The 576,716-nt window shown below is 42.8% G+C and overlaps 3 protein-coding genes across 10 annotated transcripts; all 3 read left to right on the plus strand.

The window, feature by feature from the left end:
• Positions 1–71,118: 71,118 nt before the first annotated feature.
• Positions 71,119–433,663, plus strand: ror2 (receptor tyrosine kinase-like orphan receptor 2). Of its 4 annotated transcripts, none has more exons than XM_048528079.2 (9): positions 71,119–71,565; positions 333,061–333,138; positions 367,066–367,353; positions 369,269–369,305; positions 403,537–403,664; positions 406,269–406,583; positions 413,939–414,193; positions 427,997–428,199; positions 430,401–433,662. In XM_048528079.2, the coding sequence occupies exons 1-9, from the start codon at positions 71,472–71,474 to the stop codon at positions 431,847–431,849; spliced, it is 2,847 nt and encodes a 948-aa protein (XP_048384036.1). In that variant the 5' UTR covers positions 71,119–71,471; the 3' UTR covers positions 431,850–433,662. The 4 variants fall into 4 exon arrangements, with proteins under 4 accessions (XP_048384036.1, XP_048384037.1, XP_059500578.1 ...); XM_048528080.2 differs by having other exon boundaries at positions 413,951–414,193; XM_059644595.1 differs by lacking the exon at positions 413,939–414,193 and having other exon boundaries at positions 430,401–433,663.
• A 23,331-nt stretch (positions 433,664–456,994) lies between these two features.
• LOC125451119 (NFIL3 like protein-like) lies at positions 456,995–459,901 on the plus strand. The gene is made up of 2 exons (XM_048527885.2): positions 456,995–457,414; positions 458,854–459,901. The coding sequence occupies exons 1-2, from the start codon at positions 457,132–457,134 to the stop codon at positions 458,922–458,924; spliced, it is 354 nt and encodes a 117-aa protein (XP_048383842.1). The 5' UTR covers positions 456,995–457,131; the 3' UTR covers positions 458,925–459,901.
• A 95,572-nt stretch (positions 459,902–555,473) lies between these two features.
• Positions 555,474–567,753, plus strand: nfil3 (nuclear factor, interleukin 3 regulated). 5 transcript variants are annotated; one of them, XM_059645035.1, is made up of 3 exons: positions 555,474–555,746; positions 560,404–560,519; positions 565,468–567,753. In XM_059645035.1, the coding sequence occupies exon 3, from the start codon at positions 565,645–565,647 to the stop codon at positions 567,244–567,246; it is 1,602 nt and encodes a 533-aa protein (XP_059501018.1). In that variant the 5' UTR covers positions 555,474–555,746; positions 560,404–560,519; positions 565,468–565,644; the 3' UTR covers positions 567,247–567,753. The 5 variants fall into 5 exon arrangements, with proteins under 5 accessions (XP_059501018.1, XP_048383430.1, XP_048383428.1 ...); XM_048527473.2 differs by having other exon boundaries at positions 560,404–560,501; XM_048527472.2 differs by lacking the exon at positions 555,474–555,746 and adding an exon at positions 556,683–557,381 and having other exon boundaries at positions 560,404–560,501.
• The last annotated feature ends 8,963 nt before the right edge of the window (positions 567,754–576,716 follow it).

Here is a 576,716-nt window from a genome sequence, read left to right on the forward strand (position 1 = left end):
AGTCGTAGCAGTTCATTCAATCATTTGCTCAATACCTGTGCAAGTTCCCAAAAAATGGGTTGTAAGAGGACATTAAAGGTGAAAGTAGTCTTGGGCATCTGTACATGTGCCTGAGAATGAATATTCTTAACACATATCACCAGACTGGTCACAAGCCCTGTGTAAGTGCAACAACTACCACTGCAGTTGTGGTGAGGAGTCCTATCAGACTCAATGTTAATTGTTTCTCTCTCTTGACAGTTACTGCCAAACACCTCTGAGTTTCACCGGGCACTTTGTTTTAGTTTCTAAGTGCTTCTGCAACTTGCTGTCGAGTGAGGCTGTGTTTTAATGTCCTATTGACATGAACTTAGGACCATCATTGAGCACTATTTGCATTTCATTGATGTAGTCACATTTGTTGGGTATGCTCACTTCAACCTGTTTGTCTTAGTTAAATACATGTCAGTCTTTGTCTTAAACTTACTTTATGATTGCTAGACATTTTGTGTTGCGTGTGAAAATCTACCAAGTAATTGAGTTTTGTCCATTATGTATACACATCCTGAGCTGGATGCTGGTTTGTGGGGAGAGAAACTTTGATTAATATACCAGCTTAAATATGTTGCTGTAAAAATACACTTGATACATTCTTGATGTTCTGTGTATTATGAATAATGGAATATTGGATGAGTTCAGTTCATGATCCAAACTAGTTTGTGTGACTGTTTTCATGAGAAATCTTACTCGAGATCTTTGCTTTTTTTTGCAGAAAGCAGGAGGAGGAGTCTGACATTTTAAAATAAGTTACTTTATCAGACTATAAAATGTAATAATGAGGATCTCAGAAGAATGAAGAGTGTGTGGGGGGAAAAATTATTACCCTACACCCAAGCTGAAGAATTGTCTAAAATATAACTGTCGAGTATAGGACACAATTGTGTTATAACCCTGTTACAAAAAATAATATGGGACAATCTGACAGACTGTAATCTTGTAAAGAGAATACAATGTGGGGGACAAAACTAAAGGTAAGAAAATAAACAGCAGAATACCAGGATTGAATTGGAATGTAAGAACAAAATATCTTGCAGGCTTGAATAAAACAACTGTAAGCAAAATGACTCAGTAGTTACTGAGCAGGAAAGGTAATCAATCTTAAACCATATTTGCCTATAATGCCTTATTAACATGGAGTAATTATGTGGAAACAGACAAACTGCAGTCAAATAACCCCCAAGCTAGGATTTAAATGTCTGAGGTAGCCAAGACAGATCTTAAGAGAATCCCTACGGTGTGGGAACAGGCCCTTGCAGCCAACAAGTCCACACTGATTGTCAGAATGTCCCACTCAACTCCATCCCCCTATAACCAACCTAGCCTGCCCACACAGATGGGGAGAATGTGCAAACTCCACACAGACAGTTGCCCAAGGGTGGAATCAAACCCGGGTCTCTGGCGCTATGAGGCAGTAGTGCTAATAACTATTAACGCCATTAGCGATCACAAAGTCCTATTAAAGGTTTATCATTTTCAAAGACCTTGTTTTAGACACCTGCAAAATTTCTATGACTCTGGCATCTTCATAGAACATGGGCCTGTACTGAGCTGTACTGGTCTTTCGGCCCGCGCTGTTGTGCCAAATTTTTACCCTAATCTTAAGCCCTATCTAACCTCCACTCCTATCTTATACTAGCATCCATATGCTGATCTAAGAGCTGCTTTAATGCCCCTAATGAGGCCAACTGTATCACTCTGGCAATGCATTCCACGTCCCTACCGCTCTGAGTAAAGAACCAACTCTGACATCTCCCTATAATCTACCTCCACTCACTTTAAAACTATGCCCCCTCGTAATAGCTACCTCCACCCCAGGAAGAAGTCTCTGGCCATCCACACTATCTATACCTCTGATCATTTTTTTTAACTCCTCTATCAAGTCACGTCTTGTCCTTTGTCGTTCTAAAGAGAAAAGCCCCAGCTGTCTCAACCTTTCCTCATAAGACCTTCCCTCCATTCCAGGCAAACATCCTGGTAAATCTCCTCTGTACCTTTTCCAACACTTCCCCATCTTTCCTGTAATGAGGTGACCAGAACTGTGACCTATCCCATGCCTCCTTACCTTCTGCATGAGCCTATCGTGGGGAACCTTATCAAACGCCTTGCTTAAATCCATGTACACCACATCCACTGCTCTACCTTCATCCACTTCTTTGGTCACCTCTTCAAAGAACTCAATAAGGTTTGAGAGGCATGATCTACCCCTCAAATCCATGCTATCACAAATCAAACTGCCTTTCCAAGTGATCATAAATCCTGGCTCTCAGAGCCCTTCCCAATTTCCCCACGACTGATATAAGACTAACTGCCTTGTAATTTCAGGGTTACCCTTATTCTTTTCTTGAACAAGGGAATGACTTCTGCCCCTCTCCAATCTTCCAGCACCGTACCCTTTGACAGCACAAAAAGATCGTTGTTAAAGGCCCTGTGGTCTCTTCCCATTGAACCCTTGGATAAATCCCATCAGGTTGGGGGAACTTATCTTCAAGTTCCTCAAAATTCCTAGGGCAGCTTCCTTAGTAACATCGACTTCCTCCCGCCGACTAGCCTGTTTCGGTCTCTTATGACAGAGTTCCCTAGGAATGCTGAAAATATTCCCAAGTGCCTAATTGTAGAATCTTGAAATCATAGAATTGTACAGTACAGAAGGAGGCTATTTGACCCATTGTCACTGTACCTAATTCCAAAAAAGCTAACCAGCTAGGCCCAGTTAGCCTTCTAACTTCTTCACTTTTAAATATGTATCCAGCTCTTTTAAAACCTCAGGGAATCCACTTCCAGCATTGTCCCAAGTCAGAAGTCACACGACACCAGGTTATAGTCCAACAGGTTTATTCAAAATAACAAGATTTCTGGTGATGTTGCCTGATGAACGAACAGTGCTCTGAAAGCTTGTAATTTTGAGTAAAGCCCTCCTCCGCACCCCCCCCCCCCCACAACACCAACAACGATAGAGTCCCCTAGTTCTCTTACACCACCCCCCCAATTTCCACATCCAAGGCATAATCTTTTTGCCGCCTGCAATCTGACACCGCCACCAAAAAGATACTTCCTTCCCTATCCCTGTCTGCTTTCCATAGGGACCACTCAATTTGCGACTCTTTTGTCAGCTGCACACTCCACACCAACCTTCCCACCACACCTGGCACATTTCCCTGCAACTGCAGGAAGTGCTATACCTCCCCCTCACCTTTGTCCAAGGCCCCAAACAATCATTCCATATCTAGCAGAGATTTGCCTGTGTGTATTCTAACTTGTTCTGTTGCATTTGTTGCTCCCAATATGGCGCCCTCAGGAACTGACTTGCAGAGCATCTGCCCTCTGTACACTCCAATCAATGCCACCTTCTGATTTACTGGCCATTTTAACTCCCACTCCCTTGGTGACTTGTCCATCCTGGGCCTCTAGTGTCACAATAATGCCACCAGGAAGTTGGAGGTGCAGCACCTCCTATTCCACCAATGGCCTAAAATGTGAAGTTTACCAGTTTCAAAATCTCCCCACCCCCGACCTCATGTCATGACCAGCCCTCACTTTCAACCCCACCTCCTAGACCTGACATGACCTGTCAGTCTTCTATCCTTCCTCCCACCTCACTGACTAATCCCCACCACTCTGTGTGGATGGGGCAACCGAGAAGGCACAACAATGCCTCCTCTTTCTCAGGTGGCTTAGGAATTTTGACGTGTCCAAAATAACTATGACCAGCTCATGTAAAGCATTCTATCCAGGTGCACAATCGCTTGGTATGGCAACTGCTCGGCCCAGAACTGAGAAACTACACAAAGCTGTGTGCATTGCCCAGACCATCACGGCAGCCAGCTTCCTGTCCATGGCCACCACCTACACTTCTCATTACCATGGAAAGGTTGCCAACATTATTAAAGACCTCTTCCCATGCCAGTAATGCTCTCTTCCATCAGGCTGAAGGTACGGAAGCCTGAACACATATATCAAACGATTCAAGAACCGCTTCTATCCTGATGTTATTAGACTGCTGAATGAAACTCTCTAACTTCAAATAATGTTGCCCTTGCTAGTGTTGATCTTGCTTTGTGCATCTCCTGTGCAACCATGACCTTGTATGCCTCACTCTGTCTAAACAGTCTATGAACTAACTGAACTGCTCACAAAACAAAGCTTTTCACTGTACTTGTGTACATGTGACTGTAATAAATCAAACCAAATTGAATCAGCTCAAATTTATGGTGGGGGGAGCCAATACAAGATCTGGGTAAAATAGCTAGCCAGTATATGAGAGATCTTGTTTTACATTGAACGTTTGCCCAGGGAGAGGAATAGATCCAATGCTTAGTGAATGGAATCTGTGACAGACGGCTGAGTTAATGGCTTCATTTTTCCCTAATATTAAGTGGGATGAATTTCTGTCTTAGCTTTTGCTGCAAGTGGGAAGAAAATTCGACAAGTCAACATTCTGACAATTCAAAGTCATTAGGGCAGCTCAAAGAGTGTGTGCTGCAGTAGAGCTGACTGCTATGATGCACCTATAAGATTAAGCATTTTCAGAAAAATAAAGTAGTTCATGAGAAATGAGTGGACCTAGAGTATTCTTCGGGGCCAGAGATGATGGTGTGTAAACAGAGGTGTCACACATGTTTTAGTTTCTGTAGGAATGGAACCAAGCAAAGGTGCTCAACAGAAGTTGGTGAAAGACTGTGTAGTTAACACTGGAAAAACTGAAGTGGAAAAGGATAAGAAATATTTCACCGAAGTCAGCAACACATTGTTGCCATTTTTGACCTTGTTATCTGTTTTTCAGATGTTTTATGCCAGAATTTTGCTATTGTTTTTCCAAGTTGGGCAAAGAGGATTTAAATCCCATGTGATACCCTGATGAGCCATATATTTGGAAACTCTTTGTATTTGAGTTTGAGTGTTTGAGTGGAAGTAGACTATTTGTAGGACAGCAAACCTTAGGGTTTCATTACTGCAGGAAATGTTGCAAAGACTTTTCTGAGAAGATGCTCCCAAAATCGGATGAACTGCAATTTAGAGCTTTGCTGACTTTTAGGGGACTAACTCCAGAGAATAAACCAGGGGTTTTGTATCATAGAATCCCGACTGTGGAAGTGGGCCATTCAGCCCATTGAGATCATTGAGCCTCTGAAAAGCATACCACACCGTCCCTCTAACTCTATTTCCCCTGGCTTATCGACCTACCCTGCACAACTTTGGACAGTGGAAGAAAGCCCACACAGACACGGGAGTCCACACCGACAGTCACCTGAGGCTAGGATCAAACTTGGGTCCCCGGCACTGAGGTGCCAGTGCTAACCATTGGATCATTGTGTTGCCCATGTAGATGTTCCCTTTTGTTAGTCATGCAGTTCAATGGTGCCTATCTTAAGGGAGGGGGTGAATTGCTCAGTCTTTTTGAATGAAGAAATTATTTTTGTCTTGATGTGCCTGTCTAGGCGTAGCTAATGAATTTTGTTTGTTTTTTGGGAGGTGGAAGAAGTCAAGTGCTTGTTTATGCACTGCCACTTGTAGAAATTTCAGCACATAAGAGGGAAGACTGACAACAGAATTTATCCTGAGTACAAGAAAGAAATAGTCTAACCTGACACTTGTATTTTTCAGCTCACAAGGGAGTATAGTCCTGCCTCTGTTCATGATTTGGTTGAATGTAATAAATTCCCATCAAATTCCAGAATTTCTGGTGCAGTCATCAAACTTGAAGCTAACATGTTAAACGTTTGCAGTAAGATAGGCACAGGAAATAAAGTCTCCAGTGTTGGTACCCAATCATAAGAACAAATTTATTGGGAAGGAAGACAAAAATGTGACCCAATATTCAATTTATGTCACCACCAGCAATTCTGAACAAAGTTGAAGGAAAAGGAATAATACAAAAAGAATGGAATATAAGTTTAATGTGTACTTGTGTTTAATTTTAATGAACAATTCTTTCCAAATTAAGGAAACATTTTAACAAAATGATGCTGGAAGTATTCAGCAAACCATGTGCATGAACAATGTTCCACATAACTTCACAATTTATTTTTTCATTTGCATCCTTTAAAAGACCGAATTAGCCTTTAGAAAATAACTCATTGGCGTTAAGTGTGCCAGAGGAGACCAGTTATACAATAGCATTTGTGCACAAGTAAGTTTTCAATTATATAATGAAATCAGAGTGAAAAACATGCCTTTTCTAGGCCCTTGATAGATTTCCCATTTTCCTTAAAATTTTGCTCAAGATCTCTCCCATATTCTAAAAGGAAAACAAACTATTGTTAGTCATTTGACAGACAATGCCTCCCAATAATTGGCCTGAATAGGTTATGTACATATTCATGCTCACATTCACATTAATCTGACACCTATTTATTTATACTTCATTGTGCCTCTTGTCATCCAGGATAAATTGGCAAAAATGTTATTATACATTCTTTTTAGTCTTCTTGCAGAATGAAAGTTTGATTTAAGTGGTAAATTTGAGTAATAGATTTAAGAATCTCTTGTATGGAAGTGATGTTGATTACAGGGAAATGCATTCTGCAAATGACGCTGTATTTCTAAGGGGCACAAGAAAAAGAGCAAAAGGTTTCAAGAAGTAGGAGGAATGATTTAAACTTTGTTTCTTTTACCTCTTCCTCCTGGCCGTGGTCTAACTTGGCAAAGGTGATTAATGATCTTATAACCAGGTGTCATGAGAGTGCATGAATAAAATCTGGTTCTGCAAAGTGAGTTATATAAAGTTTTTAGTCATACAGAGCTGTTTGAAAATATGAATTTAGTTTATTATCAAATTGTTTTGTAATGTTTAGACCAGTAAGCTGCCCATGAATAGGCAGGAGAGATCACCTCCTGAGTGAGGCACAGCCTGAGAGAAAATTATAGTTCAGGGGATTTGGTGGCAAAGTGGTGCTTTTCACTTGCTTTTTTTTTAGCTGATATGATTTTACAACCTAACAAACTAAATTGAAGCCACAGCACACAGTGATATTGCAGGAAAACTGTAAATTCATTGGTTGGTAACTGGCTACTGATTTTTGAATATCAATCTGTTGTAGGTTACTTGCAGCTTGAAGGTAACTAGTGGAAATATTTACAGATTACAAGCTAAAAGATCAATAGGAAATCTTTACTTGTTTAAAAATTCAATTTAAAAAATAAGACAGAGATATTGAGCCAGATAATGTGTTGTACCTGCATGATGTGGGACTTGGTGGACTCTTGTGTTTCATTGTGGCAACATCTGTGGCAAATGTTAGCTGCTTGAGGAACTCTGGCTCAGAATTGATTAGCTGGAGTAGGAGCTCTGAACACTGAAGGAGGAAGTGAATTACCTGAACCCTTTGTTTTGGGAGGTAGTCACATGCCCTCAGTGGTCAGAGACCAGGAGTGAGTTAGGTAGAGAGATCCAGGAGATAGACAAACAAGGGCTGAGGCTCCTTCAGTACTAACAGGTGAGATTCTTGCTCGCTATGTGGATGAGAGCAGGAGCTTGGGGGAGGATGAGCAAACTGGTCATAGCACCATTGTACAGAGAATCATTTTAAAGAGGGGAAAAGAAAAATAAAATGCAGCTGTAATTGAGGAAAGTATAGTCAGGAAAATAGACACTGCTGTCTGACCAGGATCGAGAGTCCTGAAGACTGGTGCCTGGTTCAGGATATCTTACTGAGGCGTCAGAGGAACTTGGAGTAAGATAGAAATGATCTAGCTCTAATGATCTATATGGATACCAATGATATAAGTAGAAAATGTTCTGCTAAAGAAATATAAGCAGCTCCAGGGGCTAAATTTTAAAAAGTAGAACCAAAATGTAATCTCTGGATGACTACATGAGCCATGATCTAATTGGCACAGGGTCAACAGATTAAAGAGGGAACCAAAAGATTAATATGGGTGAAATGGGTTAAAATTTGCATTCGCACCAGTACTGGTGAAGGAAGGAGCAATTTGGATTGGTTGGGCTCCACCTGAATTATGCTGGCACCACAGAGTATTGGTGAACTGCATAAAAAGTGCTAGGGAGAGGGCTTTGAACTAAATTGTGAATGGGTCAGGTGTGTTCAATTGCATGGAATATTACAAAAACTTAGTGGGTAGGGCTCAGGAGAGGCTATTAAAATTTCCCGAGCAAGTTATAAGGCGGCGAGAATGCGAATGTGCAGTTTAGGGGTCAGCAACACTGCAGGATTGAGTGTTAAACGTAAATGCGCACAGTAAATGAAACAAAGTAAATGAGCTTGTACTGTGAGGATGAGGTCGGGGGGGTGGGGGGGGGGACGGAGGCCGGGAGGCCGGCCGATGAAAAACGACACTTACAAAGAGGGTGCAATGAGGCAACCATTCGTGACAAGACGAGTCAGGGAAAGCATAAAAGAAAAACGAAAAGCGGACAGTGTGGTAAAGGTTTGTGGGAAGTCAGAAAACTGAGGTATCTAAAAACCAGCAGAGCATAATTTGAAAAGAAATGAGGGCGAAGATGAAATAAGAGAATAAGCTGGCTCGTAGTATAAAAGAAGATCATACGACATTTTAAAAAAATATCTAAACGGTATTATGGACCCGACCAAATCTCCTCCTGATATGCCAAGGAGATAGGCTAGAACCTAACTTTCGTCTTATTTAAAAGCAAGTATAAGGTGCTGTGTCCAGATGTAATTCGATTGGTTACACTACTCAGCATTAAACAAAACCTACAGTTAAATACAAACAAAAGAAAGAAGAATTGGTGTAATTTCAACTCTGTTGGAAAACCTAACAGAATAATAAATTACTTGACTACTAAACAGCAACTTTTCCAATATAGTAACATTCCATAAATAACACCTTGTCAAATGCAAATTCAGTAAAATAAGATTGTCCCACATGCGATGTTTCTCCAGTGCTGGAGAAAAGAACACCAAGAAAAGACTCTGGTATAAGAGAGGTATGGCAATATATACATTCAACATCAAAACCCCAACAAATACTGAAAGCTACACTAAAACCCTGGTTTTGTGGGAGACTGACTCCACTCATGTTGGTTCTATTGTTCTAACTTAATAAAAGAAACATAGCCTCACAACCCAATTTACTCTGAGATAACAAAGTGCGGGGCTGGAGGAACACAGCAGGCCAAGCAGCATCTTAGGCGCACAAAAGCTGACGTTTCGGGCCTAGACCCTTCCTCAGAAAACAGGGATGGGGAGATGATTCTGAAATAAATAGGGAGAGAGGGGGAGGTAGACTGAAGATGGATAGAGGAGAAGATAGGTGGAGAGGAGAGTATGGGTGGGGGGGGTGGGGAGGGGCTAGGTCAGTCTAGGGACGATGGACAGGTCAAGGGGGCGGGATGAGGTTAGTAGGTAGGAAATGGAGGTGCGGCTTGAGGTGGGAGGAGGTGATAGGTGAGAGGAAGAACAGGTTAGGCAGGCGGGGACAAGCTGGGCTGGTGTGAGGGGAGGAGAGATTTTGAAGCTTGTGAAATCCACATTGATGCCATTCGGCTGCAGGGTTCCCAAGCAGAATATGAGTCGCTGTCCCTGCAACCTTCACGTGGCATCATTGTGGCACTGCAGCAGGCCCATGATGGACATGTCATCTGAGGAATGGGAGGGGGAGTTGAAATGGTTTGCGAGTGGGAGGTGCAGTTGTTTATTGCGAACTGAGCGTAGGTGTACCGCAAAGCGGTCCCTAAGCCTCCACTTGGTTTCCCTAATGTAGAGGAAGCCACAACGGATGCAGTATACCACATTCGCGGGTGTGCAGGTGGACATCTTGATGTGGAAAGCCATCTTGGGGCATGGGATGGGGGAGAGGGAGGAGGTGTGGGGGCAAGTATAGCACTTCCTGTGGTTGCAGGGGAAGGTGCTGGGTGTGGTGGGGTCGGGGGTGTATGTGGAGCGGACAAGGGAGTCGTGGAGAGAGTGGTCTCTCCGGAAGGCAGACAAGGGTGGGGTAGGAAAAATGCCTTTAGCAGTGCGGTCAGATTGTAGATGGTGGAAGTGTCAGAGGATGATGAGTTGTATCCGGAGGTTGGGGGGTGGTATGTGAGGACTAGGGGGATTGTCTTTTGGCGGTTATTGCAGGGGCGGGGTGTGAGGGATGAGGTGCAGGAGACATGGTTGAGGGCATTCTCGACCACTGGGGGGGGATGTTGTGGTCCTTGAAGAACAAGGACATCTGGGGTGTGTGGGAGTGGAATGCTTCATCCTGGGAACAGGCGGCAGAGGCAAAGGAATTGGAAATAGGGGATGGAAGTTTTGCAGGAAGGTGGGTGGGAGGAGGTGTATTCGGGGTAGGTGTGGGAGTCAGTGGGCTTGAAATGGACATCAGTTTCTAGGCGGTTGTGTGAGATGAAGACAGAAAGGCCCAGGAAGGTGATGGATGTGTTGGAGTTGGCCCAGTTGAACTGAAGGTTGGGGTGGAAGGTGTTGGTGAAAAGAATGAACTGCTCGAGCTCCACGTGGGAGCATGAGGCGCGAGGGAGCAGTTCCCATCATTTCTCACCCAATTTACTCTGTTGGCTTTGAAGAGACCTATGAATCAAAACCTCGCTTCAAAAAAAAGAACAAAATACACTCCTAGTCATACTGTATGGAAACAGACCTTTCAGTCTAACCAGTTTAGGCTGACAATGCTCCCAAATCAAACATCTCCCACCTGTCTGTTCTTGTCCCATATCCCTCTAAGCATTTCCTCCTCATGAACTTATCCAAATGTCTTTGAAGGTTGCAACTTTACCTGCATCCATCACTTTCTCTGGCAATTCATTCCATACACAAATCACTATAAAAAAGTTGCCCCTCATTTTTACATCTTTCTCCTATCTACTTAAAAATATGCCCCCCAGTTTGAAACTTGCCCCACCCTAAGACCCTTGTCATTCACCTTATCTATTACCTTTGTGTTTTTATAAATCTCAATAAGGTCACCCCTCAACCTCCAGTGAAAAATGTCCCAGCTTTTGCAATCTATTTTTATATCTCAAATCCTTCACTCCCAACAACGTATCTGCATGGGCCGTGTCCATTTTCCTTTTGAATATATCTAATGAACTGGCTACAATAGCCTCCCTTGTCCGCTCCACGTTCCCCACCAACTCCACCACACCCAGCACTTTCCCCTGCAACCGCAGGAAGTGCTACACTTGCCCCCACACCTCCTCCCTTACCCATATCCTAGGCCCCAAGATGACTTTCCACATCAAGCAGATGCTCACCTGCACATCTGCCAATGTGGTATACTGCATCTGCTGTACCCCTTGTGGCGTGATCTACATTGGGGAAACCAAGTGGAGGCTTGGGGACCGCTTTGCAGAACACCTACGCTTGGTTTGCAATAAACAACTGCACCTCCCAGTCGTGAACCATGAATGGTTAATTAGTGAATGAATAAACAGTCTTTCCATCTTTCCCCCTCACATTCCTTAGATGACTTGTCCACTCTGGGCCTCCTGCAGTGTCATAATGATGCCACCCGAAGGTTGCAGGAACAGCAACTCATATTCCGCTTGGGAACCCTGCAGGCCAATGGTATCAATGTGGATTTCACAAGCTTCAAAATCTCCCCTCCCCCCACTGCATCCCAAAACCAGCCCAGCTCATCCCTGCCTCCCTAACCTGTTTTTCCCCTCCTCCCCTCTCAAGCCGCACCTCCATTTCCTGCCTACTAACTTCATCCCGCCCCCTTGACCTGCCCGTCCTCCCTGGGCTGACCTATCCCCTCCCCACCTCCCCACTTGCCCACCTATACTCTCCTTTCCACTTATCTTCTCCTCTATCCATCTTCATTCCACGTCCCCCTCTCTCCCTATTTATTTCAGAACCCTCTGCCCATCCCCCTTTTCTGATGAATGTTCTAGGCCTGAAACGTCAGCTTTCGTGCTCCTAAGATGCTGCTTGGCCTGTTGTGCTCATGCAGCCCCACACTTTGTTATCTCGGATTCTCCAGCATCTGCAGTTTCCATTATCTCTAACATAAGAGCCCATGTTGTGAGGGACAAGCTACTGGCCATGGGTAGAGAACTGGCTAACTGACATTAGGCAGAGAGGGAGCATGAAAGTTTTTTTTCAGGACATCAGCTGGTGATTGTGGATGGCAATGGAGTTCACAGGTGTCAGTGTTGGGACCACAGTATTCACATTATATATTAATGAGCTGGAACTGAGGATAATGCACATACACATCCCTGAATAATTTAGCATGGCCAATCCAACTAGCCTGCACGTCTTTGGACTGTGGGAGGAAACTAGAGCACCCAGAGGAAACAAACACAGTCACTGGGAGAATGTGCAAATTCCGCACAGGCAGTCACCCAAAGATGGAGGCAGCAATGCCCGCCACTGAGCCACCGTTCCACCCATTATGTTGTTAAATTTGTGGAAGTCTTGAAGATAAGCCTTGAGGAAGCAGGGAGACTGCAGAAAGGCTTAGACACTCATCACATTCACACTATCCAGTATTTCAATGAGATCGCCTCTCATCTTTAAATTTGAATTCAATAAAATTTCTGGAATTAAGAGTCTAATGATGACCATGAAGCCATTGCTGATTATTGGAAAAACCCACCTGGTTCACTAATGTCCTTTAGGGAAGGAAACTGCCATCCTTACCTGGTCTGGCCTACAAGTGTTTCCAGACCCACAGCCATGTGGTTGACTCTTAACTGCCCTCTGGGCAATTAGGGATAGGCAATACCTGCTGCCTAGCCAGTGACGCCCTCATCCCGTGAATGAATAAAGGATCTTTCCATCAAGTACAGACCCTGAGTCCTCAAGAGCTCCTGTACGATAAGCCTGCTATACGGGGAAAGGCTTCAGAAATTTGAAGCACAAAGGGTCTTCGCAGTAGCAGTTCATGTTTCTCCACCAGTAGGTTTGTTTAAGAGTTAAGAAAGCAAATGCAATGTTTACATTCATTCCAAGAGGATAAGCATGCAAAAGGACTGATGTATGCTGAGGCTGTATGAAGCTCTGGTCAGATCACATTGGGATATTGTGAGCAGTTCTGGGTCACATGTCTAAAGAAAGAGAGCCCAAACTAATCACAGGGACACCGGCCATCTGGCTTACACAATGTAATGAGCTACAAAATGAAACAGAACAGAACAGAACATCTTTAACCTTTTCTTGCTACAATGTGAAGACCCCATCTGATTCAAGAAGACAACCATCATCACAGTACCAAAGAAAACAAAAGCAACATGCTTCAATGACTTCCGTTCGGTGGTCCTGACCTCCATAATTGGGAAGTGCTTCAAGAGGTTAGTCATGGCTCATATGCACTCTAGCCTCCAAGCCTGCCTTGATCCTTGCAATTTGTTTACCGGCACAACAAATCCAAAGCTGACATGATCTCCCTCGCCCTACACTCATCCTTGAAACATCTAGATAATATGAATATGAATGTTAGGTTTCTATTTATTGGCTACAACTCTGCTTTCAGCGCTATAATCCCAACCAAGCTAGTCTCCAAACCTTGAGACCTAGATCTCTGCTCCCTCCTCCTGCCATTAACCCTGTACTCTAGATTCAAATTCAAGTTTCCAAATGAATCACTTCATACTTTTCTGGGTTGAATTCCATCTGCCACTTCTTTGCCCAATTCTGCATCCTGCCAATGCCCTGTTGCAACCTACAACAGCCCTCCACACTGTCAACAACTCCACCAACCTTCGTGTCATCAGCAAACTTACTAACCTACACTTTTGGATGTGCAGAGGGATCTTGGTGTCCATGTACATAGGTCCCTGAAAGTTGCCACCCAGGTTGATAGTCCTGTTAAGAAGGCTTCCAGTGTGTTAAGTTTTATTGGTAGAGGGATTGAGTTCCGGAGCCGTGATGTCATGCTGCAACTGTACAAAATGCTAGTGCGGCCTCATTTGGAATATTGCGTGCAGTTCTTGCCGCCCCATTACAAGAAGGATGTGGAAGCATTGGAAAAGGCGCAGAGGAGATTTACCAGGATGTTGCCTGGTCTGGAGCGCAGGCCCTATGAAGAAAGGCTGAGGGAATTGGGACTGTTCTCATTGGAGTGAAGGAGGCTAAGACGGGATTTAATAGAGACATACAAGATGATCAGAGGATTAGATAGGGTGGACAGTGAGACTCTTTGTCCAAGGATGATGACTTCAGCTTGTACAAGGGGGCATAGCTACAAATTGAGGGGTGAAAATTTAAGACAGATGTCAGAGGCAGGTTCTTTACTCAGACAGCGGTAAGGGCATGGAATGCCCTGCCTGCCAATGTAGTTAACTCAGCCACATTAGGGGCATTTAAACAGTCCTTGGAAAAGCATATGGATAATGATGGAATAGTGTCGGGGGAGGGGTTTAGATTAGTTCACAGGTTGGCGCAACGTCGAGGGCCAAAGGGCCTGTTCTGCGCTGTATTGTGCTATGTTCTATGTTCCACTTCCTCATCCAAGTCATTTATAAAGATCACAAAGAGCAGAGGTCCCAGAACAGATCCCTGCAGAACACCACTGGTAGAGAGCTCCAGGCTGAATACTTTCCATCTACTACCACCCTCTGTCTTCTATGGGACAGTCAGTTTTGTATCCAGATAGCCAAATTTCCCTGAATCCCATGCTTCCTTACTTTCAAAATGAGCCTACCATGTGGAACCTTTAGGCTTGCTAAAATCCATATACATCACATCCTTCATCGATGTATTTTGTCACACCCTCAAAGAATTCAATTAGGCTTGTGAGGCATGACCTGCCCCTTATAAAGCCATGCTGACTATTTCTAATCAAACTGTGCTTTTCCAAATAATCATAAATGCTTACTTTCAGAATCCGCTCAAATAATTTTCCCACCACAGATTTGGTTGAATTACTTAGTAATTCTTCTGTAATCAAAGGAAAAACCCCCATGCTTCATTTGTCCACATAATGTGGCAGAGAATGTAATAAATCTCCAGTGAAAGACTGATACTTATGGCAAACTGAACTTTATTTTCTCTTTTGGAATTATTGGCAAGAAAAACTTGATACCAATCTTTTTTGAAGCATATTATTCTTTGGAAATAAATCTAATGACCATGACATTTAGTGGTGACTGTATGACTTGAAGAAACACCAGTTTTATGCCAATAAATCGATTGCAATGAATAAAAAGAAATTATACATATTTCCTAGAGGCTGCTTAGATATCAACCAACATAGCCATGGATCTGGAGTCACTTAGGCAATCTTCGAGGATGGCAGAGTTTCTTCCTTAAAGAACATTAGCCAACCAGATACGTTCTGACCCAGATCAGACTAAAAGTTAGCTTCCCTTCTTTCTCTGGGTCCATCGCCAGTGCAGGATCCATCCCATCAGAGAAAACGCAACCATTTATACATTGGAGTGATTCCTTACAAAAGCTACTTTCCCTTTTTGTGGCAAAAGCTGCAGTATTTCAGCAAGTAAACACGATCCAAAGTTACTTGATACACTATTAAAAGAAGCTATGTAGGAAATGGGGCACAGGTGGCAGATAAGTGGTTAAGAACATAGGACCAGTGTTGGTTGCGGGATGTCTGGGTACAAGGGGTAGTAGTCAGGTATCTGCAGGGAGGAAGATGAGCCAGGTGCTTGGTGAATTATGAGAAAAGTAACAACAACATTTACAAGAGTAAATTTTAATCCCTCTTTTTTTTCTTGGTAGACAATAGACAATAGACAAAAGGTGCTGGAGTAGGCCATTCAGCCCTTCGAGCCAGCACCACCATTCATCATAATCACGGCTGATCATCCACAATCAGTACCTTGTTCCTGAATTATCCCCATAACCCTTGATTCCTCTATCTTTAAGAGCTCTAACTATCTCTTTCTTAAAAGTATCCAGAGAGTTGGCCTCCACTGCCTTCTGGGGCAGAGCATTCCATATACCCACCACTCTCTGGGTGAAGACGTTTTTCCTCAACTCTGTTCTAAATAGCCTACCCCTTATTTTTAAACTGTGTCCTCTGGTTCTGGACTCACCCATCAGCGGAAACATGCTTCCTGCCTCCAGACTGCCCAATCCCTTAATAATCTTATATGCCTCAATCAGATCCCCTCTCATCCTTCTAAACTAAGTGTATACAAGCCCAGTCGCTCCAATCTTTCAACATATGATAGTCCCGCCATTCCGGGAATTGACCTCGTGAACCTACGCTGCACTCCCTCAATAGCAAGAATGTCCTTCCTCAAATTTGGAGACCAAATCTTCCCTCCATACTTCAGGTGCGGTCTCACCAGGGCCCTGTACAGCTGCAGAAGGGCCTCTCTGCTCCTATACTCAACTCCTCTTGTTATGAAGGCCAGCATGCTATTAGCTTTCTTCACTGCCTACTGTACCTACATGCTTGCTTTCATTGAGTGATGTACAAGAACACCTAGATCTCGTTGTGCTTCCCCTTTACCTAACTTGACTCCATTGAGATAGTAATCTGCCTTCCTGTTCTTGCCACTAAAGTGTACAACCGCACATTTATCCACATTAAACTGCATCTGCCATGCATCCGTCCACTCACCTAGCCTGTCCAAGTCACCCTGTATTCTCATAACATTCTCCTCACATTTCACGCTGCCACCTAACTTTGTGTCATCGGCAAATTTGCTAATATTACTTTTAGTGCCTTCATCTTTCTCATTAATCTATATCATAAACAGCTGCGATCCCAGCACCGAACCTTGTGGTACCCCACTGGTCACTGCCTGCCATTCTGAAAGGGACCCATTTATCACTACTCTTTGCTTCCTGTCAGCCAGCCAATTTTCAATCCAACTCAGTATTTTGCTCCCAGTACCATGTGCCCTAATTTTATTCACCAATCTCCTATGCGGGACTTTATCAAAGGCTTTCTGAAAGTCCAGGTACACTATATCCATTGGTTCTCCCTTATCCATCTTCATAGATACATCCTCAAAAAATTCCAGAAGATTAGTCAAGCACGATTTCCCCTTCGTAAATCCATGCTGACTCTGATCTATTCTGTTACTGCTATCCAAATGAGTCGTAATTTCATATTTTATAATTAACTCCAGCATCTTTCCTACCACTGACGTCAGGCTAACCTGTCTATAATTTCCTGTTTTCTCTCTCCCTCCTTTCTTGAAAAGTGGGACCACATTTGCCACCCTCCAATCCATAGGAACTGATCCTGAATCTATAGAACCTTGGAAAATAATTACCAACGCGTCCACAATTTCTAGAGCTACCTCCTTCAGTACCCTGGGATGCAGACCATCAGGTCCCGGGGACTTATCGGCCTTCAGTCCTAACAGTCTATCCAACACCATTTCCTGCCTAATATAAATACCCTTCAGTTCGCCCATTATCCTAGGTCCTTCAGCCACTATTACATCTGGGGGATTGCTTGTGTCTTCACTAGGGAAGACAAATCCAAAATACCTATTCAACTCTTCTGCCATTTCCTTGTTCCCCATAATTAATTCACCCGTTTCTGACTTCAAGGGCCCAATTTTAGTCTTCACCATTTTTTTTCTTTTCACATACCTAAAAAAGCTTTTACTATCATCCTTTATATTTTTGGCCAGTTTGCCTTCAAAGCTCATTTTTTCTCTGTGTATTGCCTTTTTAGTTATCCGCTGTTGCTCTTTAAAAACTTCCCAGTCCTCTGGCTTCCCACTCATCTTTGCTGTGTTACACTTTTTCTCTTTTATCTTTATACAGTCCTTAACTTCCCTCTTCAGCCACGGCCGCCCCTGCCTCCCCTTAGGATCTTTCTTCCTCTTTGGTATGAACTGATCCTGCATCTTCTGTGCCACTATCCAGGTCAATAAATCAGAGTCCTCCAAAGTCTTTGACTCTAATTGAGAATTGGGGAATTTTTCAGTTGGTTCAGGATGCTTAATAATTGTCCTTCAGAAGTTTATCCTTCCCAGTCAATTACACAGTAGTCATTGCATTAGCACTTCCAAGCGATCCCAAAATACATCTTTCAGGGTATGCCCAGTTCTGGACAATCTGGAGATTGGAATCTCTGGGTCAAGTTTAGTTTCTGTTCCCCATCTTCCAAACTCCATGCAGTCTTGGAATTTATCATTTCTAATTCTGTTTGTGAGTTTCAATTTTGTATTTTTATCTTCTGTTTCTTGCTTACAGTTAATGTTGGTAACCTTTTAAAAAGCAAGAGGGTAGCTGGGAATTGGTAGACCCACTCAAGGACAAAGGAGGAAATTTATTTGTGGAACTAGATGATGTAGATGAGGTCCATAATGAATACTTTGCATTAGCATTCACAAAAGAAAAGAACGTTTTGGACGCTGCGTGGGGCATGTTGATATTGCAAGCCATGTCAATATTAAAAAGGAGGATGTGCTGGGTGTTTTGAAAAGCATTAAGATAGACAAGTTCCCAGGATCTGAAAGGTTTTATCCCAAAATACTGAGGAAAGTGAGGGAGGAGATTGATGGGGCCTTGAACAAAATGTTTCTGTCCTCTTTAGTCACAGGCAAAGCTTTGGAGAATAACTATTGTTATTCCTTGGTTAAAGAAAGGGCCAAAGGGATAATCTAGGATAAAACACGCCAGACAGCCATACTTCAGTAATAAGGACATGAATGAAGAAGATTTATGAAAAACTTGAACTTAATAGCGATGGGCCGCATAGTTTGTATAGGGGAGGTAGTGTCTCGCAAACGTGGTTGAGTTTTTGAGGTAGATTTTGTGCATGTATATATATGCATATATATTATTTGGAGGAGAATCCAGATGGTCTGATTAGTAATTGAGGATGACACAAAGATCGGGGAGTTGTCGATAGTGAGGGGGATTGCCAGAGGTTACAGTAAGATATTAGGTGGAGAAATGGTAGATGGAAATTATATTGGACAAATTTGAGGCGATACATTTTGTAAGGTCTAGGTGGGACAGAAGTAAGTAGAAATGGTAGGCCACTTAGAAGCAGTAACATGCAGAGGGATCTAGGTGCCCATGTATACAGGTCTGTGACTGTGGCAATGCAAGTGGTTAACGTAGCCAAGACAGCATATGGCATGCTTGTCTTCATTGATTGGGCATAGACTATAAACTTTGGCAAGTCATGTTGCAGCTGAATAGTTCAGTTAGGCCGCATTTGAAAAATTGCTGACAGTTCTGGTTATCAAATGGATGTGGAGGCTTCAGAGAGGGTACAAAATAAGTTTATCAGGACATGGCCTAGTTTGGAACTATTAGCTTTGAGGAGAAATTGGACAAACTTTGTTTGTTTTCACTTGAGCATTGGAGACTGGATGGTGACTGGATAGAAGTTTACAAAATTACGAGAGGCCTGGATGGAATGGACAGCCAAAATCTTTTATCCCAGTATAAAGATGTCAATTGAGATGTTTAAAGTAAAAGGGGAAAGTTTGAAGGAGGTGTAAGAAGTAGGTTTTTACACAATGAGTGGTAAGTGCCTGGAATGTGCTGCCAAATGAGGCAGTAGAAGCAGATACAATAGCAATGTTTAAGAGGCATCTTGAAGATACATAGATAGACAGGGAATAGAGGGATACAGACTGCGTCGAGGCAAAAGGTTTTTAGTGAAGAAGGATGTTAACGCAGGCTTGGTGGACTGAAGGATCTTTCCTGTGCTCCACTGTTCTTTGCTCTTTGGTATCAAAACTGCACACAGTATTCTCAACATGGCTTCACCAACATTCCATATAACTGTACCAAATATTTCTACTTTTATGTTCCATTCCTCAATAAAATGACATTCTATTTCACTTCATTGAATCCATTTTATCTATGTTGCTTGTTAAGTGCTCAAACAATTCCTAAATTAGGGAAATATGATTACCCTTCCACAAACCATGTTGATTTTGCTTAATTGCATTTGTAAATAATGTTGTGAATAGATTCCAGCATTTTCCCGATGACATACGTTAGGCTAAAACCCTGTGGTTGTTTGCTTTCTATCTTACTCCTGTCTTGAAAGAAGAGAATCACATTTGTTATTACCTAATCTGATGGAATATTTCCAGATTCTTGGGAATTTTTGAAAATTAAAACCAATGCATCTACTGCTTTTATCAACCTAGATTAGATTCCCTACCATGTGGAAACAGGCCCTTTGGCCCAACAAGTCCACACCACCCCTTGAAGCATCCCACCCATCCCCATCCCCATCCCCATCCCCCCCAGACCCATCCCCCCCAGAGCCATCCCTACCCCATCCCCATCCCCCTATAACCCACGCACCCCTGAACACTATGGGGAATTTAGCATTTCCAATCCACCTAGCCTGCACACCTTTGGACTGTAGGAGGTAACTGGAGCACCTGGAGGAAACCCCACACAAGCATGGGGAGAACATGCAAACTCCACACAGATAATCACCTGAGGCTGGAATCAAAACCGGGTCCCTGGAACTGTGAGATTGCAGTGCAGACCACTGAGCCACTGTGCCGCTCAATTGTTTTAACTTCCCCAGTTGCTTTCAAAATTACAGCAAACTTTGTTTTAATCAGTATCTTATCACCCAGCACTCTTGATAAACCAGCAAAAATGATCAACCTCAAATACCATGATATACCATGACATCTGGGTATTTATGCTGTAAATAAAGTTTAACAGTAATGTGTATATCCCCTGCATTACATTTCAATTGCATTTTGTGTATTTTTATGTTGATTTTAGGCCTGTTAGTGTTGTTGCATAGGTTTTTCGGGCATGTTGAAGTCTTGAAGCTTTGCTTGGTCAGGTTTACTGTATTTCTGGAACTGTACCCTCTACAGTGAAGGCAAATATAAAATATCTGTTCAATTCACATGCCATTCCCTGATCTTAAATTGCTAATTGCCCAGACTCACTAACAGAGAAATGCTCACTTTACTTTTTAAATACCTCTGAAAACTTGACTGTTTTTATGTTTCTGGCAAACTTTCTTCCACTCTAATTTTCTTTTCCTTGTTAATCATTAGTCATTCTTTGCTGTTCTTTGTATTCTATTGAATCTTTTGATTTAACAACTTTATGTAATGATGCATGTTTTCTTTTCATTTGTTACAATTTTGAATTTCCCTAATTAGCCATAGAATATGCATTCTTCATTGAGAATATTTCTTCCTTGCTGTAATTTATCTTTTCTGAGTATTTTGAAATATCTTGGCAGCATGGTGGCTCAATGGTTAGCACTGCTGCTTCACAGCGCCAGGACCTGGATTCAATTCCGTCCTTGGGCAACTGTCTGCGTGGAGCTTGCACATTTTCCTTGAGTCTGTGTGGGTTGCCTCCCGGTGCTCTGGTTTCGTCCCACAGTCCAAAGATGTGCAGACTAGGTGGATTGATGATGCTAAATTGCCTGTAGTGTTTAGGAATGTATAGATTGCTTGGGTCCACTGCTGTTTGTCATTTTTATAAATGACCTGGATGAGGGCGTAGAAGGATGGGTTAGTAAATTTGCAAATGACACTAAGGTCGGTGGAGTTGTGGGTAGTGACGAAGGATGCTGTAGGTTGCAGAGAGACATAGATAAGCTGCAGAGCTGGGCTGAGAGGTGGCAAATGGAGTTTAATGCAGACAAGTGTGAGGTGATGCACTTCGGTAGGAGTAACCGGAAGGCAAAGTACTGGCCTAATGGTAAGATTCTTGGTAGTTTCCATGAGCAGAGAGATCTCGGTGTCCATGTACACAGATCCTTGAAAGTTGCCGCCCAGGTTGACAGGGCTGCTCAGGCGGCATACAGTGTTTTAGCTTTTATTAATAGAGGGATCGAGTTCCGGAACCAAGAGGTTATGCTGCAACTGTACAAAACTCTGGTGCGGCCGCACTTGGAGTATTGTGTACAGTTCTGGTCACTGCATTATAAGAAGGATGTGGAAGCTTTGGAAAGGGTGCAGAGGAGATTTACTAGGATGTTGCCTGGTATGGAGGGAAGGTCTTATGAGGAAAGGCTGAGGGACTTGAGGCTGTTTTCATTAGAGAGAAGAAGGTTGAGAGGTGACTTAATTGAAACATATGAAATAATCAGAGGGTTAGATAGGGTGGATAGGGAGAGACTTTTTCCTAGGATGGTGACGGCGAGCACGAGGGGGCATAGCTTTAAATTGAGGGGAGAAAGATATAGGACAGATGTCAGAAGTAGTTTCTTTACTCAGAGAATAGTAAAGGAATGGAACGCTTTGCCTGCAACGGTTGTAGATTCACCAACTTTATGTACATTTAAGTCGTCATTGGTTAAGCATATGGACGTACATGGAATAGTGTAGATTAGATGGGCTTGAGATCGGTATGATAGGTCGGCACAACATCGAGGGCCGAAGGGCCTGTACTGTGCTGTAATGTTCTATCCATCTATGTAATTTAAGGGGGGTGGGTCTGGCTGGGATGCTCTGAGGATCAGTGTGGACTTGTTGCGTTGAAGGGCCCCCTTTCCTCACTTTAGGGATTCTATCTTCTTAAGCATCTGCCACTGTATCACTTTGACCTTTCCCTTAACCTAGTTTCCTAATTCACCAGCTCTATTGTCAAGCCCTCATAATGTCAATCATTTCAGTCTAAACTTTGACCAACTCCTCTTTCCACAACCTGAATGCAAAATTTACTCAGAAAGGAACCTCAAGGTAGCAGTTACCATAAGGATTAATTCTACCTCATTTCACATTACCAGATGTAACACAGCCTGCTTTCTCATCCTGAATTTAAAAAAAACTTCTTGAAAACTCTCTGATGCAGGCTACTCTTGCCTGTCTGATTTATGCAATGTATTTATAGATTGAAATCCCTCCAGTTTATTTCCTTGTCTTCCTCAGAAGCCCACATTTTTACCACCACTGTACAGTGTTAGCAACCTACAAAGTGCTGAAGAACACCAATTTATTTTCTCTCACTATCTACTGAAAGCTGTGGCCTTTACCATTAATGTATTAATCGCCTGTGCAACCAATGAAGAGGTGAGAAGGACAAGGCAAGGAGAAATTGAATAACAGTAAGTTTGAAAACCAAATCATCTCATCTCATTAAACCTCATGGGTTGGGGCCATTGAACAGCTTACCCAGTTTTTACACTCCATCCATACTTTATTCTTGGTCAGTGTTTATATGTGCATGTAGGTGAGTTTTCGAAGGGGGCAAGAATTTTAAGTGGTAGATTTATATGTTGACTGTTCATAATTATTTATCTGTGGTGAGAATCGATTTATTTTTAACAAAGAACAAAGAAAATTACAGCACAGGAACAGGCCCTTTGGCCCTCCAAACCTGTGCTGAACGAGATCCTCCATCTAAACCTGTTGCCTATTTTCCAAGGATCTGTATCCCTCTGCTCCCTGCCCATTCATGTATCTGTCTAGATACATATTAAATGATGCTATCGTGCCCGCCTCTACCACCTCCGCTGGCAACACATTCCAGGCACCCATCAGCCTCTGCATAAAGAACTTTCAACACTTATCTCCCTTAAACTTTTCCCCTCTCACCTTGAAATCATGACCCCCTAGTAACTGAGTCCACCACTCTGGGGAAAAAGCTTCTTACTATCGTCTTTACCTCTCATACCTCAATCAGGTTCCCCCTCAACCTCCGTCTTTCTAATGTAAATAATCCTAATCTATTAAACCTCTCATCATAGCTAGCGCCCTCCATACAAGGCAACATCCTAGTGAATCTCCTCTGCTCCCTCACCAAAGCATCCACATCCTTTTGGTAATGGGGGGACCAGAACTGTACGCTTTATTCCAAACGTGGTCGAACCAAAGTCCTATACAACTGCAACAAGACCTGCCAACTCTTGTACTCAATACCCTGCCCGATGAATAAAAACATGCCGTATGCCTTCTTGACCACTCTATCAGCCTGCATTGCCACCTTCAGGTTACAATGGACCTGAATACCCAGATGTCTCTGTGTGTCAATTTTCCCCAGGGCTTTTCCATTTAGTTCGCTCTTGAACTGGATCTTCCAAAATGCATCACCTTGCATTTGCCTGGATTGAACGCCATCTGCCATTTCTCCACCTAACTCTCCAATCTATCTATATTCTGCTGCATTCTCCGACAGTACCATTCACCATCTGCTACTCCACCGATCTTAATATCATCTGCAAACTTGCTAATCAGACCATCTATACCTTCCTCCAGATCATTTATGTATATCACAAACAACAGTGGTCCCAACAGAGATCCCTGTGGAACACCACTGGTCACAGTTCTCCATTTTGAGGAATGCCCTTCCACTACAACTCTCTGTCTCCTGTTGCCAGCCAGTTCTCTATCCATCTAGCAAGCATACCCAGCTATTTCCTCTCTCACTTCCCTCAGTAACCTGGGATAGATCCCATCCAGACCTGGGGACTTGTCCACCCTAAGGCCTTTTAGAATACCCAACACTAGCCCCCTCCTTATGCCAACTTGAACTTGAGTAATCAAACATCTATCCCTAACCTCAACATCTGTCATGTCCTTCTCCTCAGTGAATACCAACGCAAAGTATTCATTAAGAATCTCACTCATTTTCTCTGACTCCTCCCATATCTTCCCTCCTTTGCCTTTGAGTGGGCCAACCCTTTCTCTCATTACCCTCTTGCTCCTTATGTATGAATAAAAAGTTTTGAGATTTTCCTTAACCCTGTTTGCTAAAGATATTTCATGGCCCCTTTTAGTCCTCTTAATTCCTCATTTCAGATTGGTCCTACTTTCTTGATACTCTTCCAAAGAAGTGTTCATTCTTTGTCATTTGGATTGAATGCATCTTTGTTAGTTGCTAAATGTTGTCTGTGTGCCTTTTTGTTCACTGAAGCTCGAGATCTGGGGAAACTTTGAAGTTTTAGTTTGCATTTTGGAAATGTCTGGTGATTTAGAAATGTGTGCCTGTATCAATGTGGGACATGTATGGTAAATGTAATGGGGAGGGGATAGGGAGATAGAAATAAATAGAGAGAAGAAGGGTGGGGCTGGGGAAGGTAAATGAGATGGTCATAGGTGAGTGGAGGAAGGGAGTGCTGGGGTTTGGTAAGTGAGATAGGTGGAGCAGATAGGCGGGAGAGAAGATGTGTCAAGTCAAGGATGGGGAGTAGATGGATGGTTGGACATGGAATGAGGCTAAGGGTGAGGAGGTTTTAAAACTGGTGAATTCCATGTTTAGGCCATCAGGCTCACAAGGTGGAATAATGTGGTGTTGCTCCTCCAGTTTTTGGGTGGTGCCATTGTGACACTGCAGGGAGCCCATGATGGACTTGCCAGGGAGTGGGAGGAGGGGTTAAAATGATTGGCAAACAGGAGGTGTTGTCATTTATCATGTACAGAGCGTAGATGCTGTAAAAAATGGTCTCTGAGTCTACACTTGGTGTCACCGACGTAGAGGAGGAGGCCACATCTGGAGCTGCGGATACAGCAGACCAAATTGACATATTTAGTACAGGCAACTATGGCAGTCGGTGGGCTTGAAAAAGAGGTCCATTTTGAGGCAGTTACCAGAGAAGGAGATGGAGAGGCCCAGGGAGGAGAGGGAAGTATTGGAGATGGTCCAGGTGAAGTTGAGGTTGGATTGAAAAGTTTTAGTAAAGTTGACGAATTGTTCTAGCTCCTTGTGAGAATACGTGGCAGCACCAATACACTCTTCAATGTAGCAGAGGAAGAGGTGGGGGAAAATGCCTGTGTAACAGTGGAAAAGGGCTGCTCCATGTATCCTACAACAAGGCGGCCATTGCTTGGATCCATCCAGATGCCCATGACCACCCTCTTAGCCTGTAGGTCGTAGGAGGAGATAAAGGAGAATTTGTCCAGGGTAAGGACAAGCTCTGTTAAGCAGATGAGGGTGTCAGTAGAGGGGGACTGGTTGGGCCTGTCGGAGAGGAAGAAGCAGAGGGGTTTTAGAATGAGGGTGAGACCAAGTGTTGGCTTGCAGACCGTTTTGTACAGCATCTACATTCTGTATGGGGAAAAAAGACAGCACCTTCTGGTCACCAACTATTTTAACACCCCCTCCCACTCCCTGGGTGACATGCCCATCCTGGGCCTTCTCCAGTGTTACAATGACACTACCTGCAAACTGGAGGAGCAACCCCTCATAATCCACCGCATGAGACTACAGCCTGATGGCCCAAGCATGGCATTGACCAGTTTTAAAATTTCCCCACCCCGGGACTCATTCCATGTCCAACCCTCCCTTGTCATATCTACCTCCTTGACCTGACACAACCTGTCTGTTTTCTCTCCTGCCTATCTGCCCCATCCATCTCACTGACCAATCTCCACCACACCCTACCTGCACTCATCCATCACCATCCCCACCTACCTTCCCCAGCCCCACCTCTCTATTTATTTCTCAGCTCTCTTCCCTCCCCATTTTTGAAGAAGGGCCCTGTCCTGAAACATTAACTTTCCTGCTCATCTGATGTGGTCTGGCCTGCTGGGTTCCTGTAGCTGTATACTGTGTTGTCTCTGACTTCAGCATCTTGCTGTAGTCCTTGCTGTGTCTGGTTGATGTAATGTCCTTTTAAGAAACCATCAGTGGTTGTGCAAAGCAAAGGTCTTTGAAATGTTGATTCAAAAATTTGGTTTGTAAAATTTCGTGAAAATTTTCCTTTTGGAATTAGCTCCATGCATGTTTAGGCTTAGGTAAATTCCAGAAATTGCCATGTTTGGAATTTCATTTCCTGATCAGATTGAAATTCCAAATACTTTTTTCACACGAGTGAAGTTTTAATTCCTAAGATAAGATTGATTCATTATTAATATCCGAGTAGAAGTATTGTGAGAATTGTGAGAAGTATTGGGTAGAAGTGGAATATTGAAAATGCGACTCCCTATATGTTAGGAGTTTCGGAAAGACAAATTTTACAAAAGGATGGGCTTTTCCTTTATTCAAGGACAAAGAGAGATGAATGATATAATTACATGCAGGAGTTAACACCCCACGCCCTTCTTTTTGAATCTGTAGTGCATTAAAACTAATTAACCAGTTCTACTTGATGTGGATTGGGTGGAGCTTACTTGCTTTTGCTTTACTAATTGGAGATACTGAAGGCTGAAACCATTTGCAGAATTTCAACATCACAATACAGTGCTGGATGAGACACCCTCAACCCATTAAGCCATTCATCAATAAAACATTTCAGTTTTGGAGAAATACTATGGAAATATTAATTGTAGTGAGTGACAGGAATCTCAACGCCACTGAGCCTGGGTACACTGAAGCACATCATGACAAAAGCTATATTCATACACTCTGGTATTCTAAAACATTTCAATTGGATAGTTATCTGAAAATTTAAGGAGATTATGGGAAATAATAAAGTGCACGCACACAGTCTCAATGGTTTCAATGAATACAAAAATGGTCGGTAACTTTAACAGAGTAAACAGAATATTGAATTTGGACAAATTTACAGAGAGATGAATCAAATATCTAGAAAGAATCATCAAATGACTTCCAAAAAATGTGGATCATCTTAACAATAGAACAAAGTATATTGTGACTGAATCAAACAGAAATAATTGATTTCTATTTTAAAATATAATATTATGTTCCATGGAATACAAATTTCTACAGATCTCTGGAATTAGATATACTGGTAATAGTTATGTTGCAAAATTGAATGAGATGAAGTAATCAAGGGTGGAGACTGATGGCAGAAGACAAAAAAATTAGAATAATGGATTGAAGCAGCAATTGAGGTTAAAATGCATTTTAATGAAAAGGATGTTTAGATGAGAGTACCAAACTAATAGCTTTCTCTTGGTGATGTTTGTGTCCTTGTCTTTCTTTTTAAGAAAAACTGAATTGATGATCAAGCCACTTCCCAAAACATTGGGACCAAATGTACAGCGACAAGTAAAACCTCATAGACCTTTTGAGAAGATCATGTGGGGGTCAAGAATGTGTGACCAGGTCTTGTGATACTAATGTAAGTGTGCAAAAGGGAATGTTAACTCTGAGGTAACAAACATGAGACAGCAAAAAAAACGCACTGAAGAATGGGTCTCAGACAGGTACACCTGTTTGACAAAAAGATTAGTGTAGCTTGGGACAGCAAAAAAGCATAGATTAAACAATAAAACTCTGACACAAAGTCTATAGAGAAACTAACTTTAAAACAATGAAACTAGTATTAGTGATATGAATGCAAAAAGAATTACAATCAAAATAAAAAGTGTGATTGGTTATTATGTCAAAATGTTATGGAAGAATACAGCCCGAGGGAGACGAACCAGTAGCCCAAGTGAAAGAACCCCATTGAATGACATACAGATACCTCCCCCCCATCTTGAGCGTTCATATGCGCATGTGCTCCAGTATTTAAACCAGTAGGCGAAATTGTAATGTGTTAGGACAGTTAATGTATGTGAAAGAGGGCTGATCTAAGACTCAGGTTGTGTATGAATCTGTGGTAAGTAAAACCCTGGAAAAATAAAAGGCCATAGGCATAAGTTGAAACTAAAGCTTTGCTGAACATTCAAGCTGTATTGTTTAATACCATGTATATTGTAGCTGAAAATGGGTAGTTGCATGTGGAGGAAATTACCACTCAATGATACAATCATTCATAAAATTGGCAAGCGAGGAAACATATTGGAGAAGTGACCTCAAGACAGATACAGATGAAGAGAGATGGAGAAATTCTGAGATAATGCAGATGTTGGAGAATCCGAGGTAACAAAGTGCAGAGCTGGATGAACACAGCAGGCCAAACAGCATATTAGGAGTAGAAAAGCTGATGTTTCGGGCATAGACACTTCATCAGAATTTTTTTTTTCTCTTTTCTGCTTTTTGTCAGCTTTTCTGCTCCTAAGGTGCTGCTTGGAGAAATTCTGAGTCCATGATGATGTTATTTTACTGTTATTTGGTGAGGTGATTAAAGAAATAGAAATTAAGGAATCTGAATCTGGAATATGGTGAATTTTGAAGCAAATTATATAAATAGATTAACTGAAAAAAATTCATATTGAAGCAAATTGCTGTTGTCAAGCCCTCTCTTAACTGCATTTCACTAAACCTAAAAAGACCCGCTTTGATGCATTCTGTGATCCAAGACATCTATGTCACATATTATCATTTTCCTTGAGGTTAGTAAATAATAAAATTCTTCTTTCACCGAATAAAACCTTGGAATGGACTCCTTAATTTTTACAAATACAACGTTCCATCAAAGTGTGATAACATTCCATGCTAAAAGTACTTAAAAACTCTTCATTGCAATCAATCAAGGAGGTTAACCAAAGGGGAACTGATTCACAGTTTGCCTTCACCCTGTACTAACAGCATGGGTTTGCTACAATAGCCAGTGCCGCTCCAGCTTATATATGAAGGGGTTTGTGAAAGTCATTTGCTTGTCTTATTCAAATCCATTATGTCCATGCGTGAACACCAACTTGTCTCAACTGCCACTTATGAGGGAAATGAAATGATAAGTTATACAGTTATAGAATTAAAATTTATCTGGACCTTCTTTCATAAAATTTGGAGGGAATCCTGATCAATAAACCCTCTATCAGGTTTCTCCTACTTTAAAACATGGCAAGAATTCTAGCACCACAAGAATAGGAGAGTTGTGGGTGACTGGGAAGTAGCAAGTAGTTATACATTCAAACTTGACCCAGCACACCTCCAACAGGGGGTGCAGTCAAATATATCACCACGTCAGTTAGTAAGAATTTTTAAGAATATGGTGGGCCTTGATTGTCTCAGAATTGTTATTTTTAAACCAAAAAGGCCAGATTTCTTGATGTTCATTAATCTTGGCATATGAAATGAACAAGAAGGACCAGATTGATGAGGTCAGAAGATTTACTGTGCTGCATATATGCCAAATGGAGCATGGCTGTTTCTTGCAGGTCCAACATGTTAACATCTTTATGCAAATACCCCATCTACCCTCCTCCCAGCATCCACTGCCGAAACAAACCACACCCATCTCAGGATCTGCCTTCAGCTCACCTGGCCACATTCCCAACCCACCCAACCAGCCAGTGGACTGTTTGAAGAAAGCAGTTGTACTCTGTGACTTGCTTAAGTCATGCATGTTACCTGTGATGGGAGATAACAAAGTGTGGAGCTGGATGAACACAGCAGGCCAAGCAGCATTTCAGGAGCACAAAAGCTGATGTTTTGGGCCTCGACCCTTCATCAGAGAGCCTCTGATGAAGGGTCTAGGCCCGAAACATCAGCTTTTGTGCTCCTGAGATGCTGCTTGGCCTGCTGTGTTCATCCAGCTCCACACTTTGTTATCTTGGATTCTCCAGCATCTGCAGTTCCCATTATCACTGATACAATTTTACCTGCGGTGTGGCTGTTTTCTGTCTTTTGGTTTGAAGCAGAGGCTGTGAAATCCAACACATGGAACATAGTGTCAAAAGCTTGCAGCTGAGATTGTGTGGATTTTAATTGTAAGAGGGCCAGATAATGTAAGAAAATGCAACAGTGAATTATATCTTATGTCTTCAACTTTGTACTGCCGTGTGAAGCCGTACAATTGTGAGTTTTTCAGTCCTTGCTCCTGTGGAGATGATTTCAGGCAGAAATTCAACTGTCAGTTTCAGTAGAAAAACTGTGAAAAAGAATATCTGATCCAATAACAGTCATACTCTATTGTCAATGCAGGAAACAAGGCAGCATGCTGTATTGCACGCTAGAGCTCACTCAGGAGGAGAAAAGACTGAAAAAATGTTGAGAGCCTTGATGATCCATTTCAAACTTCTCCTAATATTATTCATGAACTGTTTGCACTCAAAATTGGAGCTTAGGAAGAGAGGAATGATATTAATCACGACATGACTACACTGAGACTTTTAGCTGAATCTTGTGAATTTGGGCAACTGAAACATGATCTCATTAGAGATATCACTGTGAGAATACATCTACTGAGAGCAGAGAAATTTAGACCCCCAGAAAAGCTATCTACTTGTGTTGAAGATCCATGATTAGCAATCATCAGCTGTAGACTATTCATGGGAGAAAAGATGCTGCATTTTACCCCTTTTATTTAAAATTTAATTAGCTTTTTATGTAAGTTAATCAATTGGAAAATGAGTAATTTATTCATCACTAACATATGAAATATACAATATGTGATTTGTGGTCTTAAACCATCTCTGAGCTAAGAGGCCTGGGCTCAAGTCCCTCCTGCTCCAGATGTTTGTCATAATATCTCTGACTAGGTTAAGAACAAAGAAATAAGATGTTACATTATGCTGAGAGATAGTCAAGGCCTAACAGGAACAATACCATGGAGAAAAGTTAGAAATATCTCCAGTAGGATCAAAGTGCAGGATGTAATTATTGGGGAGGTAACTATTGTGAAAAAAAAGGAAATATGTCAGGAGAAAGGGGAAAGCAGTGTTTTAATTGCTGGACATTGAATCACTTTGCATATAAGTGTTTGCTAGAAAGTAGAAAAGAAAGCCTATAAAAGATAGCCGCTAGAGAGATTTCTTATGATGAATTAGTATACACAATTGAAATCAGGGCAGGACTTATATGTGTCATGGTAAGGTCCTGGGGAGTGTTGCTGAACAAGGAGACCTTGGAGTGTATTTTCATAGTTTTGTAGCAACTAGAGTCACAGGTAGCTTGGTTAGTGAAGAAGGTGTTTCCTGTGCTTGTTTTACTGGTCAGTGCATTGAGTTTAGGAGTCAGGAGGTCATGTTGTGGCAGTACAGGACATTGGTTAGGCCACTTTTGGAATACTACATGCAATTCTAGTCTGTCTGATATAGGAAGGGTGTTACGAAACTTGAAAGGGTTCAGAAAAGATATAGAAGGATGTCGCTAGGGTTGGAGGGTTTGAACTATAGGGAGAGGCTGAATAGGCTGGAGCATCAGAGGCTAATGGGTGATCTTATAGAAATTTATAAAATCATGAGGAGCACAGATAGGGTAAATAGACAAGGTCTTTTCCAGAGTGAGGGAGTCCAAAACTAGAGGGCATAGGTTTAGGTGAGAGGAGAAAGATTTGAAAGGGGCCTAAGGTGCAACTTTTTCTCACAGAGGATGGCATGTGTATGGAATGAGCTGCAGAGGCTGTTAAAGTTACCACATTTAAATGGCATCTGGATGGGTATATGAATAGGAAAGGTTTAAAAGGATATGGGCCAAATGCATACAAGTGGGGCTAAATTTATATAGGATATCTGATCGGCATAACAAGTTGGACTGAAGGGTCTTTTTCCATGCTGTACATATCTATGGCACTATCTGATGTTAAGGTGGCAAATGGTTAAATGCTTTAACTGGTGCAGAAGGAGACTCCCAAAATGAAATATCAGATGGACACTGGTGATTTGTGCAAAGTCATAAGCTTTGCAATCATGTGTGAGTTGTTGCAAGACAATAACCCAGAAGTAAAGGTAATGTTTATCAGTCATAACCCCTTAGCAATGGCATTCCCTGGAAAGGAACACCAACCTAGGAACAAGCAGATCCCACATGATCAGCCGACAATAACTTGTATGCATTGAATGAGAAGACCTAAACAATTAAAATATTATGCATGCAATGCATGTGCAAGGTCAGATGAGATTGGGATAGACAAGAAGTAAAAAATAACTTTCATTATAAATAATTATTTTCTTTATTGATCATTTATATTAGACAATTCGCAATTGTAAATGATGGTGCATGCAATTTTTTGGTGAACAGGCAGATGGTTGGGCAAATGCAGTTATATATTGTGACTTGCCACTAACATATGACTTCTGACATAGTTTCTTTCTATTTAAAGTCAGCGCATGGAATACAAACAGCTGTCCAGTGGAGCATCCAAGAAACTGTGCTCAGTCTTTATGATCCAGGAATCCTTATTTAACTCTCTACTGGATCAGAAGAAAGGAGGATCAGAGGAAGATTTTATGCTCAAAGTTCAAAGTCCGTCAAATTTATGAGCAAGGTTCAACAGAACTTTGAGCCAAACTGGACTATTTTTCCACCAAGCTGTCACCAGGACTTATTTTTGGAGATATATCATCAGAACAATACAGTTTACCTTTTAAAAACATAGCTGTTGTTGTGTGTCCTTTTTATTCTTATTAATCTAATAATTTTCTGTGGTTTTGGACATGTCTTTCCAATCTTGAAATCTACACTGGCATGTCTTCTTTAAATGGTGGTGGGGCGAAGTTCAGTTTACAATAAGTTTTGTTTATATAAGATTGTGGAATGCTTCCACTGTATATTAGGAGTGATGGATTAAGGAAGTTAACAGACTTATGTTGAGGCTTATGTACTTGTGACTAACACTGCATCATCCACTTAAATAATGTTGTTTTCATCACTCAATAGTATAAACTTACTTTGCCAATATCAAGGTAAAAGTTCAACATTTTACACCAATGTTTTGTTTCACTTCATGTCCTATAAGAGCCTGTCAATTATGTTTCTAAATGAATAAGGGAAAGAGGTATGTTTCTGATTTGTTTAATTTTCTTCTTGTCCTATAAGAGCCTGTCAATTATGTTTCTAAATGAATAAGGGAAAGAAGTATGTTTCTGATTTGTTTAATTTTTCCAACTTCAAATAAATGTTATGTTTAGCATAGTTGGTAATACTGTAATGTGTATAGAAGTGACGGAATACATCACCTTTTAAATTTAGAAACTCTTTTGGAGGTATGTCATCGATGGCCATTGCACTTATAAATAATTTTTATGAGGGGATGAGCAAGTAACATTTTTATTTAAACAGTCTGATAAAATCCTTGAGAGTATAGCCCGTACTTGATCATGAATAATATAAGAAAAACATCCCAACACCAGTGTAATGACCAAGTCAGGAGGAGTGATCTAACTCCTGCCTTAACACTATTTACAAGCTGCTGACAAGTGTGTTTGAATTTAAAAGGAGTTGATAGTGTGAATTTAATAAATAAATACTTTAAAATGTATTACTTAGAGTAAGAAATGATCCAACCAATTAACAAGTAAAGCCTTAGCTTTATTTCTAAAACTGATTTGAGCAAAAAAGCATAAATTATCAAAGAAAATTTAAAATGCATTATTTATCTAATAATCCATTCATGTGACAAAAACACAGGAATAATTCCTTAAGCATGCAAAAATTGGCCATGAAACTCTACTCTGTATATTTTACTGAATAAAATTTAAACTTGGGAAAAATGGATTGACTGGAAACTTATTTAGAGCTGAAGTGTAATTTTCCACTGTCCCAGCAGAATGATTGCTTTTGGGACGTTTCCCCTTGTGAGGACTAGACAAGGAGCTGCAGTTTAAAAATAAGGGATCTCCTATTCAATGGATGAGGAGGATTTTTCCTCCCTCTTAGATGGTCATGAATCAGTGGAATTCTCTTTTCCAGAAAGTTATGGAAAGGGACAAGAACAATTTGAAGCTAAAATCAGACTAGCTGTGATCTAATTGAATGGTGAAGCAGGCATGAAGGATTGATTGGTCTATACTTGTTCCATATTCACTGTTTATTCATTGTCTTGAGTTGCTTATTCATTGACCTTTCCTCCAACATTAAGTCAAAACTGAGGAAGTTCACTGTTGATTGCACAATGTTCAGTATCGTTCGTGACTCCTCCGATACTGAATATATTAGTATTCATGCAGCATTACCTTGGCCCTAACAGTCTCCAACAAGACAGAATCTAACTATTTCTTCATTTAATGGCATCACCATGACTGAATCCACCACATTGAATATCCTAGGGTCATCATTGCATCGAAATTGAACATCCATACAAATATGTTGACAAAATCTGATCAGAGGCTATTAAGTCTAAGACCAGTGACTCTTCATCACCAGTACACTATCTGCAAATCAAAATTCAACAGTGCGATGGAATATTCTTCGGTTGTCTTCATGAATGTTGTTCCAACTATAATAAAAAGCTTCAGGATAATGCAATACCTTAATTAGCACGCAATGCAATACCTTAAAACTTTAGTCTCTCCGTCATGATGCACAGTGACAGTACCATCCAGAAGATACTCAACAGCAACTCAGTAACCACCTATGAAAGCACAAGTCTATACCAACTTGAAGGGCAAGGTCGATAAATACATGGAGCACTGTCACCTGCACATTACCGTCCAAGCCACACAACAGGAATTAATCAACTCATGGCTTGATTATTTAAAACTATTAAATGCATTTTATAAAGATAATGAAGTAAACATTTTTGTAAGCCAACCAATTTCTGTATAATCAGTTTGTAAATTCAAATCTCCTTCATCAAGCTGGTTCAAATTTTCTTGCCATTTGCTGTTTTGTTCCTTTAGCACTTCCAGTTCATTTTGAAGCTTCTGATTTTTTTCACCCTGGATTCTTGTAAATGTTATGAATGATTTTATGAATTTTTATGTACAATTTTATTGTCACATGTATTTCACACTGAGAAAAATGGTAAAATACAGTGAAAAGTTTTTCCACAGTTGCCGCGATCCGACACCATTTTGAATTGTTTTAAGAATAAGAAAAAAAGATCATTCTCTCAAAGTTTTAATTTTCTGTTGGCCCAGTACATTTTATCCTTCTAAACCTGCTCTAATAACAGAAGTCCCTCTTCAATATTTCTTTCCTGTTTTTATTTTCTTTGAAGCCTGGACCTGTTACACATCTGCTTCACTAACAGCCACATCACCTTCCTCAGCACCTGCCTACAGCACCAGATCATCCCCAATGGACTACAGTCCACATTCAAGCCTTCCCAATTTTTCCCCAACCGTGACCATATCTACATCCAGAACATTGAGACCCTTCAGAAGCGTTTCTCCCTGATACTCCTGAAACACACACTCACAGCAATGTGCCAGCATCTTCAGGCACTGCAATCCAGCCTATCCCAGCTCAGACCCTCCCTCTCCCAGACCTGCAAAAGACCGTTCCTGTTTTTTATTCTTCGTAGGGTCCATAATCTGAACTCACAATTCTACTCAGCTTTATTGGACACCTCCTAAATCCCCAGCCTGACCCTGAACCTCCCCGACAATGTACCCACTGCCATTTGCCATGAGGCCACTGTAAGAGAACCCACAGATGACGTCACATCCGCCACCGCCTGACACACCATCTCCAGGACAGCGAACACTACCACTGCTATAGCCACCGCATCCACTTCCACCACCAACACCACAGACATTACCGTGACTGCTACTGCCGCCGCTTACCCTGCTCCACCCACCGCCGACACCTCTTTGCCATCCTGGACGCGGACGCAACTCCGTCCATCACCAAACAGCTCTGCCCACTGCTGACGCCGATGCAACTCCACCCACCGCTGATGCCGACGAAACCCCGCCTACAGCCAACGCCGAAGTAACTCCACCCACAGCCGACGCCGATATCACTCCGCCCACAGCGTCCATAGCCAGCAGCTGCAGAGGAGACAACAACACTGAGCACTGCCAAGTCTTCACCATCCCCCCAGACTTCCCCCTTACTGAGGCTGAATGGTCAGACCCAATAAGGGGCTCACCTTTATCCCCCTCCATCCACACATCAACGAATACCAGTCACACTTGGACATGAGCAGTTTTTCGCCGCCTTCGCCTCCATGCCTACTTCTCTAACCGTGAGCCCAACCCTCCCTCCACTGACCCCTTCACTACCTCCAACACAAGTCCTCCTCCTGGACACCACCTCAAGGCCTCTCACCTTCCCTCGACCTCTTCGTCTCCAACTGCCGTCGAGACATCAATCGCCTCAACCTCTTCACCCCACTCACCCAATCCAACCTCTCCTCTGCAGAATGCGCAGCCCTCCGCTCCAAGCCCAACCTCACCATAAAACCCGTCAACAAGGAAGGCGCAGTTGTAGTTTGGCACACTGACCTCTACATTGCTTAGGCCAGACGCCAACTCTCTGACACCTCTTCCTATCACTCCCTGAATCATGACCCCACGCCCGAGCACCAAACCATCATCTCCCAAACCATCCACAAACTCATCACCTCAGGTGACCTCCCACTCACAGCCTCCAACCTCATTGTTCCCCAACCCCACACCGCCCGCTTCTATTTCCTTCCCAAAATACACAAACCCGCCTGCCCTGGTCGACCCATTGTCTCCGCCTGCTCCTGCCTCGCCGAAATCATTTTCACCTATCTGGACTCCATTTCCTCCCCCTTGGTCCAGGAACTCCCAACTATGTCCATGACACCACCCATGCCCTCCACTTCCTCCAGAACTTCCAATTCACCAGTCCCCAACAACTAATTTTTACCATGGACGTCCAGTCCCTATACACCTCCATTCTCCATGCAGCTGGCCTAAAGGCCTGTCCCTGCTTCTTCCTGTCCCACAGGCCCAACCAGGCCCTCTCCACTGACATCCTCATCCGCCGAGCTGAACACGTCCTCACCCTCAACAACTTCTCTTTTGATTCCTCCCACTTCCTACAGACAAAGGGGGTGGCCATGGGTACCCACATGGGCCCGAGTTATGCAGGCCTCTTTGTAGGTTACGTGGAATAATCCCTCTTCCGTATGTACACGGGCCCTAAACCTCACCTATTCCTCCGTTACATCAATGACTGTATCAGTGCTGCCTTGTGCTCCCACAAGGTGCTCGAACGGTTCATTCACTTCACCAACACCTTCCACCCCAACCTCAAATTCACCTGGACCATCTCCAACGCACCCCTCACATTCCTGGGCCTTTCTGTCTCCATCTCAGGCAACCACCTAGAAACTCATATACATTTCAAGCCCACCGACTCCCACAGCTACCTAGAATACACCTCCTCCCACCCACCTTCCTGCAAAAATTCCATCCCCTATTCCCAATTCCTTCACCTCTGCTGCATCTGCTCCCAGGATGAGGCATTCCACTCCTGTACATCTCAAATGTCTTCATTTTTCAAGGACCGCAGCATCCTCCCCCGCAGTGGTCAAGAACCACATTTCCCGCAACTCATCCATCACACCCCATCCCCGCAATAACCGCCAAAAAAGAATCCCCCCCCTCCCCGGTCCTAACATACCATCCCACCAACCTCCAGATCCAACACATCATCCCCTGACACTTCTGCCATCTGCAATCCGACACCACCAGCAAAGGCATTTTTCCAATCCCACCCTTGTCTGCTTTCCGGAGGGAGCACTCTCTCTGTGACTCCCTTGTTCACTCCACACTCCCCTCCAGCCCTACCACAACTGGCACTTTCTCCTGAAACTGCAGGAAATGCTACACTTGCCCCCATACCTTCTCCTTCAACTCCATCCCAGGCCCCAAGAAGAGTTTCTACATCAAGCAGATATTCACCTGCACATCTGCCAATGTGGCATAGTGCATCCGCTGTACCCATTGTGGAATTTGTACAAAATGTGGAGGAATGGAATTGTGGGAGATATAGCAGTTTGGATCGGAAATTGGCTTGCTGAAAGAAGACAGAGGTAGTTGATGGGAAATGTTCATCCTGGAGACCAGTTACTAGTGGTGTACCACAAGGGTCGATGTTGGGTCCACTGCTGTTTGTCATTTTTATAAATGACCTGGATGAGGGCATAGAAGGTAATAAAATGTGAGGCTGGATGAACACAGCAGGCCAAGCAGCATCTCAGGAGCACAAAAGCTGACGTTTCGGGCCTAGACCCTTCATCAGAGCTCCAAGATAATAAAATGTGAGGCTGGATGAATACAGCAGGCCAAGCAGCATCTCAGGAGCACAAACGCTGACGTTTCGGGCCTAGACCCTTCATCAGAGGGCGTAGAAGGATGGATTAGTAAATTTGCAAATGACACTAAGGTCGGTGGAGTTGTGGATAGTGACGAAGGATGCTGTAGGTTGCAGAGAGGCAGAGATAAGCTGCAGAGCTGGGCTAAGAGGTGGCAAATGGAGTTTAATGTAGACAAGTGTGAGGTGATGCACTTTGGTAGGAGTAACCGGAAGGCAAAGTACTGGGCTAATGGTAAGATTCTTGGTAGTGTAGATGAGCAGAGAGATCTTGGTGTCCGTGTACACAGATCCTTGAAAGTTGCCACCCAGGTTAACAGGACTGTTAAGAAGGCATACAGTGTTTTAGCTTTTTTTAATAGAGGGATTGAGTTCCAGAACCAAGAGGTTATGCTGCAACTGTACAAAACTCTGGTGCGGCCGCACTTGGAGTATTGTGTACAGTTCTGGTCACCGCATTATAAGAAGGATGTGGAAGCTTTGGAAAGGGTGCAGAGGAGATTTACTAGGATGTTGCCTGGTATGGAGGGAAGGTCTTACGAGGAAAGGCTGAGGGACTTGAGGCTGTTTTCGTTAGAGAGAAGAAGGTTGAGAGGTGATTTAATTGAAACATATAAAATAATCAGAGGGTTAGATAGGGTGGATAGGGAGAGACTTTTTCCAAGGATGGTGACGGCGAGCACGAGGGGGCATAGCTTTAAATTGAGGGGAGAAAGATATAGGACAGATGTCAGAGGTAGTTTCTTTACTCAGAGAGTAGTAAGGGAATGGAACGCTTTGCCTGCAACGGTTGTAGATTCGCCAACTTTAGGTACGTTTAAGTCGTCATTGGATGAGCATATGGACGTACATGGAATAGTGTAGGTTAGATGGGCTTGAGATCGGTATGACAGGTCGGCACAACATCGAGGGCTGAAGGGCCTGTACTGTGCTGTAATGTTCTATGTACCTCTAAAATATCTAGCATCTTCTTAAATTGAGGATTCTCTTGCATCGTAGTTGACAGGGTCTCAGCCGGATCTGACCCATCTCCTGTACCTCGGCCTCACCCCCTCACTTCCCTCCCACAACAGTGATAGTGTCCCCCTCTTCCTCACCTACTATTCCACCAGCATCCACATCCATGGAATGATTAACTGCCATTTCTGCCACCTCCAGAGGGATGCCACCACCACCTCTCCCCTCCCTTGTCAGCCAAATGCAGGGACCATTACCGCTGGGACACTCTGGTACACTCCTCCTTCCCTCCCTGTGCATTCACTCAGCCTCAACCACCAAAGACCATGCCCATTGCTCAACACCTGCCCATTTACTTTCCCCTACCTCACCATCCAAGGCCCTACATATATCTTCCAGCCACAGCAGCACTTTACCTACACTTTGCTCAATCTAGTCTACTGTATTCACTGTTCACAATGTGGTTTCCCTTATATTGGAAACAAAATGCAGACTTTGTGACTGTTTTGTGGAATACTTATGTTCGGTCACAAAAAAACCCCTTGAGTTTCCAATTGCCTCACCACCATGTTCCTTAGCCAATGTCTCCATCTCAGGCTTACTGCAGTGCTCTAGTGAATCTCAGCACAAGCAGGAAGAACAGTATCTCATTTTCCATTTGGGAGCTCCGCAGCCTTCTGGATTTAATATCGTCTTCAACCATCTTAGGGCTTGAGGCCATGTCCTTATCCCAACACCCACATACCAGGTCTTGTCTTCATAGGGACTGCTACCACATAGATCACATCATCAGCAACTAATAGTCTTCATTATTAGCAGCTATTCATTCCTCCAGACTGACTTTTAACCATTCCTTTGTCTGTCCAACTGTTTTTCTCTCTTTAGCTCTATCTCCACTGATTGTTTACTCTCCCGCCTTCTCCTTACCCTTATCTTCCTCATAGATACTAGTCTTTTCCTAACTACCATCATTCTGAAGAAGGGTCACTGGACCCAAAATGTTCACTCTGATTAGTCTAATAAACCTTCTCTGAGTTGCTTCCAATGCCTTAACATCCATCTGCAAAAGTGCAGGGGCAGCACCATGGCTCAGTGGTGTGCATTGCTGCCTCACTATGCCAGGGACCCAGGTTCACTTCCACCCTCAGGTGACATTCCGTGTGGAGTTTGCACATTCTCCACATTTCTGAGTGGGTTTCCTCCAGGTGCTCCGGTTTCCTCCCACAGTCCAAACAGGTTAGGTGGATTGACCATGCTAAATTTTCCATAGTGTCCAAGGATATGCAGTTTAGGTGTATTAGTCATGGGAAATGCAGGGTTACAGGTGGGCTGTGTATCTGTGTGGGATGCCCTTTAGAGGGTTGGTGTGGGCTTGATGGGCCAGATAGCCTGCTTCCATATAGACATTCAATGATCAATGAGAACTCATTTGGAAGAATAGAGAGTTAAAAATGAAAGATTAGCAGTGAAAGTGGCAGATGACTATGATTTGGCTCATAAATCAATGTTTGGCTGCTGACATCAATTTTAATCTGTGAGGGATTGAAATTGGGGAAAAGAGAAATCCTCAGGTCAGAAGGGGAAAGGTGATCTCATTGAAGATCGTGAAGATAGTTTACCACAATGCAAAAAGGAAACCCATGAAGGGTAAAGCAAACTAATAAAGCTCAGGTGTTTTCACCATAATCAAGTAAGCTGCTTGAAGTCACCGGGTTTGCAGTTTAGAAAAAGCACTGGGAAGACAGATGTGGGAAAACGAAATCAGCCAGTGAATTTTGTTGAACTGATAAGAAGAATGTATAGTCTGATCAGGGATTGCTTGAGAAGTAAGTGCCATATCTCTTTTGGTAAATTAAACAAGTTCAGGATTTATAGAATTAAAAGTAGTGTTGTAGAAAAGAGAGATTGAGGGGTTCTGGTACGTAGTTCTTTGAAGTTTGTGTCACATATAGATAGGATGATTAAAAAGGTGTTTAGCATGCTTGCTTTCATTGCTCAGACCTTTGAGTATGGGAGTAGGGACATTATGTGAAGTCATACAGGATGTTGGTGAGGCCTATTCTGGAATATTTGTCCATCTCTGGCTTCCCTGTTATAGGAAGGATATTATTAAGCTGGAGAGGGGTCAGAAGTGACTATCTTCTTAATATATTTTGAGAGGGGTTTGTTCTGATCCATAGCACTTCTGATTATGACCATTGATCAAAATTGGGTTAGCATCAGATGAGGGAGTAGCCTTAAAGACAAAGAAGGTTATTGAAGGGGTGACTTTGGGGTGAAATGCCAGGAAATCTTGCTCAGCCTCATCAACTTGCTAACCAGCATGGTGGCTCAGTGGTTAGCACTGCTACCTCACAGTGCCAGGGACCTGATTTGGTTCCACCCTCAGGTGACTGTGTGGTGTTTGCACATTCTCCCCATGTCCTCTGAGTGTTCTGGTTTCCTCCCACAAGATGTGCAGACTAGGTAGATTTGCCAAGCTAACTTAGCCCGTAGTTTTCAGGGATGTGTAGATTAAGTGGGTTATGGGGGATAGATCTAGGTGGGATGGTCTAAGGGACGGTGTGGATGTGCTGGGCTGAAGGGCCTGACTCTATACTGCAGGGCTTCTAAGAATGAAAATGCATTCTATGAATTTCTATCTTCTGGGAAACTTGACGAAATAGAAAAATGGGAAAATATTGTAAGAAACAAAAACAGAAATTTCTGGTAAAACTCAACGGGTCTGGCAGCATCTGGGAAGAGAAATCAAAATTAATGTTCTGGATCCAATGACACTTCTTCATAACTGGGAATAGATAAAATATCATAAGATTCAGTTCAACATGTACGCCATAAATTTAATAGAAATGTAAGAACGAGCTAACGATGTTCTGTTAAATCTGATTTCTACATTTTCTTTTCAATTAGATAAACACAGTTCTCACCAAATTCTTAGATATATATTTTAAAATAATATTTATTTTCCATTGCCTTGTCTGAATGTGTGCATTATTTATATGTGAATTGACGGGTGTGTTAATGGGTCATTTGTCCCCCGGAAGCAGAGTAGCCATGTCCATTTACTTCAATATTTTAAGTTTGCATACTGAACATCTGCTTATTGGAATGGATTCAAGTCTTTCAGCTGACAATGTTAGAAGAAAAAGGGTTTATAACCAAGCAGTTTGCTTTGATTTGTGGAACTAAGTATGGGCATTTTAAAAATATTCTTCAATCAGATCTATTAGGAAAATTATCTAGAAGCAGCTGATTTAGATATTTACCATCTCCATACATATATCCAGGCATCTCATCAACTGAAAATTGAGTATAGAAAATTGATTTTTGCTTCATAGGAATCCTGAACAAGCAGTTTGCTTCACTTCCTACCTGTGCACCAAAAAAAAGGAAGAACTTACTCTCACGGTTTGGTTCTTTATCTCAGCTACTCATTGAATTTTTTTAGTTGGGGCACTTTGTATCTTTAATGGAATGCCTTGGAATAGGTGGCCTGGAGTGAAATGTTTAAGTTTGTAGCTTTAATTTTGACACTTTGTGCATATATGTGTACACTAACGAAGAGAATAGTGTCTCTTTAGTGATACTGTAACTGGAGTTTATTGTTAAAGAGGATTCCAGAGTGAATTATAACTCACTCAGAGATAACAAGAACTGCGGATGCTGGAGTCAGAGATAACACAGTGTGGACATGGAGGAATACAGTAGACCAGGCAACATCAGAGGAGCAGGAAAGTTGACATGTCGGCTCGGACCTTTTTCCAGAAAATCCCAATGTGAATTATGTTTTATTCTCACAATATGAGCTTAAGCTGTCACTGCATTTATGTCTAAAACATCTGTAGTGGAACTGACTTACGTAAAAGGAAGATTGGAGAGACAATAAGTAGTTTTAAAACAGTTACTTATCATAACTACATCTCTGAGCAGGAAATCCAGATGTCGTAACCTACAGATTTTTTTTAAATGAATTAGAATGCTTCCAAAGACCATTATGTCTTGCATATTCATGACAATTTAAAAATCACTCTCAATATCAAGCCTCTATTAGATATTTAGGAAACACATTTTTAACAAAATATGTAAAACAAAATAACTCAGGTAAATGATTCTGCGGCCAAACACCACCAATTGGACGAAGGATCATATGATATCTGCTGTACTGCTGATTAGACTGGAGATTACATTATGATTGGGATTACGTATACTCTTAAACTGATTTGATTGACAATCATTTTAAAAGTCTTCTTAATAAATTACTTCTCTTGTTTTGCCAACATGTTAATATAAAATTGGGAGGGGCATTCAAAATGCTGCAGATCTTGGTACTGATAATTCTCCACTTATGTGGTAATTGTGCTGTGGAAAATCATTGCATTAAGCAAGACCATGTTATTTGAAATACAACTTTCGAAACAAGCTCATGTAAATGCTTGGGTCATATTCCAAGAAAGTCAAAAATGTACAGAAAAGAAGGGCTAAGGTTAATGTAAAACACAAAAATGGACATGAAAATACGCAAAAAGAGTGTCTTCTTGTCACACATACAAGATTACCTAATCTGGAGGTAGAGGCAGTGATTTTAATCCAACTCATCTGCAGCTCTGGAAATTGAATCTTAAGCATTATGAGACTGCTGTGCTGCTTTGGTGCTAGAGGATTGTGTATCCCTGGAGGTAGTTTTAAAAACTTAACTTCACTGATGTGGGCAACAGCCAAAAGGTGTTGAATGAGCAGGGATGTGCCCAGGAAAATAGAATCATAGAATTCCCACAGTGTGGAAACAGGCCATTCAGCCCAACAAGTTCACTGACCCTCTGAAGAGCATCCTACACAGACCCAACAATGTGGGTTTTTGGCATACATCAATTCCTCCACACTGCTGGAATTTTGGTATGAACCATGTTATTGTGAATGAGGCATGCATTGTTGGAGTAATGTGTAGAAAAGTAAAAACTGTGTTGTGGCGAAACTGCATTTGTCAAAACTGTGTTAATTGAAGACTAGTCATTTTGAATCTTCAGGATAGACTATATTACACCTGCTGATACCAAGTCTAGGAGGTTGAGAATCTATCAATACTTCAGAATTTATAGTCAAGATGCTGGTAACCATGCAGATCCTAAGGCTCTTGTAATATTTCTTTGAAGCCAAGTAGGTAGACTAGTACCATCGCACTCTGGATCTGATGGCAGAAGACTTGTAACTTCTGAAGCAACATCATAAACTGTGATAAATTTCTGATCTTTACTCATTTGTCCATTCTGTATGCCACCTGCAACTTTAAAACAAACTTCCAGAAGCCTCTGCGTCATGAAGAAAAGTCACAAGCAGGCCAGGTTAGACCAGTTAAGGAAGGTATATCATCTTCTCATTAGTGATTTGTTGGTGTGCTTTTTTTTTGGCAATGGTCATTTGTAGACTAGCTTTTAATGTGAGCAAATGCGAGGTCTTGCACAAAGTGAGCAAATGCGAGGTCTTGCACTAACGTGAACAAATGTGAGGTCTTGTACTTTGGAAAAAAGAATACAGGCATCAACTATTTTCAAAACGGTGAGAAAATTCATAATGCTGAAGTACAAAGGGATCTGGGAGTGCTAGTCCAGGATTCTCTAAAGGTTAACTTGCAGGTTGAGTCCATGATTAAGAAATGTAATGTTGTCATTTATCTCAAGAGGGTTGGAATATAGAAGCAGTGATGTGCTTCTGAGACTTTGTAAAGCTCTAGTTAGGCCCCACTCAGAATACTGTGTCCAATTTTGGGCGCCACACCTCAGGAAGGACATACTGGCACTGGAGCATGTCCAGCGGAGATTCACATGGATGATCCGTGGAATGGTAGACCTAACATACGATGAATGGCTGAGGATGCTGGGATTGTATTCATTAGAGTTTAGAAGGTTGAGGGGAGATCTAATAGAAACTTACAAGATAATGCATGGCTTAGAAAGGGTGGATGCTGGGAAGTTGTTTCCATTAGGCAGGGAGACTAGGACCCGTGGGCACAGCCTTAGAATTAGAGGGGGTCAATTTAGAACGGAAATAAGGAGACATTTTTTCAGTCAGAGAGTGGTGGGCCTGTGGAATTCACTGCCACAGAGCAAGGTGGAGGCTGAGATGTTAAATGTCTTCAAGGCAGAGATTGACAAATTCTTGATCTCGCAAGGAATTAAGAACTACAGGGAGAGTGAGGGTAAGTGGAGTTGAAATGCACATCAGCCATGATTAAATGGCGGAGTGGACTCGATGGGCCAAATGGCGTTACTTCCACTCTTATGTCTTATGGTCTTCTGGTCTAATTTCAAATTTGTTAATTGAATTTAAAAACCAAAGCACTAGCTTGGGCCTTTGGATTACTAGTCCAATGACATTACCACTACACCCCTGCCACAAATATTATCGGCTCCTGCTTCAAATATGTAGGTTTGGGCAAGGCCATGGCAAGAACAGGGAGAAGTCCCATTTTGCCATTTTATGTGGGCTGAAAGTCAGTATCCATTTTGGCAAAATTGATGGAAAGTTATATAGGAGTCTGAGTTATGAAACTGGATCATAGTTATATTATTAGGAAGTACAAACTAACAATCACATCTGGAACCAATACAAATCTGACCACAAAATTGGAAGAGGTGCAGAACATTTTGGATCTCCACCCTTTTACGTTGGTTGCAACCATTATGCATCTGTTTCTCATGTATAATAATTGGAAAATCTACTATAATATCTTTCTATAAACTCTGCCGTAGTCAGTAAAAGTTTAATGTCATTTAAATACGAGGATGCAGTTTGCATATTGTCACTACTGGCATGAATTTCAACTAAACAGCAGTCATAAAATAGAATAACAGTGGAAACATTATAATTTATAAAAGTAAGTGGAAGCATTTTTGTTCTCAAGCAAGACCGCAATTCTGACCATTTTCCTTCTTTCTCTGAAATGGTTCATCTCTTTGAACAACTGAAGTCCTTGCATTGCCAATGCCACATTGAAATCTTTAGGAAGGAACTTGCAGCATTTTTCTTCAGGAAATGCAGTAATTGTGATATTTTCAAGAGTTGTGGTATGGACCAGAACAAACCCTATTAAAAAAATTTCAAGGTATAGCCCTGGCCCTAACTTTCATCTTATTTAAATTCAAGTATAAAGTGTTGTGTTCCAGAAATGATTCAATTGGTCAAACTACTAGGCTTTAAGCAAAATATACTTTATGAAGGTGAAGGGTCTAGGCCCGAAACGTCAGCTTTTGTGCTCCTGAGATGCTGCTTGGCCTGCTGTGTTCATCCAGCCTCACATTTTATTATCTTGGAATTCTCCAGCATCTGCAGTTCCCATTATCTCTGATACAAGTTTGTTCATCCTCTCTTTATTGCTCTAATACACTCCAATCCAGGAAAAAATTCTGATAACCAGCTTTTGAACCCTCTCCAACACCTTTATATTCTTTCTACAATGCAGCCACTAGACCTACACACAATAGTCCAAATGTGGTCTAATTGAAGTATTACACAGCTGCAACATGACTTGCCATCTTTTATACTCAATGCCTCAACCAATGAATACAAGCATGCTGTATGCCTTTTTTACCACCTTATCCACTGGTGTCACCACTTTCTGGGACTTGAACCCGAGATCCCTCATTTCAACTACCTCTTTCAGTACACTCTTGTTTATTCAGTATTTTATTGTATGACCTCCTTAAATGCACTATGTACCAGAGTTGAACTCCATCTACCATTTTCATGCCCACTCCATCAATTTGGAGCTCGAGGCTATTCTCTACACTATCTAGTACATGGCCAATTTTTGTGTCCCCTGCAATTTTCCCAGTTGTGCTCCCACCAAGTTCAGGTCAGTTCAAGTTCAAGTTAATGTATAAAACAAACGGCAGATGTCCCAACGCTGGGCTCTGCAGAACACCACTTGAAACAGCTTTCTATTTGCAAGACCAGTCAGTCATTGTTTCCTGTTACCAAGCCAATTTTGGATCCAATTTGACACATTACCTTGTATCCCATGGGCTCTTATTTTTTGACCAGCCTGCCATGTGGGACCTTATCAAATGCCTGACTAAAATCCATGTAGACAACATCCATTGCACTACCGTCATCAATCCCCCTTTTCATTTCTTGAAATAATTCAACTAAATTTGTAAGGCATGTCTTTCCCTCAACAAAGCCTGCTGACAATCCCTGACTAGTCCATGCCTTTCAAAGTGATGGTTTACCTGATCTCTCAGGATTGATTCTAACAATTTTGCAATCACCCGAAGTAATGCTAACTGGCCTATAAATGTTTGGCATTTCCTTTATAACCCTTTTAAACAACAGGACCACTTTTGCATGCCCCTTGCCCTCCAGCACCTCACCTGTGTCTAATAAGGATCAGAAAAGAATCCTCAGAACATCTGAGGAAATGATCCATCTAACTTTGATAACTTATCTGCTTTCAAGAATTCCAAATAACACTTCCACTCTCAGAGAATTCTCACAGCATAGAAGCAGGCCCTTCAGCCCAACAGGTCCACACTGACTCGCAGAGCATCCCACACAGACCCATCCCCCTATAACCTATCTAATCCACACATCCTTGAACACTACAAGCAATTTAGCATGACCAATCCACCTGGCCTGCACATTTTTGGACTGTGAGAGGAAACCAGAGCACCTGGAGGAAACCCACACAGAGACAAACAGAATGTGCAAAAGCCACACAGGCAGTTGCCCAAGGGTGGAATCGAACCTGGGTCCCTGGCACAGTGAGGCAGCAGTGTTATCCACTGAGCCACCATGACACCCCAAGAAAGCTCCATCCATGTCAAACCAGAAGCCTATCACTGTAACAAATATGCACCACTGTTTCTGCCCGGCTCTCGTTATGATTATTTTGTCCAATGTTTTACATCACTCCTCTTGGATTGCTCTATCCACATCAGTCTGTTCCTTTGTGAATAGAGAGACAAAATATTTTTAAAAATTCTTCCCATATCCTTTGCATCTTCACACAAGTTCCATTCGTTATCTCTGATAGGTCCCATATTTTCCTGAACTGTCCTTTTGCTCTTTATATACTCATAGAATCACTACAGTATGGCAAATTGGCCATTCACTCCATAAAGTCCATAGTGACCCTCCAAAGAACATCTCATCCAGACCCAACCCCCACTCTATAACCCTGTACCTAGCCCACACATCCTGAAACACTATGTGCAACTTACCATGTGCAATCCCACTAGCCTGCAAATCTTTGGGCTTTGGGAAGAAACCAGAACATCCAGAGGAAACCAACATAGACACAAGGAAAATGCAAACTCTGCATGAACATTCATCCAAGTCCAGGTTCCTGGCACTGTGTGGCACCCGTGCTAACTATGAGACACCATGCTGCCCCAACTGGTAAAATACTTTTTTGTTTTCTTTTATCTTGCTTGCTAATATTTTTCAATGCCCTCTTTTTGATTTCATTATCTTTTACTTGATCCCTGTACTTCTTATACTCCTCCCAGCTATATGCAATGTTGAGGTTTTTTGTGACTATCATTAGCTTTCTTTATGTGTTTAATCTTCACATGTACTTTTCTAGACAACTGTAGGGATCTAGATTTGGCAAGATCATTCTTATTTTTGAAGTGGACATGTCTGTTTTATGCTGTAAGGATTTCATTTTTTAGTGCGTCCCACTGGTTACCACTGATTTATCCTTTAGCAGTCCTGCCCAATCCAACTCACTTCCCAGTTTTGTAAAATTTGTGTCCCCAAATTTAAAACTTTGACTCCTGATTTGTTCCTGTCTTTATCCATAATAATACTAAATCTAATCGACTTGCCCATCTTCATTTCCCAAAACTAAATCAAGAATTCTTTCTCCATTCATCTGGATTGTCAGATTTTGCTTAAAATACTTTCCTGGTTCCAATACATGATTTTTTCACCCAAAATGATCATTATTTTGTTTGAAACCCAGATGATATTGGGATAGTTAAAGTTTCCTACTATTATTGCCCTCCTACTCCTACAGGCAGACATTTGTTCACATATGTGCTCTTCCATCTCCTTCTCAGTATTTGGCAGTCTGTAGTATACTCCTAGAAGTGTGACTGCCCCTTTTCTGATTCTAAACTCAAGCCATAAAGCCTCATTTGTTAATCTGTTCAATACATCATCCTTTCTCACAACTGTAACTGATTGACTAGCTAATACTGTTACCCCTTCCTTTTTTGTCACCCACTCTATCTGCCTGAAAACTCAATATCAAGGGATACTGAACAGCCAATTCTGCACCTCCTTTAACAAATAACATTGTGTTGCCATGTATCTATCTGTGCACTTATTTCATCTGCCTTGTTTGTAATACTCCTTGCTTTGAAGTATAAACAGCTCAACTCCATCAATTTCCTTTGCTGGACATCTTTTAATCCTTATTTCTTTTGTCTTTTCAAGCCTCTGACTACATCGCTAATTAAAATTCTACCTCCCATTTCTTGATCTGAATCTGACCCATCTTAGCTTACACTTTGGTTACCAAGTTTGTATTTGACTTACCAACTCACTGTGGATCCCATGTGACTCAATCTTCTGGACTAGCCTACCTTGAGGAACCTTGTTAAATGTTTTAATAAAGGCCATGTAAAAACATCCACTGCCCTATCCTCATCAATCATCTTCATCACTTTATCAAAATATTCAGATTTGTGAGACAATGTCTCCCTCACACAAAGCCGTGCTGACTATTGCATTCTTTTCCAAAAGCAAGTTAATTCTGTCTCCAAGAACATTTTCCAACAATTTCCTTACCACTCTTGCAATATTCCCAGGCCTATGATTTCCTGGATAATCCTGGTTGCCCATCTTAAACCAAAGGTACAACTTTGGCTTTCCTCCAGTCTTCTGGGACTTTGCCTGTGGCTAAAGAGGATGCAAAAATTTCAATCAAGGCCTCAACAATCTCTTTCTTGCCTTCCATAGTATCCTGGGATAGCTTGTATTGGGCCCTAGGGACTTATTGACCTTAATGTTTTTCAAATTAACCGACGCCTCTTCTTTCTTAACATCGACTTGCCCCAGAATATCAACATACCTCTGGCTGCTCACCTTCCCTTTTCAAAATGCCCTATGCTTGTTCAGAGACATTCCTGAACCTGCCACACCATTCTGGGGTCTTGCTCATGGCTGCAGAAGTACCTGCCTTTGCCCTGACAATACAGCCCCTCATCAACACTGCTTGCCTACGTTTCAACACTCCCTGCCGAATGACAATTGTAATTTGCCCAATGGCTGATCTGGTTGCTGCTCAGAGGTAGTAAGAACTGCCGATGCTGTTGCTGTTGCTTTCCGCTGAGAGGCCAACCTTCTCATCAAACAGTTTCCAACACAGTATACTTGTTTGAGAGGGGAATAGCCAGTAGCAGCCATGAACTGCCTGCCTGCCCCTCCCTCTATCGAGCTGAAACACTGGTGTGACAACATCTCTGAAACTTCTATCTATAAAACTTTCTGCATCTTTTATGCTCCTCAGTGAGTCCAACTGCTGCTCTAACTGGTTCATGCAGTCTGAGAACAGACACAGTTGATCACACTTGCAGCAGACATAGCTTTCAAGGGCACTTGACTTCTCTCTGATCTTCCACATCCCACAGGAGCATACCATTCCACTAAATGCCATACCATCCAGCATATTCTGTAGCAATACCACATAGTAAAAGGCTTTGAATTCATCTGTCTAATGTTATGATCCCAGCTGATGATAATACTGGACAAATCGTATCCTACAGTGAGATCTAGTTTTATAGATATAAGTTTTATTTTTCATAGAATTGAACCCATGTCTCTGGAGCTATGAGGCAGCAGTGTTAACCACTGTGCCACCATAATGCCCCTTTCTTTATGTTTATGACAATAGCCCATGACTGAACATATTCTCAAGAGGATGCCAATGCACATTAAACGAAAGAACATTAACATTTATTACACTGGAGGCCCAGGCTTTAGACAATTTTGGTAGTAACAGAAGGCCCAGGCCCCAGTCAATCCCTGCAGAAGCAGTAACAGCAGAGGGCGCAAGGCCAAGGTCTAATGCAGCAGCAGCAGTTGCAAAAGAGTGCCTAGGTCCTGGTCAATTCCAGTAGTAGGATCAGTCAATTTTGGCAGCTGCAGCAGCAGGGGGCTCTGGTCCTCGTCAATCCCAGCAGCAGCAGCAGAGGCCCAGGCAATGTTCAATCCCTGCAGTAGCAGCAGCAGAAAAAGGCCCAGTGTCCAGTCAATCTTCGCAGCAGCAGGAGAGGGCCCAGGCCCCAGTTGATCCCAGCAGCAATAGCAGATGGAACAGGCCCCAGTCAATCCTGGCAGCAGCAGCAGAGGGCCCAGCCCGAGTCAATCCCAGCAGCTGCAGCAGCATAGGGCCGAGGCCACAGTTATCCCAGCAGTAGCGGCAGCAGCAGAAGGCCCAGTGTCCAGTCAATCTTCGCAGCAGCAGGGGACTCAGGCACCAATCAATCCCACCAGCAGCCTCAGCAGAGGGCCCAGACACCAGTCAAACTTACCAGTAATTGATGGTCCAGGGTCTAGACAACGCCAGATTTCAAGCTTCAATCCTCAGTCACCAACCAAAGAGAGCACAGGCTCAGTGACTAACAGGCTCCACATGACAGTCTGTGCCCCCATCCCCACCTCCTTTATGACAGGGAGCAGCAAGAAGACACGGCCCAGGTTCTAGACCACAAAGAGCAGCATTACACCACCCCTCCAACTTCTCTCATGCCCTTCCCTTCCTCCTTCTTACCTAAACCCTTCCACTCACTCTCTCCCTCTCTTACCCTCATCCCTTTTACCCACTCCCCTCCTCCCATTAAAAAGAATTCCTATTATTTGGGCAGCACAGTGGCACAGTGGTTAGAACATAGAACATAGAACATAGAACAGTACAGCACAGAACAGGCCCTTCAGCCCACAATGTTGTGCCGACCATTGATCCTCATGTATGCACCCTCAAATTTCTGTGACCATATGCATGTCCAGCAGTCTCTTAAATGACCCCAATGACCTTGCTTCCACAACTGCTGCTGGCAACGCATTCCATGCTCTCACAACTCTCTGTGTGAAGAACCTGCCTCTGACATCCCCTCTATACTTTCCACCAACCAGCTTAAAACTTTGACCCCTCGTGCTAGCCATTTCTGCCCTGGGAAATAGTCTCTGGCTATCAACTCTATCTATGCCTCTCATTATCTTGTATACCTCAATTAGGTCCCCTCTCCTCCTCCTCCTTTTCTCCAATGAAAAGAGACCGAGCTCAGTCAACCTCTCTTCATAAGATAAGCCCTCCAGTCCAGGCAGCATCCTGGTAAACCTCCTCTGAACCCTCTCCAAAGCATCCACATCTTTCCTATAATACGGCGACCAGAACTGGATGCAGTATTCCAAGTGCGGTCTAACCAAAGTTTTATAGAGCTGCAACAAGATCTCACGACTCTTAAACTCAATCCCCCTGTTAATGAAAGCCAAAACACCATATGCTTTCTTAACAACCCTGTCCACTTGGGTGGCCATTTTAAGGGATCTATATATCTGCACACCAAGATCCCTCTGTTCCTCCACACTGCCAAGAATCCTATCCTTAATTCTGTACTCAGCTTTCAAATTCGACCTTCCAAAATGCATCACCTCGCATTTATCCAGGTTGAACTCCATCTGCCACCTCTCAGCCCATCTCTGCATCCTGTCAATGTCCCGCTGCAGCCTACAACAGCCCTCTACACTGTCAACGACACCTCCGACCTTTGTGTCGTCTGCAAACTTGCTGACCCATCCTTCAATCCCCTCATCCAAGTCATTAATAAAAATTACAAACAGTAGAGGCCCAAGGACAGAGCCCTGTGGAACCCCACTCACCACTGACTTCCAGGCAGAATATTTTCCTTCTACTACCACTCGCTGTCTTCTGTTGGCCAGCCAATTCTGTATCCAAGCAGCTAAGTTCCCCTGTATCCCATTCCTCCTGACCTTCTGAATGAGCCTACCATGGGGAACCTTATCAAATGCCTTACTGAAGTCCATATACACCACAACCACAGCTCGACCCTCATCAACTTTTCTAGTCACATCCTCAAAAAACTCGATAAGGTTTGTGAGGCATGACCTACCCCTCACAAAACCATGTTGACTGTATTTGATCAAGCCATGCTCTTCCAGATGGTCATAAATCCTATCCCTCAGAATCCTTTCTAACACCTTGCAGACGACAGAAGTGAGACGTTAGCATGGCTGCCTCACAGTGCCAGGGACCTGGGTTCAATTCCAGCCTCGGGTGAATGTGTGTGGAGTTTGCACATTCTCCCTGTGTCTGTTTGTGTTTCCTCTGGGTGCTCTGGTTTCCTCTCACGGTTCAAAGATGTGCAGCTTAGGTGGATTGGCCATGTTAAATTACTTGTAGAGTTCAGGGTAGTGTAGATTAGGTGGGTTATAGGGAGATGGGTCTGGATGGGATGCTTTGAGGTTCAGTGTGGGCTTGTTGGGCGAAACGGCCTGTTTCCACTCTGTAGGGGTTCAATGATGAAAGGAAATAGCCTATCTTCAGAATAGAGTGAATGCAGACTGCAGTCCTTCTGTGGTGGAGTACCTCTGATGTAAGCCTCCCAGATTCAGTCAAGGCAGAGTTCTCGTTGTGTCCATTAAAGGCCAGGGTGTAGGCCAGAGTGTGACCACATTTAAAGTTCCCACCATGAGAAGAACCCAAGATTCAGTCAGGGAAGAATGTCAACGTGAAGAAATTCAATGAAGTGTGCATAAACAATGAGAGTAACTATGACTCTATTTGAGGTAGGGCCTCACCTGGGATTTTTGTTTCCATAGTGGCCACTGCAATAATTTTATGCTTAACTTTGTTGATCGTAATAATACATCATCCAGCTGGGCAATGTCCTGGACAAACAACTGCCCCAGAGGTTCATTAGTGTTGGTGACCTGCGAAAAATGTTGTGACCGCACAATCCAGCTAGTAAAGTCTCTATCCCAACATAAATTGATGAGATAGATTTGAGACCAATGAGACAAGTACATAGTTCCCATCCTAACCTGGTCCATCGATGCAGGCTAGAATGTTCAGTAGTTTGATAGATGATAACAAACCATCCATAGAAGACTCCGGTACGGTAGCATATCCTTTGGAAATTAACAATATACTTAAAACTCAGGTCTTTTACAACAATGGGCATAAACAAATGGACAAGACATCTTTAATAAACAGGGTGAGAAAACCTCTGGTAATGTAGCCATTACAGAACCAATAATTATCCCTCCAACATATGGCAGAACTTCCACAAACAAAATACCATATCCTACAGCTAGGTTGTCTTGCAGCCTATGTAATTCCACTGTGGGTACTTTGCATATTCATCCAGTCAAAACATATAGCTTTTAAAACATCCTTATTAGATACTCTAGATATGGCAATAGCAATGAATATCATGCAGTTGCTTGTTACTATGCTACATGCAAAGAAAATCAAATTACCACACAAGTAGGAGCTTTTGTATGCTTCAGATGTGAAGTTACTCTTACTTCGAAGATAGGCTTTGGTCAACATGAGCGGCATGGACATGTGAATCTGAAATGTCTAGAAATGCCAGGTACAAAAATAAAATCAGGTAGAAGGGCTTACAAATGGTCAGACAAGGAAATTAAACTCCATTGAGAGTTAGAACTGCAATTTCTGTGGAGCTATTTTACTGTAGAATCAAAGTGTCAAACAACATGGGAATAGGTCCAACCAGTCCATGCCGACCATAATTCCAAACTAAACTAGTTCCACATGCCTGCTCCTGGTGCATATTCCTCCAAACATTTCTATTTATATACTTAGCAAAATGTCTTTTAACTGTTGAAACTATACCCACCTCTACCAGTTCCTCTGGAAGTTCATTCCACACATTCTCTGTGTAGAGAAATTGCCCCCATGTCTTTTTTAAAATTTTTCGCCTCTCACCTTAAAAATATGTCCCCGAGTCATGAATCCCCCACCCAACGAAAAAGACATATGCCATTCATTTCGTCTCTACGCCTCATTTTTTGTAAACCTCTATAAGGTCACCCCTCAATCTCCTAAGATACAGGGAAAAATGTCCCAGGCAATCCAGCCTCTCCTTATAACTCACAACATTCATTCTGGTATCAGAGATAATGGGAACTGCAGATGCTGGAGAATTCCAAGATAATAAAATGTGAGGCTGGATGAACACAGCAGGCCAAGCAGCATCTCAGGAGCACAAAAGCTGACGTTTCGAGTCTCGACCCTTCATCAGAGCGCCGGGTCTAGGCCCGAAACGTCAGCTTTTGTGCTCCTGAGATGCTGCTTGGCCTGCTGTGTTCATCCAGCCTCACATTTTATTATCTCTATTCATTCTGGTAAATTTCTTCTGAACCCTCTCTGGCTTAATAATATCCTTCCTATAACAGAACTGGACATAATACTCCAGGAAAGGCCTCACCAACATTCTGTACAATTTCAACATAATGTCCTAACTCCCATATTCAAAAGTCTGAGCAAAGAAGGCAAGCATGCTAAATGCTTTGTTTGTTTCACCAAAATGCAATACCTCAGTTTGATCCAAATTTTACTCCACCTGGCACTCTTCAGCGCATTGACCCAATTGATCAAGATCTCTTTGGAATCTTATATAATCTTCTTCACTGACCAGCATACCACCAATGTTGGTGTCATCCACAAACTTGTAACAATGCTTTCTACATTCTTATCGAAATCACTTATATAAATGACAAGCAAAAGTGGGTCCAGCATGGGCCACTGTGGAACATCACTGGTCACAGGCCTCCAATCCAAAAAACAAACCTCCATCATAAAGGTCTCGACCCGAAACATCAACTTTCCTGCTCCTCTGATGGTGTTTGGCCTGCTGTGTTCATCCAGCTTCACACCGTGTTATCTCCTCCATAACTCACTGTCTCCTGCTGGTGAGCCAATTTTGTATCCATTTAGCTAGCCTACACTGAATCCCATGTAATCTAACTTTACTAATTAGTTTACCCTGTGGAATCTTGTCGAAAGCTTTACTAATGTCTAAGTAAACAATGGCTACCTCTCTGCCCTCATTAATCTTTTTGGTTACTTGCTCAAAAAACACAATGAAGTTTGGAGAGACACAATTTCCCTTGCACAAAACTATGCTGACTAAACCTAGTCATTCCAGAACCAGAGGACACAGTTTAAAAATAAGGGTTAGGCCATTTAGAACAGAGTTGAGGAAATACTTCTTCATCCAGAGAGCGGTGGATATATGGACTGCTCTGCCCCAGAAGGCAGTGGAGGCCAACTCTCTGGATACTTTCAAGAAAGAGATGGATAGAGCTCTTAAAGATAGTGGAATCAAGGGTTATGGGGATAAGGCAGGAACAGGATACTGATTGTGGATGATCAGCCATGATCATAATGAATGGTGGTGCTGGCTCGAAGGGCCGAATAGCCTACTCCAGCACCTATTGTCTATTGTCTATTGTCATTCTTTGCCTTTCCAAATGCACATAGGGTCATAGAATCTATACTCAGTGCTGTGACTGCTGAAGGCCACTATGCTAAAAGCTGCCTTCATTGTCTTGTCTACCTGTGACTCCACTTTCAGAGAACTATGTACCTGGACTCCAAGGTCTGTCTGTTGCACTACACTCCTTAAGGCCCTACCATTCACCATAAAATTCCCACCTTGATTTGATTTTTAAAAATGCAACATCTCACAGTTATCAATATTTGCCATTTCTCACCCCACTACTGCAGCTGATCAAGATCCTGCTGCAATTTCTGATACCTTTCCTCACTGTCCACGATACTGCCTATTTTAGTGCCATCTGCAAACTTATTAATCATGCCTTGCACATTCTCATTCAAGTCATTGATTTAGATAACAAACAGCAATGTGCCCTGCACCAACTCTGAGGCACACCACTAGTCATTAGCCTCAATAGTCAGCATGGAATTTGTGAGGGGCAGGTCATGCCTCACAAGCCTTATTGAATTCTTTAAGGATGTGACAAAACACACTGATGAAGGCAGAGCAGTGGATGTGGTGTATATGGATTTTATCAAGGTATTTGATAAGGTTCCCCATGGTAAACCCATTCAGAAAGAAATGAGACATGGGATTCAGGGAAATTTGGCTGTCTGCATACAAAACTGGCTGTCTAAAAGAAGGCAGAGAGTGGTAGGAGATGGAAAGTATTCAACCTGGAGCTCAGTGACCAGTGGTGTTCTACAAGGATCTGTTCTGGGACCTCTGATCTTTGTGATCTTTACAAATGACTTGGATAAGGAAGTGGAAGGGTGGGTTAGTAAGTTTGCCGATGACACAAAGGTTGATGGAGTTGTGGACAGAGTGGAGGGCTGTTGTAGGTTACAACAGGACATTGACAGGATGCAGAGCTCGGCAAGGAAGTGGCAGATGGAATCCAACCCAGAAAAATGTGAAGTGATTCATTTTGAAAGATCGAATTTGAATGCAGAATACTGGGTTAATGGCAGGATTCTCGGCAGTATGTAGGAACTAAGGGATTTTCGGGTCCATGTCCATAGATCCCTCAAAGTTGCTATCCAAGTTGATAGAGTTGTAAGAAGGTGTATGGTGTGTTGGATTTTATTGGCAGGGGAATTGAGTTTAAGAGCCACGAGGTTATGCTGCAGCTCTATAAAACTCTCGTTAGACCCTACTTGGAATATTGTGTTCAGTTCTGGTCACCTCATTATAGGAAAGCTGTGGAAGCTTTAGGGAAGGTGCAGAGGAGATTTACTAGGAGTTTGCTGGGACAGGTCTTATGAGGAAGGGTTGAGGGAGCTAGGGCTGTTTTCATTGGACCATAGAAGGACGAGAGGTGACTTGAAAAACGTGCACAACATGATGAGATGCATAGATAGAGTGGATAGCCAGAGACTTTTTAGAGGGTGGAAATGACTATTACAAGGCGGCATAATTTTACAGTGATTGGAGGGAGGTATAGGGGAGATATCAGAAGTATGTTCTTCACACAGAGAGTGGTGGGCGTGTAGAATGCGCTGCCGGCAGTAGGAGTGGAGTCTATTTATCAAACTACATCTCAGAATCCTCTCAATAATTTGCCCACCACAGAAGTAAGTCTGACTGGTCCATAATTTCCAGGATTATCCCCATTCCCTTTCTTGAACAAGGGAACAACATTTGCCACCCTCCAATCATCTGGTACGACTCCAGTGGACAGTGAGGACACAAAGAGCATTGTCAAATGGGCAGCAATCTCTTCCCTTGCTTCCTGTAGTAACCATGGGTATATCCTGTCTGGCCCTGTGACTTATCTATCCTCATGTTTTTCAAAATTTCTAGCACATCCTCATTCCTAACATCAACCTGTTTGAGCATATCTGCCTGTTTCATGCTGTCCTCACAAACGTCAAGGTCCCTCTTACGGGTGAATACTGAAGCAAAGTATTCATTGAGGATCTCCCCTACCTTGTCTGTCTCCATGCACAAGTTCCCTCCATTATCTCTGTGTGGTCCTACCCCATGTTTCTCATTCTCCCATTGCCACCAAGTCAAGGATCAACTCTAGTTCAACAAAGAACGCAGACAGGTGTGCCAGGAGCATATCACAAATAAGGTGCCCATCTCTTAAATATACAAACCTGTACCCAAAATAGTAGAAGCATCACATGATAAGCAGAACTAATTGATTCCAGATCTAACAAATCAGATCTTCACTCAGTGGTCTGAGTACATCACACAGTGAACAGTGGTGGACAATTGAAAAACTAATGTTGGCTCACCTTATATCTTTTGAAAGAAAAGTTGAGGTCTTGGGCAAATCAGCCACTATGTTATGGAGTGGTGAGGCAAGTTTGTTGGTTAAATGACCTATACCTGATCCAATTTCTCATGTTTTTATGTTCTTACAGGATGAGGAGACTCCAGAAATATCCTGATCCTCAAAGGTGGGAAATAAAAAGCATTTGCATCCACTTTCAGCCCAACAGTGCTAAGCGGATAATTCATCTTGGCTTTCTCCTAAAGTCTGTCCAGACTGCCTCTGGTTATCAGGGTGCTGTACTGAATAGTAGAATATTTCTTCAGTGAAATATTGCAAATCTGAACCTTCTCACCACAAGCATCATATTCTGAGTCACTGATTCCATTTCCTTCCTTGGCCATCGTCTCTAACTGTTTACAAGTACAATATTCTATTTGACTCTGAGTTGACAAGTCTGGCCCATAGCCTCTTTAAATCATGAAGACAGCATGCCTCCAGCACTGTCATCTCAACACATCTGCTCCTGTAACTCATTCATGTTTTTGTTACCTCAGACAAGACTATTCCTATGCTTTCCTCAATAGCTTCCCGTCCTCACCCTCCAGAAAAATAAGTTATCCAAAACTATGCTTCATAAATTCTAATTGGAATAAAGATCTGTTTTGAAATCACCTCTGTACTTTGGCTTTTAGTCCCTCAATGACTTGACGTTAAAATTCTTGTTATCAACTGCTAATACCTCTAAAACCCAGCCTGTCCATATCTCTATATTAGGACCAAAAAAGTAACTAGGAAAAGTATAGGTACACTCAAGGGCAAAGGAGGGAATTTATATGTGAAGCCAGAGGACATGGATGAGGTCTTTAATGAAAACCCCACAATGATATTCACCAAGAAGAAAGACATGGATGATAGTATGTTTAGAGAGGGAGAAGCAGATGATGAAGACTCATCTAGGCTTGAAATGTTAGCTTGCTCCCTCTCCATAGTTGCTGGTTGACCCACAATAATTTCCAGCATTTTTTGTTTTCGGGTACAAATTTAGAGAGGGATTTGTTGATGCTGTAAGACATGTTGATATTAAGAGGGAGAAGGTGTTGGGTGTCTTGAAAACATCAAGATAGGTAGGTCCCCTTTACCTGACGGATCTATCCCAGGATACTCAAGGAGGCAAACGAGAAGATTACTGGGGCCTTGGCAAGGATTTTTGTATCCTTTTTAGCCACAGGTGAGGTTCCAAAAGACCAACAAATAGTCAATATTTTTCCTTTGGTTTAAGAATGGCAACAGAGATAATCCAGGACTTTAAAGGCCAGTGAGCCTTAGATCACCTGTGTGGAAATTATTGGAGAAGATTCTTTAGGACAGGACTTACTTGTACTTGAAGAAGTGGATTTATCAGGGATAGTTAGCATGGCTCTATATAGGGGAGGTCTTGTCTCACAAACTTCATTGAGTTTTTTGAGGAAGTGATTAAGATGATTGATAAGGATATACATTAGTTGGAACATTGAGTGGAAAAATGGCAAATGGAGTTTAATCCAGAGAGGTGTGAGGTGATGCATTTTGGGAGATCAAATGCAAGAGAAAAGTATACAGTTAATAGCCGGACCTTAAGATGCATTGGCATGCAGAAGGATCTTTTGGTCCAAGTCCCTAGCTCCCCAAATGGTGGTAAAGAAGGAATATAGCATGCTTGCCATTATTAATTGAGACATTGAGTATAAAAGTTGGCAAGCCATGTTGCAAATGTTTAAGGCTTTGGCCAGGCCACATTTGAAGTACTATACGCAGTTCTGGTTGCTGCTCCATATGAAGGACGTAGAAGCTTTGGAGAGGATGCAAAAAAGGTTTTTCAGGAGTGTATTAGCTATAAGGACAGTTCGGACAAACTTCTACTATTTACATTGAGCATTAGGGGCTGTGGGGTGACCTGATAGGAGTATATAACATTATGAGACACGAGTCTCTTTCCTAGGGTGAAACGTCAAACGCTAGGAGACATAGGTTTATTTAAGATGAGAGTTGTAGAACTGTTCAAAACAGAAACGGACTCTTTGGTCAAACTTGTCCACGCTGACCAGATATTCTAAATTAATCTAGATCTATTTGCTAAACCCTTCCTTTTTATGTATCCATCCAGATGCCTTTTAAATGTTGTAATTTTACCAGCAAGCACCACTTACTCTGGTGGTTCATCACCTTCTGAGTGAAAAGGTTGCCCTTAGGTCCCTTTTAAGTCTTTACCTTCTCACTTTAAAGCTCTAGTTTTGGGCTCATTTAGAATCTTGCCCATCTCCTGTGGTTCCACACACAGACAGTCTGGTTGATCTTTAAGGGGCCCTATTCTCTCACTTGTTACCCTTTTGCCCATATGGAATTTGTAGAATCTCTTTGGATTTTCCTTAACCCTATTTTTCAAAGATATCTCATGTCCCATTGCTGCCTTCCTGATTTCCCTGTTGAGTATACTCCCACTGCTCTTACATGCCTGGAGGGATTCACTTGATCCCGGCTATCATAAATGAGAATGTTTAAAGGAGATGTGCAAGGAAATATTTTACACAAAGGGTAGTAGGTACTTGCAACGTGCTGCCAGGGGAAGTGGTAGAAATAGACAAAATAGCAAATTTTAAGAGTGATTTAGATAGACATGTGAACAGAGAGATAATAGAGGGATCTGGACTATGTACAGCCAGATAGGATTAGTTTACAATAGCATCATGATCGACGTAGACATAGTTGGTCAAAAGGCCTGTTCTTGTGCTGTACTATTCTCTGTTCTTAAGACAGTTTGGAATAAAGAGGAGACAAGACTAACTTTGCATTCCAGAATTACACAGAACATAGAACTGTACAGCACAGGAACAGGCCCTTTGGCCCAAGATGTTGTGCCAAACATAACACCAAATTAAACTAATCTGTTCTGTCTGCCTTTGATCCATATCACTCCATTCTTTGCATATTCAGGTGCTTATCTAAAAGTTCCTTTAACGCCCCTAATGTATCTGTCTCCACCACCACGCCTGGCTGTGCATTCCACATTCCCACCACTCTCTGTGTAAAAAACTTGCCCCTCGCATCTACTTTAAGCTTTCCCATCTCAACTTAAATGCATGCCTCCAGTATTGGACATTTCAACTCTGGGAAAAAGATTCTGACTGTCAACCCTTTCTAGCAAGTCTCCCCTCAGTCTCTGCTGCTCCAGAGAAAACAACCTGAGTTTTTCTAGCCTCTCCTTATAGTTCATACCCTCTGATCCAGCATTCTGAAAAATCTTCTACTGCATCCTCTCCAAAGCCTCCACATCCTTCCTGTAAAGTGGCAACCAGAACTGAATACAATACTCTAAACTGTGGCCCAACCAAAGTCTTATAAACTACAACATGACATCCTGACTCATGTGACCATATGCCTCTTTGCCATCCATCTACTCGAATGGCCACTTTCAGATCCCTGTAAACGCTGTTCGGAGTCTTGTTATTGATTGTGTACTTTTCCTTAACATTTGATCTCTCAAAGCCCAGCACCTCAGACATACACGTGGATTAAACTGCCATTTCTCCACCCTTATCTGCAACTGATCTGCATCCAGCTGTATCCTTTGATAACCTTCGACACTATCCACAACTCCACCGATCTTTGTATCATCTGCAAACTTACTAACCCACCCACCTACGTTTTCATCCAAGATCACAAACAGCAAAGATCTCAGTACGGACCTGCAGCCATGGAAACACCCTTCCACTACTACCCTCTGCCTTCTATGGACAAGACAATTCTGAAACCATGTGGCCAAATCACTGTGGATTCCATGCATCTTAATTGTCTGGATGAGCCAACCATAAGGGACCTTGTCAAAAGACTTACTAAAATGCATGTAGACAATATTCCCATCGGTTACCTTTATCACCTCCACAAAAAATTCAAAGACATCTGTAGGAGTTGACCTGACCCACACGATGCCATGCTGACTGTCCCTAATTAGGCCAAGCTTTTTCTAATGCACATATAACCTATCCTTAAAAGTTCTCCCCAACAGCTTCCTAATCACTAATGTGACAGTCACCAGTCTACAGTTGGAGGCTGTGGAAGAACACCTCCGCTCAGTTCGCAACAATTGCACCTCCCAGTCACAAACCATTTCCACTCCCCCTCCCATTCTCTAGATGACATGTCCATCATGGGCCTCCTGCACTGCCACAATGATGCCACCCGAAGGTTGCAGGAACAGCAACTCATATTCCGCCTGGGAACCCTGCAGCCATATGGTATCAATGTGGACTTCAGCAGTTTCAAAATCTCCCCTTCCCCTACTGCATCCCTAAACCAGCCTAGTTCGTCCCCTCCCCCCACTGCACCACACAACCAGCCCAGCTCTTCCCCCCCACCCACTGCATCCCAAAACCAGTCCAACCTGTCTCTGCCTCCCTAACTGGTTCTTCCTCTCACCCATCCCTTCCTCCCACCCCAAGCCACACCCCCAGCTACCTACTAACCTCATCCCACCCCCTTGACCTGTCCGTCTTCCCTGGACTGACCTATCCCCTCCCTACCTCCCCACCTATACTCTCTCCACCTATCTTCTTTACTCTCCATCTTCGGTTCGCCTCCCCCTCTCTCCCTATTTATTCCAGCTCCCTCTCCCCATCCCCCTCTCTGATGAAGGGTCTAGGCCCGAAACATCAGCTTTTGTGCTCCTGAGATGCTGCTTGGCCTGCTGTGTTCATCCAGCCTCACATTTTATTACCAGTCTACAGTTTCCTGGATTAACCCTAATTCCCTTCTTGAACAGAGGAACAGCATTAGCTACCTGAAGTCCTCCGGGACCTCTCCGGAGGCTAACAAGGATACAAAGGTCTTGGTCGAGGCCCTAGCAATCTCCTCTCTTGCCTCTCTCAATAAATTGGGGCAGATGCCATCGGGCCCTGGCGAGTTATCCACCTTAATGCCCTTCAAGAGACCCAACATCTCTTCTTTTCTTGATTTCAAAATGCCGTAGCATATTAGCAAGCTCCGCAAAAATCTCATCAACCTCCATATCCTTCTTCTGGATGAATACTGATGCAAAGTACTCATTTAGGATCTCACCTACATCCTCTGCCTCCATGCACAAGTTCCCTCCTTTATCCTCGAGCGGTCCTACCTTCTACCTGGTTATCCTCTTATTTTTAGTGTATGTATAGAAGTCACTTTAATCCTACTTGCCAAGATCATTTTGTGGCTCCTTCTTGCTCTTCTAATTCTCTGCTTGAATTCTTTCCTTCTTTCTTTATATTCCTCACAGGCCCTATCTGATTTTTGCTTCATCAACCATACATATGCTTCTTTTTTCCTTTTAATTAAATTCACAACTTCCCTCATTGTCCAAGGGTGCCTGACCTTGTCACCCTTATCCTTCCTTCGAAATGGAACATCCCAGTCCTGAACTCTGATCAGCAGGTCTTTAAACAACTGCCACATGTTGAATGCAGACTTGCCCCATCACAATTCCTCGCAATTAACACAACCAAGCTCCTGCCTAATACTGATGTACTGTGCCCTCTCTAATTTATTACCTTCTCACAACGTCCTGACTATCCTTACTCATAGCGAAGTTAAAACTTAAGGAGCTGTCATCATTGTTTCTAAAATGCTCTCCCACTTAAAGGTCAGTCACCAGGCCAGGCTCCTTAGCCAACACAAGGTCCAATATAGCCCCTCTATCCACATATTGTTTGAAGAAACACTTTTGGATGCACTTAACAAATTCTGCCCTGTCTAAACCTCTTGCTCTAAGGCAGTTCCATTCTATACTGGGGAAGTTAAAGTCACCATTATGAGAACCCTGTTGTTATTACATCTTTCCATAGTCTGCTACATATTTGTCCTTTAATGTCTTGGTAGTTGTTGGGGAGCCTATAGTATAATCAGCGTGATTGCACCCATCTTATTTTGAGCTCTACCCATATTGCCTCAGTGGATGAGCCCTTCTGTATGTCTTCTCTGAGTCAGATCTGACATTCTTATTGATTAGTAATGTAACTCCTCTATCTCTTTTACCTTCCTCTCTCTCTCGGCTAACAAAATGAACCCTTGGAACATTGAGTCCTATCCCTCTCTCAACCAAGTGTCTGTAATGGAATTGATAGCTCCTACCTTGATCTACCTTCAACCCTTCATCACTTACCTGGCCCATTCCCACTTTTGCCCAGGTACCATACCAAGTTGGCATTGTACCTGTTGACCAATGTGATGCCTACCTACCTGACACCTTTTATGATTCATGTCATGATTTGCAGGTATGTATACTGCCCTTGCCAGTTAAGGTGGTAGACGTTTCAAGTTCGGAACTTATCCAAGAACCCATTCATGAGTTGCTGCAGTCTAAATTATAATTGGTATGCACAGAAATCATTGCGTGTGTAGCTGATTGAGGGAGTGATTGCTATGATGGCAGAGGCTGTGCCAGTCAAGTGGATAACATTGCCTTAAATCTTGTCAAGCTTCATCAGTCTTGTAGGAGCTTCATTCATTTTGGCAAGTGGAGAGTTTTCCACCGCACTCCTAACTGGTGCCTTGTAGATGGTCTTGGGTTGATGAATGAAGATGTCTTTGATGAATCAAGAGGTGATTTACTCATTGATCTGCTCTTACAACCCTAGCATTTACATATCCAATTAAGGTACTGTTCAAATTTGCTTGTTGTTGCTAGTGGATTCAGCAATGATATTCTCATTCAATGACAGGGAAGGTAACTGGATTCTCTCTTTTTGGAGATGGTCACTGCCTAGCAACTTGCCACTTATCCCTAGAAGCCATGAGTGTTGAGTTAATGTTTTTCTGCAGGTGGTCATGGGTGACTTCATCATCTGAAGAACTATGAATTGAACTGAGTGCTGTGAATTCATCAGTGATTATTCCCACTTCTGAACTTGTGACAAAGTGAAGGTCAGTGAAGAACTAGCTGAAGATGACTGGGCTTAGGACAATGGCCTGAGAAAGTCTTACAGTAATATTCTGGGGCCGGGAAGTTTGGCCTCCAAAAAACACAAAACTCTTCTGTTTCACTAGTCACTCCAGTTATTTGAGAATATTCTTATTTCAATTTACTTCAACTTTATAGGGTTCCTCGACGCCATATTTCATTTAAACATTACCTTAACGCTAAGGACAGTCAATTCCACCTACCTTTGGAATTCAGTCTTTAATTCATGTTATAAACCTAACTCTGACTAAGGCTGTAATGAGCTCAGAATCTGACTGGTTCTAACAGCTCACAAAGTGAGCATCAGTCAACCGGTTATTGTTAAGGTATACTTAACAACACTGTTGATGACAGTTCCCTTTGTTATCGATCAAAGCAAATTGAAGGGAATACAACTGATAGTTTTATTTTGTGAATCATACATGCTAAAGCAATTTTTCACTGTGTTGTTTAGATATATTGTACATGTGGAATAGTTTAGCTAGAAAAAATGTCCAGTTCTGGAGCATAGGTCTAGAATACTATAGCTGGGGTGCTGTTGGTGTGCACAACCTTTGCTAATGGCACTGAGCCATTTCTTGATGCCAGGTGGAGTGAATCAATTTATCTAAAAACTAAGTCTTTGGAACACCTACAATTGATCATCTTTGGGCCAAATTTAAAATTGCTTCAGCCTTGTATTTTTCACACTGCACTGGAGTCTGCCATTACTGAAGATAAGGGTGATCATTGAGCCTCCTCTTTCTCTGTGCTATTTAATTATGCATCACTCTTCACAATTGGATATGTAGATCCACTGCGCTTTGAGATACTTCATTGATTGTGGGTTGCTTAGCACTGTCGATAACATTTTGCTTTTGCTGTTTAATATGAATGTAATCCTGTTTTATTACTTTATTGACACTACGTGTTTAGGAATACCTCTAAGTACACCTGACATTCTTGGGGTGCTTTCTGTAATCATGATTTAAAGAGGGTTGATCCCTGGCTTAGTATCATGGTAGAGTCAGGGATTTTAAAGGCCAGTAGGTTAAAAGGTCAGATGCAAATTTTTCACATTCAGCACTGCAGTAATACAAAATGTCCTCAGTGTCCAGGTTGGGTATTAGCTTAACAAGAATTGTGTAGTGGTTATTCCTAACAGTATATCATGAATAGACACATCCAATTCTGGCAAATTGGGAGGAAAAGCTTAAGTGAGTTTCAAAAACAAAAGTTGCTGGAAAAGCTCAGCAGATCTGACAGCACCTGTGAAGGATAAAACAAGAGTTAACATTTCAGGTCCAGTCACCCCTACTCAGAAATGATGCTGGCTGGGAAAACATGTTTATATGCAGTAAAAAGGGGAGGGGGATGGGGTAAAAAGTGAATGATAGGATAGAGCCTAAAGAGAGAACAGCAGTTGGACAAACAGTGATAACGATCAGGCTGGGAGGGTGAAAAGTTGTTAATGGTGACTATTAGTGACTAATACCAGGTAGTGTGTAATGGCAACAAAATGTGAGGCTGGATGAACACAGCAGGCCAAGCAGCATCTCAGGAGCACAAAAGCTGATGTTTCGGGCCTAGACCCTTCATCAGAGAGGGCAAGTAATGGCAAGTGAGTTTCCTTCCTCTCATGTTAATTCTCTTACCACTTCTCACAGACAACTCTGTCCTTTTGAACTAAATCAGTTTGTTCAATAGTGGCTCAACTGAGCCACTTTTCTTGAACATTGAAGTATCCCATCCACTCCTGAATACCTGGTGTAGACAGTTCTTTTTCAGAATGTAAGTGGTGGCCCTGCTCCTGGCCCAATAGAAAGCTTTTTTTTTCGAGTTCTGGATTCCTTCAAAAATTTTGCTAATTTTCAAGATTGGCATTTATATGTATGTGGAATGATAAAGATCCCCTTATCACAGAATACACTCTGCAGAAACTAGTTATTCAGTCCAACCAGTTCGTGCCTATAGAGATGGTCATCCTTCTTGATCAGTTAATCAGTGCAATCATTTTCCACTTCCAAAGCAATCACATTCCATTCCACTGACATGGTAATCTTACTTCCGCGATTTACTTCAACCATGCTCAGTGGCAGCATTCCACTCTCTGGGTAAAATTAGTTTATTCAGAACAGGCTATTTGATGTGTTGGTGACTTATTTGACAGTCTCTGGTTATGCTCTTTCTCGCAATTGAAAATGTTTCCTACGCATCTACTCATTGGTTTTTCATAATTTTGCAGACTTCTAATAAATCACCTCTTTCAATTTCAAGTGAAAAGAAGCAGAACCTGGTTAATCATTTCCCAACCTCACAGTTCTGTTGTCATCCTTGCAAATTTTTATTGCGCCTTCGCGGTGCTTCTATACCGTTCTTCGAAATACGATGACCTGTGTTGTATGGCACATATGATCTAATCAAGGTTAGATACGTTTCGCACGTTCGAATATGTCCTTCTAGAAATGTCAGTGCAAATTTGCAGTTTTTATGCCTGCACGAGCCTGCCTATGTTCGTACTCCCAGATCCTTGGGATTAGACATGAGTTAGGAAGCATGGACTGGGAGCAGTTGTTCCATGGTAAGGGAACTATAGACATGTGGAGATGGTTTAAGGAACAGTTGTTGGGAGTGATGAGTAAATATGTCCCTCTGAGACAGGCAAGAAGGGGTAAGATTAAGGAACCTTGGATGACGAGAGCGGTGGAGCTTCTAGTGAAAAGGAAGAAGGTAGCTTACATAAGGTGGAGGAAGCTAGGGTCAAGTTCAGCTAGAGAGGATTACATGCAGGCAAGGAAGGAGCTCAAAAATGGTCTGAGGAGAGCCAGGAGGGGGCACGAGAAAGGCTTGGCAGAAGGAATCCGGGAAAACACAAAGGCATTTTACACTTACGTGAGGAATAAGAGAATGGTCAAAGAAAGAGTAGGGCCGATCAGGGATAGCATAGGGAACTTGTGTGTGGAGCCTGAGGAGGTAGGGGAAGCCCTAAATGAGTTTTTTGCTTCTGTCTTTACGAAAGAAACCAACTTTGTAGTGAATGAAACCTTTGAAGAGCAGGTGTGCATGCTGGAATGGATAGAGACAGACGAAGCTGATGTGCTGAAAATTTTGTCAAACATTAAGATTGACAAGTCGCCAGGCCCGGATCAGATTTGTCCTCGGCTGCTTTGGGAAGCGAGAAATGCAATTGCTTTGCCACTTGCGAAGATCTTTGCATCCTCGCTCTCCACTGGAGTTGTACCTGAGGACTGGAGAGAGGCAAATGTAATTCCTCTCTTCAAGAAAGGAAATAGGGAAATCTCCGGCAATTATAGACCGGTAAGTCTCACGTCTGTCGTCTGCAAGGTGTTAGAAAGGATTCTGAGGGATAAGATTTATGACCATCTGGAAGAGCATGGCTTGATCAAATACAGTCAACACGGCTTTGTGAGGGGTAGGTCATGCCTTACAAACCTTATCGAGTTTTTTGAGGATGTGACTAGAAAGGTTGATGAGGGTCGAGCTGTGGATGTGGTGTATATGGACTTCAGTAAGGCATTTGATAAGGTTCCCCATGGAAGGCTCATTCAGAAGGTCAGGAGGAATGGGATACAGGGGAACTTAGCTGCTTGGATACAGAATTGGCTGGCCAACAGAAGACAGCGAGTGGTAGTAGAAGGAAAATATTCTGCCTGGAAGTCAGTGGTGAGTGGGGTTCCACAGGGCTCTGTCCTTGGGCCTCTACTGTTTGTAATTTTTATTAATGACTTGGACGAGGGAATTGAAGGATGGGTCAGCAAGTTTGCAGACGACACAAAGGTCGGAGGTGTCGTTGACAGTGTAGAGGGCTGTTGTAGGCTGCAGCGGGACATTGACAGGATGCAGAGATGGGCTGAGAGGTGGCAGATGGAGTTCAACCTGGATAAATGCGAGGTGATGCATTTTGGAAGGTCGAATTTGAAAGCTGAGTACAGGATTAAGGATAGGATTCTTGGCAGCGTGGAGGAACAGAGGGATCTTGGTGTGCAGATACATAGATCCCTTAAAATGGCCACCCAAGTGGACAGGGTTGTTAAGAAAGCATATGGTGTTTTGGCTTTCATTAACAGGGGGATTGAGTTTAAGAGTCGTGAGATCTTGTTGCAGCTCTATAAAACTTTGGTTAGACCGCACTTGGAATACTGCGTCCAGTTCTGGGCGCCCTATTATAGGAAAGATGTGGATGCTTTGGAGAGGGTTCAGAGGAGGTTTACCAGGATGCTGCCTGGACTGGAGGGCTTATCTTATGAAGAGAGGTTGACTGAGCTCGGTCTCTTTTCATTGGAGAAAAGGAGGAGGAGAGGTGACCTAATTGAGGTATACAAGATAATGAGAGGCATGGATAGAGTTGATAGCCAGAGACTATTTCCCAGGGCAGAAATGGCTAGCACGAGGGGTCATAGTTTTAAGCTGGTTGGTGGAAAGTATAGAGGGGATGTCAGAGGCAGGTTCTTTACGCAGAGAGTTGTGAGAGCATGGAATGCGTTGCCAGCAGCAGTTGTGGAAGCAAGGTCATTGGGGTCATTTAAGAGACTGCTGGACATGCATATGGTCACAGAAATTTGAGGGTGCATACATGAGGATCAATGGTCGGCACAACATTGTGGGCTGAAGGGCCTGTTCTGTGCTGTACTGTTCTATGTTCTATGTTCTATTCTCGCCTGTTTAGATTTCCTCCCCCAGAAGGCATAGTCCTTTGGTGAAGGATCCATCTGAAACTCGGTTTGCATTTCTTGATTTTTGTTGTCGCAAAAGCTATTTCGAGCATCCCTTCCGAATTTTCTGGGGCGACGTTTTTCCCCGGTAGGTTGCGCTGTTAACATTTCTTGAAACCTGCATCGCGAGGCGTGCGCTGGAGTGGTTCGCGCGCATCGGGCCTGGAGTTGGGATCGCGCAATACAGGCAAAGTTTGAGTGGGAGAAGATAGTTTTCAGAACCGCAAACCTTCGGGTTTCATTACTACAGGCGATTTTGCAAACATTTTCCTAAGAGCACCACCAGATTTGTATTAACTCAGCCGTAACTTAGAGTTTTACCCCCATCGCTGCGTTTTTAGAGATTTGATTTTGAGTAATAATTCAGGGGCATTGTATAAAGGGTTTTTTCTCCCCTTCTCGTGGTTCTGTGGTGCCTCCATTGGGAGTGGAGGACCGTTTGGTCTCCTTGGATGAACGCGACGAAATCGTTCTTTAAAAGACAACTTGGTGCAGTCTGCATTTAACTAAGGAGTGATGTACAAAACTCTGATGAAGTCGAGACTTTTTGGAAAACATTTCGTGCTGATTTTGTTTCTGTGGTGCCCGCTTATCGGAAAGATTTCAACAGGTAAGGATTTTAAAACAGGAAAGGCAGACAACAAATTTTAATATGAGCAGAGAAAATAATAGATGTTCAAACGTGAAACGTCTCGTATCTTCCGATTTACCAAGTAACAATAAATCACAGAAAGCCATTTGGTCCGTTGTGCTGCTCGTAGTGTTTGGAGTTCTCTGCAATAATCCTCTCTACCCCAGCCCCAAAAAAAGCTCCTGTACCCAAAATGCAGAGTTTGTGATACACCAATAAAAATTAAGCTATTTATTTGTAAAATGTTTGCGGCAAGAAATATACGAAGTTTTATTTTTGGTTGTTTTAGTTTCTTCCTGGTTTATGTTTTTGCAACAAACAATGCTGGAAAATGTGAACTCATATAAATACTTCTCATTTCCTGTTCCCCCTTGCCGAATGCATGTTTGGAATCAGGAAGCATCATGATTCACGTTAACAAATGATGCAGTTGTTTTCAGAAATTGCTAAACTCCGCGATTAACGTTTGATCCGTTTGTGATTTACATTTTCACCAGGTTTCTGTTTTGTATCACAAGGAAAGGCTTCGTTATTTTTTCTTATTTGAGTATGGCTGCAAGAGCTTTTAGCACCGAACGGATGAACTGATTGCATTCATTTGAGGCTAATTTGTTGGAAGGATTTCCTGTACTTAATTTAACTAGGCAGACGTTGATTGAGGAACATTCTTACCGTAAGTTTGGCGGGGGTTGGGGTGTCCTCAATATTCGATATGTATGCTTTGGGGATTCAATTTTGGGGTTGTTAGGCAGCAACACATTTCCTAATTTGACATTTTTTTGAAACAATTAGGTATGCGTTGGAAACTAGAAGATGTAAGTGAAGTAACTGTATTGGATGCCTGTACATTGCCTGTTTTGTTGACTGATAGGGATAACTGTTTAATTATACCGTACTACTGCATACGACTATGGCCGGTCAGTCCCTATGCTGCAGATTAAACTGCATAGGTTAATCAATTACATATTGAGAGGGATGCCGTCCTTGCGAATTCTTTGTCGGCCCTTCGAATCCATCTTTCTTCTCAGCAGGAGGCAACAGATGCTTACGTTTCCAGTTATTCAAACGGCAAGTTTGCGGAGTTCTACCATTTGGTACTTCACGGCGGGAAGCGGGACCAGAAGCGCTTGAATTTGTACCGTTTAGGTGCATTTTACTTTCAGTTGTTCCCTTTTGAATGTATGAATTTCAGACGATACATTTGTTGGGGAGCAAGACGTACGAAAAGAGACCAAACGCTTAGCTCCCTATGCGATCACCAACGTCGATTCGGAACCGCAGACAGCCATAAACGGGGAGAATAGCGTCTGAAATGTTGTGAAGGCTTTCACTGAAGCGTGTACTTGGCACTTCTGATTAGGGATAACTTTACAGCTGTGCTTAGGCAGGATATTCCTAGAAATACGTCCAGGGAGGTTATTTGGGTGGAACTGAGAAATAAGAAAGGGATCGTCACCTTATTGGACTGCACTATAGATTGCTGCAATAGTTAGCAGGAAATTTAAAAAAAAATGTAAGGAGATTGCAGTTATCTGTAAGAATAAAAGGTTGTTATGGTAGGGGGTTTTAAGTTTCCAAACATAGACTGGGACTGCGGTGGTGTTAAGGGCTTGGATGGTGAAGAATTTGTTCAAGTGTGTACAAGAAAATTGTGGATGTACTTGCTAGACAAGGTGCAAGAGTTGTCATGCTCTTGGGAAATAAGATAGGGCGGCTGACTGAGATGTCAGTGGGCGTGTACTTTGGGGCCAGTAACCATAATTCTATTAATCTTTTAATACTGATGGAAAAGGTTAAACTGGATCTAAATGTTAATGTTCCAAGTTGGAGGAAGGCCAATTACGAATGTATTAGGCAAGAACTTTCAAAAGTTGATGGCGGGGGGGGCGGGGGGGGGGGAGCAGACAGAGTTGGTGGATATGAGCAGATAAATGGATGGCTGGAAAATGGCAATGCTTCAAAAATGAGATAACGGGAGTCCAGAGACGGTATGATCCTGTCAGGGTGAAGGGCAAGACTGGTAGGTGTAGGGAACACTGGACTAGAGAAATTGAGGTTTTGGTTGAGAATAAGAAGGAAGCAATATGTCAGGTACAGATAGCAGAGATCAAGTGAATCACTAGAAGAGTATGAAGGCAGGATTTAAGAGGTAAATAAGGAGGGTAAATAGGGGAAATGAGACAGCTTTGACAAATAGGGTTAAGGAAAATCTGAAGGGATTCTACAAATACATTAAGGATAAAAGCCGTAACAGGGCTCCTTAAAGTGCAAAGATAATGGGAACTGCAGATGCTGGAGAATCCGAGATAACAAAGTGTCGGGCTGGATGAACACAGCAGGCCAAGCAGCATCTTAGGACCACAAAAGCTGATGTTTCGGGCCTAGACCCTTCATCAGAAATGGGGGAGGGCGAGAGGGTTTTGAAATAAATAGGGAGAGAGGGGGAGGTGGATCGAAGATGGATAGAGGAGAAGAAAGGTGGAGAGGAGACAGACAAGTTAAAGAGGCGGGGATGGAGCTAGTACAGGTGAGTGTAGGTGGGGAGGAAGGGAGGGGATAGGTCAGTACGGGGAGGACAAACAGTCAACGGGGCAGGATGAGGTTAGTAGGTAGGAAATGGAGGTGCGGCTTGAGGTGGGAAGAGGGGATAGGTGAGAGGAAGAACAGGTTAGGGAGGCGGGGACGGGCTGGGCTGGTTTTGGGATCAGTGGGGGGGAGGGGAAATTTTGAAGCTTGTGAAATCCACATTGGTACCATTGGGCTGCAAGGTTCCCAAGAGGAATATGAGCTGCAGTTGCTGCAACCTTCGGGCGGCATCATTGTGGCACTGCAGGAGGCCCAGGATGGGCATGTCGCCTAAGGAATGGGAGGGGGAGTTGAAATAGTTTGCGAGTGGGAGGTGCAGTTGTTTATTGCGAACCGAGCGTCGGTGTTCTGCAAAGCGGTCCCCAAATTGGTTTGCCCAATGTAGAGCAGGCTACAACAGGTACAATGGATGCAGTGTACCACGTTGGCAGATGTGCAGGTGAACATCTGCTTGATGTGGGAAGTCTTCTTGGGGCCTGGGATGTGGGTGAGGGCGGAGGTATGGGGGCTAGTGTAGCACTTCCTTAAAGTTCAGCGAGGCTGCCTATGTGTGGAACTGTAGGCAATGCGGGAGATAGTAAGTGAGTATTTTGCATCACTGTTTACTGTGGAGAAGGACAGAGAAGACAGACAACGTGGGGAAATAAATAGCGACATCTTGAAAAATGCTCATTTACGGAGGAGGTGGTACTGGACGTCTTAAAATACAGGATTAAGGATAGGATTCTTGGCAGCGTGGAGGAACAGAGGGATCTTGGTGTGCAGATACATAGATCCCTTAAAATGGCCACCCAAGTGGACAGGGTTGTTAAGAAAGCATATGGTGTTTTGGCTTTCATTAACAGGGGGATTGAGTTTAAGAGTCGTGAGATCTTGTTGCAGCTCTATAAAACTTTGGTTAGACCGCACTTGGAATACTGCGTCCAGTTCTGGGCGCCCTATTATAGGAAAGATGTGGATGCTTTGGAGAGGGTTCAGAGGAGGTTTACCAGGATGCTGCCTGGACTGGAGGGCTTATCTTATGAAGAGAGGTTGACTGAGCTCGGTCTCTTTTCATTGGAGAAAAGGAGGAGGAGAGGGGACCTAATTGAGGTATACAAGATAATGAGAGGCATAGATAGAGTCGATAGCCAGAGACTATTTCCCAGGGCAGAAATGGCTAGCACGAGGGGTCATAGTTTTAAGCTGGTTGGTGGAAAGTATAGAGGGGATGTCAGAGGCAGGTTCTTTACGCAGAGAGTTGTGAGAGCATGGAATGCGTTGCCAGCAGCAGTTGTGGAAGCAAGGTCATTGGGGTCATTTAAGAGACTGCTGGACATGCATATGGTCACAGAAATTTGAGGGTGCATCCATGAGGATCAATGGTCGGCACAACATTGTGGGCTGAAGGGCCTGTTCTGTGCTGTACTGTTCTATGTTCTATGTTCTATGTTCTAAAATGCATAAAGCTGCATAAATCCTTGGGACCTGATCTGGTTTATCCTAGAACTCTGTGGGAAGCCAGGGAAGTGATCGCTGGGCCCCTTGCTAGGATATTTGTATCATTGATAGCCACAGGTACGGTGCTGGAAGACCAGAGGTTGGCTAATGTTGTGCCATTATTTTAAAAGGGTGGTAAGGAAAAGCCAGGGAACAATAGATTGGTGGGTCTGATATCAGTATTAGACAGGTTATTGGAGGGAATTCTGAGGGACAGGACGTACATGTGGTTAGAAAGCAGTCTATGATTTTCTGATGTTTTATAATTATCTTCCCTGTAATTTTCTACATTTTTGATTGATGTACCATCCATAGTTCATACTTATGCCCTGAAGCCCAATTCCACATCACTAAAATGCAGAAAAGAGCAGTAGTCCTCATATGCTCCCCCACCCCACCCCAGGAACATCAGTGCACATTCTCCCTCAGGTTTGAAAAACAACTATATATGGCTACTCTTTTTTTTATTTCCCTGCCTTACACCTTCATATCTACATTGGCACTGCCCCGTAAATCGGATAGCTTAATTCTGCTAACATGTTTATGATGTGATACTCTGCCAAATACCTGTTGAATGCCCATTCATGCCTCATTAACCCTCCTAGTACCTTTATGATTGTCAAATTTTGATTTAATCTGTGTTAAAAATCCCATTTTATCAAATTAATTTAATGGGGGGCTGCATTTAATAAAAGATTTTTAAATGAAAAGTTTGCTTTTTTGCAAGATGGTCACAAAACATTTGAAAATAAAACAAATTGTTAACAGTTATTTCAAAAAGCAACTAATTATTCATTGGAGATCAGAGATAATGGGAACTGCAGATGCTGGAGAATCCAAGATAACAAATTGTGAAGCTGGATGAACACAACAGGCCAAGCAGCATCTCAGGAGCACAAAAGCTGATGTTTCGGCCCTAGACCCTTCATCAGAGATGCATTTGGACCAACTGATCGGTCTAAGTAACGTAACTTTATTTTAGACATTGCAAAAAAAACAGGGACAAATTATTTAACAGCTAGAGGACTTGATTGACCTAATATTAAGAAAACTAATTGTAAATTATATAGAAACAATAAATGTGGTTAAATCACAGAAACAGAAGCAAAGAAAATAAGCAGGAGTAGGCCATTTGGCACTTCAAGCCTGCTGTGCCATCCATTATGACCGTGGAATCGTCACTTCAATAGTCTGTTCCCATTATTCTCCAATATCCTTTGATCCCTTCAGCCCCAAATGTTACATCCAACTCCTTCTTGAAACCATGCAGTGTTTTGGCCTTCGCTGCTTTTGTGGTGACAAATTCCATAGACATCAAACCTGCAGACCGTATTCCAGGTCTGGTCTCAACAAGACCCTGTATAATTACAGCAAGATGTCACTGCTGCTATGCTCAAATTGTCTCACTGTGAAGGCCAAGATGTCATTTGCCAACTTGACTGCTTGCTAAACCTGCATGATAATCATCAGTGACTCTTGTATGAGGACACCCAAATCTTGTTGCACGTTCCCCTTGTATTAAAGCCATTCGTGTTGAAATCTGCCTTCCAGTTTTTGCTGCCAGGGTGGATAATCTGACTTTATCCACATTATACTGCAGGTGCAGTTCATTTTCCCACTCACTCCGTGTGTCCAAATCACACTGAAGCATCTCTGTATCCTCCTCTCAGGCCACCTTCCCAATCAGCTTTGTGTCATCTGCATATTTGAAGATATCTATGTTATTAATACATAGTTTGAATAGTCTTAGCACTGATCCCTGTGGTATCCCACTAATCACTTCCACCCGTTTGAAAGAGACCCTTTTATTCCTGCTCTTGTTTCCAGTCTGCTAACCAATTTTCTATTCATTTCAATGTACTGACCCATGTCCTTTAATTTTATACCTAATCTCTTACGTGAGACCTTGTTGAAAGTTTTTTGAAAGTCAAATGAATCATTTGTACTGGATCTCGTTCATCATATCTATTAGCTCCATCCGCAAGGAATTCAAGTTGATTTGTCAAGCCTGATTTCTCTTTCAGAAATCCATGCTAATTCTGGCTGACCTTGCTACTGTTTTCCAAGTGCTCAACTATTAAATCTTTTATAATGGACTGCAGTATTTTTCCCACTACCAACATCAGGCTGACCGGTCTATAATTTCCGGTTTTCTTTCTGCCTCCTTTTAGTGGAGAGATTACACTAGTTATCTTCTAATCTAAACAAATTGTTCCAGAGCCTATGGAGTCTTGAAAGATGATCAACAATGCACCCAGTATTTTCAGGGCAATTATTGTGATGTGGATTATTAGGCCCGAGGGTTTTAATGGCCTTCAGTTCCATCAATTTCCCTGCCACCATTTCCCTAATAATACCAATTTCTTTCAGTTCCTCCCTTTCATGAGAACCCTGTGTTCCTCAACATTGCTGGCATGTCATTTGTGTCCTCCTTTGTGACGCACGTCAAAGTATATGTCTAATTGGTCAGTCATTTCTTTGTTCCCCTTTGTAAATCCTATGTTGTTGACTGTAGGAAAACTGCATTTGTTTTCACCAATCTTTTTCTCTTGCCATAACTGTAGAAACTTTTGCAGTCAACAATGAAATAATCAACATAAGACAAGAATTACAGTGACTTTTTAAAATAAAATGACTGATGGATCATTTCTAATTTATCAGAACTGCAACTTTCATTGAGAATAAGTGCTATTGAGAACAGCCAGAGAGGATGGGTGTCACAAATGTTACAGTGAAACTTTTACTTGAAAACTGAACTTCCCATGAGTCAACTTCAGCCAGGCGTGTAGAGCTACACGTACATAATGTTAAATTGAGGCTGGGAGAAAACATGAATGGGAAGGGAAAATACTATTTTTGTTTCTTGAAAGCAGTTTGGAAGGTTTGTGTTTCAGATTTGAATTTAGTTGTGGCCTGACTTCTTTTTAAACATATTAAATATGTGCAGAGAAAAAAAGTAGATTTACAGATGTGTGCTGTTATTGCAGGAGATTTGTGGACTATGCAATGAACAATATGGACTTTTTTTTGCCTTTTGGAATGTTATTTCTGCAGTTTGTAATCTGATATTGAGTGGAATTGAGTATGTTCGTGGAAGAAAAGTCCCTTAAAAGGTTTGAAGTATGTCATAGGAGCTTCCATTGGATTTGCAGTAGTAATTCTGTTTTCCAACTTGCAGAAAAATTTGTAAACTTGAAAAAAATTAATTATTCTAAAGCTGAATATGTTTTCATTTTGAATTCATGAATTTCGTAGAAAAAAAACATAGGGTAAAAAAAAATAGAAGAGCTAAGTAAAAAAAAGAACATTACAGCACAGTACAGGCCCTTCGGCCCTCAATGTTGTGCCGACCTGTCATTCTTCTTTTAGTAGCTTTTTCTTTTGATGCGCATCAAGACCAAAACTATAATATATATCAATATAATTCAAGGAAAATATTTTTAAAAATTCCATCTGCGAGTTGTGAGCAGTTATTTCAGACTCCTTAATTGACTTGGCTTATTGATTGTGCTTGTGGACCATAACAAAATAGGGAGAGAAAATTGTATATGACTGCTAAAGTAACTCAATTTCTTGTGCTAGCCAGTCTCCTCTAGGCGTCTAGCTTAGGACTTCTTACATTGAATTAGGTGAGAGGTAGACTTTAGGAAGTTGGTCAGACTCTGTGTCACACAACATATCAAGGTACAAATATACAAAGTTTTACACTATTTTGCTTTGGAGTTTTATTTAAATCATTATTGAAATTTTTGTGAAGGATAATTTGGTGTGTATACATGTATATTGTACAGGCACTGATGTACTCAGCCGATCAGAGAGAATGTCATTGATCACTGATTTATATGCTTCATGAGCATAAAAAAATCAGTTGGAATCCTGCTTGAGTAACTATAGAGTCATTGAGACTTCGATCCAAATCGTACTTGCTGACCAGATATCCTAAATTAGTCTAGTACAATTTGCCAGCACTTGGCCCATATCCCTGTCAACTCATCCTCTTCATATACACATGTAAATACCTTTTAAGTGTTGTAATTGTACCTGCCTCCATCACTTACTCTGGCAATTCATTCCATACTCACACCACCCTCAACAAAAAATGTTGCCCATTAGATCCCTTTTAAATCTGTCCCCTGTCATCTGAAATCTATGCTTTCTAGCTTTGAACTCCCCACCTCCACCTCCCCCACACCCCCAGTCCGCAGAAAAGACCTTGCCTATTCACCCTATCTGTGCCTGCTAAGATTTTATAAATCTCGATAAAGTCACCCCTCTACCTCCGACGCTCCAGGGAAAATTGACCCAGTTTATTCAGTCTCTCCCTGTGACTCAAAGCCTCCACCCCGGCAACATTCTTAGATCTTTTCTGAACCCTTTCAAGTTTCACAACATCCTTCCAATAGCAGGGAGACCAGAATTGGATGCAGTATTCCAAAAGTGGCGGAACCACCGTCCTGCACAGCTGTAGTATGACCTCCCAACTCCCACACTCAATGCACTGACCTATAAAGGCAAGCATACCAAATGCCTTCTTGACTATCGTGTCTATATGGGACTCCAGTTTCAAGGAACTGTGCACCTGCAGCCCAAGGTCTCTTTGTTCAGCAACACTCCCCAGGACCTTACCATTAAGTGTGTAAGTCCTGCTCTGATTTGCCTTTCCAAAATGAAGCACCTCTGATTTATCTAAAAATTAAATTCCATCTGTGAAAAACACTACATAGGCCAAACCAGAAGAACACTGATAATACAGATACACTAACACCAACTAGCCACCAAGATACACGACCAATCCTCACTTGTTTCACTACACACAGACAATGAGGGACACTAATTCAACTGGAACAGCACATCCATAAAGGCACACCAGGGAATCCCTGGAAGCCTGGCATTCTAACAGGAGCTCCATAAATAAACACGTTGAATCAGAACCTGTGTACAAATTATTGAGAAACCGAACTGGAAGTGGTATCAAAGACCCCAACAAACTGAGGCATATAAATAACAAGTGGGACAGAACACTGCCACTTTACTGGAGGTGCACTGACAATGTTACCTAGCAGGGTAACGAAACGTTTGTACCCAAACTCACCAGCTTGCCAAGCATGTCTACAACCTCATCCAAAACCTGAGTTACAAATCTTCTTAAAAACTTTAAATGTGATTTTTTTAAGATGTCACTATTTATTTCCTCAGATTCTCTATCTTCCCTATTCACACTTGCTAGAAAGTAGTCTTGTTTTTTTCTTATTTTATAATTAAGATCAAGGTGATGCAGAAATATTATGATAAAGGTAGGTAACTACTTAATCGCTGATTGCTGAGAGCACTGAAAGACCTATTTAAACTATTTAAAAAAACATCTTCAGCAAATACTTTGCTTCAGAGATCTTTGCTCAACTGCAGGTATTATCAATTTTCTGGATTGTTTTAAGTCATGGGTTTTGCCTTGCTTTGTGAATTCGTCATGACCACATAATATGCTCAGTTTTAAGATTTTGCAAATAATTTGTCGCTGGGTCTATGCAATTTACCTACAGTTTGAATACGTAAGTTACATGCAATATTTTCAACTTGTGAGTACTCTTTCTGAAAGGTTTGGCATTTTCCTACAAAACAAAAGTTAACTTTAATTTAGTTTAACTTTCTTCCTTCTGCTGGAGCATCCTTTTGAGAAAGGTCTGTGATCTTTAACTGCTAAAAGTATCTGGGTCCAAAATGTCTCCTGTATTTTGTGCATTCCCCTTTTAATTTCTTCAGCAAAAATCTTCTCTTGAAAAATAGGACCTGATCTAAAGATCATATAAACTTTTCACTGCTTCTGTTAAAAATGTCCAACACTAAGTTCATTTTAAAATTGAATTTTAAAACTGAGGAAGTTCTGAGAAAGGGTCACTGGACCTGAAACGTTAACTCTGATTTTTTTTTCACAGATGCTGCCTGACCTGCTGAGCTTTTCCAGCAACTTGTTTTTGATCCTGATTTACAGCATTCACAATTCTTTCAGATTTTAACTGGTCATTAATTTCACTTGCTGCTTGTGGGAAGTTGAGCGTGTTGAATAGACATACAGAATTGCAGATGCTCAAAATCTGAAATAAAAAACAGGGTGCTGGAGAAACACAGCAGGTCCAGCAGCATCTGTTGAGAGAAAACAGAGTTAATGTTTCAAATCCAGTACATTACAATTGAGCCCAAAACGGGAGAGAGAAAGAGAGCGAAAGAGAGGGAGAGAGAGAACTGTTCTGAAGATACGACCAGACCTGCTGAGTATTTCCAGCAATTGCTGTTTTTGTTTCAGACATTTGCAGTTCTTTGATCGTTTTGTCATTTTTCCATTTTATTTGATTGCATTTTTTTAAGGAGGTGACTAAGTGTTTGGGTGAAGATAGTTGAATTGAGGTAATCTGTGTAGATGTCAGTTAAGCTTTTGACAAGTTCTTGCATGATACACTGGTTGAGAAGGTAAGAGCCCATGGGATCAAGGGCAATTTTAGGCTTGTGGCAAGGATAAAAGGATGATGGTTGAAAGTGGCCTTTGTGACTGGAAGCCTATATCCATTGGCATTCTGTTTGGTGCAATTGTGTATTTTAATGATCTAGACACAAATGTTTGGGGTTTGATCAGTAAGTTCATAGATGAGATGAAAATTGGTGACGTGACACTTTTTTTATTCATTCATGGAATGAGGTCATTGCTGATTCTGCAGCGTTTATTGCCCATCCCTAATTACCCAGAAGGCATTGATGAATCAACCACATTGCTCCGGGTCTGGAGCGACATGTAGGCCAGACAAGGTAAGGATCTTTACCTAAAGGATATCTAGATGGGTTTTTCTGACAGTGAAGAGTGGATGTGAGTTTGCTCGCTGAGCTGGAAGTTTTCAGACGTTTCATCACCATTCTAGGTAACATCATCAGTGAGCCTCTGACGAAGCGCTGGTGTTATGTCCCGCTTTCTATTTATCTGGTTAGGTTTCCTTGGGTTGGTGATGTCATTTCCTGTGTTGCTGATGTCATTTCCTGTTCTTTTTCTCAGGGGACGGTAGATTGGCTCCAAATCAATGTGTTTGTTGATGGAGTTCCGGTTGGAATGCCATGCTTCTAGGAATTCTCGTGCGTGTCTCTGTTTGGCTTGTCCTAGGATGGATGTGTTGTCCCAATCAAAGTGGTGTCCTTCCTCATCTGTATGTAAGGATACGAGCGATAGTGGGTCATGTCGTTTTGTGGCTAGTTGATGTTCATGTATCCTGGTGGCTAGCTTTCTGCCAGTTTGTCCGATGTAGTGTTTGTCTCAGTTCTTGCAAGGTATTTTGTAGATGACGATTGTTTTGTTTGTTGTCTGTATAGGGTCTTTTAAGTTCATTAGCTGACAGCGGTCCCCAGAACATTATCTGGGTCTCTGGATTAACAGGCCAGCAATAATACTACCAGGCCGTTGCCTCCCATAGCATGGAGGAAAGCCTTCGAGTACAGGATGATATAGACAAGCTGGTCAGATGGGCTGAACAGTGGCTAATGAAATTTAATCTGGAAGAGTTTGAGGTGGTACACTTTCGGAAAACTAACAAGATAAGAAATTAAGTGAAGAATGATCGGATCCTATAAAGTACGGTAGATCAAAGGGGCCTTGTAGAGGTCCACAGATCATTGAAGGCGACGGAACAAATGGATGAGGTGATTGAAATGTATAAGACATTGGTTATAGGTTGGAATACTTTGTTCACTTCTGCTGAGCACATAGTAGGAAGGATGTCATTGCTCCGGAGGGGTTAAAATGATATTCAGCAGGATGTTGCCTGAGGTGAAGAGAGAATAGATAAACTTGGGTTGATTTTCCAAGAGTAGGGAAGGCTGATGGGCAACCTGTTTGGGTTATACAGAATTTAGGAGGGCCATTGATGTGGTAAATAGCATTTTTTTCCCCTTAGTAGAAGTGTCAACAACCTGGGGGCAGAGATTTAAGGTAAGAATTTAAGAGGGAATTTGAGAGGAACAGAAACCATCTCATGGCTGGATGTCTGGAACTTGCTGCTTGAAAGAGTGGTGAAGATAGGAATCCTGATGACATTTAAGAAGGATTTAGATGAACACTCAAAACCGTAGCATACGAGGCTGTGGGCCAAATGCTGGACAATGGGATTAGAATTGATATGTGTTTGATGGCCAGTGTGGGCCAGATGGATTGAAGCACCTCCTTTTTACACTGTAAGGCTCTGTGACTCTGCCTTGTACATGTGAATTCCTCTTTAATTTGACAGATACAAGGTATCCTGAATTGTGCATGTTGCACATATCACTAATCTAAGTTTTTGATTGTGCTGTTTCTATTATGATCTTAAATTTGTTGATTACATTTTATTTGTCATTTTTATGCACTCCATTTATATTATGCCCAAGACACACTTGTGAAGAAAGCATAGTGATTTTGTTGTGGAACTAGTAGAATCCAGAGACCTGAAAGTATGATCCAGTTCACATGACAACAAAATGTGAGACTGGATGAACACAGCAGGCCAAGCAGCATCTCAGGAGCACAAAAGCTGACGTTTCGGGCCTAGACCCTCTGGGGGTCTTTAGAAGGGTCTAGGCCCGAAACATCAGCTTTTGTGCTCCTGAGATGCTGCTTGGCCTGCTGTGTTCATCCAGCCTCACATTTTGTTGTCTTGGATTCTCCAGCATCTGCAGTTCCCATTATCTCTGATCCAGTTCACATGGTTGCGTTCACATCCCACTGTCGCAGGTGAGGCATTTAAATCTAAGAAATTAAAATGTATCTTGAATAAAAGACTAAGTGTCAATGGTAATAATGCAAATGCTGGATTGCTGCAAAAACACATATGGCTCACCTCTGATTTCCTTCAGGAAATGATATGTCATCCTTGATCAATCTATCCTTGATACTAAATTTTCCACAATATAGTTGACTCTTAACTGCTTACAGATGTGCACTACATTCTGGGTCTGATATCTCGTGAATGAATCCATGAATAAAATTTGCCAACGTCTAATTTCCTTTGCAGCTTAACCTAACCATGTCTCTACATTGAGTTCCTATTAAGGTCAGACTCTTCCTTTTATTTTCTGTCATTTAAAAAAAAACTCTTGACAGTATTTTAGTCGATTAGACTCTTTTTGTTTAATTCTGAATGTGTGCAGTATTACAGTTTTGTTGTCTAAACCACTGACTATAGATTCAGTTTTAGTATTTGACATTTTTTGTTTCTTTTATATCAACATATTCATAGGGAGTTGAATCTTACTCATTTCAGCCATTTGATTAAACATAATCAACTTATGTAGTTAAATCTTGGAATGCTGCTGAGGGAAATGAAAGATATCCATATTCTTGGCAAAGATATCAAATGTCAAGTATGCACCTCTCCTGTGCTCCATTTAGATAACTTGATACAAAATAGAGAGCTGCAGGCTGTCCAGTTAGATTTTTTTTCCCCACTGAATTTTGCATGATAAGAATGTTGTGTCTGTTAATGAAGAATAATTTGAAAATTTAAAAATTACTATTGATTTGATGTAGCAGTGCTTGGCAGAGCTCTTCGGTGAATTAATACTGCTTGGTACATGTCGAAAGCATTGATGTAAGCAAATGTCAGATTAAACAAGCTTTTCTTGGATATAGTTCAGATTCAAACCAATGGTTGTTAATCAAAGTAAGGCATTCCCTTTTTGTGAGGTATCTTACCATGAAGAATGTAGAAATAGTTTCTCAATGAAATGCAGTAACATACAGCAACATTCAAGGGAGAGTAATTGGATACCTGTCATAAATGATAACATTCTTTAACCTTTGAACTTCAGTTTTGCTTCATGACAGTAGTACTGATGAAAGAAAAGCATATTGTTAAAGGAATAACCTCTTCCATGACTATTTTCCTACAAGGCTAGTCTTTAGGGATGTGTTGATGCTAAGTCAGCAATACATGCTTGGTCTCTCCTGAATTTTGCTGAAAAGCTCCTGGTAGTTTGATGAGTGTAATTAAGAGCAGAACAAGTAGAAGCTACCAGCTTGCTAGGCATTTCTGTAGTACAAGAGAACAGGTTAAAGGTAAGGGAGAAACGATCATGAATTGGTGTAGCTCTGTTTCCATGCTAGCAATTAGCATAGCACCATATGTTTAGAAAAATTCTCTGACCTAGATATGCTGTATTTTAGTCTTTGCTTTAAGTCTTGATTGTGGAGCATACTGTCTGATCTAACAAGGAGGTAAACTAAATACAAATCTGCAGGAAAGGCAAGGTCAGCTGCAGGGACAGAAAACATCAAACAGATTGGAACTAGGACAGAGCCCTGATCCACTCCATTCTTATTCCTGAACCTGTTGGAAGTGGTGCCACCAAATGATATAGTACAGTTGATAATGTCATGAAAGGACCGGATGAGAGTGAGATTGTTGATCTGTGGCTGAAAATTAATAATTAATAGACACATATTTTATGTGATAAACATATGGTTGATAATGGAATAGTGTAGGTTAGATGGGCTTCAGATTGATTCACAGGTCGGTGCAACATCGAGGGCCAAAGGGCCTGTACTGCGCTGTAATGTTCTGTGTTCTATTTTCAATGTGATAGAACATAGAACATAGAACAGTACAGCACAGAACAGGCCCTTCAGCCCACAATGTTGTGCCGACCATTGATCCTCATGTATGCACCCTCAAATTTCTGTGACCATATACATGTCCAGCAGTCTCTTAAATGACCCCAATGACCTTGCTTCCACAACTGCTGCTGGCAACGCATTCCATGCTCTCACAACTCTCTGCGTAAAGAACCTGCCTCTGACATCCCCTCTATACTTTCCACCAACCAGCTTAAAACTATGACCCCTCGTGCTAGCCATTTCTGCCCTGGGAAATAGTCTCTGGCTATCAACTCTATCTATGCCTCTCATTATCTTGTATACTCAATTAGGTCCCCTCTCCTCCTCCTTTTCTCCAATGAAAAGAGACCGAGCTCAGTCAACCTCTCTTCATAAGATAAGCCCTCCAGTCCAGGCAGCATCCTGGTAAACCTCCTCTGAACCCTCTCCGAAGCATCCACATCTTTCCTATAATAGGGCGCCCAGAACTGGACGCAGTATTCCAAGTGCGGTCTAACCAAAGTTTTATAGAGCTGCAACAAGATCTCACGACTCTTAAACTCAATCCCCCTGTTAATGAAAGCCAAAACACCATATGCTTTCTTAACAACCCTGTCCACTTGGGTGGCCATTTTAAGGGATCTATGTATCTGCACACCAAGATCCCTCTGTTCCTCCATGCTGCCAAGAATCCTATCCTTAATCCTGTACTCAGCTTTCAAATTCGACCTTCCAAAATGCATCACCTCGCATTTATCCAGGTTGAACTCCATCTGCCACCTCTCAGCCCATCTCTGCATCCTGTCAATGTCCCGCTGCAGCCTACAACAGCCCTCTACACTGTCAACGACACCTCCGACCTTTGTGTCGTCTGCAAACTTGCTGACCCATCCTTCACTTCCCTCGTCCAAGTCATTAATAAAAATTACAAACAGTAGAGGCCCAAGGACAGAGCCCTGTGGAACTCCACTCACCACTGACTTCCAGGCAGAATATTTTCCTTCTACTACCACTCGCTGTCTTCTGTTGGCCAGCCAATTCTGTATCCAAGCAGCTAAGTTCCCCTGTATCCCATTCCTCCTGACCTTCTGAATGAGCCTACCATGGGGAACCTTATCAAATGCCTTACTGAAGTCCATATACACCACATCCACAGCTCGACCCTCATCAACCTTTCTAGTCACATCCTCAAAAAACTCGATAAGGTTTGTAAGGCATGACCTACCCCTCACAAAGCCGTGTTGACTGTTGACTGATAGAATAACAAGTTCTAACACAGTGTTGTAATCTGCAATGTATTACCTGAAAGTTGCTGGAAGCAAATAGTTAATAAATTTCTAAAGAAAATTGAATTAATACTTAATGGAAAACCCCTCCAGACAATGCGAAAAGAACTAGGGTATGTGACTAATTGGAAAGCTTCAAAATATCAGTGCAGGATGTGATTGTCTACATACTGTCCTCAGTGTTCCTCATTCTGTGGTGATGCTCGTTTAGAATATAGCTGCATCCAAATGCACACAAGCTCCTGTAATTCTAAAGCATTAATGGCATTGATGTTATGATTTCCTCACTGCACACATCCTAAAATAGTAATATATATATAGGAGAGAATCTGTGTCTGTGGCATGTAATGTGTAAACACTGTACTTTGAATTACATGGGAGCAGAAATACCGTGATGTTGTAACTTGACTGGGGAAATGTTGAGGTTTTTATACCTGAAATCAGCAATGAGAGTTGGACCTTCCATCCTGGCTTGGAAAGTGCAAGATTCTAATTTTTGGGAAAGTGCTTTCTGCACAACAGTGTTGAAATCCGAACAGAAGTTTACCGGAATCATAGAATCCCTAGCAATTCTAGCAATTTAACAATATGAATGAAAGTTTTCCCAGTTGAAATTCCACAGCAGCTAATGGTCCAAAATAACAATGTGTAGAGCTGAATGAACACAGCAGGCCGAGCAGGAAAGCTGACACTTCGGGCCTAGAAAGTTGGCTGGAGCAATGTAATTGCATTGAAGTTAGTAAGACAGCTTTTGCAGATTAAATATAATTAGGGTATCCCTGAAAAAATGGAGAGCAGCATTTGTAGAGTGAACAGATAAGTTGATGATTTAGGTGTGAAATTTCCTCCGTTATGCCTTGTTTTGTGTTTAAGTTCTGAGCTGTTTAAAAAACTTTACTTTTTGTTATTGATGCATCTGTTGTGTTTTGAGCACAAGTTACGTGCTACACACGTTAAAGAGGAATGCCTTTCAATAGGAAAGCTACCACTTGACGTGGATGACTTCTCAAGGTTCTGTATTTCTGCTGTTGGTCTTTATGACTGAATTGGCAGATTCGTGACCTGCAGACCTTTGGGCATATAGTGAAAGACATCCCATGAGGCAGTGAGATCCAAACTGCAGGACTTGTTTCTCTCGTTGTCTCATTATTAAAGCATTTGCATTTGAAGCGTAATACAACTTGGTAAACTGCAGAGCGGATGCTTGTCACATGTCCAAGTGTAATGTTCAGCGCATTAAAATTGATACTGCAGGAGTTTTATATGGATTATTGGTCAGCCGGCTCTCAGGAAGGACACTGCTTTGTACAGCAGTCCTCCTATTGAATCCAGAGAATGTGACAGAAGCTTTGTTGTTGAAATTGCTCCAGTGCAGTACTCTAGTTACTGATACATAGTCCAAGTCTCACTGCAGTACAGGAATGTGGTGATGACAACTACCATGTACATCAGGAATTTTGTTGACTTGCTATGGTCTTTATCAAAACATGTGCTGCTGTAGTTTGTAGATGGTTGAGCAGGCACACTTTTATCCTCTGTTTGATCTCCTAGTAATTAGTAGACTTTTGAAAGAAATGGCTGCCAAGTTGGAGGAATTCATTAACATAGTTCAGAGGGTCTCTTTCAATATATAAGGGAGGTGAATTATTTGACTGAACAGTTCAGGGTTGGTGAGAGTTTTGGCAACATTCAAGAACAGGCTTAGTCTTTTGTTTGCAGAGTTAACGTAATCAAGTGTCTTTGGCGCAAAATGAAAAGTCATACTGCATTCATCCACACCCTCTAAATAATATTTAGTGGTCAGTTGATTTTTCACATGGACTTGATTGAGTTAAAGTTTTCCCATCTCGGTATACTGTAAAGGGAGTTTGATATTTGGAGAATGTAAATAGAATGGGGAAGATCACACAGCTTGACAGTAGTCTAGTCTGGATTTTGAAAGTGCCTGGTTCGTATTTCCCACTCAACACAGTTTAGATCATGATGAGATAATTGTAGGATTAGATTAGAGATTAGATTCCCTATAGTGTGGAAACAGGCCCTTTGGCCCAACAAGTTCACACCGCCCCTTGAAGCATCCCACCCAGACCCATCCCCCATAACCCACACACCCCTGAACACAATGGGCAATTTAACATGGCCGATCCACCAAGCCTGCACATCTTTGGACTGTGGGAGGAAACTGGAGCACCCGGAGGAAACCCACACAGACACGGGGAGAATGTGCAAACTCCACACAGACAGTCGCCTGAGGCTGGAATCGAACCCAGGTCCCTGGCACTGTGAGGCTGCAGTGCTAACCATTAAGCTACCATGCCGCCCCATGTAGTGATATTTCTTGGATGTCTAAATCCCTGAATCTCTCAATACAGACATCCTATTTACTGAATGATATTCTTTTTCCACATCCCTAATTACCCTAGAACTGGGTGGCTTGCTGAGTCATTTCAGAGAGTAGTTCAGAGTCAGCCACCTTCTGACCATGAGACCATTATGTCCTTGTGCTAGATAGCTGTTTGTTATCAATTGAGCAAGTTGATGATTCACATGGTATATACTTGCTCTTCTGGTGGAAGGTGGTGATTGTTATAGTGAGGCCATGCTGAGTGCATCGCCAGTAGGAATACACAATCTTCATTGGCTTTTCCTACACCATTGTTCTCAGTTTCTGGGCAAAGCAACCAAGGCATTAAACTCCCGCAGAGAAGGATAATCTTTTCTGCTTAAGGGATGGCAGTGAAAGCTTCGTCACCGTCAGAATTAGAACCTTTTCTTAATATCCTCATCAGATCCAAGGGTTGATGCATAAGCACTAATGGCAGTAACATAATGATTGTGGCTAATCTGTAGAACTGGTGTCATGAGCCTTTCATTTATACAACTTGGGAATTGTGGCATTGCATTCAATATCCTATCCCAGACAGCAAAACCAGCTCCATTTATAGAAAGCTTTCTGTTGGTCTTGCCTTTTTAATAGATGGTGTAATTCCCAAGTATTCTTGCAGTTGCACCTTCCCAGAAGGTGGATTTCTGATGGGAGCAATGCAATTTTGGACTCTTAATAGATCATGTATCACGATTGCAGTTCTTTATAATTGGTCACTCTTGAGATTATCTATCTCTGCCATTCTAAGATGGGAACTGTGGAATTTTCTTTCTTTGACCACAGAGGTGGTGATACAATGGGGTATGTTTCTCCAACTGAAGAAAATAGGACAATCTATTTTTAAAGCACCTTTTCTCATCTTTTTCCCTATTTGGAGTGAGCAAAGGCTATTCTTCCTGGTTCGCAATACTGTTCCTGGTGGCAATTCTCTGTTGGCACAGGATTTACAATGACCCTGGTCAAAGCTGGTACATGTGTCTTTGATTACCATGGCAATCTTGGGGTGCTGTCATTGTCCACCTTGTTGAATTAGTGGTCAGATTTAGGTGACATATTGTAGTATAATGACCAGGACCACTTTGCTACCTTATTTCACCTTTGCATCTGTTCCAGTGCAATGTCTCGCATCATCTGTTTCACTGTTGAGGACTTCTGATCCACAGTGCTTTGTCTAGCACCCGCATGGATGAGCTACTAGTAACATGAAGCTCCTGAAGGCATCATTCAAGGATTTGTTAGAGCAGACAGCAAGGTAGAGATCCATGAAACAGAATACAGATGTTGCAGATTCTACATTATCTTACTGCAGGAATTGATCTTGAAGTGTGCAGAAGTCTGCAACTGAAACCATCAGCAGTTAAGAGGTCACAGTACGAATGTTATGCCTATTTTCTCTGAAGTTAGTACTATTGAACTAAAGATGACTTTACCATTGGATCACGGATAAAATTACTCTCGGCTACTCAGGGTCCCACCATTCATTCAAATGCTCCCACATCTTGTTTTTTTCCTTCAAAGTGCATCACCTCACACATCAGGGTTAAATACCATCTATCACTAGTCTACCTATCTGACCAACTCATCTTGCTGTAACCAACAACCACCTTCTCCACTTTTAACCACTCTACTAGACTTGGTGTCGTCTGCAAATTTGCTGAACATTCCTCCCACATTTTCATCCATGTCATTTACGTATATAACAAACAATAAGTTTCCCACTACTGATCCTTATAGTACACCGCTGAACACCAGCCTCCAGTCAATCTGACAGCCTTCTGTACTACCCTTTGTGTCCTACTACTAAACCAATTTCTGAGTCTTTTGCCAAGTTTCCCTCAGTTCCATGTTCTTTCACCTTCTCAATCAGTCTCACATGTGGAACCTCCTCAAAAGCTTTCCTTAAATTCATATAAACTGTATCAACTGAACATCCATTATCCACACACTTGATCACGTTTTCAAAATATTCTAACATTTATTACACATGACCTCCCTATGACAAAGTCATGCTGACTATCCCTATTAACCCATAACTTTGCAAGTGGCCTGAATTCACTGTCCTTCTTGAAAAGCAGAACCACATTAGCCCTACTTCAGTCCTTTGGCACTTCTGCCAAAGTCAGAGAGAAATTTTAAAAAAATGTGTGTTGTCTTTGCACAATGAAATTGATCATGGCAATTTCAATGAAGCTTGATTTTAAAAAAAACTTAACTTTTACAGGCAGTCCTTTCTGCTCAGTGGGCCTGCAAAAACCTGAACACTTGAGGTTGCCTCTGTTCTTTCCGAAGTAATAGTGCTGTCCTTTTCAATGATCCCATGTGTACTAGTCACAGGCCAAAGTGGTGTGGGCTATGGTGAAATTTGTGGCAGAATTGAACAAGATGCCTGGTGAGGCCAGAAAGGAACATCTTATGCTACCTTAAAGGTGAACTTTGCAGTGTGTTTTCTCATTTATAGCTTGCTATAGCTTTCAAAATCTCCCCACCTCCGACCCTATTCCAAGACCAGCCCAGCTTGTCCCCGTCTCCTTGACCTGTCTGTCTTTTCTCCCATCTATCTGCCCCTCCCTCCCAACTGACCAACCCCCATCCCAACTCCCTACCTATGCTCACCTTCACTGGCCCCATCCCCGCCTCCATGACCTAACCATCTTCTCTCCACATATCTGCACCTTTATCCACCTTCCATCATCACTCCCCCCACCATTTATCTCAGAGCTCCCTTCCCATCCCCCATTTCTGAAGAAGGGTCCAGACCCAAAACATCAGCTTTCCTGCTCCTCTGATGCTGCCTGGCCTGCTGTGTTCATCCAGCTCAACTCCTGTTTTATGTTGTTAATCTGTTCATTTTGACATTTACGTGCCTTTTATTCTATGAGGGAAGCTTATAGTTGCATTTTTTCCCCAAAGAGGCAAGAATTCTAGTTTGCCCTTGCCTGTAAACTGCTCTTAATTTAAATCTCTTGACTGCCTATTGAATGATTGCAACATTATTGGAAATTGTTGAAGAAAACATCCCAAGGCATTTCATAGAAGTGCAATCACCATAGGCAGGAATGGCAAACCAAAGGCAGAGATATTAGGAAGAGTATTTTAAAAATTTGATCAATAGCATGGATTTTAAGAAGTATCTCAAAGAAGGGGAGGGGACAATCGAGATTTGGGTCTTAATTCCTGAAATTTGGTATTTACCATTCTGTCTGGAAAAAAATTCTGGGTGTTATTCACTTTGAAGAAGTGATTTCTGACATAATTCCTTAATTAGTGTGTAAAATCTTCTCATTCAATATATTTTGAAGACTGGAGAGGGTTTTTTCCAACTTTGCCATATGATTCAATTCTCTGATGCAGTGATTTGATCTCATGGCCTTCATGTGCCATACTTCTAGAACTTAGCTGCTTCTTTGTACCTTCATAGCTATAACAGATTGTACTATTTGAGCTCTGGCTTTTACCAGAATTTAATATGACTTCACCATCATAATAGCTGTAACATTTGTACTGTTCTTGTTTAGCAATATAGCTTAGTGTAGATGCTGTAAGTAGGAAATGATTTCTCTCCACAGATGCTGCCAGACTGGCTAAGCTTTTTCAGCAATTCCTGGTTTTGTTAGCTTAGTGCTCTCTTTTATGAGCACCTTTCATGGTGATGTAATAAGTGTGCTTTGATTACAATATTTCATTCCATAGTTTCCCCCATAGCTGATTTAGCACCATTCATCAAACTGTATATCCCAGTTTATTCTTCCGGTGTGTAACATCTGCCCATCAGCTGTGTTTCATCATTCTTTGTCGAATTTCTTTACTGGCTTTCTGATTTAAGATTTCTTTTGTAATTTCTTAGTTTTTAAGGCTTTTTTTTACATCTGCCCTTTTATGTTTGTGTTAGAACATAGAACATAGAACATAGAACAGTACAGCACAGAACAGGCCCCTCAGCCCACAATGTTGTGCCGACCATTGATCCTCATTGCCGACCATTGATCCTCATGTGTTATCTGCAAACATGACAGGAAGAGCCCCAAAGCTTAGAGCTGGGGATCTTAACTCAGTGCATCTTTCCAGTGTGACAACATATTTCAAACTGATACATTGTCCGGCAAAAGTGTACAGTTTGTTCATGATTTCTTCTGTCATTATTTCAATTTGTATGTAGTTGTCAGCTGTGTACTTTAATAAGCCTGGAAAATCAATAAAAATCTATCCATTTGTGCTAGTTTATAATCAGAGCACCCATCTGAGACAAACAGAGTATTGAATAACATTTCTTCAAAATCAAAAGCAACAGTAAGATAGGCAAGTGTTACAAATTGGGCAAGAGCAGTACATGAAAATCAAAACCTACTACTCCACGAGTTGCGCGATTATTGTTAGTCCATTGATTCAGTTGCTGAAATGGACAACTGCTTCACTATCAACAATAAAAGAAATATAAACAGACTTCTTTAATTAACTAAAAATTAACAATTTGTTATAAATGAAGCATATACGTGAACCATGTGCCAAACGTGGATGAACACCTTGTATTCAAAGGTTTCACCCCTCACCCCATCCCCCAACCCCATAAAAGTAACAATGCCAACACTTCATCTGCAGTTTGAAATGTTTTTGTTTCAGTATGCTTATTTGCCCATTCTTTGATCATTGCCTGTGAAGTTTTTAAAGGCTCCATTGCTACTATGCTTACTCCTGAGAGTGTCTCCAGAAACATAGGCACACAGTTTAGCATAGATATTTCATCTTCCTGTCCAAAAACAAGATTTGATCCATTAATGTGGATAACATGGCCATAGCTTAATTCAACTGGGCTAAATGTGGTACATTTATTTCATGAAGTGTTGGTGGCAAGTACCAAGTCACAATCAGAGGGATATTCATTGTAGGACAATTTAATTTTTGTCATGAGCATCTGATGGTATCTCTCTTAAACTATCTGTGTTTGATGCTTAATCTGTTTAAAGTTGACACAGATCTACATTGTAATGTGGATATTAATATTTTGTTAACTTTGTCAGTTTGAGCATATTCTTCTGAATGAATTTGGAAAAATGATCTGCTTATTATTAGTCCAACTCTTACCTTATTTCAGTCCGAGGACTTGGTTGAGATCTTCAGTAAAAAATTGCCTGAAGTCTTCAGAGCTCATCTTTAATATGACCTCTTATATTTGGTTGCAGAGAGGTTAGCAGTGCTGCCTTACAGCACCAGGGACACGGGCTTGATTCCAGCTTCGGATGGCTGTGGAATTTGCATGTTCTTCCCGTATCTATGTGGATTTTATGCAGATGCTCCAGTTTCCTCCTGCAGTCCAGAGATGTGCAGGGTAGGTGAATTGGCCATGATAATTTGCCCAAAGTGTTTAGGGAAGTGTAGGCTAGGTGAATTAGCCATGGGAATTGCACAATTAAGGGATAGGTTGGGGGCGTGGGACTGATGTGATAACATTCCTACCAAATCTCACTTTCTGGTGCCTGACCTGCACCTTTTGTTTTCAAAAAAGTATGATGATATTTGAAGTCAAATACATTTTTGATTTTTATTCTGCATGTTTGTGTAACTGCAACAATTGTTTGGTTAAATGGTTAGTCACTCTTCTGCAGTAGTTGCAATATCTAGTGAATAATATTCATTAAATAGTATTTTCTTGAGTGCTGTTTAAGTTATCATATTTGTTTAGTGGAAGAGTTCACTGCTCTTTGCCTTGGGTGTATTCACGAAACGTATGATTTAAGTAGCATATTAAAATGTTTAGGTGAGTTCCAGATTTTGCAACAAAATGTTTGATTTTCACTAAGTATGCATAATAAAATTTCTGCAGGAAAATAATGAACTTGGCACGATCATGTGATCTTGAAGTGCTGTAAAAAAAATCCCAAATGACAAATGTGTTTTATCTGTCCATGAAATGCACAGATATGCAACCCTGAAGAATTAATTGGTAGTTATTTTCAATTTTGTCATTGAGAAAGCAGTCAAGAAGATGTGCAAGGAAATGCACCTTGCATCTCATTAAGATGCACAGATGATTGAAAGGTATGAGTCTAAAGCAGTAATAAATGCTTACAATGGTTTTAGTAATAAAACTGCTTATGTCCTGATGTCTAACTGCAATAAAATGTGCCAATAAAATCTGTTGATAATAAATACCAGTGGCAGAACTATCATTTAAGAAAGCTAAGTTGGCCAATAGTTGGCAGGCTGCTATTTTTTCCAAAATAAGCATGAGATCTATTTCAGGTATCACATTCCATCTATTTCTGTAGAGGTAATTAATTTTACATTGTTAACTTCTGTGGTCTGTAATTCTTAGAAATTATTGTATTCAACTAATGGCATTATTAACATGCATATATTATACTTTATGAAACTGCTATACAAATGAGGTGGCTGCCAGGTATGAATATAGTTCTGTGTTCTTGATCATAGATATATATATATATATGGTGAAGCATTAAAATCATTGACTTGAATTAGCTTTATTGTCATGTTTACCTGACTGAGTGCAGTGAAAAGTTTGTATTGTTTCCGCTTTGGCACCGTCTTAGATACAGGATAGTTGGTACAAATACTTATGTATATGTTACAGACTTGAAAGAATAATAAGTAAAAGTTCAGCATAAGAATAAAGAAATTTTTTAAAAAGTACTCTTTTATTGACAATGCTTTGCAGTCCTGTAATAATTATTGATCAGTGCTGCATCCTGTGCTGTTGGTTTGGAATGAACCTGCTAGGGATGAGATATTAATGGGATAACATCCCATTAATTTTTATGCTCCTTATCTTCTTGCACAGGGGTATGTGGAAACTGTCTTAAACTTCCTGCCTGAACAGGATTGGGTGGGAAACATTTGTAAAGGTATGAGACTTCTGTAATTCTGAAAAGGGATGAAACTTCTGTTTCTACTGAAGTGGCCAGGTCAGTGACCTTTGTTCAAGCCAGACACTTCTGTGGCTTGAAACCGCATTCTGTCACTCCGGCGACTTGAAATCGCATCCTGTCGTTATCAGTCACTTTGTGAATGATCAATGCTGTATCCTGTTATCTTTATGTTCCAAACGTAGTAATTGTTTTATGTATCAGCCAAAATAGAGTATAAAAAGCGGGGATTGTCTGCTGTTCGGGAGAATTGCTTACAGAACTCAGCACTCTGTGCCGGGTTGAGTGCAGCAATCCTCCACAGCTTGTACTTGCTTAGTAATAAAGGATTGTGTTTTTGTAGCCAGTTCAGTATCTTGTTATTGCATTAAGTCCGTGAGGATCTCCAAAAAAGGAATCAAATAGGGAGGCAGGGTGGCTCAGTGGTTAGCACTGCGGCCTCACAGCGCCAGGGACCTGGGTTCAATTCCACCTTTGGGTGACTGTCTGTGTGGAGTTTGCACGTTCTCCCTGTGTCTGCATGGGTGTCCTCTGGGTACTCCAGTTTCCTCCCACAGTCCAAAGATGTGCGTGGTAGGTGGATTGGCCAGGCTAAATTGGCCAATCAGGGATGTGTGGGTTATAGGGGGATGGGTATGAGAGGGATGCTCCAAGGATCGGTGTGGACTTGGGCCAAAACACTGTATGGATTCTATGTGTGTCAGTTCTCGAATTTTAGCCTTTTTCACCAAGTCTATTCCAGCGCTGAGCCTCCAGACCACCCGGGCCGAGTGTCTAGACCACACTGGGCTTCATACCTCGACACCTTGCTTCCAATTGGCAGGAGCCTTGCTTCTGCTCCGGAACTCACTTTCCCTGAGGTGGCCTCCACTCTGGGACTTGCTACCCCTGAGCTGGCCTCCTCTGTGGGACTCACCTCTCCACACTAGTCTCCACACCAGTGCTTGCCTCTTCTGCTCCGGGACTTGCTCCTCCCACATGAACTTAGTCTAGGACGTGACAGTGATGGCCTTCACTCCTTCATTCTCGTCTGAGTAAATCTCAGCTAAGGTTTAAAAAAATACTGCAGAAAGAGGGAAATAAGAGGAAAAACAAAGTCTTCTACCTCCAGACTTAAATAATAGAATAAACAGTTTTCACTCCTGTTTCAAAACACTCATCTTCTATGGAATGAACATTTGCATGGACACTGGGTGAAAACACAATCGGGTAAGTAATTTGGCAACCGTAGAATTTCAAATTGTCAGTGGAAGAGCAAAGAAATAAGTTATCGTAATGCCGGAAAGGCATTAACCAAGAATTTATTTTATATTCATTCATGAGAAAGCGGGAAATAAAAGAGGAAAAATAAAGTCTTCTAGCTCCAGACTTAAATAATAGAACAATTAAATGAGTTTGGCAGGGGGTGGGGAACTGGATTTGTAATTCGGAGGATGAGGTATTCAACCTTCCAACAGACACAACAAGGGTGAGGTTGTTAATAAAGAGAAGCGGTCGATGGAGCGTAATTGTGGACACAGGGATGGTTTGAAGTGTGTATGCTTCAATGCTAGAACAATCAGAAATAAGGTGGATGAACTTAGAGCATGGCTCTGTACTTGGAACTATGATGTTGTGGCCATTACGAAACTTGGGTAACTCGGGGATGGGAATGGTTGTTGGAAGTTCGAGGATTCAGATGCTTTAAAAGAAATAGGGAGGATGGTAAAAGAGCCGGGGGAGTGGCATTGCTAGTCAGGGCTAGTAAAGCAGAGACTGAAAGGCAGTTCGAGAATGATATGTCTACAGAATTAGTTTGGGTTGAGGTCAGGAACAAGAAGGGAGCAATCACTTTGGGGGTTTTTTACAGACCCCTTAATAGCTACAGAGAAGTGGAGGAGTGGATTGGGAGGCAGATACTGGCAAGGTGCCAATGTCACAGGGTTGTAGCCATGGGTGACTTCAACTTTCCAAATATTGATTGGAAATTTTTTAGTTGTAATTGTTTAGATGGAGCGGATTTTGTCCAGTGTGTTCAGGAAGGATTCCTGACACCATATGTAGGTAGACCAACATGAGGAGAGGCCACTTTGGTGCTTGGCAATGAACCAGGCCAGGTGTCAGACCAGTTGGTAGGAGAGCATTTTGGCGGTAGCGATCATAACTGTGTTCCTTTTACAATAGTCATAGAAAAGGATAGGTACATCAGGGTAAGGTTTATAATTGGTAATTATAATTCTTTTCGGCAAGAACTGGGTAACATAAAATGGGAATAGGTGCTGTCAGAGAAGAGCATTATTAAAATGTGGAGATTGTTTAAGGACTGCATACTGCGTGTGCCCGACATGTTTGTCCCCAGCAGGCAGGGAAGATACAGTCGAGTGTGGGAGCCTTGGTTCTCAAGAGAGGTCGAACGACAAATTAAGAGGAAGAAGGATGACTATATAAAGTTTTAGAAACAAGGGTCGGAGAAGGCTCTAGAGGGATACAAGTTAGCCAGGAAGGAACTGAAGAAAGGGCCTAGGAGAGCAATAAGGAGGCATGAAAAAACCTTGGCAGACAGGATGAAGGAAAACCCCAAGGCTTTTTACACGTATGTGAGGAATAAGAGAATGACCAGAGAAAGGGTGGAGCCGATCAAGGATTGTAAAGGGAATTTGTGCACAGAGCCCAAAGAGATAGGAGAGGTCCTTAATGAATACTTTTCTTCGGTTTTCACAACTGAGAGGGACCTAGTTGTAGGGAAGGACAGTGTGAAACAGGCTGGTAGGCTAGAGTATGTGGATGTTAGTGAGGAAGATGTATGAGGAATTTTGAGGAACTTGAAGATAGACAAGTCCCCCAGGCCTGATGGGATTTATCCAAGGATTCTATGGGAAGTGAGGGAAGACATTGTGGGGCCTTTAGCGATGATCTTTTCATCCTCACTGTCCATAGGTACAGTGCCGGAAGGTTGGAGATCGCAAATGTCATTCCCTTGTTCAAAAGAAGGAGCAGGGATAACCCTGGAAATTACAGGCCAGTTTGTCTTATGTCAGTGGTGGGCAAATTATTGGAAAGGGCTCTGAGAGACAGGATTTATGATCACTTGGATAGGCACAGTTTGATTCGTGATAGTCAGCATGGATTTGTGAGGGGTAGAGCATGCTTTCTTTGAAGAGGTGACCAAACGTGTGGATGAAGGTAGAGCAGTGGATGTCGTATGCATAGTTTTAAGTAAGGTGTTTGATAAGGTTCCCCATGGTTGGCTCATGCCGAAAGTAAGGAGGCCTGGGATAGGGAGAAATATGGCAGATTGGATTCAGAATTGGCTGACCCTTAGAAGACAAAGGGTGGTAGTGGACAGAAAATATTCAACATGGTGCTCAGCTACGAGTGGTGTACCACAAGGATCTGTACTGGGTCCCCTTCTATTTGTGATTTTTGTAAATGATTTGGATGTAGAAGTGAAAGGGTGGATTAGTAAGTTCGTGGATGATACAAAGGTGGATCACATTGTGGACAGTGTGGAGGGCTGTTTTAGGTTATAAAGGGACATTGATAGGATGCAGAGCTGGGCTGAGAAGTGGCAGATGGAGTTTAACCCTGAAAAGTGTGAGGTGATTCATTTTGGGAGGACAAATTTGAAAACAGTATGGAGGGTTAACGGAACGATTCTTGGCAGTGTGGAGTAGCAGAGGGACCTTGTGGTTCATGTTCACAGTTCCCTGAAAGCTGCCACCCATGTGGATAGAGTTGTTAAGAAGGCGCATGGTGTGTTAGCTCTCATTAATGGAGGGACCGAGTTCAACAGCCATGAAGTTATGCTCCAGCTATACAAAACCCAGGTTCAGCGTCATCTGGAGCATTGTGTGCTGTTCTGGTCACCTCATTACAGGAAACATGTGGAAGCATTGGAAAAGGTACAGAGGAGATTTACCAGGATGTTGCCCGGAATGGGGGGAAGGTCTTACGAAGAAAGGTTGAGAGAGCTAGGGCTCTTCTCTTTCGAACGATGAAGGATGAGAGGTGACTTGATAGAGGTGTACAAAATGATCAGAGGTATAGATAGAGTAGACAGTAGACAGCCAGAGACTTTTTCCTAGGGTGGAGGTAGTTATTACGACGGGGCATAGTTTTAAAGTGAGTGGAGTTGGATATAGGGGAGACTTCAGAGGTAGGTTCTTTACTCAGAGTGTGATGGGGTGAGGAATGCATATACCTGGGCAATTTTCCACATTGTCGGGTAGACAATGTTGTAATTATATTGGAGTAGCTTGGCTAGGGGAATAGCAAATTCTGAAGCGCAAGTCTGCGGTCCTTTGCTGGAATGTTGTCAGGGCTCAAAGCGTTTGCAGCATCCCATGTTTCCGACACTTCCTTGATATCACATAGAATGAGTCAAATTGGTGAAGACTGGTATCTCTAATGTTGGTGACCACTAGAGGAGGCTGAGTTGGATTATCTACTCGATGTCTCTGGCTGAAGATTGCTGTGAGTGTTCAGCCTTATCTTTTGCACTCATGTGCTGGGCTCTTTCATCATTGTGGTTGGGGATATTTGCGGAGCCGGCTCCTCTGGTGAGTTGTTTAATTGTCCTGCACCATTCATGACTGGATGTGGCAGGATTCCAGGGCTTAGATCTGATCTGCTGGTTGTGGGATTGCTTAACTGGCTATCACTTATTGCTTTCACTGTTTGGTATTCAAGGTGTCCTGTTTGGTGGCTTTACCAGGATGTTACCTCATCTTCACATATGCCTGGTGCTAAATCTGGCATGCTCTCCTGAACTCTCCGTTAAACCAGGTTTGATCCCCTGGCTTGGTGGTAATGGTTGAGTGGGGAACATGCCAAGCCTTGAAGTTATAGATTGTGCTGGAGTACAGTTTTGCTGCTTCTGATGGCCCGCAGCGCCTCATGGGTGTCCAGTCTTTAGTTGCTATATCTGTGCAAAGTCTCTCTCATTTAGTGCTGTGATAGTTACGCACAACACGATGGAGATTATTCTCAGTGTGAAGGTGGGCCTTGGTCTCCCTAAGGACTGTGCAGTGGTGGCTCTTACTATCATATGCAGATGCATCTGCACCTAACAGATTGGTAAGAATGAGGTCAAGCATTTTTCCTGTCTGCTGATTCCCACACCACCTGCTGCAGATCCAGTCTAGCGGCAATGTTCTTTAGGACACACTGAGCTTGATCTGGAGTACTGCTGCCTAGCCACTTTTGGTGGTGGACATTGAAATCCCCTACTCAATATACGTCTTGTGCCTTTGCCATGCTCAGTGCTTCCTGTATGTGTTGCTCAGTGTGGAGGCGTACTGATTCATCAGCTGAGGGAGGATGGTACATGGTAATCAGCAGGAGGCTTCCTTGCCGATGTTTAACCTGAAGCCACGAAACTTCATGGGGTCCGGAGTCACTGCTGAGGACTCCCAGACCAACTCTCTCCTGTATATACCACTCTGCTACGACCTCTGCTGGGTCTGTCCTGCCGGTGGGGCAGGGCATATCCAAAGAAGATAATGGTGGCATCTGAGATATTGTCTGTAAGGTATGATTCCGTGAATATGACTGTGTCAAGCTGTTGCTTAATTACTCTGTGAGACAGCTCTCTCAATTTGGCACTATGCCCAAGATGTTAGTAAGGAGTACGTTGTGGTTTTGACACAGTTCTTCCTTCTGTTGTCTTTTCTGGTGCCTAGGTCTATGCCAGGTGATCTGCCTGGTTTCATTTCTTTGAGACTTTGGAGTGATTGGTACAACTGAATAGCTTACTAGGCCATTTCACAGGGCAGTTGAATCAACCATATTGCTGTGGGTTCACATGTAGGCCAGACCAGATGAGGATTGCAGATTTCCTTCCTTTCAGGGTATTAGTGAACCAGCTGGGTTTTTCCTGACAATCAACAATGATTTAATGGTCATCCATAGATTCTTGCTAATTTTATTTTATTGAACTCAAATTCCACTATCTGCCTTTGTGGGATTTGAACCTGGGCTCCCAGAACATGAGATAATGGGAACTGCAGATGCTGGAGAATTCCAAGATAATAAAATGTGAGGCTGGATGAACACAGCAGGCCAAGCAGCATCTCAGGAGCACAAAAGCTGACGTTTCGGGCCTAGACCCTTCATCTCTGATGAAGGGTCTAGGCCCGAAACGTCAGCTTTTGTGCTTTCTCCCAGAACATGAGCTGAGTTTCTGGATTAATTGTCTAGTGATAATACCACTAGGCCATTGCTTTCCTTGAATTGCCCCAAATTGTACTGGAAACAAACCTAAAAGACAGAATATGAATAGCTGGTCATTTGGTCCAATAACTGTCATTGAGGAACTGTTGGAAACTACACAATTTTCCATAGTTGTACTCTCTCAGGGGATATTCCTCTGTTGGTAGATGAGAGAGGATTCCATGAACAAACGTGGGTTTGTTTGTGATTTGCTACATTGCTTAAATGTGTGGAGAAACAATATTTATTACCTTTGCCAGCTCATTTCTGTTTTCTTAGCTTGCAAGATGAGATTTCTGTTAAATGCCAAAATAACAATTTGTAATGTACAAAGGGCAAATTATTGATCCACATAATGTACAAGGTGTGTATTGTTTGTCGTTGATTGCTGCCGTACTTATCTTCTTTGTGGGATTGACAATTACTGGAGATAGTTGATATTTGCATTTTTGATTGTTTCTATTTGTTTATTTTAATAGAAATCTCTTGCCCAAAAGAATAGAAATCCAGTGCCCTAGAAGAAGTTCAGTAAATGTTCACTACACTGGTTGCTGGAATGAGGAGATTGTCCAGTGAAGAGTATATATCATCTGGAACGTAGAAAAATTGCTATTAACGTACATAAAATTATTGACGGATTTAGAGGATAAATGTTGAGAAAATCTTTTTTTAGCTGGGGACTTTAGAATATGGTGCCAAAATCTCAGAATGTAGACCTAATAAATCAGTACTGAGGTAAAGGGCTATTTCTTAAAGATGTTGCCAGCATTTTGAATTTTACCCCAAGAGACATGTTAATGTTCCCCAGTTGACTATTTTCTGGACAAAAATCTTTTTGTGATGGTACCAGGGGATGTTGGGATCATGCAAAAAAGTGAAGTTGAAATAGGCTAACCATGAATTTATTGGCAAAGCAATGGACTTGGTGTATGAGTTGTACTGCACCTTAGACTTGATTATTCTTTTGTGGCAAGGTGAACACTTATTGCTCATCTCTGACTGCTCTTAAGAGGATGGTTGTTAGTTGCCGATTTGAACCAGTGAAGTCCATCTATTGCAGATACACCCACTGCTGTTAGGACAGGAGTCCCATGCTTTGACCATGTCGTTCCAAGTCAGGATGGTATGTATCTTTTGGAGGGAACGTGTTCTCACATTTCTGATAGCTTTCTCTTTTTATTGGTAGACATCATAATTTTGGAAGGAGCTGACGCAGGAGGTTTGGTGAGTTGAAACATTGCATCATGAGCTTTGAACAACTGGGTGTAATTGGATATTGGTGGTGGAGGTCATCAAGGTTTAAGATTGTGGTTGGTGTGCACGTTGTGGTCTGCTTTTTGTAGGATGTTGTCGAGCTTCTTGCATGTTGGTGGAGCTACATTCATCCAGTCAACTAGAGGGGTGGCATGGTGGCGCAGTCGTTAGCACTGTTGCCTTACAGTGCCAGGGATCTGGGTTCGATTCCACCTTCGGGTGACTGTCTGTGTGGAGTTTGCACATTCTCCCTGTGTCTCTGTGAGTTTCCTACAGGTGCTATGGTTTCCTCCTGCAGTCCAAAGATGTGCAATATAGGTGGATCGGCCATGCTAAATTGGCCTTAGTGTTCAGGGATGTGTAGATTAGGTGCGTTGGAGGGGGATGGGTCTGGGCGGTATGCTGTGAGGGTCATTGTGGACTTGTTGGGCCGAAGGGCCTGTTTCCACACTGTAGGGATTCTATGATCTGAACTATGAATATTCCATCACACTCTTGACTTGTTCCTTGTAGGTGGTGGATCAACTTTGGGCATTAAGGAGGTGAGTTGCTCACTGCAGGATTCTCGGCTGTGACATGACAAAGCATTTATGTGGATGGTCCAGTTCATTTTCTGGTCAATGGTAACCCCTCGGATGTTGACAGTGGAAAATTTAATGATGTTAATGCCATTGTACGTTGAGGACAGGTGTTTAGATTCTGTCTTGGAGATGGCCATTGCCTGATACTGTGTAATGCCACTATTACTTGTCATTTATAAGCCTAAATGTGAAGGTCTTGTTGCAGATAAATGGATTGCTCAGTATCTGAGGATTCATTGTAGTAAGGAGCATTGATGGTACAATCATTGATTAAAAATCCCTAATTATGTTTTTATGATGCAAAGAATGTGGTTGATGAAATGACCCAAGTTAGGTATACCTAGGACACTGTACTGAAGAACCCATGTAGCAATGTCCTCTGATAGTGCTGTCACGTTTCCAATAACCTGAATGGTCTTTCCTTTTTGCTAGGTCTGACTCCCAACTAGGGCAAAGCTTTCCCCCATTCTCATTAACATCGATTTTAAGAGAACTCCTGATGCCGTCTTCAATTAAATACTGCCTAAATGTGAAAGGCAGTCACTGTCACCTCCTCTGTGGAGATCAGCTCTTTCGTTCACATTTTGTTCAAGGCTGTTATGAGTTCAGGTGACCCTGGAGGAATCCAAATTCAGCATAAATGAGCTATTTTTGACTCATATGTGATGTTTGACAGCACTAGCCACCCAACTTTCATTACTTTGCAGCAGATCAGAAGTAATTGGGCAAGTTAATCCAGTATGTCTTTTTTTTTGTGTGGTCTGAGCATACCTACGTGAATAAATGTTTAGCTATACTGGAACAGCTTGGCTCAAGGATGTGGGTGGTTCGGAAGCACCAATCTTTTCTACGCAATGTTGCCAGTGCCTATAGGATGTTACTCGTAAAATAGAAGAGAGGAAACCAGAGGATGTGTATTTGGATTTTCAGAAGGCTTTTGATAAAATTCCAGATAAGATTATTGTACAAAATTAAAGCCTGTAGGATTGGGATAATAAACTGGCATGGAGTAAGAATTAGTTAAAAATAAGAAACAGAATAAATGGGCCACTTTAAGCACGGAAAGTGTTGACTCATGGAGTACTGCAGGAATCATTGCCTGGGATCCAGTTATTCACAATGTATATCAAATCACATATAATATTTCCAAGTTTGCTGACGACACAAAATTAGTAGGATTCTGAGTGGTGAGGAAGACATGGTATCTTCAAGGTGATTAAGACAAATCGATTGAGTGGGCAAAACGCATGGTGCATGGCCCACACTGTATATCACATTTAGGAAGGAGAGCAAGCTGGGAAGGTTGAGGGGTGTAGTGATTGTAACAAGGTCAGCCAGGTTGACCTCGTACAATATGAATTCCCTGATTGGGGGCTGTTAATCTGGTCCAGTTGGGGAGCCCGGGCTGACAGATATAAACTGATGAGTGGAGGGTGGCTAATGTTGTACTTTTGTTTAAGAAATGTCGTAAGGAGAAGCCAGGGAGCTTTGGACCTGTGAGTCTGACTTCAGTTGTAGGTGAATTGTTGGGAGTGATTATAAAAGATAGGATTTGTGGACATTTACAAAGGCAAAAAATTGATTAGGGATAGTCAGCATTGTTTTGTACAAGGAGAAGCACGAACTTGATTCAGTTTTTTTTGAGCAAGTTACCAAAAAGATTGACAATGGCAGAGCAGTAGACGTTGTTTGTTTGGATTTTAGTAAAGCCTTTGATAATGTTTTGTATGGCAGTCTAATTAATAAAGTTATTTCACGTGGGATTCAGGGTGTGCTTGCCAATTAGATACATAATTGGCTTAACAACAGGAGACAGAGTAATGGTGGAGAGTTGTCTTTTGGATTGAAGGCACAAGGCTAGTGGTGTTCCACAGGGATCGGTTCTCGGTCTTTTTTTTTGTCATTTGTATAAATGATTTGGATGAGAACATAGAAGGCATGGTTAATAAGTTTGCGGAAGACACAAAAATTGCTGGCATAGTAGACAGTGAAGATGTTTTTCTAAGAGTACAGAGGGATCTTGATCAAATGGGTCAATAGGCTGAAAAATGGCAGATGGAGTTCAGTTTGAATAAATGCATTTTGGTACAACAAATAAGGGTAGGGCTTATATAATTAATGGTGGGGCCTTAGGTAGTGTTGTAGAACATTGTGACCGAGGGGTGCGGGTACATAATTCGAAGAAGTTTGCAACATGTGTAGATAGGATTGTTAAAAAAGCTTTTGGCAGCTTGCCTTCATTGCTTAGTCCTTTGACCTCCTATGCTCATGTTGAGGCTGTACAGGACAATGATGAGGCTTCTTCTGGAGTACTGTGTTCATTTCTGTTCTCCCAGTTATAGGAAGGATATTATCAAGTTGGAGAAGGTTCAGAAGAGATTTACCAGGATGTTGCCAGGTATGGAAGGTTTGAGTTATGGAGAAAGGCTGGATAGACTGGGACTTCTGTCACTAGGGCGTAGGAGGTTGTGAGGTAACTTGATAGAAGCTTATAATATAATATGAAGTACAGATAGAGTTAATGGTGGCCTTTTCCCTAGGATGGAGGATTTAAAGACTAGGGTCACATTTTTAAGGTGAGAGGAGAGAGATTTATAATAGATACGGGGCAATTTTTTTACACAGAGAGTGGTTTGCATGTTGAATGAACTTCCTGAGGAAGTGATAGATACAGGTAGAAGTACCGTGTTTAAAAGACGTTTGGATAAGTACATGAATAGGAAAGGTTTGGAGGGACATGGGCCAAGAGCAGACGGATGGCACTAGCTTAGTTTGGGTTAATGTTCGGCATGGACTGGTTGGACTGAAGGGACTGTTTTTGTGCTGTATGACTCTGTGGCTCTCTGCAGTATAATTTAGTTAAGTGTTAAGTTGACTTCTTCATTGGGAAGAACAGAATGGCAGCGTATCATTTAAATGGTGATGGATTGAGATGTGTTGGTCTACAAAGGGATCAGGTAACCGTTGCACACTCAGTAATGGAAGGAGCATTTTGGGTGCAACAATAATTTAGAGGACACGTGATCTGAGCTCTGTCATGGCATGTTTACCGGGAGGGTAGAGAGCAAAAAAAACTTCAAGAACATCCTCAAAGTCTCACTGAAAAAAAAATGCATTATTACCCTGACTTTGGGAGCCTGTTGCCCAAAGTCACCCAAACTGGACAAGAAGCATTTGGGGAAGTGTCAGTAATCAGAAGGCTCTCCAGCAGGTCCAGTCAGAGGCCAAGTGCATACAACGGAAGGAGCATACAAAAACCCGAGAATCTCAGCACTGGTCTCTTCAGATGCCACCTTTGGCAGGTTGTGTGGATCCAACATTGGCCTGTCCAGTTGCCTCAGGACTCCAAAGCTAAGGAATGGGAAGACAGTCATCTTGGTCTTGAGGGACTGCCTGAGGAGGAGAAGATTATTCTTGCCAGATGCAAATTTTTCCCATCAACTACCAACCTCATTGGTTGGGCAGAATAACGTCTCAATAAAAATAATTGTTTAAAATTTAATTTTCATTTAAAGTTTTTGAGAAGGTTTGTTGCTTGGGTTTTCGATGAGGTTGTAGACTTGTTCGCCAAGCCAGTGTGTTTGATTGCAAGTGTTTCGTCACCCTGCTAGGTAACATCGTCAGTGCGCCTCCATTGAAGTGTTGGTGTTGTGTTCTGCTTGTTATTTATATGCCTCGGTCTGCTGGGGTAGTGGGCGTCACTTCCTTTTCTGTTTTTTCAGTGGCTTGTATATTGGGCCTAGTTCTGTCTGTTTGCTGATGGAGTTCCAGTTGGATGCCAGGCCTCCAGGAAGTCCCTGGCATGAATCTTGTTAGCTTGTACTATTATGGATGTGTTGTCCCGGTCGAATTCGTGTCCTCCTTTGTCCGTATATATTGGTCTTGCCTCTTGGTGGCTGTTTGTTGTTCATGTATCCTTATTGTCTGTTTTCTTCCAGTTTGGCCTATGTAATGTTTTTCACAGTCATTGCATGTTATTTTGTATATTATGTTATTTTTCTTGGTTATGGGTATGGGATCCTTTACGTTCGTTAGTAGTTGTCGCAGGGTGGTTGTTGGTTTATGGGCTACCCTGATGCCTAGGAGTCTGAGTGGTCTTGTGGTCATCTCAGATATATCACTGATGTACGATAGGATGACTAGGGTATCTTGACGCAACACACTGTAACGACCTGGAATTGCGCAAAGCAGAACAGCAGCACTTATATATAGTTTTTAAAAGGAATAGATACCCAAAAAGCACAATCCACCATTACCTTGGTGACAGACCGCAACAAGAAAATAACATGGCCAGACACGCTGGACGACATTTTGGAGGTACCCCTGTGATAGAGATAGAGAAAGTAGGGAATTAAGTGGAGTCCTTACAGGAAGAAGGGTGTGTGGAAGTGTAGTCAAGGCAAAAGTTGGTAAGTTTTAGTTGATTTTGCTGTCGAGTCTATCCCCAGAAATGGAAACCAAGAAGTCAAGGAAGAGTCAGAGATAATCCAGATGCTGGGGCACCCTCATTATCTATTCCGCTCACTCCTTGCGCCCCACAATCAATAGCTTACATACTGTCACTTTCCAGCCCTGTTCAATTTTGGAGAAGAATTGTTGAACTAGGAACATTAAATCTGTTTCTCTCTGACAGATGCTACCAGAGTTTCTCCAGCATTTCCTGTTTTTATTCCCAGGACATTAGCCTGGGTTTCTGGATTTCTAGTCTAGTGACTTTACCACTAAATCATGGGTTCCTCCATTCCTAACTCTGATCTGCTCTTGTAGCCACAGTATTTATGTGACTGAGTTCAGATTCTGGTCAATGGTGACCTCGAAGATATTGATAATGTGTGATATATAGATGGTAACGCTATTGAATGTAAAGAGGTGGTGGTTAAATGATCTCTTGCCAGACATGTTCATTGCTTGGAATTTGTGAGGTACATATGTTATTCACATTTGTCGCTCAAGCTTGGATGTTTTCCAGATCTTGCAGCATTTGAACACAGACAGGTTCAATGTGTGAGGAGTCACGAATGATGATGAAAGTTGTGTAATCCTCAATGAGCATCTAGCTTAACATATTCCAATGGAAGGAAGGTTATTGATGAAGTGGTAGAAGGTGGTTGGTCCTAAGGAAGGAAGTCCTGTGTCAATATCCTGATACTAAAATGATTTGACCTTCAACAACCATGGGTCATTTTCCTTTGCATTAGATATGACTCCAACGAACAGAAGACACCCCCACCCCCAGTTCGTACTGACTGTAATTTTGCTAGGTCTCATTGATGCCATGCATTATTAATTTGTAACTCTGACACTATGGGGTAAAGCCCTTTTGGCAGCCAATATCCTTTGTGGAGATGAAGTCCCACTTTCACATAGAGAATACACTTTGTGTTGCTTGGTTCTATCATAGTGCTAAATGGGATGGATTTCAAAAAGATCTAGCAGTTCAAGACTGGGCATCCGTGAGGCACTATGTGTCAACAACTGCAGCGGAATCTATACCAAAACAATCTTCAGACTCGTGGTCCTCATGGCTCCCACTCAATCATTACTATAGAGCCAATCCTGGCTCAATAGTAATGATCGAGTGGGAGCCATGAGGACCATGAGCCAATCCTGGCTCAGTGGTAAGTGCACTAAGGCATCCTAGAAATAGCACCAGGCAAACCTAAAAATGAGGCATCAACGTGGTGAAACTATAAATCAGGACTACTTGCTTGCCAAATGGCATAAGTAGCAGATGGTAGACAGAGCTAAGCAACCCTAGAGATCAGATCAAAGTTCTGCAGTCCTGCCACATCCAGGTTTGAATGGTGGTGGATAATTAAATAGTTCATTGGAGGAGGCAGCCCCACAGTTAACTCTGTTGTCAATGATAGAAGAGCCCAGCACATCCATACAAAAGATAAGACTGAAGCATTCACAACAATCTTCACCCGAGTTGGTGAGCCATCTCTGACTCCTCAAAGGTCCTCAGCATCACAGATGCCAGTCTTCAACCAATTTGATTCACTCCACATGATATCAAGAAAAGTTGGAAGCAGTATGGGCCCTAACAATATTCTTTCAAAAATTTGATCTGCCAACAATTTTTAGCGGGCTGGTCTGCAATTTTAAAAGTTCGATGGAGTCTTTTTGTGTTGCATTTATTGTGTCCCTATCTCTGTGCCAGGAGGCATGGGCTTAATGTTTCTGGAGGTATAGTTCTGGGGGCAAAGGATATGGGCAGAAAGTGGAAACAAGGTACAAAGTTGAAAGAGCAGCCATGATCATACTGAAAGGTGAAATAGCTATGAAGGACTGAATGACATACTCTTAACCCCTATTTTCTGGGTTTCTGTTGTCTTCCTCGACAGTGAAAATCAAACTCGTGGTCCCTCAAGTGAACTAATGAGTTTTCAAGTACATTGAATCATAAAATAGTTTAACCCAAAAAGGGACTGTTGTTATGGAGTTTGCATCAATTCTTTTGAGCAGCAGTGCAGTTATTCCCATTTCTCAACCCTGTAAACCTGAAATTTGTTGTTCTCCATTTATTTATTCATACATGAGGTGGTAGCATGGTGGTCATCCCATTGGATTGATGACCCAGGCTAATAGAACATAGAACATAGAACAGTACAGCACAGAACAAGCCCTTCAGCCCACAATGTTGTGCCGACCATTGATCCTCATGTATGCACCCTCAAATTTCTGTGACCATATACATGTCCAGCAGTCTCTTAAATGACCCCAATGACCTTGCTTCCACAACTGCTGCTGGCAACGCATTCCATGCTCTCACAACTCTCTGCGTAAAGAACCTGCCTCTGACATCCCCTCTATACTTTCCACCAACCAGCTTAAAACTATGACCCCTCGTGCTAGCCATTTCTGCCCTGGGAAATAGTCTCTGGCTATCAACTCTATCTATGCCTCTCATTATCTTGTATACCTCAATTAGGTCCCCTCTCCTCCTCCTTTTCTCCAATGAAAAGAGACCGAGCTCAGTCAACCTCTCCTCATAAGATAAGCCCTCCAGTCCAGGCAGCATCCTGGTAAACCTCCTCTGAACCCTCTCCAAAGCATCCACATCTTTCCTATAATAGGGTGCCCAGAACTGGACGCAGTATTCCAAGTGCGGTCTAACCAAAGTTTTATAGAGCTGCAACAAGATCTCACGACTCTTAAACTCAATCCCCCTGTTAATGAAAGCCAAAACACCATATGCTTTCTTAACAACCCTGTCCACTTGGGTGGCCATTTTAAGGGATCTATGTATCTGCACACCAAGATCCCTCTGTTCCTCCACACTGCCAAGAATCCTATCCTTAAATGTTCTAGGGATATGCATTTGGATACTATCATGGCAGCTGGTGACATTTTGAATTACATAAAAATGTAGAATTAAAAAAAGAGTAACTTGACAGTAACAGATTGTGATGCTGGGGTTGTTTTCCATTGCAGCAGAGAAAGCTGAGGGGCGAATTGATAGAGGTATATGGATTTCAGCAAGGCATTCGATAAGGTTCCCCACAGTAGGCTATTGTACGAAATGTGGAGGAATGGAATTGTGGGAGATATAGCAGTTTGGATCAGAAATTGGCTTGCTGAAAGAAGACAGAGGGTGGTAGTTGATGGGAAATGTTCATCCTGGAGACCAGTTACTAGTGGTGTACCGCAAGGGTGGGTGTTGGGTCCAGTGCTGTTTGTCATCTTTATAAATGACCTGGATGAGGGCGTAGAAGGATGGGTTAGTAAATTTGCAGACGACACTAAGGTCGGTGGAGTTGTGTATAGTGATGAAGGATGCTGTAGGTTGCAGAGAGACATAGATAAGCTGCAGAGCTGGGCTGAGAGGTAGCAAATGGAGTTTAATGCAGACAAGTGTGAGGTGATGCACTTCGGTAGGAGTAACCGGAAGGCAAAGTACTGGCCTAATGGTAAGATTCTTGGTGGTGTAGATGAGCAGAGAGATCTCGGTGTCCATGTACACAGATCCTTGAAAGTTGCCACCCAGGTTGACAGGGCTGTTAAGGCGGCATACAGTGTTTTAGCTTTTATTAATAGAGGGATCGAGTTCCAGAACCAAGAGGTTATGGTGAAGCTGTACAAAACTCTGGTGCGGCCGCACTTGGAGTATTGTGTATAGTTCTGGGCACCGCATTATAAGAAGGATGTGGCAGCTTTGGAAAGGGTGCAGAGGAGATTTACTAGGATGTTGCCTGGTATGGAGGGAAGGTCTTACGAGGAAAGGCTGAGGGACTTGAGGCTGTTTTCATTAGCGACAAGAAGGTTGAGAGGTGACTTAATTGAGACATATAAAATAATCAGAGGGTTAGATAGGGTGGATAGGGATAGCCTTTTTCCTAGGATGGTGACGGCAAGCACGAGGGGGCATAGCTTTAAATTGTGGGGTGAAAGATATAGGACAGATGTCAGAGGTAGTTTCTTTACTCAGAGAGAGGTAAGGGAATGGAACACTTTGCCTGCAACGGTTGTAGATTTGCCAACTTTAGGTACATTTAAGTCGTCATTGGATGAACATATGGACATACATGGAATACTGTAGGTTAGATGGGCTTGAGATCGGTATGACAGGTCGGCACAACATCGAGGGCCAAAGGACCTGTACTGTGCTGTAATGTTCTATGTCTGTGTAATGAGGTGCAATGAATAATCAAGGCTTTAATACAGCAAAGAAATAGCAGCTGTTTTTGATGTCTCGAAGTCCAGGTTCAAACTAATTTAAGGATGTACAAGAGGTGACATGAGGAAAAATCTTTTTGATAACAAGTGTGTAAGTTTTGTTTTGCACTGCTTGATCGAGTGGTGGGTAATAGCTTTCAAGGATCTAAACCTGAGATTTGATAGCATATTGATGTTATGCAGACCTTCAAATGACCTGTGTAGGTGGATTGGCTTGCAGGGGCTAGAAACAAACTATTGAGATTCCATTCTTCCATGTTAAGGATGCTTCTTATTTGGATGTAATGGTGACTAGTGGAGAATCTATAATCCAAATCATTGTATATTCTCAGCTAATGGCATGAAGTAAGTGGGATGTATAAGAAGTATAGTTGTTTAAATACTTTTCACTGCCCCGCTAATCTGTCTTCCTGAGTTCCCATTTTACAAAGATTGTTTATTATCCTATAACCAGGTATAATAAGGTGTACATAACTCAAGAGCAGAGCCATGTGGTTTTATTTATGCATAACTCTATTTTAGAAAGAGCAAGAATGTTATTGCCAATTGTAAATACAAATCTTTTTTAACAAAATGTTTTAGTGCATGCAGTGCCTTTTCTAGTTTTAAATTAACAGATGCAGTTGTGTACTTTGTATGTTGTTCTTAACTTTATACTTAACTGTAAAACATTGAAGCTGAGAAATCTGGCAGGAAAATACATTTAAATCATTTATCCAGTTGTATTTTGCTTGATTAATTACTGACTTCCATGATGATTGGAAAAAATATTTAATTTGACTGCACAGTTTGGCTGACAATGTAATCAGCCCTCCAATGAAAAACTGATTTCCCAGATGATGGTAATATGTGAAAAATGGTTCGACTGAACTGTCATTCTCCTTCAAGGGATTAATCAGCAAAGGAAAAAAATGTGAATAATCTAGTTGCAAGATATTCTTTTGACACAGTTGTATAAAGTACCTTATGGAAGTGTACTAGTATTAAGGGGGAGAAAATCAAATAACTACAGCATTTTGTGCCCATTCAATGCTTTCATAGAAACAACAATTTAATTCCACTTATTCAGTCAAGACTGTTGGAAAGCATTTGTGGATAATGTGAGCCAAATGTACTGAATAATACAGGCTGTTCATGTCTTAAGTACCAGGAATTTACCCAAGAATTTGCTGCATTAATTTTCAAGTGCTATAATTGGGTGCATGGTTAATTTATTTTAAACTTATTCTGGGCAAACATTCCTGTACCCTGTTGTGAATCAGGTAAGAAGGCCTATGAGTGGGGAACGTTAGTTAACAATGATGCTATCATGTGTTGCTTGTAAAATAATATAGTTCATGAAATGGACAAAGACAATTAATTACTTCTGTCACAGGACAGGTGTTATTTAGTATGTTACAATTTTTATTTTCTTTGTTTAATTGTTGGGGCAATCTTACGAAAAATTTCTGCCTGACTCTCAACTATGTTAAATAAAACTACAGAATATTTTGTCCTTGTATCCTGAAAAGTGACTCATTGTTTACTTCAATTGAGACATCTACAGTCCAACTATATGGCAATCATTGTGTTCACTGGAGTATTTGATCTTCTAAAGCTAGTTATATTTCTGTAACCCTCATCTCCTCTGCAAAGGAGCAAGGTGAGGGTTCGAGGTGAGCTACTGGCTTGGATTGAGGATTGGCTGTCTGACAGAAGGCAGAGACCAGGGATAAAAAGCTCTTTTTTGGAATGGCAACCAGTGACGGTGGTGTCCTGCAGGGCTCAGTGTTGGGGCCGCAGCTGTTCACCTTGTACATTAATGATCTGGATGAAGGGACTGGGGATATTCTGGCGAAGTTTGCCGATGATACAAAGATAGGTGGTCAGGCAGGTAGTACTGAGGAGGTGGGGAAGCTGCAGAAAGATTTAGACAGTTTAGGAGAGTGGTCCAGGAAATGGCTGATGAAATTCAATGTGAGCAAATGTGAGGTTTTGCACTTTGGGAAAAAGAATACAGGCATGGACTATATTCTAAATGGTGAGAAAATTCATAAAGCAGAAGTACAAAGGGATCTGGGAGTGTTGGTCCAGGATTATCTAAAAGTTAACTTGCAGGTAGAGTCCGTGATTAAGAAAGCGAATGTAATGTTGTCGTTTATCTCAAGAGGGTTGGAATATAAAAGCAGCGATGTGCTTCTGAGACTTTATAAAGCTCTAGTTAGGCCCCATTTAGAATACTGTGTCCAATTTTGGGCCCCAAACCTCAGGAAGGACATACTAGCCCTGGAGCATTTCCAGCGGAGATTCACACGGATGATGCCTGGAATGGTAGGTTTAACATATGATGAATGGCTAAGGATCCTGGGATTGTACTCATTAGAGTTTAGAAGGTTGAGGGGAGATCTAATAGAAACTTACAAGATAATGTATGGCTTAGAAGGGGTGGATGCTAGGAAGTTGTTTCCGTTAGGTGGGGAGACTACGACCCGTGGGCACAGCCTTAAAATTAAAACTGAAATGAGACTACATTTCTTCAGCCAGAGAGTGGTGGGCTTGTGGAATTCATTGCCACGGAGTGCCAGGACGTTAGATGCCTTCAAGGCAGAGATTGACAGAGTCTTGATCTCACAAGGAATCAAGGGCTACGGGGAGAGTGCAGGCAAGTGGAGTTGAAATGCCCATCAGCCATGAGTTAAATGGCAGAGTGGACTTGATGGGCCGAATGGCCTTGCTTCCACTCCTATGTCTTATGGTGTAAATGAGAGTTTTCTTTTGAAGTAATTAATGGGCTGTTTGCAGGGTTTTGGTTACTGTGTCCCCAACAGAAATAATGTCTAATCTCTAATTTTATTTCTGTTTGTATCATCTATTTCTTGTTGACATTTCAAGTTGGCAACTTGATGCTTTATGTAAATGTTTTAAAGACCAAATTTGTATCAATTTTCAGTAGTGCAAGCCAGTTACATTCTGTGAGTCTTTCTTTTTATCTTAAAGTCTTCCTTGCATCATGGACTCTTCCTTCTTGCCATTTTCTGGACATTGTCTTTTTTGAGGGAACTTGACCCTGAAGTTTTCTATTGTGCTTCACAACCATTGAACTACTTTTGCAGTGTAGTCATTATTCTGATGTATGAAATGTGAAAGACAAAAGTACAAATGGGAAGGCTTCACAAACTCCACAGAGCAATATGATAGTAGTCAGCAATTGTTTTGGTGATATTCTTTGGAAGATAAATATTGGACAGGACAGGGGAGACATTCCCTGTATCCTTCGAAAGAGTTCCGGAGGATTTTTTGAGTCCACTTCAGAGAACAGATGAGTTCAATTTAATGTCTCAGCTGAAAGATTACTGTGGTTATCCCCACCTAAACTGCGCATATCTGGAGGCACGGTTGGACTATGGATGAATTCGAAACAACCAGAGGAAACTCATGCAGACACTGGAAGAATGTGTGGAATTTGTACAGAGGCTTGTTCAAGGCTGAAGTCAAACTCAGGTGCTGTGGGGCAACAATGCTAAACACTTTACCACCTTGTCACCCACTTAGAGTCATTGAGTCACTTTAATCACTTAGTCAGCATGATTTATGAAAAATAAATCTTGTTTGAGGTTTTTCGAGCTCAATGAGGATATGGCAGTTAGGATGCATAAAAGCTGGTGCAATTCACTAAGAGACCATATTAAAAAGTTACTGCATAAGATCAGAGCTTATTGTTTTGACGGTAATATTTATATGAACAGAGAATTGAAGAACTAACAATTGGGATAAATGGGTAATTTCAAATTAGAAAACTGTCACTTAGCTTGGGGATGGCATAGGGATCAGCACTTGGGTCTTAATTACTTACAGCAATAATAATGACTTGGATGAAGCCAAAGTTCCTAATAATACAATATTAGTAGGAAAACAAATTGTGAAGAGAACATAAGATACAGATTGGTTGTGAGGTAGCAAAAGTTTGGCAGATGGATTATAAAATGGGAAAATGTGAGGTTGTCTATTTTATCAGGAAGAATAGAAAAGCAGAATATTTAAATTGAGAGAGACAGCAGTATATTGCTGTGATTTAAATGACTTTGTATATGAAATACAAAAAAATTGGCAAGTAGTTAAGAAGATGAATGAAATTTAGGCTTTACAGCAAGAAGAGTGGGATACAAAATAGTGAAGACTTGCTACAAAGTTCAGTGCATTATTGAGAATACACCTACAATACTACATGTAGTTTTGGGCTCCTTATAAAAAGGGATTACAGCTGCTTTGGAAGAAATTGAGAGAAAGTTCACCATGTTGATTCGTAGGATTTTTTTTAAGGAAATCTTGAGCCATTATACTCAGTTTAAAAGAAGTTTAACTTGAGTTTAAAAGAAATAGAGGTGATTTTATTGAAACATGGACATTCAGAAGTTTAACAGGAAGAGGATATATGAGGGAATCACTTGTGGGAGATTCAAAACTACGAAGCACAATCTCCAATTAAGGGGTTTCCCATTTAAGGCATGGAGGAGTTTCTTATCTAAGAAGGGGGAGCTTCTTCTCTAAGCCGTTGCTGAAATAAATTCTAGAGAGCAGTGGAGGCTGGGTCATTGTAAATATCAAAGGCTGAGTTAGACAGATTTTTGATCCAAAAAGGTGTTGAGGATCATTGGAAGCAGGAAAGTAGAGTGAAGGTCAGTATCAGATCAGTCGTGTTCTTACTGAATAGCAAAGCAAGCTCAAGGTGCTGAATAGCAAAGTATGGAGCTGGATGGACACAGCAGGCCAAGCAGCATCGTAGGAGCATAAAAGCTGACGTTTCGGACCTCGACCCTTGAAATAGCCCACTTCTGTTTCCTGCAGTCTCGCTGTTGCATGTTTAAGTCAAGTCTTTCCGAATGCAGATGGGGAACATTTGTAAAGGTATGTTTGGTGCTTAGCCAAATGCTCATTTCAAATTGGGTTAACAAAGATTAATCAATGCCCTAATTATTAAGTGAAATCTGGCAAAGATGGGCAAAAGGAGATTGGTTACCGATAAGTCATGAGTTCATGGAATGACGGAACAGACTAAATGGCCTGTTATTGTGGAGACAGTGTTTGTGTCAGTAATAAAGATATTTCAGAAGCTGAAAACCTGATATAAATTTCTGAGGAAAACCATTTGTAGCATTTTGCTGAACGGTATGCACATGCATTGAGTACCTTTTATCTTCTAAATCTTTATTAATTCCTTCTCTGTCGATAATGATTTAGGTTATATATATATTTGCTCAACATTTTACGAATTCTTTGTCTTTTCAATTTTGTTAATGCACCAAATTTAAAATGGAACCCAAACTGCCAAAGCTGGCAATCTGAAAGAAAATCAGAAAAAGGCAGATATTCTCAACTAGTTAGTCAGCATCCACGAACAGAGCAGACAGTTTAGATATTGTCCTTAAGGATGAGTGAAATATTAACCTTCCTAATCTCCATGGAGGGCTAACTGATTTTGTTTAAAAGTAGATTTGCTTTCTTCACTTATGACATTGCAATACTGCCTGACCCCATAAAAATCTTAAGGTTATCTGCTGTAGTTGATTGTGTAAATGTTTGTGCCTGATACTTCTGTTCTTGAATTAATTCCAGACAATTATACACAGTTTTCAAGGACTGCCAATCATTAAAACGTTGCCTGAAGCGAGTTTTCAGAATAGAGCATACTACTTTGGTGGAATCTGCAGCAACAAAGACATCAGCACAGATTTCCAAGTTGGTTTCAAAGCTTGAAAAGCTTTTTTCATTAGACAGCAGTATATACCTATATACGTGGGAGATGTTATAGAAATATACAGGATTATGAAGGGAATAGATATGGTGGAGGCAGGGAGGTTGTTTCCGCTAGCAGGTGAAACTAGGACTAGAGGGCATCGTCTCAAAATTAAGGGAAGCAGGTGTAAGACTGAGATCAGGAGGAACTTCTTCACCCAAAGGGTTGTGAATCTGTGGAATTCCCTGCCCAGTGAAGCGGTTGAAGCAACCTCGCTGAATGTGTTAAAGCAAGGCTAGTTAAATTTTTGAACAGTATAGGAATTAAGGGTTATGGTGAGTGGACGGGTAGGTGGAGCTGAGTCCCAAAAAGATCAGCCATGATCTTATTAAATGGCAGAGCAGGCTTCAGGGGCCAGATGGCCTACTCCTGCTCCTAGTTCTCATGTTCTTATACTTGGAATGTGGAAGTAAAGTGTTGAAGGTTAAATGTTGGAGAAGGTAGTGACTGAGGATAGTTAAAACAATTGGCAAGATCTCTTGAGATGGTAAGATAGAATTTGTGTTGAAGAATGAAAGGCATATTTCAAGTATAATGATAGGCAAAGTTTTAAAAAGGAGCTTGTTGGAATTACTTGGAAGCATAGCTTATACTTAATATGAAGTTTAACGTTGCTCCAAAGAAAGTGCCTTTCAACTAATACGAAACTTGCTGATCCAACATTGGTATGGTTTTGATTAGCTGGTATTGTATACTTCTTATTCTGTTTCCGTTCATCTCACAGAGGCATTCTTCAGCTCACATCTGATTCCGATTTACATTTTCTGTTTATTGACATAAGTATACAACTATCTGAAATTGATATTTTGGAGGTCCTGTTTCTTGACGTGTATATAAACCACCTCTTATATTAGCCTGTGCTTTTGGGGTTGTCTTACTCAAATGTTCTGGATAAGTTCTTGAAATGCTGGAGATTGAAATGAAGTTCAGTGTCTTGGAGATAATGGTCGTCTGGTTGTCTATATGACACAGGGATAAACATAATAAATCATTGCACAAAGTAATTTTAGATCTGTATTCATTTTGTTCTTTCATAAAAATAGTAGACTAAATAGCGTAATGAAAATAGTGAGCAAAAGCAGATTTACATCCTGCTTACTCTGAGAAAAATTGTACAGGTTTGCTGTTTAGTAATAATCTAATTATAAACCAGAAGGTTAGGACTGTTACACTTTTGTATCTTTAACATAAATGTTGCCTTGTAATTAAGGAACTTCTGAAAATTAAAGAGATGCAACTGTATTGGTAAAGATCCAAATATTTTATTAACCTTCCATTAGTGTATAAAACAATTGCTCATTGAATTTATAAATCATAATTAATTACTACCAAAGTATTGTGAATTCATTTTTGGATTTACCTTTCTCCCAAACTTTTTGTTTGAAACAGCATTATTAAATATAAATAAAAACATTTCGGGTAGAATTTAATTTTGCCCTCTGTGGCAAACTTGGTTGCGGACGGCATTTAATCAGGCAGAAGGGTGATGGATGGGGGATTCTGTTGCCTTTTCACGTCTGCTGTGATTGAGTCTGTGGCAGGAAGGCCTGTAGATTGCTTTCTGGCCTGCTGCCAATTTGATCACCTTAAGTGGCCAATGAATGTTAATTTTAAGGGCTTATCCTGTCACCACTCTTATTCACCAGCAACAGATGAGTGGCTAGCTATTCAGGATCTTGATAAGCCAACTCCTGAGAAGTCCTTTGTTTAAAGGCATTTTATGCCTAATTGAGGGTCTGCTGATCACCCTTTGTTCTTTGAATTCCCCCCATCTGCCCCGAGGTTCCTTGATCCCAGGGAAGGTCTACCATAGAAGTGTCTGAGTGGCACCTATGGTGGATCTTCCAGAAAATAGGAGCATTGTCAATGGTACTCCAACTTGTGCGTGAAACCTGCATTGCCCTTCATCAAATGCAGCTGAATGGCGCCCTTCATTAATATGCAGCTGAATGACTTGTTGATTTATTTTCCCAAGACATTTCAGTGTTCTACAAAAGGAAGGCTGCATGGTTGAAAGGCGCTGACTTTTGTACACTGTTTCAGTGGACAGTAAAGATTCCATTATGCTATTTTAAAGCAAAGAATTCTTCCGATGACCTGGCCAACATTTATCCCTCAATTAACATACATTTTGTTGCAATGTCAGTACCAGGCCATAAAGATGATCTTGATGCTAATTTCAGATTTAGATGCTATTCCTCTTCTCACACCTGCATGCAGTAGCATGTACTCTGTTACCTTTTCTCATGAAGGGTCTAGGCCCGAAACGTCAGCTTTTGTGCTCCTAAGATGCTGCTTGACCTGTGTTCATCCTGCCCCACACTTTGTTATCTTGGATTCTCCAGCATCTGCAGTTCCCATTATCTCTGTACTCTGTTACTGTTGTTTTCAAGTTTACACTTGGCAAATTTTAATCTTTATGACTAACACTCAGAGTTTAATTGTGTTGTTATCTTTTGACATTGCTTGCGTGTGCACTGAAATTGAATTCAGTTCCTTTAACCCTTACACACTCTCAAACGCATTCCATTTCCACTTAGTTTTAAGTTGACATTTTGACAAGGATTGTTTTCAGTCCAGCAAATCATCTCCATAGTGTGGTGAACAGTCTGGTTCATGTTGTATTTTCTCATTTGTTCAGTCATCTTTATAATCTATTGAGAGATAATGGGAACTGCTGATGCTGGAGAATCTGAGGTAACAAAGTGTGGAGCTGGATGAACACAGCAGGCCAAGCAGCATCTTAGGACACAAAACCTGATGTTTCAGGCCTAGACCCTTCAGCAAGGTCTGATGAAGGGTCTGGGCCCGAAATGTCAGCTTTTGTGCTCCTAAGATGCTGCTTGGCCTGCTGTGTTCATCCAGCTCCACACTTTGTTATCTCCTATATATAATCTAATCACTGGACCAAAGATCCGCCTAAAGGTATGTGGACATTGTCTCTCTTTTCATTTATCATAATGTTGTATGATCTTGAGTAAAACTTAGTGATAATCTAAACATTTTTTGTCTTATTCAAAATGCTGTGTATTTAAATTTGCCAAGAGTGATTACAAGTGATTTCAGGTGTATCTTGATTGATTTTATATTGTTTTTGTGTCAATCTGAATGTACTGTTTTATCAGTTTTGGGCATCATAGCAGAGTTATTCATAGCTGACTCGATACAAAGTTAGATTAGTCTTGGCTGATTTTAGCGAGCTGATTGTCATCAAGTAAATTATTTGAAACCATTTTTCACAAGTTGTATGAATCATCAGCAGTGGAGAAAGAGAAAAATCAACCCAGATAGTAATTTCCCATTGCTTTCTAGTGGGCTGTGCTGGAAACCATGCCCTTAATGAAGGGAAAAATGTGTTGGACTCAATGATGGCCCCATGGAGTATGCACCAGTGCATTCTATGGATATCGATTAGGGTATTCAACCGTGGCTTTGTAGTGCTCTTGGAATTTGTTGAATCTTTGCCATTTAAAGACTTTGTGTAAAAATTAGGAGCAAGAAAGGAATTTTACTTCTGCTAGACAACATAGTAGGAATAAAAACAGAAAATATTGGAGAAACTAAGATAATAAAATGTGAGGCTGGATGAACACAGCAGGCCCAGCAGCATCTCAGGAGCACAAAAGCTGATGTTTCGGGCCTAGACCCTTCATCAGAGAAGGGGATGGGGTGAGGGTTCTGGAATAAATAAGGAGAGAGGGGGAGGCGGACCAAAGATGGAGAGAAAAGAAGATAGGTGGAGAGGAGAGTATAGGTGGGGAGGTAGGGAGGGGTTAGGCCAGTCCAGGGAAGACAGACAGGTCAAGGAGGTGGGATGAGGTTAGTAGGTAGGAGATGGAGGTGCGGCTTGGGGTGGGAGGAAGGGATGGGTGAGAGGAAGAACAGGTTAAGGAGGCAGAGACAGGTTGGACTGGTTTTGGGATGCAGTGGGTGGAGGGGAAGAGCTGGGCTGGTTGTGTGGTGCAGTGGGGGGAGGGGACGAACTGGGCTGGTTTTGGGATGCGGTGGGGGAAGGGGAGATTTTGAAGCTGGTGAAGTCCACATTGATACCATTGCGCTGCAGGGTTCCCAAGCGGAATATGAGTTGCTGTTCCTGCAGCCTTCGTGTGGCATCATTGTGGCACTGCAGGAGGCCCATGATGGAGATGTCATCTAAAGAATGGGAGGGGGAGTGGAAATGGTTTGCGACTGGGAGGTGCAGTTGTTTATTGCGAACCGAGCGGAGGTGTTGTACAAAGCGGTCCCCAAGCCTCCGCTTGGTTTCCCCAATGTAGAGGAAGCCACACCGGTACAGTGGATGCAGTATACCACATTGGCAGATGTGCAGGTGAACCTCTGCTTAATGTGGAAAGTCATCTTGGGGCCTTGGATAGGGGTGAGGGAGGAGGTGTGGGGGCAAGTGTAGCATTTCCTGCGGTTGCAGGGCAAGGTGCCGGGTGTGGTGGGGTTGGAGGGCAGTGTCGAGCAAACAAGGGAGTCAAGGAGAGAGTGGTCTCTCCGGAAAGCAGACAGGGGTGGGGATGGAAAAATGTCTTGGGTGGTGGGGTCGGATTGTAGATGGCGGAAGTGTCGGAGGATGATGCGTTGTATCCGGAGGTTGGTGGGGTGGTGTGTGAGAACGAGGGGGATCCTCTTTGGGCGGTTGTGGCGGGGGCAGGGTATGAGGGATGTGTTGCGGGAAATGCGGGAGACGCGGTCAAGGGTGTTCTCGACCACTGTGGGGGCAAAGTTGCGGTCCTTGAAGAACTTGGACATCTGGGATGTGCGGGAGTGGAATGCCTCATCCTGGGAGCAGATGCGGTGGGGGCAGAGGAATTGGGAATAGGGGATGGAATTTTTGCAGGAGGATGGGTGGGAGGAGGTGTATTCTAGGTAGCTGTGGGAGTCGGTGGGCTTGAAATGGACATCAGTTACAAGCTGGTTGCCTGAGATGGAGACTGAGAGATCCAGGAAGGTGAGGGATGTGCTGGAGATGGCCCAGGTGAACTGAAGGTTGGGGTGGAGGGTGTTGGTGAAGTGGATGAACTGTTCGAACTCCTCTGGGGAGCAAGAGGCGGCACCGATACAGTCATCAATGTAACGGAGGAAGAGGTGGGGTTGGAGAAACTTACCAGTTCTGACGGCATCTGTGGAGAGAGAAAAACAGTTAATGTTTCAAATTCAATATGACTCTTCTTCATAACTTGAATTACTTTAGCACGGTTGATTTCGGGAGTGATTTCTTTTTCCTTGTTCTGTATGAAATCAGCTAATTTTTTTATAATTAAATGACGTTGAATTATAATTTTAAAATTCATAATCCTAATTGACGTTGTTACCTGACAAGTCAGATTCCAGAATGAAGCCTAGTTTGAGATAAATCATATTTATTGAACTGGGTCAGTTCAAATATTGGAGTTGAACTTAGTATATAGACAGTTTATGACTTGCACTATAATTGTTTCATCATAGATAACAAAGTGTGGAGCTGGATGAACACAGCAGGCCAAGCAGCATCTTAGGACCACAAAAGCTGACGTTTCGGGCCTAGACCCTTCATAGAGAAGGGGGATAGGGAGAGGATTCTGAAATAAATAGGGAGAGAGGGGGAGGCGGACCGAAGATGGATAGAGGAGAAGATAGTTGGAGAGGAGAGTATGGGTGGGGAAGTAGGGAGGGGATAGGTCAGTCCGGGGAGGACGGACAGGTCAAAGGGGCGGGATGAGGTTGGTAGGTAGGAAATGGAGGTGCGGCTTGAGGTAGGAAGAAGGGGTAGGTGAGAGGAATGCTTAGGCAGGTGGAGATGAGCTGGGCTGGTTTTGGGATGCAGTGGGGGGTAGGGGAGATTTTGCAGCTGGTGAAATCCACATTGATACCATTGGGCTGCAGGGTTCCCAAGCGGAATATGAGTTGCTGGTCCTGCAACCTACGGGTGGCATCATTATGGCACTGCAGGAGGCCCAGGATGGACATGTCGTCTAAGGAATGGGAGGGGGAGTTGAAATGGTTCGCGAGTGGGAGGTGCAGTTGTTTATTGCAAACCGAGCGTAGGTGTTCTGCAAAGCGGTCCCCAAGCCTACGCTTGGTTTCGCCAAAGTAGAAGAACCCACACCGGGTACAGCGGATGCAGTATACCACATTGATGGATGTGCAGGTGAACATCTGCTTGATGTGGAAAGTCATCTTGGGCCTGTTAGAGGATCAAAGTGTTTCAAAAGCAAGACAACTGTTTTCAAAGCAGTATCTTAATGCAGATTCTGCCATTTACCTGTTGCCAGTATTTGCAAAAATTTCTTCATACTAGCTTTATACGCTTGGATAGAAGCAAATTTCCTGAGACTGAGCCATGCTCAGAAACTCTCAAAAGGCATCATACTTGCGACTTCATGTTTAGCTGCATAATCAGTTACTGCTGCACTTATTCAAATAGAGTTCAGTGAAAGAAAGAACATTTCCATTTATAAAAAATTTCCTGCTGCATGGTGGTCCCGAAGTGTTCCAAAGTGAGTAAGCACTTTGTATACAAAGGTGCTACAAATTACGCTACAGACAGAATTTGTTTTCTATCGCCCATAATCAAATAATTTTTATATGTGAGATGTGTGATTTCTCCTTATCCTTAGAATGATGATCCTAATTTAAATAATTTAAGCAGGAAACGTTTTTGCGTTTTAAAATAAAAGGATATTTATCATCCTGTTGAATGACAGAATTGCATTGGCAAAGAAAGAGGCCATTTGGCCATTCTGTCTACATTAGCACTCCAATGAGCATTACAACTTAGAACAATTCTCCTGTTCTTTCATCAAACCCTTGCACATTGTTTCTATTCAATAACAATGTCCTCCTAAATTCCTCAATTGAACCTGCCCCCACTGCACTTTCAGACAGTCCATTCCAGATCTGATAATGAGAGGCATAGATAGAGTTGATAGCCAGAGACTATTTCCCAGGGCAGAAATGGCTAGCACGAGGGGTCATAGTTTTAAGCTGTTTGGAGGAAAGTATAGAGGGGATGTCAGAGGCAGGTTCTTTACGCAGAGAGTTGTGGGAGCATGGAATGCGTTGCCAGCAGCAGTTGTGGAAGCAAGGTCATTGGGGTCATTTAAGAGACTGCTGGACATGTATATGGTCACAGAAATTTGAGGGCGCATACATGAGGATCAATGGTCGGCACAACATTGTGGGCTGAAGGGCCTGTTCTGTGCTGTACTGTTCTATGTTCTATGTTCTATGTATATATGTTCTTGTGTAAAAATATATTTTCCTCATGTCATTTTTCACAGCACTTTAGTTCTGGGCCCCCACATTATTAATTCATTTACAAACAGGAACAGTTTCTCCCTATCTACTCTGTCCTGCCCTCTTAGCGATTTTGAAAGCACATTATCAGATCTCCTCTTAGATTTCTCTCCAAGGTGAACAGCCACATTCTTGCTAGTCCATTCACACCCTTCCTATAGTGTGGCTTCCAGACTGTCTGACAAGCTATATAAATTCACCATTACCTTCTTCCTCTTGTACTCCATGCCACTATTAATAAAACTTGTATCACCTTAACTACTGTTTGGATTGTCCTGCTGCCTTCAGAGATCCATGCAGATATAACACCCAGGTTCCCTTGATTCTGTACCCGCTTAAGTATTGTATCCTCTATTGTATATTGTCTGTCCATGATCTTAATACCAAATTACATCACTCATTTTGTTTATTTAACTTTATCTGCCACCTATCTGCACCTATACCATACTTACCCTAGAGGATTAAAAGTACCAGACAATTGGTTTTCAGGTGAACTTGAAGTTGTAACATGTTGGAGAACCATTCTCCTACTTATGAAGTTTTCCTGTTTATTATCTTGGCTGCTGAGTTGAGTGTAGCTGGTTTGATGTTTTTTCAAAGATATCTCTCTGCCTGCGGAGCAGCATTCCTTTTTAAAAGCAGGTACCAAACATGGCAATGTTGTCCAGGTGATCTTGCTTCAAGTTGAGATTCCTGTTCTTAAATAAAGTTATGTTAGTTTGATAAACATCCCATATTGTGGCTGTGCACATGTAGAGTATTTGAAATGGCTGAGGTCTTTGTACTTTGGTAACCTGATCCAGATACAAATAAAGGTTAAGGCTGGATGAACACACCAGGCCAAGCAGCATCAGAGGAGCAGGGAAGCTGATGTTTTGGGCCTGGACCCTTCTTCAGAAATACCCACGTCGGTTTTCCTGTTCCTCTGATGCTGCCTGGCTTGCTGTGTTCATTCAGCTCCACACCTTGTTATCTCAGACTCCGGCACTGGCAGTTCCTGCCGTCTCTACAAATAAGGGTTAATGAGATCTACTTCACATTTGTCCAACACCGTTGAGTTTCAGTATCTTTTACCTGGGGTTAAACCGAAAGATGAGCCTGCCAGTACGTAAATTCAAATGTGAATTTCATAAATGGCTGAATGGTTCACTCACTTGGGTCCATGCTTAATCAGGCATTGACTATAGATGCTACTGAATTAAGATCAAATGCCATAAGTTGCATAATTGGCTGTGATAATTTCAACAGCTTCAGATAGTGCAGAAAAGACTTTAATGTTCCTCTGAGCTAGTGCTCAAAGGCCAGGACTTTTGACAGTGCCGGTCCCCTCCAATAATGTACTGAAATGTCAGTGTAAATTTTGTGTGACGGTACCTGGAAAGGTCAGTTGAACCCACCACATTTTGGGATTCAGAGTTGTAGGTTATTTTGCATTATTCTTTGTTCGCAGTTTCAGTCATGAGACCAGTAGCATTTTTATGCGTATGGTAGAAGCACAGCAATGTGATTGACTCTTAACTATGCTTTGAAATAGCCGATCAAGCCAGTAAGTGTGGGAATGAAGGTAGATAGAAACTTGATATTAACCCTTGGCAATGGAAATGACCCTGGTAAACTCAGCCTTGTTGACACTGAAGTTCTCCTTAGCAATATTTGGGTGTTTGTGCCAAAATTGGGAGTGCTGTCCCAAAGATTAGTTACATAACAACCTGCTCCTTTGACAGTACTTTCCCAACCCACGACCTCTATCATCCAGAAGGGGAAGACCAAGTGATGCGTGGAAACACCAATGCCTACAAGTCCCTTTCCGAGTCTTGCACTATCCTGATTTGAAACTGTATCAGAATCTTTCGTTATCACTTCGTGAAAATCTTGGATTTTTTCACTAACAGAGCCACAGACTTGGACTTAAAAAAAGCAGCTCATCACCACCTTCCCAAGGGTTTTTGGGGATGGGCAATAAATGACCTAACCAAGATTCCTGTGTTACGTGACCTGAATAAAAACTGAAACTTGTGTATTTGAAATGGCTGAGGTCTTTGTATTTTGGTAACCTCTGATCCAGATACAAATAAAGATTAAGGCTGGATGAACACACCAGGCCAAGCATCAGAGGAGCAGGGAAGCTGACGTTTCGGTCCTGGACCCTTCTTCAGAAATACCCACGTCGGCTTTCCTGCTCCTCTGATGCTGCCTGGCTTGCTGTGTTCATTCAACTCCACACCTTGTTATCTCAGACTCCGGCATTGGCAGTTCCTGCTGTCTCATGGCGATTTCATGGAGCACGTAGCAATGCACATATCAGTTCTTTTATGCTTATTCTTTCTCATCTTGCAGTCTTTTAGAATAACTAGGTGACACTTTTCTCTTCATATGAGAAATAATTTTTCAATTGTTTTCAATTCTTGATAGATCTGATAATTATACACAGATCAGTCTACTGTGGTCCATTTTCTCATCTCTTTCTGTTGCCATGTTCCAGTTACTTGGAGGTTTGAACTTCTGACCCTGTATTTCTCAACATTCTTCCTCATTCTTAATAGGCTTGAAATGAGGATAATGGCCTAGTTCCTATTTTTAAAGAAGTAGAAGCAATGCAGTAACGCACTGGCATATTTGTAATATCTCAGGACTAATAATTCAGAAACTGAATTATGGTTCTGTTTCAATATTTAAGAGGCATCTGGGTGGTTACATGAAGAGGGAGGAAATAAAGGGATATGGGCCGAATAAGGGCAAAAGGTTTGTTTTTTAGTTTCGTCAGGGCATGATGATCGGCACAGGCTTGGAGGGCTGAAGGGCCTGTTCCTCTGCCGTACTTCTCTTGTGTTCTTAACTCCCAAACTTGAAAGAATTGTCCGCAGATTAGTCAAGTAATACCTGATCTGGTCATACTCATGGAATCACAGTGTCCTAGATAACACCGTCACCATTCCTGATTTTTTTCTGTAGTGATTGTAATGATATCAGCCTAGTGAACCTTACAGAATATGAGTTCTCTGACTGGAGCTGTTAGTCTGGTACTTTCAGGGAGACTTGGCTAACAGATAAGAACAGAAATGTCAGGCATCACGTTCACTCTGAGTTGGCTTGAGGAAGCTGGATCAGTGTCATGGGCTCTCCATGTGTAAGTTTAAGGGTGTCTTGGTGACGGGGTACTAGCCTCTGTGGAGTTATTTAAATTTCCTGTCCCGCTGGAAGAGTCTGACCCACCAGAAGTCAGACAGCACAGTGAAATACAGTGAGGAGGGAGTTGCTCTGTGATTTGTTAATATTTATGCTGTAAGAGGGTTAGGGTTAGTCTCATGGCATCAGGTCAAACCAAGTATCCCCACTGCTAGTGCATCGGAATTCCTCCAAATTAGTCACAACTTGAAGATAGCGCTGTGGGATGGTAAGGGTATATATTGTACTCTGAGTAGGGATACCAGGGCCCACCACCCAGAGTGGCTGTACAGCATCACCACTGAATAGGCAAGTTGAATCCAAATGGACACAGTTGCTAGATCAAGCCTGCAGCATGTGGTGAGGGAACCAACAAGAGAGAAAAATATACTTTAACTTATCCTTGCTAGTCTAACTTTCTCACATTCATCGTCCATGACCATATCAGTAGGAGTGCCTGCTGAACAGTCATTGTGGAGAATAATTCTCATCTTCCCATTCACCATAACTTCCATTCTTCTGTGTGGTACAATAGGGTGTTAAGCAGAAAAGATTTCAAACAGATTTAGACAGTCAAAACTGGGTATTTGTGAGCAGCAATCAAAACAATCTGCCACGCCTTGGACTGGAATATCTCCCACTGTAGTTTTACCATCAAGCAGGGGATCAACCCTGGTTCAATGAAGAGTGCAGGAAGGCCTACCAGTTGCAACACCCAGAACGTGTAAAAACGAGGTGTCTGCCTGGTGAAGCTACAGTAGAGGACTATTTGTGATCCAAATATTCAAGGTAGATAAGACCATAAAATCATAAGAATTAGGAACTGGAGTAACCCATTGAGTCCCTGGATTCAGTGAGTTCATGGCTGATCCGACACTTGTCATGTCCACTGGCTTGCCTTTTCTGTGTAATTCTTTGTCCCCTACTGATGAAGAATTTATTTGTCTCTGTCTTAAAATACACAAAGACTCCATCCCCACAGTTCTCCGTGGCAAAGAGTTTCAAAGACTGTCAATCTTCTGAGAGAAAAAAATTCTCCTTGTCTCATTCTTAAATTTAGCACCCCTTACTTCTGAAACTATCCCTTCTGATCCTAGATTCTCCCATGAGGGTAAACATCATCTCGGCAATTACCCTGTCAAGCCGCTTAAGAATTCCATATGCTCTGATGGGAATCACCTTTCATTCTTCTAAATTCCATTTATTAGAGTCCTAGCATGTTTAGCCTTTGCTGACAAGATAATACCAAGAACCATCCTAGTGAAAGTTCTCTTCTACAATGAAATAATATCTTCTGTGAAATAAGGATACCAAAACTGCGCGCAGTACTCCAGATGTGGTCTCAGCAACACCTGAGAGTTGTAGCAAAACATCCCTACACTTATATTCCAACCCCCTTCAAATGAGGGGCAATATTCCATTAGCTGTCCTGTTGCTTACTATACCTGTGTGCTAGTTTTCTGTGCTTCATGCACAAGCGCTCCCAAGTCCCTTGGAGTTGCAGCTTTCCATGGGTTTACTCCATTTAAATAATGTTATGTTCTTTCATTCTCTCTTCCAAAATGAATTTCACGTTTTCCCACACTATCCTCTATTTGTTTTACTCATTTACTTAATATCTCTGTGTAAACTGTTTGTATCCCACTTGCAACCTGACTTTCTGCCCATAGACTGGTCTAAGTGATACCACAACTAATGGATCAGATTATTGCTTGTAGTTCCACCACATCCACTCGTGAATGGTAGTGGACATTTAAACAACTAACTGGAGGAGGTGGTTCCAAAAATATCTGCAATTTGAACTATAGGTAGGCTCAGTGCATTGGTGCAAAAGACAAGACACAGCGTGGTAATGGAGGGTTGCTTTTCACACTGGAGGCCAGTGATCAGCAGTGTGCTGCAAGGATTGGTGCTGGGTCCGCGGCTTTTTGTCATTTATATATATGACTTGGGTGTGAATATAGGAGGTAAGATTAGTAAGTTTGCAGATGACACCAAAATTGGTGGTGTAAGTGGATGGTGAAGAAGGTCACCTCAGACTACAATGGGATCTTGATCAGATGGACCAATGGACTGAGGAGTGACAGATGTAGTTTAGTTTAGATAAATGAGAGGTACTGCATTTTGGAAAGGCAAATCAAGGCAGGACTTGTACATTTAATGGTAAGGCCTTGGAAGTATCACCAAACAAAGAGACCTAGTGGCGCAGGTTCAGAGTTGTTGGAAAGCAGAGTCACAGGTATACAAGGTAGTGAAGAAGGCATTTGGTATGCCTGCCTTTATTGGTCAGTGCATTGAGTATAGAAATTGGAAGGCCATATTGCTCTTAGCCATGTCATCGGTTTAGGCCACGTTTGGAATACCACATTTGATTCTGGTCTCCCTGACAGAGTAAAGATGTTGTGAAATTTGAAAGACTTCGGAAAATATTTAGAAGGATGTTGCTGGGTTTAGAGAGTTGAGCTATAGGGAAAGGCTAAATAGGTTGGGGCTATTTTCCACGGGGTTTCAGAGGCTGAGGGGTGACCTCATAAAGGTTTATAAAATCATCAGGGCCATGGATAAGGTGAATAGTCAAGATCTTTTCTCCAGGGTAGTGGAGCCCAAAACTAGGGGCCCATATGTCTCAAGTGAGAGGGGAAAGATTTACAAGGGACGTAAGGGGCAACTTTTTCATGCAGAGGGTTGTGCATTTATGGAAGGAGCTTCCAGAGAAGATGATGGAAGCTGGTACAATTACTGATGCTGCTCCTGCACAGTCTTAGCATGAAAAAGTTACTTAGACTTCTCAGATACGTTACATTTCCAGGGTCGTCTGAAATAGATTAGACACTTTTCAGATCCAGCAATGATGTCCTTAGGCCTATTCGTGAATTTGTGTCATAAACTGTAAGAAATGGTCTGATCAGGGTAGCCATTCTTCCATTGGACAGCTTTGATGCTTGCCACTTCTATTTCAAGATTGCACCGCAAATAGTTTTGATCCTATTTAAATATTGCTAATAAGGCCAATCTTGAAGCTTGTGGATTTGTGGGAGCCCCACCATGAATGGTTCTTGTGAAGGTAGATTTGAGATAAACAGTGTTAAAGAACCTCTGAGCCAAATTCTTAACTAGGACTTCAAGAAAAGCAAGCTCAGTTGACTGGTCCATTTCAAAGATAAATTTTAAGTGTAGCTTGGAGCCTATTAAGATTTATAAAAAAAATTCTTGCGAAAAGCTGTGGATTCAAATATAGCAAAGGTATCATCAAATGTCAGAAATAGGCAAGAGCTAGGATGGTGGGTGTCATCCACAAAAGACAAAAAAATGTTTGAGCTGGACCTAAAGGGAATCCCATGGAAACACTATCCATTTGTTGGACATGTATGGTGTCATTAAAAGTAGCGCTTGTTGCTGAGATCACAAATATTGATTCACATAATGGTGGCAAGTGTAGATCGCCATAGTGTTAGGCTTCAGAGCAGTTGTTAATGACTTCTTTGAACGGTACATGGTAAATAGACTAGCCATGTCAAATGAACACATGGACACTGTATTGCTATTGACATGGAAGTCCTGCTTTGTCTTTGCAAATGTGAAGGAATTATTCACTGAGTAGAGAACTTGCTCAAACACGATTGTAACAGTTCAGGCAAACATTTGGCCAGTTCAGTTTTGCAGAACTGATTATAGATAAGATAAAGCATAAAGAGGCGTCACCACTTGTGTGTTTTGGGAAACCCATACTCGATGGATATAAGAGAACCATGAAGACAAACCCAATCATATTTCACCTGTCAGCTCTGTTCATAGGTGCAACAGTTTCTTTCCAGCTTGGTTTTGAGTAAGACTGTTCATGTTTGATGAGCAGCTGGCCCAATGGATTGAATTTGGAATCTTCATTGAGAATTGTTAGGTGAGTTATGGTGTTGAGGACAGCAGTTTGGATGATCACACCTACAGTAGTTGTCACTTTCTGACCAGCTTGATTGCTGTGTTTTAGAACTTAAGGTTAGCTGCATGCACAGATGCATGGAGAGTAAGTTTTGAGATGAGGTCACACCACACTTTTAAGGTCATGCAGTCAATAATGGAATGAATGATCACCAGTCAGAAGAAGGGAGGCAGGCAGGCAGGCAGTCAGGAAAACCTGACTGTGCATCTTGGTCAATAGATTTTCTGTTCTGTAGATTGCGAACCAATGAATCAGCTCAGCAAGCGAACCAGCCACGGATTTTGTGTTGAAAAATGGGTAAAGTGATGGTTCCTCTGGTGAGTGAATCCAGAACCAACTGCACAAGGGGAAGCTGAAGATGAACTGTAGTTGTAGGAGGCTCACTGAGAGGTACAGACAGGTTTTTCAGCAGTTGTGTGACTCCAAGATGAGTTAATTAGAACTGCCGATGCTGAAGTCAGAGATAACAGTTTGGAGCTGGAGGAACACAGCAGGCCAGGCAGCATCAGAGGAGCAGGAAAGTTGATGTATCGGGTTGGGACCCTTCTTCAGAAATTCTGACCCAAAAGGTCAACTTTCCTCCTCCTCTGATGCTGCCTGGCCTGCTGTGTTCCTCCACCTCCACACTTTGTTATCTCTGGCGGTGGTGTGTGTTACCCTCCTGTGGCCAGTCCAAAGTTGTCCCTGAGCAGCTGTAGGGCAATATGAAGCAGGAGGCAAACAGTCAGAGATAATTGTTCACAACAGGGCCAACAATAAATGGAGTACACCTTGAATGGATGGACTCTAGAAGGTACAGAGGAATAAAGGGACCTCAGTGTGCATGTCATTAATCCTTGAAGGCCAGGTAGATAAGGTTGTTAAGACAACATATGGATACTTGCCTTATTAGGCAAGGAGGTCACAGTGAAGCTGTACATGTTAACTACTCCACAGCTGGAATATGGTGTGTGGCTTTCTTTCCTACGCTATAGGAAAGATGCATTTTGGAAAGGCAAATCCAGGCAGGATTTATGCACTAAATAGTTAGATCTTGGGGAGTGTTGGTGAACAACGAGATTTTGGAGTGCATGTTCATGGTTCTTGAAAGTAGAGTCGCAGGATAGTGAAGAAGGCATTTGGTGTGCTTGCCTTTATTGGTCAGTTCTTTGAGTATAGGAGTTGGAAGGTCATGTTGTGGCTGTAGAGGACATTGATTAGGCCACTGCATGTGATTCTGGCCTCCCTGCCAATAAAAAGAGTGTTGTGAAACTTGTAAAGGGTTTGGAAAAGATTTATAAGGATGTTGCCAGGGTTGGAGGGTTTGTGCTTTTTGGGAGAGGCTGAATAGGCTGGGGCTATTTTCTCTGGAGCGTCACAGGCTGAGGGGTGACCTTACAGAGGTTCAGAAAACCATGAGGAGTACAGATTGGGTAAATAGTCAAGGTCTTTTCCCCAGGAGTGGGAGATTCCAAAAAATGGAGGGCATAGATTTAAGGTAAGAGGAGAAAGATTTAAAAGTGACCGAACGGGCATCTTTTTCACACAGAGGGTTGTGTGTGTATGGCAGCAGTTGCCAGAGGAAGTGGTGGAGGTTGGTACAGTGCAATATATAGAACAGAGAACATTACAGCACAGTACAGGCCCTTCGTCCTTCAATGTTATGCCGACCTGTCATACCAATTTGAAGCCTATCTAACCTACACTACTCCATGTACGTCCATATGTTTGTCCGATGACAACTTAAATGTACTTAAAGTTGGCGAATCTACTACCATTGCAGGCAAAGCGTTCCATACCCTTACTATTCTCTGAGTAAAGAAACTACCTCTGACATCTGTCCTATATCTTTCACTCCTCAATTTAAAACTGTGCCCCCTCATGCTCGCCGTCACCATTCTAGGAAAAAGGCTCTTCCTATCCACCCTATCGAACCCTCTGATTATCTAATATGTCTCAATTAAGTCACCTCTCAAACTTCTCGCTAATGAAAACAGCCTCAAGTCCCTCAGCCTTTCCTCGTAAGGCCTTCCCTCCATACCAGGCAACATCCTAGTAAATCTCCTCTGCACCCTTTCCAAAGCTTCCACATCCTTCTTATAATGTGGTGACTAGAACTGCACGCAATACTCCAAGTGCGGCCGCACCAGAGTTTTGTACAGCTGCAGCATAACCTCCATGGTTCTAGAACTTGATCCCTCTATTAATAAAAGCTAAAACACTGTATGCCTTCTTAACAGCACTGTCAACCTGGGTGGCAACTTTCAAGGATCTGTGTACATGGACACCGAGATCTCTGCTCATCTACACTACTAAGAATCTTACCATTAGCCTAGTACTTTGCCTTCTGGTTACTCCTACCAAAGTGCATCACTCACACTTGTCTGCATTAAACTCCATTTGCTACCTCTCAGCCCAGCTCTGCAGCTTATCTATGTCTCTCTGTAACCTACAACATCCTTCGTCACTATCCTCAACTCCACCGACCTTAGTGTCGTCTGCAAATTTACTAACCCATCCTTCTGCGCCCTCATCCAGGTCGTTTGTAAAAATGACAAACAGCAGTGGACCCAACACCGACCCTTGTGGTACACCACGAGTAACGAGACTCCAGGATGAACATTTCCCATCAACCACCACCCTCTGTCTGCTTTCAGCAAGCCAATTTCTGATCCAAACTGCTATATCTCCCATAATCCCATTCCTCCACATTTTGTACAATAGCCTACTGTGGGGAACCTTATCGAACGCCTTGCTGAAATCCATATACACCACATCAACCGGTTTACTCTCATCTACCTGTTTGGTCACCTTCTCAAAGAACTCAATAAGGTACCGAGTTTTGAGAAGATTTGTAGCTCAGGCTGAGGTTCTAGATGTAAGTTTGCTCGCTCAGCTGGAAGGTTCGTTTTCAGACGTTTCGTCACCATTCTAGGTAACATCATCAGTGAGCCTCCGGTGAAGCGCTGGTGTTATGTCCCGCTTTCTGTTTATCTGTTTAGGGTTCCTTGGGTTAGTGATGTCATTTCCTGCGTTGGTGATGTTATTTCCTGTTCTTTTCCTCAGAGGGTGGTAGATGGGCTCCAAATCAATGTGTTTGTTGATGGAATTCCGGCTGGAATGCTATGCTTCTAGGAATTCTCGTGCGTGTCTCAGTTTGGCTTGTCCTAGGATGGATGTGTTGTCCCAGTCAAAGTGGTGTCCTTCCTCATCTGTATGTAAGGATACTAGTGATAGTGGGTCATGTCTTTTTGTGGCTAGTTGATGTTCATGTATCCTGGTGGCTAGCTTTCTGCTGTAGGTCCAATGTAGTGTTTGTCACAGTTCTTGCAAACACTACATTGGACAAACAGGCAGAAAGCTAGCCACCAGGATTCATGAACATCAACCTGCCACAAAAAGACATGACCCACTATCGCTCGTATCCTTACATACAGATGAGGAAGGACACCACTTTGATTGGGACAACACATCCATCCTAGGACAAGCCAAACTGAGACACACACAAGAATTCCGAGAAGCATGGCATTCCAACCGGAACTGCATCAACAAACACATTGATTTGGAGCCCATCTACCACCCTCTGAGAAAAAGAACAGGAAATGACATCACCAACCTAAGGAAGCCTAAACAGATAAATAGAAAGCAGGACATAACACCAGCGCCTGACCGGAGGCTCGCTGATGATGTTACCTAGAATGGTGACAAAATGTCTGAAAACGAACCTTCCAGCTCAGCGAGCAAACGCACATCCAGAATCAATAAGGTTTGTGAGGCATGACCTACCCTTCACAAAACCATGCTGCCTATCCCGAATCAAATTATTCTTTTCTAGATGATCATAAATCCTATCTCTTATTACCTTTTCCAACACTTTACCAACAACTGAAGTAAGGCTCACTGGTCTACAATTACCAGGGTTGTCTGTACTCCCCTTCTTGAACGAGGAATCACACTTGCGATCCTCCAGTCATCTGGCACTATTCCTGTAGACAATGACGAGTTAAAGATCAATGCCAAAGGCTCGGCAATCTCCTCCCTGGCTTCCCAGAGGATCCGAGGATAAATCCCATCTGGCCCAGGGGACTTATCTATTTTCACCCTCTGTAGGATTTCTAATACCTCTTCCTTTTGAACCTCAATTCGACCTAGTCTAGTAGCCTGTATTGCAGTATTCTCCTCGACAACATTGTCATTTTCTAGACTGAATACTGTCATAAAATATTCATTTTGTGCTTCCCCTATCTCCTCTGACTCCACACGCAACTTCCCACTACTATCCTTGATTGGCCCTAATCTTACTCTTGCCATTCTTTTATTCCATAAATACCTATAGAAAGCCTGAGGGTTTACCCTTATCCTATCCACCAACAACTTCTCATGTCTCCTCCTAGCTCTTCTGAGCTCTCTCTTTAGGTCTTTCCTGGCTACCTTGTAGCCCTCAAGCGCCCTAACTGAGCCTTCACATCTCATCCTAACACAAGCCGCCTTCTTCCTCTTGACCAGAGATTCCACTTCCTTCGTAAACCACGGCTCCCGCGCTCTACAGCTTCCTCCCTGCCTGACAGGTACATACTTATCTAGGACACACTGGAGCTTTTCCTTGAATAGGCTCCATATTTCTAATGTGCCCATTCCCTGCAGTTTCCTTCCCCATCCTGTGCTCCCTAAATCTTGCCTCATCTCATCGTAATTGCCTTTCCCCCAGCTATAACTCTTGCCCAGTGGTATACACGTGTCCCTTTCCATCAACGTAACAGCGTAAACGTAACAGAATTGTGATTGCTATCACCAAAGTGCTCACCTACTTCCAAATCTAACACCTGGCCGTGCTCATTACCCAGTACCAAATCTAATGTGGCTTTGCTGGTTGTTGGCCTATCTACATACTGTGTCAGGAAGCCCTCCTGCACACTCTGGACAAAAACTGACCCATCTGTAGTACTCGAACTATCGTGTTCCCAGTCAATATTTGGAAAGTTGAAGTCCCCCATGACAACTACCCTGTCTGTCTCACTCCTATCGAGAATCATCTTTGCTATCCTTTCCTCTACATATCTGGGATTATCTGGAGGCCTATAGAAAACTCCCAACAGGGTGACCTCTCCTCCTGTTTCTAACCTCAGTGCATACTACCTCCGTTGATGAGTCCCCAAACATCCTTTCTGCAACTGTAATACTGTCCTTGACCAACAATGCCACACCTTCCCCTCTTTTACCATCTTCTCTGTTCTTACTGAAACGTCTAAACCCCGGAATCTGCAACAACCATTCCTGTCTCTGCTCTATCCATATCTCCGAAATAGCCACAACATCGAAGTCCCAGGTACCAACCCATGCTGCAAGTTCACCCACCTTATCCCGGATGCTCCTGGCACTTCAAACCAACTTCTTGCTTGCCGGTGCCATCTTGCTTCCCTGAAACTTTGTTTCGGACCACCCTACTCTCAACCTTTTCTACACTCGAACTACAATTTTGGTTCCCATCCCCCTGCTGAATTAGTTTAAACCCACCTGAATAACCTTAGCGAATTCCACCCCCCCCCCGAGGATATTGGTACCCCTCTGGTTCCGGTGTAGACCATCCTGCTTGTAGAGGTCCCACCTGCCCCAGAAAGAGCCCCTATTATCCAAGATTCCAAAACCCTCCCTCCTGCACCATCCCTGTAGCCACGTGTTCAACTCTTCTCTCTCCCTATTCCTCGCCTCACTAGCACGTGACATGGGCAACAAACCAGAGACAACAACTCTGTTCGTCCTAGCTCTAAACTTCCATCCTAGCTCCCTGAATTTCTGCCTTAAATCCCCATCTCTCTTCCCACCTATGTCGTTGGTGCCAATGTGGACCACGACTTGGGGCTGCTCCCCCTCCCCCTTAAGGGTCCCAAGAACACGATCAGAGACATCAGGAACCCTTGCACCTGGGAGGCAACACACCAACCGTTAGTCTCTCTCATCCCCACCGAACCTCCTATCTGTCCCCCTAACTATGGAGTCCCCAATGACTACTGCTCTGCTGCTCTTCCCCCTTCCCTTCTGAGCAGCAGGGACAGACTCTGTGCCAGAGACCCGTGCCCCACTGCTTTCCCCGGTAAGTCGTTCCTCCCCCCGCCGCCAACAGTATCCAAAACGGTATACTTATTGTTGAGGGGAATGGCCACAGGGGATCCCTGCACTGCCTGCCGGTTCCCTTTCTGGCCCCTGACCGTAACCCATCTGCCTTTTTCTTGTACCTGAGGAGTGACTACTTCCCTGTTACTCCTCTCAATAACCCCCTCTGCCTCCCGAATGATCCGAAGTTCAACCAGCTCCAGCTCCAGTTCCCTCACGCGGTTTTTGAGGAGGTGGATTTGAGTGCACTTCCCGCAGATGTAGTCAGCAGGGACACTAGTGGTGACCCTTACCTCCCACAGTCTGCAGGAGGAACATTCAGCTGCCCTGACCTCCATTCCCATTATTCCAAATTCCCAAAGAGACTGTTGAAAAATAAAGAATAAAAATAAACTATTTACCTTACCAATCTGGCGCACACAACCTTGTTTTCGGTTAGAGGAGGAGGATGAGTGGGAGACACTACCTGAGTAGTGTTTCGGGTGACGCAACCACACAAATATATTACCTCACTTACTCAGTAGTCCCGTGTCCGCTCCTTCTCAGCATACGCTCCGCCTATTCATGAGGTAAGTTTTTAAAAACAGTGACTCACCTTCCTGGCAGCTACCTGGTCGATGCTCCCGCTCTTCCTGCTGCTGAAACAAAAATGGAGGGCGCCAACGCTCATGGTAAGTTTTTAAAACAGTGACTGACCTTCCCGGCAGCTTCTGGATGGGTATATGAAGGGTTTAAGTGGATATGGGGCCAAATTCTGGCAAATGGGACTAGATTAATTTAGGATATCTGGTTGCCATGAACGAGTTGGACCGAAGGGTCTATTTCCATGCTGTACAGCTCTGTCAGTCTACTTACAGCATTGAATGGCATCTGGATGGGTACATGAATAGGAAGGAATTGGAAGTGTATGGGTCGAATGCTGGCAAGTAGGGCAAGATTAATTTAGGATTTCTCAGCATGGATGTGTTAAATCGAGGAGATGCTGTACATCTCTATGACTCCACAACTCCATGACAAGGCTGAAGCATCTACATTTTTCTTCAGCCAGACCTGCAATTTAATGGTCCATTTTGTCTGTCACCTCAAAGTTTCTTCTATCGGAGTGGACAATTTTCAGCCACAAAACTAGAAATTGCTGGATACACTTAGCGGGTCTGGCAGCATAGAATCCCTACGAAACAGGCCATTTGGCCTGACAGGTCTATATCACCCCTCTGAAGAGCATCCCACCCAGACCCGTTCCCCTCACCCTGCATTTCCCATGTCTAACAACCTAACCTAAACATCCCTGGGCAGTATGGGCAATTTAGCATGGCCAATCCACCTACCCTGCACATCTTTGGATTGTGGGAGGAAACCCATGCAGACATGGGGAGAATGTGCAAACTGTACAGAGAGAGTTGCCCAAGGCTGGAATCAAACTCAGGTCCCTGATGCTGTGAGGCAGCAGTGCTAAGCACTGAGTCACCATGCCGCTCCACATGCATTTGTGAAGAGAAATTGGAGTTTACGTTTTGGGTCCGATGACCCTTCCTCAGAACAGGTCACTGGACCTGAAATGTCATCTCTGATTTCTCTTCGTAGCTGCTGCCAGACCTGCTGAACGTTTCCAGCAATTTCTGTTTTTCTTCCTGGTTGACAGAGTCCACAGTTTCTTTTGGCTTTTATTTAGCAATTTTCAGCCAATTTGATTTGCTCCATGTAATATCAGAAATTGGCTGAAACCACTAGGTACTACGAAAACGTAATAGGGTTTCAGAAATAGAACTGAAGACTCGTGCCCTGGAATTTTCTGCACCTCCTAGTTAAGCTGTTACAGTAATATTGACAACTGTGGCCTCTAATCAAAGTGTAGAAAACTGCCCAGGTATATTCTATCCATATAAAGCAGGACAAATGCCACCTGATCAATTAGCACCCCATCAGTCTACTTTGATCATCAGTAAAGCGATAGAAGGGGTCATCGGCTGTGTTATCAAGGAGCATTTGCTTATCAATAAGCTACTCACTGATGCCATGGCTGCACAGCTGCTGGTATTATTACATCCTCAGCGTAGTGACCTAGGTTCAGTCATCTGTTCTTACTATCATCATAAAGTCAGAAGTGGGGATGTTCACTGATAATTGCACAATATTCAGTAGAATTCGCAACTCAGAAAATACTGCAGCAATTTCGAAATACAGCAAGATGTGGACTTCAGCTGAGAGGTGGCAAGTAATATTCGTGCCATACAAGTGCCAGGTAGTGATGATGCCCAACGAGAGAGAATCTAACCTTTGTGAGGGGTAGGTCATGCCTTACAAACCTTATCGAGTTTTTTGAGGATGTGACTAGAAAGGTTGATGAGGGTCGAGCTGTGGATGTGGTGTATATGGACTTCAGTAAGGCATTTGATAAGGTTCCCCATGGTAGGCTCATTCAGAAGGTCAGGAGGAATGGGATACAGGGGAACTCAGCTGCTTGGATACAGAATTGGCTGGCCAACAGAAGACAGCGAGTGGTAGTAGAAGGAAAATATTCTGCCTGGAAGTCAGTGGTGAGTGGAGTTCCACAGGGCTCTGTCCTTGGGCCTCTACTGTTTGTAATTTTTATTAATGACTTGGACGAGGGAATTGAAGGATGGGTCAGCAAGTTTGCAGACGACACAAAGGTCGGAGGTGTCGTTGACAGTGTAGAGGGCTGTTGTAGGCTGCAGCGGGACATTGACAGGATGCAGAGATGGGCTGAGAGGTGGCAGATGGAGTTCAACCTGGATAAATGCGAGGTGATGCATTTTGGAAGGTCGAATTTGAAAGCTGAGTACAGGATTAAGGATAGGATTCTTGGCAGCGTGGAGGAACAGAGGGATCTTGGTGTGCAGATACATAGATCCCTTAAAATGGCCACCCAAGTGGGCAGGGTTGTTAAGAAAGCATATGGTGTTTTGGCTTTCATTAACAGGGGGATTGAGTTTAAGAGTCGTGAGATCTTGTTGCAGCTCTATAAAACTTTGGTTAGACCGCACTTGGAATACTGCGTCCAGTTCTGGTCGCCGTATTATAGGAAAGATGTGGATGCTTTGGAGAGGGTTCAGAGGAGGTTTACCAGGATGCTGCCTGGACTGGAGGGCTTATCTTATGAAGAGAGGTTGACTGAGCTCAGTCTCTTTTCATTGGAGAAAAGGAGGAGGAGAGGGGACCTAATTGAGGTATACAAGATAATGAGAGGCATAGATAGAGTTGATAGCCAGAGACTATTTCCCAGGGCAGAAATGGCTAGCACGAGGGGTCATAGTTTTAAGCTGGTTGGTGGAAAGTATCGAGGGGATGTCAGAGGCAGGTTCTTTACGCAGAGAGTTGTGAGAGCATGGAATGCGTTGCCAGCAGCAGTTGTGGAAGCAAGGTCATTGGGGTCATTTAAGAGACTGCTGGACATGTATATGGTCACAGAAATTTGAGGGTGCATACATGAGGATCAATGGTCGGCACAACATTGTGGGCTGAAGGGCCTGTTCTGTGCTGTACTGTTCTATGTTCTATGTTCTAACCATCACTGCTTGACATTCAAAGGCATTACCATCACTGAATCCACCACTTTCAGCAGCATGGGGGTTACTATTGAGCCAATGTGGGATTAAACTCTCCTTATAAATACTGTGGTGACAAGAACAGACTGGTAGTGTGTAACCCCCGGCCTTCTATCTCCCCACTGCCTGTCCATCCATCTCTGAAGCAGAACTCAGGAGCGTGATGGAATACTCCTCACTTGCCTGGATGAGTGCAACTCCAGCAACACTTCAGAAGCTTCAACAACATCCAGGACAAAGCAACCTGCTTGATTGGCGTCTCATCCGTAAAGAACAAAGAAGATTACAGCACAGGAACAGGCCCTTTGGATCTACAAGCCTGCGCCGATCGAGATCATCTGTCTAAACCTGTCATCTATTTTCTAAGGGTCTGTATCCCTTTGCTCCCTGCCCATCTATGTACCTGTCCAGATACATCTTAAAAGACACTACTGTGTCTGTGTCTACCACCTCTGCTGGCAACGCATTCCACGCACCCACCACCCTCTGCATAAAGAACTTTCCACGCATATCTCCCATAAACTTTCTTCCTCTCACTTTGAACTCCTGACCCCTAGTAATTGAGTCCCCCATTCTGGGAAAAAGTTTCTTGCGATCCACCTTGTCTATCCCCCTCATGATTTTGTAGACTTCAATCGGGTCTCCCCTCAATCTCCGTCTTTCCACTGAAAATAATCCTAATCTACTCAACCTTTCTTCATAGCTAGCACCCTCCATACCAGGCAACATCCTGGTAAACCTCCTGTGCACCCTGTCCAAAGCATCCACATCCTTTTAGTAATGTGGCGACCAAAACTGTATGCAGTACTCTAAATTTGGCCGAACCAAAGTCTTATACAACAGTAACATGACCTGCCAACTCTTGTACTCAATAGCCCATCCGATGAAGGAAATCATGCCGTATGCCTTCTTGACCACTCTAATGACCTGCGTTTCCACCTTCAGGGAACAGTGGACCTGAACACCCAGATCTCTCTGTAAATCAATTATCTCCAGGACTTTTCCATTTACTGTATAGTTTGCTCTTGAATTAGATCTTCCAAAGTGCATCACCTCACATTGCCCTGATTGAACTTCATTTGCTATTTGTCTGCCCAACTCTCCAATCTATCTATATTCTGCTGTAATCCTTGAAAGTCCCCTTCACTGCCTGCTACTCCACCAATCTTCGTGTCATCTGCAAACTTGCTAATCAGACCACCTGTACCTTCCTCCAAATCATTTACGTATATCACAAACAACAGTGGTCCCAGCACAGATCCCTGTGGAACACCACTGGCCACAGGTCTCCAATTTGAGAAACCTCCTTCCACTACCACTTTCTGTCTCCTGTTGCCCAGCCAATTTTTTTATCAATCTAGCTAGCACACCCTAGACCCCATGCGACTTCACTTTCTCCATCAGCCTATCATGGGGAACCTTATCAAATGCCTTACTGAAGCCCATGTATATGACATCTACAGCCTTTCCCTCATCAATCAACTTTGTCACGTCCTCAAAGAATTCTATTAAGTTGGTAAGACATGACCTTCCCTGCACAAAGCCGTGTTGTCTGTCACCGATAAGCCCATTTTCTTCCAAATGGGAATAGACCCTATCCCTCAGTACCTTCTCGAGCAGCTTCCCTACCACTGACGTCAGGCTCACCAGTTGATAATTACCTGGATTATCCTTGCTACCCTTCTTAAACAAGGGGACAACATTAGCAATTCTCCAGTCCTCTGGGACGTCACCCCTCTTTAGGGCTGCTGCAAAGATATCTGTTAAGGCCCCAGCTATTTCTTCTTTCACTTCCCTCAATAACCTGGGATAGATCCCATCCGGACCTGTGGACTTGTCCACCCTGATGCCTTTCAGGATACCCAACACTTCCTACTTATGCTGACTTGACCTAGAGTCATCAAACATCTATTCCAAACCTCAACATCCGTCATGTCCCTCTCCTTGGTGAATACCGATGCAAAGTACTCATTAAGAATGTCACCCATTTTCTCTGACTCAATGCATAACTTTCCTTCTCTGTCCTTAAGCAGGCCAATCCTTTCTCTAGTTACCCTGTTGCTGTTTGTATATGAATAAAAGGCTTTGGGATTTTCCTTAACCAAGTTTGCTAAAGATATTTCATGTTCCCTTTTCGCCCTCTTTATTCTTTGTTTCAGATTCGCCCTAAATTCCCGATATTCTTGCAAAGCTTTGTCTGTCTTCAGTCGCCTAGACCTTATGTATGCTTCCTTTTTCCTCTTAGCTAGTCTCACAATTTCATCAGTCATCCATGGTTCCCTAATCTTGCCATTTCCATCCCTCATTTTCACAGGAATCTGTCTCTCCTGAACGCTAATCAACCTCTCTTTAAAAGCCTCCCACATATCAAATGTGGATTTAACTTCAAACAATTTCTCCCAATCTACATTCCCCAGATCCTGCCGAATTTTGGTGTAGTTGGCCGTCCCCCAGTTTAGAACTCTTCCTTTAGGACTACTCTCATCTTTGTCCGTGAGTATTGTAAACTTTCCGGAATTGTGGTCACTATTTGCAAAGTAGTCCCCGACTGTAATTTCAACCACCTGGCCGGTTCATTCCCCAACATCAGGTCCAGTATGGCCCCTTCCCAAGTTGAACTACATACATACTGCTCTCAAAAACCCTCCTGGATGCTCCTTATGAATTCTTCTCCATCTTGACCCCTAACACTAAGTGAATCCCTGTCAATGTTGGGAAAATTAAAATCTCCCATCACCACCACCCTGTTGCTCCAACACCTTTCCATAATCTGTTTACATATTTGTACCTCTATCTCACACTCGCTGTTGGGAGGCCTATAGTACAGCCCCAACATTGTTACTGCACCTTTCCTATTTCTGAGTTCTGCCCATATTGGCTCACTGCTCAAGTCCTCCATAGTGCCCTCCTTCAGTACAGCTGTGATATCGTCTTTGACCAGTAATGCAACTCCTCCACCCCTTTTATCTCCCTCTCTATCCCACCTGAAGCATCGATATCCTGGGACATCTAGTTGTCAATCATGCCCTTCCCTCAACCAAGTCTCAATAATAGCAATAACATCATAAACCCAGGTATCGATTCAAGCCCTGAGTTCATCTGCGTTATCTACTACGCTTCTCGCATTAAAACAAATGCACCTCAGACCACCTGTCACTTTGTGTTCATCATCTGCTCCCTGCCTACTCTTCCCTTTAGTCATGCTGGCTTCATGCTGAAAATGAAGGCTGCTCCCGCTCGAGGTAAGCTTTTTAAAGTGGGAAAACTTACGTTACCAGTAGCATCCTGGTCCTCTCTCTCTCTGTCTCTCGCTCCTCCTGAAAACGAACATCTTCAATGTTCACTCTCCCCACCCAGAGACACTGACAGTTGTTGTAAACCATTTATGGTATGACAGCAACACTGGCTGGCCAGCATTTATTGCCCATCCCAAGTCACCCCGAGAAGGTGATAGTTAACTACCTTCTTGAACAACTGCAGACCATGATGCCATTAGGGAGGGAATTCTAGATATTGACCCTGCAACAATGAAGGAATGGTGATATATATCTCAGTCAGAATGGTAAGTGACTTGGAGGGCACTTTGTATATGGTGGTGTTCCCGTGCATTTGCTGCCCTTGTACTTCTGGGTGGGAGTAGTCATGTGTTTGGAAGATGCTGACTAAGGATCTTTGGTGAATTTTGCAAGTGTATCTTGTTGATAGTAAGCACAGCTGCTACTGAGTGTTGGTGGTACAAGGAGTGGATGCTTGTGGATGTAGTGCCAATCAAATGGGCTGCTTTGTCCTGAAAGGTGTACCTATCCATGCAACTGGGCAACTCTGATGAATGGTCTAGGCCCGAAACGTCAGCTTTTGTGCTCCTGAGATGCTGCTTGGCCTGCTGTGTTCATCCAGCTTCATACTTTGTTGTCTAGTATTCTGTCATATGCCTGACTTGTGCCTTGGGGGCTTTGGGGAGTCAGGAGGTGAGTTACTTGCTGCAGCATTCCTCGGCTCTGGCCTGCTTTTATAGTCTCTGTGTTTATGTGGTGAGTCCGGTTGAGTTTCTGGTCAGTGGTAACCCCAAGGATGTTGATAGTGGGGAATTCAGTGATGGTAACACCACTAGAATGGTGGTTAGATTGTCTGCAATAAGGGATGGACATTGCCTGACATTTGTATGGCTCAAATGTTGCCACCTCCAACATACACCACACTGACTCATTCAGCTTTCTCAGGCAGCACCTTCCAAACTCTAAATTTCGACCACCTGGAAGGATCAGCAGAAAATGTATGGGAGCACCACCACCTGCAAGTTCCTGTCACAGACCTTTCTGACTTGGAGATGTATTGCCATTCCTCTTGGTCACTGGGTCAGTATCCTGGAACTCACATTCTGACAAGAATATCTACACCCTAGGACTGAAGTGGATCAAGAAGGTAACTCACAATTATCACTTCAATACCAATTAGTGCTGGACAATTATTGCTAGCCCAGTCAGCAATACCCATGCTGACTCCCCTGCTCTTCACATGATCTTGTAAGTAATAAGTAAATAAATTCATTTCATTATTTTAGCAGAAATACACTGCTGTGAAAGTGAGACACATTTAAATTAGTCCAACAAGTGAAAGGGAAGGAAATTAGACACGTAATCAAAGGCTTTACCAAAGAGAGCTTTTGAGAAGGAGTGAATTGAAGAGGAAATCTCAGCTCAGCTTCCATGGATAAAGACACATTATTAAGACATGACGGGGGAACACACACAAAGCTAAAATTGGAGGAACATTGATCTCTTGATTGTCAGTTTGGATGAAAGCACCATGGGGGGCATTGAGAACTTTAAATATAAGGGGAGAAATTAAAAATCGACGTATTGTTGCGCAGGGAGCTCATACAGGTTAGCAAGCTAAGTACGAAAATGTAGATAAGATTTGGTATTAGTTCAGTTGTGAAGTGGAAGAGTTTTGCATGAATTTAAGTTTACGGAATGTGAAAGATGTGATGCTAGTTGGCACTGTTGGAACAGTCAAGTCTTGACATTGGACGGAAGATTTAGCACCAGAGATTCCCATTTCATGCAAAACATCATCTGAGTATTTATCAAATATTGTAGAGCAATTAAGAAAGATGATGGAAGATAGTACACAGTGATCACAATCTTTAGGATGCGATTGTGACTTGGACTCAGGCCATTTCAGTACACTAGTGGTAGTTGAAACTTGATTGGAAATGTTTAAACAGAGTTACTTGAAAGATGAACATGATTTTGGGAGCAGAGAAAGATATTCAGATTCTTGGAATGGAATGAGATTGGTAATGTCACAATTTGCCAGTCCTCAGAAAGGATGGGTGGTCTTTGAGGAGAAAGATGTTAACACATTTCAAAACAGAGAGACATTAACTACGCAGAAGGAACTGTTTTCAAATTTCAGTTATCAAGAAAGCTGAGTAGGGAAATGAATCTAAAATGAGTTAGAGAATGTGAAGAAGGGAATTTCAGAATTTAGGGCCTCGATAGCTCAGGATTGAGCACCAGTTAAAATCAAGGATGTTCTCGGGGCCAGAATTAGACGAGAGCAAAAGTCTTGGAGGATTGTGGGTCTCAGAGATTTGCAGAAGTAAGGATAGGTGGGACCATGTAGGGGTTTGTAACCTAGGATGAGAATTTTAAGATTAACGTGGATCAGTCAGAATAGGAGTGATCGTTCAATAGGACATGTGAATTGAGGCAAGGCGTTCTAGTTTTGGATGACGTCCCATTTTATACGAGTGTAGTGTGAAAGAATCAGTCAGGCCTGTTAAAGAAGTAAAATTTCGAGGCAACAAAGACATGAGTGCATTTTTCAGCAACAAATGGACTTGGACAGCGATGAAATCAGGTTATATCGACAAGTTAGAAATGTGCAGCCTTCATAATAACACGAAAATGTAGTCAGCAGCTCATTTATTGGGGAGTTGATGGCCTAGGGGTATTATCATTGGACTGTTAATTCAGAGACCCAATACCATGGGGACCGGGGTTCGAGTCACGACATGATGGTGGAATTTGAATTCAATAAAATATTTGGAATTAAGAGTCTAATGATGATTGTGAATCCATTGCCAATTGTTGGAAAAACCTATCTGGTTCACAATGTCCTTCAGGGAAGGAAACTACCATTCTTACTTGGTCTGGCCTACATGTGACTCCAGATTCACGGCTATGTGGTCAACTCTTAACTGCCCTCTGGGCAATTAGGGGTGGGCAATGAATGCTGCCTGGTCAGTGATTCCCTCATCCTGTGAATGAGTAAGAAATATAACATGGAGTAAACTGGTGCAGTTTCAAAACAGTCACTAGGGACAGCAATGGACTAGGTACCAAGGGAACGGAGTTTGCAAGTAGGACCAAAAGCAATGGTTTTTAGTCTTCTCCATATTTAACAAGAGAGGTTTTCTGCTGATCTCGTATTGAATGTCCCTTAAGGAGCCTGATAATTTAGCAACTGTAGAGAACTTGACTACTGCAGAGGGGTCTGTGCCTTCAGATGAGGTCACCAAGTTGATAAAGAAGAAGGGGGTAAAGAATTTGATCCTGTTGAGACACTGGACATAATCATTTGAGAGCACAAAGTGACTCCCTTGTAGATGGTACTCTGGCTGTTTGACAGGGAATAATACAACAAGGCCAGTGCAGTGTCTTTCACTTGTCCAGTGGAGTGTTGATGGTGGATGGAGTGTAAAATATAGAAAAAACTGTAAACATAATGACTGTTGGATTACCTTTGTCATAGATGAGGAGAATGTAATTTGTGACTTTCGCAAGATCCACTTTTGTACTTATAGCAAGTAGAAACCTGTTTGAAGGCATTTGAGCAAGGGATCTGGGAAAGATTGACACCAATTTGGGAGATAACAGTGTCATCAAGGAGTTTTGAGATAAGAGAGACTTGGGAGATTGCCTGGTGCTATGCATCAAAAGTGCTAGAAAAATATTGTGAATTGGCCTCATTCATCTGTAAATGCAGAGCAGAATCATCCTGTCAGTGTAGCTAATTACATTGTCTGTCTTCAGATATCTGAATGGAATTATTTGATTGTATGATTTCTCATAACTAGTTCTATCTGATCTCTCACATACAATTTTTCCCAGCAAAATCATAAGGAAGCGAGCTGATTCATTTTCTACCACCATTTCTTTATTCAAAGGATCTTATTCTAATTCAATTTGTCCAGGTTAATAATATCACATACCTAAGACTTTGCAGGTGGCTTTGCACTGTTGATGTCCTGGAAATCAAGCCCCACTATTCGCAGAGTCATGACAAAAATTAAACATTTAAAATACTGTGCAAAGTCCCTAATTTACTCAGACTCCGGTTCCCAGAAAACATGGACCAAATTTCGTACTTAACAAGAACAAGTCAATAAATTTGCGCCAACGGTAAACAACTGTAGTTGTGGAACTCTGTGCATTAAAACTCTAAATCCCTAAGCATATATCCTGTACGCAAATGCACACATGACAAAAAATATTGGTGTTACTGATGGATGGGAAATAGTTTAATGGTACCAGTTGACAGGATACAAAAGATCGTTTTGTTTCCCAGATTCTTTCATTCTCTGAGATTTTCCTTTTCCTTCAGGTTCTTTCACTTCTTAATAGGAAACATAGTTCATTACACCAAAGTATTATTGGCTTAAAACAATAGCCTACAGCAACAGGAGAGAGAGAAAACAACTGGCTTCCTTTAGCTTCAGGTATTTTATTGGGAGGGGGAAAGAGAGATACCACACAAACATACTATTTCCCCATCCTGAGGTCTTAGTATTGCTGTTTGTGTCATTCACACCCACAAACCGCTCAGTTATCCAGGAGCAAATCTGAAAGTTGCCAGGATGATGACCATTGACATCCATGGCTGTTTTTTTCCATTTGTGACCAATTAGCTATTTGTTGAAGGCCAAAACTCTTTTTGTAAGCATGCCCCAGTGCTGTGCTTTCTATTTACGCCATCCTGTACTACTTGAAAAGCAACAGTGTAAACATGACTTCATATTAAGATTCAGTAAATTGCTTTTTAAAAGGAAAGCAGTTTGTTGTAAAATAATCCTTTTCTTAATTCAGTCCAAAGTCATGAATAAAGAAAATTAAATGCATACCATCATTGGTCATTTATCCGCCATGCCACTGGGAGAGTACATCAATAATTTTACAATGTTGTAGGTTTCTCATAAATTCAAAAATGAAGCTCTGAGAAAAGCCCTTGCCAACATATTGCAGAAATGTGTCCTGAGCAGTTGTTGATTCTTAATTTGAGAGCATCATGTCAAGATGTATTCTAAAGCCATGTTCTGGAGTATTGACTCCATTATCTGTTGTATGTACATCATGCCTGTCTTTTGAGTTACTGTTCAGTTTAAAGATAATTTGCAGTGCGGACTTGTCTTCAATGACCAGAGGAACCTGAGGGACAAGATACCTCTGGTTGGTGCAAAGTAGAGTTTTGAAAAGTAGTTTATCTTCTGGTGAGGGAGTGGGGAGGCTAGCGTTTTACACTGCGTATTCAGGCTTTGGCCTGGCTTAATCTGAACTTGAATTTCCTGAAGGCTTGGGGCTTCTGTGGAGGTGAAGCTGCAGAAAGGTGGGACTAACATCACCGGTATCGAAACATTGGCAGACAAAGTACGCTGAATGTCGTAAGTGTAACATTGGAAATAGTCAAGGTGGATGAGGGAGCAGTGTGGGAACAAACTACATCAAAGATTTTCAGAAGCGATGGCGGCAGGAAAGGAACATGTTGCCAGAATCCTGGGGTGATGCCAGACTGCTGCAACTGTAGGAGCAGAGAGGATGAAGACTGTAGAGAGGGAAAGGTGGAAGTCTGAAGCTGTTACAGTTTTGGTAATATCAATTTAATATTAATTTATTTGGTATTTTACCATATTTACAATTTATTCAGTAATTTATTCTGTAATCTAAGATGGTGCTGAAAAGTGGTGGCATTATGCAATTTTAGAACATAGAACAATACAGCGCAGAACAGGCCCTTCGGCCCTCGATATGGTGCCGACCTGTGAACTAATCTAAGCCCCTCCCCCCTACACTATCCCATCATTATCCATATGCTTATCCAAGTACTGTTTAAATGCCCCTAATGTGGCTGAGTTAACTACACTGGCAGGCAGGGTGTTCCACGCCCCTACCATTCTCTGAGTAAAGAACCTGCCTCTGACATCTGTCTTAAATTGATCACCCCTCAATTTGTAGCTATGCCCCCCTGTACAAGCTGAAGCCATCATCCTCGGAAAAAAGACTCTCACTGTCCATCCTATCTAATCCTCTGATCATCTTGTATGTCTCTATTAAATCTCCTCTTAGCCTCCTTCTCTCCAATGAGAAGAGACCCAAGTCCCTCAGCCTTTCTTCATAAGGCCTGCGCTCCAGACCCCGGCAACATCCTGGTAAATCTCCTCTGCACCTTTTCCAATGCTTCCACATCCTTCCTGTAATCGGGCGACCAGAACTGCATGCAATATTCCAAATGAGGCCGCACTAGCGTTTTGTGCAGTTGCAGCATGACATCACGGCTCCGGAACTCAATCCCTCTACCAATAAAACTGAACAACACCGTAAGCCGCCTTAACAGCACGATCTACCTGGGTGGCAACTTTTAGGGATCTATGTACATAGACACCAAGATCCCTCTGCACATCTACACTACCAAGAATCTTTCCATTGACCCGGTATTCTCACTTCCTATTATTCTTCCCAAAGTGAATCACCTCACATTTATCCATATTAAACTCCATTTGCCACCTTTCAGCCCAATTCTGCAGTTTATCCAAGTCTCCCTGCAACCTGCAACATTCTTCCACACTCCACCACTCCACTGACTTTAGTGTCATCTGCAAACTTACTAACCCATCCCCCAATGCCTGTGTCCAAGTCATTTGTAAAAATGACAAACAGCAGTGGTCCCAAAACAGATCCTTGAGGCACACCACTGGTAACCGGACTCCAGGCTGAATATTTTCCATCAAGCACCACTCGTTGCCTTCTTACAGAAAGCCAGTTTCTAATCCAAACTGCTAAATCTCCCTCAACCCCATGCCTCTGTATTGTCTCCAATAGCCTACCATGTGGAACATTATCAAAGGCTTTACTGAAGTCCATGTACACCACGTCAACTGCCCTACCCTCATCCACATGCTTGGTCACCTTCTCAAAAAACTCAATCAGATTTGTGAGACACAACCTGCCCTTGACAAATCCATGCTGACTATCTCCAATCAAATTGTTGCTTGCTAGATGATTATAAATCCTATCTCTTATAATCCCTTACAAAATTTTTCCTACAACAGATGTAATGTACCTAGGTACAAGTGGCGATATTAGATAAATATAAATATCTTTCCTTCAACATTGAAATTTGCCTTATTTTAGTCGAATAAAATCAGTGTCCCTATAGTGGAAACAAGCTATTTGGCCCAACAAGTCCATGCCAACCCGTCAAAGGGCATCACACACAAACCCATTCTCCATCCAATATCTCCTGTACCTAACATGGCTTGGTGGCTGAGTGGTTAGCATTGCTGCCTCCAGCACCAGGAACCCAGGTTTGATTCCAACCTTGGGTGACTGTATGTGTGGAGTTTGCACATTCCCACAGTGTTTGTGTGGGTTTCCTCCGGGTGCTCCGGTTTCCTTCCACAGTCCAAAGATGTGCAGGCTAGTTTGATTGACCATGCTAAAGTGCCCATTGTGTTCAGGGATGTGCAGATTAGGTGGGTTACAGGTGGATGGGTCTGGATGTGATGCTCTGAGTGTCTGCTTTTGGCCCAACAAGCTTACACTGTAGGGATTCTATGTTATCTAACCTACACATCCCTGGCCACTGTGAAGTATTTTAGTATAGCCAGTCCACTTAGCTTGCACTTGAAGGAAACCCGTGTAGACACAGGAATAATGTGCAAACTTCACACAGACAGTTGCCTGCAGCTGGAATTGAACCTAGGTCCTTGGTACTGTGAGGCAGCAGTGCTAACCACTGAACCACTGTGCTGCCCCCATTATGGGAAAATGCAGAATTTTTCGTGTAAAGTTGGGCATTGACTTCATATATGTTACTTGACAGAACACATTACAGTGCTTTATTTTGAGCTTATTTTAAATCTTTCTATTCTAACCACCATGTGCTTAAAATGCTGTTGGATGTTCAATCAGCATTAATCAACATGTCATACTGGGAGATAAATAGGGACCAGAAGTTGAATTCACCCATGGAGGCAGAGCGCATATCTGAGGTACTAAAGAATCATTTCTTTGAAGCACTGTTAACGTTTCAGGTTCTTGAGGGTTACTGGAGACTGCTTTCTTGATTCAGTTATGTGCACTGATCTTCTTAGCGAAAAGAAGACAGATAATTTGATAGAGGTCTTTAAAATCATAAATGCTGGACAGTGCAAGTAAGGACAAACTGTACCACATAGTGGAATGGTTGACACCTCATTTTAAGATAAGTGTCAGGCTAACAAAGGCAACATGACGAAAAGAGAAGTCAAGAAGGGTCCTGAGCCAAAACATCAACTTTCCTACTCCTCTGATGTTGCTTGGCCTGCTGTGCTTCTCCAGGTCCGTACTGTATTATCTCTGACTCCAACATCTGCAGTTCTTGCTATCCCCAACATGAAGAAAAGCTGTTTTATACAGCATGTGTTTAGGATCTGGAATGCACTGCCTGAGTGCAGTGGAGGCGGATTTGGTCATGACTTACTTGCAAGGAGACTGTGCCTGTGAGAATCAAGTTAAATATCCACCTATTAATAAGTTATCATGCATTGATTCTTTAGGAAGAGTTTTGTTTTGCTTTAAATTGCAAATTTCTTTGTTTAACAAGGTATTTGAAACAAATGTCAGCAGAAAGGAAATCAAGGTTGGCTTTGCTTTTTGCTGTAAATTCTAGTCAGTCACCTGTGGGAGAACTCAATTCTGTCTATGTCTGCAACAAGTATCAGTAATGTGAAAAAAAATTCACGTTTTAAAACTTCAGACTCAAACTGTGAAGACTAAAGAGTAACTTTGACCCAGTTAATATATTTTTAGTTTTTGCTTGTTGCAATGAGCTGACCGGCTGTTTTTGTTTGTTTCTGCCTGGAGCTTGGGTGTGGAGAATCCTTTACATTCTTTGCCAATTCTGAGGAAGGCCAAAAGGGAAAGGACTTGATCCTTCAGTAATGGGTCACACTCAATTGCTTGCATTCTGAGAGTTCCTTCTTCCTGGAGACAAGGTCCGACGAGAAGTCTGGGCCTGGTATATTTATTTTCCTGAGCATGATTTTTTTTTCATTTACTTACAGTTATATGCATTCAAAATGTAAAAACCTGAACGGGGCATATCTTTGATTAAGATGGAGGAAAATTATATTGTATTTAACCCAATCATTGGGCTAAATTTTGCCATCCCCTGATAAGTAAGAAGGAAAGTGCCAATGATGTAGGCAACCAATTATTTGTTACATTTGGAAAGGTCATTTTACCCAGCTGTTGGCATTTTGCTGAGAGTAGGCCGACTTCTTGCTGTGTAGCACTGCTGAGTTATCGACTGTTTTAAACCACTTAATTTCTTCTCTATGCTGGAAATTCCATGTAGATGGTAAGTTTTACATCAAAGGAAGGTGCCTTCACCCCCTAATATTTTGAAAGAGCTGTGCAAATTAACCCCAGCTTTCTTCCTAAAACTCTGCAACTTATTTCTCCAAGCGGATATTCATTCCTTTTTGAAAGTTTTGCATGGAATCTATATACATCACTCTTTGCCGCCTTGTGTTCCAGATCTGAGCAACCTTTTTATGAGGAAAATGTCTCCCTAGTTTTCTAGTTGTTCAGCCAATAATTTTAAATCTGATTTCTGGAATTTCTGGATACTGACCCACTTCCCAGAGGGAATAAATTCTCCCCTGTTTATTTTATCAAAGCTGCTCAGAATTTTGAATTACTTCAATTATGTCTCTGCTTAACTGACACTGTAAAAGAGGACAGTCTATGCTTCTTCAGTCTCTTCAGAACGCTAAAATTCACCGCTAGTATCATTCACATAAACCTCTACTGTACCCTGCCCTAGATGTTTTAAAGTGTAGTCTCCAAACTTAGAAAGATTTTGTATTCTGTGCCCTTGTAAACAAAGGCAAGTATTTAATATGATTACTTAACTGCTTGTCTGGAATACCATGGCGAATTTTAAAAGCTGAGTTACACAATGAACTAAAAGTTTGTGGAATGAAATAAAAGTTAACATATGGAAAGAAAGGACTTTTATTTAAAAACATAATAATATTGTGTCCATTTGGTTTTCAGAAATTGTTGTTGGGCTTCCCCTGTAGTGGGCATTCTCCGACTTAGCAAGCCATCAACAAATAGGACCATTTCTGTCCTAAATAGGCACTGTCTAACTTTAATATGGTGCCCCCTCGTCGTGGAATCATCCACAATAGGAAACATCCTTTTCAGATTCACATTGTAAAGACCATTGCACATGTTGTCCCATTTCCCCTGATTAGATTTATTTGACATCAAGGAGTCCCTAGCAAAATTGAAATCAGTGGGTATTGGGTTAAACTGTCCACTGGTTGAAGTCTTACCTGACACATACAAAGTTGGTTGTGGTTTTTGGAGGTTAGTCATCTCAGCTGCAGGATATCTCAGTAGGAGTTCCTCAAGCTTGTATCCTAGGCCCAACCATCTTCAGCTGCTTCATCATACGATTAAAGTGGGGATGTTCACTGATGATCGCACAATGTTCAGCACCATTCATGACTCCTCAGACACTGAAGCAGTCCATGTTCGAATGCAACAAAATCTGGACAATATCCAGGCTTGGGCTGATAAGTGGCAAATAAAATTCACATCACATAAATGCCAGGCTATGACCATCACCAATAAGAAATAATCTAAATCACTGCAAGAGTGTTACCATCACTGCATCACCACGATCACCACCCTTGGGTTACAGTTGACCATAAACTCAACTGGACTTGCCACATAACCACAGTGACTACAAGAGCAGGTCAGAAGCTAAGAATACTGTGGCGAGTAACTCCCCTAATGACTCTCCAAAGTCTGTCCATCACCTACAACCACAAGATGGGAGTGTGATGGAATACTCCCCACTTGCCTGGATGACTGCAGCTCCGATAACTTTCAGAAAACATGGCATCACCCAGGACAAAGCAGCCCACTTGATTGGCACTACATCTACAAACATCCATTGTCTCCACCACTGACACTAAATCGGAGCATAGTATCTAAAGATGCACTGCAGAAAATCACCAAACATCCTCAGAGAATACGTTACAAATCCATGACCACTTCCAGCTAGGAGGACAATGCAGATCATGCGTGGAAGCACTACCACCTGCAAGTTCCCCTCCAAGCCGCTCACCATCTTGACTTAGGAATGGTGCCTCTGAAATTGGAGGTAAGAAGAGACGGAGAAATGGATGCTTTGGAAGGAGAAAGATGAGGGAAGAAAAGAAAAAATGTTCTCAAGAATTGGGTGGTGGTAATGGATATCATCATGTTTACAGAGCCAGGAGCAGAAGAAACAAAATAGAGTGCAGACAGCATTGTGAGGTGGTGCAGCCTCATGGATTGGAAGACCTTAAGAAGGATGGTTCTTAAACTGAATGCTAATAACTGTGTCCTCCATCATGTGGTTATTGCGATAGAGATTAACAGCATTTACTCTGTTAGCCCCTTAAAAATTTTATGTGTTTGAATGAGGTCTCACTCATTTATTTCATCGCAGGGGAACATAGACATTGTCAGGAAAATCGCGTTGTCCAAGAAAGCACCCCTTTCCCTCTAATGAGAATATCCTTCTCTGTGTAGCCATGAACTGTCCAAGGCAGTGTGTTTTTCTTTTCATTATTAGGGCTTCGAAAACCCATTCAACATCCACACATTGTGCACAGAAGGGAACACAATTTTCCTGTGATCCTCTTAATGTGAACCCTGATTTCAGAAGAGATAAAAATACACTCTCTGATTTCTGGATAGGCTGCCTTTGATGTAACCTTTTCAGCCAGATCATATGCAGTGATTTCATAATTTTAAAAACTTCAACAATGACATTTTGGAATATGAAGTACTCCAAAAGAAGAATTTTCTGAAGAAGGCTCCCGGCCGGAAACGTCAACTTTCCTGCTCAGAAGAATTTTCTGAAGAAGGCTCCCGGCCGGAAACGTCAACTTTCCTGCTCCTCTGATGCTACCTGGCCCACTGTGCTCCTCCAGCTCCACTCGGTGTTATTGATGAAAATTTCAAAGCTTTTATTATTTCGTATATTCCTTTAAGTGTACCACCATATCTAAGGATTAAAACTGGGCCCGTTAATGTTGCCTGCCTCTGGGAGATAACAATTGTACATAGATGAAGATGCAGTGCACCCTTAGAACTCAATGAAACCACAATTTGTTTCATAACACACGCTTCTAACTACCAGAGGTGTCTCAATCACGGTCTTTCGCTACCCCAATGTCTGTAACTAAACCCAAACGTTATTACTTGGGAGAATTTGCAACTTGCCAGGCTGAAACTCTGCTTAGCATCTTCACCACGCCTTTCACGTAGAGTACTTCTGGCATAATGTTAGTCTTTGAAGTTTGCAGAAAAAAAGGATTTCTTCAGGCTGTTTGTACACCAGTTTCTGCACCAAGCATGTGTCTTGTTTGGAATTATCCATGCACGTGACCAGTACTGCACATTTTGGCCAAATGCATGCCTTATTTGGACTTATCCATGCAAATTAACAATCCCAAATTGTTTGTTGAAAAATATGACTTACTTGGTTGAGCCAGCAATTCCTGATTTCCTGTTGTTTTAACTCATAGCAGACCTGACTTCCTCAGCACAATTCCATTCACATAACAGCCCATTGTTAAACCTTATATCAGCTCCTGTTTACTTCAGCCTTATCCAACACTAATCAAGGTGAAGATCTACCAAAGTCTTACATTATCTGGCCAGGGTGCTGTTTTACCTGGTAATAAATTATCTTGTTTTCTAATGTGTCATCAGAATTATGCAGACAAGTCAACAGTTTGCTCTTTGATGTCAATGTTATCAAGCTGCATGAGTTTTCCATTAGTGTTGCCAAACCAAGGAGAGACAAAGAGCTACAAAAACAAACTTGCTTGTAAAGCTCAGCAGGCCTGGCAGCATCTGTGAAGGACAAAAAGCAGTTAACGTTTCAGGTCCGGTGACTGGTAACTGGTGACCTGAAACGTTAACTGTTTTTTTCCTTCACAGTTGCTGCCAGACCTGCTGAGCTTTTTCAACAACTTTGTTTTTTGTTCCTGATTTACAGCATCTGCTGTTCTTTTGGTTTTTATTGAGTAGAGACAAAGTGCAACAAGATTTCATGTAGTCATATTTTGATAAAACATAAATGAATTCTTTTTTAAAGAAGTGTGTAAATAATGGAAAATAAATTTAAAAGTAACAGGCACTGTTGCCAGTAAAATTTCCATTTCTTGCTCTTTTCCCCCTTGTCAGTTTTCAGTCGGAGAGTACTATCTAGATTCATAAAAGTATGGTACCCACTTCCAGAGTTGTAGCTGACACACAATCTTACTACGTGGTATTGATTGGGGAAACAGGGGCCTCCCACCTCAAGCCACATCCCCATCTCCTACCTACCAACCTCATCCCTCCCCCTTGACCTGTCCGTCCTCCCTGGACTGACCTGTCTCCTCCCTAACTCCCCACGTACACTCACCTTTACTGGCTCCGTCCCTGCCTCTTTGACCTGTCTGTCTCCTCTCCACCTATCTTCTCCTCTATCCATCTTCTGTTCGCCTCCCCCTCTCTCCCTATTTATTTCAGAACCTCCTTCCCCGCCCCCATTTCTGAAGAAGGGCCTAGGCCCGAAATGTCAGCCTTCCTGCTCCTCTGGTGCTGCTTGGGCTACTAAGTGACAGATCTGTTGACATTATCTTGGGCCTTTACATTGCCTCCAACACACTTGATATCAGCCCACTCAAATGGAAAATTAACCATCAGGCTCAAAGCAAAGCTATTGTGTTGAGTTTAACTGAAAGAAGTAATTATCTTTAGTTCAAGAGCGCATTTAGTGCTGTTTGCAAATGTTCACATGTGAATTTTGAAGGTGTGGGTGCCATCTTAATATGGCCTGAACTTTGAAGCAGGCAAATAGACACAGCAATTTATTATGCGTATAGTTTCCCACAGACTTCTATAAACTTTTTTCACTGAAATTTACAAAGTTAGAAATCCAAAACAATGTAAAGTACTCCAGAGTGTTCTACGACCATTTTGAACAGAACAAGCAACTTCATGTCCTGTTACCCAATAAGCTGAAGACACCAAAGAAACATCTAGGAGCCAGAAAATGGAAGTACTAAGTCATGTACAGAAAGAAAAATGAAGAGATTTGATAAATACAGAATAAGAGAGCAAGATAAAGTAAGATAGAAAGAAATAGTAAAGCAAAGTTTATATGAATGTTTGTGCTTTTTAAAAGTCAATAATAATTAATATCTGAAGGAGCCTACTTTTATTAAATTTAATTCACAGCTTAGTAGAGTTGGTTTGACAATAATTATGATGTATCATACAATACGATCTGAACAATCAATTTACATGTTGCTGAAAAAAATGACGTGGTATCAAAGTTGTTCATCTTATACTAGTCAGGACGAATGCAAGAAGTCCAAATTTCAAATTCCAGATAACAACTTATACTACATGACAAAGAGGCTGTTGAGTGGTTAATGATTGGATTCTGGTTGACGTGTTGACAAGGAGAAGGCACCATTATTGTCCTCAGCTTTGTTTAAATTGAGAAAAAGATAAATTAGTCAAGGCATAAATGTCCCCCAAGTTTTATTATTTGAAAAAGGTGCAATGCCTACATATGTTTGTTTTTTCTGTTTGCAGAAAACCGGGTCTTGTGAATGAATATATGAAGTTTTGAGTTTGCTTATCATAGAATCCCTGCAGTGTGGAAGCAGGGCATTTGACCCATTGAGTCCATTCTGACCTTGCAAAGAGCATCCTATCCATACCCACTCCCTACCTTATCCCTGTAATCCCACATTCCTCATGGCTGGCCTAGCCTGCACATCCCTGGACACTATGGGCAATTTTTATCATGGCCAATCCAATTACATGCTCATCTTTGGACTGTGGGAGGAAACCAGAGCATCTGGACGAAACCCACATAGACATTGGGAGAATGTGTAAACTCCACACAGACAGTCGCCTGAGGTGGAATTGAGCCTGAATCCCTGGCACTGTGAGTGCAGCAGTTCTAACCACTGCGCCACCATGCTGCTCTAAGTTTAGGTGAATCACTTTGTGAATTTTGCTGATAATTTTAGATTGGTTGTGAGAGATTGCATAGCTCTGAGATGCGGAAGGATCTGAGTGTTTTCATGTACCAATTACAAGGATTATTTTGTTTAAGTCAGTAAATTAGTCAAAGGCATAAATGTCTCCCAAGTTTTCTTTATTTGAAAACGTTGCAGTGCCTACATATCATTTTTTTTTGTTTGCAGAAAACAGAGTCTTGTGAATGAATATATAAAGTGTTTAGTTGGCTTATCACAGAATCCCTACAGTGTAGCACTTCTAAGTCAGAAGGAATCAGGGGAAATCTTGCCACAGGTTGGAGACATACCTAGCATAAAGGAAGGTGGTTGTGGTCATTGGAGATCAGTTATCTCAACTCCAGGACACCTCTGCAGGAGTACCTCAGTGTAGTGTCCTAGATCCAACCATCAGCTGCTTCGTCATGACCTTACTTCCATCAGGAGCGAGGAGATTTGCCAAACATTGCGCAATGTTTAGCATTATTTGTGACTCCTTAAATACTAAAGCAATTCATGTGCAAATGCAGTAAGGCCTGGACAATATTCAGGTTTACACTGAAAAGTGACAATAAGCATTCACGCCACACAAATCCCAGGCAAAGAATATCTCAACAAGAGACAATATAACCATCACCTCATGTCATTAAATGTTGTTGCCATTGCTGATTCTCCTACTGTGAACATCTTGAGGGTGGGGGGGAGGGGGGGGGGGCGCCATTGACCAGAAATGAACTGGACTAGTCACATAAATACAGTGGCTACAAGACCACGTCAGACACTAGTATTCCTGCAGTGTATAATTCACCTACTGACTCCACAAAAGCCTGTCCACCATCTACAAAGCACAAATCAAGAGTGTGATGAAATACTGTCCACTGGCCTGGATTAATAAAGCTCCAACAACACTTAAGAAGCTTGACACTATCCAGGACAAGGCAAGCTGCCTGATTGGCACCTCAATCATAACCATCCATTCCCACTACCACTGATACTCAGTGTCTGCAATGTGTAACATCTAGAAGATGCATTGTAAAAATTCACCAAAGCTCTTTAGATAGCACCTTCCAAACTAATATTCCTGCCCTTGAAATGAAGCCTGTGGTTTATATTAGCTTCAGGCCTGCTTTGTCTATTGCTGCTTCCCATGAGGCTTCTTTTCACTGAAAGTTGCCTGTTATTCCAGACTGGGTTTGGTTCAGTTGCCAAACTCTTGCCACCTGTTGCCGGAGGTTCCATTACCGATGGATGGAGGCAGCTTAAAAATATAGAGTCAATAGAGTCATAGAGATGAACAGCACAGAAACAGACCCTTCAGACCAACTCGTCCATGCTGACCATGTTTCCCAAACTAAGCTAGTGCCATTTGCCTGCCCCTGACCTGTATCCTTCTAAACCCTTCCTATTCATGTAACCATCCGGGTGCCTTTTAAATGTTGTAGTTATATCAGTCACCTCCATTTCATCTGGCAGCTCGTTCCATACATTTGTGTGAAAAAGTTGCCCCTCGGGTACTTTTTAAATCTTTTTCCTCTCGCCTTAAACCTATACCTATGTCTAGTTTTGAACTCACCCGCACTTGGGAAAATACCTTAGCCATTCACCTTATCTATGCCCCTCATTATTTTATAAACCTCTGTTAGGTCACCCCTCAGCTTCCGACACTACAGGGAGAAATGTCCCAGCCTCTCCCTCTAATTGAACCTCTGCAGTCCCAGCAACATCCTTGTAAATCTCTTCTGTATCCTTTCAAGTGGCCTAACCAAATCCTGTATAGCTTCAACATCACTTCCCTGCTCTTAGAATCTGCCCCACTGCCCTTTCAATATGTTAAGCAAACTTTGAAGAATTATGTACCAAAAGTCATAGAGTTGTACAGCATGGAAACAGACCCTTCATAATCCCAAACTAAACTAGTCCCAACTGCCTGCCCTTGGCCTATATCACTCCAAATCTTTCCTAATCAAGTGCCTTATCCAAATTTCTCTTAAATGGTATAATTGCACCCGCATCAACCTCTTCATCAGAAAGATAATTCCACATGCAAACCACTCTCTGTGTAAAAAAAAATTTGTGTCATGTCCTTTTAAATTTCTCTCCTGTCACCTTAAAAATGTGTCCCCTAGCCTTGAAATCCCTCCCTCCCTCATTTTTCTAGGGAAAAGACACCTACCACTAACCCAGTCTATACCCCTCATGATTTTTTAAACCTCTATAAGGTCACCTCGAACCCCCGCGTTCCATGAAAAAAGTCCCAGCCTCTCCTTATAACTCAAACCCTCCATTTCCAGTAACATCCTGGTAAATCTCTTCAGCTTAATATCCTTCCAATAACAGGGTGGTCAGAACTAGACACAGTACTTCAGAAGAGGCCTCAGCATGTAATCGAGAAAAGCTTGGAGCTTCTGAATAAGATGATACACGGAAATTAAATTTCTCTTTTAGGATATGATTGGATCACGTCTTGTCAATTATATTGTTAATATCAATGCCTTGCAGTCAAATTTTGCAATAATTCCCAGTGGTCCAATCAGACTTGTTCAACCATTTGATATCTTCATAAACAAGTCTTTCAAGGATAGTATGAAAAGAAAATGTGGAATGACTGAATGATTAGAGTAGAGAAAGTACTTACAAAAGGAAGCATCGTATAGCTATGGCTATAGCAATCGTGTTTGCATAGCTTTTGGCATGTGGGATGAAATCAACTGATACTGTCATCAGATCATACAAGAAATGTGGGATCTTCACTGCATTGATAGTACAGCAGACATTTCCTTGTGGAATGATGTGATTAATGGGCTTGTTGGTGAAGATCCTGATGGTGATCCCCATGATGATGCCATTCAAGAAGAGTATCTGTTGCAAATTGAGAAGGAGGATTTTTAAAATTAATTTTAATATATGATCAGTGCATGCTCTGCTGCTAAGAGAGATTCTGGTCTGTGCAGTGGAAAACTTGAATGAAATTTGTTTTTGAGTTTGAAATTACTGTACAGAAACTAATGCCCATCTGCATGGAGATTACTGATCAAAAATAATTTTGGCTTCTTTTGACACCCCCATTTGGGGGCACAATTGACGGGAACTATCTCTGACCTGATATCTACGATAGCAAGGTGATGAAGAGAATGCATTTGAAACTCCAGAAGAGTTGCTGTATTGACTCTTGCTTTTTGACTTTTCCATGAGTATGTACAGAAATTGCAGTGTGCAAAATGTGATCTGCCCAAGCTTTTCACATAAATTTTATACAGCTGTCTCACATTAAATGTGTATATAAGAAACAGGACATTAAACAAAAAAGTGGTAAAAATCATTTTCTTATAAGAAAACAGATAATAAGAGTGGGTTATGTTCCTGACATGTAATTTTACATTAATAACCTATTCTTTGGTTTTAACCTAACTCACCCAAAATCCTCTTACTAATTTTTAATCACTTAATATCTGAGCCATTCTTTCAACTTTGGTCCTGCATGCTACTTCCTGCCTCCCACTTGTTACTTTCTGCCTAGTCACTGTCTCTCTCATTTGATACTTCCCTCCTGACTTCCTAACATCCCACTACTGCTTCCCTGTCCCATCCTCCCATTTACCAATCCCTCCTCCATGAGACCTCATTCATAACAGCAGGAAGGAGGATACAAGGGAGGGAGCAAGTGAGAGACGTGGATGGGGAAAATGCTGATGGGAGAGGCATTCAACAGTAGTTTTAAGTAGAGAGGCGGAAAATAGAGGACTGGCAAATGTGGGTGGGGGGGGTGTTTTGCTGAAGATTGTATATTTTTTGTATTCTCTACCGTACAGGGTTATGAATGTTCCATTGTTAAATGTATTAAGGCAAAAATCGACAGATTTTCAGGTTCTCAAGGAATTGAAGGAGATGGGTTGTATGAAAGTAGCTGGAGTTGAGGCTGATCATACTGAATAGCTGAGCAGATCTATTCCTTGTGTCTGTATATGAATGATAACTACTTGTCTAATGAAAGGAAGATGAGGTATATTGACAATTCCACAGTTTTGTGCGTTCACATTAGTGTAGCTTCCTCCACCCCCTCAGCGTTCCATAGCATCCACGGTATAAGAATTTAACATTGGTGTGATCCATTTAATTCGTAGTATAGTAAACAGTAAAGAAGGTTTTTCGAGGATTACAAAAGGAACTTGATCAAATGGGTAAACAGTCTGAAAAATGACAGATGGAACTCAGTCTGGATAAATGTGAGGTATTGCATTTTGCTACAACAAACAAGGGTAGGGCTTATGCAGTTAATGGTAAGGCCTTGATACACTTGAGTTTAGAAGGATGAGAGGGCATCTGATTGAGGCATATAAGATTATTAAGGGATTGGACACTCTGGAGGCAGGAAGCATGTTTCCGCTGATGGGTGAGTCCAGAACCAGAGGACACAGTTTAAAAATAAGGGGTAGGCCATTTAGAATAGAGTTGAGGAAGAACTTCTTCACCCAGAGAGTGGTGGATATATGGAATGCTCTGCCCCAGAAGGCAGTGGAGGCCAACTCTCTGGATACTTTTAAGAAAGAGATAGTTAGAGCTCTTAAAGATAGTGGAATCAAGGGTTATGGGGATAAGGCAGGACCAGGATACTGATTGTGGATGATCAGCCATGATCATAATGAATGGTGGTGCTGGCTCGAAGGGCCGAATGGCCTACTCCAGTACCTATTGTCTATTGTCTATTGCCTTGGTCAGTGTCGTAGAACAGAGGGACCTAGGGGTGCGGGTACATAATTCTTTGAAATTTGCATCACATATAGACGGGGTGATTAAAAAGGTGGCTGGTACGCTTGCCTTCATTGCTCAATCCTTTGAGTATAGCAGTTAGGAAGTCATGCTGAGGTTGTACAGGACATTGGGGAGGCCTCTTCTGGAATACCATATCCAGTTTTGGTTGCCCACTTATTGGAAGGACATTAGGAAGTGGGAGAGGCTTCAAAAGAGATTTACCAGCATGTTGCTGGGTATGAAAGGTTTGAGTTATAAAGAAAGGTTGGATAGGCTGGAACATTTTTCACTGGAGCATTGGAAGTTGAGACGCGGCCTGATAGAAGTTTATAAAATAATGAGGGGTATAATGGTAGTTGTCTTTTCCTTAGGTAGGTGGATTTCAAGACTAGGGGACCCATGTTTAAAGTGAAAGGAGATAGATTTAAAAAAGAAATAAGGGGCAAATCTTTTACACAGAGGATGATTCTTGTGTGGAATGAACTTCCTGAGATAGTGGTGGATGTTGATACAATTACAATGTTTAAAAGACATTTGGGCAAGTACATAAATAGGAAAGGTTTGCAGAGATATGGGCCAAGAGCAGACAGGCAGAACGATTTTAGTTTGGGATTATGTTCGGCATGAACTGAAGGGTCTGTTTCTGTGCTGTATGACTATGACTATGTTGGAACTCTCAAATTGAATCTTAAATTTCACTGTTATTAAAGCTTCTTGTAAAACACAGTGCAAGAACTTGTACTGTGAATTTATCAAAGAACTTAATAACTCTAATATTGAATATTTGAGGAAGCAGGTTGTTTTTAAATTAACTGTGAGGACGTTATTCTATGACTCCAATCCTCTGATGGAAAGCTAGTTTTTGTAGCAGTGTGGACAGAAGTTGCATGTTGGGGACATGCAGACACCATGTCTCACCTGGCTGCCTAGGAATTCCCTGGAAGTGGGATGATCTGATGGATAATTACCTATTACTAAAGCCCCTGAAAAAAATTCCCTAACTCTTGTCAACAGGATTTTACTGCCTTAGCTTAATAGTTGCCCATAGGACATCAAAGGAATGAAAGCCTGCTTCAACCCCTGAGCAGAGTAACTATTACGTTGACTCCTGATCTTTCCCTTACCAGACTGGCTGCCCTTAATTCACCCAACCTGACCGGAATTGGGATTTTCTCTCTTGATTGGAGGATCTCAGCCTATATTTATTAACTTTGTTTTTAGAATAACTACAAGCTATTAATAAAATGTGTTTATTTCAACTGATCAGGTTTAGGTATTTTGCATCCAAACTTAACTCTGCTTCTTAGCAATAAACATTTAACCTCAATGTTTAGGGAAGCTACAGACCTTGATTTACCAGTGATACTTTTAAGTATTTTGATGTCACATGGTCATTTTACGTTTAGTGTTGATTGTCCTGACAGCTTAAGTCATAGGACTTTAGACATTTGCAATTACTGGCTAAAGTTTATTCCTTGATGCTTAATTTGTGTTATCATACTTTAAATACATGGTCTCTGATTGTCCTTCAACGTCATTTTCCCTGTTTCATGATCCATGAATTGTCTGCATATACTACAACATGTTTACTTGCTGTGCAGAGGTCTGCTAACGAGCTGTTCAGTTCCAGATGGGAAGTTTTTGAAGTTTGACTTATTGTTTCACTGTTTAGAAATGAAATGTGCCAGCTATTTTGCCAGGTGTATTGACAGAACAAAATGATTTGTTTCAACATTTATTTATAACATACTGCCTTTAATTAATCTTGCCCTAAGATGTATTTCAGAGGGCACGATAATACCCATCCAGTGGTAGAGCATGGAATTTTGTTATCACAGGTTGCATTTAAATGGATATTAGTTACAATTTTGACCTTTGGAGGTCGTATTAACACTGTGACAATATAATAAACTCACCTCCATGGATGATGTTGTGGCCATAACAGAGACATGGGTTTCTCATGGGCAGGAATGGTTGCTGGATGTTCCAGGGTTTAGAACATTTAAAAAGAATAGGGAGGGGGGAAAAAGAGGAGGGGGTGTAGCACTACTAATCAGAGAGGGTATCACAGCTACAGAAGCTTCCTTTGTCGAGGAAGATCTGCCTACTGAGTCAGTATGGGTGGAAATTAGGAACAGCAAGGGAGTAGTCACCTCGTTAGGGGTTTACTACAGGCCCCCCAATAGCAGCAGGGAGATTGAAGAAAGCATAGGTCGACAGATTTTGGAGAAGTGTGCACGCAGTAGGGTTGTTGTAATGGGTGACTTTAACTTTCCTAATATTGATTGGAACCTCCTTCGAGCAGAAGATTTGAATGGAGCTGTTTTTGTAAGGTGTGTTCAGGAGGGTTTCCTAACGCAGTACGTTGACAGGCCGACGAGGGGAGAGGCCATTCTAGACTTGGTGCTCGGAAACGAGCCGGGGCAGGTATCAGATCTTGTGGTGGGAGAGCATTTTGGTGATAGTGACCATAACTGCCTCACATTCTACATAGCTATGGAGAAGGAGAGGATTAGGCAGAATGGGAGGATATTTAATTGGGGAAGAGGAAACTATGATGCGAATAGACATGAGTTAGGAAGCATGGACTGGGAGCAGTTGTTCCATGGTAAGGGAACTATAGACATGTGGAGACGGTTTAAGGAACAGTTGTTGGGAGTGATGAGTAAATATGTCCCTCTGAGACAGGCAAGAAGGGGTAAGATTAAGGAACCTTGGATGACGAGAGTGGTGGAGCTTCTAGTGAAAAGGAAGAAGGTAGCTTACATAAGGTGGAGGAAGCTAGGGTCAAGTTCAGCTAGAGAGGATTACATGCAGGCAAGGAAGGAGCTCAAAAATGGTCTGAGGAGAGCCAGGAGGGGGCACGAGAAAGGCTTGGCAGAAGGAATCCGGGAAAACACAAAGGCATTTTACACTTACGTGAGGAATAAGAGAATGGTCAAAGAAAGAGTAGGGCCGATCAGGGATAGCATAGGGAACTTGTGTGTGGAGCCTGAGGAGGTAGGGGAAGCCCTAAATGAGTTTTTTGCTTCTGTCTTTACGAAAGAAACCAACTTTGTAGTGAATGAAACCTTTGAAGAGCAGGTGTGCATGCTGGAATGGATAGAGATAGAGGAAGCTGATGTGCTGAAAATTTTGTCAAACATTAAGATTGACAAGTCGCCAGGCCCGGATCAGATTTGTCCTCGGCTGCTTTGGGAAGCGAGAAATGCAATTGCTTCGCCACTTGCGAAGATCTTTGCATCCTCGCTGTCCACTGGAGTCGTACCTGAGGACTGGAGAGAGGCAAATGTAATTCCTCTCTTCAAGAAAGGAAATAGGGAAATCCCCAGCAATTATAGACCGGTAAGTCTCACGTCTGTCGTCTGCAAGGTGTTAGAAAGGATTCTGAGGGATAAGATTTATGACCATCTGGAAGAGCATGGCTTGATCAAATACAGTCAACACGGCTTTGTGAGGGGTAGGTCATGCCTTACAAACCTTATCGAGTTTTTTGAGGATGTGACTAGAAAGGCTGATGAGGGTCGAGCTGTGGATGTGGTGTATATGGACTTCAGTAAGGCATTTGATAAGGTTCCCCATGGTAGGCTCATTCAGAAGGTCAGGAGGAATGGGATACAGGGGAACTTAGCTGCTTGGATACAGAATTGGCTGGCCAACAGAAGACAGCGAGTGGTAGTAGAAGGAAAATATTCTGCCTGGAAGTCAGTGGTGAGTGGAGTTCCACAGGGCTCTGTCCTTGGGCCTCTACTGTTTGTAATTTTTATTAATGACTTGGACGAGGGAATTGAAGGATGGGTCAGCAAGTTTGCAGACGACACAAAGGTCGGAGGTGTCGTTGACAGTGTAGAGGGCTGTTGTAGGCTGCAGCGGGACATTGACAGGATGCAGAGATGGGCTGAGAGGTGGCAGATGGAGTTCAACCTGGATAAATGCGAGGTGATGCATTTTGGAAGGTCGAATTTGAAAGCTGAGTACAGGATTAAGGATAGGATTCTTGGCAGCGTGGAGGAACAGAGGGATCTTGGTGTGCAGATACATAGATCCCTTAAAATGGCCACCCAAGTGGACAGGGTTGTTAAGAAAGCATATGGTGTTTTGGCTTTCATTAACAGGGGGATTGAGTTTAAGAGTCGTGAGATCTTGTTGCAGCTCTATAAAACTTTGGTTAGACCGCACTTGGAATACTGCGTCCAGTTCTGGTCGCCGTATTATAGGAAAGATGTGGATGCTTTGGAGAGGGTTCAGAGGAGGTTTACCAGGATGCTGCCTGGACTGGAGGGCTTATCTTATGAAGAGAGGTTGACTGAGCTCGGTCTCTTTTCATTGGAGAAAAGGAGGAGGAGGAGAGGGGACCTAATTGAGGTATACAAGATAATGAGAGGCATAGATAGAGTTGATAGCCAGAGACTATTTCCCAGGGCAGAAATGGCTAGCACGAGGGGTCATAGTTTTAAGCTGGTTGGTGGAAAGTATAGAGGGGATGTCAGAGGCAGGTTCTTTACGCAGAGAGTTGTGAGAGCATGGAATGCGTTGCCAGCAGCAGTTGTGGAAGCAAGGTCATTGGGATCATTTAAGAGACTGCTGGACATGTATATGGTCACAGAAATTTGAGGGTGCATACATGAGGATCAATGGTCGGCACAACATTGTGGGCTGAAGGGCCTGTTCTGTGCTGTACTGTTCTATGTTCTATGGAGGAAGGGGAAGTCATTGCTAAAAGCAGTATATTTTGTTCAAATGTTTCACAAGCTATGTGGCAGTAAAATGATAGTAGACATTTGTAAGTGTTAATCAGTTGTGATGTTACTGGAGTTTAATTCTATTATGTGCAAAATACTAAATTAACTTAGCAAGGAGAGGACATGGGAGAGAGAGAAGTAAAACTGGAAGTGAGCGACAGGAAATTATCAAGCTTGAAGGCAGAGAAATCAAAGGCCAGATAAACAACAGTGGAGGAATTGTTCAGTGATTTGTGGAAACTCAAAGAAGAGGACACAAGAATAAGGCAAATTAGATGAGGACACAGTAGACACTCTGAAATATGATATAGCTATTCTTGAAACGTGGCTTAAAGAGGAGTAGGAATGGCATTTTCAAGTATTTCAGAAGGTGTAGATAGGAGGATTAAGAAAGGGTTGTAATTTGGCTATTGAAACAATGATACCTCTAATGAAGAATAATATAGTTAGACCATTGGGTGAGGTTGAACTGAGGAACAAACTCAGTCATTCAACTCATCATTTTCTGAAGAGGCATCTAGGCCCTAAACATCAGCCTTCCTGCTCCTCTGATGCTGTTTGGCCTGCTGTGTTCATCCAGCTTGTTATCTCAAACTCTGCTGAGTTCTATATTGACCCTGAAACAGATTTAAGGAATTAGAAAAGCAAAATATAGGCAACTTTCTGATATGTAGAGAAACAAAAGTGTCGTAATATTTGTGGATTTTAAACACGAAAATTGTCTGTAATAAAATCCATGTATGAGGTACAGTGGTGATCAAAATACTCATCTATTCGAGGAATATTTTCTTTTCAATGTGTGGAAAAAGATTGGATTGTTGGACAAGAAGCTGGTAGTTCGAAGCATTATCAGCAGGAAAGTCATAGAGTCATAAAATAATACAGCATGGAAACATGCCTTTCAGCCCAAACTGGTCCATGCTGATCATGGTGCCCATCAGCTAGTGCCAATTGCCCACATTTGGTCAATACCCCTCTAAATCTTTCTCATCCATGTACCTATCCAAATGTTTTTTAAATGTTGCTATTGTACCTGTCTCAACTACTTTCTCTGGCAGCCCATTCCTTACATACACCACTCTCTGCTTAAAGAAGTTGCCTCTCCAGTCTTTCTTAAATCTATTCCTTCTCACCTTAAACATATGCCCTCTAGTTTTCAATTCCCCATCCCTGGCAAAAAGACTATATGCATTCATCCTATCTATGCCCCTCATGATTTTATACACTTCAATAAGGTCACCCTTCATTCTCCTACTTTTCAAGGAATAAAGTCCTATCCTGGCCAACATCTCCCTATAACTGAGACCTACTAGCCCTGGCAACATCCTCATAAATCTTCTTTGTATGCTTTCTGGTTTAACTGTGTCTTTCCTATAACAGGGTGATCAAAACTGTAAACAATATTCTTAAGTGTGGCCTCACCAACAACTGATACAACTGTAACATAACATTGCAACTCCTTTACTCTGTGCCTGGACCAATGAAGGCCAGCATGCGAAATGCCTTTTTCACCATCCTGTCCACCTGTGGTGCCATTTTCAATGAACTATGTACTTGTAGTCTGAGGTCCCTCTGTTCCACAATACTCCTCAGGACCTCACCATTTACTGTATTAGCCCTACCTTGGTTTGACTTTCCAAAATGCAACATCTCACAATGCTGTATCGAATTGCATCTACTAATCCTCAGCCCACTTCCCCATCTGATTAAGATCCTTCTCTAATTTTTGACAATACTCTTCGCTAATTTTGTATCATCTGCAAATTTACTGACCATGCCTTGTACAGTCACATCCGGATCATTTATGTAAGTAACGAATAGCAAAGGTCCCAGCACTGACCCCTGTGGCACAGCACTAGTCACAGGCCTCTAGTCCAAGAAACAAACTTCAACCATCATCGTCTGCTTCCTACCATCGAGCCAGGTGTTTCAATGTTAGTGACAATAGTTGTATTAGTTTTAACATATTATATGAAAGGACAATGATGAACCAAGTGTAAAAGCTTTAAATTAATTTAATAATAGTGGATTGAAAACAGTTATTTCAAGTATCTGAGCAGTGGGATTGAACCTGAGTTCCCTCAGAAAAGAACCATCACTATGGACTAACTCTCTTGACTGTAAAAATCACTTGAATTTACATGCTTTTTTTATTAATTATAAACTCTTTCCATTTTTTTCCTTCCTTGTTGTGTGTGAATGTGTTATGGCTATCACAATGCACAAATGCTTCATTGAGTGCTCAAATAAGCCATTCTTCTGCTTGAGTTATGAAGAGACTTTGTTGTGAGTCGCTTTGGAAAATGAACTTCACAAACACAGGATTTGGGGAAAACCTGTCACTGCCTGTTTCAAAAGAAAAAAAACACTTTCGCTTGTGGTTAGAAAGGGGAATGAAAGGGGTTTAATTTACCTCTCTTCCTGTTCATAACAGGGTAGACGGCTTCAAGAATTGAGGTTTTATTGGTGGTGTGTTTGTGGGGGTTGAGGGATCATATGTATGAGAATGATTTTGGCACCTGTCTCGTGCTCCTGAAATCTGAAGTAGCCCTTCTAAACAACCCATCTCAGTTCCTACACTTGTCTAAAATTTTATTTAGAATAGAAGCAGGGACAGCCCACACCATTACAGACTTGTCAACCTAACCTCGATCATGGCACGATCATTACAGAACAAGTTCTGAATGATGGTGTAAATCATAATTTCACAATACATTGATTAATCAAGGGCAGTCACTAAAGCTTTGTTAAGGGAAGTTTATGTACAACTTGGTCAAGTTTTTTCAGGAGACAATGAGAAGATTTGAAGGAAGTGGAATTTCATGTATTCTGGAGTTTAACAAGGTTCTTGACAAGATCCTGAATGATCCACGGGTGAGGTGCGGGATGACTAGAGGATAGCTAATGTGGCTCAGGTAGTGAATGGAATGAGGTCGCCCAGGTGGATGTCGTGGAATATGAGTTCCCTGATTCGGGCTGTTATCCTGATCCAATCAGAGTCCTGGTTGACTGATATGAACAGGTGCGTTTGGCATGCGGTGTCGTCCAGTGCTCTTGATGCCTTTTAGAGGGGGGTACCGTAGGGGTGAAGTGCCTTATTTCCCCCTCCAATTGTTTTTTGATTTAATCTTTACCCTCCCCCTTCACCTCCTTCACTTATGCATTACCCTTATCTGGCCTTGCTTGTTAATGGTTCACTGGCAACATGGATGTTTTTACTGATGATGTAAAATATAAAGTTCTTATAAGGTGGTGTCTATTTTACAGAGTCACTACACACTCAACCACAGGTCGTGGGGAAGTTATAAGGACTACTGTGGTGCTGTCGTATTGTGGGGATAGCATTAAAAAAAAACAGGAGATTCTGAAGGCCTCCTCAGTCTCGGGACTGGCTTTGAGCTAGTTGGTCACAACCCATGTGCAGTGCACATGTAAATAAAGGGTGATTTGTTGACGGGATACCAGTCTCTGTATATAAAACTATAAACGAGTGTCAGGGGTTCTGCTCACCTGATCTGGTTCTGACCTAGCTGGACCAGCGTCATGTGCCGTGCACGTGTAAATAAAGGGTGACTTGGTGACTGGATACTGGCCTTCATGGAGTTACTTCATGGCCATGAGAGAAAAACATGCCCTGCAGAGATTTGTTCACAACAGTCATCTTTGAATTGAGGTAAGCATTTCTGACATCATATCGCTATTTGGGAAGCTTGACTTATTCAATCCTGCCATCAAAAATTGGTCCTAGCATGTGGAAGTAATGCATGTTTTTTCTGGACAAATGACATTGGAGTAGGTGAAAAGCAACAAGTAATCCTTCTGACTGTTTGCATACCCGCTGCATTTTGGTTAGTAGGAGCCTGACATGCCCTGAGGCTCTAAATGCTAAAACCTTTTAAGAGTTGACAGATTTACTGCTGGGGCGGCACAGTGGCTCAGTGCTTAGCACTGCAGCCTCGCAGCGCCAGGGACCCGGGTTCGATTCCAGCCTCAGGCGACTGTCTGTGTGGAGTTTGCACATTCTCCCTCTGTCTGCGTGGGTTTCCTCCGGGTGCTCCGGTTTCCTCCCACAGTCCAAAAGATGTGCAGGTGAGGTGGATTGGCCATGCTAAATTGCCCGTAGTGTTCAGGGGTGTGTGGGTTATAGGGGGATGGGTCTGGGTGGGATACTTCAAGGGGCAGTGTGGTCTTGTTGGGCCGAAGGGCCTGTTTCCACACTGTAGGGAATCTAATCTAATTTAGCTAAGAATATTATGACCCCAAACCTCCTTTAATCATGAGATGCTTTTGGTTTTACTTGGCAGTTAAAGAACCAGGGGAGTCTGTATTGGGATTTTGATGAAGTTAAGATGTCTGGCAGAGACATGTGATTTTGGTTTAAACTTAAGTAAAGTGCTGAGAGACTATTTGGTATGTGAACAGAAGAATAAAGAAAATTACAGCGCAGGAACAGGCCTTTCGGCCCTCCAAGCCTGCGCCGATCGAGATCCTCTGTCTAAACCTGTCATCTATTTTCTAAGGGTCTTTATCCCTTTGCTCCCTGTCCATCCATGTACCTGTCCAGATACATCTTAAAAGACACTCTTGTGACTGCGTCTACCGCCTCCACTGCAACACGTTCCAGGCACCCACCACCCTCTGTGTAAAGAACTTTCCACTCATATCTCCCATAAACATTCCTCCTCTCACTTTGAACTCATGATCCCCAGTAATTGAGTCCCAGGTGAATACCATTCACTACATGAGCCACATTAGCTATCCTCTAGTCATCTGACGACTCACCTGTGGATGTGGGCAAAGCTACATTGGTGAAGTGCCCAGAGTGCCAACTAGGGGTAAACTCTGAACTCTGCTACATGTCAACTAATCTGGTCCATTCATGGGCTTGTATATTCTTATTCATTGTGGATGCCCATTGAAAATGGTTGGATGTGCAGAGTGTTTATTCATCAAACGTGGGAATGATGATTGTAAATGTGGGACTAATGATGTGAACATGCAAAAGTGCACACTAGCTGAAGGCCAGCAAGTAATATAATCGGCTTTGTCATTAGAAAATGCAGCAAGTGGAGCTTATGAATGACAGAGTATTCCAATGGAAGTGGACACCCTCACCAAGCCAGCTAAGTTTGGGGAGCATCACTTTAATGAAGGCAAATGCATCACCTCATAAAGGATGTATCCTGAACAGAGGGACTCTAGGTCTGTCTACAGCAAACCCTAGAAGAAATCTAAACTTCGGGAAAACGTTAAAATTTGCTTGAGGTTCCAAGCTGGCAGGCCATTGTAGTTGCTGCTGGAATATGGGCTCAGGACAGCAAATGAGCCCCACTAGGCCTGAAACAAAAGGACCATCACAACCAGAATTGAAACCTTTCTGGACCCAGTGAAACTAGATCACTATAGAGGGCAGCATATTATTATGGGGAGTGAGAATGATTGTCCTAAATGGAGATTGTTGCCAGATACTGGCTGAACTCCACCGGATCATCCAGGGATTTCCAAAGTTAAAATGTTGGCGAGAAGTGGTAGCCAGGTTCGATGTGGGCATAGCAACATTGGTGAAGTGCCCAGAGTGCCAAGTATGGGGATGGCTGGGTAAACCCTGGACTCTGCTACATGTCAACTAATCTGGTCCATTCATGGTCTGTATGTTCTTACTCATTGTGGATGCCTATTCAAAATGGTTGGAAGTGCATAGTGCTTATTCATCAAACGTGGGAACGGCAGTTGTAAATTATGAGCATCTTTTGAAATACGCGGACTCCCAGAGGTATTAGTCACAAACAGTGGGCCAGCATTTACCAGCAGGGAATTTGAGTATTTCCTAAAGTTGTATTACTGGCATTTGGCATGTAGGGACAGTTCTGTGTCATCCATCATACAATGGTCTGGTGGAAAGACCCGTCCAAAATCTGAAGGCACGCTTGAAGAAACAGTCTACAGCTTCACTTGATACCAGGGGCTGGGGCTATCCTAGTTCCTGTTTGATTATTGGATCATCCCTCACCCAACTACATGGACATCTCTAGCAGAGTTGTTAATGGGGAGACTCAGCACTATGTTATACCTGATCTTCCTGGACCTCAGAGGTAGGGAGAAAGGGCATCAGGAATACCAATGCCAGACACAAGACTCCTCTAAGTGAGAAAGGCAGTTTATTTCAGGTATGAAGTTTAATGTCAAAACTACGGCAATGGTCCTGCATGAGTAAGAGGCATGATCAACATGAGTTCAGATCGCTTGACAGACAAAATTCGAATAGGAGAGGTGGTCCTGAACAAGTACGGAGACCAGATGAAAGCTCACAAACAGGGCAGAAGCAAAACATACCCAGCCCCTCAGAACATCTTGCAAGGCAGTCAGAATGTGTGTGTCCTCTCCCTCTGCTTAGCATTGAAGAAGCTCTGAGGACGAAATGGATATATTAAATATCTCAGTCTTATTATCACAGGATGACGAAGATAAATTTCTCCCAGGATGCTCCACACACAAGAGGCAGGCTATGGTCCAGCGCATGTCACCAGTGTCCAAAACAGCATCGGAGGAACTAGATCTAGTGCAAATATACCCCAGGAGAAGCTACAGAAAAAAGTATAGACCTATGCCCCAGGACTTAGAGGGGGAGAAATATCATGATTGGAATGAGGTCAGCCAGGTGGACCATACTGAATATGAGTTCCCTGATTGGGGCTGCTTGCCTGGTATTAACAGGAGTGGTAGGGGTTCTACTAACTCGAGACCTCCTTGAGCTAACTGGGTCAGTGGTATGTACTATGTGCGTGTAAATACAAGGTGACTTGGTAACGGGAAACTGGCCTTCATGGAGTTACTTCAGTTCCTTTATTCAAGAGAGCTGAATAGGCTGGCGCAATTTTCTCTGGAGCTTCAGAGGCTGAGGGATGGCCTCATAGAGATTTATGAAGTCATGATGGGCATAGATATGGTAAATAGGCAAGGTCTTTTCCCTGGGATGGGAGTAGTCCAAATCTAGAGGACAAAGGTTTCAGGTGAGGGGGGAAAGATTTTAAAAAGGATCTGAGGGGCAAGTTTTTCACGCAGAGAGTGGTGCTTATATGGAATGAGTTGCTAGAGAAGGTGGTGGAGGCTGGTACAATTAAAAGATTGAAAAGTCATCTGGACGGGTAAATGAAAACGAAGGTTTAAAGGGATATAGGCCAAATACTGGCAAATGAGACTAGATCTACATAGGATATCTGGTCAGCATGGACAAGTTGGATCGAAGGGCCTGTTGCATGCTGTATTTCTCTATAAATCTATGACTCTAACAGCAGCAGGGATAAGTCAGGTAATTACAGATAGGTTAGTCTGTTCAGTTTCTGTGGAGGGGAGGTTATTGGAAAACATTTTGAGAGTGAGAATTAATCTACACTTGGAAAGACAGGGACCAATCAGGGTTAGGCAGCACAGATTTGTTGGAAGGAGATCCTGAATAATCTAACTCAGGTTTTTGAAAAGGTGACTGATAATATGGATGAAGGCATTGAGGTTGATATGGTTTGCGTGGAAATCATGGCTTTTCAGTGGGTCCCACATAGAAGGCTGGCCTAAAAGGTAAGAGCCCATGGGATGCAAGGAAAATTAATGAACTGGATCCAAAATTGCCTTGCACCTAGGAGGCAAAGGGTGATGGTAAGGGTTGTCTTGTGATTGGAAGCCTGTATCTAAGAGTACCACAGGGATCAGTACTCATATCCTTGCTGTTTGTTATTTACGTTAACAACTCGGGTGTGAATGCAGAAAATGTAATTAGTCAGTTTGCAGGTGACAAAAATTGGTGTTGCTGATAGTAAAGAGGATGGGATGAATTGGGCAGAGCATTAGCAGATGGAATTTAATCCTAATAATTATGAGGTAATCAATTTGGGAGGTGTAGTAAGGAAAGAATGTACACAATGAATGGTAGGTCCATTGGGAATATTGAGGAACAAAGTGACCTTAATGTAAAAGCCCATGGGCCCCTGAAGATAGGTAGGGTAGTGAAAAATGCACATGGGATGCTTGCCTTCATTAGCTGCGTTGTCAAATATGGAAGCAGGGAGGCTTTGTTGCTCCATAAAGTTGCATTGGTTAAGACATAATGGAACACTGTTTGTAGTTCTGGTCACCACACTATTGGGTCAACGGGGTTATACGGAGGAGATTTACTAGGATGTTGCCTGTGATGGATGTCATAGTTATGAGGGGAGACTGGATAGGCTGAGTTTGTTTCCCTAGAGCGGAGGAGACTGACGGGGATCTGATTGAAGTGTGCAAAATTTTGAAGAGGTATAGATATGGTAGATCATGAGAATATTTTCCCCATTGGCAAACGTGCTTTAGAGTGGAAGACAAAAGTTTCAGGAAAGGAGTAAATGTAGGAGACCTGAGGATTTTGTTTTACCCAGATGGTGGTAGAAATATAGAATGCACTGCTTGAGAGGGTGTTCGAGGCATGTGCTCTTGCAACATTCAGGAAGCATCTGAATGAGTAGGCAGGTAAATGGAATTAGTATAGTTTGATAGTTGCTATTGGGCATCGACGTGATTAGCCAAAGAGCCCATTTCTTTGCTGTATGACTGTACGAATCTATGGCAAACCTCTAAATGTGGAAGAAGATAGGTTGATGATTTGACTAAGAAGGGGATACTTTTTTTATTAGCCAAGCTAATTCCCATATGAAGGGAATTAAGGTTACGTTCAACTTTATAAACAATTGTTAGGTCAGAGTTGTGCACATACTTCTGATTCCTGTATCACAGGAAAGCTGTGATTACACTTGAGAGAATACAGAGGAGAAAAACCAGACTGAAGTGAGGAATATAACGTTTTGAAAAACTGTGTGAAGTAATCGGAAGACTTTTAATCGCAAAGAGACCAATAATAAGGGGCATAGATTTAAAGTAATTGGCAGAACGATTCAGACAGTGGGTAATGAAGTGTGGAACTTGCTGGTATTAGAGGCAGAATCCCTTATTCATTTTAAAAGAAATATTTGGATAAGTATTGTAGCACTGTAACCTAGTCTTTACAGATGTAATTAGCTGTGAGGTCTGTAGGCCGTTAAAGTTCTATCTTTGTGGCAGTTTGCTGGAAGTAATATCCTGAAGTAACTTGAATTAGGCCTTTTTCCAACTTGAAAATCTAAAATAATTTCCATTAGACTACATAGTCAATTTTGAAATAGAATTTTACAGTACAGAAGGAGGCCATTTGGCTCATCGTGTCTGTACCAGCTTCCAAAAGAACTACCCAGCTCATCCCATTCTCCAGCCTTAAACCATAACCATCGATATCCAGATCTCTTTGAAAACCTGCAATGGAGTACACCTCCACTTCTCTCCCAGACAGCATATTACAAATCCTAACAATTCTGAGTTAAAATGTCTCTCTCCTAACTCTCTTGCTGACAATCTCAAAATTGTGACCTCTAGCTATTGACATCTCAGCCAGTTTAAATAGAAAATCGTTACATACCCTGTCAAAATTTTTCAGAAGTTTGATCACCTGAACAAAGTCATTCCTTAACCTTTTGCTGCAAGGAAAATAAGCCCAATTTCTCTTCCTTAACAACTATTTCAACTACCTAAGTATGAAACCTGAAGGAACTAACACCTCCCAATTCTACAGCCAATACAAACCAGAAATCCCCCTCAAGATCCATAGTCTCCCTGCCAGGCATGCCATCACAGATTAGCAAAGGAGTCACAAAGGAGAATATAGCACCTCATCAGCAAGTCACCCCACTCAATCCACTCCGCCCAAGAGTTCCTCAATTCCATCAAGGACATAAGAATAGACGACAACGAGACCATTGAATCATTTAATAAAATGTGAGGCTGGATGAACACAGCAGGCCCAGCAGCATTTCAGGAATGCTCGTGAGATGCTGCTGGGCCTGCTGTGTTCATCCAGCCTCATTTTATTATCTTGGATTCTCCAGCATCTGCAGTTCCTATTACCATTGAATCATTTGATGTTATTGCCATATTCACATTGATAGACATACCACTAGCAGGAGAAACACTGGCAACACTACCAAAACAGGAACAAGACCCAAGCAACACCATCTCCACAGACAACATGCTGAAGCTACTGGACATATGCCTCACCACCTACATCACCTTTAATGGCCAAATATATGAACAGGTCAATGGGACAACCATGGGAACACCTGTCTCCGGACTAATAACTGAAGCGGTGATGCAGAGACTTGAAAATATGGCCCTTCCGCTAATTCATCCGACACAATAGATACCATACATGGATGACACCTTCATCATTATTAAATGGATCAAACTAGAGGAGACACATGAACTAATAAACAACACCCTCACTGGGATTACATTGATCAGGGAAGTGGTAAAGAACAAAAGGGTCCCATTTCTGGATGTCATAGTGGAACACAGGACTAATGGACAGTTCCTAACAAAGGCACACAGGAAAGCCACACACCATGATCAAATGCTGAATTTCGATAGCAACCACCCTAACACACGCAAACGAAGTTGCGTGAGAGCAATTTTTAAACAGGCAGCAACACAGAACTATGCCAAAATCAAGAAGAGTACCTCCTCCAAATATTCGAAGACACCAGATACCCGAAAAACTGGGTCAGAAGATGCCTATTACACAAACAACGCCAGGAAGATACTGCACACACTGAAGACACACTCATCACGCTACTTACATCAAGACAACCTCTGAACTAACCGCAAGACTCCTACAACCACTGGACATCAGAGTAGCACACAAATCCACATCAACCCTACGCCAACTGCTAACCGGAACCAAAATCCCACTACACACAATGGACAGGACCAATGTCATATACAAGATTCCCTGCAAAGACTGCGACAAACATTACGTTGGACAGATGGGAAGGAAATTAGCCACAAGGGTACACAAAGATCGACTGGCAACAAAAAGACTCGACCAATACTCTCTCATCTCCATCCACATGGATAAGGAAAACCACCAGTTCAATTGGGACAACACCAGGATCCTGGGACAGATGAAGCTGAAACAAGCACAGGAGTTCCTAAAAGCCTGGTTCTCCATTAAGAAAGTCAATCAATAAACAGAGCTAGACCTCATGCACACTGCATTGCAAAGAAAAACTGGAAGTGAGGTAATCCAGCTCAACGGACACCAGAATTTAAATAACATGTGGGAAAACACAACAGCGCTTCATCACTGATGATGTTACCCAGCAGGGTAATGAAATGTCTGCGGAACAACAAACCAGCTCGGCAAGCCAACCAACCCACAACTGTTTCAATTTGCCTGGCCACCTTCAGAGAATCATGACATGAACCCTGAAGCCCCTTTGCTTCTGTATTCACCTCAAATTGTGAAGTTTGTCAGTTTGTTTCATATTGATAGGATTATATTTGTAGCTAAGTACTTATAAATCAATTACTCAGAAATTCTTTCAATTTGTTTTATTCATTTCAGTGTTTTGAGTAAATCAAATTGTGAAAATTTCTCCCAGAAAAATTCCAGAGTCTGTGGATAAATTAAAGTGCCAGTGTTCTGTTCATTTATATTTTTGAATTGAAAATATTTGAACTGTTGCAGCAATATGTGCAAGGGAAAACACAGACAGAGTTAATATTTCACATTTAGTGTAACTCCGAACTCTTCTGAGAACCTGCTGACTTTCCAGCATTCTTTGCCTTTGTTTACATTTATCAATTTGTTTAGTTTGGCAAACTCAGGACCACTTCTGACTTACGAATAACCACCTGAGGACAATCACCTGCCATTGCTGCTAGAGTGTAGCTCTGACCATCTTTATTTTCTGGCTTAGATTTCAATTCTTAGCAATTTATTTGGTCAAACATGTATGCTAGCAATGTGGCTGATGCAGTTGTTTTATGGGCTATGTGGCCAACCAGCCATAAAACAAATTTTTCATTCTTTTAATTGCACACGGGATGTGGGCCTTGTTGGTGAAGTCACCATTCTTTGACCATTCATAATGACTATTAAATGTCTCGATGAACCATCTTTTCAATCAAAATAACTGGCTTGTAGGGCTATTTAGGAGGGCAGTTGACAGTCAGCCGTATTGCTGTGAGCTTCAGGTTACATACAAACCAGACTGGTGAGGGCAGCAGATTTTTTTTCCATCAAGGACCTCAGTGAACCAGATGGGCTTTTATGGTAATTGAATAGATTCATCAGCATCATTAATGGTACTCGTCTTTAATTCAAGGTTTATTTAATGAATTCAAAATACATTTCTCAGCTGCCATGATGGGTTTTGACATTGTCGCTTCAAATGATTAGTCCAAGCCTCTGGACTACTAGTTCAGTAATGCAATCAGCGTTCCCTTGGCACCACAAATTTTCAAATTCTGGATTTCAGAAACTGACTCCTAAAGGAAAGCCTATGTTATCATTCCTGTACTTGAGAATTTTATACCATTTTGTAAAATTCTAAAGTTTTGGGACCGGTCTTCAATCTGTTTCAGAACCTCCCTCTACGTGTGGATTTCTGTGTACTATTCCAAATGTGATAACGAATTGGAAAAGTACACAGGATATTTCCATTGTACTTGAATTTGAAAATAACTTGGCATTTCTAAAGCTATGTTTGTTGACAGATGTCTGTTTAAACCCCTCTGGAAAATATATTTGGCTTTTTAGTCAAATAAGAACATGTCAATAAGACTTCTTTGCAATGTAGGACATGGGTGACGTTTTCTTCCTTTGGTAAATGGCAAGGAATCACTGAAACAGCTACATGGTGGGATGAAACTTGTTGATATTACATTCAGACTTACCATGGACTACTCTTTAGAATCAGTCTCCTTCTTGGACACTTGCATCTCCATCAAGGATGGACACTTCAGTACTTCACTCTACTGTAAGTCCATGGATAACCTCACAATGCAGCATTTCTCTAGCTTCCATCCTAAAGATATTTAAAAAAAGCCATCCCATATGAACAAGCCCTGTGCATGCAAAGGATCTGCTCAGATGAGGGGGAACGGGACGGGCACCTGAAAGCGTTAAAGGATGCCCTCAAAAGACCTGGAAATGATGCTCAACTCATCAATTGCCAATTCCGTTGTACCACACTGAAAAACTGTAATGATCTCTTCAGAAGAAAGACATAAGATATGACCGATAGGGTATCCTTCGTCATCCAGTACTTCCCCAAAGCAGAAAAATTACACCTTGTTCTTGGCAGCCTTCAACACATTATCGACAACGATGAGTGCTTCACCACAATCTTCCCTATGTCTCCACTTCTCGTCTCCAAACAACTGCCAAACCTTAAACAGACCATTGTTCACAGCAGATTACCCAGCCTTCAGGGCAACATCGACCACACGACCAAATGACACTGCCGTGGCACTCTTTGCAGGGTGTGTCAGATCATTGACATGGATACTAAAGTCACACATGGGAACACCACCAACCATGTACACGGCAGATACTCTTGGCTTAGCCAATGTTGTCTCATACGATGTAGTCCAAGATGCCCTGTGTCATGGTGTGTTGGCGAGTCCATGCAGATGCTATGGCAACGGATGAATGGACACCGTGCAATGATCACTGGACAGGGGTGTTCTCTCCCAGTGGAGGAACACTTCAGTGGTCAAGGACATTCAGCAGCTAATCTCTGAGTAAGTTTCCTCCAAAGTGTACTTTGAGATACACAATGCAAAATCGCTTGGCAGAGGCTCGTAGCCAAGTTCCATATCTCTGAGGATGGGCTCAAACATGATCTTGGGTTCATGTCACACTGCAGGTGACCCCACCACACTATATACTCCCACACACGTCCTCAGACACATGCACACACGCTCACACAAGCGCACTTACACACAATTATGCACTTACACAGACCCTGTCTCTCTCAAACACTCACATGTGCACACACACACACATGCACACACATTATTTCATCCAAGATGTTTGTGTAGTTGCAAATATGTTCTGTTTTGCTCAAAAAAACCTGACTCCAATTTAAGATGTAGACAGATTCTAAGCAAGACCTCGCACGTAAAATGCATTGTCTGACCTGAGATGTCACCCTTTGTATACATTGATAAAACCTTTAATTATCCCAGGACAATGACTGGAAAGGAATCTAGATTTTGCATTTCAATAAGTGGTCTCCTTCCCTTCTGACTAACAATTCATAAAGTGGCCGAACCCCAGGCCAGGGTGTCCAGAATGTATTCAAGGTTACTGTGAAAAACTTGGAGAAAGTTCGCCAGTTAATTGGACTTCCTCCCTGAAGAAGATCCTCCTTGGTTGATGTGGGTTCCAGACAGCAGTTATTTATGCCTTGGGTTTGCTTGCTCTCCATATGCAAAGACTGTACAGAACTGAACTGCTCTGCTGACAATACATATAATGTATATATATAAATACACACAGTCTTTTTATGAATAAAATATATTTTTGAAAGTGGAGATTTTTTTATGTGACCTTCCAGAGCGTGAGGCATTGTAAACACCTCCTGAAGGTATTTGAGAAAAAAGGAAAGTGAAAGTCCCCTCCCTGTTCTGTCTGCAGTGCTGCTGTTCTTCCTACCTGCACAGAGGATTTGGCTGATAACCATCCATAGGTATAAACTCCCATGTTCTGCCTGCACTTGTTCTGATCTTCCTGGGAAGAACTGATCTTCAGTGGATTTGGAAGGCAGCAGTACTATGTGATGGACCTGTTCAAGATCTGGATGAGCATGTGGCAAGTCAAGGTGACCCTGAAGGTGGATGCCAATGGGAGCATCCTCCATTTTCTATTCAGCTTTGCAACTGGAGGGAGCTGAGGTTACCTAATGTGCGTTGGGCAGCCTATGGTGCTGAACCTGTGGGAGGTCAGGGCACATAGCAGTGGATTGCAAGGTGGCCCTCTGCAAGAACTGTAAACGGGAGAAGCTCCTAACTAAGGACTGTAAAAAGTCCAAGAGCTGCAACCTGTTTGGAGAAGCAGGCCACCTCTACATCGCCTGCCCAAGACGTGTGTCTGTTTACGCTCGGATGGCTGAAAGTGACAACATGAGCCATGGGCCCATAGGACGGTGAGGTGCCACCCTCCAGGTGCACCAAAACATGTCACCCAGATGAAGGGAAAGGCCAGCAAGGAAAGAAAGGAGGCCAGTGCAGTGGCACAACAACTGACTCAACCCCCACCTGAGAAACCAGAGGCAATGGAGGAGGAGAAAACAAAGGAGTCAGGGGGTTGAAAAGGTGACGAACAACCGCAAAAGGAAATCACATCGAGCCCCAATAGGCCTTCAGTAAAATGGAAAACAGCAGTTGCATGAAGGACACACCAGTAATTCCTCTGATGCCAAAGGTGTACAGAGGGGTGGCTATCAACAGAAAAAGAGAGACATAGCACCACAGCCTCCCAGCCCAGAAATGCCAGACATCACAAGGTGCTTGGTGAAACCCAACCTGAAGATGTAGGGAAACATGAGGTACCCATCACTTGGTAGTGGGAACAGCAGTTCTTCAAACAAGGCGTGGAGCACAACAGCAGCTCTGCCTGGTTTGGAACTGGACCTCCTTGGCTTCGTCCTTGCCCAGATGACATTAAATCAGAGATAATGCCTGAGGGAGGCACAGGAAAACTACCTAACATGCATAGTGTTAAAGCCACTATGCAATGTGTTTCTAAGTTGGCTTGCCTGGCTAAATTCAAAGTGGATGTCCTTTTTTTGTAGGAGTGCACCTCAGCAGCTACAAGAAATATTGGCACTTGTGACCTCATGGGCCTATGGTTTGATTGAGGTTGGGGTGGGAAGAACAATTTCCGTTCCTCCAGCCTGGGTATTCTGCTGCAAGGAAGCAACTTAACCATCTTCAAAGTTAAGGAGGTGGTAGGCAGGTACCTTGTAGTAGATGTCATGCACAGAAATGCACCCCGACAGTAGAGTAATGTGTATGCCCCAACAACAAAAATAAGTGGCTGGCCGTCCTACAGCACCTCCCACTGCTGCTGGCAACGTCTAGCCAGTCACTCTGGCCAGAAACTTCAACTGAATCACTGATGCGGATTGATGATCCGGGGAGACTGGTGGCAAACGAGGCGCCATATCCAGATTCCTGATGGAAATGGTTAAAGACACCAAGCTGTGCAATGTCTTGACGGCACCTCTTCAAATGGAGCAGAGCATAGATACACCTGGTCACAGCCAGGTGGGCCTGACTGCTCAAGGACAGAGTTCCTGTTTGTCTCTCAAATGTTCTTGGTCAGATGCACCAACATCAAGCCAGTGAGCTTTATGGAGAGGATAGAAAAATTCAGCTTAGCCTCTGCTAATCCAGAGAAAATAAGGGGAGACTTGATAGAAGTCTATAAAATTATGAGATGCATAGAGAGGGTTGATGGTTAGAATCTTTGGGCATGCATTTAAGGTAAAAGGAGATAAGTTCCAAGGAGGTTCAAAGGACAGGTTTTTTACACTGAGAGTGGTAGGAGTCTGGAGTGTGTTGTCAATGGTGGTGGTGGAGGCAGATACAGTAGGAACATTTAAGGGACTTGTAGAAGAGCACATGAATATGCAAGGAATGGATAGGTAGGCAGAAGGGATTAGTTTAATTTGGCGTTGTGTTTGGTACAACATCTTGGGCCAAAGGGCACCTTCCTGTGCTGCACAGTACTATGTTCTTTTCTGACCATTGCCATGTGCTGGCCAACAAGCATCTATAAGATGACCACTGGACAGGCAGGCGACATGGAGGCTGAATGTGGTACTGTTGACCCTGGAATACATGGAGAAACAAAAAAGGGATTAGACAGATTTAAAAACCATAAAACCTTTCTTTGAGTCTCCAGCAGACAGATACCATACAAACAAGGGTAACATCAAGCATTTTCTATCTCCTTCCCAAAATCCACAAACCTGCCTGCCCTGGTCGACCCATCGTCTCAGCCTGCTCCTGCCCCACCGAACTCATCTCCACCTATCTGGACTCCATTTTCTCCCCTTTGGTCCAGGAACTCCCCACCTATGTCCGTGACACCACCCACGCCCTCCACCTCCTCCAGGACTTCCAATTCCCTGGCCCCCAACACCTCATATTCACCATGGACATCCAGTCCCTGTACACCTGCATTCCGCATGGAGATGGCCTCAAGGCCCTCCGCTTCTTCCTGTCCCGCAGGCACGACCAGGCCCCCTCCACCGACACTCTCATCCGCCTAGCGGAACTCGTCCTCACACTCAACAACTTCTCTTTTGACTCCTCCCACTTCCTACAGACTAAGGGGGTGGCCATGGGCACCCGCATGGGCCCCAGCTATGCCTGCCTCTTTGTAGGTTACGTGGAACAGTCCATCTTCCGCACCTACACAGGCCCCAAACCCCACCTCTTCCTCCGGTACATTGATGACTGTATCGGCGCCGCCTCTTGCTCCCCAGAGGAGCTCGAACAGTTCATCCACTTCACCAACACCTTCCACCCCAACCTTCAGTTCACCTGGGCCATCTCCAGCACATCCCTCACCTTCCTGGACCTCTCAGTCTCCATCTCAGGCAACCAGCTTGTAACTGATGTCCATTTCAAGCCCACCGACTCCCACAGCTACCTAGAATACACCTCCTCCCACCCACCCTCCTGCAAAAATTCCATCCCCTATTCCCAATTCCTCCGCCTCCGCCGCATCTGCTCCCACGATAAGACATTCCACTCCCGCACATCCCAGATGTCCAAGTTCTTTAAGGACCGCAACTTTCCCCCCACGGTGATTGAGAACGCCCTTGACCGCGTCTCCCGCATTTCCCGCGACACATCCCTCACACCCCGCCCCCGCCACAACCGCCCCAAGAGGATCCCCCTCGTTCTCACACACCACCCTACCAACCTCCGGATACAACGCATTATCCTCCAACACTTCCGCCATTTACAATCCGACCCCACCACCCAAGACATTTTTCCATCCCCTCCCCTGTCTGCTTTCCGGAGAGACCACTCTCTCCGTGACTCCCTTGTTCGCTCCACACTGCCCTCCAACCCCACCACACCCGGCACCTTCCCCTGCAACCGCAGGAAATGCTACACTTGTCCCCACACCACCTCCCTCACCCCCATCCCAGGCCCCAAGATGACATTCCACATTAAGCAGAGGTTCACCTGCACATCTGCCAATGTGGTATACTGCATCCACTGTACCCGGTGCGGCTTCCTCTACATTGGGGAAACCAAGCGGAGGCTTGGGGACCGCTTTGCAGAACACCTCCGCTCAGTTCGCAACAAACAACTGCACCTCCCAGTCGCAAACCATTTCCACTCCCCCGCCCATTCTCTTGATGACATGTCCATCATGGGCCTCCTGCACTGCCACAATGATGCCACCCGAAGGTTGCAGGAACAGCAACTCATATTCCGCCTGGGAACCCTGCAGCCATATGGTATCAATGTGGACTTCACCAGTTTCAAAATCTCCCCTTCCCCCACTGCATCCCTAAACCAGCCCAGTTCATCCCCTCCCCCCACTGCACCACACAACCAGCCCAGCTCTTCCCCCCCACCCACTGCATCCCAAAACCAGTCCAACCTGTCTCTGCCTCCCTAACCGGTTCTTCCTCTCACCCATCCCTTCCTCCCACCCCAAGCCGCACCCCCAGCTACCTACTAACCTCATCCCACCTCCTTGACCTGTCCGTCTTCCCTGGACTGACCTATCCCCTCCCTACCTCCCCACCTACACCCTCTCCACCTATCTTCTTTACTCTCCATCTTCGGTCCGCCTCCCCCTCTCTCCCTATTTATTCCAGTTCCCTCCCCCCATCCCCCTCTCTGATGAAGGGTCTAGGCCCGAAACGTCAGCTTTTGTGCTCCTGAGATGCTGCTTGGCCTGCTGTGTTCATCCAGCCTCACATTTTATTATCTTGGAATCTCCAGCATCTGCAGTTCCCATTATCTCTAACATCAAGCATTGTTCATCTTCAAAGGAGTTCAGGGAACAAGAGAGAAAGAGAAACAGATAAAATTGTTCAACTTCAGAAAAGCATGCAGAACCCGTTCCTGTTGCAAATGATGGGCGTTGATGTCAAAGAGGACTTTCAGGATGTGAACAGCCAGCAAGCTTCACTCTTTGCCTCAGAAGTCTCCAAGATAATCTTCCAGTCCATGGTCCACGCCATGGAGCAGGATGAGACGTACTTGTGTTCCTTCTTCCAGAAGGTGCACAAGGAGAGCTCTGATTAGCAGTCTGAAGGAAGAAGATGGCTTGGTAATGCCATCTCACTCTGACATCCTGAGAATAACTGATTTCTTTAATGCCAGACTGCATGTCACAATGTGCACAGAAAGCACGGCCTCACCACTGTTCCTGTCCTTTATCACGGATGTCTTAGCATGTGAGAAAGGCTGGACCAGGCTTTTCTCTGGATGACCAGAGAAATGTTGACCAAGGTCCTTGAGTCTTTTGAAAAGAATAATTGATGGCTGACTGGCTGAGTTATATTCAGCTGTATGGGATTTGATTGATCAGGATCTGCTTGAGGTGTATGACAGTATACAGAGGCACGGGATTGAGGGAGATTTAGCAGTTTGGATTAGAAAATGGCTTTCTGTAAGAAGGCAACAAGTGGTGGTTGATGGAAAATATTCAGCCTGGATTCGGGTCACTAGTGGTGTGCGTCAAGGATCTGTTTTGGGACCACTGCTGTTTGTCATTTTTATAAATGACTTGGACACAGGCATAGGTGGATGGGTTAGTAAGTTTGCAGATGACAGTAAAGTCGGTGGAGTGGTGGACAGTGTGGAAGAATGTTGCAGGTTGCAGGGAGACTTGGATAAACTGCAGAATTAGGCTGAAAGGTGGCAAATTGAGTTCAATGCGGATAAATGTGAGGTGCTTCACTTTGGGAAGAATAATAGTAAGTCAGAATACTGGGTCAATGGAAAGATTCTTGGTAGTGTGGATGTGCAGAGGGATCTTGGTGTCCATGTATGTAGATTCCTGAAAATTGCCACCCAGGTTGATAGTGCTGTTAAGAAGGCTTACGGTGTTGTTCAGTTTTATTGGTAGAGGGATTGAGTTCTGGAGCTGTGATGTCATGTTGCAATTGTACAAAATGCTAGTGCGGCCTCATTTGGAACATTGCATGCAGTTCTGGTCGCCCGATTACAGGAAGGATGGGGAAGCATCGGAAAAGGTGCAGAGGAGATTTACATTGCCTGATCTGGAGCGCAGGCCCTGTGAAGAAAGGCTGAGGGATTTGGGTCTCTTCTCGTTGGAGAGAAGGAGGCTAGGAGGGGATTTAATAGAGACATACAAGATGATCAGAGGATTAGATAGGGTGAACAGTGAGAGCCTTTTTCCGAGAATGATGACTTCAGCTTGTACAAGGGGGCATAGCGACAAATTGAGGGGTGAAAGATTTAAGACAGATGTCAGAGGCAGGTTCTTTACTCAGAGAGTGGTAAGGGCATGGAACGCCCTGCCTGCCAGTGTGTTAACTCAGCCACATTAGGGGCATTTAAACAGTCCTTGGATAAGCATATGGATAATGATGGGATAGTGTAGGGGGAGGGGCTTAGATTAGTTCACAGGTCGGCTCAACATCAAGGGCTGAAGAGTCTGTTCTGCGCTGTATTGTTCTTTGTTCTATGTATGCTTCTAGCAGGTTTTGTGTGAATCCATGAGGAAAGGTATCATCACTTTCATCAACAAGCAGAAGGGGTAAGGGAGGAAATTAGAAATTAGTGACCAATTTCACTGTTGAAGGTGGGTTACTAAGGTCATTGCCAACTGGGTCAGGTCTGCTGTGAGATAGGTGATCAACATGCACCAAACCTGCTCTGTACTAGGCAGGATGATCACACACATGCAGGACGGAGAGGTGGACACCTGTTTCATTAGCCTGGACCAGGAGTAGGCCTTTTAAAGGATCTCACACACCTACATGGTGGATGTGCTGTCCAAAACAGGCTTTAGGGAGGGAATCTGACTACTCTATATGAACTTAAGTAGTGAATTCTCAATCAATGGATGGGAATCAAAACTTCCTGATCAGTCGAGACCGTCAAGAAGGATACAAACCTGAGTGGGGGTGACTATGCCAGGCAGTGAAGACTGAAATTCAAAGCCTCAGTCTACACAGCTGACATTGGCGATTTCTGCTTGGATCTGCTGTCAGTGCACAGACTGCCGAGCATCTGTGACCAATTCAAAATGGCCTCTGGAGCCAAGTTAAATTAAGGCAAGAGTGAGGCCATGGTCTTTGGCAAGACTGGGGCAGTCTGAGGCAGACTGATCGTGTATCCACTTTCCTGTCAGATCAGACTATCTGAAGATGCTGTGTGTATGATTTAGAGGGGATGGAGCATGACCAAAATTTAGGAGGTGTATCACAAAGGTGAGACAGAGACTAGGAAAATGGGAGCACTGGTCCCTCTCCATTGTAGGTAAAAACGTGGTCATCAGGTGTGAAGTACTCCAGGTGTTGCTATATGTTGCGCAGGTCTGGACTATTCCCTAAACCTGCACCACTGCAGAGACGTGCGTCATCTTCCCCTTCATCCGGAGATCAAAAATGGACTAGGTCTGAAGGGATACTGTGTAAAGCTCTGAATAAGGAGAGAAATATACCTAATGAGACCCTTATCCTGATGTCCACCTTTGTGTGTGACTGCATCAAGCTATGCGAATACCCTTGTTGTACAAACACCATGTGTCACTTTGTATTGTCTCTAATGTTACGAAGGGTGGGTCTGGCCTTGTTGCCGCACAATGCCCCAAGTAATTGAACCATTCCGTACTACCTGTCCCGTGTGGAGAAATTTGTAAAGGAAAACGTTTTTGACCACAAGTCCATCAGGCAGCGGTCGGCATGTAGCGCCCTTGAGACCCTTTAGTCAGCACGTAGCGTCTTTGAGAGCCTGCAGGAAAAGGAAAGGGCTGATTCTGTCGGGTAGTTCCCTGAGTAGGCTGTAAAGTATTTTGCAGAAAGTTTCATTGCTGGAACTTCTCAACAAGCACCAGGACATTGCTTAGCTGGTGGAAAGACAGGCGTTACTCATAAGATCTTTCAAGTATGCCATCCTCTCTCTCTGCCGCTGTATGCTGCCTTTGAAATATACGTGGAGAGAAGAGACTGTCACACATCTCCTTCTGGAATATGTCCATGCAAAAGAAGTGTGGAGAAAGGCGCAATGGTTTTGCCAAGGTTCATCCCAAGCAGCTCCATAATGTGGGACTTTGTGCGCCCTTTTGCAGACTTACGGTGCAAAGAGTTGACCTTGATAGACTGCTGCAGACAAGCACATTTCCAGATCGAGACTATGTGCTGAGTGATGTGCTAAAGTTTGGGACAGCTGTCATCAAGGAGAACTGGGTAAAAGTCACAGTCTAATGTCTTTCCACCAAAGTATAATGAGGGTCTGTTTAGTTATCAGAGCCTTCGGTGCCTCCAATTTATGTAAAAATAGCCCTGTACAACTAAAAACTACCTTTTTTTTGCAACTGCAGGCTTTGCCAAATTGCAGTTGCAACGTTATTCTTCAGGTGCTGCACAGATTCATTAACTGTGCATATACATAGAGTTTTATGAATGAAGTATATGCGTAGCAACTTGTTGCTACAAGTACTGGATAGGTTTGTCCCACTGAGGCAAGGAGGGGGTGGTAAGGTGAAGGAGCCTTGGATGACAAGACATGTGGAAGATCTAGTCAAGAGGAAGAAGGAAGCTTACTTAAGGTTCAGGAAGCAAGAAGCAGACAGGGCTCTAGAGGTCTACAATGTAGCCAGGAAGGAATTGAAGTATGGACTTGGGAGAGCTAGGAGGGGTTATGAAAAGGCCTTGGTGGGTAGGATCAAGGAAAAGCCCAAGGCATTTTATGCTTAAGTGAGGAAGAAGAGGATGACCAGAATGAGGGTAGATCCAATCAGGGATAGTGGAGGGAACTTGTGCTCAGAGTCAGAGGTAGTAGGGAGGTCCTTAATGAATACTTTGCTTCAGTATTCACCAGTTAGAGGGACCCTGACGTTTCTGAGGGCAGCATGAAACGGGCAGATATGCTCGAACAGGTTAATGTTAGGATTGAGGATGCATTAGAAATTTTGGAAAACATGAGGATAGATAAGTCCCCTGGGCCTGACAGGATATACCCAAGGTTGATATGGGAAGCGAGGGAAGAGATTGCTGCACGTTTAGCAATGATCTTTGGGTCCTCGCTGCCTACTGGGATAGTACCAGATGATTGGAGGGTGGCAAATGTCATTCCTTTGTTCAGAAAGGAAATAGGGATAATCCTGGGAATTACAGACTGGTTGGTCTAAATTGAGACATATAAAATAGTCACAGGGTTAGATAGGGTGGATAGGGAGAGCCTTTTTCCTAGGATGGTGACAGCGAGTACGAGGGGGCATAGCTTTAAATTGGGAGGTGAAAGATTTAGGACAGATGTCAGAGGTAGTTTCTTTACTCAGAGAGTAGTAAGGGAATGGAACGCTTTACCTGCAACGGTAGTAGATTCGCCAACTGTAAGTACATTTAAGTCATCGTTGGACAAGCATATGGACGTACATGGAACAGTGTAGGTTAGATGGGCTTTAGATTGGTATAACAGGTTGGCACATCAAGGGCTGAAGGGCCTGTACTGTGCTGTAATGTTCTATGTTCTATGTTCTATGTTCTGTGGTGGGCAAATTATTGGAGAGGATTCTGAGAGATTGTATTTATGATTATTTGGAAAAGCACAGTTTGATCAGAAATAGTCAGCATGGCTTTGTTAGGGGCAGGTCATGCCTCACAAGCCTTATTGAATTCTTTGAGGATGTGACAAAACACATTGATGAGAGCAGAGCAGTGGATGTGGTGTATATGGAATTTAGCAAGGCATTTGATCAGGTTCCCCATGGTAGGCTCATTCAGAAAGTAAAGAGGCATGGGATTCAGGAAAATTAGCTGTCTAAAAGAAGACAGAGTGTGGTAGTAGATGGAAAGTAGATTCAGCCTGGAGCTTGATGATCAGTGGTGTTCTGCAGGGTTCTGTTCTGTGACCTCTGCTCTTTGTGATCTTTAGGTTAGTTGGTTAGCTGATGACATGAACGCTGGTAGAGTTGTGGACAGCGTGGCGGGCTGTTGTAGGTTACAGTGGGACATTGACAGGATGCAGGGCTGGGCAAAGAAGTGTCAGATGGAATTCAACCCAGAAGAGTGTGAAGTGATTCATTTTGGAAGTTCGAATTTGAATGCAGAATACAGGGTTAATGGCAGGATTCTTGGCAGTATGGAGGAACAGAGGGATCGTGGGGTCCGCATCCATAGACACCTTAAAGTTGCTACCCAAGTTCATAGGGATAAAGAAGGTATATAGTGTGTTGGCTTTCATTGGCAGGGTATTTGAGTTTCAGAGCAGTGAGGTTATGCTGCAGCTCTATAAAACTCTGGTTAAACCACACTTGGAATATTGTGTTCAGTTCTGGTCACCTCATTAAAGGAAGGATGTGGAAGCTTTAGAGAGGGTGCAGAGGAGATTTACCAGGATGCTGCCTGGGCTGGAGGGCAGGTCTTATGAAGAAAGATTGGGGGAGCTAGGGCATTTTTCATTTGAGCAAAGAAGGATGAGAGATGACTTGATAGAGGTGTACAGGATGATAGGCACAGATAGAGTGGATAGCCAGATACTTTTTCCCAGGGTGTAAATGACTATTATAAAGGGGCATAATTTTAAGGTGATTGGAGGAATGTATAGGCGAGGTCTGTTCTTTACACAGATAGTGGTGGGTGTGTGGAATGCGCTGCTGGCAGAGGTAATGGAGTCAGATAGTGACTCTTGGATAGGCGCATGAAGGATAGTAAAATTCAGGGTACGCAGGGCAGTTTGATCTTAGTTGGATAATAGGTTGGCACAACATTGTGGGCTGAAGGACCTGCACTGTGTTGTACTGTTCTATGTTCTTATGTTCTATATTCCTGAATTTAATGGAAGGTTTGGTTGACTGCATATTTCTACCAAAACCAGTTGTACTTCTTGATCTAATTGCAGTTTTTGTAATGACTAGAATTGCTTTCTTTATAAATTTTCTAGTGATACCTGCAATTTGCAGTTTAAAGTTGATAAAAAATATTCTTGTATTAATGTGGGAATTTATTTAAAAAGAAGTAGCATTAGCAAGCCTACAGTTATAAATTAAAAGGTTCCCGTTAATTTTTTTCCCTTTTATGTGTTTATTTGTACCCACAGTATAGGCAGTTATACTACACAGTTTCAAAATGAATTCAGGGAAGCCAATTTCATGCAACCTAATTTGAGTGAACTTCATCAGATGCAGTTCTGTGAGATGAGTGCTTTGACGAGGTAATGTTCTATTCTCATTTGATTTATTATTGTCACATGTACCTAGTTACAGTGAGAAGTTTTTTTTGCATGCAGTACAGGTTGATCATACCATGTAAAGTACGTAAGGGTAACAGAACAGTGAGAAGAATACAATGATGTTGCTGCAGAGAAGACACACAAATAGCGAGGTTAACATTAAATTTGAAATTTGAGAAGTCTATTCAGAAGTTTCACAACAGCAGGGAAGAAGCTGTTCTTGAATCTGTCAGTATGTATTTAAGCTTTTATGTCTTCTGCCTGTCAGAAGATGTTTGAAATGATTATAACTGGGATGATAGGGGTCTTTGGTTATATTGGCGCCCTTTCTGAGGCAGTGGGATGTAAGGATGGAGTCAGTCGATGGAAAGTTGGCTTGAATGGTAGACTGGGCTGTGTTCACAACTCTCTTGTAGTTTCCTATGGTCCTGGTCAGAGAAGTTGCCATTCTGAGCCATGATGCATCCAGATACAGTGTTTTCTATGATGCAGTTATAAAAATTGGTTGAAGTCTTTATGGACATGCCATATTTGCATCGCCTCCTGAGGAACAACAGCCATTGTTGTGCTTTTTTGACAATAGCATTAATAAGGCTGGACCAAGCCTGATTGTTGATGATCGTCACCTCTAGGAACTTGATGCTGTTGACCATCTCCACCTTTAGCTCATTGATGTAGATGGGAGTATGCCCTCCACCTTGCTTTCTGAAGTCAATGATTAGCTCTTTCGTTTTGCTGATATTGATGGAGGGATTGTTATTTTTACACCATGCCACCAAGCACTGTATCTCTTTCCTGTATTCTGTCTCGTCACCATTTGAAATCTGGCCTACAATGGTGGTGTCTTCAGCAAACATGTAGATGGAGGTCAGACAAAATGTCTGGAACAGTTTGGCCAGTGGTGTGGAAAGTTCTGGAGTACAAATCTTAAGTATTATTATTGGAATATTGTCACAGCTGTATCCTGTTCCTCTAACTGTCTGTTGATATAATTTGCAGTGAATTGAATTATGTCTACTCTATTGGCTATGAAATCAGTTAGCCTTGTTGATCACTCACTGCTTATGAGTTAGGCACACAAATAGTCCTGTATTATAGTTTCAGCACATCACCTCATTTTTAGATATGTCTGATACTGCTCCTGATATGCCCTCCTACAGTCTTTGAACCAGGGTTTGTCCGTTTACTTGATGGTATTGGTAGAATGGGGGATATGCTGAACCATAAGTTTGTAGTTTGGCTTGAATACAGTTCTTTTTTTTAACTGTTAAGGATCACAAACCCATGGAAAACACAGTTGTCCTCAAATGCCACTACCTTAATGAATCTGAGTTCAGCATTAAGCAACAAGCTCTCCTTCCATTGCCTTCACTTCCAGAGTCATGTCTTTGGCTGGAGTCTTTCCCTTTACTGAATGGTCTCTTTCACTCGTCTTTATTCTCCATCCATTGGACTACACATTTTGGTTTCTTACAACTGTTGATCTTTTCATTGAGAACGTAGGGCATGGCGTATAGTTATCTCAATTTTGCTGCTCCCCTCCACCTGTCGAACCAAACTCCCCCTGAACTGTGGCCCTCTGTGGCAATAAGTTCACAGAATAACCACCTGAAAAAGCTGAAGAAATTACATAGAACATAGAACATAGAACAGTACAGCACAGAACAGGCCCTTCAGCCCACAATGTTGTGCCGACCATTGATCCTCATGTATGCACCCTCAAATTTCTGTGACCATATGCATGTCCAGCAGTCTCTTAAATGACCCCAATGACCTTGCTTCTACAACTGCTGCTGGCAACGCATTCCATGCTCTAAATTCCTCCTCATCTCAGCCCTTTACTTTGAGGCTGTGTCCTGGGCCCTAGTTTCTCTTATTGGTGGATACATCATCCCCATGTCCACTATATTTAGGTCTGTCAGTATGCTGTAAATTTTAATCAAATCCCCACCCCCCTCCCCATTCTTCTAAACTCAATCGAGTACAGGCCCCTCATATGACAAGCCTCTCATCCCCAGGATCATTCTTGTAAATGTACTCTGGAAACCCTTTAACACCAGCTCATTCTTCCATCGATATGACACCCGAAACAGCTCCAAAATAATCCAAATGCAGCCTGACCAGAGCCTTATACAGCCTAAACAGTTCATCTCTGCAATTTTACTCTAGACCTCTTGAAATGATCGCGAAAATTGCATTTGCCTTCCTAACTTCTAACGGAACCTGCATGTTAACCTCAAGAGAATCCTGACTGAGGACTCCCAGATGCTTTTGTGCTTCAAATTTCTGAAGCTTTTCTCCATTTAGAAAATAGTTGACTATCTATTCTTCCAACCAAAATGTTTAACCACTCACTTTCCCACATTGCATTCCATCGGCCACTTAGTTGCTCTCTTTCCTAGCCTGTCCCAGTCCTGGTGCAGTCTCCCCGCTTCCTCAACACAACCTGTCCCTCCACAATCTTTTTGTCGCTTGCAAACTTAACAACAACGGCCTCAGTTCCTTTCTCCAGATTGTTAATATTAATGTGAATAGTTATACTCCCAACTACCTCCTGCCATCCTGAAAAAGACCACTATATCCCCTACTGCCTGCCTTCTGCCAGACAACCAATCCTCTATCCATGCAAGTATCTTGCCCTACCACTATTGGATCTTTTCTTATTTAGTGGCCACCTATGAGGCATATTGTCAGAAGCCTTCTAGAAATCCAAATAGATTATATCCACTGGCTCTCCTTTGTCTAACGTGCTTGTTAGCTCCTCAAAAAATTCTATCAGATTTGTCAGGCATGACCTTCCCTTGACGAAGCTGTACTGACTCAATCCTGTTTACCTTGCACTTCCAAGTACTCCACAATTTCATCCTTAATAATGGACTCTGAAATCTTACCAAGTTCAGATAACAGGCCTATAGTTATCACTCTTCTGCCTCTCTCCCTCCTTAAAAAGGGATATTACATTAGTCATTTTCTATTCCTCTAAGACCCTCCCTGACTCCAGTGATTCCTGAAAGATCAACACCAATGCCTCCACTATCTCTTCAGCTATCTCCTTCAGAACTCTGTTGTTGTCCATTTTGTCTGGGCAGTTTGTCCACCTTCAGTACTTTCAGCTTTCCTAGTACCTTCTCCGTAATGGTGCCAACTCAACTTATCTCTGCCCCTGATTCTTTTGAAGTTCTCGTATGATGCTGGTGATTTTCACTGTGAAAACTATTGCAAGGTACCTATTCAGTTCCTTAACCATTTCTTTATTTCCCCATTACTGCTTCTCCAGGTGCATTTTCCAATGATTCCAAAGCCCACTCTTGCCTCTCTCCCTCCCTTTTAAATATCCAGAAAAATCTTTTGCAATCTTCTTTAATATTACTAGTTAGCTTACGCTCATATTTCATCTTTTCACCCCTTGTTGCTTTTTCCTGATTTTCTCTGCTGATTTTCCAATGCTCTGACTTCAACAAGCCCTCATTGTTTTTTTTTGTTTTGCTTTCATGCTGTTAATGATTTCCCTTGACCGCCATGATTGCTTCATTCTTTCATTGGTGCACTGCTTCTTCCTTGGGATGAATTTCTGCTGTGCCTCTCAGATTATCCCCAGAAACCCCTGCCATTGCTGCTCCACAGTCTTCTTTGCTAGACTCCCCTTCCAGTCCACTCTGGCCAGCTCCTCTCTTATGTCTTTGCAGTGACATTCACCCATTTGTAATATTGTTACATCTGATTCAGTCTTCTCCAACTCAAACTGCAGGATAAATTCAATCATATTATAGTCACTGCCCCCTAGAGGTTCCTTGACCTTCAGCTCCCTTCTGCCTCATTACACATCACCAAATCCAATATTGTCTGTTCCATAGTGGGCTGTACCACAAGCTGCTCAAAACAAATCTCAAAAACATACCACAAATTCCTTTTCTTGAGACCCACTACCAGCATGATGTTCCCACTGATGATAGACTATTGTAGTAGCTTCTCTCTTTCTTGTTTTAGACTTTTTTAGATTTAGATTTATTTATTTGTCATATGTACTAAGTATAGGAATACATAAGTACAGCAAAAAGTGCACAATGTCCCCATTCACTTGCACTCACTTGGTTACAAAACCCAAAAATAAACAGTTTAATAGAGCCAAAAGGTAAGTAAGGGAAAAAAAAGTCCAGATCTCGGAGTCTAATTGTTAGGACCCCCTGGAGGTCCCAACTCTTGCTGCCAGTTGCTGCTACCTCACTGGCACTCTTGCCACTGACTGCTGCTGCCCCACTAGCCTGCTCTTGCTGCTGACTGCTGCCACCTGACCAGTCTGCTCTCGCTGCTGACAGCCTCTGCCCCACCAGCCTGCCCTCACTGCTGAACCGGCCCATTCTTGATCTGTCGACATCACTCCAACCCATGCTCCTTCTGCTGTTGCTGCAGGACACGTCCCGCGTGTTCAGCTCCCACCATGCAGTTCCTGGTCGCAACCCGACTCCTGAGATAGGTAGTTAGGCTGTGTGTGGGGGTGTGATATAATTACTACGGAGTTTCTTCCCCCATGTCCGAACTACTGCCAAGAGGCTATACATAATTCCCATCAGGATCCGTTTTCCTTTCTGGTCCTCAACTTTACCCATGCAGATTCTGTGTGTTCCAACTCTGTACACTATTGATTTAATTTTGTTTCTTGCTAACAAAGCAACCCCACCCTCTCTGCCCATCTGCCTGTCTTTTTGATGCAGTGTGTACCCTTGGATATTTAGTTTCCCAGAGCTGATCCCTCGCAGCCATATCTCTGATACGTGCAACATGATAGCTGCCAATTTCAATTTATGCTACATGCTCAGTTACCTTGTTTTGTATATTGCATGCATTTAGTTGCAACATCCTCAGTCCTGCATTGATTTCGTCCCTTCTCAGAGTTGTCCCTTTATCCACTGTCCCTGAAATTAGATTCCTGACCCTTAGCATACTTTCTGTCCTATTATTCGTTCTGGAAACTTCTGCTGAACGACCGCCCCCGCCCTCTGTACCTTAACTCTTCCCATAATTTTCCATGCAAGTGACCACTCCCCCTCCCACTAGTTAGTTTAGAGCCATATCCACAGCCCTGGTTATGAGATTTGCCAGGAATCTGGTCCTAGCATGATTCAGATGGAGCGTGTACTATTGGAACAGCTCCCTCATTCCCTAGTACTGGTTCCAGTGTGCCATGAATTCTCACCTATTTTGCCCGCAACAATTGAGCCATGTTTATCTCTTCATCTTGTTGACCCTGTACCAATTTGTTCATGGCTCGGGTAGTAATCTGGAGATTATTACCTTCTTGGTTCTGCTTTTAAATTTACCCCTAGCTACTCATATTCCCTCGGTAGAAGCATTTGTCCTTTTTTATCTATATTGTTCGTACCTATGTGGGTTACAACAATTGGATCTTTCTTTTCCCACACCAAGTCCGTCTGCAGTCTGGATGAGATATCCTGAACCTGGGTACCATGCAGGGAATACAGCCTCATGACTTATGATCCTGGTCATGGTGTTTATTCCCCTGACTATACTATCCCCGAGTGTAACTGAATTTCTCCTTGTACTCCCCTCTGTACCTCAGTGCTGTGATCTGTTTGCTTATGCTCCCTACAGCCCCCAGTTTCATCCACACACAGATCAAGTTTCTCAAATCTGTTAGACAAGCTCCTCCTGGATTTCCTCTACCTTTCTCGCTAGTAGTCACATCCTCCTGTCTACTGACCACTGACCGAATTCAAGATAGTTCATCTAAGGGGTCTGCTTGCTTCCTGAAACACAATGTCCCCCTCCCTGATATGCTTCAGTGCTTTAGCTGGAGTTCCTTAGACAACCAACACTTGCCACATGTGTGATCACTATGAATCATAACAGGCTCAACGAGTGCACACATCATGCAGTTACAGCATATCACTTCACCCACCAACTCCATTCTAATAAATCGGTTTTAATTTGTGTTTTTTAAAAAATCAACTTTTTTAGTTTGTAGCTGAGCTAGCAACCTCATTAACCTTATTAGATTATTGAATTTTAAACTTAAAATGAAGAAAGAAAATGATTATGAAGTTTTTTTTCCCATGTTGTCTCCAAATTCCCCAAACTGTATACTCACTAGGGCTGTGTTTCACCGTGGATGTGACCTTTCCTCCCTGACTGTGCGAAACTTACGTTGGATACTCTACTTTGATAGACCTGTTATTTCAGCCTATGCTGTGCAAGTGATTAAAATTTTTTTTTCATACCTTGACGCTATTTTAATATTCCTTTTGTCGGATCTTTTTCTACATACATGTGCAATATTTCTGATGCTCACTGACATCTTACAAACTTCCAGTTTCTTGGGTCCAACTGCCTCGTCTTTATCACTGATAATCATTTATTATACCTACTTCTCCCACCAGGATGATCTGTGAGCTCTTCACTTTTTCCACAGATGGAGACCAAAACAGTCCCTATACTTCACCGCATTTTACCTGGCAGAGTTTGTTAATATTCTGACCAGTTTCTCCTTCAAGTCCAACTCTACTCTTTTGTTCAATTAAAAAGCGCCATTATGGTACCTGAGTAAGTTTTAGCAATCGGTACTTTTTCATCAGATATATCAGACATTTCATGTTCCAGCTTTATTTAGGGTCCCCTCAAACTCTGATGCATATTTCGGCTGATGCCCTGAATTAGAGATATTAGAACATAGAATATTACAGCACAGTACAGGCCTTTTGGCCCACGATGTTGTGTCAACCTATTTTACTAAGATATAAGATGAAACGACTCTACATATCCTATGTTTTACTACGAGCCATCTGCCTATCCAAGAGTCATTTAAAAGTCTCTAAAGTATCTGACTCCACTACCACTCTGTCAGCACATTCCACAAGCCCACCTCTCTCTGTGTAAAGAAAAAGAAAAAAGTCATTAACTTGGTCTCCAATTTCCACCCTTACTTTCTATGATTTCTTAGCTTATTACCAGAAATGAAGCCATCAACTAATGTTTATTATTATCCTGCTGATTCCCACAGCTAACCTAACAACTTCCTCACATCCATTCCTTGTGCGGATTCTGTGGAATTTTCACAGTTTCTGTGTGTCTTTTGATTATCAGTCCTCATGATGCACGTTTCTACAGTTGTGCTTCTGATGTGGATTTCTTTATCCTCAACTGAGGATTCCTTCCTTCACCATTCATTCCTATGTGGTTGTGGGTTGGCAGGGCCCTTGACTGTGCCCACTGCATTTCCTTCCCTTCCCTTATCTTTCCCTCCCTTCTTGAACCACTGTAGAGTTCCCTGGTCCTCATCTTGCACTCCTCCATCCTCTGTAAACCAAGGGTCATTTTCTGCCTTCAGAATGGTGCCACTAGCATACACATCTCTTTGTTCCCTCCTCTTTCTGAACGACGAAGAGTCTGTATGATGCCCTGATCCATACCTCAATCACCCTCAATATCTCATTCCAATTCCCACACCACCTTTTGTACAAATAAAGGATTTTACCTCATCTCATTCTTTACTGTCCAAGGCTACAAACACTCTTTCACATGAAGCACCAACTTGTTTGTAGTTCTTTCTGTCCGGCCTAACTTGTACAGTGGTGAGATTGGTTGACCGATTTGTGGAATGCCTTCATCAGTCTGCAAGTGTGACTTCGAATTTTAGGTAATTTGCCATTTTAATTCTACACTTCCTGTTAGACTGACATATCTGTCCCTGCTCGGTGCACTATTCCAGTAGGTTCAGCGTAAGCTTCCGGGCCAGCACCGCATCTTTCAATTAGGCACTTCTTGTTTAGCCTGTACAATGCAGTGTTGTGTTCGACATAAGGTCTTTACTGAAGAGAACTCAAAATATCTGTCAGTAGTTTATGTATTTCATGGTGCATTCCAACTCAGGTGAACATTTAGGGTGACACGGTGGCTCAGTGGTTAGCACTGCAGCCTCACAGCACCAGGCACCCGGGTTCAATTCCAGCCTCGGGTAACTGTCTGTGTGGAGTTTGCACATTCTCCCTGTATCTGCGTGGGTTTCCTCCAGGTGCTCCGGTTTCTTCCCATGGTCCAAAGATGTGCAGACTAGGTGGATTAGTAATGCTAAATTGCCTGTAGTGTTCAGCGTTGTGTGCGTTATAGGGGGATGGGTCTGGGTGGGGTGCTGCTAGGGGCGGTGTAGACTTGTTGGGCCAAAGGGCCTGTTTCCACACTCTAGAGAATCCAATCTAAAAAACATTTATATGTGATTACATTTCAATCCCTTTTACAGCTTTCGGGTTCAACATTGAGTTCAACAATTTCACATCAAAAGCTCTGTGTGATGTGTTTTGTCCATTTCTTATCTTACTTCTCTTAACTTGGCCCCACACATGCTGGAGGCACACTTTTTTGCTTCTTTTTTGTTCTATCACCAGTTCCTTTGGCACCGGAGGAATTAGCTTTCCTGTCATCCATCTTGCCTGTCTTTCATCCAGTAGACTTTGGCTCATCATGTCAGTGCTGATCATGATGCTATTCTAAACTAATCCTATCTGTCTGCAAGTGGTCCTAATCCCTCTATTTATAGAATCGTAGAATCCCTACAGGGTGGAAGCAGGCCATTCAGCCCTTTGAGTACACAGCGACCCTCTGAATCCCGACTAGACCCACCCACACATATCCTGTGGCTAGTTTCTGATGGCTAACCCACCACGTCCCTGGACACAATGAGCAATTTAGTATGGCCAATCCACCTAACTCTCACATCTTTGGACTGTGGGAGGAAAACAGAACAAACCCATGCAGACCAGGAGAATGATTGATTGATTTATTGTCACGTGTATCTTATTATAAATACAGTGAAAAGTATTGTATAGTGTCGTCATTCTCTGGTGCCATCTTAAAACACAGATAATAATCCCGAACACAGAATATAAAAGTAGCTAAAACAATATAGTTCAAATTAACATTTCTTTCTTGTTAAGTTGGGTTTGGAACTGCTCCCGCATCCTAATTCAGCCATGGGCCTGGATTCAGACTCCTCTATCCCAATACTGAGGCCATTGCACCCTCTAGAAACAAACACGGGCCTATATTCTGAGGTCACCAGCACGCAGCAGTCAACCAGCTTCAAGTCCTGACAACACTGCTATAGCAAACACTTTGCTGTGCTGTCACTGTCTTGCTTCCACTGCTGCTGCCACTACCAGCATTTGCACTGGACCAACCTCTCCTATGCGGCCACCACTGATGCCATTGGGTCCCGCACTGTGCCCAAACTCACCTCCACTGCCACCACCAATGAGCATACTCCACACAGTCACCCAAGGATGGAATTGATTCCAGGTTCCTGGCCCTGAGGCAGCAGTTGCTAACCACGGAGCCACCTTGTCGTTCTCTGCCTGTTCTGTGCATGTGTCTGTCTAAATGCCTCTTAAACTTTGCTGTACCATCTGGAAAGTCCATCTACATGCAGGTTGGAACAGTTACATTGCCTAGCAACATTCAAATCAGAACCAACCAAAATTAATGTTTCTTTCAATGATCACCTGTTTCTCCTGGAAGTCTGTACCAACGCAGGGCAATGTTGTAGTTGCAGAACCTATCTTTAACAAGATTTGCATTGGACTCCAACGCGTAAGTTTGCACAAGACATCTGCATAGACTGAGAACGTACACTGGGGAACTTTTACAGATTAAGGATACAACTTCAATTCCGTCTCCTATAAAGAGCAATTGGTGCAGTTACCACTGATTGTAGAAAGAAGCTTGGGCCTGTGCTGATTGAGGCAGAATTGGTTGATAAAGATTCACCTAGATTGGCTTAACATTTTTTGATTAGAAAATGGCTGCCTCAGTAAAGTCCTAATGAAATACACAGGGGTTTTTCAGGAAGGGCCAGGGACTACCAAAGAGCCAAAGCCACTACGTGTTGGCCAGGAAGCAATTCCGTGGTTTTCCGAGGCCCGCCCAGTGGCATTTGCCATGTAGGCAGAAATCAGGAGGTTGGAAAGCAAAGGAATCATCAAGCTAGTGCAGTTTGCTGAATAGGCAGCACCAGTTATATCGATTGTGAAGCCTGATGGCTTAGTTCGCCTTTGTGTGGATTTTAAGCAAATGGTAAACCGCTTCTTGCAGGTGGATAAATACTGAAGTCCTCGGACAGAGGAAGGGGACACAAAATTGTTGATGGTGGGGGGGCACTTTCCTTCACTTAGATATACATGAGCTGTGCCTTCCTACAATTGCGACTAGTTGGGGAGTCGAAGAAGTACAGTACAGTTAATACCCATAAAGATTTGTACCAGTACAGGAAACTGCCATTTAGGATATCATCAACCTGCACTGTTCACAGTAAACGATGGAGAACATTTGCCCCAAATTGCCATAGATCTGGATGACAAGTTAATAGCCAGGAAGATCAATAAAGAGCACTTGGAGAACTTGGACACAATGGTTAAATGTGCATAAATGTTTCTCCCAGGCGGGCATACGTCTTAGAAGGGGAAAATGTCTATTCCATATGCCGCAAATGACCTATTGGGTTTCAGAACCAACAAAACTGGGTTACATCTATTGAAAGATAAAGTGAGGGCAATCGATGGTACATTTGATGGCATAATCCAAATTTGATAAGGTTCCCCATGGTAGGCTCATTCAGAAGGTCAGGAGGAATGGGATACAGGGGAACTTAGCTGCTTGGATACAGAATTGGCTGGCCAACAGAAGACAGCGAGTGGTAGTAGAAGGAAAATATTCTGCCTGGAAGTCAGTGGTGAGTGGAGTTCCACAGGGCTCTGTCCTTGGGCCTCTACTGTTTGTAATTTTTATTAATGACTTGGACGAGGGAATTGAAGGATGGGTCAGCAAGTTTGCAGACGACACAAAGGTCGGAGGTGTCGTTGACAGTGTAGAGGGCTGTTGTAGGCTGCAGCGGGACATTGACAGGATGCAGAGATGGGCTGAGAGGTGGCAGATGGAGTTCAACCTGGATAAATGTGAGGTGATGCATTTTGGAAGGTCGAATTTGAAAGCTGAGTACAGGATTAAGGATAGGATTCTTGGCAGCGTGGAGGAACAGAGGGATCTTGGTGTGCAGATACATAGATCCCTTAAAATGGCCACCCAAGTGGACAGGGTTGTTAAGAAAGCATATGGTGTTTTGGCTTTCATTAACAGGGGGATTGAGTTTAAGAGTCGTGAGATCTTGTTGCAGCTCTATAAAACTTTGGTTAGACCGCACTTGGAATACTGCGTCCAGTTCTGGGCGCCCTATTATAGGAAAGATGTGGATGCTTTGGAGAGGGTTCAGAGGAGGTTTACTAGGATGCTGCCTGGACTGGAGGGCTTATCTTATGAAGAGAGGTTGACTGAGCTCGGTCTCTTTTCATTGGAGAAAAGGAGGAGGAGAGGGGACCTAATTGAGGTATACAAGATAATGAGAGGCATGGATAGAGTTGATAGCCAGAGACTATTTCCCAGGGCAGAAATGGCTAGCACGAGGGGTCATAGTTTTAAGCTGGTTGGTGGAAAGTATAGAGGGGATGTCAGAGGCAGGTTCTTTACGCAGAGAGTTGTGAGAGCATGGAATGCGTTGCCAGCAGCAGTTGTGGAAGCAAGGTCATTGGGGTCATTTAAGAGACTGCTGGACATGTATATGGTCACAGAAATTTGAGGGTGCATACATGAGGATCAATGGTCGGCACAACATTGTGGGCTGAAGGGCCTGTTCTGTGCTGTACTGTTCTATGTTCTATGTTCTATGTTCTATCAGCTCCCACATCTGTACTGGAACCTAGATCTTTCCTTGGATTATGAATTATTACGAAAAATTCATACGTAACCTGACCATTATTTTGGCACTCTTACACCTGATACTGAAAAAGGGTTCGCCTTGGTCATATAGCCAAAATGTAGCCTTTGGGGAAGAGAAAAGGCAGCTTATTGACATCTAAGATGTTGGCCCACTACGATCCGAAGTGAGAGGTGTCATGCAATGCCTCCCCATAGGGTATTGGGGTAGTGTTGGCTCACCAGTGCCCCGATGGAGAGGAATGCCAAAAGCGGTATGCTTCCCAGACTTTGGCTGATGCCGAATGCAAATATGCCCAGATAAAGAATAAAGATTTGGTGGTCATCACTGGTGTGAGAAAGATCCACCAATACCTTTACTGACAGGGATTTGTGATAATAACAGACCACAAACCCTTCCTTGGCAACAAGGTGGTGAGGCCCATAGCTTCTGCTTGAAGTCAGCAGTGAGCCCTTATTCTCAGCACTCATAGGTACATATTGGAATTCTGTCTCGGAAGCCAAGTGGTTAATGTGGCTGCCTTGAGTTGCCTCCCATTGCAGATACTCCACCAGCGGTGCCTCCCCCGAAAGAGCCCATTCTGGTTTTAAACTCTCTGGACATCCTCCCGGTCACCACAGACAATATCTGACTGTGGACACAAGAAGATCCTGTCCTAGTAAAACTAAAACAGTAATGGGAGAAACACAAGTGGCACCAAAACTAGGATTGAAATCTTTCTGGACCTGGCAAGACTAGATGTACTAGGGGATTGCATATTACTGTGGGGAGCAAGAGTGATTGTCCCGGGTAAAGGTCGCCACCAGATATTGGGTGAACTCCACCAGGCTCATCCGGGGGTTTCCAAAACAAAGATGTTGGCAGCAAGTTATGTCTGGTTCCCAGGTTTGGATGCCAACACAGCTGCCTTTGTGGGGTAGCACACAAAGTGTCAGCAAGGAGAAAAATTGCTGATGGCAGCTCCGCACATCTGTGGGAATAGCCAGGTAAACCATGGACTCGGTTTCCTGTCAACTGTGCCAGTTCTTTCATGGGCTCATGTTCCTGGTCATTGTGGATCCCCATTCAAAGTCATTGGACATGCACGGACTTCATTCATCAAACTTAGGGGTGACAGTTGAAAAGCCGCGAGCGTTATTTGCAACACTGGACTCCCGCAAGTATTGATCGCAACAATGGGATGTCACTTACCAGCTGGGATTTTGAGCATTTCATAAAATTGAATGGCATTTGACATGTTCAGACAGCTCCATACCCATCAGCTACTGGTTTGGCAGTAAGCGTGGTCCAAATGTTGAAGATGGGCTGACAGAAACAGCCTACAGCTTCATTTGATACCAAACTGTTCTGGTTCCTGTTCGATTATAGACCACACCTCATGCAACTATAGGAATAACTCCAGCAGAGTTGCTGATGGGGAGAAGACTCTGCACGAGGTTAAACCTGATATCCCTGGACCTTGTGGGGAGTGCGTAACAGCATCAGGTACACCAGTGCAGGCCACATGACTCCTCTAATGAGCGAGACAGTTTACTTCGGGGATGAAGTTTGGTGCTGGAACCACAGGAATAGCCCTGCATGGGTATGAAGCGAGGTTGATGTAGAGTCAGATCCCGTGGCATAGTGTTCGGGTAGGTGAGGTCATCCTGAACAAAATGTGGATCATCTGAAAGCTACTACCTCACAAATGGGGCAGGAGCATAGCATACCTAGCCCATCACAACAGCCAGAAGGCCTGTCAGAAAGTGTGGATTCTCCCCTCCATCTAGTGTCGAGGAAACCCGAGATGGATGCAGCCTGGATATCATTGCTCCCGCCAGAAGAGGAGGAAACTCTTCCAAGATGCTCCAGATGCAAGAGATGAGCTACAGATTCAGTACACGCTGTCAGAGTCTGAGTCAGAGGAACCAGACCTGGGGTGAAAATGTCGCAAGAAAAGCTACCTGCGAAAGACCAGGCCTACATCCCTGGACTTATGCAGGGAGGGATGTAGTGATTGGAACAAGAGCTGGATGGATATCATTGAATATGAGATCCTCGACATGGGCTTTAAATCTGGGCCAATCATTGAGCCCTGGTTGGCAGATGCAAACAGGAGATTCAGAGTCTCCTCACTCCATAGGAAGGATGTTGTGAAACTTGAAAAGGTTCAGAAAAGATTTAGAAGAACGTTGCTTGGGTTGGAGGGTTTGAGCTACAGGGTGAGGCTGAATAGACAGGGGCTATTTTCCCTGGATCATCGGAGGCTGACAGGCGACCTTCACAGAGGTTTATAAAATCATGAGTGGCATGGATCGGGTAAATAGACAAGATCTTTTCCCTGGGTTAGAGGAGTTCAAAACTAGATGGAAAGGGTTTAACGTGAGAGGGGAAAGATTTAAAAAGGATTTGAGGGGCAGTTTTTTCACTCAGAGTGGTGCATGTATGAAATGAACGGCCAGAGGAAATGGTAGAGGCTGGTACAATTTCAAAACTTAAAAGAATGAAAGGTATTATGCAAAAAGGTAGAGGTAGAGGAATTGATCGGGGCCGTGGTATGAGAGGACAACCGAAACAGAAGCGCAAGGTTTGGGGTCCTGGAAGAGGAGCTGATGGTGGTATGATGGATGCTTCTGATGAGGTAAAGAGAAAGGTAGTAACTAACTTACTGTTGTGACATCCTTTGCCGTAATGTGTTAATTTAAGACATTGTGTTCTGTCACTGGAACCTGAACTGAATGGAAGAACACTCTGCTGCAAAATACAGTGGAACAGTCTCCGAAATCAGGCAGTTAAAAATCCTGTGGTTTGAGAGCTCTGTGCCATTTGTTGTGCAATGTGCTGTCTGGTGAAAATAATCTTCTTTATTGCCTTTTTAAAATTTATACTTAGTCATTTACCCCTCGTGCAAAGAATATTTCTCAAAGGAAAGGGTATGGCAGTTTTTTAGTGTGAAATGATAGTAAAGACAGTGCAAAGTTTAATGTATTAACCCGTCAGACTATTCGACTTACATGATGAACTTAGCCACTGGTTCTAGTATTTATTACTTGTAATGTATGTTCTCTAAACAATAATTCTTGGTAGTTGAAGCACCTTTGTTTTTTAATTGCATTGTTTAAATTTTTGTGGTGTGGTTCTGCTTCATAAATGTTTCAGTCTGCCCTTCCTCTTAAATATTTGGCATTATAAAAGATTGACTTAATTCAAAACTGTTCAAAATTCTTGGATTGTAAACATAAAACGATTTTAAATTACCTGCCAAAAATTGAATTGCAAGTATAACCACTGTTAACTTGAAAAGGCTCGATTTGTTGGTTGTCCTTTTAGAAACATGGTATGACACAGCAATGCTAGAGGCTATATTGGCTCTTCAGAGTTCAATAAAATTCTGATTTCGCTGCAAGTGCAATCAGCTTCACTTTATTTACTTTGTCGAAATTGTTGATTTTTGAAAATCACAATCAATCTTCCTGTCTCTGTACTTAAAGAGAATGACCCAAGCTTTTTTAGTTTCTCCACACAAGTCTTCTATCCAGGTACATTATGCACTGTTTCTAAAGTCCTGGTGTTTTTGAATGGTGATGATCTAAATTTAGCACTACTGTAGCTGAGACTTAACCAGTGTTATAGAAAGATCTGATATAACTTTACTAGAGGAATAGAATACAGAGTAAGTTAAGGATTGAATATCATTTTCCAGTAGCCTTCTCTATTTGTCCTGCCGCTTTCAAAGATTATCTGCTTATACTTTCAGGTCCTACAATCCTTTTAAATTTGTGCCGTTCATTTTGTCCTGTTTTTCCTCTCCTTACTAAAATGTACAACTTCATATAGGCAGCATGGTGGCTCAGTGGTTAGCACTACTGCCTCCCTGCTAGGGGTTCCACTCTTGAGTGACTCTGGAGTTTTCACATTCTCCCCATGTCTCGGTGATTTTTCTCCAGGTGCACTGCTTTCCTCCTACAGTTCAAAGATGTGTGGGTTAGGTGGATTTGCAGTGCTAAATTGCCTGTAGTATCTAGGTGGATTAGCTGTGGGAAATGCAGGATTACAGGGATAGGAGATAACAAGGTGTGGAGCTGGATGGGCACAGCAGGCCAAGGGGCATCTTGGGGGCTCAGGGGCTGACATTTCGGGCCTGGACCCTTCATCAGAAACAGTTGTGGGGGGTGGTGTAAAGAGTGTTCTAAAATAAATAGGGAGAGAGGGGGAGGCGGATCAAAGATGGATAGAGGAGAAGGTCATTTAAGAGACTGCTGGACATGTATATGGTCACAGAAATTTGAGGGTGCATACATGAGGATCAATGGTCGGCACAACATTGTGGGCTGAAGGGCCTGTTCTGTGCTGTACTGTTCTATGTTCTATGTTCTATATCTGGATGTGTTTACGAGTAGGATGCGTTTGGAGGGATATAGGCCAAATGATGGCAAATAGGATGAGACTTAAATTATCTGGTTGGCATGGGCGAGTTGGACTGAAGGATTTGTTTCTGTGTTATATGACTATTATCTGAATCATGTTATCAGTTTGACATTCGCAGGAGATTTTTGTGCAAAAATTGACTGCTGTGTTTCATACGTAAAAACAGTAACTGTACTTCTGAGGTATTTTATTCACTGCAAAGCACAAGGAGACATCCAGTGGCCAAGAAAGGCAAGATAGAAATGGCATTTTTTTTATTTCTGCATCAACTTGTCATGAACTTGTAAAACAAGTTTCATTAAATTGGTGGTCTCAGTAAGTACATTTTGTATTTCCTGTTACAAATTCCTTTATGTAAAATAGTAGGCTTTTTGAATTTAATGAAAAGGCAAATATTTATTTTTAATTAAAATCAGTTATGAAGATAACTACTATAGTTTACTTCAAAAGCAAAATGTGAGAGTTATAGAATTCAATTTTTCTAAAATTTAGTTTAAATTTTACTTTTTGAATAACGTTTCCTCTGAAACATAGCCTAACTTTAAATGACCTAATAAGGGCATGGTGTTCCATTAAGGAAGTAAAACACTAATTGGTACCAGATGGTGTAGAAACCAGCCTGAGGGGGCCTTAACTTTTAGTGACCTGGAATGACAACTACCATTCCATACAGCTGCTCCTGATATAAGAATTTGCTAATGTTGAAAAATGATTTTCAAAGCACTCTGAAATTCATTAAGTCTTTCCTAATTTGACAAACTGAAATACTCCAAAATACATTGTGTTTCTTCTGGCGCACACATTTTGTAAGGCCTGTTTGTTGTTATTGTCTGTTCAGCTCATTTATTTTAACTGTGCTGAACAAATTTAACTATTAAAGCAGCAGACACACTGGCAGTTTGTCTCCCATCAGCTACAAGGGGTATTAGAAGTACACACACATATTTTCCTACATCCAAATTTTTTTGTAAAACAGGTTTTTTTTCAACTTACGAAGTGTAATTTTGCCTTTAAGGCTTTCTGATAGTCCAAGAATGACACCTAACAGTTTTGTCACTCAAGAATGGATGATCAATAAAACAACACCTTTTTTAATAACAAAAACAAAGTTGTTGGAAAAGCTCAGCAGGTCTTGTAGCATCAGTGGAGGAGAAAATAGAGTTAACGTTTTGGGTCTGGTGACCCTTCCTCAGAACTGATGGTGGCTGGGAAAATGTCAGTTTATATTGCAGAAAATAGGGAAGTGGGTAGGGTAGGGAGTAAACAATTGGATAGTGCCCAAAGAGAGAGCAAAAAGAGAGAAAAAGACAGTTGAACAGACAAAGGAGTTGCTAACAATCAGGCTGGGAGCGTCAATAGTTGTTAATGGGGACTGTTAGTGACTAACAACAGTGGATATGTAGTGGCAGGCTATGTGGTAACGAGGTTTGGTGTGTGGGGTGGGAGGCTAGGACATGGGAGAGTTTAGGCCCTAGAATTATTGAACTCTGGATTGAGTCCAGAGGGCTGTAGGGCCCCCAAGCGGAAAATGAGGTGTTGTTCCTCCAGCTTGCGTTGGGATTCACTGAAACGCTGCAGCAAGCCGGAGACAGAAATGTTGGCCATAGAGCAAGGTGGTGCATTGAAGTGGCAGGCAACAGGTAGTTCAGGGTCTTTTTTGCAAGCAGAACAGATGTTCTGCGAAGCAGTCACCATGTGTACACTTCATTTCCCCACTGTAGAGGAGACCACATTGTGAGCAGCGAATGCAGTAGACTAGATTCTTGGAAGTGCTGATAAAGTGTTGCTTCACCTTGAAGGTACACCTGGATGGACCCTTGGCTAGTGGGGAGAGAGGAAGTAAATGGGCAGGTGTTGCGCCTTCACCGGTTACAGGGAAAGGTGCCGTAGGGCTGTGGGGAAGTGTTGGGGTGAAGGAAGTGTGGACCATGTTGTCCCGAAGGGAATGGTCCCTGTGGAAGGTGATCGAGGGATGGGAGGGGAATATGTGTCTGGTGGTGGCATCTTGCTGGAGGTGGCGGAAATGGCATCTGATGATCTTCTGGATGTGGATGCTGGTGGGATAGTAGGTGAGAATAAGGGGAACCCTATCGCTGTTGTGGGAGTCCATCCCATTCCTTGAGTTCCTCTGTCTCCGTCGCATATTTTCAGATGAGGCCAACTTCAAGGGAGCCTCTGAAATGTCCACAATCTTCCTCAACTGAGGATTCCCCAGCTCCATTGTCAACAGGTCCCTCAATCGGATCCGAACCATCTCCTGCACTTTTGCCCTCTCCCCTACTCTTCCCTCCCACTTGTAGCGCCCAATAGAGTGGGGCCTGGTTTGCCATTTTGGCCTGCGCTCATATTCAATTCATTCTTTTGCTTCCCTTTTTTAAAATGAATTTTGGCAATCATTTACTGATCATTCTTGATTCTTCTGCATAAGGAAGTAGTGAGTCACATTCTTGACTGTAGCCAAGAGGCTCGCCAGGCCTTTCGGAGAACAGTCAACCACATAGAACATAGAACATAGAAAAGTACAGCACAGTACAGGCCCTTCGGCCCACGATGTTGTGCCGTGGAATAATCCTAATCCAAAAATAAAATAACCTAACCTACATTCCCCTCAATTCACTGCTGTCCATGTGCATGTACAGCAGTCGTTTAAATGTCACTAATGACTCCGCTACCACGACTACCACTGGTAAACTATTCCATGCGCTCAAAACTCTAAACATTCTCACAACATTCCTAAGAGTCTGGAATCACATTAGGTCGATGTCATTTCCCAAAGAACAGGATTTTTAAAAATGCTCTATGGTGAATACAGAAGCAAAATATTTTGTTGATTTCATCCACCATTTCCTTATTACCTTCTGTTACTGTCCTGTGCTCATTCCCTAGGGTACCAGCAGTCATATTTTTCCCCTTTTTAAAGAAGCTGTACAAAATCATATTATCTGGACTCATAATCCTAGCTAGTTTCCCCTCATACCCCTTTCTCTTCTTCCTCATTAGCTTTATAGTCATTCTTTGCCATTCTTTATATTCTTACCAATCATTTAATCTGCCTCCCATCCTTACAATAATGTGTATTTTGTTGAAGTTTGATGCTTTCCATAACTACTTTAGTTAATCATGGTATATCTGCCGTTGCTCAAGGGATGGGGCTTAAAAACAAGGAGGCTACGCTGCAGCTGTATAGGATCCTGGTGAGGCCACACCTGGAATAACATGTGCAGTTTTGGTCTCCTTACCTGAGAAGAGATATACTAGCACTGGAGAGGGTGCAGAGGAGATTCAATCGGTTGATTCCAGAGTTGACAGGATTGGATTATGAGAAGAGACCGAGTAGACTGGGATTATACTCATTGGAATTCAGAAGAATGAGGGGAGATCTTATAGAAACATATAAGATTATGAAGGGAATAGATAAGGTGGAGGCAGGGAGGTTGTTTCTGCTAGCAGGTGAAACTAGGACTAGAGGGCATCGCCTCAAAATAAAGGTCAGCAGATGTAGGACTGAGGCCAGGAGGAACTTCCTCACTCAAAGGGTTGTGGTTCTGTGGAACTCCCTGCCCAGTGAAGTGGTTGAAGCTACCTCATTGAATGTTTTTAAGGCAAGGCTAGATAAATTTTTGAACAGTGAAGGAATTAAGGGTTGTGGTGAGTGGGCGGGTAAGTGGAGCTGAGTCTCAAAGATCAGCCATGATCTTCTGAAATGGCAGGGCAGGCTGAAGGGGCCAGATGGCCTACTCCTGTTCCTGGTTCTTATGTTCTTATCTTCCGTTTATTAGGATTTTTCTGTGTCGTACGAATATTCTGTTGCTACTGTGTTTCATGTGATCTATCCTACTATACTCATTCAATTCAGTTAACTCAGATTTCTAATTCCCATATTGTCTGTGTAGGCTTAAATTACCATTCCACGAACCAATTTTCTCTTTTGGGGAAACCAAGCGGAGGCTTGGGGACCGCTTTGCAGAACACCTCCGCTCAGTTCGCAACAAACAACTGCACCTCCCAGTCGCAAACCATTTCCACTCCCCCTCCCATTCTCTTGATGACATGTCCATCATGGGCCTCCTGCACTGCCACAATGATGCCACCCGAAGGTTGCAGGAACAGCAACTCATATTCCGCCTGGGAACCCTGCAGCCATATGGTATCAATGTGGACTTCACCAGTTTCAAAATCTCCCCTTCCCCCACTGCATCCCTAAACCAGCCCAGTTCATCCCCTCCCCCCACTGCACCACACAACCAGCCCAGCTCTTCCCCCCCACCCACTGCATCCCAAAACCAGTCCAACCTGTCTCTGCCTCCCTAACCGGTTCTTCCTCTCACCCATCCCTTCCTCCCACCCCCAGCCGCACCCCCAGCTACCTACTAACCTCATCCCACCTCCTTGACCTGTCCGTCTTCCCTGGACTGACCTATCCCCTCCCTACCTCCCCACCTACACCCTCTCCACCTATCTTCTTTGCTCTCCATCTTCGGTCCGCCTCCCCCTCTCTCCCTATTTATTCCAGTTCCCTCCCCCCATCCCCCTCTCTGATGAAGGGTCTAGGCCCGAAACGTCAGCTTTTGTGCTCCTGAGATGCTGCTTGGCCTGCTGTGTTCATCCAGCCTCACATTTTATTATCTTGGAATCTCCAGCATCTGCAGTTCCCATTATCTCTTTCTCTTTCATACTGGTTGTGAAACTCATTCATATTCAACTGCACCAAGTATAATATAACTTGCTGGCTGGTCAGTTCTAAGCATTTCAAAAGCATTCTATGAACTTTTTGGCCAGGCTACTATTGCTAATCTGATTTTCCACTTTATGACTAAAGTCAACCATGATAATTAAAGTCCCTTCTTCACGAGCACTCTATTTATTCTTATATTCTTTGTCCCACATTGTGGTTACAGTTAGGGCCCCTGTTGGCCACTCCCACTGGTGACCTCTTTCCCTTTGTGTTCCTCATCTCCACCCAAATTGATTCTATATCCTGTTCTGAAACAAGGTAAATTCTAACTAGTGTGCAGTTAATAGTAGTATCCTTCCACCATAACCGAGCATTTTATTCTTTGTTGAATGTTATATTCTCCTCAATGTTCAGGACTGAATCATTTCGCATTGTAAAGTCATGTCTCCGTAATAGTTTTCAGATTGCATTTATTCACTTCAGTGGGTGTACTTGTTTACTTTGTTATGAATCCTTTGTGCAATCAGATATAAAGCTTAGAGAGGCGTTTGATAAGGTTCCCCATGGCAGGCTGATGGAGAAAGTGAAGTTACATGGGGTCCAGGGTATGCTGGCTAGATGGATAAAAAAACTGGCTAGGCCACAGGAGACAGAGGGTAGTAGTAGAAGGGAATTTCTCAAATTGGAGACCTGTGACCAGTGGTGTTCCACAGGGATCTGTGCTGGGACCAGTGTTGTTTGTGATATATGTAAATGATTTGGAGGAAGGTGCAGGTGGTCTGATCAGCAAGTTTGCTGATGACAGTAAAATTGGTGGAGTAGCTGATAGTGAAGGGGACTGTCAGAGATTACAGCAGAATATAGATAGACTGGAGAGTTGGGCAGATAAATGGCAAATGGAGTTCAATCCAGGCAAATACGAGGTGATGCATTTTGGAAGATCAAATTCAAGGTCGAACTATACAGTAAATGGAAAAGCCCTAGGGAAAATTGATGAACAGAGATCTGGGTGTTCAGGTACATTATTCCCTGAAGGTGACAACGCAGGTCAATAGGGTTGTCAAGAAGGCATACGGCATGCTTTCCTTCATTGGACGGGGTATTGAGTACAAGAGTTGGCAGGTCAGTTGCAGTTGTATAGGACTTTGGTTCGGCCACATTTGGAGTACTGTGTGCAGTTCTGGTTGCCACATTACCAAAAGGATGTGGATGCTTTGGAGAGGGTGCAGAGGAGGTTCACCAGGATGTTGCTTGGTATGGAGGGTGCTAGCTATGAAGAGAGGTTGAATAGATTAGGATTATTTTCATTAGAAAGACGGAGATTGAGGGGGGACCTGATTGAGGTCTACAAAATCATGAGGGGTACAGACAGGGTGGATAGCAAAAAGCTTTTTCCCAGAGTGGGGGACTCAATTACTAGGGGTCATGAGTTCTAAGTGAGAGGAGGAAAGTTTAAGGGAGATATGCGTGGAAACTTCTTTACACAGAGGATGGTGGGTGCCTGGAACACGTTGCCAACGGAGGTGTTAGACGCAGACACGTTAGCGTCTTTTAAGATATATTTGGACAGGTACATGGATGTGCAGGGAGCAAATGGACACAGACCATTAGAAAATAGATGACAGGTTAGACAGAGGATCTTGATCGGCGTAGGCTTGGAGGGCCGAAGGGCCTGTTCATGTGCTGTAGGTTTCTTTGTTCTTCGTTCAGAGATAGTAGGAACTGCCGATGCTGGAGAATCTGAGATGACATCGTGTGAAGCTGGATTAACACAGCAGGCCAAGCAGCATCAGAGGAGCAGGAAAGTTTGACATTTCAGGTCGAGACCCTTCTTCAGAAAAATATAAAGATGTAAAGCTTTTAGTCTTTTTGTTTTCTTTTTCATATCAAACCTTCATTATTGATGTATTCCTAGGTTTCCTGTCTTTGCCCGTTCCTGTATTCCCTGGCGACCATTTCCCGTGTTACTCCTCCTTTTCTCTCACATTGTTTCTACTCTCTGAATTATTGTATCTTTCCACATTTGATCCCTTGCCCTTACTGTTTGGTGCAAACCTTCTTTACCCCGCTAGCTATATAGTTTGCAACAACACTAGCCCCAGCAAGGATAAGGCTTATAAGGTAAGATAAGCAAAGGTATGAACCCACTTTCCCTACCACTGGTACTGGATGCCAATGAAGAAGATCCCACTTCTTCCACATCCAGCTGAGCCACTCTGTAATATTATATTCCTTATGCCAATTTGCATGTAGCACAAGTAATAATCCAGACATTATAACCTTTTGAGGTTCTGTTTTTGATATCCAGTGCGCTTAGCCTAGGTACAGAATTGGATTTATAGCTCATTGTACAGTTCTTTTGTGCCTTGTTGCATAGTGTTTTAACAAGGGGCAAAGTTTTTTTGTGATCACTGCTGATTATCTAAAGCTTCACAAACAGATCTCAGTGAGGTGCAGGTCAGCCCTGCAGTACAAAAAGTAGTGAGTGCAACCTTGTGTTGCACAAATTGCTTTTCCTTTTCATCTCTAATAATGCTGAATACTGAGATGAAGAAAGATCTGAGCAGTCCTGCGTCTCTAGAAGAATTCTTACTCCAGCTAACCTCCACTCTGACAGTGGAATCTTGTTTACTGAAGCAACAGCTTTGATGTGCTCATTCAAACAAGTGATATTACTGACTCAGAGCAGAGATTAATGCTGGAGGAACTGCTTGTTAACTTTTAAGGAGATATCAGTTTTTCTGCAGCGACATGATTCCTGAGTGGAAAATTCCAAAACTGAGACCTGATAACTCTTGGCTGCCCATTATCAATGAAGCCTGTCTTTCCTTTTTTGATGCCGTAAAGGACAGTTGGAAATACCTAGAGTCTGTATCAAAGAAAAGACCTGCAGTGAGGAAGATCCTGGTGACTGTGGCAATTCAGGAAATAAGACTAGCCCCGAAATAGATATTAGGAAGAGAATTTAAGAGCTGACTTTATTTGTGTACTGGCACAAGTTGCAAATTCCACAAATGGTAATTGACAGAGGGTTACGATTTCAAGGTGAAAGGGCAAAAGTTTAAGGGAGATATGCGTGGAAAATTCTTTACGCAGAGGGTGGTGGGTGCTTAGATCACATTGCCAGCGGAGGTGGTAGAGGCGGGCACGATAGCATCATTTAAGATGTATCTAGACAGATACATGAATGGGCAGGGAGCAGAGGGATACAGATCCTTGAAAATTGGTGACAGGTTTAGATAGAGGATCTGGATCGGCGCAGAGTTGGAGGCTGAAGGACCTATTCCTGTACTGTAATTTTCTTTGTTCTTTAACAGCGATTTCTACACAGTTAATGAGTGTTATAAAAACAGACCCTTTGACTCACCATAATAACAAAGTGTGAAGCTGGATGAACACAGCAAGCGAAGCAGCATCCCAAGAGCACAAAAGCTGACATTTCAGGCCTAGACCCTTCATCAGAGAGGATCCTGTCTGAAGAAGGGTCTAGGCCAGAAACATCAGCTTTTGTGTTCCTGAGATGCTGCTTGGCCTGCTGTGTTCATCCAGCTTCACACTTTGTTATCTTGGATACTCCAGCATCTGCAGTTCCCATTACCTTTGACTCACCATGTCTAGGCTAACCAACAAATACCAAATTATGCTAATCACATTTACCTGCATTTTCCGTACCCTACTATGCCCTGGTATTTTAATTGCTCGTCCAGATCATAGAATCGCGTGGAAGCAAGCCATTTGGCCCATTGAGTCCACAGAGAATCTCACCTAGACCCTAGCCTCCCCACCCTATCCCTGTCACCCTGCGTTTCCAATGGCTAATTCACCTATTCTGCACATCCCTGAACACTAGGGGAATTTAACATGACCAATCCATGTAACCTGCTCACTTTTGGACTGTAGGAGGAAACACAAGTAAACAGAGGAAACCCACACAGGCAGGGAGAATGTGCAAACTCCACACAAATGGTTGCTCCTGGGTGCACTTGAACCTGGGTCAGTGTGAGGTAGTAGTGCTAACCTAGGCGTTTCTTAAGTTTGTGAGAGCACCTGCCTCAACCACCCTCTCAGACAGCACATTCCAAACTTCTACCAAGCTGTCAGTATAGTGTTTTTTCATCAAATCAACTCTGAGCCACTTATTCCTCACCTTAAATATATGCCCTCCAGTCTTAGCTATGTCTGGATGGGCAAAAGATTTTCATAATCTACCCTGTCTATGCCTCATAATTTACATCAATCAGGTATCCTCTATGATCTAATGCTAAATCTAATGTTGATCTTGCTTTTGTGCACCTCCTGTGCAGCTGTAACCATGTATGCCACACCCTGTCTAAACACCCTATCATTTGTATGCCCTTCTTTTTTGCAAGTAGCACAGGTGGATTATAACAAAAAAGTTTTCACTGTACTAAGGTTTATGTGACAACAATAAAACAAAAAAAAATCATCCTCCCCTACTCCAGGGAAAAGAAACCTAGCCTGACAGTGTCAACTCATGACTGAGATGTTCCATTCCTAGCAACATCATAGTGAATCTCTTCTGCACCTTCTCCAGTGCATTCACATCCTTCCAATAGTTTGGAAACCAGAACTGCATACAGTATTTCATCTGTGACCCAACCAATGCTCATTACACAAGACCTCCCTACTCGTATATTCTATACCCCAGCTAGTGAAGATAAGCATTCTGTGTGCCTCTTTCACCATCATGCCCACCCATGTTGACACCTTCAGCGATCTATGGACTTGTATACCAAGGTCCCTTTGTTCCTCAGTACTCCATAAGCATTCATTGTGTAAATCCTTCCTTTTTGGACCTCCTGAAATTTATCAACTCACAGATGATCTCTCCATCAATTTCATGCTGACTTTCCAAGCGTTGATTATCCTGCCCCTCAGAATTTCCCACCACTCTCATCAGACTTACTGGTCTATGATTACCTGGCCTATCCCTTCTTGAACAAAAGAAGCACATTAGCTATCTTCCTTATCTGACTCTTCACTTTTAGCCAGGGAAGTATTAATTATCTCCACCAGTACCCCAGCCATTTCCTCCATTGCCTCCCGTTGCAACCTGAGATACACTTCATCAGTCCCTGGAGATTTATGCAGCTTTATGCCTACTGTAACATCCCATGCCTTCTCCTTACTAATCTTAATATGTGTGAGAACCTCACATCTCAAATGAAATGTCCAGCTGCAATGTCTTTCTCCTTTGTAAATACAGATGAGAAATATTCATTTCTGACCTCATCCACATCCTCTGGCTTTATGCACAGATTGCCCCTTTTGTTTCTGATAAGCCCCACTCATTCTCTTACTCTTAATATACGCATATGTTGATACCATATTTTTCTGAACTTGTAATTTTAGTGCTGTCTGTTCAGAATAAAGCACAGAAACAGGTCATTCCGACCAGTGTGTTCTCCATCACAGCGAGTAAAGTAATGCCAGTTGTGCACCTTGTCCCTGTAGCGCTGCTTCTGCTCTTCCTTTTACAATAAAACCCATTTCCTTTTTGAATGCCTTGATTGAACCTTCCTCCACCATGCGCTCAAATAGAGCATTTCAGATCCTAATTATTTGCTGCATGAGAAAATTCTTGGTCATTATGATTAGCTTTTTGCCAATTACCTTCAATCTACCATGCCTTGGTTTTGGTCCTTCCATCAGTGAGGAATTTATTTTCTGTCTAGACCTCTCATTATCTTGAATATTTTTTATCAATCTCATCTCAGCTTTCTCTTCAAGATGAACATTTCCACCTTCTCCAATTAATCTGAACTGTAACTGAAGCTTCATTCTCATGAATTTTACCTGAGCTTTGTCTAGTGCCTTCGAAAGTTTAGCACCCTGAATCAGATGTAACATTCTAGATGAGGCTGAACCAGTGTTCTATATAGTACTATTCAATGGTTTAAAATAATTTTCTTACTCCTGGGTACACTGACATTTTAAATAAATCCTTGGATGCTGTAAAACCACTCTTCTAATCTCTTCTACCACCTTCAATGATTTGTGCACGTACTCAACCGGGACCTCTGCTCCTGCAGTCCTTTTGGAATTTTGTACTTTATTTTGTTTGTTGCCTTTGAATTCTTTTGATCAAAATGAATCACTTCACAGTTCTTGCATTAAATTTCATACGCCATTTGATTGCCCATTCCAGCAACTGAAGCTCTGTAAAAGATCATTTCCTTCCTTAGCGTTTCAAGTATTATGTATCTGCAAATGTATACCTGGGGGAGCAAGGGTCCCCACATATGAAAAAAAAATCCATTCACCATCGCTGTCAGTTCCCTGTCACTCAGCCAATTTTGTATCTGTTTTGCTGTCGCATAGATTTCATGAGCCACCACTTCACACAGAGGTCTGTTATCTAACACCTTATTAAATACCCCCTGGAAGTCCAAGAACACTACATCAGCATTACCGACATTCATCTTCCCTTTACCTCCTCAAAAGACTCCAAGCTAGGTAAGTACAATTTAGAGTTGAAAAATGTGTGCTTTCCTTAGTCTGTATTTGTCTAACTGACTCCTAATTTTGTCCTGAATTATCATTTATAGAAGCTTTCCGACTGTCTAGTTTAAACTCATAAGTCTGTGTGAGCATATCATTAAACTTGTATGAACGTGAGTGCAACATTTACGATTCTGCAGTCATCTCATACCATCCCAAGTTTAAGAAAGGTTGCAAAATTATCATTTAGTCTGTTCTCACTTACATTTGTTATTCTTCTGATTCTTTACATGGGCTCTGAAGTGTTCTGTTTTCTGGTCTTTTTTGCCTCCTGTTCACCATGTATATGCAATCCCTCTACGTGACCGGCCCTTATCAGGTTGACTGAAGGTTCTCTGCTTCTTCCTTGAAAAGAGGCCTGCTGAGCTCACTTTGAACAACATCTCCTTTGACTCAGCTCATTTTGTCCAAGTTAAAAGTCTCATCATGGGTACCTGCATGGATCTCAGTTAAGCCTTCCATACTGATAACATCCTGGTAAATCTTTTCTGAACCCTCTCCAGCTTGATAATATCCGTCCTATAACTGGACAACCAGAATTCGACAGAATTATTCCAGAAGAGGCCTCACCAAGTCCAGTACAACCTCAACGTAATGTCCCAGCACCTATACTCAAAGGACTAAGCAATGAAGGCAAGCAAGAGGAGCTGGAAAATTATAGTTTAAAAATTGTGGATAGAGAGGTAGCAGCAAGTTGTACAGATTTTGAGAGTGTCCAAACAAAAACTAAAAAGGCAGCAGTATTGGTCATAAAAGGGTATGGATGTGTGGGGCATGTGGAACATTCCTTGGTGTCATTGAGCAAGGACCCTAACCACAACTCCTTCTCTGATATTTGAATAATATAATCGACGCTGCTTTTTGCTTTTACCTGGAAGTGGAAGAAATAATGAATTTTCCTTCCATTTTCCAACCCTCTCGTACTTTCACCTGGCCCACGGGGCAGCGCACTTACACATTTCAACAATGACACTTGCCCACACCTCACTTCTTGTAAGGATTCCACTCCTTGTTTCCAGTTTCTCCATCATCGCATATGATCTGATGGTGTTACTTTCCAAACATGATCTGATGTAATCTCTATTTTCTTCAAGCAAGGATTCCACCCTAGTCCCCATTCTTCACCTGCTACAGTGTTTCAACAAAACTCAATGGAAGTTGGAGAAACAAAAAATAGAATTATTGTCTTGTTCACTTCAGTGGGGTGGCATGGTGGCTCTGTATTAAGCACTGATGTCTCATAGAACCAAGGAGCTGGGTTTAGTTCCACTGTCGGGCAACTGTCTGTGTGAAGTTTGCACATTTTCTCCATGTCTGTGTGGGTTTCCTCCAGGTGCTCTGGTTTCCTCCCACAGTCTAGAGATGTGCAGGTTAGTTGGATTGGCCATGCACAGCGTCCAGGGATGTGTCGGCAAGGTGGATTAGCCAAGGGACATGCAAGGTTACAGGAATAGCGTAGGGGGTAGATGTGAGTGGGATTCTCTCTGGAGGTCAGTGTTGACTTGATGGGCCAAATGGCTTGCTTCCCTACTGTGGGGATTCTGTGAACACTCCATTTGCCATATAGGTACTTCTCAGACTCCAATCCCATAATGGGTTCCAGAACTTCAGAGTATGAGCTCTGTCCTACGTTTTTCTAACATCTCCACCCTCCCCCAACTGTGACTTGTTGGCTTTGTTTTTAGCAGAGTGGATCCATTTTCTCTTTTTCACAGCTAACATTTATGCCTGTTTTAAGTATGCATCGCTCCTTTACTACCAATATCGCTGCTTTTTCAGTTTTTGTCTGGACACCCTCAAAATCTGTAAAAACTTGCAGCTGCCTCTTTATCCACAATTTTTAAACTACAATTTTCTAGCTGCTTCATGCTTGCCTTCATTGCTCATTCCTTTGAGTATAGAATAGAATAGAATAACATAGAATAGAACATTACAGCACAGTATAGGCCCTTCGGCCCTCGATGTTGTGCCGACCTGTCATACCGATCTCAAGCCCATCTAACCTACAGTATTCCACGTACGTCCATGTGTTTATCCAACGACGACTTAAATGTACCTAAAGTTGGCAAATCTACAACCGTTGTAGGCAAAGCGTTCCATTCCCTTACTACTCTCTGAGTAAAGAAACTACCTCTGACATCTGTCCTATATCTTTCACCCCACAATTTAAAGCTATGCCCCCTCATGCTCGCTGTCACCATCCGAGGAAAATGGCTCTTCCTATCCACCCTAACTAACCCTCTGATTATTTTATATGTTTCGATTAAATCACCTCTCAACCTTCTCTCTAATGAAAACAGCCTCAAGTCCCTCACCCTTTCCTCGTAAGACCTTCCTTCCATACCAGGCAATGTCCTGGTAAATCTCCTCTACACCCTTTCCAAAGCTTCCACATCCTTCTTATAATGCGGTGACCAGAACTATACACAATACTCCAAGTGCGGGCGCACCAGAGTTTTGTACAGCTGCAGCTGGAAAGTTCTTCACACATAGGGTGCTGGGTGCCTGGAACGCGTTGCCAGCGGAGGTGGCACACACAGACATGTTAGCGTCTTTTAAGATATATTTGGACAGGTACATGGATGGGCAGAGAGCAAATGGACACAGACCGTTAGAAAATAGATGACAGGTTAAACAGAGAATCTTGATCGGCGCAGGCTTGGAGGGCCGAAGGGCCTGTTCCTGTGCTGTAATTTTCTTTGTTCTTTGTTCTTTGAGTGAAAGGAGCAGGGTTGTCATTATGGGAGACTTTACCTTCCCGAACATTGATTGGAATTGCTATAACTCTAGTACGTCAGATGGATTGGTTTTTGCCCAATGTGTGCAGGAAAGTTTCCTGACCCAGTATGTTGAAGGGCCGACAAGAGGGGAGGCCACATTGGATCTGGTACTTCATAATGAATGAGGCCAGGTGTTTGATTTAGTGGTAGGTGAGCACTTTTGGAGAGAGTGACGATAATTCGGTAACGTTTAGTTTAGCAATGGAAAGGGATAGGAACATGCCACAGGGCAAGACCTATAGATGGGGGAAGGCAATTATAATGCGATTAGGCAAGACTTAGGAGGCATAGGATGGGGTAGCAAAATGCAGGGGATGGGGACAATCGAAATGTGGAGCTGGTTTAAGGAACTGATAGATCTGTTCTGAGATAGATCTTCTGGCGAAGATCTTTGCTTCCTCACTCTCCACGGGAGTCATACCGGAAGATTGGAGGGAGGCAAATGTTGTTCCCCTTTTCAAGAAAGGGAATCGGGAAATCCCTCGAAATTACAGACCAGTCACTTACGTCTGTGGTCTGCAAGGTTTTGGAAAGATTTCTGAGGGGTAGGATTTATGACTATTTGGAAAAGCATAGCATGATTAACGGGAGTCAGCATGGCTTTGTGAGGGGCAAGTCATGCCTTACAAATCTTATTGAGTTCTTTGAGGAAGTCACGAGACAGGTTGACGAGGGTCGAGCGGTGGATGTGGTGTACGTGGACTTCAGCAAGGCATTTGATAAGGTTCCCCACGGCAGGCTCATTCATAAAGTCAGGAGGTATGGGATACAGGGTGATTTGCTGTCTGGATTCAGAATTGGTTGGCTGACAGGAGGCAGAGCGTGGTTGTAGATTGTAAGTATTCTGCCTGGAGGTCAGTGCTGAGTAGTGACCCACAGGGCTCTGTTCTTGGGCCTCTGCTCTTTGTAGTTTTTATAAATGACTTGGATGAGGAGGTTGAGGGGTGGGTTAGTATGTTTGCTGATGACACAAAGGTTGGAGGTGCCGTTGATAGTATCGAGGGCTATTGCAGGCTTCAGTGAGACATTGACAGAATGCAGAGCTGGGCTGAGAAATGGCAGATGGAGTTCAACCTGGATAAATGTGAAGTGATGCATTTTGGAAGGTCGAACTTAAATGCTGAATACAGGATTAAAGGCAAGATTCTCGGCTATGTGGAGGAACAGCGGGATCTTGGTGTTCAAGTGCATAGGTCCCTCAAAGTTGCCACCCAGGTGGATAAGGTTGTTAAGAAAGCATATGGTATTTTGCTTTCATTAACAGGGGGATCGAGTTTAAGAGCCGTGAGGTTATGCTGCAGCTGTACAAAACCCTGGTGAGACCACACTTTGAATATTGTGTCCAGTTCTGGTTGCCCTATTAAAGGAAAGATGTGGAGGCTTTGGAGAGGGTGCAAAGGAGGTTTACCAGGATGCTGCCTGGACTGGAGGGCTTGTCTTAGGAGGAGAGGTTGACTGAGCTTGGACTTTTCTCTCTGGAGAGAAGGATGAAGAGAGGTGACCCGATCGAGGTGTACAAGGTAATGAGAGGCATGAATAGAGTCGATAGCCAGAGACTTTTCCCCAGGGCAGGATTGACTGCCATGAGGAGTCTTGTTTTAGGTGTTAGGAGGAAGGTATAGAGGAGACATCAGAGGGAGGTACTTCACCCAGAGAGTTGTGAGCGCATGGAATAGTTTACCAGTGGTAGTCGTGGAAGCGGAGTCATTCGTGACATTTAAGCGACTGCTGGACATGCACATGGACAGCAGTGAATTGAAGGGAATGTAGGTTAGGTTATTTTATTTTTGGATTAGGATTATTCCACGGCACAACATCGTGGGCCGAAGGGCCTGTACTGTGCTGTACTTTTCTATGTTCTATGTTCTATTGCATGCCCTTGATAGGTATGTCCCCGTCAGGCAGGGAGGAAGTGATAAGGTAAGGGAACCGTGGATTACTAAAGAGGTTGTATCTCTTGTTCAGCGGAAGAGGGAGGCTTATGTGACGATGTGACGATGCGATGAGATGGTTCAGATGAGGCGATGGAGAGTTACAGATTAGCTAGGAAGGAATTAAAGAGTGAGTTAAGAAGAGCAAGGAGGGGACATGAGCAGACATTAGCAGGTAGAATAACGGAGAACCCTAAAGCTTTCTATCGGTATGTGAGGAATAAGAGGATGACTAGGGTAGGAATAGGGCCAGTCAAAGACAGAAGTGGGAAGTTGTGTGTGGACCCTGTGGAGATCGGAGAGGTCCTAAACGAATATTTCTAATCTGTTTTCACTCAGGAAAAGGAGAATTGTAGAGGAGAAGACTGAGTTACGGGCTTCTAGAATTGAAAGGATTGAGATTAGTAAGGAGGAGGAGTTATCAATTCTAGAAGGTGTGAAGGTAGCTAAATCCCCTAGGCCAGATGGGATTTTTCCGAGGATTGTCTGGGAAGCTCGGGAGGATGTGGCGGAGCCTTTGGCCTTGATCTTTGAGTCCTCATTGTGTACAGGTTTAGTACCAGAGGACTGGAGGATTGCAAATGTTGTGCCCTTGTTCAAGAAGGGCAGTAGAGATGACTCAGGTAATGATAGACCTGTGAGCCTTACGTCTGTTGTAGGAAAAGTTTTGGAAAGGATTATAAGAGATAGGATTTATAATCATCTATCATGCAACAATTTGATTGGAGATAGTCAACATGGATTCATCAAGGGCAGGTCGCGTCTCACAAACCTCATTGAGTTTTTTGAGAAGGTGATCAAGCATGTGGATGAGGGTAGGGCAGTTGACGTGGTGTACATGGACTTCAGTAAAGCCTTTGATAAGGCTCCACATGGTAGGCTATTGGAGAAAATATGGAGGCATGGTATTGAGGGAGATTTAACAGTTTGGATTAGAAACTGGCTTTCTGTCAGAACGCAACGACTGGTGGTTGATGGAAAATATTCAGCCAGGAGTCCGGTCACTAGTAGTGTGCCTCAAGGATCTGTTTTGGGACCATTGCTGTTTGTCATTTTTATAAATGACTTGTACGCAGGCACAGGTGGATGGGTTAGTAAGTTTGCAGATGATACTAAAGTCAGTAGAGTGGTGGACAATGTAGAAGAATGTTGCAGGTTGCAGGGAGACTTGGATAAACTGCAGAATTCGGCTGAAAGGTGGCAAATGGAGTTTAATACGGATAAATGTGAGGTGATTCACTTTGGGAAGAATAATAGGAAGGCAGAATACTGGGTCAATGGAAAGATTCTTGGTAGTGTGGATGTGCAGAGGGATCTTGGTGTCCATGTGCATAGATCCCTGAAAGTTGCCACCCAGGTTGATATTACTGTTAAGAAGGCTTACGGTGTGTTCGGTGTCCGGAGCCATGATGTCATGCTGCAACTGTACAAAATGCTAGTGCGGCCTCACTTGGAATATTGCAATTCTGGTCGCCCCATTATGGGAAGGATGTGGAAGCATTGGAAAAGGTGCAGAGGAGATTTCCCAAGATGTTGCCTGGTCTAGAGCGAAGGCCTTATGAAGAAAGGCTGAGGAGCTTTGGGCCTGTTCTCATTGGAGAGAAGAAGGCTAAGAGGGGACTTTATAATGACATACAAGATAATCAGAGGATTAGATAGGGTGGACAGTGAAAGTCTCTTTCCAAGGTTGATGACGTCAGCTTGTACGAGGGGGCATAGCTACAAATTGAGGGGTGAAAGATTTAAGACAGATGTCAGAGGCAGGTTCTTTACTCAGAGTGGAAGGGCGTGGAACGCGCTGCCTGTCAATGTAGTTAACTCAGCCACGTTAGGGGCATTTAAACAGTCCTTGGATAAGCATATGGATGATGATGGGATAGTGCAGGGGGAATGGGCTTAGATTAGTTCACAGGTCGGCACAACCTCGAGGGCCTGTTCTGCGCTCTATTGTTCTATGTTCTGGCCACCCGGTTACAGGAAGGATATTAACAAGCTGGATAGGGTTTAGAACAGATTTACCAAGATGTTGCCAGGTATGGAAGGTTTAAGTTGTAAGGAAAGGCTGGAGAGGTGGGGTCTGGAGCCCAGAAGGATGAAATGTGACCTGATTGAAGTTTATAAAATGATGACAAGGACAGTTAGAGTTGATGGTAGTTGTCTGTTCCTAAGATGAGGAATTTCCGGTCTAGAGGCACTTTTCAAAGTGAGAGGAGAGAGATGAGGCACATGAAACATGAGGCAAGTTTTATTTTACACAGAGTGCTTTGCATGTAGAATGAACTTACTGATGAAAGTGCAATTACAATATTTAAAAGACAGTTGGATGGATACATGAATAGTGAAGGTTTAGAGGGATATGGGCCAGGAGCAGGCAGATGGGACTAAGATAATAAAATGTGAGGCTGGACGAACACAGCAGGCCAAGCAGCATCTCAGGAGCACAAAAGCTGACGTTTCGGGCCTAGACCCTTCATCAGAGAGGGGGATGGGGGGAGGGAACTGGAATAAATTTCTCCCTTCACCCGTCCTAACAATCCCTATTTTACTTGGCCATACTGTACGATCCCTTCTTGAGTTTTCTGCTCTGTTGTCCTTCTTAACCTCTCTTATTCTCACTTTCCCTTTAACTTCATTCTTAAATTTCCAGTTTGGCCCCTCTCCCCCATTACTTAGTTTAAACACACCTGTGGTTGCAGTGGCAAACCTGCCTGCCAGAAAGCTGGTTCCCCGATTATTAAGATGCAAACCGTCCCTCCTGTACAATTTATTCTTACCCCAAAACATACCCCAGTGATCCAAGAATTTTTTGCCTTGCTTCCGACACCAGTCCCTCAACCACATGTTCAGGTCCATTATCTCTCTGTTCCTGCCTTCTCCAGCCCGAGGAACTGGAAGCAAACCAAACATAACCACCCTGGAAGTCCTGCTTTTCAGCCTTCTTCCGCGTTCCCTGAAGTCCTGCTGTAGAATGCTCCTCCTTTTCTTCCCGACGTCATTAGTGCCGACATGCACCACCACCTCTGGGTCTTCACCTTCACCCTCGAGGATTCTCTGCACTCTATCAGTGACGTCCTGGATCCTGGCACCAGGAAGCAACACACCATCCTCAAATCTTGCCTGTTGTCGCAGAAACCCCTGTCAGTCCCTCTCACAATGGAGTTCCCTATTACCACAGCTCTCCGTGATGTCTGACTTCTCGGCTCTGCCTCTACAGCAATTTTTGACTCGCAGACCTGTCCACCTCTCAGACTGGCAGTGTCATCTGTCTCGGCAGTTTCCAAGACAGTCAGCCTGTTTACAGTAGGTGCTTCCCCTGGGGTCTCTTATACTTCATTCATGTCTTCCTTTGTCATCGACATCCCCCTTCTCTCTTCAGGTATCCTCGGTGTAGTGACCTCGCTGAAGGTCCTGTCCAGAAAATTCTCATTCTCTCGGATAAGCCTGAGGTCTTCTAGTTCTTTCTTCAGTGCTGCAACAACCTCCTCCAGAAGCTGAATGTGTACACACTTACCACAGCTGTAGGAGCCAAAAACATCATCAGTGTCCCTGACCTCCCACATCATGCATGCAGCACACTGAATCAGCTTGGCAGTCATGTCTTCACCCTCTTCAACAGTGTGGTAATCTCCTCACTGAGCCTCTTCACTGAAAACTCGCACTTTACTCACCAGGTACTTCCCTCAGCCCTTGTGTGTTTGCTGTGAGTCTGTGGGCTCTTAATTAGGTTAGAGGAGGAGAGTGGGAGGGAGGCCCTACCGTGTAGGACCTGGGGCTGAGAACACACCTACTTAAATAGCACTCCGCTGCAAAAAGGACCCGCTGGCTTCGAGGTAAGCACTTAAATAGCACTCACTTACCTTCCCAACTGCCTCTCTGCCCTGACCTCACGTCTGCCCGGCTCGCGCCGCTCTCCGCTGCAAAAAGGACCTGCTGGCTTCGAGGTAAGTACTTAAATAGCAGTCATGAGGGGTGTGGATAAGGTAAATAGACAAACTCTTTTCCCAGGAATGGGAGAATCCAAAACTAGATGGAATAGGTTTAAGGTGAGAGGGGAAAGATATAAAAGGGACCTACAGAGCAACATTTTCATGCAGAGGGTGTTTTGAGGAATTGGTAGAGGCTGGTACAAACACAACATTTAAAAGACATCTGGATGGATATATAAATAGATTGAAATAGAACAGCGTTTATTGTCATGTCCAGTCAAATAAGTGCAGTGAAGAGTTTGTAATGATGCCTTTCTGCACCATCATAGGAACAGAGGACCTTGATGTAGATACTTCTAAGAGTAGTTAGAGAATAAAAAGAATAGTGTTGTTACAGGGTAAAAAATATAGATTAACAGGGGAACAGTTGTAAAAGTCCAGAATGATGATAAGTGATCAAAGGTACCTAAGTTCCAGCCCATCCTGCAGGCCCCAGAGCACAAGGCCACGCTGACTCCATGTGCCAGCCTGCAGATAGGACCTACTCTACTGCTGCTCTGGGATTCGTCTGGTGCTCACAATTACTCATAAGTGCAGAAGAGTCTGCTATGGAGCAAACGTGGCAGGTGGAAAATGAGGTATCTGAAGAAGGGTCACTGGACTCCTAAACACTAAGGGCTCAGAGGGATATGGGCCAAATGCTGGCAAGTAGGACTAGATTTATTTCAGATATCTGGTTGGCATGGATAATTGAACTGAAGGGTGAGTTTTCGTGCTGTACAGCTCTCTGACTGTATGAAGCATTTCCATTCTTCCTAACATGTGGAACTAAGAACTGGACACAGTGCTCTGGTTTATATCTCAGAGATAGTAGGAACTGCCAATGCTGGAGTCAGAGATAACACAATGTGAAGCTAGAGGAACACAGCGGGCCACACAGCAGGAGAGGAGCAGGAAAGTTGATGTTTTGGGTCGGGACCCCTTTTCAGAAAGGGGGTTGGGTAAGGGAGCTCTAAAATAAAAAGAGAGAGGCAGGGTGGGGCTGGGGAAAGTAGGTTGGATGGTGATAGGTCAGTGCAAGTAGGGAGTGGTAGGGATTGGTCAATGAGGTGGGGGGGTGGATAGGTGGGAGAGAAAATGGACAGGTTTTGTCAGGTGAGGGAGGTTGGTTGTGGGATGAGGCAGCGGATGGGGAGATTTTGAAACTGATGAAGTCCACATTGAGACCATTGGGTCGTAGTCTCCCAAGGCTGAGGTGCTGCTTCGCCAGTTGCCGGGTGGCGTCATTGTGACACTGGAGGAGGCCCATACCACCTGCACTCAGTTTGCAACAAACAACAACACCTTCCAGTCGCGAACCATTTCAACTCCCTTTCCCACTCCCTGGGCAACATGTCCATCCTGGGCTTCCTCCAGCGTCATAGTGATGCCACTGGGAAATTCTCGGAGCAGCACCTCAAATTCCACCTGGGAGCCTACAACGAAAAGATCTCAATGTGGACTTTACCAGTTTCAAATTCTCCCAATCCCTGGCCTCATCCATGACCAACCCTCCCTCTCATCCCTGCCTCCTTGACCTGACACAACCTGTCCACCTTCTCTTCCACCTACCTGCCCCTCCCACCTCACTGACCAATCCCCACCACTGCCTACCTGCACTCACCAATCACCATCCCACCTACCTTCCCCAGCCCTACCCCTTCTTCCTCTAATTCAGAGTTCCCTTACCCTCACCCCATTTCTGAAGAAGGGTTCCGACCCAAAACGTCAACTTTCCTGGTCCTCTGATGCTGTCTGGTTTGCTCTGCTCCTCCAGCTTCACACTGTGTTATCTCTGATTTACATCTAATTGGTTTGTATGGGTTTGCTATTACTACATTAGTTCTATGGTCTGGACTTTGATTTACAAAACCGAGAACTCCATATGTTTTTAAGATCACCTTCTAGACTTATCCTGTCGCCTGCAAAGATTTGTCTGTGTAAGCCCTTCAGCCTTTCTATTCTTGCCCCGCCTTTAGAGCCACACCATCTAGAGAGTTGTGTTGAGGATGAGAGGTAAAATGAGTATTCGTGGACGTTGGGTAATATAAATAAATTGTCTCTGTACTTTGGGTCACACTGATTACCAGGAAGCAAAGTTTTGGCCACAGAATTAGGTGACTTTCAGAACTGAATGTAACTTTTTTCCAAATTCTGCATGTGGCATAATATTGAATGAAGCATCTTTTGATTAACTGATTACATTGCTGTCTGTTAATCTTATCATAAGATTAAACATTAATGATCTGCTGTGAGAACAGTACAGTTCAAATTAGTGACTTATTTGAGAAAAGAACTGCTTCAAGGTAGTGATGCAAGCTAAGCATAAATTCATGAACAAAAGGAGACTGATTATTCCCAAGTAACCCAGCATATTTCATCTCTCATTTGATGCTTTAATATATTTACGAAGTAGTCCTTGTATATTGAACCCTTGTATTCAGTAATTCAATTTTAACTGCTTTTATGTTGTGTTAAGTTTTATAAGCTGGGAACAAACACTGACACTAATACGAATCCCACACAAAATAAAGCAATTTCAGTGAGTTGATGTCGCTTTAGTGGCGATCCAAAAGCTGTGTTATATTATCTTTGTGGTATGCCGGCGCATTTGACTTCTACTGCATGGCTTTCATCAAACCCAGAGCAAACAATACTAGGGCTGGCAGTTTGAAATGACATTATCTCAACGGCTGATCTTAATAAATCAGCGAGGTTTCTTTGTGATGCTGTTACGTCTGTGAAATACACACAGCAGAAAAAGCAGCACACGCATAGCAGAAATGGAAGGTAGGTTGGGAAAATTTAGGTTCAGACCAGAGGGTTTAGCAATACAAAGCAAAATAGTAAATGTGGTTTCTCTAGTAGTCAGTGACATTGAACTTGAATAATAATCTTTAATAATACCAGTGCCTTCAGTTCACTCCCTTACTTTCAGCAGTCATTGAGAGTGGCATCTTTGACGTATTTCTTCCAGCCAAAGAGTTAGTAAGACACTTGTGCTGCCTCTTTAGGGGAATGTCCACTGAATCACAGAACCAATCAGGGAGTGGTTGAAGCAACTAGGGCAGAAATCTTGCTGACTAAGTGTTGTGACTGGTCAGACACTGGCATCTCTTGTGTTCATCAGTGCTATAGGGGAGAGCGTGGCTGCTGCAGGAACACAAACGCATCCCCCAGTGCCCAGTTGCTATGGTCCACCTCTTACCCATGGCCCACTTCTTACCCCACATGTGACAATGTGACAGGATGGGGGCATGGCTTATAGAATCATGGAAGCTCTACATTATGGAAGCAGACTATTCAGCCCTGTGAGTGCACACCGATTCTTGAAGGAGCATCTCACACAGATCCAACCTACTACCCCATCCATGTAAAGCTGTATTTGTGATGGCTACCCTGCATATCTTTGTACTGTGGGAAGAATCTGGAGGACCCAGAGAGAACCCACACAGACACGGGGAGAATGTACTAACTCCACACAGACAGTCACCCAAGGCTGCAGTTGAACCTGGGCATCTAGCAGTATGAGATAGCAGTGCTAACCACTGTAAGAATGTGTCGCCCTTAGCCACCATGCATGACACGCATGTGACTGGCCTAACTACAGCTATGTTAATCTCAGCGGTAACAATGAAACCCTTAAGTGCTGAATAATTGGCCACATAAGGATGGAAACATTGATCATGAGTTTTGCTGCTCCAGGCAGAGGGATGGCAGCAGTGTTCAGAGACACCACTAATCTGCTTCATTTAATCCCTAGTTAAATGCCTCCAAACATGCTACCAGCAAAAGCCGAAGATTCCACCTCATCTATCTTTATGTATCTATACTGTGAACATTGACTGTGACTATAGCAGTGTTAGGATGTTACTTGAACTTTGCAATTATTAAATGGCACTATTCTAGTGAGACCTACATTGCCAGAATTGAGGTGGATGAATAGTATTGCTGTAGTGTTTTGCAGAGGAGGCTGTAGATTAGACTGGAAGGAAAGAGAGTAGATTGGCTGAGCCTTAAATTACCCAACACTGGACATTCAACAGCTGTTATATTTGCAAGCTCCTACTAATTGTGTGTGGGGCAAGGGAGGAATATTCAAATCTTTGAAAAATGAGAAGTAGGTTTTGAAATCATTAAGCTACCCTCTTTGCACCATAAGACCATCCATTTATAATCGTGCTATAAGTTATGCTAATGCTAGCTGATGTGAAGGTTTAGGAATTGTCACAAATGAGTCACAAACAAAGCATCGGTTTCAGTAGCAGTGTCAATAACTTGGATTTCTTGAGCACCATTGATGTCGGAAAACAACTGAAGGTGCTTTGTAGGTCTGTTATATGATAAAATTTGCTAATATGCACATTATAATTTGATAACTGACATAATCCTTTGTGTATAGAATGTATACTTTGGAGGTCTGGCAGCTATTTTAAAAATAAATTTTTGTTGTAACTCAGTTTTTGGGCTTTACTTTAACAACACTTTTTTAATGATATTGTTAGCACTGAAACAGCAGAGTATAGAAATAGATATCAGGGTTAGAAATGATGTAGAACAGAAATGGGCCATTTGCTCCATCTTCTCCATGCCAATCCAAAGACACCCAGACGCTCTTTCTACTCCCAGCTTCCTGCATGGCCCATAGCCCTGAAGCTTATAGCTCTTAAGGTGTAGATCCAGATACTTCTCAAAGAGGTTAGGCCCTCCATCACCAGCTCAAGCAGCAAATTACACACACTCGCCATCCCTGCTTATAAATAGTTTTTCCTTAATCCCCGCTAATCCTTCTGCTACTTAGTTTGAATCTATGGCTGCTGCTTCTCGAACTGTCTGCCAAGGGAAACACATTTTTCCTGTCTATTGTATCTCTACCCCTCATAATTTTGTATACCTCAATCATGTCACCCTTGAACCTTCTCTGTTTTGAGGAACTCAACCCCAACTTCTCCAATCTCTTTTCGTAGCTACGAGTCTCCACCCCTACCAGCATTCTGCTTCTGTATATGTAAGCATATCTAATTATAATAATACTCATAATGTATTTCACAAAACTAAACATTTGGCATTGGGCTGGTGGTTGGACATAGTGGCCACTTTTAACACAATTAGTCATTTTTTACTCTCAAAATGTGATCATGAGAATTATTTATGAACTTGTGTCCTCCTTATGCATTATTTAAATGAAGGATAAAGCATTTAATATTTTCTCTAGGAATAGAGGAACTTGAGCAAGCCATTCAGTCCTGTAAGCATGTTCAACTATCCTTTGAGATCATAACTGATTTCTGGCCTAGCTGCAATTATTTCCCACTTTGTTCCCACAGATGCTGCCAGACCCCTGTTGAGTTTTAGCAGCAATTTCTGTTTTTATTTCATGCATCTGCCCCAGCCAAATTCCTTAATCGTTTTGCTTCACAAGAAAAATCTATCTCAGATTTCAAACTAATCTTTATTATGTTCATTTTTTTGCATTTTAATTTTCATTTAATCATTTATGTCTCTTCTGTTTACCGGTTGTAGCTCCAAAATAAATGCAAGTTATTTTTTGAATCTGAATTCTTGCTTTTTTATGGGATGTTTACCATATTTCTGTTCGCACTTGTATTCCTTCCATTGAACCCTTCAATGTTCTCTGGCAAAAGGTCTTTTACTCCTTATTTTGTCTCTGAGCTGGCATGAGAGATTTATACTCGCTAATATACATCATTCTTGGTATGTATTGAATGTTTTATGATGTGCTATTTGCTCTCTCACAAAATGGTATTAAATAAACAAACACTCCCTTTGATTTCTGTTTCCTAGTTAGCCTTGTTAAGTTTAGGTGCCTGTTTTCCAGTAGTTTATTTTCTTTATTCATTCATGGGATGAGGGCATTGTTGGCGAGGCAGCATTTGTTGCTCATCCCTAATTGTCCAGAGGGCAGTTAAGAGTCAATCACATTGCTGTAGGTCTAGAGTCACAGGTAGGCCAGACCAGGTAAGGATGGCAGTTTCCTTCCCTGAAGGACATTAGTGAACCAGATGGGTTGTCCCTGACAATGGATTCATGGTCATCATTAGATGCTTAATTCCAGGTATTTATTGAATTCAAATTCCACCATCTACCACGGCAGGATTTGAACCTATGTCCCCAGAACATTATCTGGGTCTCTAGATGAACAGCCCAGTGATGATACCACTAGGCCATTGACTTTCCAGTAATTTATACGATAAATGTTAGCATACAGCATACGGCATACAGATGTGTGAGATAAAATTGGTTCATTTGTTAAAATGAACTTTCGGCTATTGTACATATTCTTGCTCCAACTATTCAGATACTTTTCATTGAGCTATTCTCATAACCTTCTGCATACATTTTCATGTGAGTGTGCAGACAATCATGTCAATCATGATTTGAGTGACAAAGATGTAGTAGGTGGTATTGGGTTGTAATAAAACTTTTGATGACATCATAAACACATAAGCAGGGGCTTAAGTGCTCCGAATATTGACATATCCAAGGGATTAAATTACAGTCTTGTCCTTCATTCAAGGCATCTGGTAGTTGATTTTAATAATCTTTTGTAAAGTATTGCTGAAGTTACATAATAAAATCCAACTATGTACTTGAAATGTTAGTGTGTGGCAAATGTAATGATTTACGAAGTAGTTGTTTGTAGGTATCACATCTGATAATTTTTGATGATCCAAAGAATCTAGTCTTTATTGTGCAAGTCTTAAAAACATTGTAATGATATTTACTGAAAATCAAATGTTCCTGTAGTACAGAAGGACATCATTTCATCTATCAAGCCTCTGCTGGCTCTTTAATGGTCTGCAACCCAGGGTACTTGAGGAGGTGGCTCTAGAAATTGTGGACACATTGGTAATCATTTTCCAATGTTCTATAGATTCAGGATCCGTTCCTGCAGATTGGACGGTGGCTAATGTTGTCCCACTTTTCAAGAAAGGAGGGAGAGAGAAAACAGGGAATTATAGAACACTTAGCCTGATGTCAGTGGTGGGAAAATGCTGGAGTCAGTTATAAAAGATGAAATTACGATCCATTTGGATAGCAGTAACAGGAGAGGTCAGGGTCAGCATGGATTTACGAAGGGGAAATTGTGCTTGTCCATTCTTTTAGAATTTTTTTGAGGATGTAACTATGAAGATGGACAAGGGAGAGCCAGTGGATGTAGTGTACCTGGACTTTCAGAAGGCCTTTGATAAAGTCCCACATAGGAGATGAGTGAGAAAAATTAGTGCACATCGTATTTGGGGGAAAATACTGACTTGGATTGAAAATTGGCTGGTTGACAGGAAGCAAAGAGTAGTGATAAACGGGTCCCTTTCAGAATGGCAGGTGGTGACCAGTGCCAGGACTGCAGCTGTTTACAATATACATTAATGATATAGACAAAGGCATTAAAAGTAATATTAGCAAATTTGCTAATGACACAAAGCTGGGTGGCAATGTGAAACGTGAGGAGGATGTTATGAGAATACAGGGTGACTTGGACAAGCTAGGTGAGTGGACGGATGCATGGCAGATGCAGTTTAATGTGGATAAATGTGAGGTTATCCACTTTGGTTGCCAGAACAGGAAGGCAGATTACTATCTAAATAGAGTCAAGTTAGGTAAGGGGGATGTACAACGAGATCTAGGTGTTCTTGTACATCAGTCAATGAAAGCAAGCATGCAGGTACAGCAGGCAGTGAAGAAAGCTAATGGCATGCTGGCCTTCATAACAAGAGGAATTGAGTAGAGGAGCAAAGAGATCCTTCTGCAGCTATACAGGACCCTGGTGAGACCGCACCTGGAGTATTGTGTGCAGTTTTGGTCTCCAAATTTGAGGAAGGACATTCTTGCTATTGAGGGAGTGCAGCGTAGGTTCACGAGGTCAATTCCCAGAATGGCGGGACTATCATATGTTGAAAGTTTGTAGCGACTGGGCTTGTATACACTTGAGTTTAGAAGGATGGGAGGCGATCTGATTGAGAAGTGTAAGATTATTAAGGGATTGGACACTGTGGAGGCAGGAAGCATGTTTCTGCTGATGGGTGAGTCCAGAACCAGAGGACACAGTTTAAAAAAAGGGGTAGGCCATTTAGAACAGAATTGAGGAAAAACTTCTTCACCCAGAGAACGGTGGATGTATGGAATGCTCTGTCCCAGAAGGCAGTGGAGGCCAAGTCTCTGGAAACTTTCAAAAAAGAGATGGATGGAGCTCCTAAAGATAGTGAAATCAAGGGTTATGGGGTTAAGGCAGGAACAGGATACTGATTGTGGATGATCAACCATGATCATAATGAATGGTGGTGCTGGCTCGAAGTGCTGAATTGCCTACTCCTGCACCTATTATCTATTGTCTATTGTCTATAAGGAACAATGCAGTAAACCTCACTTCTGGTCTATCAGGCACACCATTCCGAATTTGAACCACTTCTCTCAAAAATGTGTTCCCTCCGGTTCTTTTACCAATCACATAAATATGTGTTATTTGGTTATGTTGCTCCTTTAGCCATTGGAAATATACTGGTAAATGCCTGTATTCAGTCATCTCTTAGCCAGCAGTTCAGCTTCTCTGACATGTTCATGCGGTTGTAAATCCTCATTCATCGAATAGTAAGAGCCTTGGGATGCACTGAGGACCATAGTGACCTTAGTGTGCATGTCTATCAGTTCCTTAAGGTAGATGGACAAATAAATAAATTGGTTAAGAAGGCAGATTGGATTTTTACCAACAGTAGTCAAGGCATTGAGTTTATGGAATTGTGTAAATCATTAGTTCCTTTATTCATTCATGGCATGAGAGCAACACCGGCTAGGGTGGCTAAGAGTGAACCACTTGCTGTGGGTCTGAAGTCACATGTAGGAGTTTCCTTCCCAAAAGGGCATTAGAGAAATAGATGGATTTTTTTCCTGACAACTGGCAATGGATTCCTAGTCATCATTAGACTCTTAATTCCAGATATTTATTGAATTCAAATTCCACCATCTACCATGGCAGGTTTTGAAACTGGGTCGCCAGAACATTAACTGGATCTCTAGATTAACAGTCCAGCAATAATACCACTAGGCCATTACCTCCCCAAAAAGTTAAACCATGGCTGGAATATTGTATGCAATTCTGGCATCCAGTGCAGAGTACATTTGCCAAGATATTGCGTGGGCTGGAGAGTTTGTTACAAAGAGAGATTTGAGCAAGGGAGACCAAGGGGGACATGATTGAGATGTATAAAATTTTGAAGGGCAAAGACAAGAAGTAACATTTTCTCCTTGATGGACAATTCAGTGATCAGGAGACATAGATTCAATGTAAGGGAAAGGTGATTTTAGAAGGGATGTGAGGAAAATCTTTACCGCACTCAAAGACCGTGATTCCAGACTCCCACCAGACAGAAACCCTGATAATATTTGCCAAGCATTTAGGTATGCACGTGCAATGCCTAGTCATATGAGGGTATGAGCCAAATGCTGGAAAATGGGATGAGAATAGATGAAAGGCTGTTTCAGACTGGCCCAGACTCAGTCGGTGAAAGGGCCTTTTTTCTGTGCTGTAAAGTTCTATGACTTGATAAGTAGCCATTTTTCAAGAATTTAAATAAAATACGAATAATAAACTTTTTTTTGAAATAAAGATTGTAGTTGTCCTTTGATATTGAACTTGTCTTTAATCTGTAATTTTTAGAACTGATTTAAGATGGTGGCTCAAAGCATCTTAGAGAAAGTAGTGTTCAGGGGTGTGTCAGCTATGGGGGATGGGTCTGGGTGGGATGCTTCAAGGGGCAGTGTGAACTTGTTGGGCGAAGGGCCTGTTTCCACACTGTAGGGAATCTAATCTAATCTAAAAGAAATGAGGACGGGATTCAGCTTGTTGGTCATATTTGTGACTTCTGCTCATTGCTCATGCTTCTCGTCATTTTCAAGGGATAGATTCTCACCATTTAATTTCCCACCTCATTTTTGCTGAAAGACTGTATTAAGTATTTGTTTTCTTTGATGTGGCGCTGACCTATCAATATTAAATGTAAGACACTGAGGAAATGCAGTGTACAAGTAAACATGTATGTATCATAGCCCTAAAATTAAATGGTCAAATCCTGTATGTACCATCTTTGTGAGATTCATTTGGGAATTGATTGTATGGGTTGAATCATGCATTTTCATGGCTAAGACTGAGTTGTGTTCAGTTTTTTGGAGTGATTTCTACTGTGAGGTATAATGAGTCTTCTTGTCACATCTTACCAAGCTCATCACTTTAAACTACATAGCCTACCCCTATGGCATCTTTTGCATTTGTTTCCAGCCCATGTCAACAAGCATCGTTCCTCGAACAGCTTGTCACTCAATAGATATCCCAGAATTCACCATCATCCTTGCACAAATGCCAACTGTAAAAGGTTATTGTGCACCCTGACAAGCATTGTCAGTCTGGAGCTGCCCTGCAGGGTTTCTGACATTTGCCTCGGACATGGCAGACAACGGGGAAGTTGGCACCTGGGCAGGGTTCTGGAGGTCTTGCTGTGCAGAGTGATGCAGAGGCAGGATTGTCTGTTCCTACGGAACCTGCATTGGATGCTAGGCACTACACCTTGCCAGTCTGAACTGAGGTTGCCACCCATATTAAAGCTCTCACAGCCTTCTAGAGAAATACTCAGCACTATTAGAAGAAAGGTAATGATGTTATCCACTGTGCCAGGTCAAGAGCCATAATCCTCTCTCTGATACCTCACATGATCTCTGCTACTGTGCCCTTCTCCCACCAAGGCTTATGCATCACCACTGTCACTATTGCTGTAACATCTTTCTGTACTCACTCACCCATCCCAGCCTGTGGCACCACTAACTTTGCATACCTGTGCAGCTTACGCATACACCTCACCACCTGCATCAAAAGCAACAGCTGTGCCACCCATTCTCATCACCAGTAATATCAGCCTCTCTCTCATTCCAGGAGGAATGCAGCCCCTAGTAGGGGAGAAAGGTCCAAACAGGCGGTGGGCTGCCTGACTCTGGTTCCTGACACATTAAGTGGAGAGCATCCTGTCTGTATCATCTAGAGTGGCTGACTAACTGGTATCAGAGGCTGCCTTCAACTTACTGTGCCAGCACACTTTCAGCGAAGGCTAGCTGCCTCGATTTGACTTAGGCCTGCGTATAACCATGACACACTTCTGCCTTTGATAGCTGTTTCAACAATGTGTTGTACAGCACCTTGAAATGTTGGTTTTAAATTCTTCCCTCCACGCAGATGTTTGTAAATCTATCATGCAGAGCAACAGTTCAGTTATTGCCCTTCTGCATTGTTCAGAAAAATAATTTCTCATTATGCATACCTGACCCAATATTCCAATTGTAGAATTTCCTATCAACCAATCATATCTTAGTTTTTCAATTTAATTGTTGATTCTTTCCTATCTTCTTCGATTTGTGATACATATAAATGACTTGGATGAAAACATAGATGGATGCGTTAATAAATTTGCAGAAGATGTAAAGATTGATGGAGCTGTGGATAGTGTGGAAGGTTGCCAAAGGTTACAGCAGGGTGTAGATCAGTTGCAGTTATGAGCGAAGAAATGGCAGATGAAGGTTAATCTGGATAAGCGTGAGGTGTTGCACTTTGGGAGATCAAATGTTCAGGAAAAGTACACAGTTAATGGCAAGACTCTGAATAGCACTGATGTACGGAGGGATTTTGGAGTTCAAGTCCATAGCTCTCTGAAAGTGGCTGTGCAAGTAGATGGGGTGGTAAAGAAGGGGTATGGCATTCTTGCCATTACTGTTCAAGAAATTGAGTGTAAGAGTCAGAATATTATATTGCAGCTTTATAAGCCTTTGCTTGACCACACTTAGAGTATTGCTTTCAATTCTGGTCACCACATTACAGGAAGGATGTGGAAGCTTTTGAGAGAGTGCAGAAGAGGTTTACCAGGATTCTGTCTGGATTAGAGGGTATGCACTGTAAGGAGAGGCTAGAAAAACTCAGGTTGTTTTCTTCGGAGCATCGGAGGCTCGGGGAGACTTGATAGAAATCTATAAAATAGTGAGATGTTTAGGTAGGATTGATGGTCAGTCTGTTTCCCAGAGTTGACATGTCTAAAACTAGGGGGCATGCATTTAAGGTAAGAAGGGAGATGTTCAAAAGAGATGTGCGGGGCAAGTTTTTTTTACACAGAGAGTGATAGCAATGTGGAATGCACCATCAGGGGTAATGGTGGTGGAGGCAGATACAGTAGGGGCATTTAAAAGATTTATTTTTGTTGAGCACATGAATATGCAAGGAGTGGAGGGATGTGCACCAATGGCAAGTAGAAGGGATTAGTTTAATTTGATGTCATGTTCGACACAACATGGTGTGCTGAATGGCCTATTCCTGTGCTGTATTGTTCTAAGTTCTATGAATTTGCTCAAAAAAAAGTGATGCATCCAGTGAAAACCAGTGGTGTCACAAATGTGAGACGAGTATGGGCAGCACGGTGGCTCAGTGGTTATGGGTGGCACGGTAACTCATTGGTTATTGGCAGCATGGTGGCTCAGTGGTTACCGCTGCTGCCACACAGCACCAGGACCCAGTTCAATTCCACCCTCAGGTGACTGTGTGGAGTTTGCACATTCTCCCTGTGTCTGTGTGGGTTTCCTCCGCATTGCTCTGGTTTCCTTCCACAGTCCAAAAATGTGCAAGGTAGGTAGATTGACCATGCTGAAATTTCCCATAGTGCCTAAAGATGTTTAGTTTAGGTGGGTTAGATATGGGAAAGATGTAGGGATAGGGGAATGGGTCTGGGTGGGAAGCTCTTCAGAGGGGAAGTATGGACTTGTTATTTTTTGTATGAAATTTTATCACATGCCTTACTAAAGTCCATATAAACTATAGATATTGGTGTGTTCACCTAGTAGGGAGGTTTAATAGCAGGCGTTTCGTCCCTTTACTAGGTGACATCTTCAGTATTGGGGAACCCCCTGTGAAGCACTGTTGTCTAGTGCCGATTCAAATTATATGGTCTGGTTTTTACTGCTTCTGGTATAAACTTACATGTAAGCGACATCCACAGCCCTTCCCTCACCAATTATTTTTGTGACCTCTTCAAAAAATTTGATCAGGTTGGTGAAACGTGACCTTCACCGTACAAATCTGTGCTGCCTGTCACTAATTAGTGTATTTTCTTCCAAATGTACACATACCTTGTCCCTCGGTATCTTCCCACCACTGACCTTATGCTCGCTGGCCTATAATTTCCTGGATTATCCCTGCTTCCTTTCTTAAATAAGGGAACAGCATTGGTTATTCTCCAGCCCTCTGGCACTTCACCTGTGGCCAAAGAGGATGTGAAAATATCTGCTAATGCCTAGCTATTTCATCCCTCACCTCTCACAGCAACCTGGGATAGATCCCAACTAGTCCTGGGGACTTGTCTACCTTAATGCAATTTAGAATACCCAAAACTTCCTCTTTCAATATATTGACATATATATACTCATCCCTGGCCTCAGCATTGGTCATGTCCTTCTCCTTGGTGAATACCAATACAAAGTACTCATTAAGGATCTCTCCCACTTCCTGTAGCTCCACACATAACCTCCCTCCTTTGTCCTTGAGTGAGCTTACTCTTTCCCTTGCTGTCCTCTTTCTTTTAATAATACATAAAAAGCCTTGGGATTCTCCCTGACCCTGTTTGTTAAAGAGATTTCATGGCCCCTTTATTTAGCTTTCCTAATTCCACATTTATGTTCCTTCCTACTTTGTGTATACTATTTGATGGCTTCGTCACTTTGTAGCTACCTAGACCTGTCATATGTTTCCTCTTACCTTTTGACTAAGCTTACAATTTTGCTTGTTCCTGAATCCTGCCATTCCTAACCTTCAGTTTTTCAAGCACGTGCATGTTCTGCACTTTTATCAACTGGTTTTGAAAAGTCTATCACATGGCAGATGTAGTTTTGCACTCAAATAACTGGTCCTAATACATATGCACCAATTCCTGTCAAATTTGGATGCAATGACCCTTGCTCAAATAAGCATCCTCACCTGAGGATCACTGTTGCCCTTGTCCATGACTACTCAAGATCTTATGGAGTTATGGTCACTAAGCCCAAAATGCTCTCCTACTGAAACATGGGCCACCTGTCCTTGGTCATTCCTTAGTCCTGAGTCTTAATATGGCCTCCTCTATGGTTGGGTTGTGAACATACTGGCTCAAAAAGCCCTCCTGGTCACAACTAACAAATTGCTTTCAACCTGAGCCCCTGGCTGTAAGGGCTGTAAGGGAGACCCATGCAGTTTTAGGACGTCCAACATCCCTTCTTCTGTCACATGGACTCTTTTTAAGATATCACTGTTTATTTCCCCAAGTTCTGTAGCTTCCGTATCCTTCTCCACAGTAAATACTGACATGAAATAGCCATTTAGTATCTCACCCATATCCTGTGGTTTCACACTTAAATGGTCTTGATTATTAAGGAGCTATATTCTCTTCCTAGATACTCTTTTTTTCTCTTAATATATTTGTGGATTCTCCTTTAACCCTATATGCCAAGATATCTCATCTCCCTTTTTTTGCTCTCTTGAGTTTATCCTAGTGCTGTTATACTCCTCTAAGGATTCACTTGATCCCAGCTGTTCTATACTTTTCTGTTATAGCGAAATTATCAGACAGCCAATGCAACACCGAATACCAGATAAACAGAAATTTCTTCCAATTAAATATTGGAAAACTATGGTCACAGTCTCTGCACCAAACCCTATTCCCAATTGCATCCCTCTCTCAACCATTTAAGATTAAGCCAGTTTGGTTATTCACTTGGTTTTGTATCCAACTACATTTTCAGTCTGTCACTAATGTCTTTCCATCTCTCACCTAACATTGCCACACCACCTGCACCCCCCTTCCCATCCCACCTCATCTGTTGCAAAAATATTCAATTTGGCATGCTGGCTCAGTGGTTAGCACTGCTGCCTCACAGCGCCAGAGACCCGGGTTGGATTTCACCCTTGGGTGACTGAATGGAGTTTGCACATTCTCCCCGTGACTGCATGGGTTTCCTCAGGATGCTCTGGTTTCCTTCCACAGTCCAAAGGTGTGCAGGCTAGGTGGATTGGCTATGCTAAATTGCCCCTAGTGTTCAGGGATGTGTAGATTAGGTAGGTTATGGGGGATGGGTTTGGGTGAGATGTTTGGAGGATTGGTGTGGACTTGTTGGGTGGAAGGGCCAGTTTCCACAATGTAGGTATTGTATGATTCTATGATAATCTCTGGTTAGCATTGCTACCTTACAGCGCCAGGGATCCAGGTTTGATTCCAGATGCCTCGGGTGACAGACTGTGTAGCGTCTGCAGGTGCCCCAGTTTCCTCCCACAGGCCAAAGATGTGCAGGTTATGTGGATTAGTTCTGCTGAAATTGTCTCTCATGTTCAGGTAGGCTAGGTGGGTTAGTATTTGTAAATGTGGGGTTCTGGGAAACAGTAGGGGCATGTGTCTGGGTCTGGGTGGGATTATGATTCTGTGTCTTTGCCACTTCTAGATGTGAGTATTGCAAAGTACTCCTTGCTGTTTGGTCTCTGACAACCCACACTTTCCATAAACATGAAGTCATTGATATCTCTGCTGCTTATATTGTTGCATGTACTAAGTCTGATTCAAATTGGCTACTGGTCAAAGACCCTCATGATTTTAAATTTGTCATCACCAGCCCCCATCTCTGTAATCTTTTCCAAATATAACCTAGTGAAGAAATTGCACTCAGCTAGTTCTGAATCCTTGTGCATTCATTAATAAATTTCATTTATCTTTAATTACTTCAAATCTTGCTCATTTGTTAAAAAGATTGATTTGGAGCAGGTGTTTGAATTACAAGTGAGATTGAAAACGCAGCAAAGTTCTGGAAGTCGCACCTTGCATATCTCTGTCTCTCTGGTTCCTGCTCCATCTTCAAGACATTCTGTATAATCTGAGAGATGCTAGGAACTACTGATGCTGGAGAATCTGAGATAACAAGGTGTAAAACTGGATGAACACAGCAGGCCAGGCAGCATCAGAGGAGTAGGAAAGCTGACATTACAGGGCTGGACCCTTTATCCACCTTGCACCCTGTCTCCTTCTTTATTCACCTTCCATCCTATCTGGCCCTTTATCCATCTTCTACCACCCACAGGAAGAGCTACATCTGCCCCTACACCTCCCCATCACCCCCATTCCAGGCCCCAAGAAAACCTTCCATACTAAACAGATGTTCACCTGCACATCTGCTAATGTGATATACTGTATTCGCTGTTTCCAATGTGGCCTCCTCTACATTGGGGAAACCAAGTGGAGGCTTGGAGAATGCTTTGTGGAACACCAATGCTCGGTTTGTGACAAATGACTGCACCTCCCAGTCGTGAACCACTTCAGCTCCCCCTCTCACTCTTTGGATGACATGTCCATCCTAGTTCTCGTCCAGTGCCACAATGATGCCAACTGAAGTCTGCAGGAGCACCTCATATTTTGCTTGGGAACCCTGCAGCCCAATGGTATCAATGTGGACTTCACAAGCTTCAAAATCTCCCCACTCTTGACTCCACCCCAAAACCAGCCCAGATCGTTCCTGCCTCCTTGATCTGTCCGTGTTTTCCCCCACCTATCTGCTCCTCCCACCTCACTGACCAACCCCTACCCCCACTTCCCATTTACACTCACCTTTACTGGCTCCATCCCCACCTCCTTGACCTGACCATCCTCTCTCCACCCATCTGCTCCTTTATCCACCTTCCACTCCCCCATTTCTGAAGAATGGTCCAGACCCGAAACGTCAGCTTTCCTGCTCCTCTGATGCTGCCTCACCTGCTGTATTCATCCAGCTTTACATTTTGTATAATTCTGCTTCTTTAACCAAGATTTTGGACATCAGATGTGATATTTATATTTGAGGGTCAGTGTCAAAGCAGTTGTTGGTCAGTGTACATTCCAGCTTTCCGTCAGCAGTAAGGGAAAGTGGAAAAGGTTTGATCTTAACTGCAGTGGATGGATCTTGCAGCGTTAATTTATATCTTTTTAAACAAGATACCTGCAAACATTAATGTCTTTTTCTCACTGGTTAGATTGGGTTTACACATGTCTGCTTTCCACTCCCTTTCCACACTCTCCTCACTGGGTATAAATGTCAGAAATTATTTGAAATAATTGGTTTAAGGCCTACAATTATGCTTTATGTGAAGTCCAAAACAAGATCTAACATGAGTGAAGATAATAAAATGTGAGGCTGGATGAACACAGCAGGCCAAGCAGCATCTCAGGAGCACAAAAGCTGACGTTTCGGGCCTAGACCCTTCATCAGAGAGGGGGATGGGGGGAGGGAACTGGAATAAATAGGGAGAGAGGGGGAGGCGGACCGAAGATGGAGAGTAAAGAAGATAGGTGGAGAGAGTGTAGGTGGGGAGGTAGGGAGGGGATAGGTCAGTCCAGGGAAGATGAACAGGTCAAGGAGGTGGGATGAGGTTAGTAGGTAGCTGGGGGTGCGGCTTGGGGTGGGAGGAAGGGATGGGTGAGAGGAAGAACCGGTTAGGGAGGCAGAGACAGGTTGGACTGGTTTTGGGATGCAGTGGGTGGGGGGAAGAGCTGGGCTGGTTGTGTGGTGCAGTGGGGGGAGAGGATGAACTGGGCTGGTTTAGGGATGCAGTAGGGGAAGGGGAGATTTTGAAACTGGTGAAGTCCACATTGATACCATATGGCTGCAGGGTTCCCAGGCGGAATATGAGTTGCTGTTCCTGCAACCTTCGGGTGGCATCATTGTGGCAGTGCAGGAGGCCCATGATGGACATGTCATCAAGAGAATGGGAGGGGGAGTGGAAATGGTTTGCGACTGGGAGGTGCAGTTGTTTGTTGCGAACTGAGCGGAGGTGTTCTGCAAAGCGGTCCCCAAGCCTCCGCTTGGTTTCCCCAATGTAGAGGAAGCCGCACCGGGTACAGTGGATGCAGTATACCACATTGGCAGATGCGCAGGTGAACCTCTGCTTGATGTGGAATGTCATCTTGGGGCCTGGGATGGGGGTGAGGGAGGACGTGTGGGGACAAGTGTAGCATTTCCTGCGGTTGCAGGGGAAGGTGCCGGGTGTGGTGGGGTTGGAGGGCAGTGTGGAGCGAACAAGGGAGTCACGGAGAGAGTGGGATCTCCGGAAAGCAGACAGGGGAGGGGATGGAAAAATGTCTTGGGTAGTGGGGTCGGATTGTAAATGGCGGAAGTGTCGGATGATAATGTGTTGTATCCGGAGGTTGGTAGGGTGGTGTGTGAGAACGAGGGGGATCCTCTTGGGGCGGTTGTGGCGGGGCGGGGTGTGAAACCAAGCTCTCCCCCCACTGCACCACACAACCAGCCCAGCTCTTCCACCCCCCCCCCCCACCCCACCCACTGCATCCCAAAACCAGTCCAACCTGTCTCTGCCTCCCTAACCGGTTCTTCCTCTCACCCATCCCTTCCTCCCACCCCAAGCCGCACCCCCAGCTACCTACTAACCTCATCCCACCTCCTTGACCTGTCCGTCTTCCCTGGACTGACCTATCCCCTCCCTACCTCCCCACCTACACCCTCTCCACCTATCTTCTTTACTTTCCATCTTCGGTCCGCCTCCCCCTCTCTCCCTATTTATTCCAGTTCCCTCCCCCCATCCCCCTCTCTGATGAAGGGTCTAGGCCCGAAACGTCAGCTTTTGTGCTCCTGAGATGCTGCTTGGCCTGCTGTGTTCATCCAGCCTCACATTTTATTATCTTAGAATCTCCAGCATCTGCAGTTCCCATTATCTCTAACATGAGTGAAGCATTGTTTTTCTTTTTCATAAAATGTCACATTAAGCTTAATTAGAAACTGAAACATTATTAAGCTTTTACTGAATATGCAAAAACTGTTAATAAGAAACTGTGATTGATTTTGAACTTAGCCTCAGCCTAATAATGATGTGCTTCCTTGGATTTAAGCCACTTTCTGCTGAGACTTAGATTATTGATAAATTTGTAATTAATCTATTTTGGGAAAACAAGAATTTCATTTCAGACTGTCATTTATATTGATGCATGTCTTTTTGGTTGAATTTATTTTACACTTACTGTGATATTAAGTTGTAAAACGGTGCACAAATCAGAAAGGAGAGACAAAAAACATGAACAACAATAGGCAAGAATGCTCCCAATTGCACTGTATATTTTGACAGTGAACTCGAAAAAATGTTCATTTCGAAGATGTGAAAAGGCATGCCAAACTCGAATGTTTTTTACTGAAGGAAATCAAAATTTGTAACTTGTTTCTTGGCAGATTTATTATGTTCTATGATGGATGGGAAAAAGAAGAGCTTGATTGTTATGGCACAAAAAGGAATATGTTTCTTCTGTTAATTTGCCTTATGTCATCTTCAGATGACAATTTTATTCCATAAAATGTTGTTTTTTCTCTAATCCCCTCCCTACTGTTCATCTGCTTCTATGTAGTGGATAGGCTCTTATTCCAAGTTTTTGTACATGTTGTGTAGGTCAGTTGTAGTTCAAACACATTGCACCAAATCAATTTTTTAACAAATGAGCACCTACTCAATTTGTACCCTCCGGTAATGTTGAACATATGGAATACTGCTAAATTCTGTGGCAGTATTGTTATTATTGATTGTTATTAATGTTTTAGTCACATGGTTTAATGGTGTTGAGAGACAAGAAGGTTGCGACACTGTGCAGAGCTGACAACTATGCTGTAGCAGTTCACAAAGCAAAATCAAATAGGAGATGTTGAGATTGCAATTTGCAGAGGAAAATGTCAGTGCAATAGCTTGACCAAATGTTGTGTTATGTCGCATGGTCAGAACACCTTTTAAGATGCATGGTCATGATAATATCATATTATCACATATGACCTGAGGTATAAAGATTGCTTACTTCATGTAGATGACACAAAGATTGGTGGAGAAGCGGATAGTGAAGGGGACTTTCAGAGATTACAGCAGAATATAGATAGATTGGAGAGTTGGGCAGAAAAATGGCAAATGGAGTTCAATCCAGGCAAATGCGAGGTGATGCATTTTAGAAGATCTAATTCAAGAGCGAACTATACAGTAAATGGAAAAGTCCTGGGGATAATTCATGTACAGAGAGATCTGGGTGTTCAGGTCCATTGTTCCCTGAAGATGGCAACGCAGGTCAATAGAGTGGTCAAGAAGTCATATGGCATACTTGCCTTCATCGGCGGGGTATTGAGTACAAGAGTTGACAGGTCAGGTTATAGTTGTATAAGACTTTGGTTTGGCCACATATAGAGTACTGCGTACAGTTCTGGTCGCCACATTAACAAAAGGATGTTGAAGCTTTGGAGAGGGTACAGAGGAGGTGCCCCAGATGTTGCCTGGTATGGAGGGCGCTAGCTATGAAGAAAAGGGGGGTAGATTAGGATTATTTTCATTAGAAAGATGGAGACTGAAGAGAGACCTGATTGAGGTCTACAAAACCATGAGGGATATGGACAAGATGGATAGCCAGAAGTTTTTTCCCAAAGTGGGGAACATAATTACTTGGGGTCATGAGTTCAAAGTAAGAGAAGGAAAGTTTATGGGAGAGATGCATGGAAAGTTCTTTACGCAGAGGGTGGTGGGTGCCTGGAATGAGTTGCCAGCGGAGATGGTAGACGCAGACACAATAGTGTATTTTAAGATGTATCTGGACAGGTACATGGATGGGCAGGGCGCAAAGGGATACAGACCTTAGAAAATAGATGACAGGTTTAGACAGAGGATCTCGATTGGTGCAGGCTTGGAGGGCCAAAGGGCCTGTTGCTGTGCTGTAATTTTCTTTATTCTTTGTTCTCTTTGTTCTTTGTTCATTTTATTTAGGATCATTTGAAGCATGATAGGGTCCTGGAAGCATGCTGTTCAATGTCACTCTGGATCGCACAGTAGAACACAGAACATAGAACATTACAGCACAGTACAGGCCCTTCGGCCCTCGATGTTGTGCCACCTGTCATACCGATCTCAAGCCCATCTAACCGACACTATTCCATGTACGTCCATATGCTTGTCCAATGACGACTTAAATGTACTTAAAGTTGGCGAATCTACTACCGTTGCAGGCAAAGCGTTCCATTCCCTTACTACTCTCTGAGTAAAGAAACTACCTCTGACATCTGTCCTATATCTTTCACCCCTCAACTTAAAGCTATGCCCCCTCGTGCTCGCTGTCGCCATCCTAGGAAAAAGGCTCTCCCTATCCATCCATTCTAACCCTCTGATTATTTTATATGTCTCAATTAAGTCACCTCTCAACCTTCTTCTCTTGAATGAAAACAGCCTCAAGTCCCTCAGCCTTTCCTTGTAAGACCTTCCCTCCATACCAGGCAACATCCTAGTAAATCTCCTCTGCACCCTTTCCAAAGCTTCCGCATCCTTCTTAAAATGCGGTGACCAGAACTGCACGCAATACTCCAAGTGCGGCCACACCAGAGTTTTGTACAGCTGCAGCATAACCTCATGGTTCCGGAACTCGATCCCTCCATTAATAAAAGCTAAAACACTATGCCTTCTTAACAGCCCTGTCAACCTGGGTGGCAACTTTCAAGGATCTGTGTACATGGACACCGAGATCTCTCTGCTCATCTACACTACCAAGAATCTTACCATTAGCCCAGTACTTTGCCTTCCGGTTACTTCTACCAAAGTGCATCACCTCACACTTGTCTGCATTAAATTCCGTTTGCCACCTTTCAGCCCAGCTCTGCAGCTTACCTATGCCTCTCTGCAACCTACAACATCCTTCGTCACTATCCACAACTCCACCGACCTTAGTGTTGTCTCCAAATTTACTAACCCATCCTTCTGCGCCCTCATCCAGGTCATTTATAAAAATGACAAACAACAGTGGACCCAACACCGACCCTTGCGGTACACAACTAGTAACTGTTCTCCAGGATGAACATTTCCCATCAACCACCACCCTCTGTCTTCTTTCAGCAAGCCAATTTCTGATCCAAACTGCCATATCTCCCACAATCCCATCCCTCCGCATTTTTACAATAGCCTTCTGTGGGGATCCTTATCGAACGCCTTGCTGAAATCCATATACACCACATCAACCGGTTTACTCTCATCTACCTGTTTGGTCACCTTCTCAAAGAACTCAATAAGGTTTGTGAGGCATGACCTTCCCTTCACAAAACCGTGCTGACTATCTCTAATCAATTTATTCTTCTCTAGATTATTATAAATCCTATCCCTTATAACCTTTTCCAACACTTCACCAACAACTGAGGTAAGGCTCACTGGTCTGTAATTACCAGGGTTGTCTCTACTCCCCTTCTTGAACAGGTGAACCACATTTGCTATCCTCCAGTCATCCGGCACTATTCCTGTAGACAATGACGAGTTAAAGATCAATGCCAAAGGCTCGGCAATCTCCTCCCTGGCTTCCCAGAGGATCGTAGGATAAATCCTATCCAGCCCAGGGGACTTATCTATTTTCACACTCTGTAGGATTTCTAATACCTCTCCTTTGTGAACCTCAATTCCACCTAGTCTAGTAGCCTGCATCTCAGTATTCTCCTTGACAACATTGTCATTTTCTGGAGTGAATACTGTCGAAAAATATTCATTTTTTGCTTCCTCTATCTCCTCTGACTCCACACACAACTTCCCACTACTATCCTTGACTGGCCCTCATCTTACTTTCATCATTCTTTTATTCCTTAAATACCTGTAGAAAACCTTAGGGTTTACCCTTATCCTATCCGCCAACAATTTCTCATGTCTCCTCATGGCTCTTCTGAGCTCTCTCTTTAGGTCTTTCCTGGCTACCTTGTAGCCCTCAAGCGCCCTAACTGAGCCTTCACATCTCATCCTAACATAAGCCTTCTTCTTCCTCTTGACCAGAGATTCCACTTCCTTCATAAACCACGGCTCCCGCGCTCTACAGCTTCCTCCCTGCCTGACAGGTACATACTTATCTAGGACACATAGGAGCTTTTCCTTGAATAGGCTCCACATTTCTAATGTGCCCATCCCCTGCAGTTTCCTTCCCCATCCTATGCTCCCTAAATCTTGCCTCACCTCATCGTAATTGCCTTTCCCCCAGCTATAACTCTTGCCCAGTGATATACACCCATCCCTTTCCATCACTAAAGTAAACATAACAGAATTGTGATCGCTATCATCAAAGTGCTCACCTACTTCCAAATCTAACATCTGGCTGGCTCATTACCAAGTACTAAATCTAATGTGGCTTTGCCTCTTGTTGGCCTATCTACATACAGTGTCAGGAAGCCCTCCTGCACACACTGGACCAAAACTGACCCATCTATAGTACTCGAACTATCGTGTTCCCAGTCAATATTTGGAAAGTTCAAGTCCCCCAGTGACAACTACCCTGTCTCTCTCGTATCGAAAATTATCTTTGCTATCCTTGCCTCTACATCTCTGAAACTATTCGGAGGCCTATAGAAGACCCCCAAAAGGGTGACCTCTCCTTTCCTGTTTCTAACCTCAGCCCATACTACCTCAGTTGACGAGTCCCCAAACATCCTTTCTGCAACTGTAATACTGTCCTTGACCAACAATGCCACACCTCCCCCTCTTTTACCATCTTCTCTGTTCTACTGAAACATCTAAATTTGGAAACCTGCAACAACCATTCCTGCCCCTGCTCTATCCATGCCTCCGAAATAGCCACAACATCGAAGTCCCAGGTACCAACCCATGCTGCTAGTTCACCCACCTTATTTCGGATGCTCCTGGCATAGCAGTTGACACACTTCAAACCAACTTCTTGCTTGCTGGTGCCATCTGGCGTCCCTGAAACTTTATTTCGGACCTCCCTACTCTCAACCTTTTCTATACTCGAACTTCAATTTTGTTTCCCATCCCCCTGCTGAATTAGTTTAAACCCACCTGAATAGCCTTAGCAAATTTCCCCCCCACGATATTGGTGGTACTCTGGTTCAGGTGAAGACCATCCTGCTTGTAGAGCTCCCACCTACCCCAGAAAGAGCCCCAGTTATGCAAGAATCCAAACCCCTCCCTCCTGCACCATCCCTATAGCCACGTGTTCAACTCCTCTCTCTCCCTATTCCTCGCCTCACTAGCACATGGCACGGGCAACAAACCAGAGACAACAACCCTGTTCGTCCTAGCTCTAAGCTTCCATCTAGCTCCCTGAATTTCTGCCTTAAATCCCCATCTCTCTTCCTACCTATGTCGTTGGTGCCAATATGGACCATGACTTGGAGCTGCTCCCCCACCCCCTTAAGGATCCCAAAAACACGATCAGAGACATCATGCACCCTGGCACCTGCAAGGCAACATACCAACCGTAAGTCTCTCTCATCCCCACAGAACCTCCTATCTGTCCCTCTAACTATGGAGTCCCCAATGACTACTGCTCTGCTCCTCTTCCTCCTTCCCTTCTGAGCAGCAGGGACAGACTCTGTGCCAGAGACCTGTGCCCCATGCTTTCCCCTGGTAAGTCGTCCCCCCCAACAGTATCCAAAATGGTATACTTATTGTTGAGGGGAATGGCCACAGGGGATCCCTGCACTGCCTGCCGGTTCCCTTTCCGTCTCCTGACCATAACCCGTCTGCCTTTTGATATTAGCTTGATATTAGCCCAGACATTAATGTACTCAATTAATGTAATGTTTCTTCAGAATAGTAGCTGTCACAAATGTTTGTTGGTTATTTTGAAAACTCAATATTCAGTCCTAGTTTCTAATGTTGTGGGAGATAATGTAAACATTGCTGTACCAGGAAAAATATCTAGTTGGAGACAAACTTCTATCACCAAAACTTGTGAAAATAGAAAGCTTTATGTTTGATTGGAAGTGTGTATCATCTTCAAAATGTGTCATTACAATTATAAATGTTATTACTTCCATGTGGCTATGACAAAAAATGATGTGTTACTGTACTGATAACTCTACTGTTCCTGCAGTCCACTTAAAATATTATCATTTCGCACATTCTCCTGTTTCCAGTCTTCCCGATAATTAGCTTTACGTCTTTCTGTTCTATTGTATATCTGGCACTTGACATTCTATGAGCTTAAATATGTTCTTTTCCGAGCTTTAAAGTGGAACTCTGTCAGAAAGTTACTAGAAATAAGGACTTAAGAATGTTAGTTTTCACTTTAAAAGTTTACATTGGCAGGATGTACCCTGCCAACTTCAGGGAAGAAAAGATTGAACACTACTATGATGTATTTATGAATCAGACGCGAAGCCTTCTTGGATATTTGCGTTTTCAATCTGTGAATAAAATTCCTTATGCACAATGTACAACTGCAAATTATGATACATACCAGAGATCAGTGAAACATAAACCCGGTTAAAATTCACCATTCCAACCTGTACCTCAATGTGGCTTGATTAACACCGCATCAGGACACTCCCCTAAGGGAGGAACAGGATGGCTACCTCAATGTTGAGAGTGTCAGACAGTTCACCTACACCAATAGAATACATGGAAACCCCAGGAACAAGATCATGGGTGAACAGATATTGGAACTACTGGTAATTTTATAAACTCTCAAAATGTTTTTTAAATTTGCCAGTATTAACATGCATAACAATAAATCTATTAGGCAATCTGTTTTCATGTAGGCTCACCTGGCTAATGTCAAATCACACCTGTTTCTGCAGGAGTGTGGGATATCACATCTCAGCAGCTACAAGAAATGGTCAAGCTTATGGGCCCATGGACCTTTGATTTGGTCGGGGGAAAACAATTGCCATTTCTCTTGCCTGGGTATTCTGCTGCCAGGAGGCAACTTCACCATCTCCAAAGTTAAGGAGGTGGAGAGTGAATGCCTTCTCATAGCAGATGTTACATACGGAAACACTTCCCTGAGACTAATTAACATGTGCGCCCCGGTGGTAAAGAGTGAGCGGCTGGTCATCTTGCAGTAGCTCCCGTTGCTGCTGGCAATGTCCAGTTTGGCCATTCCAGCTAGACACTTCAACTGAATAACCAATGCAGATAACAATGTGGAGGGACTGATAGTAAACTAGATGCCATGACTAGATTCCTGTTAGAAATGTTTAAAGTTGCCAAGCTGCACAACAGCTTCTTCACCCCTGCAGAAAAAACAGTGTAGATGCACTTAGTTGAAATCTGCTCATGGATGGATTTCCTGTTTGTGTCCTGTTCTTTCAGATCCACTGATTGTTAAGCCAATGCTCTTCTCAGAGCACTGCATCCTGCTGGCCAGTTGTCACCTACAGGATGACCAACAGGCCAGCAAGGGAACATGAAAGTTGAAAGTGAAACTGTTGACCTCAGAAAACATTGTGGAGCTTGAAAGGGATTTCACAGGTTGGAGAACCATGAAGCCTTTCTTTTTGAGTTTCCAGCAGACTGGTAGGAAACAATCAAGGGCACATCAAGAGGTTCTATCATCAAAGGGGTTCTGAAGGTGTGAGAGGCAGGGAAACTGTCCAAACTCCAGAAATAAAGGCATTGCTGCTCCAGACGATGGGGTCAGTGCCTCAGATGATCTCCAGGAGGTGAAGAGCTAGAAAGCCTTGCTGTTTGCCTCGGAGGCCTCCAAGATAATCCTCCAGTCCAGGGTCTGCACTGTGGAGCAGGTTGAGACATGCTTAAGTTTCTTCTTTTCTAAGTTGCACAAGGAAAGTGTGTGCTCAGCAGTCTGAAGACTATGATGGCTCACTAACGTCCTGAGAATCAGCAAATCCTTTTATGCAGGATTGTTTGACATAAAGCCCACAGACAGCACTGCCTCCCAGTCCTTCCTGTCCTCTATCACAGAGGACTTACATGACAATACACAGGAGAGGCTGAACCAGCTGTTATGTCTGGATGAGCTGACCAAGGCCCTTGAGGCCTTGGAAGAATAAAACTCTTGGAAATAAAGGTTATGCAGCTGAGTTGTATTTAGGTATGTGGGACTTGATTGGCTAAGACCTCTTGGAGGTGTATAATGATGTGTTTCTGACAGATGGCACGTGCAAATCCGTGAGCAAAGTTACCATCACCCTGCCATGCCCCTCAAAACAGGTGGATGGGGGAAAGGGAGGAAATTTGAAATTGGTTGCCAATTTCATTGCCTTGTGCAGATTACAAAATCCTCTCTAGGATCATTGCAACTCAGTCAGACCTGCTCTGGGATCAGTGATACATCCTTACCAAACCTGATCTGTACCAGACACGATGATCTGTGAGAGCCTCGTGTTCCTCAGGGTTACAATCACCTATGTGCAGACAGGAGTGTGGATGACTGCCTCATCAGCCTGGACCAGGAGAAGCTTTTGAGAGGACATCACACACCTACATGTGGGATGAACTGTCCAAAATGGGCTAGTGGATGGGTAATCGGATCCGACTGCTCTATACCAACATCAGTAGTGCAGTCTCAACCAATGGGTAGGAATCAGAAAGTTTCCCATCCAGATCCAGAGTCAGCTCACTCTCTTCTGCCTTGTTGCGGTGTTGTATAGAGACTTTTGCTTGTCCGTCAGGAAGGATGCTAGCCTGAGACGGATGATGTTTCCAGGCAGTGGTGCCCTACAGATCAAAGCATCCCTGTACATAGATGGCGTCACCATTTTCTGCATGGATCTGCTGTCAGTGCATAGACTCAAGAGCATCTGCAACCCATTCAAATTGGCCTAGGGAGCCAAGGTAAATCAAGGCAAAAATGAACCTATGTTCTTTGGGAACCTGGCTAACTGATTCTTTAATTGCTTCAATGTCAGGGCAGATAGCCCAAAGAGCTGGGAATATGGTTTGGGAAAACCAGGGCTGTGTGCTAGAACTTGGGAGCAGCATATCAGCGTGGTGATGCAAAACCTGAACTTTTCGGAGCACTGCTGCATCTCCCTTACAAGTAAAAACCTGTCTATCAGGTGTGAGGTACTCTGTTGTTGAATGTGGCACAGGTCAGGCCCATTCCCAGAAATGGCGCCATTGCAATCACCTGAGACATCTTTCACTTCATCTGGACATGTCAGATGGATTGCGTCTGCAGGGACTCCATGTATAAAACTCTGGATAAGTGGGGGAAGAACATACTGAATGCCACCCTTATCCTGATGGTCACCTTTGTGTTCAGCTGCATCACTAAGTTCAAACACTAAGTGTCACCATGTACTGAAGTTCTGCTTCTTCCTGGTGTTGCAAAGGATGGGCCTGGCCACATTGTTCTGGAATGCTCCAAGTAGTAGGACTGTTCTGTATCACCTGCCTTTCATGGAGAAATTTGCAAAGAAAAACAGTTCTGACCACAAGGCTATCTGGAAGTGGTCCGTACATAGCATCCTCGAGAACTTGTGGGAAAATTTAAAAGGTGGATCCTGTCAAGTTGTTCCCTGAGCAGATTGTCAAAGTCATTTGGCAGAATACCTCATCAGAACTTTCCAACAAGCACCAAGACATCGCTTGGCTGGTGGTAAGAAAGGCGCTACTTGTGAGATCCTTTGTGTAAACCTCACCTCTGTGTGCCATCACATGTTGCCCTCAAAGCAACTGCAGGGGAGGCTGGGAGGTGGGGTAGAGACTCTCACACATCTCCTGCTGGAGTTTGCCTTTGCAAAGGAAGTCTGGAGAAAGATGGAGTGGTTTTTGTTGAGGTTCATTTCAAGCAGGATTTGTCATCTAAAATAAGATAATAAAGTGTGAAGCTGGATGAACACAGCAGGCCAAGCAGCATCTCAGGAGCACAAAAGCTGACGTTTCGAGCCTAGACAACAGTTTTAATCTAATAAATGTTGATTTGATCAATAAATCATATCAGTTCGATGGCCTTACATGGCTGGATTTTAATTACTACTTTAAAACTTCCATGAATTTGCCTCAGTTTGCTACAGACAAATTAAATTTGTTCAAGAAATCAGGTTAATATTTACTTTTTGGAACCAATTAGCAGGGATATGCGATTGTTAACTACAAAAAGCAACCACATTTTCAAAGCCCTGGCATTAGAACAGAAAATTTTAAGGTTCAAATATGGGTGTCTTGATGCTGTTTGTTGGTTAAAGGCCGCACAATATCAGATGATCCTGGGTTGAACAACATCAGGTTACTCTGGCCAGCAGAAAATGTGGCAGCAGGGATGAGGGTATCTCGATCATAGTGGAAGTTTGGAGAGTGGGCAAGAGCAGATACATGTGGCAATAGTGAATTATTTTGAGGATACATAGGAGTCACTCTTGCTCCTTCAAATCCAACAAAATTAATTTCTAATACTAGTAGTGTGCTTCTTTAGCTCTTATCATCTATGGAGGAGAGTTTTATGTAATTATTATAACAAACTGAACAGCCGTCGTTAATATTCACTAAATCCGTCTTGCATTTTTATAGCATAGAGCAGACATTCATAGTTTCACTATTACAGTAACTATCATTATTTTCCCAAATGCAGTTCTTAGAGAGTACTGAGTTCTGTCTTTTAGTTGTGTCCTATAGCCCCATCTGATGTTTTATGATTCAGTGATGCCAACATATAGGTTCAATTTTGCATAGCTGGGATTGTCATGAAGGACTCCTTCTCAACCTCTCCCCTTGTCTGAAGTGTGGTGATCGTCATGTTAAACCACCATCAGTTGACACTCTCTAATGAGAAAGTAGCTCTATGGTCTAGTAATACTGTAGCAACATTACCTAATATCTCTGTCTCCATAACCTTTTGAATCTTCACTAGGTAGATTAACCATAGCCGCCATTTTAGTAAAGTGTATAGATTGTGAGGTAATGGTGTCAATCTACGTTGAAGTTATTTAAATAGACAGTGAGCAGTTTTACATGGAATCTTATAAGACAACACTGAATATTTCCAACATGCAACCAATTTTTAATCCAGTTTATTGTATTGTTTCTAATTTCATAAATCCACTCACAGTTCTTCATGCATCGTGTATGTACTTCAAAATAAAATTCTCTCTCCTCTCACTCTTCTCTCTCGCTCTACTTCTAAAGATCTTTTCTTTTTCCACATACATGGTAATTTGACCTATATTAACAAAGTTGCTGGAAAAGTTAAGCAGGTCTGGCAGCATCTGTGAAGGAAAAAAACCAGAGTTAATGTTTCAGGTCCGGTGACGCTTCCTCAGAACTGATGGTGGCTGAGAAAATGTTAGTTTATATTGCAGAAAAAAAGAGGGAGGGAGTGGGGTAGGGAGTAAATGATAGGTTAGCACCTAAAGAGAGAGAAGAGCAGTTGGACAGACAAAGAGTTGATGATGATCAGGCTGGGAGGGTGAATAGTTGTTAATGAGGACTATTGATGACTAATAACAGGTAGTGTGTAATGGCTATGTCGTATCAAGGCCTGGTGTGTGGGGTGTGGTAATAGGGGATAGACTGGCCACTAATATCCATAACAAACCCACTGACTTCCACAGCTACCTGGACTATACATCCTGACACCCCACTTCCAGGAAAGACTCCATCCCATTCTCTCAGTTCCTCCGTCTCTGTCATATATGTTCAGATGAGGGCAGTTTTGACAAGGGAACCTCTGAAATGTCCACCTTCGTCCTCAACTGAGGATTCCCCAGCTCCGTGGTTGACAGAGCCCTCAACCAGATCCAACCCATCTCCCACACTTTCACCCTCATCCATCTCTTCCCTTCCGTAATAGCGTTAGGATTCCCCTTGTCTTTACCTATTATGCCACCAGCATCCACATCCAGAAGATCATCAGGTGCCATTTCTGCCACTTCCAGCAACATATTCCGCCACCAGACACGTATTCCCCTCCCCCTCTTGCCCGCCTTCCACAGGGACTGCTCCCTCCGGGACACCCTGGTCCACACTTCCTTCACCCCAAAACCCCTCACAGCCCTGCACCACCTTCCCATGTAACTGGCAAAGATGCAATACCTGCCCATTTACCTCCTCCCTCCCCAGTATCCAAGGGCCCAAACATACCTTCCAAGTGAAGCAACACTTCATCTGCACTTCCCAGAATCTAGCCTACTGCATTCGCTGCTCACAATGTGGCCTCCTCTACGTTGGGGAAACGAAACGGAGACTACGTTCTGGTCACTTTATCACACCGCCCTGCCTCTGGCTTGCTGCACTGTTCTAGCAAAGCTCAACACAAGCTGGAAGAACAGCACCTCTTTTTCCGCTTGGGGACCCTGCAGCCCTCTGGACTCAATATTGAGTTCAATAATTTTAGTACCTAAACTCTCCCATGTTCGAGCCCCCTACCCCACACACCAGGTCTTGTTACCACATAGCTTGCCATTCCACACTACCTGTTATTAGTCATGTTATGAGACATGGGAACATCACCACCTGCAGCTTTACCTCCATGACAAGCGCCATTTTATTGCTGTTCCTTTATTAGTGCTGGCTATTACTTCTGAAACTTGCTTTCAGAAAATGTACACCTGTACCACATTAACTGTAGCAATTTGAGACAGTGGCTCATCACTATCTTAGAGGCAATTAGATTGGACAGTAATGCTGATACCCACATTATATGAATGAATAAAAATGCAAAGTTGACAATCCTGTCCTGTAAGGGGTCTCAATTTGCTTTACAAAATTATCAGAATTATAAAATACTTCGCTCCTTTGAATTTACATTTTTCACTCATACTCCACCTTACCTTCCCTTATCCTATGTTTAATGCTTTTAAAGTTATTTTTCTTAGTTTTTAAAAATATTAATGCTCTTATATGCTCACTTTAACTAATTACTTACTTGGTTTAGTCATTGGAAAGAGGGCCAGGTGGATCCATTGAGTATGAGATCATTGATTGGGGCTGTTAACCCAGACCAATTAGCGTACCCCGGCTTACAGACATAAACAGGAGATTGAGGGAGTCTCTTTAAACAGGGGTCTGGCTCTAAGCTACCTGGCCAGAGTCCATGTAAATAAAGAATAACTTGGTGACAGGATACTGGCCTCTGTGCAGTTATTTCAATGGTGATGAGAGTAGGACAGTATGCTGCTGAAGAAAATTTTGTTCAACAATCATCTTTGAGTGGGGCGTAAGCATTTCTGACATCATGCTATCATTTGGGAAACTAGTTCAATCCTGTTGACAAAGACTGGGCCAGTACGTGGAACGATTGTTTTTCGTCTGATCCAACATCATTTACCCAGAAAAAAAAACAATGAGTAATCCTTCTGACTGCTTGCAGAGCCACTGCATTTTGGTTATTAGGAGCCAAACTTACCTGGAGGTTCCAGATACCAAAACCTTTCAAGAATTGATGGATTTAGTTAAGGAATATAATGACCTCAATTCTGAAACACTATTGTTTTATTTGGCAGTTTGAATACCAGGGAAATCTATTTTGAGATTTTTGATAAGGTCAGGATGCCTGGCAGAGGCATGTGAGTTTGGGTTAACCCTGAATGAGATGCTGAAAGACTGTTTGGTATGTCAGTAACAATTCAAAACCACCTACTAACCCAACTGGACTTCAAAACTGGCTTTGTCATTAGAAAATGCAGCAAGTGGACTATGTGAGCAATGGGGCATCCCATTGGAGGCTAACACCCTCACTTGTCAGATTGAGCTTGGTGGGCTCTGTGCAGAGCCTCAAAATGTATATCCTGAGCAAAAGGACCCTAAGTAAGCCCACAACAAAACCCCGAAAACAAAGCCAAGCCTTAACAAATGGCTAAAACATTCTGGGTGTTGATCTTGATCAGCGCAGGCTTGGAGGGCCGAAGGGCCTGTTCCTGTGCTGTAGGTTTCTTTGTTTCTTTTTTCTCCTTTGTATAGGTAAGAGGCTGGAAAAGCACAGCAGGTCAGACAGCATTCAAGGAGCAGGTAAGTCAACCTTTCAGGCTGAAACTCTTCAGTTCTGACAAAGGGTTTCAGCCTAAACATTGACTTGCCTGCTCCTTGGATGCTGTCTGACCTGCTGTGCTTTTCCAGCCTCCCATCTATACACTCCAACTTCCAACGTCTGCAGTACTTGCTATCTCCAAGTGGCTAAAATGATTTTCAGGATCTGGGTTGGTATATGGATTGGAGATACCAACGGCATCCGACAAGGCCTAAGCAAAGAACTTTATAAGCCAGTATCCAAGAGAGTACATACCCTGGAAAGTCCACCTACATGTAGTTGGGAACAGCTAAATTGCTTAGCAACATCCAAATCATAACCAACCAAAATAAATGTCTAGTTAACTAGTCACCTGATTCTCATGGAGGTCAGTATTGGTGCAGTTGTACCAGCGATTGCAGAAATCAGTCTTTAACAAGTTTCACTCTGGACTCCAAACCTTAAGTTTGCACAGGACCTCAGCCAGTCTGAGAATCAGGGAACTGTTGCAGATTAATGGTCTGACTTCTATTCCAGTCTCCTATGAGAAGCAGTTGATGCAGTTACCACTGATTGGCTCAGGCCCAAGCTTGATGGGACAGAATTAGTTGAGAAAGATTCACCTTGATTGGCTTAACATTTTTTAAAATTAGAACATGGCTGACTGCGTGAAGTCCGAATTAAGTAAGAAAACCTTTTTAAGGAAAGCCTAGAGACTATCAAAGGACCCAAGGCCAACTTACATGTTGACAAGGAAGCAATTCTGTGATTCTACATGGCTCACCCTTTGCTTTGTGGGCAAAAGTAGAGGCAGAAATTAGGAAGCTGAAAACTGAAGGAATCATCAAACCAGTACAGTCTGCGAATAGGCAGTGCTGATTGTGAGCTTGGTGAGTCTGTCACAGGTGGTGAGGCGACGGAGGTCCCTCAAGACCATGTGTTGGCATGGACTGGGTCCGAAAGACTGATATCCTGAACTTTTAACTTTTTTATTTTTCTTATTTATTTGTATGACCTATAAATGCTTCCCTATTTATTTCTTCACTTTTCTATTTTGTTTGTTTCCCAGGAATTTGATCTTAAGTATTTGTTCTAGGTACCTTTGTACCTAATGGAGTTGTATTGTGACGACTATACTTTTCACTGCACTCAGTGAAGCTAATTCAAAGATGGACACAAGCCAAGCTTACCTGCAATTGCAACTAAATGAGGGGCCCCAGAAGAATGCCATAATTAATACCCATAAGGGTACAAGACAACCATTTGGGTGATCATCAGCCTGTGCCCTTTTCCAGCAGATGATGGAAAACATTTTACAAGGACAACCTCAGGGTACCATTTATCTGGATGACATGCTAGTAACTAGAAAGAGCAATAAAGAGCACTCGGATAACTTGGACATTGTGCTAAACAGTTCTCTCAGGCATCCATATGTCTTAGAAGGGAAAAATATGAGTTCCAGACACCCCCAAATGATCTACTTGGGCTATAGAGTGGGCAATGTTTTAGAATAGACTCGTCAAGCCTAGGTTCACCCATTGGTAGATAAAGCAAGGACAAGCAAAGGTGCCCCAGCTCCTGTGTCCGGGAGCTTAGGTCTTTTCTTGAGTTGGTTAATTATTGCAGGAAATTAATATGTAACCTGTCCAGGATTTTGGTACCCCTACACCTGCTGATGAAAAAGAGTCAGCTTTGGAAATGGTTGCGTAGCCAAAATGCAGCCTTTAGGAAAGTGAAAAAGCTGGTAAGTGTTTGGTCTTAAGTGCTTTAAAATGTTGGCCCACTACAAACCCAAGCGAGAGATAGTGCTGACATGCAATGCCTTCCTGTACAGTATCGGGTTAATATTGACTCACCAGTAGCCAAATGGGGAGAAATGCCTGATAGCGTATGCATCCTAGACTTTGGCTGATGCCGAACATAAATACACCCAGATAAGAAGGAAGGTTTGGCAGTCATCCTTGGCATAAGAAAGTACCACCAATACCTTTACAGAAGTGAATCTGTAATAGTAATGGATCACAGATTCCTGCTAGGCTTACTTAAAGAAGGCCAGGCTGTGCTACCCATAGCTTCTGATCAAATTTGGCAGTGGGCCTTTAATCTCAGTAAGTACAATTACAAAGTTGGAACTCATTTTAGAAGGTCAAGTGGCAAATGCAGATGGCAGATACACCACTGGTGGTGCTTCCCCTTGCAGAGTGTATTTTGCTTTTAAATTTTTTGGACACCCTTCCAGTCACCGTTGACAATATCTGACAATGGATACAAAAAGACCCTGTGCAAGCAAAACTAAATTAGCTAGTGGCGATCAGAATTGAAGCCTTTCTGGACCCACCGAGACCAAATCACCGAAGGGTTTGGCATATTCCTAAGGGGAGCAAGAATGATTGTCCCAAGTAAAGATCACCACCACATACTGGCTGAACTCCACCAGCGTCATCCTGAGGCGTCCAAAATGAAGATATTAGTGCCCTATTAGGTCTGCTGACCAGGATTGGATGCTGCCATAGCCACATTGGTGGGGTGGTGCCCACAGTCCAACTAAGGACAAAAATTACAGCTAGCAGCTCCCTCAAATTTGTGGGAATGGCTGTGTAAACCTTAGACCCTGTTACACATCACCTATGTCAGTTCGTTCATGATCACAATGTTATTGGTGATTGCGGATGCCCATTCAAAGTGGTTGGATGTGCATAGACTTTATTTGCCATTACAGGGATGATAATTGATAAGCTGCAAGCATCAGTCACGATACATGGACCCCCACATGTATTGATAACGGACCATAGGACATCTTTTACCAGTAGGTTTTTAAGTACTTCCTAAAGTTGAATGGCATTTGGCATGTTTGACAGCATCATACCATCCATCGTCCAATGGTCTGGCAGAAACAGCAATCCAAACTTTGAAAGCAAGCTTAAAGAAACAGCTTGGATTCTCTTGGATTATCTATTATCTTGGATTCTCCAGCATCTGCAGTTCCCATTATCTCTTAAAGAAACAGCAAGCAGCCTCACTCAATACCAAAGTGTCCTTCTTATTTTGTTGGGTGAAGGGTGGTCCTTTAATTACCGGGATAGCTCCAGCAGAGTTGCTGATGGGAAGAAGACTCCGCATCAGGTTAAACTTGATATTCCCAGACCTTGTGGGGATTGTGAAACAGCAGCAGGAATGCCAATGCCAGCCACTTGCCTCCTCTCAGCGAGAGAGACACTTTACTTCAAGGGATGAAGTTTGGTGTCAAAACCATGAAAATGGCCCTGCATGGGTACAAGATGGGGTTGACTCAAGGTCAGGACCTTTGACATACAAATATCTGGGTAGGTGAGGCGCTTCTGAACAAATTTCGATCACCTGAAAGCTGATAGCTCGCAATCTGGGCAGGAGCAAAACATACCTTGCTCCTCAGAACAGCCAGAAAGGCTTCCAGAAATTGTGGACTATCCCCCGTTATCTAGCGTCAAAGAAATCTCAGTCTGCGATGAATGCAGCCTCAATGCTGCTCCCACTTGAAGAAGAGGAAGAATTTCTTGAGACATTGCAAGCACAAGGGACAGGTTTAGGTCTAGTACACTCTACCTTACACTCTACAACAACCAAGAGTTTTCTTGAACATTGCTCGAAGCATTCAGTAATATGTCTACCTTTTATCCGAGTAAATATTAGGATACCAAATTTCAAACAATCACAACAGGATCCTGCAGGAATGAAGGATGCTTATTGGTTGGAGCTCAAACTTCGGCTGAGGCAATGTCATGGCAAAAGCATTGGGAATCTATCAGCTCCCTGAGCTCCCAGGTAATTCAAAAAGTGCATAAAAATTGAACATTTCTTTCTCTTCCTGAGAATGAATCCTTGTACATGGATTTTCTACATTAAAGTAAAATGTAGTGGAGAACCCATTAGTGCATTTTTTAACTACCGTGTGGAGGACAGGGAACGTGTTAAACTGCATCTCAAAAGATAGACTTATTGTAAGGCTTATTTACGATTGCCACATTGATGACAGGATGGCGGTGATGGGTTGATGGCTTGCCAAAGTAGGCCTGAGTTGGGAACACATGGAGTGAATTGCAATGTGGGCTGGTTAAAAGGCCTGTTCTGTTTGTTGGAACATCTGCCCAGTTATGTACATAGGCTTCTGGCACTCTCACCGTCACTCTGTATATCCTCAATTATCTCCTTACCCCCATATATCCCATCAGCCCCCTATCACTCTGTGTCTACTGACACATTATTTATTGTAGTCAAAATACAAGTCAGAGTTGTACAGCATGGACACAGACCCTTCGATTCAACTCCTCCATGCCACCCAGATATTCTAAATTAATCTACTCCCATTTGCCAACATTTGGTCCATATCTCTCTAAACCCTTCCTACTCATGTACCTATCCAGACACCTTTTTAATGTTGCATCTGTACCATCCTCCACCACTTACTCTGGTAGTTCATTCCATATTTGTGAAAAGGTTGCCCCTTAGGTCATTTTAAAATCTTTATCCTATCACTTTAAACCTATGTTGTCAATGTTTGGACTTCCCTGCCTGGAAAAAGACCTTGTCTACTCACCCTTTCCATGGCCCTCGTGATTTTATAAGCCTTTATAAAGCCACCCCTCAGCATCAGATGCTCCAGGGAAAATATTCCAAGCCTCTTCCGCCACTCCCTGTACCCAAACCCACCAGCTCCAGCAATATCCTTAACAATCTTTCCTGAGCCTTTCAAATTTAACAATATCTTTCCAATGGTTGGATCACCAATGTCCCATAGAGCCACAACATGTCATCCTAACTCCTGTACTCAATGCACTGACCAAAAAAGACAAGCATATCAAATGCCTTCTTTACCACTCTATCTGCTTGCATCTCCACTTTCAAGGAACTATGAACCTGCACCCCAAGGTCTCTTTGTTCCGCAACAGTTAATGGTAGGCAGACCTTATCATTAAGTGTATACGTCCTGCCCTGATTCACCAAAATGCAACACCTCACATTTATCTAAATTAAACTCTATCTCCTACTTCTCGGTCCATCAGCCCATCTGACCAAGGTCCTGTTGTACTCTGAGATAAACCTCTTCACTGTCCACTACACCATGAAATTTGATGTCATCTGCAAACTTACTAACAATACCTCCTATTTTCACATCCAAATCATTTATGAAAATAACAAAAAGAAGTGGACTCAGCACTGCTCCTTGTGGCAGCCTGCTGGTCACAGACCTCGAGTGTGAAAAGCAGCCCTCCACCACTTTAAGCCAATTTTGCATCAAAATGGCCAGCTCTCCCTGTAGTCCTTTTATAATAACAAAAAGCATTTAAGGTACTCATGAAATTGTAAAAATAAACAGACATGCAAATTCCAGTTAAGTTCTCTTAAAAGCTCATAAAACTGTCAAGTGAAAGCTTTTAGACTATTTAATAATTGTATCATTGTCTTCCCCAAAATGAATGAGGTTTGAAGCACAACCATAACAAAATAATATTGCACAGCTGTATGAACAAACTCTCCAGAGCTTAATTGCCTTTGATGTATCAAATCGTTTAAGTTGTGTTCAAAGTCTCAACTGTGGCTGGGCTGTCAATTGAAATTAGCTATTTGTTCATAATTTCAGATGTTCAGCATATGGCTGACTGCCAATTAACATAAACATTAGAGCACAGGATTTATTTGGCACATTGAAATCTGAATCTCAACACTGATTCATACAGAAGATCACCACCCACTGGATAAAGTACACTAATGCTTCTGAAGATGTCCACAACACTGGTTGATTTAATAGCTTGTTAGCTTTTAAGAAAGAAGATGCTGAAAAGATTAAGGTGAATTCAAAGATATTCTTTAAGTATATTAAAGGAAAAAGAATAACTGGAGAGAAAATAGGACCCCTGAAGGACCAAAGTGGACATGTATGTGTGGAACTGCAGGAGATGGGCCAGGTCCTCGAAAGGCATTAAGATGTGGGAACGTGGGCAAGTTAGAGGCGTTATCTTGGGAACAGTCCGTATCACAGACCACTTTTGGAAAACTGCGTGTAACTCTGGCCTCCTGCTATGGGAAGGATGTTGTGAAACTTAAAAGGGTTCAGAAAAGATTTACAAGGATGTTGCCAGGGTTGGCGTGTTTCAGCAATAGGGAGAGGTTGAATAGACTCGTGCTGTTTTCTCCAGAGCACTAGAGGCTAAGGGGTGACCTCACAGATGTTGATAAAATCATGAGGGCCTTGGATAGGGTAAATAGACATGATCTTTTTCCTTGGGTCGGTAATTTCAAAACTAGAGGCTTCAAGGTGAGAGGGAAAAAATTTAAAAGGGACCGAAGAGGCAACTTTTTCACACAGGGTAATGCATGAATGGAATGAGCTGCCAGAGGAAGTGGTGGAGGCTGGTACAGTTACAACATTTAAAAGGCATCTGGACTGCTGTATGAATAAGAAGGGTTTACCGCCAGGTAGTCTAATTAGGAACAGGAAGATATCATTATCAAAATCAACAGCCCTGGACAACATTCATTCACTCCTGTCATAGAAGGAGCAAAAGTCTTTAGGTAAAGATCAGTTTTGGAACCAGGGATATGTGAAGATCAGTTTTGGAACAAGCCTTGATAAAATGTATTGTTTCCAGCTGCAGAGTAATGTCAATACTTAGGTCTGTCCAGAGCAGACTGACAGAATCAGAGGATGTCGTGAGGAGTCGTGCTTATGATATTGTAACAGGAACCAACAACATATCTGGAAAGTTGAATTGCTTTTTGTACATGGCACACTGTGTGTCTGAGAATTACTGTACCAATCACCTTCTTTACCCACTCCACTACTGCAAATAATAGCTGTTCGGTTTTAAAAAAATGTGACTTCAGTGAGATTCTGAACTCTATTTAAACTTTAAGGGGGAAATTAGGAACATTTTCATGATTTGTTAAATCAAGAACTGCATAGACCTGCACAGCACAGGAATGGGCCTTTTGACCCACAATATTATAAAGAATTAAGAACAAAGAAAATTGCAGCACAGGAACAGGCCCTTCGGCCCTCCAAGCCTGCTTCAATCCAGACCCTCTGTCTAAATCTATCACCTATTTTCCAGGCATCTGTCTCCCTCTGCTCCCTGCCCATTCATGTATATGTGCCCACCTGTACCACCTCTGCTGGCAACATGTTCCAGGCGTGCACCACCCTCTGCGTAAAGAACTTTCCATACATATCTCCCTTAAACTTGTCCCGTCTCACCTTGAAACTGTGACCCCTAGTAATTGAGACCCCCACTCTGGGGAAAAAGCTTCTTGCTATCCACCCTGTCTATACCTCTCGTGATTTTTGTAGACCTCAATCAGATCCCGCGTCAATCTCTGTCTGTCTAATGTAAATAATCCCAATCTACTCAACCTCTCTTCATAGCTAAGGCCCTCCAGCATTCTGGTGAACCTCCTCTGCACCCTCTCCAAAGCATCCACATCCTTTGGTAATGTGGCGACCAGAACATAACGCAGTATTCCACATGTGGTCAAACCAAAATCCCATACAACTATAACATGACCTGCCAACTCATGTATTCAGTACCCCGTCCAATGAATGAAAGCATCTTCACTACTTCTTCGCCACTCTATCAACCTGCTTTGCCAACTTCGGGGTACAATGGACGTGAACACCCAGATCTCTCTGTGCATTAATTTCACCAGGGCTTTTCCATTTACTGTATAGTTCGCTCTTGAATTGGATCTTCCAAAATGCTTCACCTTGCATTTGCCTGGATTGAACTCCATCTGCCATTTCTCCGCCCAACTGTCCAATCTATCTCTATTCTGCTGCATTTTCTGATAGTCCCCTTCACTCTCTGCTACTCCACCAATCTTAGTGTCATCTGCAAACTTGCTAATCAGACCACGTGTACCTTCCTCCAGATCATTTATGTATATCACAAACAACTTTGGTCCCAACGTCGATCCCTGTGGAACACCACTGGTCACCGTTATCCATTTTGAGAAACTCCCTTCCACTACAACTCTCTGCCTCCTGTTGCCCAGCCAGTTCTCTATCTATCTAGCTAGTATACACTGGACCCCATGCGACTTCACTTTCTCCCTGCCTGCCATGGGGAACCTGATCAAAGGCTTTACTGAAGTCCATGTATATGACATCTGCAGCCCTTCCCTCATCTATCAACTTTGTCATGTCCTCAAAGAATTCTATCAAGTTGGCAAGACATGACCTTCTCTGCACAAAACCTTGGTGCTTATCACTAATAAGCCCATTTCCTTCCAAATGTAAATAAATTCTATCCCTCAGTAGCTTCTGTAGCAGCTTCTCCACCACTGACGTCAGGCTCACCGGTCTGTAATTACCTGTATTATCCTTGCTATCCTTCTTAAACAAGGGGACAATATTATCAATTCTCGAGTCCTCCAGGACCTCAACCTTGCTCAAGGATGCTGCAAAGATATCTGTTAAGGCCCCAGCTATTTCCTGTCTTGCTTTCCTCGATAACCTGGGATAGATCTCATCCGGACCTGGGGACTTGTCCATCCTAATGCCTTTTGGAAAACCCAACACTTGCCCACTCCTTAGGCTAAGCATGTCGCCAAATTAATCTAATCCCTTCTCTCTGCCCTTGGCCCATATTCATCTATTCTTTGTATACTGATGTGTTTATCTAAAAGTCTCTTAAAATGCCCCCGTTGTATCTGCCTCCAACGCCACAGCTGGCAGCACATTCCACACCCCTACTACAAAACACTTGCCCTTCCCATCTTCTTTGAACATTTCCTCCTCTCACCTTGAATGCATACCTAGTTTTAGACATTTCAACTCAGGGAAAAAGATTATGACCATCAACCCTATCAATGCATCCAATAATTTTCTGAACACCTATCAACTCTCCCTTCGGCCTCCGCTGATCCATAGAAAACAAGCCAAGCTTTTCTAGCCTCTGATTGTAATTCATACCCTATAATTCAGGCACCATCCTGATAAGCCTCTTCTGCAATCTCACCAAAGCATCCACACCTTTCCTGTAATGGGGCAACCAGAATTGAACACAATATTCTAAGTATGGCCTAACCAAAGTCTTATAAAGCTGCAATATGATATCCTGACTCTTGTGTTCAATTCCGACAAATAAAGGCAATCATGCCATACCCATTCTTCACCACCCTAACTACTTGCATGGCCTCTTTCAGGACCAATGGACTTGAACCCCAAGATCACTCTGTACATCAACGCTGTTCAATGTCCTGCCATTAACTGTATACAATTCCTTAACATTTTATCTCCCTTACATTTACACATGGCTTAAACCCTCTCTGCAATTTCTCTGCCCTTATCTGCAACTGATCCTATCTCCCACTGTATCCCTGACAACCTTCTACACTATTCACAATTCCACCGATCTTTTTATCGTCTGCAAATTTACTAACCCGTCCATCTATACTTACATCTAAGTCATTCGTATAGATCACAAACAGTGGAGGTACCGGTATGGATCCCTGTGGAATATCATTGATCATGGATCTCCAGCCTGAAAAATAACCTTCCACCATTTTCCAGTTTCTGAATCCATGAGGTCTGGTCACCGTGGACCCCATGCCTCCTAATCTCCTGGATGAGCTTATGAGGGACCTTGTTGAAAGCCTTACTAAAATCCACGTGGACAAGGTCTGCTGTTCTACCCTCATCCATCATCTTCATCACCTCCTTGAAAAAATCCAATAAAACACAAACACATGGGCGTTGCACAGATGAAAATGACAGATTTAAACTAGAGTGGCAGGGGGCTGGGAATCAGACCAGTGGGTCAGCAAGTGGAGGGATTGAGGTGAAGGTACATGGTAAATCAGAAAGAGAAAGCAGTCAGAGACAAGTAAATGAACATGATGGTAGTATGTGTTTATTTCAATGCAAGCAATATAATATGTAAGGCAGATGAGCTCAGAGTTAAGATCGGTACATGGGATTTTGATGTTGTGGCCATTACAGAGACTTGGTTGAGGGAGCAGACAGGACTGGCTGTTCAACATTCCAGGGGTTCAATGTTATGGACCAAATAAAAAGGAAGGTTAAAGAAGTGGAAGAGTTGCATTACTAATTAGGCAGAATAATACATCTGCTGTTAGAGAGGACATATTGGAGGGCTCATCCACTGAGGCAATATGGGTATAACTCAAAAATAAGAAAGGTGCAATCAGTGTGACAGGATGAAACTGAAGGCCCCCCAACAGCTACTGAGACATTGAGGAACAAATATGTCGGGAGATTATGAAAAGATGCAATAAAAACAGAGTTGTTCGAGTGATTGACTTTAACTTCTCCAATATTGACTGGGACTGCCTCAGAGCAAGAGGCTTATACAGGACAGAATTTGTAAACTGCATTCAGAAGGTTTCTTGAAACAGCAAAATGATCGACTAGACAAATGGAATTGAAGAAAATAGACAACTGTAGCTTTAAAATATCCCTGAAAAAAGTCAGATTTTTCAAGGTGCAAAAGCCCTGATTTTCTGAGTTTTGCTTTTCTCTAGTATTCAATGTGAGTAGGTGTAGTGATTGGAACCAAGTGCACCTTTGTTGACTACGAGGTTTTTGATTGGGATTGTTAACCTGGGCCAATAAGGAAAGCCTTGGCTGACCGATATAATCAGGTGATTAGATTCTCCTCAGGTGAGGACTGACTTTGAGCTGGCTGACCATGGCCAATGTACTGTACACTAGTAAATAAATGGTGACTTGATGGTGGGAACTGGCCTCTGTGTAGTTATTTCATCAGCAAATGTAACTTTTTTTTCTTTACTTATAACAGTTGTACTTATGGTTTACCTAATAAATTTATCACATTTTACTAGAGTAACTGACAGCAAGGAATAAACTAAACTTTTATCTTGTGTAACTGGTTACTTTAATTTGAACCGTACAAATATTAAAGGGTCAATAGCCAGTTAAACAACTTCTTAGTTCATGGATCTCTCTGAAGACGCTACCTAGTGTGTGGTGATGTTAGTATTGACTTGAAAGGAACGGTGTACAATTCTGCCAAGGTTAGTAGTGGTCAGAAGATTGAACAGAATTTAGGGACCAACAATTAATTACTCAAAAAAAGCCCCTCCAGAACCCTGGAAAGCTTAAACTAAACAATTTCACACAAAAAAGGATCTAAGTACCTGTTCAGCAACCAAATCAAGGGATGATTATCACTGTACAAACATCAGATCTCCCCACTGCAAAAATCAAAAGATGTGAATGTGGTATACTTGGAATTTCAAAAGTCACTTGATAAGTCCATAAGACATAATAACAATGTTATTACACATCTTTGCAGCAGGTGGAACTTGAACACAGGCTTCCCAGTACAGGAGTTGGGACACTAGCACTGCACCAAAAGAGGGCCCATATATAAAAAAAAGAAAAAAGAACAGGAGATTAGAAACTCCTCAGTTGAGGACTGATTCCGAACTGGCAGACCAAGGCCAGTGTACTGTACACTAGTAAATGAAGGGTGTCTAGTGTTGGGCACCTAGTGTTATTTCAGTGGAAACAAGAGAAAACAGGTTACGTCTGAAGAGCAAAAACAAAGTTGCTGGAAAAGCTCAGCAGGTCTGGCAGCATCTTTGAAGGTACAGAGTTAATATTTTGGGTCCGGTGACCTTTCCTCAGAACATTACTCTGTTTTTTCCTTCACAGATGCTGCCAGACCTGCTGAGCTTTTCCAGCAACTTTGTTTTTGTTACTGATTTACAGTATATGCAGTTTTTTTCGGTTTTTACTTATGCCTGAAGAACATTAGCTTGCAACTGTCATTTTGGAGTTGGGATAAGTATTTTTGGCTTGGTGCCTGTATTTGGGAAGCTTGACTCATTTGGCTCAGTTGTCAAAAATGGGCCGAGAATGTGGAAAGAATGCAATATTTTGGAGCTGATGAAAAGCAACAAATGATCCTCTGACTGTATGTGGACCCACAGCATTTTCTATTACTTAACTTTCACAGAGGGACCAGCCACTAAAACCTTCCACTAGTTGATGGAACTGTTTAAGGAGTTTTATGACCCCAAACTTCCTCTAATCCTGAGATGCTATTGGTTTTATTTGGCTGTTAGAGAACCCGAGGTAGGGAGGGTGTTGGTTTCTATGTCGTGATTTTTGATGAGGTTATGATGACTGCCAGATGCATGGGTTAACCCTGCATGAGATGCTGAGAGACCATTTGGTGTGTGGGATTAATAACATAACCATGCAGGAGTGCCTACTAGCTGAAACCCAGCTGGACTTCAAATAGGCACTGCAGCTGGCCTTGTCATTAGAAAATGCAGCAAGTAGAGCATGTTATCTACAGGGCATCCCAATGGAAGTGGACACTCTCACCTGTCCAAATGAGCTTGGGGAGCACCATTTAAGTGTAGGCAATCGCGGAGCCTCATATCCTGAGCATAGGGACCCTAGGCTAACCAACAACAGAACCCCATGACAAAGTTAAGCCTCGGCCAAGTAGCTGAACAGTTAATCAGGATCTGATTTGGCAAGCCATTGTAGTTGTTGCCGGTATGTGGACTCAAGACAGCAAAGGTGTTCAAAATGTGTGACTTGAGTAAGAAAACCTATAGACCAGTACCCAGGAGAATACGCACCCTGGAAAGTCCCCCTACATGTGGGTTGGTACAAATAAATTGCTTAGTGACACCTATATTGGAACTGATTAAAATTTCTGAAGATCCCAACCCGAAACGTCAACTTTCCTGCTCCTCTGATGTTGTCTGGCCTGCTGTGTTCCTCCAGCTCCACACTTTGTTATCCATGATTAAAATTAATGTTTCGTTACTTGGTCACCCAGTTCCCCCAGAGGTCAATATCTGTGCAGCTGTATCTGTGGTTGCAAAATCTGTTTTTAATAAGATTCATTGGGCACTCCAACCTTTAAGCTTGCACAAGACCTCAGATAGACTGAGAACATACACTAGGGAACCGTTGCAAATTAAGGGTTCGACTTCAGTTCTGGTCCCCTACGAGAAGCAGTTGGTGCACTTACCACTGCTAGTAGTAAAACGGTCAGGCCTGTGCCTATTGGGGTGCAGTTGGTTGAGAAAGATTTACCTAGAGTGGCTCAGTGTTTTTTGATTGGAAAATGGCTGCCTCAGTGAAGTCCTAGTTAAATACGCAGGCATTTTTCAAGAAGGAGCAGAACCTCTTTGCATGATGACCAGGATAAAGTTCTGAGATTTTTCAAGGCCCACCTGGTACCATTTGCCTTTTGGGCAAAAGTAAAAGTGAAAACTGGGAGGCTGGAGAGTAAAGGAATCATTCAACCTGTACACTTTGCAGAATGGGCAGCACCAGTCATACCGATTGTAAAGTGTGATGGCTCAGTTCACCTTTGTGGGAATTTTAAGCAAACGATAAACTGCTTCTCGCAACTGGATAAATACCCGATCCCTCGCATAGAGGAATTGTATGCAAAAATTGGCAGCGGGCATGTCCTTTATGAAGCTGGACATCAACCACACCTACCTGCAATTGTAACTGGCGTCCCTGTAGTACGCTACATTTAATACCCTTGATAGTTTATATCAGTGTACAAGGCTGCCACATGGGGTACCATCAGCCTGCGCCTTTTTACAGTGGACCATGGAGAACATTGTACGAGGGCTACTGCAAGTTGCCTTTTATCTAGGTGACATTCTAATAGCCGGAAAGACCAATAAAGAGCACTTGGAGAACTTTGAATTTAAACTTTAAATAGTTATGGATACAGAATTGGCTGGCCAACAGAAGACGGCGAGTGGTAGTAGAAGGAAAATATTCTGCCTGCAAGTCAGTGGTGAGTGGTGTTCCACAGGACTCTGTCCTTGGGCCTCTACTGTTTGTAGTTTTTATTAATGACTTGGATGAGGGGATTGAAGGATTGGTCAGCAAGTTTGCAGACGACACAAAGGTCGGAGGTGTCGGTGACAGTATAGAGGGCTGTTGTAGGCTGCAGCGGGACATTGACAGGATGCAGAGATGGGCTGAGAGGTGGCAGATGGAGTTCAACCTGGATAAATGCGAGGTGATGCATTTTGGAAGGTCGAATTTGAAAGCTGAGTACAGAATTAAGGATAGGATTCTTGGCAGTGTGGAGGAACAGAGGGATCTTGGTGTGCAGATACATAGATCCCTTAAAATGGCCACCCAAGTGGACAGGGTTGTTAAGAAAGCATATGGTGTTTTGGCTTTCATTAACAGGGGCATTGAGTTTAAGAGTCGTGAGATCTTGTTGCAGCTCTATAAAACTTTGGTTAGACCGCACTTGGAATACTGCGTCCAGTTCTGGTCCCCCTATTACAGGAAAGATGTGGATGCCTTGGAGAGGGTTCAGAGGAGGTTTACCAGGATGCTGCCTGGACTGGAGGGCTTATCTTATGAAGAGAGGTTGACTGAACTTGGACTCTTTTCATTGGAGAAAAGGAGGAGGAGAGGGGACCTAATTGAGGTATACAAGATAATGAGAGGCATAGATAGAGTTGATAGCCAGAGACTATTTCCCAGGGCAGAAATGGCTAACACGAGGGGTCATAGTTTTAAGCTGGTTGGAGGAAAGTATAGAGGGGATGTCAGAGGCGGGTTCTTTACACAGAGAGCTGTGAGAGCATGGAATGCATTGCCAGCAGCAGTTGTGGAAGCAAGGTCATTGGGGTCATTTAAGAGACTGCTGGACATGCATATGGTCACAGAAATTTGAGGGTGCATACATGAGGATCAATGGTCGGCACAACATTGTGGGCTGAAGGGCCTGTTCTGTGCTCTACTGTTCTATGTTCTATGTTCTATAATTTGCCTCCAGGATTGGGGAGTAAAGGAAACGGAAACTTTGCATTTAATAGTAATTCTGAGATTTTGCTTGGAAATGCATGTATATGACTATTAGAGGTTCTGTGGAAGAGTCACCAGACCTAAAACATTAACTCTGCTCCTCCACAGATGCTGGCAGACCTGCTGAGCTTTTCCAGCAACTTTGTTTTTGTTGTTGTTGTATATGACAATTAGGATTGGTCATAGCTGTGATTCTCAGCTCTCCACTCGTGTCATCCCACTAAAATATTGGAATACTTCCGTGATGTGCGTGGTCAGACCTGTGATTTAAACTTCAATTAAGCTTAGAGTCATTGATCTTTTTCTCTCCTTTCTTCCCATGTTTTCATTCGATAAATCAGTAAAGTATCTTGGAAAATTTAATGGTATATGAAAGATGGAAGTACAGTATTTTATTGTAAGATAAATAATAATCACTCGGATTTGTGATTGTAGGGCTGCTGATGCCTATGGAATAATAACTAGTTTGAGTCACTGTCTTCAGGAGAGGTGGCAAGAGATAAATTGTCTGATGTAATTTGAGGCTGAGAGAAAAATGTGAAGTTTGAAAAAATCTAAAGCAGATGTCCTTTGCTTGGACTAATTTACCAAAAACTATGTGTCTTTACTGAGAAATAGCATTCTTTGCATGTAAAATCAAAAGTTCCTACTTTTAATTCACATGGAAAAGGTTGCAAATGACTTTAGACAGGAGAAGAAGTTCTGAAGAAGGGTCACTGGATTCAAAGCATCAAGTTTCCTTTCCACAGATGCTGCGAGATGCACTGAGTTTCTCCAGCAATTCCTGTTTTTATTTCAGATCTTCAGCATCTGCTATTCTTTATTTAATTACAGGAGTAGGTGTGCTTTGTGATGGAGTGGATACAATGTAAGTTCAGATCAGGGTAGAATTATAGGTTCAAAAACAAAGTTGCTGGAAGAGCTCAGCAGGCCTAACAGCATCTGTGAAGGAGAAAACATAGTTAACATTTCAGGTCCGGTGACTCTTCCTCAGAGGGGTTTTTATTAGAGTTATAGGTTGTTTGGAAACAAAAATTGATTTACTGTTTCAAGTTGATATAATACATTTGCAGTTAGGAATTTAAGGTAAAGCTTTTTCCCAGAGTGGGGGACTCAATTACTAGGGGTCATGAGTTCAAAGTGAGAGGAGGAAAGTTTAAGGGAGATATGCGTGGAAAGTTCTTTACACAGAGAGTGGTGGGTGCCTGGAACGCGTTGCCAGCGGAGGTGGTAGACGCAGACACGTTAGTATCTTTAAGATATATTTGGACAGGTACAGGGATGGGCAGGAAGCAAATGGACACAGACCGTTAGAAAATAGATGACACGTTAGACAGAGGATCTTGATCGGCGCAGTCTTGGAGGGCCAAAGGGCCTATTCCTGTGGTGTAGGTTTCTTTGTTTCTTTGTAAAGTTGATGTTTTGGATATCAAATCTGAAATTGATATTATGTTGAATCTCATTTAAGTTGTATCAAAGTAAGCTGGGAAAAATACTTGGCTCTGTTGTTTTATGTCTTCATAATTATTTGCCAGCACAGGTACATTGATTGCACTAAATTTAGCATAACCTTCTGCGTCCCATTTATCTTACTTTAACTCTACCCTGATCCGAACCTCCAACACGGTGTCCACTCCATCACAAAGCACATCTCCTATGATAGAACATGGAACTGCTGAAGCTGTAAAGATCCTAAGATGTTTCTGCGTTATCCCCACTGGAGTCTATATGGCATCATCCAATTTGATGGATATTAATTTGATTTCCAGCATTACCCCTTAAAACATGCCAGCCAAGATTGTTATTCTCTGTAGTTAACATCTGTACATTCAATTATATCTGTCACGATCCCACAGGGAGAAGATCTGTGATACAATTAATGAAGTTAGCACAGACAGAAGGATGTTCTGAGTGGTCTGGCTGGCTTAAAAGTAGATCAGTCTCCAGGGCCACATAGAATGTATCCCAGGTTGTTGAATGACGCAAGAGAGGAGGGGTGCTCGCAAAAATTTTCAATTCCTCTCTGGCCATGAGAGGTGGTGGAGGACCCCAATGTTGGGAGGTGTTGTTCCACTGAGAGCCTGTGTCCAGTTCCAAAAGGGGGCCCTTGTTGTTTGTGGTTTATATAAATGATTTAGGCTTGAATGTAGGAGCGTTGATCAATAAGTTTGCAAATGGCACAAAAATTGGTGGGGTGATGAGTAGTGAGAAATATAGTCTGAGACTGCAAGTGGATTTTAAACTGGTCAGATGGGCTGATCAGTGGCAAATGGAATTCAATCTGAATAAATGTGAGGTAGGACACTTGGGCAGGACAAAAAAGCAGGATGAACAATCAGACCCTGGGAACCACTGAGGATCAGAGGGCCCTTGATGTGCTTCTGCACTGGCCCTTAAGCTATCAGCTCAGATGGATAAAATGGTTATGAAGGCATTTGTATATTTGCCCCTATTAGTTGAGGCATGAAGTTTACAAGCAAGGAGGTCACTGGAACCATACAAAATATTGGTGAGATCACAGTGAAGGATGTGTGCAGTTCTGAAATCCATATTGAAGGAGGGATGTGATAGCATGGAGAAGGCCAGAGGACATTTACCAGGATGTTACCTCCGTTTGAGAGTTTCAGTTATGAAGAGACTGTAAGAGAATTGGTTCAGTTTAGAAAGTTTACACAGTTTCAGTCAGAGAGATTGTAGTTATTTTCTTTGAAGCAGAGAAAATTGAGGTGGGACATGATTGAGGTGTATAAAATTATATGGGGTGTAGGTAGCAGAGATAGAAAGAAACTATTCTCCTTGATGGAGTGATCAGTTACCAGAGGCACAGATTTAAAGTAGACGCAGAAGGTTGAGAGAAGATGTGAGAGAAAACTTTTTCAACAAGAGGATAATGGGAATCTGGAATTCACTATCTGTAAGGACAAAACCCTCATAACTTTTGTGAAGTATTCAGATGTGATGGCATAAAATGCTATTGGCCAAGTGCTGGAAAATGAGAGTGGGCCCTTCGCTTCTTCCGGTTCCACAGGCCCGAACAGTCCCCCTCCACCGATACCCTCATCTGCCTAGCAGAACTCATCCTCACCCTCAACAACGTCTTTTTGGATTCCTCCCACTTCCTACAGACAAAGGGGGTGGCCATGGGTACCCGCATAGGCCCAAGCTACGCCTGCTTCTTTATAGGTTACGTGGAACAGTCCCTCTTCCGTACTGACACTGGCCCTAAACCCTACCTCTTCTTCTGTTACATTGATGACTACATCGGCACGGCCTCATGCTCCCAAGAGGAGCTCGGACAGTTCATCCACTTCACCAACACCTTCCACCCCAACCTCAAGTTCACTTGGACCATATCCAACACATCCCTCCCATTCCTAGACCTCCCTGCCTCCATCTCAGGCAACCACCTAGAAACCGGTATCCATTTCAAGCCCACAGACTCCCACAGCTACCTAGAATACACCTCCTCCCACCCACCTTCGGCAAAAATTCCATCCCGTATTCTCAATTCCTTGGCCACCACCGCATCTGCTCCCAGGATGAGGCATTCCACTCCCGCACATCCCAGATGTCCTCATTCTTCAAGGACTGCAACTTGCCCCCCCCCCACAGTGGTCGAGAACACCCTCGACCGTGTCTCCCGCATTTCCTGCAACTCATCCCTCACACCCCATCCCCGTCCTCACATACCACCCCACCAACCTCTGGATACAACGCGTCATCCTCTGACACTTCTGCCATCTACAATCCAACCACACCCCTAAAGACATTTTTCCATCCCCACCTTTGCTTGCCTTCCGGAAAGACCACTCTCTCCGGAATTCCCTTGTCCGCGCTACACTCCCCCTCCAACCCCACCACACCTGGCACTTTCCCCTGCAACTGCAGGAAAGGATTAAGATTAGTAAGGAGGAGGTGTTATCAATTCTAGAAGGTGTGAGGGTAGATAAATCCCCTGGGCCGGATGGAATTTTTCCGAGGATTATCTGGGAAGCTAGGGAGGAGGTGGCGGAGCCTTTGACCTTGATCTTTGAGTCCTCATTGTCTACAGGTTTAGTACCAGAGGACTGGAGGATTGCAAATGTTATGCCCTTGTTCAAGAAGGGTAGTAGGGATGACCCAGGTAATTACAGGCCTGTGCGCCTTACGTCTGTTTTCGGAAAAATTTTGGAAAGGATAATAAGAGATAGGATTTATAATCATCTGGCAAGCAACAATTTGATTGGAGATAGTCAGCATGGATTCGTCAAGGGCAGGTCATGTCTCACAAACCTCATTGAGTTTTTTGAGACAGTGACCAAGCATGTGGACGAGGGAAGGGCAGTTGGTGTAGTGTACATGGACTTCAGTAAAGCCTTTGATAAGGTTCCACATGGTAGGCGATTGGAGACAATACAGAGGCACGGGATTGAGGGAGATTTAGCAGCTTGGATTAGAAACTGGCTTTCTGTATGAAGGCAATGAGTGGTGGTTGATGGAAAATGTTCAGCCTGCAGTCAGGCTGGTGTGCCTCAAGGATCTGTTTTGGGATCACTGCTGTTTGTCATTTTTATAAATGACTTGGACGCAGGCATAGGTGGATGGGTTAGTAAGTTTGTAGATGACACTAAAGTTGGTAGAGTGGTGGACAGTGTGGAACAATGTTGCAGGTTGCAGGGAGACTTGGATAAATTGCAGAATTCGGCTGAAAGGTGGCAAATGGAGTTTAATATGGATAAATGTGAGGTGATTCACTTTGGGAGGAATAATAGGAAGGCAGAATACTGGGTCAATGGAAAGATTCTGGGTAGTGTGGATGTGCAGAGGGATCTTGGTGGCCATGTACATAGATCCCTGAAAGTTGCCACCCAGGGTTGATAGTGCTGTTAAGAAGGCTAATGGTGCGTTACGTTTTATTGGGAGAGGGATTGAAACCCGGAGCCGTGATGTCATGCTGCAACTGTGCAAAACGCTAGTGCGACCTCATTTGCAATATTGCATGCATTTCTGGTCACCCGATTACAGGAAGGATGTGGAAGCATTGGAAAAGGTGCAGAGGAGATTTACCAGGACGTTGCCTGGTCAGGAGTGCAGGCCCTATGAAAAAAGGCTGAGGGACTTGGGTCTGTTCTTATTAGAGAGAAGGAGGCTAAGAGGGGATTTAATAGAAACATACAAGATGATCAGAGGATTAGATAGGGTGGACAGTGAGAGTCTTTTTCCAAGGATGATGACTTCAGCTTGTACCAGGGAGCATAGCTACAAATCAAGGGGTGATAGATTTAAGACAGATGTCAGAGGCAGGTTCTTTACTCAGAGAGTGGTAAGGGTGTGGAACGCCCTGCCTGCCAATGTAGTTAACTCAGCCACATTAAGGGCATTTAAACAGTCCTTGGATAAGCATATGGATGATGACGGGATAGTGTAGAGGGATGGGCTTCGATTAGTTCACAGGTCGGCGCAACATTGAGGGCCGAAGGGCCTGTTCTGCGCTGTATTTCTATGTAAGTGCTACACTTGCCCCCACGCCTCCTCCCTCACCCACATCCCAGGCCCCAAGATGACTTTCCACATCAAGCAAATGTTCACCTGCACATCTGCCAATGTGAACGCTGCATCCGCTGTACCCGTTGCGGCATCCTGTACATTGGGGAAACCAAGCGGAGGCTTGGGGACCGCTTTGCAGAACACTTACACTCGGTTCGCAACAAAGAACTGCACCTCCCAGTCGCGAACCATTTCAACTCCCCCTCCCATTCCTTAGATGACATGTCCACCCTGGCCTACTGCAGTGCCGCAATGATGCCACCCGAAGGTTGCCGGAACAGCAACTCATCTTCCGCTTAGGAACCCTGCAGCCCAATGGTATCAATGTGGATTTCACAAGCTTCAAAATCTCCCCTCCCTCCCCTGCATCCCAAAAACAGCCCAGTTCGACCCTGCCTCCCTAACCTGTTCTTCCTCTCGCCTATTCCCTCCCCCCACCGCAAGCTGTACCTACATTTCCTACCTCCTAACCTCATCCTGCCCCCTTGACCTGTCTGTCCTCCCTGGACCGACCTATCCCCTCCCTACCTCCCCACCTATACTCACCTCTACAGGCTCCATCCCCGCCCCTTTAACTTGTCTGTCTCCTCTCCACCTATCTTCTCCTCTATCCATCTTCAATCCGCCTCCCCCTCTTTCCCTATTTATTTCAGAACCCTCTCCCCATCCCCCTTTTCTGATGAAGGGTCTAGGCCTGAAATGTCAGCTTTTGTGCTCCTAAGATGCTGCTTGGCCTGCTGTGTTCATCCAGCTCCACAATTTGTTACCTAGAATAGTTAGGTGGTTGGTTTTGAGTGGCGCAGATGCACTGGGTCGAAGGGCCTTTTTTCTGTGCTGTAGATCTTTATGCCTAATTCTCCCTGAGTTTCTGACTTTATAAATTCAGATAGTTTTAGTGCAGCTTGAATGGTGTACTTGGAGTTCAATCAGTTGACAGTTAAGTGAGGAATGGTACCCCTTTGCTTTGTTTAAATTTTCATCCTTTCGAGATTGGTTCTTACTCATATACTTAAGTATCTAAGTTATATGCACAAGGTAAATCTGTGTAAAGATGTTTAGTTCCACTTTCTACTTTGGGCAGCATGGTGGCTCAGTGGTTGGCACTGCTGCCCCACCACCAGAGACCAAGGTTTGATTCCAGCCTGAGGTGACTATCTGTGTGAAGTTTGCATATTTTCCCTGTGTCTATGTAGGAGGGCTTCTGCTGGGTACTCTGGTTTCCTCCCACAGGCCAAATGTGCAGATAAGGTGGTTTGCATAGCTAAAAACAAATTGCCCATAGTGTTCAGGTATGTGCAGGCCACTTTGGTTACCCATGGTAAATGTGGGGTTGTGGGTTAACAGTCGGAGACTGGGTCTGGTTGGAATGCTGTTTGAAGGGTCTGTGCAGACTCAAAAGGCCTGCATGGCATTCTTCCACACTAGGGATTCCACACTGATTGATTGCCACTTTTTAAATAAGTAGTCCAAAACTAAGCTTAAGCTAGGCTTGGGTAGCTTAGACATGCCCATCCTGTGGAATACAGAGAGTTGTCAACACTTCATGTGATCTGGACAAGTACTTCTGCAGGAAGTGGCACCAGTTGAAGAAAGTTGAACTGTGGGCTTTGGAGCTTGAACAACAGCTAGAATCACTCTAGTGCATCTAAGAGGCAAAGGACTTGCTTGACAGCATACTTATGAAGCTAGTCAGGAAAATTAGGAATACGTCACTGCCATACGTCATGCAGGAATTCCCTGAGATGGTTATGCTCATTAGCTGGTTTACTGTTTTGGATATGGCGAGGACTGTGTTTCCTCATAGGCCTATATTGACAGCCACATCCATGACACCGCAGGTGGCTCATTTGTACGGGAGAAAAGAAAGAAGCGTGGAAGAACTAGAGATAACAAGGTGTAGAGCTGGATGAACACGGTGGGCCAACTAGCATCAGAGGAGCAGGAAGGCTGATGTTTCGGGCCTAGATCCTTCTTCAGAAATAGGGGAGGGGAAGGGGGGTCTGAAATAAATAGCGAGAGGGGAGAGGCGGATAGAAGATGGATAGAGGAGAGTAATAGGTTGAGAGGAGACCCACCGGTGAGGGATGGAGCCAGTAAAGTTGACTGTAGGTGGGGAGGTAGGGAGGAGATAGGTCAATCCAGGGTGGATGGACAGGTCAAGGGGGGCGGGATAAGGTTAGTAAGTAGGAGATGGGGGAGGGGTTTGAGGTGGGAGGAGGGGTAGGTGGGAGGAAGAACAGGTTAGGGAGGCGGGGCCAAGCTGGGCTGGTTTTGGGATGCGTTAGGGGTGGGGAGATTTTGAAGCTGGTGAAGTCCACATTGATTCCATTGGCCTGCAGGGTTTCCAAGCAGAATATGAGTTGCTGTTCCTGCAACCTTTGGGTAGCATCGTTGTAGCACTACAGGGGGCCCATGATGGACATATTGTCTGCAGAATGGGAGGGGTAGTCGAAATGGTTCGCGACTGGGAGGTGCAGTTGTTTGTTGCAAACCGAGCATAGGTGTTCTGCAAAGCGGTCCCCAAGCCTCTGCTTGATTTCCCTGATGTAGAGGAGGCCACAAAGGTAACAGTGGATGCAGTGTACCACATTGGCAGATGCACAGGTGAACATCTGCTTGATGTGGAAAGTCATCTTGGGGCCTGGGATGTGGGTGAGGCAGGAGGTGTAGGCAAGTGTAACACTTACTGCAGTTGCAGGGAAAAATGCCGGGTGAGGTGGGGATGGAGGGGAGTGTGGAGCAGACAAGGGAGTCAAGGAGAGAGTGATCCCTCCAGAAAGCAGATAAGAGTGGAGAGGGAAAAATGTCTTTGGTAGTGGGGTCAGATTACAGATGGCGGAAGTGTTGGAGGCTGATGTGTTGGATCCGGAGGTTGGTTGGGTGATACGTGAGGATGAGGCGGATTCTGTTTTGGTTGTTATTGTGGGGAGGGGTTGTGAGGGATGAGTTGCGGGAAATGCGGGAGACATGGTCGAGGGCATTCTCAACCACTGATGGGGGGATGTCGCGATCCTTGAAAAATGAGGAATCTGAGATGTATATGTTTATTGGGGATTCATTAGTTCAGCGAACAGACAGGTTTTCTCATGGCCAAGAATATGACTTCATGTTGGCCTCCCTGGTGCCAGGATCAAGGAGGCCACAGGGCAGTTGCAGTATGTTCTTATGAGATTGATGATTCGAGGGGGTTTGCGGTTTATGTTGGGAACAATGACACAGAATGTGAGAGGGATTTGTTTCTGCAGTCAGAATTTAAGGAATTAGGTTGAAAATTAGCAGATGGGTCCTTAAATGGAGTAATCTCCACATTGGTTCCAATACACATGCAAGTTAGCTCACAAAGAAGACAGATGAATGCATGGATTGAAAGATTCCTGGGCCATTGAGACTGATTTTGGGTATAACGGCACCCATACAGTCCAGACAGATTCTGAACAGTGTTAGGATTGGCTTCCTTTGGATGCATTTTGCCAGAGCTGTGGGCAGAGTTTAAGGTAAATCTCTAAGAACATGGGAAGCAAGAGAGGATGCCAGAGAAGAAGAGTAGTGTAAACAAAATACTGGGAGAGACACATAACATGAGAATTATGAATAGTAAACTATAAGTTGGGTTGGGGTTAGGAAGAAATTAAAATGTTCTAAACCAAAGTTATACTGCATGTATATGAATGTCCATAGTATAGTCACTGAGATTGGTAAGATTGCAGTTGAACACAGAATTACGTTATAGTTATAACAAGATATATTGCTCAAGGAAGACAAAGATTGTGTTCTAAATGTTCTAAGATAGAGGTTGTTCAGGAAATGTAGGAAAGGGAGGAAAAAAAGAGGGGTGGCAACTTCAGTTACAGTTAAAGAAATAGAATGTCTCAGAGCATTCAAGTACAGAATCAATTTGATTTTCATTTTGATTTGATTTACTGTTGTCATATCTTCCTAAGTACAGTGAAAAGGTTTATTATGCAAACTGTACAGGTAGATCGTAACATACAAGGACGTGCAGATCAAAGGGTGTTTAGTCAGAGCATGGCATACAAAGTTACGGCAGCATAGATGTACAAAAGCAGGATTAACAATAGATTTGAAATTAGAGAGATCCATTCAGCGATCTAATAATAATAGGGAAGAAGCTGTTCTTGAATCTGTTGGTACATATATTTGACACAGCTAAGGAACCAAAATGATGTAATTCCATTGCTCCACTTGGTTTATAGGCTACCAAATGTTGAGAGGGACATAGAGAAACAAATCTGTAAAAAATATTTGCAAATGCAAATATTTACAGTTATATTGAGGATATTATTTATCTAAATGTAAACTGGGATAATAGTACTGTGAAGGGCACAGATGTTCAGGAAAATTTTCTGTAGTAGTACATGTCCAGTCCAACTAGAAAGAAGGCATTGCCAAACCTGTTCGTTGGGAGGGAAATGGATCAAGGATGTCTGTAGAGAAACCTTTTGGGGACAGTGGTCATAAGGTTTAGGATAATGATGGAAAAGAACAATGAACAATCCATAGGAGGAATAGTTAACTGAAGAACAGCTGGCTTTAATGAGGCAAGCAAAGAGCTCGACTTAGATAGACTGGCTGTTGGGAAAAAGTGTAGCTTCAAAGAAAAGAAGGTTCGGGCATAGTTAAAGTATTTTTCCTTAAGGGAAAGGTGGGACAAACAAATCCAGAACTCCCAAGATGACAAAGGGGATAGAATTTAAGGTAAAGAATAGAATTGTGTTTATATTAGCTGTCAGGTAGGCAATACAATTAAGAACCAGGCTGACCACAGAAGGCTCGGAAAGGAGGTGAAAAAGTGAATAAGTGAAACAAAATGAGATTACGAAAATTAGCGAGCAGTTAACATAAGCAGGAATCCCACAGTTTTGTTTAAACCCCTAAAATAGTTAAAGGAAGAGTGGGGCTGATTATGGAGCAGAAAGGGGAGTTCGCGATTACGTTATCACACAAATACATTGCACCTGTCTTTTCTTAGGAAGAAGATGACAGCACAGTTAGCACTGCTGCCTCACAGTGCCAAGGACCCACGTTCAATTCCAGCCTCAGGTGATTGTATGTAGTTTGTATGCCCTGCCTGTGGGCTTCCTCTGGGAGATCAGGTTACCTCCCACAGTCCAAAGATGTGCAAGTTGGGTGGATTGGCCACGCTGAATTACTCAGTGTCTAGGGATGCATACATAGGTGCATTAACCATGGGAAAGCAGGGCTACAGGGATAGGGTAAGTGGGTGAGATGGGATGCTGTTCATAGAGTCAATGTGGACTCGGGCCAAATGGCCTGTTTCCACACTGTAGGTATTCTATAATTCTGTTCTATAATAGTACCCAAGTAAATGTGACAGAGGGCATTCAATTCTAAACTAATAAGGAGGGAGCATTGGATAGTTTGGCTGCACTTAAAGTTGACATGGTTTGGGACTGGAGAGATGCATCCAATGATATTGAAGGAAGTGAGAGTGGAAATTGTGGAAGATTTGGTCATAATTTGTTTGTCATCCTTAAACTCGGGTGTTGCCAGATAGTTGGAGATTTGTAAACATCATGACTTTTTTTTATCAAAGGTGTGAAAAGCAGTTCAGCAATGACAAGCCAGTAACAGCATTGGGGAAATCTTTAGAAACAATACTTCAGAATAGAATTAATAGTCACACAGGCAATTAAATTAATTAGTTAATTAAGGAAAGCCAACATGGATCTCTTAAGGCAAAATTATATTTCAGTAACTTATAGAAGTTTTTTTGAAGAGGTAAGAGTAATGGTTGATGGATACTTTTCAGACTGGGGCAGGATTGTACACAGCAAGTAGTTAGATTCTGGGATGTACTGCCTGGATGTACGGTCATGATAAATTGAGGCATCTGAGAGGGTGTGAGATGATTATTTGAATAGAAACAATGCGATTTTACAGGGAAAAGGCCGAAGGATATTACTAAATCATAATTCTCATTCAGAGAGCCAGTGAGGGCATGAAACACTGAATTGCCTCTTCCTATAGCAGAACAATTTTGTGATCCTGTGATTTCAGAATTCTCTGCAGAATCAATTCTTTTTGGACTTGGAAGATTGGTCTGTCTTTCACTTCAGGGTAGTTGACTTTGAGACTCATCTTCACCTTGGGTTGACTGTAAACTGCCTTGCTGCTAGAACATCTTTTATTTCTCGGATGTCCATCCCAAAAGATGTCATTCCCAGCAAACCACATGGTTGGTCCAAGGACATGTAATCTCCAGAATGCCTTTTGCAGTGGAACTCTTCATTGTTGAATTAGGTAGTTACCCCATAACATAATCTGGGCAAATTTTAATCTGAGGTTGTAGACATGCGCACTGAGCCAGTGGTTTTGGTTGCACATGTTTCAGCACCCTGCTAGGTAACATTGTTGCTGCACCCCCAGTGAAGCTTCTCGAAAACTTTAAAGCTTTAATCTTTTGAATTGCTATCATGAAGACAGCTGCTCAGTGAAAACAAGTATTTTCTTTTGTTTAGAAGCCTGAGCCAGGTAATTTCTTCTATTCGACGGTTTGATTTGATTTGATTTATCATTGTCATATACAGTGAGATACAGTGAAAAGTATTGTTTTGTGTGCTAGCCAGACAAATCATACCTCACATAAGGTACATCAGGATAACAGAACAGAATGCAGACTGCAGTGTTACAGTTACAGAGAAGGTGCACAGAAAGATCAACTCTAAGATATGCGAGATCTCTTCATAAGTCTGATAACAGCAGGGAAGAAGCTGTTCTTAAATTTGTTGATACATATTTTCAAACTTTTGTATCTTCTGCCTGATGCAAGAGAGCATACTCGAGGTGGGAGCAGTCTTGATAAGACCATAAGACATAGGAACAGAAATTAGGCCATTTGGCCCGTCAAGTCTGCTCCGCCATTCAGTCATGGCTAATAATTTCCTCAAACCCATTCTCCTGCTTTCTCCCCGTATACCTTGATCCCCTTGATATTCAAGAGCCTATCTATTTCAGTCTTAACTGTCTTCAATGACCTGGCCTCCACAGCCTTCTGTGGCAGTGAATTCCATGGATTCACTACTCTCTGGCTGAAGAAGTTTCTCTATATCTCCGTTTTAAAAGGTCTTCCCTTTACTCTAAGGCTGTGCCCTTGGGTCCTAGACTCTCCTACCAATGGAATAATCTTCCCAACATCCACTCTGTCCAGGCCCTTCAGTATTCTGAAAGTTTCTTTGAGATCCCCCCCCTCATCCTTCTAAACTCCAATGAGTATAGTCCCAGAGTCCTCAAACATTCCTCATATGTTAAGCTTTCCATTCCTGGGACCATTCTCGTGAACCTCTTCTGAACCCGCTCTAGGGTCAGTACATCCTTCCTGAGATATGGGGCCCAAAACTGCACACAATACTCCAAATGTGGCCTTGTAAAGCCTTAGTAACACATCCCTGCTTTTATATTCAAGTCTTTTCAAAATAAATGCCAACATTGCATTTGCCTTCCTGACTATTGACTCAATCCACAAGTTTACCTTGAGAGAATCCTGGACTAGGACTCCCAAGTCTCTTTGCACTTCAGACTTCTGAACTTTCTTCCCATTTAGAAAATAGTCCATGCTTTTATTCTTCTTATCAAAGTGCATGACCTCACACTTTCCCATGTTGTACTCCATCTGCCACTTCTTTGCCCACTCTCCTAACCTGTCCAAATCCTTCTGCAGCCACCCCACCTCCTCGATATTACTTGTCCCTCCACGTATCTTTGTATCGTCTGCAAACTTAGCCAGAATTCCCACGGTTCCTTCATCTAGATCTAATGTACAAAATGAAAAATTGTGGTCCCAACACTGACCCATGCAGAACACCACTTGTCACCAGCTGCCATCCTGAGAAAGCCCCCTTTATCGCCACTCTCTGCTTTCTGCCAGACAGCCAGTCTTCTTTCCATGCTGGCACTTTGCCTCCAACGCCATGAGCCCTTATCTTACTCAGCAGCCTCCTGTGCAGCACCTTATCAAAGTACTTCTTGAAATCCAGATGGATAACATCCATTGGTCCTCCTTGGTCGACCCTGCTCGTTACTTCCTCAAAGAATTCTAGCAGATTTGTCAGGCATGACCTCCCCTTGATGAAACCATGCTGACTTTGCCCTATTTTACTATACACTTCCAAATATTCAGAAATCTTATCCTTTACAATGGACTTCAAAATTTTACCCATGACTGAGGTTAGGCTAATTGGCCTGTAATTTTCCATCTTTTGCCTTACTCTGTTTTTAAACAGGGGTGTCACGTTATCGATTTTACAGCCCTCGATTTTAGGACCCTCCCTGACTCTAGCGATTCCTGAAAGATCACCACTAACATTCCCACTATCTCTTCAGCCACCTCCTTTAGAACTCTGGGGTTTAGTTCATCTGGTCCAAGTGATTTGTCCACCTTCAAGCCATGTTTGCCAGATTATGTTTGCTGCAGTCCTGAGGTAGTGCACGGAGAAAATAGGATCAATGGGAGGTAGACTGGTTTTCATGAGGGTTTTCATGACTGCGCACACAACTCTTGGTAGTTTCTTGTGGCCTTAGACAAAGTGGTTGCCATTCCAGGCTGTGAAGTATCTGGATAGAATACTTTCTATGGTGAATCAATACGAATTGGTACGAGTGATTGTGGACGTGCTGAACTTCCTTAGCTTTTGAGGAAGTAGAGGCTTTGGTGTGCCTTTTTAACTGTTGTATCAATGTGGATGGACCACGATTAATCATTGATAATACTTACTCCTGGGAACTTGAAGTTCTCAACCACCTCTAGCTCAGCACCATTGATATAGACAGGCGTGTGTCCTTTACTCTGCTTCCTGAAGTTGATGATCAGCTCCTTCATTTTGCTGACAAAAATTTGAGGGAAAAGTTGTTTTTATACCATGCCACTAAGTTGTCTATCTCCATCCTGTACTCTGCCTCATCATTGTTTCAGATCTGACTTGCAATAGTGGTCTCATCAAAAAATTTGTAAATGGAGTTATAGCTGAATTTGAACACAGTCATGAGTGTAAAAGGTGTATAATAAGGTGCTGAGTACACAGTCTTGCAGGGCACCAGTGTTGAGGATTATTATGGAGAAGGTATTGCAGCCTATCCTTACTGTTTGCAGTCTGTGGATCAGGAAGTCGAGGATAAATTTGCAGAGGAGGGAGCAGAGTTCAAGGCTTCAGAGTTTGGAGATGAGGTTTATTGGAATTATGGTGTTGAAGGCGAAGCTAAAGTCAATAAATAGGAGTCTGACATAGGTGCCCTTGTTAGTCAGATGTTCCAAGGTTGAGAGTAGAGCCAGGGCAATGGCATCAGCAATGGACCTATTGTGACGGTAGGCAAATTGTAGATGATCAAGGCAGTCTGGGACATCAGAGTTCCTGTGAGCCATTACTAACGTCTTGAAACATTTCATAATTATGGACGTCAGAGCCACCAGGCAGTAGCGATTAAGGCACGTTACCTGATTTTTCTTTGGCACCGGCTGAGGTAGGTGGGAACCTCGCATTGTAGTAAGAAGTTAAAGATGTCTGCAAATACTCCCGGCAGCTGGTCTATGCAGGATCTGAATGCATAGCTGGGGACTTCATCCAGGTCAGTTACTTTCCATGAGTTCAACCTCAAGAAGGCTGATTTGACATTGGCAGTGATTGTGGGTACAGGTGCACCAGAGGCTGTAGGGGTGGTGATATCATTTCACTGACGTACTGTTCAAAATGAGCATCGAATGGATTGGTCTTTGCAGGAAGAGATGCATTGTTGTCAGTGATTCTGCCTGACTTAGCTTTGTTACCCATGATATTGCGTAAGCCTTGCCACAGTCAACTTTTTTGGGTGGTTTGTCTTGGACTCTAGCCTGGTATTGTCTTTTAGCATCCCTGATCACTTTTCAAAAATCGTATCTACATTTCCTGAAAAGGTCATCCAAATTGAACAGCTCAGACTTGGTCTTCAGCAAGGATCAGATCTTCCAGTTGAAGAACACTAAGATTAAGTTATTTGGCATGCAATCCTCTACAAACTTCCTGATTAAGTCTGTGATGGTAGTGGCACACTTATTTAACTTGATAGCTGAGTTTTTGAATTAGGTCCATCCATTGACTCCATGGTGTCCTGAATCTATGGACATTGGCACCCATGAAGTTGTATGCAGCCTGTCTGATCACTAAATAATATTTTTGGTTAGAAGAATGCTTCTATCATTGCTCTTTCCTTGACTGGGTCTAAGGCCCTGTTTTGTTTCAGATCGTCAAGGAACAGCAACTAGTGTGTTTCAATAAGAGGCTGTTGTCTTAACAAGATGTAGTTTTTACATGATAGCAATTTGGTAGAAATTACATGAGTAAGATGAACATCAATCCTGAGAAGATCTGTGAATATAAGTCTTTATAAATCCAAGGATATCCTTACTGACTTGCACCCAGGATGGCAGGATGGCATGATGCCTGGAGCTAAATGCAGTCTCCAAAACTAACATGTTCAGGACCATTAAAAGATGACGACAAGACATAGGAGCAGAATTAGGTCATTCCGCCGACCAAGTCTGCTCCACCGTTCGATCACGGCTGATAGGTTTGTCAAGCCCATTCTTCTGAATTCTCCCCCTAACTTTTGATCTGCTTACTCATCAAGAACCAACATCTGTCTCAAAAACACTGAATGACTTGTCCTTTTACAACAACTGTGATACTTGATGAAATTTGGAAACATGCACATTTCTCAATGACTAACAATAAAAATTGCACAAAACCTCCCATTTCGTTTTGTTTTGTAAAACCTAAATTAGTTTTTCTAAGTTACATCACCTTTAAGGCTGTCTATGAATGAAGAAGTTGTGTTAGTAAATACAGCTGAGAATTGTTAAAGGAAGCAATTATTGTGAGGTTAAAAACATAAGTTTTTGTAGGAGTATACTTGGCAAATATTGCCTTTAATAAGGCCAATTTCTAAAGGGTTAATTTTAAAAACTGTATGCCTTAATTGACAGTATTAAGTGACAATGCAATCAATACTACAATTGTATGCTCATAAATTGTGAATCTTTTCCACAATAGTTTAAATACCACTGGAGTAGCATCTCAGCAATATTCCTAAAAACTGCTAGATTAAATATAGCCACATTAATAATCAGTAGCTGCATGTTTGCACTTCATCCAATTCCTACCAAGTACCAATGATCTATTCCCAAGTGTGACGCTTTTGTTAATCTGGTGGCAGAATTTAAAAGATCTGCTTCCGTTGAGAATGGCAAACATTTATATTGCATGGTCTTTGTATTCGTTAAACCTGTAAATTATAATTTTACCTGCAAAGTTAATATTATACAAGATTGAGACTGTTGAGCCTTTAATCTAAAGTATAATAATTAGAAGCAAAGACATGAATTAGTTCCAGCTGCTTTTGTTTTCTGTACTTCAAGTAACTTGATTTGACGTTACCTGAGAGGATGAGTATCAACATGTGGTATTAAAAGGTAGGATCAAATTTCTAATTTGGAGTTAGCTGTTCTTCCTTGCATGATTTACTGCAAAAAGAACACAAGCAATAGTTACACTCATTAATGGCAAAGTTAATGATGAATCAAAACAACACAAAGCATCAACTGAGAATGCTAGAAGCCTGAAAGATAAGCAAAAGATGACGGAAATATTCAGTTGATGAGATAGCATCTGTGAAGAGAGAAACATAATTAACTTTCTGGTCAATGATTTTGTTTCTGAACTGGTAAAAGTTCGAGTTGGTGATAGGTTTTCTGCTATTGAAATGGGGGAAGGGAGGGAAAGAGAGAAAAAGGAAAAGTTTGTGATAGGGCAGGAATGATTGTCTGTTTAGTGTTGTGGGGGAGGTGACAGGATCAGCCGTATCTAGAGGTGGTTGAAATGGTAGGAAACTGAAGACAGCCACCTCTGAAGGTAGAAAAAAGAAAAAAGCAAGCGTAAACCTGAAACCAACAATATCAAAGAAAACTAAAAGTGTCCAGAGGGTACAGCCTGAAATGGTTGAATTCAATTTTATGACTTTGAGGCTAACTGCCTCATCATAAAATGATCTGCAGCTCCTCGAGTTTAGATTGATCTTCAATGTAAAACTGCAGGAAGCAAAGGACAAGCAAGAGCAGCGAATTAACATGACAAGTGACAACATATTTGGGATCATATATACAGACTGAACAGAGGTGATCAGCAAAGTGGTCACCCGATCCTTGTTGAAATCTCTCCAATGTTGAACAGACTGGATATGAAGATCAAATACAGCATGCTAAATTAAATGAATGTCACGTGATGAATTATGGGCAGTGAGGTAGGAGACACAGAAAGGCAAGTGCTACATCTGTTGCTCTTGCATGGAGTGATGTCAGTTGGAGAGCATGATGAAGATGATTGAGGAGTGGATAAGTTTGTTGTGGAAGGAACAGTCCCTTCAGACTGTGGAAGGGTGGGGGTGAAAACGTGTTTGATGGTGGAGAAATTGATTGATGATCCATTGAAAGCAGGAAATGGTGGGATGGACAGTGAGGACAAGAAAAATCTTTTCATGGTTCTGCAAAGAAGGAAAACAGTGTGAGAGAAGTGCAGAACATAAAAGAAATGTGGCTTAGCAATCTATCAACAATGGTGATGACCAAGACCCATTTGAAACAAAAGTGTAGAGCTGGATGAACACAGCAGACCAAGCAGCATCAGAGGAGCAGGAAAGCGGACATTTCGGGCCTATACCCTTCTGCTTGGCGCGCTGTGTTCATCCAGCTCTACACCTTGCTATCTCAGATTCTCCAGCATCTGCAGTTCCTATTATCTCTGACCCAGTTGAGGCACTGTTTTGGTAATACTGTCATCAGAGCAGATGCATAGAAACTTGGAGAGTATGGGGAAATCCATTCAAAGAATATAGAACAGTACAGCACAGCACAGGCCCTTCGACCCACAATATTGTGCCGACCTATTGTCCTACTAAGATCAATACACCTTGCATACCCTACGTTTTACTATCCTCCATGTGCCTATCCAAGATTTGGTTAAAAGTCTCTAAAACATCTGACTCCACTACCACTGCCAGCAGCTCATTCCACACACCCACCACTCTCTGTGTAAAGAACCTACCTCTGACATCTTCCCATACCTTCCTGCAGTCACCTTAAAATTATGCCCCCTCATAATAGTCATTTCCGCCCTGGGAAAAAATATCTGGCTATCCATTCTATCCATGTCTCTTGTCATCTTGTACACCTTTTTCAAGTCGCCTCTCATCCTTCTTCACTCCAATGAAAAAAGCCCTAGCTCCCTCAATCTTTCCTCATAAGACCTGCTCTCCAGTCCAGGCAGCATCCTGATAAATCTCCTCTGCACCCTCTCCAAAGCTTCCACATCTTTTCTCTAATGAGGTGACCAGAACTGAACACAATATTCCAAGTTGGTCTAACCAGGGTTTTATAGAGCTGCAGCATGACCTTGCGGCTTTAAACTCAATTCCCCTGCCAATGAAAGCCAACACACCATACAGCTTCTTTGCAACCCTATCAACTTGGGTAGCAACTTTGAGGGATCTATGGACATGGACCCCAGGATCCCTCTGTTCCTCCACATTGCCGAGAATCCTGCCATTAACCCTGTATTCTGCATTCAAATTCGACCTTCCAAAATAAATCACTTCACACTTTTCTGGGTTGAATTCCATCTGCCACTTCTTTGCCCCACTCTGCATCCTGCCAATGTCCTGTAACAGCCTATAACAGCCCTCCATGCTGTCCACAGCTCCACCAACCTTTGTGCATTGTCACACTTACTAACACACTATTCCACTTCTTCATCCAAGCCATTTTTAAAGATCACAAAGAGTAGAGTTCCTAGAACACATCCCTACAGAACACCACTGGTGACTGAGCTCCTGGCTGAAAACTTACCATCCACCACCAGATTCTGTCTTCTGTTGGATGGCCAGTTTTGTCTCCAGACAGCCAAATTTCCCTGAATTCCATGCCTCTTTACTTTCTGAACGAGCCGACCAAGTGGAACATTATCAAATGCCTTGCTAAAATCCATATACATCACATCCATTGCTCTGCCTTCAATGTGTTTTGTCACATCCTCAAAGAATTCAGTAAGGCTTGTGAGGCATGGCCTGCCCCTCACAAAGCCATGCTGACTATTTCTAATCAGGCTGTGCTTTTCCAAATAATAATAAATACTATCTCTCAGAATCCTCTTCAATAATTTGCCCACCACAGAACTAAGACTGACCGGTCAGTAATTCTCAGGATTATCCCTGTTCCCTTTCTTGAACAAAGGAATGACATTTGCCACCATCCAATCATCTGGTGCTACTCCAGTAGGCAGTGAGGACGCAAAGATCAATGCCAATGCTGCAGCAATCTCTTTCCCTATTTCCCATAGCAACCTTGGGTATATCCCATCAGGCCCAGAGAACTTATCTATCCTCATGTTTTCCAAAATTTCTAACACATCTCTTCCTAATATCAGTCTGGTCAAGCATATCTGCCTGTTTCATGCTATCTTCACAGACATCAAGGTGCCTCTCACTGGTGAATACTGAAGCAAAGTATTCATTAGGGACTTCCCTACTACCTCTGATTCCACGGACAAGTTCCCTCCACTACCCATGATTGGCCCTACCCTCTCTCTGGCTCTCCTCTTGTTCTGCACATAAGTATAGAATGTCTTGGGGTTTCCTTGATCCTACCTGCCAAGGTATTCTCATACCTCCTTCTAGCTCTCCTAAGTCCATTCTTCAATTCCTTCCTGGCTACCTTGTAGGCCTCTGGAAAACTGTCCAATCCTTGCTTCCTCAGCCTTAAGTAAGCTTCCTTCTTCCTCTTGACTAGATCTTCTACATGTCTTGTCATCCAAGGGTCCCTTACCTTACCATCTTTTCTTTGCCTCAGTGGGAGAAACCTATCTGGTACTTGTAGCAACTGCTCTCTAAAGAACCTCCACATTTCTGTCATGCATTTCCCTGAGAACATCTGATCCCAAATTGTGCTCCATAATTTTTGCCTGATTGCATTATAATTCCCCCTCCCTCAATTTAAATACTTTTCCATACCGTCTGCTCCTATCCGTCTTCATGACTATCGTAAAGGTCAAGGAGTTATGATCACTATCATCAAAATGCTCTCCCACTGAGAAATCAGACACCTGACCTCATTCGTTGCCAAGCACCAAATCTAATATGGCCTTCCCCCTAGTCGGCCTATCCATATATTGAGTCAGAAATCCTTCCTGGGCACACCTAGCAAAATCTGCTGTATTCAAACTATTTGCACTTAGGAGGTTTCAGTCTATATAAGGGAAGTTGGAGCAGCACGGTGACACAGTGGTTAGTACTGCTGCCTCACAGCGCCAAGGACCTGGGTTTAAGTCCACCCTCAGGTGACTGCCTGTGTGGCGTTTGCACATACTCCCCGTGTCTGCATGGGTTTCCTCCAGGTGCTCCAGTTTCCTCCCAGAGCCCAAAGATGCGCAGGCAAGGTGGATTGGCTTTGCTAAATTTCCCATAGTGTTCAGGGATGTGTAAATTAGATGGGTGTATAGAGGGAATGGGTCTGGGTCTGGGTGGGATGCTCCGAGGTTCGGTGTTGACTTGTTGGGCCGAAGGGCTTGTTGCCACACTGTAGGGATTCTATCTATCATTCTGTCATTCTAGTTGAAGTCACACATGATAACAACCCTATTACTTCTGCACCTTTCCACAATCTGTCTCCCAATCTATTCCTCAGTGTCTCTGTTGCTAATGGGGGTTCTATAGGAAACCCCTCATAAAGTGACTGCTCCTTTCCTGTTTCTGACTTCCACCCATGCTGACTGAATGGACAAACCCTCCTCCATGACCTCTCTTGCTGCAGCTGTGATACCATCCCTGTTTCGTAATGCCACTCTCCCACCTCTTTTACCTCCCTTCCTATTTCTTTTGAAATGTCTTTACCCAGGAACATCCAACAACCATTCCTGCCTCTGTGTTATCCAAGTCTCTGTAATGGCCACAACTTTGTAGTTCCAAGTCCTGATCCATACTCTTAAATTCATCACCCTTATTCCTGACACTTCTTGCATTGAAGTAGACACACCTCAACCCGTTGCACTGACGGCCACTTTGCCCTATCAACTGCTAATTCTTACTCAGATTCTCTGCTTGCTGTATCTGTCTATACACCGGCTACACCATCCTCTTATCTTTAGCTCAGGCTCCCATTAACCCTTTGAGCCTGCTCTGCAATCAATCTGATCACGACTGCTCATCCAACTGAGTATTCTGTTGCTGCTTTCTCCCGTGTCCTTTGATCCCTTTAGCCCTTAGGCCTACATTTAACATCTTGTACAGCTCCAGAGTCATAGAGCCTTACGGCATGGAAACAGACCGTTCGATCCAACTAGTTCACACCAACAATGTTCCCAAACTAAACTAGTCCCACATGCCTGTGTTTGGCGCATATCCCTCCAAATCTTTCCTTGTCATGTACTTATCCAAATGTTTATTAAACGTTGTAACTATACCTGTACCCACAACTTCATCTGGCAGTTCATTTCGCACACTATCCACTCTGCGTAAAAAAAAGTTGCCCCTCATGTCCTTTTTAGGTCTGTTTCCTCTCATCTTCAAAATATGGCCCCTAGTTTTGAACTGCGCCACCTTAAAGAGAACACCTTTGCTGTTCAACTTATCCAAGCTCTTCATGATTTTATAAGCCTCTGTAAGGCCACTTCTCAACCTTCTATGCTCCAGTGAAAAAAGTCACATCCTATCTATCCTCCCTTTAACTTAAACCCTCAAGATTAAGATCTCTTTGTCATCTTAGATAATCTTCTTTACTGTCCATATACTGCAATGTTGGTGTCATCTGCAAACTTACTAACCATGCCTCCATACCATTGAGGGTGGAGGGTGTGGAAATGGCCTCTGAGGGGGAAGCACCAGCAGCCAAGTCGGTGACAGCATGGCTCGAAATGTTGTTTAGCAGGGATAGTCGAAGTGTAGGTGAGCGGTAGAGATATGGAACACTACAGCCAGGGGCAAAGGTAAGCATTTCTACTGGCACAAGCAAGACTCCAAGATAGTGTGTTGCCTCCCTGATGCCAGGAACAAGCATGTCTCACAGAATATTCTGAAAGGGGAAGCTGAACATCCAGAGGCATAATGATATATGAGACAGAGTACAGGAAAGAAATTGAGAGCTGAATGGCATGACGTAAAGAGAATAATCTCTGCCTTAATACTAGCAAAATGAAGGAGCTAGTCATTGACTTCAGGAAGCAGAGTGGAGGATAGCCTCTGTCTGTATCAGTGGTCCTGAGGTAGAGGTGGTAAAGAAGCCTGAAGTTCATGGAGTAAATATCGCCCATGATCTATCCTAGTCTATCCATGGTGATGCTACAGTCAAGAAAGCACACCAAACCTACTTCCTCAGAAATCTAAGGAAATTTTGCATGTCCACAATGACTCTGACCATTTTTTTGTAGATTCACCATAGAAAACATCCTATCTGGATACAAAGATAGTAGGAACTGCAGATGCTGGAGAATCTGAGACAACAAGGTGTAGAGCTGGATGAACACAGCAGGCCAAGCAGCACCAGAGGAGCAGGAATGCTGACGTTTCGAAATTTCTGAAGAAGGGTCTAGGCCTGAAACGTCTGCCTTCCTGTTCCTCTGGTGCTACTTGGCCTCCTGTGTTCATCCTATCTGGATACATGACAGCTTGGTATGCCAATTGCTCTGCCCAAGACCACATGAAATTACAGAGTTGTGAACGCAGCCCAGACTCTCATGAAAATCAGCCTTCTTTCCGTTGATTCCATTTACACATTCTGTTGCCTCAGGAGAGCAGCCGACATACCCAAAGATCAATCCCACCCTGGTTATACTGTCTTGCACCCTCTTCCACCTGGCAGAAAACACAAAAATTTGAAAACATATATCAATAAACTCAAGAACAGCTTCTTCCCCACTGTTATCAGACTTATGAAGAGACTTCTCATAAATTAGAGTTGATCTATCTCTCCACTTTCTCTGTAGCTATAACACTACAGATAATTATCATTTAACACGATTGTTGCGTTCTTGTGTGACCCTGCACTATAGAAAATCATGTCATAGGGAAATCGCTACGGAAAATTGCTTCACCTGTACAGCAGAAAGTTCGCATTAGCCAAACAGCTTCCATTATTCATCAATCGTGTTACAGCCAATTTGCGTTAATGAAGCACATATTATAGCAGAACTGGCTGTATATTCTGCATTCTGTTCGATTAGGTTGACGTAGCTAGGTAAATTATGATTTGTCTGGGTAGCACATAAAACAATACTTTTCACATTATTACGGTACATGTGACAATAATAAATCAAATCAAATCAAATTTTTTAAAAAATGAAATCCCACAAAGTGAGTTACGTAGGAAGTTAAATAGTAGGAATTCGAGGGTTGTAATCTCAGGATCACTTCCTGTGCCACATACTATTGAGGCTAAAAAAAGGGAGATAATACACTTAAACACGTGGCTAAAGAGCTGGCTTAGTAGGGAGGGCTTCACATATATGGTTTATTAGGATGTCTTCCAGGACAAAGGGGACCTGTACAAGAAGGATGGATTGCACTTAAACTGATGGGACACTAATATCCTAGTAGGGAAGTTTGCTATTGCTAGTCGGGAGAGGGGAGAACCATAGCAATACTACAGCAAGTAAAATGACCCAGGAGGAGTCAGAGACTAAGAGCCAGTAAGACTAAGAGGAAGAACATACAAGGAGACATTACTGAACATGACAGAACAGGTGATCTGAGGAGTATTTAGCTTAATGCAAGGTGTATGAAGAGTATGGATTAATGCTTGTAACTATGATGTTGTAGCTATTACAGAGATTCGTTGAGAGAGGAACAGTGACCATAATTTTAAGTGACCATAGTTTTAAGATACTTACGGATAGGGATGAGTAGTCCGCAGGTGAAAGGTAAAGCTGGGGGAAGACTAATTATGACAATATTAGGCAGGAACTGGGGGGTGCGGTTTTGGAGCAGCTGCTTGAATGTAATCCACATCTGGCATGTGTAAATCTTTCAGGCCAGTGGATTAGAGTTTAGGACCAGCATGTTCCTCTGAAAATGAAAAATAAGGATGGCAAGATTTGGGAACCTTGGATGACTGGAGAAATTGAAAACTTAGTCAAATAAGAGGTATACTTAAGGTTTAGGAAACTGAAGAAAGACAGAGTCCTCAGAGAACAGAAAGATAGCAGAAAACAACTAGAGCAAAAAGGGGCCATGATATGTCCGGAAGACAGGATTCAGGTAAATCCATTTTATACATAAATAAAAAGCAATAGAGTAGATAGAGAAAAGGTAGGTTAAGTTAAGAGTTTGCAGAAATAGTTTACTAGGATGTTGCCTGGTTTGGAGGGTATTTGCTTTGAGGAGAGACTGGACAAACCTGGAGATGGTAAGAACTGCCAGTCCTGCAGTCAGAGATAACATAGTTGGAGCTGGAGGAACACAGCAGGCTAGGCAGCATCAGAGGAGCAGGAAAGCTGACGTTCAGGTCGGGACCCTTCTTCAGAAATGGGGGAGGGGGGTGGGAGCTCAAATAAATAGAGAGGAGGGGTGGGGCTGGGGAAGGTAGGTGGGATGGTGTGAGGTGAGTGGGATGGTCCTATCTCTTTGGACTCCACGCACAACTTCCCATGACTGCCCTTAATTGGCCCTAATCTTACTCTAGTCATTCTTTTGTTCCTGACATACCTACAGGAAGTTTTAGGGTTTTCCTTGATCCTACCTGCCAAAGACTTCTCATGTCCCCTCCTGGCTTTTCTTAGCACCCTCTTTAGGTCCTTCCTGGTTAACGTGTAATTTTCAAGTGCCCTAACTGAGTCTTCATGCCTCATCTTTACATAAGCCTCCCTCTTCCTCTTGACGAGTTTCAACTTCTTTAGTAAACCACAGTACCCTTGCTTGACCACTTCCTCCCTGCCTGAAAGGTACATACTTATCAAGGACACTCATTAGCTGTTCCTTGAACAAGCTCCACATTTCATTTGTGCCCAACCCCTGAAGTTTCCTTCTCCATTCTATGCATCTTAAATCTTGCCTAATTGCCTCATAATTGCCTTTTCCAATTGCCTCATAACTGCCTTTTCCAGTTGCCTTTCGTCAGTATTCACACAGGAAAAGGACAATGTTGTCGAGGAAAATACTGAGGTATGGGCTATTAGACTGGATGGGATTGAGATTCACAAAGCGGAGGTGTTAGCAATTCTGGAAGGTGTAAAAATAGATAAGTCCCCTTGGTCGGATGGAATGTATCCTAGGATACTCTGGGAAGCTAGGGAGGAGAATGCAGAGCCTTTGGCTTTGATCTTTATGTCGTCATTATCTTCAGGAATTAGTCCCAGAAGACTGGAGGATAGCAAATGTTGTGCCCTTGTTCAAGAAGCGGAGGAGGTGCAATCTTGGTAAGTACAGACCAGTGAGCCTTACTTCGGTTATGGGTAAAGTTTTGGAAAGGATTAAAAGAGATAGGATTTATAATCATCTAGAAAAGAATAACTTGATTAGGGATAGTCAGCATGGTTTTGTGAAGGGTAGATCATGCCTCACAAACCTTATTGAGTTCTGTGAGAACGTGACTAAACGGGTGGATGAGGGTAAAGCGGTTGATGTGGTGTATATGGATTTCAGTAAAGTATTTGATAAGGGCCCCTATGGTAGGCTATTGCGTAAAATATGGAGTCATGGGATTGAGGGTGACTTAGCAGTTTGGATCAAAAATTGGCTAGTTGGAAGAAGGAAGAAGGGTGGCTTGTTAATGGGAAATGTTCATCCTAGAGTTCAGTTACTAGTGGTGTACCGCAAGGATCTGTTTTGGAGTTGCTACTGTTTGTCATTTTTATAAATGACCTGGATGAGGGCATAGAAGGATGGGTTAGTAAATTTGCAGATGACACTAAATTCGATAGAGTTGTGGATTGTGTGGAAGGATGTTGCAGGTTACAGAGGGACATAGATAAGCTGCAGAGCTGGGCTGAGAGGTGGCAAATGGAGTTTAATGCAGAAAAGTGTGAGGTGATTCACTTTGGAAGGAGTAACAAGAATACATAGTACTGGGCTAATGGTAAGATTCTTGGTGGTGTGGATGAGCAGAGAGACATCGGTGTCCACGTACATAGATCCCTGAAAGTTGCCACCCAGGTTGATAAGGTTGTTAAGAGGGTGTACGGTGTGTTAGGTTTTATTGGTAGAGATATTGAGTTTTGGAGCCATGAGGTCATGTTGCAGCTGTACAAAACTCTGGTGCAGCCACACTTGGAGTATTGCAGACAGTTCTGGTCACCGCATTGCAGGAAGCATGTGGAGGCATTGGAAAGGGTGCAGAGGAGATTTACCAGGATGTTGTCTGGTATGGAGGGAAGGTCTTACGAGGAAAGGCTGAGGGACTTGAGGCTGTTTTCGTTAGAGAGAAGAAGGTTAAGAGGTGAACTAATAGAGACATACAAGATCAGAGGATTAGATAGGGTAGACAGTAAGAGCCATTTTCCTCGGATGGAGATGGCTACCATGAGGGGACACAGCTTTAAATTGAGAGGTGATAGATGTAGGACAGATGTCAGAAGTGGGTTCTTTACTCAGAGAGTAGTAAGGGCGTGGAAGGCCCTGCCTGCAACAGCAGTAGACTCACCAAGTTTAACAGCATCTAAATGGTCATTGGATAAACATATGGATAGTAATGGAATAGTGTGGGTTAAATGGGCTTCAGTTTGGTTTCACAGGTTGGCGCAACATCGAGGGCCATAGGGCCTGTACCGCGCAGTAGTGTTCTGTGTTTCTATGTGATTGGTGAGTGCAGGTAGGCAGTGGTGGGAATTGGTCAGTGAGGTCGGAGGAGCGGATAGGTGGGAGAGAAGACGGACAGGTCAAGGAGGTGGGGATGAGAGGGAGGTGGGATGAAGGTCATGGGGCTGGGGAGATTAGGAGACTAATAAAACCCACATTGAGACCATTGGGTTGTCGGCTCCCAAGGTGGAATATGAGAGGTTGCTCCTCCAGTTGCCGGGTGGCATCGTTGTGAAACAGAAGGAGGCCCAGGATAGACATGTCGTCCAGGGAATAGGAGAGGGAATTGAAGTGGTTCTGTGTGAGGAATGCAAGTGCATAGAATTCGGACATCCATAGTGAAGATTAGGTGTTGGGGGCCAGGGAATTGAAACTCTTGGAGGAGGTGGAGGGTGTGAATGGTGTCCCGGACGTAGGTGGGGAATTTTTGGACTGGGGGGAGAAAATAGACTCAAGGTAAGCAGAGGTAAGTTTGGCAGGGCAGGAGCAGGCAGAGACAATGGTTCAGCCAGGGCAGTCAGGTTTGTGGATTTTGGGAAAGATATAGGTGGTGGTGGTGCAGAGTTGGGGAACGATAAGGTTGGAGGCTGTGGGCTGGAGGTCACCTGAGGTGAGGAGGTTATGGATGGCCTGGGAGATGATGTTTTGGTGATCAGGTGATCATGATCGATAGGGGCGGAAGGAGGAGGAGCCAGAGAGTTAGTGCATGGCCTTGGCGATATAAAATCAGTGCGCCATGTCACAACTGCGCCTCCCTTGTCTGTGGCTTTGTTGGTGAGGTTAGGCTTGAGGCAGAGGGCTGCACGTCCAATGGGAGAGAGTTTGGAGTGAGTGAGAGGGACGGAGAGGTTGAGGCGATCAAAGTCGTGACAGCAGTTGAAAATGAAGAGGTTAAGGGAGGATAGGAGGCCTTGAGGTGGTGTTCAGGAGGATGGGATGTGTTGGAGGCAAGAGAAGGGGTCTGTCGAGATTGGGTTAGACTCACAGTGAAAGAAATAGGCATGGAGGCGGCAGAAAAACTGCTTGTTGTGCAAGCATGACCAGTATTCATCGATATGTGGGTGGAGGGGGATGAAGGTGAGTCCTTTACTGAGGACTGACCGTTCATCTTCAGTGAGGGAGACGTCTGGGGGTATGGTGAATACCCGGCAGGGATTGGAGATGGGGTTGGCTGTAGAGCTGGTGGCTGTAGGCGCAGTGGGGGAAAGGACATAGGTGGAAGTGACATTGTCTTTGATGTTGGCGGCGGCAATGGCATCCTTGATGTAGGTAGCGTTCTAGGTCTTGGTGATGGAAGCGGTGGTGTCTGCGGAGTGGGTGACGGCAGCAGTGTCATGGTTTGCAATAATAGAAGCAACGTGGCTGGCGTCGGAGGATGTGATGAGATCGGTGGCATCAGCGGGTAATATGATGGTGACCACGTGGTCAGCGGTGCCAGGCACATTGGGGAAACCAGGCGGAGGCTTGGGGACCGCTTTGCAGAACACCTCCGCTCAGTTCGCAAAAAACAACTGCACCTCCCAGTCGCAAACCATTTCCACTCCCCCTCCCATTCTCTTGATGACATGTCCATCATGGGCCTCCTGCACTGCCACAATGATGCCACCCGAAGGTTGCAGGAACAGCAACTCATATTCCGCCTGGGAACCCTGCAGCCATATGGTATCAATGTGGACTTCACCAGTTTCAAAATCTCCCCTTCCCCTACTGCATCCCTCAACCAGCCCAGTTCGTCCCCTCCCCCCACTGCACCACACAACCAGCCCAGCTCTTCCCCCCCACCCACTGCATCCCAAAACCAGTCCAACCTGTCTCTGCCTCCCTAACCGGTTCTTCCTCTCACCCATCCCTTCCTCCCACCCCAAGCCGCACCCCCATCTACCTACTAACCTCATCCCACCTCCTTGACCTGTCCGTCTTCCCTGGACTGACCTATCCCCTCCCTACCTCCCCACCTACACTCTCTCCACCTATCTTCTTTACTCTCCATCTTCGGTCCGCCTCCCCCTCTCTCCCTATTTATTCCAGTTCCCTCCCCCCATCCCCCTCTCTGATGAAGGGTCTAGGCCCGAAACGTCAGCTTTTGTGCTCCTGAGATGCTGCTTGGCCTGCTGTGTTCGTCCAGCCTCACATTTTATTATCCACTAATCAAGTCTACCCCAGCTCAGAGCCTCCCTCTCCCAGACCTCTTATGTTTTTCATTCTTCACAGGATCCACAATCTCAACCTATGAATTTACTCCACCCTATCAGACCTTTAAAACTGTAACACAACTTACTGGTGCCTGCCACCAAACACAGTCCAGGTGCCAACATTCTGACACCTCCTCCTACCGCCCCCTCAATCATGACCCCACCCCGACCCCTCCCCTATTTCTCAAGAAGGGTCCTGACCCAAAATATCAGCTTTCCTGCTCCTCTGATACTCCTTGGACAAACTTGGTTTGTTTCCATTTGAACATTGAGGGGAGACCTGATAGAAGTTTGCAAAATTATGAGGCTTGAATAGTTAGAGCGTTTTCTAACCAGGGGACATAGATTTAAGTTAAAAGGGCATAAGTTTAAAGGAGATGTGAGAGGCAAGTTTTTTTACACAGATGGTATTAAGTGCCTGGAATATGCTGCGAGAGGAGATCGTGAAGGGAGATACAATAGCCACAATTAAGTGGTATCTTGATGGACCATTTTGAATTAAAAGCTTTTTAGTATAGAAAGATATCATGTGTCGGTGCATTCTTGGTGAGCAGAAGTGCCTGTGCCTGTGCTATACTATTCTTTCTTCATTATTCACATGCAGTCATAGCAAGAAGCCATTTGGATACTTTTTGTTTGGAGGGAGTAAATAGATTAGAAAGAGTTACTGTTTACTGTGAGGCCACACAGTAAAAGAGGACAGATTGGTTCTGTGTTCATGGAATAAGTGAACAGCTGTCAGACAGTTGTGATGGGTGTGGATCATGGGGATGAAGAGAGATTTTGGAGATGCAAAGTAATTTTGAGTCTAAGGTGAAAAGGAAACAATGAGGGAGAGGAAGCTGGAAATCGTTCATTGCGATTCAGACTACTTGAAAGATCACAGATGTAGATGGGAAAAAATGAGGCAAAGGGTAGAAAAAAAGTCAATGTGGGAAGGAATCGGTTGTGAGGTATGAGCTGGCTAAAACCTGGACAGTGCGTTTATAGATTTTGGGAAGGAGGTAAAAGTGGGCTGTTCAGGTTCAAAGGACCACGGGATTGCCAGTCATGATAAGAACTTTTTAAAAGTAGAACTGACAGTCTTGACAACAATTGATGCTCAAACATGAGACATGGCCCAGGAAGAGATAGGTGAAGGGTAGCAGCAGGTTTGATGACATTCAGCCTAAAAGATTCGAAGTGAATACGTCAAGTTAGGAATCAGTAGAAAATTCCTGGCTGTTTTACTCCTATGTTTGCTACTGTCTTCACAAATGGTTCCTGAAACCTGAGTTTTACTCCCACAATACTGTTAGAGATAGTTAGAATGTAAGTGCTGAATAGTTTTTCTTCTGTGGCAATGATCCAATTCCAGCAAAAACTCTGTGCAGTGCTTCCGTACTCTGCATATTCTTGCAGGGAGATGATTTGACATAAAATATAAAGAAGTACATCCCTATGACTGTTTCTGCAAATGGGAGACAGCTCCTGTTCAACTAGATTCTTTAAAATGTCTTTTGCCTGGATAAAACTTTCAGGGTCTAGGCCCGAAATGTCAACTTTCCTGCTCCTAAGATGCTGCTTGGCCTGCTGTGTTCATCCAGCTCCACACCTTGTTATGTCGGATTCTCCAGCATCTGCAGTTCCTATTATCTCAGCCTAAATATGATGTTGGATTCTTCAAGAGTGTGTTTTTCTTTATTTGTCTCTTAGCATGTGCAAGTAAAAGACTATTTGTAAACTGGAGAAACTACACATTATTCCAAATTTCTGAAATTCATTATCTACTGTATGACATGTATTTCTATCCTTGTTTCCTGTATTATGTTACCATACAGTAATATTCCTACAATGCAGTTATGATATTTTGCAGCTGAAACTGCCATTATTTATTCCAGTTGAAGGCCATTCATTAAATTGATAAATTGCACAAGGACATTGCAGGAATTTTGTGCATCACTTGTGTAACACATGTTTACACGTATGATTCTACACAGAAAGACTCTTAGATCTACTGCTGTTGACAGTTAGTTGAGGCAAAATGCAGAAATTTGAAAAAATGCAAGGAGCAATCATTTCATTAAATAATATCATATTTATGGGTGTGACCACTTTTGCAATGAAAGCTCGACTTGAGTCTCGACTCCTAATACCATTCCTGTATTTCTTTATAATGAAAGACCATTCAATCCCGTGTAGTTAATGTCCACAGCTGGTGAGGCTGCAATCAGAAACTCAGAGGCAAATGGAACATTGTCTGTTGATGCCTACAAATGAAGGGGTGGCAGACATTAACTACCACATGTCTGTATTAAGATTCTCACTGTTTACATTATTTGTAAACTTTACACTCCAGAGATTGAACAATATTGCAAACAGAGGAAAAGATATTTTTATCTAAAGAATTATGGAGACTTTAAAAATATTACTTAATTGTTAATAGTGTTAGAACATAGAACATAGAACATAGAACAGTACAGCACAGAACAGGCCCTTCAGCCCACAATGTTGTGCCGACCATTGATCCTCATGTATGCACCCTCAAATTTCTGTGACCATATACATGTCCAGCAGTCTCTTAAATGACCCCAATGACCTTGCTTCCACAACTGCTGCTGGCAACGCATTCCATGCTCTCACAACTCTCTGCGTAAAGAACATGCCTCTGACATCCCCTCTATACTTTCTACCAACCAGCTTAAAACTATGACCCCTCGTGCTAGCCATTTCTGCCCTGGGAAATAGTCTCTGGCTATCAACTCTATCCATGCCTCTCATTATCTTGTATACCTCAATTAGGTCCCCTCTCCTCCTCCTCCTCCTTTTCTCCAATGAAAAGAGACCGAGCTCAGTCAACCTCTCTTCATAAGATAAGCCCTCCAGTCCAGGCAGCATCCTGGTAAACCTCCTCTGAACCCTCTCCAAAGCATCCACATCTTTCCTATAATAGGGCGCCCAGAACTGGACGCAGTATTCCAAGTGCGGTCTAACCAAAGTTTTATAGAGCTGCAACAAGATCTCACGACTCTTAAACTCAATCCCCCTGTTAATGAAAGTGTTATCAGATTCCTATTAGTAAGCTATAGTCTATTTGCCATTACTGCCTTTCTGTTGTGGAGTTTATAATCTAAATAACACTGTTAAATGTTCTAACTCATGGTAGCACAGTAGTTAGCACTGCTGCCTCACAGCGCCAGGGACCTGGGTTCAATTCCACCCCTCAGGCGACTGTCTGTGTGGAGTTTTGCACATTCTCCCTGTGTCTGCGTGGGTTTCCTCCAGGTGCTTCAGTTTTCTCCCACAGTCCAAAAATGTGCAGGTTAGGTGACTTGGCCATGCTAAATTGCCGGTATTGTTCAGCGAGGTGTAGGTTAGGTGGGTTATAGGGGAATGGGTCTGGGTGGGATGCTCCGAGGTTCGGTGTGGACGTAGAATCATAGAGACTTGTTGGGCCGAAGGGCCTGTTTCCACACTGTAGGGATTCTATGATTTTATGAACTCCTTAATAACTATTGTATAAGCTTAACTAGAATATCAAACTGTTCTGCTGTGTTGGTGAAACATACTGTCAGTTGTAAGATGTGGGTAGGCACATGATCAGATCAACTCTGTATTGATTTTGATTTTATCAAACTGTAGTATGGTATATAATTAAGCAGTATTGTTGCACTATTAACCATATTAAGGGTGTTTTATGTTAAATATCAATGTATGATATGTTAAATTAATATATTATGTATAACGTTCGGTGTATTTACAAACTGAATACATCATTTCACTACAAAAGCTTTTGATTCCATGGGATTTATTTTTGATATTTTAAAAATATTTTCAAAGGAACATTTTTTCTGCTATACAGGAAAACAAAACAGTACTCCTGATTTTTAACTTCTGAAAGCAAACATATGCCATGGAAAATCACTTTGGAGCAAATGACAGCTATCAGCGAATAACCGTATATTTTCATGATGGCATTATCCCACATGTAAATCTGGCACACCATTATTAATTAACTGTTCTGTTATGAGTTCTTGACATTTCAAGTCCTTGTAACTATGCTTGGTTTATCTGGTTTGTATAAATGGAAAATGTGGCTAACAGTTGTCTGATAATATCAAGGAATCAGGTATAATTTAATGACTCATGACTGTCATCCTGTCAGCCCGTAATTCAATAAACCTCAAAGTCTGTTTGGTAATAACAGCATCATTAAATTTGTATAAATAACAATGAAGCTATTTTCCCATTTAATGTGACAAATTTAAATCATTTCACCTCTCTATGTAGAAAATGAAGTATGAAATAGTGTAATACAGATAAAATAAAATCAATATTACTTTGAGGTACGTCGGGCTAGAATGACCAAAGGATATGTTGTTAGACTGGTGAAGCGTTCGGAAAAAAACATTTTTTTCTGTCTATACAAATCATTAAAAATAGTGTTGGATTCCGGGGAGATAAAGCTGATTTTTTTTTAGAAATGGTGGAATGGACATGCTTTCTCTCACTTCTGAGATTTATATTCTTTAAATTTTATTGCACCTTTCAAAGGTTTTGCATACTGCTTGAATGAAAATACAAATTATTAGCATATGGACATTTGCAAAATAGTTAATTTAATGTGCAATGTTTATACAATCTATCATGGTAATTGTGCATGAATTATTAGGATTGCAAAGAGACAAAGGGGATTTCAGTACTCCACAAAGTAATAAATCGAATCAGGGATTACAATGTTAAAATATGCTGTAATACCATATAAATTGGATTCTAAATTGCTAGCTTCATTTGTTTTAACATGTCGTTCTTTCTGCAAGAAAATCAAGATTATATTTTCTGATACTGGAACAATCAAACAGAACAGTCGTCATGTTGACTCCTCATTGTTCTAGTATATTCAAGCTGTAAGTGATTTCACAAATTATTATCCAAATGCTTCCTGAGTAGTATGATTTCGGTGGAGAGAGTATGTAAGCTGTTCCCCCCACACTCAGCTGCTTTTGTACAAACCAGAGGGTAGGGAATGCCTGAATAGCTTAGTCGCTGTACTGGATGACTGGTACAGAGTGTTTCCCTACTTTCACCCTTTGTTGCAGTCCACTGAAGGTTGTCAATCATGATTCGTATGATAATATTATGAAGCAGGACTACCTTAGTCAGTATGGGGATTGAACCATATTTTGCCCTATTCTGCACCATACTTTCAGCCAACTGAAATAACTGGCTCCTTTAAACCAAACTGGCACTCTTCTCAATGCCTAAACTTTTCAGGCAGAAGCACTTAAAGTGGCAAAACACAACTTATATCAATTCCCCTGGGGCAGCAGCTCTACCAGCCACTATCTACAGGACTCAGAGATAACAAGGTGTAGAGCTGGGTGAACACAGCAGGCCAAGCAGCATCAGAGGAGCAGGAAAGCTGACATTTTGGGCCTAGACCCTTCTTCAGAAGAATGGCCTAGGCCCAAAATGTCAGCTTTCCTGCTCCTCTGATGCTGCTTGGCCTGCTGTTTTCATCCATCCCTACACCTTGTTATCTCAGATTCTCCAGCATCTGCAGTTCCTACTATCGATAGGACTCAAGTAGCTTTCCAAATGGATATCAATGACGAAGCGTCCAGGCAATCAATGTAGTCGGCATAATGCTGCTTTAGACAATAGACAATAGGTGCTGGAGTAGGCCATTCGGCCCTTTAAGCCAGCACCACCATTCATTATGATCATGGCTGATCATCCGCAATCAGTATCCTGTTCCTGCCTTATCCCCATAACCCTTGATTCCACTATCTTTAAGAGCTTTATCTATCTCTTTCTTGAAAGTATCCAGAGAGTTGGCCTCCACTGCCTTCTGGGACAGAGCATTCCATATATCCACCACTCTCTGGGGGAAGAAGTTTTTCCTCAACTCTTCTATATGGCCTACCCCTTATTTTTAAACTGTGTCGTCTGGTTCTGGACTCACCCATCAGCAGAAACATGATTCCTGCCTCCAGAGTGTCCAATCCCTTAATAATCTTGTATGTCTCAATCAGATCCCCTCTCATCCTTCTAAACTCAAGTGTATACAAGCCCAGTCGCTCCAATCTTTCAACATGTGACAGTCCTGCCATGCGGGAATTGACCTCGTGAACCTACGCTGCACTCCCTCAATAACAAGAATGTTCTTCCTCAAATTTGGAGACCAAAACTGCACACAATACTCCAGGTGCCATCTCACCAGGGCTTCCCATGTGAATATAAATTTTATTCATAAATTCCAATAAATAATTCTGGCAAGTTGATTAAAAAATAAACTAATTCCTATCTAAGAATTATTGATAATTTTTTATGTTATTCTAAAAGAAGTTAAGAAAATCAAAATAAGTAATTGAAAACTATTATTTTGACAAGTGTTTAAAACTGACACAAATAAAAGTCCATATGAAAAAATGTTTATGAAATAAAATGTCAGACTGTGTTCAGAAATAGCACTCTTTTGCCTCTGATTTGACATTTCTATGTTTATGTTCAACTCCAGAGACATTATCACAAAACCTAATATTTTAATGCTAACTATGGGAACGGTACGATCAGACGCCAGTTTAAATAAGATGAGACATGAAGCAGTGCCTGTCTGTCAGTTCAAGTAGTCTTAAGATTCGTAAAAATGTTGTCATTTGAAAATGACCAGAGGAGTCCTTGATATTTTGGCAAACAATTATCACTCGTCTGATTTACCTGGTCACTGAATTACTGCTAATGTAGCTTTGTTATGTAAAGTTAGATCACCATGTTGCCTTGAATTAGAAGGGTGACCACAGATTAAGAGTACCTCAAAGGCTGAAGGAAGGTAGCATGTTTTCAAGATGTACAAGCGAGCATTTGAGTGCAATTTGTATAAAACTCAATTTGCACATTACCTAATTGGTAGCTGTTGATTTAATGAAATTAGGGGAATCTTTGGAGTGCAAGCTGCAGTCAGTCACATGAACTTTCATGGTAGCGCATAGAATGACGTGATAGCATTCTGTTCAAGTTGCTATGCAAACTGAGAGTTAGGCCCAGTGCACTCTTTTACACTTTCTGGAATGCACACTATATATGACTTTTCCTTGGATTTTGTTTCTTCACAAAGGTATCAGGTTTGCAGTGCATTTTCTGAGTGCAGGAGTGTGGGTATGGAGGTGCGTTTCTTAGAAGGTCCACTTTAATTAAACCCGAAACAAAACTGTAAGGTTCTGAATTCAAACGCACCACCATTGACATTGGAAAGACAACTACTCTGTGCAAACAAAAAGTAATCATTTAAGTTTTTGATTTGTGAACAAATAAGAAACCACAAAGACACATCCTATTATTATAACTCTTCAAAATCTCAATTCGTCTTGGATCAGTTGAGCACTTACTGAGTTGCAGCCATTGGTAACTTTTGAAATTCAACAAATTTGTGATCACCCCGAGTCAATTCACACTTCTCCAGGCTCATCATAATAATGAGCAATGTCACTGGATATCAAACATTGATACTTTGTTTTAGTGTTAAAGTTTCTACACCATCACACAAGAAGAACATCTATTCACTTCCTGTGTTAAACTTTATTAATTTCTTGCATTTAAATTGAAGCTATTTCTTACATTAAAAGCCTTGCAAATAACAGGATTTCTGCAGTTGTCTCTGAAGTACTCTTCCAGTACTCCTGATTTGAAGGTCACATTTAGTACTGATTCACATGTGGCTATAAAACAGAAATTGTTCTACCCACTGAGCAGTTCCACACAGATCTGTTTCATAGCTTTTTAAAAGCTTTGAGGAAGCATGAACATCTAAGTGTCACATCCATATTGTGACATTAAGTGAGACATGCATCTGAAAGTTGAAACAGCGACAGTAGAGTATTTTTTATAATGGAAGCATTTGATACTAAAAAATTGTGTGCCTATGCCATCTGGCACCAAGGTGTTATCACCCTATTGGGCTTATATTATAAGAAGTAGGAACAGGAATGGGTCATTCGGCCCCTCAAACCTGCTCCACCATTCTTTGGGATAATGGCTAGTACTATCATTCCTGAGATTCATTTTCTGGCATTTTCCCTGTAGCCATTGATTCCCTGGCAGATGAAGAATCTGTCTATCTCAGCTGTAAATATACACATAGACTATGTTCCCACAGATCGCTGTGGCAAGGAATTCAATAGACACTCAATCTTCTGAGAAAAGGAATTCCTTTTCTTAGACTTAAATTTGTGCCCATTTATTCTGAAAGTATGCCCTCTGGTCCTATACTCTTCTATGAGGGGAAACCTCTCAGCATTTCAGCATCTTAGCATCTCAGCAAACCCTTTAAGAATCCTAGATGTTTCACTGAAATTACCTCTCATGCTTCTAAACTGCAGTAAGCAGAGTTCCAACATGTTTTGCCTTTGCTCATTAGACATTCCTTCCGTGCCAGGAATCATCTTAGTGAACTGCCCCCAGTGAAATGATATCTTTCCTTAAATAAGGGGACCAAAATTGCTCATAGTACTCCAAATGTGGTCTCACCAGCACCTTGTACAGTTGCATAGACACCCTGCCTCTTCTGCTCCAATCCCTTTGAATATACGGCCAACATTCCATTTAGCCTTCCTGAATACCCGCTGCACCTGTGTGCTAACTTTTCTGTGTCTCACCTACAAGTACCTACAAAATCTCTTGATGTTGCAGCTTTCAGTAGTTTTTCTCCACTTAAATAACATTCTTTTATTTTGTTCTCCCTTCCAAAATGAACAACTTTTGAAAATTCATACATTTTCCCTCATTATACTCCATTTGCCAACATTTTGTCCACTTACTTAACCAATCAATATTTCTCTGTAAAATAATTTGTATCCTCCTCGCAAGCTCCCTTACCACCTATTTTTATGTCAACTGCAAACTTTGCTATAGTACATTTGCTTCCTTCCTCCAAGTTATTAATATATATTGTAAGTATTGTACTAGGATGTACTTTTGCTGAGAGTCATGAATTATCTCCTTAATTATCTGCCACTGCTTGTTTACTGTCATTCTTGCTTATCTGTCCACCCAGTTCACTTTAGGTAACTCTACCCTCATGTTATTGTAATTCCCTTTATTTCTGACCGAATTTACTCACTCTCAAACTGACTTATTAAATTCTATCATGTTATGATCACTCATTCTAGGGGATCTACAACTGAAGGTTTATGGATCAGACCACACCCCTCAAAAGGTATTAAGAAGGTTTCCCCGACCAAACGTTTTCTTATTTTAAAGGCAAATGCCAGGCATTGCGTTCAGGATGCAATTCAGTTTGTCCAACTACCAGATTTGAAGCCAAACATACCTTATTCACAAACTATAGTTAAAATTCAATGAAAGACAGAAGTAATTGAAGTAACAACTCCACTGGAAAACTTTACAAAATAATAGTTATTTAACAACTGAACAGTAACTGTTCCATATAGTAATATCCCATAAACACAGCCCCAACACCAACAAATAGATTGACTCACTGGCAATTATCCAGTCTAGGAAGAAAAATTATCAAGAGAAATCTCTAACAGACAGTAGCAGGGAGAGATATTCAGCAGCTTCCAAATTCAGCTTCTACCAAGACCTGAGCAGATGGTTGTGAAAAACTAAAACTAAAAGTCCTGGCTCTGTAGGAGCTTGATCCTACCCATTCAGGCTGCTTCTATTGTCCAAACATTAAGAAAACCTCAAGATCTCACAAGCTGTTTACTTCATTGGATTCAAATAGACAGCTTTATATCTCTGTCTTAAAACCTGTCTTCAAAAGAAAGGACAAATACACCTCTTAAAACAATAGTATCATTACAAAGATCATTTACTCATTACCATATCTGAGATAGTTTTCTCCCTGGTTGGCTCCATATTCCTGTAGGAAACTATCCCTAATGCACTCTGTGAATTCATTGTTATAGCTACCATTTCCAATTTGATCAAGTCAATCAAAATGAAGATTAAAGTCACTCATAATTATTGCTGAAAACTATACTTTGTTACCCATGTCCATATTTCTGCTATGATTATGAATCAGCCTGCAAATGTTAGTTAACTGACATATTTCTTGTCTAATTTATCCAATCATTTCTGTTCACTGAAATCTGTGAATCCGCTATAATTTAAATTCATTTCGCAATTCTGGTTTCCTTTTCTACTGCTTCCTACTGTGCCTTACTTGTAATCAGCCAAGGCTTCTGTTTTGCATTGATTAATATAATCTCAGCTACAGTAATTGGAGGTGTGAAGATTCTTGATTTTGACGCCCAGGCTATTAGGGATGGGATGGAATGGAAATTGGCAGCATTCTCACTCTTATTTCCTATACATTGAAATTGCAACAGAAAATAGAAATGAACCTTACTTACATTGATACCCTGCTAAACAGCCTCACCATGATGCAAGGTATTCATGGACAAGATGTACTAGAAGCAAGTTAGTCCCTGTTGAATTGTAACTGAATATATAATGATTGATGTAAAGGGTGGAAAAGGTTGGAAGAATGGTATACACTTCCACTAAGTTAAAATTAAACAGGCTGGACTGTACTGAACACAAGGCAGAGAATAAGCAGCAGTATTAATGGACTAAATTAACACATTCTCCTTGTCTGGCTTCAGAAGGAATTCTTCAGAAACTAGGTTAAGAAAGCCTCCTGGAGAAAGTGTAATAGCCTTGTTAAGTTTTAATACATACTGTTGCCTTCTGAGATGCTGTATTAATACTGCTACAGATCCATACCCATCTGCATGTAAAAATGGTCAGAGAAATGCAGCAGTAGTGTTCCACTTTATTTTTTAAAGGTATTAGACTCGATTTTTGCGACAGTTTACAAATCTTGAAGCAGTGGTTGTTATGAAAAACAGACCAATAAGCTTGACTTTATTTTTAAACTGGTGCGTTTATATGCTGCTGTCTGGCTAGTCAGCTTAACTGAATTTTTGGATGGTGTTATTTCCTGGTGAGCCCATCATTTCTGTCATGCATTCCACATAAATATAATACTCTTTATTTTTGTTAAACAGTATATTTTCATTGGAGTGATTCAGCAGTCACTTTGATAAATACAGCATCACTTTTTGGTCAATGTTAAATTAGTCTTAAATCAAAAACAATTTGGCAACTTTATTTTTCCTCCCCAGTTCAAGAAATACTCAACTCTTTTTACGGAGGCCAAAATATTTTTGTATCATTAGAAGGTTGACTAATTTAAGAGACTGAAAATATAGAGAACAAAGAGAAGAAATTCATTATACGCCTGCAAAAATATCAGTTTTGTTGGAATATGATCTTTTAATTCCATGATCAAACATTGAGCAATAAACAGCACACTTTGAATGTAAAGTAACCTCTGTCAAATTGAAACAGTTGGACAGATTATCTAAGTGGCAGCTTGTAAAAACACAGTTGAAAGAGCTCCAGGCACCGACTTGGTATCAAATCAACTAGCTGAAAGATGACTAATCCTAGACAACATTTTGAGTCCGATATTCATTAATTGGAGCCGAAGAGGGCTGCAGAATTGGGGTGTCTATGCAGTTGGCAAAGGAAGAGGGGGAGCAGATGGAAGAGTGTCCAAAGTAAAAGGCCAAAGGAGTATTAATGTTATTAGAAGAGAGATACAGATCATGAATAGCGATAAATGGATCAGCTTTGCTGAGAGCAAGTCCATGCAAAAAAGATAGTAGCTTTGGAGTGGGAAGAGGTGTAATCAAAATGGAGCACATTATTCATGTACTGAACTTGTTGAATTCAATGCTGAGACCTGAAGTTCATGAATGAATCGTATTGGAATGAACATTAACTTATTGTTCTTTCACAGATGCTGTCATCCTGTCGAGTTTCTCCAGCAATTTATTATTTCAGATCTCCAGTACCTACAGCACTTTGTGTTTATTTGCCTTGGTTACAATGTGTAACTTAGTAATCAGATACAAATTACATTCGTATCATGCAATATACTGTATCTCTTTAAGACTCGAGAATCCTCTCATTAAGATTCGGTAGTAGTTTTACAGTGTAACTGTAAATAAATAGGCCCATACACCCAGCCGTGAAAAGGGAATGCTATCCCAGCTGCAAGGTGATAGTGCTTGGCATTAAAGCGTACACAGCATTGCATTTCAATGCCATGGCTAAGAATAAGTCTTCAGATTATGGACAGCTAAATTATGATAGATTGTTTCTGATTGTGTGAAAACAAATTTCCTGATTTCACTCCAAGTTTGGTGAAAATTTGGAATTTTCATCTGCAAAATGTTGTGACATGCTGTCTTCTGAAACTTTCAAGTGTGCGATCAATAGATTTTTGTGGGAAAGGGAAATGGATCTAATGTCAGTAAATGCAGTTTACATGTTTGTGATGTTCTACTTAGATGTGGCTTGAGTAGCTTAATGGGATAACCATGTTCCTATTGTTTATGCAGTTGTTAAAAGGTGACACAGAATTATAGTTATTATAAATAAGTTTTTGGCACAATGATGGTCAGACTAATTTATGTACTCTGGCTTTGGTTCCTAGATGTTTAAAGTAATCATACCTTTAGCTCAGATCAGAGCTCTTTTGTTTAATTCTAGTTTGCCATGATGCCTGGCTATAGATTTGCTTTGACTGATGTATGATGCACAAAAAAAATGCGACCCTTGGTGCAGCTGTAATGTGATAGAACTGGAACATCTACACAAATGGTTCTTGGCTAATTAGTTGGTAGCTCTTCACAGTCAATGTAACAATATATGAAATTCTCTACCACAGATAATTGTTAAAACAGTGTTCATGTTTTTGAAAGGGAATTAAATATTTGCATCATATTATGTTTACAGTTGTTCAAATTTTGGTGAGCAAAGTGACCAGATGCTATGTTGTAAAATACAGTTAAATGATAAAGAATTCCAGGAAAGAGAATTTGCTCCAGGACCATGTACCAGATGACTTTGCCATTAATTCAAATGTGCATTTGAGGGAGAAGTATAAACAGTAGAATGGAGCCTTAATTTTAAAATTCTCGTTCTCATTTTTAATTCCTCCATTTCTCTGTGACCTCCTCCAGCCCAAAAGTCTTTCAAAGTATCCGCATTCCAATAATTCTGGTCACTTTAGAATTTCCTAATTTTTAATTGCTCCATTGTTATATCATTGTGTTTTTGGTGGCCTGGGCCGTAGGTTCTGGATCACCCTCTCTACTCCACCTTACTTTCGTACTGTAGGAGAGTCCTTAAATTATAACTTTCATCTTCATAATCTAATATCTCCTTTGCCTTGAGCAGACAGTTTGTTTTATAATGCTCGTGTGGTTTTGGGCATTTTATTACCTTAAAGAACCTTTTTATACATGAACAGCTGCTGTCAAGTAAAAGAGCAGAAAGTAGATATTAGGGTACAGGGAGAGAAAGAAGGTTGAATGGATTGAAACACAGTCATATCAAAAGTCTTCCTGGTCTCTAAAGTCATGTGATCTGCATGTTGTCTTCATATTTAAATTTTGAGCACTTTGAATTTAAAGAAGTGTGAAGATACCTCGATTATGATTTTTAGAGAGGCCAATGAAAGGACAGTGAAATTTTCTTTCTTAACAACGCATTTCTTAGAAACCACATTATTCCAGTCAATTGCCAATGTTAGTTGCTTGAACTCATTTCAGGAAAACACTGATTGTTTTAGGACTGAGTTTTAAGACTGTTCTGTTTGAGTTTGTAGGCTTGGAAATAACTTCGGATTTTCATCTGGGGAAGAAATCTGTTAAGAAAATTCTGCCTAACTTATCAGCTCTCCTAATTCTCGATTGTCATCTTTAAATGCTTTTTAATATTGTATTTCCGAGGTAAGCTACATCTTGGGACAAATGTCCCCAGGGTATTTGCCTATGTTTTTTGACACCCGTCTATATATACCAGATGCTAGATCAACCTAGATCAATGAGGTCACTCAAATGTTCCAGACGTTATCCTTTTTGCCTTCAGTAACAAAGTCAGAAGTCACACAACACCAAGCTATAGTTCAACAGGTTTATTTCAGGTCACAAGCTTTCAGAGCATAGCCCCTTCATCAGGTGAAGTGAGAGATGTCATAGAGCACAGAATTTATGGGCAGAGAGGCATTAAGGGCAGAAAGATCAAAATACCAAATGGTATGAGTGGAGTGCTGAATAATAAGTCCCTGCAGGTAATCTGAAATGTTAGATGATGAAAGTAAACTGTCAACAGCTGAATAATAAGCGAAGGAATGACCTTTACTCACACTGTCTAACACTTCAGATCACCTACAGGAACTTATTATTCAGTGGATTATAGGTCATCACTCACTTGATATTCAGCTGTTGATGCTTTACTCATGCTGTCTAATACTACGGATCACCTGCAGGGACTTATTATTCAGCACTCCATTAACACAATTTCTTTGATCTTTTGATCTCTCTACCCTTGATCTCTCTCTGCCCATAAATTCTATGTTCTGTGTGTGCTTCTGCACACTTCATTTGACAAAGGGCTATGCTCTGAAAGCTTGAGATTTCAAATAAACCTGTTGGACTATAACCTAGTGTTGTGTGATTTCTGACTTTGCCCACCCCAGTCCAATCACTGGCACCTCCACTTCAATGACAAAGACTTAAATACCAAAGGTGTTTCCCTCCCCATTTACCCAATTTCTGCCATGGTTGTGATTTAAGGGTTATTTAGGGGGTTAAGTTGGGCGGCACTGTGGCTCAGTGGTTAGCACTACAGCCTCACAGCGCCAGGGACCGGGGTTCAATTCCAGCCTCGGACGACTGCCTGTGTGGAATTTGCACATTCTCCCCATGTCTGCGTGGGTTTCATCCGGGTGCTCCGGTTTCCTCCCACAGTCCAAAGATGTGCAGGCTAGGTGGATTGGCCATGCTAAATTGCCTGTAGTGTTCAGGGGCGTGTGGGTTACAGCGGATGGGTCTGGGTGGGATGCTTCAAGGGGCAGTGTGGACTTGTTGGGCCAAAGGGCCTGTCTCCACACTGTAGGGAATCTAATCTAAATATTCAATTTTTCATGTTATAAATTAATTTGGTAACCAATTTAATTGAATATGTTTTGTTTTGTAATTATCAATATTTTTGTTCATTAAAGAAGCTTGATTTAGAGAAAGCATACAGTTGACCACATTAGGAACAATTAAAACAATTAACTTCACATTGTAATCCGTGGAGTAATGGAATTAATTGAAGAGAGTACATTCCTCCAATCTAGATCATAATACTTCAGCCATAAGGCTTACACTGTGCAGGCAGCAATTCTACAGCCAATTCAGTGAAGGCATCATACATGTCAGATTGCTAATCTGTGAACACCTAACAGAAAATTGTTTGGACATGAGAATCAACATTTCTAAAGTTCCAAGGAAGGACTGTTAATGATGGCTGTATGCAGTGGTTAGGTTGCAGTGTTATGATACCATTTGTGTTTTATGTTTTGTGTTGGAGGGTGGTACGGGTACGTGGAGCAGGATGTTCTTTTTGGTCATTCACGGAATGTGGATGTGTCTGGCCAGGGCAGCAGTTATTAACCAAAAAAAGTTGTCAGTACCCACTGTCGAGGCTCTTGTATTAAGAATGACCATGTTCATAACGAGCAGGGATGATTAGCATTGTGGAAGAGTAGCTCAATATTTATTTTTGCATTAATAACGTTGAATTGATACAACTTTTAATATTCTCAGATACTGATTTCACAGTAGAAATAAAATTGAAATAGGATGGACAATTTTAAACGTTTATTTTTTTCTTTTCCTCAAAACAAGGAACTTGGTTTTGAATTTCCATTATGTACATAAATATAAATATGATGGAAAAAAAGTCTGAAGTAAGGATCGGGTGCTATTCATAAGTTATATGCCTTGCATTTAATGATTGAAATTTATTATGTTACATGTAATAGCAACACTGGTTTGCAGTTTTGTTCAGTATTCATAATAAACTACAGCTAAAGTTGAAAAGCATAGGGGATTGTAAACGTTTGAAGACAAAGCACATTGAACAAGGAAGCAAGTATTGATATAGTATTTTAAATGCTTGTGTCAACTAAAATTAATTTTGAAGGATGTTCATCTGTTGACATGTTATCCACTATGGTGATTCTAAAGGTGAGCTACCATAATTTTAGACAGATCTTGAAATTAAATGTAAAAATTATATGCATGTGTATTAGTGAGTTTTGAGAAGATTTGTAGCTCAGGTTGGGGTTCTGGATGTGAGTTTGCTCACTGAGCTGCAAGGTTAGTTTTCAGACGTTTCGTCACTTTTTTTAAATTAGAAAAAATATACTTTATTCATAAGATGTACAAAAAAACATATTTATACACCGACCCAGTCATGCAAGCCGCTCTGGGTTACGCAGGGGTTACGTACACCAACTAAAGGAAAAAAAAACAAAGCAAAGAAAATACCCCAGCAGTCGTCACCCCGCACAGTCCCCGTTGGCCGCCTGACCAGTTGGGGAAGGTGCCAGCTGGGCCCAGTTACCAGATAGGGCCCTTTTTTCCATTCTGGACGAGGGGTTTCGTATGGTGGTCTTTCCCCACCGCGCCTTGGCGGTGGCTGCCCCAAGCTTTAGCGCGTCACTCAACACGTAGTCCTGGACCTTGGAGTGCGCCAGTCTGCAACACTCGGTCGGGGTCAGTTCGTTCAGCTGGCAGACCATCTGCGGGCAAACCAAAGAGCGTCTTTCACCGCATTGATGGTCCTCCAGGCACAGTTGATGTTTGTCTCGGTGTGCGTCCCGGGAAACAGCCCGCAGAGCATGGACTCCCACGTCACGGAGCTGCTCGGGACGAACCTCGACAAATACCACTGCATCCCCCTCCAGAAGGAGGTGATCGACAGTCTCGTCCTCCCTGCGGCCGCTTCGAGGGCAGCGTGCGCTGGCGCAGAGATTCCGGGTATGCATAAAGGATCTCACTGGCAGAGCCCCTCTCACCGCCAGCCAAGCAACATCCTTGTGCTTGTTTGAAAGTTCTGCCGATCAGGCATTCTGGCAAATGATTTTGGCAGTCTGCGTGGGGAACGACACGATGGGATCCACCCTCTCCTTTTCCCGAAGGGTCTCGAGGATACTACGTGCTGACCGCTGCCTGAAGGCCTTGTGGTAAAAAAGGTGTTTCCCTTCAAAAATTTCTCCACGAACGACAGGTGGTACGGAACAGTCCAACTACTCGGAGCGTTCCACGGCAACGAGGCCAGGCCCATCCTTCGCAACACCGGGGACAGGTAGAACCTCAGTAAGTAGTGACACTTGGTGTTTGCGTACGGAGGATCTACGCACAGCTTGATGCAGCCGCACACAAAGGTAGTCGTCAGGGCGAGGGTGACGTTGGGTAAGCCCTTTTCCCCCGCCATTTTCCAGGTCTTTGTACATGGTGTCCCTGTGGACCCGGTCCATCCTCGACCCCCAAATGAAGTGGAAGATGGCCCAGGTGACCGCAGCGACGCAGGTCAACGGAATAGGCCAGGCCTGCGCCACATACAACAGTACCAAAAGCCCCTCACACCTGACAACCAGGTTCTTGCCCGCAATGGAGAGGGACCGGAGCACCCAACTGCCCAGCTTCTGCTTCAAATTGGTGATTCGCTCCTCCCAAGTCTTAGTGCACGCCCCAGCTCCACCGAACCAAACACCCAGGTAGTCTGTCCTGACGGTGAAGGGGATGAAGGAGCGGTCATCCCAGTTCCCAAAGAATATGGCCTCGCTCTTACCCCTATTGACTTTGCCACCCGAAGCCAGTTCAAACTGGCCGCAGACGTCCAACAGCCTACTCACCGACCGACGATCGGTGCAGAAGACGGCGACATTGTCCACGTACAGGGAGGTCTTGACCTGAAGGCCTCCGCTGCCTGAGATAGTCACGCCCTTCAGGCTCACATCCTTCATGATGGATGCGGCGAAGGGCTCCACACAGCACACGAACAAGGCAGGAGAGAGCGGGCAGCCCTGCCTGACTCCAGATCTGACGGGAAAACTGTCCGATTCCCACCCGTTGATCGAGACTGCGCTAACGATGTTGGTGTAGAGCAGCTGGATCCAATTGCGGATGCCCTCCCCGAACCCCAATTTGGAGAGGACGTCCCTCATGTAAGCATGAGATACCCTGTCGAAGGCCTTCTCCTGGTCCAGCCTGACGAGGCAGGTGTCCACCCGCCTGTCCTGTACGTAGGCGATCGTATCCCTGATGAGCGCGAGGCTCGCAGCGATCTTCCTGCCTGGCACAGCACAGGTTTGGTCAGGGTGAATCACCGACTCCAGGACAGACCTGACCCGGTTGGCTATGACCTTGGCCAGGATTTTGTAGTCCATGTTCAAGAGTGAAATGGGACGCCAATTCTTAATTTCTTCCCTCTCCCCCTCCCCTTTTCTAAATGAGGGTGATGATGCCCTTCCTCATGGACTTGCACATTTCCCCTGCCCGAAGTGCACTATCGTACACCTCCAGCAGGTCCTGGTCGACCAGGTCCCACAGAGCGGAATACAGCTCGACCGGTAAGCCGTCGCTCCCGAGAGTCCTATTCCTCACCAAGGACTTGAGGACTCTGGTCAGCTCGTCCAGGGATATCGGCCGGTCCAGCCATCCCCTCGTGCCGTCATCTAAGACCTCCGTGATAGATGACAGGAACGACTTGGAGGCCGTGCTGTCCGTGGGCTTCGGGTCCTACAGTCCAGCATAGAAGAATCTGCTGATCCTCAAAATGCCGGGCCGAGACGACGTCACCGAGCCGTCGTCCTCCTTCAGCCGCTAAGCACAGAGCTCTCTTTGTGCACCTTCTGAAAGAAGAAACGCGAGCATGTCTTGTCCTGCTCCACGGAGCGGACCCTGGACCGGAAGATTATCCTGGAGGACTCCGCGGCGAAGAGCGAGGCTTGCTGGCCCCTCACCTCGCGGAGGCCTTCCGTGACATCGACCCCCATCAACTGCAGAAGGAGCAGGGTCTGCACCCTTTTCTGGAGTCGCAACAGCTTTCCCCGCCTCACTCCTGCCTTCCGAACACCCATGAGGACAAAGAACCTCTTGATGTTCTCCTTCACCGTCTCCCACCAGTCGCCCGGAGACTCAAAGAGGGGTTTCACGGTTCTCCAACCGGCGTACTCCCTCTTAAGCTCCTCAACGTTCTATGGGGTCAACAGAGTCGTGTTGAGCTTCCACGTCCCCTTGCCGGCCAGCTGGTCATCCTGTAAGTGACAGTTGGCCAGCAGGAGGCAGTGGTCAGGGAAGAACACCAGCTCGACGCCAGTGCACCTGACCGAGAACGCCCGTGACACAAACAGGAAGTCTATCCTTGAGCGAATAGACCCGTCTGGCCGCGACCAGGTGTACCTCCGCTGCGCTCGGTCTGCAGGGGTGCTGAAGACGTCGAGCAGCTTGGCGTCCTTCACCATGCCCATCAGGAATCTGGATGTGACGGCCAGTTGACTCCCCCCACCCGCTGTCCCCACGCCGGATCTTCCATCTGCATGGATGATGCAGTTGAAGTCTCCGCCCAGGATGACCAGCCTGGACGTAGCCAGCAGGGGTGGAAACCGCTGCAGGACGGCCAACCGCTCACTCCGTACTGCTGGGGCATACACGTTAATCAGCCTCAGGGGAGCGTTCCTGTAGGTGATGTCAGCCACTAGGAGGCACCCCCCCCACCACCTCCTGAACTTGAGAGATGGTGATGTTGCGCCCCCGCAGCAGAATAGCCAGGCCCGAGGAGCGACAGTCGTTACCCCCCGACCAGATCGAAGGCCCACAGGTCCAGGCGCCGGACCATTTCCCGTACCTGCCGAGGTGCGGTATCCCGCACTCCTGCAGAAACAGGAGGTCCGCCTTGATGGTGGTCAGGTAGGCCAACGTGGATACACATCTTGCGGTGGACTTGACACTGCGCACATTAATGCTCGCAACTCGTACCCCCATTGTGGGCAGTGACCGCAGTACCCTCCCCAAGTCCAAGGTCCAGCCCCTCCATCTGTCCCTTCATGCCCCTTGCCCGGGCTAACTGCTGGACGCTCTCCGGGCTGAGGAAACTGTCCGTGCTGCCTTCCGGGTGGCATTCCCCCCCATCGGGGGTACGGAGGCAGGAGTCCGGCTCTGGGTCAGGCTGGGGATGCACTGTTTCCTCCTTCCCGCCTGGAAGTTCTGGGGGGCCCTCCAGTGCCCCAGCGGCACGTGACTGGGTGTCAGAGGGAGCCTCAGGACGCCTCTCGTCACCTGGAAGCGTGGTGCTGCTTTCCTTGTCCCTTGAGATCTTTAACTTCTGCTTCGGGCGGGCCCTCTCCGAATCCCCTTCGTCAGAATCCCCTTCGCTGCGGAGTCCTCCAGGATAATCTTCCGGTCCAGGGTCCGCTCCGTGGAGCAGGACAAGACGTGCTCGCGTTTCTTCTTTCAGAAGGTGCACAAAGAGAGCTCTGTGCGTAGCCAGCTGAAGGAGGACGACGGCTCGGTGACGTCGTCTCGACCCGGCATTTTGAGGATCAGCAGATCCTTCTATGCCAGACTGTATGACACGAAGCCCACGGACAGTTGTTCTCCAAGTCGTTCCTGTCGTTTATCACGGAGGTCTTAGACGACAGCACGAGGGAGTGGCTGGACCGGCCGATATCCCTGGACGAGCTGACCAGAGTCCTCAAGTCCTTGGTGAGGAATAGGACTCCTGGGAGCGACGGCTTACCGGTCGAGCTGTATTCCGCTCTGTGGGACCTGGTTGGCCAGGACCTGCTGGAGGTGTACGATAGTGCACTTCGGGCAGGGGAAATGTGCAAGTCCATGAGGAAGGGCATCATCACCCTCATTTAGAAAAGGGGAGGGGGAGAGGGAAGAAATTAAGAATTGGCGTCCCATTTCACTCTTGAACATGGACTACAAAATCCTGGCCAAGGTCATAGCCAACCGGGTCAGGTCTGTCCTGGAGTCGGTGATTCACCCTGACCAAACCTGTGCTGTGCCGGGCAGGAAGATCGCTGCGAGCCTCGCGCTCATCAGGGATACGATCGCCTACGTACAGGACAGGCGGTTGGACACCTGCCTCGTCAGGCTGGACCAGGAGAAGGCCTTCGACAGGGTATCTCATGCTTACATGAGGCACGTCCTCTCCAATTGGGGTTCGGGGAGGGCATCCGCAATTGGATCCGGCTGCTCTACGCCAACATCGTTAGCGCAGTCTCGATCAACGGGTGGGAATCGGACAGTTTTCCCGTTAGGTCTGTAGTCAGGCAGGGCTGCCGGCTCTCTCCTGCCTTGTTCATGTGCTGTGTGGAGCCCTTCGCCACATCCATCAGGAAGGACGTGATCCTGAAGGGCGTGACTATCCCAGGCAGTGGAGGCCTTCAGGTCAAGACCTCCCTGTACATGGACAATGTCGCCGTCTTCTGCACCGATCGTTGGTCGGTGAGTAGACTATTGGACATCTGCGGCCAGTTTGAACTGGCCTCGGGTGCCAAAGTCAATAGGGGTAAGAGCGAGGTCATGTTCTTTGGCAAGTGGGACGACCGCTCCTTCATCCCCTTCGCCGTCAGGACAGACTACCTGAAGATGCTTGCTGTTTGGTTCGGTGGAGCTGGGGCGTGCACTAAGACTTGGGAGGAGCGTATCACCAAATTGAAGCAGAAGCTGGGCAGTTGGTTGCTCCGGTCCCTCTCCATTGCGGGTAAGAACCTGGTTGTCAGGTGCGAGGGGCATTCGGTACTGTCGTATGTGGCGCAGGCCTGGCCTATTCCATGGACCTGTGCCGCTGCGGTCACCCGGGCGATCTTCCACTTCATTTGGGGGTCGAGGATGGACCGGGTCCGCAGGGACACCATGTACAAAGACCTGGAAAATGGGGGAAAGGGCGTACCGAACGCCACCCTCGCCCTGACGGCTACCTTTGTGTGCGGCTGCGTCAAGCTGTGCGTAGATCCTCCATACGCAAACACCAAGTGTCACTACTTATTGAGGTTCTACCTGTCCCCGGTGTTGCGAAGGATGGGCCTGGCCTCGTTGCCGTGGAACGCTCCGAGTAGTTGGACCGTTCCGTACCACCTGTCGCTCGTGGAGAAATTTTTGAAAGGAAACACCTTTGACCGCAAGGCCGTCAGGCAGTGGTCAGCACGTAGTATCCTCAAGACCCTTCGGGAAAAGGAGAGGGTGGATCCCATCGTGTGGTTCCCCACACAGACTGCCAAAGTCGTTTGGCAGAATGTCTCATCGCCAGAACTTTCAAACAAGCACAAGGATGTTGCTTGGCTGGCGGTGAGAGGGGCTCTGCCAGTGAGATCCTTTATGCATACCCGGAATCTCTGCGCCACCGCACGCTGCCCCCGAGGTGGCTGTGGCGGGGACGAGACTGTCGATCACCTCCTTCTGGAGTGTGCCTATGCGCAGGAGGTCTGGAGGGGGATGCAGTGGTATTTGTTGAGGTTCGTCCCAAGCAGCTCCGTGACGCGGGACTCCGTGCTGTACGGGCTGTTTCCCAGGGCGCACACCGAGACCAACGTCAACTGCGCCTGGAGGACCATCCATGCGGTGAACGACGCTCTTTGGTCTACCCGCAACCTGCTGGTCTGCCAGCTGAAAGAAATGACCCCGACCAAATGTTGCAGACCTGCGCACTCCAAGGTCCAGGACTACGTGCTGAGGGACGCGCTAAAGCTTGGGGCAGCTGCCGCCAAGGCGCGGTGGGGAAAGACCACAGTATGAAACCCCTCATCCAGAATAGGAAAAAGGGCCCTATCTGGTAACTGGGCCCAGCTGGCGCCTTCCCCAACTGGTCAGGGGGCCAAGTGGGACTGTGTGGGGTGACAACTGCCGGGGTATTTTCTTTGCTTTGTTTTTTTTTTCTTCTTTGTTTTTTTCCTTTAGTTGATGTATGTATCCCCTGGGTAACCGAGAGTGGCTTGCATGACTGGGTAGGTGTATAAATATGTTTTATTTTTTGTACATCTTATGAATAAAGTATATTTTTTCAAATTAAAAAAAGTGGTGAAATGTCTGAAAACTAACCTTCCAGCTCAGTGAGCAATCTCACATCTAGTGTATGTAAATTATTGTGAGACTGCAAATTCATAAGCATGCTTTTGTTCACTCATCTGTCATTTTTATGTTGCACATTCAAGTCATATTTTTCTAGCTACAATCACAGGAGAAAAGAAATGTACCATCATTGCTTTATTTCTTGTGTGTTGTACATTTGAATTACAGTGTGCCTTATTCACACCCTTGACAGGGTTTTACTGTACCCTGAGAGTGAATATTGATGATCAAGAGCTACATCACATCCAAACCAAATTGTATTCTTGCTTCCATTCAACAAATGATTTCTTCCAACTAGGATTAGATTAAGATTGAATGTAATGTCCCCATTGACAATATTCACAAAATTTACTGAACCACTAGGGAGAACAACAGCATTTTGATCTGTATAATAGAATTGTCATAGTTTTTTATGATCAATAATTTTACTTCTAGATGAAGCTCAGCAGTCTGATCCACTCAGCTCCATTGAGCCTGGAGGCGGCCAGCACAGTTCTTTGCCTACAGTTAAAGGTTAGTGCTGTTTTTTCCTTGTTACAAAATAAGTATTTTGTATTTAACTAAATTCCTTTGTAGTGGAGTGGTAGAAATCAGATTGCCCATGCAGTGCATTCTTAAATTTGAGAGGAGAAATGTGTTAACCTTGCAGATTTTACACACAAACTCTTGGTTTATTGTCTAACATTTATTCCAATAAATATCAGTAATTCATATGGCATGCGTTCCGTTGCCTTTTGCTTAAAAGGTTAAGGGATGACAGAATTTTCAACTTGATAGCATTTTTTATGTCCTCAGGAAATCCTGAATTTTTTTTTAAATCAATTACTTTGGTTTTGAAGTACTGTCCTATATGAATCATGTGGCTTCGTGTTGTCTCAAGTTTTGTGTCAACTTTTTATGATTTCCTAATACTGTTGTCGATACGTGAAGTTGATTTGCTGAGTTGTCAAAGTCAGAAGCATTCAGTCATTGAACATTTTATCAGCTTTAAAAATATGCATCTTTAATTGTTTATTCCTGTAGGATTTGTCTACCCTCTGATGTTTTACTGCGCTAGTGTGCAATTGATGGGGGGCCTGTGTTTGAAACGAGTGGCCCAGGTTTCAAGTCCCCCTTGCCCCAGTGGTGTGTTTCACCATCTCTGAACAGATCGTGCAATATAAATCAGTCCTTAGTTCAGCACAATTTCCCCAATTGGCCCCAGTTTTTGAGTACTTTTCCAGTCAGCTTCTCGATCACAACTATTAGTTAATCCACCTGTGCCAGTGGCCTTTGGCTGGGAAGTTGATTTAGGTTTTTCAAACTGTTAAACATTATCATCTTCCTATTCTTCTGTCATGACACAGTAGTAGTTCTGACATAACTCATGAATAAACATTCTCTCCTGTTGTTGCTCATGGCAATATAAAATTTCAGTCTTTTACAATAAAGCAGAGTTTGTGACTCAGATCAATTGTAAAAAATAAGTGAATGTTACAAAATAAGGATAAAACTTCAAATTCAATACTGAATTATATTCACATTGGTTTTATTAACATATTTTTCAATCCACTTCACCAGTATTTTCATAACTCTCAACTGTACTGATAAATGAAAAGGAAAACTTGCATTGTTATGACTGAGATGAGAGGAGTGTACTTACTTTCTCTCATTCCACTATTTCAGGCTCACAAGTAAATCTAATTGTTTTACCTAGTTCCTGTTGTAGCCAATTGTATGCTTTCTCTTTATGAGATTTTTTAAAAAAGAATCTATCAATGGGTTTCTTTAACAGCACAATTTTGATTTACAATCAAGCAAAGCCTCGTCAACCAAAGTGTGAAGCTACTTAACACACTAGATTTGTAACATGAAAATATAACTGAGGATGACACCAGAACTATGAATTGAACCGCCTTTTTTCACTTTAGAAGACAAGGTTGAGTAGTGCCATAATGAACAAAGAATAGTACAGCACAGGAACAGGCCTTTCTGCCCACCAAGCCTGTGCCAACACATATTGCATTTCTAAGCAAAAAAACTTCCACTTCTACACAATTCTGTATTGCTCATTCCCTGCTTATTCATATATCTGTCATGATGTGTTCATTCTGTCTATGCTGTCCTAATTTTGTAAACTTCTATCAGGCCATCTCTTAGCATACGACATTCAAGTAGAAACAAACCCAAGTTTGTCTGATCACCTTTCATAGCTGATACCTTTCAAATCAGACAATGGTTTTGGGAAAATTGATGAGATTGAAGGTGGATAAGTCGCCTGGGCCTGATAAATCTACATCCCAGAGTACTTAGGGCAGTTGCTGTAGAAATAATGGATGCATTGATGGTCATCTTCTATGATTCTATAGACTCTGGAACAGTCCCTGCAGACTGGAGGGCAGCTAATGTCACTCCAGTGTACAAAAAGGGAGTTAGAGAGAAAACAGTGAATTTTAGAGCAGTAAGCCTAACGTCAGTAGTGGGGAAAATTCTCAAATCCATGATTAAGGACTTTATAACCAAGCATTTAGAAAGCAGTGGCAGGATCCGACAGAGTCACCATGGATTTATGCTGGGAAAGTTGTGCTTGAAAATTCTGTTGGAATTCTCTGAGGATGTAACCAGTACAGTTGACAAGAGGGATCCCATTGATGGTGTATATTTGGACTTTCAGAAAGCATTTGACAAAGTCCTGTTTAAGAGATCATCATGCAAGTTTTTTTAGATTAGATTAGATTCCCTACAGTGTGGAAACAGGCTCTTCAGCCCAACAAGTCCACACTGCCCTTTGGAGCATCCCACCCAGATCCATCCCCCTATAACCCACACACCCCTGAACACTATGGGCAATTTAGCATGGCCAATCCACCAAGCCTGCACATCTTTGGATTGTGGGAGGAAACCGCAGCACCCAGAGGAAACCCAGGCAGACACGGGGAGAATGTGCAAACTCCGCACAGACAGTTGCCCGAGGCTGGAATTGAACCCGGGTCCCTGGCGCTGTGAGGCTGCAGTGCTGACCACTGAGCCACCATGCCGCCTGCAACTAAAGCACATGAGGTTAGGGAAAGTGTATTGAGATGGATAGAAGACTGGTTGGCAGAGAGGAAAGAAATAGTAGGAATTAATGGGTCCTTTTCAAGTTGGCAGGCAGTAACTAGTGGGGTGTCACAGGGATTCGTGCTGGGACTGCAGCTATTCACAGCACATATTAATAATTTGGATACAGGAACAAAATGTAACATCTCAAAGTCTGCAGATGATACCAAGTTGAATGGGAAGGTGAACTGTGACAAGGATGTAAAGATCCTTCAGCATCATCTGGACAGGTTGGATAAGTGGCTAAATCAATGGCACATGCCGTATAATTTTGATACTTGTGAGGTTATTCACTTTGGAAGAGAAAGCAAGAAGGCAGATTACTACCTGAATGGCTATAAATTGGGAGGGAGGAGTATGCAGTGGGACCTGGCTGTCTTTATGGACCAGTTGCTGAAGAGAAGCTTACAGGTGCAACGGGCAGTAAAGAAGGCAAATGATATGTTGGCCTTTATTGTGAGAGGTTTTGAGTACAGGAGTAGGAATGTGTTGTAGCAGTTGTACAGGGCTTTGGTGCGGCTACACCTGGAATAGTGTATGCAGTTTTGCCTCTTTTTCTGAGGAAGGATGCTCTGGCTCTCGAGGAAGTGCAGCGAAGGGTTACCAGGCTGATTTTGGGGATGGTGGGTCTGAGGTATGAGTAGAGATTGATTGATTGGTTAAGATTGTTTTTGCTGGAGTGCAGACGAATGAGGGGGGATCTCCTACAAATTCTAACAGGACTAGACATGGTAGATGTAGGGAGGATGTTCCCGATGTTGAATGTGTCCAGAACCAGGGGTCACAGCCTGTGGATTCAGGGTAGACCATTTAGGATGAAGATGAGGAGACATTTCTTCACCTAAAGAATGGTGAGCCTGTAGAATTCATTACCACAGGAAGTAGTCAATGGCAAAACATTGAATGTATTCAAGAGACGACTAGATATAGCACTTGAGGTGAATGGCATAAAAGGTTGTGGGGAGAAAGCAGGATTAGGCTATTGAGTTGGACGATCAGCTATGATTGTGAAGCACGGTGGAGCACGCTTGAAGGGCTGAATGGCCTCCTGCTCTTCTGTATTTCTGTGTTAGAACCGCCTGACCACTGCTTACCAATCAGGAGCCCATCTGCCCACTTTTGAAGTTGTGACGTGATGAATTGTAGCTCCCACAATGTCCAGCTGTCATAGATGAAGGACAATGCCCTGTACATGAGTTTTTAACTTGCTCTGCTCACTGTCTTCTCCCTTCGGCCTATCTGGTTCTGCTTCCCAGCAACTGGTTAGTGTAACGTTGCTAATTGAAACTAGCAGTCATAGTGACAGAGCTGACTTCTCCCAGAATCCTGCTCAGTCATTTTCTCACTGGTACCCTCTGTTGGATACTCCTCCTCTTGTTGAGCACTGGGTCCTATGCGATTCACTTCTCGGTCACAGCAGCTTCACCAACTTCTCCCAGAATCATCCTTGGTCCTTTCTCAGTGGGTACCATAATTTAGGAAGGACCTTAGGAGTTTGTAGAAAATACAGAAGACATATACTCATAAAGCTCTAGCAAAAAGGAATTGCTGTTATGTGGAGAGAATAAGGGAAACAATTAAGCTCCAGTCAGAGAAGACTAAGAGGAGATTTTATAGAAATGATAATGCTCATGAGAGGTTAAATAAAATAAATAGAGGATGTACATTCAAAGAATGGTGAGCCAGTAATAAAAAGCCCAGTTTAATGTGTTTCTGCAACATGATGTTAAATATTTATGCAACAAGTGATTGGGTTTGGAATGCACTGCATGGTAGGGTGATGAATACATATTCAATTGTAGCTTTCAAAAGGGAATTGTATAAAGAGAAGAAAGAAATACATCAATAAGCGAAAGAGTTAGGTGGAATGAGATGAATTGGATTGCTGTTTGAAAAAAAACAGTTGACTCGTCGGCCGAATTTCTTTTGCCTTGTATCATTCCGTGATTTGAGAACAGGCAAAATTCAGAAGAAGCTATTTACCCACAGTAGTGACAATGTAGAACTTGTTTCTACAGGAGCAATTGAGGTAAATAGTATAGATGCATATAAAAGAGATCTATTCAAGCATATGAGGTATGTGTAACAGAGGATGAATTTCCAGGGGAAAGTAAAAAATGCTGGAAGTCGCAGCAGGTCAGGCATCATCCATGGAGAGAAAGCAAGCTAATGTTTCAAGTCTAGATGACTCCTCACCAGAGCTGACATGAAGTCTGAAGGTGATAATGGGAACTGCAGATGCTGGAGAATCCAAGATAATAAAGTGTGAAGCTGGATGAACACAGCAGGTCAAGCAGCATCTCAGGAGCTCAGGAGAAAAAAGACATTCGCAGCATTGTTTTGGATGGTGGCATCATCCGAATGGGTACAACATAAGCGAAGGAACTCAGAGGATCACATGGAATCCTGGCTGGACTTGGGGCGTGAAGAGTTGTAGCTATGGACTTTGTTGTGGATGGCAGCGGACAGTTTATTCCCTGAAATGGAGATGGACAGGTCAAGGAAAGGAAGGGAAATGTTGGAGATGGACAGTAGGAATGTTATAGAGATGTGGAAATTGGAGGCAAAATGAACACATTTGCTGCTACATTGTGATTAATCTCTAGCTGAAAGACAAGGCAGAATAGAGCATAAACACTAGCATGGACTAGTTGATACAAAAAGCTTGTTTCTATGCTGTATGTTCCCTGTAATTCTAAGAGACACACGGAGGGGCTGTTTAGTTCAGCATGTCTTTGCCAGCCAGGTCTTTAATCCTACTTCTGTGCTTTTTCTGTATGACCACGCATTTCTTCCCCAGGTATTTATCCAGTTCTCTCTAGATGATCACAGTAATATTAGTTTTATATTTTTAAATTTTAATTCTATTTTTGAACTAGTTTCTTGATGAATACTGCAGTTACATGGCTAACCTATTGAAAATTTTCTTAATATTGGTGACAAATTTGATGAGAAATATCAGCAAAATGGAATTGATGCATTCAAGGATGGAATGGGGGAGGCTAGTGACAACTATTTTAAAAAAGAATGAGCTGTTACTTTGGGGGAATATTTGTTTTGCAGAGAACAACAGGCAACTGCATTTTTATCTTTTTTGTACTGTCATTTCATTTGGACATACAGAGCCTACATTTCTGTCCAATCTTATTTTCATTGTTGAATCCCCACTTGCAACTTTTGGCACTTGTAGACAGAGTGCATTATATGTTCATTCCCGCAGGCATTGGTCATTAAAATGACTGGTAGAAGCTACTCAAAAGATAGAAAATACATTTTTCTTTGTATGCTTGTAGGGTGACGATGAATTACTCATTGTTCAATATTTATATGGATAGCCCTGTTATTATTCAAACTATACCTCATTTAACATTCAGCATTCTTTGAAATTGGCACTTTTTGTAGTTTTTAAAAATAGAAGTCTGGGATATATTTCTGTTTTTGGAGAAATTGGTTTTATTAAGGAACACAATTCTATTTTGTAACTGATAGACATTTCAATTCCATCACCAACCCAAGGAAACCTAACCAGATAAATAGAAAGCGGGACATAACACCAGTGCTTCATCAGAGGCTCACTGATGATGTTACCTAGAATGGTGACGAAACGTCTGAAAACTAACCTTCCAGCTCAGCGAGCAAACTCACAGCCAGAACCTCAGCCTGAGCTACAAATCTTCTCAAAACTCGCTATTTCAATTCCATGTTCAATATATGAATTAATCTTCCAGTAAGGATGTCGTGTTTTGCAATTGCTAGATGACAGACAGGACTGTCACACTTAACAAGCATATCACAGCAAAGTACACTTGAACTCCCTTGCCTAACCAGTCCTAATTCACTTCCTTCCTCATTATTCCTTCTTTTCCCACTTGCCAAATTAGTGCTGCATTGTAATTAGTTTTGTTCGTTAGGACTAATGGCTGTGTCCAGAATCAGTGGTCACAGTATGATGATTCGGGGTAGACAATTTAGGATGGAGATGAGGAGACATTCCTTCATGAAAAGCATGGTGAGCCTGTGGAATTTATTACCATAGGAAGTAGTTGATACCAAAATATTGAATCTATTGAAGAGGCAACAAGATTTAGCACTTGGGGCAAATATGACCAAAAGTTATGGGGAGAGAGCGGGATTAGGCTATTGAGTTGGGTATTCAGCTATGAATGTGAAGAATAGCAGAGCTCACTCAAAGGGCCAAATGGCTTTCTCCTGCTCCTTTCTTCTATGTTTCTATGATCAAAGAAAAATGTGTGATCTATTTGGGATTCTGCCCCACTGGCTATACAGTGACTGAAAAAGCATACAATTAGTGAACTTAGTCAAGATCACTGTTACGAATTCTGCAAAGACCAAAAGCTTTTAAAAAAAACAACACTGACTAAACATTACTGGGTAACTAAACCTCACACCATATTTATACTGTGCGGCATAGTATTCACAAACTGATCACAAACAATAGACTCAAGCTGATAATTTTGCCTGGGAAATCTTTATCTCCATAGATCCTTTACTTTATCCAGAGGTGGTGTGATGATTTAAGAGCATTGTAAGTTTGCTGATACATCCTCATCAGTGGTGTGATCCTTTGATCTTACACTTATAGATTCTGTGTCTGATACTACATTTCTCACTAACACCTGAAGAAAAAGCGAGGCTCCGAAAGCTTGTGTTTTTAAATAAACCTGTTGGACTGATTTCTGACCTTTAATCAGCGGGCAGCGATAGGTGAGCATCCTTTCTGGTAGTCAGCAGACAACAGTTTATTCATTGCAACTCGTGATGCAGCTGCTTTCATGATCCACTTTGTCCCTGTGTCCAGGAATGCATGGGGAAAAAAAGCATGGAAATATAAATCTGTAAAAAGTAAGAATAGGTACTTCAGATTCTCTTCGTGACAAAAAACAAATGTTCTGTACTTTGTTTTTTTGTGGATAGAGTTAAACAACTAGTCAGTCTTATCTTCCTTCTATAGACCAGTTTCATCTGTTTCCTTTTCAGATATTTTCTCATCAGACTCTTCAGAGACTTTGTCACGCAACTCTTGAGACTTGAGCACATTTCTTTTTTGATCAGAGATAGAGACACTACAACTGTGTTGCAAGAGCCCTTTACTGTTCCTTTTTTATCTTCTAATCAACTTGTTCAGAGATCTTATTATGCACCATTAGGGGTCTGCTTTTTTTTGTTTTCTTTTCATAGGGCCAAATATTGCCCTTCCTTTTCTTTTCTATCCCCAAAGTAACTGTAGTTATATTCAATTTGTTTTCTTTCCCAGATCACCAGTGGTTTATGCATGAATGCATAATGTACATATATAAAATATAAATGATTCTTATACATTGTGAGACAGAAAAAAAGACACCTTTTTCTAATAAGGTGTAGAGCTGGATGAACACAGCAGGCCAAGCAGCATCAGAGGAGCAGGGGATGAGAGAGATTCACAGTTGGTGTGTTGCCTTCCAGTTGCAAGGGTTCGTGATGTCTGTGTTTTTGGGATCCTTAAGGGGGAGGGGGAGCAGCCCCAAGTCATGGTCCACAGAGGCACCAACGACATAGGTAGGAAGAGAGATGGGGATTTAAGGCAGAAATTCAGGGAGCTAGGATGGAAGCTGAGAGCTAGGACGAACAGAGTTGTTGTCTCTGGTTTGATGCCTGTGACACGTGCTCGTGAGGCAAGGAATAGGGAGAGAGAGAGGAGTTGAACACGTGGCGACAGGAATGGTGCAGGAGGGAGGGTTTTGGATTCTTGGATAATTGGGGCTCTTTCTGGGGTAGGTGGGACCTCTACAAGCAGGATGGTCTTCACCTGAACCAGAGGGGTACCAATATCGTGGGGGGGGAAATTCGCTAAGGCTATTCAGGTGGGTTTAAACTAATTCAGCAGGGGCATGGAAACCAAAATTGTAGTTCGAGTATAGAAAAGGTTGAGAGTAGGGAGGTCCGAAATAAAGTTTCAGGGACACAAGATGGCACCAGCAAGCAAGAAGTTGGTTTGAAGTGTGTCTACTTCAACGCCAGGAGCATCCGGAATAAGGTGGGAGAACTTGCAGCATAGGTTGGGACCTGGGACTTGGATGTTGTTGCCATCTCGGAGACATGGATAGAGCAGGGACAGGAATGGTTAATGCAGGTTCCGGAATTTAGGTGTTTCAGTAAGAACAGAGAAGATGGTAAAAGAGGGGGAGGTGTGGCATTGTTGGTCAAGGACAGTATTACAGTTGCAGAAAGGACGTTTGGGGACTCGTCAACTGAGGTAGTATGGGCTGAGGTTAGAAACAGGAAAGGAGAGGTTACCATGTTGGGAGTTTTCTATAGGCCTCTGAATAGTTCCAGATATGTAGAGGAAAGGATAGCAAAGATGATTCTCGATAGGAGTGAGAGAGACAGGGTAGTTGTCATGGGGGACTTCAACTTTCCAAATATTGACTGGGAACACTATAGTTCGAGTACTATAGATGGGTCAGTTTTTGTCCAGTGTGTGCAGGAGGGCTTCCTGACACAGTATGTAGACAGGCCAACAACAGGCAAAGCCGCATTTGATTTAATACTGGGTAATGAGCCCGGCCAGGTGTTAGATTTGGAAGTAGGTGAGCACTTTGGTGATAGCGATCACAATTCTGTTATGTTTACTTTAGTGATGGAAAGGGATAGGTGTATATCACTGGGCAAGTGTTATAGCTGGGGGAAAGGCAATTACGATGAGATGAGGCAAGATTTAGGGAACATAGGATGGGGAAGGAAACTGCAGGGGATGGGCATGTTAGAAATGTGGAGCCTATTCAAGGAAAAGCTCCTGTGTGTCCTAGGTAAGTATGTACCTGTCAGGCCGGGAGGAAGCTGTAGAGCGCGGGAGCCAAGGTTTACGAAGGAAGTGGAATCTCTGGTCAAGAGGAAGAAGGCGGCTTGTGTTAGGATGAGATGTGAAGGCTCAGTTAGGGAGGTTGAGGGTTACAAGGTAGCCAGGAAAGACCTAAAGAGAGCTCAGAAGAGCCAGGAGGAGGCATGAGAAGTTGTTGGCGGATAGGATCAGGGTAAACCTAAGGTTTTCTATAGGTATTTAAAGAATAAAAGAATGATGAGAGTAAGATTAGGGCCAATCAAGGATAGTAGTGGGACGTTGTGTGTGGAGTCAGAGGAAATAGGGGAAACACTAAATGAATATTTTTCAACAGTATTCACTCTAGAAAATGACAATGTTGTCAAGGAGAATACTGAGATACAGGCTACTAGACTAGGTGGGATTGAGGCTCACAAGGAAGAGGTATTAGAAATCCTACAGAGTGTGAAAATAGATAAGTCCCCTGGGCCGGATGGGATTTATCCTAGGATCCTCTGGGATGCCAGAGAGGAGATTGCCGAGCCTTTGGCATTGATCTTTAAATCGTCATTGTCTACAAGAATAGTGCCAGACAACTGGAGGATAGCAAATGTGGTTCCCCCGTTCAAGAAGGGGAGTAGAGACAACCCTGGTAATTATAGACCAGCGAGCCTTACTTCAGTTGTTGGTGAAGTGTTGGGAAAGGTTATAAGAGATAGGATTTATAATCATCTCAAAGAATAATTTGATTAGGGATAGTCATTTCGGTTTTGTGAAGGGTAGGTCATGCCTCACAAACCTTATTGAGTTCTTTGAGGAGGTGACCAAACAGGTATATGAGAGTAAATGTGGTGTGGTTGATGTGGTGTGTATGGATTTTAGCAAGGCGTTCGATAATGTTCCCCACAGTAGGCTATTGTACAAAATGCGGAGGAATGGGATTATGAGAGATATAGAAGTTTGGATCAGAAATTGGCTTGCTGAAAGAAGACAGAGGGTGGTGATTGATGGGAAACGTTCATCCTGGAGTCCAGTTACTAGTGGTGTACCGCAAGGTTCAGTGTTGGGCCCACTGCTGTTCGTCATTTTTATAAATGACCTGGATGAGGGTGTAGAAGGATGGGTTAGTAAATTTGCAGACGACATTAAGGTCTGTGGAATTGTGAATAGTGACGAAGGATGTTGTAGGTTACAGAGAGACATAGATAAGCTGCAGAGCTGGGCTGAGAGGTGGCAAATGGAGTTTAATGCAGACAAGTGTGAGGTGATGCACTTTGGTAGGAGTAACTGGAATGCAAAGTACTGGGCTAATGGTAAGATTCTTAGTAGTGTAGATGAGCAGAGAGATCTCGGTGTCCATGTACACAGATCCTTGAAAGTTGCCACCCAGGTTGACAGGGCTGTTAAGAAGGCATAGTGTTTTAGCTTTTATTAATAGAGGGATCGAGTTCCGGAACCATGAGGTTATGCTGCAGCTGTACAAAACTCTGGTGCGGCCGCACTTGGAGTATTGTGCACAGTTCTGGTCACCGCATTATAAGAAGGATGTTGAAGCTTTGGAAAGGGTGCAGAGGAGATTTACTAGGATGTTGCCTGGTATGGAGGGAAGGTCTTACGAGGAAAGGCTGAGGGACTTGAGGATGTTTTCGTGAGTGAGAAGAAGGTTGAGAGGTGACATAATTGAGACCTATAAGATAATCAGAGGGTTAGATAGGGTGGATAGGGAGAGCCATTTTCCTAGGATGGTGACGGCGAGCACGAGGGGGCATAGCTTTAAATTGAGAGGTGAAAGATACAGGACAGATGTCAGAGGTAGTTTCTTTACTCAGTAGTAACGGTATGGAACACTTTGCCCGCAATGGTAGTAGATTCGCCAACTTTATGTACATTTAAGTCGTCATTGGACAAGCACATGGACATACATGGAATAGTGTAGGTTAGATGGGCTTCAGATTGGTATGACAGGTCGGCACAGCATCGAGGGCCGAAGGGCCTGTACTGTGCTGTAATGTTCTATGAAAGCTGATGTTGCGGGTCTGTAAATCCTGACCCCCGGTGGGGTCTCTCGATTCCATGCTCAGTCAATGAACACTCGCAGTCGGTCTGGCTGTTTAAGACTTTACTGTTCATTTCTTCAATCGGCCGGGTACAGATCATCCAGAAAACACAGAAGTTGAGCACTTCCGTATTCCTCGGAGGAGCTGCACATCATAGGTTAATACAAAGACATTTTTATACTTTTCTTAAAGCAGGGTACATGGTGTGATCGCATAGTGTATCCAAACAATTACCAATCAATACATGATATTGCTTCATTGACAGTTACATAATCCAGTAGTATTAACTGGTAAACAACTTATGTCGCAATGTTTAGGTTACTTTTTGTCTCTCCATACAGCACCATAACATTTGCTACCGAAGCTCAGCTAGACTGGTTAGTACTGCATTATCTTATCATTACTGCTTTATTTATGCAGCTCTAGCAGAACTTGAAATTCCCAGGCTAAAAGAGCAGCTCTAGCAGAATTTACAGATCCCAGGCTGGAAGCCATTTTCTTGCTAAATTGCACCAGCAGCCATCTTGTGCCTGGACCCAAATTTCAGATTCTCATGTCTAGACCCTTCTTCGTAAATGAATTCTGTGCAAGAAGGACGGATTGCACCTGAATTAGAAGGGGACTAATATATTGGCGAGGAGATTTGCTTGAGCTGTTCAGGAGGATTTAAACCAATGTGGGGTGTGAGATCGGTGGTGGTGGGACCTAGCGAGGTAGTGGGGAAAGAGATCAGTCTGATGCTGGTGCCGTTGGGAAAAGGAGGAAGTCTAACTGTCAGGGCAGGCAGAAACAAAGCAGAGAATGAGGTAGGACAGACAAATTAAGCTGCAAGTTTTTTAATGGAAGAGGCCAAACACGTAAGGCAGATGAAATCAGGGCAAGATTAGGAACATGGGACTGAGATATCATAGCAATTACAGAGATGTGTCACAGGGTAGACCGGACAGGCAGCTTAATTTTCCGTGGTATAGATGCTATGGTAAGGATTGAAAGTGGGAGGGGTGCAAGAGAGGAGGGGGAGTGACGTTTTTGATTATGGCTGTAGTTAGGGAGAATACTCCTGGGAGTACATCAAGGAAGTTTTTTGAGTAGAACTGAGAAATACGAAAGGGACGATCACCTTACTAGGATTGTACTGTCGAGTCCCCCCAACAGTCAATGGGAAATTGAGAAACAAGTTTGTAAGGATGTCCCGTTATCTGTAAGAATAATAGGGTAGTTATGGTAGGAGAGTTTAACTTTCTAAATATAGACAGGGGCTGCTGTGGTGTTATGGGCTTGGAAAGAGAGGAATTTCTTCAGTGTGTACAAGAAAATTTTCTGATTCAGCATGTGGATGTACCAACTCGAGGGTGCAAAACTTCGCCCACTCCGGGGAAATAAGGCAAGGCAGGTGACTGAGGTGTCAGTGGAGAAAAGTTTTAGGACCAGTGACCAGGATTCTGTTAGTTTTAAAATGGTAATGGAAGAGGATAGACTGGATCTAAAAGTTAAAGTTCATCATTGGAGGAAGGCCAATTTTGATGGGTATTAGGCAAGAAATGTCAAAAGTTGATTGGGGGCGAATGTTCACAGATGAAGGGATGAGCAGAAAATAGGAAGCCTTCAAAAATGATTAAATGAGAGTCCAAAAAGACTATGTTCCTGTTAGGGTTAAGAGCAAGGCTGGTAGGTGTAGGGAGTGCTGGATGACTAGAGACGTGGTTTTGGTCAAGAGAAATAAGGAAGCATATGTCAGCAGAAATCAAGTGATTTTCTAGAACAGTATAAAGGCAGTGGGAGTATACTTAAGAGGGAAATCAGGAGGGCAAAGAAGGGACATGACATAGCTTTCACACATAGGGTTGACTCCAAAGGGATTCTACAAATACAATAAGGATAAAAGACAGCTCTCTGATGAAGGGTCTCGGCCCAAAACGTCAGCTTTTGTGCTCCTGAGATGCTGCTTGGCCTGCTGTGTTCATCCAGCTTCACGCTTTATTATCAAGGATAAAAGGCAAACTAAGGAGAGAATACAGCCCATAAAGATCAGCAAGGTCGACAATATGTGGAACCGCAGGAGATTTTAAAAAGGTGTTTTGTATCAGTGTCTACCGTGGCAAAAGATATGGAAGATTGAGAATGTGGGGAAATAAATAGTGACCTCTTGAAAAATGTCCATATTACAGAGGAGAGGTGCTGGACATCTTAAAACGCATAAAGGTGGATAAATCTCCAGGACCTGATCAGGTGTACCTTACTACTCCATGGGAAGCTAGGGAAGTGATTGTTGGGCTTCTTGCTGAGATATTTGTATCATCAATAGCTACATTGAAGTGCCAGAAGACTGGAGGTTGGCTAATGTGGTGCCACTGTTTAAGAAAGGTGGTAAGGAAAAGCCAGGGAACTATAGACTGGTATAGATCGGTGAGCCTGACATCGGTGGTGGGCACATTGTTGGAGGGGACCCTGAGGGACAGGATTTACATGTATTTAGAAGGGCAGGGACTAATTAGGGATAGTGAACATGACTTTGAGTGGGAAATCATGTCTCACTAACTTGATTGAGTTTTTGGAAGAAGTATCAAAGAGGATTGATGAGGGCAGAGGGATAGAGGTGATCTACATGGACTTCATTAAGGCGTTTGACAAGTTTGCTCATGGTAGATTGCTTAGGAAGGTATGATCACACGAATTAGGGGGAGAACTAGCTATTTGGATACAGCACTGGCTCATAGGTTGGAAACAGAAGGTGATGGTGGAGGGTCGCTTTTCAGACTGGAGGCCCGGGATCAACGGTGTGCCACAAGGATTAGTGCTGGGTCCACTGCTTTTTGTCATTTACATAAATGATTTGGATGTGAACATACGAGGTAAGGCTAGGCAGTTTGCAGATCAAAATTGGAGGTGCAGTGGACAGTGAAGAAGCTTACCACAGAGTACTTTGAGATCTTGATCAGGTGGGCCAATGGGTTGACGAGTGGCAGATGGAGCTTAATTTAGATTAATGTGAGGTGCTGCATTTTGGACAGGTGCTGCATAGGGCAGGAATTATATACTTAATGATAAGGTCCTGCTGAACAAAGAGACCTTTGGGTGCACATTCATAATTCCCTGACAGTGGAGTTGCAGGTAGATTGGATAGTGAAGAAGGCATTTAGTATGAGTGATAATGGGAACTGCAGATGCTGGAGAATCCAAGATAACAAAGTGTGGAGCTGGATGAACACAGCAGGCCAAGCAGCATCTCAGGAGCACAAAAGCTGACATTTCGGGCCTAGACGCTTCATCAGAGAGGGGGATGGGGAGAGGGAACTGGAATAAATAGGGAGAGGGGGGAGGCCGACCCACGATGGCGAGAAAAGAAGATAGGTAGAGAGATGAGTATAGGTGAGGAGGTAGGGAGGGGATAGGTCAGTCCAGGGAAGACGTACAGGTCAACGAGGTGGGATGAGGCGGTAGGTAGGAAATGGAGGTGCGGCGTGAGGTGGGAGGAAGGGATGGGAGAGAGGAAGAACAGGTTAGGGAGGCAGAGACAGGCTGGGCTGGTTTTGGGATGCAGTGGGGGGAGGGGATGAGCTGGTCTGGCTTTGTGATGCAGTGGGGTGAGGGGAAGAACTGGGCTGGTTTTGGGATGCGTTGGTGGAAGGGAAGATTTTGAAGCTTGTGAAATCCACATTGATACCATTGGGCTGCAGGGTTCCCAAGCAGAATATGAGTTGCTGTTCTTGCAACCTTCAGGTGGCATCGTTGTGGCACTGCGGGAATACTTGCACCCTTCGGGTTGCACCTCCCAATCGCTAACCGTTTTAACTCCCCCTCCCATTCCTCAGACGACGTGTCCATCATGCCTCCTGCAGTGCCACAATGATGCCACCCGAAGGTTGCAAGAACAGCAACTCATATTCTGCTTGGGAACCCTGCAGCCCAATGGTATCAATGTGGACTTCACAAGCTTCAAAATCTCCCCTTCCACCACTTTATCCCAAAACCAGCCCAGCTCGTCCCCTTCTCCCACTGCATCCCAAAACCAGCCCAGCCTTCTCCGCTTCCCTAACCTGTTCTTCCTCTCGCCCATCCCTTCCTCCCAACTCAAGCCGCACCTCCATTTCCTACCTACTAACCTTATCCCACCTCCTTGACCTGTCCGTCTTCCCTGGACTGACCTATCCCCTCCCTACCTCCTCACCTATACTCTCCTCTCTACCTATCTTGTTTTCTCTCCATCTTCGGTCCACCTCCCCCTCTCTCCCTATTTATTCCAGAACCCTCTCCCCATCCCCCTCTCTGATGAAGGGTCTAGGCCCGAAATGTCACCTTCTGTGCTCCTGAGATGCTGCTTGGCCTGCTGTGTTCATCCAGCTCCACACTTTGTTATATAAGGCATTTAGTATGCTTGCCTTTATTGGTCAGTGCACTCAATATAGGAATTGGGAGGTCATGTTGCAGCCATAGAGGACATTGGTTAGGCCACTGTTGGAATACTGCATGCAATTCTGGTCTCCCTGTTATAGGAAGGATGTTATGAGAATTGAAAGGGTTCAGGAAAGATTTACAACGATGTTGTCAGGATTGGATGGTATCAGCCAATCTATTCAGGCTGAATAGACTAAGGCTATTTTTCCTAGGATGGTGGAGGCTGAGGGATGACCTTATGGAGATGTATAAATTCATGAGGGACATGGGCTAATAGACAAAGTCTTTTCAGGAACAAAAACAAAGTTGCTGGAAAAACTCAGCAGGGCTGACAGCATCTGTGAGGGGAAAAAAACAGAGTTAATGTTTCAGGTCTAGTGACCCTTCCTCAGAATTCGAACTTTTGTTTTGTTTAGACAAAGTCTTTTCCCCAGGTCGGGGGAGGTCCAAAACTGGAGGGCATAGTTTAAGGTGAGAGGAAATGATTTAAAAGGGACTTAAGGGGTAATGTTTTCACGCAGAGGGTGGTGCATGTGTGGAATTAGCTACCAAAGAAAGTGGTGGAGGCTGCTACAATTACAATGTCTAAAAGGCACCTGGATGTTCATTTGAATAGGAAGGGTTTAGAGGCATATGGACCAATTGCTGGCAAATAGGAGTAGATTGATTTGGGATATCTGGTCAGTATGGATGAGTTGAACCGAAGGAGCTGTTACTGTGCTGTATATCTCTATGATTATAAATTCCATTATTTATTCTTCTATAAATGTGAACCTATTAAAGTCTGACTGTGTCTCATGTGTAACATATTTTTCACTAAATTTTGTCCATACGTTTAATAAAATTTCCAAATCTTTCTCAATGTGTAATTATGGAATTTTTAGCTTTGAGAACACTGATCTCACTTCTAGAAGAATAAAATCCCTACAGTGCAGATAGAAACAATTCAGCCTGAGTCAAGGCTGACCCTCTGAAGACTATCCTATCCAGGCCCAGCCATACCATGGCTAATCCATCCAGACTTCTGGAAAATTGACCTAACCTATGCATCTTTGAACTGTGGAAAGAAATCAGAGCACCTGGTAGAAAATCACAGAGAGAAGGGAGAATGTCACCCAAGGCTGGAATTGAACCCTAGTCCCTACTGCTGTAAGGCAGCAGGTCTAACCATTGAGCCATCATGCCACCCTGCCACCGTGAAGCTTCTACTATTCAGGAACAGTGTGAAGGCCATATCTTGCTTTTTATCGTGCTAATACCATAATCCGTGCTGTTTTCCCATTGACTGCAAGGGTCAGCTTCATAAAACATCAGTAAACAGTCAGATCCCAATACTTTGCTATTAGTTTTTGTCATTTGTTTCCAAAATAACTCCAGTTACAATATTATGTTTGAAAAGAGTCCTGAGCTTCAAACCATCAGCTTTAGGCAACCATCCTCTGCTGTCAATGTGCATTCAGATCCAAGTCTGTGTAAGATAGAAACCAAGACATCTTTTTGTGTCTATCAAGTTTACTAAACTCCTTCCACACACCAGTCCCTTCTGTTCCCCCTTTATGGGTATTTTCTAATCAACCCGTTTAGAGATATTATTGCACACCTGGTGCAGGCTGGACTTCAGACTGGATTTCCTGGCTCAGAGATAGGGAATCTACCGCTACACCACAAGAGCCCCTCCTCCTTTATATCTACCCAAGTAGTAAATTAATCACTTAAATCCAATCCAAGTGGTTGCCTGCCATTTCAATGCTCCACTGTATTCCGAGGCCAACATCTCTGCCTGGGGCTTGCTGCAGTGCTCCTGTGAAGCTCAGCACAAGCTGGAAGAACAAACAATTCCTGATTTTCCACTTGGGAACCCTGCAAACATCTGGACTCAGCATCATCTTCAAAAGCTTCATCATCTCCCACGCCCTTGCCCTTACCCCAACAATACACACCCAAGTCATCACATGGTCTTTTACCACAAACAAACCATTGTCACCTACTAACAGTCCCCATTAGCAGCTATACATTGTCCTAGGCTAACCTTTATTCATTACTTTGCCTGCCCAGCTTTTGTCTATCTCTTAAGCTCTATCTCCCCATATTGTTTACTTCTCTCCCCTCCTCACCCGTCATCCTTAGCATGCATACTCTGTTCTCAGCTACAATCAGTTCTGAAGAATGGTCTCTTGATCTGAAATGTTAACTGGCTTTCTTTCTGCAGATGCTGCCAGACCTGCTGGGCTTTTCCAGCAACTTTTGCTTTTTTTGTTATACTTAAATCCAATAACCTGCTTAACACTTGTTATATTAACATTTGATTGTTAAATATGGATTTCAATAACACCAGAACTCAGGACCCTGGCGTGTAGTAACCAGGTCAAACAGTTTATTTCCAGATTACATGGACAAGTCCATTTAGTGATTTACTTTGAATTAAAGAGACAATTATAAACATTATTTAAAACATCACATGTTTAATATCACTTTCAACATTGAGTGATAGCTGCTAGTTTGTTTCATTACAAATTTCTCGTAAGGTTTTGCAGGGGCTTTTCTTATAATGTGTATTCTAGCAACCTGAATTGGTTATAATGCAATTGACGAATAGAGGTTGGCAACTCATATTCCGCCTGGGAACCCTGCAGCCATATGGTATCAATGTGGACTTCACCAGTTTCAAAATCTCCCCTTCCCCCACTGCATCCCTCAACCAGCCCAGTTCATCCCCTCCCCCCACTGCACCACACAACCAGCCCAGCTCTTCCCCCCCACCCACTGCATCCCAAAACCAGTCCAACCTGTCTCTGCCTCCCTAACCGGTTCTTCCTCTCACCCATCCCTTCCTCCCACCCCAAGCCGCACCCCCAGCTACCTACTAACCTCATCCCACCTCCTTGACCTGTCCGTCTTCCCTGGACTGACCTATCCCCTCCCTACCTCCCCACCTACACCCTCTCCACCTATCTTCTTTACTCTCCATCTTCGGTCCGCCTCCCCCTCTCTCCCTATTTATTCCAGTTCCCTCCCCCCATCCCCCTCTCTGATGAAGGGTCTAGGCCCGAAACGTCAGCTTTTGTGCTCCTGAGATGCTGCTTGGCCTGCTGTGTTCATCCAGCCTCACATTTTATTATCTATGACGAATAGAGGAACAGTATTTCTAAATTGCAAACATTGTTTTGGATGTAACACAATTCAAACATCAATATCACATGGGCTTTGTCCTGAATGTGCACCGAAAGAGTTCCAGTGCTTGCATCAAAGATTCTTGCTCTTTCTGTGATAGGTACTGTACAGTTCGACTATGTTACCCACAAAATGCAAGGTCAAAGTGGCAAGAATGATAACAAGAAGCATCCTGGTGATAAAATTACAGGTGGTGTACGTAAAAGAAAGGCTAGAATGCTGGAAGAGAAGCTACATCTTGTAAAGCGTTTTGAGTACAATGAGAGAACATGTGATATTATTTGCGCAACAAGAATGAAGGAGTCTATCTTACGCACCATTAGAAACAATCTAGTAAAGATTAAAGCAAGTTGTATTGGTGGAACAGGTCTGACTGCTAATAAATCTGAGGTCACAAACAGAGGAACTCAGGGAGATGTTTCTAAGTGTGTGGACAAAAGAGCAAACAAAGAAGTAATCTGGAACCACCCTTCTCACCAGAAAAGAGAAAGCCTTACTGACTTACAAAGATCTAACAGAACAAGCCAGCTTTAGTGCTGGCAGTGACTGGTTTTAAGAACCACTAAGCTTTTCATAATGCAACATTATGTGGTGAAGCTGCCAGCGCAGACAAGGACCATGCAATGGCATTTGCACCCACAGTAAAAGAATTAATTGACAAAGAAGGCTACAAATTAGGTCAAATTTTTAGTTCGGATGAGACAGGTTTATACTGGGAGCAAACATCATCAAGAACCTACATTTCTATGAATGAAGCACACACTCCAGGCTTTAAGGTGGTAAAAGATGTATCACTGTGCTGCCGAGTGTCATTGCCAGTGGAGACTTAAAGCTTAAGTCTTTGGTGGTTTACCATTCTGCCAACCCACGAGCCTTGAAAGGTTACTCTAGTCATCTACATTATGTCAAGCAAAAGAGGTTGGATGACTGTGGAATGACGTTTTTGAAGGTTTTTGTAGAAAGTATTGCAGGAAAAAAAATATAGATTTCAAGATTATTCTTGTTGTGGATAATGCCACTCCCTCCATATACTATCTACAAGATGCACTGCAGAAATTCACCAAAGATCCTCAGATAGGACCTTCCAAACCCACGACCACTTTCAAAGAGAAAGACAAGGGCAGCAAATATATGGGAACACCACCTTCAAGTTCCCCTCCAAGCCACTCATTATCCTGACTTGGATGTCTATTGCTGTTCCTTCACTGTCGCTGGGTTAAAATCCTGGAATTCCCTTCATAATGCCTTAGTGGGTCAACACAGCAGGTGGACTGCAGCAATTGAAGAGGGCAACTCACCATCACCTTCTCAAGGGCAACTAGGGATGGGCAAGAATTGTTGGCTAGCCAGCGACACTTGACCCCACAAACGAATAGAAAAAATTGCGCTAAATCATCCTCAGACCATTGGTGAGTTTTCTGAAAACATCAAAGTGCTATTTCTACCTCCAAACACAACCTCTCTCCTTCAACCCATGAACCAGGGTATAATAGCAGCTTTTAAAGCTTAATATTTAAGGCTCACATTTAACAGGCTGCCTGCAGTCATTGCTGGGGATAAGAACAGTGTTCGTCGATATTGGAAGAGCTTTAACATCAAGAATGCAGTTGACAATTTCGTGGAGACTTGCGGTGATGTCAGTAAGGACTGCTTGTATGCAGTTTGGCAGAAACTTCTCCCCGATTTTATTCAAGCTTTATAAAGCTTTAATCTGTCAGAGGAGCTCCCAAAATCAAAGAACACTGCATTGATCTTATGAAGCAAGCTGGATTTGAAGAAGTGGGGACTGAAGATCTTGAAGAGCTGCTTGAGTCCCACTGTGAAGACCTCTGTACAGCTGATCTACAACAACTTGTCGCTGAGGGGTAAGTGGAAGCTGGAGATCAAGAAGATAAAGTTCAGGATGCAGCACCTTGAGAGCTTCCACTTCTGTCTTGTCTTTGATCCTGAGGGAAATTGAGAAGCAGTTGCAATGATTAGAGAACAATGAATACAATGCAGTATGCAGCAGGGTGGCAGTTCATGAAGTACAACCTTCTTTGGCGCTCTATGAACTACTTCTTTGTCAAAGAAGGAAAAGTGCAAAGCAGCAAAAACTGGATGTCTTTTTTAAGCCAACCCCCAAGAAACAATCAGAAGGCAATGAACCACAACCACCTACTTCTGGATTAACTCTTTTTTTCCCTAACCCTGCAAACAAAATTGCATCTCAATATGGTGATGGTGATTTTTTTTTCTATTCATTTTTTTAATGGATGTAAGCATCGCTGGCTGGGCCAGCATTTCTTGCCCATTCCTAGTTGCCCTTGAGAAGGTGGTGGTCAGCTGCCTTCTTGAACTGCGGCAGTCCTCCTATTATGGGTTGCCCCACAATGCCATTAGGGAGGGAATTCCAGGATTTTGACCAAGCGACAGTGAGGGAACAGTGATATATTTCCAAGTCAGGATGGTGAGTAACTTGGAGCGGAACCTGAAAGTGGTGGTGTTCCCATATATCTGCTGCCCTTGTCCTTCTGGATGGAAGTGGTCGTGGGTTTGGAAGGTGCTACCTCAGGATCTTAGGTGAACTTCTACAGTGCATCTTGTAAGTCGTATACACTGCTGCTACTGAGCATCAGTGGTGCAGGGAATGAATGCTTGTGGGTGTAGTGCCAATTAAGCGGGCTGTTTTGTCCTGGATGGTGTCAAGCTTCTTGAGTGTTGTTGGGTTGCACTCATCCTGGAAAGTAGGGAGTATTCCATCACACTCCTGACTTGCACCTTGTAGATGGTGGACAGGCTTTGAGGAGTCAGGACATGAGTTACTCACCACTATTTTCAGCTTCTGCTTGAATATCAAAGGGCGGTGGTTATATTCTCTCATATTGGTGATGGTAACAGCCTGGCATTTGTGTGGCACGAATGTCACTTGCCACTTATCAGCCCAAGCCTGGATACTGTCCAGATCTTGTTGCATGTGAACATGGACTACTTCAGTATCTGAGAAGTTACGAATGGTGCTGATCATTGTGCTACCATCAGCGAACATCCCCACTTCTGATTATAAGATGGAGGGAAGGTCATTGATGAAGCAGTGAAGATCGTTGAGCCTTGGACACTACCCTGACAAACTCCTGCAAAGATGTCCTGGAGCTGAGATGATTGACCTCCAACAACCATGACCATCTTCCTGTGTGTCAGGTATGACTCCAACCACTGCAGCATTTGCCCCCTGATACCCATTGATTCCAGTTTTGCTAGGGCTCTTTGATGCCACACTCATTCGAATGCAGCCTTGATATCAAGGGCTGTCACTCTCACCTCACCTCTGGAATTCAACTGTTTTGTCCATGTTTGAACCAAGGCTATAATGAAATCAGGAGCTGAGTAGCCTTGGCAGAACCCAAACTGGGTGTCACTGAGCATGTTATTTCTGAATAGGTGCTGCTTGATAGCACTGTTGATGACACCTTCCTTCACTTTTACTGATGATCAAGAGTTCACTGATGGGGCAGTAGTTGCCTAGGTTGGATTTGTCCTGTTGTTTGTGCACAGGACATACTTGGGCAATTTTCCACATTGTCGGGGAGATATCAGCATTGTAACTGTACTGGAACAGCTTGGCTAGGGGAGCAGCAAGTTCTGGAGCACAAATCTTCAGTAATATTGCCAGAATGTTGTCAGGGCTGGTAGCCTTTGCAGTATCCAGTATCTCCAACCATTTCTTGATATCACATGGAGTGAATCGAATTCGCTGAAGACTGGTATTTATAATGGTGGGGACCACTGCAGGAGGCTGAGATGGACCGTCCACATGGAATTTCTGGCTGAAGATTGCTGCGAGTGCTTCAGTCTTATCTTTTGCACTGATGTGCTGGGCTCTTCCATCATTGAGGATGGGCACATTCGCGGAGCCTCCCCCTCCAGTGAGTTTTTAAATTGTCCACCACCATTCACGACTGAATGTGGCAGGAGTGCAAAGCTTAGATCTGATCCGTTGGTTGATGACATGATTACAACCCTTATCCCCTGCCTTAACAACAGAGCTACCTCAGAACCTCCTCCCCCATCAAATCATCTTGACATATTTTCAAGATAAGGTGATAAATTTACTGTTATTTCATTATTACACGTAAATTAAATATTTGTCCAAACAGTGCTTTTCAATGCTTTCTTTTTAGCTGGTCTGCGCCAACCCTCCTTTTCCTACAGGCCCCATTATTTCTCTGGCACAGTTTTCGATAACGCACCATTTCACAGGAACCCATCTATTACGTTATAGCAGAACCCCCTGTACTTAGACTAACTAGTATTAGAGGAGATAAACCCTGAGACATTATTATACTGTGTGTCTCAGGTGAATGGGTATGAACACTACAGAACTGCGGTTAGTTATTTAAGCTTTATACAGATGGTATAGTGGCCATAAGTGCATGTGATTTCCTGGCTTTTGGTTTTCTGAATTGCTTCAGATTGCAGTTTAACTGCCTTGATGAGTCATGAAATATTGTAGCATGGAAATAAATTTGACCAATCATGCCAGCTCTCTGAAGAAGATATTCCAACAATAGCTGCATGGCTATTAGAGTCATAGAGCCCTACAGCATGGAGACAGGCCCGTCGGCCCAAACTGCTCCATGCCAACCAAAATGTCCATCCACACTAACCCCATTTCCCTGTGTTTGGCCCATTTCCTTCCAAACCTTTCCTATCCATGCATTTATCCATTTGACTTTTAAATGTTGTTAATGTACCTGCCTGAACCACTTCCGCTGGCAGCTCATTCCATGTGCGTACCACCCTCTGTAAAACCTTGCCCCTCAGGTTCTCAGTTAATTTTTCCCCTTTTACTTTAAACTGATGCCCTCTCATCCTCGGTTCTCCAACCCTGGGAAAAGGCGCATTCACCTGATCCACACCTCTCATGATCTTATGCACCTCTATAAGATCCCTCCTCGGTCTCCTACGCTGTAAAGAAGAAAGTCCTAGCTTGTCCAACCTCTCCCTTTCACTCAGTCCCTTGAGTCCTGGAAACATCCTTGTAAATTTCTTCTGCACTCTTTCCAGTTTAATAACATCCTTCTTATAGCAAGATAACCAAAACTGAATACAGTACTCCAAGTGTGGCCTCACCAACATCCTGAACACTTGCAACATAACTTCCCAACTTGTATATTCAATGTCCTGGCTGATGAATGCCAGTATGCCAAAAGCCGCCTTCACTGCCATACACCTGACTCCACAACCATGCACCTGAACTCCAAGGTCTCTTTCTTCCACTACATTCCTTAAGGCCCTATCATTCAGCATGAAACTCTTACCTTGATTTTACTTTACAAAATGCGACACCTCATACTTATTATACTAAACTCCATTTGTCATTTCTCGGCCCATTTCCCCAGCCAACAAGATCCTGCTGCAATTTCTAATAACCTTCCTCACTGTCCATGATACCGCCTATTTTATTGTCATCCGCAAACTTACTAATCATGCTTTGTCCATTCTCATCCAAATCATTGTTATAGATAACAGACAGCAATGGGCCCAGCACCTGTCACAGGCCTCCAGTCTGACAAGCATCCTTACACTACTACTGTCTGCTTCCTGCCATCAGGCCATTGTAATTAAGTGTCTGAATAGGTGAGTGACTGAGGTACTAAGCCCTAATACCAGTAACAGATTCATTATATCAGAAATAAATCCACTGCCTTCAGTTCAAAGACATTTCTGAGAGGAAACTCTGAAACAAGAAGAGCAAGCATTTGAATAACTTTACAGAAGTCTCTGGATTTACAGCTGTCAGTTCCTTTGTGATCAAGATAAAGCATATTTATATTGACTTGCTCACCATGTGTCATGTCCAGTATTATCATTATTTTGGCTAAGAACTTACTTTTTATGAATATTCTACAAGGTGGTTTCAGAATCTGGCTGTACGGTACACTTTACAGAAAATCACCCTTCTGAGAGCAGAGAGAATAATTTAAGCTGATTTTACCTCTAAAATTGGCCTTAATAAATCTCAGAAACTATTAGTAGTTTGCATTATATTTCATTATAAGTAACTTGAATGCAAACTGCTCATTTTATCTGTCCAGATGAAGAAATTCGTTATTGAACAAAATATTTTCAAGGTAAAGGTTTTAATTTTTGCCCAATCTCTCAGTTTTTACTTCTATTTTACTTCTATCAATAATTCTTGTAGAAACTGAGCCTGTTTAAGTGAAGCAAACATTTTTTTGGTACTTCGTCTTAGCCTGGAATTACAAATCTGCCTGCCAGCTATTTGGATTATATTGCTAGATCCTTAACTCCTATGTGCATATATGATGTTCACTTTCTGGTAAAATTTTTGAATGCATCCTAAACTTTCCACAAGGTTGAATTCTGAAATACAGTTTTGTTTTCTTACTCAGGAATGTGTTGAAGTTAGAATCTGCATGTAGAGAGGGATTAAATCTTTAATGCAATGTGGTTCATATCAAATCCAGATTTATCTGTTAAACTCAGAGCTAATCAAGGTATGCATCTCACTTCATGAGGCAAAAGAAATGTTAGATATATATTGCTAGTGCAGCAGGAAAAATATTTGCCCAAATTAATTATAAGTAAATAGTATCAAATCATAAAATTCTGCACCCCTGTTTCCTTAATAGTTACCCACCAGGCTGTTTTTCTCCTAGAAGATCCAATATTCTGTAGAGATTGTTGAAAAAAAAAATGATGATAGATAAAATTGACTGGATTTTGTTTTTGGCGATGAATGTGTAGAACCAAATATATATTATGTTTGGACTTGCCCACAGACTTTCTATGGGATTTTGCACTGGAACCTGTTTAAGCTACAAAGTCAAGTTAGCACAGCTGAAGGTTCTGAAGAAAACCTGGGACCTGTTTTAAAGAGCAAACTGTACATTCTCTTAAACAATCAAATTAAAATACTGTGAATGCACCAGCCAGAGTTTGAAGTAGGAAGTTTCAAATTTTGTTCATTCAAAATCAAAGCAAGCATGAAAGGTGAAATAATGAGTGAGAAAGAAAGATGCATTAAACGAGCACAGTTGAGAATAAGTTTTTTCTGGAAATGCTTGTCTAATGTCCATCAATAATTAAAATTTGAATGTATCAGATCTGCATTTGTAAACATAAATGTCCATGCCAACAAACCATTTTGGTCATCGTTAAGAGCTGTTAAAATATTGGTTATGTTAAATAAAAACCACAAACATTTTCTGGTAATGTTAACCACAGCAACTTCACACTGTTTCAATGAGAAATCTTCCAAGAAATATAGTTCTCATAAAACCCGTGACAGAACAGGTAACCTCAACAGAAAGTTTTGATTTCTTCGTTGACTATGCATGGTCGTCACTGGACGTTGCTTGCTGTTTTCTACTTAATTATGGTGTGCATATAGCCTCACTTATCAGAAAATCCAGACCATTGTGTTTATGAAGAACAGGTTTACTTTTCGAAGTATCAGTGTTTAAAGTCTTATTCATAGTCAACCCTTTCATGCTTGCTTGACTTAGCCCTGTGGCCTTTTATGCTACTTTATTTTTTTTAAATGGACATCTATCTCTCATCAATCCAAACTCTGCATTTTTGATCTTCATTTGCATGTCAACCATACATTTCTCAGTTTCTATCTCCCATGTACCTTTTAGAATCATAGAATGTTACAGCACAGAAAGTAGCTATACTGCCATTTGACAGGGAGTCCAACTTAGTTTCACATTTTGTATTTTGCTTAATAATCCTGCAGATTAGGCCACATTAATCAGATGTGGAATTCATTTTATATGGGCATGAACTTTATGGATTGTCTTGGCACCTGCACCTACCCTTCTGCCCACTTCCCCAACTCAACCCCCTGTGCTCACATCACCAGCTAAAATCTCAGAAGTGGTGATGCAAGGTACACATGCAATCTACATAGTTGCCATGACTTGAATTAACACCATGTGCAGCGTTACTCATTTTGAAGTGAGACTTCTGCCTCTTTCTGAGGAGAAAGTCCTGCCTTGGAAAACTTTCTGAAAAGCAGACTAATAGCCAGCTCTGCAACCACAACAGTATCACCAAGAGCTGATGCTGGGAACACAAATGCTGAGGAGCCTGACAAGTATCGGGTTGGGGATCTTGGTAGTGGGAGTGTGTGGTGAGATGAAAGGAGGAGGTGGTTCAGAAAGTGGTAGGGTGGATTAAATAGAGTTGGATATTCTGTGGGCTGTGCGTTTGATCAGTTTAATGCACCTACTAAAGTAGTTCCCTCACCGCCATGTCATGGATAAAATACTGGTGGCAGAGCAACAAGGTTCTTAAGTGACTATTAATTGCATGAAAGTCCATTTCTTCCTACCCTTGTAAAATTTCAGGTGGGTTGGACAGCTGGATTCTGCTGCCTTATTTTATATTATCTGCAGACTTGGATATTGTGCTCTGTATTCCTAAATCAAAGCTGTTAACACACAAAGAGAAAAGCGATAGTGGCATAATCAGTCCCAATGCATACTTGTCTCCAGTCAGCAAAACATCTGATCATGAATGAAGTTCTACCTATCCCTGAGCCAATTATGAAACCAGTATGTATCCAAATTATTGCTGTCCCTTTAATTTCTGAGCTGTAGTTCCTTGAAAACCTCCTTAGTTTGGACTTTAACAATGCTTTCTATTACCAACATTTAGTGACCAACCTGTAGTTGCTAAGTTCCAGCTCCTCCCGTTTTTGAACAACCTGTAATATTTTGTATCTTTCAGACCTTTGATATTACTACCAGATTTAATGAGATTGGAAGATTGTGACTTGAACTTTTCAATTTTCATAATTCCTTTCCTGAGTAATTTAGAATAGATTTTAGCTGGACTAGGTGAATTGTTTTGTGTACTCCCAAGCTTTATATCTTTCTGATTTATTTTTATGCCATTCAGTATCCCTTCCGCCATTTATTTGGCAATCCTCTTCTCTAGTGAACATATGGAATGTAATAATTTGGTACCTCAGTCAAGCCTTTTGTATCCAAAAATGATTCCCATGTTTGTCTGTAACTGACCATCATGTTTAATGGCAGAGGATGCCACCTCTACCACCATGCGGGATGCCATAGGTAGATTTATTGCCATCAATCCTTCTTGCTGCAACTACTTACATTACACCTCAGATACATGATTATGTCTTGTGAAGATATTTGGCTCAGTTTAAGGTTAAACACACATTAGCTACTTACTGTTAACACTGAGACCATCCTTTGAAACACAAATACATGCAGAACGTGTAGGACACATATCAAACAGAGGTTGGCTTCTCCCACAAACAGTCCTTTGTAAGCAAAGCTTATCATGTGATGACGTTTAACTACTTAAAGTGCATTATACAATAGATCATACCATTCTTTAATGTACCCTTTCATAAAAGGTTATGAGCTTTTATATGTATGTGTGTATGAGATATTTTATATATATAATATCTCATACACATATACACACCTTTATGAAAGGATACATTAAAGAATGGTACAATCTATTATTTATCATATACATTCATTGGATATGGGCATCACTGACTACACCAAACCATTGTTACCTAGAGAATAATTGAGAGTCAACCACATTGCTGTGAGTATGAAGCCAAATATAGACTAGACCAGATAAGGATGTCATGCTTCCATCTCTAAAGAACATTAGTGAGTCAGATGTGTTTAGGTTGCAATCAGTGGTAGTCATCATTAGGTTAGCTTTTTATTCCAGATTTTTAAAAATTGAATTCAGATGTCACCACCTACCATAGAGAATCAAAGACTGAGGGGTGACCTTATCGAGGTTCATAAAATCATGAGGGGCATCAATATGGTGAATAGCCAAGGTCTTTTCCCCGAGCGGGGGGTGGAGTCCAAAACTAGAGGGCATAGGTTTAAGGTGCGAGGGAAAAGATTTAAAGGAGATCTAAGGGGCAACGTTTTTGCACAGACGGTGGTGTGCATATGGAATGAGCTGTTAGAGGAAGAGGTGGAGGCTGGCAATTTGCAACAATTAAAAGGCATCCTGACGAAAAGGAAGGGTCAGAGGGATACGGGCCAAATGCTGGCAAATGAGAGTAGATTAAATTTGGAAATCCTGTCGGCATGGACAAGTTGAACCAAATGGTCTGTTTTCATGCTGTGCAGCTCTAAGACTCTATGGCGGTATTTAAACCCATGTCCCCAGAATATTCGCCTGAGGTTCCAGATTACTAGTGCAGTGACATTATCACTACATCATCTCTTATACTGCCCACTCACCTTTTCTTATTGTCTCTTTGTCTTTGGATTCTTCTCGGATTTCCCTGCATTCTCAGTATTCGGTCTTGTTTTCAATTGTTTAATTTGATTTAGTGTCATGCATACTTAAGTACATAAGACCATAAGACATGGTGAGAAGCTTTGTTTACAAGCAGTACAGGTGATAGTGAGCAAGCTCATACAGACCATAGGGTAAAGAAAGACTTGATCAGAAGCATACAGGTTACATCGCACAGGACGTGCACTAGGCAAGATGAACATTAGCAAGATCAGCATTATTTGAAGCTAGAGAGTCCATTCATCAGCCTAATAATGGCAGGGAAGAAGCTATTCTTGAACTTGCAGGTGCATGTGTTCAAGTATCTTTTGCCTGACTGAAAAGATTGTCCGAAAGCATTACCAGGGTGGGATTGGTCTTTGACGTTGGCAGCCTTTCTGCAGCATTGAGCGATGTAAATAGAGTCTATGGATGGAAGATTGGCTTCCATAATGGTCTGGTCTGCCCACACAACCTCTGTAGTTTGTTATGGTTCTGGGCATACTAGATGCCGTACCAGGCCATTATGCACCCGGACAGTATGCTTTCAATGGTGCATCTGTAAAAGTCAGTGAGGATTCTTGTGGGCATGCCAAATTTCCTGAGCCGCCTGAGGAAGAAGAGGTTTAGTTGTGCCTTCTTGACTGTCACATCTGCGCGGGAAGTTCAGGACAGGTTGTCGGTTATCATCATTACCAGGAACTTGGTGTTTCCAATCCTTTGAACCTCAGCTCCATTGATGTAAATGGGGGCATGTTCTCATTTCTTTCTGAAATAAATGATCAGTTCTTTCGTTTTGGTGACATTGAGAGAGAGATTGCTATCATTGCACCACATTACTATGCCCTCTATCTCCTTTCTGTGTTCTGCCTCATCATTGTCTGATATCGTCATAACCACTATGGTGTTGTCAGCGAACTTTTAGATGTGTTCTGCAACTGGCACATGTTATAAATCTCCTGATTCTGTTTTATTTTAACCTCCTCTTTCATTGTCACAAACAGAGCCCTTGCTTTGTATCCTCATTTTTTTTTCTGTTCGTTGGAATATTCATTTTGTGTATTTTCAGCCACTGCACAATGTCCCTAACCCCCAATATCTCTTTCTTCTCCTATCCATTTTAAATATATTGTGACCAGCAATGTTTGGTACCCATTCCTGTCCACATTTAAACTGTATTCCTATTATAGCCATGATCTGATAGTCTTTCCTATATCTTGTTCTTTTATCAGTTGATCTATTTTTTTCCCAGTTCAATGCTGACATAAAACAGGAGCAGGTGTAGACCACATGGCCATTTAATCTGTTCCACCATCTGATAAAATTATAGCATATCTTCTACACTAAATCATCAAAATCTGCAAAATTAGTACCCAAAGTTTATTGACATCTGTATGCTCAGTAACCTAGCCTTTACAGTATGTAATTTAGAGGATACCAAACATACACAGCCCTTTAGGTGAAGAAATCTTGATCCTGAGTGGCCAACTTCTTATTCTGAAACTGTGCCTTAGAGTTCTAGATTCTCCAGTCACGGGGAATACTTCAGCAGTATGTGCCTCTCAAGTGCTATAAAAAATTTACATGATTTAATTTCAATTAGTTCTCATTCTTGTAAATTCCAGGAAATATAAACCAAATCTGCTTAATTTCTTGTTAAAGGACAATTATTTCTTGCCAGGCACCAGTACAGTACACCTTTATTGCACACTATCTTGTGTAATTATAGTATTCTTAGATAAGGAGAGCAAACTGCACATGGTACTCCAGGACACACCAATCCCCTTTGTAATTAATGTAATAATTCTTTACTTCTGTACTCCAAACCTTTTGAATTAGTGTTAGTGTCACATGTACTCAAATAGGTACAGTGAAAAGTGTGCAAATTGCATATGTTTTCATCTTAGGAGCAAAGGTTCCTGGGTACAGCTTTTACAGTTACAGTTCTTGGAAAAATAGAGAAGTAAAAAAAAATGTCCAGCATTGCAGATTTAGGAGTAAACTATAAAATGGAGAAAAGAAGTACAGAGAAACGGACTTCAGACTCAGTCCACAATGACATCCATCCTCCATTCTGCACTGGGCCTTGATCCAGACCACAGGGTTCACGAGGCAGGCAGATCACTCTGGTATCAGTTCGAGACCGGAAGTCTACATCAAGACCATGCCAGGCGGAGAGACTGTCACATACTGCCCGAAGACCACCACACTGGGCTGCTGGAAGATTGCAACGCCAGGTCAAGAGAACGCCAAAGAAGACTCCATGCCGAGCCGAGAAGACTCCATGCCGAGCCAAGAAACCGCCTCGTCGGGTCCCTACTGAGGCCAGGAGTCCTAAGGCCAAAACTTCTTAGGCAGCTAGGTTAGTGGCTGCGAGTTCAAAGACTAGGAGTTCCAAGGCCACAAGGTCTGTGGCTAAGTGTTCCGAGGCTGGCAATTCCAAGGCTAGCAATTCCGAGGCCACGAGTTCTGAGGCCGGGAGGTCTGAGGCCAAAACGAAAGAAGAGGAAATAAAATACAAAAAGAGAAAAAGAGCAACGAAAAGAATAGGAACAAACAGGGCAAACAGGCTCCAACTGAAGCATCCTACTCCACTGCATCCCAAAACCAGTCCAACCTGTCTCTGCCTCCCTAACCGGTTCTTCCTCTCACCCATCCCTTCCTCCCACCCCAAGCCGCACCCCCAGCTACCTACTAACCTCATCCCACCTCCTTGACCTGTCCGTCTTCCCTGGACTGACCTATCCCCTCCCTACCTCCCCACCCACACCTTCTCCACCTATCTTCTTTACTCTCCATCTTCGGTCCGCCTCCCCCTCTCTCCCTATTTATTCCAGTTCCCTCCCCCCATCCCCCTCTCTGATGAAGGGTCTAGGCCCGAAACGTCAGCTTTTGTGCTCCTGAGATGCTGCTTGGCCTGCTGTGTTCATCCAGCCTCACATTTTATTATCTTGGAATCTCCAGCATCTGCAGTTCCCATTATCTCATCCTACTCCACTGCCATCTTCTGGCCAAGTAACAAAAGCTGCCAAGATAATAAAGCTGGATGAACACAGCAGGCCAAGCAGCATCTCAGAGGAACACAAAAGCTGACGTTTCGGGCCTAGACCCCTAATTGCTTGCTGATTTATGCTAGATTTTTTGAATCATGTAAAAGGGCATTCTGATCCCTCTAAATGCAAACATGTCCCAGTCTAGCCATTTCAAAATAATTCAATTCTTTTATTTTCCTTACACCTAAGCTTTCTATATCCCTCTGAAAATGTATTGTATCTTGCTCTTTACATATATATTGTCAGCAAACTGGTACACCCTGCCCCTCACCTAAGTCATTAATGTAGATGTAATGATAAATTAGACCTTAAATAATGTCAGCAAAGGACTTTATTGATATTTTAGGAACATTTGGTAATGTTAATCAAAGCAGTCCAGAAGAGATAATTATTCTATGTTGAATTGCCAATTTCAGCCTATTTTGTTTCTTTTCATATTTCAATATCTGAAATATAAACTAAACTTTTAATCAAGATACTTAAACAGACTTATTCTGTCCATCACAAACTTTTACCTCAACCCCCAAGTTTGTGACTTTCACACTGCAGGGTCTTGAAGCAGTGCTGATGTGGTCTTTTTGAACTTGGCAAATATCCCAGCTGAGTTCAGATCTCCTGCCTATGTGATTTGTGCTCCAGGCCCAATCTTTACTGGCAAAAGTGGGATCTGTTGGAAATAGGGGCTGGATCTGTGCAGTCAAGACTCCCACACTTATTTTAAAGATCCCCAGAGTTGTCGCGACTCCAGGAAAATCCAGCCCGAATATTGCAAAGTGGAGCATAAAATGCTGAGAAAGCTGCAACCTAATCACAACTAGAGAAGGTAGAGGGAAATAATGTTGAAAAGATCGACTGGAAAAACTCAACAGGTTTGGCACCATATGTGGAGAGAAAGAGTTAACGGTTATGGTCCAGTGACTCTCCTTCAGAACAGATTTCCAGCATTTGCAGTTCTTTGTTTTTCTTTAAAAAAAATTCAATGAAATGACCTGTGAAATAGTTCCAGTAAGTTTATGTTGTCTAACGTTTTTGTTGTCACTTTACCTGTAGAGTACTGTCTTTCTGTAATCACCATAGGTATAATCTGTCTCTCTCTATAGGTTTTTCTTTCAATAATTTTAAGCACCTGGTCAAAAGCGCATATTGAGGTCACTTGTATTATTTTGCATAACCTCTGGCATTTTTTAAAAAAGTATCTCCTCTTCAGTAAGCAGTCAGAAATCTTTGATTATATATTCAATCTGTAAAAAGGATTGAGCTTTATATTTGGGTTTATATTGTTCTTCTGCACTGGTTGTCACCAGACTTGCTTATTCTATTGGATAAGTAAAAATCCCACCAACCTTAACTGGATTTCAGTCAGTATTTTGAAAACACTGGGGAGTTTAATGACTCTTTACTTGGGCCATGTCACTTTGTAAGCTCATTTTTAGTCTAATATTAAAACAATAAACAATGTATTTGTAGATTTCTCAAAAATTAAAATTTCAGTGTATACAGCTGAAGAAATACTTTAGAATATGGAACTGGTATTTGACATATCACTTGCATATTAATTTCTGATTTTTCGCTTCAGGTTATTTTCTGACCTTTCTGGCACCTGTGAACAATATTACTATAGTACAAGGACAGACAGCAACTTTGCACTGCAAAGTTGCAGGCAACCCAATTCCAAATATAAGATGGCTGAAAAATGATGCTCCAGTTTTTCAAGAAGCAAGACGGATCACAATAAGAAAAACAGAATATGGTTCTCGCCTTAGAATTCAAGATCTGGATACAACAGACACAGGCTATTACCAATGTGTTGCATCCAATGGCAATAAAACCATCACAGCCACTGGGGTGCTCTATGTGAAACTTGGTATGTACATTTTAAGTAATAGACAATAAAATTATTTATATAAAAATTCAGAAACAGTAGAATTTGATTAGCTGATGCAGTATGCATTCTTCTACCATGAATTCTACCATGCGCAGTCGTAGAAAAAGACACAAGTGGCCCTCGGGTGAGGGTGCTTAATTGGGCAAGAGCCAATTACACCCAAATTATACAAGAACTGGAGAATGTCGATTGGAAGTAGTTATTTGAGGGCAGATCCACCACTGGCACATGGGATGCTTTTAAAGACCAATTAACTAAAGTGCAGGACATGCATGTCCCTGCAAAACTAAAGGATAGGAATGACAAATTCAGGCACCATGGATGACAAGGGAAATTGTAACGTTAGTCAAAAGGAAAAGGGAAGCATACGACAAGCCTAGGCAGCTACAAATTGACAAAGCCCTGGAGGAGTACGGAGAAATTAGGAAGAAACTTAAATGGGCAATTAGGAAGTGAAAAAGGGACCATGAAATGTCTTTAGCAAACAGGGTCAAGGAGAATCCCAAGGTTTTATATGCATATGTTAGAAGAAAGTTGGTATCAAGGGAAAGAGTAGGCCCACTCAAGGATGTAGGAGGGAAGTTATGTGGAGAGCCACAGGAAGTGAGGAAGATCCTGAATGAGTACTTTGTATCAGTTTTCACTAAGGAGAAGGACATGACTAATGTTGACATTAGGGATGAATGTGTGAATAGAGAATGTCAAAGGAAGTTTTGGGAATCCTAAATTACATTAAGATACACAAGTGACCAGGACCAGATGGGATTAGCCCAGGTTACACAGAGACCCAACGGAGGAAATAGCCAGGGCATTGGCAGATATCGTCACATCCTTGTTCACAGCTGAAGTTCCACAGCACTGGAGATTAGCGAATGTTGTTCCCTTATTTAAGAAAGGATGCAGGGATAATCCAGGAAACTGTAGGCTGGTGTGATGGCTTTGGCAAGAGTGACGATCATTCAGCAGAAGAGGGGTAGAAAATGACTGAGGCAGTGAGCTGGTGGCAGCCAGAAGGAGATGTCCAGGTAATAGAGGGATTGAGTTCAAGAACAATGAAGTTATGCTCCAGCTATACAAAAGCCTGGTTTGGCCACATCTGGAGTATTGTGTCCAGTTCTGGTCACCTCATTACAGGAGAGATGTGGAAGCATTAAAAAAGCACAGAGGAGATTTACCAGGATGTTGCCTGCAATGGAGGGAAGGTCTTACGAGGAAAGGTTGAGAGCGCTAGGGCTTTTCTCTTTAGAATGACGAATGATGAGAGGTGACTTGATAGAGGTGTACAAAACGATCAGAGCTATATATAGAGTACACAGCAGAGACCTTTTCCTAGGGTGGAGGTAGCTCTTATGAGGGGACGTAGTTTTAAAGTGAAAGGAGGTAGATATAGGGAAGGCGTTGGAGGTAGGTTCTTTACTCAGAGAATAGTAGGGGCGTGGAATGCATTGCCGGAGCGGGTAGTGGAGTCGGCCTTATTAGGGGCATTTAAGCAGCTATTAGATAGGCATATGGTTGATAGTATAAGGTAGGGGTGGAGCTTAAATAGACCTTAGGTTTTGGGTAAAAGTTCGGCACAACATCGTGGGCCAAAGGGCCTGTACTGTGCTCTATTGTTCTGTGTTCTATGTTGCAACTGATCCATGGGCCATGCAGTCAATATTACTACTTTAACTACTGTGTATTGCAGCATAAGGGCACACAAGTTTTGTGTTTAAGTAAACGGTTTTCTACTGACTGCAGAATCTGAGCTATCATCCTGCAATTGAAGGGAATATCTTAGGAGGTATCTCGAAGTTAAATACTTTTGAAATAAAATATAAACTTGGCATTGATTACTGGTTTGTCCAATATTTTAACTCATCAGGTATTAACTTTGTTCTGTGCTTTCTTCTAGGTCAGTCTCCAACTCATAGTCCACATCACAGTTCACAGTAAGTAACCTGATGACCCCTATTTGCGAGAAACATTTTGCAGATCTACAGATCATGTCAGAGCATATTACAGAACTTATTTGAGAAAAAAAGAATTTATTTTTATTTTTCTTCCCTTTTCTATTTCGAATATTTCCAAAAAGTGTTGTGATGTATAGAATGGGAATGTCAGGATAAAGAATGAAATTACATTATCTTTAAGAGTGGGAATCAGTTCAGTGGTACATTGCCAAGATGATGCAGATCAGATTGTGAATTTACGGTTGGATGGAATTCCAGGTGCAGTAGACTGAAGTTCCTACATGCTGTTCTTCTGTTCCATCCTCAAAGAAAAGACAATATTTGCACTTGTATTAGAAACTGTTTAGTACCATAATAAAGTACAATATAGATTTGCCGCTAAGTCTTTTATCCAAAATTATTCACTTTTAATATATACTACGGAAAATGTATTTTGAGGGAAAATTTTCAAAATGATTTGACGAAGTAACAATATGGATTGGTTATTGACTTCTAGTTTTAATTTGAATGAACTCCAATTTTAAGCTGGCTGCATTGGTTTTATTTCCTGTGTATTCCATTCACATTAAATCTCCATTTTAAAAGGGTATTAATCTGATGTTTTTTTCAAATCCCTTTTTTGGTGTGGCTGAGTATACATTTTTTTCTCAGACCAAAAATATTCTAAAACAAATTCTCGATTCTTCGAAGTGTTAGGTTAATTCTTTCAATACCAAGATCTTGCCGAGTGCACCTGGTGCCCCTAAACTGCTGAATGGTATTTGTTGGTTTTGGCAGTTTTCAAACCTGGAAGCATAGCAACTACAGAGGGCTAAGGCTGAAACAAAGACTTTGTTTCATTCACATGTAATTCAGCTCTTCAAGGAAGGATAAAATAAAATGTATTTGTACTACTTGGCACAATTAACTTTATTAGAAAAATAATTTTTTGGTTTTTAGTTCTCTAAACTTAATGGGTGGAGGTGAAATGGCACCACTTTTGTGCTATGAATTTATGGCTCCTGAAACGTGATTCATTTCCCCATATATATTGAGCAATCATTGAGCATGGCTGCCTATATTTCCTAATTTTTCCATGTTTATACTTTGGGGTGGTTTTGGATTCTTTTGCATTAACATCAGAACAACGCAAGTGGAAATTCATGAGAATAAATTTTCATGAAGACTGGGGAGGAACAAAATAAGAGAGATATTCTTAAGAAACAATGGACTGGATTTTCCTGGAGGAAATGTAAAACATATGTCACAAAATATCCTGATTCTGCAAACCCACATCCGTTAAAAGGCCTCTGCCCACAATACATTTATACCTCTGTGTGTCTGTGTGCACATGCACACATGCGAGTGTAATCAAATATGGTAATGGAGATTGGCAAGTGGAAAGGTGGGCAGACTAGAAGACTGTCCTCCATTTAGTGGTATATTGGCACAGCTATAATCATCACTATAAAGCCCTCAAGTTTTCACTTTTCCTCCATTTCATGTTTTATCTTCTATTCTCCCTGAGTCTTCTCATTTCTCCCATATTACTCTCATCATGTAACCTCCTTTTCTCCAATGCTCTGACCAAACCCCATGCATCCTTTATACGCCCATTATCTTCCACAGACATTTCATTGCCATTAACAAATCCTCCATATCATCTCTCCAATTATCTGTTGTGAATTTTAAATCCTCATCCACACCAACTGGAGTTCTGATAGAGTTGGACCCAATCCTTGTTGGGCAGCTGAGAAGAGTGATAGGCCACAGTGCAGCCCTGATCTCAAGTCATGAATGTACAAAAAATCAATTTAACATTCTTTTTGAAACACCACAACATTTATAGAAAGTCAAAATCTTTTATGTATTTTACACCAGTTAATCGTATATAAAAAATCAAAAGCATATCAGAGAAATCGCAATTTATTATAAGATAATAATGATGCAAATCAAACAAAATGTGCATTCCAAGGTAATAAAATGTGAGGCTGGATGAACACAGCAGGCCCAGCAGCATCTCAGGAGCACAAAAGCTAACGTTTCGGGCCTAGACCCTTCATCAGAGAGGGGGATGGGGTGAGGGTTCTGGAATAAATAGGGAGAGAGGGGGAGGCGGACCGAAGATGGAGAGAAAGGAAGATAGGTGGAGAGGAGAGTATAGGTGGGGAGGTAGGGAGGGGATAGGTCAGTCCAGGGAAGACGGACAGGTCAAGAAGGTGGGATGAGGTTAATAAGTAGGAGATGGAGGTGCGGCTTGGGGTGGGAGGAAGGGATGGGTGAGAGGAAGAACAGGTTAGGGAGGCAGAGACAGGCTGGGCTGGTTTTGGGATGCAGTGGGTGGAGGGGAAGAGCTGGGCTGATTGTGTGGTGCACTGGGGGGAGGGGACGAACTGGGCTGGTTTTGGGATGCATTGGGGGAAGGGGAGATTTTGAAGCTGGTGAAGTCCACATTGATACCATTGGCTGCAGGGTTCCCAAGCAGAATATGAGTTGCTGTTCCTGCAACCTTCGGGTGGCATCGTTGTGGCACTGCAGGAGGCCCATGATGGACATGTCATCTAAAGAATGGGAGAGGGAGTGGAAATGGTTTGCGACTGGGAGGTGCAGTTGTTTATTGCGAACCGAGCAGAGGTGTTGTACAAAGCGGTCCCCAAGCCTCCGCTTGGTTTCCCCAATGTAGAGGAAGCCACACCGGGTACAATGGATACAGTATACCACATTGGCAGATGTGCAGGTGAACCTCTGCTTAATATGGAAAGTCATCTTGGGGCCTGGGATAGGAGTGAGGGAGGAGGTGTGGGGGCAGGTGTAGCATTTCCTGCAGTTGCAGGGGAAGGTACCGGGTGTGGTGGGGTTGGAGGGCAGTGTGGAGCGAACAAGGGAGTCATGGAGAGAGTGCTCTCTCCAGAAAGCAGACAAGGGTGGGGATGGAAAAATGTCTTGGGTGGTGGGGTGGGATTGTAGATGGCGGAAGTGTCGGAGGATGATTCGTTGTATCCGGAGGTTGGTGGTGTGGTGTGTGAGAACGAGGGGGATCCTCTTTGGGTGGTTGTGGCGGGGGCGGGATGTGAGGGATGTGCATTCCCCTTTGCAACTATAAAGTATTGCCTGATGAATTAAGCAGATTAATTATTCATGGAACTCAGACAGGTCATCTGGTAGTTGTATCCACAGAAAAAATTGGAACAGATAGCCAGACATCAATTATTTTTTCCAATAGTGTAATGAATGCTTAGCTCAGCTTCTAAAAGTATAAAGCACTTGGCTAAGCAGGCAATGTTAACATAAATGCAAAGGGTTGCTTTGGTTGACATTTTCATTAACTTGGAATAACCTATGTTTTCTTTGAAGAATTTATTTCAGTACCTTTGTTTGTTTACAGACGATCAATCATGTAAAATAGATAATAACATTTTGTTCCTCGTATTTTCAATGGATATAATTGATTGAAAGTTTTGAGAATGTAAAAGGGGACAATGTTTTTCAAAGAGGTGTTCTAAAGAAGTGTTCTTCAGAGATAGCAAGAACTGAAGACGCTGGAATCAGAGTCAACACAGTGTGGAGCTGGAGGAACACAGCAGGTCAGGCAGCATCAGAGGAACAGGAAAGTTGATGTTTTGGGTGGTGACCCATCATCAAAACTCCGAAGAGAAGAAGAAATGTTCTTATTTGGTTCCCAACACCATGTATATATTTCACAGTTGTTCACTACTCTTTTAATTTACCATAAATAAAATCTACTAACAGCATGCCCAACTCCATCAATTTTATGGGCAGTTTGAAAATCTTATCTCCACAATGGAGCTAGCAAAAGTGGGAATGCAGTTTGTGAAGCATTCCATTATCCTGTGCAGACCAAAATAACTGAAAATGGGGATAGGTGCAGGAATCTCAAAATCAGGTCCCACAAGCATTTTTAAAAGCCTCCTTATTTGGCCTAATCCCACAAAAATTCTGACCAACAATGCCAAAAAAACAAATGGATCTGTAGAGAAATAACCCAAAAAGAACATCTGTGGATTGACACATAGAACAACAAATGTAAGCAGATGGAATATGTTAGTCACAATAGTGGGAATATATCACATGCTCCCAAACAGTGCAAAAAAAAAGTAGCAAATTTGTAAACACTTTGGAGAGTTAGATATTAGCAGTAACAAGGTTTGGGCCTGAATGAACACAGCAGGTGAGCTGACGTTTCAGGTCTGGACCCTTCTTCAGAAATTTCTGAATTTCAGTGATTCCTGAAGAAGGGTCCAAACCCGATACATCAGCTTTCCTGCTGCTATGATGTTGACTGGCTTGCTGTGTTCATCAAGCTCCACACCTTGTTATCTCAAACTCCAGCATTGGCTGTTCCTACTATCTTGAGATATTAGCAATTATGCTTGAACCGTAGGAGATCCCAGTTATTCACAATTTTACAGGCATAGGATAAATGGGAATGATGAGACAGGAATGGCATTTTGAAGTACGTTCAGGACTATTTTCTCATTGATGTTAAGATCTGCTTTAAGATTTCTGAGGAAATGAAAATCATTACGTAAATTGAAATTCTGTCTTTTTTGATCATGTTAATGATTGGGTGTTTGGAATTGAGAGAATTTTATTGAAATTGCTGCTGATTCCTAATTAGAGGGAATTAAAATTGTTACATGGAAGTGACATGTTGTAGATAAGTTAGCAGCCAAAACAAATAAGTGGTAGTTAAATTTCAGTATAGGAAAGTAAAACATGAAGTTAAATATAGGTATCTTTGAATAGTAGAATTTAAAATGGAGAGAAGAGTGGGTATGTAAACGTACAGATCTTTGCAGTTTGCAGGGCCCCATAGGAAAGCTCATTAGGCGACTTGTAGACTGCTTGTTTTTAATGTTTAGAGAAAAAAAACTAAATGCAAAAGATTGTAATGAATACCTACAAATTTGTGGACCTTATTTGGAATGTTATGTAAAATGTTCAAAAATTACAGGCATGAGAGAGGTAGACAATGTGAACATGAGATTGGAAAATGAGATTATAAATTATTAAATTGTACTTACAAAGAGCAGTAATTTTACATAAAATAACCAAGCTGAGAGATAATAAAATCACCGAGCTGGACCAATTTGTTTCCACAGATTTTTTATAAAATTCTAGAGCAGAAGTAACAGTGGATGTTAGTGAGAAGTGATTCTGTTAGAATCTGGGGGAAGTCAGCTCACTCACCATTTCTGTGAAGTGGGTCTGGGAGGACTTGATGCTCAGGCAAGAGCAAGAACATCCAACAATGGGTGCTAGTGAGCAGTGACTGTACTGAATTCTGGGAGAAGCTGAGAGAAGCAGGACAGGCCAAGGGTATGAAAGTCAGGCTTCACAGGGTGAAGTACTGACAGTTAAACTAAATATGGGAGTTTAGGGAAGTGGGGGAGGAGTGAGAGGAGGAGTGGAGTCGGGAGATCAAGACCCGCACAAAAGGGTGTGAACAAGTCGGCAGGAGCAGCTGTCTTGGGGGAACAAGCTACTGCAGCTGCTGAAGGCGTGAGAGCAAAGGAGAATGAGAATGAGAAGGAAATTGAACCGTGATATCACAGCCAACAGGTAAGTGAGTAGCTGGTGACTGTAGTTTTTCTTTTCTCTGGTTTTATCTTGGTTTTGCTGCTGTTGTCATTTAGTTAACTTAAGTGTTAAGTCATTGCAGGAGATCCCAGACCTGTGACATGCTCCTCGTGTGCGATACAAGAATTCAGGCACCCTTCCAATGTCCTTGATTCCTTCACATGCAGGAAGAAAGCCCAGTTGCAGCTCCTGTCTGACCACTTGACAGCTCTGAAGCTGCAGCAGGTTTCACTTTGGAGCATCCAGAAGGCTGAGGAAATTGTATTAGGACATGCATTAAGATTTGGGGGATGCGATAGCCGAGTGGTATTATTGCTTGACTGTTAATCCAGAGACCTGAATAATGTTATGGGAACCTGGGTTCGAATCCTGCCATGGCAGATGGTGGACTTTGAATTCAATGAAGTATCTGGAATTAAGAATCTAAAGATGATCATGAATCCATTGTTGATTGTCGGGAAAAACCCGTATGGTTCATCTCCTTTAGGGAGGGAAATTGCCATCCTTAGCTGGTCTGGCCTGTATGTGACTCCAGACCCACAGCAATGTGGTTGGCTCTCAGTTGCCCTCTGGGCAATTAGGGATGGGCAATAAATGCTGCCTAGCCAGCAACACCCTTATCCTGTGAATGAATAAAAAAGATAAAAAGGTCACACTGCAGGTAAAAATTAGTGAGCAAGGTAGGGAATGGGTGACCACCTGATACAGCACCTCTGCCACTCATTTTCCTGCCTGTTGAACAGCACAACCAGCCACAGTGTCATGAACCAGGCTGCTGCCATCTTCCCCTGTGGCCATCTCCATCCAAAACAGATATACCGTTTTGGATACTGTTGGGGAAATAGCTCACAAGAGGAAGATGGCCTCGTTCATGGCACTGTGGCTGGCAGTGCTGCGCAGGAGGAAGCAAAAAGAGTGGCAGAGCTACAGTGATTAGGAGGATTCAGTTGTAAGAGGAATAGATAGGCACTTCTGCAGCTGCACATTGAGAGTTCAGGATGGCATGTTGCTTCCCAGGTGCAAGGGTCAAGGAGGTCTCAGAGCAGCTGCAGGATATTCTGGAGGAGATGGGTGAACAGCTAGCTGGCATGGTGCGTGTAGGCGATACAGGTAAAAAAACAGGATGAGGTCCTACAAGCTAAGTTTAGGAAGTTAGGAATTAAATTAAAAAATAGGACCTCAAAGTTAGTAATCTTGGGATTGCTACCACTGCCACGCACTATAGGCAGAGTAGAAGTGGCAGGATAGCTAATATGCATATATGGCTTGAAGGATGGTGCAAGAGGGAGGGATGCAAATTCCTCAGACGTTGGAACCACTTTTGGAGAGGTGGGACCGGTACCAACTGGATGATTTGCAGCTGGACAGGACTGAAACCAATCCTGAGAGGAGTGTTTGCTAGAGCTGTTAGGGTTTAGACTAATACACAAGGGGGATGGGAACCAATGCAGGAAGTTGGAGGGAAGTAATAGGGGACAGAAACAAAAGACAGTAAAGGGAAAAGTGAAAGCGGAAGGCAGAGAAACCAAAGACAAAAATCAAAAAGGGTCACATTATGTCATAATTCTGAAAGGGCAATAAATGTCAAAATATGAGCCTGAAGGCTGTGTCTCAATACAAGGTGCATTTGTAATAAGGTGAATGAATTTTTTTTCTTTATTCATTCACAAGATGAGGGCATTTCTGGCTAGACCGACATTTATTGCATATATCTAATGGCCCAGAGGGCAGTTTAGAGTCAACCATATTACTGTGGGTCTGCAGTCACAGGTATGCCAGACCAGGTAAGGATGGCAGTTTCCTTCCCTAAAGGACGGTATTGAACCAGATGGGGTTTTTCCTGACAATTGATGATTATCTTTAGACTCTTCATTCCAAATATTTATTGAATTCAAATTCCACCATTTGCCGTGGCTGGATTTGAACCCAGGTCCCCAAACGTTACCTGGATTTCTTGATTAACAGTCCAGCAATAATACCCCCAGGCTATTGATTCCACAACGTCAACTACCCAGACAGTTATTAATGGATGTGATGAAATTGTGACCATGGATACCTGGCTCCAGAGTAACCAAGGATGGGAACTCAACACCCAGGACTAAACAATTTTAAGATAGATGGAAAGCAAAGGGAGATAGGGTAGCATTACTAGTTTAGGAGGAGTTTAATGCTTATAGAACATTACAGCACAGTACAGGCCCTTCGGCCCTCGATGTTGTGCTGACCTGTCATACTGAACTCAAGCCCATCTAACCTACACTATTCCATGTACGTCCATATGCTTGCCCAATGATGACTTAAATGTACCTAAAGTTGGCGAATCTACTACCGTTGCAGGCAAAGCGTTCCATTCCCTTACTACTCTCTGAGTAAAGAAACTACCTCTGACATCTGTCCTATATCTTTCACCCCTCAATTTAAAGCTATGCCCCCTCATGCCTGCCGTCACCATCCTAGGAAAAAGGCTCTCCCTATCCATCCTATCTAACCCTCTGATTATTTTATATGTTTCAATTAAGTCACCTCTCAACCTTCTTCTCTCTAATGAAAACAGCCTCAAGTCCCTCAGCCTTTCCTCATAAGATCTTCCCTCCATACCAGGCAACATCCTAGTAAATCTCCTCTGCACCCTTTCCAAAGCTTCAACATCCTTCTTATAATGCGGTGACCAGAACTGTACACAATACTCCAAGTGCAGCTGCACCAGAGTTTTGTACAGCTTCACCATAACCTCTTGGTTCTGGAACTCGATCCCTCTATTAATAAAAGCTAAAACACTGTATGCCTTCTTAACAGCCCTGTCAACCTGGGTGGCAACTTTCAAGGATCTATGTACATGGACACCAAGATATCTCTGCTCATCTGCACTGCTAAGAATCTTATCATTAGCCCTGTACTTTGCCTTCTGGTTACTCTTACCAAAGTGCATCACCTCACACTTGTCTGCATTAAACTCCATTTGCCACCTCTCAGCCCAGCTCTGCAAATTATCTATGTTAAATATAAGAATAATAAGGAATTAATTAATAGAAATGAATTAATTAATAATAAGGAAAGACATTAGCCTACATGATGTGGAATCTGTATGGGTGGAGCTACAGAACACCACAGGGAAAAAAATGTTAGTGGGAGTTCTATACAGGCCACCAAACAGTAGTTGTGAGGTTGGGGATGGTGTCAACAGGAAGTTAGAGATGTGTGCAGTAAGGGTACTGCAGTTATTATGGGTGACTGCAATCTGCATATTGATTTGACTAACCAAACTGGTAGCAATGCAATGGAGGAGGATTCCTAGAACGTATGAGGAATGGTTTACTCTACCATCTCTCAAGGAACCATCTAGAGAGCAGAACATCCTAGCCTGGGTATTGAGTAATGAGAGAGGATTAATTAGCACCCTTGTGGTGTGAGATTCTTTAGAGAAAAGTGGCCATAATATGGTAGAGTTCTTCATTAAGATAGAGAGTGACATATTTACTTATAAGACTAGGGTCATGAACTTAAAGGGAGCTAACTTTGGTGGTATGAGACATGTATTGGCTAGTATAAGCTGGCCAAGGATACTTCAGGGGTTGACCGTAGATTGGCAATGGCAGACATTTAAAGAACACATGGATGAACGTCAACAATTATACATCTTTATCTGGCAGAAGAGTAAAACAGGAAAGGTGGCTCACCCATGGCTAAGAAGGGAAGTTAGGGATATGTTAAAGCCACCACAGAGGAGGCATATAAATTAGCTTGAAAAAGCAGCAAACTTGAGGACTGGGAGAAATGTTCAATTCAGCAGAGGAGGGTTTAATATGGAAAGGGAGAGTAAGCTTGAGGAAAATGTAGAAACTGACTATAAGTCATTATATAGATATATGAAGAGAAGAAGACTGGTGAAGACCAATGTAGCTCCTTTACTGTTAGAATCAGGTCAATTCAAAATGGAAAAAAAAGAGATGGCAGATCACTTAAACAAATACTTTGGATTTGTCTTCGCTACGAGGATACAAATAACCTTCTGGGAATGCTAGGGGACAGAGGGTCAAGCAGAAAAAAAGGAACTGAAAGACATCCTTATTAGTGAGGAAATGGTATTGGGGAAATTGATGGGATTAAACCCGATAAGTCACCAGAGTACTTAAGGAAGTGCCCCTAGAAATAATGGACACAATAGTGATCATTTTCCAGCGTTCTAAAGATTCTGGAAGAGTTCCAATGGACTGGAGGGTAGCTGATGTAACCCCACGTTTTTGAAAAAGGAGGGAGAGAGAAAACGGGGAATTATAACTTGGCTATTCTGACGTCAGTGCTGGGGAAAATGCTGGAGTCAATCATTAAGGATGTACTAACTGAGCATTTGGAAAGTGGTGGCAAGATTGGTCCATGTCAGTATGGATTCACGAAAGCAAAATCGTGCTTGACAAATCTTCTGAAATTTTTGAGGATGTGACCTTTAGAGTGGACAAGGGTGAATCAGTAGGTGTTGTGTAGCTTGACTTTCAAAGGCTTTTGACAAGTTTGTACACAAGAGATTAGTAAGCAAAATTAAAGCTCATGGTATTGGAGGTAATGTGTTAATGTGGTTGGCAGACAGAAAGCAGAGATTTGGAATGAACTAGTCCTTTTCAGGTTGGCAGGCAGTGATGATGGGGCACTGCAGGATTTAGTACTGGGACACAATATACATTAATGATTTGGATGAAGGAATTAATGTGATATCTCCAAATTTGCAGAGACACTAAGATGGGTGGCAATGTGTACTGTGAGGAGAATGCTAAGAGGCTGCAGGGTGACTTGGACAGGCTGGCTGAGTAGGTAACTACTTGGCAAAAGTAATATAATATGGATAAGTGCGAGGTTATTCACTTTGGTGGCAAAAACAGGAAAGCAGATTATTATTTGAATGATGGCAGTTCAGGAAAAGGTGAGGTGCAACAAGACCTGAGTGTCACAGTTGATCAGTCGCTGAAGGTTAGCACGCAGGTGCCACAGGTGGTGAGGAAAGCTAGCGGCATACTGAGAAGATTTGATTATATGAGTAGCGATGCCTTGATGCAGTTATACAGTGCCTTGGTGAGGCCACACTTTGAGTATTGATGTAGCTTTGGTCTCTGAGTCCGAGAAAGGACATTCTTGCTCTTGAGGGAGTCCAACAGAATGGCAGGAATGACATATGAAGACAGACTGGATGGACTTTGTTTGTACGCACTGGAAGTTAGAAGAATGAGGTGGTATCTCATAGAAACATATAAAATCATGATGGGACTGACCAGGCTAGATGTGGGAAGAATATTACCAATGTTGGTGAAGTCTAGAACTAGGCATCACAGTTTAAGGGTAAGACATTCAGGACTGAGATGAGGAAGAATTTGTTCAGTCAGAGTTGTGTATCCGTGAATCCCACAGAAAGCTGTTGGGGCCAGTTTGTTAGTAATATCCAAGATGTGGCCCTTGTGGGTAAAGGAATCAAGGGGGCAGGAGAGAAAGCGGGAGTGGTATACTGAAATTGCATTATCAGCCACGATCACATTGAATAGTGGCGCAGGCTTGAAGGGTTGAATGGCCTACTCCTGATCCAACGTTCTATGTTTCTATGTAGCAGAGTTATTGCTGAAAATATCTAATAAATCATTACAAGAAGGTGTAGTACCAAAGAATTGTTAGGTAGCAGGTAGATAAAGGTCAATCAATTTAGCATCAGAGGTAGGAAAAATAATGGAAGCCCAACCAAAGAGAAAATGGAAAATATTTCAAAGCCAATAATATTATGATGATCAGCATGGATTTCAAAAGATTTACGGGGGATGAGAATTTTCAATTATCAGGATAAACTGGAGAGTTTTGGGCTGTTCTCCTTGGGGAGAAGAAGGCTCAGAGGAGATGTGATCGAAGATTTTAAAATCACAAGAGGCCTGGATAGTTACGAAAAAATGTATTCCCTCTCAGAAAAGTTAAAACAGTGAGAGAGTACAGATTTCAGATGATTTACAAATGTAGTAAATGTGAGATGAGAAAGATCATTTTCACAGAACGTGGTGGTTTGGGGCTGAAATATAATGCCTGGAAGTGTGATTGAGGCAGAGTCAGTTGAGGTTTTCAAGAGAGCTCTAAATGATTATTGTAAAAGGAAAGCAATGTGCAAGGTTATGTGCAAACAAATGGCACCAAATCATAATGTTCATTGAATAACCAGTGCAGACACTGTCTTCTGCACCACAACAATTCTGAGATTCTGTGAAGTCTTTCTTGACCAAATTTTTTGAATTATTTGAGAGAGTTACAGAAAGTGTCAAGGGAATTAAAATTTATCTGGATTTTCAAAAGGTCTCTGATATGATACCACACGATACTGTTAATGAACATCTGTCAGAGTAGAGCATCCACAGTCCAGGAACAAGTAACGGTGTGGATAGCTAACCAGAACTCAGAAAGCAGCGATGTGGTAAAGAATACCTGTCATTGTGGCAGAAGATGGAAAGTGGAGGACCAGAAGGACTATTATTGGAACCACTGTTAATTTGGAATCAAAATAAACTGGCAATTTAATTATTTTTTTAAATTATTAACTCGTGAAATGTGAGTGTTATTTTTTGCCCACCTGAAATTGTTCTTGAGAAAGTGGTAGTGAACTGACTTCTTGAGTTGTTACAGTGGATCTTATCAACTTTTGGTATCAAAGAACAGTACAGCATAGGAACAGGCCCTTCAGCCCTCTAATCCTGCGCCTACACATTTTGTCTTTCTGTACTGAAACTGTCTTCACTTACGGGATCCGTAACCCACTATTCCCTTTCCGTTCACATATTTGTCTAGGTGTTTCTTGAATGCTGCTTTGTATCTGCTTCCACCAACTCTGGCAGCACGTTCCCGGCAGCACCACCCTTTTGGTGAAAAATCTGCCTTGCACATCTTTTAAACCTCCCCGCTGCACCTTGAATCTGTGTCCCCTAGTAATTGATCACTTCACCCTGGGAAAAAACCTCATACTTTCCACTCTGTCCATGCCGTTCACAATCATATAAACTTATAGCAAGTCACCCCTCAACTTCCTGTGTCCAACTGAAAACAAAATCCAATCGATCCAACCTTACTTCATAGCTAAAATCCCCCATACCAGACAACTTCCTGGTAAACCTTTTTTGCACCCTCTACAAAGCATCCACATCCTTCTCGGGGGATGTGGTGACCAGAATTGTGCACAATGACCTCACTAAAATTCTATAAAGCTGTAGCATAACTTATCTAGCCTCATACTCGGTGTCACTTCTAATGAAGGCAAGTATGCAGTAGGCCTTTTTTTACTACCTTATCTACCTATGCTGCCACCTTCAGTGATATGTAGACCTGCATACTCAGGTCCCTCTGCATATCAATACTCCTAAGGATTCTGCCATTCACTGTTTAATTTCTACCTGTACGTGACCTTCACCATTGCATCCAGGATTTGTTAATGTTTGGAACACAACTCGCTGAACAGCTGACTACTGGTTCTTTAGCAGAATAATCCAATTGTCCTGCCAGCTCAGAGATGGTGGTCAGGATGACATGTCCATTCTATCACAGTAAGGTTTTCAAGTTATAAGAATCGTACAATGATTCACTATGATTTGAATTGTCCAGGCTGTATCAGCCACAGGAATGGAGAGAAGTACAGGGAAGACTATCTGTCCCTACCTCAGGTCCTGCTGGGTGATCTGAAAAGCAGCAGAAATGTGAGCTTTCTCAAAGATAAGAGGAAGAGTACTACATCTCCAATCAAGCAAGCATAGTTGGAAGTGACCAAGGAAGTCAGCGGCAGACGTTTGCTCCATGAAACCTAGAGACGATTCACTGTGGTCCCTGGACCACAATGGGGCATGATGTGTGAGTACTGTGATATTGCCAGGGATTAAGTCTCACAGTACATCCTCTTGCATATCACAACATACCTTCCAGATCAATTAATTCCTTTCTTTCCGGGTATCTAACAAGACTTTCTGAACAGAAAAAAACTCACCCTCGCCCTCAATCTATTGTCCTGATCTACCTATACCACACAGCCAGCATTTTCCAGGGACAAACTCTTTGGCCATTGGGAATTCCTGGAAAAAGGCACAATTAGCAGGAGGCTGCTATATAGGTGTATTGAGTGAACTGATCTTCTGCCTGTGATCCCTGAGTTGGGAGTCTTGTCTCCTTCCAGGTAGATTTCAATGTCAATCCCCTCTATCTTGTAGGTAACGAAGTGGCTGAGCAGACAGTAGCTGGTGTTGCTGCAGTTTGAGCAGCTGCTTGTAGGTGGTTTATGGTCTTAGATGCCATGAGAGCTGGAAGGTGGAGCTGAATAAGTGGCTTCCATTATAGTGAAGGTTGGCAGTTGAAGGTGAATGAAGAGCTGGATAGATGAAATGATTTCCGTAAAGTTAATGATTACCTTGAAAGCAGTTAAAGCCGCCAAGAGAAATCTGAGAGAAGTGCTTTGAACAGCTGTCTCTCAAAGATAATGCCTAATGCTCTTTAATGTAACCGATCAAAGCTTTCACTCCTTGTTAATTTCACTAAAGGAAGTGTTCTCACTGTGCTAGATAATAAAGTGTGAAGCTGGATGAACACAGCAGGCCAAGCAGCATCTGAGGAGCACAAAAGCTGACGTTTTGGGCCTAGACCCTTCATCAGAGTGGGGGATGGGGAGAGGGTTCTGGAATAAATAGGGAGAGAGGGGGATGCGGACCGAAGATGGAGAGAAAAGAAGATAGGTGGAGAGGAGAGAATAGGTGGGGAGGTAGGGAGGGGATAGGTCAGTCCAGGGAAGACGGACAGGTCAAGGAGGTGGGATGAGGTTAGTAGGTAGGAAATGGAGGTGCGGCTTGAGGTGGGAAGAAGGGATGGATGGGAGGAAGAACAGGTTAGGGAGGCAGAGACAGGCTGGGCTGGTTTTGGGATGCAGTGGGTGGAGGGGATGAGCTGGGTTGGTTGTGTGATGCAGTAGGGTGAGGGGACGAACCGGGCTGGTTTTGGGATGCATTGGGGGAAGGGGAGATTTTGAAGCTGTTGAAGTCCATATTGATACCATTGGGCTGCAGGGTTCCCAAGCAGAATATGAGTTGCTGTTCCTGCAACCTTCGGGTGGCATCATTGAGGCACTGCAGGAGGCCCATGATGGACATGTCGTCTAAAGAATGGGAAGGGGAGTGGAAATGGTTTGCGACTGGGAGGTGCAGTTGTTTATTGCGAACCGAGCGGAGATGTTCTGCAAAGCGGTCCCCAAGCCTCCGTTTGGTTTCCGCAATGTGGAGCACTTGGAGCACTGTTTTTGAAATTATCTGTGGAGTGTGGATGTTGCTGGGAACGACATCACTTATTTTTAGCAGAGCAGTCATCTGTATGGCTTTGTCTTCATATCATTCTATATGCTCAAAATATTTTGAATCTTTTCCTTCAGTTGTATTTTGCTGACAATGCGTAATATTCTGAATAAATATATCTTACTTATGAGATTAAAATGACCCTTTTGAGCGCAGTAACCAAATAACCAACACTTTTCTTCAATTTGCTTATGGACGCTTGAGCTTTTGCATGTGATCATCAGGAGTTTGATATATCACAGCTGACAAAAGATGGGATCATGGAAGTAAGTCAACAGGGCAACCAACAGCATTGATTTTCAGCTGATCAGGTTATAGAACCTTTACTGAAACAAGTACTGTCTAAATCCAGAAGTGTTAAGATAGAAAAGTCAATTCAGTACCACATCCAGTAATGAATACTGAATGGAGAAGATAAAAAAAAGGTGGGATTGAAAGAACGAAAGAAGAGACAAAAGTTGAAAAAAACCTGGAATCGTCCAGATTTGTTGTCTGAATGATTTTCATGGTGCATTCACAAGCATGTCCTCTTTGAACTGTTAAGAATAAGGTATTGATCAGGGCTCAAAATTCCTTCACAGATGCTGCCAGATCTGCTGGGCTTCTCCAACAGCTTTGTTTTTGTTCCAGATTTACAGCATCCACAGTTCTTTTGGTTTTTATTAGGGCTCAAAATATGCTGGACAGGTGGACAATTTCACCCCTGAAATCCCAAAACTGCCCATGAAAATTCAATCATGCAGGTAACTAATCATAGAATGGTAGGTAGAATGGATAGAATCTCTGAGAAGCTGCTCTTCCAAGCTCAGTCTGGTTTTCCAGTGTGCGTGCTGGAAGCACTAACTGTAAGTTATTATTCTCACTGCTTACCTTTCCAGCAGTCCCCTCATGCTCTCTCCTGGCTCAGAGGAAATTGTTGTGCTTATTGACCTTTCACAGAGTCTTTTTTTTTGGTTAGAGGAGGAGGATGGGTGGGAGACATCACACGTGTAGTGTTTCGGGTTTAGCCACTGGCAGAATATACGATTTTACCTTCCCAGCAATCCCCTCGCACTCTCTCCCAACTCCCGCTGCTGAAAAAATGGAGGTCACAGACTCACAAAGTAAGTCTTTTAAAATGAAAAGTTCACCTTCCCAGCAATCCGCTCACGCTCTCTCCCGACTCCCACCCCTGAACACATTGTCTGTGTGGAGTTTGTACATTCTCCCAACGCTTGCATGAGTTTTGGTTGGGAGCTCTGGTTTCGTCCCATAGTCCAAAGACATACAAGTTAGACGGATTGGCCATGCGAAAATTATCTGTCGTGTTTCAGGGTCGTGTAGGCTAGGTGGATGAGCCATGGCAAATTTGGTGATACAGGGATGCAGGAGGGTATTGGCTCTGAGTGGAGTGCTCTTCAGAGGGCCAGTGCAGACTCGATGAGCCAATTGGCCTCTTTCCACATTGTAGGAATACAAAATATGTCATGATGCCTTTAACCTACATTGGTCCAGAGCATCTCAGCTCTTCATGTCACGCTTGTATGGATAGCTCTTGAAAAGAAGGCCATTCACCCCCTTGCATGACCTCGAGACAGAGTAGAGAGGCACTAGAACAAAAGCTGTCAGTTCATAACGACGACCATGGGACAGCTCATCTGGTGTCTGAAGATGTTGTCCTGGTGCATGGATCAGTGAACTCCTCTCAGAGTGTTGCACATTACTGTATTCTGAAGTTCTCAGAAACTTGCACAAACTTTGACATTCAGGAATTTCTTTTGCATTCATGTTATGGAGGTATCCGTGTTGTACTGGGGTGGACAAAGTCAGAAGTCACATAACTTCACGTTGTAATCAAACAGGTTGATTTGAAATCACAGCCTTTTGGAGTGCTGCTCCTTCATGAGGTGAAGTGGAGGCAAGCGAACTGGCACAGAATTTAAATGCAGAGAGATAATGGCAAGATAATCCCAGGTAATTAAGTTTCAAAGATTAATACAAATGGTGTGAGTCGAGTAACAAGTCTTCGCAAGTGAAATGTGGAGATTGTTTAAGGAATGCATACTGCACGTGCTCGATATGTTTGTCCCTGGCAGGCAGGGAAGATGTGATTGTGTGAGGGAGCCTTAGCTCTCAAGAGAGGCCGAATGACTGGTTAAGAGGAAGAAGGATGCGTATGTAAGGCTTAGGAAACAAGAAACGGAAAAGGCTCTGGAGGGATACAAGCTATCCAGGAAGGAGCTGAAGAAAGGGCTTGGGAGAGCTATGAGGGGGCATGAGAAAACCTTGGCAGATAGGATCAAGGAAAACTCCAAGGCTTTTTGCATGTATGTGAGGAATAAGAGAATGACCAGAAAAAGGGTAGGGCCAATCGAGGATTGTAAAGGGAATTTGTGTATGGAGCCTAAAAAGATAGGAGAGGCCCTTTAATGAATACTTTTCTTCGGTATTCACAACTGAGAGGGACCTAGTTGTAGAGGAGGACAGTGTGAAACAGGCTGGTAGGCTAGATGAGGTTGATGTTAATAAGGAAGATGTACTAGGAATTTTGAGAAAGTCAAAGATAGGTAAATCCCCCAGGCCTGATGGGATTTATCTGAGGATTTCATGGGAAGCGAGGGAAGAGATCACAGGGCCTTTGGCAATGATCTTTTCGTCCTCGCTGTCCGAGTGAAAGTGCTGGAAGATTGGAGAGAGGCAAACGTCATTCCCTTGTTCAAAAAAGGGAATAAGGATACCCTGAAATTAAAGGCCAGTTAGTCTCATATCAGTGGTGGGCAAATTATTGGAATGGGCTCTGAGAGATAGGATTTATGATCATTTAGAAAGGCACAGTTTCACAGTTTGATTCGTGATAGTCAGCTTGGATTTGTGAGGGGTAGACCATGCCTGACAAACATCATTGAATCCTTTGAAGAGGTGACCAAACAGGTGGATGAAGGTAGAATGGTGGATGTGCTATAGATGGATTTAAGTAAGGCGTTTGATAAGGTTCCCCATGGAAGGCTCATGCAGAAGGTAAGGAGGCGTGGGACAGGGGTAAATGTGGCAGATTGGATTCAGAATTGTCTGAACCTTAGAAGACAAAGGGTGGTAGTGGATGGAAAATATTCAACATGGTGCTCAGTTACGAGTGGTGTACCACAAGGAATTGTACTGGGTCTTCTTTTTGTGATTTTTGTAAATGATTTGGATGAAGGGGTGGAAGAGTGGATTAGTAAGTTCGCGGACGATACATTTGTTGCATTGTGGACAGTGCAGAGGGCTGTTCTAGGTTACAAAGAGACATTGATAGGATGCAGAGCTGGGCTGAGAAGTGGCAGATGGAGTTTAACCCTGAAAAGTGTGAGGTGATTCATTTTGGAAGGACAAACTTGAAAGCAGAATACAAGGGTAACGGAAAGATTCTTGGCAGTGTGGAGGAGCAGAGGGATCTTGGGGTTCATGTCCACAGTTCCCTGAAAGCTGCCACCCAGGTGGATAGAGTTGTTAAGAAGGCATATGGTGTGTTAGCTTTCATTAATAGAGGGATTATGTTCAAGAGCCATGAAGTTATGCCCCAGCTATACAAAAGCCTGGTTCAGCCACATCTGGAGTATTGTGCCCAGTTCTGGTCACCTCATTAGAGGAAAGATGTGAAAGCATTGGAAAAGGTGCAGAGAAGATTTACCAGGATGGTGCCTGGCATGGAGGGAAGGTCTTACGAGGAAAAGTTGAGAGAGCTGGGGCTTTTCTCTTTAGAATGACAATGGATGAGAGGCTACTTGATAGAGGTGTACAAAATGATCAGAGATATAGATAGAGTAGAGACCTTGGGGTGGCACGGTGGCTCAGTGGTTAGCACTGCAGCCTTACAGCGCCAGGGACTGGGTTCAAATCCACCCTTGGGCGACTGCCTGTGTGGAGGTTGCACATGCTCCCCGTGTCTGCGTGAGTTTCCTCCCACAGTCCAAAAATGTGCAGCTTAGGTGGATTGGCCACACTAAATTGCTCGTAGTATTCAGGGGTATGTGGGTTATAGGGGAGTGGGTCTGGATGGGATATATCAAGGGGTAGTGTGGACTTGTTGGGCCGAAGAGCCTGTTTCCACACTGTAGGGAATCTAATCTAATCATTTTCCTAGGGTGGAGGTAGCTTTTACGAGGGGACATAGTTTTAAAATGAAAGGAGATAGATATCAGGGAGACGTCAGAGGTAGGTTCTTTACTCAGAGTAGGGGCGTGGAATGCATTGCCGGAGCGGATAGTAGAGTCGGCCTCATTAGGGGCATTTAAGCAGCTATTAGATAGGCATATGGATGGTAGTATAAGGTAGGGGTGGAGGTTAGATTGACTTTAGGATTAGGGTAAAAGTTTGGCACAACATCATGGACCGAAGGACCTGTACTGTGCTGTACTGTTCTGTATTCAATGTTCTGTGATCAGAAGTGTCAAACAGTGTGAGTAAAGTGTCAACAGCTGAATAGCAAGTCAAAGGATGACCTCTGATCTGATTAATAATTACAAAAAATCAAAAATAGAACAGCATTAGAGACAAACCAAATGGCTGGAATAACATGGTAGGTATAATAGTCAGGACTTTGCTTGCTATTCAGCTATTGACACTTTACTCACACTGTTTCACACTTTTGATCACCTGCAAAGACTTGTTAGTCAGCCGGTTGACATTCCACTCACACTATTTGTAATTTATCTTTTCACATTCTTAATTACCTGGAATTATCTTGCTATTATCTCTCTGCATATAAATTCTGTGCCTGTGCGCTTCCCTCTTCTTCACCTGACAAACAGCACCATTCGGAATGTTTGTGGTTTCAAATAATGCTGTTGAACTATGACCTGGCGTCGCTTGTCTTTTGCATTCATCAGCATAAATATTCATTAACACCCCAACCCAATGAAGTTAAATTCACGAAGGCACTCCGTCAGGTCGATTTCTTTCTCCAAGTTCCAGCAAGTAAAATCACCTTCAGTAACTTGGCTGCTTCATAGCCAACAGAGAAGTTGCTAGAAAAGCTCAACAGACCTGGCAGCATCCGTGAAGAAGGACCCGTTCTGAGGAAGGGTCATCAGACCCGAAATGGGTTAACTTTGATTTTTTTCTTCACAGATGCTGCCATACCTGCTGAGCTTTTTCAGCAACTTCTGTTTTTGTTCCTGATTTACAGCATCCACAGTTCTTTTGTTTTTGTTTTCCTTTTCACGAAGTCATTTGTGCAACTCATGAGAAGACACATTCATATTCTTGCAACAGGATTATTATGATATCACAGGTGGAGGTTGTTCAGGCCCACATGCATGCCAGATCAAGGCAACCACACTGATTCAGAAAACAAACTTCACTGGGATGGGCAACCAGGCCTCAGCTGAAAAATGGGATGAACTTAATTTGAGTGTTAACCTAAATGTGGGATACAGCATAAAAGGGCACTAGTAGGTTCTCGGAAAAATGGGCTAAGTACAAAGGGAAAGCAAGGATGTGGTTCTCAGGGTTAGCAAAAGTATTAGGGAATGGAGGCAGAAAACTGGAATTGAGAAGCAGTGTCAAAATAATAGGGGTAATGGGTACACCGAAGGGTGGGAGTTGGATAATTGGGGGAGGGATGCAGTTGTGGCGAGCAGAAAGAGCAGTGAAGCTGAATGAGGGTGTTGGATGTAAATGTGAGATGTGCATCAGGATCTCGTTAGAATGGGATCAGAGGAAGAGCAGGGATGTTCTGGGAAATGGTATATTTTATATATAGAATTCCCCCCCCCCCCCCCCTCCGCAGTGTGGAAAAAGGCCATTTGTCCTGAGTCCATACTGACTTTTCAACATCCCACCCCTGTATTTCCCATAGCTTAATGCACCTAACCTACACATCCCTGAACTATGTACAGTTTCATCATGGCCAATCCACCTAACTTGCATATCTTTGGACTAGAGAAGGAAACCTGAGCACTAGGCGGAAACCCATGCAGACACGGGAAGGATGTGCAAACTCCGCACAGCCTGAGGTTGGAATCACACCCGGGTCCCTGGCACTGTGAGGCAGCAGTAGTAATCACTGAGCCACTGTGCCACCCTAAAAGGGCTGATATTAAGGGGAAGTTGAACAGTAGGGGGGGGAAGAAGAAAAATGACGAGATCATCAACAGTAATGGGGATGAAATTCTACTTGAGAAAGGAGTAATCAAAAGCAAAATGTACCACAGTCAATGTAAAAACTCATTTTCCAAAAGGGCGATTCTGGCAATGCGCTGTTCAAAATGTTGGGGCGCTATTTTGCTTGCAATGTAAAGCAAAGGACAGGCCAAAAGAAATAATTGAAAATAAAACGGTAAAGTAAGCTGTAAATTGATCAGTTTACATTGAAGGAAAACTATCAGAGCACGTTTAAAGATAAATTTAAGTGTAAGAGTTAGAGATACTTCATGTCCAGTCATTCATCAGCCTTTCACAAGAAGGCGCTTCTGGTTGTGCAGTAACCCCTCCTCTCACTACGAAATACAATCAGCCATCAAGAACCATTCACAGGCCTCATGTCTATGAAAGTTAATGAGATGGTGATTTAATCTGTTTTGCTGGTTGGTCCTTCCAATATATATTTTTACAGAGTGTGGTTTGTGTGTGAAATGAACTTCCAGAGGAAGTGGAAGATGCAGGTAAAGTTATAACATTTAAAAGACATTTTGAAAGTATGTGAGGAAAGAATGTTTGGAGGGAAATGGGCCAAGTGCAGGTAGGTGGGGCTAGTTTAGTTTGCGATTAATAGTTGGATTGAAGGGTCTGTCTATGCTGTTATCTCTCTATGACTAGACTGAATTGCGATGGTAAATGAAGGACAAATAGACTCATGTTGTGCTATTTCGCAAAGTAATGTTAAGATGTAAAGCACAAAAATCTCACATGTGGTAACAATAGGAAAGAACAGAACCAGTTATGGGTTACAGACGTATGCACAAGTAGTAGTAGGGCAGGCTTTCACCCAATGCAGGAGCAATTTGATAATAGTCCACAGTTTTCATTGAAAACGTGTTTATTCCTGCTGTGCATTCATAAATCAGTAATTCCATGGCAGACATTGCAACCACTGAACCCAGCAGCAGTTGTAGCATTCCTAAGACTAAATCAACAAAGGAAAAGAAGCTAAGAGCAACACGGCAGAATTAGACTCATGGGCTCCAACTATGGATGAACACGTGGTGTATGAAGTGGACACCAGTCTTCAGTGATTCAGAGCAATCTACAGAGAAGAGGTTGCAATTGCCTGATGAGCGAACAACAGTGTCAACTGGGGACGCCATCTACTACATGATCTAATTCCCACGGATAGATCTGCAGATGCTCAGCTTGGGAGGAAGTGCTACGCAAGTTGGGCTGAAGATCATAGCTATACTAAACTTTCTAACCATTGGTGCCTTTCAGACCCAAACTGGGGACTTATGTGATATCTCCCAATCAGCTGTCCACAAGTGCATAAATGATATAACCAATGGCCTTTACAGGAAAATAATTCAGTTTGTCCAGTTCACCCAGAGTGCCAAGGGATTTGAAGCCATTGTTGGGTTCCATAAGGTACCAGGGACTATCAGTTACAGGCTCATGGCTCTCAGGCTTCCCTCATGTTACCCAATCAGATTCATTTGTGACCACAGACAACAATTCCTATAAATGTGCATGACCATCAGGAAGCTGTCACAGCTCCCAGGTTCCTTGAATCTTCATTGCACTGCAATATCTCCAGTACTGCCTCATAAATGGCTGTGCATATCTGCTGCACACACCCAAAAAAAAGCATAGCTAATGATTCCAGCATGAAACACTCAGACTAATACTGAACATTACTACAGTGCTGCATGTGCATCCATTAGGGCCATCAGTAAACAGGTGATAGTCATTGAAGCTGTAATTCCACTGCTCAGATCACTCAGGAGAAGGATTCCAGTACTTGCTGAGCAGGGTCTTGAGAATAGCAATTGTTGCTGTGTATTACACAACCAATCTCAGCAATGAAGCGAGTTCTAAAGGGGTAGATCAGTCAATGTTGATACTGAGGAAAACCAGGCAACCCTGAGATGAAGTAGACTCCCAAACACGTGATATTGGCAAGATTTCTGAGTGAATTTGGATTTGAGAGTGAACTTAAAAATATGATATTTTTATATAATATATATTATATGACCCAGTGTCATAAACAAGTCAGAAACAAAAACAGAAATTTTTGGAAAGGCTCAGCAGGTCTGCCAGGACCTGTGGACAGAAATCAGAGTTAATGTTTCAGGTCCAGTAAACCTTCCTCAAAACTGGTTGAGCGTCAGAGAGCAGAAGGTCATGAGGGATGATGAATACACGATAGTAGGTGGGGTTGGGGGAGGGGATGGAATCAGAGGGAAGGGGGGAGGAGGAAGATTTCGGAGGGCTGTGGTTATCTCAAGTTGTTGCATCTTATGTGCCTTGATGCACGAAAGGAAACAAAAAGATTTCTTGTTAGCACAGCAAATGAGCCGAAGGATGAAGTGGAACTTGGGAGTGGTGCAGCTCTGAGCCAGTGTGTTGTGATGCTGTTGGAGAGAAAGATCGAGCGTGTGAATATGACATCGCATAGCACTGATTGCGGTCTCAGGATGTGGCAAGATGAGCTGTCAGTGGAGCCTTGAATGTCGCAGCAATACCTATGATCCTGGGTGGATTCAAAGCACAAAGGATGAAACTTGAGTTGGAATCCACATTGAACCAGAGACAGTCATTGAGGAATGTGATATGGCTGTGGAAACAAGTGTTAGCAAAGACCTGGTCGAACATCAGGAGCGACAATGATGGCGGACAAGAAGAAAAATTGAAACAGAAATCCTGTCAGAGAGGAACAGAATTTCTTCAATGTGGGTATGTCTAGGAGTGGATGTGACAGTGAGTTAAGTACTAAATAAAAATCAAAAGAACTGCCATGCTGTAAATCATAAACAAAAACAGAAATTGCTGCAAAAGCTCAGCAGATCTGGCAGCATCTGTGGAAAGAAATCAAAGTTAATGTTTCAGATCCAGTGACCCTTAATCAGAACTTACAGTTTTCATAAACAAGTCAACCAACTTCTTTAAATTAACAAATAAATAACAAGTGTTTTGGAAAGAAAAGCCCAATCAAGTAAAGATTTTCAGCAAAAGGTATGAATACACACACTGCACACACAACCTCCAAGCCTAGGGAAAAAAATTAAAACTTTACAATATTATCTTAAAAGTACTTTGACCAAGTAACCGTTAAATTCAGAAATAAAAAAATTACAGATGTTACAAATTCACATAAGCTGTTGACATTGAGATTTCTTCCTACATCAGTTATGGATGGTTGAATTCTCTTTGCCTGGAGACAATGGTGTATATTTGGGCTTTACCTTAAGACTGTTAAACTTACAATAATGAGCTCTTCCTGTAGGTTTTCAACCCACAAACGTTTAATGAGAAGTATTTCAGAGACAAGATTGGGAGGGAGGGGAGTAATTGCTGTTGCTTTTGTGAAAGATTCTCTGATTAAATTCAAAAGCAGTAGTTTTTCTACCTTGATCAGGTGATCTTTTGAAGGTTGCAGATTTTGTCATCCCAGTCAAACAGCTTGTGTTTTGTGCAGACACTACATATATTCTGCTGTAGCCAATGTCCTTTCACATTTTCATCCTGGGAAAGAGACTCTGACTGTCCATCTCCATGTCATACCAAAGCCCTCGTAATTTTATATACTTCTGTCAGGTCACCCTCGGTAGCCTCCAAAGCTCTAATGAAAATAGTCCAAGTTTGTCCAATCTTTCTTTTTAGCTAATATACTCTTTGACAATGCTGTCAGTTTAAAAAGGCTATTTTGTCTTGGGGTTTTTTTTTCAAGAGAGGTTGCAAAAGCCAGAGGTACCAAAGTGGCTACAGGAGATGGCTTAAGTTATTGACTTATGAGGCCTTTTGGCTCTTTTTAAAAGCAGTTGTAACAATGGAAGGGGAGTGGCCCATCCTCACAGATCAAGTTTTCTAGTTTTTTTTTGTAGCTGCATCAGTCAGAAGATGAGATAACAAAGTGTCGAGCTGGATGAACACAGCAGGCGAAGCAGCATCTCAGGAGCACAAAAGCTGACGTTTCAGGCCTAGACCTTTCATCAGAAACGTCAGCTTTTGTGCCCCTAAGATGCTGCTTGGCCTGCTGTGTTCATCCAGCTCTACACTTTGTTATCTCGGATTCTGCAGCGTCTGCAGTTCCCATTATCTCAGTCAGAGGCTGTTTGGGTCTTAGATGAATTGGAGCTTCAGTAAATGATTCCTAAATGCTACTTTCTCTGAAATGTCTCTTGATGTTGTTTCCTCCCTGGATTGGAGAGCCATCTTTGTCTGAATTTACCTTTTTGCCAAGGAGTGTGTTCATGGGATGTTACTATATTGGAACACTTAATTCCTAATGGCTACTGGATCTATTATCAGTTAAGCTTTCCAATAGTTAAGTTATTCTAAATTCCACTTCCTTTTGTTTGTATTTTAACTGTAGTGTTGAAATAAATTGTGTTTTACTTAATGTTGAGTAGTTTGACCAGTCACATCCCATATCCACTTCACATCTACCTTTAAAATAAGAAAAAGTTACTGTCTAGGCTGACTTCTTAAAATATTTTGAGGGGTTCTGGTCTGGTCTGGTCTATAACAATTCCAGTCCAGGCAACATCCTGGTAAACCTCTTTTGCACCTTCTCCAAGACCTCCATGTCCTTCCTATAGTACAGCAACCAGAACTATACACAGTACTCCAAATTTAGCCTGACCAAAGTCTTTTAATTTGCCATGATGTGAAAGCAGCACTGTAAGAACTGGTGATTTCAAATAAATCTTTTGGATTATAAGCAGGTGTCATGTGACATCTGACTTTATACAGTTGCAGTATGACTTTCCAACTTCTTTTGTCAGTGCCCCAACCAATGAAGGGAAGCATGCTATATGCCTCCGGTATCACTTTATCTATTTGTGTTGCCACTTTCAGGGACCTCTGGACCTGAAACCCAAAATATCAATGTATATCAATGCTGCTAAGGGTACAGCCAATCACAGTATATTTTCCTCTTGCATTTGGCCTCTAAAAATGCATCACCCCACAGTTTTCCCAATTAAACTCCATTTGCCATTTCTCTCCCCAACGTTCTAGCTGATTTATATCCTGCTTGATATCATTCCTCACTATCCACAACTGCATCAATTTTTGTGTCATCTGCAAATTTACTAATCAGACTATCAACATTTCCATCTGTCCCATTTATACCTACAGTACAAACAATCATTTTCCCAGCACTGATCCTTGTGGAACACCGCTGTCACAGTCCTCCAGTCAGAAAAACATTTTTTGATAACTATCCCCTGTGTTCTATGCCCCATCCAGTTTTATATTCAACTTTCCAACTCACCATGGCTTCCATGCAATTTGATCTTTTTGACCAATCTACCATAAGGGACCTTGTCAAATGCTTTAGTAAAGTCCATGTAGACAACATCCACTGCCTTACCCTCATCAATGATCTTTGTCACTTTCTCAAAAAAACATAATCAAGTTTTTGATACAAGACCTCAACTGTAAGAAGCATGCTGATTATTCCTAATAGTTCTTCCACTTTTCTCCAAATGCAAGTAAATCCTATAACTAAGAATCCTGTCCAAAAACTTCCTTACCACTTAGATAAGAGTCACTGGTCTTTAATTTCCTGGATTATTTCTGCTGCCCTTCTTGAACAAAGAAACAACATTAACTATTCTACAGTCTTCAGGGACTTCACCGTGAATAAAGAAAATACAAACCTATCCGTCAAGGCTTCAGCAATTTCCTCCTTTCCTCTTTCAGTATCATGTGATAGTTTGTGAAATAACTCTACAGAGGCCACTATCTCTTTACCAAGTCACCCATTATTTATGTATGCATAGAACTTGACACTGGTGCAATTTCCTTAAAACTAGGCCTCAGAGTAAACAGAATCTGTGACACTTCTGTTCATATCTGTCAGCCAGTGCTCCGTCGTTAACAGTCACAATCGAGGAACTCATATTCTGTGATGTCCATGTGGCTGACCTTGTTACATACGCTTTCTTTTTCTTGTTAGCTAAACTTGCAACATCTCTCATCAGTCCAAGGCTGATCTTGCCATCCTTTATCTTTCATCTTCACAAGAACATGCGGTTCCTCTTGAACATTGGTCGCTTAGGTTTTGATAGACGCCCACATATCAGATGTGGATTATCTTCAGACAACTGCCCTCAATCCAGTTTTCCAGTTAATGCTTAATACTGTTATAAGTAGCCTTCCCCTAACCAAAACCAGTCTGATCCTTTTCCGTAACTGTTTTAAAACATAATTATGATCACTGTTCCCAAAATGCTCCCCAAAAGACAGCCGTTTTCCAAGTTGGACTATCTACAAATGTTTCAAGAACCCCTCCTGGATGTTGAGGTTTGTTGTAGGAATTGCAGTCTTTTTATGTTGCTAGCTTGGAAAGAAATCTGTTGGTGCTGAGTCAGTCAGTGCACCTGGAGATTGAAACCTGTATTGTCAGCTGTTATGATATTTTGTTTCCTATGATGCATATGATAAATTACATATATAACCTTCATTAAAATAAAAAACAGGATTAAGTTTATTCTCTAAAAGTGGTTCACTAAATTTTAAAGCTGCAAGTGCATTTTCCAAATACATCATTATATACAGCTCCCAGCTATCCCAGTGCTCCTTACATGCATGTGAAGATTGCAGCAGATTTTCATGGCATTTTGTTTCAATGCAAGGTTGATTTTTTTTGAGAAATTGACCCAGCCATTTCCACATTAAGACAACAGGAGTAGGGTAGAACCAGAGTAGTGTGTGATGATTAGCTGACTTCTTAGTACCTCAAAGAGTATCAGTCATCGTTCGGGGCCTGTGAGACTTGTGATTCACCATTTAGCTTGGACCAACTCAAAGCTGAACACCATCTAGCACAAAGCAATTCCCTGAGTTATCACTACTGCCAATGTGGAGTGTACTTTCTACAGGATAAACTACAGCAACTCACAGGCTTCGTTCAATAATGCTCCCCAGCCCTACAACCACAAGCTCCAGAACCTGGAAATGAACAGAAAGATTGGAAACACCATCTACTGTAAATTTATACTCCATTCACATTACCCGAACTTATAATGTATCATAGGCTCATCATCGTTGCTGGATTGGTATCTGGAAGTCTTCTAACCAATATGATAGCAGGAGTCCAATCGCCACTAGGCCTACAGCCTTTGAAGGACAACAAAGAATGGGGAATTGAGAGATTACCCATAATCTTTCCAGGGCAGAAATGGCTAGCACGAGGGGTCATAGTTTTAAGCTGGTTGGTGGAAAGTATAGAGGGGATGTCAGAGGCAGGTTCTTTACGCAGAGAGTTGTGAGAGCATGGAATGCGTTGCCAGCAGCAGTTGTGGAAGCAAGGTCATTGGGGTCATTTAAGAGACTGCTGGACATGTATATGGTCACAGAAATTTGAGGGTGCATACATGAGGATCAGTGGTCGGCACAACATTGTGGGCTGAAGGGCCTGTTCTGTGCTGTACTGTTCTATGTTCTATCTCTGAACAAATTAGAAGAAAAATTGCAAATACTAGGGTTCAGTTTTTCACCAGTGAGACTGGTAGTTCAATGACCAACTGAGTATAAATTGCTACTTTATGTGCTAATTTTGCTCCAGGGAAGTGAAGAAATACACTTGTTTCATCCCGGAAGCAAAACAGAAGTGACTACAAGGTCAGTTGAGTGCCTAGGTGGATTGATTAAAAGACCCACTTTTATCATCTGGCAGTTTGTCCCAGTGATTTTGTCACAGTCTAAGTCTTTATGCTTCATGCTCCATCATCCACTTGCTCGCTTTCTATGCCATCTTTGTGTCGCCATGGTAAATCAGCATAAACTCATGCACACAACATCTCTCCCACCCCCAACTCGCCTCCAGACCTGTCCATGGCCCCTGAACTCTTCTAGTCCAGCTTATGGCCCTTTGATTTCAGTTCTTTCAATATACCCTGTGTACAGAATCGCGGACCTCCACAGCACACCAGGTTGCGTGAAACTACTTAGAAAATAACATCCATTTGGAATTTCCTGGAAACTTGTGTTCCTACCAACAATAACCACTTTATGCACTTGATACCTCTTAACCTTATGCAAATAATCATTTGAGACATTATCAAAAGAAATCAAGGAAAAATAATATTACAATCTCATGAAGATGCCAATTAATCAAAGTCAACTCATTGTAATCTGTGCAAACTAATTCACTTACAAAAGCCTTCTGTAAGGAATTTACCATCACCTTTCTGCAAGCGAGTTGTGCACGTCAGGAGTGTCGGTTGCGTGCACAGTATGCAAAATCTCATCATGAGCCCGCAAAAGCCAAGAACAGGGGTGGGAAATTCCCAATTGTTTCTACCCACATTTTAAAGGATTCTGTATTCCTTCTGACTTTGATATCTGGATCTAGAAATCTGAAACAAAAGCAGAAAACGTTAGAAATACTCTCTAGGTTTGTTAGTATTTGGAAAAGATTGAAAGGTTTCGATCCAAATCTGCCATTTCCATTTTATGTTGATATTATGGTGATGACATGTTGAGCAATTTTCAGCATTTTTTTCTTTCTATTCGTGCAGCTTACTATTGATCTTGAATCTTCCCAAAAGTTACTGCTGTTAAGTGTGAACATTTTTCTTAATTAATAATGAGGGGCAAAAGATTGTGGAGGTTGTTTAGGAAGCACTTGCTATGTGTACTAGATAGGTTTGCCTCACTAAGGCAAGGAAGGGATGGTAAGGTGAAGGAACTAGTCAAGAGGAAGAAGGAATTTTACCGAAGGTTGCGGTAGCAAGGATCAGACAGGGCTTGAGAAGGCAACAGGGTACCCTAGAACATAGAACATAGAACAATACAGTGCAGAACAGGCCCTTCAGCCGTCGATGTTGCCCCGACCTGTGAACTAATCTAAGCCTATTCCCCTACACTATCCCATCATCATCCATATGCTTATCCAAGGACTGTTTAAATGCCTCTAATGTGGCTGAGTTAACTACATTGGCAGGCAGGACGTTCCATGCCCTCACCACTCTCTGAGTAAAGAACCTGCCTCTGACATCTGTCTTAAATCTATCATTCCTCAATTTGCAGCTATGCCCACTCGTACAAGCCGACGTCATCATCCTCGGAAAAAGACTCTCACTGTCCACCCTACTAATCCTCTGATCATCTTGTATGTCTCTATTAAATCTCCTCTTAGCCTTCTTCTCTCCAATGAGAACAGACCCAAGTCCCTCAGCCTTTCCTCAAAAGGCCTTCACTCCAGACCAGGCAACATCCTGATAAATCTCCTCTGCATCTTTTTCAATGCTTCCACATCCTTCCTGTAATGGAAGGAACTGAAGAATGGACTTAGGAGAGCTAGAAGGGGGTATGAAAAAGCCTGGTGGGTAGGATTAAGGAAAACCCCGAGGCTTTCTATACTTACGTGAGGAACAAGAGGATGGCCAGAGTGAGGGTAGGGCCGATCAGAGATAGGAGGGAACTTGTGCATGGAGTTGGAGAAGGTACTTATTGAATGCTTTGCTTCAGTATTCACCTGTGAGAGGGACCTTAACGTTTGTCAGGACAGCATGAAACAGGCTGATATGCTTGAACAGGTTGATGTTAGGAAGAAGGGTGTGCTAGAAATTTTGGAAAACATGATGATAGATAAGTCCCCTGGGCCAGACAGGATATACCCAAGGTTTCTACAGAAAGCAAGGGAAGCGATTGCTGCACCTTTGGCAATGATCTTTGCATCCTCGCTGTCCACTGGAATAGTACCAGATGATTGGAGGGTGGCAAATGTCATGCCCTTGTTAACAGTCCTGGGAATTACAGACGGGTCAGTCTTACTTCTGTGGTGGGAAAATTATTGGAGAGGATTTTGAGAGATAGTATTTATGATTATTCGGAAAGGCACAGTTTGATCAGAAATTGTCAGCATGGCTTTGTGAGGAGCCTTACAAGCCTTATTGAATTCTTTGAGAGTGTGACAAAACACATTGATGAAGGCTGAGCAGTGGATGTGGTGTAAATGGATTTTAGCAAGGCATTTGATAAGGTTCCCAATGATAGCCTCATTCAGAAAGTAAGGAGGTGTGGGATTCAGGGAAATCTGACTGTCTGGATTCAGAGTTGGCTGTCCAATAGAAGGTAGAGGGTGGTAGTAGATGGAAAGTATTCAGCCTGGAGCTTGGTGACCAGTGGTGTGCGGCAGGAGCTGTTCTAGGACCTCTGCTCTTAATGATCTTTATAAATGACTTGGATGAGGAAGTGGAAGAGTGGGTTAGTAAGTTTGCTGATGACGTAAAGGTTGGTGGAGTTGTGGACAGCATGGAGGGCTGTTATAGTTTGCAAAGGGACATTGACAGGATACAGAGCTGGGCAAAGAAGTGGCAGATGGAATTTAATCTGAACAAGTGCAGAGTAGTTCATTTTGGAAGTTTGAATTTGAATTTGAATGCAGAATACAGGATTAGTGGCAGGATTCTTGGCAGTGTGGAGGAACAGAGGGATCTTGGGGTCCACGTCCCTCAATCCGTCAAAGTTGCTACCTAAGTTGCAAGTATTATTAAGAAGCCGTAAAGTGTGTTGGCTTTCATTGGCTGGGAAATTGAGTTCAAGAGCCATGAGGTTATGCTGCACTTCTATAAAAACATAGTTAGACCACACTTGGAATATTGCATTCAGTTCTGGTCACCTCATTATAGGTAGGATGTGGAAGCTTTAGTGAGGGTGTAGGTGCGATTTACCAGGATGCTGCCTGAACTGGAGGACAGGTCCTATGAGGAAGGGTTGAGGGAGCTAGGGGTTTTCTCATTGGAGTGAAGAAGGCTGAGAGGTGACTTGATAGAGGTGTGCAAGATGATGAGAGGCACAGAGAATGTGGATAGTCAGATTTTTTTTCCCAGGGTGGAAATAACTATTACAAGGGGGCATAATTTTAAGGTGATTGGAGGAAGGTGTGGAGGACATGTCAGAGGTAGATTTTTTACAGAGAGAGTGGTGGGTGTGTGGAATGCGCTGTCGGCAGTGGTAGTGGAGTCAGATACATTAGGGACATTTAAGCGACTCTTGGATAGGCACATGGAGGTTAGTAAATGTAGGGTATGTAGGGCAGTTTGATCTTAAGAGTAGGGTAATAGGTCAGCACATCGTGGGTTGAAGGGTCTGTACTGTGCTTTGCTGTGCTGTACTGTTCTGTGTTCTATGTTCTAAGATTGTGCATTTGATGCTGTTGGTTTACACTTTCCTTTTCCCCTTCCATGGTTGAACAGTTATCTCAAGGAAATGTCCAGGTTTGGAACTAATTCAGTACTTATCATCTTTTCACCCATCTGACAAATGAGAATATCCTCTCAAAATCATAGAAGATCTGAAAATTTCAAGGGGAAAAGTCACATATTCAACAATGTTCAACATGTGGTCACTATTATACTGGTGGCTTATACAAATTTTGACTCTTGGTAATAATATTACTAAAGTTGCTTTTAATTTACTCTGCGTGTGTGCTGCATTGTTCGTTATTGATACATAGGTCTTACACAAACAATGCAATCAAGGGTAGGCAGGCCATATTTGCTTATTGAAGCTCACAACAAGCCTTCGTAAAATATGGATTTCTCTACATGTAGCTATACAAGACTCTCACGTTGAGAGTTGCCACCCAGCATTGTTCTTTTCGGATGTAAAAACACCTTTACTTCAGCTTTTTTTATCCCACCAGTATGTTCATTTTTTCTGAGTATACAACTGAGAAAAATTTGACAGATTTAGTCATGTAAATGCTCAAAGCTGGCAGATGCTAGAATCCAAGGTATCAAAGTAATCCAACTTGTTAAAATTAAAAGAGCCTCAGTATAAAAGTGGCTTTTGGTAATAGATAACTAATCTGTGAAATTGAACTTTCCAATACACTGAGCAAATGTGAATCTGACATTAAATATTCACAACAATAACCTTTTATATTGTCCTGAATGAAACCCTGATGCCCCTGAATTTGAGAATTTTAACTCCTTCAAAATCCATTAACTTCGAATGAAACTAGGCCCAGAGTCTCTCCCAGCTTTCCTGCAACTTCTAAGGAGGTGAACGTTCAATCAAAACTGTTTCTTACTCTTGCTAAATCTTTTATCCCTGTTAAGTTTAGTATGAACCACCAAGCTTTCAAGGTTACAATGGACTTTTCACTATAACTTATTCATTCCATAGAGATTAGAACAAGGGCCAAGTTGATCTCATTCAGTTTGTGACCCCTGTATGTATACCCCAGTTTGTAACCTGGGCCATTCAGGGAGCCCTGGCTGACATATAAACAGGTGATTCAGAAAGTCTGTTCACTCTAGGGACTGACTCTTACCTCGTTAGTCGGAATCCATGTCCTGTGTGCGTGTTAATGAAAGGTGACTAGTAATGGAGTACGGGCCTCTGTGCAGTTATTTCAATTCACAGCATTATTTGGGTATTAGTGTTCATCTTAGCTGATTTATTTATTTTCTGCTGGGCTGCAAGATGATTGTTGGTGGGTTTCATGATTGTTGGATGAAGGTTTTGTTGAAACATTTCTAAATAATGTGCTCCTGTGTTTCAAGAAAATCAGTCCCTAGAGTAAGGAAACTTTCTGAATTTCTTGCTAAATCTGTCAGCCAAGGCTCCCTGATTGGCCCAGGTTAGCAATTTCAGTTTTCCTTGTGTTTCAACATCACTGTGTTATGTCTGTGTATCTCCAGTCTCTAGACAAATGGGAATGGGGTAATATTGCTTATTTATCTGCATGGCTACTTCAGAGAGACCTTGTACCCCAATCTGGAGTGACGGAGGCCAAGGATGAGTGTGGCTTCTGAAAACTATGCTTCTGCTGTTGTTTCTGATCTCCTCTCTCCATGACACCCAAGATGCAAATTCCTCTCTTTCCCAAATTGTTACTTTTTTTTTTCTGGTGCTAGTTTATGGCACTGCTTTTCAGCTAGTACCTTGGACCTTCCACAGGTCGCTGCTGCTCACAGTGGCTGCAGCCTTTGACTTCAGTGGCTTTTGTTAGGATTAGGAAATCTCTGCCCCAAGATTGACTTGTCACGAGGACTGTCAGTTAACTGTTAAATCTGACAATATTTCTCACTGGTGGAGTGGGGTGTGTTGCTGTAAAGACCCCTGATGCCAGATATAGACAATGAAAATCCAGTCATTTATCTTTTTGATATCCCTAACATAGTAGGTTTTAACTGCAGTAAAATGTATTTATGCCATTGCAGTGATGAAGACAATGAAGATGGATTCTGTCAACCATACAGGGGAATTGCATGTGCTCGATTCATTGGAAACCAAAGCATTTATGTGGATTCTCTCCAAATGCAGGGAGAAATTGAAAACCGTATTACTGGTAGGCAGCAGAGCAATAAATACTTCTACTAACTCCTTACTGAAAATGAAATTCTGTCTTTTTTTTAATTGTATCTGATGTTGCATGTCAACCTCCTTATTAAGTGTCAATAGACTATGTCTAGACATGTTTGTTTTAACATTTTACATGTATATTTACATGATTATGCATGCCACACAAACTGATTTTTGACATGTTCAAACAAGGGGACAACATCTTTCCCGATTGCTTCTGCAGTTTAAGCATTAAACAATTATTGGTTGTTTAAGTGCTTTTAAATAATGTTGGGATGTCTTGGTAATCTATTTTAAAACAAATCCAACAAACGTTTATTAGTGCCAGTTTATAAAATAAAAGTTCCTTTAAATTTGGTTCTTTGAAAATGAGCTTCACAATTTAAATGTTCCCACAAAACACCCATCAGAAGTATCCAAGTGTTGTGTTTACCTCTTGTTATACATGCTCTGTCCTTCTGATAATATCAACGTCCGGATTTGACTTTCTCTCTGCGAAGATTATGATCAAGAGTACTATACTTTTGTTTTTCAGTGACAGTTGTGCAGTTTTCTATGACTATAAAATTGATTCCTGTATTTTTAACAAACAATTTTATGTATGCTGCATGAGGGAATCAGGAGTGAGATGTCAAAGAAAAGCAAATTGGCACTTTGCTTTTTTTTCTTTTTAATGTCAGTCATTAAAAACAGGGGGCAGAATGTGAAACAGGCTGCCAATCTGCTGTTGTGTATATTAAATCATTGTCAAAGTCAAATATCACTTTTTTATTGAGAATGAATTGATTGCTGCAGTATACTGACAAGAAAAATATACAATTATGCCTATAATTGTTGCATCACATTTAAGCATCAAAATTCAGGAAAAATATAATTCATGTTCATGAATAATAAATAGTTACAGGAGTCATAAAAGTTCTAATTTTTGCTTCGAAGTTAATACTGAAGCCAGATTTTCAAATCTATAAGAAGATTGAATGTTTGCTTCACCTCAGCGTTTCATGTGTTCCCATTATTCCTCAAATGCCTTTATAAAATTAATTGGTAAGATGTAATTGCCTTGCTTTACTCTATTCCCCCATTTTGTTTCAGTCTTTCATTTATTGCCGATTTATACAGTAATTTTCCTTCTCTGGCAGTACCACACTACCCCTGCACACCCTCCCCAGTCTTTAGATCTTACTTGAGAATTTACTAATGACACTGTATCATCATTACAAATGTCACTATTGTCATTGGTGCTGTATTTGCAAAGATGCACAACTTTATTTGTCTCTGAGATAACAAGATGTAGAGCTAGATGAACACAGCAGGCCAAGCAGCATCAGAGGAGCAGGAAGGCTGATGTTTTGGGCCTAAACTGAGAAATTCTTAAATTAGTGTCAGAGAAATGTTTGAATATGTGCAATGAGGTAGGATTCCAAGCTAATTCTTAATTGAGACTTTTGGCTCATTGACAGCTTTCCTTTTAATATCAGATTAATTTTTGAAAAGCAATCTACTGGATTGCTTTTGCTGGAAATCTGGTCATCCAACCTATTTCTCTCTCCACAGATGCTACTGACTTCCTGAATATTTCCAGCATGCTCAGATTAATTTTTGCATCAATAAGTTTATTCAAGGTGTTGTTTTCTTGATTTTTAATACAATTTTCTGTATTTGAAATTCACAAATATGTAGGACTTCCAAGCTTGCAGCCTGTATGAATAAAGGCCCTTGTGCCCAGTCAGACTGTTGAACTTCATTTTTGCTGCTTGAAGTATAGAGACCCCATGTGGCAAAGTGAAGCAAGTTCTGTTTTGTAGGTATTTGAATTATTTATAACAATTGAAGGATGCAGAAATTAGACTTAAATATGTGGAGCTTTAGCATTTCAGAGAACAAAGATCTCAAGTTGCTGAGCGTGAAACTACTGAATTTCTTAAGTAGAAGTGTTGTATTATACCGCAACACATTCCAATGGAATTGGTATGTTTGCAATACGCATCTACCATGCAATTTTTCAACAAAGATAGATAAGATTTCAGTGCTACTTTGCAGCTTAGCAAATGATATAACAAGTTTTTTTATACTTCACGCCAGGATTAAAACAAAATCTGTGGCTGTAAAAACAAAATCAATGACAGTTTATGATCATCGATGTCAAGGTTTCTGACACTGATAAAATAGAACAATTTAGTGAACAAATAGTGATATTCAGCCAATTTTGTATTTTATTTTAACGTAGCTATTTATATTTTACCTAAGGTTTCCATTGGATGGAACAGTAATTATCTAAAAATAAAATGTTGTGCATTCATGTGGGTGCTTCATGTTTTCTTTTAATATTCAGTAAACAACTCTGGGTTTTAAAACTAAATTCCGCACATTTTCACATATTTTGGTGTGTCATTAAAATTTTCAATTTGAAGATTAACATTATGCACATTAATTACTTAAAATTTAGGCTGTACTAGAAGTTTATTTTTAATCAAATAAAATAAGGAATGTATTAAACTGGGACAGATGATATATTGTAATAGTGCCTTTGATAACTATTGGTTTAATGTAGCAATGATTTACAAATCAAATATTGTGCTTTTCATTTCAGCTGCATTTACTATGATCGGTACTTCCACCCACCTCTCAGATCAGTGCTCACAATTTGCCATTCCATCTTTTTGTCACTTCGTGTTCCCTCTCTGTGATGGCAATTCCCGTAATCCCAAACCAAGGGAATTATGCCGGGATGAATGTGAAGTTTTGGAAAATGATCTGTGTAGAACAGAATACATTATTGCAAGATCAAACCCACTGATTCTTATGCAGCTTCAGTTGCCAAACTGTGAGGATCTGCCACTACCAGAAAGCCCAGAGGCTTCAAGTTGCATGAGAATTGGAATTCCCGTAGATCGGATTAACAGATGTAAGTATGAAAAGGATTTGGTTTGTTTTAACTAATCCCATCATTCATCAGTCTGATCCATTCTCCTATTGCTGTCTCATTTAAAATATCATCCTTCAGATGATTAAATATTTAGAGCATTGAAGCACTTACTCTGATATACTTCCAAGTAATTAATTGAATATAGAAAGCACCGTTTTCAAATGTCAGGAAACAGAGCTTTCTAGGCTTGCAAAGGAGCAAATGTTCCTGACAGCTCCACACTCAAATGACCATCGCTTACTCTCCCACACATCCCCACTAAGTCTGTTTATGTTTAGACTAGATCAACAGAGTAGAAGAGTAATATTATAACATATATAACAATGCATTGACATACTTAATCAGGAGGCTTCTCAAAGGACATAACTTTTAATTGCGGTTAAGTAATCAATAGCTGTAACAAGATTAGTTAATTCAGAGTCCAATCGAGTCATCTCAAATGTCGTCTGAAAAGAGGATCTTTCATGAATGTAGTTGATAAAGTCATTTTGATTTTGGACATTTTGGCTCCATGTCAAATGAATTTGCTTATTTTTTTTTGAAAATGTAATACATAACATTTGACTGTAAGTTGCTGATTTACGAAAATCTGAACAGCTGTAGCCCATTCAACCACTTGAGCCTGTTTCTCCACTCAGTTAGAACATGGCTCATCTGCACTTTAATTCAATCTAATAGTCTTGTTTCCACAAAAACACACTTTAAAAATCTATCATTTTTTATACTCTTTCAATTAACCGAGATTCAACATCTTTTTGATTTCCACCACCCATTTTATGAAAATATTGATCCACACATCCCTCTTGAACAACTGTTGCCAATGTTTTTAGATTAGATTAGATTCGCTACAGTGTGGAAACAGGCCTATCAGCCCAACAAGTCCACACCGCCTCTTGGAGAAAAGAAGTTTTAAAGAATGCACCTGTGTTCTGGACTTCCTCACCAGAAGAAATAATTTCGCTTCATCTACTCTGTCATCTACTCTATTATGCAACTCAATTATATCACTCTTAATCTTCAACATTCAAGTTAATGTAAGTGTTGCCTATACAACCACATGATAGGTTTCCTCTTTTCTTCACTTCTTCATCTCTGTATCCTCTACATTTAAAAGATCATGCTTTGCCATTTCCACCACAATGCCACTATCAAACACGTTTCCTCCTCTCCTGTCAGCATTCTAAAGGGACTGTTTCTTCTGGAACACTCTGGCCTACTCCTTTATCATCCCTAACATCTCCTTTCACATGGTGCCTTCCCAAGCAGTTGCAGGAGTTGCAACACCTGCCTTTCACTTATCTTCACATTGAAAAAGGTCCTGAAAAATTTCAACACAACAATTTACTTCTTCTTATGTAGTATGCTATATTTGTTGCTTCCCCCTGCATTGGTGAGCCCAAATACATATTGACTGACTGCTGTGTGAAACACCTCTTGTCAGGACTCGAGCATGATAGCAATCTTTTAAATACTTTGTCGTTTTGATTCGCCGTCTTGCTCTCATGCTTAAATTTGTTTCCTCAATCTGTTGCAGTATTCCATTGAAGCTCAACATATGCTTTTGATTAGGCACTTTACAGCTTTCTGAACTCAATGAGTTTGCAGTTTCAGATCATGAACTCTGTCCTTCATTTCCCCTCAACAACAAGTCTATATCATGTTTTGCTTTTAGACAGAGCTGTTCTTCATCCTAATATTAACACTGTGGAACATGGTGGTGTAGTGGCAATGTCATTGGACCAGTAATCCAAAACCTTCAGAGGTAGCAAGAACTGCACTTGCTAGAGTCAGAGTCAACGCAGTGTGGAGCTGGAGGAACACAGCAGATCAGGCAGCATCAGACGTGCAGGAGAGTCAATGTTTCAGGCCTAGACCCTTCAGCAGGACTGAGAGGAGGGAGCAAGCTGGAAAATCAATAGAGGGGAGAGGGGTGACGTTGGGGCAGGTAGGTGGGATGTATGTGGATGCAGGTAGGGGTAGTGGAGATTGACCTGTAGGAAGGGTGGGGGGGGGGGAGCGGATAAGTGGGTGAAGAAGATGGACAGGTAGTATCAGGTCAAGGAAGCAGGGATGAGAGGGAGGGTTGGACATGGGATGAGGCCGGGGGGGTGGGAGATTTTGAAACTATTTAGGCGGTCAAGCTGTGGGCTTCCAAGGCAGAATATGAGATGTTGTTTCTCCAGTTTGTGTGGGAGTGTCATTGTGGCATCAAGGGAGGCCCAATATGGACATGTCACCAAGGGAGTGGGAGAGAAAGTTAAAATGGTTATCAACTGGAAGGTGTTGTTGATTATAAGTATATGGAGCACAGGTTGGAGGATATACAGGTGTATCCTGTCGGCTATGAAAGTTTATCTTGGGTCTCGGATGGAGGTGAGGGAGAAGTGTAAGGGCAAGTGTAGCGCCTCCTGCGTTTGCAGAGAAGGGTGCTAGGTGTGGTGGGGAGTATGGAGCAGACGAGGGAGCCACAGAGTGAGCAGTGCCTATGCAAGGCAGATAGATGTGAGAAGGGAAATATGGTGGTGTCGGATTGTGGGTGGCAGAAGTGGTGGAGGATGATGCGCTGAATGCAGAGTTTGGTGGGGTGGTATGTGAAGAGCGGGGGGACTCTGACTTTATTTTTGCTGGAGGGACCTCAAACCCCTTCCCCTGCTGATGAGTCCTGATGAAGGGTCTAGGCCTGAAACAAGAATTCTCTGCTCCTCTGATCTGCCTGACCAGCTATGTTCCCTCAGCTCCACACTGTAATGACTCTGATCCAGCATCGGCAGTTCTTACTATCTCTGGAATTTAAAGCTAGTCTCTTTAACTATGAAACTATCACCACTTGTTATAAACACACCATCTAGTTCACTAATGCTTTTCAGCGGTCTTTATCTGATAATGCAGCAAACCTGCGCAAAATGGTTGACTCTTAACTATGCTCTGGTGTGACTGTGCTAGGAATGGGCAAAGATTAAACAACAATGTAGACATTGCCAGCAACACCTACATCCCTAAGAAAGAAGAAAGAAAACATTATGGGTCAATGCTTTGCTTCTTTCTTACAGCTGTTACCACTCATAGAATCCCTACAGTGCAGAAGCAGACTATTCAGTCTATCAAGTCTACATTGTCCCTCCAGAAAGCATCCCACCCAGACCACCTCCTCTACCCCTCTCTCTAACCCTGAATTTCCCATGGCCAAGCCACCTAACCTGCATATCTTTGGACTGTGGGAGGAAACCGGAGCACCAAGAGGAAACACATGCAGACATAAGAGTGGAAACAAACCCAGATCCCAGGCACTGTGAGGTAGCAGTGCTAACCACTGAGCCACCGTACACACCAAACAGACGATGGCTGCACTGGGGCTCAATCTCAAGACCTTCTCAGTGTAAAGTAGAGATGCTAATCACTACATCAAAGAACCAACGATTCATTTTGCCTCTTGTTCTTTTACCACTATATTTTATGTTGTTTAATCATTCCCACCTTCAAAGCTATCCAAGTCTCTTCTTTTGTTCTACCTTCACCCTGTGTACTCCCACCTCTTCAACAGTATAAACCTATCACATTTCTTCCTTATCTGCATCCAAGAATGCCATTAAATGTGGACCTGGAAAAGTACAGCAGGTCAGACAGCAACCAAAGAGTAGGAGAGTCAACATTTTGAGCTGAAACCATTTGTCAGGACTGTTTTCGACCGAAAATGTTGACTTTCCTGCTCCTCGGATGCAGTCTGACCTGCTGTGCTTTTCCAGCCGCACATTTATTGACTCTAGCTTCTAGTATCTGCAGTCCTTACTATCTGAAGTCCAAAAAATTCATTCTGAACTCCTAACATCAACTCTGCTTTTCTCGTACTTCTTCCGATGTAGTAAACAACATTGTTTTCTCTGCTTCTCACGTAGCAGACGCTGGTGGATTTAGAATTGTTTCAACATTTAGTTTTTATTGTCTGTACGATGTGTCGTCATAAGATGTGTCACACCAAATTGATCCTAGTACTCAAAATGGTGTTTGACCAAGACTTTAAAATATTTTGCACCTTTTTTTCGTAGAATCCCTACACAGTGGAGACAGGCCCTTTGCCCCAACAAGTCCACACTGACCCTCAGAACATTCCTCCCAGACCCATCCCCCTATAACACACCTAATCTACTCCCTGAACATCCCTGAAACACTGTGGGCAATTTAGCATGGCCAATCCACCTAGCCCGTACATCTTTGGACTGTGGAAGGAAACTGGAGTACCTGGAGGAAACCTACGCAGACATGGGGAGCATGTGCAAACTCTAGATGGCCACCCAAGGCTGGAATCGAACGTGTGTCCCTGGTACTGTGAGCCATTGTGCTGCCACCCACTATTTTTTGTAATCTAGGACTTTTGAGATAAATCTCACCATCAAAATTATTTTTTTTTGAATTTGTGCACTAGCTTTTATTGGTTGCTGTACTGAATATCCTAAATTTTTCTAAAATGATGAACTGAAGTAATGTTCAAAGTAATTGCTCTTGATGATTCCCATAAATAGCATATGAGCTTATGTATTTGGAAAGTGATTTAAATATTTCTTCCAAATATAACATTGAGTTTTCTAACTTATCCTAACTTATTTTGTAACAAACATACAGAAATCATGTCTACAGTTCTGATTATGACGATGGCAAATGTCCATGCAGAAATCACCCATCTTACCCAGTTCATTTGTCTTAATACCCTGGTGAAAGCAGGACTTGGATGTTAGATGTTGCAGCATGATAACTTTGTAGGTGTTGTGTGAATGTAATAATTACAGTACTTTAGAGCATCTCAGGATCCCAAATCTTCATTATGGATGGTATGCCTCCTCATACCAATTTGTTATAATTACAAGGTAACAGACTATCTTCCCAGTGGGCTGTGCAGCATGGATTAATTTAAATAATAGGTAAAAATATTAGCCAGTGAATTATTTGAAACTATATCATCGACCAGAAATCAGGGTGCTAAAAATGTGATAAACCCATTATGCAGTACCACCAATATCCTTGGGTGAAACCAGCACCTTCCAATTCAGACAGCACTTGTTTCCCTTTATTTCAAAGAATTAATTCTCTGATATCACATTTCTAGTGTTATAAACTAATATCAGATTAAAGATGACACTTGTAAAACTAACTTGCCAATTATTTATAAATTATACTATTCTGTGACATAAACAGTTTTAATGAAAATGTAAGCTTATTTTTTACCATTAAATCAAATCTTATAACTGATTTCAATTAGTAAGTGAAATTGGACATAGATTAAATCAAGCAAGACTGAAGATGAGGTGCAACTGAAGAATACATGACAGAAAAATCAGCATCAATTGAGTGAATAAACATGATTACGGGGAGAAGACAGGAGAATAGGGTTGGCAAACATATCAGTGAAATGGGAACTGTAGATGCTGGAGAATCCAAGATAACAAGGTGTGCAGCTGGATGAACACAGCAGGCCCAGCAGCATCTCAGGAGCACAAAAGCTGACGTTTCGGGCCTAGACCCTTCTTCAGAGAGGGGGATGGGGAGAGGGTTCTGGAATAAATAGGGAGAGAGGGGGAGGCGGACTGAAGATGGAGAGAAAAGAAGATAGGTGTGGAGGTAGGGAGGAGATAGGTCAGTCCAGGGAAGACGGACAGGTCAAGGAGGCAGGATGAGGTAGTAGGTAGGAAATGGAGGTGCGGCTTAAGGTGGGAGGAAGGGATGGGTGAGAGGAAGAACAGGTTGGGGGGCGGAGACAGGCTGGGCTCGTTTTGGGATGCACTGGGGGGAGGGGGATGAGTTGGGCTGGTTTTGTGATGCAGTGGGGGGAGGGGAAGAACTGGGCTGGTGTTGGGATGCAGTGGGGGAAGGGGAGATTTTGAAGTTTGTGAAGTCTACATTGATACCATGAGGCTGCAGGGTTCCCAAGCAGAATATGAGTTGCTGTTCCTGCAAACTTCGGTTGACATCATTGTGGCACTACAGGAGGCCCATGATGGACATATCGTCTGAGGAATGGGAGGGGGAATTAAAATGGTTCATGACTGGGAGGTGCAGTTGTTTATTGCGAACCGAGCGGAGATGTTCCGCAAAGCAGTCCCCAAACCTCCGTTTGGTTTCCCCAATATAGAGGAAGCCCCACCGGGTACAGTGGATACAGTATACCACATTGGCAGATGTGCAGGTGAACATCTGCTTCATATGGAAAGTCATCTTGGGGCCTGGGATGGAGGTGAGGGAGGAGGTGTGGGGGCAAGCTTTTTCCATCCCTTGTCTGCCTTCCAGAGAGACCACTCTCTCCGTGACTCCCTTGTCCGCTCCACACTCCCCTCCAACCCCACCACACCCGGCACCTTACCCTGCAACCACAGGAAGTGCTACGCTTGCTCCCACACCTCCGCCCTCACCCCCATCCCAGGCCCCAAGATGACTTTCCATATAAAGTAGATGTTCACCTGCACATCTGCCAATGTGGTATACTGTATCCATTGTACCCAGTGTGGCCTCCTCTACATTGGGGAAACCAAACGGAGGCTTGGACTGCTTTGCGGAACACCTCCGCTCGGTTCGCAATAAACAACCGCACCTCCCAGTCACGAACCATTTTAACTCCCCCTCTCATTCCTCAGACGACATGTCCATCATGGGCCTCCTGCAGTGCAACAATGATGCCACCTGAAGGTTGCAGGAACAGCAACTCATATGCCGCTTGGGAACCCTGCAGCCTCGTGGTATCAATATGGACTTCACAAACTTCAAAATCTCCCCTTCCCCCACTGCATCCCAACACCAGCCCAGCTCATCTCCTCCCCCACCATTGCATCCCAAAACCAGCCCAGCCTGTCTCCGCCCCCCTAACCTGTTCTTCCTCTCACCCATCCCTTCCTCCCACCTCAAGCCACACTTCCATTTCCTACCTACTATCTCATCCTGCCTCCTTGACCTGTCCATCCTCCCTGGACTGACCTATCCCCTCCCTACCTCCCCACCTATACTCTCCTCTCCACCTATCTTCTTTTCTCTCCATCTTCAGTCCGCCTCCCCCCTCTCCCTATTTATTCCAGAACCCTCTCCCCATCCCCCTCTCTGAAGAAGGGTCTAGGCCCAAAACATCAGTTTTTGTGCTCCTGAGATGCTGCTTGGCCTGCTCTGTTCATCCAGCTGCACACTTTGTTATCTTGGCAAACATATCAGCCATGATTTAATGGTGGGGAGCAGATTCATTGGTCCAAATGGCCAAATTCTGTTCCTATATCTAATTGTCTTATGGATAGAGGTTCTGAGCTTTGAATGCAACATAAATTCTTGTGTGTCCTATATTGCTAAGAATATCATTGTTTAAGTTGGCCATACAGATCATAAATGCTACAATGGCAGTGGAGCAGATTACAGAGGAACAGTCAGCGTGACCAAATCAGGATACAAGTGCCAGTTGTGGAATTCCCAATATCCTCACACTCATCAGTTTAGCAGTTTGGAGTATCCAGAACTTGGAGGTGGCCATGCTTACTGCCGAAATCCAGGTGGACAAATGGATGGACCATGGTGCTACACACAGAGCGAAGCTCGTCTTGAACTCTGTGATATTCCTGCCTGCCGTAAGCTTTAGCAGCTTCATTATAACATAACATACACTGCAACATCGCATGTTGGTGTTTTGATGATATGGTATTTCATTAAGTATGTTGCGATGTATCAGTGAATTCATGATTTACCATCAATTACATGTAACTTGAACATAATATCGAGGCAAGGTAATGCATTTTTTTTCAGTGTTCTGCCAATCTCCCACGCCCCCCGCCCACCCTCTCCCACTTCCACTTCTAGATTTGGTCTGACACCAGTCTGAGCAGATGAGATTAAAATAAGCATGAGGTACAGTGCAGAACTGCTTCTAATTTGACAATTATTGATAATCTCGTTCAAGAAAGTCAGGAATGCTAATGAAGGAGAAAGGAAACTATCACATGGGTTCAGTAGAATATATAATTGTGAGACCTGGACTGAGCAGAAGGAGTCTTTATTCTGCACCCAGATAATGCTATTCTTGATCTAGGCTTACTTGGTGTCAACTCTAAAATTTTATGCCTGTCTACACAATTGAGGACACAAAGAAATTAATATCAGGAGAGAAAACATCATAAAGAAATTTAAGTGCCCAAAGTTCAATGAATCCTTAGAACCTGATGGCCTACATCTTAGAATGGTGGAATCCCCAAAGTGCAGAAAGAGGCCGTTTGGCCCATCAAGTCTGAACTGATCTACAAACAGCAACCTACCAAACCTCAGCCCCTTACTCTGTTCCCATAACCCTGCATTTACCATGGCTAATCCATGTAGCCTTAACATCCCCGGATGCTCTGAATAATTTAGCATGGCCAATCCACCTATCCTGCACACTTCTGAACTTATGGAGGAAACCAGAGCAACCGGTAGAAACTCAAGCACACACAGGAAGAACATGCAGACTCCATACAGTCACCCAAGGTCACTGACGCTGACCCATCGTGCTGCCCAAGGATTCTGCAAGAGATGTCTGCAGATGTAGTGGATGCTGCGGCTATAGTGTTCCAAAATTCCAAAGATTTTCGAATAGTCTCAGCAGAAGCCAGGCAATGTTATACCATCATTCAAAAAAAAGAGTTGGAGAAGATGGAACTACTGGCCTATTAACCTGGCATCAGGTATCAGGGAAGTGTTTCAATCCGTTATTAAGAAGGTTTTAAAAGAGATTCTTAATTGCTGCCTGAGGTATAGGAAATACCCAATATCCACATCCCGTAAAGGACTTTAAAAAAAATGCTGTTGCAATTTTTTTCAGGCTCTCTGAGTGGTAATTGGTTCAATACTAGCAACAGCAGATTAAGGTCCTTAAGTGGGCATTAATTGCTTGCTTCTGAGCCTCAATTGACATTGAGGTGGAAATGATTTCCAATTCAGATTTTCATAGGGTAGATATCAAGAACAGAGACCCACCTGCATCCTTTAGCCCAGTTAAATTGTCTCCCAGTCCAGCCTTCAAACTCAACCTCAGAAAAGCATTAAAAATTCTACTCCTTTCACTAATAGCAAGTGCTGCTCTTACTCTCTCCATTATACTTTACCTTAAGTTTCACAGATTTGCTATAAGTGAATCAACTTGCCCTTTCCAGATTTTGAATTTAACCAACTAATGAATTTAGAAAGATTTATTCAGCCGTAAGTGATAGCTCTAGGAAGTCATAGAGGCACAGAGTAATACAGTACAAAACAGATCCTTGTCCATGCTAATGAAATGTGAGGCTGGATGAACACAGCAGGCCTAGCAGTATCCCAGGAGCACAAAAGCTGACGTTTCGGGCCTAGACCCTTCATCATCAGAAGGGTCTAGGCCCAAAATGTCAGCTTTTGTGCTCCTGAGATGCTGCTGGCCTGCTGTGTTCATCCAGCCTCACATTTCATTATCTTGTTTTTTCCAGCATCTGCAGTTCCCCTTATCACATCCTTGTCCATGCTGACCAGATATCCTAAACTAATTTAATACCATTTGCCAGCATTTGGCCTATACCCCCCTCAACACTTCCTATTCACGCACCCATCTAGGTGCCTTTTAAATGTTGTAATTGTACCAGCCTCCACCAGTTCCTGTCGCAGCTTGTTCCATCCACGCACGACCCTCTGCATGAAAATGTTGCTCTCAGGTCCCTTTTAACTCTTTCCCATCTCATCTTAAATGAATGCCGTATAGTTTTGGACTCCCTTGCACTGGAAAAAAAATCTTTGTCTATTCACCCTATCCATGCCCCTCATGATTTTATAAACCTCTACTGTGTCATCCCTCAACTTCCAACATTCTAGGTAACAAAAGCTAAGGATGAGATGATGCATTCAGGAAGTCAAATGCAAAAGGAAAGTGTACAGCAAATGGTGAGACCCTTAGGAGCATTGACATTCAGAGGGTTCTTGGAGTGTAAGTCCACAGCTCCTTGAAAGTGGCAACATAAGTGGATAAGATTGCTTAGAAGGCATATGATATGTTTGCCTGTTACATTGTGTATAAAAGATGTCACCATGCCAGTTAACATCATCAGTGAGGCTTCCAATGAAGCAATGCTGTTCTACTCCGCTTGGAATTTATACTGCCCGGTCGGTTATGGTGAGTAGTGTCATTTCTGGTTTTGTTCATGGGTTTGTATATGGGGTCCAATTCCATGGAATTCCCATGCGTGTCTGTTTGGCTTGGGCTACTATGGTTACATTATCATAGTTAAACTGATGGCCTTCAACTGCATGGTAACAATATGTCTAAACAAAAACAAGCCAGCTCAGTGAGCAAGTCAATAACCTCATAAGAAAGTTGCAAAAAAAATCTGAGCATAATTGTAAAGAAAGGATTGAGAGTTTGCCAGCAGTGTTTAGGGAGGTCTTGCTCAGGAAAAGGTTGAAAACGTTGGATCGCAAAAGTAGAATTACTCCCAGTGCCACAGGCTACTGAATATTGGCTTTGCATAATCAGACAAGTTGATGCATTTGGAGATATGGTATAAGAAAGACAACTTCAAGTTCCTGAAACATTGGAACCAATTCCAGGGCAAAATGGAGCTGTTCAAGGTGTTTAGGTTGTCCATTCTCAGAGGGAGAAATTGTGGTGTCGAGGGGATTTAAAATAATTTGGCGAAAGGATAATCATAAAGATGAAAGATTAAAGAAGAGAAGCAGGGCACACAGAGGACTGGAAGAGAGAGTTAGCAGTAAAGAATGATTTAGAATTTTGGGTAAGTGAGACAAGGGTTGCAAATGTGAAACATTTTGAGATGGGTTTAGAGACCATGTAGCTAAGTGTGCACATTATTGTATACGAGGTTGGTGAACTTTAGCTGTAGGCTGCCATATAGGACTGTTGTTTAATATTGATAATGGTGAAGTAGGAGATTTGGAACTTTATTCTTGACCATAAGGTGTTTAGAGAAGCTGTTGTGTTATTGATCAACGTAAAAACTATGAAGATGGCAAAAGGGCAGCTTTTAGAACTTCATCATCATAAAGTCCTTCACAGAAAATTATACAGTTTTGAAGTGTATTTGCTGTTGTACTGCACGAAATGGGGTCGTTGATTTCTGTACGGTAAGTTCACACAACAGCATATGATAACAATCAGCTATTCTGTTTTGATATTAATTGCGAGATAAATATTGTCAACAAGAACACCAAGGATAACTCCTTCTTTACGATAACTCCTTCTTTACAATGATTCTGAAATATGTTTTATGTCCACCTGACAATGCGGACAGGTCTAACATCTCCAACAAATGTTGGCACCTTCAGCAGTAAAACACTTCCTCAGTGCTGCTTTGAGTGTCAGCTGAGATTTTTGTCTTTAAATCTTAGGAATGGAACTTGAACCCAGAACCTGCTGACTTAGGTGACAGTGTGGTCAAAGTGTTTTTTCCTACTTATTTGTGGGATGAGGGCATCGCTGGCTGGCCGGCATTTCTGGCCCATCCCTAGTTGCCCTTGAGAAAGTGGTGGTGAGCTGCCGTCTTCAACAACTGCAGTCCACCTGCTGTAGGATGACCCTTAATGCCATTAGGGAGGGAATTCCAGGATTTTAACCCAGCAACAGTGTAGGAACGGCAATATATTTCCAACTCAGGACGGTGAGTTGCTTGGAGGGGAACTTGGAGGTGGTGGTGTTCTCATATGTCAGTTGCCCTTGTCCTTCTAGATAGAGGTGATGTACAAGGCGAGTGTTTTTACACAAAAGATGGTGGGTGCCTGGAACTCCCTGCCTGGGGAGGTAGTGGCAGCTGATACTATAGTGACTTTTAAAGGGCGTCTTGACAAAAATATTAGTAGGGTGGAAATAGAGGGTTATGGTTCCCAGAAGGGTAGGGGTTTTAGTTGTGATGGGCAGCATGCCAATGTGGGCTTGGGGGGGCCTGTAATTTTCTTTGTTCTAAGTGATCATGGGTTTGGAAGGTCTGAGGATCTTTGGTGAATTTTTGCAGTGCATCTTGCAGACTGTACACACTGATGCTACTGAGCTTCGGTGACTTAGCAAGTAATTGCTTGTGGGTGTAGTGCCGATCAAGCGGGCTGCTTTGCCTTGGATGGTGTCAAGCTTCTTGAGTGTTGTTGGGGCTGCACTCATCCAGGCAAATGGGATGTATTCCATCACACTCCTGACTTGTGCCTAGTGGGTAGTGGACAGGCTTTGAGGAGTCAGGAGGTGAGTTACTCACTGCAGTATTCCTAGCTTCTGACCTGCTGTTGTAGCCACTGTGTTTATGTGCTGAGTCCAGTTTTTAGCTTCTGATCAGTGATAACCCCCAGGATGTTGATAGTGGAGTTTTCAGTGACGGTAACACCATTAAATACCAAGGGAGTGGTGGTTAGATTGTCTCTGTTTAGTGATGGTCATAGCCTGGCATTTGTATGGCACAAATGTCATTTGCCACTTGTCAGCCCAAGCCTGGATATTGTTGCATTTGAACACAGACTGCTTCAGTATCTGAGGAGTCATGAATAGTGTTGAACATTGTGCAATCATCAGCGAACATCCCCATTTCTGATGATAAGATGGAGGGAAGGTCATTGATGAAGCAGCTGAAGATGGTTGGGCCGAGACCACTACCCTGACGAACTCCTGCAGAGAAGTCCTGGAGCTGAGATGATTGACCTCCAACAATCACTACCATCTTCCTATGTGTCAGGTATGACTCCAGCCACCAGCGAGTTTGCCCCCTGATACCCAATGATTCCAGTTTAGCTCCATGATGCCACACTTGGTTGAATGTAGCCTTGATGTCAAGGTCTGTCACTTACACCTCACTTCAGGAATTCAGCTCTTTTGTCCACATTTGAACCAGGGTGGAATGAGGTCAGGAGCTGAGTGGCCCTGGTGGAATGCAAAGTGGACGTCACTGAGCAGGTTATTGCGGAGCAGGTGCGACTTGACAGCACAGTTGGTGACACCTTCAATCACTTTATTGTGTACAGTTCTGGTCACTATTATAAGAAGGATGTGGAAGCTTTGGAAAGGGTGCAGAGGAGATTTATTAGGATGTTGCCTGGTATGGAGGGAAGGTCTTACGAGGAAAGGCTGAGGGACTTGAGGCTGTTTTCATTAGAGAGAAGAAGGTTGAGAGGTGACTTAATTGAAACATATAAAATAATCAGACGGTTAGATAGGGTGGATAGGGAGAGCCTTTTTCCTTGGATGGTGACGGCGAGCACGAGGGGGCATTGCTTTAAATTGAGGGGTGAAAGATATAGGACAGATGTTAGAGGTAATTTCTTTACTCAGAGCGTAGTAGGGGAATGGAACGCTTTGCCTGCAACGGTAGTAGATTCGCCAACTTTAGGTACATTTAAGTCGTCATTGAATAAGTAATGGACGTACATGGAATAGTGTAGGTTAGATGGGCTTGAGATCGGTATGACAGGTCGGCACAACATCAAGGGCCGAAGGGCCTGGACTGTGCTGTAATGTTCTATGTTCTATGTATTGATGACTGAGAGGAGACTGATTGAGGCCGTAATTGACTGGGTTGAATTTGTCCTGCTTTTAGTGTACTGGATATACTTGGGCAATTTTCCACATTGCCATGCAGATACCAGTGTTGTAACTGCATTGGAACAGCTTGAGTAGGAGAGTGGCAAGTTCTGGAGCACAAGTCTTCAGTAGTATTGACAGAATGTTGTCAGGGCCCGTAGCATTTGCAGTATCAAGTGTCTCCAACTGTTTCTTGCTATCACGTGGAGTGAACTGAATTAGCTGAAGTCTGATATCTGTAATGCTGGGGACCACTGGAGGAGACAGAGATGGCTCATCCACTTGGCAGTTCAGGTTGAAGATTGCCGTGGAAGCTTCAGCCTTATCTTCTGCACTGATGTGCTGGGCTCATCCATCATTGAGGATGGGGATTTTTGTGGAGCCTCTTCCTCCAGTGAGTTGTTTAAATGTACACCACCATTCACAACTGGATGTGGCAGGACTGCAGAGCTTAGATCTCATCTGTTGGTTGTGGGATCGCTTAGCTCTCTGTCTATCACTTGCTGCTTTTGCTGTTTGGCATGCAAGTAGTCCTGTTTGGTGGCTTCACCACATTGATACCTCATCTTCAGATATGTCTGGTGCTACTCCTGGCATGCCCTCCTACACTGTCCATTGAACTAGGGTTGATCCCCTGGCTTGATGGTATTGGTTGAATTGTACTCCAGCACAATCTATAACCTCATGGTCTGGCATATGAAGTTATAAATTGTGCTGGAGTACAATTCTGCTGCTGTTGATGGCCCACAGTGCATCGTGGATGCCCAGTCTTGAGTTGCTAGATCTGTGCGAAGTCTGTCCCATTTCGCACAGTGATTGTGCCACACAACACAGTGGAAGTTATTCTCACTGTGAAGGTGGGACTTTACCTCCACAAGGACTGTGTGATGGTCACTGTGACTAATACTGTCATGGACAGATTCAGCTGCAGCTGGCAGATTAGTAAGGATGAGGTCAAGTATGTCTTATCCTCTTGTTGGTTTTTCACCACCTGCCATAGCCCAAGTCTCGTAGCCATGCCCTTTAGGACCTGACCAGCTCAATCAGTTGTACTGCTGCTGAGCCACTCTTGGTGGTGGACATTGAAATCCCCCATCCAGAGTACATTTTGTGCCCTTGCATCCTTGGTGCTTCTTCTAAGTGTTGTTCAACACTGAGGAATACTGATTCATCAGCTGACGGAGGACGGTATGTTGTAATCAGCAGGAGGTTTCCTTGCCTCTGTTTATCCTGAAGCCATGAGACGTCATGGGGTCTGGAGTCAATGTTGAGGGCTCCTAGAGCAACGCTCACCTGACTATATGCCACCGTGCTGCCATCTATGAAAGTTAGAATCTATTTAGATAGAATTGAGCAACCATAGAAGAGCAAGTATGTGATTGGGAGTATTCTATAGATCACCAAGCACTGGAACAGAAATAAGAATAAATTTACAAATAAGTTATAGTATCATGCAAGAACTGTCATGCAAAAATGGGGGATTAGCTTGATATGGACTAGGAATGATAATATTTCAGATGGCAAAGATGGGGAGTGGGGATTCCAGAAAATAGAACATTATTGATCAATGAGTTTTCAGCCAATCGGTTTGGAAACAGTGCTGGATCTGCTTAAGGAAGAAGAGAAGAATGTTACATTATAGGGATTTTGGAAGATGGGGAGCATTACACCAAGAAGTGTGCAATAGATTAAAAAAGAGAAGAATGTGCAATTCAGCATAAAAATGCTTAACTGGAGAAAGGCTCAGTTTTGTGCATTATAAAGTGTTTGTCCAAGTTTGCTGTGTGAAAAACATTTTTCTCATGTTGCATTTGCTTTTTTTAACCAATTACTTTATTTGTGCCCTTCCCTTCTTCATCCTTTCATGTGAAACTGGAGGAAACCCATGCAGGCGCAGGGAGAATGTGCAAACTCCACACAGACAGTCACCCAAGGGTGGAATCAAACGCAGGTCCCTGGTGCTGTGAGGCAGCAGTGCTCACCACTGAGCCACCCTGCCACCTCAGTATTTGTAGCAGAATAAGGTTAATGGAGTTTAAGCAATGTGGATATGAAATTGGCTAAGGATAAGAAAGCACAAAATAGTTCTTTTTTTCAGATTGAGTAATTAGGTGGTCTCCAGCAATCATTCAGCAAGAGGTTCAATGCTATTTTTGATCAAAATTAGGGGGGGCAGTGGAGTGATAGTAATGTCACTGGATTAGTAACCTAGAGCCCAAAGCTACTAATAGCTACTAATATAAAAGTGCAAGTTTAATGGACCAAATGACCTCCTTCAGTATCACTGCAGGATTTTAATGTGATGGAAAAGTACACCTGAAATTCTTTCACTGAATAAAGAATGGAGCTTGATTATAAGTTATTAATAATATCACCCACCGTATGTCCCATGAAAAAGAGTCCAGCCAAATAAGGGTTTCTATCCAATGTACAAAATACAAGTAAGTAGAAGTAACAGATCAAAAGAGCTGCTCCTCCAATCACAAGCTGTGTCTTTCCCAGGTTTGTTAATGATCTGTTTAGTAAGCCTATCAGCAGCAAACTTACAATAGAAACATTCTGTAATGGGAAACTAACAATGACATGGCATGTAACAATGCCTAGCCTTGGGCCTGAGCTGATCCACAGTGTCTTATTTTTAAGGTCACATTTCAGATCTTAAAGTTTGCAGCCAAAAACTGGAAGCACTTGGTTCAACAATTAAATCATTTCTCCATAAACAGATTGTTCTTCAGCCAGATCAACACTAGAGCCCCATCAGATTTCAGAACAATGCACTAGATTTTGAACAACAGGCCCAAAGGTGGAAACCAGCCAAAAAAGAAGTCTACTTTCTGAAAATAATTTGAGCTTTCCAGCCTGATGCCTATAGTGATTAGAACGAGGTGGACACTATTAACTGAGTTTCTTGATTGGGGTTGTTAACCTGGGCTGACCGGGAAAGCCTTGGCTGACCAATATAACAGGGAGCTTAGATTCTCCTCATTTGAGGACTGACTCTGAGTTGGTTGGCCACAGGCAGTGTACTCTGCACTAGTAAGTAAAGGGCGACATGGTGATGGGACACTGGCCTCTGTGCAATTACTTCAGTGCCTGAATACCAGGGGGAGATGGGGCAGAAAGTCTGCCTGCTGGAGGAAAAAAGGGAGTAGTTGCCCACCGAGGTTATTGAAGGAAGAGAGGTTCTAAAGGGGAGGTTACCTGCTGGGGTTTGGAATGCTGAGGCATGAAAAGAGAGGCTATGTGCTGGCATTGGAGGGGGGCACAGTTATGAAGTTGGTTGTATCCTCTGATTTTCTGTATAGATATTTGTCGGGTTATTGAGGAATTTCCCACCATCACAGTGTGCAGTGGTTACAATGACAGATATCCCACTAAGTCAATATTCAATATAATGATGGGAAGTAAAATAATAAATTATATTCACATCTGAAGCTTGTTCATAAGAAAGCACCATTTTTGGTGTAAAGGTTAATTGCCAGATAAATTTCTAACGCCTGATCTTTCTGAAAATTGTTGACTTGCCCCATGAATGAGAAAAAAGTGAAATATGGCTCCTTACATGAAAAGTTTGGGCACCTCTGGCTTATAAAGCCCTGTTTTGTGCTACAATATTTCATTCACCACAAGAGGTCACCACAACAGAGGAAAATAAAGGGGAGTAAGGCATTACAACAACTTGTACAATAAGCTTTTGTTTAATATAGTTCATTGGTTCCTGGAAAATTAATCATTACGCAAAGGCTTCCTAAGGCTCCTAATGTCCTCCCAAAATTTCCTTGTCTGCACTGGACCCAAAACCTAGATCCAGCACTTGCAGACTCATTATGTGAATTATGCCAAATGTCCAGCCATAGGATAATAGTCAGAGAGCCATACAGCATGAAAACAGACCTTTCAGCCCAACTCCTCCTTGCCAACCAGGTTTCCTAAACTTAACTAGTCCCATTTGTCTGTCCCCCTAAACCTTTCCATTCCATGTACCAATTGAAAGGTCTTTTAAACATTTGTAACTATACTCATCTCTTCCACTTTCTCTGACAGCTTGTTCCATATATATGCATCACACTCTGGAAAAAGTTGGCCCACAGGTCCCTATTAAATATTTCCCCTCTTACCTTAAACCTGCCCCTTAGTTTGGCTAGTCACCTTATGTATACATCTCATATAAACCTTTATAAGGTCATCCCTAAGCTTCTGATGCTCCAGGGAGAAAAATCCCTCCAATCCAGCCTCTCCTTACAACTCAAGCCCTCCAGTCTCGGTAACCTCCTTGTAAATCTTGTTTGCACCCTTTCCAGTTTAATATCGTCCTTACAGGGGAGCGATGAGAATTGTACACAGTAGCAGTATTCTAAATGCACATTAAAACAAGACAGCAGTAACACACTGCAAATGCATAGATCTTTTTGGAAAGCAACAACAACATGAAACAATCATGTTCAGGATGATATTAAGCAAGGACTCATTGTATTTCTATACTACATTGCATTTTAATAAAATCAGAATATGAGAAGAGACTATTTCAAGGAGCTCCCTCCAAAAACAAGGTCAGAAAGCTGTTTAAACATTTGAGCGTAGCACAGAGGTTTGCAAGACAGTACCTAATTGTACGCAACTAGTCTGTCATCAACTGAGAAGTGGAATTAAAAGGACTGCCGTTCAACAGTTGAAAGGTGTGGCAAAGATACTGAGCTGGAAGGATTGGATGGAGTAGGGCCATGGAATTTTTTTTGTAAATTTGGGATGTGAATTTGAATTTCATGCATTGGAGCAGAACAAAGGACGTTTGGTTATTAAGTTTTCAGATGCCACTAAAATTGGAGGTGTGGTGGACAGTGAAAATGGTTCCTTCAGAGTACAATGGGATCATGATCAGATGAAACAATGAGCTGAGGAGTGACAGATGAAGTTTAATTTTGATAAATGTAAGGTGCTGCATAGGGCAGGACTTATACATTTAATGGCAAGGGAGAGTTGCTGAACAAAGAGACCTTGGAGTGTAGGTTCATAGTTCCTTGAAAGTGAAGTTGTAGGTAGATAGGAAGTGAAGAATGTGTTTGGTATGCTTGCCTTTATTGGTCAGTGCATCGAGTATAGGAGTTGGGAGGTCATGTTGTGGCTCTACAGGACATTGTTTTGACTACTTTTGCAGCATTGTGTGTAATTCTGGTTTCTGTGCAATAGGAGGAATGTGTGAAACTAGAAAGAGTTCATAAAAGATTTATGAGAATGTTTCCAGGTTGTTGTAGGGTTTGACCTGTTGGGAGAGTCTGAATAGCCTGGAGCTATTTTCCCTGGAGAATTGGAGGCTGAGGGGTGTACTTATAGAGATTTATAAAATTATGAGGGGCATGCATTGGGTAAATAGACAAGGTCTTTTCCCTGGTGTGGGGGTCTCCAAAACCAGAGGGCATAGGTTTAACGTGATAGGGGAAAGATTTAAAAGGGCCCTAAGGGGAAACTTTTTCACGCATAGAATGGTGCATGTATAGAATGAGCTGCCAGAGGAAAACATGGAAGCTGATATAATTATGATATTTAAAAGGCATCGGGATGGGTATATGAATAGGAAGGGTTTAGAGGCATATGGCCAACTGCTGAAAAATTGGACTAGATTAATGTCGGATATCTGGTCAGCTGGGACGAGTTGGACCGAAGGGTCTGTTTCCATGCTGTTTATCTCTTTTGACTGTATAAACCAGTGGAGATTGATAAGACAAGATGCAGGTGAAAGAGTCTTGGATAAATTGAAGCTTGTTTATGGAGGAGGCTGAGAGGTGTGAGACCAAGGGTGTAGTTGAAACATTGAAGCAGGAAGATGACAATGTGGATGTAAATTTCAATGGCAATGGGAGTATGCTTAAGCTAGAGGTGAGCAGTATTTCAAAGTATCTGATCATAATGATGGGTTTGAAACTCTAGGCCTATCAGAAAACCAAGACTTTGCATCATCTCAACACCAGTGGATGGAAAGACTTGTATGTAGTTTGTCAGACACTGAGAAGACTTCAGCTTTTTCAATGGTCAGTTTTGTTCACCCTTGGTTTGATGTCAGATTTTTTGATATATGGATGGTACCAGAGGACTAGAAACCTGTAAATTACACAGAATCCCTACAGTGTGGATATAGGCCCTTTGGCCCAACAAGTCCACATCATCCCGCCCAGACCCATCCCCTTATAACCCACCTAAGCTACACATCACTGAATACTACGGGCAGTTTATCATGGCCAATCCACCTCGCCTGCACATCTTTGGACTGTGAGAGGAAACCAAAGTACCTGGCGGAAACCCACGCAGACACAGAATGTGCAATCTCCACACAGACAGTCGCCTGAGGGTGGAATTGAACCCGGGTCCCTGGCAATGTGAGGCAGCAGTGCCAACCACTGAGCCACCATGCTGCCCCAAGGTTGTAAATGTTACGACCTTGTTCAAAAATGGTATAAGGGCATACCCAGCAACTGTAGGCCAGTCAGTTTAGCCCAAATGATAGGGAAGCTTCTAGAAACAATAATGTGGGATAGGATTAAGGGTCATTTGGGCAAGGTAGGTTAATTTAGGAAAACTAGTACAGATTTGAGTGCAAACCATGTTTCACAACCATTCTTGAGTTTTTTTGAGATTTCCACAAGAGCATAATGCTTTTGACTTGATGTATGTAGATTTCCAAAAGGCACATGAAAATATGCTGCACAACAGACTTGAGGCTACAGAGATAATGGGAACTGCAGGTGCTGGAGAATCCAAAAGTGTGAAGCTGGATGAACACAGCAGGCCAAGTGGCATCTCAGGAGCACATGAGTTGACTGATGAAGGGTCTAGGCCCGAAATGTCAACTTTTGTGCTCCTGAGATGCTGCTTGGCCTGCTGCGTTCATCCAGCTTCACGCTTTGTTATCTGTAGACTTGAGTCTACATTTAGTGCTAAAGGACTGAAAGGGACAGTAGCAACAAAAATTAAAATTAGTTGAGTGGAAGAAAACAAAATAATGTTTAAACATTGCTTTCAGACTAGAAGAACATTTATAATTGTGCTTCCCAGTTGCAGCCCCTGGTTTTCCCAGCATACATTAATAACCTTAGATCTCAGTAAATAGGACACAATCTCAAACTTTCCTAAACTTGGGATCTGTGGTAAACTCTAAGGAGAATGTTATTGAATTTCAAACGGACATAGAATGGGCTGACAAGTGGGAGACAAAATTAATATGTGTAAAATGATTCATTTTAGTAGGAAGCAAGTGGGGAGACAGTATGAAATAAATGCTGTTCTAGCGTGTGTGCAGAAGAGGGACCTGTGTGTATATTTGCATAAATCCTTCAAGATGGCAGGGCATGTTGACAGAGCAGTTAATAAAGCACACAGTATCTTGAGCTTTCATGAAAGAGGCAGAAAGAACAAAGGCAAGGAAATGATGTTAAACTGTATAAGATATTGATTTGTCCTCAGCAAGATAATTGTGTTCAGTTCCCCATGCCACACTTTATAAAGAATGTGCAAGTATATGAGAGCGTGCAGAAAATATTGATGAGAATGGTTCCATGGATGAGAACCTCAGTTAAATGAACTGGAGAAGTTGTGACATTTATTGTTGAAGAAGAGAAAGTTGAGATTTGGTAGAGACACTCCCAATCGTGAGGAGTAGGGAGAGACTGTCCTGTTCATGGAAGGATCAGAGGGCACTGATGTAAAATAATTGAAAAAAGAAGTAATGGCACAAACTGTTTTATACAGTGAGTGGTTAAGATATGACATGCAATGCTCCAGGGGTCTGATGGAGGCATGTGCATTCAAGATAATTAATTATCCTTAAAGGAATAATGTGCAATACAGCAGCATATTGATCTATTTATTTCTACAGACCCACATGAAAATAGCAAAATGGAAATCCTCTACATACTCATCCCTAGCATTGCCATTCCATTGGTCATTGCTTTGTTATTTTTCCTGATCTGTATGTGTCGAAACAAACACAAAGCATCTACACCTTCTCCACAGCGACGCCAGCTGATGGCATCTCCCAGTCAGGATATGGAACTGCCACTCATCAGCCCTCACAAACAGGTAATGTTATGTTCACCTCGTGATATTTTAACATTGTTACTTAATTTTCAGTTCATCTGTTATCTTGACTTAGTGGCAATGTTATTATCTTTGCGCAGAATGATGGATGAAATTTCCCTCTTCGTGGAGGTGGCAGGAGAGGTGTTGAGATGAGGATATAATTGAGAGTTGGCCCTGAAAAGATACTTGCTTCCTTGTCAGCTCACCAATTATTAGGTTTTAGGTGAGAAGGTCCATAGGGGAATTCCTTGACCTATCGTGATTTAAGGCCTTTAAATGGCTAATTAATTACTACTTAAGGGCTTCAGCTCACCACCTCCCAACAACATGTCTTCCCAGTAGGTGAAAAAATAGTTTCCTGATCGGTATGCCAGGTCAAGGAAATGAGTAATGACTTCTAATTTGGGGGAAATTTGGAGGAGTGAATAGCAGGCAAAGAAGTCGCTTCTGAAAGCTATGTCGCTAGCTTGCCTCTGATCCCCTCCCCCATCCCCTTTCCATATCAGCCCCTCCCATCGGCAAGAAGATAAAGAATACCTATTTCCTCATTGCTGGATCACCCAAAGAGGCCTTGACTAACATTTTTAGGACTCAAAAGCTGCCAACCAATGAGAAGCTGTTAGGAAATCACAAGCTGCCAGTGTCTGGTTGGCCAGCAGCTTCAACACTGTTAACAATTTGATTGGTACTCAATAGGTCAAGCCATCTCAGGGCTGAGGATAGCAAGTTAGTTGTCACCTAATACAACTGTCTGTGCACTTTGACAAAGATGGGAAAATTATGTTAATTAACATAATGTTAACAGTTAAGATTGAAATATGTTTTGAATGCTTAATCTTGATGAGTGCTTAATCTGGGTGAACACACCAGTTGAGAGTTCTCAATTTTTGGAGGTGCTGTCTTTGCAGAGGGTTATAAAAACTGAATTCCTGTCATAATTAGCATTCACGATTCCACTGCCCTATTCAAAGTTTAAAATTTGCCAGGCTAATCATATATGGGTGTTGCTGGAGCTGGATGTTCACAACATTTAACCGGATAACAGTGAGCACTAGTTAAAATAGTTAATTGTGAGTTGTAAGGAACAGTCACTTGACCTGAAACATTAACTCTGATTTCTCTCCACAAATGCTGCCAGATCTGCTGAGCATTTCTGTTTCTGTTTCTGTAGTTAATTGTGAGGTGTGCTGGTCTATTTTGCAATTCTAACTAAACTTCACTGTGTAGCAATCTACTATACTATCCATGTTTCTAGAATCCACCATCATGATGTACCTGATATCTAAATTTGTCTGACAATTTTATTGTTGAGAGTTGAAAAGCTGTTTTGAAATATAAGCACAACTACAAAACAAATGTTCACACATTGCATAATCATTCCTTCACCCAAAACATTCCCATCATTTCTAATTAAGTTTTGCAACAAACCATTTAATAAGAGTGAAAATCACAGCTATGCTTTTTCAGATTTATTCATCATCACCATTTCTTGGTAGATCCTAAATATTGGTATATTCCGTGGTTCAAATACCTTAGTAGCTATACGTTTGACATTTTTTCAACCAATCAAAAATATTTAACCCCTCCAAGAAACTGACTGATGTACATCAATGAGGCTATTAAATGGTTAGCATAGTTTTAAATACAATTTTCAATTATTTTAAGTTATAGTGAGTTAGGTTGCAGACTTACTCACTGAGCCAGTGTGTTTGATTGCAGATGTTTCATCACCCTGCTAAGCAACATCATCAGTGCACCTCCGGTGGCTTTACCAGAGGCACATTGATGATGTTACCTAGCAGGATAACGAAACGTCTGCAATCAAATGCACGGCTCAGCGAGCAAGTCTGCAACCTCATCCACAACCCGAGCTACAAATCTTCTCAAAAACTTTTATAGTGGATTCACTAGACATTTTGTAAATATGCTGATCGTTCATGATAAATCTAGTTCAGCTGTACTAACAAAACTGACAGGTTAAATACAGCACAGCGTAATCTATAACTGAAAGAAGTATAAATAAGTTACCATTTATTATAACCCTATTCCACTGGTTTTTTGGAGTTATTGTTTCTGACCTTCCAAATTAATTTGAAACTTTATTTATAACTGACCAGCTTAATTCCATGTGCATTGTACATTAGAGAAGGTCTACCTGTTTTTCTTTTTGTTAACCAGTTTCATCTGGATCATCTTTCTAGGTGAAACTGAAAGATATCTGTCTGTCTGCAGTGCGATTTATGGAAGAACTTGGAGAGGATCGGTTTGGGAAAGTTTATAAGGGACATCTGTACAGCACAGGCCCTGGTGAACAAGCACAAGTTATAGCAATTAAGACAATGAAGGATAAAACTGAAATGACCCTTAAAGAAGAATTCAAACATGAAGCTTTGATGCGATCTAGGCTACAGCATCCAAATATTGTTTGCCTTCTTGGTATAGTAACTAAAGAACAGCCCATGAGCATGATCTTTTGTTACCCTTCCCAGAGTGACCTCCATGAATTTCTAGTGATGCGTTCACCACATTCAGATGTTGGAAGCAGTGATGATGACAGGACAGTGAAGTCTGCGCTGGAGCCAGCTGACTTCCTGCACATTGTGACTCAGATTGCAGCAGGCATGGAATACCTATCCAACCATCATGTCATACACAAGGATCTTGCCACCAGGAATATCTTAGTCTGTGATAAACTACATATAAAAATATCTGATTTGGGCATTTTCAGAGAGGTTTACTCTGCAGATTACTACAAGCTGATGGGAAGTTCACTTCTACCGATCCGCTGGATGCCGCCTGAAGCTATAATATATGGAAAATTTTCTGTTGATTCTGACATATGGTCTTTTGGGGTAGTGGCATGGGAAATATTTGGCTATGGCCTGCAACCGTATTGTGGGTATTCAAATCAAGATGTCATAGAAATGATAAGAAACCGTCACATACTGCCCTGTCCAGATGACAGCCCAGCTTGGGTATACAGTCTGATGCTGGAATGTTGGCATGAAATTCCATCAAGAAGACCACGGTTTAAAGATATCCACACACGACTCCGAACATGGGAAAATCTGTCCAATTATAACAGCTCGGCTCCTCCTTCTGGGAGCAGTAATGCAACACAGACTAGTTCCCTCAGCACCAGTCCTGTCAGTCATGTTAGCAATGCAAGATATGTGGGACCAAAGCAAAAAACGCATTTTCCACCTCCTCAGTTCATACCAGTAAAGGGACAGATACGACCAATGGTTCCACCACCCCAGTTGTACATTCCAGTAAATGGTTATCAGCCAATGCCAGCTTATGGTGCCTATTTGCCAAATTATTATCCAATGCAAATCCAGATGCAGATGGCTCAACAGTTACCCCCACAAATGGTGCCAAAGTCAGGTTCCCACAACAGTGGAAGTGGCTCTACAAGCACAGGTTATGTAACAACAGCACCCTCAAATGCATCTGGAACAGATCGTATTGCTTTGATCCCAGACCAATCAAATGGCATAGAAAATGAACCTAATGAACCCACTATTGCAGATGAAGTACATGCTTCTGAGAGTCTCCAAGATGATGCAACGTTGGTGCCGGAAACAGAGTTACTTGGTGATGCTGACCTACCACAAACAGCTGATGTGGAAGTGGAAACAGAAGCATAAACTATCTTTTCCAGAAAAAGATGCTCAATTATTACTAAAACATGAATGATAACAAAAGAAGGTATGTGAAACGGTAAAATGTCAAACTTATAAATTTTTATTATTTTTCTTTCAAAAAATTCTTTTCATTAATGACATGGATACAATCTGCCTGTATCCTGTCATTTTTTGTTAGGCTGCCCTTGAATTTGTTATTTGCAGCTGGCACAGTAAGGAAATCCTGATTCTTACAATTTATATTCGCTTTTCAGTGGAATACATGCAGATGGCAAAAGTAGGTGGTGTTGCAGATTTGGACTGAAATATGTTACCAAGGTTTGTGACTCGACTGAAATGAGCAGTTTTGTTTTTCTAATGTTGCTGTGCAACTTTACATTGTCGAGCAATACCCCATATTTATATAACACTATATACTTGTACATTGAACTGTAATAAAACACACTTCATGAAGTAAAAGCTCATGCGTGTGTGTCGGGGGGAGAGAAAATCCGCCAACCACAAGTGAATGAATAAAACAAAAATTCTCAGTGGAGGTACTTTGCTTGTACACATTTGTACACTTGAATGGTGTTACTGCATAGTAATTTTACAAACATGGTAGTAGAATGCAAAGAAAGGATATTCTGAGGATTTTAACAGTATTGTAAATGCCTCCTGGCTCCCAGTAGTCAATCAACTTGTGACTGAAGTGACACAGACTGAACATAAACATGAAGAAATATACGCAGGGAGGAAGGAGAATGAAACTAGAATTCAAAATATCTTACTATTTTACGAAAGAGAACTGGTGTGCGGATAGCTACTGTGTGGCATCTGGCAGAAGAGGTGCCTGCTCTTTGTTCCAAGGCAACACTGAGAAGAAAGAACATTATAAACCATACTATAACATTTGTATTTCATACTAACCAACAAATCATTGTTTATGACTGCCTTGTTCTTTATTTTAGTTGTCAGATATTAATTACAAGCTTACACTTTAAATATTAAGTGAAATATTCTTTGTAAATACAAAAATAAGAAAATGTGTTTTGTAACAAAAATCCTCCTAATTGCTCAAACCATCTGCCTCTCTTGGCAAACAACTTTGCATTTTGGATCCGTTCTTTCTTTTGTTACCTTTTAAAGAAGTATGCTGTACAGAAAACAAAGTTTGCATTTCATATTTTTAAAAATCTCAAGGCATTAATTGTAATTTATGTCTCATTGGCATAGTCTTTTAACATATACCTGTAATGAAACAAAAGTTGAATCTATAACTTAACTGGAAACCTACTAAGTGAATACTTATTTCACTTAGTTTGATTTCTCCTTTATTAACTTGCCTGTTTAGTTTAAATGGAGGTAATTACGAAACACATGAGCACAATGTTTATATATTTTGTAAGCCAAACCACATAGCATTTCAAATAAAGTCATTATACACCATACAAATACAGTTCCTTGCAAAAGATTGTGTTTTTGGTAATCAGCTACATCTGGTGCAAGTCACTTTCAAGTGAGTCCTGTGTCTTCCTATCAACATCTTATGATGTACACTTAAATAAATACCTTCACTGTTCTGTTTTCACGCAGTTGTTTCAAGCTCAAATAATCCAATTTTAATGGATTGCACAACATTTTAGAAAAAAAGCCCTAAATTCAGCTTTAACTCTGAAGTTTTAGTCTTCTGTGTTTCAGTCTAAAGAACTAATGGCAGAGATAACTAAGCATCCCAGTGTGTACACAGAGAGCTGATTCGACCTTTACTATGTGAACACCATCATTGACTAACTTAGTGATTTTAAATTATGGATTTTCTGTATGTTTTTACTGACTTTACTGCAGGAGACATAAGAAACAACAGTTTTCTGAAAATGCATTGTCAGAAGATCCAGGTTACACATTTTTTGTGTGATTTAGATGAATTTTCTGGTGATGGAGAAGAGTGGAATTCCTCTGAGTGTGTTGAATGATTAACAGATTTCTTTCTCCTGCTACAATTGGACAAATTGGATTTTTTTGTATTCTTGCAGGACTTGCTGCCACTGAAAGGGATCAGTGAGCTGCTTGACCATAGGCCTGCAGCCTTGCAGACCTCTGCAAGAACTGCATCAGCCCATAAATGAAACAAAATTTTAATCCATACTAATACAAGTTACAATGTTTTTGATCTGTTATTCTGTTATTTTGATCTGTTATTGCCACCCAGGTTGACAGGGTTGTGAACAAGGGATACAGTGTTTTAGCTTTTATTAATAGAGGGATCAAGTTCCGGACAGATGTCAGAGGTAGTTTCTTTACTCAGAGTAGTAAGGGAATGGAACGCTTTGCCTGCAACGGTAGTAGATTCGCCAACTTTAAGTATATTTAAGTCATCATTGGACAAGCATCTGTTATTTTCTAATTTTACTGCATAGCCTGTAAAATAAAGCAGTCTCGCTCCCACGTTATGATGTAAAATATTTAATTACAGCCATTCAGTATAAACAAGACTAAATTTCTGTATAACACATCTTTATATGAAAAAGTTTCACAGTTTTGACTTCATTATTAGTTACTGCGTTATGGAAAACTGTACAAAGACAAGTTTTTAAACTTTATTTTGATGTTTTTGTACTATTCCCTGCTCAGCTGAAGGTTTTGATAAAATGAATGATCTTGATATCAAAGCCACATTTGAGTCAGTGTGTTATCAATCAGCTCACCACAACTGGACTCAGTGAAAATCTGAGGAAGAAACCTCCATTAATTGAATCATAACTAACATAAAGAAAAATGTTTGTGAATATTGGAGATCAGTCATCTCATCTCAGCTTCAACTATGGCCCTCCCTCCATCATATGGTGTGTATTGTACAAAATGCGGAGGAATGGGATTGTGGGAGATAAAGCAGTTTGGATCGGAAATTGGCTTGCTGAAAGAAGACAGAGGGTGGTAGCTGATGGGAAATGTTCATCCTGGAGACCAGTTACTAGTGGTGTACTGCAAGGGTCGGTGTTGGGTCCACTGCTGTTTGTCATTTTTATAAATGACCTGGATGAGGGCGTAGAAGGATGGGTTAGTAAATTTGCAGACGACACTAAGGTTGGAGTTGTGGATAGTGATGAAGGATGCTGTAGGTTGCAGAGAGACATCGATAAGCTGCAGAGCTGGGCTGAGAGGTAGCAAATGGAGTTTAATGCAGACAAGTGTGAGGTGATGCGCTTTGGTAGGAGTAACCGGAATGCAAAGTACTGGGCTAATTGTAAGATTCTTGGTAGTGTAGATGAGCAGAGGATCTCTGTGTCCATGTGCACAGATCCTTGAAAGTTGCCACCCAGGTTGACAGGGTTGTGAACAAGGGATACAGTGTTTTAGCTTTTATTAATAGAGGGATCAAGTTCCGGACAGATGTCAGAGGTAGTTTCTTTACTCAGAGTAGTAAGGGAATGGAACGCTTTGCCTGCAACGGTAGTAGATTCGCCAACTTTAAGTATATTTAAGTCATCATTGGACAAGCATATGGACATACATGGAATAAGTGTAGGTTAGATGGGCTTCAGGTCGGCACAACATCAAGGGCCGAAGGGCCTGTACTGTGCTGTAATGTTCTATGTTCCATAAGGTCAGGAGTGGGAGTGTTCACTGATGATTGAACAATATTCAGCACTTTTCACAACCTCTCAGACACTGAAGCAGTCAGTGTTCAAATGCAGCAAGAGCTGGACAACATTTAGGCTTGGTCTGATAGGTGGCAAGTGACATTTGTGCCACACAACCACTGACCATCTTCAAAAAAGAGATAATCTAACCATCCATACCTGCCCTTCAGTTGCAATTCACAACAATCAAAATCTTGCCAGTTGCCATTAACCAGAAACTGAACCAACTACAAAAATATGGTCAATCTGAACAGCAGCAACAGTGCAAATGACAGCAAGCTTGGATGCAAACAGTGGTCTTCATTAAGACAGTCTGACCAGGGACAGTAGCAGCAACAAAGTAAAGGAAAGTGAACCGAGGGGTTAACAACAGCAGAGGGGAGTTGAATCTTGGGGTGGAGCACCAGAGGTGACATCACATCTCAAAAAGTGACATAAGCTTGACTGCTCTGGAACCAGGCTTGCAGACTGAGTGAGTAGTGTATGAAAGAGATAAAATACTTATTTTTTCTGGTTGCAGTCTGCCTGAATTAGAGCGTGGGAGCGAGACACAAGTTTAGTGATAGAACATAGAACATAGAACAGTACAGCACAGAACAGGCCCTCCAGCCCACAATGTTGCGCCGACCATCGATCCTCATGGATGCACCCTCAAATTTCTGTGACCATATGCATGTCCAGCAGTCTCTTAAATGACCCCAATGACCTTGCTTCCACAACTGCTGCTGGCAACGCATTCCATGCTCTCACAACTCTCTGCGTAAAGAACCTGCCTCTGACATCCCCTCTATACTTTCCACCAACCAGCTTAAAACTATGACCCCTCGTGCTAGCCATTTCTGCCCTGGGAAATAGTCTCTGGCTATCGACTCTATCTATGCCTCTCAGATGAGCGAATAAGGTTGTGTAAGCAGTTCCTGGGTTATTATCTGTAGTTGACAGGGTTGATTTGGTTGATAACATTTGAAATGGAAGGAGAACTCAACCCTGTGGAACATTTTTCCTGCAATACGTGGGATATGAAGGGCACTTCAAGAGGAGAAATTGGATGACTGCCGTGAAGGTGAGTAAGCATGGGCAGGTAGTGCAGGAATCCTCTTTGGAAATTTCCCCTCTCAAACTTTTGGATACTACTGGGGGGATGGCTGATCAGGGGAAAGCAGCAGCCAGCAAATCAGTACCACCATGCTGGCACTGTTGTACAAGAGCGAGCTTTAAGATTAGATTAGATTCCCTACAGTGTGGAAACAGGCCCTTTGGCCCAACAAGTCCACACTGCCCCTTGGACCATCGCACCCACACCCATCCCCCTATAACCCACACCCCTGAACACTATGGGCAATTTAGCATGGCTGATCCACCTAGCCTGCACACCTTTTGACTGTGGGAGAAAACCAGAGCAAACCCACGCAGACAGTTACCCGAGGCTGGAATTGAACCTGGGTCCCTCGTGTTCTGAGGCTGTAGTGCTAACCACTGTGCCGCCCCAAGTGTATGTCAGCCGTAGTGACAGCGAACTCTACAGCCCGGGACCCAGATAAGCATTTCCGTGGGCATAAGCAAGACTCCAGGATTATGGATTGCCTTCTTGGGGTCAGGATCAAGGATATCTCTGAGTGGGTACAGGATATACTGAAGGGGGAGGATGAGCAGCCAGAGGTTGTGGTCCAAATAGGTTCTAGTGACAAATAAAGAGAGTTGAGGAAATTGGGTAAGAAGTTGAAAATCAGCACCTCTAGAGTTGTAATCTCAGGATTAGTTTTTGTGCCATGTGCCAGTGAGGCTAGGAATGGGAAGATTGTAGTTATAAATATGTGGTTAAAGAGCTAGCATGGGAGGGAGACTTCACGTATGTGGATTATTGGGATATCTTCTGTGGCAAGGGAGACCTGTACAAGAAGAATGGCTTGCACCTATACTGAAGGGACAACAATATCCTAGCATAGAAGTTTGCCGTTACCATTTGTAAGGATTTAAATTGGGTTGAGGGTCGGGGTGGGGGCAGTGGCTTTAGAACCAGAGCAATAGTACAACAAGTAAAATGACTGAGGAGGAGTCTAAGACTGAAAGGAAGAACAGACGGGGAGAGGTTAATGAACACAGCAAGACAGGCAGTCTGAAAAAATGTTTTAATGTGAAAAGTTTAACAGATTATGCAGATGAGCTGGGAACTTGAATTAATCCATATAATTTTGTTACAGCTACTACAGAGACTTGGTTAAGAGAGGGAGGAGACTGGCATCTTAAAGTTCCAGGATTTAGATGTTTCAGGGGAGATAGAGAGGTGTTTAAAAGAAGTGGGAGAGTTGTGTCACTGAGTCAGGAGAATACCACCTTGGAGAACTCTTCGGCAAGGCAATATGGGTAGAGCTCAGGAATAAGAAGGGTCCAATTACTTTGATAGGATTCTACAACATGCCTCCCAGCAGATGATAGAGGAACAGATATGTGGACAAATTATGGAAAACGGAAAACAACAGGGTTGATGTGATCTTAACTTCCCCCATAGTGACTGCGATACCCTTAGCCCCCATCCAAGCCTCTGGTACTATTTGTTAAGTTTGTCCTGGACAGCTTTTTGAAAGAATATATAAATATGGCAATGAGGGCAGGTGCCACACGAGACCTGATAGCGAGTTTTGAGAAGATTTGTAGCTCAGGTTAAGGTTCTGAATGTGACTTTGCTCGCTAAGCTGGAAGGTTAGTTTTCTGACGTTTCGTCACCTTTTTTTATTTGAAAAAATATACTTTATTCATAAGATGTACAAAAACATAAAACATATTTATACGCCTACCCAGTCTTGCAAGTTGCTCCAGGTTACCCAGGGGGTACGTACACCAACTAAAGGAAAAAAACAAAACAAAGAGAAAAAAAAACAAAGCGAAGAAAATACCCCGGCAGTCGTCTCCCCGCAGAGTCCCCGTTGGCCCCCTGAGCAGTTGGGGAAGGCGCCAGCTGGGCGCAGGTGCCATATAGGGCCCTTTTCTCTATTCTTGACGAGGGGTTTCATACGGTGGTCTTTCCCCACCATGCCTTGGCAGCGGCTGCCCCAAGCTTTAGCGCGTCCCTCAGCATGTAGTCCTGGACCTTGGAGTGTGCCAGTCTGCAACACCCGGCCGGGGTCAGTTCTTTCAGCTGGCAGACCAAAGAGCGTCTTTCACCACATTGATGGTCCTCCAGGCGCAGTTTGTTAGAACTTTTTTAGAACATTACAGCACTGTACAGGCCCTTCGGCCCTCAATGTTGTGCTGACCTGTCATGCCCATCTAACCTACACTATTCCATGTATGTCCACATGCTTATCCAGTGACGACTTAAATGTACCTAAAGTTGGTGAATCTACTACCGTTGCAGGCAAAGCGTTCCATTCCCTTACTACTCTCTGAGTAAAGAAATTATCTCGGACATCTGTCCGATATCTTTCACCCCTCAATTTAAAGCTATGCCCCCTCGTGCTCACCGTCACCATCCTAGGAAAGAGGCTCTCCCTATCCACCCTATCTAACCCTCTGATTATTTTATATGTCTCAGTTCAGTCACCTCTCAACCTTCTTCTCTCTAATGAAAACAGCCTCAAGTCCCTCAGCTTTTCCTCATAAGTCCTTTCCTCCATACCAGGCAACATCCTAATAAATCTCCTCTGCACCCTTTCCAAAGCTTCCACATCCTTATAATGCGGTGACCAGAACTGTACACAATACTCCAAGTGCGGCCGCACCAGAGTTTTGTACAGATGCAGCATAACCTCTTGGTTCCAGAACTCGATCCCTCTATTAATAAAAGCTAAAACACTGTATGCCTTCATAACAGCCCTGTCAACCTGGGTGGCAATATTCAAGGATCTGTCTTCTTTCAGCAAGCCAATTTCAGATCCAAACTGCTATGTCTCCCACAATTCCATTCCCCCGCATTTTGTACAATAGCCTATTGTGGGGAACCTTATCAAACGCCTTGCTGAAATCCATACACACCACATCTACCTGTTTGATCACCTTCTCAAAGAACTCAATAAGTTTTGTGAAGCACAACCTTTCCTTCACAAAACCATGCTAACTATCCCTCATCAATTTATTCTTTTCTAGATGATTATAAATCCCATCCCTTATAACCTTTTCCGACAGTTTACCAACAACTGAGGTAAGGCTCACTGGTCTATAATTTCCAGGGTTGTCTCTACTCCCCTTCTTGAACAGGGGAACCACATTTGCTATCCTCCAGTCATCTGGCACTATTCCTGTAGACAATGACGAGTTAAAGATCAAATCCAAAGGCTCGGCAATCTCCTCCCTGGCTTCCCAGAGGATCCAAGGATAAATCCCATCCGGCCCAGGGGACTTATCTATCTTCACGATCTGAAGGATTTCTAATACCTCTTCCTTGTGAACCTCAATCCCACCTAGTCTAGTAGCCTGTATCTCAGTTGATGTTGGTCTTGGTGTGCGTCCTGGGAAAGAGCCCGTAGTGTACGGAGTCCCGCATCACAGAGCTGCTCGGATGAACCTCAACAAATACCACTGCATCCCCCTCCAGACCTCCTGCGCATACGCACTCTCCAGAAGGAGGTGACCGACAGTCTCGTTTCCTCCCAACCCGCCCCCCACCGCAGCCGCCCCAAGGGCAGCGTGCAGTGGCGCAGAAAGTCCGGGCATGCGTAAAGGATCTCACTGGCAGAGCCCCTCTCACGGCCATCCAAGCAATGTCCTTGTGCTTGTTTGAAAGTTCTGGCAATGAGACATTCTGCCAAACGACTTTGGCAGTCTGCGTGGGGAACCACGTGACGGGATCCACCCTCTCCTTTTCCCGAAGGGTCTCGAGGATACTACATGCTGACCACTGCCTGATGGCCTTGTGGTCAAAGGTGTATCCCTTCAAAAATTTCTCCACGAAGGACAGGTGGTACGGGACGGTCCAACTACTCAGAGCGTTCTGCGGCAACGAGGCCAGGCCCATCCTTCGCAACACCGGGGACAGGTAGAACCTCAGTAAGTAGTGACACTTGGTGTTTGCGTACGGAGGATCTACGCACAGCTTGATGCAGCTGCACACAAAGGAAGCCATCAGGGCGAGGGTGGCATTTGGTACGCACTTTCCCCCATTTTCCAGGTCTTTGTACATGGTGTCCCTGCGGACCCAGTCCATCCTCGACCCCCAAATGAAGTGGAAGATGGCCCGGGTGACCGCAGCGGCACAGGTCCAGGGAATAGGCCAGGCCTGCGCCACATACAACAGTACCAAAAGCCTCTCGCACCTGACAACCAGGTTCTTACCCACAATGGAGAGGGACCAGAGCGTCCACCTGACCAGCTTCTGCTTCAATTTGGTGATACGCTCCTCCCAAGTCTTAGTGCACGCCCCAGCTCCACGAAACCAAACACCCAGCGCCTTCAGGTAGTCTGTCCTGATGGTGAAGGGGATGAAGGAGCAGTCGTCACTGTTCCCAAAGAACATGACCTCGCTCTTACCCCTATTGACTTTCGCACCCGAGGCCAGTTCAAACTGGCCGCAGACGTCCAGCAGCCTACTCACCGACCGACGATCGGTGCAGAAGACGGCGACATCGTCCATGTACAGGGTGGTCTTGACCTGAAGGCCTCCGCTGCCTGGGATAGTCACGCCCTTCAGGCTCACATCCTTCCTGATGGGTGTGGCAAAGGGCTCCACACAGCACACGAACAAGGCAGGAGAGAGTGGGCAGCCCTGCCTGACTCCAGATCTGACGGGAAAGCTGTACGATTCCCACCCATTGATCGAGACTGCGCTAACGATGTTGGTGTAGAGCAGCCGGATCCAATTGTGGATGCCTTCCCCGAACCCCAATTTGGAGGGGATGTCCCTCATGTAAGCATGAGAGACCCTGTCGAAGGCCTTCTCCTGGTCCAGGCTGACGAGGTAGGTGTCCACCCGCCTGTCCTGCACGTAGGCGATCGTATCCCTGATGAGTGCGAGGCTCTCGGCGATCTTCCTGCCCGGCACAGCACAGGTTTGGTCAGGGTGAATCACCGACTCCAGGACAGACCTGACCAGGTTGGCTATGACCCTGGCCAGGATTTTGTAGTCCACGTTCAATAGTGAAATGGGACGCCAATTCTTAATTTCTTCCCTCTCCCCCTTCCTCTTGTAAATGAGGGTGATGATGCCCTTCCTCATGGACTTGCACATTTTCCCTGCCCGATGCGCACGATCGTACACCTCCAGCAGGTCCTGGCTGACCAGGTCCCACAGAGTGGAATACAGCTCGACCAGTAAGCCGTTGCTCCCGTGAGTCTTATTCCTCTCCAAGGACTTGAGGGCTCTGGTCAGCTCGTCCAGGGATATCGGCCGGTCCAGCCACTCCTTCGTGCCATCGTCGAAGACCTCCATGATAGACGACAGGAACGACTCGGAGGCCGTGCTGTCCGTGGGCTTCGTGTCGTACAGTGCGGCATAGAAGGATCTGCTGATCCTCAAAATGTCAGGCCGAGACAACGTCACTGAGCCGTCATCCTCCTTCAGCCAGCTAAGCACAGAGCTCTCTTTGTGCACCTTCTGAAAGAAAAAACACGAGCACATCTCATCCTGCTCCATGGAGCGGACCCTGGACCGGAAGATTATCCTGGAGGCCTCCGCGGCAAAGAGCAAGGCTTGCTGGCCACTCACCTCGCAGAGGTCCTCCGTGACATCGACCCCCATCAACTGCAGAAGGAGCAGGTTCTGCACCCTTTTCTGGAGTCGCAACAGCTTTCCCCGCCTCTCTCTCTTGCCTTCCGAACACCCTTGAGGACAAAGAACCTCTAGATGTTCTCCTTCACCGTCTCCCACCAGTCGCCCGGAGACTCAAAGAGGGGTTTCACGGTTCTCCAACCAGCGTACTCCCTCTTAAGCTCCTCGATGTTCTCTGGGGTCAACAGAGTTGTGTTGAGGTTCCACGTCCCCTTGCTGGCCTGCTGGAGGCAGTGGTCAGAGAAGAACACCGGCTTGACGCCGATGGCCCTGACCGAGAACGCCCGTGACACAAACAGGAAGTCTATCCTTGAGCAGATAGACCCGTCTGGCCGTGACCAGGTGTATCTCCGCTGCGCTCCGTCTGCAGGGGTGCTGAAGATGTCAAGCAGCTTGGCGTCCTTCACCGTGCCCATCAGGAATCTGGACGTGCCTTCCAGTTGACTCCCCCCACCCGCTGTCCCCACGCCGGATCTTCCATCTGCATCGATGATGCAGTTGAAGTCTCCGCCTAGGATGACCGGCCTGGACGTAGCCAGCAGGGGTGGAAGCCGCAGGATGGCCAACCGCTCACTCCGTACCGCTGGGGTGTACACGTTGATCAGCCTCAGGGGAGCATTCCTGTAGCTGACATCAGCCACTAGGAGGCGCCCCCCCCCACCACCTCCTGAACTTGAGAGATGGTGAAGTTGCGCCCCCGCAGCAGAATAGCCAGGCCCGAAGAGCAACAGTCGTTACCCCCCGACCAGATCGAAGGCCCACAGGTCCAGATGCCAGATCATTTCCTGTACCTGCTGAGGTGCGGAATCCTGCACTCCTGCAGAAACAGGAGGTCCGCCTTGACAGTGGTCAGGTAGGCCAACGTGGACACACATCTTGCAGTGGACTTGATGCTGCGCACATTAATGCTTGCAACTCGTATCCCCATTGTGGACAGTGACCGCAGTACCCTCCCCAAGTCCAAGGTCCAGCCCCTCCATCTGTCCCTTCATGCCCATTGCCCGGGCTAACTGCTGGATGCTCTCCAGGCTCAGGAAAACGTCCACGCTGCCTTCTGTGTGGCATCCCCCCGTCGGTGGTACAGAGGCAGGTGAGTCTGGCTCTGGGTCAGGCTGGGGACATGCTGTTTCCTCCTTCCCGCCCGAAAGTTCCGGGGGGCCCTCCAGTGCCCCAGCTGCACGTGGCTGGGTGTCGGAGGGAGCCTCAGGACGCCTCCCATCACCTGGAAGCGGGGTGCTGCTTTCCTTCTCCCTTGAGATCATTAGCTTCTGTTTTCGGCGGGCCTCCTCCGAAATTCCCTCGTCAGAGGAGCTCTTATAGTCCCCCTGTAGCTGCCTCTTCCCGCCTGATGGTTGCGGTGCCTGGGCCCGCCGGCGCACCTCCCTCCTCGCTTTCCGGACCATCGTCCACTCCCCTGGGTCACCTGTCGCCTCCTCCATCGACTCCAGGTTGTCGGGGGGCAGCGGAGCCTGCAGGGGCGCTTTGCTGGCCTCGGGCCCATCCTGCGGGGCTGGGCCCTCCTGCACGACCTGGTCCTCCTGCACATTAGTGGGGTCCTTGCAGGGCCCTGGTGCCTTCCTCTCCTCCGGGGGGGGGCTGGCCCCGCTTTGCCCCTGCCAGTGACCTGGGCGTAGGTGGTCCCCCGCCGCAGGCATGCCCTATAGAGGTGGCCCGCTTCCCCGCAAAGGTTGCAGCTTTTTTCTTGTGGGCAATTCTTTGCAAGGTGTCCCTCCTCCTTGCATTTCCTGCAGATGGTGGCTTTGCAGTCGGCCGCCATGTGACCTGACCTACCACAGGCATGGCAGACTTTAGATTGCCCTGCGTAGGTCAGGTAGCCCTTGTTCCTGCCGATCGCGAAGCTGGATGGTGGGTGTACGATGTTCCCGTCTGCATCCGTCCTCAGCGTCACCTTGACCTGCCTCATACTGGTCCAGATGCCAAAGGGGTCCATGATGTCAGTTAGGTCCCCTTCCACCTTCACGTATCTTCCAAGGAAGGTCAGGACATCAACTGCTGGCACATGCGGGTTGTACATGTGTACAGTCACCATACGGCTCCTCTGCGCTGGCATCACGAACAACGGGACAGCGGTCAATACAGAGAGGTGTCCTCACCTCCTTTCTCCTCGAAAACCTCCAGGAAGCGCTTGCAAAGCTTGGCACTCCTGAAGGTAACATCGTAGAAACCTCCTCTGGGGACATCCTGCAGGCAGTAAATGTCCGCAGCAGTGAACCCACAACAGTCCAACAGGACCCTCTTCACAAAGAAGGTGCAGTCCACAGGTGCACCTTCATCCACCTTCTTCACGGAAACGCGGATGGTGTTCCAGACCCCCTGACCTGGGGCACGAGCACTCACCGCAGCCATCGTTGCAGGTTGGCTGCTCCCCTGAACCAGCGTTAGGCGGAAGCCAGCATTAAGATCCATCGGTTGCAAGGGTGCACAGCCAACCCAACGTCTTCCTTCCACCTCCAACACAGTCGTGCTCTCCTCTTCTGGGTCCACAAAAGAGTGGGTCTTTATTGTGTTCCAGATGTAAGCTGGTTCACTGAGCGGGAAGGTTCGTTCCCAGACGTTTCGTCACCATTCTAGGTAACATCAACAGTGAGCCTCTGACAAAGCGCTTGTGTTGTGTCCTGCTTTCTATTTATCTGTTTACGTTTCCTTGGGTTGCTGATGTCATTTCCTGTGTTGGTGATGTCATTTCCTGTTCTTTTTCTCAGCAGATGATAGATTGGCTCCAAATCAATGTGTTTGTTGATGGAGTTCCGGTTGGAATGCCATGCTTCTGGGAATTCTCGTGCGTATCTCTGTTTGGCTTGTCCTAGGATGGATGTGTTGTCCCAATCAAAGTGCTGTCCTTCCTCATCTGTATATAAGGATACGAGTGATAGTGGGTCATGTCGTTTTGTGGCTAGTTGATGTTCATGTATCCTGGTTACTAGCTTTCTGCCTGTTTGTCCACCAGAAAGCTAGCCACCAGGATACATGAACATCAACTAGCCACAAAACGACATGACCCACTATCACTCGTATCCTTACATACCGATGAGGAAGGACAGCACATTGATTGGGACAACACATCCACCGTAGGACAAGCCAAACAGAGATACGCACGAGAATTCCCAGAAGCATGGCATTCCAACCGGAACTCCATCAACAAACACATTGATTTGGAGCCAATCTACCATCTGCTGAGAAAAGGAACAGGAAATGACATCACCAACACAGGAAATGACATCACCAACCCAAGGAAACTTAACCAGATAAATAGAAAACGGGACATAACACCAGCCCTTCGTTGGAGGCTCGCTGATGATGTTACCTAGAATGGTGATGGAACATCTGGGAACAAACCGGCAAGCTCAGTGAACCAGCTTACATCTGGAACACAATAAAGACCCACTCTCTTGTGGCCCGAGAGGAGGAGAGTGCTGTCTTGGAGGTGAAAGGAGGACGTTGGGTTGGCTGTGCACCCTTGCGACCAGTGGATCTTAATGCTGGCTTCAGCCTAATGCTGGTTCAGGGGAGCAGCCAACCTGCAACGATGGCTGCAGGAAGTGCTCGTGCCCCAGGTCAGGGGGTCCGGAACACCATCCGTGTTTCTGTAAAGAAGGTGGATGAAGGTGCACCTGTGGACCGCACCTTCTTCGTGAAGAGGGTCCTGTTGAACTGTTGTGGGTTCGCCGCTGCGGACATTTACTGCCTGCAGGATTTCCCCGGAGGAGGTTTTTACGACGTGACCTTCAGGAGTGCCAAGCTTTGTGAGCACTTCCTGGAGGTTTTCAAGGAGAAAGGGAGGTGAGGGCCCCCTCTCTGTATTGACCGCTGTCCCGCTGTTTGTGATGCCAGCGCAGAGGTGCCGTATGGTGACTGTACATATGTACAACCCGCATGTGCCAGCAGTTGATGTCCTGACCTTCCTCGGAAGGTATGTGAAGGTGGAAGGGGACCTAACTGACATCGTGGACCCCTTTGGCATCTGTACCAGTAAGAGGCAGGTCAAGGTGACGCTGAGGATGGGCGCGGATGGGAATGTTGTACATCCACCGTCCAGCTTCGCGATCGGCGGGAGCAGGGGCTACCTGACCTATGCAGGGCAACCTAAAGTCTGCCATGCCTGTGGTAGGTCAGGTCACATGGCAGCCGACTGCAAAGCCACCATCTGCAGGAACTGCAGGGAGGAGGGACACCTTGCAAAGAATTGCCCACAAGAGAAAAGCTGCAACCTTTGTGGGGAAGCGGGCCACCTCTATAGGTCATGCCCGCGGCGGGGGACAACCTACGCCCAGGTCGCCGGCAGGGGCAATGCGGGGCCACCCCCGCCGGAGGAGAGGAAGGCACCAGGGCCCAGCAAGGACCCCACTACTGTGCAGGAGGGCCAGGCCGTGCAGAAGGGCCCAGCCCCGCAGGATGGGCCCGAGGCCAGCAAAGAACCCCTGCAGGCTCCGATCCCCCCCGACAACCCGGAGTCAATGGAGGCGGCGACAGGTGACCCAGGGGAGTGGACGATGGTCCAGAAAGCGAGGAGGGAGGTGCGTCGACGGGCCCAGGAACCGCAACCATCCGGTGGGAAGAGGCAGCTACTGGGGGGCTATAAGAGCTCCTCTGACGAGGGGGATTCGGAGAGGGCCCACCCGAAGCAGAAGTTAAAGATCTCGACGGGGAAGGAAAGCAGCACCCCGCTTCCAGGTGACGGGAGGCGTCCTGAGGCTCCCTCCGACACCCAGTCAAGTGCCGCTGGAGCACTGGAGGGCCCCCCGGAACTTCCAGGCGGGAAGGAGGAAATAGCGCGTCCCCAGCCTGACCCGGAGCCGGACCCTCCTGCATCCGCGCCCCAGACCGGGGGATGCCACCCGGAAGGCAGCACGGACGGTTTCCTCAGCCCGGAGAGTGTCCAGCAGTTGGCCCGGGCAATGGGCATGAAGGGACAGATGGAGGGGCTGGACCTTGGACTTGGGGAGGGTACTGCGGTCACTGCCCACAATGGGGGTACAAGTTGCGAGCATTAATGTGCGCAGCGTCAAGTCAACCGCAAGATGTGCGTCCACGTTGGCCTACCTGACCACCATCAAAGCGGACCTCCTGTTTCTGCAGGAGTGCGGGAGACCGCACCTTGGCAGGTACGGGAAATGGTCCGGCGCCTGGACCTGTGGGCCTTCGATCTGGTCGGGGGGTAACGACTGTCGCTCCTCGGGCCTGGCTATTCTGCTGCGGGGGCGCAACATCACCATCTCTCAAGTTCAGGAGGTGGTAGGGGGGGCGCCTCCTACTGGCTGACATCACCTATAGGAACGCTCCCCTGAGGCTGATCAACGTGTACGCCCAAGCGGTACGGAGTGAGAGGTTGGCCGTTCTGCAGCGGCTTCCACCCCTGCTGGCTACGTCCAGGCCGGCCATCCTAGGCGGAGACTTCAACTGCATCATTGATGCAGATGGATGATCCGGCGTGGGGACAGTGGGTGGGGGGAGTCAACTGGACGTCACGTCCAGATTCCTGACGGGCACGGTGAAGGACGCCAAGCTGCTTGACATCTTCAGCACCCCTGCAGACGGAGCGCAGCAGAGGTACACCTGGTCGCGGCCAGACGGGTCTACCCACTCAAGGATAGACTTCCTGTTTGTGTCACGGACATTCTCAGTCAGGTCCACCGGCATCGAGCCGGTGTTCTTCTCTGACCACTGCCTCCTGCTGGCCGACTGTCACTTACAGGATGACCAGCCGGCCGGCAAGGGGACGTGGAAGCTCAACACGACTCTGTTGACCCCAAAGAGCGTCGAGGACCTTAAGAGGGAGTACGCCGGTTGGAGAACCGTGAAACCCCTCTTTGAGTCTCCAGGCGACTGGTGGGAGACGGTGAAGGAGAACATCAAGAGGTTCTTTGTCCTCAAGGGTGTTCAGAAGTCAAGAAAGAGGCGGGGAAAGCTGTCGCGACTCCAGAAAAGGGTGCAGAACCTGCTCCTTCTGCAGTTGATGGGGGTCAATGTCACGGAGGACCTCCGCGAGGTGAGACGCCAGCAAGCCTCGCTCTTCGCCGCGGAGGCCTCCCGGATAATCTTCCGGTCCAGGGTCCGCTCCGTGGAGCAGGATGAGACGTGCTCACGTTTCTTCTTTCAGAAGGTGCACAAAGAGAGCTCTGTGCTTAGCCGGCTGAAGGAGGACGACGGCTCGGTGACATCGTCTCGGCCTGACATTTTGAGGATCAGCAGATCCTTCTATGCTGAACTGTACGACACGAAGCCCATGGACAGCACAGCCTCCGAGTCGTTCCTGTCGTCTATCACGGAGACGACGGCACGAGGGAGTGGCTGGACTGGCCGATATCCCTGGACGAGCTGACAAGAGCCCGCAAGTCCTTGGAGAGGATAGGACTCCCGGAAGCGACGGCTTACTGGTCGAGCTGTATTCCGCTCTGTGGGGCCTGGTCGGCCAGGACCTGCTGGAGGTGTACGATAGTGCGCTTCGGGCAGGGAAAATGTGCAAGTCCATGAGGAAGGGCATCATCACCCTCATTTACAAGAGAAAGGGGGAGAGGGAAGAAATTAAGAATTGGCGTCCCATTTCACTTTTGAACGTGGATCACAAAATCCTGGCCAAGGTCATAGCCAACCGGGTCAGGTCTGTCCTGGAGTCAGTGATTCACCCTGACCAAACCTGTGCTGTGCCGGGCAGGAAGATCGCTGAGAGCCTCGCGCTCATCAGGGATACGATCGCCTACGTACAGGACAGGCGGGTGGACACCTGCCTCGTCAGCCTGGACCAGGAGAAGGCCTTCGACAGGGTCTCTCATGCTTACATGAGGGACATCCTCTCCAAATTGGGGTTCGGGGAGGGCATCCGCAATTGGATCCGGCTGCTCTGTGCCAACATCGTTAGCGCAGTCTCGACCAACGGGTGGGAATCAGACAGTTTTCCTGTTAGATCTGGAGTCGGGCAGGGCTGCCCGCTCTCTCCTGCCTTGTTCGTGTGCTGTGTGGAGCCCTTCGCCGCATCCATCAGGAAGGACGTGAGCCTGAAGGGCGTGACTATCCCAGGCAGCAGAGGCCTTCAGGTCAAGACCACCCTGTACATGGACGATGTCGCCGTCTTCTGCACCGATCGTCGGTCGGTGAGTAGACTATTGGACATCTGCGGCCAGTTTGAACTGGCCTCGGGTGCCAAAGTCAATAGGGGTAAGAGCGAGGTCATGTTCTTCGGGAACTGGGACGACTGCTCCTTCATCCCCTTCACCGTCAGGACAGACTACCTGAAGGTGCTGGGTGTTTGGTTTGGTGGAGCTGGGGCGTGCACTAAGACTTGGGAGGAGCATATCACCAAATTGAAGCAGAAGCTGGTCAGGTGGACGCTCCGGTCCCTCTCCATCGCGGGTAAGAACCTGGTTGTCAGGTGCGAGGGGCTTTCAGTACTGTTGTCTGTGGCGCAGGCCTGGCCTATTCCCTGGACCTGTGCCGCTGCGGTCACCCGGGCCATCTTCCACTTCATTTGGGGGTCGAGGATGGACTGGGTCCGCAGGGACACCATGTACAAAGACCTGGGAAATGGGGGAAAGGGCATACCGAACGCCACCCTCACCCTGACAGCTACCTTTGTGTGCGGCTGCATCAAGCTGTGCGTAGATCCTCCGTGCGCAAACACCAAGTGTCACTACTTACTGAGGTTCTACCTGTCCCCGGTGTTGCGAAGGATGGGCCTGGCCTCGTTGCCGCGGAACGCTCCGAGTAGTTGGACCGTTCCGTACCACCTGTCCTTCGTGGAGAAATTTTGGAAAGGAAACACCTTTGACCGCAAGGCCGTCAGGCAGTGGTCAGCACGTAGTATCCTCGGGACCCTCCGGGAAAAGGAGAGGGTGGATCCCGTTGTGTGGTTCCCCACGCAGACTGCCAAAGTCGTTTGGCAGAATGCCTCATCGCCAGAACTTTCAAACAAGCACAAGGACATTGCTTGGCTGGCGGTGAGAGGGGCTCTGCCAGTGAGATCCTTTATGCATGCCCGGAATCTCTGCACCACCGCACGCTGCCCTCAAGGTGGCTGCGGTGGGGAACGAGAATGTTGATCACCTCCTTCTGGAGTGTGCCTATGCGCAGGAGGTCTGGAGGGGGATGCAGTGGTATTTGTCGAGGTTCGTCCCGAGCAGCTCCGTGACGCCGGACTCCGTGCTCTACGGGCTGTTTCCGGGGATGCACACCGAGACCAACATCAACTGCGCCTGGAGGACCATCAGTTCGGTGAAAGACGCTCTTTGGTCTGCCCGCAACTTACTGGTCTGCCAGCTGAACGAACTGACCCCGACCGAGTGTTGCAGACTGGCGCACTCCAAGGTCCAGGACTATGTGCTGAGGGACGCGCTAAAGCTTGGGGCAGCTGCCGCCAAGGCGTGGTGGGGAGGACCACCATATGAACCCCCTCGTCCAGAATAGGAAAAAGAACCCTATCTGGTAACTGGGCCCAGTTGGCGCCTTCCCCAACTGGTCAGGGGGCCAACTGGGACTGTGCGGGGTGACGACTGCCGGGGTGGTTTCTTTGCTTTGTATTTTTTTCTCTGTTTTGTTTTTTCCTTTAGTTGGTGTACGTACCCCCTGGGTAACCCGGAGTGGCTTGCATGACTGGGTAGTGTATAAATGTTTTATTTTTTGTACATACTATGAATAAAGTATATTTTTTTCAAATCAAAAAAAAGGTGACAAAACCTCTGAAAACTAACCTTCCAGCTCAGCGAGCAAACTCACATCCAGAACTAGACCTGATATTGGCAAATGAGTCCGGCCAAGTGATCAAAGTTTCAGTGGGGAAGCATTCTGGGTTCAGTCACCATAATTTTCTAAGTTTTAAGTTACTTATGGATAAAGTGGTCCTCAGGTGAAAGTACGAAACTGGGAGCGGGCTAACTACCACAATAGAAGGCAGGAACTGAGGAATAAAGGTGACTACAGACATACAAAAGCTGAGCAGAATTGACTGGAAGAGGAGCCCAGCAGCAAAGACAGTGAAACAGCAATGGCTGGAGTTTCTGGGAGTAATTCAAGAGATGCAACAAAAATTCATCCCGAGGAAAAAGAAGCATGGTACAGGGAGATTGAGGTAACCATGGCTGACTAAGGAAGTCAGGGATAGCATAAAAGCAAAGGAGAAAGCATATAATGTGGCAAAGGGCAGTGAGAAACCAGAGGACTGGGAAGCTTGTAAAGACCAACAGAGTGTAACAAAAATAAACAAAATAAGGAGGGAGAAGACTAAAAATGAGGGTAAGCTAACTAGTAATATAAATGAAGACTTTATAAGTTTCTTTTGGTATATAGTGGGCAAAAGAGAGGCAAAAGTGGACATTGGACTACTGGAAAATGATGGCGAAGAGATAGTAGTAGGGATCAAGGAAATGGCTGAGGAACTGAATAATTATTTCACATCAGTCTTCACAATGGAAATATCCCAAAAATTCAAGAGATTCTGGGGGTAGAGCTGAGTATGGTGGTCATCACCAAAAACACGTGCTAGCAAAACTGATTGGCCTGAAGGTGGACAAATCACCTAGACCAAATGGACTACACCCCAGAGTGCTAAAGGGGATAGCTGAAGAGATAGGGGAAGTGTTAGTGGTGATCTTTCAGGAATCACTAGTGTCAGGGAGTGTCCCAGAGGTCTGGAAAATTGCTACTGTGGCACCCCTGTTTAAAAATGGAGTAAGGCTAAAAGATGGAAAATTACAAGCCAATTAGCCTAAACATGGTCGTGGGTATGATTTTGGAAACCATTGTAAAGGATGAAATTTCTGAATATCTGAAAGTGTGGAGCAAAATAGGGCAAAGTCAGCATGGTTTCATCAAGGGGAGGTCATGCCTGACAAATCTGCTAGAATTCTTTGAGGACGTGAAAAGCAAGGTAGACCAAGGACAGCCAATATGTGTTATCCACCTAGACTTCAAGGAAGCCTTTGATAAGATGCCACACAGGAGGCTGCTGAGTAAGATAAGGGCCCATGGTGTTAGAGACAGGATGCTAGCATGGATAGAAGATTGGCTGTCAGGCAGAAAGCAGAGAATAGGGATAAATTATTGACAGAATGCAGAGCTGGGCTGAGAAATGGCAGATGGAGTTCAACCTGGATAAATGCGAAGTGATGCATTTTGGAAGGTTGAACTTAAATGCTGAATATAGGATTAAAGGCAGGATTCTTGGCAGTGTGGAGGAACAGCAGGATCTTGGTGTTCAAGTGCACAGATCAAAGTTGCCACCCAGGTGGATGAGGTTGTTCAGAAAACATATGGTGTTTTGGCTTTCATTAACACAGAGATCGAGTTTAAGAGCCGCGAGGTTATGCTGCAGCTCTACAAAACCCTGGTGAGACCACACTTGGAATATTGTGTCCAGTTCTGGTCACCCTATTATAGGAAAGATGTGGAGGCTTTGGAGAGGGTGCAAAGGAGGTTTACCAGGATGCTGCCTGGACTGGAGGGCTTGTCTTACGAGGAGACGTTGACTGAGCTCGGACTTTTCTCTCTGGAGAGAAGGGGGAAGAGAGGTGACCCGATCGAGGTGTACAAGGTAATGCGAGGCATGGATAGAGTCGATAGCCAGAGACTTTTCCCCAGGGCAGGATTGTCTGCCACGAGGGGTCATAGTTTTAAGGTGTTAGGAGGAAGGTATAGAGGAGATGTCAGAGGGAGGTTCTTCACCCAGAGAGTTGTGAGCACATGGAATAGTTTACCAGTGGTAGTCGTGGAAGCAGAGTCATTAGTGACATTTAAGCGACTGCTGGACATGAACATGAACAGCAGTGAATTGAGGGGAATGTAAGTTAGGTTATTTTATTTTTGGCTTAGGGTTATTCCACGGCACACCATCATGGGCTGAAGGGCCTGTACTGTGCTGTACTTTTCTGTGTTCTACGTTCTATGTTCTAAAGGTGTCTTTCTCAGGATAGCGGCCGATGACCAATGGTGTTCCACAAGGATCAGTGTTGGGACTGCAACTTTTTACTTTGTATGTAAATGATCTAGATGAAGGAGCTATTGGGATTCTGGCTAAGTTTGCAGACAATACAAAGATAGGTGGAGGGACAGGTAGTATTGAGGTGGCGAGGCTGCAGAAGGATTTGGACGGGTTAGGAGAATGGGCAAAAAAGTGGCATTGTGAGGTCATGCACTATGATAAGAAGAATAAAAGCATGGACTATTTTCTAAATGGGGAGAAAATTAAGAAGTCTGAAGTGCAAAGAGACTTGGGAGTCCTAGTCCAGGATTCTCCCTTGGTAAACTTGCAGGTTGAGTCAGTAGACAGGACGGCAAATGCATTTATTTGAGAGGACTTGAATATAAAAGCAGGGATGTGTTACTGAGGCTTTATAAGGCCCTGGTCAGGCCACATTTGGAGTATTGTGTACAGTTTTGGGCCCCATATCTCAGGAAGGATGTACTATCCCTGGAGTGGGTTCAGAGGAGGTTCACAAGAATGGAAAGCTTAACATATGAGGAATGTTTGAGGACTCTGGGACTATAGTCATTGGAGTTTAGAAGGATGAGGGATATCGAATTGAAACTTTGAGAATACTGAATGGCCTGGACAGAGTGGATGTTGGGGAGATGCTTCCATTGGTAGGAAACTAGGACCTGAGGGCACAGCTTTAGAATAAAGGAAAGACCTTTTAGAACAGAGATAAGGAGAAACTTCTTCAGCCAGAGTGGTGAATCGATGGAATTCACTGCCACAGAAGGCTACAGAGGCCAGGTCATTGAGTACATTTAAGACTGACATAGATAGGTTCTTAATTATCAAGGGGATCAACGGTTATGGGGAGCAAGCAGGAGAATGGGTTGAGAAACTTATCAGCCATGACTGAATGGCAGAGCAGACTCAATGGGACAAATGGCCTAATTTCTGTTCCTATGTCTTACGGTCTTAATATGGAAGCAACTGTTTGAGGATTAATCCACATCTTGTGTGTGGGAATCATTTAGAGGCAACTGACTAGGATAAAGATTCCAAGATCCATGACCCTCGGATGACAGGCAAAATTGAGAACTTAGTCAAAAAGGAGGCATGTGAAAGGCTTAGGAAACTAAAGAAAAACAGCCCTGAAGAATACGAAGATAGGAGGTAAGAAGCCAAATAAGAAATTAGCAGGACTCAAAGGGGCCATGAAATGTCCTAGGAAAATATAATTAAGGAAAATCCCAGAGTGTTTTACACACATATAAGGAGCAACAGGATAGCGAGGGAAAGGGTAGGTGAACTCAAAGACTGGAGTGTATCTGTGCGTGGAACTAGACTAAGCGGGTGAGGTCCTTAATGAAAAATTTGCATTGGTATTCACAGGTGAAGAGTATGGTAGATGGTGAGTCTCGGGAAGGGTATGATCATAGATCATAGAATCCTACAGTATGGAAACAGGCCCTTCGGCTCAACGAGTCCACACTGACTTTCAGAGCATCCCACCAGACCCAACCCCCTATAACTCACCTAAAGTACACATCCCAAACACTATGGGCAATCTAGATGGCCAATCCACCTAGCCTGCACATCTTTAGACTGTGGGAGGAAACCAGAGCACCTGGAGTAAACCCACACAGACATGGGGAGAGTGTAAACTTCACACACAGTCCCCCGAGTGTGGAATCAAACCCGGGTTCCGGGTGCTGTGAGGCAACAGTGCTAATCACTGTGCTGCCCCTATATGTTGATATTCTAGGTCATGTCAATACAAAACAAGATGTTGAGTATTTTGAAAAGCATTAAGTCAGTAAGTTACCAGGACCAGATGGGATCTATCCCAAAATGTTGAGGGAGGCAAGTCAGGACATTGTTGGAGCCTTGTTCGAAATCTTTGTATCCTTTTTAGTCACAGGAGAGGTTTCAGAGGACTGGATAATAGGTCCTTTGTTTAAGAAGGGCAACAGAGATCATTTAGAAAATTACAGGCTGGTGAGTCTTTCATCGAATGTAGGGAAATTATTGGATAAGATCCTTAACTATAGGATTTACACACATTTGAAAAAATACCAACTTTTAGTGATCGGTAGCATAACTTTGTGCAGGGAGGATCACGTCTTAAAGTTGATTGACTTTTGAGGAGTGACAACAGTGATTCATGAATGCAGGAGGTAGATGTTGTCTGTATTGACTTTAACAAGGCTTCTGACAAGGTCCCTCAGGGCGGGCTAATACAAAGGATGAAGTAACATTGGAACACAGTGAGCTGACAAGATGAGCACACAAACTGCCTTAGTCATAGAAGACAGAGAATTGCGGTGGAAGAGTGTTTTTCTGACAGATCTGTAAAAGGTGGTGTTTCATGGATCAGTGCCGGGATCCCTGTTGTTTGTAACATTTATATATAAATGATTTGAAAGAGAATATCGGTAGTCTGAATAATAAGTATGCAGATGATACCAAGGTTGCGGGGTGGGGGGGCGCGGGTGGAGGCGGCGGAATCTGTGGATAATGAGGACTATTGCCAAGGGATACAGCAGGATATAAATAGATTGGAGACTGGGTGGAAAAATGGCTGACGGACTTTAATCCAGACAAATGAGAGGCGATGCATTTTGATACATTTAATGCAGGAGGGAAGTAAACAATAAATGGCAGAATCCTTAGTAGCATTAACATACCGAGAGATCTAGGCGTGCAGTCTACAGTTCCCTGACAGCAGCAACACAAATGGATAAGGTATTCAAAAGGGCATAGAGTATGGTTTGCCTTCATTAGTAGAATACAAAAATTGGCAAATCATGTTACAGCTATATAAAAACTTTAGTTAGGCCACATTTGAAATATTTTGTGTTCTGAAGAAGGGTTGCTCAACCTGAAATGTTAACTGATTTCTCTCCAAAGATGCTGCCAGACCTGCTGAGTCTATCCGGCATTTTTTGTTTCTTTTGGTTAATTTTTCCTCTTCCAGAAGATGAAATGGCTGGTGCAAGTTCTTGGGAATCACAATGTTCAGTGCACCCCCCTATGTGGAATTAGTTTAATGAAGAGATGAACATAACTTTCAAATTTTGAACTAAAATGTTCCTGCTGCAGGCAATGTCTTGTCAAGCTGCATTTTGCACACTGGACTTCCAAGCAAGCAATTTTTCTCAAAACTGATGCTTGGAGTCTTGCAGTTTATTAATGCCAAAACATATTGTTCCAAATCATTCCCTGATCATCTTCACGTTTAAATAGTGTTGATACATCTGGATAATAATAGTCTTAGCATTGTACTTCTTGTGTCTGCAGCCTATTGATAGGTAATTTTTCGATATTCCAGAAAGCAAACATTCTCAAAGATCTGCAGCAATGCATTCGATCATGACTTTGATTCATTCTTTTCTAGTTATGACTAGCTTTGCTTCGTTGATCTGATTTAATATTTTGTTTTCCCCACCTCCGCCAGTAAATCTGGATATATACTAAATTTCTCCATGCTAGTGTGCAACAGATCAAAATCTCAGGAGAGAGCTGAGTCCTACATCATTCAAATTCCACAGATCTGCGTGGAGAAAAGATACATTACCATTCCGGGCCTCTAGGCTCCTTCCTCAAATGTTTTGTTTTCCACTCGCCAGTCCGGGTTTCTCATTGATTTTTGTAAACAAGAGTGCACAATTGCTAAAACGTAAAGTGCAAGACGCTCCGAAAATGCCCTAAATTCCTATGTTTTGTGAAATTGTTAAAGGGAATTTCACCTGGTGTTCTCCCAGCATTTCTCCCATTGAGCTTGGGCACTACACATTAGGTTTATTTGCACGATCGGGTGGGTGTTTGTCACAACAGATTTGTCTCTGTTGTTAGGAGGTCACTTTTTACATCTTGCAGGGACTACAGAGGTGTCGGTCTGAGCCGGCGGTTTAACGGCCGATGAGAAACCTCAGCGGAAGCCAGATCCGCAATAGAGGCGGAGCTGAGACCGGTAGCAAGCACAAAAGTGCAGCTAGAGGCCCAGGGTGTCAGTATTTGGAGGGAGGTTGACGTGTAGAAGTTATGGCCACTGCGTCGAGTGTGTCTCCCTGCTCGCGAGCAATGGGTCCCCTTGCCCGTCGGAGCCGCGAATTCACGCCGGAAGAGCTGAAGGACACAGTTTACTGGGAGCGGCGACGCCGCAACAACGAAGCGGCGCGCAGGTCGCGCCAGAAGCGGCGCTACAGGGAGTTAGTGTTGGAGCAGCGGTTGTTGGAGCTACTGGAAGAGAACTGCCGGCTCAGGACTCACCTGTTGACGCTGCAACTGCCGTCGGACCCCCCCATTGACAAGCAGCCAGATACAGGTGCCACTCAGCAAGTTAAGAGCAGTGATGAGCCAGCCTGGCTGAAGAGCTTACCACACAAACTACGTCTGAAAATCTCCTCCTTTGGTGGTGCTAACGACCAGTTTTCAGATCCCGGCATACAGGGCTCGGAACCTAGCTCGGCTCAGGAGCAGGAATACTCTCCTAAATTGAGCCACGGTGTTAGCTGAAGCTGAGCCGAATTCCCCTTCCCTCGTCCTAGAGGAAGTGGGAAGAAATTGCCGGCATTTACTTCATCCCCACAACGACACTCTCGCCACTAGAACAAACTTTCTGACAATATTCCAGACTGGAAGTCGCTGAACTTTACACCTCGTGGCTTTTTAACCTGAGTTTTATTTTGATTCAGCGTCGCGTGCTCTGGCTCATTAAGTAACGGGGGCTTTCTTAATCCGTTTTATCAACTTTTTTTGTTCAGATTGACTGAATGGGAAAGGGATTGGCCTAATGGTATTGATGTTAGATTATTAATCCAGAAACCTAGTTTAAATCTGGGGACGAAATTGTATCAGAAATAATGGGGCCTCTCTGATGAAGGGTCTAGGCCCGAAACGTCAGCTTTTGTGCTCCTGAGCTGCTGCTTGGCCTGCTGTGTTCATCCAGCTTCACACTTTGTTATCTTAAATCTGGGGACGTGGGCTCGAATTCCACTGTGGCAAACGGTAAAATTTGAATTGAAAACAAAAAAAATCTGAATTTTAAGAATTGTGAAAACCCGTCTAGTTCACTAACGTCCTTTTGAGAATGGAAACTGTCATCCTTAATTGGTCTGCTTTACATGTAATTCCAGACTCTCAGCAATGTAGTTAACCCTTAACGACCCTCTGGGCAATAAATGCTGCGATACCCAATGGTACTCACATCCAACCACGAATGTTTTCTTTTAAAAATCGTTTGGCGTGGATGTTCAGAGCGACTTTTCTCTAGGGTTGTTTATTCAGACCAGTGTGGTGTGGAGTAAAAAAAAGGCGTGTGGCGTAATTTGGCTGCATTTTAAATAAAGACATTTGTAGAGTGCGAGCTACATCTGTTCAGCTTTCATTTGACAGTCTTGAGTGAAAATACCTCGTTCGGTCACTAATGTTCCCGTAGGACTTCCAACACGTGCAACCTAAGTTTTTTTTTGTAGCCGTTCAGTAGAGGCAATAGAGATAGATTTTGCAGGATAGTGAGTGTGATTTGTTTTATACAAATCCTGTTCCCTCGCTCAGTAGGCTCGCCGAGGACTGTCAGAGCAGGGTAATTTGATATGAATTATATGTAAGCAGCCTCGTTTGCCGCTCCTTGTCTAGGATTAAAAGGGTAATATCCGAAAGGTTGACTTCTTTCCTCCAGTTGCTGCCTAGCTTGCTGTGTTCTTCCAGCCTCCTGTTTGTCTAACTTGGATTCCAGCATCTGCACTTTTGTTTTGTCTCTAGTGTTGTCGATCGATCTCTGCGAAGCAGTAGCCGAATCAAGAAACTGGGGGAGGAATCCTCCAGCAAAATGAGTTTACTACTTAACGGTCCTCATCTATATTCGCGTGCTCGCATAAGGATTTACCAGGGGCTTGATATACCATCCTAATACACTGTTTTACGCAAGCTTTATCACAAATCATTTGTACGTGGAGGGGAACCTTAGTGATTTCAACAAACATGGCACATTAAAGCGAACAATTAACAGCATTTAGTCTTAGTGGTGTGGCTATTCCAACTTTTTGTGGATAATGACGGTCTTCCTCAAGCATTGTTTGTAGAATTGCTACAGTATGGAAAGAAGCCATTGGGGCCAATAACTCCCCGCCGACCCTCGGACCAGCCCACCCAACCCCACCCCTCCATAACCCACCTAATCTGCATATCCTGTAAACAATCGGCAATTTAGCATGGCTAATTCACCTAGCCTGCACATTTTTTAACTGTGGGAGAAAGCCCACTGAGAGAACGTGCAAACTCCACATAGACAGTCGTCTGAGGGTGGAATCGAATCCGGGTTCCCGGCGCTGTGGAGCAGCAGTGCTAACCACTGAGTCACCGTGCCTTTGTTGACTTGGAATCTAAAGTGCCCTAAAATTGAACGCCAAGATTCATTCGCTCTGCTCTTATGTAAGATTTAAAATATTTGTTCCGGAAGAAAATCTTTGCGGGTGAATCCGCTTTCCAGCAACACGAGTAAAATAACTTGTCCTCGCCTTTTGCGGTCTTCATTCCTGTTCTTCGTGTTTTCATTTTTTTTAGAATAAAACAAAACACTGATTTGGAAGCGTTTTAAAGCGATAACGGAAATAATTTTTCTGTAAATGCAAAACCCATTTGTGACACTAGATGGGGAGGCGTTACATTTTACAATTGCTGTCTGTAGAAGTCTGTATTACATGCTTCCATTACTTTAGTATTCCTTTGCAGAGAAATACTAACGGGTCTTAGAAACTTTTTTTTAATGTGATTGTACAGAATCTTTTGAAATATTTGTTGTAAACTTGATAGGAGCGTTTAATTATTCAATAAAACAAATAGATTGTAAAGGCTGTTGAGGTATGTCAGTTCAATGGTCAATAATGTCATGGCTACTTGAAATCACTTTCTGTAATGCCCACAAATAAAGGATGACTTACACAGATCCCCTGCAGTTCAGAAAGAGGCCGCTCGGCCCATTAAGTTTGTACAGGCTTCCCTAAAAGTATCCAATCCAGACACAGCCCCTTACTATATCCCTATAACTCCACATTTACCATGGCTCATCCACCTCGGCATCATTGGACACGGGGGAGAATTTTAAACATGCACATCTTTGAACTTTGCGAAGAAGCCCAAGCACCCAGCGGGGACCATGTAGATACAGGCAGAACATGCAAGTCCCACACTCGCAAGGCTAGGATCGAACCCGTGACGCTGGTGCTGGGTGACAATAGTCCTGGCCACCGCGCCTCCATTAATATTGCATTCAGTTGGGATACTTGTCAATTCAATAGTTGAACTGTGAAACGTCTTCAGATATTTAAGTCAAATTTGTCATTGGAATAATTCCCTTTAGCGATATTGTGTACTCGTTTGCTCAGTCTTGTTTTTATTTACATTATATCTGCTATAAATACTGCTCCGTCGAATGCTCCTGACCAGTTTCGATGGGCATTAAAGATCTGAAAAACTTGAAGGCTAAAAAGCTAGTTGTCACCAAAAGTTTCAGTTCCCTGAAAATCGATGCAGATGACTTCTGATCAATATTGAAAAATATTTTCAAAATAATAACATAAGAAATAGGAGCACGAATAGACTTTTGGTACCCTCAAGCCTGTCCGTCCTCAACAAAATCATGGCGGGTCTGCCTCAGTACTCCTTGGTGCCGCTCATCAAGTTCCTACTATTTCAAAAATCTACCTCTTTAAATATTTTGTCAATCTTAACAATTTTATGGACTGGTCACGCCCCAGTTGCTTGAAGGAATAACCCACACTTCCCAACTATGAATGTAATCATAAAAAACAAAGAACTGAGTTTAATATTAACTCTGCTTTCATTCCACAGATGCTGCCAGACCTACTGAGTTCTTCAGCATTTTTTGTTTTTGTTTATAAATATAACCACATTCCAAATATTTCAGGTTATCTAGAGTAATGTAAAACGTTTGTATTAGAATTTGGTAACAGTGCACAGAATGGATACAGAAACGCAAGAGATTATTAGGTCCGTTGTTTCAGTAGGTTTCCTGGAAGGTTCCTGCTGTTACATCGTTTTTCTAGCGCTGCAAATGTTTTGATAATTGTCCAATTCTCTTCTGAAAGCTTTGAATCTACTCACACTAAGACGATGCATTCTGGATCTTAAAGATACATATGAGAAATTATTCATCCCTCAGCTGTCACCATTGCTTTTTCTGTTCAATATAGTCAACTTTACAGGAATGTGACTCTTGGCCCATCGTGTTTGTCCATCGTCTTCAATACCATTTACTTTAATTTTTAAGCATTTGGCCCACCTTGTATGCCATATTTCAAATATTTATTAACGTGCTATTGAAATGTTCAGATGGTTCCTGCCTCTACCATCCTTTCTAATGAGATCCAGATAACTACCGACTTGTGGATGAGAGGAAAAATCTTCCTTAAAACTTGCCTAATACATAAACAACAACAGACAAGATATTGGTATTTGGAGTTCCAGTGTTTAAAATAAACGCGCGTTTGCTACGTATCTCGTTAAGCAATGACGTTAGTAGTCTGCACCTTAGCTGCATTGTGCTTAAAAGAAATTTGAAGCTTTGTGAAAACAAACTGGCTTCCCATAGACAATACCGCAATCGTTAAAATTTGTATTATATTTCATATTAGAAGGAAACAAGTAAGTTGAGCCATATTAAGTGTAATGTGAAAAGGACATAGGTTTCTTCTGCGGATTGAGTCACTGCTGGAGAATCAATAGTGAAAAGAGTTAATGCCCCGCACTTCAGATTGGAGTCCAATAGTTTTGTCAATGAAATGTGTGTAAATTCATTTTGACTCAGGATTGGTTAAGAAATGCTGCAATATGAAAGCTCTGCAATGAACCTTAGGTGGCATTAACTTTCTGCTGTAAATTTCTTCTACCTTAAAGGTTGCAAGTCCAATTTCAATTTTGTCACAATCTACGTTCCAAACATAGACACTGTCTTCATAGTGTCATATGTCTGGAATGAATAATTTCTTTAAAACAAAAGTTATAGTCATAAAAATCTATCTTCTAAGATAATTGGTTCCAAAGTCCTAATATTTCCGGTAAAACGGAAAAACTGAAAGAACTGCGGATGCTGTTAATCAGAAACAAAACCACAAATTGCTGGAAAAGCTCAGCAGGTTCTGCAGCATCTGTGAAGAAAAATCAGAGTTAATGTTTTGGATCCGGTGACCCTTCCTCACAACCCACAGGGTAAAACATGTTTCCTGTTTGGGGAGTCTAGAATGGGGATGGAGAGGTGGGGGGAACAATTTGTTTTTACAAAATGGTTAATTCTGAAATGTGGATAATTTAATTTACTAGATGTTTGGGAAATTCTGATGTTGTCTATCACAGGCTATGGGAGCTGAGTCTTTTAAGTGTGTTTAGGATAGGTATTGATGAATTTACGATTACGAGTAGCGTACAAGGTTGTGGGAATTCGGTGGGGAAAGGCGTGGAAGTGTGGATCACTCACGATATTATTAAATGGCGAGCTCAAGTGGCTCAGGAGCTATCCCCCACGCCTATCCTGAAGAATGCTTTTATTTTTAAGACAATTTAATGTAGCACGGGAAGCAGCCTCTCTTGGACTCGGCGAACATTACTATAGAACGTATCTATCACAACAGAAATCCTGAAATAGGCAGCAGATTTGTGGTGAAACGGAGAATCTAAGTCGTCAAACTGTCTACTGGCCTACCTGAACTACATGTGCTTGAAGCAGTCCCCATTTCATTAAGAAGCAAATTGAGAATAACACTGGTGACATTTAAGAACTTTACATGCGCAAGATTCAGAACTGAGTTTCGGGGGTGAACTTTCGAATGTTTGGCCAAATTCTTCTGTACAGTTCTTCCGTGTTAAAACCTTTTACTGGTAGACTGAAATTTTAACTCTTTCATTATCTAATTTAAATGAGCGCGAAGAACATCCAAATCCAGCACCCATGCCTGTTGGTTCACTGAGGAAGTTGGACAACTACCCCAATCATTGTTTATACCTCTGGAGGTGCTTGACTGACTTACATTAGTGCATTGTACGACGATTATGAGAACGTGTAATATACCCATAAAAATGTACATGAAACTTTCTTCTGTGCAACCTCGGTCATGGTATTCATTAATGTCAATAAACTGGGGGAAACTGTATTTGTACTTCTAACGGGTACTGGAAGTAGAGAGTAGATTTGTTTTCACACTTTCATAAACGGTGACAATTTAAAATGCAAATTGGTAGTGGTATCACCACTAACAAAAGAATAACCCTAACACTTGGAGTCCAAAGCAAATGTGACTGGTGTCAGTGTGTTGTTGAAGTTTCAAATTGTTCGTGCGAAATCAGCAGTTTCATTAATAGAAAAACATGGGGAAAGGCAAAATAAAACCAGAAAACACTGCAGGTTCACAGCGAGCGGAAATTTAGCAGATATGACTGTATGTCAGAGAGCAACCTAACCTTTGAGGCTTATTAAAACCAAAACAACTGCGGGTGCTGTAAATCAGAAGCAAAAATAGAAATTTCTGGAAAACTTCTGCAGGTGTGGCAGCATCTGTGGAGGAAAATCAGTGTTAACATTTCGGGTTGAGTTCTGAGCCACTCGGCTCGAATCGTTAACTCTGATTTCTCTCTTCGGATGCTGCCAGACCTGCTGAGTTCTTTTTTCCAACAATTTCCATTTTTGTCTTTGAGGCCTATGGCATTTTAATGCAATTTTGCTCCCATTCATCCCTTTATTGAGTTTCCCTGGGCCTCGAGGCGATTATTGAATCGCAAGTTTTTTTTTGCAACGTTGGTCCAGAATCTGTACATTCTTCCTTTTAGCGCTGAATGTCATTAATCCTTAAAAAAAATCTGTTGATCAGGAACATTTTGGTAGCTTTTTCATGGCCTGCATAAGTTATTTTCAGTTTCCATATTTTCTTGTCTATGTTTTTTTTTCAGTCACATTTCAGCATCAGTCACATTCTAAACGAAATTATAATCCATAGATAGCAGGAGCTGCCGATGCTGGAGAATCTGAGATAACACGGTGTAGAGCTGGATGAACACAGCAGGCCAGGCAGCATCAAAGGAGCAGGAAAACGGACTTTTCGAGCCTGGACCCTTCTACAGAAATACCCACGTCAGCTTTCCTGCTCCTGTGATGCTGCTCGGCCTGCTGTGTTCATCCAGCTATACACCTCGTTATTTTAAAGTGTGGTCCAAGTTGGGCTTTGAGTTGGAAGCCAAGCTGACGCAACTCCACTAACCACGTGATCTTGCCCGCCGCAGTGAGTATTCAATTGGTTAGTTCACCACAGGCGATCATTAATCTCGTAATTCTTTTACTCCTGATATAAATAGCTTCTTTTTTGGTTGGGACAACATCTCATGGTTTTACACCAAAAGTGGTCATAAAGCAAGTTCTAGCATTTGATTCGCTCAACTAAGTTTCTGCTGGAGGTACACTAAATCTGCGGACGCTGGGGATTGACAACAAAAACAGAAATTGCGGGCAAGACTCAGCAGATCTGTTAGCATACATATGTGGGGAGAAAGCAGAATAAATGTTTTGAGTCATGTGATTCTTCATCAAGTGATACCAGTTAAGAAAATAAAGTACTATTTATGCTGAAGAGGTGTTGGGGAGGTGGAGCCCAGAGGGATGGGCAAACCAGTGGATTATTGATACTAAAGAAAGGAAACTAAATGAGTGGTGATGAGAGTTGTCAGAAGGAAAGAAGGGGTTGGCTGTGTCAAAAGCAGCCATGTCCTGTTAGCGCTGGCGGGGGCGGTGGTTGCTTTTTAAAATAATAATATGACATCAGGTCGTGTTTCAACTGGTATGTTTGAAATCACAAGCTTCGAGTGCTGTTCCTTTGTCACCTGACCTATGACTTTGTTCACCCGAGCCCAACACTGGCACCTGCATGCTATTTAAAAAAAAGGAAGGATTGAATCAGGTTGTAAAATTTATTGAACTATATGTGGAGTCTGGGAGGCTGTAGGGGTCCCCTAAGGAGAAAATGTGATGCTGTTTTGAGCTTGAGCTGAGGCTCAATGAAACATTGCAGCAGGCATGTGGTAAAAATGTTGATTGTCAGAGTGTTGAGGTGATAGGCAACAGGAAACCTGGTGTCATTTTTATGGAATAATGTCTACAAAGCAGTTGCTCAGTTTGTGTTAGTGATAATGGGAACTGCAGATGCTGGAGAATCCAAGATAATAAAATGTGAGGCTGGATGAACACAGCACACCCAGCAGCATCTCAGGAGCACAAAAGCTGACGTTTTGGGCCTAGACCCTTCATCAGAGAGGGGGATGGGGTGAGGGTTCTGGAATAAATAGGGAGTTCTGGAGGGAGGAGGGTTTATTCCAGTACCCTCACCCCATCCCCCTCTCTGATGAAGGGTCTAGGAGCACAAAAGCTGACGTTTTGGGCCTGAGATGCTGCTGGGCCTGCTGTGTTCATCCAGCCTCACATTTTATTATCTTTGCTCAGTTTGTGTTTTTTTTCTCTTCAATGTAGAAAAGACCACTCTCAACAGCTATTTCAGTAAACTAGATTGAATGAAGTACAGGTAAATAACTCCTTCACCTGGAAAGCATATCTGGGGCATTAAATAGGGAGGAGGGAAATGGGCAGGTGTTACATGTTCTGTGATTTCATGGGAAGATACCATTGGGAGTGTTGGCAGTGGGGAAGGAGTGCACCAGTGTGGCCTAGAAGTGCCCATGAACTGCAAGTTTTAAATTGCTATAAAGTGACAGAAGAATCATAGATGTAAGTGGGAAGGGTACAATCTGTGCAGCCCTATGCACACTCTGAACCTTTGTCTTCTTCAGCACTGACTTGAACTGCCTTAGAGTTGTTTGGTTCCCCAAATGCCACTTCATTTGATGTGCTTAGAAGAAACTTACCTTTTTTCTTTCAGGCATTAACACGTGGGCAGAAGCTGCCTCCTCTTCACCATGACTGGGCAATTCCTTTAGCTGTCCATTTCCCCCATCAGGATAGTTCTAGGACTGTATGTGTTTTCCTTGGGGGTGGGGGGCACGTGGAAAAGACCTAAACTGTTTGCGTCCACAACAACCCTCCTCTGCTTGACTTAGTTCATCCTCACATTGAGCAACTTTGCTTTAACTCGTCTCTCTTTCAAAGATGAGGCCTTGAGTATCTGCATGGACTTGAGTTATGCCTGTCCCTTTTTTTGTGTGGTATACGGAACATTCCCTTGTCGCAGTTCTATTGGGCTCTTCACCACAATGTTCTCTGGTACATCAATGTTGCCATTGGTGCTACTTCCCTCCCTCATCTGGAACTCAAAATTGATCAATTTTGCTTTTAATTTTCCACCTTGCTCTCTCCTTCACTTGGTCCATCTCTGCTCCCTTCTCTTCCTCCAGATGTGTTTCCATTTCTGCAGCTAGGCTAGCCATTGATTATCCATTACAAATCCACTGAGTTCCACAGTTAGCTTGACTATACATCTTCGCACCCTGCTTTTTGTAAGGACTCATCCTATTCTCCCAGTTTATCCATTTCCATCACAACTCATCTGATGATGGCACCCTTATGCAGGGAGGGATATGCTCAGAAATGTTCACCCCCTTCCTTAAGCAAGGATCCTCCACTACTATGGTTGACAGGACTCTTGGCTGTGTCCAATCCATCTTCTTCACTCTCTCTTCGTTCCCTTCCGCAACAACCATAGGGACCCATTGGTAGTCCCTGCATCCAAAGGATTGAAAGCTGCCATTTCTGTCACCTCCATCTTGATGTTACAATGACATAGACATTCCGCATGCCCCCTTTGTCAGGATTCCTCAGGAGCCATTCCCTCCAGGATATACCGATCTATTCCTCGTCCATCCCTAACATCTCCCAAATCCCCATGGCATCTTCCATGTAATCACAGAATATAGAACACTGCTTGTTTACGTCTTTCCCTCTCTCTGTCCAAGGCCCCAAAGATATCTTACAAGTGAAGCAGTGATTTATTTGGACTTCATTCAATGTAGTCTGCAGTTTTTGTTGTTCAGTGTGGTCTCAATTACTTTGCCTGTGTTATCCCTCACCAATCTACCAAGTGGCCATGCTATTAAAAATGGCCCTCAGCTTCCAACTGCCACCACTTCAACAACACGATATTCAAACACCAGTATTTTTTCTCAGGCCTGCTGCGGTGTTCCAATGAGCGTCAGTGCAAGTTTGAGGAGAGTATCTCATTTTCTGCTTGGTGATTCTGCAGCTTCTAAGAATCAACTTTGCAATCAAAGGCTTATTCTATCCTTCAATGCTTTTTTTTAAACTCACCCCCACACTCAATCCTCCATGATATGGTTTCTTTCAGCAAAGCCTACCCATTGTCTCCTAATCTCTACTCTTATCATTTATTCAGGTTCCTTTCTATGATGAATGACAATGAATAATCTCTTGTTTTGCCTACCCCTTTATCTCTCATGCTCTTGCACTGTCTGTCACACTTTCCGGGCTCCGTCGCTACCTATCTGTTAACCTCTTCTGTTGCCTCCCTCCTCCCCACGTTGTCTTCGGCTAAATACACTTTTCCTGTTCTGATGATAAATCATTTGACTCAATGTTAACTCTGCTTTCTCTTCCCAGAAGCTGCTGGTCCCGTTAAGTTTGGCCAGCAATTTCTGGTTTGTTTCTGCTAGAAGTAACTTTCTGTGGGCACCAAATTTGTTAGAAGTATTTAGTGACTCTGTTTCTCTTTTTTCTTATTTTTTCTCTAGCTCTCTCACTTTCCCTCTCTCTCCCCAAGACCTGAGTTTCTCCAATATTGTTTGTTTCATTTTGTTCTTGTATCGCAGTTTTAGGGGAGGGGGAGCGGGAATGATGGTTACAAGGTGATATTTGGAATTTCTTTGACTTAGAAAATTTTTAGGTTCATTTTATCATTTGCAGTTGGGTTTTGAAATTGTTCACAATTAAAGAGCTACATTGGATAGTCTTCTGTCATTCTCATCATGAAGTACAATTGACATGTTGAACACTAGGTGCTATATAAATGCAAATTGTTATTACATAGAAAACTTGGGAATCCCTCTAAACATCGAGCACCTGTGGGAAAAAGAATCTCAAATCTGCAGGGCAGGTAAGTTTATACTTTGAACTGCTTTCTTGATGTTACTCACTGCTAAGTAGGTTTCCTGAAACCTAATAAGTCTTGGCTCTTTGCAGTGGTCAGCAGTAATGTCTAGGAACCACTTTCAGTGCATAGAGAACTGTCCATGCACCAAAGAACACGTATTAGCACTTCCTGAGTTTGTAGCCCTTCCAAGTAAAGTTGCAGAATTTGTGAAAGCTCTTAACCATAACTTTGCAGTTAATCATGAATGTTTCAGCTGTCTTGGTTGTCCAGTCCTATGAAATTCAGCACAACCTTGGAATTTTGTACCACTTCAGTTCCAAAATCACTCCTTTTCTGAAAACAAAAGTGCAGATGTTTAATTGCCAAGAATGGGTGGGAGTTAAAGCAAACGTGGCTTGGAAACCCTATGTGATTCTGTCTATGTCTGGTCTGCATTCATGGAATCTGTAAGAGCTGCAATGTAGGTAAATTTTTAAGTCAGTTAGTTCAGGTTTAGCCAAGGATTCTGGCTTTGACAGCCGGAAAACATGTTTGCTGAGCATCTTTGGACGCCTTTAAATACTGAATCTGCTTAGCTGATGAACTGCCTGTGAAAGTTCAGTGTTCACAACCAGACTTGAAGCTGCACAGAGATAAAAGGAACTGCAGAATCTGAGACAACAAGGTGTAGAGTTGGATGAACACAGCAGGCCAAGCAGCATCATAGGAGCAGGAAAGCTGACGTTTCAGGCCTAGACCCTTCAGCTTTCCTGCTCCTTTGATGCTGTTTGGCCTGCTGTGTCCATCCAACTCTACACCTTGTTATCTTTGAAGCTGCACAGGTGGTTTTCAAAGTTTTGGAGGTAAACTACTTTTTCAGTGAAAACCTGCCTACCACCTCATCACCAGTCTCCACTCATCTCATCACCACTCCCTGCCAGTTTTAGAGTCCTAATTCAATGCCTACCTTCCTTTTTCTGCAAGTGACAGAGTTAGGAGTGTGAGACATGGAGTGAAAAGAGACTTTTGGGAGGCATGGGTGTGAAATGCTACAAAATGACACTGCATTTTCAAATTAGATGCAGTCAAAGAGTCATAGAGTAATACAGCAGGGGAACAGGCCCTCTGGCCCAAACTGGTTCATCTGACTATTGCCCACTCAGCTAGTTCTAATTGCCTGCATTCAGTCCATATCCCTCTTAAACCCTTCTCATCCATGTACCTATCCAAATGTTTTTAAATGTTGATATTGTACCTCTTTTCCGCCACTTTCTCTGGCAGCCTATTCCATATACAGACCACTCTGAAGAAGTTGCCCCTCTGGTCCTTCTTAATTCTATCCCTTCTCACCTTAAACCTATGCCCTCTAGTTTTCAATTCTGCATCTCTGGGGAAAAAGACTAAATGCATTCATCGCATCTATGCCCGTCATGATTTTGTACACTTCAAAAGAAGATGAGATTGCCTGGATTGAGTGAACCCGCAAAGTATACTGGTCTGAGTGCTGTGCTGTGGAATGCTGGGAAGGTCTCTGTTGAAGTTAATACCTGAAAATGGGATATCACTCACGTTTTATTGTTCATATGAAATGATTAAATCTTTAAGGGCAGTATACTGATTTTAAAGGTTTTTTCCTATTTTTCCAGGGACCAGACTCATGCTCATAATTTAATCAGCCACTTCTATCTCGGCCTGCTTGGGGAAACTGCTGTTTTCTACTAAAAGAATCAGTCCCTCTTCCACTGCGGGACCTCCAGAACTTGTCTGCCATTTAGGTCTCATTCTTACTGTTCCTGTAGTTGGTAAAGGCATGTGAAATGCTATAATCACCTGACCCCTGCTGGGATTTCAGGTGATTTGGGGGAAAAAAACCATTATTGCAACGGCATTGCAAAAGAGATCTTGAATTCCTTTGTTCTTGTGTTTTCCTGAAAATATGTGGCAATAAATAAAGTTGTTGCTGGTGTAACACCTAAGTAATGACAACCACCAGTGCCTTTCTTGAAAAGATTGAATTTAACTTAGCACAAAATGATTTTAATCATTAAAAATCAGCATTAATTGGGAAAACCTGAGAATGAATGTGACTGAGGTACAGGAAATGTACAGAAAGGTATAGCTTACATTTGGAGTCAAGTACAGTTGTATGTGATAGAACGTGGGCAGCCTGTGAATCTACTACAAAACAATCTGTTTTGCACCTACCTTCCCTAAAGATGACTTGTATGAGAAGTTAGTACAAGTAAACATAGAACACCGGCACCTGAAGCCATATTTTCCAAAATACTTCAATTTTAGCTAGTGATGAAACCATTCTTGGATTATGGGAGAACTGAAGAACTAATTGAAACTCTGACTTCCCAAAAGCAAGTGTTTGAGGTTTGAGGTTTGAAGGAAATATAATAGACCAAACTGTTGATAGGTGACAGCCTGACATTTGAAGGAGCTGTTGAGCACTTGGGATGAAGACTAAACCAGACATAATATGGTCACAGGTTTCAAAAGCTCCAGAGTGAGCAGACTTCAACCATGTTCAGCTTTGTTTCTTACAAAACACTGATCAAGGTTAATTTTATGTCCTAACATGGACTAGTTAAGTGCCACTAGAAGTCAGTTGGTCAGGCTTAATTAGTGATGGGGAAAGGACATGGATGCAAGATCCACAGTAGAATCATCAGAAACAAAGACAAAAAATGTACATTTATGTTGATTTTAGTGGAGAATGAAACCATGCATCCAGATAAAGAGTAGCATTGTCTTGTTTAACCCATACATAAAAGGTAACGGCAAAATTATAGATTTTATATGGATCAAGCTATTATGCATTCTGAACAAGAGTTGCCAGACTACATATTAACTCTGCTTTCCTTCCACAGATGCTGCCAGACTTGCTGAGTTTCACCAGCACTTTCTGTTTTTCATATTTCCAGCATCCACAGTTTTATTCTATTATATTTGATATTCATTTTAACACTAACAGCTGTTATGTCAGCAAAAGTAAAATATTTCCCAAATTTCTTCCATTAAGAACCAACATTTTTATTGCTTTGAAAATCCATTGTCATTCTTTTGGACACTTAAGTCCAAAGTAAACTGAAAGACTGGAAGAACAATTGTAACTTGTCATTAATGACATGACAAAGGGCCTTCATTCACAGGATGAAATTTGGTTCCATAGCTTCAAGTTAAACCAGAGCAAAATTAAGTTTACCAGTTAAAGATGTGGGGACATGGTAATTGGTAGAGTGCAAGTACTTTTTCAGTCTATAAAAGTTAGTACAGATAAGCTATCCAGGGTCCCCTTAGTATGAAAGAAGAAAGAAAGCCAATGTTCTTTTTAACTTGCTTATGATCTAATGGAAAGAAATGCATCATGTCAGGATGATAGCATAAGTGAGAAAACAGACCACCACAATTGGGCAGGCCCAATGTTGCCAGTATGCTTTTTACGTTTTTTTTTAATACATTCATGGCATGTGTGCTTTATTGACCGTTTCCTAGTTGCTCTTGAAGGTGGTAGTGATATGCCTTTTTGCTGTACGGTAATCCAGTTAGTGTGGATGCACCCGTTGTGCCAATAGGGAGGATATCCCAAGATTTTGACCCAAAGATGTTGCTGGGATAGCAATTACCTTTCCAGGTCACGATGGTGAGTGGCTTGGAAAGAAATTGCAGGTTGTGGTGGTTTTTCCCATGTATCTGCTGTCTTTGTTCTTCTAGATTGTGGTGGTCCAAAATTTGGAAGATGGGATATAAAGAGCCTTCATGAATTTCTGCCGTGATTCTTATGTGGTACAGAGTACTGCTTCTGAGTGGTGATGTTTGTGTTTTTTTCCACTGGGGTTCTGAAGGAACCCAACTTTTTCTGGTAATCCCCTAATAATCTCAATACCTGACTTAGAACATAGAACACAGAACAATACAGCACAGTACAGGCCCTTCGGCCCTCAACGTTGTGCCGACCTGTCATACCGATCTCAAGCCCGTCTAACCTACACTATTCCATGTACGTCCATATGCTTGTCCAATGACGACTTAAATGTACCTAAAGTTGGCGAATATACTACCGTTGGCACTTAACTAGTCCATGTTAGGACATAAAATTAACCTTGATCAGTGTTTTGTAAGAAACAAAGCTGAACATGGTTGAAGTCTGCTCACTCTGGAGCTTTTGAAACCCGTGACCATATTATGTCTGGTTTAGTCTTCATCCCAAGTGCTCAACAGCTCCTTCAAATGTCAGGCTGTCACCTATCACCTTACTACTCTCTGAGTAAAGAAACTACCTCTGACATCTGTCCTATATATTTCATCCCTCAATTTAAAGCTGTGCCCCCTCGTGCTCACTGTTACCATCCTAGGAAAAAGGCTCTCCCTATCCACCCTATCTGACCCTCTGATTATTTTATGTTTCAATTAAGTCACCTCTCAACCACCTTCTCCCTAATGAAAACAGCCTCAAGTCCCTCAGCCTTTCCTCGTAAGACCTTCCCTCCATACCAGGCAACATCCTAGTAAATCTCCTCTGCACCCTTTCCAAAGCTTCCAGATCCTTCTTATAATGCGGTGACCAGAACTGTACACAATACTCCAAGTGCGGCCGCACCAGAGTTTTGTACAGCTTCACCGTAACCTCTTGGTTCCGGAACTCGATCCCTCTATTAATAAAAGTTAAAACACTGTATACCTTCTTAACAGCCCTGTCAACCTGGGTGGCAACTTTCAAGGATCTGTGTACATGGACACCGAGATCTCTCTGCTCATCTACACTGCTAAGAATCTTACCATTAGCCCAGTACTTTGCCTTCCGGTTACTCCTACCAAAGTGCATCACCTCACACTTGTCTGCACTAAACTCCACTTACCACCTCTCAGCCCAGCTCTGCAGCTTATCTATGTCTCTCTGCAACCTACAGCATCCTTCGCCACTCTCCACAACTCCACCGACTTTAGTGTCGTCTGCAAATTTACTAACCCATCCTTCTACGCCCTCATCCAGGTCATTTATAAAAATGACAAACAGCAGTGGACCCAACACTGACCCTTGCGGTACACCACTAGTCACTGGTCTCCAGGATGAACATTTCCCATCAAACTACCACCCTCTGTCTTCTTTCAGCAAGCCAATTTCAGATCCAAACTGCTATATCTCCCACAATTCCATTCCTCCGCATTTTGTACAATAGCCTATTGTGGGGAACCTTATCGAATGCCTTGCTGAAATCCATATACACCACATCAACCGGTTTACTCTCATCTACCTGTTTGGTCACCTTCTCAAAGAACTCAATAAGGTTTGTGAGGCATGACCTTCCCTTCACAAAACTGTGCTGACTATCCCTAATCAATTTATTCTTTTCTAGATGATTATAACTCCTATCCCTTATAACCTTTTCCAACACTTTACCAACAACTGAGGTAAGGCTCACTGGTCTATAATTTCCAGGGTTGTCTCTACTCACCTTCTTGAACAGGGGAACCACATTTGCTATCCTCCAGTCATCTGGCACTATTCCTGTAGACAATGACGAGTTAAAGATCAATGCCAAAGGCTCGGCAATCTCCTCCCTGGCTTCCCAGAGGATCCGAGGAGCAGCAATTCATGGATTTGAACATGGAGAATTTGCAATTATAGCTTAAGTTTCACAATTACTTACTCGGATTCACTTCTGTTTTCAGTTGATCACATGTCTTTAGCTTTCATATTTCTTCATTTGGAGAGAAGAAGGCGAAGAGGGGATTTAATACAGACATACAAGATGATCAGAGGATTAGCTAGGGTGGACAGTGAGAGTCTTTTTCCTCGGATGGTGACGTCTGCTTGTGTGAGGGGGCATAGCTACAAATTGAAGGGTGATAGATTTAAGACAGATATCAGAGGCAGGTTCTTTACTCAGAGAGTGATAAGGGCATGGAACGCTCTGCCTGCCAATGTAGTGAACTCAGCCACATCAGGGGCATTTAAACAGTGCTTGGATAAGCATATGGATGATGATGGGATAGTGTAGGGGGATGGGCTTAGATTAGTTCACAGGTCGGCGCAACATCGAGGGCTGAAGGGTCTGTTCTGTGCTGTATTGTTCTATGTTCTATGTGACATGCTTTGTGAATTCAAAGATGACCTATTCTATTGTCTGCATCAGTAAAGCATTAAACTTAAATCAGCACTTTTTTCACAATGCTAAACAATTGGACTGTACAGGTTAATCCAATTCAGTTACACATTCCAACAACATACTGTCCTGAGCTACCTGTTGTTCCACATTACGTGGAGAATGAATTGTCAGATGTTGGTGTTACCTAATTACACAAGTAAAGATGAATTATTGATCAAAGCAGCATGTTTGCTTCCTGGACTTTGTTGTTATACCTATGTTCCAATCTATTTGATTATAGAAATTGCATGTTGTTTTAGTGGTAGAATAAGAATGAAAAGATTAGCTAAAATACATAACCCTCCTTGGATAGAAATCTAGAAGTTATTGTTTTAAATGGCCAAGCCCATCTGATCGAATTGCCTGCTGAAGTGTGAAAACTAATTCACTTCAGTGGCCAAAAAAAATTCTTATTTTGGCCAAGCTGAGGATATAGTATTTTTTAAACTTACTTTGGTATCTTGTACTAAGTGTTTATGATGACCTCTGAGCAGATGCAAGAGCACTGATTTGTATTATGTTACTTGTCTGACCCTGCATTTCTCAGTCTTGTAATTATTACACTGTATACCTGTAGTCAAACAGTTAAATTGAGGGAGATAGCTTTTTCTTTGCTATGAACAGAGGCTGGAAGGGTTCAATTATCATCTTTGGAGTGAGGAGGGCTGGGAGGTCCTCATTTGGGCATGTGGGATGTGCTTGGACAGGGGAGATGGAGAGTGGCTGCTCTCCTTGGTTGGAGATTTGGTTTTAGGATGGAGGCACAAGACCTTCACTCTTTTTTTTAAAAGGTGCGTGGATGAGCACTTGTGGTGTTTGGGGCTATGGGCCAGATGCTGGAGTGTGGGACTTCTAATTTTAGAGTAATTCCCATTTGTTGGGACTCCATACGCTGACAAGTCACCTCTTCTGTGCTTTGGGCAGCATGGTGGCACAGTGGTTAGCACTCTTGCCTCAAAGCACCAGGGACCTGGGTTCAATTTCGGCCTCGGGTGAGTGTGTGAGGAGTTTGCACATTCTCCCTGTGTCTGTGTGGGTTTCCTCCAGGTGCTCCAGTTTTCTCCCACAGTCCAGAGATGTGCAGATTAGGTGGATTGGCCATGCTAAATTGCCTGTAGTGTTCAGGGAGGTGTAGATTAGGTGGGTTTACAGGGGGATGGGTCTGGGTGGGATGCTCTGAGGTTCAATGTGGACTTGTTGGGCTGAAGGGCCTGTTTCTACACTGCAGGAATTCTATGGGTTAAAGCGTTATGGAGAGTGGGCAGGAAAGTGGCGTTGAGGCCACGATGCCATCAGTCAAGTTCATATGAAGTGGCAGAGCTGGCTCGAGGGACTCCTAGTTCTTATGACTTGGAGATGGTAAGAACTGCAGATGCTGGAGAATCTGAAATAACAAGGTATAGAGCTGGATGAACACAGCAGGCCAAGCAGCATCAGAGGAGCAGGAAGGCTGACGTTTCGGGCCTCAACCCTTCTTCAGAAATTCTGTGTTCATCCAGCTCTACACCTTGTTAGGTCTCTTGTAATGACTTGGATTAAGTTTCTGATTGCAAATTATAAAAACATCTGGGACCTTTTTTGGAGGAAACCGGATATTTGCTTTGTATACACTTGTGTTGTACTGGGACCTGACATTTAGCAAACAAAGTGGGGAGCTGGATGAACACAAGATAATAAAGTGTGAAGCTGGATGAACACAGCAGGCCAAGCAGCATCTCAGGAGCACAAAAGCTGACCTTTCGGGCCTAGACCCTTCATCAGAGAGGGGGATGGGGTGAGGGTTCTGGAATAAATAGGGAGAGAGGGGGAGGCAGACCGAGGATGGAGAGAAAAGAAGATAGGTGGAGAGTAGAGTATAGGTGGGGAGGTAGGGAGGGGATAGGTCAGTCCAGGGAAGACAGACAGGTCAAGGAGGTGGGATGAGGTTAGTAGGTAGGAAATGGAGGTGCAGCTTGGGGTGGGAGGAAGGGATGGGTGAGAGGAAGAACAGGTTAGGGAGGCAGAGACAGGCTGGGCTGGTTTTGGGATGCAGTGGGGGGAGGGGAAGAGCTGGGCTGGTTGTGTGGTGCAGTGGTGGGAGGGGATGAACTGGGGTGGTTTCGGGATGCGGTGGGGGAAGGGGAGATTTTGAAGCTGGTGAAGTCCACATTGATACCATTGGGCTGCAGGGTTCCCAAATGGAATATGAGTTGCTGTTCCTGCAACCTTTGGGTGGCATCATTGTGGCACTGCAGGAGGCCCATGATGGACATGTCATCTAAAGAATGGGAGGGGGAGTTAAAATGGTTTGCAACTGGGAGGTGCAGTTGTTTATTGCGAACTGAGCGGAGGTGTTCTGCAAAGCGGTCCCCAAGCCTCCGCTTGGTTTCCCCAATGTAGAGGAAGTCACAACGGGTACAGTGGATGCAGTATACCACGTTGGCAGATGTGCAGGTGAACATCTGCTTGATGTGGAAAGTCATTTTGGGGCCTGGGATGGGGGTGAGGAGGAAGTGTGTGGGCAAGTGTAGCATTTCCTGCGGTTGCAGGGGAAGGGCTGAGTGTGGTGGGGTTGGAGGGGAGTGTGGAGCGGACAAGGGATTCCTGGAGAGACTGGTCTCTCCAGAAGGCAGAGAAGGGTGGTGTCGGATTGTAGATAGCGCAAGTGTTGGAGGATGCGTTGTATCCGGAAGTTGGTGGGGTGGCATGTGAGGACTAGGGGGATTCTCTCTGGGCAGTTATTGCAGGGGCAGGGTGTGAGGGATGTGTTGTGGGAAATGAGGGAGACACGGTCGAGGGCAACAAAGATGGAAGATCAGGGAGAGTGGAATAGTCTCTCTGGGAAGCAGACAAGAGGATGGTTTGTCAAATTTGCTGCGGAGGTCAGTGAATTTGTACCAGATGTTGGTGGCCAACATATCTCAGAAATGGAAACTGAAGTGTCAATGAAGGGAAGAGAGGAGTCAGGGATGGACTAGGTGAAGGTGAGAGAGGCTTGTAAATTGGAAGTGAAGCTCTGGGAGAAAGAGGGGGAACAGCACCAATGATAGCACTGTCTGGAGAAAGAATTGTGGGTGGGATCAGAGTAGAACTGGAATAAAATGTTCCATGTCCCCCACAAAGAGATGGGCATAACTGGCCTATGTGGGGTATCCTCTTCCACCCCTTCATGAAGGAACTAGGAGGCATTAAAGGAGAAGTTGTTCGAAGTCAGGGTGAGATTGGCCAGACAAAGAAGGGTCATGGTGAATGGGACAGTTCAGGCCCTTTTTTTTGCCAGGTGGAGAGCCCTGATCCCCCATTCTGATGGGGGATTTTTGTGTAAAGGAGTTGCATATGTGGTAAAGAGGAAGTGGCTTGAGTGTTTGAACTGGAAATGATGTAAAGTGTCAGGAGAACTGTGGATTTATGTGGAAAGGGACTGGTCAAGGGGAGGAAAAAAACAAGTCATTGCATAGTAAAAGATAAGTCCTGTGGGGTAGGAGCATGCAGAAACAATGGGTCTGGCCAGGCAGTTCTGTTTGTGGATTTTGGGAAGGAAGTAGAAATGTGCATTTTGGGGATGATGAGCTTGGAGGCAGTGGTTGGGAGGTGGGGAGAAAGTGTGGAAATCATTGATGAAATTCGACTAGTGGCCATTGTGGACACTATATAGCCTCGTGTTCTATGGTGTGGTCATTCTCCAGGGCAGATAGGAGGACATGTTTGAAAGCTGGTGCTCAGCTCTGCAACGTTGAGGTCTGTATTCTAGTCAGGAACACACTACCCTTTTTCAGCAGGTTTGATTGCAAAGTCAGGGTCGAATCTGACAGCACAAGTCACCGGGAGATAGGTAGGAAGGGTAAGGGTGGGGTGGAGCAAAGATATTGAGAACACTGTCGTCAGCAGTTCTCTACGAACAGGTCACGTGCAGGTTAAAGGCCACATGGAGGGGTTCAGGCAGAGGGAGAGTGGACCAGACCTCCTGTATTTTTTTCAAGCAATTTCTATTTTTTGTTTCCGATTTCCAGCATCTGCATCTGTTTGTTTTGACTTTCATTTACAGAATTTGATCACCAGGAATCACTTACAAATTTAAGTGCAAGATGGAAAGCAGGAACTGCAGAATTTTTATTTTACTAAAAATGGTAGCAAATGGTAGGGATGGTGTTAGGAAAAGAAACCTTCATTTGCTTAAAATCAGAATTAGATGGATTTGTTCTCAATGAGATTCCAGGTTAATGAGCACCATGATAACACTGGAAATGTGAATGAATAGTCCAAATTTTTTTTTCTTCCTGAAACTATTGGTATTATTACGTTTAAAAGCTTCATCAGACTGCTAAATATCCCAGTGGTATACATGAGTTTTAAAGACTGATCTAGGAACCAGCTGAAGGGTCCCAACCCGAAATGTCAACTTTCCTGCTCCTCTGATATTGCCTGGTCTGCTGTGATATTCCAGCTCCACACTGTTATCTGTAAGCTGATCTTATGGTTCATTTTGACTAAGTGAGTGCTGTTCAGCTCCTCTCTTGATCAATAAAAAAAGTCTTTCATTTTAGTCATTTAGATTTTAACTAACACACTTCATTTAAACTTAGTTAACCAGACATAAACTAAAGGAGAACCAATTCTCAGGTTTTCTTGCATGAAAGACAGCAGAGTTTCATTACTTAAGACCAATGAAAATAGGAACTGCAACTTCAAACACAAGCACATAAACACAGATAACATTTAGAAAGGAAGGGAGGGTGTCCACACAGACAGTATGGTAAAGGCAGTTGCATGTTAAATACTTTTTTTCTGCAAGAACAAAACCTAAGTTTAGCAGTTCTGAGGAAGGGTCACCGGACCTGAAATGTTAACTCTGTTTTCTCCTCCACAGATACTGCCAGACCTGCTGAGCTTTTTCAGCAACTTTGTTTTTGTAGCTGTCATCCTGTTTCCTTAGTAGTGGCAAAGGTTGCAGATAACTGTTCTCCAAAGAAATGAACACTTTTTTTCCAATTTGCTTTCCCATCCGCAACCAGTGATTAACTGAGGGAGAGCACAGCTCTCAGTATCTTTTGCTGTTACTATTCCATGTCCCTTCTCTCTTTCTCTCTCCCCCTCCTTTTCATTCAAAGACTGTTGTTGATATACAGTTCCTTTGCTGATTTTGGAGTCTCTTTTGTCATTTTCATTCCAAACTAAATAGTTGTGGGCAACTTTTTATCTCCAACTTGTGAAATTATCATACAAGTGAAAGTAAAACAAGAGACTTGAATGTTTGGATGCCATAATGAATGTGTGTCTCTGTTTTAAAGTGGTAAATTTTATGCACCTCTTAAAATTCCTTCTGGGTTGCCCGTACTTGTCAGGTGATTACAGCAGCCATTTTCAGCTAAGAGTGTCTTCTTTTAAACTGTTTTTAGTCTATGAAAGTCTCTGACTATTAAAGTCAGTTGATGGCAGTTCAGTATTAAACCATTTTCACTACAGTTGTAATAATGTCAACTTCCATCAGTTAATCAGCACATTACTCTTTGCTAAAATTTCCTCAAAAAGTCACTCTCATCTACAAGCATGTTATGAGTTCGTACCTGAAACAATTAACTGACATCAGAAGTTCTGCCAGTCAGAATGAATTATTCCTGAGAGGAGTAACCAATTGTACTTGACGCTGGTGGTTCTAGTTCCAGCTAACGGTAATAGGTACATTATGTTCGGCCTGATGTCTCATAGGACATAATCATTTAACTCAGATGTAATGTTACTAGTTATTATTACAATGAGTATTAATAAACAACACTCCTGCCCTCTGTGCAGGGTTTCTGGTGCAAGGTGGCAGCGGAGTAACAGGGCTGCGTGTGGTCTATTGCCCGGGTCTCACCCACTCCCATCTGCTTTCCTCTCTCTTGTTTTACTTCTGCTGTTTTCTTTCACTTTATTTTCCTCTTTGTCTTCTTTTTTCCTTGCTGGGTTTGTCGGCAGCATCAAGAGCGGGCTGCATGTATAGTGACGGACGTGGCTTCTCCCGGCGATAGGCGGCAGCAGCCAGGATGTTCTCCCGTGATAGGCCGGTGGCGGAGGCAGCAAAACTCCAGCAGACTATTCAAGATAGTGGCACCTGCAAGACATCATCTACAGCCAAAGCTGAACTCTTGGCCTGGCCTGGCAGTGGACCTCGAGACTCCTGGTTCCGGTGTGAGTGTGGGTTCAGCGACGACAGTAAAGTAGGCCTAGTGGTGAAGGGATGGTGCCCAGAGTGGGGTGACGATTCTGTTAGTGGGTCTGGCGGAAGCGGTGGTGAAGTATCCGTTGACAGTCAATGCCGGCATGGACTGGGATGGAAAGACTGGTATTCTGAAATTTTTACTAAATTTTTGAAAAATTATTCCCATCACCTGAAATGCTACACTATTTATTTCTTTACTTTTGTAATTTTTTTTGTTGTCTAAGAATTTGATCTTGAGTCTCTGTACCCAGACACCTTTATACCTAAGATGGCGCTGTGATGTGGTAACTGTAAACTTTTTCAGGGTACTCGTTTGATTACATGTGGCAATAAAACTAATTCCATTCAATTCACTCCAAAGAGTGAACCACTCTTCTGTTGAAGATTTTGTGTGGGCACTCATCGCAATTTTAACTAATTCCAATAGAAAGAATTGGTGCCGAATCTACCCAGGCCATTTCAAATCGCTCCACCAGCACTGCCACAGGATCTACCAAAGTGCAATCATGTCAAGCAACCTGATGTGTCAGTGTATTTTTTTGACGAATACGTACTTTCAGCATCTTCAAGGTTATATTAGATGTGGCTGGGGATAGATATATTTTTGAGAATCAAATTAAAAGAATGTATAACTAAAATGTGTAGTAGCTAGATGACACGATGACATATACTGAGGACTCGAGCTAAGTAGAGAATGGTTGGTTATTTAAGGTTTATAACCAGTTAATCCAAACCTATCGTAATTTAAAGAAAGCAATTAGGCAAAACATTGTTCAGCCTAGATATATAAATTTAAATAATACACATTTTGTAAATTATTTTAATTCTAGCTTCCTTTAATTTTTAAATGAAAAATATGATTTAATTCATCCACGTTTTCTGGTGGTGTTCACTTTTAAAATGTTCTGAGGACTTAGTTAAAAATAACTGGAATAACTTGTTTTGAAGTTTTCAGCTTCATATCTGTAAACTTTCAGGCTGAAGTTTTGTGCATTCAGTACAATTATTATGTTTATTAAATTGTGTGTAATTTACTCAGTGTTATTACAGTAATGTTGTAATGGTACTGAGGTAAGAAGTAGAAAATGTAAAAGTAACATGGATGTTTGCATACTGAAATGGATTTTACCAAATGTCATGAATACTGTTCATACGTTAACAAGTCCAGCGAAGCCAAACTCTGTCAGGAGCATTTTGCTGCGTCCTTTATGCTTTGTCAAGTGATGAAGCATGTTTCTCACTAAACAGTGACATGTTCCCAATTAAGGGGGATTTTCTTCTTTTTTCTTTGTTAGAAAGCTTATTCACGCCGTTACCTGCCTCAGTGTTCAGCTTTCTATCTTGCCAAACATGTTGAATAAGCTAGTTGTTGAGACATCTTGACATGGAAGTCAGAACGGGCACTTGGTGCCTTCAGCTCACAACTGGCTGCAACTAGCCTCTATGTTGCTCAGCTCTCAAACAGCTCTCAACATGATCCATAGGCACCATCTGGCTGTACTTTTCATCAAAAGATGTTGACATCCGATATTTGCCAGCCCCATAACTGTCATAATACCTCTCTAAAACACTTAGAGACTGGGGAGGTGAGAAGCTGATAGCACTTCTTGTAAATCCTATAGGAAGGGAGATCTGGATATTCTGGACAATATGTATGGCCCATCCAGACTAAAAAGCTGCAGGCTTGCCCAAGCAGAAGCTGGAAGCCAGTGAGTGAAGATCACTCTCAGTTGCCTTCTATTGTGTTGGAATTTGAAGGAAACAGCACTGTCCCATCCACTAGACAAGACACTGACCTATGGGCTCCCTAATCCCTGGCCGTCTAATGAATTGACTCCCTATTTGTTGTGCACATCTGTGCCCAGATGTCAGAGACCATTTCATTCACACCAAAACCTTTGCGCACAGGAGCTAGGGCTAGGGACAATGGTGTCAGCAGTATCCATTTCCCTGTTTAGTTATTGCTCATCTTGTTTTCCGGATGTTGCAGCCAGTTCTCTCTCTACAGAGATTCGATCCATAATACATCCTGTGTAGCTATGAAATTAGACATCATGTTGCATTATTACAAACAGATCTAGGGTGAAAACAATGCGCTGTGCACTGTCACCCATGCCTTCAATAAGTTTCCTTTCTTTCCTCACAACGCTTAAGAATTATTTTAATGTGCATTCACCATGCCAGTACATACAAGGCTCGGTGCTAGTAAATTGAATTAGAATAGCTGTTATTGATCGGCTCATACTCCATTGACCATGGGGCCTTTTTTCAGTGCCATGGTCAACTTCTCAGAAGTCTATGATTTATCCTCCCCTTCCAACTACATCTTAGTGCAGTTCCTGGTACCACAGCTGTTCTGCAGGGAGCTACTTGGTAGTGGAACCCATTGTCTGTAGAGGTTTGCTTGGACAAATCTGGGACTTTTTGTAGTCTCCTGGACCAGATCATGCCAAAAGTTGCCTTGCCAGAGGCTGCAATTTTCATGGATTGGAGGGGCAGAAACAGTGTGGGTGATGGTCCCACTAATTCCTGGAATATCCAGTGAGACTTTTGATGGGTGCTGCCTTGTTGTGAGGCAGTGGCAAATGGAGTGAGTGCCAGGTTTTCCATTCTCTCTGTTGCCAAACCTTCAGTCCCGAGAACCAATGATTGAGGTGATGGAGTGCAGGCATGCATGCCTGTCCAACAGTCTCTGAGGGTATGGGGCATGACACTCCATGGCAGCCACCAACCTGTCCATTGCGGCAACCAGATAATCATATGTTGCAGTTTCTGGCATTTAGGCCATATCATTCCACATACAAGTCCCTGCTGCTCTAGTTTCTCCCTGCACATGTGGACCAAGTCCTGGAGTGTTGACACCACATGGTCCTATCTTGCCTGGGCTGAGCGGGTGTCTGGTCTCTGTCATTGCTTAGTATCAGTGGCCGTTGGAGCTTCGTTCCTGAATGGTTTCAGTGAGCTGCTCATGAGTATCGGGCTCCAAAACTACTTTTTTTTCCCTTTATTCATTCACAGGATGAGGGCGTTGCTGGATAGCCAGCATTTATTGCTCATCCCTAATTGCCCAGAGGGCAGTTAAGAGTCAATCACATTGCTGTGGGTCTGGAGTTACATGTAGGCCAGATGACCGTTTCCTTTCTAAAAGACGTTAGTGAACGTCATGGGTTTTTGTGACAATCGACAATGGATTCGTGGTCATAAGATTCTCAATTCCAGATATTTTATTGAGTTCAAATTCCACCATCTGCCTTGGTGAGATTCAAACCTGGATCCCCAGAGCATTATCTGGGTCTCTGGATTAACAGACCCGTGATACCCCTGGGCCATCCCTTCCGCCTAACTGCTACCATTCCTACTCGGGATCCAGGCTCTGCCCACTACTGTCACCCTCAGAATCTGATATGATGGCTTCTGGAGGAGATAGATATTTCTCCAATGTGATGATGGTCATGTTGTCTGTACGTGCGCCAGAGGAGATGTCACAGCTGGTGGTTAGAATTTAGAAGTGCAACAAATGATAAACAGGGCCGTAATGAGGGAGAGGCTGCATGGTCCTCAGACAATTATGACTTTATAGTGTGCGTTGAAGTAAAATGAATATTGGTAGTTACTCCGTTCACGGATATGGATATCTCCACATCCCTTTGCGAGTGGTCCTGGTCTTCTCTTGCAAGGGCAGGGAATCTTTGAGGACTAAGGAATTGAATGTTGACACCCCTCTATCTTCTGGGTTCTTTTGACCTTTTGTGGACTGTCTTCTCCTGAAATGTTTGAAAGGGAAGGATTAAGTGGGTTGGCATGATTTATTAGTGCAGGTTCTTGCAGCTGAAGGTGGTGGTGTCCTGCATGAGGTAGTAGGCACAACATTAGGCATGCAGAGTTAGTGCAGTGGAAGTTTGGGAGCAGAAAGAGTCCTGACCTGAAAAGTCAGCTTTCCTGCTCCTCTGATGCTGTCTGGTGTGTTCCTCCAGCTTCACACTGTGTTATCTCTGACTCAGGCATCTCTAGGTCTAACTACCTCTGAATGAAGTATTTTGTTGCAGCTTAGTAGAGCATGAGTCTCAATGGGAGATGGAAGCAGGGAATGAGTGAGAGAGAGAGATACTGGAGAGAAGAGTGTGGCACTGTGCTGCTGGAAAGTAGGAATTTAGTGATTGCTCTTAACAGCAATTACTGGCTATTTCTCAGTAGAGATGGCACCAATCTGGGTGATGACTTTAAACCAGGCTGCCCTGATCTGGTGGCTCAATCTCCTCTGCTAGCCTGTGGGGTGAGGACTCCACTCCTTTGTATCACACTATAGATCATGATCTCTAGTACCCTGTCAGGGAACTGCAGCACTGTCTTTCCATTCTCTGACATCTTTTGAATGATTGTCACTGAGTTGGGCAGCTTCAAAATGCCAGGAATAAGAATTGCATTTTAAATAAGGTGGTGGTACCAGGAAGCTGGTCTTTTGGTAGATATTGGGTGCGTTGTTCCAGAACAGTGCATTTGGTACGATACAATGAGAAACCTTCCTGAGCCTCACAGCACTGATCACGCCAGAAAAAGGGAGCTGGATGAATTATAGCTCCAATAACACTTAAGAAGCTTGACACCATCATGGTCAAAGCATCTGGTTTGATTGATTGACACCACATCCATAAGCATTCACTCCATCCAATACTGATGCACAATAGTAGGAGTATGTACTATCTACAAAATGTGTTGTGGAAATTCATTCAAGATCCTTAGACAGCACCTTCGAAACCCACGACCACTTCCATCTCAAAGGACAAGAACAGCAGATATAAGGCAACATCATGGGGATGGCACGGTGACTCAGTGGTTAGCACTGCAGCCTCACAGCGCCAGGGACCCAGGTTCGATTCCAGCCTCGGGTGACTGTTTGTGTGGAGGTTGCACATTCTCCCCATGTCTGTGTGGGTTTCCTCCGGGTGCTCCAGTTTCCTCCTACAGTCCAAAGATGTGCAGGCTAGGTGGATTGGCCATGCTAAATTGCCTTTAGTGTTCAGGGGTGTGTGGGTTATAGGGGGATGGGAATGGGCCTGGGTGGGATGCTTCAAGGGGCGGTGTAGACTTGTTGGGCCAAAGGGCCTGTTTCCACACTGTAGGTAATCTAATCTAATCTAAACACCTGCAAATTCTCTTCCAAGCCACTCACCATCTTGAATTGCAAATATATTGCTGTTTGTTCACTGTCACTGGGCCAAAATCCTGGAAGTCTCTCCCTAACAGTGAGTCTACCTGCAGTTCACAGACAACAGCCATTTAAGAAGGCAGCTCACCACCACCTTCTCGAGGGGAACTAGGGATAGGTTGTAAATGCTGGTCAGCCAGTGACGCTCACGTACCATGCGAAAATAAATTTAAGAAAGACTTAATGCAGCTCACACAGCCAAACATACATAAAGTTCGGTCCACTGTGACTGTTGCCGGTATAACAATACTTGCCTGCAAGGCATGCTACACACACAGCAGCTAGAAACCATCCAGTTGTGGTACCTGTGAGATGACGTTTTATGGGCATTGCAATGTACATGTGGCCAATGGCACCATCGACTGTGGGAGAGCCTGAAATCCCTATGAAACTGTGTGCTCACTCAGCTGCTTCTCTTTGAAATTGAATGAATTTTCAGCTTTATTGTGGTTTTGCATTCCGATGTTCTGTCTAATGCAAGTATTGATAGTAAGCTGGGAAAAGTTGAAAATACCACATACTCTTCACTGGGGCAAATTTCAGTGTGAACCTGCTTGGTGAAATGGAGGCATACTGTTCGCGGCTGAAGTAGCTGTGAGAGAATTGGTTCTTCAAAACAGGGTGAATATGGCCTCATGCTGAGGGATTATCTTCTCTTCCAGCAACTTAATACTGTGTGTGGCTTCTGTTCATTATCCATGTCCTGCTGTAGTTCAAGAAAATTGCACAGTTTGGTGCCCATCCTTGGAGCAAGTTGTCTGTGTACATAATTTTGCAAGTTAGAATAAGCTGTATAGCAGCCATTGCATCACTCCCTATAGATTTCAGCAACTTCAAATAACTCTGGAACCCACTGAACACTTTCACAATTGTAGCAAATACCAGTAGAAATAAATCAGTGTCTAAACTGAAAATAATTAATAGTCCTTTTTTAATAGTGCTAATAATTGAGTGTTTGGACAGGAAGCAGCCCTTCCTACTGCTGAATGTATGCTCTACAGTGTGAGATAAAGAGATGGTGTTAGTTGGAGCAATGATGCTCAAGTGGTCGGGAAGCTTGGGGAACAGCGTATCCTGTTTCATTTTAGCCACTTTACTGTCTTCCAAACTGAATTTCAGATCACAAATTGTACCCAGCACTTTTGGTTCCTTTGAATATTTTGGTTTTATTTTCTTTATTTTTGCCCACAGACTGCACCTCAGCTGCTTTTGCCTTGCTCAGTTTCCATTGTAAGACTAAGTCTTTTGTTTTGATAGAATCACCCACATAAACAATGCCAATTTCTGTTCCTATTCCAGTTTGTAAAATGAAACAGACTGTAAGTACTTCATATAAGGCCCCTCCAGACTGGGGAAAAAAAACGATAAAAGTCTTAAAGTCTGAAGGGGAGCCTTTTGTTTCTTCTTCAGAAAATTTTTAATTCTTTCTGGGATTAATTTTCTTTTGTCTTCTAAAGTTTTGGGCCTTTGATTTCTCAGCAGAGAGAACATGAAATTTCAATGTGTGAAAAGATGATTGAGGACACTTAAGGGATTAGTGGATACAGTCTTTCCAAAGTAGCCCAGGAACATATCCCCTTGACCGAGTAGGGCATGCTGGTTCATTCATTTAAAATTGTAAAGTTGTTTGAGCATCCTATAAATTGGCATTAGCAGTTTTCCGGCACTAATAGACTTCACAGCTCCTCTGATGTGTGGTAACGTATGACCAATACGTATTGCTTGCTTGTCTGGTCAACATTTTATACCAACATTTGAGCCATGAGCCTGCTTTGTTCCACTCAGTAACAATGTCATGCTTGTATGCCAGTTTTCTCTTTGAATAATATTAGCGCACTAATCCCTATCCAACAGAAGACAATAAGGAGAAAATTGATGAAGCTTCTTTTTATCTACCAATAATTGCTTTGAACATATACAGTCATATACTCCAGAAAAGGCCTTTCAGCCCATGAAATCTGCGTTGAAAATTATTCCATGAAAGGTTAACTAATCCCAATTTCCTGCCCCATATCCTTGAATATTATGAACTTTCAAGTGCTCATCCAAATATTTTTTAAACGTTGTAAGGCTTCCCACCTGAATTACCTTCCCAAACAGTGCATTCCAGATCTCGACCACCCTCTCAATGAAAATTTATTTTTTTTCAAATCCTGTCTGAATCTCCTGCCCCTTACCCTAAAACGTTGTGTCAAGTGATTGACCCATGAAACAAGGGGAACAGCTGCTCCCTACTCACCCTATCCATACCTCTCATTAATCTTATACACCTCAATCATGTGCCCCCGCAACCTTCTCTGCTCTAACAAAAACAATCCAAGTTTATGAAGTCTCTCCTTTTTATATCTCGATTTCTCCATCTCCAGTAACCACCAGTGTATCCCCTCTCTTTTGCTAACCCATTCTTCCTGCACCGAAGTGACCAGAACTGCCCACAGTACTCCAGCTGTGGCCCAACCAATACTCTGTACAAGTCCATCATTACCTCCTTGCTCGTAAACTCTATGCCACAACTGATGAAAGCAAGCGTCCCATATGCCTTCTCAGTTATCCTGTTCATGTGCTCTGTCAACTTCAGGTATCTGCGAATACTTACCCCAAGATGCTTATGTTCCTCTGAATTACCCAGTGGATGTCGTGGAGAATCACCAGGAGACGTACAGAATTCTTCAAGAAGTTAAACTTTTACTTGCAAACAAAAGCTGTGACAATTAGAAAATGGCTTCTCGATCACTTCCGACCCTTGGGACTTGTTATTTTTTATACCTTTTTAGTTGCCTTGCTTTTCTGAGGTTATCAGCATGACCAATTATGTTAGTTCGTGTAATCTCTCTGAAGCTATGCAGCAGACCAATTATGTTAGCTCATTATTACCCCTTGAAAGCTATTTGTCTTCTGAATCACTTTCTGCTATCTACTTTCTGCCACAATGGTTTTCTACTTTTTTGACTTAACTTATTCCATCCTGATTATCTCCTGCCACAATGGTCTTTTATTTTAAACTTAACCTATTACATTATGATTATTTTCTGCCACAATGGTCTTCTACTTTGTACATAATCTATTACATTATGTCATCATGGCCTTCAATATTTGTTTACATGTTACATGATGTTACTATCCTAATCACACTGTGCTACCATTGTTTCAATACCCCTAATCTATTACATTATGTCATTATGGCCTTCAGCCTGTTTACCTTTATGTCACGTTATTTGATTAACCTACTCATACTGTTTTCTATTCATATATACTTAATTTGTTCTACTTAATTTGTTCTACGTAGCCCTAATCAATTATCTTATAGCTTTTTATGTTCCATTTTATTTTCTGTATGTACTGCTATTCATTAAGTACTCCCTCTTTGTTTATTCTTCCAAAGTGCATTACCTCACGCTTAACAGGGTTAAATCCATCTGTCACTTGCCTGCCTGTCTAACCAACCCATCTGTATCTTCCTGTAACCTATAACCATCTCCTTCACTATTAACCACCCTACCAATTTTGGTGCCATCAGCATATTTGCTTAATATTTCCCCTCACACTTCCATCTATAGCATTTCTGTATATAATAAACAAAGGGCTCCAGTACTGATCCTTGTGGTACACAGCTAGACACTGGCCTGCAGTCACTCAAACCAGCCTTCTTTCACTACCCTTTGAGTCAAATTACTAAGCCAGTTACTGATCCATTTCACTCAGATTTTTTCGTCAGTTCCATGTGCTTTACTTTCTCAACCAGTCTCCCATGTGTGATCTTGTCAAAAGCTTCAAATCCATATAAATTACAACCACTGAACTAAACTGAACACCGCCCAAACTCTTGATCACATTGAAGAAAAGTTCTGTCAGATTTGTTAGGATGACCTCCCTGTGATAAAGCCATGCTGACTATCCTTAATTAACCCATGCTTTTCCAAATGGATATTATTTCTGTCCGTCAGAAATATCTCCAATAGTTTCCGTACTACTGATATGAGACTCATCAACCTATAAGTTGCTGGCTCATCTGGGACAGCGTGGTGACTCAGTGGTTAGCACTGCTGTCTCGCGGTGCCAGGGGCCCGGGTTCGATTCCACCCATGGACAACTGTCTGTTTGGAGTTTGTACATTCTCCCTTTGTCTGTGCGGGTTTCCTCCGGATACTCTGGTTTCATCCCACAGTCCAAAGAAGGCTAGGTGGATTGGCCATGCTAAATTGCCTGTAATCTTCAGGGGTGTGCGGATTGGGTTGTTGGACTGAATGGCCTGTTTCCACACTTAAAGGATTCTATGAATCTCTAACATCTTTGTTGAAAAGTGGAACCACCTTAGCCAAAAGGGAGGTGATGGCCTAGTGGTATTGTCACTGGACTGTTAATCCAGAGACCCAGGTAATGTTCTGGGGACCTGGGTTCAAATCCCGCCATAGTAGATGGTGGAATTTGAATTCAACAAATACTGGAAATAACAATCTAATGATGCCTGTGAACCCACTGCTGATTGTCGGATAAACCTATCTGGTTCACTAATGTCCTTCAGAGAAAGAAACTGCCATCCTTACCTGGTCAGGTCTGCATGTGATTCCAGACCCACAGCAATGTGGTTGCCTCTTAACTGCCCTCTGGGCAATTAGGGATGGGCAATAAATATTGCCTAGCCCTGACACACTCATCCTGTGAATGAATAAAAATTCCTTCAGTGGAACTTCTCCTGTGACCAGAGAGCAATTAACAAGTTGTTCAGAGCCCTTGCAATTTCCTGCCTCCCCTTTCACAGTAGCCTGGGATGCAATTCATTTGGGCCAGGCATTTGTCTGTTTTTAATCCCATGAGAACCTGCAATGGCTCCCTATTTCCTATGTCAAACTGTGCAAGTTCCTCACGTTCCTTTTTCCTTAATTCTGTACCTAAGCTCTCCTTTTTTTCCAGAATGAAGACCAGAGAGAAATATTCATTTAACACCATTTTAATATCCTGCAGCTTAGCTCACAGATTGCCCGCTAGGTCCCTAATGGATCCTACTCTTGCCCTCATTAATCTATTCCCTGTAATGTATTTATAAAATGTCTTAAGATTCCCTTTAATTCTGTTCACAAGTCCTTTTTTTCTTGTGCCTTGTTGCTCTTTTAATTGTTTCTTTAAGGTTCCCTATTGTACTTCAAATATTCCTGTAAGGCTGCAGCTGAATTGGACCCTTTTGACTTGCTGAAGCCTTTCTTTTCTTCCTCATCCAGTCCTGAATTGTCCTAGACATTCAAAGTTCCCAAACTTAATGCTCCCATGTTTTCCCCTAAAGGGCACATGATGGATCTGTTCTCTCCCCAGTTCCTTTCTCGAACACCTCCCACACACACACACACACACACCTGACTGCTCTGCTGTGGGGTCACCTGCAAGGAGCTGTTTCTGGTCAACTTTGACCAGATCTGGCTTTGTGTTAAGATAATGTGCCTCCTCCTCCCCCGACCATCCCCATCAAATCCAAAGCTGTCTTTTGCAGGCCATCTTTCAATACAATTAAATCTACTCAAAATATCTTGGAGAAAATGGATTTTTAAAAAATGAACTTGCTCCTTTTCTTTACTGCCCTATTAGTTTACTTTTTGTCAAGGAATCGCGAATTCTTTTGATGATAACACACTCTCACAGTACTAATATCAAGTGAAACTGCATTATTAGACATTGGAACAAATCCCAATGAGTAGCTAATATTTGGGTAGCATGGTGGCACAGTGGTTGGCACTACTGCCTTTCAATATCAGGGATCTGGGTTCAATTCCAGCCTTAGGCTGTGTTTCCTCCAATTGCTGTCATTTTCTCCCACAGTCTAAAGATGTGCCAGTAAGAGGCAGATTGGCCATGCTAAATTGCCCATTGTCTCCAGGAATGTGTAGATTAGCCATGGGAAATGTAAAGTTATGGGATAATGTAGGGGGGTGAGACTAGGCGGGATGCTATTTACAGGCTCACTGTGGGCTTGGGCCAAGTTGGATTCTATGAAATTGTGTCTTGTGATTTTGATAGCTTTTTGGGGCGGCACTGTGGCTCAGTGGTTAGCACTGCAGCCTCACAGCACCAGGGACCCATGTTCGGTTCCAGCCTCAGGCAACTGTCTGTGCAGAGTTTGCACATTCTCACCGTGTCTGCATGGGTTTTCTCCGGGTGCTTTGGTTTCCTCCCACAGTCCAAAGATGTGCAGGCTAGGTGGATTGGCCATGCTAAATTGCCTGTAGTGTTCAGGGGTATGTGGGTTATAGGAGGATGGGGATGGGTCTGGGTGGGATGCTCCAAGGGGGGGGTGGTGTGGACTTGTTGGGCCGAAGGGCCTGTTTTCACACTGTAGGGAATCTACTCTACTATTTGTATTTATAGAACTGTTTATATGAAAGTGGCATATGCATGCAAGACTTTCTATTTTTTACAATAAATTATTGCATATGTAGGAATTAAATGAGAATGCTAAAGCTAATTATAAGACCAAAAGACATAGGAGTGGATACTATTACTATCTGTTTTACTGACCAGATTTCCTGTATATTTCTCTTTATTGATAAGTCTTTTCTAAGAATTTGCTTTCCTTGTCATTTTGTTTCTGGTGTATCAATGCCTTTTAAAATATCTTTCTTGACAAACAGAGCATTGTCAGGCCAGCCAGAAATTACCTGTTTCTCTGTCTGTTTTGTACATTCAGGTATCCATCATAACAATCATAATGAATCTCAGAATTTGCATTCATTTATTGCATCTTTTTTTTCGTTGTTTGTTCTCATTGGAGTGCTTTTGGCACCTGAACTGTCACGTCTGTTTTAGTTATGCTTCCTACTTGCTGTTGGCAATATCACTGGATGAGTGTTCAACAAACTTGTATGCTTATCTTCTGACTGCTGGTTTAATAGATGCATTTACTCATTTACGTTAATGTCCCTGTTTAGAATTGCAGACAGAGGAATATTTTCCTGCCGGATCTATATATTTCTACCGCTGACAGCAGCCAAACTGAAGCACCATTGTGGAAGAAAGTGAATAATATTCAAATTGTTAGCTCATTGAAATATTCTTCACATAAAATATTTTGTTTGCCAGAAGCATCGACATTTTGTAAGTCTTTCAATGTATGTTTCTGACGTAACAAACAGTGTAATGGAACATGTAGTAACCAACCTGGGTTTGCTGCATATGGAAGAAAGATGCAGTTGTCTTGCAGATTCATTTGAAAAAAAATATAAATTATAGATGATTTTGTCAACAGAACTGTTAGCAGATAATTATGCACCACAAATATAGCAAGTAAACCATTAACACGACTTGAATTGAGGAACAAATAATATGCTATAGAAGACTAATAATAATTGTAATAAGTACAGTTCAAACAGCACAAATGGCTGTCGGTGCGCATCATGAGACGATACAGCACCAAACTGTTGTAGTCCATTTTGAAATAGTGTGACATTTCCAGATTCTTCCCTCTGTTCTTGACTCTAAAGCCTGAGATTGAGTGCCATGTTCATGACACAGTTATGTGTTGTGAAATCATGCCTTTTGGCAGTAAGAGTGCGATGCTATGCCTGCCTTTCTACTTCTCTAGACTCAGCTAGATTTATTGTTCAATGGTTAATAGCACTTCCATCCACGTCAATTATGTTTTATCCGATAAGGCATGCTCACATGCAGAAAAGTAGAGATGAGTGTCAGTACCTGTTATGGCACTTATTTAGCATCAAGATTGACCTCTAACTGAAAAAGGTTCCATTGTTCAAGTCTTTCAGGTTGAATGAATACTGATTAATTAAGTAACTTTCAATAACATATTTGTTACATTGAGAAATGGACAAGAATTGAGTCCATTAAGAAGAGCTGGTGTTCTTTAACTGATGCAAGTAGCTCAGGATCATGATTATCTATGAATAATGCTCGGAATCAATCAACCAGTCATACTATCTATCGTATCAAATTCAAGCCTGCTGCCTTTTAGATTGAAGCAATCACTGATAGACAAGCCATTAATCAGGAATATGTAGCATTAAACATATTGTGTAACCAATTAAAAAGTTTGCTTTGCCTTTTAAGCAGGTTTACGTCAAATTGAAATTCTGTCTTCAAGCAACGGTATTATTTGAATTCATTTTGTAATCATATTGAAGGCCTGTCTCTTGCCATTATATATTTGAACAAGGATAATTATGTGGTTGGAGTGAGGCAGTTATCTCAAAAAGATTCTATCATGCTGTTACAGGCCATGCAAAACTTCACATAAAGCAAGGAATCAGTCCACATTGCTCAGTAGCATTAAAAATACAAATACAATGGAGCGCTGGAAGATATATTCAGTCTTTGGTTCTGTTATGTCAACCGCGAGCATCTTCATGTCCATAGACGAGGGTTACTCCATGCATTTTATGCATTATTGCACCTGCACTTAAAATGCAATCACAATAACAAATACAGCTGAAGCTATGAACTAAGCGATAATCGTATTTATCATTGAAAAATGACATGATGACTCCACTGTAAAAATGGAAAGAATTAACTTATTGATTATTGAAACCTTTTCAGTATACTTTTGTACAACTTTGGTGAAAATAGCTTGACAATTATTTTTCAACAGTTTTGTTTCAAATTCAATTTGTCAAGTGTCTAGCAGAAAAATAACCATTTATCTGAGAGTATTTTGGTCCTAAATGTGAGCCGTGTGGCACTAGCAGTTTTAATGCCATCGATGGTGGTTCAATTTTAAAAAAATGTCTTCGATGCCATTTTCGATTGCTTCTGTTGCAGCCTGCGTGTATGCAGTCTTGCAGAGGCCACTAGTGTGGATTACAGTTGGAATACAGTTGGAAGCGATGAACAGATTCCTTGTAGCACTCCTTTCTGGGCCACAATAAAATTTGAAATTTGAAGGGAGGAGATCTTGCCAATTTCAATAATAAAGGTGCAAACAGTGTTAATAAAACATGTACAAATATGTCCAACTACGTCCAACTACCCTTTTTGAAAAATAATATGCCCGTACAACATCATCTCACAGTCTGTGGAAATAAATAAAACTCTTCAGATTGTTATCTTAAAAGTACTTGTGCACAGATTATCTAAAATGCTGGTCTATAACCAGGAAGTTGTTTTCCACATAAGCTATTGGCACTGGTGTTTCTTACTGGACCAATTATGTCTAGTTAAATTCTCTTTTACTTGAGATAGTGGAATAGGTTCAGACTACTCAGAGAACCCTCCACTTCTAGTGATAAGGGCTTCTGGTGGGTTGCCAACTCAAACTTTGATAAGGGATTCAGAGAAAGTATCCCTTGTGGCAAGTCTGTATTTAAAAGAAGTATATTTCTGCCCTTCAAAATGGGTCACATGGCTTCGCTGGAATTGTTGTAAACTCCACCAAGTAGCTTATATTTTGTGCAACTGCACCATTTTTCCCACTGCACATACTGTCCTTCTGATTTGCAAAAGTGCTTTTTGAAAATAATGTAGAGCATAGAACACTACAGCGCAGTACAGGCCCTTTGGCCCTCGATGTTGCGCCACCTTATGAAACCAAACTGAAGCCCATCTAACCTGCACTATTCCATTATTATCCATATGTTTATCCAATGACAATCTAAATGTCATAAGACATAGGAGTGGAAGTAAGGCCATTTGGCCCATTAAGTCCACTCCGCCATTTAAATCATGACTGATGGGCATTTGAACACCACTTCCCTGCACCCTCCCCGTAGCCCTTGATTCCTTTTGAGATCAAGAATTTGTCGATCTCTGCCTTGAAGGCATCCAACATCCCGGCCTCCACTGCACTCTGCGGCAATGAATTCCACAAGCCCACCACTCTCTGGCTGAAGAAATGTCGTCTCATTTCAGTTTTAAATCTACCGCCTCTAATTTTAAGGCTGTGCCCACGGGGGGTCCTAGTCTCCCCGCCTAATGGAAACAACTTCCTAGCGTCCACTCCTTCTAAGCCATACATTATCTTGTAAGTTTCTATTAGATCTCCCCTCAACCTTCTAAACTCTAATGAGTACAATCCCAGGATCCTTAGCCGTTCATCATACGTTAAACCCACCATTCCAGGGATCATCTGTGTGAATTCCACAAGCCCAGCACTCTCTGGCTGAAGAAATGTCTCCTCATTTCCATTTTAAATTTACCCCCTCTAATTCTAAGGCTGTCCCCACGGGTCCTAGTCTCCCTGGCTAACGGAAACAACTTCCCAGCGTCCACACTTTCTAAGCCACACATTATCTTGTAAGTTTCTATTAGATCTCCCCTCAACCTTCTAAACCCTAATGAGTACAATCCCAGGATCCTTAGCCGTTCATCATACGTTAAACCCACCATTCCAGGGATCATGTGTGTGAATCTCCGCTGGACACGCTCCAGGGCTAGTATGTCCTTCCTGAAGTGTGGGGCCCAAAATTGGACACAGTATTCTAAATGGGGCCGAACTAGAGCCTTATACAGCCTCAGAAGCACATCGCTGCTTTTATATTCCAACCCTCTTGAGATAAACGACAACATTACATTCGCTTTCTTAATTATGGACTCTACCTGCAAGTTAACCTTTAGAGAATCCTGGACCAACACTCCCAGATTCCACACCCTTACTAGTCTCTGAGTAAAGAACCTACCTCTGACATATGTCTTAAATCCATCACCCCTCAATTTGCAGCTATGCCGCCTTGTACAAGCCGACGTCATCATCTGAGGAGAAAGGGTGGAAGGTGAGAGCCTATCAAATCCTCTGATTATCTTGTATGTCTATATTAGGTCACCTCTTAACCTTCTTCTCTCTAACGAAAACAGCCTCAAGCCCTTCAGCCTTCCCTCATAAGACTTTCCCTCCTACCAGGCAACATCCTGGTAAATCTCCTCTGCACCCTTTCCAATGCTTCCGCATCCTTTCAATAAAACAGCAACCATATAAATTAACACATCTTTAGAACATCTTTATTTTATGATGGCACTTGACCTTAAAGAGAGTTTTATTCCGTGCTTTTTCTGTTGCAGAGCGGTGTTGCCATAGTGGTGATGGAATGTTTGCTTCAAAAGCAGTGAGTAAATAATTTTGAGCTCCCTGAGTTTTTCTTAAATTCGACAAAAGAAACATGAGTGTGTGAAGTCAGGCTCACACTGACCCAGGGTTTTAGTGTTGCTTTCAATTGGGGTTTTTTTTTGGAGTTGGCTGTGGAAGTTGATAGATACCGTTCTCTCTCGCTCGCTCCCACAGCAAAAAAACTTGATTTCACTCTCTCTCCCTTTGCCGCTAGATTGTTTCTTTAGGTGTTCTTTTCTCCTGGACCAGAGATAGCATGTGAGAAAAATTAGGTTTGCTGAATTTGCCTTTGGTAGGTTTATGGGATGGTGATATATTCGAACAGTCGATAATTCATAGTTAATGAAATAAAACATTATTAATTATGAAGAATTTCAGTATAGTTAATTGTGTCAATCTTTTTTTGTTTGTATTTTAACTGTGTTGTAAGAGTACAGTGAGATTTGCTTAAAGTTTAGTAGTGGATCAGTTGAATCACATCTGGAACACAGCACCTTACACCTGTCTTTAAATAAAATAAAAAGTAAGGATCCAAGCTATTTCCATGATTTATTTTGAGGGAGCTTGCGCTAGTCCATAATAATATATTGGGAGTGTGCAGATTCTGGTAAAAGTCAGTAACCAACTCTCATCTGACACCAGCACTGCCAGTTTGTGACATCTCCACTCAAATTAACTACCTGCTGAAATACCCTAAATCAGTTGTGCATTCAGTAGCATGAAGAACTACCATCACTGATTTCAAGTACTCACCAGTATGTATGGGTTGATTATATTATTGTTAACAACTTGCAGTGTAGTTCAGAGAAGCAGGAAAGCTGATGTTTCGGGTCTGGACCCTTCTTCATTTTCTGAAGAAGGGCCCAGACCCGAAATGTCAGCTTTCCTGCTTCTCTGATTCTGCCTGGCCTGCTGTGTTCCTCCAGCTCCACACCTTGCAATCTCAGACTCCAGCATCGGCAGTTCCTACTACCTCTGTTGCAGTGTAGTTCTCAGCACTTACATAAACTCAGTGCCAGGAGTGAATTGATGAGTTACTTATGTATGTCTAGAAAACTGCAGACAGTGATGCTGAATATGTTGGCTATGCCTGCAAGGGCTGTGAATGCACTACTTAGTCATGGCTGCCAAAGATGTTTTTTGAATTGTTTATTTATTGGATGTATACATAATGGCTGGGTTAGTATTAATTGCCCATTCCAAGTTGCCTCAGGAAAAAAAGTGGTAAGCTGCCTTCTTGAACTGCTGAAGACTACTTCATTTAGGTAGAACCACAATGTATTAGGCAGGGAATTCCAGAATTTTGGCATAGTTATATTGAAAGAATGTGCGAATTAGAATGGTGAGTGACTTGGAGGGGAACTTGCAGGTGGTGATGGTGTCCCCAGGTGTCTGTGGCTCCTGACTTTTAGTGTGGTAATAGTTATGGGTTGGAAGGTGTTGTCTAAGGAACCTTAGTGAATTTCTGCATTGAATCTTGTAGATAGTACACAATGTTGCTACTGACTATCAGTGATGGAGGAGGTAAATATTAATGTTTTGAAATAACTGCACGGAGACTGGTACCCTGTCGTCAATTCATCCTTCATTTACATGTGCTATATACATGTAGAGATTGAACAGGACAGAGCCTTCAGCCCATGATGTTGTGCTGACCTATTATCTGACTAAAATCAGACTACCCTGCATACCCTACATTTTACTATCCTCCATTGTCTATCCAAGAGTCGCTTAAAAGTCTCAAGTATCTGACTTCACTACCATTGCTGGCAGTGCATTCCACGTGCCCACCACTCTGTGTAAAGAACCTACCTCCGAGATCTCTTATACATTCCTCCAATCACCTTAATATTATTCCCACTCCTAACAGTCATTTCCACCCTGCGAAAATTTTCTGACTATCCTCTATCTATGCCTCTCATCATCTTGTACACCTTTATCAAGTCACCTCTCATCTTTTTTCACTCCAATGAAAAAAGCCTCCCTCAACCTTTTCTCATATGACCTGTCTTCCAGCCCAGGCATTATCCTGGTAAAGCTCCTCTGCACCCTCTCTAAAGCTTCCACATTCTTCCTATACTGAGGTGGCCAGAATCTTAGAGTTTTACGGAGGAGCAGCATAATCTCGCTGCTCTTAAACTCCCTGCCAATGAAAGCCAACACACCATATGCCTTCTTTACAACCCTGTCAACTTGGGTCGCAACTTTAAGGGATCTAAGGATGTAGACCCAAGATCCCTCTGTTCCATCTCACTGCCAAGAATCCTGCCATTGATTCTGTATTCTGCATTCAATTTTGACCTTCCAAAATGAATCACTTCATACTTTCCTGGGCTGAATTCCATCTGCCACTTCTTTGACCGGCTCTGCATCCTATCAATGACCTCTTGCAACCTGCAACAGCCCTCCACACTGCCCACAACCCCACCAACCTTCATGTCATCAGCAAACATACTAACCCACACTTCCACTTCCTCATCCAAATCATTTATAAAGATCACGAGAGCAGAGGTCCCAGAACAGATCCCTGCAGAACACCAATGGTCACTGAGCACCAGGCTGAATACTTTCCATCTACTACCACCCTCTGTCTTCTATTGGACAACCAGTTTTGTATCCAGACAGTCAAATTTCCCAGAATCCCATGCCTCCTTACTTTCTGAATGAGCCTACCATGTGGAACATTATCAAATGCCTTGCCAGAATCCAGATACACCACATCCACAGCTCTGCCTTCATCGATGTATTTTGTCACATCCTCAAAGAATTTGATAAGGCTGTGAGGCATGACCTGTCCCTCACAAAGCCATGCTGACAATTTCTAATCAAACTGTGCTTTTCCAAATAATCATAAATACTATCTCTCAAAATCCTCTCCAATAATTTGCCCACCATAGAAGTAAGATTGATTTGTCTGTAATTCCCAGGATTATCCCTATTCCCTTTCTTGAACAAAGGAATGGCATTTGCGACCTCCAATTATCTGGTACTACTCTACTGGATGGTGAGGACAGAAAGATCATTGCCAAATGGGCAGCAATCGCTTCCTGTAGCATCCTTCGGTATATCCCGTCTGGCCCAGGGACTTATCTATCCTCATGTTTTTCAAAATTTCTAGCTTATCCTCCTTCCTAACATCAACCTGTTTGAACGTAACTGCCCGTTTCATGCTGTCCTCACAAATGTTAAGGTCCCGCTCACCGGTGAATACTAAAGGAAAGTATGCGTTAAGGACCTCCTCTGACTCCATGCACAAGTTCCCTCCAATCTCCCTGATTGGCCCCACCCTCAATCTGGCCATCCTCTTGTTCCTCACATGAGCATAGAACACCTTGGGGTTTTCCTTGACCCTACCCGCCAACGTTTTCTCATACTCCCTTCTAGCTCTCCTAAGATCATTTGTCAGTTCCTTCTTGGCTACCTTGTAGACCTCTAAAGTTCTGTCTGATCCTTGCCTCCTCAACCTTAAGCTTCCTTCTTCCTCTCGACTAGATGTTCCACATGTCTTATCATCCAAGGTTCCTTCACCCTACCATCCTTTCCTTGCCTCAGTGGGACAAACCTATCCAGTATGCTGTGATAAGCTAGCTCAAAGCCAACCCTAAACTGAGGAGATCTTCTGAATCTTTTGTTTCTGTTTAAGTGCTAAAATTTTATATTTTCCACCACCAGGAAAGCACCCATGTGACTCGTGAAACATTAAGAAGCAAAGCCTGATAAGGGAATGTGTATGTGATTTTTAAAAATGTGAATGGGGAGGGTAAGGACTGAACCAAAAATAGAATTTGAAGATGAATTAAAGCATTCCAACCCGCCATTCCCACCTCACCCTAAAGGCATTGAGAGAATTGATGGACATTGCATGCTCCCTTTCCAAGGACACCTCGGGCTCAAATGTAACTGCGGAATAATGGGAAGTAGGCAACAGAGATGACTCCCTCCAAGGCCAACACCTGGATCTGTTTAAAGCCAGCCTGGCCAGGCCCAGGAGCTGAGCCACTGAGAGGTCTGTCCGACCTACCCGCACCCCTTTGCATCAAGTGCCCAAAGTCCGGGACCTTGGAGCTGAAGTGCGACCAAAAACATAGCAAAAAGTTTTTCAACCAACAAATAAGGAGGGGGTGGAAAAGCCCACATCCAATATATGCATTGCCCATGGACTCCACAACACTGCAAAATAAGTACTTGGGCTTGCAGTCTGTGAACCATTATAATCTGCGGTTTTATGGGACTGCTCCATGCAACACACTCCACTCCACATCCCCACAGAAAAGAGGGAGAACGCCTGTGTAGAGAGCCTCCCCCTGGAGATCCCCACCACCTGACAGTAAACAGGCACACCAAGGCATGTCCGGGCAGTGAATGAAGGAGAAGATGTGGTAGTGTGCAGCAGCATTCTACACATAACCCACCATTTTGTCCCCTTAAAGACGTACAACATATTCGAAAGGTGGGTCAGGTAGTGGCGCACAAACGCCCAAGGGAGGTATGGCACTTTGGGGCCAATGTGAAATTACATCCACACATAGGTACACACACATGGGATTCCACCACACACCTCAGCACCCTTCACATGGTGCACCATCTCATGTCCAAGCACTGCTTTTTTAAGATGTCGGATGGCACTGGCGGTGAGCTGGACATCTACTGCCACCTGGCTTGCCAATTCCTGCGGCAGCATCCAACCCAGGCCTCTACCCCCAGCACATCCTTAACTGTGGTCACCCCCGCAGCCATTACTGTTCCTTCCACCTGCCGCTCGAAACTGCTGGTGGAGGTGCAGATTCCTGAGCAACAGCTCTCTGACAATAGCTGCTATTCCTGATGGTGGGTAGGTCTGGTGCAAGGCGACCATGTTCCAAACATTGATCAGTTCCTGGTAAATGACAGACAGCATCCTGAGGGTGATGTTCAAACCCTCACAGTTGAGTAACAGGAGCTGCATGTCGTAATTAAGGTCACACACCTGGCGGAAAAAAATAAGTTGCCAGGGAGCATCACCTAGGAGGATGCTCAACATAAAGGTGTCACTTCAAGATCTGAAGGTGGAGAGTCGCCACCTGGATGTGGAGGCACACCAGTGCCTGACCTGCTCAATAGGGAGACTCAAAACGTGTGCCATGACCCAATGCATCTTTTTGTCCCAGAAGAAGTGAACCAACATTTTCTGCATGTCAGCAACAAAATCAGGTGGAAGGACTAAAGGAAACAGCTGGTACAGCAACATGGAAGCCACCAGCTGCTTTATGACCAGCACTTGACTCCTGTAAGATAGAACTCAGACCGTCCTGTCCAGACGCCTCGGCGAAATGAGACTTTGGCCTCCAGCTCCGTCAGTTTGCTGGCCAGGGTTCCTCAACTGGCCTAAGGTAGATCCCCAGGTAGAGGAGATGGATGGTACTCCAGCTGAAGCACTGTAAATCCTCCAGCAGCAGATCAACTCACCAGGGACTGACCAGAATTCCAGAACATTTAGCCCCATTGATCCCAGTGGAAGATGCCACCAAGTACACCGTCTAGCACTCACTTACCCTCCCCAGGTCAGCCGGGTTGGTGAAAGTGAGAAGCTCATCATCGATGTAAACCGAGAGGACCATGCCATGCCTGTGCAGAGCCAGGCCAACAACCTCTTCTGCAAGAGGCATAGGAAAGGCCGTACACAAATGGAATACAACAGGCCCTGACATACTCCTCTCCCAAACCAAAGGGGCGCCATCAGGGACCCATTAACTTTAACCAGACACTCTGTGGCAGTGTGCAAAGGTCAGATCTGGGTGATTCCAACCACATCCCAAACCCAAATGCTCACAGAGTTCCGAACAGATACTCGGGATCGACCCTATTGAACATCTTCTCCTGGTTGAGGGGCAGGAAAAGCACTCGACAGACTAGTCCCCTGACAAAAATGTATCAGGTCCTGGACCAAACGGACATTGTCTTGGATCTTCCTTTTGTATGACTGATCAGGGTAGACCATGTGGTCCAGCAGAGATGCCAGGCAAGAAGGAAACACCCTGGCGAAAATATTGTATTCAGTGCTGAGGGAGGAAGCTGGATGCCAGTTCCTCAGAATGAAGGCTCCTTTTCTTCGGCAGCAGCACGATGACTGCCTTGTGTCACGAGAGGGGCAGCTCTCCAGCCAAGAAGCACTCCCCCAAGACCCATGCATAGTTGCTCCTTGGGACATTCCAGAATGTCCTGACGAATTTCACGGTCAGTCTGTCCAGCCACTGTGACTTGCCTCTTGAGAACTGGGTGAGAGCACTGGTCAGATCTTCTAAAGTGACAGGAGTGTAGAACCTCCTCACAAGTCATCCAGAAGCATCCTGAACTGCTGCCAGTTGTTCTGGGCCAACCTGTGAGCTGCCTGGATGGACCAGAAGACCAGTTCAAAAAATCTTCCAGCAGTGCAGAGCCAGCCAGACCCTATTGCGATGACCAATTGTGGCCTCAGTAAAGTCCTGGAGCCTCTCAATGGGGATGAGGTGGAGTTCTGGGCGGCAGCAGCTGCAGCAGAACTAGGAGGCCTGGACGACAGCAGTGGCAGAACCAGGAGCACCGGGCGGTAGCAGCAGAATCTGGAGGCCAGGGCGGTGGCAGCAGCAGAACCAAGAGGCCCAGGCAGCGGCAGCAGCAGCAACAGAACCAGGAGCAGCAGTCATAGTAGTACCAGTAGTGATTCTGACACTCCTGTTTCTTTATTTATTTTAAAAATTATTTTTACTCCCACACTACTGCAATAAAGTGTTGCAGTCGACCTTATTTTGCCCCACAGCACCTGCGTTTTGTGTGCGTGTATGTAAGAGCAGTGACTCAGTGAAAGCACAATGGTACAAATAAATTTATTCAATATTACCATCACCAGGAAAATCACCCATGTGGCCAGGGAACCAGTAACAACCAAGGTCCGATAGATGCAGTGCTTAGACAGTCCCATTTTTGTTTTGTACTTATCTTTTTTTCTTCTTTGACACGATAGTACAAATAAATTTATTTAATATTACTACCACCAAGAAACACACTCATGTGGCTTGGGAACCAGTAACAAGCAAAGCCAGAAAGAGGCTTGCTTAGACACTCCTGTCTATATTACTTTTTCTTTAAGACAAGTCATTTTGGACTCTGATGAGGAGGAACCTATTTGATTCAGAGATGAAGAATCTTTGAAGTCCTCAGCCCCATTATTTTGTGGAAGCTTAGTCATTCAGTAAGTTCAAGACAGAGGTTTCTAATCATGAATAATGTCAAGGGCTATGGGAATAGAAGGGGAATATGGAATTGAGGTAGTTGATTAACCATGACCTAGAATGACAGAGCAGGTCTGAGGGCTGATTGGCATAGTCCAATGTTTCTATGTGAAGCAACTGCACAGAGGCTAGTATTTTGTCACCAAGTTAACCTTTATCTATATGTGCACAGTACACTGGCTGTGGCCAGCCACCTTGGAGTCAGTCCTCAACTGTGGAGATTCTAATCTCCTGTTTATATTTTTATCTGTAAGTTTTGAGGGGTATGCAAAGAGTTTGCAAAGAATTTCTTTTTAATATTATCAGAGACAGGGAAATGTTAGCATTCTGGACCCAATATCCTGGTACACAAATCGCCACAAATTTTATATGTAGGAAAGTAAACAGTTAGGAAAGAAAAATAACTATACAGAGGCCAGTATCCCTTCACAGGTGGTGCAAGACAAAGTAAAAACACCAGATGTGCAGATAACCCCAGGAAAAACACTTACGTGATGCTCCTATTTATATCTATCAGGCCAGGCTCCCTGATTGGTCCAAGTTAACAACCCCAATCAAAGATCTCATAGTCAAGAATTTACCTAGCCCTGGTTCCAATCACTACAGTTACGAAATTTTGTGCAATTTGCCAGGTTGCTTTGCCTTGGATGTTGCAACTTTTCTTGTGTTGTTGGAGCTGTACTGATGCAGGAAGTTAAGTATATTCCAGCATGCTCCATTCTTGTGCCTTGTAACTGGATGACCTGCTTTGGGGAGTTGGGTTTGAGTTACTTGCTGCAGGACTGCTAGTCTGATTTCCCCTTGACCAGCTCCAGAACTGTTGTTGAATACTCTCGAATGTTGATAGTGGAGATATCAGTGATGGTACTGCCAATGAATGACAGGGGCAATGATTAGAATCTCTGTTGTTAAAGAACACTTGCGCAGCACTTGTGTGGTGCAAACGTTACATCCCGCTTGTTGGCCTGAACAAAGTATCATAGAGCATAGAACAATACAAGGCAGAACAGGCCCTTTGGCCCTCGATGTTGCACCGGCCTGTGAACTAATCTAAGCCCATCCCCATACACTATCCCACCATCATCCATATCCTTATCCAAGGACTATTTAAATGCCCGTAATGTGGCTGAGTTCACTAGATTGGCAGGCGGGGTGTTCCACACCCTTACCACTCTCTGAGTAAAGAACCTGCATCTGATATCTGTCTTAAATCTATCATCCCTCAACTTGTAGCTATGTCCCCTCGTACAAGCTGACGTCATCATCCTGGAAAAAAGACTCTCACTGTCCACCTTATCTAATCCTCTGATCATCTTGAATGCCTCTATTAAATCCCCTCTTAGCCTCCTCTCCAATGAGAGCAGACCCAAGTCCCTCAACCTTTCTTCATAAGGCTTTCGCTCCAGATCAGGCAACATCCTGGTAAATCTCCTCTGCACCTTTTCCAGTGCTTCTACATCCTTCCTGTAATGGGGCGACCAGAACTGCACAAAATATTCCATTTGAGGCCGCACTAGCGTTTTGTACAGTTGCAGCATGATATCACGGCTCCGGGACTCAATCCCTCTACCAATAAAACCTAATACACCGTAAGCCTTCTTAACAGCACTATCAACCTGGGTGGCAACTTTCAGGGATCTATGTATATGGACACCAAGATCCCTCTGCACATCCACACTACCGATAATCTTTCCATTGACCCAGTATTCTGCCTTCCTATTATTCTTCCCAAAGTGAATCACCTGACATTTATCTGCATTGAACTCCATTTGCCACCTTTCAGCCCAATTCTGCAGTTTATCCAAGTCTCCCTGCAACCTGCAACATTCTTCCACACTACCAATACTCCACGACTTTAGTGTTATCTGCAAACTTACTAACCCATCCACCTATGCCTGCATCCAAGTCATTTATAAAAATGACAAACAGCAGTGATCCCAACAGAGATCCTTGAGGCACACGACTAGTAACCGGACTTACTCATTGCCTTCTTACAGAAATCCAGTTTCTAATCCAAACTGCTAAATCTCCCTCAACCCCATATGTCCCTATTTTCTCCAGTAGCCTACCATGTGGAACCTTATCAAACGCTTTACTGAAGTCCATGTACACCACATCAACTGCCCTACCTTCGTCCACGTGCTTGGTCACCTTCTCAAAAAACTCAATGAAGTTTGTGAGACACGACCTGCCCTTGACGAATCCATGTTGACTATCTCCAATCAGATTGTTGCTTGTTAGATAATTATATCCAGGTTTTTGTGTTCTGGATGTACCAAGGCAGTTTTTCACAATGTCTGGAATATGTCAAATGTAGCTGTACTGGAGCAGCTGCCTAGGAACGTGACAGGTTCTGGACCACGTGCCCTCAGTACTTTTGCCAGAATGTTGTCAGGGTCCATAGACTTTGCACTGTTCCTTGATATGAGATGGAATGAATTAAATTGATTAAAGACTGGCATCAATGATCCCTTGGAAGTCAAGAGTAGGCCAAGATGGATCATCCACTCCGGCACTCCTGGCTGAAGATTATTAGAAATGCTTCCATCTTTCTCTTTTCAAATGATATGCTGGGCTCCCCCATCATTGAGGATGGAGATATTTGTGGAACCTCCTCCTCCAATATTAATTTAATTGTCACAATCATTCGCAACTGGATGTGGCAGGACTACAGAGCTTAAATCTGATCAGTTGGTTCAAATCCATTTGTGGAATTGGTTAGCCTTTCTATCACTTGCTGCTTATGGTGTCAGATATGAAGTAGTCTTTTGTTGTAGGTTCACCAGGTTGACAGCTCATTTCTAGGTATGTCTGGTTCTGCGCCTCATATGCCCTTTCGCACTTTCCTTGAACTAGGATTAATCTCCTGGTTTGATGATAGTGGTGATGTAAGTCTGTCTTCAGTTTACAGATTTGAGTTGGAGTACAATTCCATTGTTGATGGTCCACAACACCTCACAGATGCCCAGTCTTGAGTTACCAAATCTTTCCAAAGTCTTTCATGTTTTCCACAGTGGTAGTGTCACACAACATGATGAAAGCTATGTTTAATGTGACGACTGGGCTTTGTCACTGCATAAACTGTGTAGTGGTCACTCCCAACTGATATTGTCATGCCTCTGCAGCAGGATGAGATCAAATATATTTTTTTCTCCTTTTATTTGGTTCCTTCATCACCTGCCACCAACACAGTCAATAGCTTTGCTCTTAGGACTCAACCAGTCAGTTGTGGTGCTTGTTGATGAATATTGAAGTCCTCACACAGAGTACATTTGGCACCTGTGCCATCCTTGGTAGTTCCTTTAAAGTGTTACTCATTATATACTGGCTGTTCAGCGGATGGAGGGAATAGGGGAGTACATAGTCATCAGTCAGAGTCTCTTTGCCTACATTTGACCTGATTCCGTGGTCATGAGAACTCATGGTGTTAAGATTGGCTGTGAGGTAATTTCCTCAGAAGTGTAAACTTCTGAAAAGCAAATTAGCATATGTGAGATCTTCTGAAAATATTCCCCCCTTCCCTAACCTAGTAACTGATACGAACTCTGACATCAAAAACTTACCCCCATGCCCCTCCAATCCAATACATCTAATGTCCACCCCTATATCTTTGGAAACAGCTTCCAAAAAGCCTGCTGCAGACCAACTGTACAGCCAAGGCAAAACAGCTATGCCTTAAAATCTTTGGACTTACTCCATATAATAAAGTTTCCTCATTTCAGGAAGTGCAAGCCAGCATCTTCCCATCCAACCATGCCATTAGACTGTGTTTGTCCAGCTTGCTATCTCAGATTCTCCAGCATCTGCAGTTCATACTATTTCATGCCATTAGACTGCTTTCCATGTTCAATCCCCTCATTCACCCTACCCCGTCTCTCACCTACCACTTGACCTTCTCACTCGCCCAACCCTCTGCCTTCTTTATATTCAGTCATAGGGTGTGGGCATCGCTGGCCGGCAAGCATTTATTGCCTGGCCCTGGTTGCCCTTGACAAGGTGGTGAGTTGACTTTTTGAATCACTGCAGTCCATGTATTGTAGTTAGATCCCCAATGCCTTTAGGGAGGGAACTCGAGTATTTTGACTCAACAACAGTGAAGCAACGACGATATATTTCCAGATCTGGATGGTGAATGATTTAGAAGGTAAATTGCAGCTCACAATGTCCCTGTGTATCAGTTGCCCTTGTCCTTCAAGAATGAAGTGGTCTTGGTTTTGGCCAGTCCTTTCTCAGGATCTCTGGTGAATTTCTGCACTGCATTTTGTAAACAGTTTTGATCATATTGATAGGTGGCAGTGACACCAAGGGCAATATAGGCTTCTTCTTCTCTGCTGTAAGCATTTTGCAATTCTATATGTCCATTCAATTGGAATTCCCATGCCCACTAACCAGACTGACTCCCTGTTAAACAGTGTCCTGATTTTTGAATTCTAATCCTTATTTCCAAGTTTCTCTCTGGGTTTGCCCTCTCACACCCTGCCTTTTCTTCATGACATCTCCCAGCCTCCAAATTTATGAGGTATCTATGATCCTCAATTCTGGGTTCTTAGCATACCTTTACTTAATTCTTTCATCATTATTGGTAGTACTTTTAGCTGCCAAGATCCTAAACTCTGAAATCCCCCAAACTAACCAAACTTCTGTGCATCAGTACCTCGACATCCTCTTTTAAACCATTTTCTAAACCTACCTCTTTGACTATAAATCTGCTCTAGTATCTCCTTCTGCAGCTTGTGTTGCGTTTTGCTTCATTATGCTCATATGAATAACATTGAAACATCTAATGACATTGAAAGCACTTTACGAGCTTTTTCATTGCTTCTATCCATTTGTAATTATTTCTTTTTGATCCTTAGATATTGACACAAGGCTCTTACTTGGATTTTTTGTTATGGTTTATACTTTGCACACTTCCTAAAGATGATTTTCATTTACTCCATTAAAGCAATTGTTAACAAATACGAAAACAAATTACTGTAGATGCTAGAAATCTGAAATAATAGCAGAAAATGCTCCAAATAGCAGATTAATCAGTGTTAGTGGAGAGACACAGTTAAAGTTTAACTTTATCAGAATGAGATTTTAATCAGAATAAATGACTTCTTCAGTTAACTTATCTTTTCTATCTAAATGTTATCTGACCTCTTGAGAATTTCCAGCATTTTCTATAAGAGAGACCAAAAATATTCTGTTAAACATTTTCATTCAAGGAAATAAAGATGCATGCTAGACAGATAGCTATTATCTGTAACACTGCCTTAAAAATATAATTTCTTATCCCATCTTGAATAATATTTTCCCAATGCTGTTACAGCACAAATTAATAGTCACCCTGTTTGATGACACAACCTGGATCACTTTAGCTGCAGTAGTCAAAATATCTCACTCTCTAATTTCTACTGTATTTAGACTTTGGAATATGCATTAGAGTTGCTGCTGAATAGAACATTTTTAACTACATTGAGCCAGGTTTTCCAAGGAGCGGCAGTCTCACACAGGGTACACAAAAAAGGAACGGAGTGCCAGTGGAAAAATTGCCCTACATTTGTGACAGGAGAGTCTGATCAGGACTCCTTCAGAAATGGGGAATTATATTTCCATTTTGGCAGGAACCTCAAAGCATTGACCAGTTGGAAAATTAGAACCATGGCCCTGTTTCCACGGCAGTTGGTTGTCAGACTATAGAGTCATTGCGTTGTGCAGCATGGAAACTGACCCTTCAGCCCAACCAATTCATTCCAAACATAATCTCAAACTAAACTAATCTCACTTGTCTGCTACTGGCCCCCATCCATTCAAGCCTTTCCTAGTCAAGTACTTATCCAAATGCCTTTCAAATGTTGTAATTGTACCCACATCAACCACTTCCTCAGGAAGTCCATTCCACACATGAACCAACCTGTGTATAAAAAATTTGCACCTCATGCTTTTCTTTTAAATCTCTCTCCCTTCATCTTAAAAATGTGCCCCCAGTCTAAGGAAAAGACAACTACCATTAACTCTATCTAAACCACTCATGAATTTATAAACTTCTATAAGGTCACCTCTCAACCTCCTATGTTCCAGTAAAAAAAAACCCTGTCAATTTAGTCTTTTATTTATAACTGAAACTTTCCATACTTGATAATCCTTGTACCTTCCATCATGCTAAATCAGACAGACTTCGAACAGACCTGGCAATGCAAGACTGGGCATTCATGAGGTACTCTGAATCATCACCATCAATGGAATTGTATTCCAGCACAACCTACAAACTCGTGACCTGGCATATCCCCTACTCAACCATTGCCATCAAGCTAGGGGATCAACACTGGGTCAATGGAGAGTGCAGAAGGGCATACCAAGAGCAGCACGAGAGAATGAAGTCTCGACCTGGTGAAATGACCAAACAAGACCAACTGCATGCCAAACAGCATAAGCAGCAAGTGATATACAGAGCCAAGAGATGCCACAACCAATGGATCAGATCTGAGCTCTGCACTTCTGCCAGATGCAGCTCTGAATGGTGATGGACATACTTTTGAAATTTCAAAGCACGGAATCACAGACAACCACTTTGACAGCTCCTGATTGTGGGGTTGGGCCTCATGTGATCAGTGGGTGTGAGTCCAGTGGCACAGGGTGTCACTTCGGGAGGTGAAGTTCGCATTGGGCGAAGGGGGAATCTGGTTCAAAGCTGGGCTCGTAGAGTTTGGTGAAAATGTAGAGTTCAGGGTATAGAAAGGGGTTATTGGGCAGTAGGGGAAGGCGTGTTGAGTCCTGTGTTGAGGGAGTGGTTATGATGTCAGGGTCTGCAGGCTATAAGCAGTTTGGGCAGATGTAGTTAGGGGTATGATGTAAGTTGGGCGTCAGTAGTTGCTAAAGAGTAAGACTACGTATTTAATAGTCTAACTTTTCTTAAGTAGCTATTTACTTAACAGAGTTCTCCAAATTCTCTAATATTAAATGAATACTTTCAGAGGGTTCCAGTGTCCTTTGGAATCTTCAATTTCCCAAGCAATTCCTTTGAGCAATTCTGAAACTATGATGGCTTATTCTGCAGGATTCCTATCAGTCATTGAAAAATTTGGGCCAACATATTTTCCCTGTTACATATTAGTTTGTTATTTGCCAAAAATTTTAGTTTTCGGGGGCTTTCCAGAATCTGCACTCTTCTAACAATCACACTTGGCAATTTGGCTAATTTGAACATAAATGTACTGTTAAAAGTATCCACAAGTTGAGACAGAATGTTTCTTTCATTCTTGCAGTATGATACAAGTATGCCATTTACTATGTTTAGGCTCTTGGCAGTTCTAACTTTAATAAATCAGCCTTCTGTTTCCACTTGAATGTACAGTAACAGCGTTTCACTGACCTTTGTATGGTCTAGCATGCCTTGGGCTATTGTTTCAGAATAATCATTTTTATCTGAATGTTGAAGGCAGATAAGCCAGGTGTCATTTTTGAGCCTGGAATGAACCACACAAATGACAGTATGCAGGTATTGTTTCATACAAAGCACCGTCTGTCTTCATTTTCATTATTATTTGAACATTTGGATGACATTGGCATATTGGCTGGGTTATTTGCCGCAAGGAGACAATGTAATTCACTGCTCTTACTTGACTGCACTTATCTGTAGCACTGCTTGAGCTACTTTTCCGATTTCTTTTCTTGTTTTCTAGTTTTAACTACAGTCTGAATTTACTTTCTGGGTAACTTATAAGCAATTTCTTGAAAAAGTGCCAATGTGAGTAAAGCATTGAACTGTGGAATGATGTCCTGCACAGATTCTTAACAAATTCTTAACATTTTTATCAATAAGCACATGAAAGACAATATTCTCTTCCTATTGTTTCCATTTTGATTTTAACTGAAATCTCCACTCTCATGAAAGCCTTGACCTGTGTTCAGGGCACTGGGTGCCTTGGCCATTCATCTACAAGAGAAATTGTCACAAACTTTATCAAGTCTTCTCTGAAGAGAAAGAAATACAAATTGTGCCTCAGCATTTGAATGGAGATAAGAGATGGGGTGTATCAACTGTACCTTCAGCCCTTAAAAAGGCACCGAGCTTTGAAACTGTCTCTTGGGAGCTAACAGTTAAGGTAAGCAAAATTTGCTATCTATTTATCTAATTCTTGTGTATCTTCAACTGATGTGCATAAAGATCCCAAAGTCATGGGGATAGTGCTTTTTAAAAGAAAGGCATTCTGAACATAGATCACTAATGCAATTATTAAAAATGTAACGGTTTAGATTCAAAAGAGTCATGTGGTTCCACCATGACAGTAACCCAAGGAAAAGATCCTAAAGCCCTTTTCTCCTCTGAGTCACAGGATTTAAGGTTCAGTTGCTGTCCTGGGATATGAGACTTGAGAACAGCCATTCCAATAAGAAAATAACCCAAGTCCCAATTCCTGCCTCAAAGGGGACAAACCATTTCAATAAAGCTAAATGACTAGCTAATATAGAGAGATTGAATTTCCACTCTCTTGTATCAGCTATTCTTCAATGGTTGCGCCATCACTCCTGAATCAAGTGACTGCCAGATCAAGTTCCAAACCAGGGTCTTTGAATGTTAATGGACTAGTAATCCAGAGGCACAGACTAATGCCACTAAGACACTAATTTGAAACTCACCATAGTTTGAATTAAATTATAGAGTCACATGGATGTACAGCATGGAAACAGATCCTTCGATCCATGGCAACTTAATCCAGTACTATTTGCCAGCATTTGCTCCATATCCCTCTAAACCCTTCACATTTGTATACCCATCCAGGTGCCTTTTGAAATGTTGTAATTGTACGAGCCTCCACCACTTCCTATGGCAGCTCCTTCTGTACATTCACCACCCTCAACCTGAAAAGTTGCCCCTTAGGTTCCTTTTAAATATTTCCAGTCTCACCTTAAACCTATGTCCTCTTGTTTTGGACTCCCCTACCCTGGGGAAAACCTTGACTATTCAGTCAATCTATGTCCCTCACAATTTTATAAACTTCTATAAAGCTTAATATATAAGCCTCCAACACTCAGGAGAAAATAGCCCCAGCCTATTGCTTAAACTCTCCAAACCTGGCAACATCCTTGTAAATCGTTTTTTTGAACTCTTTCAAGTTTCACAACATGGAGACCAGAATTGGACACAGTATTCCAAAAGTAGCCTAGCTAATGTCCTGTAAAATCACAACATGACCTGTCTATCTGTGACTCTGCTTTCAAGGAACTATGAGCCTGCACTCCAAGTTCCCTTTGTTTAGCAACATTACCCAGGACCTTACCATTAAGTGTATATATCCTGCCCTGATTTGCATTGCCAAAATGCAGCACTCCACATTTATCTAAATTAAGCTCCATCTGCTGCTCCTTAGCCTATTAGCCCAGCTAATCAAGATCCTGTCGTATTCTGAAGTAACCTTCTTTGCTGTCCACTACATCTCCAATTTTGGTGTCACCTGCAAACTTACTAACTATACCTCCTATGTTAACTGATCCTTGTGGCACACTGTTGGTCACAGGCCACCAGTTTGAAAAGCAGCCCTCCACTACCACCCTCTGTCTCCTACTTTCCTGCCAGTTCTGTATACAAATCACTAGTTCTCCCTGTACTCCATGTGATCTAACCTTGCTAACCAGCCCACCATGCGGAACTTTGTCAAATGCCTTGCTGAAGTCCAAATAGATAACATCCACCATTTCGCCTTCATCAATCCTTTTATTTATTCCAAAAACTCAGTCAGGCAGTGAGACATGATTTCTCACACACAAAACCATGTTGACTATCCCTAATCAGTCCTTGCCTTTTCAGATACGCGTAAATCCTGCCCCTCAGGGCCCCCTTTAACATCGTACCCACTACTGATGTCAGGCTCACCAGTCTATCATTCCCTGGCTTTTCCTTACCACCTTTCTTAAATTGTGGCATCATGTTTGCCAACCTCCAGTCTTCCAGCATCTCACCTGTGGCTGTCGCTGATACAGATATCTCAGTAAAGGGTCCAGAAGTCACTTCCCTAGCTTTCGACAAAGTTCTGGGGAATATCTGATCAGGTTCTGGGGATTCATGCATTTTTATATGTTTGAAGATGTCCAGCACCAATAATATGGATACTTTTCAAGATGCTATTATGTATTTCCCAAAGTTCCATATCCTTCCATCTGTATAAACAGATGCAAAATATTTGTTCAGTATCTCCCTGATCTCCTGCAGTTTCACACAAAGGATTACTTTTTACATTTGAAACAAAATGCTAGCCTCTTTAATAATTATGAAGCTACCTGTTTTTTTTTGTAAAAACCGATCAGGTTTACTAATGCCCTTCAAGAAGGAATTTGACTGTCCTTACATGTGTGGTTTATGCATGATTCCTGATCCACAGCAATGTGGGTGACTTTTAGTTTTCGTGAAATGACCTAGTAAACCACTATCTGCAATAAATCATAACAAAACAAAGACGTCTACAGATGTACTCTGGAATGGTTCAAGAAGGTGGCTCCCTGCCAACTATTCAAAGGTGATAAGGAATATGTGACAAATACGGGGATTGCTCGTGATGATTGCAGCCAAAGAATGCTGAATTTTCATACTGTTGGGAGACTGTGTGGAAGGCTGAACATGGCAGTTACAACCTGACTCTGGGATTCCCAACCCCTTACCCAGGATTTTCAATTTAAAGTAGTGCCTTTTAAGGACTGTTTGGGGAAGCAAGTCCAATCCTGCATTTCCAACCTAACTGGCTAAATTGCAAAAGTAAGCATGCCATAGCCTTCTGCAATTTTACTGGCATCAGATAAGCTTTTCAAAGGTTTGTAGTTTGTGGCATCTCAGAAAGAGCATGAATGAAGTCTGAATGAGGATATATATTTGGAAAGGTAAGTTCAAAATGTACGAGCCTGCAATGATAGAAGTATTGGCCCAGGTTCAGAGGCATGTTTCCAGTCAAAGGGCCACTTTGCTATAGTAACTCTTTGTTCAACTGGCATTTCTCTCTGTGAGGTGGACTAACCCATCATGTCTGGGGAGATTCTCGTTCTAAAATATAATGAAGAGAATGAAAATAAATGTTGTGAGTAAACTTGCATGATTAAGATAGATTGCAAGAGCAGCATATTTGATAAAGAAGAGAGAGGCTAAAGTGAACATAGACCCTTTGGAGAATGATGCTAGGGTAATAATAATAGAAACCAGGAATTGGCAGAGGAGTTGAATAATACTTTGCATCAGCCTCCATGGCAGAAGACATTAATAACCATCCAAAAAGAGGCCAGTCAGAGGGGCAGCAGGAGCAGAGCAGAACAAACTTGGTGGTGACCACCAGCAGTAGCTTCTGGATAAAAACGTGAAGAGTGGGGTTAGTCGGGGTGGGATTGAGGTCACTGGTGCTCTGGCTGACAGAAGAGCAGAGTAAATCTACGAATCAACAGCAGTAGGAGCTTCCAGATAAAAGCCTGAGGATCAAAGTCAATCAGAGTGGTGCTGGGAGCATTGCAGAGTGAATTTGGGGTGAACAGTGGATCGAGCTTCCAGATAAAAGGAGTGGGGCTTGGATCAAAGTCAGCTTGAGCAGGGGGCAAAGCATAGTGGAGCAGAGCTGTATCCAGAGGCAGAGCTCCGGAGGTGATAACCAAGTTAAAAAATGTCATGGATTGGCTGCTCAAGAAACAGATGTGCAGAATGATTGAGTAGTATCTGGAGTGAAGGCAGAGTGTAAAGTCCTTACCTTTTGTGGTTTGTAATTTGTTAGGAATAGAGAGCAGAAATGCTAAACCTGATTTTGGCAAGTGTTGGGTAATGTTTTGTAATTGGTTCCTACTTTATTGCTTGTAGTTGGTAAGGTTCGCAATTGCAGGGAACTCAGCCTATGGAATGCTCCTCCTGCGGTATGTGGAAAATCATGGACACTTCCAGTGACCACATACACAGGAGATATATTTAGCTGTTGCCCCTGATTTCTCTGGAGCGGTGGATGGACTACTGCTGAGCACCCATGAGGCTGAGAATGTTGTGGATAGCAGGTTCAATGAGCTGGTGACACCACAAATAAGGGCTACACAATCAGAAAAGCATTGGGTGACTACCAGGAAGATGAGTAAGCATAGGAAGGCAGTGCAGGAGTATCCAGTGGCCATTACCCTCTCAAATAGATACACTATTTTGGATACTTTTGGTGGACGTGGCCTCTCAGTGGAAAGCAATAGCAGCAGCCAAATCAGTGGTGCCATGATTGGCCATGTAGCAGGGAAGACCAAAGTGTAGGCAGGTGGTAGTGACAGGGGACTCTTTGATCAAAGGCACAGAATGATGTTTTCCTAGCTGAGAGCGAGACTCCAGGATGGTGTGTTGTGCCCCTGGTGCCAGGGTCAATGAGACCTCTGAATGGGTACAGGATATTCTGAAAGGGAAGGGTGAACAGCCAGTGGCAATGGTCCAGAGGTTATGTGTCACAAGAAAGATTTAAACTAGAGTAGTGGTGATGTGTTGGGTGTGCGATAGATGCTGGGAACCATGGCAGTAGATCATCATGTAAAGTGATTGAGCAGAAGGTTGAAGTTGGCTCAGTAAATTTAAGGGGAAGAACAAACAGGGTCAGGTTAATGAACACAATGGGACTAGTAGTGTATTTATTTTAATGCAATCAGTATAACAGGTAAGGCAAATGAGCTTAGAGCCCAAATTAGGAAACAGGACTGAGGTGTGATCACCATTGCAGAAAACTTGTTTGAGAGAAAGACAGGACTGTCAGCTCAACTTCCAAGGGCTTAGATGTTTCTGGCATGATAGAGAGGAATATAAAAGAAAATGCCACAGCTGTACTAAGAGAGGACATCTTAGAAGGCTCGCCCATGAAGGAGATATGTGAAAAACTTATGAATAAAAAAGGTGCAATGACTGCAGTGGGGTTATACTACAGGCATCCCAATAGCCAGGGAGAGAAAAAGGGATCAGCATGTGGAATGATTGGGGAGAAGGTCAAAGTTAAGTCAAGTAAGTCTAACAGGAAGAACAACGGACAGGGTTAGAATGTAAGCAGATAATAGAAAGTTGTAAAAACCATAGAGTTGTTAGAACATAGAACATTACAGCGCGGAACAGGCCCTTTGGCCCTCGATGTTGCGCCGACCTGTGAACTAATCTAAGCCCATCCCCCTACACTATCCCATCATCATCCATCTGCTTATCCAAAGACTGTTTAAATGCCCATAATGTGGCAGAGTTAACTACATTGGCAGGCAGGGCATTCCACGCCCTTACCACTCTCTGAGTAAAGAACCTGCATCTGACATCTGTCTTAAATCTATCACCCCTCAATTTGTAGCTATGCCCCCTCGTACAAGCTGACATCATCATCCTTGGAAAAAGACTCTCACTGTCCACCCTATCTAATCCTCTGATTATCTTGTATGTCTCTATTAAATCTCCTCTTAGCCTTCTTCCCTCCAATGAGAACAGACCCAAGTCCCTCAGCCTTTCTGCATAAGTCTTTCGCTCCAGACCAGGCAACATCCTGGTAAATCTCCACTGCACCTTTTCCAGTGCTTCCACATCCTTCCTGTAATGGGGCAACCAGAACTATATGCAATATTCCAAGTTAGGCCGCACTAGGATCATCTGCAAACTTACTATCACCTATGCCTGCCTCCAAGTCATTTATAAAAATGACAAACAGCAGTGGCCCCAAAACAGATCCTTGAGGCACACCACTAGTAACTGGACTCCAGGTGATTTTTACCTCCCCAATATTGACTGGGGCTTTCTGTAAATAGCCCAACTAGGGAAATGGCCATACTAGACCATGTGCTGTGAAGGAGTCTGTTCAGGTGATGAAAGTTTCAGTGGGGGAATATTTTGGAAACAGTAATTTTAATTCCATAACTTTTAAAGTACTTATGAATAAGCATGAGTTTGGTCATTGGGTAAAAGTGCTAAACTGTGAGAAAGCTAATTAAATCAGTATTAGGACAGTACTGAGAAACTGGATTGGGATGGCTGTTCATGGGTAAATCAACATCTGACGTGTGAATCTTTGAAAGGCCAGTTGATCAGAGTTCAAGACCAGCACTTTCCTTTGAGAATGAAAGATTGGGATGGCAAAATTTGGGAATGTTGGATGTCAAGAGATGGTGAAGGTTTAGCCATAAAGAAAAAGAAATCATCTGTAAGGTTTAGGAAATTGAAATCAAATAAGGCCCTTGAGGAGTATAAAGGAAACAGAAAATAACTTAAACAAGAAATTAGGAGCGTTAAAAGAGACCATAAAATGTCTTTTGCAATTAAGATTAAGGAGAATTCCAAAACATTGAATACATGTATCAGGAGCAAGAGGGTGACCTGGGAAAGCATAGATCCAGTAAAGGACAAAAGAGGGAATTTATGCTTGGAGCTAGAAGAAGTCAGTGAAGTCCTTCAAGGGTGGCATGGTGGCTCAGTGGTTAGCACTGCAGCCTCACAGCGCTAGGGACCCGGGTTCGATTCCAGCCTCGGGTAACTGTCTGTGTGGAGTTTGCACATTCTCCCCGTGTCTGCGTGGGTTTCCTCCGGGTGCTCCGGTTTCCTCCCACAGTCCAAAGATGTGCAGGTTAGGTGGATTGGCCATGCTAAACTGCCCATAGTGTTCAGGGGTGTGTGGGTTATAGGGGGATGGGAATGGGCCTGGGTGGGATGCTTCAAGGGGCGGTGTGGACTTGTTGGGCCGAAGGGCCTGTTTCCACACTAATCTAATCTAATCCTTAATGAGTACTTCACATCAGTATTTACCAAGGTGAAGGACATGGAGGATGGTAAGTTTAGGGATGGTGTGTTGGTATTAAGAAGGAAAAGATTTTGGGTATCTTGGAAAATACTAATGTAGATCAGATCCCAGGCTACTGAGGAAGGCAAGGGAGGAGGGTATTGGGGTCTTGACAGAGATCTTTGTATCCTCTTTAGTCACAGGTGAAGTCCCAGAAGCCTGGAGAATAGCCAGTGTTGTTCTTTTTTTTAAAAAGGGCAACAGGGATAATCCAGGAAATTATGGGCGAATCAAGCTTTCATCAGTAAAAGGGAAATTCTGGAGAGGACTCTTAGGAATTCGATTTACTTGCATTTGGAGAAGAATGGACTTATTTGGGACAGTCAACATGGCTTTACGTCGAGGTGTCCTTGTCTCACAAACTCAGTTGAACTTTTTAAAGAAGTGATGAAGATGATTGATGTGGAAAGAGCATTGGATGTTTTTTTAGATTACCTATAGTGTGGAAACAGGCCCCTCGGCCCAACAAGTCCACACCGCCCCTTGAAGCATCCCACCCAAACCCATCCCCATTCCCCTATAACCCACATACCCTTGAACACTACGGGCAATTTAGCAAAGCCAATCCACCTAGTCTGCACATCTTTGGACAGTGAGAGGAAACCGGAGCACCCGGAGGAAACCCACACAGGGAAAATGTGCAAACTCCGCATAGAGAGTTACCTGAGGCTGGAATTGAACCCAGGTCCCTGGTGCTGTGAGGCTGCAGTGCTAACCACTAAGCCACCGTGCTGCCCTAAATTGTTGTCTACAGTTGGATTTAAACTAGCTCAGCAGAGGGATTGGAACCTGTGGTGTAGTTCCATTACGCAGGCGGATGAGAGTAGGGAGGACATGGACAGGATTTCACCGTCACTGGTTTGAAGTGTGTCTACTTCAACGCCAGGAGCATCCGGAATAAGGTAGGTGAGCTTGCAGCATGGATAGGTACCTGGGAATTCGATGTTGTGGCCATTTCAGAGACATGAATAGAGCAAGGCCAGGAACAGATGTTGCAGGTTCCAGGGTTTTGATCTTTCATAAAGATCAGGGAAGGTGGTAAAAGAGGAGGTGGTGTGGCTTTGTTGGTCAAGGACAGTATAATGGTGACTGAAAGAACTTTTGACGAGGACTCGTCTACTGAGGTGGTATGGGCTGAGGTCAGAAAGAGGAGAGGAGAGGTCACACTGCTGGGAGTTTTTTTATCGACCTCTGCAAAGTTCCAGGGATATGGAGGATAGGATTGGCAAAACAATTCTGGGCAGGAATGAAAGGAACAGGGTGGTCATTATGGGAAACTTTAACTTCCCCAACATTGACTGGAAATGTTATAACTCTAGAACATCGGATGAATCAGTTTTTGTCCAATGTGTGCAGGACGGTTTCTTGACACAGTACGTCGAAGGGCTGACAAGAGGGGAGGACACACTGGATCTGGAATTTGGTAATAAACTAGGCCAGGTGTTTGATTTAGTGGTAGGTGAGCACTTTGGAAAGAGTGACCATAATTTGGTTGCGTTTAGTTTAGCGATGGAAAGGGATAGGAACATGCCACAGGGCAAGAGTTATAGATGGGGAAGGATAATTATAATGCGATTAGGCAAGACTTAGGAAGCATAGGATGGGGTAGCAAAATTCAGGGCATGGGGACAATCGAAATGTGGAGCTGGTCTAAGGAACAGATATTGCATGTCCTTGACAAGTATGTCCCTGCCAGGCAGGGAGGAAGTGATAAGGTAAGGGAACCGTGGTTTACTAAAGAAACTATATCTCTTTGTAAGTGGAAGAGGGAGGCTTATGTGACATTGAGACGTGATGGTTCAGATGAGGCGATGGAGAGTTACAGATTAGGTAGGAAGGATTTAAAGAGTGAGTTCAGAAGAGCAAGGAGGGGACAGGAGCAGTCATTAGCAGGTAGAATAAAGGAGAACCCAAAAGCTTTCTATAGGTTTTTGAGGAATAGAAGGATAACTCGGGTAAGAATAGGGCCAGTCAAAGACAGAAGTGGGAAGTTGTGTGTGGACCCTATAGAGATTGGAGAGGTGCTAAACAAATATTTCTCATCTGTTTTCACTCAGGGAAAGGAGAATATTGTAGAGGAGAAGACTAAGATATGGGCTATTAGACTTGAAAGGATTAAGGTTAGTAAGGAGGAGGTAATATCAATTCTAGAAGGTGTGAAGGTAGATAAATCCCCTGGGCCGGATGGGATTTTTCCAAGGATTCTCTGGGAAGCTAGGGAGGACATGGCAGAGCCTTTGGCCTTGATCTTTGAGTCATCACTGTGTACAGGTTTAGTACCAGAGGACTGGAGGATTGCAAATGTTGTGCCCTTGTTCAAGATGGGCAGTAGAGATGACCCAGGTAATTATGGCCCAGTGAATCTTGCGTCTGTTGTGGGAAAGGTTTTGGAAAGGCTTATAAAAGATAGGATTTATAATCATTTAGCAAGCAACAATTTGATTGCAGATAGTCAACATGGATTCGTCAAGGGCAGGTCGTGTCTCACAAACCTCATTGAGTTTTTTGAGAAGGTGACCAAGCATGTGGATGGGGGTAGGGCAGTTGATGTGGTGTACATGGACTTCAGTAAAGCGTTTGATAAAGTTCCACATGGTAGGCTATTGGAGAAAATACAGAGGCATGGGATTGAGGGAGATTTAGCAGTTTAGGTTAGAAACTGGATTTCTGTAAGAAGGCAACAAGTGGTGGTTGATGGAAAATATTCAGCCTGGAGCCCGGTTACTAGTTGTGTGCCTCAAGGATCTCTGTTGGGACCATTGCTGTTTGTCATTTTTATAAATGACTTGGATGCAGGCATAGGTGGATGGATTAGTAAGTTTGCAGATGACACTAAAGTCGGTGGAGTATTGGTAGTGTGGAAGAATGTTGCAAGTTGCAGGGAGACTTGGATAAACTGCAGAATTGGGCTGAAAGGTGGCAAATGGAGTTCAATGCAGATAAATGTCAGGTGATTCACTTTGGGAAGAATAATAGGAAGGCAGAATACTGGGTCAATGGAAAGATTCTTGGTAGTGTGGATGTGCAGAGGGATCTTGGTGTCCATATACATAGATCCCTGAAAGTTGCCACCCAGGTTGATAGTGCTGTTAAGAAGGCTTACGGTGTATTAGGTTTTATTGGTAGAGGGATTGAGTTCCGGAGCTGTGATGTCATACTTCAGCTGTACAAAATGCTAGTGCGGCCTCGCTTGGAATATTGCATATAGTTCTGGTCGCCCATTACAGGAAGGATGTGGAAGCATTGGAAAAGATGCAGAGGAGATTTACCAGGATGTCGCCTGGTCTGGAGCAAAGGTCTTATGTGGAAAGGCTGAGGGACTTGGGTCTGTTCTCATTGGAGAGGAGAAGGCTAAGAGAGGATTTAATAGAGACATTCAAGATGATCAGAGGATGAGATAGGGTGGACAGTGAGAGTCTTTTTCCTAGGATGATGACGTCAGCTTGTATGCGGGGGCATAGCTGCAAATTGAGGGGTGATAGATTTAAGACAGATGTCTGATGCAGGTTCTTTACTCAGAGAGTGGTAAGGGCGTGGAATGCCCTGCCTGCCAATGTAGTGAACTCAGCCACATTATGGGCACTTAAATAGTCCTTGGATAAGCATTTGGATGATGATGAGATAGTGTAGGGGGATGGGCTTAGATTAGTTCACAGGTCGGCGCAACATCAAGGTCTGAACAACCTGTACTGCGCTGTATTGTTCTATATTGTATATACATAAACTTTTAGTAAAGCATTGGACAAGGTACTTCAGGTAGGCTGGTTCAGAAGATCAAATCACATGGCATCCATAGTGAATTAGTAAGTTGGACAAAAATTAGCTGTTGTCACAGAAGACAGAGGTTAATTGTAAAGTGGTGATTTTCTGAGCGGAGGTCTATGAGCAGTGGTGTTGTACAAGGATCAATGCTGGGACCTTTGTTGTTTTTAATATACATAGAAATGTTTTGGATGAAAATGTCAGTGGCCTGATTAGTAAGTTTGCAGACGACATGAAAATTGGTGGATAGTGATGAAGTTATCAAAGGATACAGCAGGATGCAGATCGTGGAATCACAGAATTTTAAAGCACATTGGAGGCCTCTTCTCCCATTGTGTCTGTACCAGCACCCAGTACAACTACCCAGGTCATCTCATTCTGTAGCCCTATCTCCATAGCCTTCTAATTTCATCGCTTTCAAATGTATATCCAGCTCTCTCTTGAAACCTCCCATGGAATCCAACTTCACTACTCTCCCAGACAAGGTATTCCAAATCCCAACAACTCTCTGAGTAAAGAAGTTTCTCCTCATTTCACTTCTAGCTCTTTTGCTGACAGTCTTGAAATTGTGACCCCTAATTACTGACATACAGGGGGTTCTGCCATAATGTGATATTTGCATTCCAGTGCAACATTGCTTATAGAAAATGGCACTATAGAAATAGCAGGGCTTATAGGAAAAACTGGGTTGTGGCAGACCACCAAAAGAAAATCACTCAAAATCCTTTCTCACTACTCTCCTATAAGAATTGGTGTCATGCCTGTCACTTGTGTGAGCCTTGACACTTAGAATCATATAAAATCTTTTTGGCTGCAACATAGTCTGCATCATAACCTAGCCCGTTGCAGATCAGACCTGACATTCCTTAGGCACAGACTTCTGTATAGATTTTTAGATAAGTGAAGCAGAGGAATCTGACCTTTCTTTCCTACGTAGCCCATTGACATTGAAGTTAATTGTAGGATTAAAATGTGTTATAAACCTGAGTAACATTGTATTTAAAATAGTGCTGGAAAAGAGCAGGTTGTAATACAGACAATGTTTAGTATAAATGATTTAAATGAACAAGTTCAAAAGTTCTTACATATTAAATGTGGAACAAAATCTAGGCAAAAATACTACACACAAAGGTGCATGTTTTAACAGCACTCATTATTTTAAACTACACACAAAGGTGCATGTTTTAACAGCACTCATTATTTTAAACTATTCATCATCTTTTTGCATTTAATGTGCTCAACATAAACTCTGCAAACTAAGACTTCACATATTTTCTTAACAAGATGGTTGTTCTCTGTGCGATATTTGAGGTTTATGACATACAATACAATTACCTTTTTTAAATTAGCTCATCATGACTCATTGTGAACATTTACACCATCTGAAAGAATTGGAAAAAATAATTTCCTTTGACAAGGTCTGCAATGTCGGCACATACGTGATAGAATTGTGTTATCATAGAATCATAAAATCCCTACAGTGTGGAAAACAGGCCCTTCAACCCAACAAGTCCATTACGACCCTTGGAGAATCCCACTTAGACTCATCCCCTTTAACCCACTTGTGCTACGCATCCCTGAACACTTTGGGCAATTTAGCATGGCCAATCCACATAGCCTGCACATGTTTGGACTGTGGGAGGAAACCGGAGCACCTGGAGGAAAGCCACACCAACACAGGTTCACATTTTAGAAATAGCATTCTCCTTGTTGTCAATTGCGTTGTAGCCAATTCGCATTGGCAGAACATACATTGTAGCAGAACCCCCTGTGCCATCCTGTGGAAACAGAATATCCTCCCAAAATTGTTCAGAGAGAATAAGCCCAATTTCTCTAATCTTTCCTTGTATCTAAAATCCCTAATTCCTGTTATCATTCTGGTAAATCTCCTTTGGACTTTCTCAAGGTTTTAACATCCTTCCTTAAGTAAGGTGCCCAGAACTGAAGACAGTACTCCAAGTGTGTCTGACCACTGACTTGTCGAGGTGTAGCATCACTTGCTTGCTCTTATGCTTTGTGCCTCTACAAACTCTATAAGCCTTTTTAACAACTGATTCAACTTCCTTGGCCACCTTTAGAGTATCGTACATGTGAACCCCGAGATACCTCGTGCTGCTGTACTCCAGTCAAAATTGTACCATTCACTTTATATTGTCTCTCTGTGTTTCTTCTACCAACATTTCTTTGCATTGAAATTCATTTGCCAAGTATCTGACATTTTGGCCAACTTTCAATGCCCATCTAAAGTCGCTCAACATCGTCCTCACAATTCACTATTCTCCCTAGTTCAGTGTCATCTTAAAATTTAGGGATTTTGCTCTGATCATGTATCTCCAACTTGTTTGTACAAATCAGAAAAATCAAGAGTTCCAACACTGATCTCTGGGGAACACCACTTTGAACTCATCTCCAATCTAAGAAATGCCCATCAATAACTAACTTCTGTTTCCTATCTTTTAGCTAATTTCTAATCCATACCATCAAGGACCATAAATCCAAAACCTTTCTAATTTGCTAACTAGCCTGCCATGTGGCACCATATCAAATATTTTCTGATAGTCCAATTGTGCAGCATCTTTGTCACTATCCTTATCCACTGCTTGTGTCATCTTGTCAAAGAACTCAGCAATTTAGGATGCCATTCTTCTTTCTATTGTACAGTATTCATAAAAAAAATCATATATATACAAACACACATAGATTGCCACAATTGCAATTTGGTTCACTACAGTAGCTTGTGAAGGAAACAAACAACATTGGGGTTGAACTCTATCCAAACAAAGCAAAAGCATCACTCATTTGAACAAGACTATATTTACATGTGTTTGCCCACTAGAAGGGTCCGGTAACTGAGCAGACACCAATTTAACTTCAGCAGTAGGACTGCAGACAGTGATCTTGTCGTCATTATCACCGTACTTCACTTCTCACCGACATCCTCTGTTGGATGCTGTTCGTGTTGGATGCTAATGCTGTTGAGCACCATGTCCTCTGTGATCTCCTTCATGGTACCTGAGGTGATTTCTCCCAGAATTCTCCTCAGTTGCTTCTTACCAACATCTTCTGTTCAAAGTTGGAAAGTTAGGCAGAGATGGAGTTTAATCTGGGCAAGTATGAAGTGAAGCAATTTGGGAAGTCAAAATACAAGAAGAAAGAATACAGTAAATGGAAGACCTTTTTTGCTTCTGTCTTTACGAAAGAAACGAACTTTGTAGTGAATGAAACCTTTGAAGAGCAGGTGTGCATGCTGGTATGGATAGAGATAGAGGAAGCTGATGTGCTGAAAATTTTGTCAAACATTAAGATTGACAAGTCGCCAGGCCCGGACCAGATTTGTCCTCGGCTGCTTTGGGAAGCGAGAAATGCAATTGCTTCGCCACTTGCGAAGATCTTTGCATCCTCGCTGTCCACTGGAGTCGTACCTGAGGACTGGAGAGAGGCAAATGTAATTCCTCTCTTCAAGAAAGGAAATAGGGAAATCCCCAGCAATTATAGACCAGTAAGTCTCACATCTGTCGTCTGCAAGGTGTTAGAAAGGATTCTGAGGGATAAGATTTGTGACCATCTGGAAGAGCATGGCTTGATCAAATACAGTCAACACGGCTTTGGGGGTAGGTCATGCCTTACAAACCTTATCGAGTTTTTTGAGGATGTGACTAGAAAAGTTGATGAGGGTCGAGCTGTGGATGTGGTGTATATGGACTTCAGTAAGGCATTTGATAAGGTTCCCCATGGTAGGCTCATTCAGAAGGTCAGGAGGAATGGGATACAGGGGAACTTAGCTGCTTGGATACAGAATTGGCTGGCCAACAGAAGACAGCAAGTGGTAGTAGAAGGAAAATATTCTGCCTGGAAGTCAGTGGTGAGTGGGGTTCCACAGGGCTCTGTCCTTGGGCCTCTACTGTTTGTAATTTTTATTAATGACTTGGATGAGGGGATTGAAGGATGGGTCAGCAAGTTTGCAGACGACACAAAGGTCGGAGGTGTCGTTGACAGTGTAGAGGGCTGTTGTAGGCTGCAGCGGGACATTGACAGGATGCAGAGATGGGCTGAGAGGTGGCAGATGGAATTCAACCTGGATAAATGCGAGGTGATGCATTTTGGAAGGTCGAATTTGAAAGCTGAGTACAGGATTAAGGATAGGATTCTTGGCAGCGTGGAGGAACAGAGGGATCTTGGTGTGCAGATACATAGATCCCTTAAAATGGCCACCCAAGTGGACAGGGTTGTTAAGAAAGCATATGGTGTTTTGGCTTTCATTAACAGGGGGATTGAGTTTAAGAGTCGTGAGATCTTGTTGCAGCTCTATAAAACTTTGGTTAGACCGCACTTGGAATACTGCGTCCAGTTCTGGTCGCCGTATTATAGGAAAGATGTGGATGCTTTGGAGAGGGTTCAGAGGAGGTTTACCAGGATGCTGCCTGGACTGGAGGGCTTATCTTATGAAGAGAGGTTGACTGAGCTCGGTCTCTTTTCATTGGAGAAAAGGAGGAGGAGAGGGGACCTAATTGAGGTATACAAGATAATGAGAGGCATAGATAGAGTTGATAGCCAGAGACTATTTCCCAGGGCAGAAATGGCTAGCACGAGGGGTCATAGTTTTAAGCTGGTTGGTGGAAAGTATAGAGGGGATGTCAGAGGCAGGTTCTTTACGCAGAGAGTTGTGAGAGCATGGAATGCGTTGCCAGCAGCAGTTGTGGAAGCAAGGTCATTGGGGTCATTTAAGAGACTGCTGGACATGTATATGGTCACAGAAATTTGAGGGTGCATACATGAGGATCAATGGTCGGCACAACATTGTGGGCTGAAGGGCCTGTTCTGTGCTGTACTGTTCTATGTTCTATGGTCTATGTTCTTAACGGCATTGATGTAGAGAGGGATGTTGGGATCCAAGTCCATAGCTCACTATGTGGCAACACAAATGGATAGGGTAGTAAAAAAAAGGCATAAGTCAAGTTTGCCTTTATCGTAGAATCATAGAATCCCTACAGTGTGGAACAGGCCCTTTGGCCCAACAAGTCCAGAGCATCCCACCCAGACCTATTTCCCTGTAACCCACCTATCTACACATCCCTGAGCACCATGGGCAATTTAGCATGGCCAATCCGAGCCTGCACATCTTTGGATTAGCAAGTCATTGAGTGTAAATGTTGGCAACTTATGTTGCAGCTGTATAAAGCTTGTGCTAGACTGCTTTGGAGTATTGTGTGCAGTTCTGGTTGCCACAGAATGGAAGCGTGTGGAAGCAGCAGGCGGGTGTAGTCCAGAATGTTGCGTGGATTGGAGCATATTATCTATAAGCAGAGGTTGGACAAACTTGGATTCTTTTTCTTTTGCTTAAGTATCAGAGACTGAGGGGTGACCTGATAAAAGAATATAAAATTATGAGAGACATGGGATTGTGTGGATAGATGGAATACTTTCCCCAGTGGGGAGATGTCATGTATTAGGGGGCGCAGGTTTAAATTGAGAGAAGAAAGTTTAAAGGAGTTATGCAAGAAAAGTTATTAGTGGGTGCCTGGAAAGCGCTGCCAGGGGACATAGTACATGCTGATATGTTGACAAAATTTAAGAAGCATTTAGGCAGACACAAGAACCAGCTCAAAATAGAGAGGTGTGGACTGTGTGCAGGTAGATGGGATTAGTTTAGAATGGCATTATGGTTGCTTTCAGTACAACAATAGGGACCTAGGAGTCCAGGGATATATTTCTTTGAAGTTTGTGTCAAAAGGTTTTTCAAAGGCGTTTAACATGCTTGCCTTCATTGCTCAGTCCTTTGCGTATAGGAGATTGGGAAGTCATGTACAGGACATTAGTAAGGCCTCTTCTAGAGTATCGTGTCCAGTCCTGCTCGCCCTGATATAGGAAAGATACTATTAAGCTAGAGAGTGTTCAAAAGAGATTTCCAACAATGTTGCCAGATTTGGAAGGTTTGATGAATAAAGGAAGGCTGAATAGGCTGGGACTTTCTCACTGGAGTGTATGATGTTTAGAGGTGACTTTATAGAGGTTTATAAAATCATGAGGGGTACAGATAGAGTTAATGGTGGGTGTCCTTTCCCTAGGATGGGCGATTTGAAGGTGAGGCGGCATATTTTTAAGATGAGAGGTGAAAGATTTTTGAAAAAAACATGAAGAGCAAAATTTTATGCAGCAGTTGGCTCGTGTGTGTATTGAACTTCCTGAGGAAGTGGTAGATGTGGATAGGTATATGAATAGGAAAGGTTTGGCAGGATATGGCCAGGAACAGGCAGGCAGATGGGACTAGTTTGGGATTATGTTCGGCATGGACTAATTGGAGCGAGGGTCTGTTTCCGTGCTGTAAGACTTCGTGAACGATTCATATGCTGTGCCATTCTATGTTCTAAAAATGCTAAATAATCAAGAAGGAAAGGGGGAAAGGAAATAAATGCAATAACTAACTGGAGAAAAAGTACTAGGCAAGTTAATGGTGCTAAAGCCTGATAGATCCTTTGGACCCTGAGGTATTACATTCTAAGATTTTAAAGGTTGTACCTTTACAGATCATGGATGAATTCGTAGCCATCTTCCAGGAATCCTTAGATTCTGAAAAACGTCAGAGGATTAGAAAACTGCCAACATAACACTTATCTTCAAAAAGAAAGGATACAAAAGGCAGGTTACTGTCAGCCAGTTAGCGTTGAATTTGCCATTAGGAACATGTTAAGAAACTTCTACAAAGAATGCAAGAGAGCAGTGTTTAGAAATACATGATATAATCAAGCAGAGTCAGCATGGCCTCATTGCCTGAAAAATAAATCAGCATTCTGTGAAGAGATAATATGAGGCAGCATTGATAAGAGGAAGCAATAGATGTTATTGATTTGGATTTCCAGAAGACATTAGAAGAATTTTTCTACTTAATAAGATAAGAATTCAGGTGTTGCAGGTACATTAGTATGGAAAGAGGACTGGCTAACTGGAAGACAGGGATTTAGGACAACGGGTCATTTACAGGGTATAAATGTTAGTGACTTGAATAAAGAATACACTATAGTCAAGTTTGGAGATGACAACATTAAGAAGCCAAAGTGATGAGGATGACACCTCCTGCAGAAAGATTTCAACAGGATTAGCAAGTGAGTAAAGACATGGCGTGTGGGATGTATTGTGGGAACATGTGAAGTTAAGCACTTTGCAGGAAGAATATAAAATCGAAATATTATTTAAATAGAACATAGAGCGTAGAAAAGTACAGCACAGTACAGGCCCTTCGGCCCACGATGTTGTGCCGTGGAATAATCCAAATCCAAAAATAAAATAACCTAACCTACATTCCCCTCAATTCACTGCTGTCCATGTGCATGTCCAGCAGTCACTTAAATGTCACTAATGACTCGGCTTCCATGACTACCACAAGTAAACTATTCCATACGCTCACAACTCTCTGGGTGAAGAATCTCCCTCTGACGTCTCCTCTATACCTTCCTCCTAACACCTTAAAACTATGACCTCTCGTGGCAGTCAGTCCTGCCCTGGGGAAAAGTCTCTGGCTATCGACTCTACCCCTGCCTCTCATTACCTTGTACACCTCGATCAGGTCACCTCTCTTCCTCCTTCTCTCCAGAGAGAAAGGTCCGAGCTCAGTCAACCTCTCCTCGTAAGACAAGCCCTCCAGTCCAGGCAGCATCCTGGTAAACGTCTTTTGCACCCTCTCTAAAGCCTCCACATCTTTCCTACAATAGGGTGACCAGAACTGGACACAATATTCCAAGTGTGGTCTCACCAGGGTTTTGTAGAGCTGCAGCATAACCTCGCGACTCTTAAACTCGATCCCCATGTTAATGAAAGCCAAAACACCATATGTTTTCTTAACAACCTTATCCACCTGGGTGGCAATTTTGAGGGAGCTATGCACTTGAACACCAAGATCCCGCTGTTCCTCCACACTGCCTTTAATCCTATATTCAGCATTTAAGTTCGACCTTCCAAAATGCGTCACTTCACATTTATCCAGGTTGAACTCCATCTGCCATTTCTCAGCCCAGCTCTGCATTCTGTCAATGTCTCACTGAAGCCTGCAATAGCCCTCGATACTATCAATGGCACCTCCAACCTTTGTGTCATCAGCAAACATACTAAGCCACCCCTCAGCCTCCTCATCCAAGTCATTTATAAAAACTACAAAGAGCAGTGGCCCAAGAACAGAGCCCTGCGGGACACCACTCAGCACTGACCTCCAGGCAGAATACTTAGCATCTACAACCACTCTCTGCCTCCTGTCAGCCAACCAATTCTGAATCCAGGCAGCCAAATCACCCTGTATCCCATACCTCCTGACTTTATGAATGAGCCTGCCGTGAGGAACCTTATCAAATGCCTTGCTGAAGTCCATGTACACCACATCCACTGCTCGACCTTCGTCAACCTGTCTCGTGACTTCCTCAAAGAACTCAATAAGATTTGTAAGGCATGACCTGCCCCTCGCAAAGCCGTGCTGACTCCCTTTAATCACGCTATGGTTTTCCAAATAGCCATAAATCCTATCCCTCAGAATTCTTTCCAAAACCTTGCTGACCACAGACGTAAGACTGACTGGTCTGTAATTTCCAGGGATTTCCCTATTCTCTTTCTTGAAAAGAGGAACAACATTTGCCTCCCTCCAATCTTCCGGTACGACGGCCGTGGAGAGTGAGGAAGCAAAGATCTTCGCCAGCCGCTTAGCGACCTCCTTTCTCGCTTCCTGGAGCAACCTAGGATAAATCTGGTCTGGCCCTGAGGACTTAATGTTTGCCAAAATTTCCGGCACGTCAACTTCCTCAGTCTTGATCTGTTCAAGCCTGTTTTCCTGCTCCTCAAAGTTCTCATTCGCAACAAGGTCCCTTTCCTTAGTGAAAACCGAAGCAAAAAACTCATTTAGGGCTTCCCCTATCTGCTCAGACTCCATGCACAAGTTCGCTACGCTATCCCTGATTGGCCCTGCCTTCTCCCTGATCATTCCCTTATTCCTCACGTATGAGTAAATATGGAGAAATACTATAGAAAGCTGCATCACAGAGGAATTTAGGAGTCCTCATGCATAAATCACAAAAAACTAACATATAAGCTCAGCAGGTAATAGGGAAGACAAATGAAATGGTGGCCTTTATTTTGAAGGATTTGAGGAAATGGAGTATAAAAATAGACAAGCCTTGCTAAAACTATGCAAATTACTAGTTAGACCACACCAGTGTACTGTGCATAGTTTGGTTTCCTTTTCTGAGGAAAGATATACTGGCATCAGAGGCAGTGCATAGAAAGTTTGCTCGACTGATCCCAGTACGAGAAGACCTGTGAGAAGACGTTGAGTAGGTTAGGCCTGTACTGTTTAGAGTTTAGAAGAATGAGGGGTAGCTTTATTGGAACATACAGGGTTCTTAAGGGACTAGATGCAGAAAGGCTATTTCCCCTCATAGGTGAGTCGAGGACCAGAAAACATAATCTCAGAATAAGGGCTGATCCACTTCAGCCAAAGATGAAGTGTAATTTCTTCTCTCAGGGGGTATTAAATCTGTGGAATTATTTGCTGCAAAAGGCTTTATAGCCTGGGTCATTAGCCATATTCAAGGTTGAGACAGACAGATATTTAATCAGGAAGGGAATTGAGTTATGGAGAAAGGTAGGAAGTGGAGTTGAGGATTATTAGGTCAGCCATGACCTCTTTCAATGACAGAGCCGAATTGATCATCTAAATGGGTCATATTAGAGACTGAGAAATTTGTTTGAAATTCTCCTTTTCGCGAAAATTCCGCCTGTAGCAACAAAGACCTTTGACAGTAGTGGTGTGGTGGGGAGCCAGTGGTGCATAGGATGTGCACAGTGTTCAGATCAAATAGCTCAGGTTTGATGAGAGATATTTCAAAGAAAGAGTGTTAAGGCTTTTTCTGTTCCATCCTGTGGCTGTCTTTCTCTGAGTATTAATTCAAAATCTAATAGACTTTTTCCACCACAAGAGTTCTACCCTGTGACCTCTCTCTGAGTGCTGCATAGACCCTGCTTCTCCCAAGAAACAATTGTGTTCTTCAGATGTGAAACATTTTAATAACTGTTTACTTGTGTCCTTTGCTTTGAAAAGGATTTTTTATACAAAAACGTTCCTGACATACACATATATGTCAGAGCAATCTGTCCATAAATTTACAGATTTGTGTCCTCTGTTACAAAGTGTTTCAAAAGAATTTCATTGCAGTTTGAAATGTGAAGGTGGTATCATAATGTAGAATGAAATATTTTAATTAGTTGCGTGTCTGCTCAAAACAGATTTTCATGTTATCAGTGTAGTAAGCTGTGATTATAAATCGGGATAAATATATCAGTGCAATCTCCAATAATTATCTATGTATATGTTATTAGCATCTCAATACTGTGGGCAGGCTGTGATGTTTTCTCATTTGGATGATAGGAAATTCTTCAAGAAACCAAGTATCCATGGTAACTGTATGTCAAACTGAAATCAGGCGCTAGTAATATTGTATATTTCCCCACAGCCCACAGGGTAGAAAGGTTGACCAGTTTTCAAGAAATATTCGCACTAAGTTTTGTAGCTATAAATTGGGTGAACGCCCAATCTGACCAAATCCAGAGTGTATTGTTTTATATAATCCTGATCCAAGTTGTCAGATGTAAAGCCCTAGAAATCTTGTCTGTAAATACTGTAAAGCTAAGTTATTATAATTTGCTATTTATCCTTTGATGCAGTTACTTTCAGCACAAATAAACAAGACTATGAATTAATTATATAACTATAACCCCAATCAATTTTGCTGTATATCAAATCACAAAGAAGAAAGAAAATTACAGCACAGGAACAGGTCTGACAGCCCTCCAAGCCTCTACTGATATGCAGCTCATCACAACTAAAACACCCTACCCTTCTGAGAACCATTTCTCTCTATTCCCATCCTATTCTTGTATTTGTCAAGAAGCCCTTTAAAAGTCTTTATTGTATCTGCTTCCACTACCTCCCCCGGCAGTGAGTTCTAGGCACCCACCACCATCTGTGTAAAAAAAAAAGCGTGCCTCATACATTACCTTCAAACCTTGTCCCGTGCACCTTAAACCTATGGTGCCTAGTAATTGAGTCTTCCACTCTGCGAAAAAGCTTCTGACTGGCCATTCTGTCCATGCCGTTCATAATCTTGTAGACCTCAACCGCCGTCATTCCAGTGAGAACAACCCTAGTTTCTCTAGCCTTTCCTCATTGCTAATGCCCTCCATGTCAGGCAACATCCTGGTAAATTACTATAGTTATTTTTTATGGTACAAGGTCCTAGCTTAAAGAAATTTAACCAACCGGACAAATGAACCACATCAATGTTTTGCTTTCCAAAGATGAATTCCTTAATCTGAGTTAATTGCGTAGTGCTTTTAAGATCCAAACAATAACTTAGACTAGATTACAAACGTTACGTTTTATGATCAGCCTATTATTCTAACTCTAACCCTGTTTTTCTACAGTGTTTTGGTGAAGTTAATGGAAATCCTGAACTCTTGGTACCCGTGGTGCAAACATCTTAAATGGAGGCGTTCTCCAACTCTATTTACTTGCCGATGTATGTTGTGATCCTGAGGAAGTTTGTATGTAAGCACATCTGTGGTTCTTACTCAAGAAGTTTTAACTTTTCCATCCTTATTTACCCTTGAAAATGTGGTGATGAGCAGTGATATATTTCCAAGCTTAGGTTGGTGGGTGTCTAGGAGGAGAACTTGCAGATGGTGGTATCTATAGTCATTGTCCTGCTGGAGGGTTGTGATCATGAATTTGGAAGGAGCCTTGGTAAATTTCTGCAGCATACCATGTAGATAGCACATACTGCTGCTACTAAGTGTTGGTGATAGGAGAAGTGGATGTTTGTGGATGCAGTTCTAATCAAGCAAACTCTTTTTATCTTGGATAAGTCTATGTCAAGCTTCTTCAATGTTGTTGGAGATACACTCATCAAGTGAGGAGTATTCCACCACACTCCATATTGGGCCTTGTTAATTAGAGGTGAGAAGTACAGGAATCTTACCCTCTGTCCTCCTCTTCTAGCCACAGTATTTATGTGGCTGGTTCAGTTCAGTTCACAGCCAATGGTAATCCTCAGGGGCTTGATAGTGGGAGATTCAATGATGGTGATATCATTGAATGTCAGAGCAATGGTTAGGTACTACCCCCTTGGAGATTGTCATTGCCTGGCACTTGACGGGCACATATTTTACATGCCATTTGCCTGTCCTTGTCTAGGTTTTGTTGCATTTAGACATGGGCTGCTTCAGTATCTGAGGAGTTGTGAATGTTGCTGAACTTAGTTCAATCATCAGGGAGGTTAATTAATGAAGCAGTTGAAGATAGTTGGGCCAAATACACGAACCCGAAGGAACTCATAGCGTCCCGAAGGTGTGAAAACAGACCATTCAGGCCAACAAGTCCGTGCTGAATCTCTGAAGTGCATCCACCCAGACTCACCACACCCCCATATGACCCTTCACCTCCTATGGCTAATCCACTACATCTACACACCCCTGGACACTACGGGCAATTCAGCATGGCCAGTGCACCTAATCTGCACATCTTGGACTGTGGGAGGAAACTGGAGCACCCAGGGGAAACCCATGCAGACATGGGGAGAATGTGCAAATGCCACACAGACCCCGTCGCCCAAGGCTGGAATTGAACCCGTGAGACAGCATTGAGTCATCACGCCACCCAACTCTTGCCTTCAAGCTGAGATGACTAAACTCCAAAAACAATAATCTTCCTTTTGCCAGGTATGAGTCCAACCATTGGAGAGTTTTTGAACTGAAAACAAGAAATGCTGGTGACCACCGCAGGTCAGGCAGCATCCATGGAGAGAAAGAAAGAAAACACTGCATCAGCTTCATCTAGACTTGAAATGTTAGCTTGATTTCTCTCCTTGGATGCTGCCTAACCTACTGTGATCTTCAGCAATTTTTATTTTCAGTTTAAATTCCATTATCTGCAGTAAGTTGCTCTTACATTGGAGATGTTTTCTTCAGTTTCTCATTGATTCCAGTTTGCTAGGACTCCTTAAGCTACACTCAGCGAAGTGCAGCCTTGAAGTCAAGGGCAGTCACTTTCACTTCACCTCTGGAATTCAGCTGTTTTGTCGATGTTTGAACCAAGGCTGCAATGTGCTCGTGAGCAGAGTGAACTTGGCAGAACCCAATTTGAGCATCAGTGAGCAAGTTAATACAAAGCAAATACTGCTTAGTAGCTGTTTTGATGACACTTTCCATCACTTTACAGTTGACCAAAAGTAGACTGATAGAGCAATAATTGGCTGGGTTGGATTTGTCCTGGATTTTGTCTACAGCACATACTTGGGCAATTTGACACATCATCCAATGATGTCATTGGAACAGCTTGATTAGGGATGAAGCAAGTTCTGGAATACAAGCCTTCAGTACTATTGCTGGAATAATTTCACAGCTAACAGTCTTTGCAGTATCTGGTGCTTCCAGCTGTCTCTTGATATCTCTTGATATCATGTGGATTGAATCGAATTAACTGAAGCCTGGCATCTGTGATTCTGGGGACATCTGGAACAGCCCAAGAGGGATCATCCACTCAGATTATTCACTTTGCCTTATGTTTTGCACTGTCGTTCTGGGCACCCCCTCTATTGAAGATGGGGATGTTTGTGGAGCCTCCTCTTCTAGTGAGTTATTTAATTGTCCACTGCAATCACGACTAGATGAGGCATGACTGCAGAGCTTAGATCTAATTGGTCAGTTGTGGAATCACTAATCTCCATCTGTCATTTGCTGCTTGTGCAGTTTGGCATGCAAGTAGTTCTGTTTTTGTTACTTGGGGAAACAAGTGGAAGAAGTAGATGGCAGATTCTGTTTAAGGGTTCCCATAGCAGACTGTCTATCATTTGGCAGAATGCCTCATTGCAAGATCATAAAAACAAGCACCAATATGTAAATTGGCTAGTGATAAGAATGGGCTTTCCATCAGACTTTTCTTACCCTCCCAGAGTCTCACGTGTTGCCTGTGGTTGTTGTGGGAAACAGACTGTTGTCCAACTTCTTGTGGATTGTGACTTTGCAAAAAAAGGTGTGTGGAGAATTGCAATGCTTTGTTGTTGATGTTAATCCTAAGCAGCTGTATGATGCAGGTCTCTGTGCTCCCAGTAACACACAGAGACAAACATCAATTGCTGTTGGAAGACTGATCAACTTGTTGAAAGATGCCCATTGGCCTGTCTGCAACTTGCTAATCTTCAATTGCAAAATGTTGTCCTTGACTGTTATAGATTGCTGCATTCCAAAGTCCAAGTCTATGTGCTACGAGAGATACACTAAAGCTGGGGACAGTTTTGCAAAGGCACAATGTACGTTGTGAATATTAAAATAAAATTAAAGCACTTCAGATTGCAACATATTCTATTGGAAAAAAAATTATTTCTGTTACACTTCTGGTAATTTCCAATTTGGTATGTTCTACCCTTGCTTGATATGCCTGACATCAAATGGAAATTGCAAATATTAAGATTATTGCAATCATATTAGATTAAATTAGATTCCCTACAGTGTGGAAACAGGCCCTTCGGCCCAACAAATCCATACCGCCCGTTGGAGCGTCCCATCCAGACCCATCCCCCTATAACCTACACACCCTTGAACACTACAGGCAATTTAGCATGGCTGATCCACCTAGCCTGCACATCTTTGGACTGAGTCAAACATACAGTTTGGAGGCAAATTGAATTTTATTGTAAATTCTGTAATAGTCAATTTAAGTTGCTTTGTAATTTTCTCTCATTCTATGAATAAAGTATATTTTGGGGAAAATATGGAGTGCAGTTTAACAAACATTTTGTAAAAATTCACCTTCTTTACTCTTGCAATCAATGTTCCTTTACATAAAGTCTAAATAATGATAACACTTTGTAATGGCTTTATCTAATTGCAATTGCACTTTTAAAGAAACCCGTTCTTCAACCCCAAATCCTGGAACAATGGTTAATTGAGCATGTTCCTGCTCCACAGCTACATACCTGTTAGCTGTAACCCTAATTTTCCAAATGTTGGCAGCTGCTTCCCATTCATTTTCCACCATTTCTATTAATGAGCTGCTTGCTAACCACCTAGTTAGATATGTTTTTTGGGACAACAGCGTTGCTGATAGGAATAGGCAATGGATGTTGACCTTAATTGTCCTTGGGAAGTTGATAAATTTGGTAAAAACTTGGTAAATTGCTTTTTTGAACTGCTCAAGTCCTTTTGCTAGAGGCACATCTTTGGTGCTTTTAGGAGAAGGTTCCAGGGTTTGAACAAGCAATCTGAAAGAATAGCACTATTATTTCAATTCAAAATGGTGTGTGACTTGGCGGGAAGCTTGCAGGTGATGACATTCCTGTGTATCAGCTGTCTTTGATCCTCTAAGTGGCAGAGGATTTGGAAGGTTTAGAATACATTTTAAGGAGCCTTAAAATTGTCATAATGCATTTTGTAGATGGTACACACTGTAACTCTATGTGCTGTTAGTAAAGGGACTGAATATCAAAATGATGGATGTGGTGTCAGTCAAGCAAGTTGCCTTCTTTGCATGATGTTAAACTTCTTAAGCTGTGCTCATCTAGGAAAATCAAATCTATTCCATCGAATATTTGACTTATACCTTTTACATTTTGGATAGGCTTTGGGAAATCAAGCGATGAGTTACCCACTGCAGAATTGGAAGCCTCTGAGCTGGTTTTTAGCTATAGTATGGAGCCATAGAATTACACAGTACAGAAAAGGCCCTTTTGTCCAACAAGTTTGTACGGACATAACTACTACTATCAGCATGCTTATCCTTATTTCCTGCACTTGTCCAATTTCTTTGAGTGTCATGCTGTTTCAAGAATGCTCAATCAATTATTTTTAAAGGTTATAAGGTTTCCAACCTCCAGTACATTCCCGGGCAGTGCAGTCCAGATTCCTGCCACCCGCTGGGATCTTGGCTGATAAGTTTCTCAACTCCATTCTCTTGCCTTCTCCCCAAAACCCTTGATCCCCTTACCAATTAAGAACTTAACTATGTCTGCCTTCAATATACTCAGTGACTTGGCCTTCACAGGCTTCTGCGGCAATGGGTTCCACAGATTAACTACCCTGTGGCTGAAGAAATTCCTCCTCAACTCATTTTGAAAGGGTGGTCCCTTCAATCTGAGACTATGCTCTCAAGTCCTAGTCTCTTCTACTATTTTAATCTATTTTCTTCTGTTTTATTTTATTTATTTTATTTTGTTTATTTTATTTATTTTATTCTACACCATTTCCATGTCCACTGTATTTAGGCCTATCAGTATTCTGTAGATTTCAATCAGATTGTGGTTTGTCTTTCTGAACTCCATCATGTATAGATCCAAAGTTCTCAATCACTCCCCATATAACAAGACCTTCATCCATAGGATCATTCTTGTAAGCCACTGGACCACTCTAATGCCAGAACATCCTTCATTAGATACAGGGCCCAAAACTACTCTCAACATTCCAAATGCAGTCTGACCAGAGCTTTATACAGCCAGAATGCCTTTTGTAAATCTAAATACCCAATACCTAAAGGTTCCCCTATAACAACTCTGGTTATTATATCTTTAAGGAACTTTAGCAAATTTGTCAAACATGATTTCCCTGTGTTGACTCTGTTTGATTGCAATAAGAATTTCTACATATCCTTACTATTTCCCTCTGAGAAATGGATTCTAGAATTTTCCCACTCTCAGAAGTTAGGTTAATTGGCCTATAGTTTCCTGCTTTCTGTCTCATTTCCTTCTTGAACAGTTGTGTGATACTTCTGCAGTTTTCCAATCTGCTGAAACCATCTTGGAATCTAGTGGGCTTTGGAATATTTTGGTGAACACCATCATAAATTTCTGCAGCCACTTCTGTTGACTTGATTGCCTTCAGTCCTTTTAGGTTGTCAATTACTTTGTCCTTCATAAATGGAGACCATTACAAGACCCTGTTTCACATTAGCACCGTACTTATCTTCTGTCTTTGGAATATTTATGGTATTGTCCATTGTGAAGACCAATGCAAAATAATGGTATAAAATACCTGCCATTTCCTTGTTCCCTGGAATCAATTCCCATTTGAATCTTCCCAGTGCCCCAAATGCACTGTAGTTAATTTCTTTTCATATACCCATACTCTTGTGTTTGTTTTTGTACTTGTTGCAAATTTACTTTCAGATCAATTTTCTGTCTTTTTATTAGTTTTCTAGCCATCCACTGCTGGTTACTATTAGATTCCCTGACCTCTTGCCACTCCTGAGTTTTTGCCACTTAGTACGCCTTAATTTTTGATTGAACAATCTGCTTGACTGCTTTTAGTTCATCCTTCTCATTGAGTCCTTCTTTTGGACCAGAATAAATTTTTGCTGAGTATTATGAAATATCTGCTTCAATGCCTATCACTGGTCATTCTCCTTCTTTTCCCTTGCCCCTTAGTCTATTTTCTTAAACCACTTTAGATAAACTCTTCCTTCATATCTCTGTAATTGTTATAGTTTGAGGACATTGGTTTGAGCCCCGAGTTCCACTCCCTCAAGTTGAACTTGAATTTCTACAGCGTTGTGATTGCTACCCCTTAGAGGATTCTTAAATATGATATAAAAACCAAAAGAACTATGGATGCTGTAAATCAGGAAAAAAAACAAAGTTGCTGGAAAAGCTCAGCCGGTCTGGCAGCATCTGTGAAGGCAAAAAACAGAGTTAACATTTTCAGGTCTGGTGATCCTCTAATTATGGGAAAGGTGATTGCCTAGTGGTATTCATAAAGAAACTCATCTAATGTTCTGGGGATCAACGGTTGAATGCTGCCACAGCAGATGGTGGAATTTGAGTTCAGTTAAAAATCTAGAATTAAGAATCTACTGATGACCATTAAATCATTATTCGTTGTCGGAAAATCTCATCTGGTTCACTAATGTCCTTTGACAAAGGAAATCTGCCATCCTCACCGGGTCTGGTCTACATGTGACTCCAGAACTACAGCAATGTGGTTGACTCTCAAATGCCCTCTGAAATGGCCTAGTAAGCCATTCAATTGTACCAATCACTACAAAGTCTCAAAGAAATGAAACCAGGCAGATCACCTGGCATCGACCGATGCACTGGGAAAGGCAACAGCAGAAGCAACCCTGTCAACCCTGCAAGGTCCTCCTTAGTGACATCTGGGGGCTAGTGCCTAATTTGGGAGAGCTGCTGCGCAGACTAGACAAGCAAGACGGAATCATAGCTTATAGACAATGTCCCCAACACCACCATTATCATCCCCAGATATGTCCTGTCCCATGGGCAGGACAGATTTGACAGAAATGGCAGCACAGTGGTATACAGTAGGGAGGGAGTTGCTCTGGGAGTCCTCAATGTTGATTCCAGGGCCCATGAAATCTCATAGCGTCAGGTTAAGCATGGGCAAGGAAACCTCCTGCTGATTACCACATATCATCCTCCTTCAGCTGATTAATCGGTACTCGTCCATGTTGAATAACACTTCGAGGAAGCACTGAGGATGGTAAGGGTACAACATGTACTTTCGGTGGGCGATTTCAATATCCACCACCAAGAAAGATTCAGCAGTAGTACTACAGATCGAGCTGGTTGGGTCCTAAAAGACATAACTGCTAGACTGGGTCTGCAGCAGGTGATGAGGGAATCAACAAGAGGAAAAAACATATTTGGCCTTATCCTTACCCTTCTGCCAGCTGCAGATGCATCTGTTCATGTCAGTATCGGTAAGGACGATCACTGCACAGTCCTTGTGGAGATGACGTCGGACCATCACACTGAGATTAACTTCCATTGTGTTTTGTGGCACTAAATGGGATAGACTTAGAATAGATCTAGCCACTCAAGATTGGACATTAGTGAGGTTCTGTTTGCCATCAGTCAATTCGATTCGCTCATATCAAGAAATAGTTGGAGAAACTGCATACTGCAAAGGCCACGGGCCCTGACAACATTCCAGCAAAACTACTGAGACTTGTGCTCCAGAACTTGCTGCTCCCCGAGCCAAACTGTTCCAGTACAAATACAACACAGGCACCTATCTGACAATGTGGAAAAGTATGCCCAGGTATGTTCTGTACATAAAAAACAAAACAAATCCAACCTGGCCAATTACCGCCCCATCAGTCCACTCTTGATCATCAGTAAAGTGAAGGAAGGTGTCATCAAGAGCACCTGCTCAGTAATAACCTGCTCTGTGATGCCTGGTTTGTGTTCCACCAGGGTCACTCAGCTCCTGACCTCATTACAGCCTTGGTTTAAACATGGACAAAAGAGTTGATTCCAGAGGCGAGGTGAAAGTGACAGACCTCGACATCAAGGTTGCATTTGACAGAGTATGGCTTCAAGGAGGTCTAGCAAAACTGGAATCAATGAGTATTAGGGGGCAGCTGGAGTCATTCCTGACACATACAAAGGTGGTTGTGGTGGTTGGAGGTCAGTCATGTCAGCTGCAGGATGTTTCTGTAGGAGCTCCTCAGAGCAATGTCCTACAACTATCTTCGGCTGCTTTATCAAAGACCTTCTCTCCATCATAATGTTAGAAGTGGGGATGTTCACCTGATGGTTACACAAATTGCAGCACCATTTGCAACTGCTCAGATACTGAAGCAGTCTATGTTCAAATGCTTGGTCTGACAAGTGCAAGTAACATTCGTCACACAAATGCCAGGCTATGACCATCACCAATAAGAGACAATCTAACCACCATCCCTTGACATTTGATGGTGTTACCATCACTGACTCCCTCACTATCAACATCCAGGGGGTTTCATTGACCAGAAGCTCACCTTATAAACATAGTGACTACAAGAGCACGTCAGAGACTGGAAATACTGTGACGAATAACTCACCTGCTGACTCCTCAAGGCCTGTCCACCATCCACAAGGCACAAGTCAGGAGTGTGATGGAATGCTCCCTACTTGCCTGGTTGAGCATAGCCTCAACAAAAAACTTGATACCTCCCAGGACAAATCATTGATTGGCACTACATGCACAAGCTTCGACTCCCTCCACCACTGACGCTCAGTAGCGACAACATATACTGCAGGAATTCACCAAAGATTCTCAGACAGTACCTTATAAACCCACGACCACATCCATCTAGAAGGACAAGGGCAGCAGATATATGGGAACACCACCATTTTCAAGTTTGCCTCCAAGCCACTCACTATCCTGGCTTGGAAATATATCGCCATTCTTTCACCATCACCAGGTCACAATCCTGGAATTCCCTCCTTAAGGGCATTGTGGATCAACCCACAGCAAATGACTGCAGAGGTTCAAGAAGACACCTCACCTTCTCAAGGGCAACTAGGGATGGGCAAAAATGGCTGGCCAGCCAGCGACACTCTTATCTCGCAAATGAATAACTTTTAAAAAATCCTACTTCACTACACATTAAAATAGTTTGTTCCTGGTTAGATTGGGCCATCGTATTGCTTTAAGAAATATTTCCAGACGCACTTTACATATTCATCTTCCATGTGATCCTTGCCCATCTGGTTTGTCCAGTCAACATGCAAGACAATTTAGTGCTCTTCTTGCACACCTCCATTATTTCCTGACTTATACTTAATCCTATGGTGACATAACTCTTCATGGGTCTATACCTTTCTATTCCTTCTTTCCATCCAAACTGATTTCACAACACAATCTCTTGCACCTTTAATTATGGCTCACCATCTCATGATACCCTCCTTTATTAACACCACGACCCTATATTTCCTTTTTGCCTTTTTTACTGTCATGTCAATATTGAGTTCCAGTTCTGGTCTGCCTACAACCATTACAGTAGTTATCAAGTTCCGTTCATTTATTTACGTTCGTGCTATTGATTCATTTATCTTATTACAGATGCTGTGTGCATTTGAATAAAGAGCCTTAAGCATTACTTTTAACCATTACTGCTTATTCTGATTATAATTTCTGCTGCACTCTTCTGTGTATATTTTCTACCCCTTCTTATCACACTTCGATTATCGTTTGCCTTTTCACCACCCTGCACCTCAGCTCTCTCATTTTTTTTTGATGTTTTAATCTTCTTTTCAATCAAAACCTTACCCTCCCCACAAAATATTAGTTTAAACCTCTGTCTGCAACCCTAGTTATACAATTCACCAGTCCACTGGTCTACATGGTTTAAATGAAGACTGTCCCAATGGAACAGTTCTCCCTGTGCCCAGTGGTACCAGTATCCCAAGAAACAGATCCAAATTCTCCCACACAAATCTTTGACTCAGACATTTACTTACTTTTTTTTTATCATGCAACAATTTGCACATGATTCAGGTAGTAATCCTGAGATTACTTTGTTGTTCTGCTTTTTGGTTTGGACCTAAACCGCATGTAATCTCTCAGCAAAAACTCTTTCTACTCCTACCTATGTCTTTGGTACCTATGTAGACCACAAAATTGGATCCTTCCCTTGCCTGTCTGGCTTTTCTCCAGACCAGGGGACATCCTGAACTTTGGCACCAAAGAGGCAACACAGCCTTCAGCAATGACCTGCCTTTACAGCACATAACTGTATATTTTCCCTATTATTCTATTTCTTATTACTATTATATTGCTCTTCCCGTATTCAAATGACATTGCACCATGGCGCAGTGGTTACTTTGCTCATCCTCCTTACAGCCTGTCCCCTCACCCAAACTGGGAGCTATATTCTGGATGTCAAACTTATCTTCACTTGCAGTCACACCCTCCTGTCTCTGACCATGAAACAAATCTAATGTAATTAATCTATGGGACACAGCTGTCTCCTGAGAATAGCATACAGCTAACTCTGCCCAATGTGTCACAGTGTCTGCAGTTCAAACATTAGATCACCTCTAACAAGAGAGAAGCTAAATTAATATCCTCAGGGTATACCTTTGACTAGAAACAAAATTAAACCAGCTGTGTATGAACTGTGGCTACGTAATCAGGTGAGAGGCTAGGAATCTTGCAGCAAGACGTGTATCTCCTGACTTTGGGGAGTTCACTATCTATGAGAGATAAGTCAGTAGTGTATTGGAATACTGTCCACTTATCTGGAAGATTGCGCTGAAACAACAATCCAGAAGCTTGACACCATCTAGGACAAAGCAGCCCATTTGATTGGCACTTGATCCAACGTTCACTTCCCAAAAACAGCAGTGTGTACAGTAGTGATTAGAATTAGATCAGCCAGGTGGACCTCATAGAATATAAGTTCTTAGATGGGGGACTGTTAACCTGGTCCAATCAGGGAATCCTGCCTGACAGATATGAACAAGAGTGTCATCGGTTCTGATCATTCTTAGAGCCAACTCTGTGATACCAGTGTCATGTATGGTGCTCGGGTGAATGAAGGGTGACTTAGTCATGTACTGTGCATATGTTAAGGTTGACAGGATGCTAGCCTTCATGGAGTTATTTCATCTACCATCTACAAAATGCACTTACTTCAACAAGACCTTTCAAACCTCCAGTCTCTGCATCTATAATGTCAAGGATAGCAAGCGCATGGTAACGTCTCCACCAATACGTTCCCCTCCAATTTGCACACCACTCTGACTTGCAGAGTCGCTGGGCCAAAATAACCCTAACCCTCTCTAACAGCATTGTGGGTGTACCTACACCTTAAAGACTGCAACACTTCAAGAAGGCATCTCACCACCACCTTCTCGAGGCAATTAGAGACGGGAAAAAATGTCTGGTCTAGCCATCATCTCTGGTGTGGAAAAAGGCCATTTGGCCCAACAAGTCCACACCGACTCTCTGAAGAGCATCCCAAACCAGGCTCACCCCACTACCCTATTCATCCTGCATTTTCTATGGCTAGTCCGCCTGACCTACACATCCTTGAATACTATGAGCAATTTAGCATGGCCAATCCACCTAACCTGCACATCTTTGGATTGCGAAACCGGAGCACCTGGAGGAAACCTGTGCAGACATGGAAAAATTGTGCAAACTCCATGCAGACAGTTGCACAAGGCTGGAATTGAACTGGGTCCCTCATGCTGTGAGGCAGCAGTGCTAACCGTTGAACCACTATGCCACCCCCACTCTTCTACATAGGACATTGAACACTGAACAATACAGCACAGGAATGGGCCCTTCGGCTCATGATGTAGTGCTGTACCTGATGCCAAAGTAAGCTAATCACTTCTGTCTACCCGAGGTCCATATGCCTTCATTCCATGCTTATCTAAAAATCTGTTAAACAACCCTATGATATCTGCTTCTGCCACTACTCCTGACAGCACATTCCAGACTCATAGCACTCTCTGTGTAAAATACTTGCCCCTTCTATCTTCTTCAGACTTTCCCTCCTCACTTTAAATACAAGCCCGCCCGCCCACCCAACCCCCGCCACCCAACCCCAGTATTAGATGTTTGAACCCTGGGGAAAAGATTCTGACCGCTAACCCTATCTATGCATCTCATAACTTTATAGACTTCTATCAAGTCTCCCCCCAGCCTCTGCTGCTCCAGAGGAAAACAAAAACCAAGTTTTTCTAGCCTCTCCTTGCAGCTCATGCCCTCTAATCCGGGCAGCATCTTGGTAAACCTCTTTTGCACCCTGTCCAAAGCCTCCACGTCCTTCCTGTGATGTGCTGTACAGAATTGAATTCTATGTTCCTCATTGAAATATGTTTGATCCCCTTTGTCATTATGGTAATGTTAGGATTAGTGATATATGTGGCCTTGATGTTAGAGCTTGTGGCTGAATTCAGTTCTGATGCTACTGATGATCCACAGTGTCTGATGAATGCTGAGGTTTGATCTTCTAGATCTGAATGAGTTAACACAGTAGTAGAGCCACACTACACAAAGTAATGTGTCCTCAGTATGAAAACAGGACTTCTCCACATGTACTCTGTGGTTCTACCCATTTGAATAGATACATCTCTGTTAATTTTCTTACCACCTAGCCTTGTCTGGCAGATATGCCCTTCCTTGGCCACCTTAGTCTGCAATGTTGCGTTTGAATCACTCTCGGCCACGATCAGCTATATTAATAGGTGCATGAAGTGCAAGAGCAAGGAGGTGTTGTTGAACTTGTATACGACACTTGTTAGACCTGAACTGAAGTACTGTGTACAGTTGGGGGTGTCACATTCGAGGAAAGATGTGAGTGAATTGGAGAGAGTGCAGGAGCTAATTTCAAGAATGGTTCCAGGCATGAGGAGTTTCAGCTATGAGAATAGATTGCCAAGAGGTTGGGACTGTTCTCCCTGGAGAGAGAAGGCTAAAGGGAGATCTGATCAAGGCTTTCAAATTCATGAGCAGGTTGAATAGTGTGCATAAGTAAAAACTGTTTACATTTGCTAAAGGAACAAGATCAAGAGGATGTAGGTTTAAAATGATCTGCAAAAGAAGGTGGATAGAGCAGAATCATTTTTACTCATCAAGGTAGAATACAGAATGGACTGCCTAGAAGTATCTGACAGTGTGTTGAAGGCAAGTTCAATTGAGGTATTTCAAGAGAGCATTGGGATGATTATTAGGATAAAAATAAGGTATAAGAGTATAGGGGACAAACAGAAGATTGCCACTCATAAGCTGGTGCAAGTATGATGGCTGAATGGCCTGCTTCTGGCTCGTAATACTTCTGTGATTTTGTGATACATGTTGAGGTGTCACTGTGCCCTTGTTCCACTCAGTGCTTCTTCCAAGAAGCGTTCAATATAGAAAAGAATTGATTTATTAGCTGAGGGACAGTGGCAGTTATTAACCACCTGCAAGTTTCCTTTCTCTGTTTGTCATAATGCCATGATAGTCCATTTGGCCCAGTCAATGAAGTGGACTCTCAGGGCCCTCACCCCTGACTGTATAATATTGTGCTCCCACACCTGGAGGGTTATTAAATTAGCATCATTGCCGAGAACCAATCTATCCTGCTGGTGGGACATAACATTTAAGGCACCATTCTGAGACTGAATATTTCAGGCTGCTGCTCTCTCAACGTTGGCAGATTCCCCAGATGTTAGTGAGATGGGTTTTGAAAGATTAACTGGAAACTTTCATTTCTGGAGCCTGGGTCTATGTTGGTTACTCCATTTGATTTTACTCTTATTTAGCTCGATGTGAAGATGCTGGTGTTGGACTGGCGTGGACCAAGTCAGAAGTTGACACCAGGTTATGGTCCAAAAGGGTTATTTGAAATCACAAAGCTTTCGGAGCACAACTCCTTCATCAGGTAAAATGTCAGCACTTCTGACCTCATTAACCTCATTTTTTTTCCCCAACTTATTGTGGTGGCACTTAAAACTTCTCAGCAAGAATGTGCATTTCCATGTCCTGCAAGGACTTTAAATTCTCAAATCATTCCTTGGTATTAAACCAAGATTAGTTTGGATTCCTGGGCAGTAATTTGGCATGTAGGCTCCACATATCCTCTTGCCAAATGCACCACCATCACTGCTTCTCATAAAAAAATCATTATTTATTACTCAAATGTCGCAACTAAAATAGAATGAATGCTGTCATTACTTCTTGTCATTATGATCAGACCACCTAAATGCTATTTCTAGACCTCTGTTATTTACAATTTTACACATCAGAAACACAACCTTATTTGAATTGTGATTAGTAGAGGAGTTATTTTGTAATGGTGAGAGTTTAGTCTGCTCAATTTCTGAAATAGCAAGGAACAGTTTGTGCCAGTATTCTGATCAGCTGACCACTGTAGATTCTGTACTGCAATCTTTTCCTCTTATCTAATTGAAATGTGTTTATTATTTTTTGCTGATTTTAACAGAATGGTGTATGTGACAATATGATCATTGTACTTTTAAACTCACAGCGCTAACATGTGACATCCTAGTAATTTGCCTTCTTTTAATACTTTAAATCAACAAATCACTTAAATTAATGAATAGTCTTTTTACACATGAACAGAAACAAATTATGAACATCACTAATTTTTGAAAACATACTTCTGTTTTCTGATTCTACCTCTAAAGGGTAACAATCCACACTAGCCATGAATTAAACATAACCAGACATTTTTCTAAGCATCACTGTAACAAAATCAAGGGCTGAATATTAACTGAAGCAAGAAAGACCTGTTGCCATAACCAAAAGCAGATCATAAGCTCTCTGGTGTGGTTGTTGTAACAGTCAAGTGGACTGCTGTTTCATATGAACAAGGAACTGGAGTAGGCCATTGAGCCCCTCAACTTTGCTATCATGGCTAACATGATTGGAACTTAAAATCCAAATTCGCGCCTCCCTAAATAAACTTTCATTCCCTTGCTTAACAGGAATGTATCTATCTCTGCCGTAAAAATATTCAAAGAGTCCTCCTGGAAAGCTGGAGGAATTTCCAAAGACTCCCAACATTCCAAGAGAATTTTTTTTTGCCTCATTTCTGCTTTAAATGGGCAAATCCTTATTTTTTAAACAGTGATGCCAAGTTCATTTTCATGTTTTCTCACAGTATGCTCCATTTGCCAAATCTTTGCCCATGCAATTAACCTAATTATGCCTGTTAATAGGCTCCTTTTGTCCTCTGCACAGCTTACTTTCCAGCAATCTTTGTGTCATCAGCAAGTTGGACAATCATACCTTCAGGTTCTTCATCTAAGTGATAAACAGTTGATGTCTCTGCAGTTATTCCTGTTGCTCACCACTCATTACATCTCTCCAACCTGGAAAGGACCAACCTATTCCTATTCTCTGCTTCCTTTTAGCAAGCCATTCGCCTGTCCATATCAATGTACTACCTCCTTCATAGATTCCATAGAATCCCTGCAGTGTGAAAACAGGCCCTTCAGCCCAACAAATCCACACTGACCCTCAGAACATTCCATCCAGATTCATTCCCCAAACCCACCTAATCTACACATGCCTGAACACTATGGGCAATTTAGCATGGTCAATTCACCTAGCCTGCACATCTTTGGACTGTGAGAGGAAACCGGAGCACTTGCAGAAAACCCACGCAGACACAGGGAGAATGTGCAAACTCCACACAGACAGTTGCCTGAGGGGGAATCAAACCCAGGCCCCCTGGTGCTGTGAGGCACCAGTACTAACCACTGAGCAACTATGCGGCCCTTCATTATGAGCATTCATTTTTCACAATTACCTTTGATATGGCACATTGTCAAATAGTTTTGAGAAATCAAAGTACACATCCACCCTTTTATCCATAGCATGTTACTTTCTTAACAAGTGCCAATAGATTGGTTAAACATGACATCCTTTTCACAAAACCATGTTCACTTTGCCAAATTGCCTTGATTTTTCTAAGTGTACTGTTATTACTTCTTTAAGAAAAGCTTCTACCATTTTTCTCTCTGGTGGTGTTAAACAAACAGGCCTGCAGATTCCTGTCTACTGTCTTCCTTTCTGAATAAAGGAATTACTTTTGCCATCTTACAATCTAATGGGACCTTCCCAAATCAGAGGAATTTTGGAAAAGTCTGTGTTTGCTGACACCCAGAAACATGCATAGAGGCAATGAAATTTCTGAAATAACTTGAAAGAAAGTATGATTAAAATCAAACAAACGCTTAAAATGAAAAAATATATAGAAGTAAAAAAGAAGCTGTTAAAGTAAGATGTTTTAAAATTTGTGGCATGTATGCTGAAAAAAAATGAGGTAAGCGTGCACAGTTGGAATTTATCATTGGATGGTTGTTGTCAGCAGACAGCCTCTTTGGAAATTAAAACCAGTGTATTAATTATCTCACCAGCAAACTCCTTAGACTATAAGATGACTTCCTTCAGGATCCGTTTGTCAGCATGCAGCTCCAACTGTTTGCTCTGTACCACTTCTCTGGTTATTTTAAGTTTGCTGACATCCGTTTCTTCTGTTACTTGATTTGTTGCGGCTTCTGGAATGTTACTGTTATTGTCTCCACCCTTTTTGGTGTCATACTAAGAGATAACTCATTTAGGCAATGAAGTATCACAGCAGCGGCACAGTGGTTAGCACTGCTGCCTCACAGTGCCGGGGATTGGGGTTTGATTCCATCCTCAGGTGACTGTCTGTGTGGAGTTTGCACATTCTCCCTGTGGCTGTGCAGGTTTTTGCCAGGTGCTCCAGTTTCCTCCCACAGTCCAAAGATGTGCAGGTTGGGGGAAATGTTCATGGATGTGTAGATTAGGTGGGTTACAGGGAAAGCGTAGGGGGATGGGTTTGTTTGGGATGCTCTGAGGGTCAGTGTGGATTTGTTGGGCTGAAGGGCCTATTTCCATGCTATAGGGATTCTATGATTCTTGACTTGGGTGTCATAGATGATGGAAAAGCTTTGTGGAGTCAGGCTGAGTCACTTGCCACAGAGTATGCAGCCTCGTTCCTGCCCTTATAGATAAATATTATGGGTTACCCAGTTATGTTCCTGGTCAATATTTTCACCTAGAATTTTGATGGTGTGGTGTTTAGAAATGGCAGTGCTGTTGGGTACAAGACTTTTGAACACTCCAAGTGTTACCAATCCTTTTTGAGCATAAACCTCAATGTTTTTCAGGCTAACTTTATAATTCTCATTATCTGAGAAGCTGCAAATGATATGGAACATTTTGCAATCATCAGGGAACAGCTCCACTTTTTGAATTGATAACAGAGAGATCATTAATAATGCAGCTGAAGATGATCAGGTCTCGGACCTCCCCAAGGATCTTCTGCAGCACAGTCCTAAAGCTGAGATCATTGGCCTCCAGCAACTACCCTATCTTCCTTTTGCAAGCTATAATTTAAAAAGGTGGATACTTTACTTTAAATCCTAATGACTTAAATTTTACCAGGGCTTCTTGATGCAGTATTCTGTCAAATGCTTTGATGCCTAGTCACTCCCATTTCAACTTAGAATTCAGCTCTTTTTTCCTATTTGAAGCAAGTCTGTAATAAGGCTTGGTCTTGTTGGAATCTAATCTGAGCTTTTATTCCCTTTGCTGTTGATTCAGAATGGATTGTTGATGTGGTATTTGGATGGGTAGAGTTTATCTATTTTCTTCTACATAAGACATACCTGAGCAATTTTTCATATTGTCCCAAATATTGTAGATGTATTAGCTGTACAGGAACAGTATGTCTAGAAGTGCAGTTAGTTCTGAGTCACAAGTCTTCACCAGGGTCTGGAAGAAGGGTGCACACATTACTAATCACTAAGCCTTCAGGGGGACCATGTATTCAGTTATACCGCTCCTTCTGTCACCAGTTAGACCAAGATTTTCATTATAACTGAGAGAGAGAAAAAATGTGTGAAGATCTGCTCCTGAAATCAAAATCCTGTTATTGTTATTGTTGACTGGACGCAGGCTTTGGGGATTGCTGCGAGCAGCTGGGTCCAGTTGTTTGGACTTACCACCGGGGAGCTGTGCCTTAGGATACTGCAAAATCTGGCCTTAAACAAACTGCTGGGTCCATGCCTCCAATCTCAGGGGTTGTTAAGCGTCAGGACAGTTTGGTGGTCGGTTCACTCTAGAGGCTGTTGCCTGTTGCTAGGAACTATGGTAGAGGAGAGAAGGAGGTTGCAAGAAGTTGAGAAGGGAAAGGGGGGAGTCTGCTAGGAGGTTAAAATTGTATCAGAGATAATGGGAACTGCAGATGCTGGAGAATCCAAGATAACAAAGTGTGGAGCTGGATGAACACAGCAGGCCAAGCAGCATCTGTTCTGTGCTGTACTGTTCTATGTTCTACTAGGATGCATACATGAGGATCAATGGTCGGCACAACATTGTGGGCTGAAGGGCCTGTTCTGTGCTGTACTGTTCTATGTACTGTTCTATGTTCTATGTTCTATCTTAGGAGCACAAAAACTGATGTTTCAGACCTAGGCCCTTCTGATGGCGTCAGCTTCTGTGCTCCTAAGATGCTGTTTGGCCTGCTGTATTCATCCAGCTCCACACTTTGTTGGTCAGCCAGGAGGGATGGGCTAGGTGGGGAAATGAGGTGGAAATATGAAGCTGCAAGGGAGTTAGGAAGGAAGGAGGCTGCAAGGTGAGAACAGTTTTAAACTGTCAACAAAAGAATACTGAACTAACTTCTTAAATATTTCTTCACAGGGTGTCTTGCTGATTATGCTAGCATTTATTGTCCAGAGGGTAGTTATCAGTCAACCACATTGTTATAGTATGTGACGCAATAAGGTAGTGATGGCATATTTCCTTACCTATGGAGATCAGTGAACCAGATAGGTTATTAAGATAGTTGACAGTGGTTCCATGATTATTATTAAGGCAACTTTAATTTTATCTGAATTCAAATTCCATCATCTGCCATTGCGGAATTCAAACCCACATTCCCAGAACATTTACCTGGGAATCTGGATTACTAGCCTAGTGACATTATCACTGTGCCACCATCAGTGACCCAGGGAAACTCATAATCACCAAGATAATGAATTCCTTGCAAATAAATATGGACCTAGTTCAAGACTGCATGTGATCAACAGCTACCATATGGGGAAAATGTAGTGGGTGCTATTATAATAAACAATGTAAGTTGTTAAATTTCAATCTGAGATGCAGTAAAAATGTACTAACTGCTTGGTTTAAATGTTCTAGCTTTGTGCATATGGAATGGAAATGCATTTGCTGTGACCTAGTCTACATAAGGAATGTTGAGGGTGTTTTTTGTGTAGGAGTGGCTATCAGTTATTTTATAAACAAAATATGATTTGTTAACTTATGTCTGTTGTCTTGTGCCAATTTAAATTCTATGGTGTCCTGTTTTGTGCCAATGAAAGTTCTATGATGTCCATTTCTGCTTTCCTTGATTGATGTAGTTTTATAGTTAATGAAAGATTGATAATTCAAGATATTGATCACTTCTGAATGTGCTTCTACTTGAGTCCAAATATCATGTCTGGACACAGTGATATTGTCACTACATGATTACATTATTACATGAATTGATGAGAATGAATATAGAATGTGACATAATGAAACAAAATAAATAAAAGATAAGGAACAAAAATAAAGTTGCTGGAAAAGCTCAGCAGGTCTGGCAAAAATGTTAACTCTGTTTTTTCCTTCACAGATGCTGCCAGACCTGCTGTTCCTGATTTACAGCATCTGCAGTTCTTTTGGTTTTTAAATAAAAGATAAGCCCTTAAGAAAATCTTAAGAGTTTTCATAAAGAAATATTTTGACATAGGTAATTGTTCAGAGAATTGAAGCGGTTTGTATACTTTAGGCAACCAAATTGTGTGGAATTGACCGAATAAGCTATTGTTTTAAAATCTATGGAGGAAGGCCTGTTTGGGATTTGAAAACAAGGATGAGAACTTTAAATTTAAAATGTTTACTATCAAGCAACAATGCAGGTCAGTGAGTACAAGGATGATAGGTGAACAAGACTTGGTACCAGTTATTAACATGACATTTATATTAACATATGGCTTCAAGTTTAGAAATGGTTTAATGAAGAAGACCAGTCAGGATTGCATTGGTGCGGCCAGGTTCAGAGATACTGAAGGCACAATTGAGGGTTTCAATGGCTGATCAGCTGACATGAGTGTGGATTGGTAATGTTACAGAGGTAAAATAGGTGGTCTATTTACAAATTTGTGCATGTCACAGTTATTTAATTGCATGCTTATTCGGTGGTTAAATACAATACTGAGTTTGCAAACAATTTGATTTAGTCTCAGACTGTTGTTGGGAGAGGGCTGGAATCAATAGCTAGGGTACTGATCAAATAGCTCTGGTATTTCCAATATTTAATTAGAGGAAATTTCTTCTCATTCAATACTGAATGCCTATTTGAATTGATGCAGTTCAAGTGCTGTAGGGAGGAATGCTTTTAGGGAGAAAATTCCAGGATTTTGACCCTGTGACAGAGAAGGAATGGTGATATGTTTCCAAGTCAGGATGATCACTGGCTTAGCAAGGAACTTGCTCCAGCATTGGTGGTGTTCCCATATGTTTTCTGCCCATGATCTTCGAGATGGAAGCGTTGTGGATTTGGAAAGTTGTGACTCGGGATCTTTACTGAATTTCTTAGCAATGTGGGGCAATTGAGAGAGGCGATGGTTGCCATTGTGGATCTGGGTGGTGTTAGTGTACATGTGAAAATGAATAGATCCTTGGCAGACATCAGGAGTGGCTATGATTAGTTAAGAAGGGAATTACTTAAGTCCCATGCTGTGGCATGGTGGGCTCAGCGGTTAGCACTGTTGCCCCACAATGCCAGAGACCCAAGTTCATTTTCACCCTCAGGTGACTGTTCGTGTGGAATATGCACATCTTTGCCATGTCTGTATGGGTTTGCTCCAGGTGTTCTGGTTTCCTCCCATTGTCTAAAGATGTGCAGATTAATGAAATTGGCCATAGGAAATGCGGAGATGGGGGAATGCTGTCCAGAGGTTCAGTGTGGACTTGATGGGTCAAATGGCCTGCTTCCATACTGTAAGGACTCTATGCTTCAGATAGTGGTATGGATTCCTGATGAAGGATGAGGAGAAACAGTTTATTTTTGTTGCAACCAGATAGGGTATCATTTGTTATATTGATCACAGCCAATCTGAACCATGGTAATGAAGTGACTTTAACACATTTTTGACTGGTTGATGTTTTTAAAGCAAATTTTTAATTAATCAAATAAATTCATGGCATCACACAACTTGAATTCCCCTTTAAATAAAAAGGTGTGGGGCTGGAGGAACACAGCAGGCCAGACAGCATCAGTGGAGCAGGAAAGCTGACGTTTCAAGTCGGGACTTTTCAGAAAAAAATGAATTCCCCTTTTCTGTCTTTTGTAACTTCATTTCATTGTTTCAGGCCACCTTAAGCACAAGCTGGCAGTGACACTGCTGGATATTACCTAAATAGCAGTTTAGTGAGATCAGCGCCACCCCCCCCCCCTCCCCCGCGTCGTAACTCTATTTCTTTCCAGTTATGCAACAGCATGTTATACTGTGCCACTTTCCGACCTAACCCAGCTCAATCTCAGCGCCCGCCCCTTACTGCCTTGGTTCCGGCCGCATTGGCCGATCCCCTGCAACTCGCCGGCTGCTCTTTTTCGCTGTGCGGTCGAGCCGACTGTCAATCAGACAGTTTCTTTTTTCTCTTACTCAGAGTAGGTTGTTCGGCTGCTGACCTACTAACACAGATCTCGGCAACCATCAGCATCAGACAGGCGGCTTTGTGAGGAGAAGCACGGTTTCAATGGGAAGTGGGAAAGAGAGGGAAGACGCCTAATGAGTAAAATATAGTTGGATTTTCAAAGCGCAAGACGAACTCTGCCTCGGTACTCAACGATTGCAGTTTCGCGAGGTAAATCCTACTTTGATTTGTTGTTTTCTGAGGTGGTGCATGTATTAGAATAGATTTAATCTCCGTCTAAAAGCGCAAAACTCCAGAGCGGCAGCGTTGTGCGTTTTACTCTGACGAGCAGCTTCTATATATAAATTCTTATATGTTTATAATATCTACCCTTTGAAGAGATACTGACTGTACTATTATGTAACCGCAGAAGCGTTGCTAGCCTTTGTAACGTGGATTTCGGTGATCTGTGACTTGACACAAAACTAAAGAGAGGCGAGAAACCCTGCAAAATAAAAGAACATGATAGACTTAATTTTATAACGAGGAATTAGGATATCTCTATCACAGGTTTCATGGACGTGTGTTATACTAAACAAACTGGGCAATGTGTCAAATGGGATAACAATCGCTTTATGTGGCAAATTCCCCATTCTAGTGTATTTTTATGGCATTATTGCGTTATTAATAGGTTGTTCGCCTGCAGAGCACATCCTGTGCTTTGCACTGTAGGGCTTGTTCTTGTAAACATTGCATAATATAGCCATTATAAACGCTGGCAGCATAAAGAGGCTAAATGGGCGCTTTTGTAATTCTTACATCAGTAAATTAGGACTCGGGGCAGTGCTGTCTTCTTTTCTTTAAAATGTATTTTAAAATAGATAAACAAATATGAGTAACCTTAGTTTTGAAATGGTCATTACTGTATATATAATTCAATCCTTTTAGGAAAGTAAAATTCAGCTATTTCCACAAACCTTGCGTTACTCGCATCAGTTAATTGAGCCACTTAAATGTATCATTCATTGTGGCAACTGACTGTCCTGTCCCTTTGAAGCAGAGCACGCCTATTTGGAAATGTTGCATAATGTTATCGGGAGGAGGAAAAGGTGGAACTCGCAAGGCACGATTTATAGGGATTGTGCAATTTTAACTGTAAAATTATCACAAAGCAGATATGCTTTTAGGAATGAGCTAGGATATTTTTAATGTCGATGTCCAGGAACCCATATAATGACAATTCCAAGGAATAAGCATTTCAATTCTTATTGTCCACCGGAACGTAAGGGAACCCATACATAGCCTCAGGGCGGCATCCTAAAAAAGGCGAAGAAAGCTTCGTGTTTTAAAGTTTTTCTTAGCTAAATGGCGGGGCTTTTCCCTCAGTACAAAGGATTCTGTTGTAGGCGTTGGTGTTAGGAACACGTGAAGGGCAGTGGTTGCATTCCTTTGTTCGGGGTGGATCGAAGTGAAGAGCAAGACGAAGAGCTGAATGAGAATGAATCAGCCGCAGGATCAGCACGGATGCTGCTTTAGTCACGTATCCTGACTTTTACTGTCGCAATCCAATGAAAGGAAAAGAAAACATACATACGCACAGAGGTGCATTATTATGATGAAGCAATCGCTTCAGGATTGGCACATCTTCCCAGAACATTTCATCAGTGCAGTCATAAACAAGCTCAACACTATCAACGCATTGAATAGTATGGGGCGGTGAGACTGGCTGCTATTCACCAGTAATCGGAGAACAGCTTTAAGGCGATCTTTCAAGGACGTCAGTAGTTCTACCTAAGTAGCCCCCGCGCCCCCATCCAACCATTTAATGGACCCAGTTCTTAGTATAACATGTCAACTCTCACAGTGGTAAGTACGTGGATTGCGGCTTTTCTGTATCTGGTGATTTAATAATTAATGGATGAGTGAAGATAAAGCTTTAAATAACTTTTAAAGGTGTAGTTAATGTCATTCATTAATGCAGCCTTCATTTTAAAATAATTTCACTGCCAATTAGTTCCGTTAAGTTTACATTTTATAGCTTTGCTAAAGATTTTTTGCCATCATTGCCATTCTGAATGAGTTTTTTTGGCCACGCTGATAGATATTTTACTTTACTAAATAATAATAAATGCATTGTAGTGTTTAAAATCTATGTAACTGTTATTTTTGACAAGACAGCAAGCCAGAATTGTATGTGGCTGGCGAAAAGGACATTGGTACAATAGCTTTATTTTACCGGTGCTTGGTAATGTTGTCACTAGCAACACTGGATTCGACGGCTGAATTTCAATAAAGGAAAAGTTCTTTAGGTGGCGCCACGATCATTTTCGCCCCTGTACTGTATTTATTCATGGTTGAAACAGAAACCTTTTGCTCTGCCCTAACACCCATTGTTATGCATTCTACATCGTGACAAAATCACAGGAAAAACAATTCAGCAGATTGAGTGAAGTGCACATAAATCACAGCTTTATTCTTCCCTCAACACAGGATTCACCATCACAGTTCTTGACAGGGCCCTCAGTCGTGTTTGACCCATTTCCCACACTTTTGCTGTCATCTCTTCTGCAACATCTGGGGGGGTTCCCTTGGTCCTTACTTTCCATGCTTTAGCATTTGTATCTAAAGGATCATAAGACACCATTTCTGCCACGTCCAGACGTATATTCTCTTCCCCTCCCTTGTCAGCGTTCAGGGATTGTTTCCTCTGAGATGCCCTGATCCACTCCTCCTCCACCACCCCACAGCCCCATAGTGTCTTCCTCTGCATTCGTAAAAGGCATAACACCTGTCGGTTTACATCCTCCCATCTCACTATGCACGACTCCAAAAACAAGTTCCAAATGAAGCAATGATCTACCTGCACTTCACTCAGTCTAGTCTTTGTACTTGCTGCTCACAATGATCTCCTTTACGTTGGGGAAATGAAACAAAGACTGAGTGATCACTTTGCAGAACACTTGTGTTCTCTCTGCAAAAATGACCCCAAGTTTTCAGTTGTCTACGGCTTCAACATATCACCATGTTTTCTGGCCAGAATTTCTATCTTGGACCTGTTGCAGTGCTTCAGCAAAACTCAGCCCAAGCTTAGAGAACAATATCTCATCTTCTACAGCCTTCAGGACTTATTATGGATTTGAATAATTTTAGGGCATGATGCCTTCTTCTATGTTCTTTACCCCTCCCAATGCCCCAGGCCTTGTCATCACATGGACTACTTTTGTCAGAATGAACCAATTTTCACCCACTAATGGTCCCCATAAGCAGCTTTCTTTTTCCCTGACTAACCAATATTTGACTGCTGTTCTGTCTCTCTGGGCTCGGACTTCATCTATCATTCACATAGCTCCCCCCTTCATCCCTGCCTTCAACATATATACCACCTTGTCCTAGCTACAGTCAGTTCTGAAGAAGGTTGGGTTGACCCTATTTTCTCTCCAGTGTTTTGGCCTCAACTGCTTTCTTGACAGAGAATTCCATGGGCTCACCACTCTCTGGGTAAATAAATTTCTCCTCATCTTAGTCCTGAATGACCTACCATTTATCTTTGGATTGTGACCACTAGTTCTGGACTTTGTGGTCATCAGGAACCTTCCTGTTGTATTTTTACCCTGTCTGGTCCTACTGGAATTTGATCGGTTTCCATGAGATTCCCTCATTCTTCTAAACTCCAATGAATATTGCTCTGAGTGATCCAGTTTGCTTTCATAAGTCAGCCCTGCCATCCCAGGATTCAGTCTGGTACATTTTCAGTGTACTCACTCCAAACCCAGAACATCCTTCCTCAGATAAGGAGATCAGAACTGCCCACAGTGCTCCAGATGTTATCTCATCAAGGCCCTGAACAATTGCAACAAGACAGCCCTGTTCCTGTATTTGAACCTTCTCGCTATGAAGGCTAAGTTACCATTTGGCTTTTTCACTGCCTGCTGCACATGCATGCCTGCTCTCAGTGGCTAAGTTCAAGGATACCCAAGTCCCATTGCACCTCCTTTTTCCCATTCTGTCACCATTTATATAATAGTCTGCCTTCCCGTTTTGCTGCCAAAGTGGATAACCTCACTTTTATCCACATTATACTTCATCTGCCATGCCTTTGCCCACTCACTGACTTTGTCCAAATTGTTACTGGAAGTCATTGTTTGGATTTTTTAACACATTGCACGGTCTATTCAAAAATATAATAAAATAGTATTATTCTTGTATTTTAAAAGTAGAAAAAGCAGTCATGGTTAAAGTTAAACATTTACATCAAACTTAGAAAATTTCACTTTGGAAACTTTGTTTTATTCACAAGGTCTTACATACAATCATAAATACAAGAATTATTGTACTTAAACTGGCAGACCTAGATAAATAGCCAGTTTAAATTATCACCAATCTCACCAGTTTAAGTAAAATTTGATTATTTAAAGTGGTCACACTAATGTGACTTAGTTCATGAAATATGTATTCTTTGCATGACTACGCAATTGCAATGCCTTGAAAGTACAATATGAATATGTTGGAATGAATGAAATATGAGAGATTCAATTAGTTGAATGAGACATTAATACATTAACTTTATGATCAATGCTAATAAACAGTTTAGTAAATAAGCAATGTACAATTTAACAAAAGTGTAATCATTACTGAAACAAATCTTCTGTTCAGTTTATCTCTGTAAAAACACAAATAAAATGGTTTTCAGCTTCTTTCAAGAAAACATTTTATAGCTTGGAAATGAAACAAAACAGGTTGTCGCAAATAAATATAATTTTCAAGAATGTATTAGTGTTCATTATCTAGGTACCAGCACTTTACACATCTCTCAACATTTAAAAACATTTCTACATTCTGTAACTGTACCACCTTTATCGATGTTGGGAATTTTTTTATTCATTCATAGGATGTGGCATCGCTGGCTAGGTCAGCATTCATTGCTCATCTGTAACTGCCCAGAGGAATTTGAGAGTCAACTACATTTCTATGGATCTGGAGTCAAATGTAGGCAAGACCACGATGGTAGTTTCTTTCCTTAAAGCATATTAGTGAACCAGATGCGATTTTTCAGACAATCAACAATGGTTTCATGGTCATCATTACACTTTTCATTACAGATTTATTTTTTGTTGAATCAAATTCCACCATCTACGATGGAAGGATCCACACCCAAGTCCCCAGAACATTTCCTGTGTCTCCAGATTAATTGTCCAATGATAATACCCTAGGCCATCACCTCCCCTTAATGCAATACTAAAATATGAATGATAGATGTTCTCTCTATTTATTATGAAATTACTGTTACACTCATTTCAATTTTCTGTCCAATTGAAATGCAACCCTCATTTCAGTCACCTTATTCCTGTTCATTCATAAACATTGAGAAATATAGTGCAATAAAACCTTGGACCAGCACTGTTAAACTTTGTAATTTCCAATTATATAATTGCTACAGCCATTTGTAAGTAAATATGATACAATAAGAAAAGTTGCGGCAAAAGCACAGCAGATCTGGCAGCATCTGTGAAGAGAAATCAGAGTTAACGTTTTGGGTCTGGTGATTCTGAGGAGGGGTCACTGGACCCGACATGTTAATTCTGATTTCTCTTCATAGATGCAGCCAGATCTGCTGAGCTTTTCCAGCAAATTCTGTTTTTAGAACATAGAACATAGAACAGTACAGCACAGAACAGGCCCTTCAGCCCACAATGTTGTGCCGACCATTGATCCTCATGGATGCACCCACAAATTTCTGTGACCATATGCATGTCCAGCAGTCTCTTAAATGACCCCAATGACCTTGCTTCCACAACTGCTGCTGGCAACGCATTCCATGCTCTCACAACTCTCTGCGTAAAGAACCTGCCTCTGACATCCCCTCTATACTTTCCACCAACCAGCTTAAAACTATGACCCCTCGTGCTAGCCATTTCTGCCCTGGGAAATAGTCTCTGGCTATCGACTCTATCTATGCCTCTCATTATCTTGTATACCTCAATTAGGTCCCCTCTCCTCCTCCTTTTCTCCAATGAAAAGAGACCGAGCTCAGTCAACCTCTCTTCATAAGATAAGCCCTCCAGTCCAGGCAGCATCCTGGTAAACCTCCTCTGAACCCTCTCCAAAGCATCCACATCTTTCCTATAATAGGGCGCCCAGAACTGGACGCAGTATTCCAAGTGCGGTCTAACCAAAGTTTTATAGAGCTGCAACAAGATCTCACGACTCTTAAACTCAATCCCCCTGTTAATGAAAGCCAAAACACCATATGCTTTCTTAACAACCCTGTCCACTTGGGTGGCCATTTTAAGGGATCTATGTATCTGCACACCAAGATCCCTCTGTTCCTCCACGCTGCCAAGAATCCTATCCTTAATCCTGTACTCAGCTTTCAAATTCGACCTTCCAAAATGCATCACCTCGCATTTATCCAGGTTGAACTCCATCTGCCACCTCTCAGCCCATCTCTGCATCCTGTCAATGTCCCGCTGCAGCCTACAACAGCCCTCTACACTGTCAACGACACCTCCGACCTTTGTGTCGTCTGCAAACTTGCTGACCCATCCTTCAATTCCCTCGTCCAAGTCATTAATAAAAATTACAAACAGTAGAGGCCCAAGGACAGAGCCCTGTGGAACCCCACTCACCACTGATTTTGTTTCTGATTTACAGTCTCCATAGTTCTTTTGGTTTTTATTTGCAAGTAGACATTATTGCAAGGGATTTCAGTTTATAGTTAAATGTTTAAACGACATGCTACACGAATAATGTTGTGTGAAGAAATGAAAATCTGCATTGAAGGAAATAAATAATAATATGAAATAAAGTTTTATGGCTTATTCCTCTAGAATTGAAAGTGTTAAAGATGACTGATACATGCCACTGATGATTATATTAAATGAGAGTGGTCTCTCCGGAAGGCAGACAAGGGTGGGGGATGGAAAACGTCTTGGGTGGTGGTGTCGGATTGTAGATGGCGGAAGTGTCGGAGGATGATGCGTTGTATCTGGAGGTTGGTGAGGTGGTATGTAAGGACGAGTACTATAGACCTCAGTTCTTAACTATCCAAGCTTGATGCTCTTTGAGTCAGTCAAGGCAGTTGTTTTTGTGTAAAAGGAGTGCAATTAATTTGTTAGAAAATTAAATGGAGACTCAGAGTGACTAATTACTTGGTAACCATGTTAAATAAAACCTAAATTTGTTCGACCTCTTAACCTGAAAGATATAATTTTTATTAAGTTTTTAAAGATACTTAATTATTTCAGTTAATATTTTATAGTTAGCTGGAACAGGTTACTCTCTTAACGATCTGATGGTGGGAAAAGAAAATTAATGACTAAGTATTTACAAGCGTTCAATTCTGCTTTAGATGCACTTGGATGAGTAAACAGTTTCAATACTATAGATAACAAAGTGTGAAGCTGGATGAACACAGCAGACCAAGCAACGTCTCAGGAGCACCAAAGCTGACGTTTTGGGCCTAGACCCTTCGTCAGAGAGGGGGATGGGGAGATGGTTCTGAAATAAATAGGGAGAGAGGGGTGGCGGACCGAAGATGGATAGAGCAGAAGATAGGTGGAGAGGAGAATATAGGTGGGCAGGGGATAGGTCAGTCAGGGAAGGACAGACCGGCCAAGGAGGTGGGATGGGGTTGATAGGTGGGAAATGGAGGTGCGGCTTGAGGTGGGAGGAGGGGATAGGTGAGAGGAGGAACAGGTTAGGGAGGTGGGGACGAGCTGGGCTGGTTTCGTGATGCAGTGGGGGAGGGGACGAGCTGGGCTGGTTTTGGGATGCAGTGGGGGAGGGGGAGATTTTGAAGCTTGTGAAGTCCACATTGATACCATTGGGCTGCAGGGTTCCCAAGTGGAATATGAGTTGCTGATCCTGCAACCTTCGGGTGGCATCATTGTGGCACTGCAGGAGGCCCATGATGGACATGTTGTCTAAAGAATGGGAGGGGGAGTTAAAATGGTTCGCGACTGGGAGGTGCAGTTGTTTATTGCAAACCAAGCGGAGGTGTTCTGCAAAGCGGTCCCCAAGCCTCCGCTTAGTTTCCCCAATGTAGGGAAAACCACACCGGGCACAGTGGATACAGTATACTACATTGGCAGATGTGCAGGTGAACCTCTGCTTAATATGGAAAGTCATCTTGGGGCCTGGGATGGGGGTGAGGGAAGAGGTGTGGGGGCAAGTGTAGCACTTCCTGCAGTTGCAGGGGAAGGTGCCGGGTGTGGTGGGGTTGGAGGGGAGTGTGGAGTGGACAAGGGAGTCGCGGAGAGAGTGGTCTGTCCGGAAGGCAGACAAGGGTGGGGATGGAAAACGTCTTGGGTGGTGGTGTCGGATTGTAGATGGCGGAAGTGTCGGAAGATGATGCGTTGTATCCGGAGGTTGGTGGGGTGGTATGTAAGGATGAGTACTATAGACCTCAGTTCTTAAAATTGAAAGCAATTTCACAAATATAATATAAACTTTAAAAAAACAAAGTGGAGATTAAAGAAGCAATCTTATTTCATTGTTGGGAGATCATGTTGCATCTGCGCAGGAATTGGTTAGGCCCACTTTTGGAGTACTGCATTCATTTCTGATCGTCCTGCTGTGGGAAGAATGTTGTGAAACTTGAAAGCGTTCAGAGAAGTTTTACAAAGATGTTGCCAGGATTGGAGGGTTTGAGCTATAGGGAGATGCTGAACAGGCTGGGGCTATCTTCCATGGAGGTTGAGAGGTGACCATTCAGAGCTTCATAAAATCATGAGGAGCATTGATAGGGTGAATAGCCAATGTCTTTTCCCTGAGGTGGGGGAGTCCAGAACTAGAGGGATTAAGATGAGAGGGGAAAGATTTAAAAGAGACCCTAATGCTGGACCATGCGGAGCTGGAGGAACGTAGCAGGCCAGATGGTTATTTTACCTTGTTTTCTAACGATGAGTTTTTTACTTTATCATTTCTTTGCAATGTATCTTTGTTTGCTTAGTTATCAGTGTTCTGGCCTAAAATCTTGTTGCTCAGGACTCTAGGTCTCTGTACATTGAATTGGAGAGTCTGCAAAGGGAAAGATGCAGCTTCAAGTATAGTTCATTAGGAACAATTAATTATACAATAGGGCTTCCCCCATTCCTTGGTGTCTTGAGAATTCAAGATCTTTAAGAAGTAATTTGTCCATAGAGGGTCTGTATTTAGTTGGGACCATCAAAAATTGTTGGTTTTAACACGACTTACAGATAATGGAGGATTAGCTGAATTGTGGATTTGTTAAAAATGTACTTACTTTTACCTATGGGAGAAATTTTAACCCTCAAAAATAGGTTGGATAAGATATTTTATAAAGTAAATATTTTCAGTACTGATATGAGCCCATCTACTTCTAGCTTTAATAGAGGTGGACAGAAGCCAATTGTAGAAGGTAGGCTAGCAATTTAAATATTAAAAGAAGGTTGAATACCTCATATTTAGCTACCATTCAAAGTTTTTGAGTTGTAAGAAATTCCCTGGAGCTAAGAAGTGAGAAGGATCTTTCTGGTCTCTAGCACTAGGCATATAATGCAAGAATACAATCTGGTTAGCTGAAGCCAGGAAACAGACAACAAACCACTTGGGATCTGCTATTTTTCTGGGTTTACTGGCCACAAACCAGCATCCAGTAAACCCCTCTTGCCTCCCAGTTTATGAAATATGCATTTAACTATGCAGCAATTTCTTTTAGTGTTTTTCTTTTAAATAGCATGTAACCCCATAGCTTGATAAAACTTGGTTTATTACAAATCTGAAGTAATTTTCGATTCAATCTGCAGTTTAGGGATTGGCACCGTATTAGGTTAACTAAGTAAATTAGTTTGTAAGATATTACCTGTAAACCTCTGTGTAACCAGGGCATATGTTTTTCATAAGCACGCGCATACAGATAAATGGCCCAGAAACAAGTTTAACATTGATTTGTTTCAGAATGATTAATAAATATCTACCTACTCTTTTTCAGGTTATCAAAGGGATTATAGTCTGATCAACAAAAATGCCCATGATCTGAGCTCCCAACTGCAAAAGCAATTTATGTAGCTTTGTTTAAAACAAAACTAGCTGTGAAGATCACTGTAAGATTAGGGTCACCGATTTCATTGTGTCATGAATAGTGAAAATGTAGAAATAGAAACCTCTAATGGAAGAAAAACTTTCAGTGATAAATATAATAGAAAATAGTTTAAAAAAAAATCTGCATAATCAGAAACTTGCAAAGAACAAAGCAAACATCATGGAAGCTCAAAGACCAACACTTCAAAATGAACCAACATTGGTTGGATCTTGCATTTCTGGAGAAAAAATGATGGTGTTAGCTCCTGCTTTAGAAAATATGGGTGAATCTTTTTCTGCGGATGACAGCATCCTAAGTGACGACCTGAGCACTGGCTCTCTCAAACAGAAATCTTTAAGCTGCCGAAGAAAACGAGAATTCATACCTGATGAGAAAAAAGATGCATTGTATTGGGAAAAGAGAAGAAAAAATAATGAAGCAGCCAAAAGGTCTCGTGAGAAACGACGTTTGAATGATATGGTTTTAGAGAACAAGCTGATGGCTTTGGGTGAAGAAAATGCACGACTGAAAGCAGAACTTCTTGCTTTGAAACTAAAATTTGGATTAATCACTGCAGCATTTTATGAGCAGGAGATACAAAATCTTGGAAATGCTTCAGGGCCATGTTTTCAAGACTATAAACCCTCTGGTATAAATTTAACTTCTTTTGCTCCTGATCATGAGCGTGGTTTTCTTGGAAATGGATGTATTTCAGTCATTAAACATTCACCACCAAGTTCATTGTCAGATGTTTCGGAAATATCATCAAATGCCCGGGAAAGTCCTCTTCTTCAAGTAGCATGTAAAAGCCCAAAAGGCACCTTCAAGGTCATAAAACAAGAGCCTCTGGAGTTCAAAGTAGATTCTGAAACTTGTTTGCGAGACCCCAGAGAGGGAAATGGTTCTTTTGTGTCATCCATGTATAGAAATTGTATTGGCAGCACCTTCAGCAGGAACTATTCACATTCACCACCTTCCATACAGATTGCTAGGTCATCAAGTAATTCGCCAAGAACATCAGAGGCTGATGACAGTACGTTAGGAAAACCTACATCTGAAGAAGAAGGTGAAGATGAACAGCAAGTGCCTAAAGGCCCAATCTCTCCTCCTATGGAATCCAAAATTGTGCACAATGCCACAGTTAAGGTTCCTGAATCAAACTCTTCTGCACTGCCTCACAAACTTCGTATCAAAGCTAGGGCAATCCAGATTAAAGTGGAGAATGTGGAAGCATATTATGAAACACCAGAGAAACAGCCATCATCTGCCAGTACTATTTCTGCTAAAATGTCTTATCCATTGAACACAGCAGAAATGTTTAAATGCAATGCTTCAAATTCAGTACATCCTGCCTTAGCTCCTTTGTCTATTCAAGTAGCAAACATCAACGATTGGTCTCACAAACCAGAATTTTGGCATCAAAAAGTAAGTGAAGAGAAATTGGAAGGGGCTTATAAACACGTCCGGTTATGTTCCCCTGTTGCACTAGCAAACCAGTCACTTGCTGCTGGAAAAGACTCTACCTTCATTAATCAAGGAGTACAACTGGAATCAGAAAACTTGTACTTAAAACAAGGCATTGCAAATTTAAGTGCAGAAGTAGCTTCACTGAAAAAACTCATAGAAAAGCAACAGGCTGTTACTTCAGACTCTGGCAAAAGCACTACTGAGAAAAGATTTGCCAACTGACGTGGCAAATGAAGTAGAGTGGTTACTTTTATATAATTCTAAATTTTCACTGGAACAATTTTGTTTTTTCATTGTAATCAAATTGTAATTCCTTGCAAATGCTCACATATTGTCTGAATTGTACACCTTGTGATACACCGGTTGTACTGTACAATGGGAGCATTCATTTCTGTAATTTCAATTACTTGATACAAAGCTATGGATGATTCTTCCGTCCTTACGTTTTGTTCAACATCCAATATTGAAATATCATGTATACCCAATTAAACAGTTGATGAACACTGAGACTTGCTTGAATTTTTTTTACTTAATATTTCAGGAATTATCAACAAACAGTGTTAAGTCTGGATATTTTAGCTATTTTAGTTTGAAACGGATAATTGTTCACTTGTAAGCAATGACTTAAGTATCAAAACTGGGAAAGATCCTACGTTTAAGAAAAAGTTCTCCTTGGTATAGAGCACATTTTAGTCAACATTTATCACATGGATGTTGAAGACAGGCAAATTCAACTCATTTACAATATATTTTATAATGTACTGATTGCTTGAATGTATATATTTAGAAACAATTTTGATTATTTTATTACAAACCTTATTATTATATTTTATACTGCGTTTCTTCTTTTTTTGGTCCTTGAGAATATAACATTTACTATCCAGTGTCAGTATCAAACACTTTTAGGTCAATTATATCTAAATCAAAGTTGGCATAACGAAACTTACTTGACCCTATACTAAACAATGTTCCTTATTAAAAAAACCCATATTGCACTTGTTAAGTATATACAAGGTTGAGATAGGCAAGATTTTTAACCAATAAGGAAATTTAAAGTTATAGAGAAAAGGCAGAAAAGTGGAGTTGATGGTTATCAGATAAGCTATGATCTCATTGAATGGTAGATCAGACCCCATGAGTTGAATGGACTAGTTCTGTCCCTACATCTTAAGGTCTTCCAGTCCACATTCATATCAAAATTCCACGTTGATAAAATGAAAGCCGATGTTCAGTACATTATGATTTGAGTAATCAGAGTAAAGTGGGAACTGGATTTATAAACAGTGAAATTTAACCAGTCAAAAATAAGAGGGATGGGTATTTCTGTGGAAATATTGTGCCAGCTGGAAATTGGCTTGTCAATATTGCTGTCAGAGATAATGGGAACTTTTGTGCTCCTAAGATGCTGCTTGGCCTGCTGTGTTCATCCAGCTTCACACTTTGTTATATCAATATTGCTAACATATTTAGCATATTTTGACAAAGAAACAGTTCCAATGTGCAGAAATAACAAAGTGCAGAGCTGGATGAACACAGCAGGCCAAGCAGCATCAGAGGAGCAGGAAAGCTAATGTTTTGGGTCTTGACGCTTTTTCAGAAAACCTCCTCTGATGCTGCTTGGTCGGCTTGTTCATCCAGCTTTACACCTGGTTATCTCTGTATTCTCCAGCATTTGCAGTTCCTACTATCTTTGAAACAGTTCCAATGTACAATCAGTTTTAAAGTTTGGTCAGTAATTTTGCAATAGCCAAATGATTATGGAGCAACTGTTTACCCACCTGATCTGAAGTTCAAGGCACATTAACATACCACTGACAAGCTGTGGTATTCTTACTGCAACTTGTCACTTCTAGAAGGCTAGGTAGTTAGCCTGTTCGTGAGGCCTGTGGGATGGCATGTGTGGGGATGGAGCGAAAATCAATGGGGGACAAGAATAGCTGGAAATAAGCAAGCATTTTGCAGGACCGCGAATTGTCCCAGAAACATAAGTATTTCCTGGTCCCTTTTCCATTGCATTCAACAGTTACTTAAAGCCAAGTGCAAGTTCTACTCATTTGCATCTGAAAATTTTAGTTAATTAGATTTCCTACAGTGTGGAAATGGGCCCTTTGGCCTAACAAGTCCACACTGCCCCTTGGAGCATCCCACCCAGACCTATCCCCTTATAACCCACACACCCCTGAACACTACGGGCAATTTAGCATAGCCGATCCACCGAGCCTGCACATCTTTGGACTGTGGGAGGAAACCAGAGCACCCGGCGGAAAGCCACACAGACATGGGGAGAACGTGCAAACTCTGCACAGACAGTTACCTGAGGCTGGAATCAAACCCGGGTCCCTGACGCTGTGAGGCTGCAGTGCTAACCACTGAGCTTCCATGCCGCCACATCTTAGATTTGATGTGGGAACCCAGTGTACACATTATTTAGTCTTGCTTCTGTTTCTGAAAGGCCATCTGGGGAGAGACCGGAACTCTATGCTCCCATTTCCATGCCCAGCTAAAAGTCTGGGGTATTAATTCCCAACCCAAACTTTAAACTGCAGCCTGCCCAATTTTCAGGCTAGCAATTAAAATTGTTCTTCTACATCCTTACAGTATGATATTTATCAGCAAATTTTCAATTTAGAATTTGTTAGATCAACTTTTGCTATAAAATGCTCAAAATCAAGATACGTGTTTATTGGCTGCATATAACCCGGTTTAATATTTCTCACAGCTGTTCGTGAAGTATTGGCATTAAGTAACAGCATTTAATGCCTTAATGAATAAATACATAGTCTTGTGTAATACTGAGCTAAAAATATCTCAAGTTCAATCCCTGTTCAGTGTTGAGTTAGTTGATTTGAAGCAAAATGTTGTAGGATTTTCTATAGTGTACTTAATAGGAGGTTAATGGTACTCACTATGATGTAGGCACAAATGGTACAGCAATTTTTTTTATCCTTCACAGCATGTTGGCATCACTGACTGGCCAACATTTATTGCCCATCCCTAGTTTCCCTTGACAAGGTAGTGATGAGCTGCCTTCTTGCAATGCTGCAGTCCACCTTGACGGACAATGTCAGTAGGGAGGGATTTCCAGGATTCTGAATCAGCAACAGTGGAGAAAGAGCGATATATTTCCAGGTGTGGGTGGTGAGTGGCTTGGAGGGAATGTGCAGGTAGTGGTGGTGTTCCCATGTATTTGCTAGATGGAAGTGGTCATGGGGTTTGGAAGATGCTGTTTAGAGATTCGTTGGTTATAGACTCGCTCAGCTCTGTCTATCACTTGCTGCTTATGCTGTTCGTCATGAAAATAGTCCTGATTGATGGCTTCACCAGGTATGCCTAGTGCAGGTCCTGGCATACCCTCTTGCACTGTCCATTGAACCAGGGTTGATCCCCTGGCTTGATGATAATGGTTGAGTGGGGGAATATGCTAAGGGATGAGGTTGCACATTGTGATGGCACTCAATTCTGCTGCTACTGATGCCTCACAGTGCCTTATGGGTACCCAGTCTTAATTTATTAGATCTGTTTGAAGTCTATCCCAAAACCATTTTGCACCCTTGCCACCATCAGTGCTTCTTCCTTGTTCAACATGGGGGACTATATTTCATCAGTGGAGGGAGGGGAGTATGTGGTAACCAGCAGAAATTTTCCTTGTCTGTATTTAATCTGAAGCCATAAGATGTTTTGGGGTCCCCTGTCAACGTTGAAGATTCCCAGGGCAACACCATCCCGAATGTGTAGTATGCTAGTATGTCATGCTAGTGGGACAGGGCATATCCAAAGACAGTGATGGTGGTGTTTGGGACATACCTTACAGACAATGTGAGGCTGATGCTTTACTAGTCTGAGAAAGGTCTCCTAATTTTGGCACTAAGTGCCCTAATGTTGGTAGGACTTTGCAGAGGTGACAGCTCTCTTTCTGCCATTGTTTTTTCTGGTGCCTACGTTGATGCCAGGTTGTCCATGGGGTTTCATTTCTTTGGTGAGACTTTGTAGCGATTGGTACAACTGAATGGCTTGCTAGGCTATTTGAGAGGGCAGTTGAGAGTCAACCAGACTGCTGCGGGTCTGTACCTTAGAATCATAGAAATGATACAGCATAGAAGGGAGTCATTTGGCCGATCTTGACCATGCCATCCCAAAGACACCTAGATGCCTTTTCTAATCCCATCTTCCTGCACACAACCTGTGTATCTGCAGCTAACAGCAGTTAAGGTGCAACACAGGTATATTTAAAAGATTTTAAGGCCTCTGCTTCCACCACCAATTCAGACAGCGAATTCCAGACACCCATTATCCTCTTCATGAAGAAGTTTTTCCTTACGTCTGCTCTAATGCTTCTGCCACGTAGCATGAATCTATGACCCTTGGTTTTTGAATTGTCTGCCAAGAACAACAAGTTTCTCCTGTCTACTCTATCTCTCACTCTCAAAATTTTGTATACATCAAACATATCACCCCTCAACATACTCTGTTCCAAAGAAAACAACCAATCTCCTCGCAGCTACAATTCTCCAGAGCTGGCAACATTGTAGTAAATCTTCTCTGCACTCTCTCCAGAGCAATTACATATTTCCTGTAATGTAGTGACTGGAAGTAAATCCAAACCTCCAATTGTGGCCTCACCAATATCTTCAATAGTTTCATCGTTATATCTTTACTTTTGTATTCTATACCTCTGACAATGAAGGAAACAATCCAAATGCTTTCTGTACAACCTTCCATACCTGTACTGCTACCTTTAGGGACCTGACCAGGTTAAGAGGCTGATCTCCTCCCCTGAAGGACATTAGTTTAATGGGGTTTTCTAACAATTGGCAATGGTTTTATGATCTTCAGTGGATACTTAATTACAGAAATTTTCAGTTGAAAACAAATTCCATGAACTGACATGGCACGATTTGGACACACGCTCTCAGAACATTATCTGAGTTTTGGATTGTTTAGTGATAATAGCAGGAGGTCATTGCCACCCATAGGGACCGCATAACGGTAATTTCACTGAACAAGTAAACTTAAGACAAAGGTTAATGTTCCCGAAGCATGGGTTCAAATCCCACTGTAGCAGATAGCGAAATTGGAATTCGTGATTGATTACATCCATGTACCCATTGTCAATCCAGCAGGTCTGGCAGCGTCTGTGCAGAAAAGTCAAAGTTAACATTTTTGGGTCCGGTGACCCTTCCTCAGATGTTCTCTTCCTCTCTCTGATGGGATTTCTTCTCCAATCTTTCTTTATTTCCACTAACATTAATTTCACTGTCATTCCTAGTGTTTGATCAGATATTTGCTAAAACTTGTTTCCAAAGCCATATCAAGTTCTGATGAATGGACATTGTACCCGAAACGTTCACTCTGATTTTTCTTCGCAGATGCTACCAGACCCACTGACATTTTTCAGGAACTTCTATTTTTGTTCCCAATTTACGGCATCTGTAGTTCTTTGAGTTTTTATTTTGTCATAAAAATCTATCTGGTTAACAAACATCATTTCAGGAAGTAAGGCTGCCATTTTCACTGAGATAATGGGAACTGCAGATGCTGGAGAATCCAAGATTACAAAGTGTGAAGCTGGATGAACACAGCGGGCCAAGCAGCATCTCAGGAGCACAAAAGCTGACGTTGCGGGCCTAGACCCTCCCTCTCTCTGATGAAGGGTCTACGCCCGAAACGTCAGCTTTTATGCTCCTGAGATGCTGCTTGGCCTGCTGTATTCATCCAGGTTCACACTTTGTTATCTTGGATTCTCCAGCATCTGCAGTTCCCGTTATCTCTCATCACAATTTTAACCTCACTGCGAAGCCTCTTCCAGGGATGCCTAACCTGATGAAGCTACCCTTCTCCCCACTCTCTGATGAAGGGTCTAGGCCCGAAACGTCAGTTTCTGTGCTCCTGAGATGCTGCTTGGCCTGCTGTGTTCATCCAGCTTCACACTTTGTTATCTCTGCCATTTTCACTGGTCTGGTTTAAACGTGACTCAAGATCCACAGTAAAACATTGCTCTATTTGCTCTCTGAAATGGCCTGGGCGAGCTAGAAATTCAAGAGGAACTAGGGATTGGCAACAATTGCTGATTTCGCCAGTGACACCCACATTCCACACAAGAATAATAAACAGCTGAGGGACAAATGTGCAGTCAAACACAAATCAAAATGTTGCTTTCCAAGTGGTACTGCTTCACTATTAACTTTACAAAATAACATCTGAATGTCCACTTCACTGTAGAAATATATTAAATGACATAAAGTTCTGTAAGAAAACAGCTGGTCTGCCAGCATCATTAGAATTGTGAGTCCAAATTCTGACAAAGGGTCTCTGAACTCTAAATTTTAACTCAGTTTCTCTCTAGAGATGTTGCCAGATCTGCTGTGTTTCTTTAGGGTACTCTGTTTTTATTTCTGATTTCCTGCATCCACAGATCGTTCACTTTTTAATAGCAACAACGTTTTTGATGCTGCAAAATAATCAGAGAAGTGCCGAATCTACTTCCTTCAGATTCCAATTGTTATAAATTTTAAGAATGTAAAATTTTATGTCTAAGTGTATCTAAATACTTTTCCAGATGTCTATTTTCCTATTAATCCAACCCTTCTTTCCCTCAATTTATTTCTCTCTTAGTGCTTAATTTGATGTTGAATTCACCCATTCTCATTTATGTTTCTTTCTTAATTTCGCAACACTTCAAACTGAATTGCCAAGGAGATGCACATTTGCTTGAATTTTCACTTATGTCCAACATCTCATATTCCGCCTCGGGAGTCTACAGCCCAATGGTCTAAATGTGGATTTTACCAATTTCAAAATCTCCCCACATTCTGCCTCATCCCATGACCAACCCTCCCTCTCATCCTCGCCTCCTTAACCTGGCACAAACTGTCCATTTTCTTTCCCACCTAGCTGCCCCTCCCACCTCACTGACCAATCCCCACTACTCCTTACCTACACTCATCTATCACCATCCCACCTACCATCCCCAACCCCATCCCTCCTCTCTATTTATTTCTGAGCTCCCTTCTCCTTTTGAATTTCTGAAGATGGGTCCTGACCTGAAACATCAACTTTCCTGCTCCTCTGATGCTGCCTGGCCTGCTATGTTCTTCAAGCTCCACACTGTGTTACCCCATTCACTCTAGGAATCAGTGTGGTGAATCTAATCTGAAGTGTTTTAATTGAAAGTATATCTCTCCTTGAGTCACCAAAGTTATTGAAGCATTAATGTAGTGGTGGCCTCAACAATGCTGTGTAGTTTTGTACCAAGTCTTCCCAATTTTGTACTCCATTTCCCTTTGCAGTAAATGCCAACATTCCATTTGGTAGGCTTCCCATATCTCATTATTCTCAACTCTACTTTCCTGCCTTTTTACCCATAACACTTGATTCCCTTACTGGTTAAAAATCTGCCATTTCAGCCCAAACAACCTTGACAGCCCTCTCTGGTAAATAATTCTACAGCTTGACTATCTTCTGAAAGAGGAAATTCCTTTTATCTCCTTCCTGTCTTGGTAACCCCATACTCTGGGACTATGTTTTCTTGTCCTAGACCGTCCCATAAGCAACCACTCCACATCTACACTGCCAAGCTCTCAAGAATCTTGTATATTTCAATAAGTTTGCCTCTTATTCATCTGTGCTTCATTGTGTATAGACCCAAGCTACTAAATCTCTTCTCATAAGACAATACTTCATACCCAGGATGCATAACAGGCATGGAGATTATAAAGTAACTAGAGCCTGACTATTACTATTACAACTGGGTTCATGATCCAATAAATAGATTCAGGTCTTTTAGGCTGTTAGACTCACCATCTGCCTGCCTCTACTGTTACTTGCAAGACTGTGGGCTCAACTCTATCCCATCACTGTCTGCCAGAATTAAAAATAAGGTGAGCAGTGGAATTCTTAATAGACTCACGTTTGTGAGTTGGTGAATTTGTCAAACTCTTGCTGTCTCCTTCATGAAATTCTGGATCTTTGTGTCCTACGCACAACTTGCTTTCCGATTAATCTTGTATTGTCAGCAAATTTGGATATAACACTCTCACTCTTTTCATCCAAGTTGTTTGTGTAAATTGTATATAATGGAGGCCCAGCAGATCCCTGTGTTAACGACCCTATTAGTTGTTTCCAACCTGAAAATTACTCAATTAGTCTGACGCTCTATTTCCTCCCCATTAATTGATCCTCTACCCATGCTAGCATAACACATCCAACACCATGAGTGCTTGTGTAGTAACTTTTTACTGGATGAAGTGCCTTTTGGAAAATCTAAATACACTGCATCTATAGTTTGTCTTCATCCCCGCTTCATATTACATCATCAATTAATTCCAAAAAAAGTTAAAAATTATTTCATTTTCTCGAAACAAAATTTGCTCTTCTTCGTTGCATTACATTCCTGGTACTATTTCCCTAATTATGGATTCTGGCATTTCCTCAAACACATTGTTTGGCTAAAGCCTATAGTTCCCCACTTTCTGTCTGCATCTATTTAATAAAGGAGTGTTGTTTGAAGTTTACAAACTGCTGGGATGATTCCAGACTACAGGGAATTTTTAAAGTTTACATCTGATACATCCATTATCCAAAGATGTGCAGGTTAGGTGGATTGGTCATGTTAAATTGCCCATAGCGTCCAGGGATATGTAGATTAAGTGGATTAGCCATGGGAAATAGGGTTACTGGGATAGGGTAGGTGTTGGTTCTGCGTGGGAGGCTTTTTGAAGGGCCGTGAAGATTCGATGAGCCAAAGGGCCTGCTTGCACACTGTAGAGTTCTATGATTCCATGATTATCTCTGCAGCTACTTATTTTAAGACCCTAGGACAGGGGTCATTAAGTCTAGCAGACTTGTGAGTCTTTAGTTCCATTAGCTTTCCAAATACTTTTTCTGTACTGGAACTTAATGTTTTAAGCTTCTTATGTACCTTTAGACTCATGATTTTCTCTATTATTGACAGCTTTTTGTGTCATCTGCTTTGAACAAGATACTTATTGGAAGTTATTTCGTTATTTCTTTGTTTCTCACTATTAATTTCCCTGTAAGGAATCAATCCTCACTCCAGCTTTGTCTTGTTTTATAAACTTGTCTCTTACTGTCTGTTTTTGTACTTCCATGTTTTACAAGTGTCATGCTAATATGCCAGATTAGATGATCTCATCAAACAATTAATTGAGGCTTTATAAAAAAATCTGCATCTTCTTAATTTGATAAGGAATCATCATTAACTTGATAGGTTCTTTAATTATATGTAATGGAGTTTTGCTTATGTGTCTCTCAGTGTAATAAATAATGTTAACATTACACTTTTTGTTATAATATTAGAATTTATGCAAAATTCTGCTTAACAGTTTGTTATGATATGTACAAGTCATAATTGTAAAATTAGAACTCAAAACTGTAACATTCTGGACACAAATATTTCTTCAAACATGAGTTTTAAATAAACATGGAAACATTTCTGAAGAAGTATGGGGTTGCTGAGAATGCTTCTGTATTTAATCTATAATGTATCAGAATTCAGAGCAATAACTTGAAAGCAATAAGTCTTAGTAATTTTGTTTAATTTTCAGTGCAATATACAGATGGCAGAATGACATTTTTGTAATCCAGTATTAATATATTTGCTTATTTCTAAGTTTAACTTATTAATGTATTTCTATGAATCTAAATATAATCAGTATACACAGTGCTCAATTTAT

The sequence above is a fragment of the Stegostoma tigrinum genome, chromosome 3, assembly GCF_030684315.1.
Source record: "Stegostoma tigrinum isolate sSteTig4 chromosome 3, sSteTig4.hap1, whole genome shotgun sequence".
Lineage (NCBI taxonomy): Eukaryota > Metazoa > Chordata > Chondrichthyes > Orectolobiformes > Stegostomatidae > Stegostoma > Stegostoma tigrinum.

Coding starts and splice junctions, on each gene's coding strand:
- ror2 (XM_048528079.2), top strand. CDS start 71,472: ATGTACAAAACTCTGATGAAGTCGAGACTTTTTGGAAAACATTTCGTG. Junction 333,139..367,065: donor TTCTTTGCCTACAGTTAAAG/GTTAGTGCTGTT, acceptor TTTTCGCTTCAG/GTTATTTTCTGACCTTTCTG. Junction 367,354..369,268: donor GGTGCTCTATGTGAAACTTG/GTATGTACATTT, acceptor GCTTTCTTCTAG/GTCAGTCTCCAACTCATAGT.
- LOC125451119 (XM_048527885.2), top strand. CDS start 457,132: ATGGCCACTGCGTCGAGTGTGTCTCCCTGCTCGCGAGCAATGGGTCCC. Junction 457,415..458,853: donor TGACAAGCAGCCAGATACAG/GTGCCACTCAGC, acceptor TTTTGTCTCTAG/TGTTGTCGATCGATCTCTGC.
- nfil3 (XM_059645035.1), top strand. CDS start 565,645: ATGGAAGAAAAACTTTCAGTGATAAATATAATAGAAAATAGTTTAAAA.